The sequence below is a fragment of the Balaenoptera physalus genome (genome assembly GCF_965194825.1).
Source record: "Balaenoptera physalus genome assembly, chromosome: 8".
NCBI classification, from domain to species: Eukaryota; Metazoa; Chordata; class Mammalia; order Artiodactyla; family Balaenopteridae; genus Balaenoptera; species Balaenoptera physalus.
In genome coordinates, this window is record NC_138887.1 from 53258641 (window position 1) to 53835356 (window position 576716).

General features: G+C 37.2%; 1 protein-coding gene and 2 long non-coding RNA genes across 5 annotated transcripts; 1 reads left to right on the forward strand and 2 right to left on the reverse strand.

The window, feature by feature from the left end:
- Window positions 1–17297: 17297 nt before the first annotated feature.
- Window positions 17298–225106, forward strand: LOC309665933. 2 transcript variants are annotated; one of them, XR_014266785.1, is made up of 3 exons: window positions 17298–22761; window positions 86232–86366; window positions 223138–225106. It is a non-coding gene; the product is annotated as an uncharacterized lncRNA (long non-coding RNA). The 2 variants fall into 2 exon arrangements; XR_014266786.1 differs by lacking the exons at window positions 17298–22761; window positions 86232–86366 and adding an exon at window positions 150504–157509.
- Window positions 189422–204560, reverse strand: LOC309665936. Its single transcript, XR_014266789.1, has 2 exons — window positions 197860–204560; window positions 189422–197546 (listed from the first exon to the last, which is right to left on the reverse strand). It is a non-coding gene; the product is annotated as an uncharacterized lncRNA (long non-coding RNA).
- On the reverse strand, window positions 220244–270494 carry AHR (aryl hydrocarbon receptor). Of its 2 annotated transcripts, none has more exons than XM_082472686.1 (11): window positions 270281–270494; window positions 259799–259986; window positions 243361–243464; window positions 235905–235994; window positions 233213–233336; window positions 232387–232517; window positions 230738–230940; window positions 229928–230037; window positions 229171–229312; window positions 225263–226526; window positions 220244–222886 (listed from the first exon to the last, which is right to left on the reverse strand). In XM_082472686.1, exons 1-11 carry the CDS (start codon window positions 270343–270345, stop codon window positions 222752–222754), a joined length of 2556 nt encoding a protein of 851 aa, XP_082328812.1. In that variant the 5' UTR covers window positions 270346–270494; the 3' UTR covers window positions 220244–222751. The 2 variants fall into 2 exon arrangements, with proteins under 2 accessions (XP_082328812.1, XP_082328813.1); XM_082472687.1 differs by lacking the exon at window positions 270281–270494 and adding an exon at window positions 262614–267597.
- Window positions 270495–576716: the final 306222 nt, after the last annotated feature.

A 576716-nucleotide genomic window follows, 5' to 3' on the forward strand; every position in this document is an offset into this window, starting at 1 on the left:
CATCAAGCACCATATTGGCCATAGCTTCTGTAGGCACACTTCATTAGATTCCTTAGATTCCTTTCTGTTCCTAGTGTGTGTATAATTTTTTGAAATCATGGATACTACTAAATTGCATCTAATGCTTTTTCTGTACCTATTGGAATGAGTATATGATTCCCCTCCTATAGTGTGTTAATGTGTTGAATCACTGATCTTCTTATATTATGTTACCCTTCCATTTCAACCCAAATCGATCATGATGGCTTTTATATTAACTGCTGGATTTGGTCTGCTAGTATTTTATTTTGGTGCATCTATGTTCAAGAGTGAGTTTGGCCTCTAAGTTTTCTTTCACTTACAGACCGTCTCTGGTTTTGGTCTCAAAAGTTTTACTAGTTTCAGAAAATGAATTGGGTAGTGTTCTTTGTTTTTCTGTTTTCTGGATTATTGTTTGTAGGATTCTCATATATGGACCTTAAAATGATTGGTAGACCTTGCCTGTCAAGTCATTTAGTATTCGTGTTTTCCTTTAGGGATGATTATAAACTATTGATTAATTTTATTATCGTTAGTGTTTCAGTATTTTTAGTATTTCTCCTTGAATCAATTTTCTTAAATTATTTTAAAAAAATTATTCATTTTAGCTAAGTTTTCAAATTTAGTGATATAAGGTTGTTCAGAATATCCTCTTAATAACCTTTTAATCGCTCTCATTATGCCCCCCTTTTAATTTCTAATGTTTGTGAATTTTCCTTTGTTTTCTTGATCAATCTTGCAAATCTTTCTATTTATTAGCTGATTTAAAAAAAAACAACTTTTAAACTTTTGTTTACCTCTGTTGTATCTTTGTTTTCTATTTAATTTTTATTTATTTCTGTTCCTCTTTACTACTTTTGTTGGCTTTCATCTGTTATGTCAAGTTTTTGCTTAGTTTATTACTTTTCAGGTTTTATGTTATGAAAATTTCTTAAGGCAATCAGTGTCTAAGTACTGCTTTAGCTATGTTGTACAAGTTTTGATATGTGGAACTATATTTCTTTATCTTTCAGTTCTTTTCCATTATGATTTTTATTTATTTTTTATTTATTGGAAGAATGTTTTTAATTTCCAAATATGTCATAGTTTTCTAATTATCTCTGAATATTGTATTGAAGTCAGGTTATGTGATCTGCATGATGTAAATCCTTGAAGGTTTTTTTGAGGCATGCTTTCTAGCAACTTTTATATTTTTTCTTTATGCATAAAAATTTTATTAGGTATAATGGATTTTATATGTCCATTAGTTTAAAATAAGTAAATACACTGTTCACATATTCTGTGGTCTTACTGATACTTTTGTCTGCTTAACCTATTAATTACTAAGGATATTTTTAAACTTACCATTGTGGTGATGGACTTATTAATTATCATTTTGTAGTTCTATAGATTCTTGCTTTATGTATTTTGATCTGTATTGTTAGTTACATACAAATTTAGAACTTTTGCATCTACCTGGTGATTTAAACCTTTTATTATTATAGCATGACCAGATCTATTTCTAGTAATGTTTTATCATAAACTATGTTTTATCTTACATCAATTTAGCTAATCCACCTTTCTTTGGGCTTATGTTTGCCTGATATAGCTTATTCTTTTTTTTCTTTCAGAGCTCACCTTATCTTTTTTTTAAGGGCACAATTTGATGATTTTGGTAAATGTATAGGGTTGTATATCCATCACTACAATCTGGTTATAGAACATTTCCATCTCCCCAGAGAGTTTCCTCAGGACAATTTGCAGTTAATTTCTTCTCCTATCTCTAGTCCACAATGATTCTGCCTTTTCTCTGTATAAATCAGCCTTTTGGACATTTCATAAATCCAGTCATATTCAGTCTTTTGCATCTGGTTTCTTAGGCTCAGCATAATTTTTTGACATTCATCCATTTTGCAGCATGTTCACTTCTTTTCATTGCTGAATATTATTCTGTCTCTGGCTATGTTTAAGATTTTCTTCTTTGCTTCAGTGTTCTATGATGTTTATCCTGCTTATAATTCACTGGGATTCCTAAATCTAAAAATCCAACAATTCTGCAAAATTCTCAGTCATCCTATTTTTGAATGATAACTTCCACCCTATTCTCTCATTTTCCTATTACTGAAACTGTTATACATAGATATTAGGTCTTCTCATTTTATCCCTCACGTTCTTTAACTTCTGACCATACTTTCTATCTCATTCTATATTCTGGACAATTTCTTCAGGTTTTTCTATCAGTTTAATTGTGTTCTCATCTTTCATTTCTAATTTGTTGTTTAACCTATACATTGAGTTTTTATATCTAAATATATATTTTTTTATTTCTAGGAATTTTATGTATTTATCAGAACTGTCTGATTATGCTTTTCTTATACATTATTTCTATAGACATGTAAAACACACTTTATATTTGTTATCAGATAATTCCAATATCTAAAACTTCTGCAAATCTGAATCTGCTGTATTTTTTCTGATCACTGTCTCTCATGCTGCCCCATTTCCTTGCATGCATTGTGATTTTTGACTTTGAAGTCATGATCTTTGATTTAATGGATTCTTTGAGGTCTGATTGCAAGTGTATTGCTTCAGAGCATGTTTGCTTTTGCTTCTTCTTAGTATGTTTGGTTTCTAATTCACTCAAGTGGTGCAGCTAGGTAACTGTAGGGGGAAATGATATTACCACTACCATTCATGAATTTTGTTTCTTCTTCTTCTGTCATTTTCGTGTTATGTAAACACAGACGAAGAAAGCCAATTTTTCCCTTTTATAAACTTTGTTCACTTTTTCATTTCTTACTTAAAGTTTTTAGTTACCAGAAAGAAAAAATTAGAGATTTTAAGCCAACTAAGGGGGTTTGAGGCCAAGTAGGTAATGGTAAATGCCTTACATAGCCAGTTCTGAGTATCTTTAACTAAAGGCCAAAACTTGATGATGAGCTAATGAAGCAGACACTTGTCTCTCTATAGGGCATGGTAATGACTCTGCAGTGTCCTCTCTTTATATCCTGCATGTTGTAATGGATGATGTCATCAGAAAATCATCTTTTTCTGCAAGGAGAGGTATTAGCCCTTGGATGTTACTCAACCCACAAGCTAATTAAATCCTCATTTTTCTGTCTCTTTTCTTCTCTTTCCAAGATTGTGTAAATCATTTAAATATAGTATATACATATTTTTTAGGTCTTATTGTTACAGACATCATATGACCAAGTGGTTTCTTCTACCCACTTGCCCATATATAGAAAAAGCAGTGTTATATACATGGATTGTAAATTACATTTTACAGTGTAAAGATTCAGGAGGACAGCATTAAATCTGAGTCATATACACATTTCCTATTAATTGCTGCCACAAGACATGTATTTCAGTACTTTTCCAATACGTTGCTGGGTGTCCTCAGGAGGAATGCTTTTCTATGCTTAAGATGCTAATCTGTGGATTAGGGACTAGTAAAATTAGTACGTTGAAAACCAGTGCTGTCATATATTATAGTAGTGATTTTAAAACGAATAATGTAAGTGATTCTCTTCATCTAAAATCTTTCTTCCAAATAATGTTAAGTTATTTTCATGAATATGGGGATTTTTCTTTCCTGGCCCATTGTGGGTATTTAATAACATTTATAGTGTGAAGGGAATGAATGTCCTACTTTTGATCTGGGATATCATGTTATGTATCATATGACGCCACAGTTTTAGAGGCATAACTTCAAATTCTGTGGTCTCAGGAAAAATATTTTGTAATTTGAAGAGTTACTCTTCACAACACTTGTAGTAGTAGGTTGTGGGGTTGGGGGAACCCTGGCTGTTACGGCATCCCAAACTAGTATTGAGGCTCTATGTAGAGCATGGATGTAGTCCCAGTGCAAAGTGTTTTCCTCCAGACCAAAAGAATAGGTAACTTTGAATATGTGCTCTAATTTATCCATCAGCCTGATATAAACAAGGAACAAATGTTTCAAATTCTTAAAGCAGTCTGTTTTGTTTCTTTTTTTTTTAAGCAGATGATCCTTGAACACCAGCACAAATGTTTCCTTGAGCATATCAAGTCTCACTCTACATAACAGGGTACCTGGTGAAAAGGAATTTAATTTTTTTTAATCCATTTATCAATGTATTTGCTATCTTTTGGCGGCGGTAGGATAGAATGTGTTAGTCATAGTCAATTTCAGTTTCTGAAGTGAAAATGTCAGAGGCCAAACCATCTTGGGTTGGAGACAATCACCAGCATTGGCACTTTATTTATATTAATGTGGCCAGGCATCCACCACCAACCCAAGATCTAAAATAAAACTGTGAAGTAATCTGTCTGGATGCAGATGCTTGGTCCTGGTATGTTATGTTTACAGTTTAGTAATGTGAGTGAAGGTGAAGGTAGTTTGGCTATGACTTAAATAGGGAGAAGAAATGATTTTCCGAAAAGGAGATTGTATTATATTGTAATGGACAGAGGTTATCTAATGGATTAAGTAATACCTTGGAGAACACACTGTACCACCTTTGACCGGGCAAGTACCTCCACTGAGTCTTGTAGTTCTGCAGCTGTATCTATCCATGATAATCAGTTGACTTATTACATTATTTTTTCAAATCTTTGTTCATAGTAACATACCCACTTTTTATATGTCTTCGCCTCACCTCTGCCCCAAACCCCCATTTCTTGTTTCCAGTATCCTCTCTGTCTCTTTGAAGATATTTCATGTGTTTACTTTCAAATCGTGTTTTTGGTTTATTAATTCATGTTTAATAAACACTACACATAATTTTTCCTTTAATGATTGTGCTCCTAAGTTGCTCAGTGTTGCTCTTCCCTTTAAATTAATATTTCCCAGAGCACTTTAGCTACCTCAGATAGTAATGTGTGAGGAGAGCCTCTCGATGAGCTTAGTCGGTGGGGGTGGGGGTGGTTGTTATTTTCCCCTAGGAGAGCTTTTTAAGAAGGCTTGGGATGGGAATGGGGACGGGGAGAAGGACAAAGTGGATGGATGGAAGGAGAAAATGCTCAGGGTGAACAGATTTGCTTAATTCATGTTGTTAACACTTCACCTCTCAGGCCAATCAGAGCTGTGCCCTAAATCATACTCTGCCACCTCCAGTGGGCACTGGACTGGCTCCTGCTTTCCTACCTCATGGTGGTGATGGGTAGGGCAGTCTGTCCAGGGAAATAGAGGAGAGGGAGAAGTGCACACAGTAATCCTTCTTCACCCCATCTACTGCGTCCTTGAATCTTGAGGGTTGCCTGAGTTCTAGTGGAAGAAGCTGGGAAGGTGGAAGATTGCCGGAGATAAGAGAATGACAGCTGCTGGATGAGTCAGTGGTGTGGCTGGACCTTGTGTGGCACGGGACAAGGAAGTGGATATTTGTGCAACACACATCACTACTTCTTGGTCTTTGCTATCAGAAAATTGGTTCTTGAAAGCACTTCCTCCCCTGTTCCTCTGTTTCATTACTCTTACCTGAACAGCATAATTCATCCTGCATGGGGTGAAAAAAGAATTACAGAAACCTTTCCTTGGACCCTCACCTTCATTGTCCTATGGTTCACAGGGGGTTATATAATTACTAGTGGGTCTTTTGTGTTTAATCATTTATGCTCCTGTCTGATGAGTAATCCATTTTATTTTTTAGGCAGTCTGATGTGGCAGTTGTATCAACAGGCAGTTATAAAAACCAAGTATCTGTAAATCTTTTTGATAAATATTTGTGAAGTTTCAAAATCCTCACGTCTGATCAGCATAACTCAGTCTGCAAGGCAGTCTCCTCGGAAAGCCACTTGGAGACACACAGCACATTCTGGCCATGGGAACTTCCTCCTGGGGGTGAAGGGTAGGGAACTCAGAAGAGCCTTCAGCAAAGATAAATTATTAGCTTTCACAGAAGGCAGACACTTTCAGATGCTGATATTAGACTTTATTGAGAACAGGTAATAAAAGCCTCACTTTGGGGAGTGGGAAAGTTTAGGGGATCAAAAGTCTGGTTTAAGTCTGGCTAAATGAACTTCTAGAAAAGGAGTTTGCTCTCATATTCTCATAGAATAGAAGCAACATTCTATATAAAGTAGTATTACGAGGAAGATAAATTTAAATGAAGGGTATATAAATTAAAAACTATAAATATGCAAAATAAATATGCTTTAGAATAACTATAACCTTTGGGATATTTTCCTGAATTTTGAACATGGACAAAAATCTCTCTCTTTTTTATTCAAGCCTTCCCTAAAACTAGTTGACTGATTAGCTAAAAAGAAAAGATAGTAGAAAGTAAAATCCTGACTGAGCCAACTATATGAGCTGGACTCTGTAGTATAAAATTAGAAATAGCTTTATTTTTCTTCTACCATTTTTGAAAACTTCTTTGTCAGATATGCATTCCTTTCTCACACCTAGGAGATATTTTCTGGTCACTTTCAGTTTCATTTTTATGGTATTAAAAGTGCAGTCTAAACTGAGCTTCTCATATCCAGTTTAATGACTTTACCTTTCTCTTAGTCCGGACCCAGAAGGTTGGGAAGGGATGCAGTGAATCTCCTGTGTTTCTTACTTCATATCTTCCTGACTTTCCATCCTTTGCCTCAGGGTTGGATGGGACAGAGGAGTTAAGGTATAAAGGGGAAAAAAGTGTTACTTACTTAACTGGTGCTGTTGGGAGATCTTAGGTGACTGTTAAGTGCTCTCTGGCATGGCAGACTTCTAATGCTTGCTCTTTTTTAAATAGGGCAACATTATGACGTGTTTATCATGGGCATCCTTCCCCTCCCTCATCGCGGACACTGCACAGTCTCTTGCTGTGGGAGATGTTCTCTCTGGCTAAGCCATTTCATCTTGCCCTCTTTGCCTGATCTAGTGGTACCCACCACTCCACAGCTTTGCTTGAACTGGGGTCATTCAGATGTGGCAAATAAAAGGTTGTCTTGGGTAAATCTCTTTCAAGGTTACTCAACCCGTGGACTCCTATAGTCTTCCAACTCTGGTAATTCAAACCAATCTCAAGAAGTTGATAACCCTTTCCACTTGTAGTATCTCGAGACAGGATCACAAGTTTCTACAGCTCAGGAAGCATGAGGGCAGCAGTCTCCCTTTATACCCTCAAATGCCATAAAATACATAATCTATGTGTGTGAAACAAGGTATAGACAAACCAATTGGAGACACTGAAATCGTTTTAGTACAGTATGAATCCCAAATGGTAATGTTAAGTTTTCACTGGATAAATATGGATGGAATGGGAGTGCAGGAAATTAAGATGACTAATCATTTCATGAAAATTAGTTTTGTAGACAAATGGATGTGTTTTAAAACTCAATTGAATATGGGGTAAGGTCTGCCTTCTATGTGGTACTACACTGAAGACCACTAACCATCAGTCTAAATCCACACAGGGCTTCCTGATCGGGGAATGAAAGTGTTTCAGTTTCGAAGGAGAGTTGAGTATGTTTTTCTCTGAAAGTGCCTGTAGATGTCACTACAGTAAATGACTCTTTTATCGTTGACTTGATGGTGGGGCAAAATAAAACCCACAAAAAAGTAAAGTAAAATATGATATTTCTTAAAGTCCATCTGTCTTGTGATATTAACAACATAAGCATAGCAACAACACCACCACAATTTAGAGTTTTGCAAATTGTCCTTTCTGTTTTACAGCTGTCATTTATCTAAACAATGAAAGTATGTTTAGCAACTCTTTCTGGTATTATTACTTATAGATATTTGAAAAGAATGGACCCTACTTGCATAGCCTGGTCATGATACTGGTGTCCAGATTGGAGAAAAATTAAGTAAACAGCATCCTTTGAAAAATTCTGTCTTAATGAGGCTTACTTATGCTTGGAACTTTTTTCTCTTTGGTAATATTACTACAAAAAGAAAATTATTCCATTCAATTGATATAGTAAAATTTTTTAAATTATGTATTAAAGAGGTTTCTCACAAAGTTAAATATAGAATTATCATATGGCCCAGTAATTCCAGTCCTAGGCATAAACCTATGAGAACATATGTTTACACAAAAAACAGGTAGATGGATGTTTAAAACAGCGTTATTCATGGTAACCAAATGTCCATTAACTGATGAATGGATAAATAAAATGTGGTGTGTCTATACAATGAAATATTATTTGGCAATAAAGCGGAATGTAGTATTGATACCTGCTATAACAAGGATGGACCTTGAAAACCTTATGCTTAGTGAAATAAACCATTCAAAAAACACCAAATACTGTATGATTTCATTTAGATGAAATGCCCACAATAGGCAGGTCTATAGAGACAGAAAGTAGATTAGTGGTTGCCAGGGATGGGAGTTTGGAAGAGGGGAGTATGATGGAGGGGAGATTAGGAGGTGATTGCTAATGGGTATGGGGTTTATTTTGGGGGGAATGAAAATATTTTAGAATTAGATAATGATGATTGTACAACTTTGAATATGCTAAAAAATCACTGAGCTGTACACTTCAGTTGGGTAAATTTTATGGTTATGTGAATTATATCTCATAGAGAGAGAGGCAGAGGCAGAGAAAGACTGACTGCTGGGCATCATGAAATCGGTTTGAGCTTCCTTCATTAATGCTCCACTTCCAGGAAGGGCAAGTTTCTAATTTGATCAGTTCAAGCATAAAAGGGTAATTCATAAGATTCCACCTCTCTCCTTTTTCTTGCAGGGATAGAGAAAAACATCTGGGAGACATGTAATATACTGGGATGGAAAGAAGGATATTGTCTTTTATTAGTCACTCTGAAGAGGACCTTTTCTCTAGTGCAGCCTGATCAGTGAATACAAATGAGTCACTGCCCAGAGTAAATGAGTCACGTTAAATTTTGGGAGGTGGAGGCATCCTAAATTAGACAGTGGACTTATCTTAAACAGTAACACATCTGCAGGGTTTTGTGTGTATATACATTGAAATTATATGGGAAACCAATTTAAATATCTCTTTGTTCATTTTTGTTCCTTCTGTGCAGAATACAGTCATACCCAAAAAAGTCTTGATAGATCACTCTAAAAACTGCAAATATATTTATTTTAAGGACAGTGACATTTTAGCAGAAATCGAGTTAAAATGGCTTCTGCGGTAACCTTCCCCTTCCAAACAATGTGAAGAGATTACATTCAGGTCAGGACACTCCTGTTGTTATGGAGTTTACTCCAGTGGTTTTTTTTTTTTTTTTTAATCTTAAAAACTATTTATTTATTTATTTATTTTTAATCAGTCATCAATTTTATACACATCAGTGTATACGTGTCAATCCCAATCGCCCAATTCAGCACACCACCATCCCCACCCCACCGCGGTTTTCCCCCCTTGGTGTCCATACGTTTGTTCTCTACATCTGTGTCTCAACTTCTGCCCTGCAAACCGGTTCATCTGTACCATTTTTCTAGGTTCCACATACATGTGTTAATATGCGATATTTGTTTTTCTCTTTCTGACTTACTTCACTCTGTATGACAGTCTCTAGATCCATCCATGTCTCAACAAATGACTCAATTTCCAGTGGTTTTGAGTATAAAGTGTGTTTATGAAAACCCAATGGAGTTTTATAAGTAGCAAAGTCCCAAATATGCTCCCAACCATAACATGTGACATTCAATCTGCAGACTGATGTTCTGAAGTATTTTCTCATAGACCTGGGACAGTTTCTTTGTGTTTTACCATGCGCTATTGCTCTTCTTGCCCAGGATGGATTTGTATGATTTGGCTATTGGGCATCAAAAATCAGTGAATTGGCAACTATATCTGTGGTGACGTTTTATTAGTCTCATCGGAATTTTTTTTTTACTTCATCCTTAGCATTTTTAAAAGTACGCTTTAAAGGTGTTTAAGCAATTATTTTCGTCCAGGAACAAAAGAATAAATCCAAGAACAAAACTTCTATATAGTTAGTGACATCAAAACTTATTTAAAAATATTTACTGATTTATCAACCTTCTTGTTTCCAAAAGACTTAAGGTAGCTGTAAAGTTATTTCACTGTGTTAATATCAAAAGTGAAAATAGAAGTCATACAATAAAAAAGGTATAAAGAATAGATAAATGAACATATATGCAAAGAAATGAAGTATAAATAAAAAAGAAATATTAAATTCTGACTCTAATAACGGTTTTTGATAGATTTTAACCAGACCACGTAAGATTCATTTTTACTTAACACTAAACAGTACTTCTTATTTTATTGAACTATACTTGATTTACAATGTTGTAAATCAATGTTAGTTTCAGGTGTACAGCAAAGTGATTCAGTTATACATATATCTATTCTTTTTCAGATTCTTTTCCATTATAGGTTATTACAAGATACTGAATATAGTTCCCCGTGCTATACAGTAAGTCTGACTAAACAGTACTTCTGATTTCAGATGGTAGACTTAGCACAAGCATTTCTGTCCCTTCCCTCTTGAAATCCCAGTATATGATAGTAAAGAAATCAGCTCATAAAATGGAGGGAATGGGAGGAGAAATATTGTTGAAAAAGACGTCAATAAATTTCTAGAAGATGCGAGGAAGATAAAACTGTTGACAGATCAAAAACAAATAAATCACAGCAGTCCAGAATACGCAGGAGGGAAGGCTATGATAAAGAGACACCTGAGCTGTGTAGCAGAACTGGAGACGATCCCATCCCAGCCAAGAGACGATGAGCAATGAAAACATGAATGAGAAGGGAAGTGAAATCGGAAGATTAATTGAAAGGCTGACAATTGAATGAAGAGTAGGATTACAGCATCCCTTCCTTCCTGCCCTTCCACATTTCAAGACAGGTGGAAAGCAGACATTTCTAGGCAGCCTAATATACAACTTGCAGGCAAAAAGAAAGAAAAACAAAACAATAATAACAAGACAACCCTAAAGCCACTTTTTTAAAAGAAATCAAATGAACCGCAGGAATAAAATCAGGTCTTCCAGGGTAAAGTCCTCCTGGAAGCATTTGGAAGCTCTGTCCCCACTCCAGCCTAAATGCCTTTACCTTTCCTGCTCACCCTAATATGAAGCCTGTAAGTAGACCAGTCTGCCCATATGCTCTGAACTTTGAGTTGAGCATCATCTTTGTGTGAGAAACCTAGAATTAAAATTAAAATAGTTAAACAACAGCCTAGGACATTCATAGCTGCTATCTTAGAAAATCAGTCCAGTCCACCATTCTTATTCATCAAAAGCCAGCCAAAGATCATAAAAAATTTGAATCAAACCAGCAGCATGAAAAAAAACAACTCAAAGAACATTCTCTTCAAAAGAAACACGGGTAATTTAGGGAAAAGAAGAGAACTTTAAAAGAAGTTAATTGTCATCCTCATGAAAATTTGAAAGGATATCGCCTCCAAAAATAAGAAAAGGAAACTACAAAAAGGACTAATGGAGGACAAAAATGAGTTCTTTTACATTGAAGATATTATTGCAAAAATTTAATAGACAGTTATGAAGGTGAAATTAAGAAAACCAGAACAAGAGAAAATACCAAGAAAAGAGAAGAGATAAGAAATATGGAGGATCAATCCAGGAAGTCAGACACTGATCTAATAGGATTTCTGGAGAAAAAGAACATATGAAAATGGAGGAAAATGGAGGGGAGGAAGTTAGTAATGAAAAAATTGAAGAAAACTTTCTAATACTAAGCATAAGAATTATTTAACATTGTAAAGGTCTATTAAATTCCCAGGGTGATGAAACAAATATTCATATCTGAAATTTCAGAACACAGAGATTTAAAAAAATAAAAGTTCACAGCTGGGTTACAGGGGACATGTCATAATTATGATTCATGAAAATAAATCAGTTTGACATCAGACATCTCACCAACAACATTAGATCCTAGAAGCAATGAAACAATGCCTCAGAAGCCGTGAGGAAATGTTCTAGGCTTAGTCACAATGGCAATCAAGTGTGATGGTAAAATACAGCTTTTTTCAAATTTTCAGAAGCTTTTCTAAGGAGGTTACTTTTAAAATTCTAATTTCATGAACTTTTATAAGCTTTTCTATAAAAGGTTATTTGAAGACTTGCTTGAGCAAAACAAAGGTGAAAACCAAGAAATTGAAAGATGTGGGGGAAAATACTGAAGAATTAACCCTGGAGTAATTTGAAAACAAACCTTAGTACATTGATTACATATACAGGAGACCTAGAAAGCTATTGGTTCCAATTACAAACCAGTAAGGCTGTATCAGAGTAAATGCCTGGGGTTAGAGGAAAAGAGCAGAAAGAACTAAGGACAAGGACAAGAAATGAGGCTGCAAAGTTGTAGGAGATAAAGTTCATTCAAACCGTGTGCTTTTTCCAAGAGTAAATATAAGCTAAGTATTACAATTGAAAATTGTTGACAGGTAGAGACAGTGTATTAATTGGAACTAGACTTGAAAGCATGTGACAGCAAAAACCCCAAACTAATAGTGGCTTTAAAAGAAGTTTTTAATGTTATAAGTCATAATTCTAGTTAATACTTTAAAATGTATATCTCAGAAATAACTAAATTTCCTTGTCAAGTGCATTATTATGAACTTTCATCAAATCTTTAACCATGGTCATTTTTAAGTCTTTTGTCATTTACAGACAGTTCTGGGTGTACTCTGATGCTTTTACAAATATATTCCTATAAAAGGGTTTCATCTTCAAGGAATTCATGGAAAAGACTCTGACAAGTACAGGTTTCTGGTAACTGACTGTACTGCTGAACTGAATGAATAAGCATTTTCAGAACTCTGATGGAAAACTGATAAATTCATAAAAGTGCTAACAAAAGATCAAGATGAAAAAAAATTAATTACATGGGACTGAGTGAACTGATGAGGATGATTATAATTTTTGTGACTTTCTGTTTGAATAACAACAAAAAAAAATCCCACAAGGACTCAGAGGCAAAAAATATACAGATCAATTTTCACTGCAAAGTAAAGGAGCTGTTACAGTGAAAAAACAACAAAACAAAACAAAACAAAAAAAGAAGTTTTGTTTTCTTCGAAGTCCAGTAGGCAAAGTCCTCTTATAGGATTTCCATAAGTTCATCAAAGCTCTATCTAGCTTTTCTATCTGCTACCTGGAGGGTAGGGCACTTATCAGGACTGTCTTCATTCAACCCAGAAGGAGGGAGAAAAATGGAGGTGAAGTGCACAGCCCTTCCTTGGTGGGCATTGCTCACACCATTTCTATGTATATCTCATTGACTAAAATTTAGTCACATGACTATACCTAAGGGCAGTGGGGTGGAACTGTATCCCTGTTAATACTTGGGGAGATTGGGTGAAGCTATTTGTGAAGAAAGAATGGAGAACAGATAATTGGGGACTACAGAGAGCTTTTTTAATAGACTCCAAGAAAAAGTCCTTTTGGTGGTAATTTTTATGGGCCTTAATGGCTGTACTTTATGACCCATTGGATTTCCTTTAAAACTTCCATTGTATTTGGTGAGACATGAAATGCAAAGCTCTTTAGAAAATAAATAGATTTGCTAAGTCAGGGCATTAGACTTTTCAGAAAGGCCCATTAATTGATGTGAATATCAAATATTTTAATTAGATTAATATCTTATAATTTATATATGATTATTTTTCCTGTGGATACACTTTTTTCTTTTTTTAAATTAATTTTTATTGGAGTATACTTGCTTTACAATGTTGTGTTAGTTTCTACTGTACAGCAAAATGAATCAGCTATACATATACATATATCCCCTCTTTTTTGGATTTCCTTCCCATTTAGGACACCACAGAGCATTAAGTAGAGTTCCCTGTGCTATATAGTATGTTCTCATTAGTTATCTATTTTATACATAGTATCAATAGCATATATGTGTCGATCGAGTCTCCCAACTTCCCCCTCCCTCCTTTCCCCCTTGGTATCCATACATTTGTTCTCTACATCTGTGTCTCTATTTCTGCTTTGCAAATAAGATCACCTATACCATTTTTCTAGATTCCACATATATAAGTTAATACATGATATTTGTTTTTCTCTTTCTGACTTACTTCACTCTGTATGACAGTCTCCAGGTCCATCCACGTCTCTACAAATGACCCCATTTTGTTCCTTTTAATGGCTGAGTAATATTCCATTGTATAGAGGTACCACATCTTCTTTATCCATTCCTCTGTTGATGGACATTTACATTGCTTCCATGTCCTGGCTATTGTAAATAGTGCTGCTATGAACATTGGGGCGCATGTGTCTTTTGACTCATAAAATACAATTTCACTCAACTGAATTCATTGTAGTTTATTGTTGCATAATTCATCAATGGATGTTTGCACACTTAGAATTCTTTTTTTTTTTTTAATAGTAGATTCTTTTTTTAAAAATTTTAGTTTATTTATTTATTTTTGGCTGTGTTGGGTCTTCGTTTCTGTGCGAGGGCCCTCTCCAGTTGTGGCAAGCGGGAGCCACTCTTCATCGCGGTGCGCGGGCCTCCCACCATCGCGGCCTCTCTTGTTGCAGAGCACAGGCTCAAGACGGCGCAGGCTCAGTAATTGTGACTCACAGGCTTAGTTGCTCCGCGACATGTGGGATCCTCCTAGACCAGGGCTCGAACCCGTGTCCCCTGCATTAGCAGGCAGATTCTCAACCACTGCGCCACCAGGGAAGCCCCCACACTTAGAATTCTTATCATGGCTGTGGGGGGGCAGTTTGTAGTTTGAGGGCAGGAAAATTTCTAATTTTAGAAAAAGCAACTTCATACTAAAATGGTTGGAAACCATTCTTACCAGATTTTATTGTAAGGTTTTTTGTGTGTGTGTTATTCACTTTTGGCTTTATTTTATAAGTGCTACCTTATTTTCTTTTTGCCTGAATTCTTTCACTCACTTCTAATTTTTATTGTCATGTTGCAGTGTTTCTATTTTATTTTTTGTAAGGCACCATACTGTTTTTGGAATGGGGGTGTATAAACCCCAAATCTGATAATAGCTTCCCCTCTCACTGCAGCCAGGTACTGGCTTTTGGAGTCAAAAACTTTTATATCTAGGAATTGCAAAAGTCTTCCCATCTGGGTATAAAAGAGATTAGTTCCAAGTTGCATTGGCAGTGAACTTTGGATCTTTAATTATCCTTTGAACCTATATCCAATTTTTTCGTCTTTTTCTTTGAAATGGTTTGAAATTTGCCATGAATTTCCAGCTGACTTCTGGTTTCTAATTTCCTAGAATTATGGTTTCCTTTTAAACCCTTCAGAGTCTCTCTTCGTGCTGACTGTCTGCAGACTTTGGCAGTGCTTTCAGTTTGTCACCACCTTACTGATCGTGTCTTTTGAGTATCTTGTTACTCTCCCTCATTTCTTCATTTTCATTCTTTGCATATTTAACATTATTGTCATATATGATCAACTCCGAATCTTGAGCGGTTCTGTTTGTTTTGTCTTCCTTTTCTTCTTCTTCTATGATGGCTGTGAGATACCAAGTGTTTTCCCTGGGGATTTTCATTTCTGTTGTACATTTATTTTTACCTTGCTCTGGGGCTATTAAATCCAGACTTCCTCTCGGTTAATCCTGCATTTCTATGGATTATCTCGTCGTTATATCCAAACATAACTGCCAAATGTACAATCTTCATCTTGGCTTGGGTCAGTCCTCCTGATCTTTTATGAGCTGTACTGAGACCTTTGAAGCTCTATTTCCTCTCTTCATTGATGGCTGCTGGCAGAGAGACAGGCTGCCTGAGATTGATGGGGGGATGGGTAGCTGTCACTGCCAAATAGCTGTGGCATCATAAACAGTGCCGAGTGCCTTGCCAAAAACTACGCGTTGACCTTGTTTGGCTTCCAGAGCGATGAGGTAAGGCTATTGAAATAAGTTTGAGATTATGCAAGATTAGACTACCATCAAATACTTAAAAGTAATCTTTCTCAGCAGAGTGTACATGAAATTTTTGAAAGTAAAAATAGATCGTCACTCTGCACAAATTGTGGATTTTCTTTTTCACTTGAAGAATCTGACATTTGCAATGATTTACCAGAATCAGTGTTGATGGACCTAAGCTGAATACAACTTGAGCTGTGTAGTAGTTCCACTCATCTCCATAGATAGGAATACTGAAAGCATACAAGATGCAATAATAAGAGGGAACATGTGCAAGGAGAGAAAATACACCTGGTATTAAATGTCTCTAATTCGCATTATATAGAGTATGCAGGTTTTGTTAGGTTAAGGAATAACCCAGGTGCTAATCAACGGTGCAAAAGTCCAAAGAAAGCCAGCTGGAGTTCTTATCAGGAAGTCCATACCCCAGCAATGGCTAATACAAGTGCTTCTGTTTTTTATATCTCAGTTGACAACCAGTATGGGAATTAGCATAATGATGGTCAGAAGTTAACTTTTATTGGTGAAATTGGCAGCTTATAAATTAGCGTGATTTTACTGCTTAGTGAAATTAAAAGTTTTCAAGAAAAGAAAGTTTTGGTTAAAAATGTTTGAGACACTCTGCACACTTGTATGGATGTAGAATAAGAAACCAACAAGGCCTATGCTCTTTTCCCTTAAAATAGGGCCCAATTCTTGATCCCTAAATAATACTGTGACCAGCCATTGGTTTAGAAGATTTCAGGTTGTCTGGAGTTGACTATCAGGGTACTAGATCCTGCTTCTGGAAGGCTGTCATATCTGGCTTCAGTTAATTTTGCATCCAGATGGAGGTCTGTCCAGTTAAAAGGGCAGGGCGGGCATTTCGGTGAAAGTATAGTACAGGCTGTTTTTGCCTGCTTGTTAAGAATATTTGTTTAATAATTGTAAGAGTAGGAGAATGTTGTGCAAGACTTGCTTTCACCTGGTAGATCATTTTATTGAATGGTTAATTTCCAAACCAACTTCAGAAGACATAAGAACAAAGTGTGCAGTATTGGCTATTTTTATTGCTTAAAATTTCTACTATTTTGAAGAATCAAAAACTTGCTATTTTGTTTAAATATGTTTTTACTTCTTTGATTATTGGTAAGGAAGACGTTTATTTTTAAGTGTTAGCCATGTGTATCTCCAGTTTTGTCAGTGCTTAGTTCATGCAAGAGCATGTTGATTTTATTTATTTATTTATTTATTTATTTATTTATTTATTTATTTATGACTGTGTTGAGTCTTCGTTTCTGTGCGAGGGCTTTCTCTAGTTGCGGCAAGTGAGGACCACTCTTCATCGCGGTGCGCGGGCCTCTCACCGTCGCGGCCTCTCTTGTTGCAGAGCACAGGCTCCAGACGCGCAGGCTCAGTAATTGTGGCTCACGGGCCCAGTTGCTCTGTGGCATGTGGGATCTTCCCAGACCAGGGCTCGAACCCGTGTCCCCTGCATTGGCAGGCAGATTCTCAACCACTGCGCCACCAGGGAAGCCCTCAAGAGCATGTTGATTTATCTTGCAAATATCTTACCCAGATATTTCTTACTGTTAAGGTTTATTTATTTATTTATTTATTTATTGACAGAATTTTGGAAATTTTAGATCTTTAAATCTAGCAATCTGTTCCTTTGTTTTTAAGTTTAGGTGCTTTTTTTTCCCCCCCTCCCATGACTGGCAAATTTGTTTACTTAACTTTTATTATTTTTTATGATGTAATTTATTATTAGTTATTAAAAAATTTTACACTTTCATCATTCTGGAATTGTTTCAGAACTATTTATCAAACAAATCTTCCCCTTCTCCTTATTCATTTGGAATGCCTTATTTATTACATATTTGATTCTTACATATTTGATAGTACCATGTTCTTCACATTATTAGAACTTTATAACATGTTTTAATATTTGGGAGGGTTAAACTTCCTTTACCCATTACTCTTCTTTTTTAAAATTTTCTGACCTCCTTTTGTCATTTATTCTTTCATATGAAATCTAAAAAATTTTGTCTCGTTTCAAAAGCTCCTCTTGAAATGTTGATGTAATTATTGCAAATTTATAAATTAATTTTAAAAGAACTAATATTTTAGTAACACTCTATTTCCTCATCCATGAACATGGCATATTTCATCATATATCCAAGTTGTTTATATGAATAACGCAGAAAACACCTTCATGATTCTTGTACATGTGTTGAAAAAGGCTATTTCTACATATTTTATGTTAGTGAGGATTATGAACATCCTTTGTTCTAGATTTTAATTTATGGAGGTATCTAATGTTTATATTAAGAAAATGGCGATTGATTTTAGATAGACTGCTGTTTTTGCATATAAATACAACAATTTTTAATCCTGGTTTTTTAAAATGTTTTAAAACCAGGATGGACCTGACTTTTATCAAAATGATTTTTAATGGCTGTGTTGTGATAATCAAACATTTTTTATGTTTTTTCTGGGTCTTTTGATATGATATTTCACATGAAATTATTCCCAATTATTAAACTCCATTTATCCAAAGAGATGTTTTCAAAGTTAAAACTCAGTGAACCCCAGAATACATACCAATTTATTACATCTCTTGCATAGAGATTATATTATTATTTATCAAAAAAATTTTACCTAAATGTTTCTTTTTGTTTTTATTAAACAGCTCCTCAATCATAGTGTAAATCCGGAAAGCAAACAATTTAAAAAAAAAAATTAAGACTGAGCTTTCCCCACCTTTTATTTATTTATTTATTACCTCAGGCTCAGGAACAGATATTTTGTTTGGAAAGGATTTTCTCTTTTCAATTATATTTGGAAATTTTACTGTTTCACGAAATGGCTTGCTAATGTTTTTCTTTCACATAGCTTATTTCTTCTCATACTGGTTTCAGGAAATTATCTGTGGCCAAGCCTGTTTTGTTATTTTTGTTAGCATGTGACTCACATCCTTCTGTCTTCCTTCCTTCATTTCGTTCTAAACAAGCATAAAGGTAAAGATCAAGGGATTGAGGCTCTGCAGCAATGACAACAATTAATAAAATAAATGTATAAATATTTATATTAAAAGAATCATTATTTAATGAATAATTTTGTATTTTGTACAAATGCACTGTAAGAACCCAAGTATTTTATGAGCAATCAGGACTTAAAGATTATTATCTTTAAAAAATTGAAATTTGTGGGTTCAGGTGGCTAATACCACCTTTCTAGGGGAAGCCCACATTAATCATGTTTTTTCTTGGGGCTCAGCTTTTGTGACCGTTGGATAGCATTCTATACAAATTCCATAGAAGTGTAGGGGGATAAAGAGAGTCAATACATGTTTTAGAAATCTCTTTGCTGGACAGTATACCTGGGATAACTTGAAGACTCACAGATATACCGCTGTAGAGTACAAAATACACCTCTTTGATGCAGACATTTGTACCATGTAGATGTGGACCAAGTATCTAGAAGACATTCCATAGTTAAGCTATATATACCAATAAAAGGCATGGAACATGATATTGATTAAATCCATTTTAACTCTGGGGCTATGAAATAGAAGAATCTGAACAGTTACATGAAAATAGGAAGTCAATCATATTATAAGGAAATTAAAGTCAACATTGTTATTTATTTATTTATTTTTTACCAGATTATAGTTTGAAAATAACAGTATCAACTTCAGGGATGCTGTGTCATCCACTGGAAAGAGAAAGGGAAGAAGACACATGTAGTTGTGGATCCCCTCTGCCACTTATCTGTGTAGTCGGACAAGTTAACCTCATTCAGCCTCAGTTTTCTTATTGATAAAATAGAGATAATAAAAAGCATCTCATAGAATTGTTTTATTTCATGAGTGTGTGTGTGTGTGTGTGTGTGTTTTCCTAGTCCTTTGCTGTTCAAAGACAATCCAGACCAGTAGTATGGGGATGACCTGGATCCCTGTTATAAATACAGAATCTTAACCCCACCTAGATTTACTGAATTAGGATCTGCAATTTAACAAGACCTCCCAGGAGATTCCTTTGTACATTAAGTATAAGAAGCGCTTCCCAGGCTAGCACAGAGCCTACCCCGGGCTCAGTTAAAGTAGTTTTTTTCCTTTCAAATTAAATGAGTTTCAACACATGAACTTGCTTCCCTACTACATAAAAAACAAACAAACAAACAAAAACACCCCCCCAACAAAAACTCCAACAACAACTATAGTCACAAAATATGAGATTGATATGTTCTCTCATTTGACCTTATTTTTGCTGGTCCTTCTATACAGAATATATGTTTGGGATTCCCTACTCTTTTTCATTATTTATACTTACTTCTTGAAACGGGGTGCTAAAATTGAGTTTTGAATAAGACATCAATACAAAAAAGATGTGAATTTTCAAAGACCTTATAAATGCAAAATTCATCACTTCCACAACTCTTGGAGGATATAGTGAGTCAGAGAGTGGATTAGAAGAGTGGATTTGGGACAGAAGGTATCCTGGGAGAAATCTGTGCTGTGAGCCCTACCCCTTCAGAGTCAGAATGCCTGCTCCTCTTCATCAAACCTGATGATGGAGAGACTTCCAAGGGCATGTAGGGAGCTTAATATGTGACTGCTACATTGAGCCTTTCTGTGGTCTGGCTTCTACCAGGTATATTCAGAGAACAAAACAATACTAGCTGCTGTGTTGTGATGGAGCCATTAGAAGAAGCAATGTTGTGATTTGCCTGTACATCTATAGATTGCTGGGGCAAGGGATGTTTAAGTGTACGCTGTGGGCCCAGTGTTGTGCTGAAAAACTGATTCTCAAAAAAAAAAAAACCCAAATAAAAGCAGTGCTCCCCGGACACACAATTTGTAGCATTTGTCTATTTCTGTGGTATAAATATCGCCATTATGACCAATTTCAAGCTACCAACATGGCATCACTGAACATGGAGTTGGAAAGAAATGCGCACAATCTGCTGTAGTGAGCCTCTAAGAGCTAGCTGTAGCATATCACTGCAGAGAGAGAGAGAGAGAGAGGGGGAGAGAACAGAAACCAAGTGACAAGGAGCTGTATTTAGTAGGGGTCCTAGTGTCAGTAAGATGGAGAATTCACAACCATTTGGAATAAAGGTATATCCTCTCTGAGCAAAGAAACTGTCCTTGGAGTAGCTAATCAGAGACTCTTTGAAGACTCCATCAAAATGCTCTTTGAGAGAGTCAGCTTTAAAAATCTGCAGGTCCAGAGGGTGTGAAGGCTGATAGCCAGAAGAAGGCCTAGTATAATCTCACCTGTTCTCTTTTTCTTACCACTAGCCCCTGGAAAAAGCAAAAACAGGCCAGCAAACTGGGGAAAGCAGGCCCAAGCTGGTGGAGGAAGGAAGACTTAATGTTAAATCCAGTTCAAAATTTTGATTACTATCCTGGACTAGACATTCTAATTCCTAAACTGCATTTCTGTTTGTCTTAAAGTGTCCATAGGAATGTTTATTATCTAAGAGTGAGCCTGTGAGTTTTCAACTGGTGCTAGAGGAAACCACCCCTACTGAATAAAGTTTAGAGGATAATTGTAGAGGGAAAAAAATTCACATTTCAATTAAGTCATGAATTATGATAGTTCAATATATCAGTTACACATATACCTTTAAGTTCCAGCTTCTAGCTGAAGATTTAACCTAGAGGTCAAACTTCAGCCCGTACTGAATACTCCCTGACATTGCCTTAACAATTAAAATGTGTTTTGCAGCATGTTGTTTAGTAAATCTTTAATATTTAACATACTCTTGTGAACCTTTTTTTCCCCCAGATTCCAGTATGAATTTTATCCTCCTAAGATTAGAGATTATTTATTCTACTTTGTAACTTTTCTTCCTCCACTAAAACTTTCTGACCCTTATTTCCTGGTAAAGGATGTGGTTGGCAACTGTTTGATGAAAGTGATGAAAGAATGGAATTGAATTTTATTTTCAGTTTTTTTTTTTTTTTTTGGTGAAAGAAGAAATGATTAAAAATGCACATGAAAAGAGAAATACAAATTTCTTTTCACTTAACTAATCCTTTATGGCACATTTGGCCTTTAACATGGGGCATATTACAGGGAAAAATAGATTATTTTAAACTTTTTTTTTATGTTGTATTATTGAAAATGGCATGTTTGCATGCAATGGACATGCTACTGAAAATATAATTTAGAAATTAATACTTTTTAGGTTTATAAATTATAACATTTCATTCAAATGGTATCTAGTTTTATCATATCCTCCAAATGAGCAGGGAAGTTTCAGGTCCATTGTGGCAGAAAGTAAGGCCTATGGTAAAAGGACACTTTATGGAAATACAATGTCCTAAACATATTTAATAATATTTGGTATTAGAGATTTAATATACTTTTACTAAGTTTGTATTTATTTTAAATTATATTATGTTATAAAATGTTAAAATTCCCTAAAGGTATGAGAGGTCAAGTTGCCTTCACCATAGTACCAAAAGCAGTGCTCTCTTCCTAGCCTTCCACGCATGGTAGGCGCTCACAATATGAAATAATATTTTCTTACCTCTCTTACCTCTTCCATATAGATAATAAAATAAAAATGTATATATATATAAAATGTATATATTATATAGCATATACAATGTATATATAATGGATAACATAATTTATAAAATTATAGAATTTATAATTAATATATAATTTAATATAATTTATAATATGTATAATTGATATATTATATACACATAATATATAAAATATCTCCCAACATAACAGCTGTCCCCAGAATTCTTAGAACTGGATATGCTACTTGAAGGGCTCTTTGAGTAGGAGGCTTGACCCCAAGAACTTTGGTATTGGCTGGCACCAAGGCTCAGGTAAAAATGGAGACAATGACTTTACCTAAGAGAGACCAGGAAAAAATTTGCTACTTTTTCAGAGGAGGAAAGAGGAGATGAGAGAACATATGGAATGAAGGATGGAGAGAAGAACCAACAAGATGAAGAGAACTGAGATTACATAAAATGAAAGGTCAGTGGCAGTCCCTGCTGGTGATATAATCAAAGGGAATTTTAAGATAGATGATACTTATTATTTACTTTCAAGTTGATTTTGTGGCTGGAACATAAGTCCTTTTGTGCACTCTATTCCAGAAATCATTTATGCCTTCAAATTCTTACTGCGTTGGAATATTTGTTCTGTAGAAATCAAAGAAGATATATTTCAATTGGGATATACTGAGTTGGGATATACTGATTGGGATAGAGGAGATAAAGAGCAAGTGTGAAAGCAGAATTCTAGATCAAGAAGTCACAAAAATGAAGGTCTTTATCCTGTCTCCTTATACCTTATTGAATTTGTTCAGAATATAGGGAGGATTTTTTATTTCCAAAATACTTGGACTTACTTGGAGTGAAGTGGTAAGTCAAATTAATGGGTATTGTGCAGCGGACATTTGGGTTACAGAAAAATCTCCTACTATTGCCTACATTTAAATTTTGGCTTGTGTTTTGACAGTTGTTCTTTTTGAAGAAGACATCTAACAGACTTATTGTAAATCCCATGCATACATCACAGCAGCCTTTTTCTTAAACATTCTTGAGGTCAAAGCATTAGGAATTAGGAAACAGTTTTCTTGCAAAAAGCTTAGCCCAGATAACATCTTGAGTTCTCAATTTGAATGGAAAAAATCTTAAGAAGCCAATTAATGGCAATGAATAACTAACTATAAATCAGCTGCCCATGTTAGCAATATGGCACAGAACCTGACATCTGGCTCTGTATCCTACAACATCAATATCGTCACACACAAAATTAGTGATCAATGAACCAGAAAAATCTGGTGTTATTGTGCAAGTCCCATAAAATTAAATTGTTCTAATATATTAAATTATGCACTATGAAGGAAAATGACAAGTTTTCTCTTGTAAGCTACCATTTTAAGGCTAAAACTGAACTTCCTGGATTAAGTCCACTTCTTTTTTTTTTTTTTTTTTTTTAACAATAATGTATAGTTGAAAGCTGCTAAGAGAGGAGATCTTTTTTTTTTTTATTTATTTTTAATTTATGTCTATGTTGGGTCTTCGTCTCTGTGCGAGGGCCTTCACCAGTTGTGCCAAGTGGGGGCCACTCTTCATCGCTGTGCGCGGGCCTCTCACTATCGCGGCCTCTCTTGCCGCGGAGCACAGGCTCCAGACACGCAGGCTCAGCAATTGTGGCTCACGGGCCCAGCCGCTCCGCGGCATGTGGGATCCTCCCAGACCAGGGCTCGAACCCGTGTTCCCCGCACTAGCAGGCAGATTCCCAACCACTGCGCCACCAGGGAAGCCCCAAGTCCACTTCTTTTCTATCTTTCTTAAAACTATTTTTTTCTTTTACTTGTATCTGTATTTTCTCTTTGACATAGTCAATGTCATCCAATAGAAGTCGGAAGAAATAGGTTTACTGGAAACCAATTATGAATAATTGGTCTCTCAAGGTATATATTGACTATACTTGTAGAATAGCAATTTGAGTACTTACATAGTAAACAACCTAACTTATAAAATTATAAAAAAAGAGTTAAACTCCACTCTACATGGAAAAAGATAGAAATAGTCTGCAAAAGAGAAACAGAGCAAAAAGTTAGTTACCTTGAAATTTGGGGTGGAATTACCCTTGAAGTATTTTAATTTGGTTCTCTGGAAGTCAGACTTAAATCAAGGAAACCACATATGTTGTATAAGGAAGTTTCATGTAGGCCAAAAGTTAACTAGTTCTATAAAATTCACTTATTCCTTATTCTGTTTTGTTGTGTTTTTATCTTATTAAACTAAAATCAAAATTCTTCTTTTGAAGAATAATTAAATTTTAATCTTCAATCTTTTGAATTTTTGAAATAAAGAGATCAATTTCCTATATTATTTAAAAATTTTTCAATTTATTTTTTATTGAAGTATAGTTGAATTACAATGTTGTGTTAATCACTACTGTACAGCAAAGTGACTCAGTTATACATATGTATACATTCTTTTTCATATTCTATTCCATTATGGTTTACCCCAGGGTATTGAATATAGTTCCCTATGCTATACAGTAGGACATGTTGTTTATCCATTCTATCAATATATATACCAGTTTGCATCTGCTAATCCAAAACACCCAGTTCAGCCCTCTCCTACCCCCCATCCCCTTGGCAACCACCAGTCTATTCTCTGTGTCCCTGATTCTGTTTCATAGATAGGTTCATTTGTGTCATATTTTAGATTCCACATATAAGTGATGTCATATGGTATTTTATTTGTCTTTCTCCTTCTGACTTCACTTAGTATGATAATCTCTAGTTGCATCCATGATGCTGCAAATGGCATTATTTCTTCTTTTTTATGGCTGAGTAGTATTCTATTGTGTATATGTACCACATCTTCTTTATACATTCATCTATTGGTGGACATTTAGGTTGTTTCTGTGTCTTGGCTATTGTGAACAGTGCTGTTATGAACATAGTGGTGCATGTATCCTTTTGGATTATAGTTTTGTCTGGGTATATGCCCAGGAGTGTGATTGCTGGATCATATGGTAATTCTATTTTTAGTTTTCTGAGAAATCTCCATACTGTTTTCCACAGTGACTTCACCAACTTACATTCCCACCAACAGTGTAGGAGGGTTCCCTTTTTTCCACACCCTCTCAAGCATTTGTTATTTGTAGGCTTTTTAATGATGGCCATTCTGACTGGTGTGAGGTGATACCTCATTGTAGTTTTGATTTGCATTTCTCTAATAATTAGCAACATTGATCATCTTTTCACGTGCCTATTGGCCATCTGTATTTCTTCTTTGGAAAAATGTCTCTTTAGGTCTTCTGCCCATTTTTCAATTGGGTTTTTTGTCTTTTTGTTGTCCAGTTGTATGAGCTGTTCATATATTTTGGAAATTAAGCCTCTGTCAGTCGCATTGTTTGCAAATTTTCTCCCATTCTGTAGGTTGTCTTTTCATTTTGTTTATGGTTTCCTTTGCTGTGCAAAAGCTTTTAAGTTTGATTAGGTCCCATTTGTTTATTTTCGTTTTTATTTCCATCACCTTGGGAGACTGATCTAAGAATACATTGGTACAATTTATGTCAGAGAATGTTTTGCCTATGTTCTCTTCTAGGAGTTTTAGGGTGCCATGTCTTACGTTTAAGTCTTTAAGCCATTTTGAGTTTATTTTTGCATATGGTGAGAGGGTGTGTTCTAACTTCATTGATTTATATGTGACTGTCCAACTTTCCCAACACCACTTGCTGAAAAGACTGTCTTTTTCCCATTGTATATTCTTGCCTCCTTTGTCGATGATTAATTGACCATAGGTGTGTGGGTTTATTTCTGGGCTCTCTGTTCTGTTCCATTGATCCGTATGCCTGTCTTTGTGCCAGTACCATGCTATTTTTATTACTGTAGCTTTGTAATATTTTCTGAAGTCTGGAATGGTTATGCCCCCTGCTTTGTTCCTTTTCTTCAGTATTGCTTTGGCAATTCTGGGTCTTTCATGGTTCCATATGAATTTTAGGATTATTTGTTCTAGTTCTGTGAAAAAGGTCATGGGTAATTTGATAGGGATCACATTAAATCTGTAGATTGCTTTGGGTAGTTTGGCATTTTAATAATATTAATTCTTCCAATCCAAGAGCATGGGTTCTATATTACTTTTAGATGCTATACTTTAAAAAAACATTTCAACATTCTTTCCTCAGTAATTGATATAATAAGTGAAATGTAAATCAGTAAAAATGTAGAAAAATGGATTGGAATTAACAGCCAACTAGACCTAATTAACATTTATATAACATTTATTATCAAGTAACCATACAACATTTACCAGTATATACTGTATGCTGAATTATAAAATATGTCCTAACATATATAAAATACTTGGAAAATATGTAATAAAGTTGAAATCATACAGAGTTTGTTCTCTGATCACAACAATTTAGGAACAAATAACCAAAAGGTGTTCAAAATGTCTTCAGATATCTGGAAATTAAACAGTATTTTCCATTAAAAACATAAGACCAATGAAAAAATCACTAATAGAATTAGAAACTACTTGGAAGAAAATGAAACCTAAAATACAGCACATTAAAGTGTGGAGGATGCAGCTAAAGCAATACATAGAGGAAAATTTACAGTGTATAGGCCTATTAGAATAGGAGGAATTGTAAATTAAATTATCTAATTCCTCACTTTAATTAGAGGAGAGCTACCTAAACCCAAAATAAATAAAAGGAGGAAATCAATTAAATTGAAATCAGGAAAACTTGAGAGAAAATAATGAAACAAAGCATATTCTTTGAAGAGATCAATAAAATTAAAAATCTCTATGGAACTGACAAAGGAAAAATGAGAGGAGACAAATTAATATCAGAAAATTTTAGAAAGGGGAATCACTACAGAGCCTACAGACACAAAAGATGATGAGAGGAAGCCAGCACTCCCTTTATACCATAATCACACAAAGACATACAAGAAAAGAAAACTATTCAGGTTGATATTCCTTATGAACGTAGACACACTCTTAAAGAATCCAGCAATATATAGATGGGATAATACCTCATGTCCAAGTAGGATTTATCTCAGAAATGCACGTTTAGTTTCACACTTGAAAAATCAATCAGTGAAGTTGACATAATTACCAGAATAAAGGTGAAAAAACCTCATAAGCTTATCTAAATAGGTGCAGAAAAAGCATTTGATAAAGTTTAATGCCTATTTATTATAAAAACACCTGGAAAACTAAGAGTTAAAGGGAACTTCATCTACCTGAAAAAGGCATCCATGAAAAAATATATAACATCACTTTTAAAGGTGAAAGGCTAAATGCTTCTACCTCGAAGATCACAAACAAGGCAAAGATGCCAACTCTGAACACTTCTATTCAACATTTTATTGAAGGTATTACCCAGTGTAATAAGGCAAAACAAAAAACAAAAACCCTCGGATTGAAAAGGAAGAAGTAAAACTTTTTACTTGTAAATAATATGACCAACTATGTAGAAAATTCAATGGAATATACAAAAATGCTACTAAGATTAATAAATGAGTTTAGTTATCTATAAGCTGCAGTGGCAGCTTAGGAGAACTGTAATTGCAAAACAGAAATAACAGAATCCAGTTTATTTGGAGGCTGGTTATCCAGACACTAGTTATCACTCATTTGAGCACCTATTTTTGATAATGTCATATCCCTCACTTTAGTCCTTGTGTAGATTGTTAGCAGATAAAAATGTTTGGTAGATGAGGTGCTGACTACATTTTAGGTTTGTTTGTTTAATTTAATCCATGTAATACTTCCAATCCCAGAATTGTTTGTTAATTCTTATTTATATTTTGAGGGAGAATGCAAAGGAGACATTATTCATTGTAGGTAGAATTATTTTCTGATAGTGAAAGATATCATTTTCCTGTTATTGTAAGTGTAGAACAAGCATCATTTTTGGTATAATAATCAACTCATTGGCATTATTTTTCACTAACCAGCATTTGTACTTACTATTTCGGTCAATGTCAGACCTTGAAGTTAATAATACGCTAAAAACACAACATGGGGGACACAGCATTGTTTATCATAACCAACAGAATAAATGTCTTAATTGCTTAGCTACACTGATATTTGTTTATTTCCATCATAACTCAAATACAACATTTTCAAAGAGACTAAACTCCAAACATCTGTGGACATTCCCTACATCCATTTCTGAAAATAATCACTGTGCATCTGTAGTTTACAACTACTGGCATATATTCTGATTCTCCCAGTATTTATATATTATAAATCTGCCAAGCTGCCTTAAAGCACATGAATCGTCCGCATTTGAAGGGATAAAGAAATAAAGAAGAGAGTTAATGGTTAGAAATTGGTAGAGAGTTAAAACCTTTCTTGTTGGAATGAGATGAAGGATTTTAGAACCTGTCATCAAAGAGTGAGTCAGTTTGGTGCTTTGTCATTGACTTGCTCCTGTTTTATGGTTGAATATCCATGTACCCATGAAAATAGGAATCAAGTTTAAAGGCAAAGAATTGAGAGTATGGTAGCAGTTTATAAATATTCAAAGGGTGTAAATGTCATGAAAAGGCAGGTTTTACCATTGAACATGAGAAAAAGAGTGGAACCTGAAGCAGAGCCATACATTTAAGGCAAATGAAAATGTAGTTCAAGTATCTAGAAGAAAAATTGTTTCATGAATAATCATTTCTATTAATTATTTTGATTTAAAATGCAACAACATATTAGAGAACATGGTGTTTTCCTTGTGTACATCCCAAGTCTCCTTTCACTCTTTAAATTTTAAAGAGCGCTGACCCATTTAGAGGTATAACAGCTAAGTGAAGCAGACACTTGAGCCCCACAAAGCTAAACTGTAGCAGATTAATTGGGCATCAAACCATAAAATATTCCACGTGAATAGAAAAAGCTTTTTGGAGATACAGTTCTGGTGCTCTTGTCAATAGAGACCGGAATGTTTACAGGAAGAGAGAGTGGCATTTTAAAATGCTTCATGACTAGAGAAAGCTTGTTTTGTTATGTAAAACATAAATAAATAAATAAGGCATTATTTTTACCCATCCTCAGAAATACCTGTCAGCATGTGCCTTTATTAGAAAGCTTTTTTGCATCTTCACTTTTCTTGAGTTGTTAATAATGTGTTTATGTGCTTTTTTTAAATTCAATATCCTTGTAGTTCCCTATGGTAAACTATTACTCCCCTGAGATTGCTTTTCACTCTATTTTAGAAAATCATGGAGAAAGCGAATGAGCCACCAGGAAAAAAAAAATACTACAGGACCTTACATGTGTCTCCCTGTAGGCTGTTTTCTCTTTACCATAATTATGTCACACTGGAAATCATAGCAACAGCCAATGCCAGTTACAAGCATTGTAATAAGCATAAATATAAATATTCTATCCTGAGCAGTCAGATGAATGAGGAAGCCCACACCATTCAGTGTCAGTTGAGGCATCTCTGGATTCTGTAACTGTATTCAGCTACTTTTATTTTCCCATGAAACTGCAGTTAAAATGAATTTGACATGCAAAAAAAATTCTGTAGATTGCTTCAGAAGGATGTGTATATCCTTAGGTTACTAAATATGAAGGGTTAGCCTTCTAGTTTGTCAACATTATCTTGTATAATTTGTCTCCTATGAAATCATATGGTTTGAAGTGCTTGAGATGTCATTAAATAGTAAGCTTGCTGGTACACAGGCTCTAGAGTTCTTAGCATTTCAGACAGTTTGATGTTTTGGTGACAAATAACTATGCAGCTACCTGACAGTTTTGAATGGCAATACTATCTTACCATTAAAAACATACAGATCAATGTTGTAACTGGAAGGTATAGACTCAGTTTTTTCTGAAATTGGGGTGCAGAAAATACTGGTGGCAAGTCAAATCTAGTCTGCTGTCTTAGTAATTAAATTTTATTGAAACACAGCTATGCCCATTCGTTTAGGTGTCGTCTGTGATTGCTTTCATGTTATGATGGTGGAGTTGAGTGGTTGCAACAGAGATGGTGTTGCCTAAATTATCAATTCTGTGGCCTTTTACAGAAAAAATTGTCAATTCTGTGGCCTTTTACAGAAAAAAATTAACTTTTGCTTTAAAACAACATTAGCATATTAATCCTTTAAGTTATAAACTGAAGAAAAAAGTGGACTTAAAACAATCTTTAAAATTTGATATTTGAATTCCATTTCTGCTTGGCTCATTCTTGCATTGGTTTTTAAAATGCAAATTTTACAGATGCATTAATAGTCGGATCTCATGTTAAGCTCTCATAACTTGCTCCATATTCAAATTCTGTTCCTGTAATCAAGGCTAAGAGTAGTTAAATGAAAGCCGAAAGCAGTGTTACAAGGCTCTTGGCAGAGTTCTCGCCATGCAAGAGTAAAGTAGCAAGGTGATTGCACTTGAAATCTGCTTGATAATAGTAAACCATTGATGAGAGAGCAGAAACCTCTCTCAAGAAGTCAGAACAAAATTCACTGAACATCCAAACGTAGATTGTTGTGAGTCCCTTGATCCATCACAGCTGTCCCAACCCTTATGGCCTAGGCCTTCTAGTTATGTGCCCAAACTTGGAGGTGGCTTTAGTGAAGTTCAGATTGAGTGAGAAATAGTCACTTTAATTGTGACCTAATAAATGTATCAATGTGGTAGTGAGCATAGATAAGTTCACTGCTAAGGCCGCTGTAACCCATTTTTCTTTTTTTTAAAGTGATAATCCATTTATTTATTTATTTATTTATTTATTTATGGCTGTGTTGGATCTTCGTTTCTGTGCGAGGGCTTTCTCTAGTTATGGCAAGTGGGGACCACTCTTCATCGCAGTGCGCCGGCCTCTCACTATCGCGGCCTCTCTTGTTGGCGGAGCACAAGCTCCAGATGCGCAGGCTCAGTAATTGTGGCTCACAGGCGTAGTTGCTCCGTGGCATGTGGGATCTTCCCAGACCAGGGCTCGAACCCGTGTTCCCTGCATTGGCAGGCAGACTCTCAACCACTGCGCCACCAGGGAAGCCCAACCCATTTTTCTTGATTTAAAATATAACTGAACTTTCTGTTAGTTACCATTCAAATTGTTATATTTCAAAATCTCATCGGGTAAATGTTTTTATAATTAATTCATATAGTGACCCTTAGGAAAATGGCCCATAATAAAACAACCCTCTAAACCGAAATCATCTAAGTCATCTATGTATTTGGTTTTGGAAAATTAAAAAATCATTAATGATTCTGTTCAGATTTTTGGACAGAAGTCGAGGTTTAGGTTGGTGCCTAGCATCTACAGAATTTGTAAGATTTTGACTTGATATCAGACATCAAAATAATCTTCGTATGCTTTTATAAGAGAGGATGCCTATTAAGACATACAACGTCCTTTCTTTAAAAAAGGAACCAAAGCAGAAAATTCAGTTTTGAAATGCATAGGAGGTTAGTTAGTATCTTACAGCACTTACTGTAAGGAATTTTATAATGAAGTACATGCCTAACCACAGCACGTTCATAGGACTCTATAGTATGTGGGGTTTTCATTTACATAATTCATGATTTTACTTTATCCCTTTCAGTGTCCTTTTCTTAGACATCTTCTATGTCTAATTTGTTATTGTATTTCATGCACACTTGAGGGCTGTCTTTAATTTTGGGGAAAAGGTGTGAAACAAAGTCTTAACTGCAGTGAAAATTGTTTTAAAAATGGCTGTCCCGATTGGCTAGGTTTTTCATTCATAAAGACAGAAAAGTAAAAAACCTCAAAACAAGGATATAAAAGAATCACTTTTCTACCGGCAAATTGTTTTAGATAGGGTAACATGATAGGCCCTTTGCATTGCAAACTCTACTTCTCTAGGATATAGGAAATGGAAATTACCATTTATGAGAGCTAATACTGAGCACCCATCATAAACCAAACACATAATAGATACTTTAGGGCTTCCCTGGTGGCGCGGCGGTTGGGAATCTGCCTGCCAGTGCAGGGGACACGGGTTCAAGCCCTGGTCTGGGAGGATCCCACATGCCGCGGAGCAACTAGGCCCGTGAGCCACAACTACTGAGCCTGCGCGTCTGGAGCCTGTGCTCCGCAACAAGAGAGGCCACGACAGTGAGAGGCCCGCGCACCGCGATGAAGAGCGGCCCCCGCTCGCCACAACTAGAGAAAGCCCTCGCACAGAAACGAACACCCAACACAGCCAAAAATAAATAAATAAATAAATAAAATTAAAAAAAAAAAAGATACTTTACTTACACTATCTTATTTAACTGCCCCAAGAATACTATTATTATTCCAATATTATTAATATAAATGGAGAAATTGAGGCTTGTTGAAGTTAAATAATATAAAAAGTTGTGGAATAGGGTCCACTTTTCCAAAGTTATTTAGAGAGGCTGTAGCTCTATATTGATAGCTATGGCTTAAATTACTCCACCAGTATTCAGGAGACCTACTTTTTTAAAAAAAAATCATGGTAATGTACACCTGACAAATTCCTAGTGGGAGCATCCTTTTGTTCCCAAACCAACAGCTTTACTATAGACACTGTAATTATTTTACTTAAAAAATTTGCATATAAATGTATAAGTGAGATAAATCTACAGTTTTCATAAACAATCTCTAACAGGTTGTTAGTATTAAATGCTCCTTTCATAACATGATTTGGGAATATTTCCTTTTTATGAACTGGAGTGATTTAAATGACATTTGATTTGTCTGTTTTTATTTTTTGAAATATAGATTGACTAAGTCATAAAACCAAGTGGTCCTGCTATCTTTATAATGAAGGAACTTTAACAAGCGTTGTAATATCTTCTTTGGTAGTGGTAAATTCATGCTTTCTACTTCTTCTCGGGTCAAATTTTATAATTTATATATTTGGGCATGTATATGGAAAATAACACAATATGACTAAGTAACTTTTATTCCAAGAATTTTCAATATCAGGAAATCTGTCAATATAATTTATTATAATAAACAGAGGACAAAATTCCAGAGGTCATAGAGTACATACTTGTGGAAGTAACTGTTGGCTCTCCCACAATATCTGTTCTCCACATCTTCAAAGGTAATACAATATTCCAATTTCAGCTGGGTACATGGTTGCCTAGAATAAAAATTGTATTTCTGACTTCTGGTTTCTGGTTCTGTATATAAGGAACTTGGAAGCTGCCATTCCATCCTGACAACAAGTAACAGACTGGAAAATTAATAACTCTACTTGGATCCGTAAGAGAGAGGAGGACAAAGGGCTAACCACTGCCCCCAGGATTGGAGAGATGAACAGGTGATTACAGGCTGTCCCTGTTTACCTGAGCAGAGACTCTCAAGCAGAAATAGCCACAGGAACTAGTGCTGGGGTAGGAAAGCCTGCGCTATAATTGGTGAATCGCTGGAGGCTCAGTGTGGGCAACTCAGAGAGTTAAAAACCCCAGGTGGACCCATTCATAGGGGGCCCCCCACAATATTGTGATTTACCTCTAGGAACTAACCAGCTTCCTACAGTAAATATGGGAGAAAAATTCCTAGTGCTTCTGGCAGGGGGAGGAGAAAAGCAACCATGTGGAAATAAACCAGAGCAATGTGTTCTTAACAAGGCCTGATCTCAGGGGAAACTAGTTAACCAGAGCCCAACTGACTTAGTGAGGGAGAACGTACCCAACTCCAGCCCACTCTAGCCATCCTGTCTCTCACCTAAGGGGAGGAAAAAACTGAGACACACTTGTGAAGTTCACACGTCAGAGGCACAGGCTCACTAAGAGTCAGAGCCCTAATCATAGGACAATAGAACATCCCCCCCGCCCCCCCCGCCACAGCTCACCACCACATTACCAAAGGCCTATTTACAGTGGTTCCTTGTATCCATCACATCATCCGGCTGTCAAGAAAAAATTACAAGGCATAACAGCAAAAAACACAATTAGAAGGGACAGGGCAACAATCAGAATCAGACGTGGCAGGGATGTTGGAATTATCAAGCTTAGAACTTAAAATAATTATGGATAATATTCCAAGGGCTGTAATGGTTAAAGTAGACAGCATGCAAGAACAGATGGACAATGTAAGCAGAGAGATGGAAATTCTAAGAGAGAACCAGAAAGAAACGCTAGAGATCAAAAGCACTGTAATAGAAATGAAGGATGCCTTTGATGGGCTAATTAGTAGAATGGACACAGCTGAGGAACGAATTTCTGAGCTAGAGGATATATCATAGAAAAGCAAAGAGAACAAAGACTGAAAAACAGAACAGAATATCCAAGGGCTGTGGGGCAACTATAAAAGATGTAACATATCTGTAAAGGGAATACCAAAGGAGAAGAAAGAGAGAAAGGAACAGAAGAAGTATTTGAAACAGTAATGGCTGGGAATTTCTCCAAATTAATGCCAGAGACTAAACCACAGATCCAAGAAGCTCAGAGAACATTAAGCAGGATAAATGCCAAGAATCTACACCTAGGTATATCATTTCAACCTGAAGGAAATCAAAGGGAAAGAAAAATCCTGGAAGAAGCTGGAGGAAAAAAGTGCCTTACCTATGGCATAACAAAGATAAGAATAAAATCCAACTTGTCAGAAACTATGTAAACAAAAAGAGAGTGGAGGGAAATATTTAAAGTGTTGAGAGAAAAAACTCCACCATCCTAGAATTCTGTGGGATTATTCTTCAAAAGGGAAGGAGAAATATTTTCTCAGGCAAAAATTGAGGAAATTTGTTGCCTCCATAGACCTGCCTTGTAAGAAATATTAAAAGAAGTATTTTTTAGAAGAAAAACATGTCAGAAACTCATATCCACATAAAGTAAGGAAGAGCATTGAAGCAGGAATACACAAAGGGAAAATAAAAACTTTCATTTTTCTTGTTCTTAATTGATCTAACATATAACAGTTCATTCAGAATAATAATACAGTGTATTCGATTATGTATGCTTACATATATATCTTGTGTGTGTGTGTGTGTGTGTATACATATGCATGTATATGGTTAGGCATGCCTGTATAAGTGAAATGAATGATAGCAATGATACAGGAAACAGGTGAGAGGAATTAGTTTTATATTGTACTTGTAAGTATTCACGCTACCTGTGAAGTGGTATGGTGCTATTTGAAAGTGAATTGGGGTTAGCTGTAAACGTATATTGCAAACTTTAGGGCAACCACTAAAAAAAATTTTAAAAACAGAAATATGATCAATATACTAAGCAAGGAGAGAAAATAGAATCCTATAAAATGCTTATTTAAAACCACAAAAGGCAGGGGATAAAAAGAGTGGAAAATTGTACGGCAAGGCCGTATGACTAATTTCTGACCAATGTAATGCAGATAAAAGCAGTGTGCGCATATTTTGGCAAGGTTTTTCAAAGGAAGAGGACTTGCCCTTCATTTTTTCATTTATTTTTCCTGCTGGCTGGAATGAAAACATGGTGACTGACCCTGAGGCATCTATGGCACCACAGCTATTTGTTGAGGTGGCAGAACAATAGGATAGAAGGAGCCTGGGTCCCAGTGATTGTGGGTCTGTCACCCCAGCCCTTGGCTTACCACATTTATACACCAAAGAAAAACAAACTTCTATATGTTTTAAGCCAGATGACTTTTAGTCATCTGCTCTTCGCAGCTGAACTTGACCCTATATAATGCAATGCAGAAAAAGGACTATGTAGCTGTAGTTCAGCAACTGTTAAAAAAATTCTGAAAGAAAGAATAAAAATGACTTACTTGAATGAGACAGGCTATTCATCAGAAACCAACAGCTAATATTTTTCTACGTGGTGCAATACTAAAATATATTTCAATTAAAATCAGAGACTAAATAATGTAACAGCTACTGCTATTGTATTGGTGGTTCCAGCAAATGTAATAAAACAAGAGAATATTATAAAACATTGAGGAATAAGATATAAAACTTCTCTTCTTTGCCAATGATACTCTATGTGTATAAAGAAATACCAGTGGAAAAAAAAAGTGTATTTGGTAAGGATGGATACAAGATAAATATAAGCAAAGCCAATAGGTTTTCTTGTGTTAGCAATAAAAATGTGGAATGGGAAAATATTTCATTCACAATAGTGATGAAAACTTTAGCAATAAATTTAACCAAAAAGATTCAGAGCCAGTTATGTAGAATTTTATTAAGAGTCATAAAAAATTAATCTTAAGTAGTGGAAGGCATAGTAATTCTTGGATGGGAATACTTATTAATAAAATAAAATTATCAGTGTTATAAGTATATAAATACAATATAATTCCTATTAGAATCCCAGCAGAATCTCTGTAATGAATTGCGTTAAAAGCTTTTTAAAAATTATGTGGATTCTTTTTTTTTTTTAACATCTTTATTGGAGTATAATCACTTTACAATGGTGTGTTAGCTTCTGCTTTATAACAAAGTGAATCAGCTATACACATACATAAATCCCCATATCTCCTCCCTCTTGTTCTCCCTCCCACCCTCCCTATCCCACCCCTCTAGGTGGTCACAAAGCACCGAGCTGATCTCCCTGTGCTATGCAGCTGCTTCCCACTAGCTACCTATTTTACATTTGGTAGTATATATAAGTCCATGCCACTCTCTCACTTTGTCCCAGCTTACCCTTCCCCCTACCCATGTCCTCAAGTCCATTTACATCTGCGTCTTTATTCCTGTCCTGCCCCTAGGTTCTTCATAACCATTTTTTTTTAGATTCCATATCTATGTGTTAGCATACAGTATTTATTTTTCTCTTTCTGACTCACTTCACTCTGTATGACAGACTCTAGGTCCATCCACCTCACTACAAATAACTCAATTTTGTTTCTTTTTATGGCTGAGTAATATTCCATTGTATATATGTGCCGCATCTTCTTTATCCATTCATCTGTCGATGGACGCTTAGGTTGCCTGCATGTCCTGGCTATTGTAAATAGAGCTGTAATGAACATTCCAACCCACATTTTCAAGTTCCATCCACATTCCTTGCAACCATCATACACTTGGCTACTTCTTGGGGTTAAGGTGTACATGTTCCTACAGCATTGTCTGCCCTCAGAGGGATGAACTCAGGGAGGAGAGCGCCTCCCTCACAGAGGCCATTTGGGCAGGAATTCTGGGATCTTAGTACCTATAGCATAGTCCAGATTAGGAGGGGTGTATGGACTCAGAAGGGGTATTAATGTTTAGCCTTTCAGACTGCTTGCCCATTAAGAGGCACACTGCCAGGGGAGGGCCAGATCAGTGCCTTCTAAAAAGTGTAGACTAGGGCAGGATATTTTTTGACTAATACCAGTGTTGTCATCAGATTAATTTTCTTTCTGCCACCATAACTGTAACAATGTCTCCGTCAGTCAGGATCTAGGAGTAAAGGTAACTTGGAGCAGAATTTCCTAAAAATGGAAATATATCATGATTAAGAAATAAATCGTTGTTTATATTTTGGGTTCATTTGTCACAGCAGCATAACCTAGTCTTTCCTTACTGATCAACATGCATATGTGTGTGCAAATGTGTGTCTCTGTGTGTGTAAATGTGTGTATATATGTGTGCAAACGTGTGTATATATGTTGATGAGCATATATATAAACATGGATATTTATCAACTAGCTTGTTAACATGGGTTACCAGTCAGGAAAGATGTAATCAGAGATTGGGAGAATAGAAAGAAATGGGAAGTGTAAGATAAACAAAAAATAAAGGGGAAATAGTAGGATGACAGACTACATTTTTAAAAAAGCAGGTAAGATATAATGCCACTTACATAAAATGACACGTTTATGGTATTTATGCATAAGGAGATGCATGAAAAGATGGGCATTAAACGTTAAAGGTGATCATTTCAGGGTGGGATACCAAGTGATATCTTACTTAGCACTTTATGTCCTTTGAATTGTCTAAGTGATCTTGTTATTTAAGTAGCAAGAGGGTAATAATGAAGCCATGTTCTATATAGAAGGAAAAAAAGGTTAATCTGGGAGAATGTGAGCCACTTTCTTTTCTTGAATTGAACTACCTGAATTCCTTCTGGTCCCATGACTGTGACCTTCTTTCTTCTGGTAAACTGTGGTTTGTTCCCAGAATTTACCGAGAATCCAACAGTTTCGTAGACAGAAATCATGACCTTTTCTCACAGTTTCCTTGAATGGATTGGCTATTTTGTGAGGGAAGAAGACACTGTCTTTCAGGTATTCCTGTGTGCTGCCATAGGGCCACATTATCTTTATGCTGAGGGTATATTTTTGGCTAGTAGGTTGATTCAGTTACCTAGCGTCAAGGGTTCATAATAGCAGTCAGACTCCCCTTTCAGACTGATTTCACAATCAAAAGATTTATCCAGTGAGGGCATGGAGGGGATCTGGAAGAGACATTGTAAAACCCATAAGAGGAAAAACATCTTTCAACATTCCTTGCTTAGGGCCTAGACTGAGCTCCCAGATGCCTCCTTTTAGCCAGTATTTCTGCTTTCCATTTATAAATGTTGGGTAACGTTTAAAAGAAAACAAGAATTATCTTTTAAAGTAGATTATAAAAATAACCAAGATAACATAAGAAAACAGTAAGATGAAGTGGCATAAAATAAACACTATAAAGTGGCAAAAATAAAAGTCCAGAATTAATAAAATATCATAAAAATTAGAGATGAGACAATAAAAACTAGAAACTAAAAGATTAAAGAAAATAAAATGTAGAGTTGAAAAGTAATATTAGCTCAAGGGGCAAACTAAATGATGTCATGAAATAGAATATATAAATTATCTTAGAGACTATAATAAAAATTGTTAGAATCATAAATAAGGACCAAATCCAGGGATTAGCTGGGACCCTTTGGTCTGAGGCTGTTGTGAACAGTTCTTGGGCTTCGTGTTCAATTCTTCTTCCTAGGCTGGAAGTGTGTTGGCGGGGATTTTGCGGCTTTGAGGCTCCCAGATGGATGATTTCAGGAGAACCCTGAGGTTTTGGCCATGAAGCTGCCTTCTTGTGTTTTTCCTATCATGACCCCACCCATTACTTCCAGTCAGGCAAAGTAGACCCCAATAGCTCCCCAAACATATGACTGATGCAATCTTTATTTGAACACATACTCAGATATTTGCATTTCTTTGTACTAGTTTCTTTGGGCAAAGAGAAAGAATAAAAAGAAACTTGAACTTAGCAAAAACCCCTAAATTTTACACTCAGCCCTTACTCTCACTTTTAAAAGAGAAATCACTCTTATGCATTAGCTCCTCTCATTTTGTAAAGCTGGTTTAAATTACATCTGGTGTCAGTACGAATTCATGTTACAAAATGATGATGTTGACTTCATTTCACGTATAGGAATTTCTTTAAAAATCTGATTTTCCTCTCATTATCTTCTAGTGTATAATGCAAGTGGTACAGACTGGTATGGATCTCAAAAACCTAAGAATAATTCAACCAAGATTTGAAACAAACTTTCCTTAAGTGGAAAAGATATCACTGAGATATGAACAGTGAACATGTTTTTTTTACTCGGAGTGGCTTGAGATCATTTTATTTTATCAACCTTCAATGATTATGTCATAAGCAAAATGATTTAAATTAAACAAATGTCCTTGAATAAAATTTCACCTTGACTTGATTCCCATTTGACTAAATCTGTTGTAGTAAACCTACATGTCACATATAAACAGGACCACATGCATGTATTCCCTATAAACAGGCAACAGATGGTAAACATTACATCGAAAGTGACACACAAGAACAAGTGTGGTTTAGAAAAATATTGAAATCTGGGGAAATTTGATAAGGCGTATTGCTCCATAGGAGAAGGCCAGGAATGAGGCCATTTGGAGAATTATGCATTGACTGTTGTCTCTGATTCATTCGTTTCTGAATTAGTGACCACCTTCTTTGGGGTAAAATTTTAGCAATATAATCTGCAAAACCTCTTCAGGAGTAGTTATTCATTCAAGAACAACAAGAACGGGCTTCTCTGGTGGTGCAGTGGTTAAGAATCCGCCTGCCAATGCAGGGGACACGGGTTCGAGCCCTGGTCCGGGAAGATCCCACATGCCGCGGAGCAGCTAAGCCCGTGCGCCACAACTGCTGAGCCTGTGCTCTAGAGCCCGCGAGCCACAACTACTGAGCCAGCGTGCTACAAATACTGAAGCCCACGTGCCTAGAGCCCGTGCTCCACAAGAGAAGTCACCACATGAGAAGCCTGTGCATCACAACGAGGAGTGGCCCCCGCTCGCTGCAGCTAGAGAAAGCCCGCGTGCAGCAATGAAGACACAACAGAGCCAAAAATAAATAAATAAATAAAAAAAACAAAAGAAAACAATAACAATAACCAACTTAGGATTGTGTTTTAAGGACTAGCTAAAGTTAATATTTCAGTTCAACATTTCAAACCTAGGATGAGCTTACCTCAAAAGAGTCCTAACTCATTTAAACTGCTTTTGAGATCTCAGTTCTAAGGCAAGCCTAGGTAGGGGTGGCCTTTTTGGGAGCTGGGAAAACAACAGTGATGGTGGTGCCACCATACAGACTCTGTGACAACAGTGCCTGATAGAGCTCCAGAGCTGCCCCCAAAAGAGCCACAGAACTCAGCACGTAGTGACGGGTCACCTGCACTGCCAGGGTCATTGGGACTCTTCCTGTGTCATAACTCACTTTGCTGAACCAAGTTAACATGGATTTCAGCTGCTTTTGGATCAAGCATGTTTGAAAAACCACACGTATTCCTGACCCCCAAACACTTTGGGGGATGGTACTGTTAGAATTTATTTTTAATTCCCTTCCAGCACAAGTTCTTGACACCATCACAATCATGGTGGACTGACCAAGAAGATCGAGTTTACCCCTTTTATAGGACTTATTGATCTCAGACAAAACAGCACACTTCCTACAGGAAGCATTTAGCTGTGTAGCGTATTCAAAACTATTGTTTAAAACCCTGGGCTCCTAATCATATCTTTATTTCAGAGGAAGCACTTGGAAGAGTTTGCAGAATCAGTACTTACAAATTCTTCTACACCCTGAAACAGAACAGACCCTTCCTCTGGAATTAATAGGCATCACCTGTAGCTTCCTTGCTTTGCTCAATGAACCTGGATTGTGTCCAGTGCTTAGAAAACATTCCCACAATCTCTAGTTTATCCAATACTACTGTTGCTGGCATCCCCACATTGGGGGAGAAGCCATCGGTTCAGAAGATTAGGTATATTCATCTCTTTTTATCTCATTTGTATAGCTTAGCACTGCCACAATGTCAAGAACAGGTATCTGGGCCTCTTTCATGTTGCCTGACCTTACTATTGTCCTGCTGCATCTGTGAAGCCTACCACAGTGACTAAGAGGAAACTAGAAGGTTTAGACCAGGCTACTTAGGCTCCCAGGGCTGTAGAGATGTAGCACCTGGGGGAACAAGAGGGGCACTGAACAGAAGAGTTCATTTAAAAAGCCCACTTTGACTCACATTTTGCCAGGCAAGCCTCTGCACATTTTTGCCCACCCCGTGTTCAAGGATAATGTTTAGTTTAACTCACTTCTTTAAAAGCCTGGCCATGCATTCCCCCAGTCCCCAACTAGGCTGCTCATAGAACAACATCCAATGGATGCTCAGTGTTTGCCAACGAAACTTCCCTGTTTGAATTTGGATTCCCCATTTTCCATCGTTCCCTGGTCCTGTCTCTGGAGACACCCACTGCGTGTTTCCTGACTTGACTTTTGGTCCTAAAATTCTGATAATCTCTTGCTTTTCACGTAATCTCTCTAAAAGCAGTAATGGATATTGACCTTCTCCCTCTTTTTTGGTATTATCTGTATGTTTCCATTCTTGCAGACCAGGCAGACATTGGACAAGGCTAAGACCAAGAGAAAAATTGGTGAAAATGGTTCAATCCAACATAAAATAGTTCAACCCAGTTCCAACTTTAACAAATCTAGTTCAAAAGGATCCAAATTAGGTTAGAGTGGTTAAAATTTACCTTTTAACAACAATCATTTCAAATTGGACATCTAATTCCTCTCCATCTAGTTTCAGTTCTGGTCAGTAGAATGCTTTTTCTCTTTTGGGACCTTAAGATCTTGTGACTGTGAAAGAATTTTTTACTCAAAAATTCATCATATTTATATAATGAATCTATTTTGAGCCAAAGATAGTAATTTCATTTTGAGAAACACCGATGAAGTAATTTGATCACTCAAATAGGAAGAAGTTACCTAAAATCTTAGAAAAATATAGATGAAAAAAATACCACTTCCAACATTCTTTGTTTGAATTTCTAAATTTAAAGATAAAAACCATCTATGTCTGAGAATATGAAGGCAGAAGGCAGCATAACTTTAAAATCCAATATTATTAAAGGAAATGGGAAAGAAAAGAGAATGTTGGAACTATGTAAACTATTTCCATTTGAAATGTAGTTCTTAAACTTCCAGGTTTTGACCAGTACTTCTCAAATATATAATCAACACCAAAAAAAGTATATATTTTTAGGTACCAACTTGCTCCAAAGTCTAAAGAAAGGAGTCTTTTTCTATTAAAAGGATAAAGAAGTATGGTGTGAAAGTCATTTTTCTTTCAAGCAGTGTTCATATCCAGGTTTTGTTTTTTTTTTAAACCTACCTAAACAACTTTTCATGCACCATGTTTTTTCAATCAGTTTTTTGGCAGTATATCTTAAATTTAGAATTGAAACCGTTCCATTGAAGTCTCCCAGAAAAGAGAAAATGAAAAATTAAGTGCTGATTTCAGACTTATTGAAGTCTCTGCCTAAATCTGCTTTTGAGAATTAATAGTGCCAAAGTTTTTTCATTTGTGACTTATTTACCATTTGGCTGAAATGAAAGAGTAGAAATCATTATCTTATCACATCTTTGCCTCCAGGGCCAGCCATTTCCCTTCGGTGAATGCCTCCTAAAACAATAATTTTTTATGGAAAAGTGATATCTGTATTAGAAAGTAGATATTCTCTTGGTCTCTACTGGAGATATTTCTTCACACTTGATGGATGATGCTTAAGTTTTGTGCTATCCTTTGTGAAAAGCTTAGTACTGTTGGTACTTCCTGTATACCACGCAAAACAATCAGTTATTGTGCAACTCTTTGCCATTAATGTGGCCTAAGTAGTGAAAATAAATGGTATCACCATATGAATCTAAGTGATTTGAGGGAAAATGCCTTGGGAAACGGGAGAAAACTATATATTACTGAATCAGAACGTTAAGAGATGGAGAAGATCTTTGAGGTCATTTAGTCCAAACTTATTTTAGTTGGAGTCAACAAAATTAAAATCTAGAGAGCTTTGGGTTGTGTTCCAAATCCCACAGATTATTTAAGGCAAGAATCAAGCCTGGCTTTCAGAGTCCTGTTCTGGAAATAAATAAAATAAGTGTCCGCAGTGTCCTTTTAAGCAAAAAGGAATCTCTAATGCTGTTCAGTTGCCCACAAGCACTGTCAGTCAAGCCGTATATTGTGAATATCATGATTCAGTTAGAAAAAAAAATCTTTTGTTTTCATTTGAAGTTGAGCCACAAATACTCAAACATGCAGTTGGCAGAAAGCTAAATTTCCATCAAAAATTTTTGTTTTGTTTAGCTGATTTTTCCCATCTGATCCAATGGCCAATGCAGCCAATTTTGTAGGTAACTTAAGGGCAGTATTGGATAGCCTTAGGTGATAATGATAATAACTACTACACTTGACTTGTGAAGCTTATTACAATCCTTTGGGTTTAGTTTCATTTCCGGGATATGGCTAAGACAGTAATTTTCAACCTTGGAAGAACATTGGAATCACCCAGGGGGGCTTTGAAAATACAAATGTCTGGGTCCCAACCACAGAGAATTTTAATTGGTTGGGGGTACCATACCACATGGGCATCAGATTTTATTCTGAAAGGTCTCTGAGTGATTCTAATATAGAGCTCAGTTGAGAACCACTGGGTAAGGAAATGTGGTTACCCTCATTGTAGCTGATTAGAGGCCCTTGGAAATTCAGCTGATGTGCCAGTCATCTTAAAAATCTCTATTTCTGCTCTTGTGTTCCAAAGCTAAAGTGGAGGGTTACTGTGTTAAGGGTAAGTCAGAAAGAGAAAAACAAATATTGTATATTAACGCATGTATGTGGAACCTAGAAAAATGGTACAGATGAACCGGTTTGCAGGGCAGAAGTTGAGACACAGATGTAGAGAACAAACGTATGGACACCAAGGGGGGAAAACCGCGGTGGGGTGGGGATGGTGCTGTGCTGAATTGGGCGATTGGGATTGACATGTATACACTGATGTGTATAAAATTGATGAGCAATAAGAACCTGTAGTATAAAAAAACAAACAAAAAAAGTAGGGGGTGATTCCATTTCTCTTTTTGGGGCCTTTAAGGACCCTGTTTCCGAGGAGTTCTGATTTGGATTCCAGTGTTCTCCTGTCCTAACATAGCAAAGTTGTGGGCATGTAAATGCAAACCTGGTGCTCTGCCATGTTGGGTCAGAGTTCGCCATGGCCCTTAGGGGGTACCTACCTCCATACTCTGCAGGATACTCAAGTCAGCAAAGCAGTGCTGAGACACATCCCTTTTTCATCTCATTTGGACCCTGAACACACTTTGATGTTGTTCTGCATATTATTGCTATGTTGCATGATTAAGGTACGAGTGATGAAAAGAAACAGAAATGGGTAAGGTGAGAGTGTTAAAGTACCTTCCCGTTGCCAAGGTTATAAAAGGGGATTGCTAAATTCTTCTCCATTTTGAAACTAATTCCAGAGCAACAGTTCTGTTCCATTTGCAAACTAGACCCTTCCAGATTACTTTAAGTTTATACTGGCTAACCTCCACATTAACCATAGTAAATAATTATGTCCTTGGTACTAACTTTACAGCTCTATGGATAAAGTTTTGTGTGTGAGGTGGAGCTCAGCAGTACCTCACATTCTACCCCTGGGACTTTCAAGCTGGGGTTTGTACTGAAATCATGTTTTCTTTGGCTCATAGCATTTTATATTAATATCACTTCTCTCCTGTTTGACTGTCCCTGAGACTCTGGTGCTTTGGCTTTGGTCTCCATCAGTCTGTATTTCACATGTTACATGGACTGGATTTCAGTGAGAGAGTATCCCAAACATACCTTCCAAATTTGGGAAAAAACTATTTCACATTTTTTTTTCTGGTATTGAGGTAATAATCAAGTAGCCACACATGTAATTATATTTATATTGATAATAAGATAATTAACAATTTCACAGGTTCTATCAGACACAATGCCCTCTTTCTCTAACACTTTTGTAACCTCCTTTTACTGGTCTGAAATGAAAGTCATGGAATATACAAATCTACTTATACATGTAATTTAAAATAATACATATTACCATAATATAAAGGAACATGAAGAAGTATAAGAAAAGGGCTTTATCGTAAGATCATATGTATGCCAATATGTACACGCACAGCCATCATTTCACTAAAAAGTAAGCAAAGTCTTGAACATTTGCCAAGGGGACTTGAGCAACCAGCCTTGCCTCTTTGAGAGGCACTGCCTGTGACATATCCTTCCTACTATACTGTCCATTCCTGACCCTCCTCCAAATTCTCCGTCTTTTAGTTCTCGAACTATTCTACTTGCCACCACTGTGTCCAGTTTTTCTTTTTGTGCAGAAACAACACGACTGGTTGTTCCAGCCCCTTTTCCCAAAGTCGATAGACAGCTCATATAGTTTCATTCTTACTTTGGAGTTTGATGCAAATGTGTTCACTCAGGTAAAGGAAAGGTCTTATTAGAGTTCACAGTCATTTAAGATAGTGGGCAGTGCCTGTTGAATACCTTAACTGTCTAAAGAAAGGACCATTAAAAAAGCAGTTTCATTTCTTACCTTTTACTGGTCTGGCTTACTACGAAGGAGCTGGGAATCTTGATTCCTAATTAAAGTTCTAGCTTCTTTCATTTGCTAGGCTTCTGATTTGACAGCTCTGGCTGTAGAAGTTCTAGGCAGCCAAGAATGTTAAAATTTTAGCAGTCTGACCTCTGACAGAAAACAAGCTGATCTGTTACAGATTGAAAGAAAATTCATTTGAGATCCATGTGAATTACTTGTTTTTCCCAAACTATTTACTCATTGTATATTTAAAGGTCACCAGTACACATCAGTGTTTCAACTTGCTGGGAATTTATTCACTGCTGGTAACTTAAAAGAGGCCACTCTGTTTTTCATTACTGGTTGGTATTTTTGTCTGTGAGCTCTGACCTTCTAACTTAGAAGCAGACTAGGATAGCTTGGTTTCAACATTCTGAATATTCCCGAGATGACCATCGGAAACGGATGCAATGTTACCTCCTTCAGAAACCAACGTTATCCTAAACAAGAGACTCATATTTTTGCCACATTGGGCAGATCTGATGGGTGTGAGTTTCAATTAAAACATTGCCAAGTTTCTGTTTGTGCAGGATAAAACAATCTCTTTCGGTAATTTATTTTTATTCTCTTTAGAGACGCTGTTATTTGGATGGAAGAATAAACAGTTTTCAATAGTTTTCTCCACATGGTGAGATCATGTGTGATTTCCATTTGCTTGATTAGGTTTTGCCATATTTTAAAACTTGCCACTATAAACAAGATTTTTTTTTTTTTGTAGTTAAAAAGAAACCTGCCACGTATTATCACAGTTATAATCAGTCTGGTTAATTTTTTGTTTCAAATGAGTGTATGATCATCACTTGCTCTAGGCAAGGTACTTGAGGAGGAACTTTACCAAGACTCTAGTGCTTCTTACACTTTAAAATGCATAGAAATCATCTGGGGTGTTATTACAATACAAAGTCCGATTCAGTAAGTCTGGGGTGGGCCCTAAAATCCGGCATTAACCTTACAAAATCCTTGGTGATACTGATGGCTGCTGGTCTAATGACCACACTTTGAATAGCAAGGCTCTGACCATTGGTTTCAAACTTTGGTCACATCAAAATCATCTGGAGGGCTTGTGAAAGTGCGCATTGCTGCTCAACAGTGCCACTGACCTCCGACCCCACGCCCCACCAGTTTCTGATTTAGTAGGTCTGGGGTTGGGCCTGAGAATTTGCGTTTCTAAAGTTCTACAGTTGATGGTGGATGATGCTTCAGAAACTTTGTGATCACTGCTCCTGAGCCCTGGTAATCAAAGCCTGGTTCCCAGACAACATCACTTGGGAGCTTGTTAGAGATGCAGAATCTTAGGCCCTACTCCAGACCTACTAAGTCAAAACCCTGCATTTTAATAAGCTCCTCAGGTAATTTCATATATTAAAATTTGAGAAGCACTGCCTAGACAATTCCTTAGTTCCTCTTCATCAGTGACTCTCAACTTTCGTCACCTGTTATAATCAACTGCAGAGCTTTTAAAAGTCCTGATGCCCAGGGTGAACCTCAGAATCATTCCATCAGCATTTTGGGGGCTGGAGCCAAGGTATCCCTTGTTTCTAAAACTCCCCAGGGGATTCCAATGTACAGTCAAATTTGGGAACCACATAGTTGGAACTGGAGAATGGAAAGGTAGTTGTCTTGCTGTTTGCCAAAAGATGAAGGCTTGGAGGCAACCTTTTTCCCTGTTGCCACCTTGTTGGACAATGTGTCATCAGCCATTGGACCAACAGGAAACACTGGACCAGAGCATTACATTGCTTTGATACACTGGATTTTAGGAACCTGCCTACACATTTTGCCTCTGTTGCCCACCCTCACTTTGCTCTAGCTTTCTGACACACAAACAGGAGTAACTGTTCCTGTATTCTGCCATCTCTGGGTCAAGACCTTATAGCTCAAGGGCATTTGTATTATTTCTCCCGTACTTTCATTCAAAATTGGTGTATTCCGGTCTCTATCAGGTTTAGTGGGAACAGAAAGATCTCCTGCTTGGATATTATGTACCAGGATGCAGATAAAGCTGTTTTAGCGAGATAAACAATACATAATTGAACAGACATGAGAGACGATTTATGTGACAGATTAGGTAGAGTACAACATTCTCCTTAACCACATATTGGTCATTTTTCCTAAAAGCACAGATTGGTCTTGTGTGGGTATGTGAGCAGGAACACTTGGTATTGTAAGCCTGTCCTAATATTCTCAAGCCTTAAAATCTTTCCTGGGCCAGCCAAGAGTTTGTGGTTGATTGTTGGTTTTGGAAAGTCATGCATTACTCACCTATGAAGAAGTGTTAGATTGTTATCATTTCTAAGGGTAATAAAGACTGCTTTTGATTCTGGATAATGTTTTTTAATTTTATGCTCCAGGAAAGGGTGGACTACATTTCTACATACATACCATCGGCATTTCTGTATGCATCAGGGCCATGATCTATTTAGTTCTGGCAATAGAATCATACTTAGGAAGAGGATGGAATTTATTCTAAATCAGTCCTCGGAGAGGAAGAATCTGTTTGAAATGTTTTTTGTTCCTTTGTATCTTTGTCAACTTTTATTGTAAATTTATTTAAATCGTTGATTCAACTAATACCAACTGTCAGGCTAGAAGTTCCCATAAGTTTGCCACCTGTTGTCTGAATCAGTGCTCCTTTTCCTTTCGCTAGGACAGCAGTATCTGTTCATTTTCACTCTTCCCTGCTTCCCTGATTCCAGTCAACAGGGGAGGCCTCTCCCAGCACCTCAGGCATCTCTTTCATGAAGTGGGTTTCCCTGACGGGCTGCTCTCTGCCCTGTGCTGGCTCTCCTGAGAGCGGCAGCATAATTACACACAGAGTTCCAGATGTGGTTTTGACTGAGCCTAGGACGCAGTTTTCCTATTGGTTCGTAACATATTTCCCTCATGTGACCATGAGTGTGTTGATTTTTGTGTAAAGGGTTTTGTTTTCCTGGGGATTTTATTCTGTTGTATATTTTGGTTGTGTCAGAAAAAAATTCCTCCCAGTTCCCTTTCCCAGCTATAGCTGAGAATCCAATGTCATTACTCTATAAAGACCAGAGGGATTATTTTTTTCTAACTCTATTACCCAGATTAGCCAAATTAACCAAATAATTACCAAATGGTCCTTTCCCTGTGACTGATGGGACACAGGAGAGGAATGAAGTTGAGCGGTTGTCTAAGAGATGGACATGTGCACAATGCCTTATTGTGAACTATGGGCACTCTGTCCTACAGCGCATCTCTAAGACTTATTCATCCAGCACAACTGCAACTATGTACCCATTGAACAACAACTCCCCATTGTTCTCACCTCCAGACCCTGGAAACTACTATTGCATTCTTTGCTTCTAGGAGTTTGACTACTTTAAATTCCTCCTAAAAGTGGAATCATGTAGCATTTGCTCTTCTGTGACTGGCTTTTTTCACTTACCACCTTCCTTCAGGTTCGTCCATGTTGTAAATGACAGTATTTCCTTCCTTTTTTAAGTCGGAATAATTATTCCACTGTACGTGTATACAACATTTAAAAAAATCTATTCATCTGTAGATGGACCCTTGAGTTGTTTTCATATCTTGGCTATTGTGAATAATGATGCAATGAATGTGGGAATGAAGGCAATCTCCTTCAGAGCCTGATTTTAATTCTTTTAGGTATAAACCCAGAAGAGGGATCAGTAGTTCTACTTTTAAATTTCTTAAGGAACCTCCATGCTGTTTTCCATAGTTACTGCAAAGTGGATCTCATGTAAAGTATCCTTATCAAAGAACAAAAAACATGGAACTATATTCAGTATCTTATAGTAACCTATAATGGAAAAGAATCTGAAATATATATATATGTATAACTGAATCACTTTGCTGTACACTTGAAACTAACATAACATTGTAAATCAACTATACTTCAATTAGAGAAAAAAAAAAAAACCGAAAAAACAAAAACCCAAACCAAAGTGACCCAAGGAAACTTTGGGAGATGTTGCATATATCTACTACCTTGACTGTAGTGATGGTATCATGGGTGTTTGCATAAATCTAAACTCATCAAATTGTACACATCAACTACATGCAGTTCTTTTTTTTTAATTTTTGAATTTCATTTTATTTATTTTTTTATACAGCAGGTTCTTATTAGTTATCCATTTATACATATTAGTATATATATGTCAATCCCAATCTCCCAATTCATCCCACCACCACCCCGCCCGCTGCCGCTTTCGCCCCTTGGTGTCCATACGTTTGTTCTCTACATCTGTGTCTCAATTTCTGCCCTGCAAACCAGTTCATCTGTACCATTTTTCTAGGTTCCACATATATGCGTTAATATACGATACTTGTTTTTCTCTTTCTGACTTAATTCACTCTGTATGACAGTCTCTAGATTCATCCATGTCTCTACAAATGACCCAATTTCGTTCCTTTTTATGGCTGAGTAATATTCCATTGTATATATATACCACATCTTCTTTATCCATTTGTCTGTCAATGGGCATTTAGGTCACTTCATGACCTGACTATAGTAAATAGTGCTGCAGTGAACATTGGGGTGCATGTGTCTTTTTGAATTATGGTTTTCTCAAGGTATATTCCCAGTAGTGGGATTGCTGGGTCATATGGTAATTCTATTTTTACTTTTTAAGTACCCTCCATACTGTTCTCCATAGTGGCTGTATCAATTTACATTCCCACCTACAGTGCAAGAAGGTTCCCTTTTCTCCACACCCTCTACAGCATTTGTTGTTTGTAGATTTTCTGATGATGCCCATTCTAACTGGTGTGAGGTGATACCTCATTGTAGTTTTGATTTGCATTTCTCTAATAATTAGTGATGTTGAGCAGCTTTTCATGTGATTCTTGGCCATCTGTATGTCTTCTTTGGAAAAATGTCTATTTAGGTCTTCTGCTCATTTTTGGATTGGGTTGTTTGTTTTTTTTAATATTGAGCTGCACGAGCTGTTTATATATTTTAGAGATTAATCCTTTGTCCGTTGATTCGTTTGCAAATATTTTCTCCCATTCTGAGGGTTGTCTTTTCGTCTTGTTTGTAGTCTCCTTTGCTTTGCAAAAGCTTTTAAGTTTCAGTAGGTCCCATTTGTTTATTTTTGTTTTTATTTCCATTACTCTAGGAGGTGGATCAAAAAAGATCTTGCTGTGATTTTTGTCAAAGAGTGTTCTTCCTATGTTTTCCTCTAAGAGTTTTATAGTGTCCAGTCTTACATTTAGGTCTCTAATCCATTTTGATTTTATTTTTGTGTATGGTGTTAGGGAGTGTTCTAATTTCATTCTTTTACATGTAGCTGTCCAGTTTTCCCAACACCACTTATTGAAGAGACTGTCTTTTCTCCATTGTACATCCTTGCCTCCTTTGTCATAGATTAGTTGACCATAGGTATGTGGGTTTATCTGTGCACTTTCTATCCTGTTCCATTGATCTATATTTCAGTTTTTGTACCAGTACCATATTGTCTTAATTACTGTACCTTTGTAGTATAGTCTGAAGTCAGGGAGTCTTATTCCTCCACCTCCGTTTTTTGCCCTCAAGACCACTTTGGCTATTCGGAATCTTTTGTGTCTGCATACAAATTTTAAGATTTTTTGTTCTAGTTCTGTAAAAAATGCCATTGGTTATTTCATAGGGATTGCATTGAATCTGTAGATTGCTTTGGTTAGTATACTCATTTTCACAATATTGGTTCTTCTAATCCAAGAACATGGTATATCTCTCCATCTGTTGGTATCATCTTTAATTTCTTTCATCAATGTCTTATAGTTTTCTGCATACAGTTCTTTTGTCTCCCTAGGTAGGTTTATTCCTAGGTATTTTATTCTTTTTGTTGCAATGGTAAATGGGAGTGTTTCCATGATTTCTCTTTCAGATTTTTCATCATTAGTGTATAGGAATGCAACAGATTTCTGTGCATTAATTTTGTATCCTGCAACTTTACCAAATTCATTGATTAGCTCTAGTAGTTTTCTGGTGGCATCTTTAGGATTCTCTATGTATAGTATCATGTCATCTGCAAAGAGTGACAGTTTTACTTCTTCTTTTCCAATTTGTATTCCTTTTATTCCTTTTTCTTCTCTGATTGCCGTGCCTAGGACTTCCAAAACTATGTTGAATATAGTGGCGAGAGTGAACATCCTTGTCTTGTTCCTGATCTTAGAGGAAATGCTTTCAGTTTTTCACCATTGAGAATGATGTTGGCTGTGGGTTTGTCATATATGGCCTTTATTATGTTGAGGTAGGTTCCCTCTGTGCCCACTTTCTGGAGAGTTTTCGTCATAAATGGGTGTTGAATTTTGTCAAATGCTTTTTCGGCATCTATTGAGAGGATCATATGGTTTCTATTCTTCAATTTGTTAATATGGTGTATCACACTGATTGATTTGCGTATACTGAAGAATCCTCGCATCTCTGGGATAAATCCCACTTGATCATGGTGTATGATCCTTTTAATGTGTTGTTGGATTCTTCTTGCTAGTATTTTGTTGAGGATTTTTGCATCTATATTCATGAGTGATATTGGTCTGTAATTTTCTTTTTTTGTAGTATCTTTGTCTGGTTTTGATATCAGGGTGATGGTGGCCTCATAGAATGAGTTTGGGAGTGTTCCTCCCTCTGCAATATTTTGGAAGAGTTTGAGAAGGATAGGTGTTAGCTCTTCTCTAAATGTTTGATAGAATTCACCTGTGAAGCCATCTGGTCCTGGGCTTTTGTTTGTTGGAAAATTTTTAATCAGAGTTTCAATGCCATTACTTGTGATTGGTCTGTTCATGTTTTCTATTTCTTCCTGGTTCAGTCTTAGAAGGTTATACCTTTCTAAGAATTTGTCCATTTCTTCCAGGTTGTCCATTTTATTGGCATAGAGTTGCTTGTAGTAGTCTCTTAGGATGCTTTGTATTTCTGCGGTGTCTGTTGTAACTTCTCCTTTTTCATTTCTAATTTTATTGATTTGAGTCCTCTCCCTCTTTTTCTTGATGAGTCTGTCTAATGGTTTATCAATTTTGTTTATCTTCTCAAAGAACCAGCTTTTAGTTTTATTCATCTTTGCTATTGTTTTCTTTGTTTCTATTTCATTTATTTCTGCTCTTATCTTTATGATTTCTTTCCTTCTGCTAACTTTGGGTTTTGTTTGTCCTTCTTTCTCTAGTTCCTTTAGGTGTAAGGTTCGATGTTTATTTGAGCTTTTTCTTGTTTCTTGAGGTACGCTTGTATTGCTCAAAACGTCCCTCTTAGAACTGCTTTTGCTGCATCCCATAGGTTTTGGATAGTTGTGTTTTCATTGTCATTTGTCTCTAGGTATTTTTGGTTTTCCTTTTTGATTTCTTCAGTGATCTCTTGGTTATTTAGTAACGTATTGTTTAGCCTCCATGTGTTTGTGTTTTTTGCGTTTTTTTCCCCTGTAATTGATTTCTAATCTCATAGTGTTGTGGTCAGAAAAGATGGTTGATATTTCAATTTTCTTAAATTTACTGAGGCTTGATTTGTTACCCAAGATGTGAACTATCCTGGAGAATGTCCTGTGTGCACTTGAGAAGAAAGTGTAATCTGCTGTTTTTGGATGCAATGTCCTATAAATATCAATTAAATCTATCTGGTCTATTGTGTCATTTACAGCTTGTACTTCCTTATTAATTTTTTGTCTGTATGATCTGTCCATTGGTGTAAGTGAGGTGTTAAAGTCCCCCACTATTATTGTGTTACTGTCAATTTCCTCTTTTATAGCTGTTAGCAGTTGCCTTATGTATTGAGGTGCTCCTATGTTGGGTGCATATATATTTATAATTGTTATATCTCCTTCATGGATTGATCCCTTGATCATTATGTAGTGTCTTTCCTTGTCTCTTGTAACATTCTTTATTTTAAAGTCTATTTTATCTGATATGAGTATTGCTACTCCAGCTTTCTTTTGATTTCCATTTGCATGGAATATCTTTTTTCCATCCCCTCACTTTCAGTCTGTATGTGTCCCTAGGTCTGAAGTGGGTCTCTTGTAGACAGCCTATATATGTAGTCTTATCTTCGTATCCACTCAGCAAGCCTGTGTCTTTTGGTTGGAGCATTTAATCCATTCACGTTTAAGGTAGATATCGACATGTATGTTCCTGTTACCATTTTCTTAATTGTTTTGGGTTTGTTTTTGTAGGTCCTTTTCTTCTCTTGTGTTTCCCACTTAGAGAAGTTCCTTTAGCATTTGTTGTAGAGCTGGTTTGGTGGTGCTGAATTCTCTTAGCTTTTGCTTGTCTGTAAAGCTTTTGATTTCTCCATCGAATCTGAATGAGATCCTTGCTGGGTAGAGTAATCTTCGTTGTAGGTTCTTCCCTTTCATCACTTTAAATATATCTTAATATATATAAATATATCATGCCACTCCCTTCTGGCTTGTAGAATTTCTGCTGAGAAATCAGCTGTTAACCTTATGGGAGTTCCCTTGTGTGTTATTTGTCGTTTTTCCCTTGGTGTTTTCAATAATTTTTCTTTGTCTTTAATTTTTGTCAATTTGCTTACTATGTGTCTCGGCGTGTTTCTCCTTGGGTTTGTCCTATATAGGACTCTCTGCGCTTCGCGGACTTGGGTGGCTATTTCCTTTCCCATGTTAGGGAAGTTTTCGACTATAATCTCTTCAAGTATTTTCTTGGGTCCTTTCTCTCTTCTCCTTCTGGGACCCATGTAATGCGAATGTTGTTGTGTTTAATGTTGTCCCAGAGGTCTCTTAAGCTGTCTTCATTTCTTTTCATTCTTTTTTCTTTAGTCTGTTCTGCAGCAGTGAATTCCACCATTCTGTCTTCCAGGTCACTTATCCGTTCTTCTGCCTCCGTTATTCTGCTATTGATTCCTTATAGTGTATTTTTCATTTCAGTTATTGTATTGTTCATCTCTGTTTGTTTGTTCTTTTTTTTCTTAAACATCTTTATTGAAGTATAATTGCTGTACAATGGTGTGTTAGTTTCTGCTTTATAACAAAGTGAATCAGTTATACATATACATATGTCCCCATATCTCTTCCCTTTTGCATCTCCCTCCCTCCCACCCTCCCCATCCCACCCCTCTAGGTGGTCACAAAGCACCGAGCTGATCTCCATGTGCTATGCGGCAGCTTCCCACTAGCTCTCTCTTTTACATTTGGTAGTGTATATATGTCCATGACACTCTCTCACCCTGTCACATCTCACCCCTCCCCCTCCCCATATCCTCAAGTCCATTCTCTAGTAGGTCTGTGTCTTTATTCCCGTCTTGCCCCTAGGTTCTTCATGGCCATTTTTTTTCCCCTTAGATTCCATATATATGTGTTAGCATACTGTATTTGTTTTTCTCTTTCTGACTTACTTCACTCTGTATGACAGACTCTAACTCCATCCACCTCATTACAAATACCTCCATTTCATTTCTTTTTATGGCTGAGTAATATTCCATTGTATATATGTGCCACATCTTCTTTATCCATTCATCTGTCGATGGACATTTAGGTTGCTTCCATGACCTGGCTATTGTAAATAGAGCTGCAATGAACATTGTGGTACATGACTGTTTTTGAACTATGGTTTTCTCAGAGTATGTGCCCAGTAGTGGGATTGCTGGGTCATATGGTAGTTCTATTTGTAGTTTTTTAAGGAACCTCCATACTGTTTTCCATAGTGGCTGTATCAATTTACATTCCCACCAACAGTGCAAGAGTGTTCCCTTTCCTCCACACCCTCTCCAGCATTTATTGTTTCTAGATTTTTTGATGATGGCCATTCTGACTGGTGTGAGATGATATCTCATTGTAGTTTTGATTTGCATTTCTCTAATGATTAATGATGTTGAGCATTCTTTCATGTGTCTGTTGGCAATCTGTATATCTTCTTTGGAGAAATGTCTATTTAGGTCTTCTGCCCATTTTTGGATTGGGTTGTTGTTTTTTTGTTATTGAGCTGCATGAGCTGCTTGTAAATCTTGGAGATTAATCCTTTGTCAGTTGCTTCATTTGCAAATATTTTCTCTCATTCTGATGGTTTTCTTTTGGTCTTGTTTATGGTTTCTTTTGCTGTGCAAAAGCTTTTAAGTTTCATTAGGTCCCATTTGTTTATTTGTGTTCTTATTTCCGTTTCTCTAGGAGCTGGGTCAAAAAGAATCTTGCTGTGATGTATGTCATAGAGTGTTCTGCCTACGTTTTCCTCTAAGAGTTTGATAGTGTCTGGCCTTACACTTAGGTCTTTAATCCATTTTGAGTTTATTTTTGTGTATGGTGTCAGGGAGTGTTCTAATTTCATACTTTTACATGTATCTGTCCAATTTTCCCAGCACCACTTATTGAAGAGGCTGTCTTTTCTCCACTGTATATTCTTGCCTCCTTTATCAAAGATAAGGTGACCATATGTGCGTGGGTTTATCTCTGGGCTGTCTATCCTGTTCCATTGATCTATATTTCTGTTTTTGTGCCAGTACCAAACTGTCTTGATTACTGTAGCTTTGTAATATAGTCTGAAGTCAGGGAGCCTGATTCCCCCAGCTCCATTTTTCGTTCTCAAGATTGCTTTGGCTATTCGGGGTCTTTTGTGTCTCCATACAAATTGTGAAATTTTTTGTTCTAGTTCTGTGAAAAATGCCAGTGGTAGTTTCATAGGGATTGCATTGAATCTGTAGATTGCTTTGGGTAGCAGAGTCATTTTCACAATATTGATTCTTCCAATCTAAGAACATGGTATATCTCTCCATCTATTTGTATCATCTTTAATTTCTTTCATCAGTGTCTTATAATTTTCTGCATCCAGGTCTTTTGTCTCCTTAGGTAGGTTTATTCCTAGATATTTTATTCTTTTTGTTGCAGTGGTAAACGGGAGTGTTTTCTTAATTTCACTTTCAGATTTTTCGTCATTAGTGTATAGAAATGCAAGAGATTTCTGTGCATTAATTTTGTATCCTGCTACTTTACCAAATTAGTTGATTAGCTCTAGGAGTTTTCTGGTAGCATCTTTAGGATTCTCTATGTATAGTATCATGTCATCTGCAAACAGTGACAGCTTTACTTCTTCTTTTCCGATTTGGATTCCTTTTATTTCTTTTTCTTCTCTGACTGCTGTGGCTAACACTTCTAAAACTATGTTGAATAATAGTGGTGAGAGTGGGCAACCTTGTCTTGTTCCTGATCTTAGTGGAAATGGTTTCAGTTTTTCACCATTGAGGACAATGTTGGCTGTGGGTTTGTCATATATGGCCTTTATTATGTTGAGGAAAGTTCCCTCTATGCCTACTTTCTGCAGGGCTTTTATCATAAATGGGTGTTGAATTTTGTCGAAAGCTTTCTCTGCATCTATTGAGATGATCATATGGTTTTTCTCCTTCAATTTGTTAATATGGTGTATCACGTTGATTGATTTGAAAATATTGAAGAATCCTTGCATTCCTGGGATAAACCCCACTTGATCATGGTGTATGATCCTTTTAATGTGCTGTTGGATTCTGTTTGCTAGTATTTTGTTGAGGATTTTTGCATCTATGTTCATCAGTGATATTGGCCTGTAGTTTTCTTTCTTTGTGACATCTTTGTCTGGTTTTGGTATCAGGGTGATGGTGGCCTCGTAGAATGAGTTTGGGAGTGTTCCTCCCTCTGCAATATTTTGGAAGAGTTTGAGAAGGATAGGTGTTAGCTCTTCTCTAAATGTTTGATAGAATTCACCTGTGAAGCCATCTGGTCCTGGGCTTTTGTTTGTTGGAAGGTTTTTAATCACAGTTTCAATTTCAGTGCTTGTGATTGGTCTGTTCATATTTTCTACTTCTTCCTGGTTCAGTCTCGGCAGGTTGTGCATTTCTAAGAATCTGTCCATTTCTTCTAGGTTGTCCATTTTATTGGCATAGAGTTGCTTGTAGTAATCTCTCATGATCTTTTGTATTTCTGCAGTGTCAGTGGTTACTTCTCCTTTTTCTTTTTTTATTCTATTGATTTGAGTCTTCTCCCTTTTTCTCTTGATGAGTCTGGCTAATGGTTTATCAATTTTGTTTATCTTCTCAAAGAACCAGCTTTTAGTTTCATTGATTTTTGCTATTGTTTCCTTCATTTCTTTTTCATTTATTTCTGATCTGATCTTTATGATTTCTTTCCTTCTGTTAACTTTAGGGTTTTTTTGTTCTTCTTTCTCTAATTGCTTTAGGTGTAAGGTTAGGTTGTTTATTCGAGATGTTTCCTGTTTCTTGAGGTAGGCTTGTATTGCTATAAACTTCCCTCTTAGCACTGCTTTTGCTGCATCCCATAGGTTTTGGGTCGTCGTGTCTCCATTGTCATTTGTTTCTAGGTATTTTTTGATTTCCCCTCTGATTTCTTCAGTGATCACTTCGTTATTAAGTAGTGTATTGTGTAGCCTCCATGTGTTTGTATTTTTTACAGATCTTTTCCTGTAATTGATATCTAGTCTCATAGCGTTGTGGTCGGAAAAGATACTTGATACGATTTCAATTTTCTTAAATTTACGAAGGCTTGATTTGTGACCCAAGATATGATCTATCCTGGAGAATGTTCCATGAGCACTTGAGAAAAATGTGTATTCTGTTGTTTTTGGGTGGAATGTTCTATAAATATCAATTACGTCCATCTTGTTTAATGTATCATTTAAAGCTTGTGTTTCCTTATTTATTTTCATTTTGAATGATCTGTCCATTGGTGAAAGTGGGGTGTTAAAGTCCCCTACTATGATTGTGTTGCTGTCGATTTCCCCTTTTATGGCTGTTAGTAGTTGCCTTATGTATTGAGGTGCTCCTATGTTGGGTGCATAAATATTTACAATTGTTATACCTTCCTCTTGGATCGATCCCTTGATCATTATAGCGTGTCCTTCTTTGTCTCTTGTAATAGTCTTTATGTTAAAGTCTATTTTGTCTGATATGAGAATTGCTACTCCAGGTTTCTTTTGATTTCCATTTGCATGGAATATCTTTTTCCATCCCCTCACTTTCAGTCTGTATGTGTCTCTACGTCTGAAGTGGGTCTCTTGTAGACAGCATATATATGGGTCTTGTTTTTATATCCATTCATTCTGTCTGTGTCTTTTGGTGGGAGCATTTAATCCATTTACATTCAAGGTAATTATCGATATGTATGTTCCTATTCCCATTTTCTTAAATGTTTTGGGTTTGTTATTGTAGGTGTTTTCCTTCTCTTGTGTTTCTTGCCTAGAGAAGTTCCTTTAGCATTTGTTGTAAAGCTGGTTTGGTGGTGCTGAACTCTCTCAGCTTTTGCTTGTCTGTAAAGTTTTTAATTTCTCCATCAAATCTGAATGAGATCCTTGCTGGGTAGAGTAATCTTGGTTGTAGGTTTTTCTCCTTCATGACTTTAAGTATAACCTGCCACTCCCTTCTGGCTTGCAGAGTTTCTGCTGAAAGATCAGCTGTTAACCTTATGGGGATTCCCTTGTGTGTTATTTGTTGTTTTTCCCTTGCTGCTTTTAATATGTTTTCTTTATATTTAATTTTTGACAGTTTGATTAATATGTGTCTTGGCATGTTTCTCCTTGGATTTATCCTGTATGGGACTCTCTGTGCTTCCAGGACTTGATTAACTATTTCCTTTCCCATATTAGGGAAGTTTTCAACTATAATCTCTTCAAATATTTTCTCAGTCCCTTTCTTTTTCTCTTTTTCTTCTGGGACCCCTATAATTCGAATGTTGGTGCGTTTAATGTTGTCCCAGAGGTCTCTGAGACTGTCTTCAGTTCTTTTCATTCGTTTTTCTTTATCCTGCTCTGCAGTAGTTATTTCCACCATTTTATCTTCTAGGTCACTTCTCCGTTCTTCTGCCTCAGTTATTCTGCTATTGATCCCATCTAGAGTATTTTTAATTTCATTTATTGTGTTTTTCATCGTTGTTTTGTTCCTCTTTAGTTCTTCTACGTCCTTGTTAAATGTTTCTTGCATTTTGTCTATTCTATTTCCAAGATTTTGGATCATCCTTACTATCATTATTCTGAATTCTTTTTCAGGTAGACTACCTATTTCCTCTTCATTTGTTAGGTCTGGTGTGTTTTGACCCTGCTCCTTCATCTGCTGTGTGTTTTTCTGTCTTCTCATTTTGCTTATCTTACTGTGTTTGGGGTCTCCTTTTCACAGGCTGCAGGTTTATAGTTCCCATTGTTTTTGGTATCTGTCCCCAGTGGCTAAGGTTGGTTCAGTGGGTTGTGTAGGCTTCCTGGTGGAGGGAACTAGTGCCTGAGTTCTGGTGGATGAGGCTGGATCTTGTCTTTCTGGTGGGCCCGTCCACGTCTGGTGGTGTATTTTGGGGTGTCTGTGGCCTTATTATGATTTTAGGCAGCCTCTCTGCTAATGGATGGGGCTGTGTTCCTGTCTTGCTAGTTGTTTGGCATAGGGTGTCCAGCACTGTATCTTGCTGGTCGTTGAGTGAAGCTGGGTCTTGATGTTGAGATGGAGATCTCTGAGAAATTTTTGCCATTTGGTATTACATGGAGCTGGGAGGTCTCTTGTGGACCAGTGTCCTGAAGTTGGCTCTCCCACCTCAGAGGCACAGCCGTGATGCCTGGCTGGAGCACCAAGAGCCTTTCATCCACACGGCTCAGAGTAAAAGGGAGAAAAAATAGAAAGAAAGAAAGAAAGAGGATATAATATAGTGAAGTAAAATAAAGCTATTTTAAAGCAAAGCTATACAGACAAAATCTCACCCAGAAGCATATACATATACACTCACAAAAAAAGGAAAAGGGGAAAAATTAATATATCCTTCTCCCAAAGTCCACCTCCTGAATTTGGGATGATTCGTTGTCTATTCAGGTATTCAGCAGATGCAGGCACATCAAGTTGTTTGTGGAGCTTTAGTCCGCTGCTCCTGAGGCTGCTGGGAGAGATTTCCCCTTCTCTTCTCTGTTCGCACAGCTCCTGGGGTTCAGCTTTGGATTTGGACCTGCCTCTGTGTGTAGGTCGCCTGAGGGCGTCTGTTCTTCGCTCAGACAGGACGGGGTTAAAGGAGCAGCTGATTCGTGAGCTCTGGCTCACTGAGGCCTAAGGGGAGGGAGGGGTTCAGATGCGGAGCGAGCCTGCACCGTCAGAGGCCGGCGTGACGTTGCAGCAGCCTGAGGCGCACCGTGCGTTCTCCCGGGGAAGTTGTCCCCTGCTCCCGGGAGGGGCGGTGTGGATAGTGACCTGTGCTTGCACACAGGCTTTTTGGTGGTGGCAGCAGCAGCCTTAGCGTCTCATGCCCTTCTCTGGGGTCCGCGCTGATCGCCGCGGCTCGTGCCCGTCTTTGGAGTTCGTTTAGGCGGCACTCTGAATCCCCTCTCCTTGCACGCCGCGAAACAAAGAGGCAAGAAAAAGTCTCTTGCCTCTTCGGCAGCTGCAGACCTTTTCCCGGTCTCCCTCCCAGCCAGCTGTGGTGTGCTAACCCCTTCAGGCTGTGTTCACGCCGCCAACCCCAGTCCTCTCCCTGCGATCGGACCGAAGCCCGAAGCCCGAGCCTCAGCTCCCAGTCCCCGCCCGCCCCGGCGGGTGAGCAGACAAGCCTCTCGGGCTGCTCAGTGCTGCTCGGCGCCGAGCCTCTGTGCGGGAATCTCTCCGTTTTTCCCTCTGCGCCCCTGTTGCTGTGGGATCCGCGCTGATAGCCGTGGCTCGCGCCCGTCTCTGGAGTTCGTTTAGGCGGCGCTCTGAATCCCCTCTCCTCGCACACCAGGAAACAAAGAGGGAAGAAAAAGTCTCTTGCCTCTTTGGCAGCTGCAGACTTTTTCCCGGACTCCCTCCCGGCTAGCACCAAAGCCCGAGCCTCAGCTCCCAGCCCCCGCCCGCCCCGGCGGGTGAGCAGACAAGCCTCTCGGGCTGGTGAGTGCTGCTCAGCGCCGAGCCTCTGTGCGGGAATCTCTCCGCTTTGCCCTCCACACCCCTGTGGCTGCGCTCTCCTCCGTGGCTCCGAAGCTTCCCCCCTCTGCCACCCGCAGTCTCTGCCCACGAAGGGGCTTCCTAGTGTGTGGAAACCTTTCCTCCTTCACGGCTCCCTCCCACTGGTGCAGGTGCCATCCCTATTCTTTTGTCTCTGTTATTTCTTTTTTCTTTTGCCCTACCCAAGTACGTGGGGATTTTCTTGCCTTTTGGGAGGTCTGACGTCTTCTGCCAGCGTGCAGTGGGTGTTCTGTAGGAGCAGTTCCACGTGTAGATGTATTTCTGCTGTATCTGTGGGAAGGAAGGTGATCTCTGCGTCTTACTCTTCCGCCATCTTCCATGCACATTCGCTGTTTGTTCTTTAATTCTTGTAGATCTTTGTTAAACATTTCTTGCGTCTTCTTGATCTTTACCTCCATTCTTTTTCCGAGGTCCTGGATCATCTTCACTATCATTATTCTGAATTATTTTTCTGGAAGATTGCCTATCTCCACTTCATTTAGTTGTTTTTCTGGGGGTTTATATTGTTCCTTCATCTGGTACATAGCCCTCTGCCTTTTCATCTTGTCTATCTTTCTGTGAATGTGGTTTTTGTTCCACAGGCTACAGGATTGTAGTTCTTCTTGCTTCTGCTGTCTGCCCTCTGGTGGATGAAGCTATCTAAGAGGCTTGTGCAAGTTTCCTGCTGGGAGGGACTGGTGGTGGGTAGAGCTGGCTGTTGCTCTGGTGGGCAGAGCTCAGTAAAACTTTAATCCGCTTGCCTGCTGATGGGTGGGGCTGGGTTCCCTCCCTGTTGGTGGTTTGGCCTGAGGCGATCCAACACTGGAGCCTACCCGGGCTCTTTGGTGGGGCTAATGGCGGACTCTGGGAGGGCTCAGTCCAAGGAGTACTTCCCAGAACTTCTGCTGCCAGTGTCCTTGTCCTCATGGTGAGATGCAGCCACCCCCAGCCTCTGCAGGAGACCCTCCAACACTAGCAGGTAGGTCTGGTTCAGTCTCCTATGGTGTCACTGCTACTTCCCCTGGGTCCTGATGTGCACACTACTTTGCATGTGCCCTCCAAGAGTGGAGTCTCTGTTTCCCCCAGTCCTGTTGAAGTCCTGCAACCAAATCCCACAAGTCTTCGAAGTCTGATTCTCTAGGAATTCTTCTTCCTGTTGCCAGACCCCCAGGTTGGGAAGCCTGACGTGGGGCTCGGAACCTTCACTCAAGTGGGTGGACGTCTGTGGTACAATTGTTCTCCAGTTTGTGAGTCAGCCACCCAGCAGTTATGGGATTTGATTTTATTGTGATTGTGCCCCTCCTACCATCTCATTGTGGCTTCTCCTTTGTCTTTGGATGTGGGGTATCTTTTTTGGTGAGTTCCAGTGTCTTCCCATTGATGATTGTTCAGCAGTTAGTTGTGATTCCGATGCTCTCGCAAGAGGGAGAGAGAGCATGTCCTTCTCCTCCGCCATCTTGAACCAATCCCCTACGTGCAGTTCTTTGTACATTGATTGCATCTCAATAAGGCTGTTAAAAAAGAAACAAATTTATAAGTGACTCTGACCCATGACTTTGTGGCTAAGGGTGAGAGAAGGGATGCAACGAATCTTTCCTTTTTAATTTAATTTAATTAATTTATTTATTTATGAATTTTATTTTCTTTTATTTTTTAAACAACAGGTTCTTATTAGTTATCTATTTTATACATATTAGTGTATATGTGTCAATTCCAATCTCCCACTTCATCCCACCACCACCACCCCCTACCCCCGCTTTCCCCCCTTGGTGTCCATACGTTTGTTCTCTACATCTCTGTCTCTATTTCTGCATTGCAAACCAGTTCATCTGTATCATTTTTCTAGATTCCGCATATATGTGTTAATACACGGTATTTGTTTTTCTCTTTCTGACTTACTTCACTCTGTCTGACAGTCTCTCGATCCATCCACGTCTCTGCAAATTACCCAGTTTTGTTCCTTTTTATGGCTGAGTAATATTCCATTGTATATATGTACCACATCTTCTTTATCCATTCGTCTGTTGATGGACATTTAGGTTGCTTCCATGATCTGGCTATTGTAAATACTGCTGCAGTGAACATTGGGGTGCATGTGTCTTTTTGAATTATGGTTTTCTCTGGGTATATGCCCAGTAGCGGGATTGCTGGGTCATATGGTAATTCTGTTTTTAGCTTTTTAAGGATCCTCCATACTGTTCTCCATAGTGGATGTATCAATTTACATTCCCACCAACAGTGCAAGAGGGTTCCCTTTTCTCCACACCCTCTCCAGCATTTATTGTTTGTAGATTTTTTGATGATGGCCATCCTGACTGGTGTGAGGTGATACCTCATTGTAGTTTTGATTTGCATTTCTCTAATAATTAATGATGTTGAGCAGCTTTTCATGTGTTTCTTGGCCATCTGTATGTCTTCTTTGGAGAAATGTCTATTTAGATCTTCCACCCATTTTTGGATTGGATTGTTTGTTTTTTTGATATTGAGCTGCATGAGTTGTTTATATATTTTGGAGATTAATCCTTTGTCCGTTGCTTCGTTTGCAAATATTTTCTCCGATTCTGAGAGTTGTCTTTTTGTCCTGTTTATGGTTTCCTTTGCTGTGCAAAAGCTTTTGGGTTTAATTAAGTCCCATTTGTTTATTTATTTTGTATTTCCATTACTGTAAGAGATGGCTTAAAAAAGATATTGCTGCAATTTATGTCAAAGGCCAAAGGTCAAAAGGTTGAAGGGCTCTAGAAACATGACTGTTGCCATTACATTTCCAAGAATTCTGGACCTGCTGGGGAAACTCTGTCAGTATTAAAACCAGAGAGCATGGAACCAGCTGGTAATTACCTGAGTAAACACTCTTATATTATCTAAGATCTTTCTCTGCCAGGCATACACATATAAGTTCAGTCCTTAAAACAGTGAAAAATATTGCTGGAATGACATTTCACTTAGGTTGATAATGAAATTTCCATCATAAACCTTACAGAGAAACTTATCAAATAAAACAAACAGTAAACCATGACATTCTTATTATATGGAAGACTCAAAAATAAAGGTCCTTAGGCAATCCTCCCCATCTCCTCCATAATTGTTAGTATAAATGTTTAACAGTCATGTTTCGAGGTGAGGGTGAAGGGATTGATATGTAGCACTTGATAGTTTCTGTGGTATAAAGACTCCCATCATGACTGATTTCAAGCTACTGGGTAGAGATATTCACAGTGGACTCATGCAAGTCAGTATGAACCACCCAAGACCAGCACAGAGCTGTTTACTAGGTACCAAAACATTTGTGATATTTTGGGCTTCCAGATCTCCTTTTCCTTTCACTTTCAAAGGACACAGAGATTCATTAGTCAGAGGGAATCTCAAAGATATATTTTCCCTGGCAGATGTTATCTTTGTAATCTGCTCCTGTAACGCTCTGTTTGATTCAGGAGGGTTTTAGAAACATCTCAGGAATCTCCAGTAAAGTGTGTTTTCTTATCTGGACAGCATTCCCAGAGTTCCTGCAAAACTCTGAGGGTAAAAAGCAAGGCAGCCCAGTTAGCGTCCGATAGTATATTCAGGAGTCAAGGTGCAGAGCCTAAATCATAAGTCACAGTACAGAGAATGTTTAGGGCTGATTTAAAAGTCATCTAAAGCCATGTTTCTCAAAAAACTTTTTCCTCCTTCCTAAATCCATGTATGTCCATGGCTATTAAAAATTGTAAAAAATGTGATGTCCTCCTAGAAATGTTATGTCCTTTATCTCCTAGTTGAAACCACAAAATCTACCTGTGATTAATGATACCAGTTGAGACTTTGCCAATTTTAGTCTGTAATTTCACTGTAAGAAGAATTTAAAAAAATTATTGTAATACTCAATGTGATGTTTAAAATATATGCCTACTCCCTCCAACTCAAGATTCCAACATGCTTGGGAAGAGATGGATAGCAGTGTGATAGATTTTTTACTTGTATCTCCACCTCTCACTGAGAAACGCTTATCTAAAGACTGAGTAACCTGCCAGAGGTCACCTAATATAACAGCTGATAGGGGCAGTCCTTTCCTAATTATAGAAATGGAACACCACCCTTTGGTTAACTAGGCTTCATATTAAAAAGTTGATGTGTATGTTTCTATTTTATCCTTTATGGCAAAATCCTTTGGAAACTAGTTCAAATATTTGGAAAGTAAAGCAGTCAACTTAAAAAAAAATTATGTTCTAATGCAATGCTTATGGCTAGGGAAATCTCTGTCAATAACCAATGTAAATACAGTTGCATAGAAATTTAAACACAACAGATAGTGTATGAAATATATTGTATGTTTCTTAGGCTAACATTGCATTGAATTTTTGGCCCCCCAATAAATCCTGAGCAGGATAGTATGGAAGTCCCGGGTTGGTGATAAAATATTACATAGCAAAATTCAATTCTGCTCATTGTTAATAGTGTTGTTTGGATATCTCAAGATTCTTGGGGGACACCAACTAAATGAGGTGAACAAGACACAGTTATCCGAAGTAATCCACTAATTCTGACATTGTTTTGGTCATTATTTTGTGTATTTGCATTTGAACATGTGAAATGTGAATTGGTATCATTTTTACTAAAGAAAGTAGAACATAAGGGAACCCTCATAATTGAAGATGGTGTGAATGCTTTTCCAGATGTTTTCCATATCATCACAGTTGTTTTGTTGGTTATGCCATTCTTGTTCTAAGGAGGAAAATTATTAACTGATGAGCAATATATTGTATGTGGTTTTTAAATGAATATATTCCAATTCTGATTAGTTTTATCTTAACAGAGATGCCTTCTCTACCAGCATAAGGATGGTAGAGTTTCAGTGAAGTATTTTGGGGGCAAATTTATACCTCCATGATTGACATATTTTCTTACTGAAGCAAACATTCCTGCAATCATCTCTTAACAGTTCGGTTTCCAACAATTTATAAGTTACATGACATTTCTCTCTTATATGTATATAAAATGTTGGTGTTCCTGCTTCACAGTTGGATAAACTGGTTTTAATTCTGGCTCTGTCACTGTCTTATTGTGACTTTGGGCAAATTGTGTTCTGTCTTTCAAACCTGTTTTCTTAAAAAATATTTACCTTGTAGGTATGCTGTGAGGATTTTATGAGAAAATGTATATAGAGCATTAACACAACCCTGGCACTTAGCATATAATAAGGTATTTATGCATATGCACATAAAGACATAAATACAGAGCTGTGCATAGAGATATACATATTTCTACACACAGAAATATACCTATTTCTGTCCACATACATATACATATATGTATATGTATACACATATATCCATATACACATGTGGATATGTGTATATCCATATACACATATCCACATGTGTATATGGCTAAACAGACATAAATATAACCCCCCACACATATGGGATTTAATCGTTTTGCACAGTCCCTGCACAAGTTGACATATTTTCCTGGGAATCTTTTGATAGCTTTCTTAGCCTAAATGTCATCAGAGATGATGTAAACTGCTAAAAACATGAAGAATGCATTAATTCTTTCATAACCAGAAAAGGATTCTTATTGCCTGTGGGCAGACATGACATGTGGTAGGACGGGGACTTTTTTTTTTTCTTTTGCAAGTGCATTTATTTTTTTAGACATTTAGACCAAACTTCTCAGATGTTTTACAGGCCTTACAAATACATACAAGATTTTTGCTAAACTATTCAGGCAGTTGAGCAGCATTTGACCCACACATCATAAATTGATGCCTCTGTTCTATTGCTAAGTACATTCAATAAATGTTAGTTTCTCCCCATTGTTCTGAAAAATTTTGTAGCAGCTATAATTATTGGTTATTTACCGTTATTATTATTAGGCACCAAACAGGGAGCCCTTGATCTTTAAGTGCCTATAATTTATTTTTTTAACATCTTTATTGGAGTATAATTGCTTTACAGTGTTGTGTTAGTTTCTGCTGTATAAGAAAGTGAATCAGCTATATGTATACATATATCCCCATATCCCCTCCATCTTGCATCTCCCTCCCACCCTCCCTATCCCACCCCTCTAGGTAGACACAAAGCACCGAGCTGATCTCCCTGTGCTATGCAGCTGCTTCCCACTAGCTATCTGTTTTACATTTGGTAGTGTATATATGTCAGTGCTACTCTCTCACTTCGTCCCAACTTACCCTTCCCCCTCCCCGTGTCCTCAAGTCCATTCTCTACATCTGTGTCTTTATTCCTGTCCTGCCCTTAGGTTCATTAGAACAATTTTTTTTTTTTTTTTAGATTCCATATATATGTGTTAGCATACGGTATTTGTTTTTCTCTTTCTGACTTCACTCTGTATGACAGACTCTAGGTCCATCCGCCTCACTACAAATAACTCAATTTCATTTCTTTTTATGGCTGAGTAATATTCCATTGTATATATGTGCCACATCTTCTTTATCCGTTCATCTGTCTATGGACACTTGGGTTGCTACCATGTCCTGGCTATTGTAAATAGTGCTGCAGTGAATATTGTGGTACATGACTCTTTTTGAATTATGGTTTTCTCAGGTTATATGCCCAGCAGTGGGATTGCTGGGTCCTATGGTAGTTCTGTTTTTAGTTTTTTAAGGAACCTCCTTTTTTTTTTTTAAAGTTTAGTTCCAGCAAACTTATTTCATAGATTCTTATGTACAAGTGTCCAGTGACCAAACAAGCTGTGTAAACAGACTTATAGGATGAGAGATCGAGGGGTGATCACTGTCACTGAGCCAACCTCATTTACATAGAAGGAAAGTGAAAGCCAGAGAACTAGAAAAATGACATTTGAAGAGTCACACATTAAAAGTGAGCAGAGAATGACTTGCCTTTTCATGCTGACAATGCTGAAGAACTCACTCTTGTTAGGACTTGTATGATCATAACCCCAAAACATTTTTGAAGATAACGTGAATCATCCAATCTGGGGAGAAGGGGAATAAATTTCCAGAGATGAAATATCTTGTGACATACTTAATATTCAGTTGGAAGCAAGGAAATAGCAGAAGCAGTAAACGATTTAACCACTTTGTTTCAAAGGTCATATGTGGTGGTTAATAAAGTAGTTTGAAATTTGTGAGGGTAGGAAGAGTGTCTAATTCAGTTTTGAACCATGGCCAATAGGAGGCACCTCAAAAGTTTGCATTGTGAAGTGCCTAGAATACTATAGGTTTCCAGTTAATGTGTGAAGCACTTAGCATGTGCTGCATAAATGTTTGTTGAATTGAATTTGGAGGTTGTAGTCATGCCAAGCCACTTAGCACAGTGATAATGATTTTTGCATCATCCATGCTCATAAATTTTCTAACATGGAAGCAAAGAAGGGAAACAATGAACAGGTTAAGGAGAAAAACTCTCCCACCTCTGTCTTATTCCATAAAGTACAATTTACATACAAATGCATAAAATAGAAAAACCACAAGCAACGGAATCACATTTGGAACGTCATTAAAAGTCCATTTGTAATGTGTTTGTGTTCAAGAGTTTTACTCTTGGCAAAACAAAACTTCTTGTTTGAAACATAAAAGTCTTATTTTCCAAATGGCTTCAAAGGCAATGAATCTCTACAGAGCAATTAGTTACCGATAACATTTTAATGTATTAATGTAAGTGAATACAAAATATATGAACCTGAATCTCCTGAATTCCCATATGATTCAGAGTAAATGAAAAAGATACTTTAGTAAATATTTTTGGATTTCTTAGTGGACTCAGGCAGTTTTGTAAGTAGTCTGATTGGTGAATGATCAAAAATGCATCTAAATTTGCCTGTCCTTGGTCAAGCATTCATTCATTGCTTCTACACTCATTCAGTGAGTGCCTACAATGTGCCAAGGCAGCAAGCAGTTGTTACTTAGGGTTTGGACAAACCTCCCCTGAAGGGCTCTGAAGGCTCAACATCCACAGTAAGAAAACATTCTCTAACTCTTTGTATCATCCTGTCCCTGGTACTTTGTGTGGACATGATTGGCTAGAGCATGCCAAGGTGAAAGAGCAATAAATTAGCTCCGTTAGGCATCATTTTGCAAACAAGCCAATGCTGTACTTTACTTTCCATCAGCTACTTGGATAACTCTTTGTTATATTTACTGCATTTGCGATTACAAATACTTTTTTCTTCTTCCTTGTCTTTGTTGTGGTCTTAAGGCCACATGTCATATTTCATTTGCTTCATACGTTATATGGAATTGCAGTAGATATCTCCTATATCTGTATTGGCTTCTCAGGTGGAATAGATCATATAAACTCTTATAAACCCTTGCAAAATCTTGAGCACCAATATAAACATTAGCAGAAATAGAAGTCACTGTTACAATATGAGTCATTCTAAGAATCAAAGATGTTTTTTATGTTTTCTAAGTGTGCCGAAAACTTCAAGTTTTATAGAAGTTGAGGATTGGCTCTTTCAGAAATTGGATTTGGAAAACTAGATTGATGTTCCCCAAAGCTCCTAATATAATTATAAAGGCTTGACCTACTTTATGATCTCAAAACGCTGGAACTGATCAAGTTGATTCCTTCAAAGGAACACATACAGGGATATTAATAGTCTTAAGAAGGTAAACAATCTTTATAAAATAAAGAATAAAAGTAAGCTGTTAAGTACTCCTGAGAAGTTCTCCCATAACTCTGTGAAGAACTCCATCATTCTGAACAACTTTAAACTTTGTGAATCCTTATATCCCACATACATAAGCTCCTTGTTGCTAATATATGCTAAATATTCTATAACATAAATAAGCTAAGTTAGCAGGTGAAATTTAGAAAATAGCTAGTGTGAAGGTGAGAAACCTAGATCAAGAGGGATTATTAACTGGGAGCAAAGAACAGAACTTTTTTTTTTTTTTCTTCAAAATTACTGGACCGTAATCTACAGTAAGTATTACATTTTATCTCATAGCCCAGCACTACACATACATACATACATACATACATATTTATATGTATAGCTGAAACAAAAGTAACCATACTTACCCTTACTACAGTAAAGAATGCTTTCTATGCAATGGATGCTTTCCAGTATTTTCTGTTATATATCATCTTTTAAAATATATGTCCATTATAGAAATCTTACTAAAAGATAGTGGTCATGAATTGCAGTTTGACAAACACTGGAATTAAAGGTCAGGTCCATCCCAGAAGCTGGTCATAGGGGCAAGGCTGGAGGAGTGTGGGGGGGGTGGGAGGGCCACTAGGATGAGGCTAGTGAGGCAATTTAAGGAGGTACTTACCCTAACATAACTGACTCTTTGCTTGCAGGACCTGTGAGTAAGTGCTTCCTTAAATTTTGCCCTCTTGCACCTCACTCCACATCTTGGTCACTTCCCTGCGGACCAAAACAGCTTCCTTAATAGGGAGCCAACCATTTCATTCTGGTTGAAGAATAGTATCAGAATCAGGAAGGTAAAATGAGACCAGGAGAAAGATCCAAGAAAGAAAAATGAAACACTTTAAGATAAATAGTAGGTCAGAAGTTCACCCAACTGGCTACACCTTGGAAGAGAATATTCCAGAGGGTAGATCTGAGTTAGAAAGTTCCAATCAAAGAGGAGGCCTACAAAAGCCAGAGGTTTAATGTAGGGAGGCTGGATCTTGCTAGTGTTAGTAGTCTTCTGGCTGGGATGAAGTACTTCTATTCCACAGCAGTGCTTTGGGTAGGGATTATGCTTGTAGTACAAAACTGTAATAGTGGTTTAAACAAATGGGGGCTTATTATTGTCATGTAGCACTGAATCTAGAGGTAGAAAGTCCAAGACTGCTTTAAAGACGCCACCAAAGACCCAGGCTTCTTGCTCCATCATCCTTAGCACAGGCTTTCATCTTCATGGATATAATGGCCCACCTCCACCCCCAGCCTCACAGACACATTCCAGTTAGTAGAAAGAGTATTCGTCGGAGGAGAAAGAAAAGGGATGAGAAAAGGGAGGAAGAACATGAAGAAAAGGGAAAAGGGAGAAAGGGAAGCAGTACTTTCCTAGAAACACTCAACTGAATTCATCTTGGGACTTAGTGGCCAGTCACGGGCCCACTCGTAGCTGTGAGTAAGAGTTAGGTATGTTGCTCTTTATCTGGATGCATTGCTGCCTTCTGTCAAATGATGGGCTTCTGTTAGCAAGCCACAATGGAAGAATGGATGAGTAACTAGCGCTGTCTGCCACACCCAGGAGGACCTAATCCCGGTTTGACTAACCATTGTGGAATAGGTAATTGAGAGCACCGGCTAGTGAAAGATGTATGTTTCCATTCCCCTTTTACACCTGAGGATACTGGGGCTCCGGGGCAAGCAAAGGGCGGTGCTAAGATGGAAACTCCAGTCTCTTTGACTCCAAAGACAGATTTTTCCATGACTTCGTGATGCTTTCTGAGGGTAAATAAGCATATGCCACTTTTCCTGTCTCCTGAGTTTTTATCTGTGGGCCCATATGGCCAAATGCTCTCTTTCTTTATACAGAATAAGAGATGGAAATGTCAGTGAGTTAGCTGATGGCTCTCATAGAGGAGGGCATAAGGTTGGGGAAAGTGAGACTCTTGAGGTAAATTATCCCAGAATTTAGATTCTAGAGAAAACAGAAGGCAAGAAGACATATCATAATTTTGCTTTCTCTCCGGAGGTGCAAGGAGTCAGAGAGCATCTGGTTGAGAATATTTGGGGAAGTCCAGTGCCAACCCCTGGGCTGCAGAGTTTCTTAACATATGGGCCACAGACCATGTAGGTCAGAATCACTGGGTTTCTTCTAAAAAATGCAGATTCTAGGTAAATACTCCTGCCATAGGAGATCAGAACCTCTGCAGTTAGGAGCTGACAGTGTGAATTTTAATAATCTCCCCAGGTTAATTATGCATAATACAGTTTGGGATCTATTGATATAAAGTATTAATAATAGCATTTATTGAGTACCTACTTTGGCAAACAGTGGGTCAGACACAGATATATATTGTTTAATCTGAACAAGATCCATTCTCCCGTTCTCATTTTATTACTGAGGAGCTCAGATTCAGGAAGGTTAAGCATCTTTTCCAACTCAGTTGGCCCTTAGGTAGTACACCTGGGATTCCTTCCCAGCCTTCCTTCCAGCCATTCTCTTTCCTGGGCACCAGACTAAGTATGGAGAGTGGGAGCGTTCCCTGTCATTTCCCCCATCCTACGAGGTAACCCATGTAAGGAGATTTTCTGGGTCCATTAGAAACTCAGTGTGCAGCTTGGGAAGAGACACCTAGACAAATACTAGGTGTTGTGAATGGAGTGAAGAGAAATCACAGATGGAAACAGTCCTCTCAAATTTTTCATATTCTAACTCTGGGGTTACAGCAGGGTTTTTCAACCTTGGCGCTATTGACATGTGAGGCCTGATCAATTGTATGGGGGACTGTGCTGTGCATTGCAGGATATTTAGCAACATCCCTGGGCTCTACCCAGTAGATGCCAGTAACAGCTCCCCCTTCTCCACCAGTTGCGACAACCAAATATGTCTGCAGATATTGCCAAATCACTCCTGGGGACAAAATCACCCCTGGTGGAGAACCACTGGGTTGCAATATAAATTCTGGTAAAAGCCCATCGTCGTGGCTTCCCTGATAGAGAATTCTACTTATGCCTGGAAACGGGAAACAAGGCCATGTGAGAGCCAGAGGGGATCCTCCAGTGTGTGCAGGTCTGCTTGACACCAGCCCTGAGAGTGCATGTGAAAGTAAGCTTCTTCCTTTAGTTGGGCAGGGCGCTAACCTCAGGGAAGAGAGGAGAGAAGGAAAATAGCAGATATACCAGAAATCTGTCCTTGAATCAGGGCTGACACAGAGCAACAGAGTAGCAGGAGATGCACCAGGGGCGAGCTCTCGCTTGGCTTTGAGATTGTTGTTTTTTGGGAGTCACTTTAAAAAAAAAAAAACAGAATCATTTCATCTGAGTTGGGAAAGCAGTAAATAATTAAGCTAATTTGTTTGTGTATGTGGTTCAAACACGCCTCCAGAAACCATGGTCCCCTTAACCTAAATGGTGAAGCCAAGCAGGAAGGCGAAGCCTCATCAGTGTAATGCATTGGATGCGGGGCTGGGGAAGGGCTGACTTGAATTATTCATCCTTGACATCTGGAAGGTCAGTTTGGCTTTTACAACTTGATTATATTTTGGATTAGCGTACACTTTGTTGTCAAATGTTTCTAAGGCTACGATTAACTATTTAAGCACTCTGCAAATTACTTAAATCCATGACTAACAGGTAATTCCACTTAGGCTGGGGAAAATGGAGACAAATGGATCCATACTTCTTACATATTCCCTCTACCTGAACCAAATTTCCACATCTTGCCTTTTTTTTCTTTGCTCATTTATTTCTTTTTTTTTTAGTTGTTTTTCCTCCTTTGATCCTTCACCTCATGATCTCTTTGTTTTTGTTCTTTTCCACATTTGCTTTCACTGTTCCTCATTAGAGATTCTGCACCATCCTAGGGGTTCCTAGCCGTTGGTCTGTGGTGTACTAGGCAGTGAATGGAAGGTCTTCCCCCGGGGTCCTTGAAACCCTTGAAATTGTACACCACATTTTGTGAGGATGGCCCTGCTTCTCTCTGCACAGTGCATCCTTAGACGTCCTCAGATTCCCAGTGGATCTTGACTTTAAAATGGCAAAGCCCACTGAGGGGAATTTGCTCCAGAATTTCAGCACAGAAGGGGCAGAGCATGTGTAGGCTCTTTGCCCCGTTTCATCATTTAACCCCCAGATTCTATATGATACAGATGGTGTTGTTTCCATAGATAGCTGAGGATGTGAAGACTTGGAAAGACTAGGTAGTCACCAAGGTGATCCAGCTTTCGAAGTGGCTCAGTGGTCAGAATTTAAATGGCTCTTTTCAAGATTGACTCAAAAGCCTCCTTCCAAGACTTGAATAAGATTGGGCAATTGATAATCGAGCTGAAGTAAAGAAGAGGGATGAAATGGAGGGGGGACTCATATCCCCATGCCATCCCCAAGGACAAGGATAGTAGGACTCAAGTGGGCTCTGGTCAGTTTCCTAGAAAGAAAGATGAGTAGAACAAGGACACTCTGCATTACATTAATACAGTATTTTAGTAGCTTGCACTGTTAATATTGTTTGTACCTTCTGAATGTTGTGCTAACAAAAAGTGCTGTGCTAATATAAAAGGCTGATTTCAATAGATATTAGAAGAAATTCATAATTCAGTTTCACTAATTTGTAGAAAACTCAGTTTAGCATCAGCGAACCATCCAATACAAGTTAATGGCAGGTTTTAAAATAGCGAACCTTAAAATTGTAATTTCAGTAATGATCCCATTTATATTGTCTACTCCTGTCCGTGTAAACAAAAAGTTTATTAGAATGTGGTACTCCTTACATTTAACTATTTTTGGAAAATAAAAAGATGACCACTCTTACTGTTATTTTTGAAAATTTTCTTTTCATTATTTTTTCCCCTTAATTATTTAATATTGTGTGTCAAACATTTCCTCATGCTTTTATATTTTCCATGTTTCTCTATAGTCATTGAATTGTTATTCTAATTGCTACACAGTGTTCCATTATGTTGATTTACAATAATTTACTTAAAGACTTCTTTATTGCAGGATATTTTAGTAGTTTTGAATTGTTGACATTTTAAATGATGTGGGAAAAAACAGCCTTGTGCATGTAGTATCTTTCTCTTATTAAATCATTTTATTCCAGGATAAGAAATGGGCACATCTAGTCTGAGTTATGATTGATGAACTTTTATCAGAGATTTTAGAAATGTAGTCCTTTTAAATAACCATTAAAAACATTAGAATTTTGTATATGTTTTGACCCAGCAATTCCACTTCTAATATTTATCAAAAAGTAATAATTTTGCATATGTGTTGAGGTCAAATAAGAATAATCATCATCACACTTTTGTTTATGATGTGAAAAAAATGGTCACACCTAGGCTTAATAACAAAATTAATTAAATTGAATAAAATAAAATCTAAAGGTCATGTAACAAGAGATAAATTTAAAAAATGAGTGGGGGGAGGAGCTTCAAGATGGTGGAAGAGTAAGACGTGGAGATCACCTTCCTCCCCACAAATACATCAGAAATACATCTACATGTGGAACAGCTCCTACAGAACACCTATTGAACGCTGGCAGAAGACCTCAGACCTCCCAAAATGCAAGAAACTCCCCACGTACCTGGGTAGGGCAAAAGAAAAAAGAAAAAACAGAGACAAAAGAATAGGATGGGACCTGCACCAGTGGGAGGGAGCTGTGAAGGAGGAAAGGTTTCCACACACTAGGAAGCCCCTTCGCGGGCGGAGACTGCGGGTGGCGGAGGAGGGAAGCTTCGGAGCGGAAGAGAGCGCAGCCACAGCGGTGTGGAGGGCAAAGCGGAGAGATTCCTGCACAGAGGATCGGTGCCGACCAGCACTCACCAGCCCAAGAGGCTTGTCTGCTCACCTGCCGGGGCGGGCGGGGTTGGGAGCTGAGGCTCGGGCTTCGGTCGGATCCCAGGGAGAGGACTGGGGTTGGTGCGTGAACACAGCCTGAAGGGGGCTAGTGCACCACAGCTAGCCGGGAGGGAGTCCGGGAAAAATTCTTGAGCTGCCCAAGAGGCAGGAGACTTTTTCTTACCTCTTTGTTTCCTGGTGCACGAGGAGAGGGGATTAAGAGCACAGCTTAAAGGAGCTCCAGAGACGGGCGTGAGCCAGGCTATCAGCACGGACCCCAGAGATGGGCATGAGACGCTAAGGCTGCTACTGCAGCCACCAAGAAGCCTGTGTGCAAGCACAGGTCACTGTCCACACCGCCCCTCCTGGGAGCCTGTGCAGCCCGCCACTGCCAGGGTCCCGTGATTCAGGGACAACTTCCCCGGAGAACGCACAGCACGCCTCAGGCTGGTGCAAAGTCATGCCGGCCTCTGCCGCTGCAGGCTCGCCCTGCATCCGTACCCCTCCCTCCCCCCGGCCTGAGTGAGCCAGAGCTCCCGAATCAGCTGCTACTTTAACCCCGTCCTGTCTGAGCGAAGAACAGATGCCCTCAGGCGACCTACACACAGAGGCGGGTCCAAATCCAAAGCTGAACCCCGGGAGCTGTGCGAACAAAGAAGAGAAAGGGAAATCTCTCCCAGCAGCCTCAGGAGCAGCGGATTAACATTCCACAATCAACTTGATGTACCCTGCATCTGTGGAATACCTGAATAGACAACGAATCATCCTAAATTGAGGAGGCGGACTTTGGGAGCAATGATATATATATATTTTTCCCCTTTTTCTCCTTTTGTGAGTGTGTATGTGTATGCTTCTGTGTGTGATTTTGTCTGTATAGCTTTGCTTTTACCATTTGTCCTACGGTTCTGTCTGTCCGTTTTTTTTCTTTTCTTTTTCTTTTTTTTAGTATAGTTTTCAGCGCTTGTTATCGTTGGTGGATTTGCTTTCTGGTTTGCTTGTTCTCTTCTTTTTTTTTTTTACTTAAAAATTTTTTTAAAATTCTTTTTTGTTTTTTATTTTAATAACTTTATTTTATTTTATTTTATCTTTCTTCCTTTCTTTTATTCTTTTCTTTCTTCCTTCCTTCCTTCCTTCCTTCCTTCCTTCCTTCCTTCCTTCCTTCCTTCCTTTCTTTCTTTCTTTCTTTCTTTCTTTCTTTCTTTCTTTCTTTCTTTCTTTCTTTCTTTCTTTCTTTCTTTCTTTCTTTCTTTCTTTCTTTCTTTCTCCCTCCCTTCCTTTCTTCCTCCCTTCCTCTCTTTCTCTCTCTCTCTTTCTCTCTTTCATTCTCTCTTTCTTACTTTCTTTCCTTTTATTCTGAGCCATGTGGATGACAGGCTCTTGGTGCTCCAGCCTCTAGGTGGGAGAGCCAAGTTCAGGGCATTGGTCCACTAGAGACATCCCAGCCCCACGTAATATCAAATGGCAAACATTTCCCAGAGACCTCCATCTCAACGCCAAGACCCAGCTCCACTCAACAACCAGCAAGCTACAGTGCTGGACACCCTATGCCAAACAACTAACAGGACAGGAACACAACCCCACCCATTGGCAGAGAGGTTGCCTAAAATCAAAATAAGGTCACAGACTCCCCAAAACACACCACCAGACGTGGACCTGCACACCAGAAAGACAAGATCCAGGCTCATCCACCAGAACACAAGCACTAGTCCCCTCCACCAGGAAGCCTACACAACCCACTGAACCAACCTTAGGCAATGGGGACAGACACCGAAAACAGCAGGAACTACGAACCTGCAGCCTGCAAAAAGGAGACCCCAAACACAAGAAGTTAAGCAAAATGAGAAGACACAGAAACACAAAGCAGATAAAGGAGCAAGGTGAAAACCCACCAGAACTAACAAATGAAGAGGAAATAGGCAGTCTACCTGAAAAAGAATTCAGAATAACGATAGTAAAGATGATCCAAAATCTTGGAAATAGAATGGAGAAAATACAAGAAATGTTTAACAAGGACCTAGAAGAGCTAAAGAGCAAAAAAACACTGATGAACAACACAATAAATGAAATTAAAAATTCTCTAGAAGGAATCAGTAGCAGAATAACTGAGGCAGAAGAACAGATAAGTGACCTGGAAGATAAAATAGTGGAAATAACTACCACAAAGCAGAATAAAGCAAAAAGAATGAAAAGAATTGAGGACAGTCTCAGAGACCTCTGGGACAACATTAAAGCCACCAACATTCGAATTATAGGGGTCCCAGAAGAAGAAGAGAAAAAGAAAGAGACTGAGAAAATACTTGAAGACATTATAGTTGAAAACTTCCCTAATATGGGAAAGGAAATAACCAATCAAGTCCAGGAAGTGCAGAGCATCCCATACAGGATAAATCCAAGGAGAAACATGCCAAGACACATACTAATCAAACTATCAAAAATTAAATACAAAGAAAAAATATTTAAAGCAGCAAGGGAAAAACAACAAATAACACACAAGGGAATCCCCATAAGGTTAACAGCTGATCTTTCAGCAGAAGCTCTGCAAGCCAGAAGGGAGTGGCAGGACATCTTTAAAGTGATGAAAGGGAAAAACCTACAACCAAGATTACTCTACCCAGCAAGGATCTCATTCAGATTCAATGGAGAAATTAAAACCTTTACAGACAAGCAAAAGCTAAGAGAATTCATCACCATCAAACCAGCTTTACAGCAAATGCCGAAGGAACTTCTCTAGGCAGGAAACACAAGAGAAGGAAAAGACCTACAATAACAAACCCAAAACAATTAAGAAAATCGTAATAGGAACATACATATTGATAACTACCTTAAATGTAAATGGATTAAATGCTCCAACCAAAAGACAGAGCCTGGCATAATGGATATAAAAACGAGACCTGTATGTATGCTGTCTACAAGAGACCCACTTCAGACCTAGGGACACATCCAGACTGAAAGTGAGGGGATGGAAAAAGATATTCCATGCAAATGGAAATCAAAAGAAAGCTGGAGTAGCAATTCTCATATCAGACAAAATAGACTTTAAAATAAAGACTATTACAAGAGACAAAGAAGGACACTACATCATGATCAAGGGATCAATCCAAGAAGAAGGTATTACAATTGTAAATATTTATGCACCCAACATAGGAGCACCTCAATACAAAAGGGAAATGCTGACAGCCATAAAAGGGGAAATTGACAGTAACACAATAATAGTAGGGGACATTAACACCCCACTTTCACCAATGGACAGATCAACCAAAATGAAAATAATGAAACACAAGCTTTAAATGACATTAAACAAGATGGACTTAATTGATATTTATAGGACATTTCATCCAAAAACATCAGAATACACTTTCTTCTCAAGTGCTCATGGAACATTCTCCAGGATAAATCATATCTTGGGTCACAAATCAAGCCTTGGTATATTTAAGAAAATTGAAATCATATCAAGTATCTTTTCTGACCACAACGCTATGAGACTAGATATCAGTTACAGGAAAAAACTTGTAAAAAATACAAACACATGGAGGCTAAACAATACGGTACTAAATAACCAGGAGATCACTGAAGAAATCAAAGAGGAAATTTAAAAAAAATACCTAGAAACAAATGACAATGAAAACACGATGACCCAAAACCTATGGGATGCAGCAAAAGCAGTTCTAAGAGGGAAGTTTATAGCAATACAATCCTACCTCAAGAAACAAGAAACATCTCAAATAAACAACCTAACCTTACACCTAAAGCAATTAGAGAAAGAAGAACAAAAAAACCCCCAAAGTTAGCAGAAGGAAAGAAATCCTAAAGATCACATCAGAAATAAATGAAAAAGAAATGAAGGAAACAATAGCACAGATCAATAAAACTAAAAGCTGGTTCTTTGAGAAGATAAACAAAATTGATAAACCATTAACCAGACTCATCAAGAGAAAAAGGGAGAAGACTCAAATCAACAGAATTAGAAATGAAAAAGGAGAAGTAACAACTGACACTGCAGAAATAGAAAGGATCATGAGAGATTACTACAAGCAACTATATGCCAAAAAATGGACAAGCTGGAATAAATGGCCACATTCTTAGAAAAGCACAACCTTCCGAGACTGAACCATGAAGAAATAGAAAATATAAACAGACCAATCAGAAGCACTGGAATTGAAACTGTGTTTTAAAATCTTCCAACAGACAAAAGCCCAGGGCCAGATGGCTTCGCAGGCAAATTCCATCAAACACTTACAGAAGAGCTAACACCTCTTCTTCTTAAAATCTTCCAAAATGTAGCAGAGGGAGGAACACTCCCAAACTCATTCTATGAGGCCACTATCACAATGATACCAAAAGCATACAAAGATGTCACAAAGAAAGAAAACTACAGGCCAATATCACTGATGAACATAGATGCGAAAATCCTCAACAAAATACTAACAAACAGAATCCAACAGCACAGTAAAAGGATCATACACCATAATCAAGTGGGGTTTATCCCAGGAATGCAAGGATTCTTCAGTGTATGCAAATCAATCAACGTGATACACCATATTAACAAACTGAAGGATAAAAACCATGTGATAATCTCAATAGATGAAGAAAAAGTTTTCGACAAAATTCAACACCCATGTATGATAAAAATTCTCCAGAAAGTAGGCATAGAGGGAACTTACCTCAACATAATAAAGGCCATATATGACAAACCCACAGCCAACATCATTCTCAATGGTCAAAAACTGAAACTATTTCCACTAAGATCAGGAACAGGACAAGGTTGTCCGCTCTCCCCACTATTATTCAACATAGTTTTGGAAGTTTGAACCACAGCAGTCAGACAAGAAAAAGAAATAAAATGAATCCAAATCTGAAAATAAGAAGTAGAACTGTCACTGTTTGCAGATGACATGATACTATATATAGAGAATCCTAAAGATGCTACCAGAAAACTACTAGAGCTAATCAACGAATTTGGTAAAGTAGCAGGATACAAAATTAATGCACAGAAATCTCTTGCATTCTTATACACTAATGATGAAAAATCTGAAAGAGAAATTAAGGAAACACTCCTATTTACCATTGCAACAAAAAGAATAAAATATCTAGGAAAAAACCTACCTAAGGAGACAAAAGACCTGTATGCAGAAAACTATAAGACACTGATGAAAGAAATTAAAGATGATGCAGACAGATGGAGAGATATACCATGTTCTTGGATTGGAAGAATAAACATTGTGAAAATGACTCTACTACCCAAAGCAATCTACAGATTCAGTGCAATCCCTGTTAAACTACCAGTGGTATGTTTCACAGAACTAGGACAAAAATTTTCACAATCTGTATGGAAACAGAAGACCCCAAATAGCCAAAGCAATATTGAGAAAGAAAAACGGAGCTGGAGGAATCAGGCTCCCTGACTTCAGACTCTACTACAAAGCTGCAGTAATCAAGACAGTATGATACTGGCACAAAAACAGAAATATAGATCAATGCAACAGGATAGAAAACCCAGAGAAAAACCCATGCACATATGGTGACCTTATCTTTGATAAAGGAGGCAAGAATATACAATGGAGAAAAGACAGCCTCTTCAATAAGTGGTGCTGGGAAAACTGGACAGCTACATATAAAAGAATGAAATTAGAACACTCCCTAACACCGTACACAAAAGTAAACTCAAAATGGATTAAAAACCTAAATGTAAGGCCAGACATTATAAAACTCTTGGAGGAAAACATTGGCAGAACACTCTATGACATAAATCATAGCAAGATCCTTTTTGACTCACCTCTTAGAGAAATGGAAATAAAAACAAAAATAAACAAATGGAACCTAATGAAACAAAATCTTTTGCACAGCAAAGGGAACCATAAACAAGATGAAAAGCAACCCTGAGAATGGGAGAAAATATTTGCAAATGAAGCAACTGACAAAGGATTAATCTCCAAAATTGACAAGCACCTCATGCAGCTCAATATCAAACAAACAAACAACCCAATCCAAAAATGGGCAGAAGACCTAAATAGACATTTCTCCAGAGAAGATATACAGATTGCCAACAAGCACATGAAAGGATGCTCAACATCACTAATCATCAGAGAAATGCACATCAAAACTACAATGAGGTATCACCTCACACTGGTCAGAATGGCCATCATCAAAAAGTCTACAAAAAATAAATGCTGGAGAAGGTGTGGAGAAAAGGGAACCCTCTTGCAGTGTTGATGGGAATGTAAATTGATACATCCACTATGGAGAACAGTATGGAGTGTCCTTAAAAAACTAAAAATAGAACTACCGTATGACCCAGTAATCCCACTGGGCATATACCCTGAGAAAGCCATATTTCAAAAACAGTCATGTACCACAATGTTCATTGCAGCTCTATTTACAATAGCCAGGACATGGAAGCAACCTAAGTGTCCATCAACAGATGAATGGATAAAGAAGATGTGGCACATATATACAATGGAATATTTCTCAGCCATAAAATAGAAATGAAATTGAGTTATTTGTAGTGAGGTGGATGGACCTAGAGTCTGTCATACAGAGTGAAGTAAGTCAGAAAGAGAAAAACAAATACCATATGCTAACACATATATATGGAATCAAAAAAAAAATGATCATGAAGAACCTAGGGTCAAGATGGGAATAAAGTTGCAGACCTACTTGAGGATACGGGGAGGGGGAAGGGTAAACTGGGACGAAGTGAGAGAGTGGCATGGACATATATACACTACCAAATGTAAAATAGATAGCTAGTGGGAAGCAGTCACATAGCACAGGGAGATCAGCTCTGTGCTTTGTGACCAGCTAGAAGGGTGGGAAAGGGAGGGTGGGAGGGAGGGAGGTGCAAGAGGGAAGAGATATGGGGATATATGTATATGTATAACTGATTCATTTTGTTATAAAGCAGAAACTAACACACCATAATAAAGCAATTATACTCCAAGAAAAATGTTAAAAAATAAAAAATGAAAGGGGGACTTCCCTGGTTGCACAGTGGTTAAAAATCCGTCTGCCAATGCAGGGGACATGGTTTCCAGCCCTGGTCTGGGAAGATCCCACATGCCATAGAGCAACAAAGCCTGTGCACCACAACTACTGAGCCTGTGCTCTAGAGCCCACAAGCCACAACTTCTGAGCCCGCATGCCACAATTACTGATGCCCACGCACCTAGAACCCGTGCTACACTACAAGAGAAGTCACCGCAATGAGAAGCCCATGCACTGCAACGAAGAGTAGCCCCCGCTCACTGCAACTAGAGAAAGCCCGCGTGCAGCAACGAAGACCCAACGCAGCCAAAAATAAATAAATTAATTAATTAAAAAAAATAATTTTAAAATGAGAGGATCAATGAAATAAAACATTTATATTCTGCTTAAAATTATCTTGTAGACAAATAATAGTAATAGTAAGCAGTAATAGTAGAATAGCAACAACTAATATTTATTAAGTATCTGGTATCCGTCAGGTATTGTGGGAAGCTCTGTGTGTCCCATACATCGTCTCATTTAACACTTACAGCACAGAAAGTATTCATTCATTCATTCAACAAATACAATGGTAAGTGCCTATTATGTGTCCATATTGTACTAGATGCTGGAGATAGAATGCTGAACACCATATAGCCCTACAGTCATGCTTGTAAGGAGTTTGTGGACTGGGGGGCAGAGGAACATTAATTCCATCCCTGGGGAGGAAGAGAGGGAAGGAGGGAGGGAAGAACAGAACATAGGAGCCTCTGCTCTCCTGCCATCTCCATCACTCCTTAGCCCCAGGTATGTCCTCTGTTTGCAGGAGAGAGTGAGCAATTCTTGGGGTTTGGCAGGAGCCCATTAGACCTCACAGATAGAGGTGGGGGAGCCTAGTTAAGTGCCCAAGTCTCCAAAGATGGTTACCTGAGTTCAAAGTCTGGCTTCCATAATGAGTAGTAGCCTTAGACAAGTGACTCAACTTCTCCCTGCCCCAGTTTCCTCAAGAGAGAAATGGCATTAATCGTAGCTCCTGCTTTGAAGTTATGATAATTAGATTATGATTCATTTAAGGCATGTAATACAGTATGTTAACTTTAGCTATTACTAGTACCAGCTTTCCTGGGGATACTGTGGTTGGAATCTGAAGGTTTTCCTTTTCCTTATACCAGCATGTGTCATTGTTGACTTCATTATACTTTTTTTTTTAAAATTTATTTATTTAATTTATGGCTGTGTTGGGTCTTCATTTCTGTGCGAGGGCTTTCTCTAGTTGCGGTGAGTGGGGGCCACTCTTCATCGTGGTGCGTGGGCCTCTCACTATCACGGCCTCTCTTGTTGCGGAGCACAGGCTCCAGACGCGCAGGCTCAGCAATTGTGGCTCACGGGCCTAGTCGCTCCGCGGCATGTGGGATCTTCCCAGACCAGGGCTCGAACCCGTGTCCCCTGCATTGGCAGGCAGATTCTCAACCACTGCGCCACCAGGGAAGCCCCATTATACTTTTTTGCCAATTACATTCCTGTTAAAGGTAGAACCAGTGCAAAAACAACTGTTTGGGGTATTGTATATTTTATATAATTCATACCTATCAGTAACATGAAATCAAACAGATAGTTGAAACTGTGAACTCTAGATTCCACATAAAAGTTTTAAGTTTCACCAATGATGGGAGATAAAGAATGGAAAGATCTGAATTACCCCTGATAATTTAGTCTAGTCCAGGCATTGATTCTTTCTTTCTTTTTAGATGAAATTTTTTTATTGAAGTACAGTTGATATACAATGTTGTGTCAATCTTTGCTGTACAGCAAAGTGACTCAGTTATACACATATATACATTCTGTTTTATATTCTTTTCCATTATGGTTTATCACAGGATATTGAATATAGTTACCTGTGCCATACATTAGGACCTTGTTTTTCAATTCTAAATGTAATAGTTTGCCTCTACCAACCCCAAACTCCCAGTCCATTCCTCTTCCTTCCCCCTACCCCTTGGCAAACACAAGTCTGTTCTTTATGTCTATGAGTCTGTGTCTCTTTTAGAGGTTCATTTGTGCCATATTTTAGATTTCACATATAAGTGATATCATACGGTATTTGTCTTTTCTTTCTGACTTACTTAGTAGGATAATTTCTAGTCACATCCATGTTGCTGCAAATGGCATTATTTTTTCTTTTTTATGACCGAGTAATATTCCATTGTATACATGTACCACATCTTCTTTATCCATTCATCTTTCGATGGACCTTTAGGTTGTTTCATGTTTTGGCTATTGTAAATAGTGCTACTATGAACATAGGGGTGCATGTATCTTTTTGAATCATAGTTTTGTCTGGGTGTATTCCCAGGAGTGGGATTGCTGGATCATATGGTAGTTCTATTTTTAGTTTTCTGAGGAACCTCCATATTGTTTTCTGTAGTGGCTGCACCAACTTACATTCCCACCAACAGTGTAGGAGGGTTCCCTTTTCTCTACATTGATTCTTAATTATATAAATATCTGAATGTACTGAAAATTTGTAAAATAGAGATGATACCATTAAGGAGAGCTGCTGTTTCTGGAATTAGACATTATAGCGAGAATTCTGTAAAATATAAATATTCTGAATTGCAGCGCCACACAGCAGTGTGATGAGATGGGAGCTGCTTCTCTAGGAGCCAATAACTGCCTTCTCTTTTTAAAGAAAAGTGGTGTGATTATTCTTTCTTCATCTGTAAAAGGAGTATATCCCAAGAGTTCTTTTAGCATTCTCCATTCCAGATTTCTATGATTTTAGTACTCTAACTTGGGTAATTATTTGAATGATGAAGATATACTTTTCTAAAAGAACTTTTGAATACATTAAAATTGGCATGCAGATAGAAATTAGAAGCTCTCGTGTTCCACTGATACTTTTGAAACATAACTGGCATAGTTTTTACTGTCTTTCTTTCAGGGACCAGTAATCTTCTGTAAATATCAACATCAGTCTCTGTGAGAGAGGAAGAGTTGACAGGATACAGATCACAACTTCACACTAGGCTACCAGCAGAAACTTCCAGTTTACCCCTTTGTCACCTGTGCTCCAAAGGTAAGCACTTGTAAGCTGCTATAGCCTTCAATTTAGATAAGCATTCAGAAAACAACAGCTTGATGATGATAAAGATAATGACTTTTCATTATCTGTAATCTTTCACCTGGGAGAATTGAAAAGGATTTTTTAATGAGAAAAACAAAATCCATCCAGAAATTTAATTTCAGGAGAGTTTTTTTTTTTTTTATCACAAATGGATGTTGAATTTTATCAAAAGCTCTTTATGCATCTGTTGAGATGATCACATGGTTTTTATTCTTCAGTTTGTCAGTGTGGTGTATCATATTGATTGATTTGTGGATATTAAAAAATCCTTGCCTCCCTGGGATAAATCCCACTTGATTATGGCATATAATCCTTTTAATGTATTCTTGGTTCAGTTTGCTAATATTTTCCTGAGGATTTTTGCATCTATGTTCATCAGTAATATTGGCTTGTCATTCTCTTTTTTGTGATACCTTTGTCTTGTTTTGGTGTCAGGGTAATGCTCACCTCATAGAATGAGTTCAGAAATGTTCCTTGCTCTGCGGTTTTTTGGAATAGTTTGAGAAGGCTAGGTGTTAACTCTTCTCTAAATGTTTGGTGTAATTCACCTATGAAGCCATCTTGTCCTAGACTTTGGTTTGTTGGGAGTTTTTAAATTAGTTTCATTACTGGTAATTGGTCTGTTCCTATTTTCTATTTTTTCCTGGTGCAGTCTTGGGAGATTGTACATTTCTAAGAATTTATCCATTTCTTCTAGGTTGTCCATTTTATTGGCATATAGTTGTTTGTAGTAGTTTCTTATGACCTTTTATATTTCTGTGGTGTCAGTTGGAACTTCTCCTTTTTCATTTCCAATTTTATTGATTTGGGTCCTCTCCCTTTTTTTTCTTGATGAGTCTGATTAAAGGTTATCAACTGTGTTTATCTTTTCAAAGAACAAGTTTTCAGTTTCATTGATTTTTTTCTCTGTCTCTATTTCATTTATTTCTGCTCTGATCTTTATAATTTCTTTCCTTCTGCTAACTTTGGGTTTTGTTTTTTCTTCTTTCTCTAGATCTTTCAGGTGTATGGTTAGGTTGCTTATTTGAGATATTTCTTGTTTCCCAAGGTAAACTTGTATTTCTACAAACTTCCCTCTTAGAACTGCTTTTGCTGTGTCCCATAGGTTTTGGATTGTCATGTTTTTGTTTTTATTTTTCTATAGGTATTTTTTCATTTCCTCTTTGATTTCTTCAGTGATCCATTTGTTCTTTAGTGGCATATTGTTTAGCCTCCATGTGTTTGTATTTTTGCAGTTTTCTTCTCGTAGTTGACTTCTAATCTCATAGTGTTCTGTTCAGAAAAGATGCTTGATATGATTTCAATTTTCTTAAATTTTCCAAGGCTTGTTTTGTGGCCTAGCATGTGATCTATATTGGAGAATATTCCATGTACATTTGAAAAGAATATGTATTCTGCTGCTTTGGGATGGAATTTTCTATATATATTAAGTGCATCTGGTCTAATGTGTCATTAGGGGCCAATGCTTCCCTGTTGATTATCTGTCTGCATGATCTGTATGTCGATGTAAGTGGGATGTTAAAGTCCAGTACTATTATTGTGTAACTGTTGATTTCTCCCTTTATGTCCATTAATATTTGCTTTATATATTTAGGTGCTAATATGTTGGGTGCATATGTATTTACAATTGTTATATCTTCTTCTTAGATTGATCCCTTGATCATTGTATAATGTCCTCCTGTGTCTCTTGTAACAGTCTTTACTTTAAGGTCTGATATAAGTATTGCTACCCTGACTTTCTTTTGATTTCCATTTGCATGGAAAACCTTTTTCTATCCCCTCACTTTCAGTCTGTATGTGTCTTTAGATCTGAAGTGAATCTCTTGTAGGCAGCATATATATGGGTCTTGTTTTTGTATCCATTCAGCCACTCTGTGTCTTTTGATTGGAGCATTTAGTCTATTTACATTTATGGTAATTATTGATATGTATGCCATTTTGTTAATTGTTTGGGGGTTGTTTCATAGGTATTTTTTGTTCCTTCTTTTGTTATCTTCTCTTGTGGTTTGATGACTCTTTAGTTTTATGTTTTGATTTCTCTTTCTTTTTTGTGTATGTATCTATTATAGAATTTTGGTTGGTGATTGCTGTGAGGTTTTTATACAGCTATATATATATAATTGTTTTAAGTTGCTGATCTCTTACTTTCAGATGCATTTTAGCAACCTTCCACTTGTACTCTCCTCCCCACACAAGTTTTTGATATCATATTTTATATCTAATTGTTTTGTGTATCCCCTAACAGCTTATTGTGGATATAGATGATTTTACTACTTTTGTTTTTTTAACCTTCCTACTGGGTGTGTGAATGATTTCCTACCTTTACTGTATGTTTGCTTTTCTGGATGAGATTTTTCATGCTGTAATGTTCATGTGTCTAGTTGTGGCCTTTTCTTTTTCACTTAGAGAAGTTTCTTTAACATTTCTTGTAAAACTGGTTTGCTGGTGCTGAATTCTTTTAGCTTTTGTTTGTCTGTACAACTTTTCATTTCTCTATCAAATCTGTACGAGAGCCTTGCTGGGCAGATTATTCTTGGTTGTAGGTTTTTCCCTTTCATCACTTTAAATATATCATGCCATTCCCTTCTGGCCTGCAGAGTTTCTGCTGAAAAATCAGCTGATAGCCTTAAGGGAGTTCACTTGTATGTTATTTGTTACTTTTCCCTTGCTGCTTTTAATATTCTCTCTTTATCTTTAACTTTTGTCATTTTTAACTACAGTGTGTCTTGGTGTGTTCCTCTTTGGGTTCATCCTGTATGGGACTCTCTGCGTTTCCTAGACTTGGGTGACGGTTTCCTTTCTCAGGTTAGGGAAGTTTTCAGCTATTATGTCTTCAAATGTATTCTCTATTCCCTTTTCTCTCTCTTCTCCTTTTGGGACCTCTGTAATGCAAATATTAGTGTGCTTGCTGTTTCCCAGAAGTCTTTTAAACTGTCCTCATTTCTTTTTATTCTTCTTTCTTTTTTCTGTTCAGCAGCAGTGATTTCCACTACTCTGTCTTCCAGCTCACTGATCTGTTCCTCTGTATCATTTAGTCTACTATTTATTCCTCCAAGTGTATTTTTCATTTCAGTTTTTGTATTCCTCATCACTGTTTGTTCTTTATATTTTCTAACTCCATGTTAAAAACTTCTGACTTCTTGCTCTGCGCATCCATTCTTCTCCTGAGTTCTTTGATCATCTTTACGATCACTACCCTAAACTCCTTCTTGGGTAGATTGCCTATCTCCACTTCACTTAGTTCTTCTTCTGGGGTTTTATCTTGTTTCTTCCTCTGCAACATGTTCCTCTGTCACCTCATTTTACTTAAGTTGCTGTTTGTATTTTTATGTATCTGGTAGGCTAGTTATATTTCTGGACCTTGGAGAAATGGCCTCCCGTAGGAGAAGCCCTATGCATCCCAGCAGTGTATTCCCCTCTTATCACCCAAGCTATATGCTCTAGGGGTTCCCCCTATGAGGGCTGCTTGGGTCCTTCTGTTGTGGCAGGCTGACACTGAGGGCAGTCTGGTAGGCTTGTGTGGCCCCCAGTCTGATTGGTTGCCAGGTCCTACCTTGTGCAGAGGCTGCTGGCTGCTGGTTGGGGTGGCAGGGGCTGGGTCATGAGGCAGCTGACCACAGAGTCCCAGGGGGCCCTGGGGCTAGTGCTGGCTCACTGGTGAATGGAGTCAGGGTCTAGAATACTCTTGGGATATTGCCCACCCACTGGTACATGAAGCCATGTCCTCAGGTTAGTGCCAGTCTACTGGCAGGCATAGCCAGGTCTTGGAGTCTGTTTGCAGGGCCCAGGGGTCTCAGAGCTGGTGTCAGATAGCTGTTGGGGGGGTTGATTCCTGACACAGTTGGGTATGGGGTCCTGGGTGTCCCAAAGCTTGTGTTGGCCTGCTAGTGGGCAGGGCCAGGGCCCAGCTGGCTCCAGGGCAGGGTCTGGCCTGCTGTGGGCAGGCTGCAGGATTATGGTTTTCTTGTGTCTGGTATCTGCTCTGTGCTAGGTGAGGTTGCCCTAGAGGCTAAAGCAGGCTTCCTAAGGGCAGGGCCAGGGCCCAGGGGTTCTGGGGCTGGTGCCTGCCCATTGGTGGGCGGAACTGGGTCCTGGGCCGTCTAGTGAGCAAGGCCATATCCAGAGGCAGCTACCAAGTTCAGGAGTTCTTTAAGCTGAGTGGGGCTGTGTCCCTATCCAGTTAGTTGCTTGGCCTGAGGTGTCCCAGCACTAGTGCCCACAAGCTGTTGGGTGGGGCCAGGTCTTGGTGCTAATGAGCTAGAGGGAGGATTCCACCATGGTGCCTGCCAGCACCAGCATCCACGTGGTAGAAGGAGCTCCCAAGAATGGGTGTCATCTGTGTGTATGTCCCCAGGGTGAGCCACAGCTGCCCACCCCCCCACCTCTCCAGAAGACTCTCCGACCAGCAAGTAGGTCTGGCTCAGGATCTTATCAAATTTCTGCTTTTGCCCTGCATCCTGGGGTGGGTGAGATTTTGTGTGTGCCCTTTAAGAGTGAAATCTCTGTTTCTCCCAGTCCTGTGGGACTCCCCATATTAAGCCCTGCTTGCCTTCAAAGCTAAATATTCTGGGGGATCATCTTCCTGGTGCAGGAATCCTGGGCTAGGGAGCCAGACATGGGGCTCAGAACTCTCACTCCTGTGGGAGAATCTCTGCAATATAATTATTCTCCAGTTTGTGGGTCACCCCCCGGGAGTATGGGATTGAGTGTATCATGAGTCTGCCTCTCCTGCCCATCTCGTTGTAGTTCCTTCTTTATGTCTTTAGTTGTAGAAGATCTTTTCTGGTAGGTTCTGATATTTTTCACTGATGGTTGTTCTGAAAATAGTTGTGATTTTGGTGTACTTGTGAGAGGAGGTGAGTTCAGGGTCTTTCAATTCTGCCATCTTGGCTGATCTCCCTCATAGCTTTTTATAATGAGATAATTTAAAATGGGTCTGGCACACAGTAGCCACTTCATAAATATTAGTTCCCTTTTTCTTTTCCTACATCAATACATTTTGAACTTGACACAAATGAAATGAAGACACAGCAGACATTCGGGGTGGTTCTGTTCTGCCTTGTCCCCACCATGGGGTGCTGGATTCCACTTAAGAGAGCTGATTTTGCCCATCCATCTGTGCCCAATTCTGTGTTTACTGATGTGACATTGGTGGCTTAAAATAAGCATGGTGGTAATATTTACACCATGAAAACTGACTTATTTTACAAATCAGCACTGTTTTGTTGTTTGAGAGATGGTTGTTAAACATTACAGTACACCACTACTAATGTCTATCAATTTCTTCAAGACTAAATTTTATTATTATTCAGGGCCACATTAAGTGTCTCATCTCTTTGTCATGACCAATAAATTTAACCAAGTTCTCATCAGTCGGGAAATAAAGAACCTCAACTGGATAAACACTATATTCTTAACTAACAAGTTAATTTCTCTGTGAGTTTTTTTGGGGGGGTGGTAAAAAAAAAAGCATGAAATTGACCATCTTAATCATTTTTAATTGTACAGTTCAGTAGTGTTAAGTGTGACATTATTTTTTGTCTTCTATAGCATGGTTTATGTGGTGGTGGATGGGCATGATTATAAAATGTCTAAATGGTTTTATTTCATTTGCAAGAAGGTGGTTAAATTCTGTTATGGTCAGGCTTAATTATCACAATTAGTTTTCGGTTGGTTTACTTCTGGCTGGTCTTTCAGAAGCCCTTGCAACCGACTTCACATCGGGCTAGCTTTTAGGAACCTTGGTCGTTGGGAATTCTGGACTTCCTTAGAACATTGAAGTCATGTGATACAGTTTTAATGACCGCCACAGTTTTCCTGACTCTCAGTTCCAAATTCCAGATACCTGGGACAGGACTGGGATCCACCAAGCTTGGATTCAGAAGACACAATTGCATTGCTCCAATGCTGGCTCCATGGCAATAATTTTGAATGATGTGCTGGCAGAGCTGTTCCTTCATGCAGAGAGATTCTGGGCAGTTAAAACACCTAGTCCAGTACAGTGTGCTTTATATATCAAATGATGATAAATCATGGCTTTAAAAAATATTTAATCAAGGTAGTTGGTATTGTAGTTAAGAATGTCCAGAATAGTATATATAGCATAGATAAAATTAACATAAAATTTCTATAATCACAATGAGAGAGAAAGAAGAGAGTTAGTTAACATAATTCATTTGGGACTCCATCTGGTTAGAATTTTAGTTATATAATTATAAAACTAATTTCTTGGATTTAAAACAGAGACCATTCTTTTTGATAGTTTCTGGTGTGATTTAAGCATTAACACATGTACACTCATATTGTTCAAATCAGAAAGGGGGTTTCAAATATTTTTAACCCCACTTCCCCACTTCAAGTGGACAAATTGTGATAAAAACAGTTGAGGTGAATAGTTTCCAGGCAAATAACAATTTACAGTGAAGTCTGGAGTCTAGGTCTTGAGTAGGCATTTCCCCAGAAGGTGATTATGGTATATGGCACAGTGTAGAATGTGGCACAGAGATTCAGACTGTGAGTCATTCCTACCTACTGTTTTTACACCATTGACAAACTATGTGATCTTGGGAACATTATTTAAAACTTTCTGGGCCTTAGTCTCCTGTCCATAAAACAGGGAGAATAATATCTATTTGACAGAAGTGTTTTGAAAATTAAGTTAAATAATGTATCCTTGTACTCAGTAAATAATACTTTTACTCAGTTTTTAGTTACAGGTTATCTTTTTCATGTATAACCAACCATTTACACATATCTAATGTCTACATATTACTTCATAACTCCTTTTTGGCACCAACAATCTGGCACATACTGTGTGGGGCGAATGAGATACCATGGCCCATCTAAAATGATCCCTGCCCTCAAGTAGCTAAACTCAAAGCTATTTGTTATTTAATTTGAGTAGCTATCACCAGTTTTTTCATATTATAAAGCCATGCCTAAGAAGCACTAGCCAAAAATCTAGAAACATGTGATGTTTGCACATGATTTTCATATTCAGTGGTCTATAGGATATGCAGTCCTTATGGTAAAGTGTATAGCACATAGCCAGCTTGGAGGACAGCCTTTTCTGGAAGGGTATTTATGGAGAAGGGTTCTTTGCAACATTGAGTTTGGGTAGCAGTATCTTCACTTCTGACTGTATGTCTTCTGTATAATACACTTGGAATTTAGCTCCTCAGAAAACAAGTTCATTTCTTTTTAAAATATAGATTTATTATTTTTATGACTACAAATACAGTGCATTGAAGTGGACACTGCTACACTGTAATACACCACCAGAGCTCTCCTACAGGATTGAAAGACTTCTACGTCTAGCTGCTTGGAGTATCTCAAAGTGCTACAAACTGGGTGGCTTAAAACAACAGAAATTTGTTCTCTCATAGTTCTAGAGGCTAGAAGCTCAAAATCAAGGTGTTGGGAGGGTCACAGTCTCTCCAGAGCCTCTACAGGAAAATCCTTCCTTGACTCTTCCAGCTTCTGGTAGCCCCAGGCATTCGATTTCTTTCTCTGTCTTCACGTGGTAGTCTCTTTTTTGTGTTCACGTCCAAATTTTCCTCCTCTTATAAAGACACCAGTCATATTGGATTAGGCCACACCCAAATTCAGCTTGCTCTCATTTTAACTTGATTACATTTACAAAAACTTTCTAAATAAGATCACATTCATAGGTACCAAGGGTCAGGACTTGAATGTGTCTTTGGGGAGCACAATTCAATTCATAACATCCAGAATATTTACATTATTCTTATTAATAAGACATTACTATGGCACTTTAATAAACACTGACACATGGTTCAGGAAAATTCAGTTTTATGTAACCATAATCTTCTTATTGAATAAATGCCCAAGGGAGAAGGCAGTGGACTTACTCCTGGCTTATAAAACAGCTCAGAAAGTAATAACCTTAATTAAACTCACTAAGCTGTAGAATGTAAGCAGAATATGTTTTCTGTGTTCTAAGGACCAAGAACATATCTTGAGCTCTCTGCAATATTGCATATCTTCGAGAGTATTAATCCAGTGATTTCTTATGAATATTTGGGGGCAACAGAAACAAAAATAAGCAGATGGAACTATGTTAAATTAAAAAGCATCTTCACAGCAAAGGAAACCATTAGCACAATGAAAAGGAAACCTAGAAAATGGGAGAAGATACTTGCAAACCACATATCTGATATGGGGTTAATATCCCAAACATACCAGAAACGCATACAACTCATTAGCAAAGAAAAAAACAATTAAAAACTGGGCAAAGGACCTAAATAAACATTTTTTCCAAAGCATGTATCCAGTTGTCCAAGGTGCCAAACATCACTAATCATCGGGAAATGCAAATCAGAAACGCAATGAGATGTCACCTCACGTGTATAAGGGTGGCTATTATCACAAAGACAAGAGATAACAAATGCTGGTGAGGATGTGGAAAAAAGGGAAGCCTTATACACTGTTGGTGGGAATGTAAATTGTTGCAGCCTCTATGAAGAACAATATGGAAGTTTCTAAAGAAATTAAAAATAGAAACACCATCTGATCCAGCAATTCCACTTTTGGGTATATATCCTCCCAAAATGAAATTATCTCTTGAAGCTATATCTGTACTCCCATGTTCATAGCATTATTCACAATAGCCCAGGTATGGAAACAACCTAAGTATCTGTTGATGAATGAATGGATCAAGAAAACGGGGTATATATACACAATGGAATATTAGTCAGCCTTGAAAGAGGAAGAAATCCTATCATTTGCAACAACAATGGATGAACCTGGAGGGCATTATGCTAAGTGAAATAAACCAGACAGAGAATGACAAATACTCCATGATAGCACCTATATGTAGAATTCTAAAAGCAAAAATAGTCAAATTCATAGAAACAGAGAGTAGAAAAGTGTTTGCAGGAGGGTGGGGGGGGGAGATAGGAAGAGATTCATTAAAAGGTATAAACTTTCAGTTAGAAGATGAGTAAGGTCTGAGTATCTAATGTATAACATGGTGATTATAGTTGATAACACTGTATCATATAACTGAAATTTGCTAAAAGAGTTGAACAACAACAACAAAAAATTGGGAGGTAGGTAAATGCCCTTATTGTGACTAAATGTTACAAGGCACATTCCAGAGCTATTTCGTAGTGTGGTTCTTTAAACTATGGCATACAGAAACAAGGGTCAACACCAGTAGGCTACCACCGAAAGTGGCATTTGGTATCATGGAGGATGAATTAAAAGCTACCACAGAACTAGCCACAGCAGAAGCTCCCCCTGTTAGGGTTACAGGACCCGCACAGATCATCTCTCATCTCAGATAATGAGCCACTGTGACTCTGGGAGCTCTGCCTGGTGACAGCTGAGAGCAAAGGCCGTGACATCTGGCTTCCAGTGCTGTAATGTGATCTTTCTTCTCCTCTTTTTGCTTTTTTCTCCGCAAAAATTGACAATGAAGACCTTTTTGAGGGGGGAAATGACATAAATCATTGCAAATGGAGATAAATCAGTTAACAGACAAGAGAAGCTGATCTGGAAACCAAGAGATAATATTGTGTGTAAAATAAAATTCATACGTTTATGAAAAATAAAACTGTGTTTTTGTTTTATGTTCTGTTTTGTATTTTGTTTGATTTTATTAGGGTATATGATAGTATCCCCTGTATTTGCTGAAAATAAAAATTATTTTATAAACCTGAATTAGAGGCATAAAGGAAGAACTCCTAAATCTGGAGTCTCGTAGGATAGATATAATGAAATGTACTGAACCTTGAAATAGGGAGCTAAGTAGAAATGATCGTTATGATATGATTATTTTGTCGTGGCATACAGTGGTCATTAATAGTGACAGAAAAGGCAAGACCTTGATTTTAATTGTGCCAGAAGGTTGTTTGTAAAACTTAGAACATCTTCTCATATATCAAGAGAATATGAATATTCTAGACTAGGAGTTGATGCTGTGAATTAACAGTTTTGGATTCTAATTTAGTGTAAATTTTTTTTAATCAAGAAAAGAGACATTTTCAACAGAAATAACTGGCTCATGGTACACGAATACATAATTCAGGCCGCATTTTAATACCTCAAGTGTAAATGAATGAGAAACATATGAATTACATCTTCCTTCAAATATCCAAGTAAAAAACAAAAGGAGAAAATGTGCTTGACAAAATGATTGAGAGCATTTCAAGTTACAGACACACACATACACATACACACACACACTCACACACACATATTCTGGATGACTTAGCCATTCCACATGGATTTCATTCTATTTGTAGAGTTTGTTTCCTGTCCTTTATGTATTATAAAAATTGTCTTAATTTTAGAAGCAGTCCATTTTATGATATTTAAATAAACTCAAATGTCTTCTTGCATTCCATTTTTTCAATGCTATGCTAAAACTAAAAGGAATGGAAATAGTCTATTCCAAATATCAGGGGTTTGGGAGTGTTTTAATCGATACCTTATTCCTGTTAATAAGTCTACATTTTTTCATCTTCTTCAAACTCCACTCGTCTTAGGTAGATGTATTTATGGTCCTTGTCTGATAATTCCACTCCAGCTTCAGATGCTTTTCTCATGTTATATCTGTGCTTGGAAACTTTTTTTTTCTTCATGTTTTTTTTGGTCTTCCAGTTTGAAAAGCATTCTGTATTCTAGTACTCAAACACGTCCTAAAACATTACTTCCTCCAATAAAGCATTTTAAAGCTATTTGGAAAAGAGCTGACTTTTTTTTTTTTTTTAATGTGATTCTTGACATCAGAGCTTACTCCTGAATTGAGTGTTATTTTTACCTGGGATTAGGGACTCTGAGGCCTGTGCTTTGAGATACAGTCTCAAGGCTTTCTGCTTTTTTTTTTTTTTTTTTTTAATAGCTACTTTATTTATTTATTTATTTATTTTTAGCTGTGTTGGGTCTTCGTTGCGTGCGAGGGCTTTCTCTAGTTGTGGCAAGCGGGGGCCACTCTTCATCGTGGTGCGGGGGCCACTCTTCATCGCGGTGCGCGGGCCTCTCACTATCGCGGCCCCTCCCGTTGCGGGGCACAGGCTCCAGACACGCAGGCTCAGCAGTTGTGGCTCATGGGCCCAGTTGCTCCGCGGCATGTGGGATCTTCCCAGACCAGGGCTTGAACCCGTGTCCCCTGCATTAGCAGGCAGATTCTCAACCACTGCGCCACCAGGGAAGCCCAAGAGCTGACATTTTTATGGGCAGAATCAAAAATCATTCAACTATGCAAGAGTTGGATTTGCCATAAGGAGACTCCCGGTTCATTTCCTTGATTCAAAACTCTTCATCCATAGTCTTGGAAGCTGTTAATCAATCTCTGAAGTAGTAACACCTTTCTAGTTTTTCAAGCATCATCTGAATGAACTCCTAGCCCCTGAGGATGACAGGTTTGGGTTGAGAACAGCATTGTGCCCAAGCCATATTAGAGATGTAGATCTGGAATCTAAGTGTGAGAATAGTGCCATATCATCATCTTTTGAAAGCTTGGTTACGAAGGAACAGAAAGTCCTTTTTGGAAAGTGGTTAAGGGCGTTGAATCATACACATATTTGTTATTAAGGTCACAGGCTACACAGAAATTTCTGGCATAGCCATCCTAGGTCAGTGTGCAATAGTTGGGCACATTGTCTTTCTAAAACCCACAAACTCAAAAACAAACAGGATAAACAGACAAACGATGTAAATATTTATTTGATGTAAATACTATGTCCTAAGGGGAGGCAAATGTATTCCTATGTTCAAGCCATAGAGAGGTCTGCAAAGGCATTAGGAATCACTCATCACACATCCAAATTCTTATATATCGTTGCCCCTTGAACAACACAGGTTTGAACTGCATGGGTCCGCTTATATGCAAGTTTTTTTCAACAGCAAATACCACCGTACTATAAGAGCCCAGTTGGTTGAATAAGCAGATGCAGAACTGGAGATACAAGGAACTAGGGACACAGAGGGACAACTATAAGTTATGTTTAGATTTTCGACTCCATGCAGGGTCGGTGTCCCTAATGCCTGAGTTGTTCAGTGGTTAATTGTGTACATATTACCATGAGAAATAAACCCTGGTCAGAACCTACAGGCAATGTTTTTCTACTTCTTTCTTCTGAAATAAGAATTTAAATTATTTAAATTCCTTCCTACATAAAGAAAAATATAAAGAATAAGTGTCCTCCCACAATAATTGGCTTAATTTAATTTCTGACAAAATGCCATTCCAAGTCTTACTTACTCTGCAGAATCTCAGGTGTTATTTTTATGACTAACATAGAAATATGTTAGCTTTTTCCTTAAAGAATTTGAGAGAAAATATTTTATTCAGCTAATAAGAATAAAAGTGGAAGCTGAAATACCAAGGCTAATGACATTTATTAGTTTGTCAAATTTCTTACTGACCACTCTTCATGTATTTGTAATTGATAAATACTCTGATCTTGAAACTGAGTAATAATAAGTTTTCAAGTCGTTAAGTTTAAGTACTGATTCTACTTGCTACCTAGTGAATGATCTAAGCCTAGGAACCCAGTCTAGCCTTGCAAAAACTTTCCAAAATCCTACTTTCATAGAACACAGTTTCCTGACGTAGAAAATGTGGATAAAAGTAAAATTATTTGCTTCATGATACTGTTGTGAGAATCAAGTAAAGAACGTTGGTGACATAGTTTTGTAACTTTTTAAAAGACAGTGTTAATGGTTGCATTAAAGAACAAAATTCATCTGAGTACATTTTAAAGATCATACTAGCTTTATTCAGGGCTTCATGAATCAGGCAGCATCCAATCTAGCAGGTACAAAGAAGCTCCAAAGAGCTATACAAGGCAAGAGATTTTATAGGCAGAGGGAGCAGGAAGAAGGAAGTTGTATTAGGCAGGAAGAAGCAGATTGATTATTGCAGGGTTTCTTTCCTTATGGGAGATGGTGGGGGTCTGTCAGGCCGATTAGCTAACTGATGGTAATCAGTAGAGTCCTGATTGGTTTAAGATTCCATGTCTGGGAGAATCAAAACTGTCATTAAGTCTCAGTTTTGTGATATAGAGCTTAGCATAAGTGACTTCTTTTGGGGGACTCATGTCTTGTTTTTAGGTTGTTTAGTGCCTATTAACAAAGGAATTAGGTTAATAATTATTTCAGGGTGATTAATATATTTCTGCACTATTTATCATTGCCCACATGTTATTTACACTGTATTAGATGAACATCATCCCTCTACCTGTGGTCCCCACTGTTCTCAGCGCAGGAGCTGGCCTCCTCTGTCCAAGTCAGCCTCACCTTCCTCTACACCCTGCCCAGTCTGCTGCTGCTGACCCCTCAAACCCACCGACCCCCAGGGCTCCTCTCCCCCTGTGGAGAATGGAGAGAAACTCTATTCCCTTCTCATGAGCAGCGTTCTCTAAGAGGGAATCCCACAGTAGGACTGGGGAGCCTCAGCTACGCAGTCCACTCCTAGCCAGGGTGAACAAGAACTCCTGGCAAGGAAGAAAGGAAGGATTATTATGGGGGAGTGCAGGTGGTAAATGGCTTCCATTGTGCCTGGACGATTGCTTTCTCTGATTTATGACTCTACTCTGAAAGACCTCATCTTTCCATCTGTATGGTCAGGTGGTTTTTGTTTCATTTTGATTTTAATTTAATCCTTGTTGTCTCTTTCTTCTGCTGTACCCAGTCAGCCAGACATGCCCAAAGATAGCACACTCGTTAATAATAATCATCAAAACCACAAAGAGAGCTTAATTGTTACAATTAAGAATCAAGAATTACAGCATGTGTATAATCTCCCCTAAACTAATTGCATTTAAAACAAAGCAGTTACTTAAACAACTGATTGAATTATTAATAGATTATTAATCAAGTATTGCTTTATTTATTATTTAATAATAAAATTATTTATTATTAAGTATTGATTTATTAACTAAAAATGGTTTAGTGATAGATGTTAACTTACTGTGATAATCATTTTATAATCTATACATAAATCATTATATTGTACCCTCTAAGACAGTGTTATATGTCAATCATATCTCAATAAAACTTGAAAAAATAAGGCAATTATTTCTGCCTATAAAGGCATTTATTCTTGAAAACGTTCAAAATACAGTTGACAGTAAAGTGAACACATTAGATATAGTTTCTATGGACTACTCTCAAGTATTTTGCTCTTGGAGAAAAACACAACGTGTGTTTTATGTTTAAGAAAAAACGGTAGTAATTATTTTTAAGCTGTTCTTAAGTAATATTTATCCAAATAGTCATGCCCTCAAGAGAGACATTTGACTCTATTTCTCCTTACCATAATTTTTCTCTTATTGCTGATTATAGATCAATAGAGGTAATCTGGCTAAAAGAGAAAATCTCAATGTTCATTTGGTAATTGTGGGCATGTTTGGGATGTGTTTGCAAAGGCATTTGTTAAAAGATAGTTTTAGAATTATTTATTTTAATTATTTCTAAGAAGGTAGCTTTGAGCAAAGAACTGTGACTATGTATTTCTATTCCAAACATAGCAAATTGCTGATATTGAATGTAAAATTTCCAGTCCATAGGCCACTATTACCATGACTCTTTTTCCCATACAAGTAAATTATATTTGAAAGTAATCAATTATTTTAATCCTCATTTTAATAAGCCACATTCATTGATAACAAAATCTCATCCATCCATTTATTCACTTCTTCAAAACTACTTGTTAAGCCCCTACTACGGGTAAGGTACTGGGGCTATAATGGTGAAGGAGAAGTTGTCCGTGACTGCAAGGAGACAGCCTGGTAAAAAGGACACTCAGTAGTGTGATACGTGCTCCATGTGGGCTAGCACGAGCACTGTGAGATTCCATAGAAGGGGCCTAACCCCATCTGGGCAGGAGGGTACACAGGGGTAGGGAAGTTGGAGAATTTGATCTCCAACTCATGATGAGTGGGAGTCAATCAGGTTAACTGAAGGGGTGGGTAAGAAGTCAATGTGTTTCAGAGAAAACAAGGTAGCGGGGAAGGTGGTAGAGTTCATTGGGAGATCTGCGTTTTTTATTGTGTCTAGAACTGAGTGTGTGTTTGTTGGGGGCTGGACAAAAGAGGGCCCAGAAGAGGGGAGCGGAAAGATTAAGAGGTGAGACTAAGTTGTGAATAGAGGCTTAATCCTGAAAAGTCTTACGAAGGCATGCTAAAGAATTTGAACCGCTGAGTACAGTGGTGGGGAGTCACTGCAGAGTGTCAAGCCCGGAAGAGACAAAATTATACTTGTTATTTAGAAATAGGACTCATTTTCAATGTAGACAATGGGCATTTTGCCCATGAGTGTGTACTAGCTATCACAAGATATGCAAAATGTAAAGTAAAATGTATTCAACCAAGTTGGGATTTTCCATAGATTGCATTATTTTAACATTTAGACTATAGACCACTTGTTCTTAACATAAGTAACAACTAATTTTCTAAAGAACTGAAATAATTTAGGTTGCGCATTTAAAAAAACTGAAATTCATCTCTCACTCCTTTCCTACTGCATAGGCAAATGTATCAGTTTTAGACAGTAAACTCTTGGGCGGACATGTTTTTACTAAAACACTTGAACAATTTTTTTTTTCTCCCTTTGGCTATTCAGTAATGGATAATTTAGGTTTTTATAAATTGAGTCAATTTGTCTTCCTTTAAAATAAATATGTTATCAGATATTTAGTGAGATATTGTGAACAAGGCTCCGTGAGTTTCTGGGAGACACAGTAATGTCTGACATGGTCTCATCTCACAAATCTCTTAACTTATAGTAATTGGAGAAAGGAGACATACATGCAGAAAAAATCCATAATAATACAGGATAATACATGACAGATATCAGGTAAGTGGAACTGATATTAAGAGTGATTAAAGTTTAGGGAAGGAAGTGACACTTTGAACACGATGCAAGAGAAACTGGGTTCCTTATCTTTCGTGCAATAAATATTTATGGAGAACATTTTCTAATCTTGGCATTCAGCTATACAGTGTCCCTGTTTTCGTGGAGCTTGCTTTCTTTGAGGGAGATAGACATGGTAAAAATAAATATTTAAGATAACTTGAGATAATAACAGATTTCATTAAGAATATGAAATGGGAGGCAGACTAACTGAGGAATCTGGGTACTATCTAATCAGAGGTACTTCTCTGAGGAGGAGACATTTAAGTTGAGACTGGATGGCAGAAGGACCCAGCAGTGATCTATGGAGAGAGAATTCCAAGTAGAGGAACCAGCCAGTCTGAGACAGGAATACATTTAGAGTGTTCAAAGTCCAGAAAGAAGGTCAGGGTGGCTGGAGGGATTGCACTGGGCAAGGAGAGAAAGGTAGAAAATAAAGTGAAATGCGTCTAGATCAGAAAGGGCAATGGAAATCAAGGGGCAAAGGTTTGTGTTTGTTATATATGACATGGAAAGCCATTTCAGGGTTTAATGTAGCGTAGTGAAATAATGTGTTTATCTATTAAAAAGATAATTTGGCTGCTGAGCAGAGAAAGGGAGGGAAATCAGCTGTATCAAGTGCTATTGAGAATACAAGGAGGTCAAAGAAGTGACCATTGCTCTTGGCAATATGGAAATCATCATGACCTTGACAAGAGTCACTTGAGTAGAGCAGTGGCAAGTGAACTCCCAACAGCAGTTGGTTGAGGAGAAAATACAAGAAGAGAAAGTGGAATCCATGAAACACATCTTTGTGAAAGTGATTAAATGCCTTAAAAATATTCTGCTAAAATAGTATCACCTTCTGCTTAAAAACTTTGCACAATGTAGCACACATCCCCCAAAAAAGTATTTTAAAACAATATTTTTGTTGTTGTTGTTGTTGGGCTAAAGTGCTTTGCATTATTATTGTCTCAGTCACTTCAACAACACTGGGAGGGTGTGTGTGTTTGGGGGAAATGATCATATCTAATTAACTTTGACATCATAGTAGCACATTTGCTGCAGAAACACTTGGTTATATAAACTTTTAAAAAAAGTTTTATTGGAGTATAGTTACTTTACAATGTTATGTTAGTTTCAGGTGTACAGCAAAGTGAATCAGTTATACATATACATATATCCACTCTTTTTTAGGTTCTTTTCCCATATACATCATTACAGAGTACTGAGTAGAGTTCCCTGTGCTATACAGTAGGTCCTTATTAATTATCTATTTTATATATAGTAGTAGTGTGTATATGTCAATCCCAGTCTTCCAATTTATCCCTCTCCCCTTCCCCCCTTGTACCCATAATTTGTTTTATACATCTGTGTCCCTATTTCTGTTTTGTAAATAAGTTCATTTATACCATTTTTTTAGATTCCACATATAAGCAAGATTATATGATATTTGTCTTTCTGTCTGACTTACTTGACTCAGTATGACAATATCTAGGTCCATCCATGTTGCTGCAAATGGCATTATTTTGTTCTTTTTTATGGCTGAGTAATATTCCATTGTATATATGTACCACATCTTCTTTGTCCATTCCTCTGTCAGTGGACATTTAGGTTGGTCAATGTCCTGGCTATTGTAAATAGTGCTGCAATGAACGTTGGGGGTACATATATCTTTTTGAACTATGGTTTTCTCCAGATATATGCCCAGGAGTGGGATTGCTGGATTATATGGTAGCTCTATTTTTAGTTTTTTAAGGAACCTCCATACTTGTCTCCATAGTGGCTGTACCAGTTTACATTCCCACCAACAGTGTAGGAGGGTTCCCTTTTCTCCATACCCTCTCCAGCATTTGTTATTTGTAGACTTTTTAATGATGGCCATTCTGACCTGTGTGAGGTGATACCTCCTTGTAGTTTTGACTTGCATTTCTCTAATAATTAGTGATGTTGAGCATCTTTTCATGTGATTTTTGGCCATCTGTATGTTTTCTTTGGAGAAATATCTATTTAGGTCTTCCATCCATTTTTTGATGGGGTTGTTTGTTTTTTTGATACTGAGCTGCATGAGCTGTTTGTATATTTTTGAGATTAATCCCTTGTTGGTTGCTTCATTAGCAAATACTTTCTCCCATTCTGAGGGTTGTCTTTTCATTTTGTTTATGGTTTCCCTTGCTGTGCAAAACCTTTTAAGTTTAATCATGTCACATTTGTTTATTTTTGGTTTTATTTCCATTACTCTAGGAGATGGATCAAAGAAGGTCTTGCTGTGATTTATGCTAGACAGTGTTCTGACTATATTTTCCTCTAAGAGTTTTACAGTATCCGGTCTTACATTTAGGTCTTTAATCCATTTTTAGTTTATTTTTGTGTATGGTGTTATGGAGTGTTCTAATTTCATTCTTCTACATGTAGCTGTCCAGTTTTCACAGCACCAGTTATGGAAGAGACTGTCTTTTCTCCATTTTATATTCTTGCCTGCTTTGTTATGGATTTGGTGCCCACAGGTGCGTGGGTTTATATCTGGACTTTGTGTCCTGTTTCATTGATCCATGTTTCTGTTTTTGTGCCAGTGCCTTACTGTTTTGATTACTGTAGCTTTGTAGTATAGTTTGAAGTCAGGGAGACTGATTTCTCCAGCTCTGTTTTTCTTTCTTACGATTGCTTTGGCTATTCGGGGTCTTTTGTGTTTCCGTACAATAAAACAATATTTTTTAAAGTCAAAAGGAACTTTAGAGACGATCTAGCCCAACCCTTCCACTTTACAGCTGGCTGAGATGAAGTCTGGGGAATTTAACTAGTAGAAGAACCAGAGCCAGATGCCTAACTTAGAGTTTTCTGTTCTTTTTACTATTACACTTTACACATATTCACTAATTGAATACTCATAATTAACCTTTGAAGAAAGTTTTATTAGAATATCATTTTACAGCTGAGAAAACTAAGGCACAGAATATTGAAGTATCTTGGCCAAGGTCATATATCTAATAAGTTCTACAGAGCCAGAATTCGAAACCCAGGTAACAGATTCAGGAGGCCACATTCTTAACGATTATGCTATTATATTTATTATTCCATATAATTCCAATCCTTAAGACTCTATTTAAAATGAATATCTGCATACTTTACTGTTAAAATTTCTGTGGTCTCATAACATATCTAATTCCATTTAACCCCAGTGCATCCCATCATTACTTTCTGTAGAAAATACTATTTATGTTTAAAGTTCTGCTTGAGTATTCTTTTTTAAAGTATTCTTAAAATTTTTATTTTATATTGGAGTATATTTGATTTACAGTGTTGTGTTAGTTTCAGGTGTACAGCAAAGTGATTCAGTATTGCTTGAGTATTCTTGATTTTTATTCTTTTTTGTGGTGGTAAAAGTTGATACCATGCTGGCATGTTCATATTGCTCATTGAAACAAGCTTTCTATGAAGTTTATTTGTCATTGACTGACCAGTGTAATAAACCTGTTTGTGAAGACAGTAAGGTAAAAAATCATTACTCATAGCTGTGCTTGCCAATCTCCAAACTTTACCTTTGTCATTATTCATTAAATTGCCTCTTTCCAACATTTAAATTTTAAAAGGAATAAGATCATCCCTTTTTTCAGAGCATCTGCCACATGGTTCTAGGCAATAGGGATTTAACATTTTTCCTAAGAATAAAAATAAATAAATGGGATTTTCTCTTTTTTCAACCTCTTAAATAAAAACAGTGAAATTTCAGGAAACAATATTACTTCTCTCATGTCCCTTGCTTTTGTAAGATCTGAACTTCACAATTCAACTGGATTTTCATTGAAATTCACCATGCTCCCCTCCACAGCTGTGGTCTCAAAATACCATTTCTGCATTTATTTTCGCCCGTGGAATTACTGCTCAGAGAAACCACAGAGTCAATCAGACTCAGAATGGCCCAAATCCTTCCTGCTTTGGAGTTTTCCATCTTCAGATCAAAGCATTTCATGCCCGTCAGCAACTTTTTTTAAAATGCATTTGCTCCTCGTATGCACAACTTCCATTTATAGACTCTCCTTGGCTGACTTCTCTGATGAAGTTGTCTGCTTGCCAGGAGAGCAACACTAATGCAGAAGTAACAAAGGGGCCTTCAAGTCCTCTTTGTCAATGACCTGTTTCAGATAATGGCCAACTTCAGTTGTGGACAAACCATCATTCTTTGCATGAGAGGCAGAGAAACTGGTTTTCAGTGTGTGCAAGCTGTGAAGATAATGAGGACAAACATAAACTGCTTAAATGAGAAGATCATTTAGGAGGGGAATTAAAGACAGAATAGAAGCAATTAATGGAATCTGTCAAAGTAGTGTCCTGTCATTAATACTGGATTTAAGAGTTTTGTTTATTTTAGCTTCAGCTTGCATATGTGCAGTGGGGTTGAAAAAAACGTACAAACGTTTTTTTTTCCTTACCTTCTTTTTTTAAAATCTGAGTTTATTTGAATAGCCTCAGTTGCCTTCTTTTAATGAGAGGAAAAACAATACATGCAAAATAATAGATTTGGAAAAGAATAACTCAAAATCCCAAGGGCAGTAATCTTTTGGAAAAAGTTAATATTCATGATTTATGGGAAAGTGATGAAAGCCAGCACACCACTTTTCTATGATCCAAGTCTTCAGCTTTTTGCCCACAGCCAAACCAGGCCTTATAATAAAATCATTATTACCTTAAAGAGGGGGAGAAGCAGCAAACACATATTATTGAGCCTTTATAACCTTACCAGTAATAAACCTAGGGTTTATATTTATGTATACCTTAAGCTCATGCTAAGTCTTCATGTAAAACTTCCATCTATTTCTGAAAGCAGTTTTTTTTTTCTTTCTTTGTTTCATCAAATCATAGTATTGCTGTACTATAAAAACAGAGTTGGATGGAATTTGGCCTAAATAGCCTTCTTTCATTTCTGTATTTGTCCTAAATCAGTACATCAAGGTTCAAATTCAACTTGCTGATTTATTTATAGAATGTTCATTCTATACCACATAGAACTTATAACTATAGAAAATATAGCAATAATTGTCTGCTTTTTTCAGGAGTTCCCATTCTAAGAGTGGTAGGTTAAACAGATCTAGGCCATTCTTTTCATTTTCATGTTTCCTTCCTTCTCTTAGGAGGAGAGTGATAGTTTCTGAAATGGTGAGCAAATCTGGATATCTAAATTTCATCTTGACTTTTTTGGGGGAGAACTTTATGAAAGAGGAAGGAATGAAGTGACTGGATGGGAGAGTAGGACTTGGCTTGGCAGTGTGGTGACTCAGTCGATGGTGAAAAAGAGGGTCCCTCTCAATTTCATATACAGTTCTTCCAGGAAAAGATTCCTTGGATTTGTTTTTTATCTTGTTCTGGCATGGAAAAGAAAAAGAATAGGATACTCATAGGACCAATTTTACAACATGCAATGTTCTCATAGAGGTACATTTTTTGTTTGTTTGATGGACTTATAAGTCTATAAAAGGGCATGCACCTTAAGTCCATATATAAGAGCTTAAGGATTCATCTCAGCAACAGGTAAGAAAGATGTGTAGTGTGTAGAATGTCATCTGAGAGTGACCTCAACTAATTGCTGATTAGCTGAAAACGTGTAGAAATTTTCAGCAATTAGTGGAGAGATCAACAGAAAACATCTATATTTAATTAGCCATATGGTTGTTTTACTGGAATTGAAACTGCATGTCTCTCCCAGTGTGTCTGGCTTTTCAGACTTCACAAGTTCTGTCTTTGTACGTACATATACTTCATTTGTTGTGGTTATTCAGAAAAGTGAGCAGAATTGGGATCATATTCAAATCATATTTAGCTGTGTTGCTAGAAAAGTAATTGAACTATAGCAGAGGTATTTCCATCCTTTAAGTAGTAGGAAGTCTGGAAACTATTGGTTTCAAGTGTACAAAGTACACTGTTTAAATTCCTTTACATATTATAGGTAGATGTTAGAAAGAGATGATTTCAAGAACCGTGGCAAGTTCAAGCTCAGTAGTCACGTTCTGTAGAGTTGACTTTCAATTGAATCAAAACTTTAAGGAATCTCTGACATAATGTACATCCTTTTCCCATGCCCAACAGAGGAAGCCAGGGCCGCAATCGCTATTTAAAGCAAGTTACCTCTTGAAGCCTTATAATGAAGAATTTATTTTTCTATCTATGGTATATTAGTCCTGTCTCCTCCAAAAGGCTCCTTGGAAATGTAAGGAAGAGAAGTTATGGTTCTTTCTGAACCTAGTCATCAGCCTTGTCTGTGATTAAAATACCATCCAGCTACCCCTTCCCTCTGCCAGCTCTGCGAGTAGGTCTCTGGCAGACAGATCCATTGTAGATTGGCTTTGTCTGGATTACAGAAGCAGAGATGCCCTATCCGTATAATTAGTTAGGTGGTCCTTCATATCACTTATTTTATCCCAGTTCTTGCTATTTTATCCTTTTACCTCTAGAAAAGTTACCAGTCACGTATGTAGTGGTCCTTACCATTTCAGGAGGTTACTGTGAAGTGACATCTCTCAGGCGAGAAAGCCTAAATACCACAGCTCTCAGATCTCATTAGTCACTTTTACATAGCAAAATAATTGATACCTTCTCTATCAAATCAATAATGTTCAGTCAGACAATTGTTTTTTCAGGATGAAGATGAAATCTTTTTCAGAATGAAGGTGAAGTCTTATAATTCAAAATAGCAATGAGGCTCATGAGAATTTTCCAGAAACTCTCTGTTGACTCTAGGACAGCTATTCGAACTTTCTGTCTTTGATTAGACCAAGAACTCTTGATGCCTTTTTTTCCTAGCTTCTTCAACAGCTGTAATTAATCACAGAATTTTGGCATTTATCTTTCCACCAAGGCCATGATACTCTTTGAATGAATGACGATTATTTCTTTGTGTTAAGTCTCTCTGTCCCAAGACTATCAAAATTTCATAGTTGTGTTTTCTCCACATTCTTCAAAGCTTTCTCTTTCAACTTTTGCCTAAAAACAACATAACAGAACAAGATTCATTATCTGGGTCTGTGAGTTAATCTGCATTCTAATGCCTGGTGATTATAGCACTTAAACCTGTTAATCAAAGCACAGGGTTTTGGAGAAAGTATATTTGAAAGTTGTGTCTATAAGAAGGGTAGAAAAGTCTATGTCTTGATCAGAGCATTAGGACCAGGTAGTCATCAATCCACATAGATTTGGGGGACTAGCGTTAGGCCTCCACAGAGCAGTGGAGTTTACAAAATGAGCAAAAAGAGCCAAGAGATCAGAAAATAGTATTAGGTGTCTGTTTCATTGTTCTGGGATTCTATTCCTAGATTATTGAAGAGTCAGAGGGGTTTTCACTTCTTCTTGTACTGATATCTAGAATTTCCCAGCTACTGTGGCCGGACTTACCTGATGAAGACTCAACATTTTACATCTGGCTTTTAGTTAAACTCCTTTGTGTAAACTGACTCTCTATCCTCCCATTTTATCTTCTTGAAATGGAAAACAGCCAAAACTCCCCTCTCCTGCTCTACATCTCTGTCTTTGCATGGCAACAAATCATCACACATATTGCTCCTTCCATGCTTTTTTTTTTTTTTAATGTTCTCCAGCTTCCCTTAACCAGTCCCCAGTGCCTTTCTTCCTTTCCCTTTCTCCCTCCTTCCTCATCTCTCCAGTCTACCTGCTCTGCTCCCACAGTTCTAAACGCCCTTTAGTAGGGCTTCCTCACACTCCATGCCTAGACTCGTCTTCATCAGTTGGTAGCGTGACTCCCTGCTTCCCAAAAACTCAATGTAGAGGAGTATTTGATAGAAGAGAATGGGAAATATAATCAAGTAACTTTTAGGAATTTTTGAGCTTTTGGAAAAAGTTCAGATGAAAGTTGCAAAGCCTATGGGAAAGGTTTAGAGGAAATAAGATAGGCTTATTGAGATACAGCTAATGGGAGCTAAAGACTGTCGTACAGTGAGTTAGAGTGCCTGGAAGCAATAACTATAGACTAGTTCCTAAAATAATGCTGTGTGGGAAAATACATGGTCTAATTGTCATAAATTCTATGTCATTATGATAAAAATGTTCTGGTGAATAGGAAGACAAGGTAAAACCAGATCCAAATTTAAAATGACTCACTCATACCTGAAGATAAATGGATGGAAGGCCAAGCAGAATAAATCCTCTATAGGAATTGATGTCCATGGCATTTTAATATCACTAATGTGGACAATTACCTCACTACCTCATTAATTTGATTTTGCAAGGATTTCTAAGTCCATGTTGCTCACCTGACCATGTGGATTATTCTCATTCATTATTTTTGTTGTTCATTCTGTTATATGCCAGGTGGTGGGGGGATAAAGATGGTTCTAAAACTAATTGAATACATCCCTGTACCAGGCTCCATACCAGTTGTTCTATCTTTGATAATGTAATTAATCCTGACAACTATCCTGAGAGATGAGTTGTATTACCCCCATTTTACAAAGGATAAAACTGAGGTTCAGGGTGGTTAAATAACAAGGTCACATGCTAATAAATATTAAAACCTGGACTTCAATTCAGGCCTGCCTGACTTCATTGATCAGGTATTTCACCAGCTGTTTACGTTTACAGCTCTAAGTCCATTATCGAAAACCATGGTGTCCTGCCAGGAGATTTGGGGATTTTAACACAAATTCCAGGAAGCCTCAGGGAGATATGATATAAAAGGAAGGGAGTTGTAATTTTCAGGTCAAAGGATGTAACAGTGTCAACAGATCATGGAATATTCACTCACTTATCTAAGCTGACCCTTTTAAATGAGATGAGGGGGCTTATCAGGGTCATCTTTCTTAGACCCTGGTACAGAACAGTGACACTTATTTAACTTACGTAGTTAAAGATCAGTGTTTTTCATTTATTTATTTAATAAACAGTTATAAAGAGCCTATGATATACAGGGCAATGTGACAGGCAATGGGGATATAAAATAAATAAGAAATGATCTTAGACCTCAGGGTCTTTTTAGTCTCAGGCAAGAAGTAATGATACAAATAAATTCTATCAAACTTAAGAAACCATCGATTTTAAGATGCACTATTTTGCCTACCACCAAGGAAAAAGATGTCAAATTAACTCTGACATACCCTCAATTGTAAAATCTGAATATAGTTATTAGAATCAGTTAAATAGAGTGAGTGCCCTGCTACATGTACATGCACTTGCAGTGATGGTATTAGGGCTGGGATGAGTATGGGGAAAGAGGAGAGTCAGAAAAATCTTTCCAAGCAAAGTGACTTTAAAAAAAAATTTTTTTTAATTGAAGTATAGTTGATTTACAATGTTGTGTTAATGCCTACTGTAAAGCAAAGTGACTCAGTTATACATATGTGTACATTCTTTTTTAACATCTTTATTGGAGTATAATTGCTTTACAATGGTGTGTTAGTTTCTGCTTTATAACAAAGTGAATCAGCTATACATATACATATATCCCCATATCTCCTCCCTCTTGCATCTCCCTCCCATCCTCCCTATCCCACCCCTCTAGGTGGTCACAAAGCACTGAGTTGATCTCCTTGTGCTATGCGGCTGCTTCCCACTAGCTATCTGTTTTACATTTGGTAGTGTATATATGTCCATGCCACTCTCTCACTTCGTCCCAGCTTACCCTTCCCCCTCCCCGTGTCCTCAAGTCCATTCTCTACGTCTGCATCTGTATTCCCGTCCTGCCCCTAGGTTCTTCATGACCTTTTTTTTTTTTTTTTAGATTCCATATATATGTGTTAGCATACTTTTTTATATTCTTTTCCATTATGGTTTATCTCAGGATATTGAATATAGTTCTCTTTGCTATACAGTAGGACCTTGTTGTTTATCAATTCTACATGTAAGAGTTTGCATCTACCAACCCCAAACTCCCAGTCCATCTCTCCCCTCCCTCCCCTCCCCCTTGGCAACCACAAGTCTACTCTCTATGTCTGTGAGTCTGTTTCTTTTTCATAGATAGGTTCATTTATGTCATATTTTAGTTTCCACATATAAGTGATATCATATGGTATTTGTCTTTCTCTTTCTGACTTACTTCACCTAATATGATAATCTCTAGTTGTATCCATGTTGCTGCAAATGGCACTATTTCATTCTTTTTTATGGCTGAGTAGTATTCCATTGTATATATGTACCACATCTATATCCATTCATCTGTCAATGGACATTTAGGTTGTTTCCATGTCTTAGCTATTGTGAATAGTCCTGCTATGAACATAGGGGGTGCGTGTATCTTTTTGAATTATAGTTCTGTCTGGATATACGCCCAGGAGTGGGATTGCTAGGTCATGTGGTAATTCTATTTTTAGTTTTCTAAGGAAACTCCGTACTGTTTTCCACAGTGGCTGCACCAACTTACATTTCTACCAACAGTGTAGGAGGGTTCCCTTTTCTCCACACCATCTCCAGCATTTGTTATTTGTAGGCTCTTAATGATGGCCATTCTGACCAGTGTGAGGAGGTACCTCATCAAGCAAAGTACTTTTGCATTGAATTTGTAAAGGTGAGTAGGTGGTGGTGGTGTGGAGAAAAGACATGAAGGATATTCCATGCAGAAAAAATAGAACGAGTGAAAATATGTGTCTGGGATGATAAATAGCTAGGGCAACTGGAGCACTGCTGGAGGGCTGGGAAAAGGAGCACTGAGGCAGTGTGGTGGTTTGATATGGCTCCCGAGGAGCAGGCCAGTCTAAGAGGTCTTGAGAACCATGCTGAGTGGTTTGCGTCAACCTAATGTAAGCAGTATGATGCCACTGAAGAAATTCAAGCAGGAAGTGGAGTCTGTCTTGACATTTTTTCCTTGTCTTGACATTTTTTCCTTCCTTTCAGCCCTTCCAATGAGGAACTTCACAGATATCTGTTTTTATATCACACCCTTGACACCTGAAATTTCATGCAGCTTGTTTTTCCTGCTGAGCTTCTATAGTCATGAAGATATGATTATCCAAATTTCTGATTCAGAGATTCGCTGTAAGATTCTAGTAGGTTACATGCTTGCCCTCCTTTAAGTCTCCTATTATCTCCTCTCTGTTATTTCCCTTTGCCCTGATCTTTATTCTTTGAAATAAAGTTTGTGCTCTAGCTCTGTCACTTACTATTTGGTTCCCAAGGAGGAAATTATTTAATCTCTTTTAAGTCACGGTTTCCGCTCCAGTAAAAGGGATATAGTCATTCACACTCTGCATATCTAAAGGATGCAATGAGTCAGTGTGTGTAAAAGGACTTTGTAAATTGCTAGACACCATCTAAATAGAAGTGCTTTACAAACAGTGATGCTGACGGCTCAACAGACCCGTTTCCTGAGTTACTGGAGGGTGGCCATCTGACAGCACAGAGATCCTCTCCTGAGGCGGCATTTGGCCTGCTGGTGACTTGGGTGATGGGCAAGTGTGTGCCAGTCATAGACTTCCTGCTTTACCCTGGCTTATTTCAGGCTTCTCAGTCTCTGGCCTTCTGTATCGAATTTGATTTTGAGAGGATGGGGCCACAGAGAGTTAAGAACAGCATATGGCCCTCCTTGTGGTCAGCCTGATGCTGTCAATTACAAAGTTAGGTAAATTTGCACCTTTACACTTGAGACAAGAAAAGAACAATGTATCCATATGATGAAGAGAATCCTAGCTGCATTACTGAGACTGATATCTAAGACTGAATTATAAAAACAATGGAAAAGTAAATTCACATTTATATTAAGCTCCTAAATAAATACATTAGATCATCCATGCACTAGCCCCCCAGCTTGTTTTATCATAGCATGTTAGAAATAAGCATTTCCTATCTTAAATTTTGAGTACACATTTTTGGTGAATATTCATAATTAACATATTAAGAAACAAACATTTTCTATCTTAAATTTTGTGTACACATTTTTTGGTGAATATTCATAATTTACAATATACTTTTTTCCAGCTTTATTGAGATATAACTGACCTATAACATTATATAAGTTTAAGGCATACAACATGTTTTGATATATGTATAGATTTCAAAATGATTACTCAATAAGGTTAGTTAACATCTATCACCTCACATAGTTAGAACTTTTTTCTTGTGATGAGAACTTTTAAGATCTACTCTCTTGTTTTTAATTGAAGTATAGTTGATTTACAACGTTGTGTTACTGTTGTACAACAAAGCGATTCAGTTATACATATATATACATTCTTTTATAATATTCTTTTCCATTATGGCTTTTCATTGGATACTGAATATAGTTCTCTGTACTGTACAGTAAGACCTTGTTGTTTATCCATTCTATGTAAGATCTACTCTCTTAGCAACTTTTGAATATACAGTACAGTATTGTTAACTATAGTCACCATGTCATTCATTACATCCCCACAACTTATCTTATAACTGGAAGTTTGTGCCTTTTGACCACTCGTATCCATTTCCCCCACTCCCCATGCCCTGCCTCTGACAATCACCAAGCTGTTCTCTGTTTCTCTGAGTTTGTTGTTTTTTAGAGGGATCATACAGTATTTGTGTCTCTATGTCTAACTTATTACACTTAGCATAATGTCCTCAAGTTTCATCCATGTTATCACAAATGGCAGGATTTGTTTCTTTTTAATGGCTGAAAAACATTCCAGTTGTGTGTATATGTGTGTGTGTGTATCACCTTTTCCTTACCCATTCATCTGTCGATGGACACTTAGGTTGTTTCCATGTCTTGGCTATTGTAAATACTGCTGCAATGAACATGGCAGTACTTGAGACAGTGATTTCATTTCCTTCAGATATATACCCCAAATTTCTGGATCATATGGAAGTTCTGTTTTTAATTTCTTGAGGAACCTTCTTACTGTTTTCCACAGTGGCTGCCCCAATTTACATTCCCACCAATAGCGTACAGGGTTCCCCTTTTCCCACATCCTCGCTGGCATTGGTTATCTCTTGTCTTTTTGATAGTAGCCATTTTAGCACATAGGAGGTAAGATCTTATTATGATTTTGATTTGCATCTCCTTGATGATTAGTGATGCTGAGCACATTTTCATGTACTGTTATCCATTTGAATATTTTCTTTGGAAGAAAAAGCTATTCAGCTCCTTTACCCAGTTTTAAATTAGATTATTTGTTTTTTGCTATTGAGTTGTGTAAGTTCTTTATATAATTTAGATGTTAACTCCTTATCAGATATGTGGTTTGCAAATATTTTCTCCCATTCCATGGGTTGTGTCTTAATTTTTCTGATAATTTATTTTTCTGTGCAGATTATTCGTTTGATGTAATTCCACATTATTTTTGCTTTTGTTGCTTGTACTTTAGATGTCTTACTTAAAAGCTCATTGCCAAGATCAATGTTAAGAAGCCTCTTCTGTTTTCTTCCAGGAGTTTTATGGTTTCACATCTTACATTTAAGTCCTTAATCCATTTCTAGTTAATTTTTGTGAGTGGTATAAGATAGAAGTCTAATTTCATTATTTTGTATGTGAATATCCAATTTTCCCAGCCCCATTTATTGACAAGACTGTCTTTTCTCCAGTGAGTACTCTTGGCCCTCTTGTCAAATATTAGTTGACTGTATATGCATAGATTTATCTCTGGGCTCTCTATTCTTGTTCCACTGGTCTGTGTGTGTGTGTTTATGCCAGTACTATACTGTTTTGATTACTGTAGCTTTGAAGTATAGTTTGAAATCAGGAAGTATGATACCTTCTTTGTTCTTCTTTCTCAAGATTGCTTTGGCTATTCAAGGTCTTTTGTGGTTCCAAATGAATTTTAGGGTTTTTTTAAATTTCTGTAAAAAAGGTCATTGGAATTTTGATAGGGATTGGATTGAATCTATAGATGGTTTTGGATTGTATGGACATTTTAACAACATGAATTCTTCACAATACACCTTTTATAAATATTCAATGCTGAATGTGTTTTTTGATAAAATTCTCTCTTTGTGACCAAATAATAGCTTGCTTTTACTTATCAGTGGCATTTAAATATTTCTAGAAGCCTGGAATCTTAGAGTTACAATTAATCTGACAGTCATGCCTGCCATTTCCCAAAAGGAATGGACTTTAAATAGTCTTGTCAGTGGCCTATTTATTTTCAAAGGCTTTCAGGCAACGTATTGCATAACACCTTTAGCAGATGCTGTGGATATCCCACTCTTATTCCCTCAATGCCCATCTAGTTAGACAGCTTCTTAATGCAAACCCTTGCAACTTTCTGCCTGAGAGCTTTCTCTGGCTGAAGGAGCAAACTTGGTCTATACATGCATGGGGAAGGCTGGAAGATCTCCGTAGTGAACACCCCTGGAAGCAGTCCTTAATCAACCAATGACAGGAGCTGGTAGCTAAATACTCCAGCTTCCTCATGTCTTAGATGGTACAACTCTAGCTGTGTTCTACGCAGGGGGATTGAGCTCTATTACCTAGAGTAGTAACCTGTTCATTAATATATCCTCTACTGGCTTCCTTCCTTTCCCACTCTCCTACCAGGACTTCCTAAGATCACTACCCAAATAAACTCTGTGGCCCCAAATCATTGTCTCAGAGTCTGCTTTTGGGGGGAATCCAACCTAAACCCCCCCTTAATTAAGTTTTCTAAAAATATATCCAGCCAGCTCCAAATTATACTTTAGAATGTTCCCTCACCAGTGATATTTACAAGGGAAAAATGTGCCTGGATGCCATTTCAGAAAACTTTTTTACAGTTATCCAAGCCAAAACGGTATACCAGAATCACGTTTTTTCAGTAATATCAATTGGCTGTGTAATAAAACTGATGAAATAGTTTCAAGAAAGTTTTTTCAAATTAAATAAAATATGCTTATTACAAGAATTTCTACATCTTGTTGCATAAGAAAAGGAATAACTTTTTTCAGGTATCTTTCATAAGTTAGTGGGCAAGGCCTTTCCACTTCTGGTCTGATGAATCATCACTTGCTTTATAAAGACAGCTGGGGAAATATTGGGAGAGAAGGAGGAGATGGTGGTGGGACAGCTCATGTATTTGTTAGTTTGTGATACTATTCAGTCTAATGGTAACTGGACTGCATTTTCCCCTAGTTGGGAGCTAGTGGTAGAGGGCAGCAGAAGATTTTTTTTGTTGGTAAGTAAATTGATTTCTCTGCTACCCTCCTAATTTAGATCAAATAATTAATTCTAACATTAATGGAATTGAGGCAAAGATGGAGATGAGGTTGCATTTTAGAAATTTTATAATATTAATTTTTAACAACCAAAATTATTATTCTTTCATGGATCATTAATTTGTTGCTTACTTCCTACATATATTCATTTGTCTTAGGTCAGATTCCCCAGAACACAGACTCTGAGACAGAGATTTGCATGAAAGGTGTTTACCGGAATGTGCTCTGGGAATCAGAGTACCAGCGAGTACAGGGAGCCAGAGAGCTGAGGTGAGATTCAGCTTTAGTGAAGGCCTCAGCCAATCTCATAGGGAGCTGTGGAGCTGATGGCCCTTCAGAGAGATCTTGAATTGAGGCCGAAGGGGCCAAGTCTTCCACCACCCACCCACTGTGTCAATCAGCTGCTGGATGCTGGTGCACCCTGTGAGGGGGCGTGGCTTTAGTGGCTCCCTCCAGCACAGGGAAATTCCCAGAGAGGACTGAGCTTTGAGCCAAAGTGCAAGTAGCTGGGGAAATACAAACCTTTGCGCTTAGTAGGGGGACTGGATAACACAACACAGCCTCCACTATAACCACTAGAAAAAGTGCATATGGGTCAGAGTGTGAGAACTGCTGTGAAAGAAAATACAGTACTTTGTTTACTCAGATATTCTGAGTAATAGTAAATCAAGTAGTTTGATTTTCAAGCTTCAAAGCATTAGAATACAACAAATACGCTTAACACCAAAGCTATATGAATTATAATTTAATTTTTCTAGCTGACACAGATGGAGGAAAAAATAATCCAAATCTTATAGAGCTTTACGAACAACATTTATTAGCAAGGAGAAGCTTAGGGGTATATACATTAATAGCTTCCTGACTGATAGATAACTGCTTCATATGACAGTAGTACTTAAACATTTTATTCATGATATCACTTCACCGACCTCTGTGTCCCTTATTGTCTCTTGGTTCCTGTTGCTTCTCTGGCTAATCCAAGACTAGTGTTGGTGCCTTTGGGAGGCAGGCATTTAGGGGTGGCTCCTAGATCAGTTCTTGGGTAGGGTAGGTGGGCCTACAAGGAGAGCCTGCCCACTGAGTAATCCCCTGAGCTGAAAGATCCACTCTGCTTTCCTTTGCAGCCCAGTGCCCTCCCAGCTCCTCTGGTACAGCCCACAGGATATGTTGCTGGTTCCCCTCACCCTCAGGGCAGTCCTCTTGAATAGGGTATCAACCCAAGAAGCCCACCTAAGTGCCTTCTGTGGTGTTCTCAGAAAACTCGTGCATTTCTGTACAGTGTGAGAGGGAACACAGAACACACCACTGCTACCTTCCCCACTCAGCTGTCTTTCTATTTTTACACTCTAGTGGGCATAGGTCAACTCTACTGCAAGGACAATTATGGAACAAAGAGAAGATCCCACTCAGTCTATCTATTTCCATGTCTACATGTGAATTATTATCTATCAATGAATCCCTAGCACTTAATACAGTATCTAAGACACAGGGTGAATTGAATAAATATTGGTGGGGTGAACAAAGGTTTAGCTGCTCAATAGCTCTTTTCCAAAAAAAAATTTAACTCTTTAAAAAGATTTATCTCGAGTCACAGCCCAAGTGCTCCCATTACATCTTGTTCCATTTTCATTGGGGAACAACATCTGTTCCCTAGCCTCTTCATAAGGCGTATTATACACACCAAAACTGCAGTTAAGTCACCCGCAGCCCTCTCCTCCTTCTGGCCAACCAACATCATTTCCATGATCCCTTCCTTGTAAGCCTGGCTTTCCAACCCTTTAATCATCTCTGCTCTCTTCTGGATCCAAATGTCCCACTTACTTTTAAACTATGGGGACCCAAATGGAAATATATCATAACGATGTTATAAAAGTTTGGCAAATTTCAGGGGAAACCAACATCTGTTTGGTCCTTTCTCATTATCTTCTTGTGCCTTTTCATTAAGGAATTCCCAGGAAAAGCTGTAAATTTTATTTTTTAAAATTAATTCAACAATTTCCTTTCTAGTGTAAGTCTTCTTATTTGCATGCATACGATTTCTATGCAAAAATGGATTCATAAATGGTGGATTTTTAAGCTCACAAATATAAGCCTTTACACAATGTTTTAAAATATCTTGCACATTCTTTTAGGATCTAGTTGCAGAATACAGATCTTTTTAACTCTTAAATTTTGTGTGTGTGTGTGTGTTAATACTCAACAGTGATATTGTTTTTGAATAAATTGTTCTTCAGCTTAAAAATATTTTTGTTATTTTTATTTTAACCTTTTCCATGCTCTTGATATAGACCCATTGTATAAGAATAAAAATAATAGCTGGTATTATATAGCACTTACTCTGTGCCAGGCATGTGTTTTAGATGTATTAACATATTTAATCTAAACAACAACCCAGTGAGCCAGCTACTCTTGTCATCCCCATTTTTCAGATGAAGAGATTAAGGGACAGAGAGGCTAAGGACTTGCCCAGCCTAGCACAGCAAATGAGGTTCAGAACTGGGATTTAAACCCTGGATACCTAGCCTTAGAGTTTACGATCTTATGACGATTTACTGCCATATGTTTATGAATATAGTGGTGAACTGATTCTTGGAAAAGGTTTCTTTTTATTAGTGGTCTTTAATACATACAAGCAGAATTTTTCTTTGTGTATGAAGATGATTTTTCTTATACAATTATTATACTTGAGTACTGACGTTGGTTTGACTTGAAGAAATGACTCATGGTAGTGTCTTTGCTGATACACTCTCATTGCTCCCTTACGTGAAGGGAGATTTCACTTACTTTTTGCTTTGAGAATGTGAATCCTGCAGTCGCTAAATATTGATGAATCTAATTTCCTTTAAGTCAAATATTGAGCTCATCTTGCCGCCATGAATTGCAAATGTAACCTCCAGGAGCCCTATAAATTTGCCGTAAACAGCTGTGACATACGTGTTGGGCTCCCCATAAGTATAGAGAGTGCTTGATCATCTCGCCTTGAGGATAATTCATTTCGGAGTCAGTTTTCCAGAACAGATGGTTCTATTGTTACCATGCAGGTCTTCCTGTGGGGCTTTCAGAAACCTTACTGTCTTTTCAGAGAACACTTGAGACCTTTCCCAGAAAACTGTCTGTACTATTAGTGGTGGGGTGTTGAAACCCCAGTAAACTTGTTATAGCTTTGGCTCTTTGGGTTGCTCTTTATATGTTTCATTTAAACTTTGGGGAAAATAATTACCTTACTGAAGAAAACAGAATCATATCTTATTTCATTTGGACTAACTGACCTGTTTCAAAACGGACCTTTGTCCTTACTGTCTATATATAGGACAGGAAAAAATATTTGCAGTCATACATAGGCATTTGAAAACATTTTAGCAAATGCTCTTTAACCAGTCTCTAATGTTTCATGCAGTTTCATGGTGGGATCTGCCCATATTAGGAAATACTTAAGCAGCACATCTATTTCCTAGTGTGCCATGATTTTCAAAGGAGTAACGGCCAAATGTTAACAATGTTTCTCACTCAGGAAGTGGAATTGGTGACTGTTAGGGATGGAGGTGAATATTTTCCATTTTTCATTTTATTCATTCTTCCAATGTCTGGATTTCTTTTTATCCTCTGCACATGTATTTCTTTACAAGTATTTAGCTAAGCAGTGAGATTATGAGCCACTTTGTTTTCACACATTTTTCCAACTTTAACAGAAATATTATTTAAAATGCAAAGTGTTTCTTTAACTCTCTCATAAAAGTTTAATCGGTTAATGTATTTAGATAGTTGGTCACTTTGACCTGGAAAGGGATAGGTGCCTATCTCTATCATTTTAGAATTTTAGCACTGAAAGGATCCAGCCGTGTGTCTTTATAATAAAGAACTGAATTTAAATGAAATTAAATGGTTTGTCCGAGTTCACACAGCTGGTGAGTGGCAAAACTAGGACTAGAATCCAGGTCTCCTAACTCTAGCCAGTACTTCTGCTATGAAACCATCCCACCTTCCTAAGAGTTCATTATTTATATTTTCAAAATAGTATTGTATTTTGCAACTGTAAAAATTTGCAAGTATATTCCATTAATTTCATTGTATAATGAAGCCAAGCTTTAGAAGAGATATAAATACAGGTAAGGAATAAATATCATGATTCATAGGTTAAATGAATTGTAATCATGTTACATACAGTATTAAATGCTGGAAAATACACTCAGTTTAAAAATGAAATCGTGCTCACTAGGGGACAAAGTCATTTCTGAGGGATAGAGGATTCCAGGTGAAAATAATGATCTCATCTAATGATTTGTATGCTGCCGTTCTTCTGTTGGGATTGTAATGAGACCTTCTAATTGGGACATATGAAAACTTTAATTCTAAAAAATCTTTCTTTTAAAAAGAAAAAGGTTGGTAGAGTAGAGACACATGTGTTCCTATAAAAGCATGATATATAGCATGTTTCATTCAAGGATTTTGCAGCCATGAAAAGAAAAGGAAAAAAAAAAAAACAAGGTAATTCTAGACTAGAGGGAAGTAAGAAGCATGAAAAATTATCAGCATTGATGCTGAAACCTAATTTGGAGGCAGATTTTATTAAAAATATACCTGAAGAGAAGAGAAACTGAAAGCACTGCTTTCTCCTATTGGAGTCATAGTCTTATTATTTCTTACCACTGTTTATAAAAAGGCTTAGGGGTGGAGTCAAGATGGTGGTGTGGGAAGACTCCAAGTTAGTGTCTCCCAACAACTAGAGTGCCTGCCCGCTGGTGGGGGACCCTGACGCCCAAGGAGAAGGGAGGAGCCCCCAAGTGAACTGGTAGGACATGGGGGGACTGAAGAGGGAGGAGAAGTTGAGGCCAGACAGGATTAGTGCCCCTCAGGCCCAGGAGATCAGGAGAGGAAGGTGGGAGGGTCCCTCCAGGAGGAGTGGGAGAGGAGTGTAGGGCGTTTGCCCCACCCACTCGGGCCTGGGGAGCCTTCTGAGCTCCCAGGCCAGTCCCCTGCCCTCCAAGGCTCTCCCCTTCCCCTGGCCACATTGGTCCTGGGGGCTTAGGAAGGAGGCTGAGGGGAGAGGAGGTGGGAGGGGCCCTGTGGGGGGCAGCAGGAGAGGAGCAGAGGGCGTTTGCCCCACCCACTTGAGCCCAGGAAGCTTGCTGGGCTCCCAGGAGAGGTCCCCTGCCCTCTGAGACGAGGGGTGGGGGGCACGCCTGGGCCCCTTCTGTTCCTTGAGCCTAAACCCCACCCCCACAGCCCTCAGGGCCTTTTCTAGCCCTGGGGGTCCTAAGCATTGGCCCCACCCACCACCCAAACCTTGCCCTTGCTTAGGTCCTGCTCTCCACAGCCAAGGCCTTCCCCACCCCCCCAACTTTATTTTTTCTTTTCCCTCCTCCTCTACTTTATGGTTGTAACTTCTGGTTGTTGATTCATCTGTATTTTTATTTTTATATTCTTTCTAACATATCTGTCAGTTTCCTAGTCTAATTTTTTTTCTTTTTACTTTGTTATTGTTCTCTTTTATTTTGTTTTTTTTTTTGCCACCCCACATGGCTTGTGGGATCTTGGTTCATGAGCCGGGGGTTGGGCCGAAGCTCCTGCAGTGGGACCTCCAAGTCCAAACCACTGGACTAACAGAGAACCTCAGACCCCAGCGAATGTTCATTGGAGTGAGGTCTCACGGAGGTCCTCATCTCAGTACCAAGACCCAGCTCTACCCAACAGCCTACAAAATCCAATGTTGGAAGCCTCAGGCCAAACAACCAGTAAAAGAGGAACACTATCCCCACTCATAAAAAACAAAACAAAAAAAAGGAGACGGCAAAAAAAATATGTCATAGATGAAGGAGCAAGGTAAAAACTTACAAGACCAAATAAATGAAGAGGAAATAGGCAATCTACCTGAAAAAGAATTCAGAGTAATGATGGTAAAGATGATCCAGAATCTTAGAAATAGAATGGAGGCACAGATTGAGAAAATACCAGAAATGTTACAAGGATCTAGAAGAACTGAAAAACTAACAAAAGAGATGAACAGCACAATAACTGAAATAAAAAATACACTAGAAGGAATCAATAACAGAATAACTGAGGCAGAAGAACAAATATGTGAGCTGGAAGACAGAATGGTGGAAATAACTGCAGAGGAGCACAATAAAGAAAAAAGAATGAAAATAATTGAAGATAATCTCAGAGACCTCTGGGACAACACTAAATGCACCAACATTCAAATTATAGGGGTCCCAGGAGAAGAAGAGAAAAAGAAAGGGTCTGAGAAAATATTTGAAGAGATTATAGTAGAAAATTTCCCTAACATGGGAAAGGAAATAGTCACCCAAGTCCAGGAAGCACAGAGAGTCCCATACAGGTTAAACACTAGGAAAAACACACCAAGACACATATTAGTCAAACTAACAAAAATTAAATTCAAAGAAAGAGTATTAAAAGCAGCAAGCGGGGGCTTCCCTGGTGTTGCAGTGGTTGAGAACCCACCTGCCAATGCAGGGGATACGGGTTCGAGCCCTGGTCTGGGAAGATCCCACATGCCATGGAGCAACTGGGCCCATGAGCCACAACTACTGAGCCTGCGCGTCTGGAGCCTGTGCTCCACAACAAGAGGGGCTGCGATATTGAGAGGCCCGTGCACCGCGATGAAGAGTGGCCCCCGCTCGCTGCAACTAGAGAAAGCCCTCACACAGAAACGAAGACCCAACACAGTCAAAAATAAATAAATAAATAAATAAGTTTATTAAAAAAAAAAAAAAAAGCAGCAAGGGAAAAACAAAAAATAACATACAAAGGAATCCCCATAAGGTCATCAGCTGATTTTTCAGCAGAAACTCTGCAGGCCAGAGGGGAGCGGCAGGATATACTTAAAGTGATGAAAGAGAAAAACCTACAACCAAGATTACTCTACCCAGCAAGGATCTCATTCAGATTTGATGGAGAAATTGAAACCTTTACAGACAAGCAAAAGCTAAGAGAATTCAGCACCACCAAACCAACTTTACAACAAATGCTAAAGAAACTTCTCTAGGTGGGAAACACAAGAGAAGAAAAAGACCCACAAAAACAAACCCAAAACAATTAAGAAAATGGTAATAGGAACATACATATCGATAATTACCTTGAATGTAAATGGATTAAATGCTCCAACCAAAAGACACAGGCTGGCTGAATGGATACAAAAACAAGACCCATATATACGCTATCTACAAGAGACCCACTTCAGACCTAGGGACACATGCACACTGAAAGTAAAGGGATGGAAAAAGATATCCCATGCAAATGGAAATCAAAAGAAAGCTGGAGTAGTAATACTCATATCAGATAAAGTAGACTTTAAAATAAAGACTGTTACAAGAGATAAGGAGGGACACTACATAATGATCAGAGGATCAATCCAAGAAGAAGATATAACAATTATAAACCTTTATGCACCCAGCATAGGAGCACCTCAATACATAAGGCAAAAGCTAACAACCATGAAAAGAGAAATAGACAGTAACACAATAATAGTAGGGAACTTTAACACCCCACTTACACCAATGGACAGATCATCCAAACAGAAAATAACTAAGGAAACACAAGCTGTAAATGACACAATAGACCAGACACTTAATTGATATATATATAGAACATTCCACCCAAAAGTGGCAGAATACACTTTCTTCTCAAGTGCACATGGAACATTCTCCAGGATAAATCACATCTTGTGTCACAAATCAAGCCTCAGAAAATTTAAGAAAATTGAAATTGCATCAAGCATCTTTTCTGACCACAATGCTATGAGATTGGAAATCAATTACAGGAAACAAGCTGTAAGAAACACAAATACATGGAGGCTAAACAGTGTGCTACTAAACAACCAAGAGACCACTGAAAAATCAAAGAAGAAATGAAAAAATACATAGAAACAAATGACAACGAAAACACGATGACCCAAAACCTAAGGGATGCAGCAAAAGCAGTTCTAAGAAGGAAGTTTATAGCAATTCAATCTCACCCCAAGAAACAAGAAAAATCTCAAATAAACAATCTAACCCAACACTTAAAACAACTAGAGAAAGAAGAAAAAGAAAACCCAAAGTCAGTAGAAGGAAAGAAATCATAAAGATCAGAGCAGAAATAAATGAAAGAGAAATGAAGAAAACAATAGCAAAGATCAATAAAACTAAAAGCTGGTTCTTTGAGAAGATAAACAAGATTGATAAACCACTAGCCAGACTCATCAAGAAAAAAAGGGAGAGGACGCAAATCAATAAAATTAGAAATGAAAAAGGAGAAATCACAACTGACACCACAGAAGTACAAAGGATTATAAGAGATTACTACAAACAACTATATGCCAATAAAATGGACAACCTGGAAGAAATGGACAAATTCTTGGAAAGGTAAAATTTTCCAAGACTGAACCAAGAAGAGTTAGAAAATATAAACAGACCTATCACAAGTAATGAAATTGAAACTGTGATTAAAAATCTTCCAACAAACAAAAGTCCAGGACGGTGGTGTCACAGGCAAATTCTATCAAACATTTAGAGAAGAACTAACACCAGTCCTTCTCAAAATCTCCCATAAAATTGCAGAAGGAGGAACACTTCCAAATTCGTTCTACGAAGCCACTATCACCCTGATACCAAAACCAGAAAAAGATATGACAAAAGAAGAAAATTATCGACCAATATCACTGATGAACATAGATGCAAAAATCCTGAACAAAATCTAGCAAACAGAATCCAACAGCACATTAAAAGGATGATACATCGTGATCAGGTGGGATTTATCCCAGGGATGCAAGGATTCTTCAACATACGCAAATCAATCAGTGTGATACACCACATTAACAAATTAAGGAATAAAAACTATATGATCATCTCAATAGATGCAGAAAAAGCTTTTGACAAAATTCAACGCCCATTTATGATAAAAAAAAAACTCCCCAGAAAATGGGCATAGAGGGAACCTGCCTCAACATAATAAAGGCCATATATTAAAAACCCACAGCAAGCATCATATTCAATGGTGAAAAACTGAAAGCATTTCCACTAAGATCAGGAACAAGACAAGGATGTCCACTCTCGCCACTCTTATTCAACATAGTTTTGGAAGTCCTAGCCATGGCAATCAGAGAAGAAAACAAAATAAAAGGAATACAAATTGGGAAAGAAGAAGTAAAACTGTCACTGTTTGCAGATGACATGATACTATACATAGAAAGTCCTAAAGATGCCACCAGAAAACTACTAGAACTAGTCAGTGAATTTGGTAAGGTTGCAGGATACAAAATTAATGCACAGAAATCTTTGGCATTCCTGTACACCAACAATGAAAAATCAGAAAGGGAAAATAAGGAACAATCCCATTTACCATCGCAACAAAAATAATAAAATACCTAGGAATAAGCCTGCCTAAGGAGGTAAAAGACTTGTACTCAGAAAACAATAAAACACTGATGAAAGAAATCAAAGATGACATAAACAGATGGAGAAATATGCCATGTTCTTGGATTGGAAGAATCAGTATTGTGAAAATGACTATACTACCCAAAGCAATCTACAGATTCAGTACAGTCCCTATCAAACTACCAATGGCATTCTCCACAGAATTAGAACAAAAAATTTTACAATTCATATGGAAACACAAAAGACCCTGAAAGGCCAAAGCAATCTTGAGAAAGAAAAACAGAGCTGGAGGAATCAGGCTCCCTGACTTCAGACTATACTACAAAGCTACAGTAATCAAAAGAGTATGATACTGGCACAAAAACAGAAATATAGATCAATGGAACACATAGAAAGCCCAGAGATAAACCCACGCAATTATGGTCAACTAATCTATGACAAAGGAGGTAAGGATATACAATGGAGAAAAGACACTCTCTTCAATAAGTGGTGCTGGGAAAACTGGACAGCTACATGTAAAAGAATGAATTTAGAACACTCCCTAACACCATACACAAAAATAAACTCAAAATGGATTAAAGACCTAAATGTAAGACCAGACACTATAAAACTCTTAGAAGAAAACATAGGAAAAACATTCTTTGACATAAACCACAGCAAGATCTTTTTTGACCCACCTCCTAAGGGTAATGGAAATAAAAACAAAACTAAAAAATGGGACTTAATTAAACTTAAAAGCTTTTGCACAGCAAAGGAAACCATAAACAAGACAAAAAGACAACCCCCAAAATGGGAGAAATTATTTGCAAATGAAACAACAGACAAAGGGTTAATCTCCAAAATATACAAACAGCTCATGGAGCTCAATATCAAAAAAACAAACAATCCAATTATGGAATGGACAGAAGACCTAAATAGACATTTCACCAAGGAAGACATACAGATGGTCAAGAGGCACATGAAAATATGCTCAGCATCACTAATTATTAGAGAAATTCAAATAAGAACTACAGTGAGGTATCACCTCACGCCAGTCAGAATGGCCATTATTAAAAAGTCTAGAAGCAATAAATGCTGGAAAGGGTGTGGTGAAAAGGGAACCCTCCTGCACTGTTGGTGGGAATGTGAATTGATACAACCACTATGGAAAACAGTATGTACGTTCCTTACAAAACTAAAAATAGAATTACCATATGACCCAGCAATCCCACTACTAGGCACATACCCTGAGAAAACCATAATTCAAAAAGATACATGCACCCCAATTTTCATTGCAGCACTGTTTACAATAGCCAGGACATGGAACCAACCTAAATGTCCATCGACAGATGAATAGGTAAAGAAAATGTGGCACATATATGCAATGGAATATTACTCAGCCATAAGAAGAAACGAAATTGAACTATTTGCAGTGAGGTGGATGGACCTACAGTCTGTCATACAGAGTGAAGTCAGAAAGAGAAATACAAATACCGTATGCTAATACATATATATGGAACCAAAAAAAAAAAAAAAAAGTCCTGATGAACCTAGTTGCAGGGCAGGAGTAAAGATGCAGACAAAGAGAATGGACTTGAGGACACAGGGTGGGAGGGGGAACCTGGGGCGAAGTAGCATCGACATATATACACTACCGAATGTAAAATAGTTAGCTAGTGGGAAGCAGCAGCATAGCACAGGGAGATCAGCTCAGTGCTGTGCGATGACCTAGAGGGGTGGTATAGGGAGGATGCAAGGGAGGCTCAAGAGGGAGGGGATATGGGGATATATGTATGCATATGGCTGATGCACTTCAGCGTACAACAGAAACTAACACAGTATTGTGAAGCAATTATACTCTAATAAAGATCTTTTCAAATAAAATAAAATAAAATAAAATAAAATAAAATAAAATAAAATAAAATAAAAGCCTTAGCTCAGCTCTTGGAATCGGTGAACAGAGATGTAGGATCCTTGTGTATCCTTTTTCTGTAGCTTGTGGAAAGCTATGTGCTCTGCTCCTTGGACTGCTGACATCTACAAAGTGAGGGAACGTCCCAGAGGGATATTTCCTTTCCCTATAGAAGCAAAGACTTAGCACCAAGATGGCACTCAGTGTTTGGTGAATAAATGAATCAATACTTGTTACTGCTTTTCCGTCTCCACCCCAAACCCATAAGTAAGCTTTGAAAAGTCTGGAGAAAATTTATTTCTACTTCTTTCCATTCTACTATTCTGAACTGGAAAGACATAAAGGAAAATGGATCATGGATAATTTCAAGCCTAATTCCTGGAGGAAAAAAATAGAAGAGAAATTACTACCTATGAATTTTTGTGATCAAATAAATTCTCATTATTTCACCATTACCTCCTTCCTGGAGAAAATTATCATGGCTAGTAACCCTCATTTATGGGTTTTTTTTCATTTAATATGCTCTAGTAGGATGATAAATGATATGCTATTTTTATTTTCATTTTCATTTTTTCATATGTGATAACAGATGCTTTGAAAAGTTAAGTAACTGGCCACACAAAGAAGTCACTGGTTCAAAGTTGGGGCTGGTATAATGGGTTTGAAGAAGAGCCTGGATACGGAGAGGCAAGTGCTGAATCAGTGGAATGTGAGAAGTTGTTGGCCCTGAGTGAGGAGACAAGCCTGAGAGAGAGAGGGCTGACTCACCAGGAAGTAGAACGAGCACAAAAGGTCAACTTTCTCTCACAGATAAAGGAAAACTCACAGTCATATCCCTGACATGATGAAAACAAAGCCTGGACACTTTGGCAAAAACATAACATGCCCAGAGTATGACTTTTCTAGAAAAGTCTTTGATTAAGATTTAAATATGAAAAAACAAAAACATGTTTAAAATGGGGTACCTATTGGGATAGAAAGCATTTCCAGGCAAGATAAGGGTTAACTCTACATCCCTTGTCACATCTTTAGGAGTACAGTGAGAAATAATTTAGGAGCTTTTATTTTAAAACAAAGGTAAATGAGAGAGAACTGTGTGAAAATGATAATATAAAATTAATTTTAGCAGCACAGTGTCATGGCTATCATTTAAGCTAAGAAACAGCAGTTTCAGTATTGCTACCACAGGCTTAATTCATTACCACTCGGGTTGGGACAGAGTTGCTGAAGACACAAGAGAAAGGGAAGAGCTAAATGTGGAAATCTTCAGGAGGGACGTGGGAAGCCATTAAAATTTACTGATTCAAGCGGTCCATTAAAACATTTTCCAGCCTGGTTATTGAAACTGTGGAAAAATGGGGAACTCACATTTCTCACTCTCAGATGTGGAGTTTAAATTATAAGAAGAATGAGAGGAAGGAAAACAGTGATTCAGTTATGGCTAAACTGAATTTATTGGTATTTCTCCATTTAAGAAAAGGCAGAGGGGAAACAAAAGGATGGGGCTGAGATAAAACTGCAATTAATTTATACACCACAAGAGGAGGGGAAAAGGGCTTTCTTCAATGAAGCTTATAAGCTCTTTTTTTAAAAAATTATTTTATTTTTTAATTTTTAATTTTTATTGGAGTATACTTGCTTTACAATGTTGTGTTAGTTTCCGCTGTACAGCAAAGTGAATCAGCTATACGTATACATATATCCCCTCTTTTATGTATTTCCTTCCCATTTAGGTCACCAGAGAGCACTGAGTAGAGTTCCCTGTGCTATACGGTAGGTTCTCATTAGTTATCTGTTTTATACCTAGTAGTGTATATATGTCAATCCCAATCTCCCAGTTCTTTATACTATGCCCTGCTCTCTGTCCCCTCTATCTTATCCTATAAGGCATGTTTAGTTTGACGAGGAAGAGAAAGTCTTCTGAGAACATAGAAACCAAAGTCACTACTCCCAAGAGAGGAGGACTAAATAAAAGAATTTTAGATATCAACATGGACACCTGAGAGGGTACATGATGTGGGCACCTAGCAGAGTGCTTGGTGTAGCATCAGGGCTCAATGTATGGTAATATTGATGGAGGACAAGGAGGAACCAAGAGGCAGGCTTAGCCTGGGTGGTTAAACAGTTGGCCAAGTAGAAAGATTTTTCTTTTCCTTTGAATGAAGTTTATAGGGTTCTATATGTGTCATCATTTCAAAGAAATGGAGGGAAGCACACACAACTGAGGTCATGCCAGAGATAGGGTTTCTGGAGGAACGGAAAAGAAATACCCCTTCAATATCTGAGGGTTGGAGGCATGGTCTCCAAACCCCCCACCCCCAATAGAGTGCGTTCTTATTCCATCAGTCATCATGCATGAAGGGCAAAGCATTTCAAAAAGCTGGGGCTTCAAAGGTTTAGGATATATATTTTCTTTACAACTGCTTGTTTTGTCATTTATTTCTGTTAAACTTGTAAAGCTGGCTCTGTGTTAAGTGCTTGCCAGGGAGAAAGTGATGAGGAAGTGGTTCCTCATCTTTTTTCAGGCGCTGCAGATCACAAGGGGCTATTCATCAACATTACAATCTGAGTTTTCACATCATTTTGTAAAAAGTTTCACTTTTTTCTCACGACATACTGAAAGGATTTTGGGGCATACATCATGACCCTGAACATTGTTTGAAAGAAAAAACTAGACTTTTGAAATTAAGGAAAACCTTAAGTATTTAGAGGTAGCTGATTTTGATCAGATTGTTGCCTGGAGAATTTCTACTAAATAGCATAGCTGTAGAGAGAGGCAGTCAAGCGTGAAACCCTAGGTAACATTGACTAGAAGACCAAATAAAAGTTGTTTTTTTTCAAAATATCACATTTCTTAAGGTATCTTAATATGTATGATCCATACCTAAGTCCGTCTTAGCAAAGTTGTGACTAAAAAATTAGCTAAATTTCTTCACTCTACATTTTGAACATTTCTAGGGTAAAATTTTGGTCCCTTTCTTTTATATCTTGGTAGAAAATTATTGGTAGAAAAGTTTTATTTCAAAATATACCTGTAAGTATTTCATGGTTACTGATTCTAAAAAGTAAGGCATTATTTTCACCTTTCCCAAAGAAAAATATAAATAATCATTGAACTCAATTTGCAAACTACACAACAGTATAAAAAAGAAACATAATCACCATCCAAAGACAGCAATTTTGTATATTTCCTACAGGGCTGTCTTTGGAACTGGAGAAGAAGGATATGTTTTGATAGGACTTTTGTTCAGGCTGCCAAGATCAGGACTATTGCCTTTAAGAGAAGGATTGTTAGAAAATCCATAGCAATGGATCTACAGTCTAAGCCTGTACTTCCCAAGCAAAGGAAAAAAATGATTCTCTCCACACTTATAAAGTAATAACCCTGTGTCTAGAAAATGAACTGCTCAAAAGATGTTTGTGAACAATTGCTTAAAAATGTGTGCCTTGGGAAGGAAGGAAGGAAGGAATGAAGGAAGGAAGGGAGGGAGGATGGGAGAGAGGTAGGGAGGGTATCCTCCTCGGACGTGTGGCTGACAGGGTCTTGCTGCTCAGGCTGGGTGTCAGGCCTGAGCCTCTGAGGTGGGAGAGCTCAGTTCAGGACATTGGACCACTAGAGACCTCCCGGCCACACGTAATATCAATCAGCAAGAGCTCTCCCAGAGATCTCCATCACAACGCAAAGGCCCAGCTCCATTCAACGACCAGCAAGCTCCAGTGCTGGACACCCCATGCCAAACAACTAGCAAGACAGGAACACAATCCTACCCATTAGCAGAGAGGCTGCCTAAAATCATAATAAGCTAACAGACACCCCAAAACACACCACCGGCTGTGATCCTGCCCACCAGAAAGACAAGATCCAGCCTCATCCACCTGAACACAGGCACCAATACCCTCCACCAGGAAGCCTACACAACCCACTGAACCAACCTTACCCACGGGGGGCAGACACCAAAAACAATGGGAACTACGAACCTGCAGCCTCCAAAAAGGAGACCCCAAACCAGTAAGTTAAGCAAAATGAGAAAACAGAGAAATATGCAGCAGATGAAGGAGCAAGGTAAAAACCCACCAGACCAAACAAATGAAGAGGAAATAGGCAATCTACCTGAAAAAAAGTTCAGAGGAATGATAGTAAAGATGATCCAAAATCTTGGAAATAGAATGGAGAAAATACAAGAAACGTTTAACAAGGATCTAGAAGAACTAAAGGGCAAACAAACAATGATGAACAACACAAAAAATGAAACTAAAAATTCTCTAGAAGGAATCAATAGCAGAAAAACTGAGGCAGAAGAACGGATAAGTGACCTGGAAGATAAAATAGTGGAAATAACTACCACAGAGCAGAATAAAGCAAAAAGAATGGAAAGAATTGAGGACAGTCTCAGAGACTTCTGGGACAACATTAAACGCACCAACATTCGAATTATAGGGGTCCCAGAAGAAAAAGAGAAAAAGAAAGGGACTGAGAAAATATTTGAAGACATTATAGTTGAAAACTTCCCTAATATGGTAAAGGAAATAGTCAAACAAGTCCAGGAAGCACAGAGCGTCCAATACAGGATAAATCCAAGGAGAAACATGCCAAGACACGTTTTAATCAAACTATCAAAAATTAAATACAAAAAAAAATTTTAAAAGAAGCAAGGGAAAAGCAACAAATAACATACAAGGGAATCCCCATAAGGTTAACAGCTGATCTTTCAGCAGAAACTCTGCAAGCCAGAAGGGAGTGGCAGGACATCTTTAAAGTGATGAAGACGAAAAACCTACAACCAAGATTAATCTACCAAGAGAGGATCTCATTCAGATTCAATCGAGAAATTACAACCTTTACAGACAAGCAAAAGTTAAGAGAATTCAGCACGACCAAACCAGCTTTACAACAAATGCTACAGGAACTTCTCTAGGCAGGAAACACAGAGAAGGAAAAGACCTACAATAACAAACCAAAACAGTTAAGAAAATGGCAATAGGAACATAGATATTGATAATTAACTTAAATGTAAATGGATTAAATGCTCCAACCAAAAGACATAGACTGACTGAATAGATACAAAAACAAGACCCGTATATATGCTGCCTACAAGAGACCCACTTCAGACCTAGGGACACATACAGACTGAAAGTGAGAGGATGGAAACAGATATTCCATGCAAATGGAAATCAAAAGAAAGCTGGAGTAGCAATTTTCATATCAGACAAAATAGGCTTTAAAATAAAGACTATTACAAGAGACAAAGAAGGACACTACATGATGATCAAGGGATCAATCCAAGAGGAAGATATACAATTGTAAATATTTATGCACCCAACACAGGAGCACCTCAATACATAAGGCAACTGCTAACAGCCATAAAATGGGAAGTCGACAGTAACACAATAATAGTAAGGGACTTTAACACCCCACTTTAACCAATGGACAGATCATCTGAAATGAAAATAAATAAGGAAACGCAAGCTTTAAATGATACATTAAACAAGATGGACTTAATTGATATTTACAGGATATTCCGGCCCAAAACAACAGAATACACTTTCTTCTCAGGTGCTCATGGAGCATTCTCCAAGATAGATCATATTTTGGATCACAAATCAAGCCTTGGTAAATGTAAGAAAATCGAAGTCATATCAAGTATGTTTTCTGACCACAGTGCTATGAGACTAGATATCATACAGGAAAAAAACGGTAGAAGATACAAACACATGGAGGCTAAACAATACACTACTAAATAACCAAGAGATCACTGAAGAAGTCAAAGAGGAAATCAAAAAATACCTAGAAACAAATGACAATGAAAACATGACAACCCAAAACCTATGGGATGCAGCCAAAGCAGTTCTAAGAGGGAAGTTTATAGGAATACAATCCTACCTTAAGAAACAAGAAACATCTCAAATAAACAACCTAACCTTACACCTAAAGCAATTAGAGAAAGAAGAATAAAAAAACCCCAAAGTTAGAAGAAGGAAAGAAATCATAAAGATCAGATCAGAAATAAATGAAAAAGAAATGAAGGAAATGATAGCAAAGATTAATAAAACTAAAAGCTGGTTCTTTGAGAAGATAAACAAGATTGATAAACCATTAACCAGACTCATCAAGAAAAAAAGGGAGAAGACTCAAATCAACAGAATTAGAAATGAAAAAGAAGAAGTAGCAACTGACACTGCAGAAATACAAAGGATCATGAGAGATTACTACAAGCAACTATATGCCAATAAAATGGACAACCTGGAAGAAATGGGCAAATTCTTAGAAAAGCACAACCTTCTGAGACCGAACCAGGAAGAAATAGAAAATGTAAACAGACCAATCACAATCACTGAAACTGAGACTGTGTTTAAAAATCTTCCAGCAAACAAAAGCCCAGGACCAGATGGCTTCACAGGGAAATTCTATCAAATGTTTAGAGCAGAGCTAATACCTACCCCTCTCAAACTCTTCCAAACTATAGCAGAGAGAGGAACACTCCCTAACTCATTCTACAAGGCCACCATCACTCTGATACCAAAACCAGACAAAGATATCACAAAAAATGAAAACTACAGGCCAATATCACTGATGAACATAGATGCAAAACTCCTCAACAAAATACTAGCAAACAGAATCCAACAGCACATTAAAAGGATCATACACCATGATCAAGTGGGGTTTTTCCCAGGAATGCAAGGAATCTTCAATATACGCAAATCAATCAATGTGATACACCGTATTAACAAATTGAAGGAGAAAAACCATATGATAATCTCAATAGATGCAGAAAAAGCTTTTGACAAAATTCAACACCATTTATGATAAAAAACTCTCCAGAAAGTAGACACAGAGGGAACTCACCTCAACATAATAAAGGCCATATATGACAAACCCAAAGCCAACATCGTCCTCAATGGTGAAAAACTGAAACCATTTCCACTAAGATCAGGAACAAGACAAGGTTGCCCACTCTCACCACTATTATTCAACATAGTTTTGGAAGTTTTAGCCACAGCAATCAGACAAGAAAGAGAAATAAAAGGAATCCAAATAGGAAAGAAGTAAAACTGTCACTGCTTGCAGATGACATGATTCTATACATAGAGAATCCTAAAGATGCTATCAGAAAACTACTAGAACTAATCAATGAATTTGGTGAAGTAGCAGGATACAAAATTAATGCAAAGAAATCTCTTGCATTCCTATACAGTAATGATGAAATATCTGAAAGAGAAATTACGGAAACACTCCCATTTACCACTGCAACAAAAAGAATAAAATACCTAGGAATGAACCTACCTAAGGAAACAAAAGACCCATATGCAGAAAACTATAAGACACTGATGAAAGAAATTAAAGATGATACCAACAGATGGAGAGATATACCATGTTCTTAGATTGGAAGAATCAACATTGTGAAAATGACTCTACTACCCAAAGCAATCTACAAATTCAGTGCAATCCCTATCAAGCTACCAACGGCATTTTTCACAGAACTAGAACAAAAAATTTCACAGTTTGTATGGAAACACGAAAGACCCCGAATAGCCAAAGCAATCTTGATAAAGAAAAATGGAGCTGGAGGAATCAGGCTCCCAGACTTCAGACTATACTACAAAGCTACAGTAATCAAGACAGTATGGTACTAGCACAAAAACAGAAATATAGATCAATGGAACAGGATAGAAAGCCCAGAGATAAACCCATGCACATATGGTCACCTTATCTTTGATAAAGGAGGCAAGAATATACAATGGAGAAAAGACAGCCTCTTCAATAAGTGGTGCTGGGAAAACTGGACAACTACACGTAAAAGAATGAAATTAGAACACTCCCTAACACCATACACAAAAATAAATTCAAAATGGATTAAAGACCTAAATGTAAGACCAGACACTATAAAACTCTTAGAGGAAAACTTAGGCAGAACACTCTATGACAAATCACAGCAAGATCCTTTTTGACCTACCTCCTAGAGAACTGGAAATAAAAACAATAACAAACAAATGGGACTTTATGAAGCTTAAAAGCTTTTGCACAGCAAAGGAAACCATAAAGAAGACGAAAAGACACCCCTCAGAATGGGAGAAAATATTTGCAAACGAAGCAACTGACAAAGGATTAATCTCCAGAATATACAAGCAGCTCATGCAGCTCAATATCAAAAAAAAACCCAATCCAAAAATGGGCAGAAGACCTAAATAGACATTTCTCCAAAGAAGATATACAGATTGCCAACAAACATATGAAAAGATGCTCAACATCACTAATCATTAGAGAAATGCAAATCAAAACTACAATGAGGTATCACCTCACACACGTAAGAATGGCCATCATCCAAAGGTCTACAAACAATAAATGCTGGAGAGGGTGTGGAGAAAAGGGAACCTTCTTGCGCTGTTAGTGGGAATGTGAATTCATACAGCCACTATGGAGAACGGTATGGAGGTTCCTTAAAAATCTAAAAACAGAACTACCATATGGCCCAGCAATCCCACTACTGGGCATATACCCTGGGAAAACCATAATTCAAAAAGAGTCATGTACCACAATGTTCATTGCAGCACTATTTACAATAGCCAGGATATGAAAGCAACATAAGTGTCCATCGACAGACAAATGGATAAAGAAGATTGGCACATATATACAATGGAATACTTCTCAGCCATAAAAAGAACTGAAATTGAACTATTTGTAGTGAGGTGGATGGACCTAGGGTCTGTCATACAGAGTGAAGTAAGTCAGAAAGAGAAAAACAAATACTGTATGCTAACATATATATATGGAATCTAAAAAAAAATGGTTCTGAAGAACCTAGGGGCAGGACAGGAATAGAGATGCAGACATAGAGAATAGACTTGAGGACATGGGGAGGGGGAAGGGTAAGCTGGGATGAAGTGAGAGAGTGGTATTGACATATATACACTACCAAATGTAAAATAGCTAGCTAGTGGGAAGCAGCCGCGTAGCACAGGGAGATCAGCTCAGTGCTTTGTGACCATCTAGAGGGGTGGAATAGGGAGGGTGGGAAGGAGACGCAAGAGGGAGGAGATATGGGAATATATGTAAGTACAGCTGATTCACTTTGTTATACAGCAGAAACTAACACAACATTGTAAAGCAATTATACTCCAATAAAGATGTTAAAAGAAAATGTGCCTTTTTAAAGTTACATACCATATTATCCAATCTGAAATTTCAGCATTTTTTTTTTCTGGGATTTTGTTTTTATTAATAAACTTTATTTATTTATTTTTAAAAAATTTTTATTTATTTATTTATTTATGGCTGTGTTGGGTCTTTGTTTCTGTGCGAGGGCTTTCTCTAGTTGTGGCAAGCGGGGGCCACTCTTCATCGCGGTGCGTGGGCCTCTCACTATCGCGGCCTCTCTTGTTGCGGAGCACAGGCTCCAGACGCGCAGGCTCAGTAGTTGTGGCTCACGGGCCCAGTTGCTCCGCGGCATGTGGGATCTTCCCAGACCAGGGCTCGAACCCGTGTCCCCTGCATTGGCAGGCAGATTCTCAACCACTGCGCCACCAGCGAAGCCCTAAACTTTATTTTTTAAGAGCAGTTTTCACAGAAAAAAAAAGATGAACAACTAACTCTTCACATTATAGGTAATGTACAAAATGACTTCAGATTTTCCAAACTCAATCTGCATGATTTTGCATGTTCATTGTTTGTAGATGACTCCTTGGTGACCAATCGGCAACCTCTCCCCTCCTAATGTGGCCCTGGTTCCCAGACTCCTTGGCCTCATTTTTCTTTAAGGGAAGATGCAGCACGAGACTATTTTCATACTTCAGTCTAAGGATACTCAGGGATTTCAGGTGTGCATTTCCTTTTCTAGACATTGTCTGTTAATTACACTCTGTTCTAAAATAAGTTCCTGTCTACCCTTTCTTTTTAAAGAATATTTTAACTCAGGCATTAAGTTGCACAGCCTCATTTTCAACAATTCTTTCGACAGGTATTAGTTTTACTGGTTCCTTGCTCCACGTTATTTCTCGTTTCCATATCTGTCTTTCTTGGATTCATGTTTCATTTGCTAGACTGCATTTACAGTGGCTCTTTGCACATCTGAAAAGTTTAAATTGGCTAGTTTCTGTGTAGTACCTCTTAACGATGCCTCAGAACAGGTGTTTCATGTACTTTCCAAAGAAAACTTTGGAAAACAATGTTATAAGTTAACTAAGCTTATGTTGGCTGGAAGCATTGAGATTTTTGAAGCCAGACTTTATTTCATTATTAAGATGAAACATTCTTGTGATCAAAGAACCCCCATTCATTCAAATGGGCTTCACACAAATAATTACCAGGAATATACATTTACCTTATTTTAATAGATGGCATATCAGTTATACTTTCTCCCTCTGTTCTATTGTACTGCTGAGTTACAGACAAAGAGAAATAGGAAATTAAACATGGTTCACCTGAAGTCTTAAAAGTAAAAGCTTCTCAAAAAAGGCAGGATATGGGAAGCTGTACATTTATCCCTTCTACTCCATTGCCCTTACCCCCATCATAGGTAAATTAAATCATAGTTATCAATATGTATATAAGATAAGAAGATAGCACATCCTATGCTTGTGAACCAATATCACTACTGAGCTTTGTATGGCCAAAATTACCTTTGCTAACAGTGTATGGAAAATGAGAAAATGAGGTTTGGGTAAGAACAAATGGTAAAGTAAGGAGTGAATAGCAACACTATTTTGAAATAAGACTTCCTAAAGTAAGTGCTTTTCATTTATGACTGGAAATTTCCACTCTCCCTGTCCCTCCGCCCTGCCCTAGTTATCTGTACTCAAAATTCATTGCTAGGGATCCCAACCTGTAGTGTGAAGGTGTTTAAAGAAACCATATAGACGAGCTCTGGAAATATAGAGTCACATTTAAAAGAAAAACCTCTTATTGGAGTTTGGTGACATTAGAATTTGCTGGCTATGGAAAATGAATACCATGGCCTTTCCCTTCATATCCTGGAGTAGCCCTGCCATGTCCACCGGAATTCCTCCTTGAGAACTTGAAACGAGATTTGATTTCGGTCTCCACAATGTACACATGGTGAATCTACAAATGGCTTCTAAGCCTTTTGATGTTCATGAAGAGGAAGGAGCGGGGACCTGTTTCCTGGAAGCGTATGGGGCACTAGGGAGCATTAAAGAAAGAAACAATGGCAAAGGAAATGTCAGCGTTCTGCACTCATTATGTTCCTGTGAACAATGAATTTCATGAGTTTTGGGTCCTTGAATGGACGTGTTACAGGTTCCAATCCTGTTTCCAGCACTGTCTTGGGGACCACACATAATACTTTAGATTTATACTTGAAAAAACAGTCAACGTTGTACCTCCTTCCCCAAGTCACCTAATGGGGATACTGGGTTATTTTAATTACAGACAGTATGAAAAGCCTTTTGGAACATTTGCAGTTTGAAGATTTGTTAAAAGGCATGATTGTGTCAAATCTTACTCTTTCCACCCCTCAGTTCCTCATGTTAATTTTCTCCTTCTTAAGAACAGAGAATACTAGAAAAACGTAAAGAAGAAAATAATAACCCTCTATATTTATACATTAACTTCTCTGTGACTTTCAACATGTATCCTTATAGTCATATAAATAGGTATGTAATGTTTTGCTCTTAAGGTAAGAATTAAGAGTTTTGTAAGTTATAACAAATGGGATTGATTTTAAAAATTTTAAGCATAGTTATTCAAATAGAAGTCATTTGTGGATTTTATTTCCCACAAAACTTTCTGTTTCTGCCAAGCAACTACCCTAATTTTTATTTTTTCTGGCCTTAAGGCACAATAATACTTTACAAATTTTTTAATGGATTGTGTACGACTCAGACATTTCACGTTTTATCCAGTGCATATCATCCAAACCCTTAGATGGCTCCAGAGTTACAGAAAGAGAAATCATGGTAATCTGGACAACACCTTACTCAGAAATTTATCCTTGGACTGTTCAACTGACAAAGTCCCTATCAGAGTCTAATCTGCTCTTAAGCTTATTACCTTAGGACTTTCAGTGCTGAATATGGTTGCACAGCAAATAATAAACTAGCAAATATCTACCACCTATAATTTCCAAAGAACTGTGTTAGAAACAAAAAGTAGAAGTCATGGTTCATATAACCAAAAAGGAATAACTCCTCATCCCTGTCATGTTTTTAGAGAGGTATCTTAGGAGAATTATTCCATATTCAACCTCCACTGTGACACTTAGTGTTAATTAAACCATTCAGGAATGAGAGTTATTTAAATTTCAGGTATCCCCAGACCTGGCTCACTTTCCCCCACTCCCCTCATGTCTTAATTTAGAGCTGTGCATCATGTTTCTCATTTCCCCTCCTGTTTTTTTAATAATTACCAATCCCTTAAGAAGAACATAAATGAGGGCAAGAGAGAGTCTTTACTGGGTATTAAGCCCTTAGTCATACTCTATATTAGCATGTGCTTAGCATGTTAAAAATATTATCTAATCTTTACCTCTTGCTTTGATATTGGTATTGCTGATATCTATCTGATACCTATTCACCCTCAAAATCCCATTCTCCCCTTTTTCCTGGCCACATGGCCTCTCTGTTCCTGGTCACATTTGTCAGTTTCTCATGCTCTTCCCCTTACATCCTATTGGTGAGAATGAGTCACATGATCAATGGGAGGTGAGGTGAAGAGCAAAACCTTTGCGTGTGTGACTTATTTACAGAAAATTGCTCGTCCTGGGTTTCCTCTTTTCCCCCTTCCTGCAGGCTGGCTGGATTTGCTGAGACCCAGCTGTGCCCTTGTAAAGGTGGAAGAGGGGCTAAAAGATGGAAGGAATCCGTGCTCCTAAACGGCTCAGAGGAGTAGAACCGCCCACCCAGCTTAGAATGCCCGCCTTAAAATGGTTCCACAAGAAGGAGAGACACAAACCTCTAATTTAAGTCATTGCCTTTTTTTTTTTTTTAAGCATTGTATTTTTTTTTTTTTTTTTTTAAGAGAAGAGCCTCTTTTTTTTTTTTTTTTTTTTTAAAGAAATTCACGTTCTTTTATTTATTTATTTATGACTGTGTTGAGTCTTCGTTTCTGTGCGAGGGCTCTCTCTAGTTGCGGCAAGTGGGGACCACTCTTCATCGCGGTGCGCGGGCCTCTCACCATCGCGGCCTCTCTTGTTGCGGAGCGCAGGCTCCAGATGCGCAGGCTCAGTAATTGTGGCTCACGGGCCCAGTTGCTCCGTGGCATGTGGGATCTTCCCAGACCAGGGTTCGAACCCGTGTCCCCTGCACTGGCAGGCAGATTCTCAACCACTGCGCCACCAGGGAAGCCCTAAGCATTGTATTTTGAGGTCTCTTTCTTTCAGCAGCTTAGTCCTTACCTCAACTAAGAAAGATTGCTTGATTTCATTTTACAGATCAAGAAGAGAGAGACTCACAGGGGTAAGTCACTTACATATTAGGATTTGTCCAGCTTCCCCTCTTGCTCAGCAGAGCATATTTCTACTGAGCCCCATTGGAATAGGAACAGAACAAAACCCAAAACCATGTGGGCCCATGGACCAGAGAACACTCAGCCCCTATAAGATGTAAGTCAGGGCTTCCCTGGTGGCGCAGTGGTTGAGAATCTGCCTGCCAATGCAGGGGACACGGGTTCGAGCCCTGGTCTGGGAAGATCCCACATGCCGCGGAGCAACTGGGCCCGTGAGCCACAACTACTGAGCCTGCGCGTCTGGAGCCTGCGCTCTGCAACAAGAGAGGCTGCGATAGTGAGAGGCCCGCGCACCGCGATGAAGAGTGGCCCCCGCTCGCCACAACTAGAGAAAGCCCTCGCACAGAAACGAAGACCCAACACAGCCAAAATAAATAAATAAATAAATAAAGATCTAAGTCAGAACTCTTTATTCTATTTCTGGATCTCAAATGAGCACCCTTTCATTCAGTGGTTCTCCTCCAGAGGTTTGCTTTCTTGGAACTGCCCGTCCTCACTGCAAGTTCAAAAAAGAGCTTTCAGGGTTGTAGGTCATGTGACATCACCTCGGTTGATCTCAACGCCTCTGAAAAACGGCAGCAGAAGAAAGGACTCTTTCCACGTGAGTTCCTCCTCTGTCCCCATCTCTTAGGGAGGATATTATTCCTTACCAAAAAAAAAAAAAAAAAAAAAAAAAGCTATCATCTTGTTCTACAAAGGCCAAATAAATATAATTAACACCAAATTTGTTCTGCTGACCAAACAGCACAGTCGTAAAAAGATAATCTTCATGAAATAAATGACGAGGCCTCCTTGATAAATCAATAAGGCAAAAACCTTGAGAGTAAATCAAGACAAAGGGGAAAACAGCTGGAAGAAATCAAACAAGCAAAGCAGGTGCATTGGCTTGTGTTCGGGAAGATAAAACACAGCATGAGGCATCGCACATTGACACAAAAAGCAAGATCTGTAACCTCTGTCAGGCTTTGAACTTAGCTAAATGCATGACTTAGAAGAGCTGGTAGCTGGGAACTAGTTGAACTAAGAGTGTCAAGACCAATTCTGAAGACGTTTTCTCATACTTAGCCTGTTTTGCTGTGCTCCGAGGATTGCCAAACAGCCAGTGGCAGATGGCCCTTCCGCTAAGTGTGTTTTAAGTGATGTGAGGGATTGTGTGATGGACCATTTCCCCAGAGTAGCAGGAAGAAAAAATTCTTGTAAAAAATGCCTCTGCTATGCGAGGCGGCTGTAAAACATGCAGGGGGTGAGCAGACCTTTGACAAGACCGCACTGGGCCCAGCAGTGCTGAATGACTCCAACATACATCTGTGGGCATTCAACAGGGACGAAAGCGTAAATACTAAACCACGGCACGACCTGGAATACATACCTTACGCAACATAATCTCTTACCCAGCAACACTATTTCCTTTTCCAGAGAAGGCCTCCTTGCCGTTGTGGAGGTAGATTTAGATATCACACTTGATTCCATTTTGGCAGCGTTCATTAGGCCAAACATAACTGCCTCCTTCATTTTGGGCCTCTGAGAATGCTTCAGAAGTTGTAATCCAAGCATGCAAACACACACACTGAAGAGTGCCAGGAGTCTGATTTCCAATAGTTTCTGGCTAAGAGCCTTTCCTAATTTCTCACACAAAAATATGAACGCTGAGAAAAGCCACCAAAAATTTGAATTTTCAGAATCTGGGAGCTCTTAACATCGAACCGCAAGATGGGTAGAATCGGATTGAAAAATGCAATTGAGACCCACCAGTGCCAGATCTTTGCAACAGAGCAAGCTGCCCAGCTGGAAGAAAAGTAGAGAAATCCCCAAACCATTTGTCTTTTGGCTCCAAAATCTCAGAACTATACCAGCAAGAAAATTGAGCAGCTGTCTCGCTCTCCTGCACAGGTGTCCGGCCTTACGAAGTACACTACAGCTAATACAGCTGTTCCTATGCAAATTAGAGACTGATGCTTCTAGAGAACAAATTGAGAGGCGTGTGGAGGAAGGGTTGCCAGATTTAGCAGATACACATACAGGATGCCCAGTTAAATTTGAATTTCATGTAAACTACAAATAATGTTTTAATATAACTATGTCCCAAATAGTAAACGGAAACAACAACATAATTTTTTAGTGTAAGTATGTCCCCAATACTTGTGGGAGATACTTATACTAAAAAATTATTTGTAGTTCTATCTGAAATTCAAACTTAACTGGGCATCCTGTGCTTAATCACGGAGATATAGATCCTACAAATAAAGGTGTGGAAGGCGAGGCAAAGCCACAAGAAGCCCTTATAAGCATGCTAGCTGGATGTTAGAAATTTACATTTATTTAATCTGTTCAGAACAGCATAGCCTGGGAAGGATAATACCCCAAATCAGCCCAGCACAGATGAGAACTACTACAATGAAGACTGCCTCTTAGAAACCAAGAATTGGCCTAATGTATATTCACTGACCTGCCTTCTAGTTGGTCTATAGCTAGATTCCAACAGACGCGGAATGTCATGAAAGGAAATCCACATTCCCATCAACTGGCAAGCAGTGGCGGAGTGGCAAGTGTTTAGACAAGCTCTAGACAGAGCTTGTTTCATTAAGAATAAATAAAGGAGAAAAGACAAAACAAAACAAGGGAAAACATATCAGAGAAAGTAACTACTAGCCGAAGAATATAAGTATTTTTTTTTATAAAGTAGCTTTTTAATATTTTTGTGTTCCAATTCTTTTTTTAAAAAAATTAATTAATTAATTAATTTGTTTATGGCTGTGTTGGGTCTTCGTTTCTGTGCGAGGGCTTTCTCTAGTTGCGGCAAGTGGGGGCCACTCTTCATCGCGGTGCGCGGGCCACTCATTATTGCGGCCTCTCTTGTTGCGGAGCACAGGCTCCAGACGTGCAGGCTCAGTAATTATGGCTCACGGGCCTAGTTGCTCCGCGGCATGTGGGATCTTCCCAGACCAGGGCTTGAACCCGTGTCCCCCGCATTGGCAGGCGGATTCTCAACCACTGCGCCACCAGGGAAGCCCATAAGTATTTTTATACTGCTTGACATAGTCCATTTGCACTCCGTGAGACAAGAGGCAGGAGTCACAAAGATGAATTGAGAAGCAAGGTATGTGAGATAAAGAGATTTTAGGAGTTCAGAATTAAGTATAGTAGGAGTATTAGAACTGTTATTGGAGTCATGAAGTAGTTAATGTGTAACATTGATTCAGAGTTTAGATAGGAGATGCTTTCAGAACTTATAAGAAAAGTCAAAGGGGAAAAACATGAAGAGATGATAGCTAGAAAGGATGGAGAACCCTGCAAATTTCAAGAATAAACAAACAATCCAAATTAAAAAGGAAAAAGAAAAGTCTGCATCAGACTTGCCTTCCGCAAATATAAAAGCCAGAAGAGAGTGTGGAGAAATAGCTATACAATTTGAGTAAAAATTGGTCCCCCAATGTCCACATTTACCTAAATTACTCTTCTTGTGTAAAGAAATAAGACATTCTCATATGTGAAAGATTTGGAAAACATATCACACGTGTATGTTTCTTGAAAGTAAATTTCATTGAGAAGTTCAACGTGTGTTCAAGAAATTAATCAAAGTAAGAATTCAAAACTAGGTAAGTCTTGGAGAAAGTGCCTTGATGCTTTCCGTGATCATCTGAGGAACAGCAGCGTTCATGCTGGTGAAGCAGTGTGGTTTACAGCAGCGGTTCGCAAATGTGGAAATGCATGGGAATTACCAGGAGAACGTTTAAAACCACAAGCAATTAAGTCCCACTTCAGATTAATTAAATCAGAAATTCAGAGCAGGAGGTGTGAAAGTGGGTGTTTAATGCTTTCAAAGCTTCACATTTGAGTTTAATATGTAGCCAGGGTTGAGACCCATCATTTAGATAGAGAACAAGCATGAGATTGGAAGGTCTGGGTTTAAACTCCTTGCCTGTGACTTGTGGAGCAAGTGGTGACTATAAGCAAATGACTCAATCTATCTAGACTTCGTTTATTAATTTTTTTAAAAAAGCTTTGATAATAATGTGGTAATAATAATAATACCTGTCCCATATATTGGTCATTAACATAAAATTGGAAAATATATGTGCCATTCGCCAAAGCAGGCTTGTACAGTTTCTAGCCACAACACAATATTTTCTGTCTTTTCTGGGCATGGCAGTGTGCATGTGCTGTTTCTTCTGTGTGTGTTATCATAAAGAAGGGTTTTGTAGTTTAGTCAGCCTTTCTCCCACAAACCACTAAATTTTATGTAATTTCAAACACATTTCGGTTCTACAGAGAGCAGCAGCTCATTTGCCAGCCTTGAAAGGACCTCTGAAATTTGGTCCCTCTCATTTATTTCAATGCAAACCAATCACTCGGCCCTCCTCGCTGAATCCCTGCCCAGCGCTCGATGGCCCTGATCCCGCCCTGCTCACTCCTATCCTGAATCATTCGCTCCCTGCTCGCTAGTTCCCACGCCTGCCACCTCCTCAAGGCCCAACTCATCTTTCATCTCCACTGCTCTTTCCTGATGACCCCAGCTCTCAGGGACCTTCCGTAACACCCATGTAAACTTAGTCATATTTTCCAACACCTACCTTATAAAATTCAGTACTCTATTAATTATAATTTTGCATGTATTTGCCCTAAGTAAACTTTAATTTCCTGTGAGGGGTGTAGGAAGAAGACAGAGTGATGTGGAAAGAATACTTAATAACATACAAAATGCTCATGATATGGTATTGAAGCAAAAAAAAAGTTGGACACTAAATTGAATATACAATATTGACTCAATTATGGAAAATTGCATAAAGCCAAGACTGGAAAAATAAGGGGTTGGCAGTGGGTATCTCTTAGTGGTCAGATTATGAGGAAATTTTATATGTTTTCTTCATACTTTTCTTTATTTCCCATGAGCTGTATTTATTAATTCTATAGTAAGTCAAAATATGTTTTATAAAGAAAAGGAACTGTGATACAAAATGGCATATTAACAGAATCAAACTTTTCAGAAAACATGTATTATAAAAGTTTGAGAATAGTGTACAAAAATGTTAATAGCATACACCAAAAAAGATATATGGATGGCAAATAGGTACACGAAAAACTTGCTGAATGTCACTATTTGTCAAGAAAATGCAAATTAAAGTCACAAGGAAATATCATTGCACGTATCAGAACATGACTAAATTAAAATGTCTGACAACACCTAATAATAGCCAGAATTGTACATCTATATTCAATGTTGGCAGCAATACCTATAATAGAAAAAACTGGAACTAAATTATCTAACCCTATAGAAATTCTCAGAAATTTATTGTACCACTTCAAAACAGAATAATTTACAGCCAACAGAAGTTATGTTTCAAGAGAATTTTAAATAAGTTAAAAGCTTATAATATAATATTGAGAAAATATGTGAGACATCAACAATAGTTAATCTTTGGTGGTGGTAGAAGACAGCTAATTTTTTTCTTCATGCTTTTCCAAATGTTAGCGTATATTATGTCCATTAGAAGAAAAAGCAAACATTTTAATGTAATGACTTGTTTCTGGAATACAAATAGAATCACTTCAGCGGGGGAATTCAGTGACCCTTGCTGCTGATTTGTGAATGACTTGGGTTTCTAGGACAATAGCTTTTCTTTTCTTTTTTTTTTTTAACATCTTTATTGGAGTATAATTGCTTTACAATGGTGTGTTAGTTTCTGCTTTATAACAAAGTGAATCAGCTATACATATACATATATCCCCATATCCCTTCCCTCTTGCACCTCCCTCCCTCCCACCCTCCCTCCCCAACCCCTCTAGGTGGTCACAAAGCACCCAGCTGATCTCCCTGTGCTACGCGGCTGCTTCCCACTAGCTATCAGTTTTACATTTAGTAGTGTATATATGTCCATGCCACTCTCTCACTTTGTCCCAGCTTTCCCTTCCCCCTCCCCGTGTCCTCAAGTCCATTCTCTAGTAGGTCTGCATCTTTGTTCCCGTCCTGCCCCTAGGTTCTTCAGGACCTTTTTTTTTTTTTTTTTTTTTTGATTCCATATATATGTGTTAGCATACGGTATTTGTTTTTCTCTTTCTGACTTACTTCACTCTGTATGACAGACTCTAGGTCCATCCACCTCACTACAAATAACTCAATTTCATTTCTTTTTATGGCTGAGTAATATCCCATTGTATATATGTGCCACATCTTCTTTATCCATTCATCTGTCGATGGACACTTAGGTTGCTTCCATGTCCTGGCTATTGTAAATAGACCAAAGAAGATATACAGATTGCCAACAAACACATGAAAGAATGCTCAACATCATTAATCATTAGAGAAATGCACATCAAAACTACAATGAGGTATCACCTCACACCAGTCAGAATGGCCATCCTCAAAAAATCTACAAACAATAAATGCTGGTGAGGGTGTGGAGAAAAGGGAACCCTCTTACACTGTTGGTGGGAATGTAAATTGGTACAGCCACTATGGAGAACAGTATGGAGGTTCCTTAAAAAACTAAAAATAGAATTACCATATGACCCAGCAATCCCACTACTGGGCATATACCCTGGGAAAACCATAATTCAAAAAGAGCAATAGCTTTTCTTGATATATTGTGTATTTTTGATTTAATTACTGGTCAATTTGTATTCTATTTGGGAGTAGTGCTCAAAATGTGGTGTGTATCCCTGGCAGCCTCTGGATTCAAAAACTATTTTCATAATAATACTAAGACATTATTTGCCTTTTTCATAGTGTGACATTTGCACTGATAGAACAAAAGGAATAGCGGATAAAAACTTCTGGTGCCTTAGCGTGAATCAAGGTAATGGCACAAAACTGTACCAGTTTTTACTGCATTTTTTGCTACCACATACTCACTGCAAAAAAAAGAAAAAGGAGAAAAATATTTAGTTCAGAGTGTCCATGAGGAAGCAACAATAATTACTTTATTAAATCTTAGTCCTTGAGTTTTTATAGTATTCTCTATGACACAATAGGAAATAAACCTAAAGTATACTGAGTATGATGATTGTTTTAAGGGAAAGAACTTGGGCTATTATTGATTGAAATTCTGAGCTGAACTGTTAGTTTTTTCATTTTTACTTGAAAGAATGACTGACAGAAGGCTATGGTTATCCTGATCTGGATTTTCAACATTTTCTTGAAAATGATCATAGTGAGCCCGTTACTTCAAGGAAAACAATAAGCAGTATTTGTTGTCAGGGATAAAAATCTGAGGTTTCTGGTGAAAATTAGAATTTTGGAAAACTGCTATCCACCGTATGAGCTTAACAGCTTCCCAATACTTAAAGACTTTTCTGATAAAATTAATTTAGTATTACAGAATGTGATTTTTTTTTAATGTTACATGATGAATGGGTCGACATTTGGAAGAGCTATATAACTCATTGAAGCAATATTTTCTAAGTAACCAGAGCATGATGATACAAGGTTATGCTTGGGTAAATGATCCATTCAGAGGGCAGGAGAGACCAATGGCCTTTAAAGTAACGGAGTAGGAAGAGTTCACTGAGAAAGTTTCAGATTCCATACTGCAACTTTTAAGAAGCTATTATTAAAATATCCTTCCCTTTTCCAACCATGAATATGAGGTGTGGTTGTCTTTATATACTTCAACCAAAATAACATATTACAACAGATTGAATGCAGAAGCCGATATGATAATCCACTGAAGTTATTCTCAATAAATTCCTGAGTTGGGTTTATGAAGCCCTGAGTTTCGAAGCCCCACACTCACTGTTTCAGATACATTATTAGGCTTACTATCAATTTTCTGGTACCTATATTCAACAAAACAAAGGAAACGGCCTTTTTGTACAAAATTATCTTAATGAGACATTTCCTCTATTGCCTTACATATTGGAAAGAAACAATTGTAGCTGTTTATTTTTTGGAAACTATCCTAATGTAACTGAGCCCAATACCAAATATACATTATTCCAGTGTATCAGTTAGGATGGTGTTTAGCAACATGTAAAATAAAACCAAAATTACAGTGAAAGAGATTTATTTTTTCTTACATAAAGAGAAGTTATGATAGATCCTCTAAAGCTGGTGCAGTGGTTCCACAATGTGCTCGATGCCCTAGGCTTGTGGCATCTTTCTGCCTTGCCTTCCTTAGCGTATGATTTTAATCTTCATGTTTGCAAGAGGGCCACTCTACTACGCATGCTCCAGGTAGGGAGAAGGAGGCAAGGGAACAGAGAGCATCAGAGCTGTTAATTAGCTTTTCACTTCATTGGCCTGAACGGTGTCATGCGACTACTCACAGTTGAAAGAAATGCTGAGAAACTGAGTTTTAACTTTTACTGTCCTGTGGCAGTTGTGGACAGGGGAGAGATGGGTTTGAAACGCAGGTTGGATCAGGCAAGTGTCTGTGGTATCTAGTATGAATAGAAGTAATGGAAAGAAAAAGAATAGACACTGACGAGCACCAGGAAAAATTGAAGTAGGCATATACTTCCTCCTGAGTAAAGTGAAGAATAGGATTGACAGGGTGGCCAATGCGCTCTTAACCATACAAACATACTCTGTTGAGAAGCAAAGAGTAAATGCAGAACCTACATTCTTAAAAAGAAGGAGAAAAAGAGTCAGCCTTTAATTTTCCTTGTAGGAAAAAAAAAAAATCATTTTAGGATAAATAACCTAATTACAGAATAGAAAATTTAGCAGGTGCAAAACTTCTTCATTTATGTGGCCCACAGCATGCAAGGAAGCTAAAAGAAGGAAACACCAAATGATGTCTGTGAGCCAGTCCTTACTAGAAACAATTATCTGAAGATGACGCCACAGATGCAGAAGCAGTAAGGAAGGCTCCATTCCTTCCACATTCACTGTTTATCAAGCACAACTATGTGTCTGGCTCTCTGTATCTGGCACGAAGCAATGAGTAAGGTATGGGTTTTCACCTCAGGGAACTCAACATCCCGGAGAAGTTTGCTCTGAATTTTTGCCCATTATTTTATTTACAGGTGGTTTGATGAGCCAACTGATATAAAACTGTATAAAAAAATGTCTTGTTCTGACGTCAAGAACTTGGCCTTTATTTTATGTACTTTATGCTATAAAATACACTTTGCTCTGCAATTAGGGCACCAAGTACATCATAAATGACTTAGTGACTCATTGAATAAGAGCCTGGAGATTAATTTTCTTGAAGCCAAATTCTTAGGAATTATTTTAAAGTCAGAAGGAGAGAATAGAGCCATATAGCTTTGCTCAGAACAGGTTATTAATTGTTCCTGCACCAAGAGGGGGGATTTGAGGAGCAAAGATTAGGCTGGAAGTTTCTTTCAGCTGAAAGAACTGACTAAATTTTATCTTCTCTTTTGGAGGAAGATAGGAATACATAGATAAAAAATACTTAATATTTGAAGATCAAAGTTGGATAATTTCTTAAGCCTTCCAAAATTTCAGTGGTAGAAAGTAATTATATATATATGTATACATATATATAATGTTTTATCATATGCTGTTTTTTTAAATATTGTTTTTAAATTTTTTTAAGCCAAAATTTATTTGAAGCAGCTGTTAGACTTCTTGATGAGTTTTTCTGGTTTGAAGTCTGCTGTTAGTCCCAAATAAAACCAAATACCTACTTAGATATTTTTAACACTTTACCAAGATTAAATACGCCAAACCATAACATTTTTGTGGGTTTGAAATTCTAAATTCTGCTTTCAACAGTACTTTGAAATGTTTTATTTGGGGAGAAAGGAGATAAAGAAATTTCCAAGATTATGTGGCTGTTAGGGGAAGTCAGAAGGATAGATCCACTTTAGCTATGCCTCTATTTAAATCTCCAACCCTTTTCAACCCAAAGAGGCCCTCTAGTAAGTCAATTCTGCTTCTGTATAACTTTGGACACAACATGTTAGCATTCAGTCCTTTATACAAGTTATAATATTGGAATATCATTGCACATATGAACCTCTTTATTATGAAAAATTTGTGCTTGTTTTTGGGAGGCGGGAAGATCAATTAAGTATTATATTGGAGAACCATTATGAATCTCAATTCTCTGCTTAGTTTTAAGTCTAAGCTAATATGATTTCTGGTTCTGGATCTATTACTCCAATGAAACAATTACTTCTACACCTGAAACTTTATTTTCTTTATTCTTGTTAGTTCTATTAAATGTTCATACCTCTATAATAAAATTTAAAGTTTAATTTTTAAAAATCATTTTGCTTGCGTGTAAAAGCCAAGGTAATTTTAGTATAGATATCAAGCATTAGTATAATGAATACAGTTTTTGAATATAAGGAAAAAGAGAAGGGGGGAAACTACAGGCCCGGAGTGCAGAAGATCTGACCTTTGTCCCAGTTCTGCCATCAATCAATTGTTAATCTTCCTTAAACTCCCTTTATTTTTTCATATTGAGACAAAATATAAGTTTTCGTGTATTTCTCAAATTCCACAAATCTCCTAAGTATTAGAGAACAGTATATTCTGTTTACTAATTTATGTATCTTTAAATCTTTCCAGGATACTAGCACCCCAATGTTACAACATCATGGAGTACCTTACAGTTTACAAACTTACATATCATATACACTATTAGATTATTATTTATTATCTCTTTAGGCATATCTTCTAGGCAGACTTAATTGTAAGGACTGGAACAAATTGTTTAATGGGAAATCCTTCCATTGAATAAAAAGCAAGATTTGCACTTCCAAAATCTCATCTAGTATTTTTGTAAAATATATAACCTATCATATCTAAGTTCAAAGCATACTTAATACTCAGTAAAAATGTTCAGCTATTTATGAAACTAAAAGGAAGTTACACACGACAGGTTGGAAAGCAAATGTATACATTTTGCAAAAATCATACCAGTGACCCCACCCTTTTTCATTAACTTCATATCGAAATAAAATTTTATCCAGGACCCTGCTTCAGGCAACATCTGTTCCATATTTACTTTACTATTATCAATCCTTTCAGTTTTCTTAAAACCTACTTCTAAAGATAAACTCGATTTCATAGGACTCTAATTTCCAACATTATAAAGCAAAGCTTTCTTTGTTGAATCCATCATCTACAGTACTTAGATTACGGAAGTGTTTTTAATGAAAAACTTCATAGGAGGTATTTAGATCATTATTAATTTCAGAATATACCAGTGAGGACTGTATTAGCATTTTCCCTTCATTGTTGTTCACAAAGCGATTGTGATGGTTTTATCATGTCCATGATGGTTTATTGTTCTTCTACTGACTTTTTTCCTGAGTTTTAGACTAACATGGTATTTCTCATCCAAAACCCTCTCAGGTAATTAAACTGTTGTAACTGCCCTCTGGGGCATCTTTATTTCATCTCTAACAGCTCATGCAAGAAACACACACACGCAAACTCATTCACAAATATGAACACACACCTGTCATTCCATGGCTTTCACAGCCCTTTCCACTTATAAATATTACTCTACTCCTTCCGTTCATGTATTCAGTAAACATTTATTGAGCACCTTTTATATACTGGGCACTATGCTAAGTGTTGTGGACCTAAAGGTAAATATTACATGTTTTTCTGCCCTTAAGCAGAGTGCAGTCCAGTGACTAACACAGGCATGTAACTAAGTATTACAATGCATAGTGATCAGGTGCTATGAAGTGAAGTAAGTGCAAAGATAAATCTGAGCTGGAAGGATAGCTAGGAACAAAATTTAAAAATCGAAAATAAGAGTGAAGGCAGGAGCCTGGCGCTACTGCATTTGAAAACATTGTAGAGCTGGGACCTGGCATTCTCCTGATCCTCAAGGGAAGCCTGGTTATTCTCCCACACTGTGTGTACCCCATACAAAAGGTGATTATCAAAGCCTCCTAGCTTCCCAACACAGCTCATCCATTCTCATTCCTCAGATTCAAACCATTCATTCTCATTCCTCAGATGAAAACCTCTCTGACTTTGGGGCTCTTGCCATCTGGTTACCACTTCCTACCTTCCATCTGGCTCTTGTTCACCAACACCCTTGTCACTCCTCCACTTTCATCAAGGGCCTTAGGCTCTGATCACTTTTTTTTTTCTTGCCACTTTTCGTGGCCAATTTCAATGTCAGGGCAGATGACCCCATCCAACCAACTTTCTTCACAGTTCCCTGATCTCTTCAATGCCAGGGACCAGCACCACATACAACAGATCCCACCCGGACTTCATCAGCATCCTTCCATTTTCCTGTTTCGGATTCTTAAACTCTTGGCAGTACCTTCCTTTTCCTCACATTTCTCTCAACCCCTTCTTTTCATCACTCCCCTTATTTGGCCACATCTAGAACACCAACACTTTTACTCTCCTTTTCTCTCCATCCTTCCACCCTCTCTTCTGTTTCTGACTTGCATCTGCCTAAACCCCAGAGGCTCATTAATGTATCACTTGAGCCCAGGTGTGCCTGTTGCGGCACCTTCCGAGGAAAACACAAAGCTTAGCTCATTCCAGACCTTTCCTCTACTCTTATACCTGAGAATCTTGACACAACTGGAGAGAAGGAACAAACGGATGTGATGATATGTTCATGGTCTCCAACTTGATGCAGACCCTTGTTCTCTTTCCCAGACTCATAGAAATCACTTTAAACTTCTGCCAGTCTCCTTAATGCCCTGACTTGCTGTTTTACCTATTAGTTTCAACAGATGACTGAAATCCAAATTCACGAGAAAACAGTGACCATCAAACCTCTTTGACTTTTTGACCTTCCTTTAGGTCAAGATCTGTATGTATCATAAACTGTTCCTTCAGTTTTAGTCGGAAGAGAGACACCCACCTCTGATGAAAGCTATTCTCTCCACCTTCATGTGGTTCCCATTTCCACCTGTAGCCTCAGTCACCTGATTCATCAATTGCCTTCTCTCTTCCGTAGTCAGCCTTTCCTTTTCAGCACATTAACATTCAGGTTTCTCTAAGAAAAAAAACAAGACCCTTTTCTGATTCTGTTTCCTACTCCAGCTACTTTTCTCCTTTCTCTTCCTTTCACACCTAAGTGTCCCCCCCCCCCAAAAAAAGGAACATACACGGTCAGCCTCCGTGTCCTCACCTTCCACCCATGCTTTATCAATCATTTATTATAAAATATCCCATATGTATAAAATAATGTGCATATATAAGATATAATAATTTAAATGTCTCCACAGCTCAGCTTAGGAAATATAATATTACCAGTGCCTTTAAAATTAGTTTGTGTTTTCCTTTCCAATCCATGCCCCTCCCCTATAAAGGCAGTCATGAATTTTTGCTTATTTTTCATTTGTTTCTTCATTTATACCTACCTAAACAATACATAGTATGCTCTTACCTGTTTTGGTTTTATGTAAATTTTATCATATTGTTGGTATTCTTCTGTATCTTATTTTCTTTGCTGTTTTTGCTCCATATTAGCTCTGTTCAATTTATAGTTATATTGATAAACCAGGTGACTGTGGTTGGTAGTACATTACATCATGAGAATTTACTATGAATGGAAATTGTTTTCAGTTGTTGCTGTTATTACCTTGAGCCGCATGAAACTGCAGCTTTTGTAGATTAAAAATATGTGATTATCAGGATTTAGTATGGTTTAACCTATACAAACAACTCTGCTGCAAACATTCCTGTACATGTCTTCTTATGCCATGTGTGAGAATTTCTCGAGGTCAAGGTAGAAGTGGAATTCATTGTTCCAACAGAATAAACATCTCCGTGTTTACTTCGTAATGTCAAATGGTTTTTCAAAATTATTGTTCCAGTCGGCGTCACCACCATTAATGTTTAAGTGTCCTCACTGGTTCATATTCTCAACAACACATAGTGTAAGAGGAAAAAATTTGCAAGTCTGAGATATGTAAAATTACACTTCACTATGTCTTGAACTTTTTTTGTATTAAGACCGCTTTTTTAAGAGAAGTTTCAGGTTCAAGCAAAATCGAGGGGAAGGTACAGAGGTTTCCCATGTACTCCCTGCCCACACACATGCATAGCCTCCCCCGTCCATCATCAACGCTTCACACCAGAGTGGTGCATGTGCTGTAACTGATGGACCTACACGGACACATCATAACCACAGAAAGCCTGTAGTTTACATTACGGTTCACTCTGTGGGTTTGGATAAATGTATAATGAGAGGTATCCATCATTATGGTTTCATTGCAGTGCCCTGAAACTCTGATGTGCTCCGTCTGTTCAATCCTCCCCTCTCCCAACACCTGGCAGTCACCTATCTTTTTACTGTCTCCATAGTTTTGCCTCTTCCAGAATAGTATATGTTTGGAATCGTACAATATGTAGCCTTTTCAGATTGGCCTCTTTCAGCTAGTAATATTAATTTTAATTAATAAATTAATTAAATTAGTAATTTAAATTTCCTGCATTTTTTTTTTCCATAGCTTGATTGCTCATTTCTTTGTAGCACTGAATAATATTCCATTGTCTGGATGTACCACAGTTCATCCATTCACCTACTGAAGGACATCTTGGTTGCTCCCAAGTTTTGGCAATTATGAATAAAGCTGCTATAAGCATGTGCATGCAGATTTTTGTGTGGAGATAAGGATTTGACACCTTTGGGTAAATACCAAGGAGTGAGATTCCTGAATCGTATCGTAGGAGTATGTTTAGTTTTGTAAGAAACAAGCAAACTGTCTTCTAAAGTGGCTGTGCTGTTTTGCGTTCCCACCGGCAATGAATGAGAGTTTCTGTTGTTCCATATCCTTGCCGGCATTTGGTGTTGTCAGTGTTCCAGATTTTGGCCAGTCTAATAGGTGTGTAGAGGTATCTTGTTGTTTTAATTTGCATTTCCCTGATGGCAAATAATGTGGAGCATCTTCTCATATGCGTATTTTCCATCTGTATACCTTCTTTGGTGAAGAGTTTGTTAAGGTCTTTGGCCCATTTTAAGTGGTTATTTACTTTCTTATTGTTGAGTAATTAGGTCTCAAGTCTTTTCAGGAGCCTATATCTCTGGACTGTGAACTTCACTAGTGTTTCTGGTTTTTTCTACCCCTTTAAGTGGGACAGGATGACTAGAGAAGGCTGGAGTTGATATTTTGCTACTCCCTCGTGGAAGGTACAGCTGACTGCAGTTGAGATTTCCCCTCCCCCCAGGTCGGTTAGGTCCTGATTATACCCCAGCAGGTTAGGCTCTGGTTAATTAGTTTCCCCTGAGGTCAGGCCTTGTTAAGAAGCACAAAGGTGCTCTGGTTTATTTTAAAGTGGTTTTCCTCCCCCTGCCAGAAGCATGTCGGGATTTTTCTCCCCTATTTACTGTGGAGTCTGGTTGAGCTTATGGAAGTGAGTCTCACAATATGGTGGGGCGCCTTTATGCCTGGGCTCCCAGGGATTTTTTAACTCTCAGAGTTGTGCACACTGAGCCCTCATCAGTTCCACAATTATGGCTCAGGCCTTCCGACCCTGGCACTGGTTCCCACGGGTGATTCTGCTAATGGGTCTCTGCTCGGGTAAGTGACAACAGACGTTTTTCCCTACTCTGTCTCTCCAGTCTTGGGGGCAGCGGTTTCCCCTCTGTCCTCCTCTCTTTTACGGACCCAAGAATTGTTAATTTTTCAGTCAAGTTCAGCCTTACTTGTTGTTAGGATGGAGTGATGTCTTCCCAGCTCCTTGTATGCAAAACCAGCTTTTCTTATGTCTTTAATTTTCATTTTCCTAATTAGTAATGAGGTTATCTTTTCATATTTTTATTGGCCACTTGTGTTTCCTCTTTGCTTTATGCTTATGCCCTTTTTTTCTGTTTAAAATTTGTTGGGTAAGACTTGTCTACGAGTTCTGGATACTAATTGTTTCCCGGTGATACTGATTGCAAATATATCTTTCCAGTTGTGGCATATTTTTCCTCCTTGATTTTTGTGGTGTCTTTTGATGAAGGTCATAATGTTCTCAATGTTAATGGAGTCAATTTCACCAATTATTTTCTTTAGTTGTTGTTGTTAAAGAATTCCTTTTTCCTCGTCTACAACCATAAAGATAGTTTCCTATTTTGCTATGTAAAATTGTTAAAGTTTTGACTTTTATGCTTTATCTTTAAGTCCATTTAGAACTGATTTTTGTGTAAGATGGGAAGTAGGAATCCATTTTCAGTTTTTAAAAATACAGATACCGATTTCCAGAGCACCACCTATTGAATAGTTCATCTTGTACTCCTACATATCTGTGCTGAATCTGTCATCTATCAAGTTTCCTTAAAAGCTGTGGTCTAATTCAGGCCTCTTTCTTCACTTCCACTGGTTTATTTGTCTATTTCTGGACCAAAGAAGCCAAGACACCTGTGACAGCTAGTATCTATACTTTATTTTTTTCTTCTTGACTCTAACCCTTCTCCTTAAATCTTCAAATCAGTCTTGTAAATTTCAAGGGATAGTCAGCTTAGATTTTGGAAGAAATTTCATTGACTGTGTATCAATTTAGGAACAACTGATATATTTAAAATATTAATCTTGTTATTTATATCTCTGCATTTAGGTTTTTTAAAAGGCATTTTAAAAGGTATAAATTTCTCCATGAAAGGATTGATCATCTTTTGTTAAATTGATTCCTAATTATATATGTTTTTATAATTTTTATAATTTATATTTTGTTCTTAACTTTTGTTTATTGATCTTATGTGGTCACCGAACGAAGCTCTTTTATTTGAATACTTTGTAGCTTTCTTTTGGGTTTGACTGTCTTCAGTAAGTGAGATTTCTTCTGTACTTTTTCTGTCCTTACGTATTTTTCATTTTCTTATTTTCTTGTGCTTTCTGGGATCCTCAGTTCAGTGTTAATGTGTGTGGTAATAGTAGGTATCTTTCTTTGTTTCTCTCTTTAAAGAGAATGATTTTACCATTTACGAATGACTATGATGTTTCCTGTGAAATTATTATACTCTTTTGCCAATTAGGAAAGTTTCTTTCAATTCCTAGTTTGCTAAGAGTTTCTAATATGAATGAATGTTGTGTCTCTTTTATCTGTAAAAAATGAAATGATTTTATGGGTTTTTAGCATTTTTCTGTTAATTTATATTAATAGTTTTTTAAATGTTATCTAGCTTTTTATTTCTTGGATAAAGCCAACTTAGTAATATGTGTGTGTGTCTGTGTGTGTGTGTGTTTTTAATATATTGCTGGATTTAGTTTGCTAATATTCTATATAGGACTTTTACAGCTGTGTTCATAATTGAGACCTATAATTTTTCCTTTGAAACTTTCATTATTGGCTTTTGGAATCAAGATTATAATAACGACCTTATAAAACAAGTCAAGGAAGAGTGTGTCATTGGTTTTTTGTTTTCTGGAAGAATTTATGTGATGTTGGAATTGTTTGCTCCTTAAATATCTAGTGGAATTTGTTGTCAAACTGTGGACTTGAGTTTTTTTGGTGAGAAGATGACAGTTTAATTTCTTCAGTGGTTACAGGATCACACAGGTTTTCTAGTTCTTTCATAAATCAATTTTTTTGAGAAATAATTTTCTAGAAATGCACCCATTTCATCGAAGTTGGCATAATCTGAAGTTGTCATAATCTAAAATTGTCTATAACATTCTGCTCTGTTTCTTCTGTAGCTATGCTTCCTTTAACTTTGCTAATATTGTTTGTATCTTTCCTCTTTTTTCTTGATCAATTTTATCAGAGACATCTGGATTTTGTTTTTAAAAACACAGACTTGTTTTTGTTGATTCTCTTAATTATTTTCTACCTTATTAATTTTTATTATCTTTGTTAATTTTCTTCTAATTTTTGGGTTTATTTTGTCACTGTTTTTCTAAATTTAATTAGGTGCTTAATTTATTAATTATCAGCCTTCCTAACATAGTACATAAGACTATACATTTTTCTCTATGAACTATTTTATCTGTATGCTATGTGATATAATTTTTCATAATTGTTCTAAAATTTTCTAATATCCATTTTGATTGCTTTGTTATTTATAAGTATTTTCAAATTTCTGAACATGAGTCATTTCATGATCTTCAAACTTAATTTTATTGTGGTTAGAGAATGTGACCCATATCGTATCAAATATTTCATATTTGTTAAAACTAGTTTTATAGTTTATTACATGGTTTCTGTATATTTATATAGGCAATACGCATCAAGTGTGCTTGAAAATTACGTGTTGTCTCTAATTGTTTCATACTTTACATAATGCAATTAGTTCAAGCATGTTATTTGTATTCTCAAAGTCTTTGGTATCTTACTGAATTTTTTTTTGGGGGGGTCAATTTGATCTATCCATTGTCAAGCAATATGTCTCAAAATCGCCAACTATGATCTGTGACTCTCTCCTGCTAATTTTTACTATATATATTTTGAATTATGAAATTTCTTGCATGGGATATTTTTATCATTAGGTAGTGTGACCCTCTAACTGAAATACTGCTTTATACCTTAAGGACTATTTTATCTGACATTTGTATAGCCACATTAAATTTTGTTCACCATTTCATTTAAAAAGATGTTTGTGTGCTTATATTTTAGATTCCTGGTATATTTTGGTTAATTTCTACCATCTTATTTTGTTCTTTGTATTCATGCTTAATACAGTTTAAAATTAATCTCTATCTTTTTGAACTTTATACAAGGACTTGAGCATGCTTTAACTCTAATCATGCTCTTTCTGACTTACTGTTTTAGCTTTATCTTGTTTTTTTTTGTCCCAACTTCTTTGTGCAGTACACACCCTAAGGTGACCCCCGATGAGTCATGCCTTTGCATAATTCTCTCCCTTTGAGTGTTGGCAGAACTTATGCCTTGCTTCTAACTGATAGAATATTGTAAAAATAATGGGATGTCACTCCCTTGATAAGATTACATTATATAGCAAAGGTGATGGGGATGTCATTTCAGTTATTGTGTTATGTTATACGGACTGGGGAGAGATTCTCCTTACTGGGTTGAAGAAATTAGCTGCCCTATTGTGAGGGGGTTTATGGAATGGGATGGCCTCTAGGAACTAAGAGTGGCCCCTAGCTGGCAGCCAGTTAAAGGTCTAGACCCTCAGTAATAGAGCCTCAGGGAAATTACTCTGCTAAAAATGTGAATGAGCTTGAAAGTAAATTGTTCCTCAGTGGCCCCTCCAAATGAGATCACAGCTTGATATCTGCCTTGATTGCAGACCTGTGATACCCATATCAGAGGACCCATTAATCTGGGTCCCAACTCATGATCCTTGGAAACTTAGGAACCAACACATATGTGTTGTTTTAAGCCACTAAATTTGTGGTATGTCATTACACAGCAACAGAAAACTAATACATTCTCAAATTAGACTTCATTGTTATTGTTTTATAGAGTTAATATTTGTTTAGACTCACTTATCTTTATTTACCACTTCATTTGCTTACCTTTTCTTCTTGAACTCGGTAGTTTTTCTGAAATCATTTTCCTTTTTCTTGAAGTATATATTTTAGAAGTTTCTGTAGGGAGGAGCTGCTTGTAGGAAATTTGATTTAGTTGTATCTCAAAGTTTCATTATACTACCATACAACACTTCTAAGTCTGTAGCTATGAATAATTTTTTCATAATTTTGATATTATCTCACAGTTTTTGTGCTTCCATTGTTGTCATTTAGAATTCAGTTATCATGCTAATTTTTTGTTTGGATATCATGTTTTTCTCTCTGGGTTTTTAAAAGTTCTTTGGCATTTGTGTTCTACAGCTTGGTTAAGATTGGGATTGTTTTGCTTCCTGAATCTGAGGATTCAAATCATCTGGAATTCTGAGATTTCCCTGAGATTTTGCCTTCCAAAATAATGTCTCTACTATTTTTCTGCTATTTCTTTCTGGAATCTCATTTGACTTGTGTTACCTCTATCACTGTATCCTTTATGTCTCTCAGTTGATTTTATATTCCATCTATGTCTCTCTGTGCTCCCTTGGGGCTAATTGCTTTATGTCTATATTTCTAGTTTAGTCATTCGTTCTTCAGTCATGTCTAATAGACTAAGTAGACACCTATTGTTTTTATTCCCAATGTTTATTTCTGTATGTCCAACTTATTTTTGATTTTTTATTCCAACTGCTTATGTTTACAGTCACTTCTTCCTTATTCATACATTTGATTTTTTTGTTTTGCTTTAAATGATTACACTCTAATCTCATATTGTGAATGTGACAGTTGCAACATCAGAACTCTTTCTTGAGTTTGATTTTGTGTTTACTGTTTCTGCTGATGTTTACTCCTACTCCTTGTTTCCTTGTTTATTTTGTACTTAAATTCTCAGGGGACATGAGGACTTTACATGTGGAAATTCTTTGAGGCTTGATTTGATGGTTGATTCATCTAGAGAAAGCTATCATTTGCTTTTGACAAGCACTTAGGGAAGCTTTAAGACTGGGGTTGCTTGAGTCTTTTTCAGACAATGCAGGCAGTGAGATGTGAGACCCTAGCCTGTATGAGGACTAGCTTGGGCTTATGAACTCCTAGGGGATATTTTGTTTGTTTCTTCATCCAAGGCATATTTTATTTATTTTGAAATTTTTTCTAATTCACACTTTCTCTGAAGATGCAATTCTTTACAGGTCCCAGAACTGAATTCCAGCTCTCCTGACAATGCAGACCTGAGTTTGTCAAGGTCAAAACCAAAGCTCTAGGTTTCTGGAGTTAATAGATGATTTCGGTGCTAATAACTCTTTGAGTTGATTCTCCCCAGAACTTTTGGCGTCTGATGATCCTGGTAGTTTCTCTTACTCTTTCCAACTCAGTCATGCGTTAAAATATGTTTTTAATTTTGTATCTACTAGGATACAAAATTAGGAGCTAGGATAAGCAGCAGGATCATTTTCAGGATATTTACTCTGCCAGTATTGTTGGAAAAGGAAGTTTCTGTCTACTCTTCACCTTCCTGTAACCAAGGTTTGCCCTTAGCACTTTATAGAATCTATCCTTGCTCAGGTCACCAGTGACATCATAATTCCTAAATAAAGTGAATGCTCATCAGATCTTCTCTCACTTTGCAGCCTCTGAAACTATTGTTCACTTTCTCCATGAATTACTCTTCTTCCATATATTATCTGATGCCTCCCTCATATTACATAGGCATGCACACTGACACACGCTAATTTGGAATTTGCCACTGCCAACTCCTAGGATGGTATTTTCACACTGTCTGTTATCCTAATAAGGTCTATAAGAAATATTACCAAACCAAGGACATTTTCCTAACCCTATGTGTGTTCAATGGGCTATTGGCCATGCATCCCAATACTTCTATTTCTTATTGCAAGAACTGCTTGTCTCTCAAGGCTGCTCTGTCATTCATCTATTCCAAAAATGCACCAGCCCATCTTAGAAGTTGCTTGTTACTTAAAATCCTATCACTTCCTGATTTTATTGCATCCTGCTATGCAGTTGATTGATTTGCTTTGAATTACCAGCGAATAAATGGCTAGGTGCTGGTTTTAACGGCAACCTTCCAATTCTGTAGAAGTGGTAAAAGTCAACTTCAGTAAAGCTCCTGTTGGAATGATTGGGGTGGAAGTTCCAGAGTCATAGGTCACTTCACCACCAGAACATCAGGTTGAGGTCTGAGTTTTCAGCTGTGTCCCTGAGTCAGGAGGCAGGATCATTAGTGACTCTTTAGCAATGGCTAGTAAAGAGGATCACCTGGTGCCACTCCGAACACCCCTATGATACGTACCTCTCCATGCTTTGTAGTAAAATGTCCTTTTAAATAAAAATCTATAAATTATGTTAATCAAGTGATACTTAATTGGGAATGTTACTTTTTTTCAAACTCAGGGAATGTCACTGAACATCAGATAGATGGTAAGATCTGGACTTACTGCTTTAGCAGTTGGCAAAAAAAAAAAAACAGGTAAAGCCTGTGCTCTGGACCAGAAGCACACAGAGCCAGTGTCCCCTTCTGTTCCAGCTCCGGAGTTGCAGGCTCCTTGCCCGGCTCCTCATTCACTCTGTCCTCTAAATAGTACTCTTCCCGCAGTGTGTGTGCCCTCAGTCATCATCTCTTCTCGCTCCACCTGAGCTCCTTATGTGCAGTTCTGGGCACCAGATTTACTTTCATGACTCCCACGCGTGTGCTATTAGCTCCGATAGCCGTCTGAGTTTAAGGTGCAATTTCAAATTCTTCCTGGTTATCTCATTTAGAGGCAACCTAAAATTCAGCATGACTGAACTTGAACTCTCTCCCTACTTGTCAGCTGTCAATTCTCATCACACCAACACTTAATAAAATCTCTTACTAGTTCACTCCTTTCAAATTGCTCCCTAAAATTAAAGAAAGCCTAAATATGGCCAAGGAATAACCCATCCTGCTTAATCGTTACTTGTAATTTTGCCCTCAACTTCAGTAGTTTCTGATGCGAGAGATGTACCATTCTTCACCTCTGAGTAAAGAAGTTAAACTTGTTTTTGCAGTTTCTAAGTTCCCCTTAACCTTGAGGATTTACTATCACCTCTGGGTTTACAGCTAAGCTTCTCATGACTGATACTGCTAAAAGCTTCATTTGAATAAAACATCGATGTATGTATAAAAGTAATCATCTCACTAGAATTGCTTAATTTGAAGAAAAAGATTTAACGATAAAGATAAATCTCTAAGTAATGTAGACAATAGGCAGGAAGAAAAATAACCCCAAACCATTGGCTTCCCAGAGCCCAACATCTCTCTCACTTCCTGCTTGAGGTAAAGGAAAGCAGAGAGACTTCATTCCTTACGTTGCCATGGTCACAAGATAAATATGAGCTGTTATTATTTTTAAATCAATAAAGAACTTTCCACTGCTCCTTTCGCAGCTGTATACACCAACCACTTCCCCCTCCTAACTCCAGTCAACGGTTCTCACATCTTCTGAGAAAAATAGGTGGAGGATATTTCTGCGCTCCTCTGCTGCTGAGGTTGCCCACATTCAGGTAAAATCGTGGGAAATGCCTGGACCACTAAAAACCTATTCCTGAAAGACAGAAGTAGAAAAAGAAATTTACACATATAAAAAAAGAGAAGTTGAGGTGTTGTGGGCGAGGCCGGCAACTCGATGAACTTCCTCTCAAGATAAAATAAAATTGAAGTGCCTGCTGCTGTATTGGCAGAAGCAAGACCAGTCTTTTTATAGGCACCTCAGAGAGTGTCTTCAGGATTGCCAAGTGTTTAAATATTTTCAGCTTAAGCACCTGGGGCAACAGGAAGGGTGTAGGCAACCGTGTTAGCAGAGCCCTTTGGAAAGGAAGCTGGGTGAGCTCTTCAGGACTGCTTATCATTTCCCTTTTTTGAAGATAGGAAGAATTTAGTGACCTTTCCATGTTGCTTTATTTGAATTCCATGTGAGAGCACAATAACAATATGATCACATTTCTTTTATATTTTTTTAATATTTTAAGATCTGCCTTAGGCGAAAATGAGCCAAGAAGAAAAAAGTAGTAGAAAATAGCTTTAGAAAACAAGTATGATCGTCATAGTCTCACAGTTTACTCTTTCTGCTGAGATGGAGGTTGAGTTTGGTATCCAGGTTACTGGGTCTTATTTCTATGTGTCTTAAATTTTTTGGGGGTAGATGTTGAGTAATAGGTGAGAGAGAGAGAGGGAGGATAGGAATTCAAAATAGTTCATTACAGTGTGATCTGATTTGGACTGGAAAGGACAGATGGTTACTAAATAGAAAACCAGAAGAGTTAGAATAGCTGCCTCGGTGCAGAGAGAGAAGATAGGAGACATCTTGGTCTGGATTAAAAGAGTTTGGGTCAAACTGAGGAATGGGAAGGCAGCTGTCTTTCTGGTGAGACAACTATAGGAGTGATGGGAAAAGAGAATTAAAAAAATAATAATTCTCTGCATCATGATCAAATGTCCCTTGGACACTTTTTTCAAGATGCTTCCATAGACAGTTAAACTGCTTTTCAGCTGCGGTTTGTAGGTGCCCCTTGGTTTGCTGTGGGATACTGAGATGGGCTACAGGGAAGAAGCAAAAAGTTCTAGCTGTTCGCATAATTTGCATCTGCCCCATCACAGCAGGGATTACATTCTCAAGAATAACCTAACATACTTGGAAGTCACATCAACATTTCAGGCCCTGACAGTACAGAGTTAAAGAATTTAATTCTTTGATCATAATAATTTGCTACGTTAGTTCTTGTTATACTAATATTTACTATTATCGGGTGAATATAATGAATAAGGAGTTGTGTTAAGTGCTATGCATGAGATAGTTTGATTACCTCTATGAACTCTAGGAGGTCGGTGCTATTTTTATCCTTATTTAAAGGTTGAAGATACTGAGACACAGAGATTTAACGACTTGCCCAGTCATACAGCAAATAAGTGGCTAAGCCAGGATTTGAATGGAAGCTGCCTGACCTCTAAGCCTGAGATTTCTTCCCCCACCCCACCAAATAAATAAATAAATAAATAAATAAATAAATAAATAAATAAATTTATTTATTTAAGCTCTGCCTCAAAGCACCTGCTTGATTTATATTAATCTGAAAATGGAACCATCGACAAAATTTTGTATTTAGAGTTTAAAAGCATATACTTAGACTTTTAAAAGCACAGTCATGGGTAATATATCCTAAAGTCCTGTCTTTGAATTGACTGGACTACTTTTCCGCTGGGAAAACTATATTACTGTCCTTTGCAGGGAAAATGTTACTTGGATCATGTCACTAGAGCTTCCTCCTAAAGAGATGTGTCCAGAGAGGGATTTGAAGTTGCAAAATGTTTCCTTTTCCTTAAGGCTATTCCATGCACCCTTCTAATTAAATGGGAAGATTTTATGCTGCGAGACTCACTTACTTCCTTCTTTTCCCAAATCTAAGAGATCCTGGAGATGACCAAAACAGGATCTGACACCAGAATAGACTCCCTGTCATTCATCATCTTTGAACATCATGTGTCATGAAATGTGACATAAGTTACCCTCAAGATACAATGAAATGGACCAAAAAGACACAGGGAGTTCTATTTCTAGCTTCTCATTCCACAGTTTCAAAACTTGGCTTTTGTAGATCTGCAGGTGGACTTTGAAAACAATATCATGTTCTTCCAGGTGACTAAGAAAATGAATGAATATGTAAAAGAAAAAGGACATTTCTTTTCTTTAGGTCTTGACATTTCAGTGACTGTCTATCTTTCCATTCATGCACACACACATACCTTCCAGCTTCTACTCTAAGTCTCCACAATGAGATGTATATCACACGCATACACATGTACACATACACAAACACTTATACATATCATAAAACTTTGTTTCAGTCACTATTCTTCTTAACACCCTAAAGCTTTAAACAATACTATTGAAGACTTCTAAACTGCAAACTTCTAGCAGTCTAAGAACGTGGAGTTCTGGAAAGTCCCTCAATGGACACCACAACACGAATAAAAAGTGTACTTTGAACAATTGCCTCTCAAAAAATATTACCACACATGTTATTCACATGGGTTATCTGACAACATGTAATGAGAAGAAATAGTAATGCAACCTGATTAGCCTTAGAAAGGCGAGAAAGGCGTATGGCTGCCCCAAGAAATATATTCACCTGCATGCAGTGTGTGTTTCTTTATGGAAAGCACACTGAGAGGAAATGAATAATTGTACTGATCTCGGGTGACCTCGGCCTACAGCGGCTTGAAGCAGGGTTTCCACTCGACCAGAGATTGAGGTCCGGCAGCGGCAGTGAGAGCGTTGAATCCTAGCTACCACACCACCAGGGACCAGTGGCCAGTGAACAAGGCCCTGGCCTGTCAGCTGTGTAGAAATGAATTTCCACATAGAGACAGAGAGTAGTGAAGCAAGTAAAGTGTTTATTAGGAGGAAAAAGAGTACAGTACGTGTGGATAGACGCATGGGCGGGCTCAGAGAGAGAGAGTCATGCCCTCGTGGCAGTTTGAATCACTTTTATAGGGCATTTATTCCGGGTTTCCTTTGACCAATCGTCTTGCTTTGCTGGGTTCTGGGTCCCTACTTGGTATATCTCAGGGTCCTCCCCTGTGTGCCTGTGCATCTCTTAGCCAAGATGGATTCCAGTGAAGAGGCCTATGGGTAGCTGACATCACTTACTATGGGGTGGCGCCTCCTCTCTTTTGACCTCCAGGGAGCCTTTCTGTGCATGTGTAGTCAGGAAGGTCTCCTTGACTTTGAAAATGAGGAATATGTGGTCTTTTATCTGGGCAGGGCCCAGCCTCCTCCATCATCCTGCTTTTATGGAGTTTCTGTCCCCAGGGGAGAAACTGTTCAGCCTGGGCCCCATCTGTCTCCTGCCTCAGTACCTTGAATTGGATATATGAGTATATGACACATAAATACAAATAATGCATTAAAGTCAGCCTACCCTGGTTATGAGCAAATTATAGGTTTTTTTGAAAAAGGAGAAGTTTCTGGAAACTAAGACCTAAGATTCTTTTGCCTGGCTTTCCTCTCTTCTAAGTACTTTTTGACATGATTATTTGCCATTTTTAAATGTTCAGACACAAAAGTGTTTTAATACCCTGACTGCAGAAGATATAGGTTACATCCATGTATACATGCACACGTACACAAACGCACATATACACATACGTACACACATGCACACACACATCTTCCAGCTTTGACTCTGTCTCCCTGCCTTCACTACATACCACTCAACAGCCAGAGTAATTTCTTAAAAAATATAAATTGTATCTTGTCGATCCCATGCTCTCCTTGGCTTCCAGTTTTACTTGGATAAAAGACAACGTCTCCTCTCTGGCCATCAAGGTCTGGCGTGATTTGGCTGTTAGCCTCTTCAGCTCTTACTATTCTCTCCAACCCTTTGCTTGTGATCTCCCACCACTGAGGTCTCCTTGCTGTTTCTCCCACAGGCCAAGCTTGTTTTCACCTCTGAGCCTTTCGTCAGCCTGAAATGTTCTCTTTTTGTGGCTGGCTCCTCCTCATTTTTCCTGGTTACTTTCTCGGAGAAGTCATCCGTGACCATCCAATTTGAAGTCTCTCCCTACTGTTCTCTCATGATATTCTCTTCTCATTTTTGCCTGTACTTGTTAAAGTCGGTCTCTTCTGCTAGAATATCAGTTAAAAGAAGGCAGGAACGATATCTCCTTTATTTTCCATGTATATTCAGAACCTAGCACGTTGATACATGTGTGTATAGGCACAGGCAATTATTTAATTAATCAACTTCCTTTCAAATAAAAATTGTTTCTGGCTTCTAACACCCCTCCATTTTCACCTCATACTGTCTCCAGTTATCTCACAAGAAACTGTGACGTTTTAGTGAACTTTACAGTGAAGTGAGGCAATACAAGACGCCTAACATAACTGTTGGTGGACCTATAAGACAGAAAAACAACCGGTTAACTAAGGAGATTATGTTGTTACTAGCAATGTAACTTTTTCTGGAAGGATTCCAACCCGAAATTTTGGTCAGTCTCATTGTGATTATCTGAGATATGGTGGACAGGGTCAGCCCAGACCTCAAAACTCAGATTTTATTGTACTGCAATGACTACTTTGAACTTTGATTGTATCATCCATATTGACTCCCCAACTTATTCTGGTAATGGGCAAGTCGAAAACAAAACCAGTCCACCTGATGGTTTGTTTGTATAGACCAAGGAGCAAGTTGGCCAAATTCTTCATTTTGCACTAGTTATTACAGTGCCGTATTGACCCTGCCTTTAGCTTTAGACATTCTGCAAAGTAATCACTGTCATATTTCAAAATGGTCACATTGTTGATGGCTGCTACTTACTAAAGCACAGGAAAGAACATCTGTCTGTTAATACAGCTCTGAAGAATCTTAGAGAATGTTTCCATCGTTTCATTGAAAAATGTGAATTGGATCACTTTACATATTTCAGCTGCCATATTGATTCACAAATAGAAATAAATTTCTCCTTACAGTACAAACATCTTTGATTGAGCTTTTGGAAAATGAAAAATAACTCTTGATGCACCTTAGATCCATCCTCTGAATGGCTTCTCTTTCCTTAACACCATCTTCTAGCTGTTCCTCAGTAGAGAACTGCTACTGTTGCTGACTTTCCTGCCATTACTAGTTCAACAGTACTTGCTTGTCTTGTAGTAAGCCTACTTTTCAGACTAATGGCGCAAGTATTAAGAAAGAGAAACATTTTCTTCTAAAAATGTATAGATAAATTGACAGTGTACAAACCTTAGAGAAACTTATGCAGAATCTTTAGGCAAGCTTTGGACCACTGCTTGTTAAGCTACATTTGGTGAGAGAAAACTATCATCATCTTTCTTTAGATGGTCAAGTAAAATTCCCAAATTATTGTTGAAATATGTGTATGTTGTGCATTTCAGTTTTTAAAATTCACACACAGAGGATTAATCCTGTAGATGGGCAGTAAAACAAAAACCAAGTTACTAACTCTGACACACTGTATTTTGAAAAACAAACAAACAAACAAAAGACAAACCAGTAGTCACTGTGTTGGATCCATAAGCAATACATTTTATATGTATTACCAAGAAAAATTATTACAAAACTTGTATAATTCCAGGTCAATTAGGAAGAAGTTTGTCAGCTGAGAAACAGTCTCACAATTTTGGCTTTTGGCACAATACTTTTCAAATGTCAGTGATTGCTGCTTTTTTTAACCCAAGGGCATAGAAACATGCTTTAGTTCTTTGAATTTATTAAAAAAAAAAAAAAAGTGGAAAGAAAAATAGGAGTTTATTAGTATTGGATGCTTTCGTGCTTATGTAACAAAAAAATCTGGCTGAAGTGCTTTGGCAAGTATGCAATGCATCATATAGTGTAATAACTTATGGTGTTTGGAAGAAAAATAAAAGCTGCTAAGATATTGTGGTTTTGAACTTGGCAAAAGAGTTGTAGAATGAAATTGGCCCATGCACTTTCATAAGAACTTTCACAATGGATAACAGACCTTCCCAGTATTATATATAATGAGGTGGTAAGCAACTTACTACGTTGAATCCCACTGTAACCTTTTTAGTTTCCATATATTAAGAGAGTCTTAAAGAGAGATTATTTTATAGAGAAGGGTCCCTGGAACATCAGTAAATGAACCTTTTGAATATAGTTCAAGAAAGTCGTAGTTTATCTTATATTTAAGAGGGATTGCCATATAGCAATATTTTAATTTAACATCAAATATTTAGTGAATACCTCCTATGTGCTAGTATCTATATAGGATACAAATATTAGTAAGAAAAGACAGACCCTGCCTTTGTAGAGTTTATGTTTTATGGTCTCCCATGTAGGCATATAGCCATAACAGCTCTATAGGCAGAATAATGTAGGTTTATAAGAGAGGTAAAATAGTTCTATGTTTCAGGTAGTGGGTGAGGAAAAGGCTTTGCTGGTGTCACTCTCTAATCTCTAGGGAAGAGCTGACTATTCCCATTCTCACAACCAACACCAGAACATGAATCACTAAATAAGATCCCTTCCTCCAAAGACAGAAAAATAATATGAGAACGAGTATAGGACGAAGAAAAGGAAATCCTCAAATATGCTTATGTAAGATGTTACAATAATGACTGGAGCATTCATTCATTTCATGGCAGGATAAAAGAGTTTAAATTTCCTCTTTGTGGTGCTTTCTTCCATGAATTCTGATATGGCTGATGTGGTCTTTATGGGAGTGTCCAGGGTTCTGAAGCAGCATCCATTATAGGGCTTCTTGGAAAAGGAGGCACCTCTTACTCTTGGCATTGTTATAAAGGGATAAGGACAGTGGGTGAATTACAAACGGCCCAGCTCTGTGTGCTAGAGCAGGAGAGAGCTGAAGATTTGTTACTAATCCTTAGTTGGCAATCGGGAACCTATCACTTTTTTGGAGTAAATCCCATGAAAATAACCCTTAGAAATAAGCAGAGGTGTTGTCATAGGCCACTGGCAGCTCATAAAGGATTTTAGGACTTGGCATCCCAGCTGTTTCTTCTTTACGAGCTTTATGAAAGATATTTTGAAGTTAACCTTGAAAGTCACAAAGGATTTCAAATGGCAGCAATAAGAGGAAGAACATTCTAGAAAAAGGAAATAGTGCATATAGAGGTATGCAGAAGGATGGGGTAGGTTGAGGATGGGGTAGCAGAGCTGACAAAAAGATGTAAGTAAGAGAGGCAGTGCTGGAAAGAGAGGTTGGGGTCATATTGAAAGCTAGGATATGAGAAAGCTGTGGTACATTTAGCAAGAGTTAGCATGTCTCCAGCATTTCTGCTTGAACATACGACCAACATGCCTTTCATATGTTCTCTAGGAAGATGCCTTGTTTTCTTTTTTCCTTTTTTACTTCTGACCCTTTGAATTTGCTCCATAGACTTCACCCTTCCATTCCTGGATGGAATCTTGTATAGATCTGGTAACTTACCCAGGCAATAAATACGTAGTCTCTTTTTCCAATTACTGAAACGCCTTGTCCAGTGTAATTTCAAAACCCAAAGCTGTCATCCAATTTACAACTGCTGTTCTTTATTGGGCTGGAAATCTTTTTTTAAAAATGTACACTTACCTATTTTCATTCAGGGTTTCATTTCACGGTTATCGAGGTATGATATACATATAACAAATTTCACTGTGTTTCAGTGTTCAGTTAATGAGTTTTAACAAATTTATATTGTCTTGTAACAACACTGTGATCTAGATTATAGAACATTTCCACGCTAACAAAAAGCTTTCTCTCAGTCCTTTGCAGTCTCTTCCCTCTCCCAGTCTTAGCCATTGATCTTATTTCTGTCCCTATAGTTTTGCCTTTTCTAGAATGTCATATAAATGAAATCATGGAGTATGTATTTTTGGGTTGGGTTTTTTCCTCTAGCATAATGCTTTGAATATTCATCCAAGTTGTTGCATATATCAGTACATTCTTTTTGTTGCTGAGTAGTATGCCATTGTATGATGTACCTCAACTAGTTATCCATTTAAGGTTGATGAATATTTGAATTGTTTCCAGTTTTTGACTATTATGAAATAAAGCTGTTATGAACATTCACATACAGGTCTTTACGTAGAAATGTTTTCAGTTCTCTTGGTTTAATACCTGGAAGTGGAATTACTGGGTCATATAATAAGTATGTTCTTAATTTATATAAGAAACTGCCAAAATATTTTCCAAAGTGGCTTCACCATTTTGCACTCTTAGCAGCAGTGTATGAGAATTTTCCATTTTAGCAATTACAGTGGACATGCTCTGAATGTTGTTTGAAGTTATCTATTCTAATGATGTCCTTGCCTGGTTTTGGTATAAAGTGTATGCTGGCCTCATAAAATGATTGAGTCATAAAATGACTGAGGAGGAATGCATTCTCTTCTCTTTTCTGGAAGAATTTACTTCTTCCTTAAGTGTTTGGTAGAATTCACCAGTGAAGCCATCTGAGCCTGGCTGTTTTCTCCAGGAAAAAAACATGTTTTTCCTTTCAGTTTTACTGAGATAAAATTGACATACAACACTGTATAAATGTAAGGTGTACAGCATAATGACTTGACGTACATATATTGCAAAATGATGACCACAATAAGTTTATTTAACATCCATCATCTCATACAGACACTAAAACAAACAAACAAACAAACAACTTTTCCTCTTGTGATGAAAACTTTGAGGATCTACTCTCTTAGAAACTTTCAAATAGATCATACAGCAGTGTTAGCTACAGTCATCATATTGTATATCCCCAATACTGATTTATCTTCTAACAAGAAATCTGTACCTTTTGACCAGCTTCATCCACATTTCCATGGACTGGGAATCTTCTTTTTTTTAAAAAAATAATTCTTTATTTATTTATTTATTTATTTATTTTTGGCCGTGTTGGGTTTTCGTTTCTGCGCGAGGGCTTTCTCCAGTTGCGGCGAGCTGGGGGGTTCACTCTTCATCGCGGTGCGCGGGTCTCTCACTATCGCGGCCTCTCTTGTTGCGGAGCACAGGCTCCAGACGCGCAGGCTCAGTAGTTGTGGCTCACGGGCTTAGTTGCTCCGCGGCATGTGGGATCTTCCCGGACCAGGGCTCGAACCCGTGTCCCCTGCATTGGCAGGCAGAGTCTCAACCACTGCGCCACCAGGGAAGCCCTGGACTGGGAATCTTGCAGTGGGGAATAGGGAATAGTTGGCTGCTTTTCTCCCTTGAAACAGCTCCTCCCTTACTTTCTAGCTGCATTTTCTGGTGGTCAAAGAAAGGCAGAGAGAAGAGGGAAGTGAAGGGAAGTCTTTCTGGATCGGTACAGTTAATAGGGCACTGGTACCCTTTAGTGGTGGTAGATGACAAAAGCTGACTCAGTTGTGGGTGACTTTCGAGAGTTCCTTGGACCCTGTGCCTCCATCACCTCCCAGACCTTCCACTGCCTTTACCTGAAGCCTGCTCAGTTTCAGTAATGGATGTTTGTTGTACTCACAGCCAGAAGCCCTCTTCCTTTTCAAGAGAGCTTGCCATCACCTCCTCTCCTAGCCCATGGAAAACGTGCATCCTTTATATACTGTGGGTCGAAGGGGAGCCCTTTATTTATTCCCTTTGCCTTCTCAGAATGCTGCCAGTGTATTGCTCTGGATTATTTTTAGGCTGTTCCCTAGCCCCACACTCCAAGGGAAATATGACAAGTTCTTCAAGTGGTTCTTTCAAAGCTCCCTTCATGGATTTGAGACAAATGGGAAGACTCCATTTCCCCTCCCGCATGGGAGAAATACATAACACATTTACTACAAAGTTATTACTACCTTCTTCTTGATGCAAGGATTTGTTCTGTATAAGCTGGATGTGGGTGATCAGTTGAACAATGTAGCATGTGCTGCATAGGTGGTCTTGCACCTCCATTTAGGATCTTGGGCTGCTTGGAACTTAACTCGTTTTATGGGCCTCTGCTGAAACTTGATCACAGGGAAGGTCTAATTCGACAACCTATTCCATACATAAACAGGAGATCCAGTGTTTATGAATGGTTTATCTAAAGGTCCACTTGTGAGTTACTTTTTGGAACATTGAAATCATGTTGCCTAAAAACCATGTATAATCATCATACGTGAGGTTCAGAGAGGACCTCAGAGACCTGTGTTTATGTGAGTCACAGTTACTGATATTTAACATATTAAAACAGAAACTTTTAAAACAAAAGAGTACACAAGCACATGTCACATTAGACGTCAGAGTGACGACATCATCACGTGTCATGTAGCCTCTGCAAAACTCCAGTGTGTGCTTGAGTGAAAACAAGTGAAAATGGCATATAGCATCTTGGCATTATTATGAAAATAGTTTTGACAGCACGAACCCCTTGAAAGGATCTCAAAACCCCGCCACGGGTCCCTGGACCGTGCTTTGATACTTGCTTGTCTAGAGTGAGGCGGGGCTGGGAGTTAGGCAAGAAGCATTGTGTTCACTGCTCTCAAGTGCAGAATTCAGATAATGATTGAGAAGAATGGGTAATAGGAATAAGGCAATCCACACATAATTCTCTGAAAATGCTACATCATCGGAATAAAGGCGTGTTGTCTTCATTCGTGAAGTAAATATTTGATGCCAAGCATTGGAAATACAATGCTTATCTGTAGATTAGACAGAGACCTTGCTCCCACAGAATGTGTATTCTGCTTTATAGAGGCAGATAACGTAGTAAACAGAAGCACACGTTAATTGGAAAATCATGAGACCTTCAAAAGAAAACGTATTTTGGATAAAACATGAATAGAGAAATCTAGGGTTGAATTGACGCTTCAGAAGATGGCTCAGTATTCAGAAAGATCATGGTATCATTTCAGGATACATTAATACCAATACACATGTGTTTTTCTGCGTGTAGTGGTGGAGGAGGAAACAATAGGCCTGAGTATGCCGCTCAGAAGGCTTCTAGTACTCATTCAGCTCCAAAGTCAGAGCAAGACTTCAGAGGAAACAAGATGCAGAAAGAATTTGTGTCATTTAAAATCACAAATTTACTTAGAAACCAATCTCTGATTACAGATAAGGGGGGTAAGGGCACATGGAAAGGATGAAACCTACTCTGTCACATGTGCTATGAGAATGCTTTTTTCTATCTATGAAAAGCTCTGCCTACTAATTAACGGTGGTAATCATTCTGCCATCGAGAACTTTCTTTGACAAAGACTTTAGATTGGCAGTCATTCAGCAAATTTCACACCTGAATTGATCTTTTATCTGTTGTACTTCTAAGTGCATAGTCTTTATGTATTGGTGTAGGTGTCATAGGTATGCATTTGGGAATGTGTTTTCTGTGGAAGTACTTCCATAATTATTTATGCCATTTTTCTTCATTATTGAAGTTAATCAGATCTGTCTGGATATCTAATTTAAAATCCTGATTAGAGTTATAATAAATCTGTTCTCTCCTACATTCTTAGGAGTTTATGTATCATTTCAACCTCAGACTTAAAATATTTGGGGATTTTTGTTCTGTTTTGTTTTTGTTTTTTTGATGAGTAGTGGGACTTGTCCTTTGCTTACCCAGAATTATTAAACCATTGTTGGCAAAATACTTTGCCTTGCATGACTTTTTACGGTAAAAAAATTTAGGTAGAATATTTGGAGAAGACCTGGTAGAAATACTTAAGGGCTTAAAATCGTGATCAAAAGTTTCTTAGGTATATATGATATTTGTATAAAATACAGATTTTATTCCATTTCTTCTTGGCAAAAACCTGTGACATTCACTAAGACACTGCACCAGCACCAACTCTTGGCTTGATGACTTTAGTTTCTTCAAATCACCCCCAATGGCATAAAATTTAAGTCCCAGGCCAATTGTAATAAGCTTTTTTGTTGTACCTGGATTTTGTAAGACTCTCTATTGAGCCCTCCACAGTGCACATATGTGGTAAAGACAGAGCTCTTGGTATTAAGTGTTTAAATATTTAGAGAAAAGAAATATGTTTTTCTTACATTTTGATCATTTTCTCAACCATGCTGCCAAATCAATAAATTGATTAGAGGTTGAATAAGAATTATTTAAAAACCTATTATATCTACTTTTTTGAAGTGCAAGAAAATAGACATGAATATTTCATAAGTCTCTGAAGAAGCAAGGGCTTCCTAGATTTAAAAAGGGTAGAAGAAATCACAATTAAAAAAGCAAAAGATAAAAATCTTAAACTTTTATATTTCTGGAAATAACTGAAATAGATAGATTATATCTATGTTTAACAGTTTGGCTAAGTAATTCCGGTGGGAATATTATGTTACTTCTTTTATAGAACTGTTTATTCAAGCTGACAAGAAAAATAGTAAGATGTCTAATAAACTAATGGTCAAAGAACTGGAATGGACTTCACAACAGAAGATATAAAAAGGCAATTTGCATAAAAGTATTTATCTCTACTAGCAATGGAAGGGACATAAATATATATAAAGATAGGTTCATGAAATTAACCAATTAAAGTTCTAAAAAAAACCTCAGTGTTAGTGATATGTGCTCACTAGAGTACTATTTAGTGACTGTATCCAGGAACCATAATTTAAAAAAATTTTTGGTAAACAATTTAGTAATATGCATTATAAGTCTTCAAATAATCACATCTTTTGATCCAGTAGTTCACTTGGGTTGTTACTTTATCTTAAAAAAAAGTCTTGGGCACCAAAATGATAGTTACAGTGCTGTTTTACATGACAAACAAAAAAAAAAAAGCAACTTAAATGTCAATATCAAGAAAATGGTTAAGTAAATTATGGCACATCAACATGACGGAACACTTTGCTTCTACTTAAAAAGGATGCTTGATTCTTTTAGAAAGCAGTGTTCTCTGAAGCCTGACATTTTTCAAATCCCCACTTAGTAGCCATGTGTCCTTGGGCAAGTGTCATAAGCTCGTAACAGACAATGATTGTCTTAGTTTAAAAGAGGGGAAATTATTGAAGCATTTGATGTAATTTAATAACGAAGGGCATGATATCTATCCTCATGAAGTTAAGAATTCAACAGAGGACTAAAGTTAAGAACAGGAAGAGCTGTCATTTAGGGCAGAATGTATTAATTACTAGCACAGAGAAAGTAGGGGATTGATTCAGCAGAGGACAGATGAGATGCTTCGCAGGGAAGTAGCATTTGGCTAAGGCCTGACTGAATTAGATTTAAGTACATGGGAAGATCTACACTTTCCAAACGGTGACAACAATGAGGACAAAGGCAAGAATGTAAAAGGAACAGTTGCCGACAAGTCACTTGGGCTGGTTGGAACATACGATACTTGGACAAAAATTGAAAAAGCTGTTTGGAATCCGTAGTGGAAGGTCTTAAAAATCTTCTGAAAGCAATTGGGTATATTCAGGTTTTTATTATCCACCATCTATTTAGAGAAGGCTATAGATGAGGTTTAACTCTCACTTGAAATATTATCTTCTACCTAAGAATATTAAACCATAAAACAAACAACATTGCCGCAGCCCTTTGATTCTTCACAATGAAGAAAGTCTTAGTGAGCTTGCTTACATTAGTAGCTAAGGTCCTCTGGGGTCTGCTTGCACGCAGTTTCCCCACCCCTCTCTGTGTTTACCCACACTTTCCGGCCTACCGTCCATCTCCTGAACAAATACTCCTTCCCACATTTCCAACTTTGGTCAAGCAACCCTTTTGTCATCCTGCTTATCTTTTTGACTGCAATGCTGACTTATTTCCACACTCAGCTCAGTTTTTAGTTCCAGGGCAGTCCTCTGTGACTCTGTGCTTGTTCTCTCCTAAGACACATACATTTAGTCTGTCGTGTACTGCCTTGAGAGCCCTCAATATTCTTACCATGAGCCTATGTTTAGGGCCTGGTATTCATTTTTAGGAGTTAAAAGTATATTTGGGTTCAGGGTCATTTGCGATGCTTCTTAGTGTCTTCCGTGGACAATCATTTACACACAGTGTTCAGCTCATTTTTTTCAGTGCTTATATCTTTGCCCCTGTCAATAAATTACTGAGCAGCACTCTGGATATACAAGAAGAGCTAACTTTATGGATCCCATTCTGTTCCTGCTCAGGTCTGTCAAGAAATAGACTTAATTTCCTCATGAAATCCATGTAATTTTCAGATGTCATTAATGTTTCTGCAGTTCTTATGAAGAGTTTTAGATATTTAGCCATCGTTTCCAAATACCATAGCCAAACCAAATTGGTTTCTAGTCCAGGATTATTTCTCCTTGTATGATTTTTAGATGTAAATGAAGATGAGATCTATATTTAGAATATTACTGGATTTAAATGCATTGGATAATATTTACAGTTTAAAGCAGCCCATTTGGAGACAGTTAAATTCAGCTTCAGTTTTGCAACTAATAAAAAAAGATGTATAAAACTGAGTAAAGGTCTAGTTGATAGTGGGAGGATACTCAATTAAATTCATGTCATGATAAATGCCCTGAGAAGTCGCACTGAGACTTATGAATGATCATTTTTCCTTGTATCCTTGACACAAGCATGCGCATGAAATATTTGTAATTTCAACACAGTTTCACATTAAAAATAGCACTGGCAAGGAGTTTTAAATGACAGAACTCAGAGATTGGCAAGGGTGTACTAAATGAGCACTTCCCTACATCACTAGTGAGGGTGTTGATTTGTTCCATATTCGGCAGCATAATTGAATACATGTTGCCAGAGGCTTTAAAAAGAGCATATCCTTTAATATAGCCGTCTTACTTCTAGGAATTTTTCCTAAGGAAATAATTCTGAATGTGCACGCAGATGTAGCTATCAAGATGCTTGTTGTGGTGATCATTTCTGTAATGTGTAGAATATCAAATCACTATGTTGAACACCAGGAACTAGCATGGTGTTGGAGGTCAATCATACTTTAAAAACAAACTCGTAGAAAAAGATATCAGATATGTGGTTACCAGAGGTGGGGGGGGGAGGGGAGAGGGAATTGAATAAAAGTGGTCAGAAGGTACAAACTTGCAGATACAAGAGTAAAGAAGTACTAGGGCTGTAATGTACAACATGATAAATATACTTAGCACTGCTGTACTTTATATATGAAAGTTAAGAGAGTAAACCCTAGGAGTTCTCATCACAGGGAGAAAATATTTTTTCTTTTATTTTGTGTCCATATGAGTTGATGGATGTTCATTAAACCTACTGTGTTAATCATTTCAGGATGTATGTAAGTCACATGATTGTGTTGTACACCTTAAACTTATACAGCGCTGTATGTCAATTATATCGCAACAAAACTGGGAGAAAAAATGATTCGAAGTGGCAAAAAAATTTAATAATGTAATACGAAAAACACTGAATTGTACGCTTGAAATGGAGGAATTGTATATTTCATTGAGAGACTAGACATAGATAGGTAAGTGAATTATGTCTCAGTAAAGTTGTTTAAAAACAAAAACAAACGCTATTTGGAAAACCATGGCCCATGGGCCAAATCTGGCCTACCATCTGTTTTTGTAAATAAAATTCTATTGAAACAACAACAACAAGAACAACAAAATGCATAAAAACAACAAGAAAAAAAGATGCTTATCACTGCATGATTAACGTGGTGAAAAATTGGAAACGACCAAAATGTCCTGCATTTGAAATTATGAAATTTTAGAATGATTGATAAAAATAATTTATGACACACCCATACACACCTATATACACAGAGCCACTGGATATAGCCAATGCATGATGTTCTGGGAAAATATTTTCTGACTTGGAAAAATGTTCGTGGTATGGTCAGTTCCAATTAACAGACCTACAAATACTTCCTGAAAAACAAAAACGTGCTTGACGTTGGTTGTAGGCTCAGCTGATATAAAAATGTCGAGAGACATACTACGACCACAAACAAATGAATTTCAGGTACCGCTATGGACTATAAAGAAAATAAAATTAGGGTGATGTGATAAAGAGTGACAGGGAGGCTGGAGAGGGGCTGCTTTGTCCAGACCTGTCAGGGAAGGCCTCTCTACATAGGTGACATTTGAATTGAAACCTGAATGAGGCAAGCACACGTAGATCTGGGGAAGAACATTTTAAGCAGAAGAAACAGCAGTGGAAAGGCCTTTGGACAGAAACGAGCTTATAAGGTCTATAAATATGTGTATCAGAATGCTAACTAATAATGGTTATTTCCTACTGGTGAGATTACAGATTAATTTTTACTTTATTGTATTTGCTTACCTGTAATAGTCTAGTATTTCTGTAATCAACATGGATTTTTAATAAGAAAAAATGAAAGGTAATCTAGTAATAAAATACCACTTTCATCTACATGCTTTAGGTGGCAGTTTCCCAAAATGATTACCTACAGTAACAAAGATAAGGTCTTACTCTAGAAAATAAGTAGGGCATGTTTTGCCAACTGTATGACTGAAATGGCCTATTTTACAGGTCATTCTTATCTTGCTGTTTTCTTTGATTGGGAAGTAATTCATTTAACCTAGTTAAGATATTCTATGGAAGCCTAAGGGTAGTGTAGAGTTGCACATTTGCTGAAGAAACTAGGTCTGGACTTAACATGATGGCCGTGCATAGATTGGGGCAGATTTATTTTGGCTCAGTGTTATGATAAACAAAATGCAACTCACTTACCTAGTGTTAAAATCAAATAGGAGTGGGGCAGCAATCTTTCACATGTGACTGCCAGTAACACAAATCCACATTTAGATGCAAACATGCTAAACATCATCTTCTGTAGAGGACTTATATAGTACCGATTGCCAGGGAAGAAAAATAAGACATCTGCTTTCTATTGCTTCAGTAGGGAGCAACTCACTGAATCATCACATTTCTTCCTAGTGAAATAAGCACTTTGGCCTTTGGTCCATTTTCTGATAAGAGGTTAATAAATAATCCAAAGGAAAATGCACATTTGCAATCACGCTGTATAGTGATTCTGAATTTCTTTTTATTTAAATCAGTTTGACTTAATCTCTAAACACTGGTTGTTTGCTGTAGCAGCAGAGAGAAATGTGATAGAACCACACAGCTGGTTAATTCACTAAAGATGCAGAAGGTCTAAGGAGAAGGGAACAACTCCTTTGCAAATAAAGTAATGTTAATAATGCAAACGTTCTTTGGCAAAAGGAGAAGGCTTTGACCTCTACTGGGCTAAATTTTTATAAGCGGTTGTACCACAAAATTGAAATTAAGTTATGTGTGGGATTTGGAGTAAGTACACGTTTGGGGATACAGAAGAAGGGAAGGATGGATGTTTTGGAGGAAGTCCAGGGGAAAAACACTTCGTGTAAAATTTTGCTTTAGTTTGGCTCTGCCTAAGGGATTTTTAGGATTTATTTGATCTCTGAAGTTCTATCAGACTTTACCTTTTAATGAAAATCAGGTTAGACTTAGAGTCATAAGGGGCTCACTTGGTAGAAACTTTAATTAAAATTGAAGGTTTGTAAGAATATTTATATTAAACTTTTCAGTCTTCTCATTTTTCTTTCAGATGCATCTATTGTTAAAAGGTTTTTTAATTTCTCTGAAGAAATGAGGCTATGGTTTAAACCAGTTTATAAAGCAGACAGAGCTGCCTGCTTTCTGTAGACCAAAGGACCTGACAAAGTCTTGGTAGGACAGACAATAAAGAATAGTGTTTGCTTGGATTACATGGAAATCAAATAAAAATGTATCAGATTAATATCTTGAATAATGGAAGAGACAGAACATTTGGTATTATTTTGAGGTGCTAAAAAGGGTTATTGTAGTTATTACATTTATAAATGAAAAAGATTGGCCCTTCAGAGGCATGATAAAAATATGGCATTTTTCAAATAATGAAAATTTCATGGATATCATAGAATCATTAAACAAATTGCTGATTTGGATATATTTTTACAAAGGTTGCTGGGAAAAAGTCAAGTTTCGAAAACCAATATTATTTACCCGAAAAAACTCGTTAGAATTAATCAAAATAATTGGAAAATGTAAACCAGATGAAGTAGTAAATAGAATAAATAAATTAAACGTCAAATATGAGTCCGTTATTGCAGATTCTGTCCTGAATGTGACCAGCACCAATCAATTGGTGCTTATTGTGTGCAGCTATTAAAATGAACAATCCTGTGAGCCTTTTTAACTTTTTTTTTTTTTTTTTCCAACTAAAACCCCTCTGTGACTTTACTCAACCAAGGAGCTCTGGACAATTGTACCCGCAATTGAAAGACTCACAGCATTTATGATGAGTCTTTTGATAGTAATGAAAGGTATAGACAGCATTCTTTTAAACACATAAATAAATACACAGAATATGTCCAGGAGCAGCTCATTCTCTAAATTTCATTAAAGAAAGAGCCACCTCCAGGGCAACCTGAAATTGTAGACTATTTATATACTGTTGTAACAGTTACATATTTATGTCTTCTTTTCATGTTTGTCTTAAAAATGGAGTATTTAAACGCACATGCCAAATTAGATTTTCCTTTAAAGAATTTAAATATAATGAGGTGGTTTGCCCATTGCAAAGTTTTTTAGGCCTTGGAAAAGAGGTACGATGATACCTTTTTTCTTTTTTTTTTTAATTGAGATATAATTGACACAAACATGATTGTTTCAGTTATACAACATAATGATTCGATATGTGTATATATTGTGAAATGATCGCCACAATAAGTCTAGCTCATATCCATTATCATACCTAGTTACAATTTTTTTCTTGTGATGAGAACTTTTAAGAATATTTAAAAAAACAGGGAACCTCAAACTCAAACAAGATACAACATTTATTTGAAAAGTTAATAAAGCTCAAATACACCATTTTAAACTGTAAGTTGTAAAGATACTTAGAACATTTTGATAAAACAGACGAGAAACTATAGACTCCTTTTTTTGAACTATCTTATTTGGTCATCTTGAGATTTATTAAGGAACTAAGGGAGAATGTCGATAAAATCTTTAAAATTATAACAAAAGCAATAAAGTCTAATAGTAAAGTCAAGATAAATTATTCCGACACCTAGAAAAATATTGTAACAAAAAGTTTTCATGGGTAAACTGCAGTTACGTCTCTAAATTCTAAAAGGCTGTGAAGGACTAAGAATGCTACTGGCTTGTGGAAAGCCCTCAGGACAGTCACGTGTAGTCCATGACTTGTAATTGCAGAAATGCACTAAGAATCCAGGCATTGGTGTCAGACAGTGGACCAAATATTAGTAAAGTGTAGCTTGTTCTCTATTCACATAAACAGTACATTTAAATCTAAGTTCTGATATTAACTCCCTGTGCTCTGTTGGATCCTTCAGTGCATTTCCTGGGAGGCAAGAACAATGCTTAGAGACTAATGCTCTTAGGTGTTTTCATGCTTTAAAATACTAAGATCAGGTCACTGTAACACGTCAGTCCATGACTGATTCATTAGACTCTGATCCAAATAATGTTAATTTTTCATCTGGCTAACATTCCTTCTGTGACTAATGATCAATTTTTCCTTAATATGAATACTTAACATTAGCCAGTTAACACATTCATATTAATCCTTTGGTCTCTGGGGAAGAAAAATAAAGATGCTTGACTCTTTTGCATGTAATTTACCTAAACACTTCACACTTTTCCCCATGTTTAAAATTCTTGGGGATATATATGGTAACTTATAATTCATAGAAAGACATTATTAATGGAAATATACCACCCATACTGAAAACTGCACCGGAAGAAAGTGCTTCGGGATAAATCTTGGGTTAGAGGTTTTAGGATAAATCCTAAGCGCTGTGTGATTAAAAATAGTAAAACACAGTCTGTTAGACATGCTGCCCAGCAATTCTCAGAACCGTCTAGTAATCTACTGACCACATGGTTAGAGCCGAGAGATAGGTGCTCATTCAACTAAACTTTGTGATTCAAGTTGATGTAGCCAAATAAATTATATTTCTGTAAATGTCCTTTTCAGTTTGTCATGTTAATCATTAAGATAGGCAGTGGTGGATGCATGTAGATATCTAAAAGTATACACGCCTTAATGTTTGGTAGAGAGAAGGTAAGAGTACTTCATTATTTGATCAACTTGGCTAACTTTCTTTTAAATTACCTTTTTAAGCTTGACAATTTTAACATGCACTTCAAGGTCGTATAGGTGCATATTCTTGGTCCAAATTCCATGATATTTTAAATAAACCTATAACATTATGCATTACTGCAGATGTAACAGCCATTAGATAAAAATCTTTTGCCTTACATGCTTGTCATTTTGAGTACGATTTTGATTGTGAGTGCACCTCAAAAAATTTCACACTTATCACCAGGATTATCCTCCCACCCTCCCGTGAAATTTCCCTTTCTATGAGAGTCATAGAAGGTCTCAGATGACATGTTGCTGCATGTAATACTTGGCTGCAGAAGGGGTAGAAATTTAACTCTTTCCCTAACATCTAGCAGTTTTCATTGCTCAATGTTAAACCTACCTTCCAGTTTAAGGAGATCCACTGTTTTGTGACGTCAATCCCCCAAGTGGATAATTATTTATTTTATAGTTTGAGGCACAAGATCAAGAAATTTAAAAAGAGAGCCATGAAGAGGTAGAATATGCTCTGCTACGTATAACCCTGTTATTATTATTATTATTTTTACTTTGGGAAAAATATCAAATATTCCCACAAATATTAGAGAACAGCAAATAGCAGTTAAGGAAACACCCTTTGCACCACCAATATAAAAACTAAAGATGCATCAATTCTGGAAATGACAACCAAATGAAAGGTATTCCCAGGTCCTTGGAAGAGCAGCGCCATGAGAGGGGTGGGAGGAAAATAATCTTCATTGGGAAAACATACGCACATCCACACACACAGACATCTACACAGTAACCCATGATAATCCACTCATGTTCCTCCACACATGTGTATATTTGTACCTCTGAATGTTCTCATTGCTAAGTTTAGCTGTGTATTTTATATGGGCCTATTCATTTAGCTGTTTTTCTAAGTCAACAATTTATACAGAGCTCTTCACTCTGTCTGAAACACACAAACCAAAGCTCTAGAGCACAGACCATTCACAATTAATAGGTTTCATGCACTTTTGTTTCCAAGCAATTCAGTTGTGCCTTGACTGAAATTCATTTTAATTTGTCTCAAACCTGTAACTACAAATATTACAAATGAAGTAAGTGTAACAAGGAAGAATTTTGCTGTGCCTGTAAAAATTCAGTTAAAATTTTAAGATGTTTTTGAGAAAGGGAGTCATTAAAAAATGCTTTTGAATTAAGTGTGGGCAAGAAAGTTGTTAGAGATCAGAGAAGAAAATGTTAAGATTCTAGAGAGATTCTGCACTCTGCTTTCTTTACAAGTGTCTCTGAGTTCTCATTCCACTTTTTAAAAATGGGGCTAGTACAGATATGATAGATATAAGAACGACAGTGACAAACTCCATCAGTAGATCTTTTTCTAAAGACAAGGGCTTGGCTCTATGTCAAAAGATCAATTAAAAGATGCACAATTTTTATGTTTTTAGTTAAAATAAAAATTTTAAGGTGTGTATACATCATCTTTTCATAAAACCCTGCATTTAATTGCATTTTTCAACGAATCAATTATCTATTAGCCTGGATCTCATCATAGAAAAGTGCTTCTAATGTAATTAACTTACGCTGGTACCATTCCACAAAGTACTTGAATCACCTTACAAAAACACAGACATTCTTATAAAATTATATAAAATTTATGTATGTAAAATGTACATAAATATTATATAAAAGTATAAAGCAAAAGCTGAGATTTTTAAGGAGGAAAGGGAAAAAAGGGAGAGAAAATAATAAAGTCAGTTTTATTTAGTTCTTGAGATTTGGGTCACATTAGTTTTCTAATGGCCAAAGCAAAGAGAGAGATTGACCACAAGATTCATAGCATCCAAATTAAAATAAAAGAAAAATGAAAACAGACTCGTTGCTTAGGGGAAGCACAGCTTTTCCTGATATTGAGAAAAATCTGATAAACAGCAGGTCAATCTGGCATGGTTGTTTGGGTACTAAAATATACCTGAAATGAAATACGTTTACAAAGTGCTTGAAAAACCCAAAAGGACTTTATTTCATGGCAGTATTTCAGTGTAAACGTCCAAGATAACCCTATATGAATACCAGTTCATTTCTGAGTCTTTAAACATTACCAGAAACAGTTCATGGCTTGTATGGATTACCTCATTATTCGTCACTGCAATCACAGAGGGTAGGTGGCATCATAGTGCCATTTTAAAGACAGGAACCTGAGGCCCAGAGGCCAGGGTTAGAGGATTAGCAAGCAGAAGACCAAGCCCCAGGATGCCATACCCCTGCCCATCATAATGCTGACATTTACCTTCTCAAGTATTTTTAGTCCATTCCACTGAACCTAGTCCTTGGACAGCTTCCTTGAGCTACTTTTGCTTGTATTTATAATCAAAGCTGCTGGCACATTGGAATCACCTAGGCAGTTTTAAAAAATACTTTGGGGCTTCACCCCCACCCCTTGCCCCAGAGATTCTGATTCAGTCAGTCTGGGGTTGGGACTTGGCATTAGTATTTTTTTTTCAAATTTATTTATTTATTTATATTTATTTTTGGCTGTGTTGGGTCTTCGTTTCTGTGCGAGGGCTTTCTCCAGTTGCGGCAAGCGGGGGCCACTCTTCATCGCGGTGCGCGGGCCTCTCACTGTCGTGGCCTCTCTTGTTGCGGAGCACAGGCTCCAGACGCGCAGGCTCAGTAGTTGTGGCTCACGGGCCTAGTTGCTCCGCGGCATGTGGGATCTTCCCAGACCAGGGCTCGAACCCGTGTCCCCTGCATTGGCAGGCAGATTCTCAACCACTGCACCACCAGGGAAGCCCCTAGTATTTTTTTAAAATCACCCTATGTTGAGTACCTGTGGAGGTGGGGCAAGCATTTCCTTATTCTTAGTGAGAAATGATGCTTTGCAAAATAAGTGTCCTGATCCTCATCTTCTGGGGTTACTGTCACCTCCGGACATGACATAATCCTTCTCCCCCTCCTCCCTCCCCCTCCTTCCCACTCTAAGCACAGATGATTGGGCTAAGACAACTGAAGTTATTTCAGTCTCCTCTTTGGTGAGCTTTGCCGATATCTAGGAATAATTTTCTTAGAACCACCTTTTACCTGCCTTGGATTCATCGGGCATGACCTTAGGAAGGGAGGGGAAAGCTGCTTGTTACAAATCACAAAGGATCCATCACAATTCTCCTCTACCTCCTCCCCACCCTACTTCTCTATCCTGTCCTTAAATACGCTGGGGATCGGGGTGATTGCAGACAGCCTATTCTGCTGCTTCTTAGTCTGTGCCTATTTTGGGCAGCTCTCATTATAACTGATATACTTATAACACCTCACTTTTCCAGCTTTATGGCTTTAGTCACAATTCTAGGTTAACACAAAAGTTTCATTTCCCATCCCATTATATTAATTTTTAGTCATCTTTGAAGACTTTTCTGGTTATTTATGGCTGTGTAACAAACCACCTCAAAACTTAGTGGCATAGCTCATGAAAAGCTTCTCAACATCACTAATTATTAGAGAAATGCAAATCAAAACCACAATGAGGTATCATCTCACACCAGTCAGAATGGGCATCATCAGAAAATCTCCAAACAACAAATGCTGGAGAGGGTGTGGAGAAAAGGGGACCCTCTTGCACTGTTGGTGGGAATGTAAATTGATACAGCCACTATGGAGAACAGTATGGAGGTTCCTTAAAAAACTAAAAATAGAACTACCATATGACCCAGCAATCCCACTACTGGGCATGTACCCTGAGAAAACCATAATTCAAAAAGAGCCATGTACCACAATGTTCACTGCAGCTCTATTTAAAATAGCCAGGACATGGAAGCAACCTAAGTGTCCATCGACAGATGAATGGATAGAGAAGATGTGGCACATATATACAATGGAATATTACTCAGCCATAAAAAGAAACGAAATTGGGTCATTTGCAGAGAGGTGGATGGATCTAGACTGTCATACAGAGTGAAGTAAGTCAGAAAGAGAAAAACAAATATCGTATATTAACGCATATATGTGGAACCTAGAAAAATGGTACAGATGAACCGGTTTGCAGAGCAGAAATAGACACACAGATGTAGAGAAACAAATGTATGGCACCAAGGGGGGAAAGTGGTGGTGGGGTGGTGGTGTGATGAATTGGGAGATTGGGATTGACATGTATACACTAATATGTATAAAATAGATAACTAATAAGAACCTGCTGTATAAAAAGTAAATAAAGTTCAAAAAAAAATTTAGTGGCATAAAACACCACCGTCTCATGACCCCCTCAGATTCGATGGGTCAGGGATCTGGATAGGGATGGCTCCATGGTGTGGGCTGCAACAGCTGCAGGTGACTTGAACGGCAGTGGGCAGAAATCATCTGGAGGCTTCTTCCCTCAGGTCTCTGGGGCCTGGGCTGGAATGACGTGAAGGCTAGCTGCAGCTGGGTCTGTCACTGGTACCTTACACGTGGGCTCTCCATGTGGCCTGGGCTTCCTCACACCTTTGCAGCCTTGCCTTATGGGGCAGCTCAGGGCTCTGAGAGCAAAAGTTCTACCTGATATTCAGTGACCTTTCCAGCTGTGCACAGTCACTCTGTATCACTTCTGCTGAACTCTATTGACTGAAGCAGACACAAACCTGCTCAGAGACCAGAGGAGGAGACCAACACCCCACAGGTGCTTTTAGACTCAAGAATAAAATCCATCTTTATGTCTCCCTGAAAGTACATAATGCCTACCTTAATAGGAAGTATTTAAATATCTCTTGAACCAGTACAGCTGATGTCCCATAGTTTATAATGATTTTTTACATCTATTGGAAGATAATAGAACTGAATTCTTTAAAGTACACTTTGTTAGCAAGCAAAACGTCTAAGCAGCTCACTCAGGTAATCAGAGCAGAGTACTTAGTGAAAAGATATCTGCACTATACTCTAATTCCAAACCCTTTTTTTCATAAATGTATAGCATTGGTTATAAATGGGGTCTGGGTAAAAAGAATGGTTCAAATCAAACTAATCAATCTATCTAGAAAATAACTCAAAGCCAGCCAAGGTTGTATGGTATTGTTACTTAGCAATGTCTTTGATAAATGGAGCCAAGTTCTGGGTTTTTTGGATCATTTTTTAGTTTTCATTTCATTTCCATGGGAAAAGTCACAATTACAGGGTGTCTCACTAATTTTCTCAGGAAGCCTCACTCCTGGGTTTAATACAACACTGAAAAGTCCCAGATGTACATTGGATTAAAATTAATCACTCAGTGAATTTTTTCCAGACCTATTTCTTATTTACTTAAACTGGTTTAGGTACTTAGTTGGATGCCTACCAATTCTTAACTAAGTTTAGTTTGAAGTTTGTTTCAGCATTGTGATAAAATGAATAATAGCCCCCTAAATGCCCAAACCCTAATCCCCAGAACCTGTGAATATGTTACTTTACATGATAAGAGACTTTGTAGATGTGACTAAATTAAGGATCTTGGGATGGGGAAATTAGCCTGGATTATCGGAGTGGGCCCAATGTAATCATGAGGGTCCTTATAAGAGGCAGGCAGGGGATCAGATGAGTAGTAGTAAACAGAAGCAAGAGGTTGGAGTGATGTGAAGAAATCATGAACCAAAGAATGCAGGTAGCCACTAGAAATTGACAAAGGCAAGAAAATCGTTTCTTCTCCTGTTCCGGAAGCAACCAGCCCTGTCAACACCTTGGCTTTAGCCCAGTGAGACTGATTTTTAGATCTGTGACCTCTAGAACGATAAGATAATAAATTTGTGGTGTTTTAAGCCATTAAGTTTATGGCAATTTGTTATAGCAGCAATAGGAAACTAATAAAAAACATTCAGGACAGACAGCTGTACCTTCCATTAGATTGGTCTGAATATTGGTGTTAATATTTGATTCCTACACCATCTACTTCATCACTGTAAAAACATAATCTGTTGTTGGTTTAGATTTCATTGATGACTTGAGAAAATATTATATATGTCCATCTTTGAGAAAACTTTTAAAAGTTCAGAATTAAAAATCAGAAAGAAAAGAAAAATACTAGGGATGTTATATATAAACATGATTAATACAATGAACACTACTGTATGTTATATGTGGAAATTGTTAAGAGAGTAAATCCTAAGAGTCCTCATCACAAGAAAAAATATTTTTTCTTTAATTTTGTATCTGTATAAGACGATGGGTATTCACTAAACTTATTGTGGTAATCTTTTCACGTTGTATGTAAGTCAAATCATTCTGCTGTACACCTTAAACTTATACAGTGCTGTATGTCAGTTATATCTCAGCATAACTGGAAGGGAAAAATATTTAATATGAAGAATGAATGAATGAATAAGTAAATAAATAAATAAAACTAGTTATTGTGATTCAAAAAAATAAAACAAAAATCAGATAAAGGGTGGCTTGTCATTTTCCCAAAGGATGTCTTGTTTAATCAAAGGCAGATTTATTTCATCAGTCTTAAATATTGAGCCATACTAAAACTTTTCAAAAGTGAGTCAACTTAGAAAATTGCAATTTGCTTCCCAATTTTGGGAGCACATCTACTGCATAAAGGCATCAAGCAAGGAAGGAAGTGATAAATAAAGATAAAATTAGAAATTTTTTTAAAATGAAAGTAATTTTTTTTGAGCACAGAGAACTCTAAAACAGGTTTCACTTTATTAGCCTTAATGCTTTCCTTATGTTCCCCAATAGTGCCCAAATATATTGAGTTGTAAAAATTAAGATAAATTTTGTGGAGGTGCCTGGATTAGCATCTGGCACATGGTAGGTGTATAAGTAATATTAGTTGAGTGCGCATAGAGATGGTGTGAAAGCTACAGGGCAGCAGACTGGTTATTGGAAGGCGATGGATGTCATCCCCAGCTTAGAGCTGAGAGAGAGACCAGCTTTTCCTTTTTCTTTTCAGTAGAGGAGAGGGGAAATAGGGCCCCTTTAATCTGGCCCTGTGCCAGGGCCTTTAGCTATTAACATCATCTACCATAAATAACTTGTGTTGACACTGACACACGTCTAGGCCATCACGTTTTCATAATGTTAGAGAAGCCATGAACATGAAATGAGTTTTTAAATACTTAACATATGTGCTTTACTTCAGAGCTCTCTTAACAGTGAGCTAACAAATCTAATAACAAGTGGTTCTTCTAGTAGACCATTGTTGTTCAGCATTTGCCAAAAGGCAAATGTCTGATTAACTGCTCTCTCTCTCTCTCTCTCTCTTGCTCTCTCTTTTGTCAATAGAGTATTAGTAAAACATTTGTCACTAATACTGCAGCGAGAAAACCTCTCTCAGAATCCTGTGGTGCATGTTGTAAGCTGACCTACTGTGGCTAAGTATAAACACAAGCTGCTCCAGAATTTAGCTAGCTGACTAGAGGGCTAAGAAGCTGTGTGCAGAGGGTGAGGAATTTTTTCTTGAAGTAATGTTTGTACATTTGCACCTTAGAGAAGACTGAAGACATTTCGCACCCCAGCTGGATAGTCCCTGATCTGGGGACATGTTGTCGTCTCCATACAGCTCTGGTCTCACCTTTTCTAAGCAGGTACTGATGACCATGGAGAAAAGTATTGACTCCTCCCCACTCCCTACCACATCAGCAAAGACTCCATCTTGACCTGGAATCTGAGATTTTGCTTAACTGAAGTTTGTACCATTGAAAAATGCAATATTGATAATACCTTGACTTCACTGTTTGAATAGAAAGAAACATGTCCGATAGTAATAATGGTCCTTCTGACTTAAATTCAGTGTGTGACCCCAAGATGCAGGAAGAGCTCTAACATTCCTTTCAGATCTAAAATTGTATAATTTTACGTTTTAAGCTAGTTGTCTTTTCCAACATAGTACTATTACTTTTTAAAGCAGTGGTTCCTAGCTGGGGGTGATCTTGCCTCCTACGGAACATTTGGCAATTTCTGGAGACATTTCTGGTTGTCACAACTGGTGGTGTGGTGCTACTGGCATCTAGTGGGTTGTAATGGACTGTTAGTGCCCCCCCCAAATTCATATGTTCGCATATCTTATTCATTCACATACCTAATGTGATGGTATTTGGAGATGGGGCCTTTGGGAGGTAATTAGGTCATGAACCCCTATGATGAAATTACTGTCCTTATAAAAAGAGGAAGAGAGCTAGCTCTTGATCTGCTGTCACCAAGTGAGGATCTGAGAAGACGCCTCTCTCTAAAGCAGGAAGAAGGCCTTTACCAAGAACTCGATCATGCTGGCACCCTGGTTGTGGTCTTCCAACCCCCCCAGAACTATGAGAAATAAGTGGACCGTGTTTCAGCCATCCCTTCTAGGGTATTCTGTTATAGCAGCCTAAACTAAGACATGACCACAGCCCGGAGATGCTGCTAAACACCCCACAATGCACCGGACAGCTCCCCACAACTAAGGATGACCAGTCCCCAAATGGCATTAGTGCTGAAGTTGAGAAACCCGTGAATGAGAGCCCGCAGGAAAGAACAGCGTGGGTTAGGGAAGGGAACTTGTTATGCGCGAAAGCCAGCAGTTGTATTTCCTGGGAACATTTCTCTAGTTGCCTAGTTGCAATTTTGCAATGTTGATTATTACTTAAGAGGAAGCAAAGCATGCTCCGAGTGAGTGGGAGACACAGGCGTGCACTTTCTGAATTATGAGCCTCCTGCGCTAAGGACACTAAGAAATGCAATTTGTGTACTTACACAAATAGGAGACGTGTAAATTCATCCATCCTCTTAGTTTTACTTTTTTTTCTGAAAGGAGCACTCACAAGAAATTCTGTTCGCCTTAGGCACAGCAAAATAATTTTCTGATGAGAACTCCTTACCTTACCAGGAAAGAATTAATTCTCAGTGGGAAGTCTTGCATACCTTTCTGCTGGAGGCTGAGGTCCATCCACACAAGGCCAGGGCGTTGCCTATAAACACTTGATATTCAAAAGTAGAGGCCAGCAACGTGGGCGCCACCTGGGAGCTTGTTAGCAGTGCAGAATTTCAGGCCCAGACTTGACCTACTGAATCTGAATCTGCATTGTAACAAGACGGGAGTGGGGTGGGGGGTAGATGGCTATGCATGTTCAAGATCAAGAAGCGCTGCTAGATGATCTTCATTCTATGGTAATCAAGCCCTAATTTTTGAGCCTGTGAATCAAATGCATTTTACTCTTTTCAAAGTATATGGGCATTTGTTTATGACTAGTTCTGTTGTATTGGGCAAATTGGTTCACCTTTTGGGCTTCAGTACTCTCATATTTGAAAAGAGGGAGTGACAATGAGAGGATCTCTAAGTTCTTTTCCACTTCTAACATTGTCAGAAATAGAATTTTTTCTCCAGTGTAAACATCATTTATAACTGCCTGAGTTATCCTGGTGAATGTAAACTTAAGAAAAAGAAGGTCTCTGGCCAGTACATACCATAGATGCACATATGCATAGACCCTTGTCAATTAATAGTCACTGAATTTTTATGCAAAATATTCCACCTCCCACTTGGAAACTGAACCTACTGAAGTCAGGGACTGCCTCTTGACTGGCACTTGGATCTGCTCTTTGCAGGAGCATTCCTTGCCTCCCTGGTTAAATGAGCATCCTGTGTAAATGAACCATCACCAAGCACCAGCCTTGTGTGTACAAGCAGGCTCTACCTGGGTGTGCCACGTGGGCCCCTGTGCAATGTCTACCTGCTCCGAATCACCCCACCTAAATCCCAAAGCAGAGGTCACCCAGCTCCCTTCTTGCAGTCTGCACCACTTGAAAACAGAAAGCCTGGGTGTAGGAAGATCTTTCAGCACAACTCACAAAGATGAAAAGTGTCTGCAATTCAGCTTCTTTCAAGAGCTACCTCTGGAGTGTAATTTGGGAAGACAGTACTTTGGCTTGTTTTGCACAATTCAAGAGACCACAAGATCACAAACGCCAGCCCAATCACTGACACCACCATACCTCTGAAGCACAGGAGGGACCCTTGAAGTTCTTTTTCCTCTGGAAACGATGGAATAATTAAGTGGAAAAGTGAGATTTATTTTTACTATAAACCAGAACATAGAAAAAATATAATAGTTTATTATTGTCTAGGTAGCCAGTGTAAACTGCTCTACAATAGAGAGTTGAAAATAATGTCACGTTTCTTCATTTCCCAAATTAAATTAGAACTGGGCCCAGCTGCCAACCATCGGATGAGCAAAACATTCAGTATCAATGTCCTCTCCCAGGGTTGTTTAAGAACTCACAGGGCTGGTGCCTTGGCAGGTGATGAGGTGGGAGGCCTGGGGTGGCATCTGGACTGTGGCTACTGCAGACCTAGCAGGGGTCCTCCCGTCTGCTCACACACCGTCTGCCTGGCCTTGCAGCCCATCTACGTGCAGCTTCCTGCCCAGGCCAGGGGGGTCTCCACAGATGGAGTTAGTCCACTTCCACTGTCCCATGAGAAGGAGGTCAGACCTTAGAAAAGACCAGCTCTTCCATGCCTCAAGAAGGAAAAAAGGGATCTTTCTTTCATTCCTTGACACAACCCAGTCTGCCTTCTATCATAATGGGAAAAATTATAAAATGATTATTCATACTTGGTGCATTTTTAAACACTGTAGCAGGATTTACATTGCTACAATCTTTTCAGAGGGCAATTTGGCTGTTATCTTTCAATATTTTAAATGTACATATACTTCACTGTAGTAAGAATTTATCAAACAGAAATATCTCCAAAAGTGTATGAAGATGTACATAGAAAGATGGTTATTTCTTCTTTGTAAAATAGTTACAAAAAATTGTAAACAACTTAAATTTCCATTAATAGGGGAGAGATTGAATAATTCGTGGCATATGCATATAGTAAATCACTACCCAAATTCCTAGTGAGGAAAAATTGTTTCTTTTTTTTTTTTTTAATTAATTTATTATTTATTTATTATTTATTTTTGGCTGTGTTGGGTCTTCGTTTCTGTGCGAGGGCTTTCTCCAGTTGCGGCAAGTGGGGGCCACTCTTCATCGCAATGCACGGGCCTCTCACTATCGCGGCCTCTCTTGTTGCGAAGCACAGGCTCTAGACGCGCAGGCTCAGTAGTTGTGGCTCACGGGCCTAGTTGCTCCGCGGCATGTGGGATCTTCCCAGACCAGGGCTCGAACCCGTGTCCCCTGCATTGGCAGGCAGATTCTCAACCACTGTGCCACCAGGGAAGCCCAAAATTGAGTTTTATATACAATCATTCAGTAGAAAATGTGGTAAGTGAAAAAGCTTCATACACCCACGCACACACACGAAACACTGAAACGATTGCATATAGACTATGAAAGTATATACATCCGTGCAGCAGGCCATTAAAAATGACAACCTCTGGAGAATGGTTTGGAGAGATGAAACTTTCACTTTCTGTTTTATGCATTCCTTTACTCTAAATATTATGCAGTAGCAGGAACTACTTTTGCAAACATAGTTAATATTTGGCTTTTTACATCTATAACCTGAAACAAATAATAAAGATGAACAGTTTTTGATTATATAATGTTACCAATCCCACCACTGTTTTGTAATGAACATCCTATCAACCCTTACTCATTGTGCATAATTTATTGTCTCAAAGGCCTCTCTTCTTGGTCTCTGTGTGAATAATTGGCTCCCTTCTGACTGACCCTCTCTGCTAGATGATCTGTTACAGCTAGGCTCCAGAGAGCAAACAGCTATTCACTAATTTCAAGGGGCCTGTTGGAAAAGAGAAAGATATGAGTTAGGTAGGACCTCTCAGAAACCACCATTTAATTTCATTTCCTGGACCGTCTCCAGCACATAAAACTGTGTCCTTTTGGAAATCCTCCTTCTTCTATTAGTGGTTTTGAAACAAGGGTGTTTCCCTCCCTCCCCACCCCCCCAATCCCTAGAGGCATTTGGCAATATCTGGAGACATTTTTGGTTTTCACACCTGGAGGTGGGACTGTTACTATCATCTAGTGGGTAGAGGCCAGGAATGCTGCCAAGCATCGTGCAACACACAGGCCCGCCCTTCCCACAAGGAAGAATTGTCCCCAAATGTCAATAGTACCATGAGTGAGAAACCCTGCTCCGCATCAAGATAAAAAGGGCATTTTTTAAAGCTGCTGGGGAGACTCTGTGCCTGCCTCAAAAGGTTAGCTTCTACCATTCACACCTATCTTTTTGTCACAGATTTTTTGAGGTATAATTTACAAATAAAATTTTAAGATATTTATAGTGTACAACATTAGGATTTGAGATATATATATATATATAGAGAGAGAGAGAGAGAGAGAGGAGAGAGGAAAGATTCCCCCCAAATTAATTAACATATCCCTATTTACCCCCCTCCCTTTTTTGTAGTGAGACCATTTAATTTCTACTCTCTTAGCAAATAGCGATTACACCATGCAGAATTATCAACAATAGCCATCATGTTATACATTAGATCCTAAGACCTTATTCTTCTTATAGCTGAAATTTTGTACCCTTTAACCAACCCCTCCTTATTTCCCCCATACCTCATCCATTGGCAACCTCTTTTCTACTCTCTTCTTCCTCCCTTCCTCCCTCCCTCCCTCCCTCCCTCTCCCTCTCTCTCTCTTTGTCTCCTTCTCTCTCTCTCTTTCTCTCTCTCTTTTTCTTTCTATCTCTTTCTTTCTCTCTCTTGCCTTCTCTCTTTCTCTCTCTCTTTCTCTTTTTCTAAAATATTTAAGTGCTGTCATGCAGTTTTTGTCTTTCTCTGTCTGGCTTGAACTTAGCATAATACCCCCCACGTTCATCCATGTTGTTGCAAATGACAAGATTTTCTTTTTTTTTTAAGGCTGAATAATATTCCATTGTATGTATATACCACATTTTCTTGATCCATAAATTTGTCAATGAACACAGGTTGTTTCCATACCTGGGCTATTGTGATCAATGCTGCAGTGAACAAGGGAGTACAGACATCTCTTTGAGATAATGGTCTCATATCCTTTGGATAAATACCCAGGAGGGGGCTTGCTGGATACTATGGTTGTTCTGTTTTTTCTTGAGGAACCTCATACTATTTTCCACAATGGCTGTACCAGTTTACATTCCCAATAACAGTATAAAGGATTCCCTTTTCTCCACATCCTTGCCAGAATTTTTTATCTCTTTTTGATAATAACTATCCTAAAAGGTATGCAATGATATCTCATTGTGGTTTTGATTTGCATCTCCATGATGATTGGTGATGTTGAGCATCTTTTCATGTGCATGTTGGTCATTTGTACGTCTTTGGAAAAAACATCTATTCAGGTCCTTTCTCCATTTTTTAATCAAGTAATTTGTTTTTTTCACTACTGGGTTGTATGTGTTCCTTGTATAGTTCGGATATTAACCTTTTACTGGATATGGGGTTTGCCTTTTCATTTTGTTGATTGTTTCCTTTGCTGAGCAGAAGCTTTTTGGTTTGCTGCAGTCCCACTTGTTGATTTTTACTTTTGTTGCCTTTGCTTTTGGTATCAAACCCAAAAAATCATTGCCAAGGCCAAAGTCAAGGGGCTTACCACTTATGTTTTCTTTTAGGATTTTAAAGGTTTCAGATCTTAATTTCAAGTCTTTAATCCATTTTGAGTTGATTTTTTTTATGGTGTAGGATAGGGGACCAGTTTCATTCTTTTGCATGTGGTTGTCCAGTTTTCCCAGCACCGTTTATTGAAGAGACTATCCTTTCCCCATTGAGTGTTTTGGATCCCTTGTAAAATATTAGTTGACCATATATGCAAGGGTTTATTTCTGGGCTGTCTATCCTGTTCCGTTCATCTATATGGCTGGTTTTATACCAATACCATACTGTTTTAGTTACAATAGCTTTATAGTATAGTTTGAAATCAGGGAGTGTGATGCCTGCAGCTTTGTATTTAGTTCCCAGGATTGCTTTGGCTATCTGGGGTCTTTTGTGGTTCCATACGTATTCGAGGGTTGTTTTTTTCTATTTCTGTGAAAAATGCCATTTGAATGTTGATAGATATTGCATTGAATCTGGAGATTGCTTTGGGTAGTATGGACTTTTTAACAATATTCTTCCAATCCGTGAGCACAGAATATCTTTCTATTTATTTGTGTCTTTGTCAATTTTTTTCATCAATATCTTATAGTTTCCAGTGTATAGCTCTTTAAGCACCTTGGTTAAATTTATTCCTAGCTAGTGTATTTATTATTATTATTTTTTGATGCTAGTATAAATGGGACTGTTTTCTTAAATTCTCTTTCTGATAATTCATTGTTAGTATGCAGAAACACAACTGGTTTTTGTATATTGAGTTTGTATCCTGCAACTTCACTGAATTCATTTATTAGTTCTAACCATTATTTGGTGGAGTCTTTTGAATTTTCTTTATGTAATATCACATCATCTGTAAATACAGAAAATTTTATTTTATCCTTTCTGATTTGGATGGCTTTTTTTTTTTTTTTTTCCTGATTGCTCTGGCTAGGACTTGCAGTACTATGTTGAATAGAAGTAACAAGAGTGAGCATCCTTGTCTTGTTCCAGATCTTAGAGGAAAAGTTTCAGCTTTTAACCATTGAGTATAATATTAGCTGTGGGCTTGTCATATATGGCCTTTATTATGTTGAGGTACATCCCCTCTCTAGCAAGATTCTTGAGATATTTCATTGTGAAAAGATTTTGAATTTTGTGAAATGCTTTCTCTGTGTTGATTGAGATGATTATATGATTTTTATTCTCCATTTTGTTAATGTGGTGTATCACAATAATTGATTTGTGCATGTTGAACCATCCTTGCATTTCTGGAGTAAATTCCACTTGATTATGGCATGTGATCCTTTTAATGTATTGTCGAATTCAGTTTGCTAACATTTTGATGATGATTTTTGCATCTGTTTATTGAAGACATTGGCCTGTAATTTTATTTTCTTGAAGTGTCTTTGGTTTTGGTATGAGGTTAATGCTATCCTCGTAAAATGAGTTTGGAAGTCTTCTCTCCTCTCCTATTTTTTTGGGATGGTTTGAGAAGGATAGCTATTAATTCTTTTTTAAATGTTTGGTAAAATTGACCAGTGAAGCTATCTGTTGGATGGTTATTTGTTGGAAGGTTTTTAATTACAGATTTAACCTCCTTATAGCAATTAGTCTGTTCAGATTTTCAATATCTTCATGAATCAGTCTTGGTAATTTGTATGTTTCTAAGAATATATCCATTTCTTATAGGTTGTCCAATTTGTTGGCATATAATTGTTCATAGTAGTCTCTTATGATTCTTTCTATTTCTGTGGTATCAGTTATAATGTCCCCTCTTTCATTTCTGATTTTGTTTATTTGAGTCCTCTCTCTTTTTTGTCTTGATTAGTCTGGCTAAAGGCTTGGAAATTTTGTTTACCCTTTCAAAGAACCAACTCTTAGTTTCACTGATCCTTCCTATTGTCTTTTTAGTCTCTATTTCATTTATTTACACTCTCATCTTTGTATTTCCTTCCTTATTTTGACTTTGGGCTTAGTTCTTCTTTTTTCTAGTTCCTTATGTCGTAAACTTAGGTTGTTTATTTGAGATCTTGTTTCTTAATCTAGGCATTTATCGCTATGAATTTTCTCTTAGAACTACTTTTGCTGCATGGCATGAGTTTGGTATACTGTGCTTTCATTTTCAGTTATTTCAAGATATTTTTATTGCACTTTGATTTCATCTTTAACCCATCGATTGTTCAGAAGTGTATTGTTTAATGTCCACATATTTATGAATTTTCCAGTTTTCTTCTTGTGACTTCTAGTTTCTTACCATTGTGGTTAGAAAAGATGCTTGATATGATTTCAATCTCCTTAAATTTATTAAGACTGAGAAGAATGTGTTCTGTGGCTTTTGAATGGAATGTACTATAAACGTCTGTTAGGTCCATCTGCTCTAACATAGCTTGGGTTCATTTTCTTATTGATTTTCAGTCTATGTGATCCATTCACTGTTGAAAGTGGGATATTGAAGTCCCCTAATATTATTGTATTGAAATTTATTTCTCTCTTCAGATAAGTTAATATTTGCTTTAAATATTTAGGTGTTCCTCTGTTGGGTGCATGAATATTTATTAATGTAATATCCTCCAGATGAATGGACCCCTTTATCATTATATAATAACCTTCTTTGACTCTTGTTACGGTTTTTTTGGTTAAAAGTCTGTTTTGTCTGATATAAGTATAGCTACCCCTGTTTCTTTCTGCTTCCATCTGCATGGAATATATTTTTCCATCCCTTCAGTTTCAGCCTATGTGTGCCCTTAAAGCTAAACTGAGTCACCTGTAGACAGTGTGTAGTTGGGTCTTGTTTTTGTAACCATTCTGTCACTCTATGTCTCTTGATTGGAGAATTTAGTTCATTTCTATTTAAAGTAATTATTGACAGGTATGGACTTACTATTGCCATTTTGTCAATTGTTTTCTGGTTGTTCTATACATCCTCTCTTCCTTTCTTCCTCTTTTGTTCTCTTCCTTTGTGATTTGATGATTTTCTGTAGTGATATGCTTAGAATCCTTTTTCTTTATCATCTGTGTATCTACTATAAGTTTTTGCTTTGTGGTTATCATGAAGCTTACATAAAACATGTTATATTTGTAACAGTCTATTTTAAGCTGGTAACAACTTCAAATGCACACAGAAGCTCTAAATTTTAACTCTCCCTCCTTGCATTTTGTGTTTTGGTGTCAAAATTTACGTATTTTTACTTTGTGTGTCCACTAACAAATTATTGTAATTAAGTTATTTTAATATGTTTGTCTTTTGCTCTTTGTACTAGAGTTATAAGTGATTTACTCACCTCCTTTACCACATTAAAGTATCCTGAATTTAATTATATATTTACTTTTACCAATGAGTTTTATACTATCATCTTTTTTCATGTTACTAATTAACATCCTTTTGTTTCAGCTGAAGAATCCCCTTTAACTTTTCTTGTAAGTCTGGTCTCATGGTGATGAACTCCTTTAGCTTGTGTTTGCTTGGAAAACTATTTTTCCTTCAATTCTGAAAGATAATTTTGCAGTGGAGTATTCTCGTTGGCAGTTTTTTTCTTTCAGCATTTTGACTAAATCATGCCCCTCCCTTCTGGCTTGCAAAATTTCTGCTAAAAATTCTGATGATAGGGTTTCCTTGTATGTAAAAAGTTGCTTTTCTCTTGCTGCTTTTAAAGGTTTTTTTCTTGTTTTTAATTTTCGACAACTTAATTATGGTGTATCTCGGTGTGGCTCTCTTTGGATTCCTCTCATTTGGAATTCTATTGGTTTCCTGCATCTGAAAGTCTGTTTATTTATCTAGGTTAGGGAAATTTTCAGTCATTATTTCTTTGAATAAGCTTTCTGCTCCTTTCTCTCTACTTCCGGGATCCTGTATAGTTTGAATATTGGCTGCTTGATGGTGTCCCGTAAGTCCCTTAAGCTATCTTCATTTTTTTCATTCATTTTTCCTTTCACTCCTCGATTGGATGAATTCCACTGCCTTGTGTTTCAGTTTGCTGATCTTCTCTTTTGGTTGATCTAGTCTGCTGTTAAACCCCTCTATTGAATTTTTCAGTTCAATTATTATATTCTTCTGCTCTGTGATTTCTCTTTGGTATTTTTTAATATTTTCTTTCTCTTTGTTGAAATTCTTCCTTTGTTCATGCATTGCTCTCCTGACCTTGATGAGCATCTTTACCAGCATTATTTTGAACTCTCTACCAGGTTAATTACTAAAGTTTGTGTCATTAAGATCTGTTTCTGGAGAATTATCTTGTTCTTTTATTTGAAACACGTTCCTTTTTATTCATTTTCCTTGACTGTCTGTGTTGTTTTCTATGCATGAAATAGAGTAGCCACATTTCCCAGTCCTGACAGAGTGCTCTCATATAGGAGATGAACCTCATCAATCAGTCCAGCCTAGGATCCTGGTTTTCTCTCAAGACTTTGTAATTGACCAAGCTGCCCTCTTTGTTCTTAGTGACTTACAGTAGTTGAGGGTGTGCCAAGACCTGTTAGTGTCCCTAGAGGGAGGATTGCATTCAGTGTCTAGAATGTGGACCCCCTTAGGTGGAAGGGAATGTATGTAGGTAAGTCCGTTTCATAGAGAAACCAGAGATGGGTATTTTTCTTCCTGCTTCCTCTGTACTGGATCCAGGTGTATAGCTGCGGGAGTTACCTGTAATTGCCATAGCCCTGTTGGACCTGTGAAGGGAAGCCCCACTGGCTATTAGTGCCAGACATACCAGGGACTTGCCCCTTGTGCAGCAGCTGCAAAAGCTGGGATGCTTTTCCAGGAAGCTTCTTCCAGGAAGATACTGGTGACTTGGAGCAGGGTACCAGGAGTCAACGAGAAAGGTGTTTGTTAGTTTCCCTGGTTTCCAGGAATTTCCAGCTAGCCCCTGTATGTGTGCTAAATCAAAAGGCCTAAATCTCAGGCAGCAGCTTTCAAAGTATGCAGATGGACTCCTTTTGGGGGAAAGACTAGGAGTTGGGCAATTTTGCCTGCTCCCTCTGTACTGAACCCTGGGAGAATAGCTCTATTGCAAGCACTTGCATATAGAATAACAACTATTCCTTTGTTTGCTATAGTCTTACAGATACAAGCCTCATTGGCTTTAAGAAATAGATGTTTTAGGGGCCTGTACCTCAACTGAGAGTTTTAAAAGTTTGGGTATTAAATGTTGGAGCAAACTCTTTGCTCCTCATGGAGAATCTGGAAATTAGGAGTTCCCTTCCAATTGTATGGTGCTGTGCAGGGGTGGAGTTTATGGCATGTGTATATCTCAGCCTTTTCTACCCATTTTGATGTGGGTAATTTTCTAATTTGCTTGATGTGTAGGAATTGTTCCCTAGTTTCAGATTTCTTTCAGAGGTAATTGCTCTTTGTGTAGCCATAGATTCAGTGTGTACATAGGAGGGGAATTCAGGAGCCTCCTGTATTGCCATCTTGGTTGACCTCCCTGTTCATAACTATCTTGGTCACCCCTTTAGATACTCATGGGTTTTTAACTGAAGCAATTAAGGAGGATTGAAGAGTTTGGTTCCTATAATGTGTATGCTAGTACTATTATAAAACCAGAAAAAAATTAGCTACCATGAACTTTGTTGACATGTATTCCAAATTGAACTATGAATGTTAAGTACTCACCCAGTATCAGCTATATCTGGTATCACTGCTTCTAGTCATCAAGAATTACTAGAACCAGAGTTATTTTTCTTTCTTTTTTTACATTCTTTGTTTTCTTCTTTTATCAAATCATTCCAAAAAGAAAAAAATAAATCTGATTAAAATGAGAACACGTAAAATAGTATAGCAGGAACAGAAAAAAAAAAAAAGCAAGATAACAGCAGAGAAAATATAAATTAGAGGGAGAGGTTAACACAAGTTAGAGAGAGGTGAAAATATAACACAAATGTGCAGTCTGTAAGAGCATAAATCCTTGATCTAGTTGTGCTCTTACTTGGCTTTAAGCTTCCTGGTGTTCAGAATAAAAAGAGACTCAATTATAGTTTGATGAGGAGAAAACATGCTGTTTTCCTAGTTCTAATACTAAAAAACGCATATGGATCTTCGCAAAGGGACTTAAATACAATCTCTACAGTAATTGCCATAATATATCTCATAGGACTGCTTTTCCTACTACCCCTCAACAAAAACTAAGAACAAAACCTTCCAAAATAAACTCGGTGAAACTCTTTCTGCATATAGTCAAAATAATGTGGCTAAACTACAGAGATTTTTGATGGTCAAGCTTGATCAGAAGAAAAGCTTACAATATTTTTACAGGTGATATAGAGAAGAGCCCCTGCAGTGAGTACTTGAGGTATAAAAATAACATTAAACTCCTCCACATAGTGAAAAGCTGGGTTGGAGGAATCTGTGTGCTTAGGCAGAGAAATGGCAGATGATTTCAATGTGGATGGGTACGTCATAGGTATTCCAAACCATATCTGTAAAATAAGGACTCTGAGCCATAGGAACAATCCAAGAGAAGAACCTGGGATCTTTTACCATAGATCAAATTTTCTCAAAGTATTTTCCTTGGCATACTAACATCATGTGATAAGGTCTGAAAATGGATCCAGTGTCAAATAAGTTTGGAAAATATTGCATACCAGTTCCATCTCTTGGAAAATTAGTAGTAGTATTACATGGTAGTACTACACAATACTACACAGCACAATAATACATTAGAGATCTGTAATAAAGGAATCTGATTAACTTTTCTTTGCCTAGTGTTTCCCAAACTTATTTGATCATCAAATCCACGTTAACATTTGGTGTGACTAATAGTCTATAAAACAGACACTGAAAAATATCTCATAGTTTCTGATGACATTGACTCAATGTTATTAAGATTAAAATCACTTTAAAAAACATCATTGTGAAGAATGTTCTAGGAAACAAAACAGTAGGCATTAACTCAAAGCTCTTGCACACCCACAGCCAGAATAGGATTCTGGTATATCTACTTTAAACAAGTATTAAGTGGACATATGGCTTCCTTAGAACCTCAAAAGGCTAATGAAAATTTATATATTGGATGTTTATAACATGGAAGGTAATCAGAAGTCAAAATTCTTTTCTATACTATAAAATCTGTTGGGTAACTTGCTTTTTAAATGAATTTTCAAATGCCGTAGGTTGTGAATTCAGGGAAAATATGGGAGTCTGTTTTCTTTGTTTTTTAAGTGAGGTATTCTCATAAATTTTTTAAAGTCCAATTTGCAGCTTAAGACTTTTCTTTGATACGTACACAAATGTAAGACTATACTTTGTCAATGGCCTTTGTGTAGAGGCACATGTTAATTTTCTGGGAACAGCGAAGTTCTGTCAAGAGCAAAGAGCCATCTTGAATATCCTAGTTGATATGAATGTTCAGTGGGAAACAGTTTCATATCTCACTTGAATCAAGCAGAGAAACCTCCTAAAAGATTGGTCAGTCAAATGACCAGATGATTCTTAAATCTGGTTATATTAATTTACTAGACCAATAAGGGGCATTTTAGGTAGAACAAGCATTGATTATCTCATATTCTAGCTTCAATTTCCTCCACTGTAGGAATTCCTCAGTAGTCTTTCCTTAACAGATTCCACACACGTATTCCTGCCCTGCTATCTGAAGATTAACCCACAGTGTAACATCTCAACTTCAAGGGAAATTTTAACTGTTTGATGCGTGTAGTTAAACCAGTGATTCAATTCCTGTTGTATCCTATTGAAGACCAACCTGAAATATCCTTAAAAAAATTTTTGAACTTGGAGGTCAGATGACTTGAGCACAGTTTTTGATGCTACCAGTTACTGGCTGTACAGTGTTGCATAATCTTCTTGGAGTCTTCCTTTTCCATAGAAATTCACCTTATTGTAGCATAGTCATTGGAATCAATTCTGATAATGGTTGTGAAATTTCTGGGTAAGTAAAGCACTGACCAGATATATGCTGCCCTGTGTTCAGAAAAGAAAAGCTTTCTGACACTTCTGGGTCACTTATTCTCTTTTAATGGTCTTTTCTTAGATCCACCTGTGTGAGACTGTCAAGGTCTAGGTAAAAATGTGTTTTTCCCCATATACAAGATGCATAGTTGCAAATAGCATCCTCAAAAAGGCTTTATTAATTTTAAAATAAGAACAAACACTTAAAGCTGTATAACTGACACTGCTTGTGTAATGTCTAACTTACTGTAGTAAAACCATTCTTCTCCTAGGAATCAGGCCAGTTTTTTGGGTTATTTGCAAAGACCAGACACATTTATCAGGACCCTTCTTCAGAAACACATGTGGGCTGTAAGCAATGTATTTCCTGGCTTCTGACATGAGCTAAACATCTGGAAAAGGCAAAGCTGTAATGAAACTGTGCATTGGCTGTGTTCTTCCACATTTCTTTGCAAAGGCAAGGCAAGGCTGGCGCCCGTAAGGCACCGCTATCATCTATAAAGTGGAGGTTCTTTTTCAGGCCCAGATGTATCTGAGGGTGGAGTGCAGGGATGGGGAGTACTGCCAGACCTTCCTGGTCCTCTCCTGCAGAATGGTCAGGGAGAGGTACAGAGAGCGGCTCTTCTATTCTTCTCTAGACATGATTATAACAGAGGAGTGTTTTTTCCCCCAAATGCCTCCCTTGCCTTCTTAAAATCGATAACCAACGGATTAGTTTCCTATTGGTGGTAATTCCTAAATTACCACAAACTTAGTGGCTTAAAACAATACAAATTAATTATCTTACAGTACTGGAAGTCAGAAACCCTAAAATCAAGGTGTTGGCAGGGCTGCCTTCCTTCTGAAGGCACTAGGGGAGAATTGGTTTCCTTGCCTTTTCCAGCTTTTAGAGGCTGCCTGCATTCCTTGGCCTGTGGCCCTCCATCTTCAAGGCCAGCAGCAGAGTATGTTCAAATCTTCTCTCTCTCTCTTTTTCTCTTTCTTTCTCTCTCTCATCTCTCCTTCTCTCATCACATCTCCTCCTTTGACTCTGACCCTCCTGTCTTCTTCTTATAAGGCCTCTTGTGATTACATGGGTCCACCAAGGTAATAGAGGATAACCGTTCCATCTCAAGCTTCTTCCCTTAGTAACATCTGTGAAGACCCTCTTGCCATCCAATCTGGGGATTAGAATATGCACATCTTTGGTTGGGGGGTGGGGCATTATTTTATCTACTGCCACCATGTTGGTTGTTTTGATTACTTTTTAAAATAGTTTCATCATGTGTAAACTTGGGACAATTATATTCACCTCCTGGAGATAAAGAGTTCATGAGATAGGTTGGCTTCAGCATCACAGCAAAGTGCTTGCATGGTGGCCATTAGAAGATTTACTTTTTATAAGTGCTCTCAATTCAGAGGTGCAAAGTCTAGATTCTGTACCCACTACCGACTATGTTACCTGAACAGGCCACTTGGCCTCTTTGGCCTCAGTTTTTGCATCTTTAAGTGCGTCACCTGAGTTTTCTCATCAGCCTGTGAATAATGACCCAAATTGCAATATGACTCCACCTATAAAAGAAAGCACTTACAACCTTCTTACAGTGTCACCTACTCATTTGTAGGAGTGTTAAGGCGGTGTTTTGCATGTATCCACACATCAGTTCTCCCAAGTGTTCCCACTCTGGGCCCTTTTTACTCAGGTCCAGAAAAGAAAGCAGATAATCTGTAGGATAGGAAATAGTCGAAGACATGACAACCACAATGGGGAATATTAAAGGGGTCAAAAAGTAAAGAATTTCATGGACAGTGCAAATAATTTCAAGTTAGCAGTGTCAGAGAGAAGGATCATGAAAAAATGTCACAGCTCCAGAAAGGCAGACAAGATTGAAACCACGATTCATAGTCATCATCACTTCATCTTAAGGCTACTTCTGTACTGAGCCAATCTGTCTCCTGTAAATGCTCCCAAGTTTAATTGGCCAACACTTTCTCCAAAAGCACTTATGGATAGCATGTTTCTCTTCAACATTTTTTCCTACATCACTGCATTTACTGATTGCATCTTTATGAGGATAATTTATATCCTACCTAAAAAGAATTTGTGGCAGCTGACATGAATACTTAAAAGTGGTGACGTCTAGAGGGAAGTAACAGATGAAGCAGGAAGAGTAGTCAGGCAGAAGCACAAATAAATGTGCCAGAAATAAAGGCAGAGGGAAACTGTTGCACTAAGTACAAAACTGAATTCTGTGCTTCCTGGCAGAGCAAACAGGTAAATGAAAGACATTATGCAGCGCTTTGACAGAAGAGACAAACCTTTTTTCTCAGTCTAAACTCTGACTTAGTTCTGCATCTCATTGGTGTCATTGAACAAAATAATGGACAGTGGACAAGGCCCTTAAGAGAAGTTTTTACCAAAGTAGTTTGCCTTATAATAATAATGATGGTGGTGATGGTGGTCATGTCTGGCCAGGAAAATCTTTTTCCTGTTGCTCGAGTTTCCATGAGGAAGGATGAGCGCTCCTAGCCTCTTGCCTTATTCCTTAATTCTCCCCATGGTAGAAAGCCTGGGTGGGTGACAGCCACTCTCCACTCTCCTCACATATATGAAGCACACCTATCAGTGGCCCGGGCATGAGGAATTGGGTCTCTTTTTCCCTTTTTCTCTCTCCCGAATGGCAAGAGGCAGTGACATGGTAAAGTAGGCTGGCTCTACTCACTGAAAATATCCCAGAATAGTTTACTCTAAGGTCTAGATTAAAGACTGGGGAATGGAGTGGTCAATCCCCATGCGGCTCTTCCAAGTTATAGTTTGTAATAATGATGACATTTTCCCTGTTTACACTTTTTTCTTATTTCTCAATAGCTTCAAAATTCAAGTGGAATAGAGAAGTGATATTTATTTTTATTCTTGGTCCTTTCAGTTGCCCACCAAAATCTGTTTCTTCTTTTTCCAAAGAAATAGAATTGTTGCTGGGCAGATGGTGGCAGCCAGGTGTGACAATAGGACTAAGTTCTAAGGACTTGGGTACCGAATGTGGTAGAAGCAATGTATGCACCTTCTGACTTAAGCTCTCAAAGATCCTTGGCCCGGACAAGTTCCTTCCTTTCCTTTCTCCTGGTAGGAAGAAGCAGTGGCTGGAGCATATTGAGGATAGAAGAGTTGCCCCACCAGCCTGGGTGGCATTCTGGAGCAGAGCCCACTCACATGAGACAAAAGTCTATTTTTGAAACAACTCATTCTTTGATCTCTTCATTATAGCAAGTTGGTCTTTAGCTAATACAGACTCCAAAAACAATAAGAGCTAACAATTCTTTAACACTTTTTTTGAGTTTTCTAAAAAAATTTTTTATTTTATATTGGCACATAGTTGATTAACAATGTTGTGTTAGTTTCAGGTGTACAGCACAGTGATTCAGTTATACATATACATGTACCTATTCTTTTTCATATTCTTTTCCCATTTAGGTTATTACAGGATATTGAGCAGAGCGCCCTGTGCTATATAGTAGGTCCTTGTTGGTTATCTATTTTAAATATAGCGGTGTGTACATGTCAATCTCAAACTCCCAATCTATCCCTCCCCCGGTAACCATAAGTTTGTTCTCTAAGTCTGTGAGTCTGTTTCTGTTTTGTAAATAAGTTCGTTTGTATCATTTTTTTTAGATTCCACATATAAGTGATATCATATATTTGTCTTTCTCTGCCTGACTTACTTCACTTAGTATGATCATCTCCAGGTCCATCCATGTTGCTGCAAATGGCATTATTTCATTCTTTTTAATGGCCGAGTAGTATTCCACTATATATATGTACCACATCTTCTTTATCCATTCATTTGTCGATGGACATTTAGGTTGCATCCATGTCTTGGCTATTGTAAACAGTGCTGCAATGAACATTGGGGTGCATGTATCCTTTTGACCTATGTTTTTCTAGGGATATAAACCCAGCCGTGGGAATTGCTGGATCATATGGTATAGCTCTATTTTTAGTTCTTTAAGGAACCTCCACACTGCTCTCCATAGTGGCTGTACCAATTTACATTCCCACAAACAGTGTAGGAGGATTCCCATTTCTCCACACCCTCTCCAGCATTTATTGTCTGTAGACTTTTTGATGATGGCCATTCTGACTGGTGTGAGGTGATATCTCATTTTAGTTTTGATTTGCATTCCTCTAATAATTACTGATGTTGAGCATCTTTTCATGTGCCTCTTGGCCATCTGTATGTCTTCTTTGGAGAAATGTCTTCTTAGGTCTTCTGCCCGTTTTTTGATTGGGTTGTTTGTTTTTTGATATTGAGCTGCATGAGCTGTTTGTAAATTTTGTAGACTAATCCCTTGTTGGTCGCATCATTTGCAATTATTTTCTCCCATTCTGTGGGTTGTCTTTTCATTTTGTCTATGGTTTCCTTTGCTGTGCAAAAGATTTTGAGTTTAATTAGGTCCCATTTGTTTATTTTTGTTTTTATTGCCTTTACTTTAGGAGATGGCTCAAAAAAGATACTGCTGCGACTCACGTCAAAGATTGCTCTGCCTATGTTTTCCTCTAAGAGTTTTATATTATCCAGTCATACATGTAGGTCTTTAATCCATTTTGAGTTTGTTTTTGTGTATGAGGTTAAAAAATGTTCTCATTTCATTTTTTACATGTAGTTAACGAGTTTTTCCAGCACCATTTATTGAAGAGACTGTCTTTCCTCCATTGTATAGTCTTGCCTTCTTTGTTGTACATTAATTGACAATAGGTGCGTGGGTTTATTTCTGGGCTTTCTATCCTGGTCCATTGATCTATATTTCTGTTTTTGGGCCAGTACCATACTGTTTTGGTGACTTTAGTATAGTCTGAAGTATAGTATAGTCTGAAGTCAGGGAGTCTGATTCCTGGCTCTGTTTTTCTTTCTCAAGTTTGCTTTGGCAATTCAGGGACTTTTGTGTTCCCATACAAATTTTAAGATTTTTGTTCTAGTTCTGAGAAAAATGCCATTGGTAATTTGATAGGGATTGCACTGAATCTGTAGATTGTCTTGGGTAGTCATTTTGACAATTTTGATTCTTCCTATCCAAGGATATGGTATATTTTTCCAACTGTTTGTGTCATCTTCAATTTCTTTCATCAGCATCTTATAGTTTTTGGAGTACAGGTCTTTTGTCTCCTTAGGTAGGTTTATTCCTAGATATTTTATTCTTTTTGATGCTATGGTAAATGGGATTGTTTCTTTAATTTCTCTTTCTGATCTTTCATTGTTAGTGTATAGAAGTGCAATGGATTTCTGTGTGTTAATTTTGGGTCCTGCAGCTTTACTGAATTCATTGATGAGCTCTAGTAGTTGTCTGGTAGCATCTTTAGGATTTTCTATGTATAGTATCATGTCATCTGCAAACAGTGATAGTTTTACTTCTTCTTTTCCAATTTGGATTCCTTTTATTTCTTTTTCTTCTCTGATTGACATGGCTAGGACTTCCAAAACTATGTTGAATAAGACTGGTGAGAGTGGACATCCTTATCTTGTTCCTGATCTTAAAGGAAATGCTTCTAGCTTTTCACCATTGAGTATGATGTTTGTCATATATGGCCTTTATTATGTTGAGGTATGTTCCCTCTGTGCCCAGTTTCTGGAGAGTTTTTATCATAAATGGGTGTCAAATTTTGCCAAAGTCAAAAGCTTTTTCTGCATCTATTGAGATGATCTTATGGTTTCTAGTCTTCAATTTGTTGGTGTGGTGTATCACATTGATTGATTTGTGGATATTGGAAAATCCTTGCATCCCTGGGATAAATCACACTTGATCATGGTGTATGATCCTTTTAACATATTGTTGGATTTGGATTACTAGTATTTTATTGAGGATTTTTGCATCTATATTCATCAGTGATATTGGTCACTAATTTTCTTTTTTGTGGTATTGTTGTCTGGTTTTGGTATCAGGGTAATGGTGGCCTCATAGAATGAGTTTGGGAGAATTCCTTCCTCTGCAATTTTTGGGAAGAGTTTCAGAAGGATAGGTGTTAACTCTTCTCTAAATGTTTGATAGAATTCGCCTGTGAAGCTATCTGGTCCTGGAATTTTGTTTGTTGGGAGTTTTAAAATCACAGTTTCAATTTCTGTACTTGTGATTGGTCCTCTTTAACACTTATTGTCATGTGCCAGTGTCTGTGCTGAGCACTTTGCATGTATTATGTCATTTGGGTCTCATGAAGATCTTTAAGGTAAAGTCATTACATCTTCTTTTTACAAAGGAAGGAATGAAGACACAAAAGGTTAAATGAGCAATTTATACTACACATCTAGCAAGGGAGCAGAGTCAGAGTTCAAACCCAGTGCCCCCTGCCCTGAATCTTAAACATCTTAAACATGGTGTCTTTGCCCTTTACAAGGACTTGGAACAGAGACTTAAATGCAGGGTTTCAGAGCTATTTCCATGGAAAGTCAGAATAATGTAACTTGAGGATAGAAAATGCTTCAGGTTTGCCATGCTCCCCCTCTCAAATAACAATCGTCTCTGTAGTCAAAACAGGAGGCAGTCAACAGAGGAAGGATGAACATTTTACTTGAAAGGGCAAGCAGAACCCATCAGGGTAAGTGCTGGAGACCATTCTCCGAGGGTCTCTTGTGTTTCTGCACGTGTTGCAAGCAGAGGCACTGACTGCTTTTGTTCTGAACCATCTTTCCAAGGATGTTTGTATAGTGAGCAGCCTTAGAAGATAGTGACAGTGTCTCCCTTCAGAGTAAAGGGTCAGGCATGTGTACTGCTGTCATGAAAGATTTGGGTTCCCTAAGGTCAGGGTTCCTTTCCTGTAACTGCATGTGGGGATGTTTGTTTTGCCTTGTGGGCAACCAACACAAATGCTGTCACTGGTTGCTGCTACTGTTGTAAGTTATCAAGTGCCCTTTGACTCTGACCCAGGAATCACATGTCTTTCTGCAGCTGGTTAACCTGTTGGCTTGAATGGAGGGTAGAATCTCAGACCATTCACAGTTTACCTTGACAATAAGGTAAATTTTTCTATCCCCTTTTAAGTGCAATGAAACACTCAATATTCAAAGGCATCTGGTCTGGATTTTCTACATGTCAGTTGATTGAATAAGGAGGAAGGGAAGTGTCTTCCCAGACAATGGAAATTAACATCCTTGAAATAGATATTCATTTAGTCAGAATTCATGTTAACCTAATTCTGAAACACAGAGTTCAGTCAGTTCTAAATGTTTATGGCAAAGTCCCCAAATTAGATTTCAGTACCCTAAAATGTCAACAAATATGTAGTTTAAAATTTTTTGAAGATACAACCTGATGGGGAAATGGAGTTGAGATAAATTTTTAGACTTTCCACAAGCATTAGGATATCCAGCTCTGTTGGAAAGGAGGGTGAAACTATAATTCTGAATAGAAGGAAAACAAAAATTTCATACATAAAGATTAAAAAATAAAGTTATTTGAATATTTTGATTCCCCTAAGTGGGGAATAAAGCCAACTTCTTGTGTTGGGGAAAGAATACTGTACCAGAACTCAAGATAGGTGAGATCATTTTATCAACTAATTGTGAGACTTGCACAGGATAGTATCTGGGCCTTGTTTTTTCTTCAAGCATAAAACAGGGGGTATGAAATACATCTCAAAGCTCACATCTAACATGGAAGTTAGTGGAATCATAGACTCTCTGAAATAGAAGGAAACAGTAGTGAATTATTTTCTCAGCATAAATTCTAAGTGGCGTTTCTAGAGAGAGGAAGATCATTACATTTCAAATCAGCCTATTTCATCTCCAGACATCTTTCAATAATAGAGTCTTCTTTATATTGAGGTAAAATGTGTTAACTTGTAACTTTTATCATCGATCCTGGATTAACTTCTGGACCATAAATGACAAGAATAATCTCTTCCCCCTCACCCTTGCTAGCATATTAGTTATTTGAAGTAGGTAATCACATCAGAGATCACTCTTTTCTAATCCATTAATCCCTGATTCCTATAAATTCTTCTATATATGAGTTTGTGTTCCTTCCTAATTCTGGTTGGTCTTAAATTGTAAGCTGTTTCATGCAGGCCTGTGTACTTTAGACAGCACAAATAGAGTTCTGTCCATTGCTCTTCCTGAAAAATTTTGCTAGAGGTGGAAGAACTAGTATCAGAAACTGATCTCCAGGGGCTGTGGATCGTGTCCAAGATGGTGGCAGTGGGGTTGGAGATGGGGAAAGGAAGCCAGGGCTGGTTCTGCCTCCTGCAGTTTTAAAAGTCTAAGCTCATCAGCACAGGAAAGCTGATGGGGCAGACTTAAATTCTATCCAAGCACATGGTGATATCCTAAAGATCACACACCACGAGAGAAGGGCAGTTCACGTAATAAACGTGATTTTACTCCTCAGTTGGGAGCCAGAGGATCAACTGGGATCATGCAAGGAACAGTGTAGCCTGGGCAGGCCTCCCTAGTCTAATACTTAAATTGTAAGACTATCCTGGTGGTTTTCATATCATATCATCAGAGTAGCTTGTTAAAAATAAGATTCTCAGGCCTACAAATTGGATTCAGTGAACATGGGGTGTTCACAAATCTAATTTTCAATAGCTCTCTCCATAGACAGAGATGCAGATGGCCCATGGACACTCAGTAAAATACAGTTTCTGGTTCTTTTGACATCAGAGACACCAAATCCTGAGGACCCCACCATAGGTCCCACCGTGATGGAGTAAAATAGAGAACTATTCAGCTGGATGCTTTAAGGTCAACCTAGAATGGCTCCCTGTAGGCCTGGATGGCTAAATGTTCGTTGAATGAATGAATGACTCCCTACTCCTCCTCTCTAACCACTCCCAAATCCTTGTTTGTTGAAACCATTTTTGTTTTTAATTTTGAAACTTCTCTCAATCCCTACAACCAGTCTCTCCCTACACGTTCCTGTCAGATCTTCGGTAGAAGTTTTTTTTCTTCCCATTCTGTCTTTTCTTACTGCAAGTCAGCAGATCACTCTTGCTGAGTTCCTAACTATAATTTCAATCTAAAGTGTCTCAGATTATAAGTAGAGAAGCAAAGAATTCCATTGTCCAGTGGGACTGACGACTGTGGTAATAGAGAGGGCCAGATGTGAGGATTGGGTTTGAGCTCCTAGAAGATGGAAATGGCGGTGTTAACAAAAATGGTAGGAGAATCCCTAGACTCGGGAGGGAAAATCAGTCATTCAGTTTTGTTCAAAGACAATTTAAGGTGCTGGCAGGATATTTAAAAGAAAACTATACTGTATTACATATTGTACAAAATACACCATTGGAAATCTGGGCCAGGAACTCAGAAAAGAGGTCTAGGTTACATATTGAGTTATACACAGTGATTTGAGTAGGTGAGATTATAAAGAGAGGGAGGTATAGGGAGGGTAGGAAAAAGGACACAGATCGAACCATTAAAAAAAAAAAAAAAAAAGCCTATCTGTAGCAATATAGAAGGAGAGAGAGGGACCACGAGTAATCAAATCAGGAAACTAATTAGAGTACAATGTTACAGAAGCCAAGGTAAGAAAGTATCAAGGAAAGAAGATTTCTTGACTTAATAGAATATTTGTACATACAAATTGATAGTAAGTTCACACTGAAGATTTAAGAAATAAGTCAGTAATGAAGAAAGCAAATCGTAGCAAGCTGCTCTATTCAGATGTAAAACAATCAAAATGAATGAGTGAATGGATGCCTGGAAAAAGAAAAAAGAATGAAGTAGCAGTTTGATTTATTGTCCTTAGAAGAAAATGGATGATGCTTGCTGGAGAAACCAACACATTCAATGACTGAAAATGCAAAGAAAAAGGAGTTAAGGAAAATCTGAGAGGATAATTGATAGATAGCAACATAAAAGTAAAAAAGGAGGAAACTGAAAATTATATCAGACTTTTTTGAGTCAAGTTGGAGATAACGTCACTGGAGAGACTGAGAAGATGAAGATACCGTGGGTGGCTGGCAGTGGGGGTGGGATAGATAATAGAATGATGGGTTAACCAAGGCAGAAGTCTCTTTATCTCATATAAAAGAAGTCACAAGGTACACAGACAGGGTTTATTTGGCGGTTCCAAACATGTGGCTCCAAGTCATGAGGGACCCTGGCTCATCCTGTTTTCAATTCACCATCCTAGTTTATAGCTTCTGTCTTCATGGTTCAAGAGAGGTGCTGGATCTCCATTGATCACACCCATGTGTGCTGGCTAGAAAGGAAAAGCAGAAAAGCAAAAACGGCTCCTTGCAGCTGCATTAGGTCTCTTTCAGCAGCCTTTTTGGAAGTATCACAAAAGTTTTGCTTTCATATATTTGGCCAGAACTTTTATCAGCTACACCTATTCGCAAAGGAGGCTGGAAAATATAGTTCTGTTCCCTCATTGTGACCAGAGAAATGTCAGGGTTCTCTTACAAAGAAGGAAGGGAAGATGATGGTGGTGTTTGGTAATTGTCAGTTTCTGCCATAGACATGGTGAAACGTTTGTGATGAGGCCATTATTCCAGTTTTGTCACTTTTTCTAGCAAAACTGGTTATCAGGAAAAGAAATGTTTTGGCCAGGGCTATGGATAGGAGTGGCAGTTTCCAATAAGGAAGTGAGCAATTCTAGGGTACAAGCAAACATACTGCTGAAACCCTGATACTGAGGTCCAGGCGGATGGACTGAAAAAGAACAATGGGTACTCATGGGGCTAGAGATCACAAGGAGCACAGAGAGCTAGTTGAATAAAGAAGAAAGGAATGGGAAAGTGGAAGAAAGATGGTGTGCTGAGAAGAGGAAATTTCAAGTTGTCAAAAATAAGGCAGTTACAAATGCTCCAAGTGTGAGATGTGATTATTCTTGGCTGGAATGGAAAAATAGGTTATTATATTGATGTGTAGTAGTTATGGAAACAAGGCTAGAAGGATCATTGATAAGGATGATATCAGGACTTTAAAGTAGAAAGCAACACTGAACTAGAGACTAAAAACCTAAATATTCGTGAGATCAGAAGTAAACAGAATGAGGAGTAGGGTCAATGTAGAGATTCACCTACAGCTGAGGAGAGGTTGATTGGAAATCGCAGGGAATTATTAGAAATGGCAGACATTTATTGAGTACTTGCTATGTGACAAACAAGAAACTGTGTTTTTAATATAAAAATGATTTTTAAATTAACTATTTAGGAATAATTTTAGATTTACATAAAAGTTGTGAAGATACAGACTTTCTTTCTTCCCTTCATCCGTTTTCCTCTAAACTTAACCTCTTACATAACCGTGGTACATTGGTAAAGCTAGGAAATGACAGTGGTACAATACTATTAACTAAGCGTTATTCAGCTTTCTGCAGTTGTTCCACTAATGCCTCTTTTCTATTGCAGAATGCAATCCAAGATACCCTATTGTACTTTGTATTTCGTTGTCATGCCTCCTTAGTCTCCTCCGACCTGTGACGTCTCAACGTGTTTTTCTTGACCTTAACACTTTAAAGAATACTCCCAGGAATCTTGTGGAATGTCTCTCAATTTGGGTTTCTCTGACATTTTCTGATGATTAGACTAGGGCTATGTGTGTTTGAGAAAATACCACAGGGCAGAAGTGTGCTGATCATATAGCATCATATCTGTGAGAACACCACGACATAATTGATGTCAAACTCGATCTCTTGGTTAAAGTGGTGCTTGCCAGATTTCTACAATATAAACATTTTTTTCCCCTGTCTGTACTGTATTCTTTAGAAGCAAGAGGCTGAGTTTAGCCCACACTCAAGGGGAGGGGTATTAAGCTCCATCTATTGGAAGGCACAGTTATCTATATTTGTGATTTTCCTGTAAGGAAGATTTGCCCCTTCTTCCCCATTTATTTCTTCAATCATTTATTTGTATCAGAATGGACTCATGGATATTTTATTCTTTGGGTTATTATCCAATGCTGTTATTTTTTTGCTCAAATTGTTCCAGTTCTGGCAATTGGGAACTGTTTTTACATAAATTATTTATCGAATTCTCCAACAATCCTGTGAGGCGCCTATTACTGTTATCCTTATTTTGTAGAAACGGAAACTCAGGCTCAGAGAGAGGAAGAAACCTTCCCAATGATTCACGTCATGTGTGTGTTGAGGCCAGGAGTCTTCAGAGTCTGTGTGCTTAGCTTTGCTATCCTGCTCTTAGAGGGAAAGGATGCTCAACGAAAGTCAATCAGAGATAAGGTGTCTTTATTTCACCCTTTTTCAGAGGTGAGATCACAGGGGATTCATCATAAAGGTAGTAGCTGCAGAATGGATGAGCTTCCAAAGGGTCAGTATGTAGAGAAAGAACCACACATGGCGGTCAGAACTCAGCCTCTTGCCAGGTGGGAGGAGAGGAGAGTAGCTAACAAAGGCAAATGAGGGAATAAACAGGATGCAGGACAACTAATGTCACAGAACCTAAGGGAGGAAAAAAGTTCATTGAGGGTGCAGGGCCATAGAGAATCAGCCTATGGTAAGAAGGAAGTTAAGTGAACATCACCAAGCAGCGTAATGGGAAGAAAACAAGATTTCAGGAGACCAACATTATTTTAGAGAAAGGAGGCAAAGAAGTAATTTAATAAGAAAAGGGATGCAGAATCAAGTAATTTTTCTTTTTCCTGGGATAGAGGATGATCTGTACACAGGGGTGCCCATAGGAGAGAGCAAAGACTCTGGAAGAGGGAGATGGAGTAGCTGAGTGTATGAGAACTGGAAAGGAAGGGTGTTTGTTTTTTTTATTGAAGTAGAGTTGATTTACAGTGTTGTGTTAATTTCTGCTGTACAGCAAAGACATTCAGTTAAATATATATACACACGTTCTTTTTTACATTCTTATTCATTATGCTTTATCATAGGGTACTGAATACAGTTCTCTGTGCTGTATAGTAGGGCCTTGTTGTTTATCCATTCCAAATACATTAGCTTACATCTGCTACCCCCAACCTCTGGATGTAGAGAACAGACTTGTGGTTGCCAAGCGGGAGGGGTTGGGGGAGGGATGGAGGGGCAGGTTGTGGTTAGGGAAGAGTGTCCATCTTGGAGGGCGGGGAGCTTCTCCTCCTCCCATGTTGGAGGTTGGCCTAAGAGCAGAGGACGGTGGTATTGTTGAGGTAAAAGTACAGACACACTTAGGATGTGCTGTGGGGTTTTGATGGTTTCAGTCATATTAGTGGAACTGGAAGCATGGTCCTCTGCGGACACTGGGAAGGAACTTGAGAGATATTCCCTAGTCTTGTGAGTGAGTAGCTAACATCCCTGGTCAGTGTCTGACAGGCTTGGTGACAAGGGGGCAAGTTGAAGTCATTCATGCTGATGAAATCATTTGACTGAAAGTAGGGATCAGAAATATTATCTGGATTTTTCTTGATTCTTTCAGATCCAACAGTTAAAACTGAATATGTTATGCACGTAGGCAAAAGACAGTGTTAGTCTTTCACAAATATTCAGAATTAAGTATGATGCTAATTTGCTATGTTTTTATCGACGTGTTGAGAAAAATACCTAATGATTAAGAATAAATGTAAAATTAATGTAAAAAATTGTTACTAGAATGAAAACTTTTTCCCAGGAATTTTTCTTCAATTCTAACTGCAGAATTCTTGGTGAGTGTTTAATAGTGATGAATTTAACACCAAAGGCTTAGCATGCCATTTATATTTGTTAGAGGTGTAAGTTTGGGCAATAACTTTTCTAATCTAAGCATAAAATAGAACATGGGTTGTTTACATTTTTGTCATAAATATTCTTAAAATATTGTCTATTAAAATGGAATGTTGGATTTTAATCTGAGATACTAAAAAAACACCATTAGACTATAACACTGATAAGACAAGGTTTAAAAGAACATCCATTTCAGAAGCATTTTAACCTACGAAGTTACTTGAAGTGTGGTTTTTTTATATTCCTGTCAAGGCCAAAATATCCAGGGGCAGAACTTTATAAGAAGTTTATGAATTATTGACTTAATCTATCCTTAAATATTGAAGACTGCTTTCATCTAATATAAAACACTGTACTATAAATACTCACTTCCTTTATATGGACCAGAAAGAAGAATCTGCATTAAAACATATTATTCATACTTGGTGATTATTTTATTACCATATATATTATTGTATACAATTTTTTGATAATAAGGAAGGATATTTATTATAAATCATATTTTAAACAAAAATGTATTCACGGCATATGTAAGCATTAACATCTTGAAGGAGAGAATACCCATGAAAACATTTACCTCAAATTTAGTAATACTGAAAAACACTAGTTTGTGCATAGCAATGATTAAAAGCTATATAATACATTGGAACACTGGTAAATCTTCAGGTACAGTAAGAACAACCTGGCCTAGGAAAAAGATCAAATGAGGCATATCCACATCCTCAGAAGTGCACATCATCTAAAAATAAATCCCTCAATACAGCAGTACACAAACCATTCTTCCTTTGTTTGGCACTTAGCAGTACAGACAAAGGTGTATTTGGTTTAATGTGATTTTATTATTCTTAGATAAATTTTAGTTACTTTTATAGATAAAAATATACAATATTGCTTTAAGTTTCTTAAATTTTATAAGTGTATACTTGATTGTCATCATATTCACAATTTAAAAAGCCTATTTTTTTCCCCCACTACACTAAACCATTCAGTAACATGTGGAAGAGACTAACAAAAATGGTTTATATGAAGACTTCTAATGAAAGGTTTAAATGTGAAAATGGAATATTAATCTGGATCACTGGTCTAAATCTTTAGTGACACCTCATGCCAGAAACAAATTATGAAATGTTTTAGACAAATTTATTATTTTCAACACTTAAATTGATTCTACAGGTTCAAACTTTTGTCTGAAAATGCATAAAACTGATGTAGAAGATATTTTGTCTGAAGTCACTTTTATACACATTAATTTACTAAAGAAATAAAAATAAAAAATGTACTTTAATACTACATTTCAGTGTGGGATTCCATCATGTTTTTATATAATACATGCAAAATATGTCTATGCCTTTCAGATGTCATAGTTAAATAAAAGAAAGGCAGATGGTGGCACTTTTAAGTCACCTGAGGATGGTTAAATTAGTAGCCTGATTAATTTGCCTTATTGATAATAGAGGTCATTATATCATAGAAACAACCTAATATTGGAAGTTAAGAGAACTGCATGATTGTCTTTTTCTTAATACCAAATTTTGAAAGAAGTTGGATTCATTATTTGCTATCTTAAAAAGACACACTGATAAAATATGTGAAGACCCAAACAAATTATTTACGTGCATATATAAGGTGTGCACTATCTTTAAATGAAAGACTGAAAATATTTTACAAATAATTTTGTTCATTATAAACTACACAAAACGCACCATTATTTTCACTCATACCAACACTTTGCACCAAACATTGCTATATTCAATCTTAACACTCCTCAAATATGAGAAAAACAGTTTCCACTGTACTAAGAAGTGAAATTTATAAAGTCAACATATTCCAACATCTTAAAGGATCATAGATCTAAAACAGTTTTTAAAGAAATTATACATATTGAAATGGGTGCTTTACTTATTAAAGAGCTAAAAATAAAGCTGCTTCTCTTCACTTTAAGTTAATATACATGTTAAGTTAAATGCTGTTGCATTTAACAGCAGATTCTTTACACTGCAACATTCAACTATTAAGGTGGAGATTTTAGTAAAGCTAAATGGTGGTATATCTCTTACTTCTGAAAACTTGAAATTTTAGTGCTGCTGTCTTATTTATATGATAATTAAAAAATAATTTGGAAAGACATCTTCACTTTCAAAATTTTTCAACATAAGGCACACGGCAACATTAAAGTCTAGAAACAACTAGATTAAATAATTATCTTTTCAACCATTTTTTGCCCTTTACCTGAAGAAAGTGGGTGAGTAGTGCAGTTAAAACATGCCTGGATTAATAAAAATGACTGACTGAATTTAAGAAACACCAATAATATTTGTGTGCAGAATGTTATTAATTTTAAAAAGAGAAAGTATATTTTATATAAAACATACTCCTACAGTGTTATAGGTAGAAAAAATAGTGAGGCACTTACATTACCAAGGAAGGAGGAGAGCACTGAGATAATCTTTTTATAAAAGCACCAAACCACTCGTTTTAACATCTGAGATAAAAGCAGAAGCTACAAATAAAAGGAAATAGTTCATATTTGGTACACTAATAAGAATGTTGAAGTTCAAAACTCAAAGTATTTCATTTTATTCTGACAGAAATAATTCCAACAGAGAAAATTTTCTTATTTAAAAGTGTCATAATGTCCCCCTGAATAAGTTTTGTATATTCTGTGGTATCTCAGAATACTATAAAGTGTAGATTATTTCACTCCTCTGTGGCAGCATACTTTTTCTATTTTAATGATGGTAATATATGTAATTAACTCCTCTTAGAAAAACATTAAAATCTGGTTTGGAATAACAGAACTACATACATCAATGCCTCCAAGTGAACTTGCTAACATCCAACAATGACAGTTGTATTACTCCGTCATGATGTTTCACAAACGAATTTAATCAAAAAACCAAGATGAAAAGTGGGCTTGGAATTACAGGAATCCACTGGATGTCAAGTCAGGGAAAGGTCTGGCTTCTGACGGGTGAAGATGGGCGGTAGGCTGAGTGTTATTTATGCTATTTAATTCAGCTGGATAGGTTTCATTTAAGACTCCTCCGTTCTGAAACTGAAAACAAAAATTGCAATGCAACTTATTAGAACAGATCCTTCGTATATCTTAAGCCATTAGATGTATGAAAATGTATTTTTAACATCTTTGTTCTGCACGTTGTTAAACTTCAAATTCCTCTCCTGCTGTTAAATTTTAAATCATTCAGTGAAGACATACTGAACATATATTCTGTATTAGTTGCGTTTACAGCCTTTTGGTTTCTCTATTACATGGTACGGATGAATAATAGCATTGTCTCACTTCAGATTTGGCATTCCATACACTGAGAGAGTACGTGATCAGCGAGCTGCCTTTGGTTTGGAAAGGAACTGATGGATCAGAGAGTACCAATCGTGCATCACAGTTACTGAACTCTCTGTCGTAAGTAAGTTTGTTTTGACCAGATTTTATCTAAGTTCTAGGTACCAATGAATTAATTACATTGAAGATCACTACACTGGACTACAGAGAACCTAGAACCTTCTCAAAGGAGGTAAGTTTTGATTTGCAAGAGGTTTCTTAACATTCCTAACATATTACACCATGGGTACATGATTGCTAGAACCAAGTTTTTTAATTCATAACATGCTTTACTACTAAAATGACTGTCCTAATTATGGAAATAAGTTACCAAAGTAGAATACTTGCTCTTGCCGTGTAACAATGAAATTAGGCTGATTTCCATAACTGCTACTGAAAAAAAGGAGGAGGGAGGACAGAGATACCTAGTTCTGTAGGATTTTTATAGATTAGACAGCCTTTTGTATTTTAGAATATAGTTAGTGAAAGTAACATTATAATCATACCCTTAATTGCTTCGAATGAAAGCTACCTTTCTAAAGCCTACGTAACATTAGGTTTCAGCAATCAAAACAGACTGCTTCTAAACTTCGTCGAGCTTTCAAAGGGAATATAGTAATTGCCCAGAGAATGGTAGGTTTTGAATAAATTACTCTCATCAGTCATAATACAATGCACATCAGCAATTCTCTTTAAATATATTGTCTACAGCAGTGCTGTCCACCAGAATATAATGTGAGCCACAGATGGAATTTTAATTTTCTTTAGTTTTAATAACTCCTAGGGGGAATATATAGGTCTAGAATTCTTATCATTCATAAAGAAGTAATACAAAACAGTGGGGGAAGAAAATACTGTAAGGAACTCATGCTAATGCAGGCCCTGTTCAAAATGTAATTTTACATAATTAACTTGTACAGTAAACTGTACCGAAGTTACCTACCCAGGCTTACTTCACAGCAATGGTGTGAGATAGACTGTAAGCAATTGTTAAATAACTGAAGGAAGTCAGGAATGAGGATAAGAAAAACTTTCACAGCCATTTTCGATTAATAAGCTCATATAATCAGACAAACCTCATATATAATCAGACAAAAACCACGTGTATAAAAAACGGCCAGAAAAAACAATTGGTGAAAAAGATTCAAGTAACATTTATAAACTATTATAATACGTACTCTTATAACCAGGATTTGCTTCAAAACTAAACTTAAATATACTATAAAATGAACTAAATATTTTCTAATGGAAAAGCGTAAATGCAAACATGATATATCCCTGGGTGGCCACAGAGAGCAGCACTCATCAGCAAGCACTTTATTTTTTAAAGTTACCGTGATGCTAGAAGGGCTCAAATGACACATTTAAACAAACATAAAACATCCAGTTTGAGTCCCCTGATAGAAAGCCAGCTGAGTTACCCAATTTTTTTTTTTAAAGAATGCCAGGAAAAAAAACTATTCTATCTTAAAGGAAAACATGAGCATCTGGCAGGTCACATGGAGGGACTGCCAGAGAACACCAAGGAACCGAGCACTGAATTCCAGAGATCATCTAGGACAAAAGCATTTGAAGGAAGCACAACTATATTGATTTTAATCCAATTTCAACAGAAATCGAGCCAATAATCTATAAAAATATTAAGTCACTATGTTGTACACCTGAAAGTAATTGTAAATCAATTATATGTCAGCAAAAAAATTGAGCTTTGAAGAAAATATTTTTTAAAATTTAAATCTTTTTGAAGTCCGGATTTTTAAAAGGCCCTGTTTTTAAAAATCAAGATTATTCTAAATAATATACTTTTAACTAATTTCACCTGGTCGTCACTTAAGGCCATGTTGCTTTTTTCCTTGATTTCTTTCTCCTTTCAGGTAACCATGATACACTTGTATTACTAACATATTAAAAAAGCACTGGCTTATAAAAAAAAAATAGTAGTCACAGATAAAATTAAAAATGCTCTCTCACATGAATGCTACAGATAATAGATTAAAATCAGTCACTGACATAGAAAATTTATAACTTGGTTCGATTTATAATGTACGAAGAATCATCTAAAGGGCTTATTCAGTTTGATAAAACCCTTACCTTGTTTAAAAACGCCTGCGGGCCTGGCACCGTTGGGCCTGGCATCGTGGGGTTGTACTGCATCTGAGCCACATGGCTGTGCTGAGCTTCCGGCTGGCACTGGTACATTGACACAGCCCCCGCATAACACGTCTGAGGAGTTACTAGGGCTGACTGTGGATTGAGTCCGTGCTTTTGGTTTTGAGGAACTTGTAAACATGTGACAAAATCTTCTAAATTAGAAGAAGGTGTAGGGTATGGGGCTGGTTCAAAATCCCCAATGGGAAAGTCTAACTGTGTACCCTCAGAATGTGGCGGCAACACAGACTGACTACAGGGGATAAAGTTCTGTGCGTAAGGCAGAGTGTCAATCTCAGCTTTGTAGGGAAACTCTTGACTGGTCCCAGGTAAGTCTGAAAAGACACTGTACTGCTGTAAGTCTTGCTGAGGACAGTTAAAAGGCACGGATTGGTCGGAGTTCCAGTTTGCAAACATGCCATTAACCTGCATGTGCTTCATCTTCTGACACAGCTGTTGCTGCTGCTCCGCTGCTATGTGCTGCTGACGGTGCTGTAGCTGCTCTTGCTGTTCTAACTGGAGGTGCTCCTGTACCATGCAGCTGGGGTTCAGAGCCATGGACTGTTGCTGGTGGTAACCTGAACAGCCAAAGGCAGACTTATTTAAAGAGTCTTCGACGTAAGTCAGAATTTCATCTGTTAAGTCAATATCTCTGAAGTCATCTTCACCAGAAAAGTCAGTTCTGAAAAATTCCTCATTCTGTTGCATGTGTTTGATATCGTCAAAATCAATGCCCAGGTGTTTCATAATGCTGTACAAGTCACTATTTCTATTATCTGGAAAGAGCCCTGCGTGATCTCCGGAGACTGTGGGGTTCATTTCCTGAGACTGGCCAATCTGCTCACGTTTCAGGATATTGTCACTTCCCATTGGTGCAACATTGCTTTGCCAACTACTGCACTCATTCTGAGAGTCACTGAAAAAGTTTCTTTCAAAAGGTGTACTACTTGAAGCAGGATAGAGATAAATAGATTCATCTTGTTGCATCATGGCATTCAGGAGGGAACTGGGATTGAAGGAATCCTTATTTAGAGTTGATTTGGTAGCAGAACCTTTTCCACCAGCACCAGTTTTAGTCCTTATTGGTAAGGGATCCATTATGGGAGGAAAAGGGTTGGTTACCTCATATAAAACAGCTTCGCCAGTGGTAAACATAAAAGGCAACTTCATATTTCGTTTTCGTAAATGCTCTGTTCCTTCTTCATCTCTAAAATTGTGCACAAGAAAGTTGGCATATGTTAAGAAGAGTCACATCATAAACATTTCAAAATAAGAAATTTTAGAAAAGAAAAAATAATAGCAAGCAAAATACACTGGAGTTGAGTGAGAGAAATCTTTCTGATGGTAAGTACTTAAAATTGTTTCTCAGACAAATTTAAATAATTTAGAATTTGTCAAAAAACTTAATACAGTCATTAATTTCACACTCAGGTTCCATCCCTACCTGAAAAAATGGACTACAAGTGGAATAAAGATCCCAATATAAAAATGAGGCTTGTTGAAATATAAAACCCAGAAGCTCTAAAGGAAGACTGACACATGAAAATTAAAAATTTTTGCATGGGAAAGGAATTCATAAATCAAGGCACGGAGAAAACGTCATAGTTATAGGTTCATATGTACTATACAGAGTGTATATATGTAAAATTCAATATCCATATTAGGTAAAGAGCTCCAATGGATCTCATAACCTCTTAATAACTAATAGAACAAGCAAACACAAATATCAAATGTATAAAAACATGAACACCACAAACCAGACCACTGATATATAAAGAATACTATACATACAACAGAACATGTATTGATCAGAGCACATGGGATATTTTAACATTGACCATATACTAGATCATAAAGTAAGCCACCACAAATTTCAAAGGACTGAAATCATATAGACTATTCTCTAACTTCAGTGGAATTAAGCTTAAAGTAACAAAAAGACAACTAGAAAATCTCCTAACAAATAGCACAAAGGATATAATAACACTATATTTCTAAATAATTCATGAATAAAAAAAGTCAAAATAAATACTAACAAGTATTTTCAATTGAATGATAATAATAAGACATACCAAAACATAAGGGTTGTAGATACTCATACTTAAAGGAAAAGTGATAGCTTAGCTTAACCATATATATTAAAAAAGTTGGGAAGAAATTCAAATTATACCCAAAAGAGTAGAAGGAAGGAAATAATAATGAGCAGACATAAATAAAATGGATTAACAAATGTACAACAGGAAAAATCAACAAACCAAAAGCTGGCTCCTTGAGAAGAAGAATAAAATTAATGTCCTTCTAGTAATAGTGATTAAGAGGGCACAAATTCCCAATACCAGGAAATGCTTCTTAAAATTATACCACTACAGACTTTATACAGTAAAAAGAAAAGAAGAGCATAAAGGAGAAAAATCATGATGTTAATGAATGCAGAGGAAGTATTCGGTAAAATTCAACAACGATTCATAATGGTATGGTAAAATACTAAAGGCTTTCACCCTTAAGGTTGGGAATAAGACAAAAATGAATTATTATTTCCATTACATTTTACTGAGGGCTTAGCCAGTGCAATAAGAGAATTAACAACAACGAAACTAAGTCTAAAGGATGAAAGGAAAAAAATTATTTGCAAACAAACAACATGGTATATATATATATAGTAGAAAACCTTAAAAACATCTACAGATACCTTATTAGAATTAACAAGTGAATTTTTACTAAGGTCACTGGATATAATAAACCAATATTAAAAAATCAACTATTTCTATAAAAAATTATATATAATATATATATACCATTTAAAACAACATCACAGAACATAAAATATTTTGGAATAAAATTAAAAGATGTATAAAACTAAGAAAAATACAACCATTATTGAGATAAAGACATGGGTACATGCATACACATGTACCCATATGCACATATATACATTCACCATGTTCATGGGTTGGAAGATTCAATATTATATAAGATGTTAATTCTCACAAAAGAAACTATAATTTCAATGCAGTCCCATTCAAAATCTCAACAAATTTTCCCATGGGAATTGACAACTGATTCCTAAACTACTTATATAGAAATGTAAAGAGACAAGATTCTCTTGAAGGAGAACAACAAAAATTCTGAACAAACGAGATGGTGGGCATACGTCAAGATATCAAGGCATATTAAGGTACAGAATAGTTAAGACAATGTGCTTTGGTCTAAAAATAGACAACCAGACCAATGGAACCCAGAAAAAGAACCCCAGATACAATCCCCTGATTGAAATGCAGTGCAGTGGGGAAAAGATGGTCTTTTCAAAAAACCATCATCTTTCCAATAAATGTTACTAGTCAGCTAGATATACATATAAGGAAAAAGAATAATCTTGATCCTTGCCCTCAAAACCACATATTAAAATCAATTCTCCAGACTGGAGAAAACATTTGCAATACAAATATTTGACAAACTACTCACTTCGAGAATATATGAGAAGCTTAAAAATCACTGCCTGCTTATTAGCAAATATGCTAAACAAAGCACTGTTACGTTTTTATTTTATTTGACAGATGGCACTGGCTTTTCATCTTTCCTTCATATACCCAGGATAAACCCTTGGAGTTTTCTTTGATTATTCTCTTCCTGTAGCTCTACATACACAGTTTTTCAAGAAAGTTTAACTCTGTTTTCTCAATGTCCTTACCCTATGCCTTCTTCTTTCTATACATTATTACTTTTCAATTTTTATTTCCAGTGTAAATTCTCTTAAAATTTATTTTTAGGTTTTCATGTAGGAGAATTTATAAACCAAAGTGTTATTAAAATAAAAAACCAAAACATGAAATGTTCTAGGTCTTTGTGCTTACGTTAGAGGTCTCTGAGTTGCAATGATATAATCTGGTCTTCCATTCTTATAAACTAGGCGTGCATTTGACTGCACCCAAGTCCATCGATTGTCTTTCGTAAGAAGCCTGAACACTATCATGCCACTCTCTCCAGTCTTAATCACTAAAACAAAAAAGAATTAAATTATCAAATCCAAAATCAACACAATAATCTCTGTAATATTTCTAGATGCAATTCACATATCACCAAAGATGATAAATATATTGACGACTTTTAAGCACACTATATTAAAATGTATCAAAATACTTCTTCAGATTGCTGTTTTTTCCTATTTCATACTAAATTTATTATTTAAGTGGTTCAAGGAAAGATTAAGTCAGACAATTCTCGAAACGTGAAAAGAGAGTACAGAGTTTGGAGGGAAAACTGTTTTTGTTTCAAAAAAAAAGGGAACATTTCCTACAGCCTAATATTTTACTATACAATTTTAAAGCATAATCTGTATTAACATAAATTTTAGAATTAAAAATGATGCTATTAAAACTCCTGAGCAAAAACATGGACAAAATGGTCATTTTCAGAGTAATTAAACTACTTAATTCCTGTGTGGCAGCTAATGAATAGAGAGTGTAACTCAGGCTTAATCATAATTGTGTGATACTAAGGAGAAGTTTATCCAAATAGTTTCCTTAAACACATTACATTAGTAATAATTTGAAACACGTACTAGAGCGTAAGCTGCTTTCACAGCCAAGCTCATAAGAAACTACAACTTACTCCGGATATGGTACTCAGCGCAATAAAGCATATCAGCAGCATGAATAAATTGATATCCTGATCCTCTCATGCATAGCTCTGCTTCAGTATAGCCTAAAACAATTCTTCCTCTGTTTAAAAACAAGGCAAAATAAGAATGAAATTAAAATTTAACATAAATTCATTAGTTATATGCTAGTTTCTGTACTATGTTGACATTCAGAATTTCACACTAGCAGGTAGCAACACACACAATTCTGTAACTGCTCGCTTTTGCTTATGGCTGCAAATTTCACTTTTAGACTCCTTTCTTCTCCTGAAGAAAGACCATGAAAATTATTGCTAAAGATGAGTCTAACAGAGTAGATTATATAGGTGAAACACAAAATCTCTAATTAACTTCTAGAATACTTATACTACATTTTGAGGGGCAGGGTTTCTCCAACCTGTCTGCATTCCCGTATTAGGAAGGAGAAAAGCAGCAACATGTTTTGGTTACTAAACTTCTAGGGCTAAAAGTCAAAGTTTGTATAATTTAAAAATGTACAACAAGCCAACAATAAATGTCATCAGGATACTGAATCTTATATAAACACATCATCTGTACAATACAGAAATTATGTCAAATATTGTAAAATAATAAAATGATCTGTGAACGTGATGAAATTTTATTTTAAAAGGCTATGCTGTAAAGTATGAAATAATAATAGCTACTATAATAATAAACAATACTACAATCAACACCATATGGAAAATATATACATGCTAAGACACACTTACTGCAACAAAATATACATTTAGTAAAAATAAACCTGAAAAGGTTTCACTTACTTGGCATCACAACCGGTAGGTGTAAAGTCTAGCTTGTGTTTGGTTCTAAAGATGAAGTTTTTGGTTCGGATTTCAAGTATGGACGGTGGCTGCAGTGGAGTAGCTATTGCAAACAAAGCCAACTGAGGCGGAAGTATTGATCCATCCTTCCCTTTCCTGTTCTGTCCATGAAGGTACTTCAACCTCCCTTGGAAATTCATTGCCTGAGAAAACCAAAACACAGTTCATTAAGATTAACACTTTAAAATGGCTTCTTTTTAAAAGGCTCCATCAAGGCCATTTCCAATGTTCTTGATAATTCCATAAAAGTTCATGAGGCTATCAAATGTGACTTTAATTCCTTTCTCCCCAGGAAGCCCATTAAAAATATCCTAAAAGGTAGTATGAGGACTATCCTCAAGGGATTGGTAAGTGAACCACTCGGTGCTTTAAAATAGGTCACAAAAGGAAGACCTAATGGTTTTCTGACCTTGCGGCTGCCCTACCATCCACGCCTAGCACGGGTCCGTGCACACCGCACACTCAAACTCTATTTCCTGAACGAATGAATAGTGATACAGTCATCAGGTACGTATTAATTTTCAGATATAGTCTGTGGATTAGTCCACAGCTCAGAGTATATTTCAAAATTCATGGGAATCTTTGATAGAGAGAGAAAACACAACTGTTTAAAAACAGTAAAATGAATCATAAAACCATACAAAGAACACAGAACTCTATTAGAGAATAATTTTAAAAGACAGAGGAAACAGAGACAATTTAATCATGACCATGATCAATCTGGGTTGCTTAAAACAGTACCAGGCCAAAGGATGATTCTGACATCAATATGAGAGCAGCACAAGGGAGAAAAGGCCCAATTACACAGAGAAATTCCACCTAGACATACATACTAACTGATCATCGGTACTAGGAAACTAGCTCAAAGCACAGTTCTAATTCTGGGTCAGCAAAACTATCTTCAGGAATAAACACACCAACAAGAATCATCGTTTGCTAATAGATTTGATTATCTGTTTCCAATTCCTGAGAAGTCACAAAAGTGATATGCAACATGCTTTGTCTCTTCTTCTGTACCTGGTGGAGTGCACCGTCTTCAGGACACAGGCACCTGAGAGGCCAGGCCGTCTCTACTCCTAGCGTCCTGCCTACGCTGCTCCCTGGCCATCCTGCTCAGGAGTTCACACTGCTCAAGAGCATCTCGTACTAGAGGAGGATCCTGCAATCACGAAGACACAGCCACTTTTTTACACGGCAGTTATCCCAGCCGTGCGGAAAAGGCCATGATCATTTTTCCATTTGGCAGGCATTAAATCCAAGGCGGGTAAGCAGTCTGCTGCCAAAGAAGTGCTATATAATTCTCTATCTTATACCTAAAAAGTCCAAAAAAAGGGGAAAAATATAGAGAGTTCCCTGTTACTCCACTCAGTCTTTGTTACTGCATCCTAAAGGACACAGATTTTGAGTTATAGAAGATATTTTTAAAACTTTAGAAAGATTTTAAAAAGTTACTGTCCTTTATAAAATTATTTAATAAAGTAGATTTTTATAACCCAAACTCAAATACATTCAAATTAAATTGGTTTCACTTTTCTTTTTAATTTTCTAAAACTGAATAGTAAATGTCAGTAAAAGATTTTGCACCTTACCAGAAAACCAGATGAATTATCCAGCAGACACCTTAGTCGGCAAACGAAGCACCTTTCCATAGACGAAGAGTTCTCTGGAGGAACCTGGTCTGGGTTATAATAGACTGCTGGCTGTGAGAAGTCATTAGCTTCTGTAGAAATAATAGCAACACAAAGTTACTTTCCATTTTGCTGTAAAATTAAGTGTTTGAATAGCTGAAATTTTTGTTAATTTCTAAACCAAAGTCTGTATTTGGATTACAAAAAAAAATCGCTTTCAGAAGGGGAGCTAGTGAAAAGAAATTAAAACTTATTGAATAACATTTTCACTACATAGAACTTTACCTATTCGTCTGTTTTTATTTCTATTGAGCTATCCTGTCAACAATTTCTGTATTTTCTAAACCTTTTTTTCTTTTTAACATTTTCACAGATGTGTGAAAACACTGCTTGCATTGAAAGAAGGTTTTTTATCCTTGCATATGCTAGTCTGCTTTTGTATTTGGTGCATGTTAAACACAGAACAATTTACACACACTCCAGAATCAACCTTGTACATTCCTTTCCCCTTTTCACAATAGTGTAAGAGTTCTTTTTATACAATATATTAGTGAGTATATGGCTATGCTTTGTCACGTGAAATTCATCAATGGCTGTCATCTGTCAAAATCCTCCTTAGGTCACCAGGCTCCCTGTGACCTGGCTCTGGCCCACAGCCAGAGATTCATGTCTTTCCCCTTCTTCCCAACCTTCACCACGGAGTTCTATGCCCCTAAAGGTTCTCTGCCTTCTTTCACAGAATTATATCAAAAAATCCCCAACGCTATCTTTTGGGAAACATTCTTACCATCAAGTTTTTGTCCAGAGTCTGGACACTGTGAAGGGTTTACTGCCCAGTGTAGCTGGCGCTGAAATTCAGCTCGGTCTTCAGTGTGGATCAGTTCATACACACTCTGATGGATGACATCAGACTAAAGAAAAAAAGCACAAGGAAATTAACAAGATGTACTGATTTTTTCAAAATGTGGTTTACTAATTTCAAAACCTTGCTAGATTAGTGGGTGCTTGTTAGTGGTGATGAACGCAAATGAAGTGATTGCAAAGCTCTCCAGGAATCCAATATAGGAAAAGCTAGAAAGAGACTAGCACGGTAATTGACAAGTCAAAAGTTATTTGCCATCACTTCCCTGTGGGAATGCTTTTCAGTCAAATAAGTCACCTTCCCAATCCTTAATTGCAGCACATTAAGTTCTGCTGATTTTCATCTATTTACTGATCTTTTAAAATCCTCCTCCTTCCACAAAACCTTGTCTGAACATCCAGCTGCATTTGAGTTCTCTAAGCTTCATAGTATTATGTAGTTCCTTCACTGCTCTCTAATCATTCTCCTTATACGAAATTTTTACTTCTAGTAGATTCCATAAGAGTAAGGGATTATGCCATTACCAGGTCAGAATCCCTCCTTCACCTCTTGCTTCTCAGCATTTACTACAGTGCTGAGCTCTTAGCCCTTCCACCAGAATTGCTCTAACTTTTTTTTATTGCAACTCATGGCAAGAAATACATTTCCTATCCATCGTGTGTGTGTGTGTGTGTGTGTATACACACATGGAAAAAAGTTTCACAGAACACTTCTTTTATGTGTGACAATATTTTTTAAATTAATTTTTACTGGTGTATAGTTGCTTTACAATGTCCTGTTAGCTTCTATTGTACAGCAAAATGAATCAGCCATCTATCTATCTATCTATCTATCTATCTATCTATCTATCTATCTATCTATCTATATGTATGTTTACCCTCTCTTTTGTATTTCCCTCCCATTTAGGACACCACAGTGCATTAAGTAGAGTTCTCTGTGCTATACAGTATGTTCCCATCAGTTGTCTATTTTATACATAGTATCAATAGTGTAGATGTGTCAATCGCAATCTCCCAATTCCTCCCACCTGACCCCTTTCCCCCTTGGTGTCCATACATTTGTTCTCTACGTCTGTGTCTCTATTTCTGCTTGGCAAATAAGGTCATCTCTACCATTTATCTAGATTCCACATATGTGTGGCAATATTGTGTTTTCTATTTTATTTCATTTTAAGCAACTAAAAGGAATGATTGATGGTGATCCACTGCATAAATTTCATAACCCACTAATGAGTCACAAGGTGCAGTTTTAAAAATGGTGCCATAAACCACCACCAATGTCAGATATGAATGTTTTCTTAAAGAATATCCAGATTATATGTATATATGAAGAAAAAAACAGATTGGGAAACAGCTGATCTTTCTGATTTCTTAACTGTTATGAATCACATCAAATAATAATTAAACTAGTTATGTAATTAAGTTGCAAACAGGCTTTGCCATGGACATTAGTATATTTTCTTTAAAATTCAAAAATACTTAAGTTAGGCTTTGTGTCAGTAGCCAGATTCCACCACTTTAGCTATCTGGACTTAAATCTTCCTACGAACTTTATCTTCTAGCATGAAGTCATCTCTATGCCATCCATTACACAATGCCAGAGTTATCTTCTGAAATATAGATTGGAGCATACACGTTCCCTTTAACAAAAACATTTAGTGGCTTCTATAGTGTGTATGACATAATTTAAACTTCAGTCTATATAACGGTGCAGACGGTGCCATTCAACCATCAGTCTTGGCATCACCTGCCAGCTTGTTAGAAATGAAATACATGGGCCCCACTCTGACGTACTGAATCAGATTATATGGGAATGAGGCCCATCAATTTTATGACATCTTATGAAGTTCTTCAGGTGATTCTTATGCACATTAGAATTTAAGAACTACTGATATATAAGAGTAGTTAGCATTCAAGTGTACTTACAAACTTCTCAAATCATATTGGATGTTCTTGCCCCTCAAATATGCCGAACACCTTATTACTCCATTTATTCACTATACACTCAGTAACATTAAACCAAACACGCTCGCCTCCTTCAAGGCCTTCCAACCTACTGTCTACAGTACGTCTAAGCTTTTCTTCTCTTGTGTTCCCTCCACAATTGTCCACCCATCCGGATCCTACACTTTCTTTAGGTTAGCTTAAATACCATTTCCTTCAGGAAAGCTTCCATAATCCATACAAGTCGGAATTAAAGGGAGAAGCCGTAGTATTTTGCTCATACCTTTACATATCACCTCATTCATTTCATAGTTGTCATATACCTTCCAGTATCCATAACTAATTTGATGGTAAATATTCTCTTGTCTGCCCCTGTCCAAACCCTATCTGCCCCTTACCCTAAAGTTTCGTATACATAAGAGTTCTTTATAAGTGAAAGAAGAAACACAAAATCCATGAATCACATATACCCTTAAGGAAATTATAATGCAGTAGATTTTTAAAAGTATAAAAATATATTAGCTGCAAACATATACTTTTTTATTCTATAGCATATGTATTTTAATTACATTTTATATATACAAACTATCACTTGTGTCCCTAAGTGTAAGATAAAAGTAGAAAATTAATTTTCCAAAAAAATTTTTTTAATGACCTAAGAAAAACATATTTACCTGCTGAAACCCCAGGTAATCTTGTATAGTAGAAGAAGCATAAAAGACCAAAGCATCTGTAGTGACAACCAATACAAAGCCATTCAGTGCCTACAAGGAAAAAAGTTACAAAATTAGTAATGTGACTAAATAAAAATATTATCATCCATAAATATTGACTTCAGTTAAGGCTGTTACTTTTATTGATGAAAAAATCTTTAAAATGGTTAATATTATTACACTCCACAAATGCAGAACCACCACACACCCCAGTAGTGAGAAGAATCTATTCACACCTTTTGATTCTGCCGAAGAAAAGCTTAGAGCTAATTTAATACTCAATCACAATAACTTTAATATTTATTTCTTCTTCTTCCTCATGCTTTAGATTTTGTTTTAAATATACTGTACATGTTTTTTAAATATAATTGTATACACATCATTTACTGTAATCTGTCACATTGCTTTTAAAGGAAGATAGTGTGTAAAGATGTTTATTAGAACCGTAAAAAAATTTGATAGAAGAAACGCTCTGTGCAAAGATAGTTTATAAGCACTGACACAGTTTGAAATGTGGATGCTCTCAAAGTATTATAAAACTTATAAAACCTTTTTATTAGAAAAGGAATACACAAATGGACTCTACATAAAATACACATGTAGAACAAATACATGTAAGACAAGTACACAGCAAATATAGTCCATTTAAATTTAATATAATTACTAATATATTTAGGTTCAAAGCTATCATTTTATAGGTGTTATTTTTATCTGTTCCACTTATACTATGCTGCTTTTTCTTTCTATTTTGCCTGCTTTGGGCCAATTATTTTTTATTGCTCCTTCTTCTTTCTTTTAGTTTAGAAGTTATCCTCTCTTTTCCTATTCTTTCAGTGGTGGTTCAAGTCCAATGTTAATATCTCTATACTCTAAGGTAATAAAAGTATTTAGATCAATTTAAACATTAATTGTGATCACATATTTTAATTCTAAAGCCCTCATTATTTCCTGCTTGAGTTTAATTCAGTACTTGTTTTACTCTATGCTATGTGATCATTGTTAAACCCTCCCGAGACACTCTTCTTCATGTAAGATGAGACGTGGAATGGTTTAGTTTAAGAACCACATAGTTTGGAGTCAGAATTTGGACTGGATTCTTCTGTTTCTTACTAACTGTGTGGTTTTATTAAGTTATTTACCCCTTCAAGCTTTAGTGTCATTGTTTGAAAAACAGGCACTGTACAGTGCCTGGTACAGAGCTGGCACTCAATTCATGTAAGGCACCATTACTATAATATGAGGTTGTGGAAATGAGCAGATAAAGATTTACATGATCATGCTTTGTGAATTATAGAGAGATATATAAACGAGAGCAAGTAGTTCATTCAACACTTAATGAAATACTGCATACCAAAGAGGATGCATGCTAAGTACTGAGATTCAAAACTGAAGGAGCTACTGCGCCTGTGCTTATGATGCTCACACAGTCTTGCAGATACCCTCACTGTTAGATGAGGTAAAAGAAATACGGTGACTGTCTTCCTTTTCCCTCAAAGTCCTTTCACCTTCAAGATCCCTGGTCTATATTATACTTCTGAGAACTTGATTATGCAGACAACAAACAGCACCTACTAATTAACAGCCACTTTTCTAAATGCTTTTTTAAATGTATTCAAGTACTTTAATTCCCTCAGCAATCCACTGAAGTAGGTGTCATATTCCAGTTTTTAAATCGAGGAAACTGAGGTAAAGAGCTGCACAGTAACTTGCCCACAGCCACACAGCTAGGAAAAAGCTGAGCCAGAAGGTAAACTTTGTCTAGCTGTAAAGCCTGCACACTTAACGTTATATCATGATCTACTGCTTTTATGTGTTACTGATCACCAACTGTTGCACGCCTATAACTCATGCAATCACAACTGGGATCTAAGATCCTTGACTTTAGATATTATGCCTTATAAAACCTGGCAATTTCCCCAGGATGAAAAATGGCGATGGCACCCACCAAGAACTTAAATGTTTAATGATTAACACCCCCAAAACTGAGTATTCTTAAGTTTTAGCTGGCAGTAATAGTATATATCCATTACCGCATTTTTTTGTCTTGCAAATGTCTTCCTTCTAGAAAATAGTATCCATTGATCATATGCATGTTATTTTGTAGAATATCATGTTTTTCGAACAGTGGAACGAATTTAGTACTGTACAGTAAGCTCATTAGTGCATGCCAGGTGACACAAAGATAATTTAGGGTATGACAGATAAACACTTTTAGACAAATGTTAACTGTCAGAAATAAAACAAAAAGCCTCTTAAAAGAATATATACATACCAATCTTAAAAGAATATATACATACCAATTATATGGATATTAAATGATCTTAAATACCATGTGCACCAAGGTTATTACTTGAACTGAAATATTATCTTAGTAAATTAAAAGAAGGAATTAATTTGGTCATTACATATTAATAAAAGAGATTATTATTCTTTGGTCTAAGTCACAACTCTCTATCTGAAAATCATGTTGAGCTTCACTTACTATTTAATAAGAGAAATAAACTGCAATTAATACTGTTATTTATAATTTCAACTGCTGTTATCTCAAAAATGAAGCTACAGATTTTAATAAGCACAGTATTACGTAGCAATGGATAGAACATATTTAAATATATGAAAATAAACAACAAAAGCAAATAACAGATAATGAAAGGATACAAAAAGTTATTTTATTGTTTTATTTTTATTCCTCATAAAACAGTAACAAATTTAAGCTAATCAAGAAAATAAATATTTTAAACTTTCCTTAAACATCTTGTAACATTTTCTTCATGTGCCTCCTTTGTTAAAACCAAAGGAAAAGATTTCGTTTCAAAAGTTTCAAGCCAAATGGTATACTGTACCTCTGGAAACATCATCTGCATCTAAGTGGTAACTAGGTGATAACCGCACGTTGGAAATATAAAGTAAGATGCCATTATGGCAACTGTGTATAATGAAATATGCCATATTCACATGTCTACAATGTGCTCATCTGCTTCATAAGAGATAAGAGGTATGGCCCTAAGCAAATTGTATAGTGTGTGATGCTTCCTACTAGAGAGGAAGCATCACATACTATACAAACGGCATCCAACAGAATTAATGACAAGACCATTTATTTTAAATACCTAAATGTTTCCAATTTTCAGAAAATTAAAAAGTTAACACTAGTTTTGCAACAGTATATTTTTATTCTGGGTCCTTGACATAGGATATGTTAACAATTTGTCTAAACATTCTAGGGGAAAAATAAAAATCACGGGCCCAGATATCACTGATGAACATAGATGTGAAAATCCTCAACAAAATACTAGCAAACAGAATCAAACAGCACATTAAAAGGGGCATACACTATGATCAAGTGGGAATTATCGCAGGAATGCAAGGATTCTTCAGGATATGCAAATCAATCAATGTGATAAACCATATTAACAAACTGAAGAAGAAAAACCATATGATCATCTCAATAGATGCAGAAAAAGCTTTTGACAAAATTCAACACCCATTTATGATAAAAACCCTCCAGAAAGTAGGCATGGAAGGAACTTACCTCAACATAATAAAGGCCATCTATGACAAACCCACAGCCAACATCGTTCTCAATGCTGAAAAGCTGAAACCATTTCCACTAAGATCAGGAACAAGACAAGGTTGTCCACTCTCACCACTATTATTCAACATAGTTTTGGAAGTTTTAGCCACAGCAATCAGACAAGAAAAAGAAATAAAAGGAATCCAAATCGGAAAAGAAGAGGTAAAACTGTCACTGTTTGCAGATGACATGATACTACACATAGAGAATCCTAAAGATGCTACCAGAAAACTACTAGAGCTAATCAATGCATTTGGTAAAATAGCAGGATACAAAATTAATGCACATAAATCTCTTGCATTCCTATACACTAATGATGAAAAGTCTGAAAGAGAAATTAAGGAAACACTCCCATTTACCACTGCAACAAAAAGAATAAAATACCTAGGAATAAACCTACCTAAGGAGACAAAAGACCTGTACGCAGAAAACTATAAGATACTGATGAAAGAAATTAAAATGATACAAACAGATGGAGAGATATACCATGTTTTTGGATTGGAAGAATCAACATTGTGAAAACGACTATACTACCCAAAGCAATCTACAGATTCAATGCAATCCCTATCAAAGTACCAATGGCATTTTTCACAGAACGAGAACAAAAAGTTTCACAATTTGTATGGAAACACAAAAGACCCCGAATAGCCAAAGCAATCTTGAGAAAGAAAAATGGAGCTGGAGGAATCAGGCTCCCTGACTTCAGACTATTCTACAAAGCTACAGTCATCAAGACAGTATGGTACTGGCATAGAAACAGAAATATAGATCAATGGAACAGGATAGAAAGCCCAGAGATAAACCCATGCACATATGGTCACCTTATTTTTTTTTTTTAATTAATTAATTTATTTATTTATTTTTGGCTGTGTTGGGTCTTTGTTTCTGTGCAAGGGCTTTCTCCAGTTGTGGCAAGCGGGGTCCACTCTTCATCGCGGTGTGCGGGCCTCTCACCATCGCGGCCTCTCCCATTGCAGAGCACAGGCTCCAGACGCACAGGCTCAGCAGCCGTGGCCCATGGGCCCAGCCGCTACGCGGCATGCGGGATCCTCCCAGACCAGGGCCCGAACCCATGTCCCCTGCATTGGCAGGCAGACTCTCAACCACTGCGCCACCAGGGAAGCCCGGTCACCTTATTTTTGATAAAGGAGGCAAGAATATACAATAGAGAAAAGACAGCCTGTTCAATAAGTGGTGCTGGGAAAACTGGGCAGCTACATGTAAAAGAATGAAATTAGAACACTCCCTAACACCATACACAAAAGTAAACTCAAAATGGATTAAAGGCCTAACTGTAAGGCCAGACACTATAAAACTCTTAGAAGAAAACATAGGCAGAACACTCTATGACATAAATCACAGCAAGATCCTTTTTGACCCACCTGCTAGAGAAATGGAAATAAAAACCAAAAATAAACAAATGGGACCTAATGAAACTTAAAGATTTTGCACAGCAAAGGAAACCATAAACAAGACGAAAAGACACCCCTCAGAATGGGAGAAAATACTTGCAAACGAAGCAACTGACAAATGATTAATCTCCAAAATTTACAAGCAGCTCATGCAGCTCAATATCAAAAAAAACAAACAACCCAATCCAAAAATGGGCAGAAGACCTAAATAGACATTTCTCCAAAGAAGATATACAGATTGCCAACAAACACATGAAAGGATGCTCAACATCACTAATCATTAGAGAAATGCAAATCAAAAGTACAATGAGGTATCACCTCACACCAGTCAGAATGGCCATCATCAAAAAACCTACAAACAATAAATGCTGGAGAGGGTGTGGAGAAAAGGGAACCCTCTTGCACTGTTGGTAGGAATGTAAATTGATACAGCCACTATGGAGAACAGTATGGAGGTTCCTTAGAAAACTAAAAATAGAACTATCATACGACCCAGCCATCCCACTACTGAGCATATACCCTGAGAAAACCATAATTCAAAAAGAGTCATGTACCACAATGTTCACTGCAGCACTATTTTCAATAGCCAGGACATGGAAGCAACCGAAGTGTCCATCAACAGATGAATGGATAAAGAACATGTGGTATATATATACCATGGAATATTACTCAGCCATAAAAAGAAACGAAATTGAGTTATTTGCAGTGAGGTGGATGGACCTAGAGACTGTCATACAGAATGAAGTAAGTCAGAAAGAGAAAAACAAGTATCGTATGCCAACACATATATGGAATCTAAAAAGAAAAAAAATGGTTCTGAAGAACGCAGGGGCAGGACAGGAATAAAGACGCAGATGTAGAGAATGGACTTGAGGACACAGGGAGGGGGAAGGGTAAGCTGGGATGAAGTGAGAGAGTGGCATGGACTTATATACACTACCAAATGTAAAATAGATAGCTAGTGGGAAGCAGCTGCATAGCACAGGGAGATCAGCTCAGTGCTTTGTGACCACCTAGAGGGGTGGAATAGGGACGGTGGGAGGGAGACGCAAGGGGGAGGGGATATGGGGATATATGTATACATATAGCTGATTCACTTTGTTATACAGCGGAAACTAACACACCATTGTAAAGCAATTATACTCCAATAAAGATGTTAAAAAAATAATCACTGGCCCATAATTTAAAGCAGTTTACAAGTGTTAAGCATGCCACATTTGTCTATTTTCACTCGAGATGAAGAACTTCCTTATTACTTTACTACATAAACTAAGATGCGTGTTTAATCACATTAAGCAGCAATTATTAGAATGCTTCCTGTGACCTGAATAAGGGGTCTTTACGTTTCAGCTAATATACATAAAAATCCTCAGCTAGAGGCAGGAGGAGGATGACTCACGGTTGAATATATTTAATTTTTTCTAACATAATGGAAGCAAAAGTTAATTTCCGCTATCAGGGATTTGAACACAATTACAAAATTATAATAAAATCTTATAAATTGTTAGGTTACACTTAAGCGTTTAGTGAATGAATGGAGTTACTGAAACTTACAGCTACTTTTTGTCACAATGGCAAATTAAGTTCTCCACTCAGTTCACTGGGTAGAATTGAAAATTATGTAATAGTAATAGCACAGATTATAGCACACATCTTTTCTGTTTTGTTTTATTTTATTTAACTAGTTTCTTCTTCTTTTTTTTTAACCATATTTTTAATTGAAGTATAGTTAATTTACAGTGTTGAGTTAGTTTCAGGTGTACAGCAAAGTGATGCAGTTATACATATATATATATTCTTTATAGCACACATCTTCATTCTATCTTTCTTTAACAAGATAAATACCTGAGAATTTTTAACTGAGAATCGAGCATCGTATCAGATCCAAAACAAAGAAAAATTGGAAAAGATTTAAAATACTTTTACAGACAAATCTACTAGAAACTCTCCAAGTTCTAGCGCATGACAATAGGGCTAACGGTTGTTGAAAAAAATCTGTAGCAAGTTGATAAGTCACACACAGCTGCTAAAAGAAAATATAGTTATAAGAACACATTGAAAAGAATAAAGTTCAGGTTAAGAACAATTTCAAACTATTTAACAAATAAAATTATCTTAATGGAGCTATATTCCTCAAAACATATACATAAATCCAATGTCTTAAATGAGAACCTTTAAAATAATCTAGGAGTTCTTGCTATTTAAAGAAATGCAACACAGAAAGTGGCAACTAGACTTCTAATATATATGCTTCAGAAAATTCCATTTTTTCATGTACAATACTAACATTATACCACTATTGCAGTTCAGATGAAAGTGGTATGAAACGCTGGGTGAGTCCTAAATAAACTGGGGATAATTAAAAGGCTGTTAATTAATTTTCCATTTATAATTGTCCTAATGAAAACGAACTAAATTTACTACAATTTACCTGCAGTAAGAATTCTCCTTCCTGCAAGTTCAGGCCTTCTCTGCATTTTGTTCTACGGTTGTCCTGGACTCCATTTCTGTCAGCTGGAGTGGACTGTAATGCAACTAGGAAAAAAAGGGAAAAACAATGATATAGTATAGGTGGTTTTTAAAATAAGCAGTTTCAAAGAGCTAGAATAGAAAACCTCTGTACACCAAACACAGAGATAATTTGAAAAACTGATATCTACCGGTAGTACAGTAACTAAGTGAACAATCCTTTGCCAATGGGTGGTTTCCAGTCAGCTGACAGATTCTGGTGTTTTTTTTTTTTTTTGGCTGCACTGGGTCTTCGTTGCTGCGCTGGCTTTCTCTAGCTGCGGCGAGCGGGGGCTACTCTTCGTTGGTGTGCGGGCTTCTCATCGCGGTGGCTTCTCTTGTTGCTGAGCACGGGATCTAAGCGCGAGCTTCAGCAGTTGTGGCTCACGGGCTCTACGGCGCAGGCTCAGTAGTTGTGGCGCACAGGCTTAGCTGCTCTGCGGCATGTGGGATCTTCCCGGACCAGAGATGGAACCCGTGTCCCCTGCATTGGCAGGCAGATTCTTAACCACTGCGCCACCAGGGAAGCCCCTGACAGATTCTTAAAGATAATCTTTGATGAGTTCACTATATGCTTTTTGGCATATTACTTAAGGAGTTTCAAAGGATTGCCATGACATTGCTATAAACACTCCTCCGGTTCTTATCTATTTAGGAGAATAAGGTTCCTCACAACCTAACCTATAAAAATATTTTTAATATGTCTCTACATATTTATCTTAACATCTGTGAACTACCGGGTGGTGAGAAGAAGAATCAACCAAATGCCTTATTAAGAAATACATGTCCACTGAGGTTAGGATCTTCCTGTCTAGTTTTAAGGTAAAAAAACTGTTAGTAGTATTATTAAGTTCATATTAAATTTATAGATCAATTCATGGAGAATTAATGTCTTTATGATGTTGAATCAATCTGAGAACATGTTTGTTTTCCCATTTGTTCAAGTCTGTATTTTTTGTCCCACTAGAATGTTTTGAAGTCCTCCACAAAAAAGTATTTTTATGTCTATTCCTAGGTATTACACCTTGTAACGTGGCGTCTCTTTCATTATCATCTTCTAGTTGCTTATGGATTGCATATGTGAACGGGAGTCTGACGGGATGGTGGGGTGCTTACTATAGAGGGTAGCATGCTGTAATGCTGCATCTCCCCACTTTCCCATCTCTCTCCGCATCGTGTGTGTGTGCACACATTTATAGTCTGGGAGGCAGCACAGCTGAATAGAAATAATAATTGCTACCATTTACTTATTTAGCATTTTTCCAAGCACTCTCAAATGTTTTCTCAGTTAAAACATGTGGAGGGACATTGGTATCTGACAGAGCTGAGTTCAAATCTCAGCTCTGCCATTTCCTAAATGTGTGAGCTTTCTGAGCCTGTCTCCTAATATGTAAAGTGGTAACTGAAAAAGCAAACAACAACAAAAAAACACCCTGCAGGGCCGTTGTGAAGAATAATTAGAATATATGTGAAGTTCCTGGCGTAGAGCAGCTCAATATTAGTTGGTAGCTTTAATTATCAGCACTATTTCCCAAAGCTCATAGGTTGCCCTGTTATAAAGTTTATACTTTTAGACACTATTACACCACCTTTCTATTTTTCTGATCTTTTTTTAACCTGTGATATTTAAAATAAGAGAAATCATTAAGCCAAACCAACTGTGACGTTCCTTTTAAGATTTCTTATTTCATTAGATTTTTATGCGCTAAGGATAATCTGGCTCAGTGATAAGCTGGAGATGTATTAATAACCAGATTTTTCTCTCAACTTGAGCAAAGCATCACATATAAAACATTTTCATGTGTGAAGCATATTTTCTGGTAAACCATCAGTGCATGTGTCACACTGGACTCTTATGCCAAGTCCTTGCCTTTGCAGAACTTGAACCATATCTCTTTGAAAGAAGAAGCCAAAAACTGGCCTCTGAATATAACAATTCCAAAAGGCCACAGAACAGACTTCCTTAGGCCAAAATATAGTTTGAGGTAAATTAACTGATGTAACAGTTAACCAAGACCAAAGGAAAGGCTTCATCTTTTCTCGTTGAAAGGTAAAGGACAGAGAGGCCTTTCCTCCCTTTCTGTCCTGTAAGCTTTGTTGTTCCTTGCTTTCCAGTGGCCACATTTGCTTGAACGCATTAAAACCTCACAATGTAAGGGTTAACTACACTCTCCTACTTTTCCAAAAGCTCCAGTACGAGGCACAATTTAAGAGTTATACCAAATATCAATAAGATTTGCTATTAGAAAAAAAACAACAAAACCCAAACCCTGACATTCTGAAAGAAGCAAAGTCATCCTAAAAATGGATAGATATTAATTGTGTCAAATTTACAATGTCTAAATTTTCTTATTAGGAATCTTTTAAAATTAACTTTTAATCAATGGAATGATGTCAGTTCCCACTAGAGTTATTGGACCACTGAGAAGCTGAATAAGAAATGAAAGAGGCCATTCATCTCAGTAACTTACAATTTGTTTCTGGTCTTGTATTGGGGATATTAGCCAATGTAATTAGACATTAGACAGACTCTGCCTTTAAGTAGGGCATATAAGCTATGGAAATGAAGAACCAGAAAAGAATGTCAAAAATATTAAGTACCAGGATGGAATTTAATTAAAGTATTAGAGGAACCTGAAAAAGAATAAATTCTTTCTAAACAACAATGCTTAAAATTCTAAATGTTAGAGGGACAATATTTAATACGTATGTATGACTACTGCTTAAGTAGGAAAGTGGTAAGTGCATTTGGGGGAAGGATCACTGGAGGGTCCTTCCAAAAACAAGCAAACAAGTATTTCTGTTGCTCTCTTGTTTAAGGCTAATAATTAATCAGTTAAGAATTTAAGTAAATATTGTGCAAAGATGAGTCCAGGAAGGGTGCACTCCCTTCCCATTCTCATCTAAAAATTACTAATATGATTTTTTAGAAAACTTATTTTATGTCCTAGCCACCTGACCCAAACTATGTAATTTTTGCCTTTCCATGAAGTTTGTCCTCTATTTCTTGATCTCATACCTACTACCCCTCCCTTCTTAAAGTTACTGGAAGATGTATTAATTAATACTACTCACTTTCACATATACATCTCTTGCCTTGATCAGAAAGCAATAGAAGAGTAAGAAGATGATGTGGGGATATGACTTCCTACCATCTGAGTGTGGCCTTAAATAACTTCCTTCATAATAATATGTGATACTTAGAGCCCACACTGTATGCCAGGCAGTCTCCATTTATTATGTCTTATTTATTTAATCTTCACAAGAGTTCTATGGGACTGGCCTTACTGTCCTTTCAGTAGATTAGGAAACTGAGAGTTAAGGAGGTTAGGAAACTTTCCCAAGGTTCTAGCTTTAAGTGGTAGAGCCTAGATAAGAACCCAGGTAGCCTAATCCTAAGTGCATGAGCTATTATTAACCACCTACCAGACTTCTCCCCCAAGCTAACCACCTTCGACCTTTAGTTTCCTCATCTTTAAATTAGGACAGTGATACCTCTGGAGACAAATTCTTGTGAGAGCTAAAATAACATGCAGAGTACCTGGGTAATGCCTGAATCTATAACTGACAGTCAAGGATGGAGAAAATGGGCTATATGCTGAGTTTACACACCCTCAAACCATTATGGAAGCTTACACTAGAAGTTGCAAACTAGGGATAATTGAGTGTTTTCTCCTCTCTAAACAGGGAGCATTAATGAGTGTCTAACAGGACTAATATGATGACTATGCAACATAAATTTGAAGGTACTTCAAACTTGTAAATTGTTATAAAAATTATATGCATCATCAGATGCAGAAGACACTTTAATCATTACACCCCTGGAATTAAATACATGGCAGTTCATAGAAACAAAATATAATATCTGAAAATAAGTCATAAGCCAATTCTGCTACTTGGGAAACGCTGGCCGTACTGAAGAGACATTTGTTAAAATCCTCCCCGCATGTGCAGGAACGGCACACCTTCCAAAGCTCTGACTTTCAGCATTCAGCGGAATATTAAGATAATAAACCATCAAAATATTTCAACTATTTGCTCTTTTGAGAGATCAATGATGCAATTAAACAAGAATTTAATTGATAATGGAATTTAGAGTGTAAATATATCACAGCATTATCAGATTGTAATATTATCCATATAATTATTACCAACTGATTCAAGTCTTTTTCCCATATTCAAGTCTTATTCCCACATGCATTTAATCATATCCATGTTTCCTAATATGGCACTTTCCTTCCTTATACATCTAAGCTCAGATTTCCATTTCTCCCTACAAGCCAAATATTTCCTCTTCAAAAAACATGTTCTGAATTTTTCAAGAGAGAAATTCATGGGGAACAAATATTGGCATGTGGTAAACTATACTTTGTATTTTGTTACTGTAGTTGGCATTTAAACAGAAAGATGAGATGGTAAATGTCTTGCCAGGAAAAAGCATAAGCCTTTTTAATCTCTAATTGTTGATATAAATTCAATTTATTTTACAATAATGTTTATCATCCCCCTTTATTACTTCTGGTAGGAAAAGCTAAATTCCATTCCCACATTCATATAAGCATAAAAGAGAGCAAAGCTATCACCTATTATGAAATTCAACCAACTACATCTATAAATTAGAAAGGGTTAAGTAATGTAGTATTCCTTGAATATTAGGAAAACATCCCCAGTCTAGTATGGATGAGTATTTACAAATAACTTCCAAACATATATAAGTGTACCTAAAAAGAGTTCCTTCTAGATCCTTTGAGGTAATAGATAGATATTTCACTTCAGTAACATCAAGTTTGTTTGTCTGTTTGTTTGTTTGGTAAATGAAGCATTGTCCTTTTGAGGGAAAGAAGGAAGAAACTGAAAATTTTTTTTTAAAACTATGTTATATTCTAAGTTTTCAGGAGACAAAGATTAGGTGTACACAGTTCAGTGCTTTCTGATGATATTCACAGTTTTTCTGCCTAGAAGTTTCTACTCACCAAGGCAGAATGAAAGTAAATTCAGTTTTTAAAAAGGCACATGTTAGGGCTTCCCTGGTGGCGCAGTGGTTGAGAATCTGCCTGCCAATGCAGGGGACACGGGTTCGAGCCCTGGTCTGGGAGGATCCCACATGCCGCGGAGCGGCTGGGCCCGTGAGCCACAATTGCTGAGCTTGCGCGTCTGGAGCCTGTGCTCCGCAACAAGAGAGGCCGCGATAGTTGAGAGGCCCGCGCACCGCGATGAAGAGTGGCCCCCCCCTTGCCGCAACTAGAGAAAGCCCTCACACAGAAACGAAGACCCAACACAGCCAAAAATAAAAAATATATAAATTAAAAAAAAAAAATTTTTTTTTAAAAAGGCACATGTTAGTTTATATCTTTATGAATGTAGGTTGCATAACTGGCGGTAACTGTATTTTTAGCAAATCTAAAATAACACATCATTCTAAAGCTGCAAAAATCCTTAAAAGTTAGATCTATTCTCACTCTCGATTAAGTGGAAACTAACTTCCAAAGATGTTACTCAACATTTTTCCAGTTTTACATTTAGTTACATGCAATTCTACTCTAACGATATGTTAGGTCTCTGAATTAATGAAACCAACTAGAGCAATTAATTTACCTTTCCAGTGAGGAATGAGTTGCATTTAGCTTTCCAAATAAACAAGAGTGGAATTAAAACTGCATTCTAAGTAGGAAAATTTAATCAGCCAGAGCAGTGATTCTCAAACTTTCATAGACATTAGAATCATCTGGAAGGCTACTGAAACACATTGCTGGACTCCACCCTCTAGAATTTCTGATTCAGGAGGTCTAGGATGGGGCCCCACAGTCTGCATTACTAACAAGTTCCCAAGGGCTGCTGAGGAGCAGGTATCACATTTTGAGAACTAGTGACTTAGAAAATCAGGATTTAGGAAATAACTCACAAATGTTCTGGATCTCATTCCTTCGTACTTTCTAAAATTACCTTTCCTCTGCTTAAAGAGTTCATTATTAATATGTCTTCAGGAGGTAATTCTAATCCCAATTTTATAAAGATGAAAGTAGAACCACATAATTTACTACTGCAACACAGGGCAATAACAGAAAATTCTGTATGTACAGTTGACCTGTGAAAAACATGGGGTTTGAACTGGGCAGGTCCACTTACATGTGGGTTTTTTCCAGTAAATAATATAGCACTACACGATCGTGATTGGTTGAATCCACGGATGCAGAATTTTGGAGATGGAGGAACCATGGATATGGAAAGCCGACTGTAAAGTTATATGCCAATTTTCGACTAACCCTCGTGCTGTTCAAGGGTCAACTGTATACAATTTTAATTTTATAACTGTGGTTCACAAATTACTTTTTAGGATAAACCCACGACGCACTTAAAACATCAGGCAGGCAAGCATTCTTACTGTCCATGCTGAGAAGATGAAGACTCTGTGGACCAGTGATGACAAAGGTCTAACCTAAAGCCACAGGGTTAGTAACCGAACTACCCCCATGTCCCCTGCCTGCTGGTGCTCCCCTTACATGACACAGTCTCCATCTACTGGGCCAGGACAAAGAGAGGGAAGCTGCCTCTGTAACACAGACACTAGACCACTTGAAACTAGACACTATCAAAGATGCACGCGGCAACAGAATATTCTGTAAAACTGACCATAAACGCACTCCCACATCATGTGGGCAAATTTAAGGCTAGAAGAATTCAATACAGACAATTCTAGGTTCATTAAGTTGATCCAATTTGACTGTCTCTTCTCTCAACCTCCCACTGCTGACACCTGAATGGCTTTATGTCTTCTATGGACAACCAAGAATCAGAAATTACCTCCTCTAGTATTATTATTTTTCTGTAGACTTTAATTTCACTTTAGTTTACACTTTCACGTGCAATTTTCTCTTTGCCCCTTTAAGAACGTGAAACACCAAATGAAGTCATCTTTGAGCAAACTCATTATCACCATAGCACAGTTTCATATTCCACACACAGAGATGTGCTTTCCTCTATCTCTGCCCATCCTTAAAATATTTCATCTTTGGTATTTTCCCTCTTATTCTATATGCTTTCCCCAGGAATATTTTATTCACTTTCACAGTTTAAAATACTATTCCAATGACATTATGATGACTCCAAAATCTAAATCTCCAGCTACAAACAAATAAATGAATTTGATCCACTGATTAAAAATGATTGATCAAAAAGTCAAAAAGCCGTAAGAGCAGGATTAAAAAAGAACACATAAATATAATTACTAGATAAAAATGATTAGTGGTAATATAAATGTGTTTTATTACAGACCCTCAAGTGATTAATTTTACATTACATGTGAAAATAGTTTCTAAAACACTATAACATGGCAGATGTATATTTCCATTAGCCAGATCAGCAAAGACTCACAGAAAGTCAAACAATTTAACTACAGACATTTAAAATCTGTACTGGGAAAAAAAAAAGAGAAAACTGCTGAAAGTTGGCTGGCTTTAATATTCCCCCAATGGTAATCTCTGTTTAAAAAAGAAAGCTAAGCCCATAAATTTATGACCAACTGGAACTGTTCATGGCCAAACAATTAAGGATCAAGGATCCTAGAGTCATATAACACTAGGAAATGATCAAAGAGAAAACCTATTAAAGCAGTAAATTTAAAAGAGACAAGAAAGAAGCAAAACACATAATAAAGGATATAATGAGTGTAGGTTCAGTTTGAAACTGTTATATATTTGTCACTGTTTTTAAGAAAATACTTGTCAAAGCAAAGGAAAACACTCAGAGATAAAAGTATCCTATGTAAAATATCATAAAATTATTTTTTCACTTTACTTATTCATAGAATTTGACTCTTCTGCTGTAAGTTAGGATATCTGAGGAAAAGAGACATTAAATTCCTGATCCAAAGAGGCCATATTATTAACTATAAGCGCCAGGATTTGAATACCACGATACCCTGACTCAGTAAGAATGTCCTACCATTCTTTTCATCCATCCATGTTTCAATTTGCATGGATTTGATTATATTAAGTCCATAAATTAAAATTTAAAAGAATCTCTAAATCTTACAGTTTTAGTTACGGAAGGTATCATGAATGTTAGAGTTTCATGTTTTCGAATGTAAATTCTGGAAAAAAACACATAGCTAAATTACCATCTAAAATGGATAGCACCATGGGTTAATGAAACTCAACACTATTTGATGATTTCAAATGTGCTGATCTTTTAGGCAAACAAACCTACTTCGGACATTTCTAGAATTCAGAAATCACAATTGCTGCGATACTGAAAGTTTTGTAAATTACTGGACACACAGTAATTAAAAAAAACAAAAAAACAGATAAAGTTAGTACCCAAACCCTGTGAATGTAAAACACCGCGCATATACAAACGCCTTAAACTTTATAAAACATCAACCCTTAAAAAGGCTTTCTATTTAATTCATTTTTACTGCTCGTTCAAGCTCATTCTTCATATATATACATGCATATATATTTGTTTTTCAAGATAGTGTTCTGAAATCCAGAGAAACACACAAGCTGAAGATGAATAAACACAATAGCTCTTTTTGAAAACCTAATGAACTGGAAATGAACTGTTAAAGTATCTACAAAAGGAAGACCAAGAAAAGAGCACATATAATTTTTAATGTAAAATAAAGTCAAGAAAGATCCATGGTAAACAATGAGGTTGAATAAATCTTAGATCACAACACAACATAATGTAAGTTAACTCTCACCATCCTCTCCTCTCACAGCATTTTTAGACTTGGTGAATTTAAAATACTCCAATATGTAAAGTATTTACACTTAATACATGCTTAAAATAATCACCATTTTATAATGATTCATGACTCATTGCCCCTGCACTGCCTAGTTTTAAAAATAACCAGAAAACTATTCCCTATGACAGTTTGCAAACGCAGAACTTTGGAATTAGAAACTCAGATCCTCAAGTTCACCTCTGTCAGGCTTAATGCAGCCTACACAAAAATCACTTTTTGTTTATAAGTTTTCCTTCCCACAAATTAAATTTGTACATCTCAATTATAGAGATGTCATAAAGAGTAACTCATGACTGAGATTAATGAAGGATATAAAAGATTTCACAGTTAATGACTACATTATAATGGTATAATAACTACCATGAATATTTTACAGAATTAACAAATATTACATGCCCTTGACATTTACTATTGTCTCAAAGAAAGAAAACTTTTCTGCCTTTTTTTACCTCATTAGGTATTTGTGTCTCAACAAAGAACGTGGATTAGTCATTCTCATCAATTTTGGGGATTGCTGTCGAAAAGTAGAATAATTTAAACAATCCTTACATGATGATGAATATTTTTAAAACGGATAATGAAATCTAATTCAAAATTTTTACATGTTGAAATTACTCTTGCTAAGAATAAAACATTACCATACTGATTCAGACTGGTTAACAAGCACAATGTCCACTGTTTGATCCTGGCATTAAGAGACACAATATGGGAGGAAACAACCCTTTCCTTTCACATCAACCAATTTCAAAGACTGGGTTATGTATAACCACCCAAATCTAAGTCTCTCTTAATAAACTATGATTGATCATAGTCATTAAGTAATTTAAACTTATTAAATATTTTCTATCTCAAAGGTAACATGATATGTGAGTCTAAAACTCATTTTATGACTGGGGTCTTCTTTTTATTCTCTACTTTTCTTTTTAAATTAGAAGGGGATAGTTTAATTTTAACAATTTGAAATTTGATGAAAAAGTGTGAACGTGATGTTAAAGATTTTAGGCTTTCAGTCTGTACTTGCAAGACCTAAGTCCACACTGACTTGCCAGGTCATAGCTCCACTTGGTAATTTTCTGTCTTCAGGCTCCCCTCAAATCCCCTTTGATTTAATCTATCAAGATGCAAAATTTGCACTTTACTATGTTTAATTACCAACACGAGAAAATAGCAATTTTGAACTTTTAAAATTTGTTTCCTAAAAATACAAAAGACACTACAGAAGTACTTCAAAGATACATAATTTAGAAAAGTCTTTAAACAGTTAAAATAAGCAGGGAAGAATAGACGGTAACACAGAAGAACAGTGTTACTGAGGAAACTGAATAGAACTTAAACACCTTCTACAATTTCAATTAATCTATTATTAATATATCATTGTTATTAATCCTTAAACATGTTTAAATGTGTCCATTGTGCAGAAATTAAAAATAAAGTATCACTTTATTCTGGAATTTTTAATCTATCAAATTTACAAAGGGAGTGATTTTTTCCTTTAAATCCAGAGACCTATTTGTCCATCCCATCTACACTGACAAAACTGAAAAACACACCAAGATTGCCAGACGACTGGGAAGTATTAATACAACAGGAACATGCAGCAAAGAAGAAAACGACCATAGGCCCAGGAACAAGATAAGAAACACAAAGTGAAGGCAAAGGAGCAAAGAGGATGGCATAAGAACGTAAGGGGCAGTACTGAAAGCACCAAGAAAGGGCACAGTGATACAGTTAGTTCAAAGAAGATTGAATCCTTAAATACTTCTACACGTTTCACTGTATGATCCAGCCAATCAATTAATTAAAAACCATGTAAAAAGTTTCTTACTGCTCTGATTCCTTAAAACAAACATTCCTTGCATTTGTACATTTAGAAATAGAGAAGAATATAATTGATAGAACCAATAATTATAATTGGCTTTTAACAGAAAGCTTATTTGGAAATAGCAAAATATTAATGTCAAAAACTAAGCCCTAGAGCCATATTTCTAAGTATATAATTTAGAATTTCCACATTGTTTTTCAGATATGTTAATACAATTAAGTTAATAAATAATTATTGAGTGCTCACTCTGGGGCAGGCATTGTCCTAAGTGTTTAAGGTATAACAGTAAACATATTGATAATATTCTCAAGGACCTTCCATTCTAGTGAGAAAAATAAGCAATAAATGGCATATTTAAGTACACCAAAAAAAAAGCATATTATGAAAATTTTATAATGATTGCTTCATCATCTGTAAAATAAAGAGTGTCCAAACTGAAAAACAATTATCTGAGCTTTACTGTCTAGAATACATATAGTTCAAGAATTTTCAAGGATTAAACGTTCAAAGGTTCCCACTGTTCCTCAGTTGAAACCAAAACTAATAACTAATGAAACTTCTAATCCCTTTCCCTCCCTTGAAAATGCTCCCTAAATGTTGCATTATAAATATTTAATGTGCACATTTTTAAAGGATTTCACATACAGTATTTGTCACAGTTTCTGAGATCCTCGACCTTGAGTTATTAGAGGGCAGAAGCCTTTTTTCCCCTCTTTCTCTTCTTCATGAATTCAGCACAGGGCACACTATTTAGAATACAGCACAATCTTGAATTACAAAATGTATTAAAAAATAATTTCAGTTTAATTATGTCAAAGAAACACCTTCTAACTTTACCATAATGACTGCGTCTTGTTCAAGTACTTCAAAGTTGTATTTTAGAATGTTTTGATTAATTAGAAATGGATAAAGATTAATGTTGTACTTGAAACTTAAGTGCTGCTTTTCGGACAGTCTTAGAAGTATAGTCATGGCTCCACAAAGTTTAAGAAGATCCCATCCAAGCTGGATTATTTAAACTCACAATAAATAGATGTATTTTCTTGGAAAAATATCTATTGTTACAGTAAAACTTGAGTTTCCTTTCTAACAAGATTGTATGATTACTCGTTTATATTGTTCTTTCCGCAGGAATTCACACACCCCCCGTTTGCATCCTGTTATTCACTTGGAGCTTCCCTTCACTTCGCTCTACTCTTTCCCTAATAGTGGGAGAGTGGTTTCAACCGCACACACAAGTCCTCATCACTGTCCGCCTGCTCCGAGTCTCCTCGTTTGCGTTTAGTACTTGTTCAGGTCGTAAGAATTACTTGCAAATTTTATTCTCTCAACATATTGCATTGCCTTCCTAGATAACTGGTGGTCTGGGGAAGACGTTGGGATTTTTCACACATTATTTCCCTCACCTTCCATCAAACTCTGTTCCTGTACTGAACAACCCTACAAAACTGCTTAGATATACACACTACCCTGAAATCACACTTAGTCTTTCTAAAACTTTGTACATTTGGATTTGTCTTTCTAAAGGCAAAGAAAAATTTTTTTTTAATAATTCAGGATATAATCAAAACCAGGTTAAATCACTGCCTCAGACTTATCTAGAATGCTTATAAAAATACAGATTCCTGGGTTCTACACAACCTACAAAGAATCAGCATAAAAAGAGCATGTCCTAGAATGTGCATTTTAACAGGCTTTCGAGGTTATGCTGATGCAAACTAAAGTATAAAAACCAGTAATTCAAAGGTCCTAACATTGGAGATAATACGACCCAGCAATCCCACTACTGGGCATATACCCTGAGAAAACCGTAATTCAAAAAGAGTCATGTCCCACAATGTTCATTGCAGCCCTATTTACAATAGTCAGGACATGGAAGCAACCTGTGTCCATCGACAGATGAATGGATAGAGAAGATGTGGCACATATATACAATGGAATATTACTCTGCCATAAAAAGAAATGAAATTGAGTTATTTGTAGTGAGGTAGGTGGACCTAGAGTCTGTCATACAGAGTGAAGTAAGTCAGAAAGAGAAAAACAAATACAATATGCTAACACATATATATGGAATCTAAAAAGAAAAAAATGGTTCTGAAGAACCTAGGGGCAGGACAGGAATACGGACGCAGACGTAGAGAATGGACTTGAGGACATGGGGAGGGGGAAGGGTAAGCTGGGACGAAGTGAGAGAGTAGCACTGACATATACACACTACCAAATGTAAAACAGATAGCTAGTGGGAAGCAGCTGCATAGCACAAGGAGATCAGCTCGGTGCTTTGTGTCCCCCTAGAGGGGTGGGATAGGGAGGGTGGGAGGGAGATGCAAGAGGGAGGGGATATGGGGATATATGTATACATATAGCTGATTCACTTTGTTATACAGCAGTAACTAACACAACATTGTAAAGCAATTATACTCCAATAAAGATGTTAAAAAAAAAAAAAACTGATGAAGGAATGACACAAATAGGGTAATAAGATCTTACTGTCGAATACAGAGCCAGAATAAAAAATAAACTTATTAATGAAAAGCCAAGAAAATACTTTTTAACAAGTGAGAATTCCACAATGAGCCCCGCTACACTATGACATTCTTTATAAGGTAGATTTGGGAATCACTTTTACTTGAGGTATTGAACAGGATACACATCTAATCATGAATTATATATATATAGAGAGAGAGAGAGAGAGAGACCGCTTTTTACATTAAATATACCTATAATAATGTATATGTATGTGTATGCATGTGTGTAAGCATATACACATACTCACACACATAGAGACAGCCTAGAAAGCAGTAAGTATGTTAATACTGAAATGGCACACTGGCTATTCTCCAAGCAGCTTCAATTCTGCTCCACTGCTTCTAAACAGGGAACAACGCATACATTTTTTTTCTCTTTTTAACATGTAATTTGATTTCCCATTATAGAGGAGCAGGAAACGAAAAGGCAAAATGATCATGTCAATACATCTTGACCAGAGTCAAGGAATAGTGCCTCCCTGGCTTCTCGATTATAAACCTTCTAAGGACAGAGACCACATCTTACATGTCACGGAACCCTCCATCATAAGGTCAAACAGCGCAGCATGTGAATAAATGCTGAAGATCATGACTGCATCCCAAGAAGCTGGGATTGACCTTGGGGTTACAATCTACAACGGGGGCTCCCAAACTTGCCACACCACCAGAGTTTATGATTCCATTGGTCTAGGGTAAGGCCCAAGATCTGGCATTTCTAACAAATGCCCAGGTGACACTAATGCTGACTGTCTAGGGTCTATACTTTGAGAATCACAGATCTAGGGAAAAGTTCTCAGGATTTTGCTATATATATGGTTCCCAGAAAAGAGAAGTAACTGAGATATGGTCAGCAAAAACAACAGAGGGAATGTGGAAACCTAGTTCTAGCTCGATCACAAAATAAATATACAGCTGATACATACATACATACACACATACACACACCACTGAACATCACGTGACTCACCTAGAAGATGAAGGGTCTGGTATACATGAAGATTGAAAATTCAAAGGCTTTTTATATAGATCAGAGAAAACACAAGTGTCTACTATGAACACTTAAATATATAATCTTCCCTGAAATTATTATCCTCAAATCAGTGTATATTGCCCAGATCACAATGGTTAAACTATACAATTTTTTTTAACATCTTTATTGGAGTATAATTGCTTTACAACAGTGTGTTAGTTTCTGCTTTATAACAAATTGAATCAGCTATACATATACATATATCCCCATATCCCCTCCCTCTTGCATCTCCCTCCCACCTTCTCTATCCCACCCCTCTAGGTGGTCACAAAGCACCGAGCTGACCTCCCTGTGCTCTGCAGCTGCTTCCCACTAGCTATCTATTTGACATTTGGTAGTGTACATATGTCCATGCCACTCTCTCACTTCATCCCAGCTTACCCTTCCCCTCCCTGTGTCCTCAAGTCCGTTCTCTACATCTGCGTCTTTATTCCTGTCCTGCCCCTAGGTTCTTCAGAACCATTTTTTTTTTTTTTAGATTCCATATGTATGTGTTAGCATACAGTAATTCTTTTTCTCTTTCTCACTTACTCCACTCTGTATGACAGTCTCTAGGTCCATCCACCTCACTACAAATAACTCAATTTCGTTTCTTTTTATGGCTGAGTAGTATTCCATTGTATATATGTGCCACATCTTCTTTATCCATTCATCTGTCGATGGACGCTTAGGTTGCTTCCACGTCCCGGCTATTGTAAATAGAGCTGCAATGAACATTGTGGTACATGACTCTTTTTGAATTATGGTTTTCTCAGGGTAGGAGCAACAAAAAGCCAAGCAACTTCTTAATTGGATTATATTAATCATTTAGTCGAGCAGTTTTTGACCAAGAATCAGAAACCCCAGGAGTACATTTATCGCTTTAGTCTGCACTCACTGAAGGCGTTTATTACTGTACTACAGCTTTGTGGTAGTCCATTATTCTCCTTTTCCTTTTTCGCTCTTCAAAAACCTGAATACCTAAGCTCGTACATGATCTTGTGTTTTGCTATCCTTTTTACTGTAAAATGCAAATATTTTAATTCTAAATATGATAAAAGAATTTCTCACCTAAAAAAAAAAACTATATAATTTTTAATCCAAAATGAAGAACATACAGCATGCAAATAAACCAATAAATAAAAAAGATGCTCAGACTAAACACAGCAAACCATCTAAACATAAACCTAAAGGGAAGTAACTGTTCTGCAATATTCTACACACAAATCGCAAATTCAAGTATCTGTAAATATGTCAAGGGCAGCAGTATCAGCATCATCTGACAGTTTGTAAGAAGAGCAAAATCTCTGGCTACACCAAAACCTACTGAATAAGAACCTTCAGCTTATCAGGGTCCCTATGTGATTTACGAGCACGTTAAAGTTTAAGAGCACTGACATGTCACTGAGATTTTATCATTAATTCTTTACTACTATGGGTAAAATGACATGGTATATTTAAAAGACGGAACAGTTCCTAAAAAATCTATTTCTGACATATAAACAGACCAAAAGAGAAATCGAGGAATTATTTTACATGAGAAGACACACTGAAGCATTATTTTCAAACAAAAACTTCCATTTAAAATAATTTATGACTACGATATACTGTGCAATTAAGGTGTAACAAATATCACCTAGTTCAAATCCCTAGCTTAAAGCAGAGTAAACCGATGCTAACATGTTAAAGTCAAATAGGTGTCAGTGGCACAATGGAGACTGAAATCCAACTCTACTGACTCCAGTGACAAAATGCTCTTTCCAATGGAAAACAATTTTTTAATTACATTTTCCTGGAGCAAACATATAGTTAATATAAAGCAGTAGAAGTATACATAACTTTGAAAGGACAAATAAAATGATGTATCTGTGAAACATATTGAAGGAAATCCAGCAAAAATATATCATAGTAGTTAATATGTGTTTTATTCTTTCCATTAAAAAAAAGACCTTAAAAAATTGAGTAGAAAGGAGAAGAACCAGAAAGTGTCCTTCTTAATATGAGTGTTACGATTTTCAAAGAATGACACCACATATCATTTAAGTGGCAGCATATGTTTGATGAATCAATCTGGAAAACTGATTTTAGAAGTATTAAAAATTTGGCTTTGCTACCTAAGTTTTACTATCCAGCAATAAACAGAACTTTTTCACGTAAGGCTAATTTTTGCAGTTTTCAACACAGAAGCAGAAACAACCATATTCAACGTAAGTATTTTGTAAGCGACTGTAGAAAAATTAAACCCTTCTGTCTTACCATCAAAGAAGCTCTTGGCTCTTAGATAACTGACACTGAGCCTAAGAACTGAAAGTTTGTCCAGCTTATTAATAACATCTTGTGGAAAAGGCAGCAGGCTGGCCAAACGGTCCAATTCCGTATTAAGTCGGTCTCTATGCCGCTTTGAAGGATTCGACTTGATTCCTTCAGCTGGGACTGGCTTGACACTAAAAAACAAACAAAATTCCATAAAATACATTAAAATCTATAAAGCAAAAATTTCGATCGCATTATAACATCTCCTCAACTATTTTTCTAACAAAACAAACATCTAAAATCTACTTCCAAGTTTACATAAATCCTTTCAAAATGCTCCCTTCATATCTTAATTAAGAAAAACAAGGGAATGGGTAAACTCCTTCATAACGTTTTATTAAAAACTTATGAACCCATCACAGGAAAATGCTGAGTACCTCTTATATACCTCATACATTTGTGGTACATGATTCCCAATTAACAAATCTATTAGGAGTTTTTCCCCTTCAGACACATCTGTTGTTAGGGGGAAGAAAGAAATCTGCAGGAAGTTATGTGAAAATTATGCCTCCTTTGCTATCTTCCACAAAAATCATCTTGGCATCATTTATGTTGCAAATAAATAGGAGCGACCCTAAATAAAAAGCTGTTCTTCATCATCCTCAGCTTCCTATATTTAACACTTTCCTGTCAGTGACAGCTTCTCAAAGCCATTGTGGCATCTCCACAGGGTCCTCCAGCCATCTAATGGGGTCCTCCAATATTAAGGCAAGAAAAAATTTGACTTTAGTTATTGATATTTGTTGATTGTGACGAATATTAGAGGTTAACTGTTTACCAGCAATTGCCAGCAAATTTTGCTTTTATGAACTGGTCAGTAATCCTTCTTAATTATTAGCCATCATAGTTTGTGTCTCAATTAGAAAATCCAATGAAATCCCAATATTTAGCATGATTTTCATCTGAGAGAAAAGATACTTATGGTTAGGAGTATAACTTGAGTTCAGAAATGAGAAACTGAACTTCACACAAAAGCCTTAGCCAGGATTTCGTAACAGAAATTCATTAAAGTGGATTTACAGATCATCAGACACCTAATGTTGAATGAAAAGAGAAGATATTAAAAAACCAAACAAAGTAATTTTTAGATCATGTCTCTGTACCCCTCCATTTGCCAGAAAAATAAAGAATTAGCCGGAGCGTTCTTATGACAAAGACTTTTTTCCTCCAGTTTTACTGAGAAGACAAAGACATTTTTGATAATCCAAATTAATTACATCTGAAAAAGCGGAAATTGGCTTGAGTATAATGCTGTTAATTTGATTCAATCAAAACATTTCTAGATAACATGTTTTCAGTGTTATATGAACATGAAGAAGTAATAGTTTATGCAAAAAGATAATAGAAAGTAATATGAAAGCTTAACAGGCTTTTTTCAATGTCCCTACCCAGTAATTTCTTCAGAACTTGTCTATTTCTAGTTTTTTCTATTACAGTTCATGTTATTTCTACAATAAATAAGAGTAAGAAACTGGTAAAGTGGCATATATACAAAACAAGTCAGTAGATACTTTCTCTAGACTATGTGTGTAACTACACACTTAACAGAAATTGGTGACTATTTCTCTAGCTATTTTCCCTATTCACGTGTATCATCAAATTCAAGTCACACCTAATTACTGCATCTCTCCAATTAATCAACTGAATCTCAACTTTTACCTATAATGCATGTCTACCTCACTGAATAATTGTCTACTGACTAATCGCCTGTTAAAACAAATATTTATTTGCCCCTATGTCCCGGGTGGTCCAGGAAAACATTCTTCTCCTATATACTCAAAAAGTGTGACGGGAACTGAGTCTAGTGAGCAACTGCTTGAAAAAAAGATTTTTATAGAAAAGGTGGTATCTGAGCTACATCTTGGAAGGTGAACAGTATTTCAGGGGGCGGCGTAACTGAGGAAAGGTGAACTGTGAGAGGGCCTATCTGTGAGGCACAGGGTAAAGAGAGAGAAGGGGAAGCTAGTTAGAGCCACCTTCCTTTAGTAAACAGTGACCACCCACCACGTGCCAAGCACAGAACACTGAGCAGTGAACCAGCTTCAAAGCGCTGCTCAATTAGATCACTTTACTGTAGAGTCTTCCCTGACCTACTCCCACTGGATTCCTCCCAGGTGACTACTGTACTTTATGCATCTTACGTAAATGCCTTAAGCACCATTCCATTAAGGAATATTCTGTGCAGATAGCGTTTCCCGTAACTGAAAATAAAATCTAGTCGTGCACTCTTGGTAGCTTTCCAGTAACGATTATAAAACACTGGGGAGAAGAAGACAGTAACACAAACATTGAAGCAAGACAAGCTGCTAGGACACAGAAAGAAATAACAGTAACAGTAGGATAAAGAGGTTTACAGGTGTTTCTCCATGTGATATTGCTGCCTATCTTGTGCTGGCTTTTTGCAGTAGTCAACCCTGCAGTAGATGAGACTATGTCTATACACAATGCAAAACTGGCCACAGCTCTAATGTATTATTATGCACATGACGGAATATTTAGCTTGAGATTGAATTTCCTAAGTGTTATGCAACCTATATTGCATACACTTGTTTGTTCTCTTATTACGATATCAACTTAATCATTTTGTATCTCCAGAGCTCAGCCACAGGACTTGACACAGAGTGGACTCTCAATTAATGGCTGCTGATCAGAAGAGTCCAGAAAGGAAATGATTGGAGCCCGACCACAGGGAGTGATAGTGGGAAGATAACAAGTAAGTCCTGGCTTGAGATGTTTAAACACAGCACTTTGTACCTACCACAGAGCTCGGTACATAGCCAGACTCAAGTGTTCACTCAGCTAAACTGGCGTGCTGCCTTCCTAGGTACAGGAAGTAAGGGAGAGAAAAACGGTGAGTGAGGAAAGGTTGCAAATGACTGGGATTCGTAGCTTAGGATCACAACTCTATTTCCTAATGGAAGGTATGCCAAACGAAGAGAGACGAGACTTGAGGACAGACCTCAGTGATGCCAACATTTAGGTATAATGTCGAGGAAAGGGCCGCGGGCAAAGAGGACGGAGGAGGAATGATAAGGCAGATAGGAAAAGAACCCGGGCAGAAGATTTTGGAGGTCACAGAACAAAGTCAAATGCACCAAGTTATTAAGGAAAGTCAGGGCTGAGAAGTACCCACTGGACTTGGCATTTCGAATCCACTGTTGTTAAAGCTGAAGTAATAGATCTGCGACACCTTTTCACCGATTTTATGAGAAATATTCAGAACTATTTTGTGAAAATACTTCATACTTATCCACACCTATTAAAGTGCACCAAGTAATTAAAAATAGAGAGTAATTCTACACCAATTACACTTGAGTTATGCTGGTACTTTTACTTCTGTACTGTCTTTAAACCTATGCCAAAACATACTGCCAACCATCTATTTAAATAAAAGGCTACATCCGAAATGTAAATAAGTGTCCCCGCAAGATTGGATTTGGGATATCTGGAATTCAGACATCTCCTGAAATAGACTGTAGATGTCGATCAGGTAAAGGAGCAATTTATTATTTTTTTAAACCTTAACCTCAAAAATCCTGTCCCAACCTGTAAATCAAAATTGTTGTGAAAGCAAGACTTTAGCTGACTGCATGCCATGCTTCTGATTTAGAAGCCCTGCATGCCATAAGTACTGGCGGTAACAAGCCCAATAGCATGTCCAGTGCCAGCTTGCATGCTCTCTTTAATGCCTGTTTAATATCCCAGGCTAAAATGTCTCTTAGGCTCATCACTTGTGCTCAGGGTTTGAAACAAAGTTGAAAAACATAACAACCTAGTTTAATCATAAATTACTGTAATTGTAAATGTTTATATTCTTATGACATTTACCATAAAACCTCAAAATGACAGGCAAAGACAAAGTTTCAGTAATCCTGAGATTAAGGTGGCATTTTCTAACGAAGATTACCTATCACAGTACTGAGTTTTTTGCTCTATCGGCTTTTTCCTGTGGGTGATTTAATCTACTCTCACTGCTTCAGTCTTCTTACCAATAACTTGTTTATTTCCAGCCCCTGTACCTGAATGTCCTCACATTCATATTTTTCAGAAGTTGGGCACTGCTTCTCTGCATCTACTATGGTATGACTCTCATTCCAACAGCTAGGAAATTGAAGTATTTCTCGATAAATCTCTCTACCATACCACGTACACCCCATTAAGCCCAACTCTTAAACCCATACATTCTTCATTTCCTCCCCATGGCTTCAGTGCATACTTATTTATCTCTGAATATAAATGTTGAATGTTTATCATCATAAATTATATACTTAATGTGATATTGGAGAGGGGATCTGTGACACAAATTAAGTCAAATTTCACTGTTACTCTGAATACAGCTGGATATTTTACTTCCCTATGTGAGGCAAAAAAATGTCTACAAAAACTTCTGAGAATTCTGGCTGGCAGTTACTTGTAAGGAGTCTGAATTCTTCAGTCACTCTCCTGCAGCCACTCTACAGTTGTGATGGGTTCTTCCCTTTCCCTCTTTTGCTATGCTTAAGGAGTGGTGATGAGGTACAAACAGCATATAATCTTGAGCACAAGACTTTAACAATGAAAACTGGAACATGAAATATGCCCTAGAAATCACTGTTACTTCCAAAATCCTGGAAAAAAATCATTAAGAATGTTCCCTTTTTCCTCTTCTTTTTCAAATATACACTTTTTTTCTTTGTATTTCCCTTGGAACCCACATAGAATAAATCACTAAAACATGAAAAATTTTAACTGGTGCCCAATTGTTAAATTAGTAAATATTCTCAAATACCTACTATGTGTATGGTACTAGGAAGCTCTGGTTGCTATAAAGACAAACAAAAGATAGACCTATCTTTACAGAGCTTGTCTTTCTTACTAGGAGGAGATACATTCTATAACAAGGCAAAAATCAAACATAATGTATTGCTCAATAATGTAGATGCCATAAAAGTGATGCTGGAGGGTTCAAGAAGGTAAGAGCTCACGTACAGGTAGAGTAATGGGGGAAGGTTTCATGGAAATGTGGCTTCTACATTAGGTCTTAAAGATAGGTAAATTGCTTCCAGTTTCATGATGGCAGAGTACATGGCTTTCTGCAACTACCCTTCTCTCTGGAAGATCATGCCAAACAAGGAAATCAGAGATAGAAACACAAAATCTGTCTTGGATAAACCTAAGACACAGCTAAACCCAGATATAAATAATATGAAGATGAAAATTAGGTAAGAAGTGAAATCAATGACAATGGAGAACAGAAAGGAAAATGTAATCATAGTATATTACTTAACTCAGCAATAAACAATACTTACAGTTAAGGAAACACTGCATGTGAATTTAATCCAGAATTGTGATAAAATTATACTGGGAGGATGAGGAGAGATTAAATAGCACTAATAACCATAACTAATAGTCACAATAAAACATCAACAGATAATGCCTAGTATGCTAAACTTAAGATAACATTATACACATTATTGACTTTTTCATGTGCATGTGTTATTTAAAACGAATACTTTTCAAAATAGTATTTCGTTAAAAATAAGGTAAAAGAGCAAACTGAAAAACAACTAAAAAACATAAGACAAAGAAAATCAGTATGTAAAGGACATCTCAAGTAGAAAAATCTGCAAACGTACTCACTATTATTCCACACATACAATCCCAACATAGAAGTTCAATTATCTATCCCATTTTTTCTTTTGCTTATGAAGTTGCCAATTAATATTTTTAAAGCAAAAATGCAAGGATATAGGCACTCCTACAGACTACCAATAGGATTGGAAATTTTTTGCAGAGTAATTTGACAGCATGTTTCAGAGCATAATATTTGGCTCAACCGTAAAAGTATATCATATCTTTGTAACCAAATTTCCACTTAGAGGAATTTTTCCTAAGGAATGAACTAAAAATTTGCATAGAAATTCACATATCTCAAGGGTATTCTCTGAAGTACTAGTTGAAAATATTTAAAGATTGGAAATAACAGAATTTCCGCCTCAAAATAAATTACAGGACTTTAACAGAAGGGAGTACCATGCAGCCACTGAAAACAATGTTTTAAAGGAGGGGAGGCAGCTAGCACATCAATGAAAATAGGAGGAAAAGACTCTAAGAAGAAAGGGCATGAATGCAAGTGTGGAGTCAAGGAAGCACAAATCACGTATGGGCAAAGGTAAATAATTTATTTCAGAACACTATCTGAGAAGAAACAGTGAGCGTTAAGGAAATCCCTAGTATATGGGTGTACCATACGCATCACTGAACTTACTCACCTGAACAGCATTGCGAAGTTGGAATGAACGTAAGCTTTGGAGCCAAAAGACCTGGAATCTGATATTAAAACTCATCCTTTCATTTACTACCTAACAATTTTGAATCTGAACCTCAGGTCCCTATCTGGAAAACTGAAATAATAATACCTTTTCATACTACTATTATAAAAATGAAATAAAATGATGTCTGTAAAGCACTGTGCATGCTTATGTCACAATAAGTACTAACAAAGAGTAGTTTTTTTGTTATATAAAACCAGTATGCAAAAATATCAATTTTAAAAGAAGAGTGGAAGTAGAAAGGTACTGTTGTTAAAGATTTGCATGGTACTAATTTCTAAATAAGTGTCTAAATTATATGCACCAATAAGCATGTACTGCGTAAGTTTTCTCACCAGTGGAGTAGCACATTTCATTACCCACAATTGAGAATGCAATCATATACTGCCTCTTACTGTTTCACAGGAGAATTGATTGCTCTGTGATAATGTAAGCTGAAATTATTTAAGAATAAAATCTATATTTCTGTCAGAAGTCTTCACAGCTTATAAAATACTCTTCTTCTGCTAATTTTAGTTGTGAGAGTGGCAATGTAGGTGTTGACTGCCTGCCTTATTGGTCAATCACTTGCCCAGACCTACACAAGTGAGAAAACTAGACCTCATCTTTTAGTTTAGAACTAGTGCTTTTTCAACTTTAGTTTAGAACTAGCGCTTTTTCAACTAGTGTTCACTGTTTCGTCTTTACACCATTTATTTTTATAAATGTTACCAATAACTAATCACTTTCACTTACTTTATTTCATAGGTCCAATATGTGAAAGCCTTTATAGTCACTATGTATAAACTATCTGAACAAAGCTTACTTGAAAGAAAAACAACAGTGGAGAAACAATTATGTAACTAAAAATACCTATATTTTTATTTTAGAAGCTATTTAGGAAATTTTATCATAGTACGTTTATATCAAACGTTTTCAGTAAAACATAATTTTATTCAACTAAGTAGGTATTGTATAAGTGAGGCTCATTAGGTTTAAATAGAATGAATAGCAATTTAGCAAACACAGCAAGGAAGACACTGCTTTTATACTAATGTTATTAGTGTGTTAACAAAGTAAAAAGGGTCAACTAAGGCTGAGAAGTTATTTCTAACTCTGACACTTCATGATGGCTGGCTTGATCACCACCACTGCTGATATCATTTTTAAGTGTAGATTTCATTTACTCAACACCTATTATTTGCCAATATTCAGCACTAATTTTCTAAAAATATGGTAAATTGAAGTACCACTAAAACTTTTAATGTATTAACAGAACTTAAAAACTACAAAAATACATCCAAAGTTATTATCATTAGGGGAAAAAAACCCCAGACACTATTTAATTCAATAGTGTGCTTTTCACCTATCTTCATGCAGCAAAGTAATTAAAGAAATGTACAAAAAGGCTTTCATCTCCAAAGAAAATAAAACAAGAAGAGGATTTAAGTTAAAACAAATTGTTTTTTCTTTCTTTCTTTCTTTCTTTCTTTCTTTCTTTCTTTCTTTCTTTTTTTGAGCAGGGTTATTTTAAGGAACATGTAAGGAAACAGAACCTATTCCTAAGGGTACCTTTGAAAATTTCTTTAGGAACATGGATCAGATGCAAGGTTGCTTCATATCCTTTAATCTTCTAGCTTTCATTACTCCGAAAAGAAAAGAAACATTTACTGAGTGTCTGCTATGTACAAGATACTTTAGTGGGACGAAATTTAACACGTTTAAAATATATTTCGTACTAAGATAATTTTCAACGTCGGACTTTGCCACTAGGGGGCGTTTATCCCGTTTAATAAATTCCATCGAATATTGACTGGAAGAGCTTCAGGTTAAAATTATGTCACCCACTTGATTCCAAAATTTTATGGAATTGTATATTTAAATGGCCATCTTATTAACAGTCCTATAATTATGCTACAACTTATTTTCTCTTTAAGTAAGATACAATGGTTGACTTAAGGGGTCAAAGTGAAATAGATCTCAATAACATTTTCAGCTCAAACAAGATGAATTTTTCTGACAATGTGCCAACATATTATAGAGCCTATTACCCAAAAACTAGTAATTTAACTAAAAAAACACATTAAACTTAATATTGGGTTTATGGCCCCATTCTTAAAATGGACTTTGATTAACTGCATTTTAAGTTAACCATTTTTTCATTCTGGTAAAAACAATTTATAAACAATTTCATGTGATTCTGTAAATGCCAGCACTAGGCTTTTCTTATGGAGCAGTGACATTTTAAGGCATTTATATGATTAAAAGCAACGCATGATGCTCAGTAAAGATCTGATAAACATTTATACTAACTAAATAAAATAAGGGTGAATGTGGAAACGCTTTAGTTGTATTAGAGAAGATTATTAAATACAAATATACTAACATCTTAGAAAGTATATTAAAATGCTAAAATAATAAAAGGTACATCTTACATAAATAAAAGAAAATGTACAGTACTATGTTTAAAGGAAAAATCTTTAATAAAACATTAATGAGAAGCCAAAAATGTTACACTTTATGATGAATAAAAATTAAAACATTCTATTAAAGTCATCTAGGTCTTTCTGTAACACACTGACTGAAATGCAGTAACTTAAAAATCCATCAGGGACATCTTCAGGTTATCTGACCATATACATAAAACCTATGATATCTCTATTTAGTGCCAAGTATACTATTGTATTAATAAATACATAGAAGTGTTTGTGACGCCTCTCAATTTTAAATAACCACTAAGGACAAAGTCAAATTAGACAAATACATTTTTATATAAGAAACCACTCTATAAAACGCAAGTATTGTAAACCAATGTCAACAGAACTGCCAAGACAAAAACTGCTGACTCGGCAGTATTCCTAATGTCGGCCACACTGCAGGATAAGTCTTCCAAATTTTAATCAGTCTATTTATAGATGAATATCCTCTGTTAATGCCAAGTCTAGATCTGAAGACCTATAATCACTGAAATTCTAAAAGGAAATTAAAACTCCAGAATAATGAAACTTTTAAACTGGTCTTAAATATTAATCTTAAACTGTTATTTTTCTGGTTTGGATTAGCGACCTAAATTAAGTTTTAAGCCAAATACACACTTCTGATTTGTTCTGGGTAACTGTTTAATGTGTTCTGAAAATTGTTTATGCAAGTTTGAAAAATGTGAAGTAAAATAACTCAGGGATAATAATTAGGAATAAACACATGAATACTGCCAATTCACAAAAGTAAATCTGTCTCAAGCACGGATTTTTCTTTTTTCTGAAAAAAAAAAAAAGTATTTGCCATCTCACACAAATATCCCACCAAAACAAACAAACAAAAAAATCTAAGTTTGTAATCTATCAGAACTGACTAAACTTGGAAGTAGAGGGAAAAGGGAATTAGAGAAAGATGCTAAGAATGAAAACGTCTGTTTCAATAATTCCAGCTCCAAATCATTTACAGACCCTAAAACCACCTCCAAAGTGATAAGAAAGCTCCCCCAAAAGGTGACTGAAAATACAAATCCGCTACTGTATTCTGGCTACTACACTCACTCAAAACTGCTACCATCTCTATACTTTCTACCGATGCGTTCACGCTGAGCGCTACAAAATTACTGCCAAATAAGTAAATAAGAGGGCAACAGAAAGCCAGCTGCACCGTACTAAAAAATACCTTCAGAAGCACTCAGTCCCTTTCTTGCAGACAGCACGTGTTTAGCTCTTAAAAGCATCTCCCCCAACCAGGAGTGAGAATGGTGACCGTCCTCTAACCTAACCGAGGAGGATATTAAATATGAAAGGGGATTTCAAGACGGGCTTAGGTTAACTAATCCCCCAGCCCCACAGGGCAGACCAGAGCTGTCAACAAATTAGGACCACAGCACAGTGAACAGTGCTACAAATGGGTAGGGGGGTGCGAGGGTGCGCGTGCTCTGGAGACTGGGGAACGCGGGGCACAATTTTTTAAATGCAATCTTTAAACACGGAAAAACCCAAGGCCTGGGTTTCTCGACCGGCCTCCAAATCGCGATTCCACGGACGGCGTGGGGAAGGGACCTAATCCCCAGGCCGCGGGGATGTGGGCACGAGTGGGGCGGCCTCCCGCACCTGCGCGCCCACCCCCGCGCCGAGGACGCGCACCAGACACTCACGTTTTCTGCACCGGCTTCCGCCGCTTGCGACTGGCGTAGGTGATGTTGGCGCTGCTGCTGTTCATGGTGCCCGGCTGGCGGCGGCTCCTGGCGCGGGCGCGGACAGCCCGGTCCCCGGGACCCGGCGGCGACCGGGACGGCGGTGGCGGCAGCAGCCGGCGCCGGGTTCCACGCAGCCGCGCCCACTCCACCTGCACCCTCCCCGGGCGGTGGCGAAGACGCCGCACCCCAAGAGCCTCGGCTCCCGCAGCCCCGAGTCCAGGTGCGCCGCCCGGGCCTGGCGCCGGCGGTCGAGGGGCGGAGACCGGTGAGCCGGGCGACGCAGGTGCCGTCTATACCAGCGGAGGCGGCGCCGCGCTGCCCGCAGGTGAGGCGGCCCGAATGGAGGAGGAGCCTCAGCCGCCTGTTTGGAATCCCAGCCTGGGTCGCGCGCTCTGGCGCCGCGCCCCGTGACCGTCGCCGCGGCCCCTTGGGTAAGGGAGGCGCCGCCGCGCTGCTCTCGGGGCTTCCCCGATCCCGGCTACTTCCCGCCTTTGGAGCTCGGACTCCGGCCGCCGCTTTCGGTGCCACCAGCTTCCGCTCGACTACGCGTCTGCCTCTGGTCTGAGCCGGTGGTCCCAGGGACGCTCTCGTAACCTAGCGTCGAGGGGACTCCCCAGGCACTGCCTCCCGCCGCCGCTTGCACCGGCTGAATGGCAGAAGCGCCCCCGACTCCTCTCTGGCCCCGCCCCTCCCTCGTGGCCCCGCCCTCGCGGCCCCGCCCCTCGTAGCCCCGCCCCATTCTACTTGACTCCGCCCTTCCTTACAGTTCCCTTGAGGGCCCCACCCTCCCAGCACGTGATGACGCAAGGCGTAATGACCCCCTCCCCCACCCCCGGTATCCATGTTCTTGAGGTCAAGGGAAGGAATCTGTGGACACGTTTCCAGCCCAGAATAGACGTGTGACAACAAATTATGTGCAGCCAAACGCTTTGTAATTAGACAGTCTCAAGGATAGAAATGCCAAATAGTGAGCTTAAATTCACCTATGTAAGAGACAGTGACGCAGCTAACTTTGGGCTAAGAATTACAGTGAGCTGGCAGATAACCAGTGGAACTATAAATTTTCCTAGAGAAGAAATCTTCAGGAGGCCACATCTGAGTTGAACTTGAAGGCTATGCGTTTACTTGTCTTTTTGTTTGGGTTTGGTTTTCGTCTCCATACTAGACAGTATAGTATTTTTTCCCCAGCCAGAATAACTTTGTTCATCTATAGTCAGATTTCAGTAAGGTAGAAAGGAAGGAAGAAAGGCAGCAGGAGGCATTTGAGGTTAAGTAGTCTGGTATGGTGGGAGAGAGGAGCTGGAAGTGAAATTCAGGAATTCTAGGATCAAATCATAAAGCCTTGATCAAGAGTCCAGATTTTATTCTGCAGTCAATGGAAACATTTTAAGGATCCACAGCAGGAAAATGACATTCTGGTGTCTTGGAAAAGTCACTCTGGAATGAAAGTGCCAACTGGATTACAGGAGAGCAAGACTGGATGCAGGGAGAGTAGTTAGGGAGTTGTTGAAGTAGTCCAGGTAAAAGTCCAGGGAAGTGACAGTGGGATAAAGAAAAAAAAAGAAAGAATAGCTAATAAGGAAATAGATGACGAGCGGAGTATGTTTTGCTTGTCAGGAGCAGAAGGGCAATCAGACTAAGATGTCTAGATGAAATTTCACACCATATCCATTCCTACATTTCAAAACGTCATCAAACCATTTCCACCTGGTGAGTCTGTTACCTCAAATTCAGAACATTGATAAATTGAACATCATTTTCTTTAGCTGAAACCTTGCTCTGTCATTGGCTCAACCATTCTCCAATGAACCTATGAAACATCTTCAACTCCCCTACCACTTACTCTAAATATTCCAGCAACTACTATTAAATTTTGTGCTTAGCAACATCCCTAATTCATCTTCCTCCACCTTATTCTTCAATGATAACACCGAGAGTGCCCAACTCAAATGCCATATCATTTGCGATTCCTACCCAAATATCGTGGATAATTATCCCCTCCACACATTAACTCAATTAAGAGATATTTTGAGGGTAATGTCTGTGTGCCAAGATTGTTCTAGTACTGAGGAGACAATGGTGAACAAAAACAGAAAAGTACCATACTCTCAGGAAATACTGTAATGGAGAAGTACACGATTCAGCATGGTCTCCTAGTAGAGAAATTTGACCCAGTCATTGAGACAAAGATAGGCTTTCCCAAAATCATGACGGTTGAGTTGCGGTCTGAAGGATAAAGTCTTAGGAGAAAAGAGGGGAAGGGTATTCCAAGCCAATGAAATAGTACAAGCAACATCGTTTAGTGGGAAGGAGGCTGGTAAGTAGTATGATGGACGAAAACAAGTTCAGGATGAGCAGGGGAGAAGGGCACAAATGATCAAATTTGTGTTTCAAAATATCACCATATCTGCAGGGTGTAGAACAGATAAAAGAGGGAGGAGCAGAAAGGAATGGAAATGATACTCCTTAGGAAACCATTAGCAGTAGCCCAGCCAAGGGATGACAATTACTGATACAAGGGTGGAGGTGATAGTGTAGATGGAAAAAAAGTGAATAGGTTCCATAGAATTTGAGGAGGTCTTGAAAGATGGAAAGTGACGGAAGAGGATGTGTCAAAAACACAATAATAGCTTTTTGGACTATGTATCAGGCTATGTAATAATGACATGTGCTGGTGGGAAATTATTAATTTAGCTTGGATCTCTTATGTTTGAGGTACCTCTGAGACATCAAAGGTGTCAAGTAGGCTGTAGGATATATAGGTTTGTAACTCAAAGATGTGTGAGCTGGAGAATATCATCTCAGAAATCATTTGCATTTAAGTGACAAAGAAGAGATTATGAAGGTTGTGGGGTGCAAATATATGCTAGAAAAGGAGGACTGGGCACCAAAAAACTTCAATATGTAATATCTAATTGCTGGATAGAAGATTATGGTGCTGTAAAACTGAAAAAGAGTTGCTAGAATGCTAACAGGAAAATAAGGAGACTTTTGTCACGGAGAACAAAGTGGAAAAATAGAGTGGTTCACAGTATTGAATGCTGTTGAGAGGTTCAAATAAGATGAGAACTGGAAATGTCCTTTTTGGCTTCTCAAAATGGGGTAATTTGTAACTTTAGTGAACACCGTTGGTGGGCTAATGGACCTACAAATCACATGGAAGTGGGAACAGAATTGAATTGGGGATGAGGAGGTGACATCGGCAAGCACAGACAATTGTCTTTTTTAAAAAAGTTTGTGAAAGTGAGAGACCTAGGATGGCAGCTAGGGGGAGTAAAGGGTTAAATCGGGATATATATATATATATATATATATATATATATATATATATATATATTTTTTTTTTTTTTTAAGTGGGTGGTACTTAAGCAAATGAGAGAGAGGTGAGAGAGAGATTGAAATTGACTGTGTAAAAAACACAAAGAACATTAAGAAGAAGAACTGATACTAAAAATAGTAAAGGCAGGAGGGAAAGAGTGCCAAAGCAGAAAGGGGGAGTTAGGATAACTGTAGTTTAGATAATAACAGAAACAGCTCCTTTAGTGCTTTACTCTTCGAAGTGGTCCACAGCTTCTCGTGAGAATTATAAGAAATGCAGAATCTCTGGGTGTCCTTACTGACTCAGAATCTGAATTTAATAAGATTGCCCAGGTGATTCAAAGGTACATAAAGTTTGAGGAACATTACAGAAGCTGGGGGACAGAAGAGTGGTGGGTGAGATAGAGTAGGCTGGTAATTTTGGATCAGAAAGATGAAGAAGGTGTGATGAGGAGGTAGCATGACCTACAAAGGGACAGGTGTGTTTTGTGGGTGACGGTTTTTGTTTTATTTTAATTTTACAAGACTGTAAGGTAAAAGTGATCCAGGATGTGGCAATAGGAAACTAGGTGGACATCAACACTATATCCTGTATATGTGATGAAAGAAAATAATTAGGCACCATTTGGGAGTTGATAGCCTTGGGGAGAGCTAGCTTTTAGTTTAAGGCAAAAGGTAGAACAAGTTCACAAAGAAGACAGTGCATGCAGGGGAGTTTGCTGTTTATGGATTAGCAATTCCAGGGGCACAGAATCAACCATCTTTATCTTACCTTCTCTTTTATTTCCCCATCTCTGTATTTTTATCCATAGCCATTCTGTCTAAAATGTATAAAGTGTAAACAAATAATTTTCTCCTTGCATAGGAACTTTAAGGGTGAAAAATGCATAACAAAACATAATTTATCAATTCTGTATCTTAAAGTGCTTTTTCAGAAAAGGGATATACTAAATGTACAAAATCCCGTAAATCAATCTTAATCTACTGTTTTAAAAAAAGTCCACCGTTTTTAAGGTTGTTAGTTATTTAATACAATCCTTTGCTATCTTATTTTGTCCTACTTCCATATCCCTATTTCCTGTTTGACTTTAGGATTCTGTTTGACTTTATTTTACTAATTGATCTTTATACCAGGATTAAAATAGAATATCAATAAGATTTTCAGAATTCATTTCATTTTAATAGTGACATCATGCACTTCCCTTAAAATTTGTGCTTACTGTGTCAATAAAATCAGGCTTTGTAGTAGAATGCCATTAAAAAAAAAAGAATGAGTTGCCACTTTCTAGAAACTATCACCTTCTACTTCTAATATCACCACTGTAGAACATGGTTCTCAAAGTGTGGTTTGTGGCCTTTGCTAAGATTTTAAAATTTTCTATGAGCAATTTTTATGTAATAAAATGGCTTTTTCTGCTACAAAGCTACAGTAATCAAAACAATATGGTACTGGCACAAAAACAGAAATATAGATCAATGGAACAGGATAGAAAGTCCAGAGACAAACCCACGCACCTATGGGCACCTAATCTATTACAAAGGAGGCAAGGATATACAAGGGAGAAAAGACAGTCTCTTCAATAAGTGGTGCTAAGAAAACTGGACAGCTACATGTAAAGGAATGAATTTAGAACATTCTCTAACACTGTGTACAAAAATAAACTCAAAATGGATTAAAGACCTAAATGCAAGATCTGATACTATGAAACTCTTAGAGGAAAACATAGGCAGAACACTCTCTGACATAAAGCACAGCAAGATCTCTTCTGATCCACCTGCTAGAGTAATGAAAATATAAACGAGGTCTTCCCTGGTGGCGCAGTGGTTAAGAATCCACCTGCCAATGCAGGGGACACGGGTTCTAGCCCTGGCCCGGGAAGATCCCACATGCCGCGGAGCAACTAAGCCCGCGTGCCACAACTACTGAAGCCCACGCGCCTAGAGCCCGTGCTCTGAAACGAGAAGCCACGACAATAAGAAGCCCATGCACCGCAACAGAGTAGCCCACACTCGCCGCAACTAGAGAAAGCCCGCACACAGCAACAAAGACCCAACACAGCCAAAAATAAAAACAAATAAATAAATTTAAAAAAAAGAAAGAATCAAAAAGACACATGCACCCCAATGTTCATTGCAGCACTATTTACAATAGCCAGGTCATGGAAGCAACCTAAATGCCCATCAACAGACGAATGGATAAAGAAGTTGTGGTACATATACACAATGGAATATTACTCAGCCATAAAAAGGAATGAAATTGAGTCATTTGCTGAGACATGGATGGATCTAGAGACTGTCATACAGAGTGAAGTAAGTCAGAAAGAGAAAAACAAATATCGTATATTAACGCATGTATGTGGAACCTAGAAAAATCGTACAGATGAACCGGTTTGCAGAGCAGAAGTTGAGACACAGACATAGAGAACAAACGTATGGACACCAAGGGGGGTAAACCGCGGTGGGGTGGGGATGGTGGTGTGCTGAATTGGGCAATTGGGATTGACATGTATACACTGATGTGTATAAAACTGATGACTAATAAGAATCTGCAGTATAAAAAACAAACAAACAAAATAAACCAACTAATACTAAACTTTGTTTGGGTTATTTGTATGGAAATATGTTAATATAAGTGTTTCAGACATTACATGAAATTTCTAAAAATCTTATATGTTCTGGTATAATGTTATAAGTCATAATTCTAGTTATTACTTTAAAATGTATATCTCAGAAATAACTAAATTTCCTTGTCAATTGCATTATTATGAACTTTCATCAAATCTTTAACTGTGGTCATTTTGAAGCCTTTTGTCATTTACAGACAGTTCTGGGTGTACTCTGATGCTTTTGCAAATATGTTCCTGTAAAAGGGTTTCATCTTCAAGGAATTCATGGAAAAGACTCTGACAAGTACAGGTTTCTGGTAACTGACTATACTGCTGAACTGAATGAATAAGCATTTTCAGAACTCTAATGGAAAACTGATGAATTCATAAAAGTGCTAACAAAAATCAAGATAAAAAAATTAATTACATGGGACTGAGTGAACTGATGAGGATGATTATAATTTTTGTGACTTTCTGTTTGAATAAAAAAAAAAAATCCCACAAGGACTCAGAGGCAAAAAATATACAAATCAATCTTCACTGCAAAGCAAAGGAGTTGTTACAGTGGAGGATTACTGGACTGAATGTCAATATTATGACATAGTATGAGTGTGTTTCGTGTTTGGTAATTGCAGTCGTTGCTATTGTTGTGGTCATCCATTTACAATGCTTGGTGTCAGTTTATTTATCTCTTGTAAAAATAAAATACAGTGTGTGTGTGTGAAAAAAAAAAGAAAATATAAACGAAAATAAATAAATGGGACCTAATTAAACGTAAAAGCTTTCTCACAGCAAAGGAAACCATAAGCAAACTGAAAAGACAGGACTTCCCTGGTGGCACAGTAGTTAAGGATCCACCTGCCAATGCAGGGGACGCGGGTTTGATCCCTGGTCTGGGAAGATCCCACATGCTGCAGAGCAACTAAGCCCATGTGCCACAACGACTGAACCTGTGTTCTAGAGCCCATGAGCCTCAACTACTGAAGCCCATGCACCTAGAGCCTATGCTCCGCAACAAGAGAAGCCACCACAACGAGAAGCCTGCACACCTGAACGAAGAGTAGCCTCTGCTCCCCACAACTAGAGAAAGCCTGTGTGCAGCAACAAAGACCCAATGCAGCCAAAAGTAAATCAATAAATAAATAAGTAAAATTTTTTAAAAATCATGAAAAGGAATGTTTAAAAAAAAATGAAAAGACAACCCACAGAATGGGAGAAAATATTTGCAAATGAAATAATTGACAAGTAATTGCCAAAATATACAAACAGCTCATGCAGCTCAATATCAAAAAACAAACAAACAAACAACAAAAAAACCCCAAACAAAGAACCCAATCAAAAAATGGGCGGAAGATCTAAATAGACATTTCTCCAAAGACGACATACAAATGACCAAAAGGCCCATGAAAATATGCTCAGCATCACTAATTATTAGAGAAATGCAAATCAAAACTACAATGAGATACTAAGTCACACCGGTCAGAATGGCCATCATCAAAAAATCTACAAAAAATAAATTCTGGAGAGAGTGTGGAGAAAAGGGAACCCTCCTGCACTCTTGGTGGGAATGTAACTTGGTACAGCCTCTATGGAGAACAGTATGGAGGTTCCTTAAAAGACTGAAAATAAAGCTACCATATGATCCAGCATTCCCACTCCTGGGCATATATCTGGAGAAAACCATAATTCGAACAGATACATGTACCTCAATGTTCACTGGAGCACTATTTTCAATAGCCAAGGCATGGAAGCAACCTAAATGTCCATTGACATAGGAATGGATAAAGAAAATCTGGTACATATATACAATGGAATATTACTCAGCCATAAAAAAAAAGTGAAATAATGCCATTTGCAACAACATGGATGGACATAGAGATGGTCATACTGAGTGAAGTAAGTCAGAGAAAGACAAATATCATGTGATATCACTTATATGTGATATCTAAAAAAAATGGTACAAATGAACGTATTTATAAAACAGAAATAGAGTCACAGATGTAGGAAACAAACTTATGGTTACCATGGGGGAGGGGGGAGGGACAAATTGGGAGATTGGGATTGACATATACACACTACAACTAATAAGAACCTACTGTATAGCACAGGGAACTCTACTCAGTACTCTGTAATGACCTATATGGGAATAGAATCTAAAAAAGAGTGGATATATGTATAACTGATTCACTTTGCTGTACAGCAGAAACTAACACAACATTGTAAATCAAATATACTCCAATAAAAATTAATTAAAAAATAAGACAAAAATAAAATCACGCCTTCCAAAAAATGACTTTTTCTTATAAAATTAATTTGCCTCTAAGAGTTTATGAATATTTGACTGCCTTTTCCAAAGCAACATTATCCTTTTATTTAGTTTAGATGAGATTACTTTCTGAGGTTTACGATGCAGCTTTATATCTATGGGTTCTTTTTTCCTGCTAAATGTTACGAGAAAAAGAAGTAAGTTTTAGGAATGGTACTATAAATAGCAGCTGTTTTACAATAAAAAAGAACTGAAATAAATGCTAATTGGGTTCTTTGTTTGGGGTTTTTTTGGTTTTTTTGTTGTTTGTTTTTTGATATCGAGCTGTTTGTATATTTTGGCAATTCCTTGTCAGTTATTTCATTTGCAAACTGAAATGCTAACTGAAATGAATGCTAACTGTCGGAGCATGTGCATTTATTCGTTTCATCCAGCAAGGTTTTAGCTTCTATAATATAGCAGACCGTGGGATGTGGTGCTGGTACCAGACATATTCCTAGCCTCTTAGAGCTTACAATCTAATGGGAGAGAGAAGTTTTATACAAGTAGTTATACAATAAATATATAATTGCCACTATGATAAGGGCTAATGACATGAGTACTCTGAGAATGTGTAATAGGTGAATTTGCCTTGGTTAACGGAGGCTGCCCTGAGGCGAATTGTGAGACACAGGTAGGCATTTTGCAGGTGACGTGGGGAGGGAAAGTGCACCCCAAGCAGACAGACATTTATTACAATTTTTACCTTCTCTTCAATCCTGCAGCTTCTTACCCCAGGCCTTCAGAATGATCTATTTCACTTATCCTCTGCTTCCTCATTTTACATCACATATTACTCTGCATTAAATATTTTAGAGAGCATAGCTCATCCTTCACAAACTGTGTACTGGGGCACCCCAAGGGCACCACAACAAACTCAAAGGGGCACCTCTTAGAGCTTACATTTGTGGGATATTTAAAATTTTCAAGGCCAACACAGTGACATCAGTTGGACACCATGCAAAACACCACCTCCAATTAGATTAGACCTTCGACATGAAATTGTACTCAGTCCTTTTGATGACATCTTTTGAGGCAGGATTTTGTAAGTTGCTGTTATAAAACACAAGAACCATGGGAAAATGCCTGTGGAACAGGAAATGAGGACACTGGTTTCCCACCCAATTCCAAAGTTTCAGAATTTGTAAAGTACCCAGTAAACATGCACATGCCATTAAGAACAAAAAGTTTTAAAAATGTATGTGTATTATTTTTTTTAAATAGCAACAAAGTTGTTAGGACAGACATACATAATAACTTTGGACCTAGCTACTTAATAAATGGAATTGTTAGGTATTTCTTTTAGCCTCCACACCATGAAAATATTTCTGAGACAATAAGAGAGCCATGAACCGGGAAAGTCTGGGAATCTTTGGCATAGCTAAACCCTTCATTAACAGATGAGAAACCTGAGATAAAGTACCCTGCTAATCAGAGCCTAGAATTCAGGTCTTGTGACTTCTATTCCAGTCAAAAATATATAATTTATCTCACTGTGAACTGGTTTGATTCATTTCTTGAAAAATAATCAGTTTACGAGTTGCTTCCTCTAACACAAAATAACAGACATAAGTATCTAAGAGCTATTTCTAAATGCATAACGCCCTCTTTCCTTGCTTGGATATGCTACACAATGTCATAGTCAGAAGCCAAAAAAAAGTAATACCTTTTTTTTTTTTTTAACATCTTTATTGGAGTATAATTGCTTTACAATGGTGTGTTAGTTTCTGCTTTATAAAAAAGTGAATCAGCTATACATATACATATATCCCCATATCTCCTCCCTCTTGCGTCTCCCTCCCACCCTCCCTATCCCACCCCTCTAGGTGGTCACAAAGCACCGAGCTGATCTCCCTGTGCTATGCGGCTGCTTCCAACTAGCTATCTGTTTTACATTTGGCAGTGTATATATGTCCATGCCACTCTCTCACTTCATCCCAGCTTACCCTTCCCCCTCTCCGTGTCCTCAAGTCCATTCTCCATGTCTTCATCTTTATTCCTGTCCTGCCCCTAGGTTCTTCAGAACCACTGTTTTTTTTTTTTTTTTTTTTTTTTTTATGATTCCATATATATGTGTTAGCATACGGTATTTGTTTTTCTCTTTCTGACTTACTTCACTCTGTATGACAGACTTTAGGTCCATCCACCTCACTACAAATAACTCAATTTTGTTTCTTTCTATGGCTGAGTAATATTCCATCCTATATATGTGCCACATCTTCTTTATCCATTCATCTGTTGATGGACACTTAGGTTGCTTCCATGTCCTGGCTATTGTAAATAGAGCTGCAATGGACATTGTGGTACATGACTCTTTTTGAATTATGGTTTTCTCAGGGTATATGCCCAGTAGTAGGATTGCTGGGTCATATGGTAGTTCTATTTTTAGTTTTTTAAGGAACCTCCATACTGTTCTCCATAGTGGCTGTATCAATTTACATTCCCACCAACAGTGCAAGAAGGTTCCCTTTTCTCCACACCCTCTCCAGCATTTATTGTTTGTAGACCTTTTGATGATGGTGTGAGGTGATACCTCATTGTAGTTTTGATTTGCATTTTTCTAATGATTAGTGATGTTGAGCATCCTTTCATGTGTTTGTTGGCAATCTGTATATCTTCTTTGGAGAAATGTCTGTTTAGGCCTTCTGCCCATTTTTGGATTGGTTGTTTGTTTGTTTGATATTGAGCTGCATGAGCTGCTTGTCAATTTTGGAGATGAGTCCTTTGTCAGTTGCTTCATTTGCAAATATTTTCTCCCATTCTGAGGGCTGTTTTTTCATCTTGTTTATGGTTTCCTTTGCTGTGCAAAAGCTTTTAAGTTTCATTAAGTCCCATTTGTTTATTTTTGTTTTTATTTCCATTTCTCTAGGAGGTGGGTCAAAAAGGATCTTGCTGTGATTTTATGTCATAGAGTGTTCTGCCTATGTTTTCCTCTAAGAGTTTTATACTGTCTTGCCTTACATTTAGGTCTTTAATCCATTGTGAGTTTATTTTTGTGTATGGTGTTAAGGAGTGTTCTGATTTCATTCTTTTACATGTAGCTGTCCAGTTTTCACAGCACCACTTATGGAAGAGACTGTCTTTACCCCATGTTATATTCTTGCCTCCTTTATCAAAAAAAGGTGACCATATGTGCGTGGGTTTATCTCTGGGCTTTCTATCCTGTTCCATTGATCTGTATTTCTGTTTCTGTGCCAGTACCATACTGTCTTGATTACTGTAGCTTTGTAGTATAGTCTGCAGTCAGGGAGCCTGATTCCTCCAGCTCCGTTTTTCTTTCTCAAGATTGCTTTGGCTATTTGGGGTCTTTTGGGTTTCCATACAAATTGTGAAATTTTTTGTTCTCGTTCTGTGAAACATGCCATTGGTAGTTTGATAGGGATTGCACTGAATCTGTAGATTGCTTTGTGTAGTATAGTCATTTTCACAATGTAGATTCTTCCAATCCAAAAACATGGTATATCTCTCCATCTGTTTATATCATCTTTAATTTCTTTCATCAGTGTCTTATAGTTTTCTGCATACAGGACTTTTGTCTCCTTAGGTAGGTTTATTCCTAGGTATTTTATTCTTTTTGTTGCAGTGGTAAATGGGAGTGTTTCCTTAATTTCTCTTTCAGATTTTTCAGTATTAGTGTATAGGAATGCAAGAGATTTCTGTGCATTAATTTTGTATCCTACTACTTTACCAAATTCATTGATTAGCTGTAGCAGTTTCTGGTAGCATCATTAGGATTCTCTATGTATAGTATCATGTCATCTGCAAACAGTGACAGCTTTACTTCTTCTTTTCCGATTTGGATTCCTTTTATTTCTTTTTCTTCTCTGATTGCTGTGGCTAGAACTTCCAAAACTATGTTGAATAATAGTGGTGAGAGTGGGCAACTTTGTCTTGTTCCTGATCTTAGTGGAAATGGTTTCAGTGTTTCACCATTGAGAACGATGTTGGCTGTGGATTTGTCATATATGGCCTTTATTATGTTGAGGTAAGTTCCCTCTGTGCCTGCTTTCTGGAGGGTTTTTATCATAAATGGGTGTTGAATTTTGTCAAAAGCTTTTCTGCATCTATTGAGATTACCACATGGTTTTTATCCTTCAGTTTGTTAATATGGTGTATCACATTGATTGATTTGCGTATATTGAAGAATCCTTGCATTCCTGGGATAAACCACACTTGATCATGGTGTATGATCCTTTTAATGTGCTGTTGGATTCTGTTTGCTAATATTTTGTTTAGGATTTCTGCATTGATGTTCATCAGTGATATTGGCCTGTAGGTTTCTTTCTTTGTGACATCTTTGTCTGGTTTTAGCATCAGGGTGATGGTGGTCTTGTAGAATGAGTTTGGGAGTGTTCCTACCTCTGCTATATTTTGGAAGAATTTGAGAAGGATAGGTGTTAGCTCTTCTCTAAATGTTTGATGGAATTCGCCTGTGAAGCCATGTGGTCCTGGGCTTTTGTTTGTTGGAAGATTTTTAATGACAGTCTCAATTTCAGTGCTTGTGATTGGTCTGTTTATATTTTCTATGTCTTCCTGGTTCAGTCTCGGAAGGTTGTGCTTTTCTAAGAATTTGTCCATTTCTTCCAGGTTGTCCATTTTATTGGCATATAGTTGCTTGTAGTAATCTCTCATGATCCTTTGTATTTCTGCAGTGTCAGTTAATACCTTTTAAGCTAATATTAATCTTAACACTGATAGGGAAACTACAATAAAATGTAGGAATAATTTTTGTTGGTCAAAATTACTTCTATTTACTTAGGAACAATGCTTTGTCGTAAAAAACGTCAAGATTTTTAACAAATCAAAAAACGTTACCTGTTAAAATATTAACATGTATTAGGTTTAGATTTTGACTTTTGCTTGCTGGACCATTGATTCTTTTAACATGAAATTTGATTATGAAAAAGTTATTAAGAAGCTTTATATTTTACATGCTAAGATTCATATCTGACAGTTTATTAAATAATGTATATGTATAAATATCTTTTGCTTAAAGTTATTTAGCTTTTGATATAAATATATTTAAGATTTACATAATAATACATATTTCATGCATTTAAAATCATGATATAGAAGACATTGAAATGAAGTTCAAATATATTTATATTAGATAAATATTTTAAAAGAAAATTTTATTAACATGATAAGAAAAACGCAAGGAAATATAAATTATTATGACACTCTGTCCTAAAATCTATAATTTAGATCTGGTAAACTTTAAAAGACTAGCACATTCTTATGCATATTAAAAAACAAAAACGCTGTATCCTTTGTTGAAAATATTTAACTTGAATTTAATCATTCTGTAGACAATGACCTTCAACTTTTATTGTACATTGTGATCTCCAGGGAGCTTTAAAAAATATTGATGCCTAGGGCCCCTTCAAGAAATTTTGATTTAGTTGATTTAGGTTGTGGCCTGGACATCAGGACTTTTAGGGGTGATAATTATGTTGTGGTTGTGAATGAGATCTCAGGAAATGCATGCTGCAACATTTAAGTATGGAATATCCTGATGTCTGCAACTTATTTAAGAAAAAAATATATATGCACATATATATGTATATTTATATGTATACACAATTGTGAAGGGAATATAGGTATTTGTTTAGTGTTAGTGTTAGTCTTTCAATTTTTCCATATGTTAAAAGTGTTCACAATAAAAAGAGAAAAAAATAAGAGCAAAACAAATAGCCATTTACCCTCAAGTTTAGAATTCCCAGACAAAATAATTCTTTGAGACCTGATAACTGTTTCAGTGAGACCAGGACTGATGTATTACGCACCCAGCTCTTACATGAGAGAAAGCTTTGGAACTTTCTCTAGCCCTTTATATTCCAGGAAACAGATGGAAGATAAGTGAAAGAAGACACAACTGAAATTTCTGCACTTCTCTGGTTTGAGAATAAACTTAGAAGCCAAGATTCCCATTTTGCACCATCTGTGGACTGAAGGATGTATGTGTACAGTAGTTAGTTGTGCATTTCAAGAACTTAGCTGGTTTAAGTTAACAACAAATTATTCATTTTGCTGTATCCACTAGTTACTTACATATACTAAAACGCTAATAGTTTCCATTACCTTACAAATATTTTTCACTTGTTCTTGTACTATAAATTTGAAATGTCTTCGTTATCCACTTTTTTGCTAATACTCCCTGACTTGCGTAAGACTTTACAGTGCATCAGTAAACAGAATTTACGTCTGTAAGGCTTACATGCTAAATTAATAGCTTTTAAAAAATCTTTTGGGAAAAATGTTAACTTGCACCCCAAGTTAAATCTTTTCGCATTAATGCTACGCCAAACAAGTATAATAAGTAAGGCTCTCAGGACCCTCCTAAAGCAACCTCTATAGGAAGCATCAGAAAAATCTGCCATTACCTGATTGGTAAGTAGATAATGATAAAGGAGATCTGATTACATAATTAATCAAGGGGATGTAGCTGAGGGTGGAGTGTCCTGTGTAACAGTGGGTTCTCCACCCTTCCCTTCTAAGGCAGGGTGAAAGAATTTCCCTTGTAAAACTATAAACTTCAGTTGAGTTGCTTTCCTGCCTGAACATCGATCGACTTCCCATCTGCCTTTAGAGTGGCAAGGAGTCCTGATGGGAATGGCTTAGAAGGATTCAGTTTATTCCCAGCTTTTGGATAAACCTTGCACATTCTTTTCGTCCCTGCTTCAGGTTGAATCCATTCTGGTTATCTGGGTCTATAAATAAAGAATCACATAAAGCAAATGTGTTTCTGAAAAAAAGCATGGAAATCAATAATTGTTTTGGAGTACACTGGTATTTGATGGAATACCAACTGGATTATTTTATAATGTAAACAATCCTTATCTAAACTCTTCAGGAAATAGGATTTTCAATTATTTAATTTATTAAACATTATATTTTTCCATATTTACTTATTTAAACTAAGATTTTGTGATCTAAGATTTATGTCAACTTTTTGCATGATTCTTTGAAGCAAAGCATCACTACCACCAGCACCAAAACATACACCTGTGTTGATCAAAATACCAATCTAAATCCTGTTGGAGTGTTTTGACAGTAGATGAAAAGCATATGAAAGATAAAAAATGCAAACTTTAACTCTCTTTATTCTTGAACAGCTCAGAGTTAAATGCTAACTTGGGCAAGAACTGAATGATTTTTTATGTAGTAACATGAATTTAACCCCTTCTTTTAATTTTCACCTAGTATTATCAAGTCTAAATATACATGTTATATAGTAATTTATATTTTTCTTTTAATGTATAGATAAGAAATTTCTGTACTTATATCATTAAATGTGCATATAAAAATATGTTCCCAAAGTTGCTTTAAAAAGCATTTGGAATGAAAGTTGTGATTTAATTTATATTAATGAGATATTCCAGATACATTAAAAATTTTCCATTTGTCCAAGTACTATATTTGCATATTCCATATTTTTAATTTCAATATTGAAGTATACACTTAGGAAGATTTCTCAAAGAGGAGTTTCAGTCTTCTATTTTTCTTTTATGCATGATTAAAATTCAAGAGGATTTAGCACCCCATATCTTTTCTTTTTAAATGTTTTCCTTGCACCGTTAGCAGAAAATGCAAATTAAAATAAAGATGAGGTACAAATATTGCCATATTGGCTGTCTTACCCAGCAGAAAGAGAGCCACTAATGTATTCTAACGATGTCCTTTCCCCCATTTTAATAAGAAGGTTTGTGTTGTTCTGACATTAAATGGATTAAGCAGCAAGCCTGCTGAGAAAAATACTCAAAGGTATTAAACCCTTGCAGTGTTGGTTTAACTGTAAGTACTGTAAAATAAGATTAAGTCTTAGTTTGGAAGAAGAACTAGATTTGACATAAGACTAAAAGGTAACAATATTCACAGATGCCCGAATTAATGCTTCATTGAAAATATAATTAGCACAAGATTTGAAAATATGTCTCCTTTGGCAAATGTCTTCAGAGAGTAATGAGTGCTGTAGACTGATGTAGTGGAAAGGGCACTGGGCAAGTGGCCAAAAATCTTTGAATTCAAGTTTGTTGCTCTAGCACTTGCTAGTTCTGCGATCTTGGATAAGAAATTTCTAAAATCTTCGAATCGCCTAAGGTGGATGTGGCCGGTTGAAACCACTGTCTACTTTGCAGTGTGCATCTCTGTACTGCAGAAGTTTGAAGGCTAAAAACTGCGCTTCCCAGATTCCTGCGCAATTAAAGTTGCAGATGCAAATTAGGTTCAGCCAATTAGATGCCCTTGTTGAGATTTAGAAGGCAGAAGTCAAGTGGAGGTCATCTTCCTGCTGTTTGCACTGTTTTCTGCTAATAAAGATTGTGAAGACGTGATTTTTGTGTGATAGGTTCCAGCATCCAAGTTCTGCGTTTCATGGGTTTTGAGAGGTTGTTGCAGTGGCAGCAGTGGTGGTTTCCTGATTCCTTACTTGTAGCTACAGCGGTGCGCGTTTGAACTCAAATTCTGTAGACTTCTAGATTCCTCACCTTTCTGACTGAAGCAGAAGTAGTGGTTCCCCTAATAGGTCAGTTCTGCCATGTTCTGGAAACATTTCTGGATGCCCAGCCTAGAGCCTCGATCTCTAGCCTTTCCAATTATTTTGTAAGCTTTTAACGCCCTGTATTTAGTTTCCATCTACTTAAAGAACCTGGAGTTTATTCTGTTTCCTGTCCTGATACACACGTATGCAAATTTCATTCAAACCTCATAGGGTCTTTGAGAAAACCAAACTGTACTATCTAAGTGTATTTAATAGTTTCCTTTTTTAAAAAAAAAAAAAAGGGTATTCATGACATGACAAGCGGCTGTTAAAAATGTCTTATGGTATTTTCCTGTCATTAATTTTACTCAGATAATATTGGTCTAAACAAATTTTGTGAAATATTGGTTCTGTTGGGCAAATAACACAGGAGCAGCAATTGCACATTCTATAGGTATCTAGACATTCTAAGTCTCTAGTCCTAAGAATGCCCACGAGTTTGAATGATACCTTTCTTATAAGTGAAATGAAAAATCTTCAATTTTATATTTTCCTGTTATTGTTACATTTTTATCATAATAATTAGAAGCACTATGATGATTCTGTAAGTGGAAACGGACTGACAGACATAACTCTATGTCTGTCAGATTTTGAGCAGATTTGGAAAAATTTTGCTCTGTGCTCTCTGACCTCATACTTTCTAAAGTAAGAAAATAATCTTTTTTTATCATCTTTTTCCCCCCAGAAACAGTTTTTGTTGCGTCTGTGGAGCCAAGAGACCTTTTATCTTTAAACCAGCCCACATGCCAAACCACCATTAAGGCACGAGTATTCTTTATTTTTTTTAAATACATCTTTATTGGAGTATAATTGCTTCACAATACTGTGTTAGTTTCTGTTGTACAACAAATTGAATCAGCCATATGCATACATATATCCCTATATCCCCTCCCTCTGGAGCCTCCCTCCCACCCTCCCTATTCCACCCCTCTAGGTCTTGGCAAAGAACCGAGCTGATCTCCTTGTGCTATGCGGCTGCTTCCCACTAGCTATCTATTTTACATTTGGTAGTGTATATGTCGATGCTACCCTCACTTCGCCCCAGCTTACCCCTCTCCCCACCCCCCCGTGTCCTCAAGTCCATTCTCTATGTCTACATCTTTATTCCTGCCCTGCCACTAGGTTCATCAGTACCATTTTATTTCTTTAGATTCCATATATATGCCTTAGCATATGGTATTTGTTTTTCTCTTTCTGACTTACTTCACTCTGTATGACAGACTCTAGGTCCATCCACCTTACTACAAATAACTCAATTTCGTTTCTTTTTATGGCTGAGTAATATTCCATTGTATACATGTGCCACATCTTCTTTATCTATTCATCTGTCGATGGACATTTAGGGGAGAACTGGAGAGTGTTTATCATAATTGAGGTCCAAGTGAATGAATTTAAGTCATGAGGGATCAAAACCATTCCTAGTTTCATCTATATATATATATATAGATGTATAGGGGTGTGTGTGTGTGTGTGTCTGTCTGTCTGTCTCAAGGGCACAGAAGAAGACACACATAGAAATGGAGAAGAGTCAAGAGCCAGGCTGAAACCAGAGTGATGTAGCAAAGACAGGAAATACGTAACTGATTAGAAGAATATTCTATCAATCTCATAAAGTACTTGCTTGTGCCATGTGTTTGTTCCTTAACTTTTTAATTTTATCATATTATTTATAATTTTTTTCATTAATAAGCCATAATTCTCATGCAATTAAAAACCATGTTGGTGAAATGTTAAGTGCTTAATCAATATGTGTTTGAGTTGAATTTATATACTTCACACAACATTGCCTGAACATTTGATTGTTGAACTTAAACAACCTAAACATTGCATTCATGCTGCGTTTAATTATTGGTTTGGTAACTGTCAAGTTTTCTCAGCTACAATGTTTCTTTTTTTCAGATGTCAATAACAAGTTTGATATATTGCTTGTAATTCACGATAATCTAGGTAATTTGGTTTATATGCTGAAGCCAGATCATTTCATTAATTGTACAGTATAATATTTATTTGATAGGCATAAAGGATGCATTCATGCAACAAATATTTAAGTACCTGAGTGCACTGAGTAATGGGGATAGCATCAAGAATAAGACATGGTCCTTGCCTCGTTTTCAGAAAATATACTGAGTATTGGGGTGAGGGGAGTGAACAGGAAATCACAGTGCAGTGTGATGAGTTTGAGGATTATGGTAAACACAAGGTACCCTGAAAGCATGTAAAAAGGATGCCCAGTCTAACCTCAGGGGTTCTGAAGTGATAAGCTAACTGCTGAAGACCAGGCATTACCCAGCAAACAAGGCTTGAGGAAGTCAGAAAAAACCTGGTGCAAGGTCTGAAGGCAGTGAAAGGAAAGTCTTGCTAGGTTCATGAAATGTTTAAAGACAGAGGCAAAATTATTTAATTACTTACATTTTTCTGCTGTTATATTCAGTTCTGATTCAGATTTCATTTGATTCTAGCTCGTATCTTAAAATCTAACAAAATTACCTCAAACCAAAAGAACATACTGAGAATAATATATTTTAAAATAATATTTCATTAACAATTATTATTTCTAAAATGTTCTCAAGGGAAAAATTCTTTTCCTTCCGTTTTATGTGCTATATATGTAGCCTAAGACACAGCAATATGACAGTATGATCTCAGTCTTGGTGAGGTCAGTCATTTCTTCTCAGTTTTATTATATACTAGAAACCTGCCAAAACAGACATTAGCCATTACGTTGGAAAAGAAGAGTCACACTGTCATGAACTGTTTTATAGGTGTTTTTTTAGACAAAGCCTTAGTTTATTTTCTTTAGTCTTTCTTCCTATGATTTTTCTTTTGTCTTTTTTAATTTATTCTATTTTTCCCTTTACAAAATTTTCTCTCTCCTTTTCCTCTCTCCCTTCCCTCTTTCCTTTCTTCCTTTTTTTTTTTTTCTTTCTTTCTTTTCCCAGTGTTATAAACTGCCTGTCATAGAACGAGCAAAGCTAAACCTGGAATCAGAAGAAACACATTGTTTTAGGAAATTAAGTATGTTTTTATTTTTTTTTCACTTTACATTCACCTAAAACTTTGTGAACCATTTCATGATTGCGGTCTTCTCTGAATTTTAATCTCTGATATACTTCCAAAGTACCTCCCCAATAAATTGAATAAAATTTATTGTGTTTCATCATCATTCCACTTTGATGCATTTATAGAATGTTCTTTGAAACGATGTTCTTGAGAAAGGAAAGTTCCTTAGATATCCCATAACCTAGGGAGCAGTATTTCCTAAAACTTTTGTACTTAGCTAAGTTGCTTACCTATCTCTGTATGGAGTCAACTTGTCATCAAAACAAAATTAATATCACATTCTCCTTTGGTCAAGAACACATAAAACATTTACTGCAGCACACACATCTTTCAAGAATGCAGAATCATAAACAATTAGTTATATACACTTCTTATGACATAAGGTGACTTTTACAATGTGCCGTGCTACTGTTTACGTGCTCACCACGAGGTATTGCACCCGTGAAGACATTACAGGCTGGCCTAATTTAGCTCTAATAACTTTGAACTTTTTTTTTTTTTTTTTTTGCTACAGGTAGGGGCTCCATTGATGATGGTATAAAACTCTGACATGATTATTGTGATTACATTCTATTTTTAAGTATCTGTTGTGTGATGTATAGCAACCAAAATATTAGTCATAATGGGAATTCAGTAATTGGTTTACTCATCTGTTCGATGGGGTGTTGTGTGTCCATCCCTAAGCCAATGACCTGTCTTTGTTATTGTGATGAAACTTACAAGGAGCATGAATAGCTTGATGCGTTCATGTTAGTACAAACTGTACTAGTCAGAAAAAGGCTGATTAATGGCCCACTGTCTTCCTTTGGATTTATTAGCGCTGTAAGGAGTATTTTGATTAAAAGGTTTTAATACTTTCCATATAGCATTCACTTTCTCTATAGCTTTTGTAAAGCACAATTGTTTTCAATTCTCAACAATGAATAAAATCTATCTTTTCCATTTAATCAGTTTTTAAAAGATGAAAATTCGTGTTTATCAGATATAGGCCCTCAGCATTTTACATACTTCCTTTCATTTAGTCTTACACAACCCTATGAAACGGGTGTTTTTTTAAAAAAATTGAAATAAAATTTACATACCATAAAATTCACCACTTTAAAGTGTACAATTGAGTGCTTTTTGGTGCATTCACAAGGTTATGAAACCACGAATTCTATCTAATTCCAGAACATTTTCATCACCCCAAAGAGAAACCGTGGACTCATTATCAGTCGCACACCCTTCCCCCTCTTACCAGCTTTTAGAAAACCACTAATCCACTTTCTGCCTCTAGGGATTTGTCTATTTTGGACATTTCATATGAATGGAATCATACAATAAATGGCCCTTTGGATTAACTTCTTTCATTTGGCATAATATCTTCAAGGTTCATCCATGCCCTACGTGTATCAATATTTCATTCCTTCTTATGGCTGAATAACATATTGTGTTGGTATATCACATTTTGACTATCCATTCATCAGTTGATGGACAATTGGGTTGCTTCCATTTTTTGGCTGTTTTGTATAATGCTACTATGAACATTCACATACAATTTTTGTGTGGACATAACGTTTTCATTTCTCTTGGGTATATATCTAGAAGTAAAAATGCTGGGTCATAGAGTAACTCTATGTTTAACTTTCTGAGGAACTGTTTTCCAAGTGGCTGCACAATTTTGCATCCCTACCAGCAATATATGAAGGTTCCAGTTTCTCCACATCCTTGCCAAAACTTGTTATTACTGCTCTTTTTTATTGTAGCCATCTTAGAAAATATGCAGTGGTGTTTCACTGTAGTTTTGATTTTAATTTCACAACGACTAATGTCGTGAGGCATCTTTTTATGTGCTTACTGGCCGTTTGTATATCTTCTATGGAGAAATGTCAATTCAAATCCTTTGCCCATTTTAATTAAGTTACTTCGTTGTTGTGTTATGGGAGCATTTCATATATTCTGACTACTACACTCTTATCAGATATAAGACTTGAGAATATTCTCTTGCAGTCTGTGGGTTGCCTTTTCACTATCTTAATTAATAGTGTCCTTTCATGCACAAAAGTTTTAAATTTGGATGAAGTCCAATTAGTCTATTTTTTCTTTTGCTGCTTATGCTTTTGGTGTCACATCTAAGAAACTATTGCCAAATCCAAGGTCATAAAGATTTGCCCCTGTATTTTTTTTCTAAGAGTTTCGTAGTTTTAGTTATTACACTTTGGTATTTATTTGATCCACTTTGAATTAACTTTGGTACATAATGTGAGGTAAGGGTCCAACCTCATTCTTTTGCGTCTGGATACCCAGGAGTCCTGGCACTTTTGTTGAAAAGACGATTCTTTCCCCCATCGAATTGTGCTGGCATCCTCCCTCCAGTGTAAGTCACTGTCTTCTTTTTAAACAGACTTACGTGGGCTTTCTCATATCACTTCCAAGACTTCTCTTACTTTTTATTTAGACATTTCTGAAATCTTATCTCTTGCACAAAACAATTATCACACCAAGTAAACAAGTTAAGAAATGTCATCTTACTCATATCCCCTTATAACAATCCATTTTCCCTTCAGATTTGTGCCAGCTTGTCAAAGAGTTAAAGGCAAACTTCAAGAAAATAATGTAATAAGTGTAAATTTTAAAGTTTTAAAATAACTATATTTTATGGAGCATTTACATGATATTATTTAAATTATATATGTGTAGAGGGAAAATGGCCTTATCAAATATATGTTCTGTTGTGGTTTCTTCTGTACATAAAGATGCTTAACCTCAAAGGCAGATAAAGATTGAATACCATTCAGTACACAAGCATTTGTTGGATAGCTAGCATGGCACAAGCATCACTGATGCTGGGAAGACTAACACAGCTTCTCTCCTCAAGGGACTTAGCTAGGAATGGAGAAAGATCAGTAAACATAAGATTACATTCTAGCCCTGTGGTAGGGGCACAAGTGTTGGAGGAGAACAGGAAATTTGTTTTGTCTCGGGGAGTTACTTAGAAGGTGGCACTCAATGAATAGATCATAAGAATAAAACAAAACTCTTCTAAGAAGACAAGAGGGACGGGCAAATGATTTTCCAGCCAACTGAATGGCATACAAGGCAGAGAAGTACAAGAGGAAAGCATGATGTATTGAGAAAAGGATCAGTAGTTTGGTGTGACTAGATGCCAGAATGTTGGGAATGTGGTGACAACCGAGGACTGAGAGGCAGCGTAAACTGGGCTAGAGTATGGACTTAATCCTCTGGCCTCTGGAAATCAGAGTGTTTTTAAGTAGTAAATGACCCTGTGCTTATCATATTTTATATGTTATTGCAGTGATCTGCTTCCAACGCTAAACTGTTATTATACCATAATAGAGACTGTGTAACAAAGTAGTCCGAAACTTGGATCCTAGAGACACATATGCCAGTTCAAAGTGAGTTTTTCCAACTACACAGATAGGTAATTTTCAGTAGGTCATATAATCTCTCTGAGACTATGCCTCCTCATCTGTAAACCTCACAGATTTGTGATGAGAATTAAATAAAATAATACAGGTGAAACCTGGAACATATTACATGCTCAGGAAATGACAGTTATGAAAATATAGATAAAAATGTCTTTCAAGACTGTCCTGTCTTTCCAGTGCCAAATGCAGTGAGTGGGACTTCAATCAATATTTTAGAATGACATAATGAGTTTAAGGGGTCAGTCCAGTAGCATTTGGAAATACAGATCTAAAGCCTAAGAGTGAGTTAGGGCCTGGTAGCTAATGGCTATGAATCAGGATGTCATCCAAATAGAAATATGAAATGAAGCTCTGACAGTTGTAAAGCTTCAACAGAGAGAGCAGAAAATAAAAAGTGAAGATTGCTCAGGAGGGAATACTGAGAGGAAAGCAGCTTTCCATGGAGTAGTTTTTCATGGTTTAGGAGCACACAACCTTTGAAAAATTTGTGAAAACTCTGCACCCTTTACCAAGGAGAATATGAACATTTGTAGAATGTTTTGTATGCAGTTTTAGGGATTTAGGGACACCATAAACTCGTCCCAAGGACCCCTGGTTTAAGAAGTAAGGAAATAATGAAGAATAAAAATATGAGACTTGGAAAGAGTAGGTAAGGAAAAAAAGTCCATACTGGGGTATATATTAATTTAGATTGTACCTGTGGTGACTATTTAAGAACATAGAATCTTTGCTGGTGATGTGGAATAGGAAATCAGAACAATTGTTCAGCATTTGGATGGAGATCCTTATTTATCGATATAACCAAGTTCAAATCAAATACCTGGCGACCTTAAATTGGGCAAGGGAAAGCCTCTTGCAGTGTTGACAACTTCATGGTCAACATTTCACGGATCTCCTCCGACTACACTGCTAGTTAAATACAAAGAGGAGACATCAGGCAAAGTATATTGTATCTATATTGTTTTTCAAATGCATGTTTCTCATCATCATTAGAATGGCAAGCCCATAGCCTGTGCAGAGAATGTTTTCCACTTCTCAAGTTTATGAGAAAATCCTATTTAGACCTAGTGGTTTATGTACACTTAGTGATAGAAAAATCTTTTTTAAAGGCATGTTTCTTTCTTTCTGCCTAATTTAAATCTGTTTTCCATGTTTTACAGCCTAATCTCCTCATCTCTTTTTAAAAGAAATGGAAAGAAAGGTTAGAAGGTCCTTAAAGTTGTATTTCTAACTAGTTCCTATTAATGAAGTGAGGATATTCTTATAGATTAATTGGATTCTACTCATTTCTTTAGGCCAGAATGCTTTAGTAATTAACCAGTTTAATCCATTGTGGACATCTTAAATCTTATTTTAACTGGTAGTAAAGACTAAGCCTGGACCTGACTTTTGTTCTGCCCTTTATACACAACTAAAATGAATTAGTCAAGGAAGCTGTGGTGAGGGTGAAGGGACACACTAGAGACAGATATGTGTTTTCTTGTGTATTTCAATAATTGTCCAGTCTTTATTAAGAACCTCCTGTGTCCTAGGAAATATGTTAAGTGTTAAGAAGACAAAGATGAATATGGCACATCTCCTGTTTTCAAAAGCTCACTCTTAATCTAGTTGAGGAGTCAACATATAGATAATTATAATTCACAGAGGAGAACAAGTTTAGCTTCCTTGGGGTTATGGGGATGGAGTGGTATCATGGAAATCACAAAGAAAAAGTGACACCTGAGGAAACATCTGAAAGATGAAATATGAATTTACATGAAAGACATGAAAGGGGAAGAGAATTCCAGGTAAGGGGAACAGCATGTTCAAAGTCAGGGTGGCATAAATAAGCACGGTGTGTTCCTCAAGTTACAAACGGTTCAGTGTTGTGGTATAAAAAGTGGGAGAGAGAATAAATGGGCTGCCAAATATTCTGCATCTTTCAAACAAATTCCCATGAGTTTGTAGGTAGGTACTTGGAAGCAATAGTTGACTAATGAAAAATCTGAAGCTGTATCCTTGTTCATGTGAAAGTCTGCTGTGATTAATTTGTGATGTTTGTTTGGAGCTCGTGGTCTAGAAGGGGCAGCCTGGCTTCAAAAAAAAAAAAACAACTTTATTTATCCTGGGGAAATCATTGTCAAATGAAACTGGAAAAATAGTCTGAGAGCACAGCATAAAGGGCCTTACAAACTGTGGCAAAGCTTTTTTGTGTGTCTATGAGGTCCACGGGTTTCATTTTTTAAAATAAGACTATTTTTTTCGAGCAGTTTTAGGGTCACAGGTCCATAGATTTTCACTGAGTAGTTATTAATGAATTCCATGATATTGTACAAATTATATTTGGAAAAATAACTGGTAGCATTTTGGAAATGAATAGGAAATGACAAGACCAGTTAGGAGGTTATTATAATACAAAAATAAAGGCAATTTGGAATTGTTTTACAGGATCACACGTCAACGTTATGCCATGGATTTTTTACTGAGAAACACTTTTAGAAATAAACATAAGTTACTGTATATGCCTCTGTGTTTTTATGAAAAACTGGTATAGATTTTTTAATATTCCATAGCTGGAAAATTACTCCTAGAACTCTGAACCAGGAAAAAAAAATTCTTCTCTTGAACTATATGATTCCTCAAATTAGATGAGTCACTTATCAAGTTAAAAAAGAAAACAAAGTCATATAGACTGTGGTCTATCTAAAGCCTGTGCCTTATCCCAAAATAAAGAGCAGGTGACTGGAGCTGTTCTTGCTGGCTCAGGGTTAAGAGGTCCTGGTCCTGGCTGGTGGTCTTTAACCTTCCTTAGGGAGGACCAATTTGAGGGTCATTGTTCCAAACAATGAGAATGAAGTAATCATCATGTTTCTCTTTTTCCCTTGTGAAGCAGGAAGCTCAGAACTAAGGTTTGTGTCTTGTCTTATACATTTTCCCGTCCTGGATTTCTTGATGTAGCATTTCTCCTCTTCCTCTTTGTTTTCTGTAATTATTTCAAGTCAGCATATCTGGGCTTAGAGTGGAAACAACCTCAAATTCATTAAGTTGATCGTATATACATTAGTCAGTCAATCGTTTGTTCTCGCAATTTGATGAAAATAGACTCTCAGTTACAGTTTCTCCAACAGTTAGAGGCTTTCCGTAGCTGTTAGAGACAACTAGGAAATGACACAGGACAAACAGACTTCTATCCATCTCAGATAGCCTCAGCTGGACTCTGGGATCTAAAATGAACATTCAGTAATGTGAAAGATTATATAGGTAAAAATACAAAATTGCTTGTGAATTCTGAGTTTGTGGAAAAAAATGAATCGGTGCATTTTTTAAAAAATGGATTTTGAGAAAAACATTTGCCCACACCAGTTTCTATACCCCAAACCAACAGAGGACACACATAAAACAGAAGCTAATAAAACTAATGACAGATATATCTATTTAAGACTATGGATTGTGTCTCTCAGCCAGCTGTAGAATGATTTACTGGAACAGTTGCTAAATCCAGTAGCTGCCTTTTTCATATAAACATTGCAACAATTGGCAGTAACTGTGTCTACGAAGCACGAGCTCGGGAAACTGGCAATGTCATGTCCCAAAGCTAGGTTTGTAAAGGGCGCTTACTCAATGTTAGATCAGATAAATGCCAACCTGAAAATTCATCTATGTGACAACTAACTCTGGAACCTTCCAATTCTCTTTAAATAGATCTGTAAATTTGCAAGGACGGGAAAAAAAGAACTTAAAAAAGAAATCTCTTCAGCCTTAAGAAATGGTCAACAATTTTTTTTGTTGAGAACCTAACATTTGCCAGACACCATATTAAGAGGTTCAAGGTTTACAAGATGAGCAGGACATTTAGATAATATGTAGACCTTTCATGGGAAAAGTAAGAAAAAAAAGCAAGAATGCCAGAAGTTAGGCGTTTATTTTAGCACTGTTCCTCATGTTAGCATTAGAAATGCACTATTCTGTTTCAGTCTAACAGTACAATCCACAGCATACATGGTTTTGCCAGGGAAGAAAAGTAGGCATGTTGAGGAATATACTGATGTGTTAATTTATTAAAAACTTGAATGCTCAGAATTAAGAAAAAAAGACTTTAAAAAAATTTAAAATTTAAGAATATAAATGAACACAGTAAAATGGTGTTATAACATAAAATTAATGTTATTTTATTATTGCAGTTAACATTTATTGGGGGCTTACTATGTGCCAAACACTGTAGTAAGTGTTTTTGTAAAAATTTAACCTCATAGCTAATCTACAAAGCAGGTATTATTATTGGCCACAATTTTACATATGAGGAAATGAGCCTTCAAGAGGTTAAGCAACTTAATTGAGACCTCACTGCCAACAGGTAGTGGAACTGAGATGGTAATATTAATACCATATGCTTCCACAGAACTCGGTACTTCCCTTATCATGATACTCCTCATGCTTCCTTGTAACTGCTTGTTTAGTATTTGTTTTCTCCACTCTATGAAGGCAGAGTCTGTGTCTATCATATTTAACATTTTATTCTCAGAACCAAAGTACTTGCTCTCCAGTATTAGTAGCTCAACAGTATTTGTCAAATGAATGAATCTATAAGTTGAAGAATGAATAAACCCATGAAACAACATGACTTAAAAATTATAGAGAAAAATAACTGATTACTAACGTTCTTCAAGGGTTACAATATAGATGCCTATTCCCTGACATGATTACCCATACTTGACTTTTAAAACAGATTGCAGCTATAAAGACCACAGAATGACACCTATGTTTGGCACAGAAGCTAGCCTTTCTAAGTAAAGCAGCCAAGTGCTATGTTGTTGGAAGCTGAGCTGCGTGAAGGGCAGTAAGTTTTTGGCAAAATCTAGAAATGACAACTAGAGCTCATGAATTAATAGCTCTTAGGAGTAAGGATGACCTTGGCGTAGGACATTATTAGATAAACTGTCATTGTGGGAGGATATTTTTCTCCACCTTCTTAATTCCTCATGGAGTTACTCGCTACCCCAATAAGAACAAACAAAAGATAGATTGGTTTCTGTTGGACTGATCCTACCCTTTTGTAACAGAGAAGACAGGCGGGCACATGGTGATTGATTTAGAGAAGCCAGGTTAAAGGCAAGTGAGGAGTAGCAGTTCTACTGAGTGAAACTGCTTAATGTACTCAGGACTACTTAGTCAACTTAATCCAGCAAAAACTGGCATGGAAGTTTCTTGTACAGACCATTTATAAGTAAATTTGTCTGGAAGAAGATTAAATGGGGGATGATGGTAGGTGAAGAGATGGATGGATTCAGTTGATGACAGCAGGCATAGAAATGAAGGCATTCACTATGAAAACACAGAATAATCCAAAAAAAAGTCATTCTTCAAGTATGTTTTTAAAGTAGGAGCAAAAATATATGTTTGAAATGTAAGAAATTAGAAATTTGTATTTTTTTTATAATTTTAAAGGTGTTTTGCAAAGGGGCACAATTTAGTCAGTGGGATGACGAGTTTAGTTTTAAGAGATGTTAAGTTGGGATATGGTAAGAGATCTAAAGAAGAGCAGCTGGGATTACAAGATTAGAAAGCTCATTTGAGATCCAGACTAGAGACCAAGATTTGGGGATCATCAACATGGATGTGATCACTGAGGCCATCAACATAGGTAAATCTGTTGAGAGATAAGAGTAAGAAAACCTGTGAGCCTTAGCAATATCCACAGAAAACAGACAGGAGGATGAAATGTAATTGGAGGGGTGGTCAGGGGCGGTCAGGAAGTTTCTTGTTTAGGATTCTAGAATTCAAGTGATGAAAGACTTTCAGGAAGGGCAGTAGTCAAAGTTGTTTAATATGACAAAGAATTCAAGAAGGAGAAGATTAAGAAGAGACATCTGAATTTGTTGAGAAGTCCCTGATACAGAGAATATTGGTTTATGGAAAGCAGCCAAAAAGCAAATTAAGGGGTGAGAGGTAAAGTAAAGGGAGGTGGTAAGCATACACTTTTCATGTAAGGACTTTGGTATAAAAGGAAGGAAAGAAGTATAATGGAGGGAAATGTTAGGGGCATTAGGTTAACAAAATAAAAGGGCACTGATAAAATAAAGAAGAATCTCCCCGAATTCTAAGCTACTCCCTCCTGGTAAATTAGTAGCCCTGGGAGACTCATTAACTCTGCGAGGGCACAGGGGTATTGTTTCATGCATTCTAGTTGCAGCGCCTGACAAAGGATAGAGGCTATTATTCATGGCTTTAGGAAAACCACTTCCTGTCACACTGGAGAGACTCCCTAGGAAATAAAGATACCATTATAAGAAACAGAAGCAGCAGTGTCTGCTTTTCTAGAAGGAAGATATACTTGAAGATAACTGTCATATCCTCTAGCAAAAAGTTCATCTGTCATTATCAGATTTTAAATCACTGGTTTAAAATCATATTTACGTCTTTCCTGTATCATCTTTACATCTCAATTTCTTTCTGTAAAGTAAGAAGTTTGGAGTTGATGAACTGTAAGAAAACTTTTAACTTTCAAAATCTATGTTCTCTGACCCTTTATTTTCTCAGACATCACCTGTAAGGAAAGGAAGGGTCTCCATAACTCAAAACGCGAAGAATGAACAGAGGAAGCTTCTATCTATCTTCTTTTTCTCTTCCTCCTTCTCTCCATTTTCCTTCATTTTGCCCTCTTTGGTTTAAAAAAATGCATTGACTTTTTACATATTTTACCTATTATGTAGCTTCTAGGATTCTTATAAATAGTATTATCAGTTGCAGTATCAGAAAAGCAGTGATAATAAAACTTACCATCACAATGTTAATTTCCTTGCCCTAATTAAGTTTTGAAAACAGAATGTACAGTATTGAAATAGATTTCTCATTTGTAGGCTTCCAACTTCCAGATTTACTTGGAAGAGTGTGACAATTCTACTGTCCTCCGTAACCCCATGTTGTACAAACTTTTAATGAGGCATACTGTAAATATTGGAATGCTTCATACAATATGGAATGTTTCAATTTAATTTGTCACACATTTGTTGGAAGCCTGTTATGTGAGATTTTGGAGACAGCAAAATCAAGTCAGGGTAGTTACCTACAGGAGTTAGGTATCTAATAGGGGAGGAGAATGACCACATTTATAATAGCTTTCATCCAGATGCTAATTTACAGTGTAAAATGTTCTTTCACCATCATTCTCATTTGACCCTGACGGCTGCCCTGTAGGGTAAGCGTGCATCTTAGTTTCCTACTTTTCAGATGATGAAATCAAGAAAAAGAGAGGGAAAGTGACTTGCTCCAAGTCAAAGTTAGTAAATGTTGGACTAAAACCTGAATCTTCCCATTGAAAACATCAAGTTCTTTCTCCTCTATATGGAAGCAGCAGGATGCAAGAAATGTTTGGACACTTGCAGTTAGAATAGACGTATTGGGGGTGAAATGGGGAGAGGGGTATTATTGCAGGAGATAATGCTAGAAAGCAAGGCAAGAACTATTTATTAAGGGAGTTTAAATCTCAACCATAAGAGGTTAGGTGATAGTATTTACGGATTAGGAGCTAATTGAAGGATTTTGAACAGGGGAAAGACAAGGTCAGATCTGACTTTTAGGAAAAGAGCCTGATGGCCATAGGCTGGTGAGATGAGCAAAACAGTGGAAGCCAGGGCATAGCTCTTGCTACTTGATCCAAGAAGGGGACAAGGAGAGCCATCGCCAGCACAGAGGGAGTGGGATTGGAAAGGAAGCAAATGGATGCGGTTTCTCTAACAGGAGGTTCCTGTTAATCCAGCTTTGGATTTATAGGAATGTTACCAGGCCTAGATTCAGGGCATATGTCATAGTAACCGCCTCTGAAAAAAGTATTTACTCTTTCAAAACATGTACTGTACAAGGTAGGGGACTTAAAGATCACATCCTGTTACTAGAATCTATCTGATGATTTCAAGTAATTAACTTGTTCAGCAAGCTTTAGTAAGACTGCATTTCTTTTTTTTTTTCTCCTGACATTCTTCCTAATCTCTCTCTATACCGGGTCAGGATATGAAATCAGCTTGTTGGTTTAATTTCTTGAATTTCAGTCTCATCACAGTTTGCTGGTTCCTTCAAAGCAGAAATCCTATTTCGGTGATATCACACCCATACGATGTCCTCTATCCATCCCAGTATAACATCCCAAATATAATTCAGTTCCATTCTAGGGTTTGTAATAAGGATGTATGTTGCACTAGACATAATCCCACACTGTAACCAATATTTACACCTTACTAGATTGTGGACCACAAAATACATTTTGATTTCCCTTAAGAACTTGAATTAGAATTGCTTAAACCTCCATTGGTTGAATGTAGGAATTTAGCCCCCCAACCCTGATACTCCACTCCCAAGTAGCCCTCTGATGCCTAAGGATGCATTTATATGCACTAATCAACAGATCCTTCACCTTCTCCCATCGTGCCTTCTCCCACAGTGTCTGCTCTCAGCCAGTGACCATCACAGCTACCATCTGTGGTCTTGGATGAGATTTTGGCTTTCTGCCAATGTGGCTAGACCAGGCCCTTTTCTGATTCTCTACACCTGAGACTAGGCTATAATGTTGAACAAGAAGGATCAGAGATGATGGGAGAGAAAAATATGTAATTTACAACTGTTTCTTCTACCCATAGCCACACTCAGATATCCATCATGTCCAGACTCTCCCACAGATACAGCTCGCCCTGGCTTCTAGGAAGGCCTCAGATGAGCTTCACTAGTGATGAAGCAAGTCCAAACTGATAGATGTTGAGACTCGGAACTGGATGTGAATTTCTCTTTCAAGATGTTTGGCTGTCAACGTACGTATGACTTGTAGAGCATCAAAGGGCCTAATATGTTTCTGTTGTGTGTCAAGGCATGCCTCACCCTGACAGTTTTCTCAGTAACTTCCGAAAATGTTGTCAGAAAGCCCAGAGTGAGACAAACAACTAAGCAAAAGTCTGTCAAACTGAAAGGGAATTGAGGGGGAGTTTTCTGCTTTCTTGGCTCCAGAGAATGTGACTTCAGAATTGTGTCATTATCATAAACTTCTTTAATTGAGTTTTCTTTTGGGGGAGAGGAAGGGATGGAGTACTAGTTTTCTATTGCTGTTGTATCAAATTACCACAACCTTAATGGCTTATACGATACAAATTTATTATCTTATAATTCTATAGGGCAGTGGTCCCCATACTTTTTGGCACCAGTGACCGGTTTCATGGAAGACAATTTTTCCATGGATGGGGGAAGGGGGGAGGGCCAATGGTTCAGGGGGTCATGCGACCGATGGGGGTGATGGTTCAGGCAGTAATGAGGGTGACGGGGAGAGGTAGATGAAGCTTTGCTTGCTCGCCCGCCCACCGCTCACCTCCTGCTGTGTGGCCCAGTTCCTACTGGACTGGACTGGTAGGGGTCCAGGGCCCGGGGCTTGGGGACCCCTGCTATAGGGTATAAGTCCAGCACGGGTTTTTCACTGGGCTGAAAGTCAAGGTGTCAGCAGGGCTGCATTCCTTTCCGGAGGCTCTAGGCAAGGATCTATTTCCTTGCCTTTTCCAACTTCTAGAGGCGCTCACATTCTTTGGCGCATGCCCCGCACCCACCTTCCTCCATCATTAAAGCCAGCAATGGCGGGGCAAATCCTTTTTTAAGTAGCATCTTTCTGGCCTTTCTTCTATCATCATATCTCTCTTTCTGACCACAGGCAGGAAAGGTTGTCTGCTAACGACTATGATTAGATAGGCCCCGCTCAAATAATCCAAAATAATCTTCCTATCTTAAAGTCAGCTGACAAGAAGCCTTAATTCCATCTGCAACCTTAACTCCCTTCTGCCCTGTAACATAATAATGTCCTCACAGACTCCAGTAGTTAGGACATGGGCATCTTTGGGAGGCCATCGTTCTGTCTGCTATGGTTGGTTAAAGACAAGGAGAGCTAAGGTTCTTGAGACCATTGTGAAGTTGATAAAATGTTAAAGAAAAGAGGAGAAAACAAATTTTTCCCAAGTGAGTGAATATTTATTTAACTTTCAGTATTTTATTTATTATGAATAGTTCAGGAAGAAATAATGTGCCTTAATTGTCCCCAGTTTCTGGTGCTTTTGTCTGTTTCGTGGGGTAGTCCAGACTAGCTTGTTTCTGTCTCGATATCCTGTCTGCTAAAGAGATGCTCTGGTGGGAGAATAAACATAGATCTTAGCACATAGTGGGCCAAGTTATGGGTACTACTTCCTCTTGGGTGGGGCAGATCCCTCCCCAACACTACCCATGGTGAAATGTTTCCCAAAGTTACCTCAACCACTTAGGTTGAAGAGCTTTCTACCCACTGCTGTTCCTGGGTGTAAAGTGTAGCACTTAAGCGGTGAGGATTTGCATGTGGTGGTCCGCTGCCATAGACACAAGGTGCTGCTTTCTAGTGGCAGGTAGCTCCAGAACATGATGGAGTTATGTCTGAGTAACTGGGGAGCGGTGGCATCCCTCTAGTGGAGCACTAGAGTTATGAAGAGTGAAGCTGTACCTCCGGTGTGGACCTTGGCCTCGTGGCCGGGGCTGGGTCCTCTGCTCTGCCCGTTATCTTGGGTGCTGGCCTGAACACTCATTCAGATTTGCCAAAAAGGGGATTCTACATCATGCTTGGCAGACCTAAATGAAACCTTTCCAGCAGGGGACGCTATATGGGCCCAGACAAGTCAGAACTGAAAGAAGCCCTAGCACTGGAGAAGGATCGAGAAGATCCCTGGGCACGTGCCAGTTAGTGGCTTGATTGCAAGGAGGTCTACTGTTTCCAGGAAAAGGAACAGGGAAAATAAAGCAAGGAGGCAGCAGTATACCAACTGTATTGAAATATTTATAAGTTAACAACTGATATGGGCATATCAGCTGAAGTGCAGCCCTAATTTTGGTCCAGCCAAAGCACTAGGCAATTTTTCTTTTCAATTCTCAAAACCCAAAAGGTCCTCTCATACTCCTCCCCCAAGCAAATAGCAGCTTCCTATCAGACCTACCCTTCTAAAGGATGCTACCTTTGGTGATTCTAAAAGAATTTTGTGTTCTCAACCTATGAAGAATTAGCTCTTTTCTCACTAAAGAGAAAAAATACGCAGGCTATGCCTTTCGTATACATCCTTCTATATCATGCTCATCAAAATATTTCATGAAAAGTGTTTTGGATTCATAATGTATTTTACCACTTGATTCCAAACTTAAAACTTTCTAAAGATGGGGGCCCACAGGAGTAGCACTGGGTAAAATTAACATTCAATTTTCCAAACTTCCATTTTAATCGCTATGACCATCACTAACAGGTTTATTCATGCTAAATTGACTGATATTCCCAAAAATACTCCCTCAGAGTTAAGGATTATCTTACATTAACATACACTGATTTTCTTATAAAACAAAAAAATCTGATAAAAGTAACATTTATATGATTTTTCATAACTCTCCTAATATCTGCTGCTTGATAAAATAGGATAACCTTGTGAAAACCAGTGACAAATTCCTCGAAGCTATCAGAAATACTTAGGGGAAAGACTGAAGAAAAGAAGAGTTAGATAAAAATATCAGAGGTGCAAATACTATGGCTTTCCTATAAGTCCCTTGAGGTCAGTATTTATTCAACAGATTTTTACTGAAGCTACTAAGGCAGGCATCACAGTACATGCTAGAAATGTAAATAGGACAGGCAGAGATTATTTTAAAGATATGAGGTTTACTGAGGAGCAGTTGTTGACAAAAATGATAATAAAAATGGTGGGAATGGAAAGGTTTAGCAGAGGAAATGACTAGTCAAGATTTTGTGGGTTTAAGAATATAATATTTGTATTTGCACAGAACCATTTTACATTTACATCCTCTTTCTAATGATACCTAATCTTATACCAGGGCTGGTGTATCAGTCATTAAGATTGAAATGTCTAGACGAGACATATTCTCAAGGTTCTTGGCAGAATGACTCACTTGGGTATGAAACCACATATACACAAAACAATCTCACTTTGGAGTCCAAGGTGATAGTCTGGCATTTCTCGACATTTACAATCTTAGAAGTGAGTAACCACAGAATGGCAAGTTGCTATACATGGTAATCTGATAAAACAGTTAAGGAAGATGCCCAGAAATTAAAATGAGTTTTTGTCTATACCTCCTAGTTCAAACATCCTTTCCCACTGATATGACTGTACTTATAGTCAAAACAGGGTCTACCACTTTTAAAATGATTAAATCAAACAGTTAAATTTTTGGTTCACTTACTCTGAAGCTTGCAGTGGATAACCTCAAATTTAAATTTTTTCCTTTGCCAAAAATATATCTATAATTTAATTCAAGAGTTTAAAAACAACTCGAGTAGAACAACCAACTCTACCAAAAAGAGTTCAGAAAAAATGAACCACTATAAACATTCAGGGATGTTGTCTCACACTCAAAAACTCAATAGGTAAATGTAATCAAACACCAAGGAAAATAAAAGCCATCTTGAGTTTGTAGGTAACATCAAACAGTGTTCTATGAAGAGGTACAGTATGGATTGTAAATGGTAGAACTTGCATCTTGAAAGGCAAATATTTTGGATTAAAATCACCACTGTGAACTGAAGTGCCATAAAGAAAATAAACAAACATAATGGAACTCAAATGGGGCTTTTAAATGCTAATACATGTGGTTCAAAACTTTTACAAATGCAATTAGATTTTACCTTTAAGATGCGGAAATTAATATGAACAACTTAATAAGTAAACACTGTGTTTTTAGAATATTAGAAGACTAGAGAATGTAACATTAGTTACCTAGAAAGAAAAAAATACAAATATGGAAAAAATAAGCAAAAGGGCATTCTAGAACAGTGAAAATACTCTGTGATATTATAATGATGACATACGTCATTACACATTTGTTCAAATCCATAGAATGTACGACACCAAGAGTGAATCCTAATGTAGACTATGAACTCTGGGTGATTATGATGTGTCAATGTAGGTTCATCCTTGGTAAAAAAAAAAAATATACCACTCTGGTAAGTGATACTGATAATGGGGGAGACTGTGCATGTGTAGGGGCCGGAGACATGGGTAATCTCTGTACCTCCCTCTCAATTTTTTGTAAACCTAAAATTGCTCTAAAAATTGTCTTTTTTTAAAAAAAAAAAAGGCATTAAAATTTTAGAAGTCAAACAAAATTTAGCATTCTTTAAAAGAATTTCATAGAGCATGGAAATATAATCTAGATATTTTCTTATTAGACAAAGAATAGCATTATATGAGATGAGACATAATGGATATAATATTTTGAGAGATGTAATGTGCTTATGTTTTTGCACTTCCTTGTGGATAGCTGTTTCCTTAGACAGTCTTGGGAATTTAAGGGAGATTAGGAGAGTTGCAGCAGAAAGGAAGAAAAAAAAAAAAAAAGACAAAAAGAAATTGCCCAAAGGCAATATGCAGACAGACAAGAGTCTTGAAAGCCAGACTTTGCGAAACTGTTCTAAATTCTTTTATTTCTCCTTTTAAAAAGTCTAGAAGCTGGCCTAGCAAGACTGATCACTAAAAAAAAAAAAAAAAAAGTTTCTAGTCAAAAAGAAAGAGGAAGAGGGAAAATCTTACCCTTTTGGTCCCAAGGGGTTGATAGGAAGAGAAAGGGAGGGGCAGGTAGAAGCCAGAGAGATATTTACAGCTAGATCTCCCCTTTCCAGGCTGAAGTTCTAAAGGGAGAAGGTGTGTGACATGGGACAAGATGCCCTCAAAGGCTCCGTATCAATCTGGACCCCAAACAACAGATAAACTCGGTGGTGGAGACTGATTAGGCAGAGAGAAGACCCAAGTTTTGTTTCCTTCTACGTCTGCTTCCTGTGTGTCCCAGATCAGACCCACAAGGTCCTGTGTGCCCTGAGGGGGACAGGTGGAAGCTGAGAGGCTGGGGGGATCTTCCAGGGAGCTCAGAAGTCAAGGCTCAGCACCTGTGTAGTCAAGTACCTGTGAAGCTTATGGTGGGACTGAGTCAGCAGGAAGATGTCTGTGCCTTGACCAAGTCCAGGGTGTCCAGGCCATAAGTTCCCCAGCAGACGCCTAGACACAGATCAGATGCTCAAGGAACCCTTCCACTGCCACTTGGCTCAGCCAGCAGACCAGTCAGCCGCTTCACAACAGAGGCCAAAGAGATTACAGAGGCTACTCCTTCCATTGCCTCTACAATGCCAAATAAACCGCACACTCCAAACTGTAAAAACCATTTTGGACAAGGGCAAAGAAGACAGCCTCTAAGATACTGCTCATTTTACCAGAGATTAATATTATAGTGGATTTAGGTTTTGGATGGACCAAACTTTAGATTTTTCTTCTTACCCTGTGGATGCATATCACGAGGAAGATCTGATTGTTACAGAGATAGGAAGAGGCTCTATTTTCTTTTCAAATTTGAATGAGGATGTGAGTAAATTTGCAACTCCATTACATGCACTTTGTCATTATTTACTTCTTCAGAGCTTTATAATCTTTTCCTGGAGACCCAGATTACCTTTGCCCGTTTTCCAGATAAGAATCTCTTTCCTTGGCTCTCATGGCACTGGCCTCCTCTTTCTTTCCCTGTCTGTGCAGGATCTGCAGATCTTTAAACTTAGCCACTTCTCAAGGTTCAATTTTTGGCATCACATACTGATTCATTCTGTTTGATGTTTTGTTTCACAGGAAATAATTTTATATACTACATGGCAGAAACTATTTTATAAATAATTTTGTTATGACCAGTTTATTCTATTGTCTATCACTGTGCCTTGGATACTTGTTTTGTCACTTTCCTTAAATGAGTTCACGTGTGTACGGTTGAGCTATATTAAGCATATATTGACCATAACTCAAGAACACTGACTCTCATCAACAGGAGATTGCTCAATGCTGTATATACCATAGATGTTTGCTAGAAAATTCAGCTGCTTTGGTTATGATGAGTAGACTAAAGATACATACAAGAGAAGTTAAGAAAATATTTTTGCTTTAAAATTAGAAACAAATGGCCAGTGACTAATTTCAAAGTAGAGCAATAAGAAATGCATGCTTCTTAAAGAAAGATAATGGACAAATAAAGAAATATTTGTCCAGCCACTCAATTTTTATATGACTTCATGTAGTAGCCAGGTTCAATTTTAACTTTCTGTGTCCACTTTCTTAATTCCAAATGGATGGAGCATTTGAGGAAAAATTACAATGAAACAATGGTTTGCAAAGTCCAGTGAGCAAGAAAAATCAATTTTAAAGAATTCAAATCAGTAAATTGCAACATAACCAGGACTGACAGAGCATGTACTATAGGACTGATAAATATAAAGAGGAAGAAAGCACGACCTTGTCCTCAAGGAACTTTCCGTTTAGCAGGGGGAACAGACAGTTACAACTAGGCAGAACCTCAGTGCTCTGACAGGTGCAAAAAAGGGAAATTTTTATTATTAGGTAATGGGAATAGCTCCTATAAGAAAATGGTCAATGAGTTGGGATGTGAGTATGGGCAGACCTTGGGAAATATTCTGAGCAGAGAGAACCATATGTGCAATGGAATTTCAACAAAGCTTATTTCCTGCTCTGTTGCATTTATGAATAGTAATTAACTGTAGTATTAAATTAATCCTTTAAACTGCAATACAAATGTTTCAAAAATGTTTACCAATGCAGGTGATATCTGTAGTAAAAATACAATTTCCAGTACAAAGTTAAAGAAAATTTCTATCATTATAGCATTTTTCTTCATTGAAGTAAAATTCGTATATAATTAACCATTTTAAAGTGTACCATTTAGTGGTACTTAGTGCATTCACAATGTTGTGCAAACATCTGTTCTCTTTCTCGTTTCAAAACTATTATAGCATTTTAAAAGAATGACTGAAATTATCTGAATGATCATATATTTATACAATTTAAATTCATTATCATCCTGTCTCTCCCAACACTAACTGGTCCATGATAGAGCCAGAGAAAGTATTTATCTGTTAGAAACTACTTAATTTAGTCTATATTTTTAGGATTTGACACCTTCAAATTGTTTCATGCAATTCAACAGTTCAACTTTCAGTTTTCAATGTTTTTAGATAATATGTCCACACAGCTTGTGTTATAATATGCACATTAGAAGTTCTTATCTGTGGCATATACATATAATGGACTATTATTCAGCCTTAAAAAGAAGGAAATTTTGACATATGACCCTAAGATGGATGAACCTGGCGGATGTTATAATAAATTTAAAAAGTCAGTCACAAAAGGACAAATACCGTGTTATTTCACTTACATGATGTAAGTAGAGTAGTCAAATTACAGAGACAGAAAGTTGAGTGGTGGTTTCCAGAGACTGGGAGGAAGGGGAAAAGGAAGTTATTGATTAATGGGTACAGAGTTTCAGTTTGGGAAGGTGGAAAATTTCTGGAGATGCATGATGGTGATGGTTGTACAATAATGTGAATATATTTAATGCCACTGAACTGCACACTTAAAAATGGTCAAAATGGCAAATTTTATGTTATGTATATTTCCCACAATTAAGAAATTAAAAAAATCTTATCTGGATAGTCAGAGATAAGTTGTCCCACTAAGATACATTGAATAAACATTCCCATTGCTATGAGAAAACACTGGAGTAAATGTCTTTATTGTGCTATCATATCATACCATGAAGACATATCATCTTCATGGTTATATTTACAGCTATGGGTCATTCCAAGGGCAGAAAAATCCATGAAATTGATCTATCCAGTAGGAACACAGTATCTTTGTGATGGGGGTCAGCTCACATGAGGAAAGCCAGCTTCTGTTAAGAGGGCTAAGCCTTCCATTTATTGGCGCCTCCTGTTCTAAAACTGCCCTCGTGAGCAAAGAGAGCAGCACATCGTAACTCACTGTATCTTTGACAGTGTGAAAACACCTGAATGATTGTCTTTTAAGGAAAAAAAAATCCATTTCTTGCAAAGCCTTCTAACTATAGAAAATTATTCCAAATGTGTACTACTCCTGGGGAAAGAAACAAAACTCTTCCTGCTTTTAAAAACAGAAGCCTAAACAAATATTTATGTGGCAGACACATTACATATATTATATTGTTGACTTTATATTTCTGTTGGATTATAGTTATTGGACTACAGTTACCCTAGGTAGCCATACTATAGATTCAGGCATTTAAAAACATAGTTGGGCATCTGTAGAAATAACTGATTTAGAGGACATCTATTAGTAATTCAAGAAACTGAGGACTAAGATAAAATGCTATAAAATTATATTTTAAGCATTATGTTTACATTAAAACTGTTCAAAGGAAAAATTATTTTTTAGTGATTTTTGTTTATAACAAATATTATCATTTAGTATGGCATATTACAAGTACACAAATTATCTGAGTCATGAATGATTAAGAATATTTTTTAATGGGTGTCTAAAGTTAATTTTAAATGCCTTTTTAGAACTTTTGGGAAAGATGATATCTTGAGCATAAGTCCATTGAAAACTACCTCAAAATAAAAAGAAATATAAGAATAGATAAAAGTATTTTTTGGTTGTTGTTGGTGGTGAAAATTGGGGAATAAAGAATTCCTTATATCTAGAGCAGATCTTTTTTATTTGGAGCCGCATGAGCTGTTTGTAAATTTTGGCGACTAATCCCTTGTCGGTTGCATCGTTTGCACATACTTTCTCTCATTCTGTGTGCTGTCTTCGTTTTGTTTATGGTTTCCTTTGCTGTGCAAAAGCTTTTGAGTTAATTAGGTCCCATTTGTTTATTTTTGTTTTTATTTCCATTACTCTAGGAAAGGGCTAGAAAAAGATACTGCTGCGATTTATGTCAAAGAGTGTTCTGCCTATGTTTTCCTCTAAGAGTTTTTATAGTATCCGGCCTTACATTTAGGTCTTTAATCCATTTTGAGTTTATTTTTGTGTATGGTGTTAGGGAGTGTTCTAATTTCATTCTTTTACATGTAGCTGTCCAGTTTTCCCAGCATCACTTATTGAAGAGACTGTCTTTTCTCCATTGTATATTCTTGCCCAACCCAATCAAAAAATGGGCAGAAGACCTAAATAGACATTTCTCCAAAGAAGACATACAGATGGCCAAGAGGCACATGAAAAGATGCTCAACATCGCTGATTATTAGAGAATCACAAATCAAAACTACAATGAGATATCACCTCACACCGGTCAGAATGGTGATCATCAAAAAACCTACAAATAAATGCTGGAGAGGGTGTGGAGAAAAGGGAACCCTCTTGCACTGTTGGTGGGAATGTAAATTGGTGCAGCCACTAGAGAGAACAGGGGGGAAGGGTGAAGGGGGAGGGATACATTGGGAGTTTGGGACTGACATGTACACACTGCTATATTTAAAATAGATAACCAACAAGGACCTACTGGAGAGCACACGGAATTTTGCTCAATATTCTGTAATAACCTAAATGGGAAAGAATTTGAAAAAGAACAGATACATGTTTATGTATAACTGAATCACTTTGCTGTACACCTGGAACTAACAAAACATTGGTAATCAACTATGCTCCAGTATAAAATAAAAATTGAAGAAGATAATTAAAAGGCAATTTGTTAAACTTAAAAAAAAAAAGAGCAGCTCTGCTTACAGTCCATAAATTTTACATTATGGAATTTCTGCTTCTGCTTGGACTTCCCAAGGCCACCACATCTGGGTGCTGTTCTACACTGGCAAAGAGGTCTCCAGTGAATACCTACAAGCTGTCTCTTACCCCATTTTTGCCTTTCCAAAGTAGGCTTCTGCCTTGCATTTATGGCATTTCTTTCTTTTCTGTTCTGTTCATGGACTTCTCTTCTATCCATCCCACAGATGTTGGAGTACCCACTGTTTGTATAATTAACAAACCAAGAATGCCCTTGATAAACTCCTATTTCTCAGCTATCAATTTCATATTCAGATAACATAAAACCTTAAAATTTCATTTGACATTCTTCCTGCAAGCTCCAGATTAGGATAACTGATTCGTATGTTTTTCTAAGCACTAGGCATTTTGCATTACAATGAGGCTAGGATAGAAATAATTCAATAAATACGGTCTATGCACGAGCTTTGTCTATCCGTGTGTTGACAATAAACTGAAGTCATGGTTGGGTGCTGACACACAGACATTGGTAGAAATATTAGACATAAATCAGTCCTAGGAAAAGATTTTTATGCCTGAATTTTAAGTAACAAAGCTTTAGGTTTGAAAAATATTTTGTTTAACAAGAATTGCACTAAACACACGTAGTCAGGAAGAAGGGTGATTGTTGGCTATTTATGTTAACAGTCTTGAACATTTGTTATGACTATTTTATGTTCTATACGCCTTTTTAGCCATACATTAGGCAGTGTTTACCAGGAGGTAAACAGCACACCAGCAGGTGTCTTGACCTGTGGAAAGCATGATGTGATTCTATAAGGTCTCAAGTAAAAGTTTTAAACCTTGAGTTAACCTTTGGCCTATGAAGTATGAATGAATTGTTCAGAATCTTAGTCTTAAGTGTCTCATTACACAGCCTGAGCTGGCACTGGAAAGGTAAGGTCAGATGTGTAAACAACTCAAGACAGATCACTGGCAAATTAATATGGAGATCCCACATCATTATACTTTCATTTTATTTTGTGTTTGTGTTTTGCAAGCTGTCTTTAGGCTCTGAACTTATGTGGTCTAGTTATGAACAGTGGGTATGTTCAGAGAGGAATGTTGAAAAAATTCTCACCAAACAAGCGCAGCAGTTTTATTCAGAATTAGCTAAAGGGCATAACACTGTAAAAGAGAAAATGAACCACTCATTTGCTGTCATCAAAAATGAGGAAATGGCTCTAGGCAATAGCTGAAGACTCCTTTTGAACTTGAGAAGTTCACTGACTTGGCAGTGAGGAGCATCTTGTTTGTCCTGCTAGTTCTAAAGAACTATTTATCCTCAAATAATTCCAGTAAGTAAGGCCAAGGAAAAAAATCATCAATCTCATTTTTTCTAAATATCTCTCATATTATTATTATATTTTACATCACATCCAAAATATGGCCTTTGTGTTTTATATAGATCTTGATATATGCTATATCTTTCTATTTAAAACAGATGATCTCTTTAAACTAATACCGCAAGAAAGACAGATACATAACATAAAGTTAAAGTTGTTTTGAAAAATGATATATATATTTGTTGTCATAAGAAATCAAGGCAGGGCTTCCCTGGTGGCGCAGTGGTTAACAATCCGCCTGCCAATGCAGGGGGCATGGGTTCAAGCCCTGGTCCGGGAAGATCATACAAGCTGAGGAGCAACTAAGACTGTGTGCCATAACTACTGAGCCCGTGTGTCACAACTACTGAAGCCCACGTGCCTAAAGCCCGTGCTCTACAACAAGAGAAGCCATCACAATGAGAAGCCTATGCACCGCAACCAAGAGTAGCCCCCACTCGCTTCAACTAGAGAAAGCCCGCGTGCAGCAACGAAGACCCAATGCAGCCAATAAATAAATAAATAAATAGATAGATAGATAGATTAAAAAAAAAAAAAAAAAGAAATCAAGGCAGGACAATTTTGTCATGGTCTCAACATTCTTATCTTTAGTGCATTCCCACCAGCAATTTATGGGTTGTTCCACGTGCTCACCAGCATTTAATATTGTAATTTTTACTTTAGCCATTTTAACATGTGTGTAGTGGTAACTCATGATGGTTTTAATTTGCATTTCTTGAATGGCTAATGATGTTGAATATCTTTTCCTCTGTTCCTCTGCCTTCTGAATATCCCCTTTGATGGTGTCTAGTAGTTTTTTCACATGCTTTAATTGGGTTATTTTCTTACTGTAGTATTTTCTGAGTTCCTTTTTTATTTTGGTGCAAGTTCCTTGTCAAATATGTAACTTCCAAATGACTTCTCTGAGTTGCTAGCCTGTCTTTTCATTCTCTTAGAAAACTGATTTTTTGGCAAAGATTCAAAGGCAATGTAGTGAAGAAGGGATAATCTTTTCCACAAATAATCTTGGAATAAATGGACATCCATATCCAAAAAATGAACTTTAATTCATATATCCCCCCACCATACGAGAATGTTAACTCAAAATATATCAGAGACCTAAAAGCAAAATTGAAACTATAAAATGTCTTGAAGACAACTTTGAAGAAAATGTGTGTTCTTGCATTAGGTGAAGATTTCTTAGATGAGACATCAAAAGCATACTTCAAAAAGAAAAAAAATTGCTAAACTGGACTTTATTAAAATTTTAAAAGTCTGCTCTTTTAAAGACAGACTATTTAAAAAAAATGAAAATTCAAGAAGTTGGGAAGAAGAGGAGGAATCAGCTAAAGGAGGCTATGGAAAAACCCAGGAAAGTATGGGGTCCTGGAAGCCAAGTGAAGAAATTGTGTCAAGAAAGAAGGAGTGATCCACTAGGGTCAAAGCTGCTGATGGGGAATCATTATTTTATTTTGAATCAGGGAGTAAACAGAGACAAATGTCCCTGGACTCTACCACCTCTGGCCACTGTTGTCTTCCTAATCATGACTCAACCATACCACCAAGGTAGGGGTTATAGCGATGGCCTTTGCCCATTATCTAGTGAGCCAGACTTAAACTTGGTGCCATAGGCCTTGTATCTGGAACAAAAGGATTGAATTTAGGTTGATGTATGCTGAAACTCAGTCACTATTATGTCTGCATTTATTCATTCACTCCTTCAATGCTTATCGAGCTCATTTTCTGTACTCAACATTGAACACGTAGTGACACTGGGTATACTCTAGTGATTTAAAACAGGCCCAGTACCTGATAATACGGAACTTAGAGAATGGAAGAGATACAAGCATTAATCAAATAGTCACACTGGTTAAAACTATGATGTTTCTCTCCACTGCATTAGAATGATAACTTCATTATTGATCGTAGCATTTTGAAGTACTATTAATCATAGTATTATGAGCATTATGTTTGGAATTACTCTGTTGCTATTGATGGCATGTTTACATCAGTTTTCAAATACTGTGAATGTGACTTTTGGTGTGAATAACCCAGGGTGTTTAAACTCATCTTTATGTTTCTAAGTGAGATTTCTTTATCCTTCCCCAAACTGAAGTTGCCATACACCTTAATTCCATTATCAGTCCCCAGATATCTCACCTCTTTTTATTTGATTCCTGTTTAGAGTAAAGCCAGATGTAAATGTGAGGACTAGAAAAACATTAATCACGAATAACTGGGATGAATCTGAAACATATGTGGAATTTGTATAATACACAAATGTTCATAGCTTTTGCCACCTCTAGGAAATTGCCAATTAAAAACGTATTGGCAATAGAGGTGGAAAACATATTTTTGAAAAAAATTCTATTTCTGGGAGTATCTTCATTAGATAGATTTTCATTACTAGAAACCACATGTTTTTGTTGTGAGTACTTTTCAAAGATCAAAGAGAATATAACATAGAGGTTAAGAGCACAGATTCTGAAATTAAAATGCTTGGGCTCTCAGTTCATATACCTACCAATTGTGTTAATATGAGCATGTTAACCTCTCTATGCCTCAGTTTTCTTATCTACACAGAACACATAATATTGTGCCTACTTTAATAGTTATTATGCAGATCAAATGAGTTAATACATACAGAGCATTAGAAGAGTTGCTGGAACATAGTAAGCTCATTATATACAGAAAGGGGGGTGGGGGGAGGAAAAGCAAGTACCTAGGCTCTGAAGTGAGACAATTTGGGTGCAAAGCCTGGTTACACTATTTACTACCTATATGACCTTGGGTAGTTCAATTAACCTTGCTGTTCAATTGACCCCTCCATGCCTACTTACAAAGCAGGACTCATAATAGTAATACTCATTCTTCATAGAGTTGCCATGAAATCGTTCATGTGAAGCAATTAGCACGTGCAATTAGTATTAGCTCTTCTTTTACGACTGGTGGTGATGTGTTTCCAAAAATATAGATGAAACCATGTAAATGAAACACAATCAAATTAGAAAAAAAAGTAGGGGGAAGAAAACATATATTTGCCTGGGTTCTAGCCATTCTGAGTGGGTGTGGTAACTCAGAGAATTTCCCACAGATAGTAGTACCTTAAATCCAATAAGAACACAACATAAATGTTAACTGAATGACTTTAAGGCTACCAGAGTAAGTGAATGGCTTGTCATTAACTGATGGTCTATATCTTGATTTATTTGCTGTGAATATGGCAATTTATCTCTGAGAGGACGCTAAATACTTCACCACTTTTGATGGAGTGTCTATATGCAATAAATGCATGTCAACGGATATCCAGATGGTTGTTCAGTGAGCTAAAGAGGAATAGCCTTAAGTATGGAGGTAGGAAATAAAAATACACTTTTCTGATGCTCAAGGGTGAGCTTGTAAGAGAAATGTAGAGATCTGAGAAACCACTGCAGCCTACATACAGGCTGACAGGCAGCCATAGGAAAAGAGCAGAGGCTGGGACCACTGAGCATTTACAGAACTGGATTACCCGTAGCTACAGGCTCTGAGTAACAACCACAACAATCAAGAACAATCTACCGGCATAAAGAACATGAAAAGGACTATTAAGACCACATTAGGTTTTCCTGTGACACCTGCATGTATAAATGATATCCATCAATAACCACGTTACCACCTTCTCAACCAACACAGCACTACCCTCATGGAGAGAGCTAACTTTTTTTTAACCAAAATAATTGAACTCTTCGCACTCTGTAAACCCAATTTCATTTCTCCAGGGAAACCAATATAAGCTTTTTCACATATTCTTTTCTACGGTGGGGTCTTTTGATACACTATAAAGCTATCAAATGGGGAAAACGGGCTGAAATTTCGTTTTAATTATGTTTCTTTTTTGAAAAAGCCTACTTCTATTAGTAAGTTGACAAAAGAAAAATATGAGGAAGTGTTTAAATAAAGGAAGTTATGACTTTTTAATCCACACTTAGAAGTTTCCTGAGATACCACAGGAACCTTTCTCCTCAAAACAAGGTTAATTTAAGCATGTCAAGGGGATGTGATTGCGGCTAAGGTAATCTGCTTTCACACTGAACATCCACCTGAAGATAAAGATTATATTCTCTGACTTGGATCAAGTGATGGCAGAAACTGTATTTGGATTTTGATCCTCAGTCATTGTCCTGACTATAATTTAAATGAGCAAAATATTTTATAACAGTGGAAATAAAAAACCCTTTTAACAGTAAAATTCCATAATATTTACTAATTAAGAATCAAAGACAGGGGGCTTCCATGGTGGCGCAGTGGTTGAGAATCCGCCTGCCAATAATGCAGGGGACACGGGTTCGAGCCCTGGTCTGGGAAGATCCCACATGCCACGGAGCAACTGGGCCCGTGAGCCACAATTACTGAGCCTGCGCTTCTGGAGCCTGTGCTCCTCAACAAGAGAGGCCGCGATAGTGAGAGGCCCATGCACCACGATGAAGAGTGGCCCCCGCTTGCCACAACTAGAGAAAGCCCTCGCACAGAAACGAAGACCCAACACAGCCATAAATAAATAAATAAATACTTAAAAAAAAAAAAAAAAGGCTCCCATGTATCCATATTAAACTGCCCTTTAAAAAAAAAAAAAAAAAGAATCAAAGACAGGGTTTCTGTTTTTCTCATTAAAAAGTAAAAGTAGATATAAGTATACAATTTTTAATAAAAACTCATATAGACTGCATTCCTGAGAATTCTTAGTATTTCATTGTCAGGCTTTATTACTTGCCAGCTAATGGCTATTACTTCTCATCTAGAAATTATTCTTAGAATGAAAGTTTTTTGTTTTGTTTTTAACAACCATTAAAGGTTACCAATTAAGCCTGATACTTGTGCTTAATTCTTGTAAGTTAGTACACAACCGAATAGTTAAAGGTTAAGTAGATAGTTGAGCAATTGTCTAGCTAAAAGCAGTAAATATAGTCACAATCTAGCTATACCACTTGGGATCCAAAAAATTCTTTATAGGCATGGTGAGTTATTTGCAAACTATTCTCTTTCTTCATTTAGGGACAATGTCACATGAACAACTTCTGTGTCACATTTACTTTACCAATTCTTTTAAAATGTACAAGGGTTAGTGAGTTCTAAGTCTGGAAATAACCAGACCCACATAATAGCCAAGGTAAAAATGAGTGTCCAGTTCAAATAAAATATGAAGGTTTCCGGACTTTCAGAAACTTTTGAACTCTGTGCAGCTTGCCAAATTTAGTTAAAGTTTAATTGTAGTGTAAATATTATTTATCTTAGAATGAAAAGGAGAATTAATCCAAATCTTTTAAAGTAGGCAGAAAGTATTTTACATAACGTTTTGTTAGTTATGTATCAATAGGGAATAAATACCGTTCTGCCTGATAACTTCACATATCCCATGCATTTTACTTCCTAATGCTTATTAGGCAGTGGCCTAACAGGTAGTTCTTAAAACTTTGTGGTGAAAAGGTCATGGTGCTAACGAGATTAGATTCATAGCCAATCATCTTCAAAAATGTGTATGAAAAGTAGGGGAAACAGAAAGTCTGTGCACTGCGAAAATTAAGTTTCCGGCTCTCTAAAACCCTGTGAGCTGAAAGGTGAAAATAAAACATCAGAAAATAAAATGTCTGCAAAATTGGGTTTTGTGTGAAACACTTACCTTAGTCAGTTCCATTAGCAGAATTTTGCATTCAGGTAGTGGAAGAGAGGATATGAGTGTGCACAAATGTTTTTGTTAGAAACAGCATAACCCGCCAGAGACAGGAATCCCATGATTGCATTTCATACTGTCGAACCGATTCTTCCTTTCCAGGCACTGAGAAATATTTCCTGTCAGTCCAATAGACTTCTTTACCAATGTAAGGCTTCGTATCCGACCAGGGCAATTGGGAGAAAACCATGAATCCTAAAAAACAAAAAAACCCCAAAATTAATGAAGTGAATGGTACTGGATTTTTTCTTCTAGTTTTTTTTTTGAATTTTTATTTCTCCTTTTATTTATTTATTTACTTATAACATCTTTATTGGAGTATAATTGCTTTATATTGTTGTGTTAGTTTCTGCTGTATGACAAAGTGAATCAGCTATACGTATACATATATCCCCATATCCCCTCCCTCTTGCGTCTCCCTCCCACCCTCCCTATCCCACCCCTCTAGGCGGTCACAAAGTACAGAGCTGATCTCCCTGTGCTATGCGCTGCTTCCCACTAGCTATCTATTTCACATTTGGTAGTGTATATATGTTAATGCTACTCTCTCACTTTGTCCCAGCTTACCCTTTCCCCTTCCCGTGTCCTCAAGTCCATTGTCTATGCCTTCATCTTTATTCCTGTCCTGCCCCTAGGTTCTTCAGAACCATTTTTTTTTTTTTTTTTTACACTCCATATATATGTGTTAGCATACGGTATTTGTTTTTCTCTTTCTGACTTACTTCACTCTGTATGACAGACTCTAGGTCCATCCACCTCCCTACAAATAACTCAATTTCATTTCTTTTTATGGCTGAGTAATATTCCATTGTATATACGTGTCACATCTTTATCCATTCATCTGTCGATGGACACTTAGGTTGCTTCCATGTCCTGGCTATTGTAAATAGAGCTGCAATGAACATTGTGGTACATGTCTCTTTTTGAATTACGGTTTTCTCAGGGTATATGCCCAGTAGTGGGATTGCTGGGTCATATGGTAATTCTATTTTTAGTTTTTTAAGGAACCTCCATACTGTTCTCCATAGTGGCTGTATCAAGTTACATTGCCACCAACAGTGCAAGCGGGTTCCCTTTTCTCCACACCCTCTCCAGCATTTATTGTTTGTAGATTTTTTGATTATGGCCATACTGGTGTGAGGTGATACCTCACTGTAGTTTTCACTTGCATTTCTCTAATGATTAGTGATGTTGAGCATTCTTTCATGTGTTTGTTGGCAATCTGTATAGCTTCTTTGGAGAAATGTCTATTTAGGTCTTCTGCCCATTTTTGGATTGGGTTGTTTGTTTTTTTGATATTGAGCTGCATAGTGGGTATAGTTCCCTATGCTGCACAGTATACCCTTGTTGCTTATCTATTTTATACATATTAATTTGTATCTGTTCATACCATACCCCTAATTTGCCCCTCTCCCGCTTCATAACCACAAGTTTGTCTTTTATATCTGTGAGTCTGTTTCTGTTTTGCATATATGTTCATTTGTATTGTTTTTTTTTGATTCTACATATAAATGATATTATACAGTAATTGTCTTTCTCTGCCTGACATATTTCACTAATTTTAATGTTCTCTCAGTAAAAAAACAAACAAAGAAACAAAAAAACCTAAGAACTACCATATGATCTTGGGTACTGGATTTTGAGCATAATTAGAAACAGCCTTTTTCTTAAGCCTAGAAATAAAATAAATAGTGTGATCCTTCTTAGTGTCACCCCTTTGAACTTAATTCCAGTCTCAAGTGACTCTTGTTCTTCTTTTTCCCAAAGAAGTGTTAAATCTTTTGGAAACAATAGAGTTCATTAAAATGTATAACATTTGCTCCAGGTAACATATTAAGGATCCATGTTCATAGGAATGAAATATTATGCACTATTCAATCTCTATTCATGTTGTGTGGTCTAGTATGCAAGGCTTTTTATTTTCAAGAAATAAATATTGTATCTCTCCTGAGTATCCAAGGAATGAAAAAGGTAGCTAATCTATAGGACACTAAAATAACTGAAGAAAATGAAATTTATAATATTAGCAAAGACTGAAGAAAGTATGTCTAGAACTGATTCAAAATAAGAGTATTACATATTAAACCTGTGATTTGTGGCCAAAGCTGTACTCAGAGAAAAATTTGTCATTTTAAATGTATTTATTAGAAAATTAGAAAGATTTAAGATAAAAGAACTAAGCAATCAATCCAACAATCTAAAACAATTACAAAAATAAATTTAAGAAAGGAATTAAGATAAACATAAAAATTAATGAATAAAACAAATAGAAATAATTGACATGATTCAAAAACAAAAACTAATTCATTGAAAAGTTATATGAAAGGTCAATTTTTTAAAAGTTATGATGAAGAAAAAATAAAGCACAGCTTAAAAAGTAAAATTATGTAAGACTATATCTACAGAAGATTAAAAAATTACTAAAATTGACAAAAGAAGAGCTGGAAAATCTAAAAAGACAAAAAACAGTAATGAACACTGAAATGGTAATGGTATCTTGCCCCTACCAGCCCTCATCAAAGGCCCAGATTATGTTATGAGCAAGCACTAATAAATCTTCTTGAAACAAGACATTTCTGACTGGCTGATTATGGATACAAAATAATAAAATAATAACAAATCAAATCCAGCAATTTGCTGTAAAAAATAATATAGAATGACCAAATAGGGATTTATCTTGAGAAAGCAAAAGTGGCTCAACATTAGAAATCTTTCAGTGGAATGCACTATATTAATATGTTAAAGCATAAAAACTATTTGATTATCTCACTTGATTTTGAAAAAGAATCCTAAAGGAATTCAACATCTTTATGACAATTTTTAAAAAGCTTTCTGTAAAATAAAAAAATACATAATTTCCTTGACTTTATAAAAGAATCTACCAAAGTCTTGCATCAAGCCCTCCCCATAATCATGAGATATTGGAAGCAGACCCATATTGACAAGAATTAGGCAACTGATCAATCTTCAACTCAAGGTCCCACACAATGTAATAAAATAAGGAAAACAACTCAAGTATTGGAAAGGAAGTTACAAAACTGTCACAATTCGCAGATAATTAGGTCCTGAGGACACCAATGGGACATTTTAAAACCAGTAAGTAAATTTCATCAGGATGGCCAAATACAAACTCAGCATATAAAACCCTGTAGCTTTTATTCACAGCAGTAAGCCCGTTAGAAAATAAAATAGAATAAGAGGTCTATTTATAAAGAAACAATCACATCAAATATTTAGGAATAATCCTAACAAGACTTCACTGGAGGGCATAAAAGAAAACCTAAATAAATGGGGAAAAATTCTTTGTTCATGAATGAGAAGTTTCAGTATTTTAAAGATGTCTATTCTCTCTAAAATAATCTATGAATTTAGTACAACACTAAAAAAACAATAAAAGGGTTGGCAGGGGTAATTGGGCAAAGGTGGCCAAAAGGTACACATTTCCAGTTATAAGATAAATAAGTACTAGGGATTCATGTACAATATGGAAAGTACAATTGCTGTGTGTTATTATAAAAGTTGTTAAGGAGGAAATCCTAAGAGTTCTCATCACAAGGAAAAATATTTTTTTCTTTTTCTTTTATTTTGTATCTGTATGAGGTGACGGATGGTCACTAAACTTATTGAGGTAAACATTTCACAATGTATTTAAGTCAAATCATTATGCTATACACCATAAATTTATACAGTGCTGTATATCAATTATATCTCAATAAAACTGGAAGAAAAAATAATTTAAAAATAAACATAAAACAATATTTTGTGGAAATGTGAAACCTGTTCTAAAACCCATAAAGAAGAGTGAATATGTAAAAATAACCAAGATAAATCTATAAAAGAAAACCAAGATGGAATGGCCTTGCCTATTATATATCAAACATATTATAGGATTATAGTAATAAAAATAGTATAGTAGTGGGACAGAAATTAACTAGATGCATGGAATAGAAGTCTAAAAGTAAATGCAAGCATATATGCTTATTTAAGATACAATAAGAATGGCATTTTAAATAAATGGATAAAGGGTAGATTTTAAAATAAATGCTCTGGGAGAATAATTTACTTATTTAGAAAGATATAGTTAGTTCCTATCTCATATTCATAAAGACAAATTTTAGATCGTTATAATCTAAGCATAAATATAATACTATAAATGTATTAAATATAGTACTATAAAAGTCTTCACTAAATTGTAGTATAATTTCTCTTTGATGTTGGGATCAAGAAGGTGTTCTTAAATAAAAAATTTCTACAACAAGAAACTTGAAGTGAACTCAATATCTGTATACAGAGGGACTCATAATCTGTGGTAGAGAATATAAGGCCAGAGTTTACAGGAAAGAGGCACTGAAAAAGATCAGGTTTTTGGTATAGTAGGTATATTATGACACAGCTTCTATAAAAGAGAAATACCAAAACAACACTATACATTTTCTCTGTGATTATTGATGTTTACACATGCATAGAATACAGTCTAAAAAGTATCTACATTAACCTGATGGTAATGGTTGGTTGTGTAGAGGGGGACTAGAATTTAGTATTATTCTGGTCAAAGGTGCATTGGCCTTGTATATAAGAAGAATGCATTTAAGTGTCCATCTATACAAAAATGGATAAAGAAGATGTTACACACACACACACACACACACACACACACACACACACACACACACACACACACAATGGAATATTACTCAGCCATGAAAAAGAATGAAATATTGCCATTTGTAGTAACATGGATGGACCTAGAGATTATCACACTGAGTGAAGTAAGTCAGAGAAGGACAAATATAATATGATATCACTTAAATGTGGAATCTAAAAAATAACCCAAATGAACTTATTTACAGAACAAAAACAGACTCACATAGAAAACAAACTTATGGTTACCAAAGGGGAAAAAGGGTTGGGGGGAGGGATAAATTAGGAGTATGGGATTAACAGATACACACCACTATACATAAAATAGATAAACAACAAAAATTTACTGTATAGCACAGGGAACTATATTCAATTTCTAGTGAGAACGTATAATGGAAAAGAATCAGAAAAAAAATGTGTGTAACTGAATCACTTTGCTGTACATGTGAACCTAACAATATTATAAATCAATTATACTTAATTTAATAAAAAGAATAATATATAAAAATAGGTAAAATTATAAGTAGATAGTGAAGTAAATTAGCATTATGGGGAAAAGTTGACCACAAAGGAAATGACAAATATGAAAAGGATAAAATGTTACTAGAAAGAAAACAGCTGTCTGATTTGACAACTATGAGAAGAATGAATTTGTTTTACCAATTCAGCTGAAATCCCACATAATCGAGCAGTTAAGTATATTAGTGTCTAAATAAGTTCTAGAAATTTCTGTGCTCAAAAATAGCCAATGTTGACCATACGGGATTCAAAAGCAGTATTAACCCAAGGTCACTGAAATGGCCCTAAGAAAATAATCTTTCCAAAAATAAACTCATTGACCAATCTTGTGCACATTTTTAAAACTACATGCTCTTTTTTTAAAACTGTGGCTTATTATTTTATGCATGTTTTAGCTCTACCATGAATCCTATTTTGATATCCCCACCCTCCAAAAAGATAGAAGTAAGAAAAAATAGAAAGGAAAATAACAAGTGACTCTGACTCAGACCTTAAACTTTATTAAAATTCATGCCAGTAAAGATTTTTGTGAAAGACAGTTAATACTGCTGGGTTTAGTGAGAAGGTCTTCTTTAAACATTGCTATTGGGAAAGCAGCTTAACAATACAGGTCTACGAGTTGACAAACACTCAAATGATTGATTATAGTAGATCTATGTCTAGGGATTTATCCTTAAAAAAATAGCAACTGGAAAAAGATTAATATCCTATGATGTTCATTATAGCATCATCTATAACATTTGTGGCAAACTAAAAGTCCAGCAATAGGGTACTTTTGGTTAAATAAACTATGATACAGCTGTATGATAATAGATTATTCATTTAATAAGATGTTTTTGAAGATGAATTTATGACATGGGAAGATGTTTAGTGAGAAAGACAAGGGACAGAATTGTATTTACAATAATGAATGCACACACATACACACATATGTATAAATATCTGTGTCTCTCTACCTACCTACATACCTGTACTTGAAAGGGAAAAAATAATTGCCAAATGACTCCTGAGACATAATAACATATTTTACTTTTCCCTAGCTTACATCAATGCTTCAACCTAATTTGGTTCTTTGACATTGGCACTGCAAAAGACAAGTCTCTTTATTATGTAAAGTGAAAAATAATAGAGCAATTAGCTATATCCAATCATCTCTCCCTCTAATTTCCCATCCCTGGTTCCCAGTGGAAGATTCTTTAAATCAGCATATTTTTCTTTCAGTTTTATGGATGGGCTCCTCTTGTTCAGACTTGGCTGCTCCTGGGCCTTTATTTTCCATTACTTTACTTATTCTTAGGGTTGAAGCAAAGAAAGTGTGTGTACTCTGAACCCCTTAAAGCATGAGCCTCACACTATCCAAAAGAAGGTGGTACTGAGATCTGTGAGTTCAGTATTGCCTCAGAAAGCAAGTTGGAAGCTAAAGGCTCTTCAGTATGAGAACTGGAGACCGAGAAGGAGCAGGAAGAGAAGGAAAATATAATGTTGACAGTTATGAAAAAATTAGATCTCAAATGATGTGAATAAGCAAGATATTTGCCACTGTGGTCTTGTCATCAACCGGGGCTCAGCTGGGACCATGTAAGGGCCAGAAGCATCACCCATCCCAGCTTCTTTCCATCAGAACAAGGCTGATTTCTCTACGGTCCCTCTCCCTTAAGGCTATTACTTCCAAAGTGGGGCAACTGTTAGGGAGATAAGATTTGGCAACATTTGATATCAAAACATTTATCTGGCCATATTGTTCTGACCACTACAAGTTTTTCTGGTCAATTGTAACTTTTTAAACCCAAACATGCTTATTACCGTGTAAACTCAATATCGGCATGACCTTTGCTTTGCCTCTCTTTTTTCTAAGCCGAGTTGGCCACCTACTTCATTTAACCTCATTTCACAAAGGTTAGATAACCACAAACTGAACTTGAAAAAACTCTGCCTTAGGAACAGACCAACATGTTAGTAACGTTTGCATTTACGTTTTTGGATTGTGGGTAAATTTTATTTAAAATTTTTAATTTCCAAAATTGTTTATAATGAGTATTACATTGATACTAAAAGGAAACAGAGAAAGAAACATGAATCTCGGATAATGTTTGATCTTTGTCCAAGCTATTTTAACTGCATTTGAACCAAAGCAAATTTACTGATAGGGACAAAAAATATAAGTAAAATGAGCACAGAAAACAAAACAAAAACAAAATGCTGTTGGTATTTACCAGTCTCTATGGTTGATTTTTCTTTTACTTTGTTTTTCAGACTATGTCACCAAATTCTGTGTCTTCTTCTGGTCTTTTAAGTTTCTGCTCAATCTTCCCAAATTACCTTATCTAAATTCATCCTTCTACCTTTCCACTTATTTAGTGGGTCATATCACCCTGTATATTTCTTCCATAACTCCCACCATAAAATTTTTAATTATTTTGTTGATTTTATGTCTCCTTACACCTGCAGATTAATTCCATGTGGGTGTCCTTTTTCTAGAATAATTCCTGGAATACGAGAATACTCGATCGATATGTATAGACTACATTATTAAATAAATGATGTACCATTTTGTTAGTTTTTCTTTCACAACTAGACATCAGAATAGTTCCCAATATGTTGCCCTGTTTTTGGGGTGATTGATTCCTATCCAGTGATAGCAAAAAACTATCAACTTTGTTTTTATTCCATATGTGAACGAACAACACAATTAATGAAAATGAATAAAAAGTTTGAATCATGTTGTTTTCACATACTTTTAAGTTTCTGCATGCAAAAACATTTCAGACTCCAGCTGGAATGTAACTGAAAGTACTAACATATTATGAGAAAAGCTATTCCTGTACAATGTCCAATCTGATTTTGTAAACTAAGTATGTTTAGAAAGGTTGTGGAGAACATGAAAGAAATTTTAGATGCTAATGCCATAAATATCTTAGAACAAGGCTCAAATATTGACCCCAAAAAGTCAGTGAATATTTCTGCCTTTCTTACTATACAAAACGTATTGCATATGCTCTATTTTAAAATAAATGATTAATAGAGTGACAGACGCAAACCATTATATATATGTGCCAGGCACTGTTTTAAATGCTTTATGTATATTGACTTATCTAATCCTGTGCCCAACCCTAGGAGATAGGGAGTATTATCATCTTTAATGTACTGATGTGGAAACTGAGGCACAGAGTGAGCACATTTGATAGCAAGAAGCCTCCACAGCAGCCACCTGAGTTTCCTTCATGAAATGCACTGCTTCAATTTATAAAGCAATTTCTTTTCCCTCTCCAGCGTGACTGTTGGCTGGCTCAGGGTCACATGGCTAGACAAAGCCAGCATTTGAACACAGTCTGGCATCAGAGGTTTTCTCCTAACTCCCTATGCTATAATGCTTCTCTAAAAGACCTGTAACATATGAGAAGCACGGTCATCTCTTGGTATCCATGGGGGATTAGTTCCAGGACTCCCTGTGGATACCAAATCTGCAGACGATCAAGTCCCTGACTGTATTAAATGAGCTAAGCCTGGTATCATTTACACACAGGCACCTGTGGTGTGGGTGGGAAGGACATTGGAGTTGGATTCAGAAGTCTTGGGATAAAATTCTGAGCTCTGCTCCTGAACCTGCTACCAATATAGCCACAGTTTCCATAGCTCTAAGGTGGAGATACAAATCCTCTATCGTTGTGTTTTTGTGAGCAGTAACTGATTAAATGGGTGACATATGCTGCATAATTCTTGAAACCTTAAGGGACTTTGTGAGTACTCACTCTCTGAATTGTGGCTGCCAATTTACAGACCTCTTTATTCCTTCTATAAATAATGGAGCTCATGAAATTATTTAAGCAAAGAGTGGACATCAAATATTCGGTACTGCTGATCTCAAGTAGGAAACAGGCCCTTCCTGGGTCTTTTACAGTCAAACATTCAATTCAGAAATTTTTCAGTTGTGCTCGGGAATCAAACCCTGAGCAGGCTCCATAGAAAACAGGAGGATGAAAAGGTATGGTCACTGTTCTCACCAGTCTTAAACTGCAAATGAAATAGGACACCAAAACCAAAGCAGATCCTAATATGTGCTGTGAATTCAGAGGAAGATGGAACGCTTTGGAGTGGGGGAGATCAGGAAAGAAGACTTTCAATACATGGATATTAGCAGGAAAAGGGAGCAACTTATACAAAGAAATTAGATTCTATCTGATTCAATTTCACACTTTCATTGAACATCTACCTTTTTCAATGCACTGTGCTATCTGGGGAATCAAGGAGAGGAAGACAGCCCCTGAACTCAGAGCTTACAACGTGGGGGAAATTGTCTAAGTTAGTTCTTGCCACAGTAGCGCAATGCCAGAAGAACACAGATAAACTAATCACTATACTCCTTAGAGACGTAGTAAAAAAAAAAAAAAAAAAACAAAGTAGGTATAATGTCCTATATGAATATTGATGAGGAACCATTTAATTCTGCCTATGGGAGACAGAGAGAGTCCAGGGAGTGCTACAAAGAGAAAGGGATGGTTGACCAGAGTCTTAAATGAAGCTTAAGTAGATAGTTTCTAAGTAGGTAAGAGGGGAAGGGAAAGATAGTTCAAGCAAAGGACACAGCATGACCATGGATTTTGGTTGTTTCTCTTGTCGTATGTGTAGAGAATCACAAAATTGGGGGTATGGGGGGGTGGAGGGGTAACTCTCAATTATCTTATTTTTCTTTCAGAATAGAGTTGATCTCTCCTTTCACTTTCAAAAATTGTTTCTAATTACTTGACTTGACACCAGGATATTCTACTTGGGCACTGATCTCATGAGCCGCTAACTAGGTCAGTTTCACATGTCAATCTTTGCTCCCCGCTTGAGAATGTCCCAGAGGTTGGGACAGGGGTTGGGGGGGAAAATGCATTTAAGCAAAGGAGGAGCAGGTCTGAAGTGATTGAAGGCACTAATAGAGAAAAATGATGAATAAAAATTCTAAGCAGTTTGTATTATGAAAAATTCCAAACATGTAGTGCATAGAATAGCATAACTCTTCCTTTGATCCTCTCCCATATTATTCTGAAATAAATTTGAGACAACATATCATTTCATCCATAAATATTTTAATATGTATTCCTAAGAACAAAAGGACTCATAACAAAAATACTACAATTAACACACCTACAAAATGTAACAATATGGACTAACTTCTGAACATTTTTGAGCCTGAAGAACTTATAAAACATTGAGTTTTGATGATCTGAGGAGACAAGAGGGCTAGAGATGAGGGAGCTTAGTGTCATCAATATGTGGGAGATGCCGAGGATTAGGAAATAAGTGACGTCACCCAGGAGTCAAAAAGGAAGCAAACAATGGAAGATGGCATTAGGGACAAAATTTGAATAAAAGCCATAGACAAGAGGAGTTAGAAGAACATGAAGATCTGTGAGGACTGGAGGAATCAAGAAATCTCTCCATTTGTGACTAGAATGAAACTTAGGCTGGGCCTCGAAGGAAAGAACTTAAGTAGGTGGTGGGAATGGTGGTGATAATTCATCTGAGGAAAATGGTATGAGTGATTACATGGAGCTTGACTGCTACAAAGGCTCACTTCACAGGAAGGAGGGGATTGGTAGGAAATGAGGCCACCTAGATAGGGGAGATTACAATATGCATATAAGAGTCCAGAATTTGAATTTCATTCACTGTTTCAATAACCGTTGGTTGAGCATGATAATATACCAGAGACCATGCTAGCAGCTGGGGATGCAAAGACTTATGAGATTAGATTTATGCTCACAAATAGATTTAGATCTACTATGGGAAGTGTATAATCAAAAATTCCACAATTATAATACATCATTCAATAAATATCTATTGAACATATTCTGTGGGTCACACCATGATGCATGCTGTGAATACAATGATAATTAAGTCATGGTCCACAAGAAGTCACTGAACAATTCATGAGTTTTTATTGGGATGTTGACACGAGAAAAAGCATTTTTAGGGGAAGTTCTTTTTCTCTATGCACAAAGAATAGAGTAAGGACACTGAGTCAAGAAGACAAAGTGATAAACCTTGAAATAAAGGAGAAGCAACAAGAATGGAGGTAAAGGGATTATACAAGACATGTATTCATGGAAAAAAAAATTAGTGGGAAAAAACTGAGTAACTGATGTCCAGAAGTTTCAGATGGGGTGTGTGTGTGTGTGTGTGTGCGCACGCACGCGCATGCACACACGCATTTCAGGAGCGCACACACATTTCAGGAGCGCACACACGTTTCAGGTGCAACCATATCAGTTCTCTTTTTCGGTGTCTGAAAGTGTCCTCTGTGATTAACAATGAGCTGTATAGACATCACCTTTCCTTGACGCTAAGAAAAATTTAGTTTAAATGCAGCAATGTCCTGAAACATCTTCCTGGGGACATCAGGTTTATTTGGTGAAGGGGAACTTCCCCATTGCTGATGCCTTGATGTGCAGATCTGTTCCCTTTAAACAGTGAGTGTTGTCTTAATAGAGAACAGTGGGTTTTGGGATATCGATATTAAAGTCCACTTGGAGCATTCAGAATGATTCTTAAATGACTGACCAGTGTAAAGTCTTGCGCTCTCTGTGCTCTTCCCTGGGAGTCAGCAAACATCTCACAGATTAAAAAAAAAAAAATCAGTAAATTATTTCCAAGGAATGGAAACAGAAATCCCTCAGATGATTCACCGATGATTCAGATGTCTGTGTATCGCTTCTACTCTACTTGTTGCCAAGGGAACTTGGGGCCTACTTCCTACCACACTTCAGCTATAAAAAGTACCAGCAAAAGCCACAGGAGAGAAACTTCTCTACTCTTTTATTAAAAATGGCTAATGGCCTACCTGTCAGTTACACAGAGAGACTTAAGTTTTATCTGTGAAAGTGATATCCATGAGACACTGAGATACCACACTGTTACTCTATTTACCTATCAGTTGCTTTCATTCCGTGGCTTTCCTCATGCAGGGCATTTCCTATAAAGAACCTAAGATGCCAGCAGAAATCATCCTTTTTTCCATAAGATCCAGACCGATGTGCTTTTGCATTAATAGCCACGGCTTGTGTCAATCTGTGTCAATGTCAGCCAGGGTTCGAACTCAGAGTCATGCTGCTGCCCTGCCTGCTTGTCTGCGTCATCATGGCAAGAGAAGGACATGAGACAGAGAGAGGAAGGCAGGTTGATGATCACAAATGGTCCTGGGCACCTTCACTTTTACTGCCTGAGTGAAGGTGCACAGGATCTGCATGCACCTGTTGAAGGCGTGATCTGTTGATCTTTCTCTGACAATCGCCTTTCTTAAGCAATGTGAGAGTATCAGTACAGTCAAATATTCGTAAGAGAAAACCAGTCATGGATGGATAATTTCCATTGCATATATAACCTAAATTTTTTTCCTTGATATGTTTCTTGACTTAAATTCTCATCTGGAAATAGGAAATGAAGGCTGCCTCTATGGATAGGTGTCTGGAAGACAGATACAGGGCAGAAGTCAACAGCACAGACAAGCACACTCTATGCGTACAAAGGGCAGGATCTCCCATCCACTAGGAAGGCCTGCGAGGACAAGACTATTGAGAGCATTACGGGAATAATTTTTTTTTCCATTTGGCTTTGATGCTTACTAGAAAATTCGTAAAGAAAGGAAGTTTCCTCTTTAAAGACAGCACATTTTCTCTTTATGTTTCCACAAGGCCAGAAAGAAGCTACCAGCTATTCTTACATGAGTCCTACCTAAGAGGTATGCAATGCCTAAGATGTCTTTATGCTTTCATTTATATAAGAGCCCTTCAGATCTTTGAAGGGGCAACATGATCGAACATGAGGTTATAAATTTAAATTTTTAAAACGGATGTTAGCATTACTTGTAATCAACAGTGATTTTTTTTCTGAAATGCAAAGCTTCGCACTTTAAAATCTATCTTAAGTCTCCTATTTCTTAAAGAACAAAAGCCCAGGGCTTCCCTCGTGGCGCAGTGGTTGAGAATCTGCCTGCTAATGCAGGGGACACGGGTTCGAGCCCTGGTCTGGGAAGATCCCACATGCCGCGGAGCAACTGGGCCCGTGAGCCACAACTACTGAGCCTGCGCATCTGGAGCCTGTGCTTCGCAACAAGAGAGGCCCGCGCACCGCGATGAAGAGTGGCCCCCGCTTGCCACAACTAGGGAAAGCCCTCGCACAGAAACGAAGACCCAACACAGCCATAAATAAATAAATAAAATTAAAAAAAAAAAATAGAAAGTCTTTAAAAAAAAAAAGAACAAAAGCCCAGCTCCTTTTCATGGACTGCAAAACCCCTTACGGCCTCATCTCACATCCCTTTGCACTTGAGCAACGCAGAGCTGCTGATAGCTCCCAATGCCTATTATTGCTTCACGCCTCTGTGACTGGGCACGTGGGCCTCGCTAAGCCTGGAATGTCTTTGCTCTCTTCCCACGTGATTGGTTCCTATTTATTCTAAACACTTAATTCAAAACTATTACCTGCTCTGCTGAGTCTTTCCTGACTCAACTGCCAGTCTAAAGCAATTCTGATATAGGACTTCTGGCTTTGTCAGTGTTTATAATATTGCACTTTTACTATATGTTAACTATTGCTCATGTGTGCGTGTAATTTTTTTTCTGTTACATTGCATAACTCTTTGGAGCCAGATCCATATTATTATTTTTTATCTCTGTATTTCGAGCACTTTGCACAGTGCCCGGTATACATTCAGTTGTTTGTAACTTTTTGTTGAAATCTTTTCCATTTTGCAAACCTTATGATTATTGTTAGAGGAAAATTTGTTTAAAAGAAATGCACCACTAGATATGTTAGTGATACATTAAATAAACTTTGCAAATCTGTGCCTTAGAATGCCTAATAGAAGAGTCCTGTGTCCAAAATTTCTTGTTGGATAAACAAGGGAAGGGTCAATATATCATAAATCAGATGGATGTAAATGAAAGGGGAATTTATTCAACAAAGAAGAAGAACAACAACGAGGTCTTCCTGATCTCTGACGTTGGGACTAGCTGGTAGAAAAATCAAAGTGTGATTTTTCTGATTGTGCCAAGAACTCTCAATGAGACCAACATCAACGTCTGCTTTAGTAACTGAATCAAAGCTACGGAAGATTTGCAACAGACCTGTCAACCAAGAAGTGTGAGAATAGCTCATTCCACCAAATCCACTGTATTTTTTGGTCAGCGTACTCACAGCCCATGATATCAAGTATTTCAGAAGCCCCCTTCTCTAGGAATGAGGAATGAAGTTGAGGTGACAGGGGTAGATGTAGGAGAGGTGTCTCATTTTGAAACCTGACTCAACATGCTGTCCTTCTTCTGTAAGATCTTATGTATCAGTACCGCATGGCTTGTTGTGATGGAAACTAGAACTATGCTGGCTACTGGGACTTTTCACCAGCAACTTGGACCTTGCCTGGCAAAAGCTGTTATAGCACCACGTCGAGGTTACTGGAGCTAAAGCAGGAATCACATCCACTAAAATGAGAGATGCCCTGACATGCTGAGAAAGCTATGAGAGAAACAGCGTAACTGAGCCAAAAGCTAGAGTAGGGTTAGGAAATGAAGAGAAAACAGGCTGAGTTATAACTGAGGAGTAGAGGGCTCTTTGAGCAAGAACCTGGAACATCAATCGCCTTTTACTGGTGTGTGGACAGGCAATCTTGGTGTAAAGTGCTTTGTAAATAATGGGAAAATACTTTCCACTTCCCCTACAGGGGTCAAAATGTTCTTCACAAAGAAGAAAGAGCAGAGAACTTATCTGTGCCAGGGTTTCTATACCCTCAGTGGAGTTACTATTAGAAACTACTGCCCACTTCCCTAGTAGCAGGACTCCTGGACCAACTCCATGGAGCCTGGGTTTTCACAAAGCTGGAGTCTCACAGAGAGCCCAAGGTGAGTGTGAGAAAAAGGAAGGTAAATTTCAAGCAATGCATCAGGCAATTTCAGTACATGAAAATGTCCAATGACTTGTGCAGTGCTTCTCATCTTCTAAACATTGATAAATGGACTTTTGTTTTCCACCAGGGTATATTTCTCAATTGGATGTTGTCATCTAGATATTCCTCCACCTGGATATTTTCTGGACAACACCTTTGTGCATTTGCAGTCAAGACTCTCAAGAACTCTTAGGAGGATGGTTAAGGACTTGGGCTGGCTTCCAATTCTGGAACAAGATTGTATACATTCACTTTTCCCTGCTCTTCACTGGCGTCTTCCCCCAGAAGATCACCCAGAAATTGTAGGTAGACCAAGGAAGTGCCTTCTACTCTGACAGATGACACAAGAAGGGCCTAAGCAAGAACCCTAAAAGCATCAGAAGAATGAAGCCGACCAGAATAACATTGCAAGGGCTCAGAAACCCAAATTGTCATTGGAACAGAACGAACAAAAGTTACCTATTAGCTCAACCTACACAGGGCAATGGCCTGCTAACACAGAAAATATGAATAGGATCAACGGTCTCCTAACATAATAACCAAAATGTCTGGATACAGTAGAAAATCACTTATCATACCAAGAACCAGGAAAACCCTAATCTGAATGAGAAAAGAACCAGCTGATGCCAATAACAAGATATATTTGATGCTGGAATGTCTGACAAAGATTTTAAAGCAGCCATTATAAAGTGCTTTAAAAATCAATTACAGGGCTTCCCTGGTGGCGCAGTGGTTGAGAATCTGCCTGCCAATGCAGGGGACACGGGTTCGAGCCCTGGTCTGGGAGGATCCCACATGCCGCGGAGCAAATGGGCCCGTGAGCCACAATTACTGAGCCTGCGCGTCTGGAGCCTGTGCTCCGCAACAAGAGAGGCCGCGATAGTGAGAGGCCCGCGCACCGCGATGAAGAGTGGCCCCCGCTTGCCACAACTGGAGAGAGCCCTCGCACAGAAACGAAGACCCAACACAGCCATAAATAAAAATAAATAAATAAATAAAATTAAAAAAAAAAAAAAATCAATTACAAATCCTCATGAAACAAATCAAAAACTAGAAAATTTTAGCAAAGTAATAGAAGTTATGACAACCTGTGGAATGGGAGAAATGTTTGCAAAAAATATATCCAGTAAAGCATTAATATCCAAAATATATAAAGAACTCCTAAACTCAATAGCAAAAAACTCAAATAATCCAAGTAAAAAATGGGCAAAGGACCTGAATAGACATTTTTCCAAAGAAGATATATGAATGGCCAACACGTACATGAAAAGGTGCTCAACATCAGTAATCATAAGGGAATGTAAATCTACCAGATAGCACCTCACAACTGTTAGAATGGTTATTATCAAAAAGATAAAAGATAACAAATGCTGGTGAGGATGTAGAGAAAAGGGAATCCTTGTGCACTGCTGGTGGAACTGTAAGTGGGTATAGGCACTGTAGAAAACAGTGTGGAGATTCTTCAAAAAATTAAAACAGAACTACTGTATGTTCCAGCAATCCCACTTCTGGAAATATATCCCAAGGAAAGGAAAACAACATGTGGAAGAGATATCTGCACTCCCATGTTCATAGCAGCCTCATTTACAATAGCTAAGACATGGAAATAATCTAAGTGTCTAGGGGCAGATGAATGGATAAACAAGATGTGGTGTGTATATATAATGAAATATTATTCAGCCATAAAAAGAAAAAATCCTACCATCTGCAACAACATGGATGGACTTTGAGAGCATTGTGCTAAGTGAAATAAGTCAGGCAGAGAAAGACAAATACCATACGATCTCACTTATATGTGGAATTTTTAAAAATAGAAAAAAAAAAAAAGAAACAAACTCAGAGAAAAAGAGACCAGATTTGTGTTTACCATTTAGGGGTGGGAGGGGAAATTGGATGAAGGTGGTCAAAAGATATAAACATCAAAAAAAAAAAAAAAAGAAGTTATGGAAAAGACCTGAGCAAGCTTGCATAGCACCATTTCCAGGCTAACTTCCATGACTCTGGTTGTGTTTCAACCCATCATAATTATCACACATGGTGTTGAGTTGTGGATTGGAATAGCCCCTGGGACAAACAAGGATATGTAGTGTTTCTTACGTTTCCTTAGCTATGATCAGTATTCCACCCCTCTTTATTTTCCCAATTTGCCTGAGTAAGTTAAAGTCTTCAGGAAAGATCAGATTATAGTAGTCTAAGAAATAAAAATAACATTTATTCATGCCCTGTTCTGGGGTTACCCAAGCTAATCTGATTTGAAATTGTCAAAATTCCCTAGTTCCATACTAGGGAACAGGCCATCCTTTTGTAAAAATGTCCTGCTTTGACTATCTTTAAAGCCTACATCTAGTTTCTAGATAGATGGTCTTACTGAGGTTACCTACACTGAATGGAAACTGAAGTCACAGCTGATGATCAAAATTGCCTATCTGGTTCAGAAACACTACCTTGAGTGGACCTGCCTTAAGCCCCTAATTCAGCTGGCATTAGGTGAACTGAATTTTATTCTTACAACATTTAAAATTCACATCTGTTACACAGCCAACAGTCAAAAGTGACAGGCAGACACTCAAGAATGTTAGCAAGATCTCCAAGCACTGGCAAAGGCATCTTGCCCAGAAAGATCATTGGGATAAAAAATTTTCAGCCAGACGTAGTTGTGACCGCCCAAGGCAAAATAGGGAAATACTACTACCTGCATGTTGGAATGTCAAGGCAAGAAAGCTCAACTAGGGGGCTGGCTAAGTCAGCTTGAGATCCAGTGGAGTGGTGGGTGAGGGTCCCAAACAATGGCCTTAAACGTGGCTGCTACCTGAAGCTGATTTGTGGTCTGGCTTAAAGGGACAAAGCAGAAAGGCAAGTGAAAGGGTGACACAACAAATGATGCAAAACAAGATTTTTAAAAAATTTTTATTTATTTATTTTTGGCTGCGTTGGGTCTTCGCAGCTACGCGCAGGCCCTCTCCAGCTGCAGCGAGTGGGGGGCTACCCCCGGCCACGGTGCGCGGGGCCTCTCACCGTGGCGGCCCGCCTTGCTGCGGAGCACGGGCTCCAGGCGAGCTGGCTTCAGCAGTTGTGGCTCGTGCGCTCTAGAGCGCAGGCTCAGTAGTTATGGCTCGCGGGCCCAGTTGCTCCGCAGCATGTGGGATCTTCCCCGACCAGGGCTCGAACCCGCGTCATCTGTTGGCAGGCGGACCCCCAACCACTGCGCCACCAGGGAAGCCCCGCCACAGAAGATTTTGAATCCTAGCTTTGGTGGTGGAAAGCTGAACTGCTTATCTGTGAAAAACTATTGTATGCCATTTCATGGCACTGGAAGAGATGTTTCTATTGTATTTTCAGTTTGTTCTGAAATAATATGTTATGACATAAGATTCAAACTCGAATGTGACAAAGGTCAGACTGGTCCAGTTTTTCCAAAGGAAAGATCATAATGAAAATTCCTAGAGAGGTTAATACGTCAAATGTAATTATATCTCAGTCAGTTGTTCAATGTTTTTGAGTAAATTCTTTGTACAAAGTTCAGTGTGAAGTGCTCTAAATTTCTATTTTCCATCAGACTATTTTATTGGTATAAGTTTTAACTTTGAATTAAAAGGGATGCACAATTCTCAAAGATCACAGTAGTTCTCATGTGAATGACTTTTTGGTTCATGGATTTCTATGTCCAGTCATAAAATGTCCCTTCATTACAATCTTATATTTCCATTTTCCATCGCTTATCAGAAATATTTTGATATATGACCAAAGATAAGTAATCCTTAATCAGGGAGAAATATGATTGACCATATAATCAAGGATAAACTAGATTATGCTATAACAATTTTGAAATGGCAACATAAATCTCAAGATAAATGAATAAATCTACAAATTAGTAAAGATAATACGGCATATAGCTATAAAAATAATTCTTTTTCCACATATTATGAGGAAAATAAAATTTCCAGCTATAAACATTGCTTTGCATTATTCCGAGAGCAACTAGTTTAAAAATATTTAATGTCTACAATAGTTAGATGAGTTAATGTACAGTTTCACGATATTATTTAGCCCAAAGACTTAATATTTGAAATGAATAAGAAAATACTTGCTTTATTTTCCACATAATATTTTTGAGTAAGACACTTATTTTTCTATGAAACAGTATATGCTTAAAACGTCCGTAGCACAGGGAGATCAGCTCGGTGCTTTGTGACCACCTAGAGGGGTGGGATAGGGGTGGGAGGGAGGGAAATGCAAGAGGGAAGAGATATGGGAACATATGTATATGTATAACTGATTCACTTTGTTATAAAGCAGAAACTAACACACCATTGTAAAGCAATTATACTCCAATAAAGATGTTTAAAAAAAACAAAAACAAAAAACATCCAGAGACTGTATTTGAATTCTTGATCCTAATCAAGATCTTTAAGCTTTTATTTCAGTTGGAACTCCTTACATTTAAGCTACTTTGTTTAAGTTCAACGTGAGGAAACCTCTTATTTGTTCTTTCTCCGTAAAAGGGCGAGACTTGGATAAACAATTTTGTCTCATCCTGGTCTATGATCATAAGTGTTTACTGGGAAAGATAAAGTCTTTGAGGTTTTCATCTGGAGATGACTTTGAAAGAGTTGCAAATTGTACTCTACCTAGTACATCACATGGTATCAGTAAAAGGTAGAAGAGCCATTTACTTTCATGGTTTTGTTTATAAGCCTTTTCCCTCCTTTATTCTTTCATGTTTTTACTATCTTCATTACCCCAGTATGCAGCCTACTGGTAGCTGAATAATACCAATAACCAAATGTTATTTTATTTACTGGATTTTCCAGTTTCAAAGGAAACTGACATTTTAGCATAATTTCAAAATGACTTGTGAGGAGGTTCATTTCTGTTATTGGAAGTCAGCTGTTTGTGAAATTTGAAATCTCAAATATTACAAATTTAATTTTGATCAGTAAATATTCCCTCGGTAAATGTCTTACAAATGGTAAACATTCAATTAAAAATGGTTTAGTAATAAATGAATAAATTGTGAAGTCCTAAATATGCAAGAATACTAAAGTTCTTAAAATTATTTTTAATCATACTTGCATAATTCTTTTTTTTTTTAAAGTTACTTTTGATTCTATTTGGTGTTTTTTTAAAATTTTTATTTATTTATTTGTTTACTTATTTATTTATGGCTTTGTTGGGTCTTCGTTTCTGTGCGAGGGCTTTCTCCAGTTGCGGCGAGCGGGGGCCACTCTTCATCGCGGTGCGCGGGCCTCTCACTATCGCGGCCTCTCTTGTTGCGGAGCACAGGCTCCAGATGTGCAGGCTCAGTAATTGTGGCTCACGGGCCTAGTCGCTCCGCGGCATGTGGGATCCTCCCAGACCAGGGCTCGAACCTGTGTCCCCTGCATTGGCAGGCAGATTCTCAACCACTGCGCCACCAGGGAAGCCCAATACTTGCATAATTCTTTACAAATCTGATTCAAGACAACATTATCTTCCTCTTGGGTGATCAGTACTATCTTTAGTGGAAACAGAGTGAGCCTTGTGATCTTGCAGAACTCTGTTTAGACCCTGGTTCTGCCTCTATTGGCTGTTCTACATTGAGCAAGTTACTTAGCCTCTCTGAATCTGGGTGTTAGTTTTTTTTTTTTTTCCCTAAGGAATTTGACACAAAATACATAAAGAACACACTGAACATCATAACTGTTTAAAAAATGGTAGCCATTATTGTTACCAAATTGTTAAAGCCACTGTGGAAAGCTATTTGAAAGAAGGTTTCTTGAACCACTATTTTCATGTACATTTTTATGTTCTCTTACAATATTATCCAGATACCACGGAGACATGAAAATGTGTGGATAGATGTGAATAACTCATACTGAATTAAAATAAATATGTCAGACAGAGGAGAGATTATTAGTTTTAAAACCAAAGTTTTTTTCTCTTTCTACTTTTTGATATTCATTTCTAATTTTACTGCACTATAGTCAGAAAATATAGATAATGTAATATTGCAATTTCTGGAACATATTAAAGCTTTCTTTGTAGCTTATTTTTATTAATGTCTCATTCATGCTACTTCGTGCTCTAAGGAAAATGTATCCCTCAGGAATTGGCATTAAATTCTTTGAAAGTTAAAAAATAATATTGGGAGGTGGTAACCTCTTTTGATTATAACTTATTAGTTTCTGGAGAAATCTCTGGGAGGAAAGGAGGAGAAGTGGGGTTAGTTTAGGGTTCCTTTGTCTGCCTTTCTTGTTTCCATCAGCTCTGTACTCTCTCTGGGCACTCTACAGAAGTTATCCCTTAGATATTAAGTAGCTTTGGAGGATGCTGCTATTTTTTTGTCACGGAAAAGAAAATTCAAAACTCCTCTGCCAGCCTATTTCCCACAGTAGTACCTGACCCCTTTGTACTCCAAGCTGCCTGTCACCTTCACACAACGCCACTTCTGCCCTTTATCCATCCAGAGTTTCTCGTAGTTTCCATGTTAGTTCATAGGACCCACTCCTCTTCTTCTCTCAGGCAGCATCTACAGCATCGAGTTTGGGGAGGAAGCCAACATTCTCTGTAGTTCAGCTGTCTAGTCGGGAATGGGAAGTCTCAAAATCCACGTTGGGGTATTTTATCCCAGGGGCCTGTGCTAATCCATGAAAGAGTTCTATGTGAAAATTGCTGTGAAATGTTTTGAATTATACCTCATTTCTGACATCAGGAGGATCATTTATCTTCCTATGAAAATAAAATACCTATTGACTCTCAGGACATTCAATGTGAATTTTAAAGATATTTCCAATAATCACTCCAAATTCTTGGAAAAGAAAATACGCATTCTATTGCTGGATACAACTCTCTTCCTGGAGAGGGGAAAGATTTAAAAAAATTAAGAAACATTCATTTTGATAATTTGCTGGCACAGTGTCTGTGCCATATATGTGTATCATCTATATAATCTCGTTATCTTTTTTAAGTACATGTGGAAACACTTTCTGTGAACAAACAAGGTGGCAAAAGCAGCAGGCAGGGTTAGGGTAATACTCAGAGGAATAGCTACTTGATGGTGGAAGCTTGCCTTCAACTCAGTGGATATGCATCTCTGTTCGCACCCACTGTTTGGATGGTACAAGAACATGGTAACATAAAGTACCTCACCCTCATACTAAAGGGACCCACCAGTAGGATAAAAAAACCCACTGACTGTGTTTTAATCATTTCATCTTCTCTTTTTCTCCATATAATCACTTTCCACATTTCCTGCATTACATGTTCACACATGAGTTCAGACATTCTCTTTGAGAAAGAACAGAGCAGTCTAAAATGGTTAGAGCTAAAGAAGGAAATGTTCTGCTTATCTTTACTGGTATGAAATAGGCATTCCCAGTAGCATAAAAGACTTTACCCGAAACGGAAACACCAAAGAGATACAAGAGTTAGAATACGACCATTTTTCTGTCATGTCCAGGAGATATTTTGTTAGATACATGTCCTATAATGCTATATGACATAAAAAGAAGGCAAAGCCACAAAACCGCAAAGCCTAGAGTAGCAGCAAAGCAAAGCAGAGCTACTAAGAAAACAGCCTTGATGATATCTCGATCTCTTTCAAATACACTACAGCACATTGGGAGCACATCAGGCAGACACAGCTTTCCACGTCGTCTACTTTGTTTTAAAGTCATTATATTTTACAAGGATTGAAATAAATATAATGAAAAATAATGAACATGATAATAGGTCACATTGAAAATACTCATAAAGACTTTTACATTAACACTGTCATGGGACCTACATTTTCAGAGTCCAAAGACTGAGGGGGATTTTAATACAATTCAGTAGTAATGTTAATAGACCATAAAATAACTGCACTAAAGTATTCCCATTTATTTGCCTTCACAGTCTATATTCTGAGAACAGGGGTTTTCGAAAAAAGACATTTAGCTGAGACGTCCACAGATTTGCAAAGCTCATGAGTCTGAAGGAATTATTGGGGTTAATTATATACAAATGATGCTTTGCAAATCAAGTCAAAATGATAAGGCTTAATGCATACACATACATAGATAAAGAATCATTTTAATAATATTGTAATCCTATCATGCATATTATTTTGAAATTCATTACTTTCACATAAGATATTATGAATAGTCATTTTATAAATCATGAATTAAAAAAATACAAACCATGGATGTGCTTAGTTTTATTTATCCAAGCCATCATCATTGGACATTTAAGTTGTTTTTAAAAGTTTATGGTTATTGGGATTGACATGTATACACTAATGTGTATAAAATTGATGACTAATAAGAACCTGCAGTATAAAACAAACAAACAAACAAACAAACAAAACAACTAATACTAAACTTTCTTTGGGTTATTTGTATGGAAATATGTTAATATAAATGTTTCAGACATTACATGAAATTTCTAAAAATCTTATATGTTCTGGTATAATGTTATAAATCATAATTCTAGTTATTACTTTAAAATGTGTATCTCAGAAATAACTAAATTTCCTTGTCAATTGCATTATTATGAACTTTCATCATAGGATTACAATATTTAAAAAAAAGTTTATGGTTATATATACTTGTTTGGTCAATTTATAATAAACAAATATTTGGGCATATGTCTCATGATTCCTATTGGTCAAATTCCTGGCAGTGGAAATGTTCGCTCAAATGTTGAAGGCTTTTGAAATATTTTGCTAAAATATCCTCCAGAATGGTTATATCAACAAATACTCTCATCAGCAGTGCATAAGTGTGCCCTTATAAAATGTTCCTTATAAATACCTATGCTTTGTATTATTTTTTTATATTTATTTTATTTTGATTATTTTCTCTTTTTTAAAAATTTATTCGTTTATTCATTTTTGGCTGCATTGGGTCTTCATTGCTGTGCACAGGCTTTCTCTAGTTGCAGCGAGGGGGGGCTACTCTTCATTGGTGCGCGGGCTTCTCATTGTGGTGGCTTCACTTGTTGCGGAGGACGGGCTCTAGGCACGTGGGCTTCAGTAATTGTGGCTCATGAGCTCTAGAGCACAGGCTCTGTAGTTGTGGTGCACGGGCTTAGTTGCTCCACGGCATGTGGGATCTTCCCGGGCCAGGGATCAAACCCATGTCCCCTGCACTGGCAGGCAGATTCTTAACCACTGCGCCACCAGGGAAGCCCTATGCTTTGTATTATTATCTAGGTAATTTCCTATAGTACCTTTGTAGAAAGAATGTCTTTGGCTGCTGATCAAAATGCTACTCTGATAACATCTGCCGAAGTCAATAATCAAACTCAGCATGTAACCTCATGTACGCGAGGAGCCAATTCATATTAACCTTGCAGAATGCTACCAAAACTCAAAGAAAGGTCTGCAGCCATTCTTCTCTATTTCTCTTTGAGGATAAACTCTGGATAAAGATTGAAAGCTAGCTGTTCTGTAAAGTTGTTTTCAGATTTGATTATGTAAGAAATGCAGATGTAATGAGTCATCATATCAGATTAACATATGCAATAGATTGAAAGTCAAACAAGAGTGAGAATTCGGAGGAAAGAAAAATGATCCCCAGGGCCAAGATATAAGTACTGTCTTGCAAAACTATATGTCTACAAGTGAAGGATGTATTACAAGACCTTTTTAAAACCTTAAGCACAGGTTCATTCTGGCTAGAGACTTTCAAAATCATAGGAAATCAATTGTTCTCAAGTGGTGTGGCTTCAGAGATACTCAGATTTGTCCTGGTAGAATAATACAGTATTTTTCAATCTGATATCATGGGAAAAGCACAGGAAGAGAAGGCAGACAACCTGATTTTTTATACCCCAGCTTCACTATACATACAATATGACTTGGGAGAGTGGGGACACTTTTAAACGAGAGCTAACTTTCATGGAGCACTATGTATATTTCAGGCCTTATGCTGAAATATAAAGAGTGCTCGTGTGTGTGTGTGTGTGTGTGTGTGTGTGTGTGTGTGTGTGTAATCCTATAGTAACTCCACTGTGGATCATATTCTGTATCCCCCTCTTTTTGTAGTTGTAACACTGAGGCTGAGAGTCCACAGGCCTTGCCTAGCACGACTTAACCCTTGAGTGATAGAGACCCACTGTTTCCCTCCAGAATCCATGGGCTTAACTGCCACTCTATTGTTTAAGTTGCTTATCTGGAAAATGGGAACATTTAGAGGATTAGACTAGATGTTTTCCAAATTCCCCTTTAAGTCTAAAATTCTCTGTAATTCCTATCTTTTTCTTTTTAATAAAGAGTCATTATTCCTATGATCACAGAATCCATAAAGGCTGAGGGTGTCATCTAAACCTCCTGGTTATAGGCATACCACTTTTAAAAATTAATGGCATTATAGAGACCACATTCACACAAAGTATTCAATTCACTGGCTTTTAGTATATTCACAGAGCTGTGCAACTATCACCACAATCAATTTAGAACATATTTATCATGTCAAGAAACCCATTAGCAGTAATTCCCCATTTCCCTTTGAGCCCCTATTTGAAACCCAGCCCTAGGCAACTACTATCTATTAACTGTCTCTAAGGATTCACCTATTTTGGAAACTTCATATAAATGGAATCATATGATATATGGCCTTTTGTGACTGCCTTCTTTGACTATATATATATTTTCAAGTTCATAATGTTTTCAAGGTTCATCCATGTGGTAGCCTACAATAACACTCTTTTTATGGCTGAATAGTATTTCATTGTATGGATACACCACATTTTGTTTATCCATTAATTAGATGATGGATATTTGGGCTGTTTACACTTTTTGTCTTTTATAAGTACTGCTGCTAAGAGCATTCGTGTTTATTTTTATGTGAAAATACCCTTTCATTTCCCTTGGGTATATATCTAGGAGAAATGCTGGGTCATATGCTGACTGTGTGTTTAACATTTTGAGGAACTGATCGACTGTTTTCTAAAGCAGCTTCACCATTTTACATTCTCACCAACAGTTCATGAGAGCTCCAGTTTTTCCACATCCTCACCAACACGTGTTAATTATGTCTTTTGTATTATAACTATCTTAGTTGGTATAAAATGGCATCTCATTGCAGTTTTGATTTACATTTCCCTGATAGTTAATGTTGGGCATCTTTTCATGTGCTTATTTACCATTTGTATATCTTCTTTGGAGAAATGTCTATTCAAATACTTTGACTATTTTTTTGAGTTGTCTTTTTATTATTGAACTGCAAGTACTTTTATATATCCCAGAGACAGGTCTCAGATATGATTTGCAAAAAATTTTCTCCATTCTGTGGGTTATCTTTTAACTTACTTGGTAGTGTTCTTTGAAAGACAAAATCTTTTAATCTTTATCACATCCAATTTACCTATTTTTCTTTTATTTTTCATGCTTTTCTTGCCATATCACAGTAATCACTGCCTAACCCAAGGTCATAAAGTTTTCCCCCTTTACCTTCTTTTAAGAGTTTTAAAGTTTTAGATCTTACGTTTAGGTCTTTGGCTCATTTTGAATTAAATTTTGCATAGGGCGTTAGGTAGAGGTCCAGCTACATTCTTCTGCATGTGCATAACTGTACTAACACTATTTCTTGAAAAGACTATTCTTTCCTCATTGAATTATCTTGGCATCCTTGTTATCTACCTTGTTTTTCATCTCTAATTTTTCAAGTTCATTTTTTTCACTTTGTTTCCTTTAACACTTATAATCTAATTATAAATTCCTTGAGTTTAGGGACGATATGTTATATATATATGCCTCACCCTCAATATCTGGCAAAGTACTGAGTCTGTAGTAGGTACTTAATAAATACTTCTTTGATTGTTTGGTTGATCAATAGAATTAAAGGTATCAAAAGGGTAAAGGAAATAAGCCAGGAGTTATTAGAGAGAAACAAGTTATAAATTTCATCTCACATTGATCTATCTCAACTAATAGTTTTGAAATAGGCAAAACAATTAACTAATATTTGGAAAACAACTTAAATTAATATTCTATTAAGAGTCATTTCTAAACCATTATATTCACATATATTACAATGTTGGTAACATTTGTTGTTGTGGGGAATTCCTTTATAAAAATTTAATCTCCAAAGTCTTTTCAAGATATGGAGTTAACTTCTTTCATATACATTCTTGTTTTAGATAGTGTACACAACTGATTACATTTTTCCTATTCTATCCTTTCTTGTGTGCCCACTAATTACATAGCCAATGGGATACTTTTACTAATTATTCAATATATTAAGACAAACAACCATCTACAGACAACAGTCCAAATTAAAAGGAGCTAATTGTAAAACACTGTGTCTCTTTGTTCATTGCCAAAACATATCTCTTCTAGATACTGTATTCATGTTGCCAGATTCAGAGAATTTGAGAAGTAGAAAAGAGAAAGCAGGCTTCCTCCTGACCTATAAACATGAAACCTTCAAAAAAAAAAAAGTTCTGGTTTTCCTCCATTAAATGAATAATAAGTTAATCTAATCTAAGACTCATCTTTTTAGTTAAGGTTTGCAAGCAAGTCTCTAAAAATGCAAATTATATAATAGATACTTGGATTTTTTCCTGTCCTTTTTCTTCATCTCATTAATCTTGCAAGAAACATCATATGCGTCTTTCAGAACATTGAATTTTACTGGAGATGTTCCTGAATAAAGAAAACAAAGTTCTGCATAAATGTTTAACAAAATTATTATGAAAAAATTTGGAAAGAGGTTTGAGACATTAAGCCTTCTCTGTTGTTGCTTGAACCAGATGACCTCAAATTTGAAACACTGGCTTTCATTTTTTTTGTAGTATTTCTTAAAATCTGAAAGTATACAAAAGGACAGTTCTGTAAAATTCTGTATGTGAAAAAAATAGTTCAGGAAAATAACACATGTGTATAGAATGAATACCCAAATTCCCAATCAGTCTACTTATTTAGTCAATTCCTTTTTTGTTAGTTATATTTTGCTTTTAAAAAATCTAGATCTGCAGAGGTCAAATGAGAAAATTATGATGAAACATGTGACCTACATCAGGAAATACAAATAAAAATAAGGTCAATGATTTAAATATTTGCTAGCAAACTCTGTTTAAGACTTGGAGAAAAGACAGCCTATGGAATGGGAAAAAATATTTGCAAATGATATAAACAACAAGGGCTTAATCTCCAAAATATACAAACAGCTCAGTTGTATATATATACAAACAGCTATATATATGTACAATTATATATGTACAGTTGTATATATATACAAATATATATACACTTCATATATATACAAACAGCTTAGTTGTATATATATATACAACTCAACAACAAAAAACAAACAACCCAATCGAAAAATGGGCAGAAGACCTTAATAGACCTTTCTCCAAAGATGGCCAGTAGGCACATGAAAAGATGCTCAACATCACTAATTATTAGAGAAATGGAAATCAAAACTGCAATGAGGTACCACCTCAGGCCAGTCAGAATGGCCATCATTAAAAAGTCTACAAACAATAAATTCTGGAGAGGGTGTGGAGGACAGGGAACCCTCCTACACTGTTGGTGGGAATGTAAGTTGGTGCAGCCATTATGGAAAACAGTAAGGAGGTTCCTCAGAAAACTAAAAATAGAATTACCACATGATCCAGCAATCCCACTCCTGGGCATATACCTGGACAAAACTATAATTAAAAAAGATACATGAACCTCTATATTCACTATGTTCATAGCTGCACTATTCACAATAGCCAAGACATGGAAACAACCTAAATGTCCATTGACAGATGAATGGATAAAGAAGATGTGGTACATATATACAATGTAATACTACTCAGCCATAAAAAAGAACAAAATAATGCCATTTGCAGCAACATGGATGCAGCTAGAGATGATCATCCTAAGTGAAGTGAGTCAGAAAGAGAAAGACAAATACCACATGATATCACTTATATGTGGAATCTAAAATATGGCACAAATGAACCCATCTACAAAACAAAACAGACTCACAGGCATGGAGATCAGACTTGTGGTTGCCAAGGGGGAGGGAGAGGGAGAGGGAGAGGAATGGACTGGAAATTTGGGGTTGGTAGATGCAAACTATTACATTTAGAATGGATAAACAACAAGGTCCTATTGGATAGCACAGGGAACTATATCCAATCTCCTGGGACAAACCGCAGTGGAAAAGAATACTATAAAAAGAATGTACATGTGTGTATAACTGAGTCACTTTGCTGTACAGCAGGGATTGACACAACATTGTAAATCAACTATACTTCAATTAAAAAAAAAAGACTTGGATTTCCAAGTATCTCATATTTCTTTGGCTATTAACTGAATTGTACTTTCAACTAGCTTAACTATATCAAGTAACATTGCCATGAGCGCATGGCAAGTTGCTGATGAAGATCTTGTCCAGGGTAACTGAAGGTTTTAAACAGCAGACATTACAGTGGGGTTTAGGAAAGATTAAACTCTTTGTACCCTGCCCAAGGCAGGAATATGCTTATATACACAGCTGTCATTTCTTCTTCAACAAGAAATTTTGCCATTTACCAGTATCAAAAAGGTTAATCTTCTAAGAGAGAACTGAGTTTTTACCATTTCTCTCATTTTTTTTCCAGGAAGGGCTCCTAAAAGAACAATCAAAAGGAACTTGCACTCTGAGGAAGTGTCCGGCAATTGCAATGTACTCTAACCACGGCCCAAACCCATGAAAACTTCGGGAAGAGCCAGTTCACTACTTTTATCTGATCTTTGTGTATTTAAGCATCTAATCAAGATTAGGGTTCTCCTTTATCATCTTCCTCTAGCATTTTTATACTAATATTCGGATTTTAGAAAACTAGTAAATATGCTCCAATCTTTGAAAGGCAAACTTCAGTTTTTCTCTAAATAACTAAAAAGGCATCACATTATAAAGGAAAGGGAACATCTGGTTGTTGTTTTTTTATTTTGAAGCAGAAGACTCTCTTCCAACTTAAGTGATCATGAATAGAAACTAGTTGTCTGAGAAGGTGGACATGTAAAAATCAATGAAAGTTTTCATTCCAGATTTTATGATGACTATAACCTGTAAGACATAGACTCTAAATGATGAGAGAAGAGAGAAAAGAATATTGAATCTAATGTGAGATATAGATTATTGAATGATGAGGAAGAATACACAATGTGCTACAGACCCCAGAATGATGTTCATATACTATATTTACTTCATCCTCAGAAATTCTTTGGGTAGAAGACAGAAACTGAGGCTCAGCAGTTTTATGCTTTGCTTGAGAACCAAGACTAGTTAACTGAAAGTCATGATAGTGTCTACGTGCCCAACTTCTAGGCCACTTTTTTTCCCTCTAATGTTTCCAAGATAGATCATAGAAAATTATACAAATGGTCCTTATGCACAGGAAAAGATGTTCAATTTCAAATATAACAAAAGAAATGCAATGAGATATTCTTTCTCGACTATCAGACTGGCAAAACCCAAACTACAACAACAAATTCTGTTGGTGAGACTAGGGAAATAGGTACTCTCATACATTGTTGGCAGGATTAGAATATGGTACAAACCCCACGGAGGAGAATTTGGCAAATCTAACCAAAGTAGAGATGTATTTATACTTTGGACCAGCAATCCCCACCCACACAACTCCAAAATGACAGATGAAGAAAGGTTTTCGTTTTGGTATTATTTGCATAGCAAAAATTAGAAATAACTCAAGTATTAACACCATGGAGTTGCCTGAATTAAATATGGTACATCCATACAATAGACTAATATGCAGTAATAAAAGAGAAAGAGAACTATCTTTATGTACTGTTATGGAGAGAATTGGGGGATACATTCTTTAATGAAAAAAGCAAGGTACAGAAAATTATATATATATTATACTTTTGTATAAGAAATGGAGAAATACAGAGACTGCAAAAAGAACAACATAGGAAGGATGAACAAAAAGCTAACAAAAATGGTTAATTATAGAGACCAGGGAGGGGGAAGTGAGGGAGAAAGGTCAGGAGAGGCATCTACGTGTACATTTTAAAATATAGTTTTGACTATCATACCATTTAAATGCATTGCCCTTATTTTTTAATTTATTTTATTTTTACTTTATTTCTTTTCCAACAAACAAAAGTTTATTAATAATAAGATAATGATGCTATAGGACAGGATTTTTCTTTTGTATTAATAAATATGTTACAGATCTCTGTTAACATAATGATTAAAACCACTACAAATTTTAAAACTTCTGAAGGCATTATTTTCAATTGTATTCCTCACTTTTCTATTTTTCTTTTTTTTTTGAATTTTCTTTTTTTTTACACAGCAGGTTCTTATTAGTCATCAATTTTATACACATCAGTGTATACATGTCAATCCCAATCTCCCAATTCATCACACCACCAGCCCCACGCCCTGCCACTTTCCCCCCAGGTGTCCATACATTTGTTCTCTGCATTTGTGTCTCAAATTCTGCCCTGCAAACCGGTTCATCTGTACCATTTTTCTAGGTTCCACATATATGCGTTAATATACGATATTTGCTTTTCTCTTTCTGACTTACTTCACTCTGTATAACAGTCTCTAGATCCATCCATGTCTCAACAAATGACCCAATTTCGTTCCTTTTTATGGCTGAGTAATATTCCACTGTATATATGTACCATATCTTCTTTATCCATTCGTCTGTCGATGGGCATTTAGGTTGCTTCCATGACCAAGCTATTGTAAACAGTGCTACAATGAACATTGGGGTGCATGTGTCTTTTTGAATTATGGTTTTCTCTGGGTATATGCCTAGTAGTGGGAATTGCTGGATCATATGGTATAGCTCTATTTTTAGTTCTTTAAGGAACCTCCATACTGTTCTCCAAAGCATCTGTATCAATTTACATTCCCACCAACAGTGCAAGAGGGTTCGCTTTTCTCCACACCCTCTCCAGCATTTGTTGTCTGTAGATTTTCTGATGATGCCCATTCTAACTGGTGTGAGGTGATACCTCATTGTAGTTTTGATTTGCATTTTTCTAATAATTAGTGATGTTGAGCAGCTTTTCATGTGCTTCTTGGCCATGTGTGTGTCTTCTTTGGAGAAATGTCTATTTAGGTCTTCTGCCCATTTTTGGATTGGGTTGTTTGTTTTTTTAATGTTGAGCTGCATGAGCTGTTTATATATTTTGGAGATTAATCCTTTGTCTGTTGATTCATTTGCAAATATTTTCTCCCATTCTGAGGGTAGTCTTTTCGTCTTGCTCATGGTTTCCTTTGCTGTGTAAAAGCTTTTAAGTTTCATTAGGACCCATTTGTTTATTTTTGTTTTTATTTCCATTACTCTAGGAGGTGGATCCAAAAAGATCTTGCTGTGATTTATGTCAAAGAGTGATCTTCCTATGTTTTTCTCTAAGATTTTTATAGTGTCCTGGCTTACATTTAGGTCTCTAATCCATTTTGAATTTATTTTTGTGTATGCTGTTAGGGAGTGTTCTAATTTCACTGTTTTACATGTAGCTGTCCAGTTTTCCCAGCAACACTTATTGAAGAGACTGTCTTTTCTCCATTGTACATCCTTGCCTCCTTTGTCATAGATTAGTTGACCATAGGTGCGTGGGTTTATCTCTGGGCTTTCTATCTTGTTCCATTGATCTATGTTTCTGTTTTTGTGCCAGTACCATATTGTCTTGATTACTGTACCTTTGTAGTATAGTCTGAAGTCCAGGAGCCTGATTCCTCCAACTCCGTTTTTTCCCCTCAAGACTGTTTTGGCTATTCAGGGTCTTTTGTGTCTCCATACAAATTTTAAGATTTTTTGTTCTAGTTCTGTAAAAAATGCCATTGGTAATTTGATAGGGATTGCCTTGAATCTGTAGATTGCTTTGGGTAGTAGAGTCATTTTCACAATATTGATTCTTCCAATCCAAGAACATGGTATATCTCTCCATCTGTTGGTATCATCTTTAATTTCTTTCATCAGTGTCTTATAGTTTTCTCCATACAGGTCTTTTGTCTCCCTAGGTAGGTTTATCCCTAGGTATTTTATTCTTTTTGTTGCAATGGTAAATGGGAGTGTTTCCTTAATTTCTCTTTCAGATTTTTCATCATTAGTGTATAGGAATGCAAGAGATTTCTGTGCATTAATTTTGTATCCTGCTACTTTACCAGATTCATTGATTAGCTCTAGTAGTTTTCTGGTGGCATCTTTAGGATTCTCTATGTATAGTATCATGTCATCTGCAAACAGTGACAGTTTTACTTCTCTTTTCCAATTTGTATTCCTTTTATTTCTTTTTCTTCTTTGACTGCTGTGGCTAGGACTTCCAAAACTATGTTGAATAATAGTGGCGAGAGTGGACATCCTTGTCTTGTTCCTGATCTTAGAGGAAATGCTTTCAGTTTTTCACCATTGAGAATGATGTTTGCTGTGGGTTTGTCATATATGGCCTTTATTATGTTGAGGTAGGTTCCCTCTGTGCCCACTTTCTGGAGAGTTTTTATCATAAATGGGTGTTGAATTTTGTCAAAAGCTTCTTCTGCATCTATTGAGATGATCATATGGTTTTTATTCTTCAGTTTGTTAATATGGTGTATCGCATTGATTGATTTGCGTATATTGAAGAATCCTTGCAATCCTCAGATAAATCCCACTTGATCATGGTGTATGATCCTTTTAATGTGTTGTTGGATTCTGTTTGCTAGTAGTTTGTTGAGGATTTTTGCATCTATATTCATGAGTGATATTGGTCTGTAATTTTCTTTTTTTGTAGTATCTTTGTCTGGTTTTGTTATCAGGGCAATGGTGGCCTCATAGAATGAGTTTGGGAGTGTTCCTTCCTCTGCAATTTTTTGGAGGAGTTTGAGAAGGATGGGTGTTAGCTCTTCTCTAAATGTTTGATAGAATTCACCTGTGAAGCCAGTTTCAATTTCATTACTTGTGATTGGTCTGTTCATTTTTTCTATTTCTTCCTGGTTCAGTCTTGGAAGGTTATACCTAAGAATTTGTCCATTTCTTCCAGGTTGTCCATTTTATTGGCGTAGAGTTGCTTGTAGTAGTCTCTTAGGATGCCTTGTATTTTTGCAGTGTGTTGTGACTTCTCCTTTTTCATTTCTAATTTTATTGATTTGAGTCCTCTCCCTCTTTTTCTTGATGAGTCTGGCTAATGGTTTATCAGTTTTGTTTATCTTCTCAAAGAACCAGATTTTAGTTTTATTGATCTTCACTATTGTTTTCTTTCTTTCTATTTCATTTATTTCTGCTCTGATCTTTATGATTTCTTTTCCTCTGCTAACTTTGGGTTTTGTTTGTTCTTCCTCCTCTAGTCCCTTTAGGTGTAAGGTTAGATTGTTTATTTGAGATTTTTCTTGTTTCTTGATGTAGGGTTGTATAGCTATAAACTTCCCTCTTAGAACTGCTTTTGCTGTATCCCATAGTTTTTGGATCGTCGTGTTTTCATTGTCATTTGTCTCTAGGTATTTTTTTATTTCCTCTTGATTTCTTCAGTGCTCTCTTGGTTATTTAGTAACGTATTGTTTAACCTCCATGTGTTTGTGTTTTTTACGTTTTTTCCCTGTAATTCATTTCTAATCTCATAGTGTTGTGGTCAGAAAAGATTCTTGATATGATTTCAATTTTCTTAAATTTACTGAGGCTTGATTTGTGACCCAAGATGTTATCTATCCCGGAGAATTTTCCATGCGCACTTGAGAAGAAAGTGTAACCTGCTGTTTTGGGATGGAATGTCCTATAAATATCAATTAAATCTATCTGGTCCTTTTCTTTTCCTGTGTTTCCCACTGCGAGAAGTTCCTTTAGCATTTGTTGTAGAGCTGGTTTGGTGGTCCTGAATTCTCTTAGCTTTTGCTTGTCTGTAAGGCTTTTGATTTCTCCATCGAATCTGAATGAGATCCTTGCCGGGTAGAATAATCTTGGTTGTAGTTTCTTCCCTTTCATCACTTTAAGTATGTCATGCTACTCCTTTCTGGCTTGCAGAGCTTCTATTGAGAAATCATCTGTTAACCTTATGGGGGTTCACTTGTATGTTATTTGTCATTCTTCCCTTGCTGCTTTCAATAATTTTTCTTTGTCTTTAATTTTTGCCAATTTGATTACTATGTGTCTCGGTGTGTTTCTCCTTGATTTTATCCTGTATGGGACTCTCTGTGCTTCCTGGACTTGTTGGCTATTTCCTTTCCCATGTTAGGGAAGTTTTCGACTATAATCTCTTCAAATATTTTCTTGGGTCCTTTCTCTCTCTCTTCTCCTTCTGGGACCCCTATAATGCGAATGTTGTTGCATTTAATGTTGTCCCAGAAGTCCCTTAAGCTGTCTTCGTTTCATTCATTCTTTTTTCTTTATTCTGTTCCGCAGCAGTGAATTCCACCGTTCTGTCTTCCAGGTCACTTTTCCGTTCTTCTGCCTCAGTTTTTCTGCTATTGATTCTTTCTGATGTAGTTTTCTTTTCAGTTATTGTATTGTTCATCTCTGTTTGTTCGTTCTTTAATTCTTCTAAGTCTTTGTTAAACATTTCTTGCATCTTCTTGATCTTTGCCTCTATTCTTTTTCCGAGGTCCTGGATCATCTTCACTATCATTATTCTGAATTCTTTTTCTAGAAGGTTGCCTATCTCCACTTCATTTAGTTGTTTTTCTGGGGTTTTATCTTGTTTCTTCATCTGGTACAAAGTCCTCTGCCTTTTCATTTTGTCTGTCTTTCTGTGAATGTGGTTTTCCTTCCACAGGCTGCAGAATTGTAGTTCTTCTTGCTTCTGCTGTCTGCCCTCTGGTGGATGAGGCTATCTAAGAGGCTTGCGCAAGTTTCCTGCTGGGAGAGACTGGTGGTGGGCAGAGCTCAGTAAAACTTTAATCCGCTTCACTGCTGATGAGTGGGGTTGGGTTCCCTCCCTGTTGGTTGTTTGGCCTGAGGCAACCCAACACTGGAGCCTACCTGGGCTCTTTGGTGGGGCCAATGGTGGGCTCTGGGAGGGCTCACGCCAAGGAGTACTTCCCAGAACTTCTGCTGCCAGTTTCCTTGTCCCCACGGTGAAACACAGCCACCCCCCGCCTCTGCAGGAGACCCTCCAACACTAGCAGGTAGGTCTGGTTCAGTCTCCCCTGGGGTCACTGCTCCTTCCCCTGTGTCCCGATGTGCACACTACTTCATGTGTGCCCTCCAAGAGTGGAGTCTCTGCTCCCCCCAGTCCAGTAGAAGTCCTGCAATCAAATCCCACTGGCCTTCAAAGTCCGATTCTCTAGGAATTCCTCCTCCCGCTGCCAGACCCTCATGTTGGGGAGCCCGATGTGGGGCCCAGAACCCTCACTCCAGTGGGTGGACCTCTGTGCTATAAGTGTTCTCCAGTCTGTGAGCCACCCACCCAGCAGTCATGGGATTCAATTCTACTGCAATTTCGCCCCTCCCACCATCTCACTGAGGCCCCTCCTCCATCTTTGGATGTGGGGCACCCTTCTTGGTGAGCCCCAGTGTCCTCCCATCAATGACTGTCCAGCAGCTAGCTGTGATTCCAGTGCTCTCACAAGAGGGAGCGAGAGCATGTCCTTCTACTCTGCCATCTTGGTTCAGTGTCTCGCCCTCACTTTTTTAAAAAAGGAAGATAAAAAAGAAAAAGGAATCCTTACAACTGGAAACAAACTTAAGCAAATATATATAACTCTACTTAAACTGATAATATAATTGCAAATAAAAATTTTTTAAAGTAGCTTTAGGACATAGATCTTTGTGCATCTTTAGGGACGCATTCTATGAGGAAAACAAAAGAATCACAAAGACATTTTAAACTTCCGTTAGTAGTTTTATCATCAGTAGTTTTTTGGTAACTAGTGTATTTATGCAGTATTATAAAGTTTTATCATCATAGTCCAACCAAGGCAACAAAAATCATTGTTTTCAGGCGATATAAATTAGGGAATAAACTACATAGGTAACGGAAGAACCGAGAAGCCAAGAGGAGGTGATAAGGCAACCCAGAGTTCAGAGACAGGAGGAAGCCACTCTAACTTGAGGCTAGAGGGACAAAAAAAAGAAAAGATGACGCTCTCGAGTCCAGAGGACCACATCACCTGTTGGCAGCTGGAACTAATGTGAGCCTGTCCTGGGGACCTGGAGATACAGAGTGGAAACAGCTACATTCAGAGTCATCTCCCAAGATAGGGAGAAAAGCGTAGAAATACTCTGGCCCCCACCCCACACCAATCTCCCACAAGTGACTACTATTGGCTGTTATGGAAGCCACAAGGGTGGTGGAGTAAGGGAAGAATATGGAGCCAATCTGAGGATAAACAGGCTCAGGACCAGCACAGAAACATATAAATGTTATTAACCTTATCAGAAATCAAGATTTTCAGTGTTAGGGAAAAAAGAACATTATAAAATCAAAAAAGTTATGTAAAACTGCTGTATTGTTAATATGGAATTCAAACTCTAAATATAAACTCATGATTTAAAAATACATTTATTTTCTTGCTTTGTTTATTGAAATGGCCTAGATATAATTTCCTTCCAATATCAAAAAAACACACTTAGACTGATATTTTGGTTTCTAATATCATTCCCCAGTAAAAGGAATCAGAGCTCCTGGGAGAAAAGGATGATTCTTGACCTGGGATACAAAAGGTACAGACTGAGCCTGGGACATTTTGAGCTCAAGATATGGAGAAAAGGGAACGCTCATGTACTGTTGGTGGGAATGTAAACTGGTATAGCTCACTCTGGAAAATGGTATGGAGGTTCCTCAACAAACTAAAATGTAACTACCGTATGATCCAGCAATCACACTACTGGGTACATATATCCGAAGCAAATGAAATCAGTAACTCAAAGAGATATCTGCACCAACATGTTTATTGCAGCATTATTCATAATAGCCAGGACATGGAAACAACCTAAATGTCCATAGACAAATGAATGCATAAAAAATATGTGGTTGTATATATACAATGGAATATTATTCAGCCATAAAAATGCAAGGAAATCCTGCCATTTGCAATAACATGGATGGACCTTGAGGCCATCACGCTAAGCGAAGTAAGACAGAAAGAGAAAGACAAATACTGTATTATCTCATTTATATGGGTAATCTAAAAAAGTTGAACTCACAGAAATGAAGAGTAGATTGGTGGTTACCAGGGGCTGGGGGGTAGGGGAAATGGGGAGATGTTGGTGATAGATTACACACTTTCAGTTATAAGATGAATAAGTTCTTGAGATGTAATGTACAGCATGGTGACTATAGTTAACGATACTTTATTGTATACTTGAAATTTGCTGAGAGAGTACATCTTTAGTGTTCTCAGCACACAGACACACAGACACACACGGTACTATGTAAGGTGCTGCTTGTGTTAACTAACCTTACTGTTGTAATTATTTGAAAATATATATGTATATCAAATCATTATGTGGTATACCTTAAACTTACAGAATGTTATTTGTCAATTGTATCTCAATAAAATTAGAAAAAAATAAACTGTTTAAAAATAAAGATAGCTTTCAAAATTTAATGGAGTTATCTTAAAAGCAGACAATAGCTTGAAAGGGCTCTGATTAGCAGCAATATTTGACATACTGAACATCAAAAAGAATAATTTTCTAGTTGGTTTAAAACTAATTTCATAAAAATCCTTTAATGCACAATTAAACTAAAAAAGGGAAAGTCCAGAAAAATGCCTTTGTTATCATTTGAATTAGGTATTAAACCAAATCTTAAGAGGTATACTCTGTCTCCTGTAATATAATTCCACACAACACCAGGCACAATGCATTCTAGCCTCAAGTAGATAATTTGAATCTCTTCAAACTTTGGATTGAACTTCCCATTCATAAGAAATTTCAGGGTTAGATTTAAAACATGCTGAGAAGAAGCCATGAGATTAATCCAGAGATCTGTTTTCTTCCATGAGTGACATGAAACTATCTAGATTATTCTAGACTAAATGAGGCTTAAGGGGCATAACAACCAGATGCAATGCACTGTCCCAGATTGGGTCCTGGTTTTGGACAAAGCAGAGACAAATTGAAGATATCTGATTATGGCTGGACATAAAGTGAAATTAAAAATTATTATTCATTTTCTAAGTGTAAAAATGGCTATATTCACTATGTAGGAAAATATGTTTACTTTTAAGACCTGAATACTGAAGTAATTAGGGTTATACTGTGATGTCTATACTCCTTTCAAATATTTATGCATAAAAATTTTTTTACAGAGACATTTAGCATGATCCTTCATTACCTGACTTCAGCTTACTTCTCTAATTTCATCTAGGCATATGGTGAAATAATAAATATCACCTATATCTTTACTATGTTAAACATAGCTCCCTTTGAATATTTCAGGAAAAGTAAATTTATTTTAACATATGACAAAAGTCTTGCTTCAGAGCAAGAATTTTTTTAACCTGAAATTCTTGAATGGAGATCAGAATGCTTGAGAACCATATGTGTGCGTGTGTGTGTATGTTTATGGAAATATGCATTTATCTTGGATGAGTTTTACATCTTTCACCAGATTGTCAGAGAGGCATCTGACATTCCTAAAGGAACGGTTTGCCAGTGTTACTTGTATAACTCACTGCACTACGGACTTTAAAAGAACAATGGTTAACTACTTGAAGGGTCTATAAAATAATTGGATCAAATTATAATATTATATGTGAAGCTCATGCGTTCCTTGCTGAACTTCTGGCCTCTTTACAGACGATATTTCCATTTCCATTTTTCCATTGCATGCTGAGGATTAAGTAACTCCTGAGGGTTATTCTTTCATATACATTCACGTATGTTATAAACTATGTCTCATTTTCAGACAATGAGGGGATGACAGTTGATTAAAGGGTCTTATCTTTGGAGGCTTTAGCGAAGAAGGATCATTTAATCCTAAACCATTAGCTGGATCATGTATCTGCCAGTAAAGCCTGAATATTTACTTGGTTTTGGATTAAAGTAAACTGCCATGGACATGCTAAAGGCTGGACCACCAGAGGTGGTTCCTGTAGGGATAGGACTAGTGTTAAGGGGAGAAGGAAAGACCCTCGTGGGGCTGGCCCCATGGGCACGCCACCTGAGCAGTGGCACAGGGTTCCATATGGAAAAGCACCTAGTGCTTGGTTTAATGCTTGGTTGTCACTGCCTTGAAATTCTTAACTATTTTTGAACAAGGGGCCCCATGTTTTCATTTTGCACTGGGCCCTACATGTTATGCAGCTGCTTCTGCCTATGTGGCTTGGCCCTGGGCTTATCTGTGGAGCTGGCTATAGCTCTGTTCGACTTGTTTCTTGCTCAGCTATTACTACCCCCAGTTTCCTTATTGCAGATAAGGGCTGGGGTTGGGCTGCTCCAGTTACTGCAACAGTACAAAAGCCAGGAGCAAACAGGTACTAGGATTGGGGCATGATAGGTAGGGGAGGAAGGAAGACTTAAGTTGGGCAGAAGCAGTCCATCTAAACATTAATCATTACTGTCATGGTAATTTTATTCAATTTACATAACTTTCATTGACACTGCTCCTTCTTTAAATTTTTAGTAATTCCCGTTCTTCTACTGCCTCTGTTGTCCCTATGTTAGAAAGGGCACCTCATCTGTTGGTGGAAATAGTCTCAGGGCTCCTCTGGGCACTAAAACAAAAAGTGGTGCTGAATGGTGTTGAATCTAGCTGAATTCTCATATTTTCTCTCTAAAAACTTAAAAGCACTGCTTTTCAAACTACAGGTGACAATAGTGGCAACATTTTGATGAGGCAGCATTTAAATGTTTGCCTATACCAACAATGTTAAGCTTTTTTTTTTTTTGGTCTCAAATTTGCAGTTTAACAGAGTTGCTTGGTAGAAGTGTGCTGTGTGCAGCCTGCTCAAGGGAACTCAAAGGCACTCAGAGAATACGAAGTTCAGACACCCTCACTGGCCTCTTGCCCGGACCTAGCCTCATCGTGATGAATTCTACTGAGTTTTTCAGCAGGGGAAGTGCTCATGATAAGTAGGGTAGACTTTGTTTCTTATTTTTTTCCAAGGTGGACAAATAGTAGTAACAATAGTTACAACAACAACAATAATGATGATGTAGTTATATATGGTAACAGTACTTATAATGATAGTGTTACTATACCCGTAATGATTAATTACCATATATGAAACACTGTTCTAAACACTCAGTGTACTCCATTTCATTCAATATCCCCAGTAACACGAGAAGTAGGCACTGAATTATCCACTATTTATAAAAGAGAAAAGTGGGACTTAACAAAGTGAAATGAATTGCCAGGTAGGTACTAGGTAATGTACCCAGTAATGATGGAGCAGAAATTTTACCTACCACGCACCAGTCAATCATTGGGTCCTGTACATGGATGATTTCTATTTCTCTATCAGCACTTTCGTCTTCATCCCATGACTATCACTCCCTGTTCCTAAGCCTTATCATTTTTTGCCTGAACTATTTGAAAACCCTCCTAACTCTTTCCCAACCTTGAGCCTTTTCACCTTCTAGTGTATTCTCTACTTCCTTACCAAGGTGAACTTTTCAAAAGTATATATTTTATCATGTCTTTCTAATAACTCTCCTTTGCTTTCAAATTCCATAGGAATAAATCTAGTAACCCCCGTAAAAGTGTTATCACCTCAAACAGCCATAAAAAATCCAAGCTCTGAATGTGATGTTTATAGTTTCCCTAGCATGCGTATTCTCTCCTTGTCATGATGAGAACTGGAATGTCCTTAAATTCCACTATCATCACGTCCTGTCTTTACACGTCCACTCTCCTCAGGCTCAGCTCAGGCATCACCTCCTCTGTGACACCTGTCCCTGAGTTAGGCGTTCCTTTATCTTGTCTTCCGTATTGCTTACTGCTCTATTATTGCTTATTTTCTTATCTGTGCAGACTTCTAGAGGAAAGAACCTACAAGTCTTGACTGCGTCTTGTTCACTATATTGTATACCCAACATCTAACACAATACCTGGGATATAGAAAAAGTCCAACACATGTGTGCTGAATAAAGGCACAAATTTATTACTCCAGCTGTTGGTCACTACTTCTGGCTCCTAAGCTCTATGGAGACGAGAAGGGGCAGGAGGAGAACTGGGGACAAAGAGAGGGACCCCACTGTGTGGTGTGCACTCACAGGGACTGTTGGCATATTTTCTCTAGTACTCACAACATCCTGTGAGGTAACTATTATGATTCTGAAGTACAGGAAGAAGAAACTCAAGTTCAGAGGCATTAAGTTACCTGCCCAAGGTCACAGAGCTGGGACTCCAATTCTGATTTATATGCCTCAAAAGCCCACATCCTTTCCACTACTTATGCTGCCTTGACAATTTTTACCATCAATGGGCAGAAAACATGTTTTGCAATTAAGGCTGAAACTCATTTGAAACAGTATTTTCTCCCTAAGTAATGTGTAATAAAGTTTCTTTTCCTGATTCTTTGATTGATGGTTGCCATGAGATAATCAGAGAAGCATGGGAAACGACGTAATCCGGTTGACATTTGTAGACGGGATTAGATTAGATCAAGCCAGTAAGTGCCTTTGAAAGGCTGTTTTATAAAGTGACTTATTTTGCGTAGTTAACAGGTAAGAGATAGTTTACAGATTACCTTTCCTAGTTTGTTAGACATGAAGGCAATCTGCATTTTTCACCAATGGTCAGTTTTTCCTTTGTTACTTATTGTGTAGCACTGATGCAAGAACTCACTCCACTTCAAAGGAAGCTCTATATTTGGATAAGTCCTTAAGAACATGGATGAAGTTGAATAAAGCAGGGAACTTTCATCTTATCTGTTATTAGTACATGTTTATATTCTAGTAAGTAGATAAAAAGAACAGAATATTTTACTCTTTCATTACACCAGTGATTTATTCAGACTGGAATTCTGATACCAAGAGAAATCCCACTCAATGGGCCTTGGCAGACTGAGGGAGGGTCATTGATGCTTCCCCTGAAAAACATCTTAATGATTACCTATAATTCTTGCAGGCTCTTGCCATTAGTAAATTACCCAAATCCTTTGAAAGATAACATACATTATTCAATTGTCTGTGTTATTCATAAAGGATGGAAAACAGAAAAACACAAATAAGAGAATCAGAATAAGAATCATGTAATCACATCACTTACAGAAAACACTAGAGAAAAACTTCCAGGTTATTCTTTCCATGTATTCTTCCAAAGTATGTCTTTACTAAAAATGTCCTAATGCCCTTTCTAGGTCAGTTAATTTTCATTTGGCAATATACCATGCTTAGAGACCTTCAATATGGCAGAGGAGTAAGACGTGGAGATCACCTTCCTCCCCACAAATACATCAGAAATACATCTACATGTGGAACAACTCCTACAGAACACCTACTGAACACTGGCAGAGACCTCAGACCTCCCAAAAGGCAAGAAACTCCCCACGTACCTGAGTAGGGCAAAAGAAAAAAGAAAAAACAGAGACAAAAGAATAAGGATGGGACCTGCACCAGTGGGAGGGAGCTGTGAAGGAGGAAAAGTTTCCACACACTAGGAAGCCCCTTCACTGGAGGACACAGGGGTGGCAGAGGGGGGAAGCTTTGGAGCCATGGAGGAGAGCACAGCAACAGGGGTTCAGAGGGCAAAGCGGAGAGATTCCCGCACAGAGGATCGGTGCCGACCAGCACTCACCAGCCCGAGAGAGTTGTTTGCTCCCCTGCAGGGGCGGGTGGGGGCTGGAAGCTGAGGCTCGGGCTTCGGAGGTCAGATCCCAGGGAGAAGACTGGGGTTGGCTGTGTGAACACGGCCTGAAAGGGGCCGGTGCACCACAGCTAGCTGGGAGGGAGTCCGGGAAAAAGTATGGAACTGCTTAAGAGGCAAGAGACCATTGTTTCGGGGTGCATGAGGAGAGGGGATTCAGAGCACTGCCTAAACGAGCTCCAAAGATGGGTGCGAGCCATGGCTATCAGCACGGACACCAGAGACAGGCATAAAATGCTAAGGGTGGGGCTTCCCTGGTGGCGCAGTGGTTGAGAATCTGCCTGCCAATGCAGGGGACATGGGTTCAAGCCCTGGTCTGGGAAGATCCCACATGCCATGGAGCAACTAGGCCCGTGAGCCACAATCACTGAGCCTGCGCATCTGGAGCCTGTGCTCCGCAAAAACAGAGGCCGCGATAGTGAGAGGCCCGCGCACCGCGATGAAGAGTGGCCCCCACTTGCCACAACTAGGGAACGCCCTCGCACAGAAACGAAGACCCAACACAGCCATAAATAAATAAATAAACAAATAAATAAATAAATAAATAAATAAAATAAACCCAAAGTTTAAAAAAAAAAAAAAGTAAGCTGAAATATTCAGTTTAAAAAAAAATGCTAAGGGTGCTTCTGCAGCCACTAAGAAGCCTGTGTGCAAGCACAGGTCACTATCCACACTTCCCTTCCCAGGAGCCTGTGCCACCCGCCACTGCCAGGGTTCTGTGATCCAGGGACAACTTCCCCAGGAGAACACACGGCATGTCTCAGGCTGTTGCAACATCATGCCGGCCTCTGCCGCTGCAGGCTTGCCCCGCATTCCATACCCCTCCCTCCCCCCAGCCTGAGTGAGCCAGAACCCCCTAATCAGCTGCTCCTTCAACCCCATTCTGTCTGAGCAAAGAACAGACACGCTCAGGTGACCTACATGCAGAGGCAGGGCCATATCCAAAGGTGAACACCAGGAACTGTGCAAACAAAGAAGAGAAGGAAAATTTCTCCCAGCAGCCTCAGGAGCAGCGGATTAAATCTCCACCATCAACTTGATGTACCCTGCACCTCTGGAATACCTGAATAGACAATGAATCATCCCAAAATTGAGGCAGTGGACGTTGGGAGCAACTCTAGACTTGGGGTTTCCTTTCTACATCTAATTTATTTCTGGTTTTATGTTTATCTTAGTTTAGTATTTAGAGCTTATTATCATTGGTAGATTTGTTTATTGATTTGGTTGCTCTCTTCCTTTTTTTTATATATAGATATATATATATTTTTTTCCTTTCTCTCTTTTTGTGAGTGTGTATGTACATGCTTCTTTGTGTGATTTTGTCTGTATAGCTTTGCTTTTACCATTTGTCCTAGGATTCTTCTGTCTCTCCATTTTTGTATTATTTTCTTTTTTTAATATAGTCTATAGTGCTTGTTATCATTGTTAGATTTGTTTTTTGGTTTAGTTGCTCTCTTCTTTATTTCTTTCTTTATTACTTTTTAATTTTTAAATTTTAAATAATTTTTCTTATTTTTTATTTTAATAATTTTATTTTATTTTTTCTCTTTCTTTTTTTCTCCCTTTTCTTCTGAGCCATGTGGCTGACAGGGTCTTGGTGCTCTGGCCGGGTGTCAGGCCTGTGCCTTGTAGGTGGGAGAGCCGAGTTTAGGACATTGGTCCACCAGAGACCTCCTGGCTCCATGTAATATCAAACGGCTAAAGCTCTCCCAGAGGTCTCCACCTCAATGTTAAGACCCAGCTCCACTCAACCACCAGCAACCTCCAGGGGTGGACACCCTATGCCAAACAACTAGCAAAACAGGAACACAACCCCACCCATGGCAGAGAGGCTGCCTAAAATCATAATAAGGTCACAGACACCCCAAAACACACCACCAGATGTGGTCCTGCTGACCAGAAAGACAAGATCCAGCCTCATCCACCAGAACACAGGCACCAGTCCCCTCCACCAGGAAGCCTACACAACTCACTGAACCAACCTTAGCCACTGGGGGCAGACACCAAAAACAGTGGGAACTACGAACCTGCAGCCTGAGAAAAGGAGACCCCAAACCAGTAAGTTAAGCAAAATGAGAACACAGAGAAATATGCAGCAGATGAAGGAGCAAGGTAAAAACCCACCAGACCAAACAAATGAGGAGGAAATAAGCAGTCTACCTGAAAAAAAATTCAGAGTAATGAGAGTAAAGATGATCCAAAATCTTGGAAATAGAATGGAGAAAATACAAGAAACGTTTAACAAGGATCTAGAAGAACTAAAGAGCAAACAAACAATGATGAACAACACAATAAATGAAATTAAAAATTCTCTAGAAGGGATCAATAGCAGAATAACTGAGGCAGAAGAAAGGGTAAGTGACCTGGAAGATAAAAGAGTGGAAATAACTACTGCAGAGCAAAATAAACAAAAAAGTATGAAAAGAACTGAGGACAGTCTCACAGATCTCTGGGACAACATTAAACATACCAACATTAGAATGATAGGGGTCCCAGAAGAAGAAGAGAAAAAGAAAGGGACTGAGAAAATATTTGAAGAGATTATAGTTGAATATTCCCTAATATGGGAAAGGAAATAGTCAAGTCTAGGAAGCACACAGAGTCCCATACAGGATAAATCCAAGGAGAAACACATGAAGACACATAGTAATCAAATTAACAAAAATTAAATAGAAGGAAAAAATATTAAAAGCAGCAAGGGAAAAACAACAAATAACATAAAAAGGAATCCCCATAAGGTTAACAGCTGATCTTTCAGCAGAAACTATGCAAGCAAGAAGGGGGAGGAGGACATATTTAAAGTGATGAAAGGGAAAAACCTACAACCAAGATTACTCTACCCAGCGAGGATCTCATTCAGTTTAGACGGAGAAATTAAAACCTTTCAGACAAGCAAGAGCTAAGAGAATTCAGCACCAACAAGCCAGCTTTACAACGAATGCTAAAGGAACTTCTTTAGGAAGGAAACACAAGAAAAAGAAAAGATCTACAATAACAAACCCAAAACAACTAAGAAAATGGATTTAGGAACATACATATCGATAACTACCTTAAATGTAAATGGATTAAATGCTCCAACCAAAAGACATACAGTGGATGAATGGATACAAAAACAAGACCTGTATATATTCTGTCTACAAGAGACCCACTTCAGACTTAGGGACACATACAGACTGAAAGTGAGGGCATGGAAAAAGATATTCCATACAAATGGAAATAAAAGAAAGCTGGAGTAGCAATTCTCATATCAGACAAAATAGAATTTAAGGACTATTACAAGAGACAAAGAAGGACACTACATAATGATCAAGGGATCAATCCAAGAAGAAGACATAACAATTGTAAATATTTATGCACCCAACATAGGGGCACCTCAATATATAAGGCAAAAGCTAACAGCCATAAAAGGGGAAATCGACAGTAACACAAACATAGTGGGGGACTTTAACACCCCACTTTCACCAGTGGACAGATCATCCAAAATGAAAATAAATAAGGAAACACAAGCTGAAACGATATGTTAAACAAGATGGACTTCATTGATATTTATAGGACATTCCATCCAAAAACAACAGAATACACTTTCTTCTCAAGTGCTCATGGAACATTCTCCAGGATAGACCATACCTTGGGTCACAAAACAAGCCTTGGTAAATTTAAGAAAACTGAAATCATATCAAGTATCTTTTCTGACCACAACACTATGAGACTAGATATCACTTACAGGAAAAAATCTGTAAAAAATACAAACACATGGAGGCTAAACAATACACTACTAAATAACAAAGAGGTCACTGAAGAAATTAAAGAGGAAATCAAAAAATACCTAGAGACAAATGACAATGAAAACACAATGACCCAAAACCTATGGGATGTAGCAAAAGCAGTTCTAAGAGGGAAGTTTATAGCAATACAATCCTACCTCAAGAAACAAGAAACATCCCAAATAAACAACCTAATCTTACACCTAAAGCAATTAGAGAAAGAAGAACAAAAAAAACACCAAAGTTAGCAGAAGGAAAGAAATCATAAAGATCAGATCAGAAATAAATGAAAAAGAAATGAAGGAAACAATAGCAAAGATCAATAAAACTAAAAGCTGGTTCTCTGAAAAGATAAACAAAATTGATAAACCATTAGCCAGACTCACCAAGAAAAAAAGGGAGAAGACTCATATCAATAGAATAAGAATTGAAAAAAAAGACATAACAACTGACACTGCAGAAATACAAAGGATCATGAGAGATTACTACAAGCAACTATATGCCAATAAAATGGACAACCTGGAAGAAATGGACAAATTCTTAGAAAAGCACAATCTTCCAAGACTGAACCAGGAAGAAATAGAAAATATAAATAGACCAATCACAAGCACTGAAATTGAGACTGTGATTAATAATCTTCCAACAAACAAAAGCCCAGGACGAGATGGCTTCACAGGCGTATTCTATCAAACATTTAGAGAAGAGCTAACACCTATCTTTCTCAAACTCTTCCAAAACATAGCAGAGGTAGCAACACTCCCAAACTCATTCTACGAGGCCACCATCAGCCTGATACCAAAACCAGACAAAGATGTCATAAAGAAAGAAAACTGTAGACCAATATCACCGATGAACATAGATGCAAAAATCCTCAGCAGAATCCACCAGCACATCAAAAGGATAATACACCATGATCAAGTGCGGTTTATCCCAGGAATGAAAGGATTTTTCAATATACGCAAATCAATCAATGTGATAAACCATATTAACAAATTGAAGTTGAAGGAGAAAAACCATATGATCATTTCAATAGATGCAGAAAAAGCTTTTGACAAAGTTCAACACCCATTTATGATAAAAACTCTCCAGAAAGTAGGCATAGAAGGAACTTTCCTCAACATAATGAAGGCCATATATGACAAACCCAAAGCCAACATCGTTATCCATGGTGAAAAACTGAAACCATTTCCTCTAAGATCAGGAACAAGACAAGGTTGTCCACTCTCACCACTATTATTCAACATAGTTTTGGAAGTTCTAGCCACAGCAATCAGAGAAGAAAAAGAAATAAAAGGAATCCAAATCAGAAAACAAGAAGTAAAGCTGTCACTGTTTGCAGAGGACATGATACTATACATAGAGAATCATAAAGGTGCTACCAGAAAACTACTAGATCTAATCAATGAATTTGGTAAAATAGCAGGATACAAAATTAATGCACAAAAATTTCTCGCATTCCTATACACTAATGATGAAAAATCTGAAAGAGAAATTAAGGAAACACTCCCATTTACCACTGCAACAAAAAGAATAAAATACCTAGGAATAAACCCACCTAAGGAGACAAAAGACCTGTATACAGAAAACTATAAGACACTGATGAAAGAAATTACAGATGATACAAACAGATGGAGAGATATACCATGTACTTGGATTGGAAGAATCAACATTGTGAAAATGACTCTACTACCCAAAGCAATCTACAGATTCAATGCAATCCCTATCAAACAACAATTGGCATTTTTCACAGAATGAGAAGAAAAATTTCACAATTTGTATGGAAACACAAAAGACCCTGAATAGCCAAAGCAATCTTGAGAAAGAAAAACAGAGCTGGAGGAATCGGGCTCCCTGACTTCAGACTATACTACAAAGCTACAGTAATCAAGACAGTATGGCACTGGCACCAAAACAGAAATATAGATCAATGGAACAGGATAGAAGGCCCAGAGATAAACCCACACACATATGGTCACCTTATTTTTGATAAAGGAGGCAAGAATATATAATGGAGAAAAGACAGCCTCTTCCATAAGTGGTGCTGGGAAAACAGGACAGCTACATGTAAAAGAATGAAATTAGAACACTCCCTAACACCATACACAAAAATAAACTCACACTGGATTAAAGACCTAAATGTAAGGCCTGACAGTATAAAACTCTTAGAGGAAAACATAGGCAGAACACTCTATGACATAAATCACAGCAAGATCCTTTTTGACCCACCTCCTAGAGAAATGGAAATTAAAAACAAAAATAAACAAATAGGACCTAATGAAACTTAAAGGTTTTGGCACAGCAAAAGAAAACATAAACAAGACGAAAAGACAACCCTCAGAATGGGAGAAAATCTTTGCAAATGAAGCAACTGACAAAGGATTCATCTCCAAAATTGACAAGTAGCACATGCAGCTCAATATCAAAAAAAACAAACAACCCAATCCAAAAATGGGCAGAAGACCTAAATAGACATTTCTCCAAAGAAGATATACAGATTGCCAACAAACACATGAAAGAATGCTCAACATCACTAATCATTAGAGAAATGCAAATCAAAACTAGAATGAGGTATCACCTCACAACAGTCAGAATGGCCATCAGCAAAAAATATACAAACAATAAATGCTGGAGAGGGTGTGGAGAAAAGGGAACCTTCTTGCACTGTTGGTGGGAATGTAAATTGATACAGCCACTATGGAGAACAGTATGGAGGTTCCTTAAAAAACTAAAAATAGAACTACCATACGACCCAGCAATCCCACTGAGCATATACCCTGCGAAAACCATAATTCAAAAAGAGTCATGTACCACAATGTTCATTGCAGCTCTATTTACAATAGCCAGGACATGGAAGCAACCCAAGTGTCCATTGACAGATGTATGGGTAAAGAAGAAGTGGCACATATATACAATGGAATATTACTCAGTCATAAAAAGAAAAGAATTTGAGTTATTTGTAGTGAGGTAGATGGACCTAGAGTCTGTCATACAGAGTGAAGTATCTCAGAAAGAGAAAAATAAACACCGTGTGCTAACACATATATATGGAATCTAAAAAAAAATGGTTCTAAGAACCTAGGGGCAGGACAGGAACAAAGATGCAGACATAGAGAATGGACTGGAGGACACGGGGATGGGAAAAGGGAAGCTGGGACAAAGTGAGATAGTGGCATGGACGTATATACACTACCAGACATAAAATAAATAGCTAGTGGAAAGCAGCTGCATAGCACAGGGAGATCAGCTCGGTGCTTTGTGACCACCTAGAGGGGTGGGATAGGGAGGGTGAGAGGGAGACGCAAGAGGGAGGGGATATGGTTATATATGTATATGTATAGCTGATTCACTTTGTTATAAAGCAGAAGCTAACACACCATTGTAAAGCAATTATACTCCAATAAAGATGTTTAAAAACATATATATATATATATATATATCATGCTTAATACCATAGCATTCAGTATCCTTCTACAAAACCACTCTTTTAATGGTTGCATAGTATTTCATCATATGTTTTTGTCATTATTTATTTTACCAATTCAGAATTATTGAGCATTTATATTCTTTCAACTATTTTATATTTTTAAAGCTGAAAAAATTCCCTGTAACACATCTTTGAGCATAGCTGTCAATATTTTCTTAGCATATTGTCTAGAACTTTTGTTCACTATTTATTATTTCTGGCTTAGAACATCTTGTGCTACATTTCCTAAGTATATACTATCAGAATTCATTACACATTTGATGTAGACGTGTGTGTGTAGAGTATCTTTACTTCATAGGATTTTAGAGATCTAGTCCCTCAAATAGTTATGATGTACTTTTGCTTCAATAGTTTGAAGTTCTAATGCAGTATAATTAGAATAATTCCTAGACAATGTAGATACCCAATAGGTCTTCATTCATGTATTCATAGATTAAAAGAAAGCGGCAACCAACTAGAAAATTAGCTCTTTCAGGGATGTCATGCTTATCATAGGTTTATTTATTAATTATTATTTTCCACATACTTAATGAGAATCTACACTCTGTTTCCAATTCTTTAATTAACTACTTTGAAGTAGTTTAGTGGGAGGCAAATCAGCTGGTACAAGATGATGTGATAAGATTTATAATGGGAGTATAAAAGATGCCATCAGGGAAATTTGCCATCAGGGAAACACAAATTAAAACAATGAGATACCACTACACTACACACACAAAGGAATATCTAAAGTAACAAAAGGACAGACAACAGCAAATATTGGCGAGGAGGGGTAGAAAATGGAACTCTCCAACAACATTGGTGGGAGTATAAAATGGTGCAAACATCCGAAAATTTGTTTGCCAGTATCTACTAAAGCTGAACATTTGCATACTTTTTGAACCAGCAATTCACCTGGAAATATACTGAATAGAAATGTATACATATGTGACCAAAAGACATGCACAAGGATGTTTTCATGGGCACTATTCAGAACTGCTAAAATTTGGCAACAATACTAACGTCAATTGAGAGCACGACAGAAACGTAAGCTGTGTATATTCCACAATGGAATATCAGACAACAATATAAAGGAGTAACCTACTGCTACATGCAAAAATATGGATGACTCTTAAAAATTGGGTTGTCAGATAAAATATGGTTAAATATTGTTTAACTGTATAAATATTGTTAAATATAAAATCAATTAAATACACCCAGTTAAATATTGCATGGGACACACCTATATAGTCATCCCTTGCAGGGGATTGGTTCCAAGATCTTTGCCCCCCCACCCAAAACTAAAATGCACAGATGCTCAAGTCCCTATTTAAAATGGCATGGTATTTGCATACAACCTACACATACGCACACCCTTCCGTATACTTTAAATTATCTCTAGATTAGTTATAATACCTAATACAATGTAAATGCTATGTAAATAGTTGCTGACATGCAGAAAGTTCACATTTTGCTTTTTGGAACTTTCTGGAATTTTAAAAACTATTTTCGATCCGTGGTTGATTGAATCCATGGATGTGGAACCCGGGGATTTGGTGGGCTGACTGTGGTAAAAAAAATATTTATCAGAAATTATTCCCTAAATCTGGCAACCTTCCTTACAAAAAGCATTGCAACAAAGATGCGAGATACAAAAGAGTACATACCAAATAATCACACTTGTACAAAATTCAAAACCAGGCAAAAACAGTTTCATGGCGTTGTGAGTCTAGTTAGTGATATTTTTGGAGAGAGGTTGTGAATGGGAGGGGGCACTAGGCTAATTTGGGAACGGGTAATGGTCTATTTCTTGACCAGGGTGGTGGTTACCTGTATTCACTTTGTAAAAAATGAGCTGCCCATTTGGATCTGTTTACCTTTTTGAATGTATGTTATACAAAATTAATTTATTTGTTAAGGGTCATGACCCTATTTATGTATCACATAACATTACTCTGGAGGCAATGTTGTGAGTGGATTAGAAGGGGCTAGGCTGTTTTTAAGAGGCAGATGAACTGATCTAGAATAAGGGTTTGAAATGGGGCCATGTTCTAATTACAGAGAAGAAAGGGTAGCGTGTACATTTATTTAGATGGTAATATTGGCAAGACATCTAAATCTAGGAATACTTCCATAGTATATTAGGTGGAGTGGTCAGGTCACCATTTATGGCTGAAGTATTTGTGCACTGCAGGACCCTAAAGGGCTATATTCAAATCTCAGGCATCATAGATTTGTATATTTATTATGAAAAGTTTCTGGCAAATGCTGGTAAAGTATCAAATTTTAACAAAATCTGCACATTAAGACATTTCTTCTGAAAGATAAAAGTCAAGTAGGAAGGGCACACTGTTTTAATTCCCACAATGTTCCATTTGAGCTAGTGGTAGCTCTGATGAGGGGCTTAAAACCCAGAATGCAAACAGAGAAGAGGACTATGTTTGCATAGGTCAGTGGGAAGAGAAATGAACAGTGAGCTTAGTTTTTAATTATTATACCTGAAGTTCATGGAATATTCAGTTAGAAATGCAAAACTGGAAGCTGAACACATGGATATGAGTTGCAGAATTCTTGTCTGGGCTAGCAGTATAAATTTGGAAGTCATCAGTGTATTGGAGTTCATTGTCTCTGAGCAAAGAACAGCCAGCAAGAATTGGGAGTAAGAAGCAAAGAGGAACAAAGGCAAAATGTTTGAACAGCTCCGTCATCTAAAGAATGACAGGCAGTATGAAGCAGGCTAAAGATAGTGCAGCCAGACAGGTATGGAATGAAAACTAGGAATGAATGGTGAAGGAAAACTGCAGAATATGGATTGAAAAATGCGCTGGTCTTGGCAAATAGGAACATCTTACCGTGGGCGATCTCAGTGATGTGATATAGGTTGGAGCCAATTAAGCAGAACGAAAAAGGATTAGGAGGTAGAAAAGCAAAATATCAATTTTTTATCTAGAAGTTTGGTTATGATTGAGAAGAGGAAAATAGGGTGATAGAGGGAACACTCAGAACAAATGGGGTGGTGTTTTTTGCTTGTTGGTTTTGTTTGAAGATGAGAGAAACTTAAGCATGCTACGTAGTGATGAGAACCAATCAGCTGAAGAGCTCGAAAAGGGAGTTTGAGGGCTGGATCAAGATCTTGGAAAAGATGGAAGTATCTTAGACCCAAAACATAAATTAAAAATCAGCTCTGATTATGAGATGGGACACTTCATATTCTGAGACTGGACCCACAGTAGACACATTTGATAACATGTGTGGTATGAAAGGGAGAAATTGAGAGAATTCATTCCTAAAACTCTATTTTGTCCGTAAAATTGTTTGGAAGGTTATGTGCTAAAAGTGAGAAAGAGAACACAAAATGGCTCACTAGTGAGTTGTGAAAAACTAGTAAAAGTGTAAAGGAGCTATGCAAGGGGGTGGGAGACTGAAATGATCAAGCAAAATAAGAATTGAATTGCTGAGGGACATTACCGAACACCTGAGCTTGGGGGTCACCCACTTTCATGAACACCCAGCTTCTTAGTGGTGTAGTTGTTTCCAGAAATGCTTAGCAGCTCTGAAGGCGAGAAAGCGTACTGTGATCCTTGGTGGGGTATTCCGTGTATGGAGGACACAAGAACTTCCGAGGGGATTGGGACATTCTCAAGAGAGTGGTTGAAACAATGTCCCCGGAGGGCAGATGGAAGTGAAGCCACTTAGAAGCTTTTGGGCTTGTGGGAGGGGAGGGGAGATTGTGGAGAGGGACTGGAGATCCAGATGTGATCAGACAGAGGAGGCCTCGTGGGAGTTAGCTGTGTGAGAGCGCAGGAAATGAAGGATGCTCTGGTCAAATGGTCAGTTCTTGTTGTCAAAGATTTTGGAAATGGAGCTGTTCCAACTAATTATATGTTCCAACAAATGGTCCCAAGAGTTATTGCTGAGGTGGTTTGGGACTCTCTCCCATATCTTCTATCTTTATAGTCACGAAAAATTAGGGTTGATATTTAGAATGATTAAACGTAGAAAAAATTCTCAGTGATCAAAGAAAGATTCAATAACATTCTACTGACAACAAACACTAATAGATCATGGGTTGTTCCTTCTATTACACCTGTTAAACTAGGGAAGTAGACAAAAACTATTGCTGAAATTAGTTTCAAAAATAAGGCTCAAAATAAAATGTTCGAGACTTACCCATTGGATATGCAGAAAACTCAGTTATTAAAAAGACCATTTCATTTAAGAAAGTTCAGATACGGATGATATTTCTTAGCCGTAAACTGAAAATAGGTGAAAGGATAAAAGCCTGAATGAACATTTTTTTTGGATATGCTGATGGAATGAATCACCTCTATTATAATGGCTATTGAACAGTTATGATAGAATTTGTTGAAGCACCACTATGAAGGGCTGATGAATATTTACTGAGCACATAGGAATCAGAGTTTGGAAGACTGAGCTCCCTGCCAGTTTAGAACACTAGGAAAATTTCCTATAGCTACTCTCACACTCTTAGGAAAGGGCACTTTGGAAATCTTCCACCTACAAGGTAGAGGCCTGCCATAAAGGTACTCAGAATGAAGCGGAAGTTCTAAGGGGACCTCCACAAAGGTAGGTATGCCTTGTCCTGTACGCATACACATACTCAGCTCATATACTCAGATTGAAGAATTACTCCTTCAGTCATGTTGATTAATATCAACTAAACCATATGTTACACAAATGGGAAACTTGTTTCAGACAATAGTTGTACAAAGGCCAACCTTATAGCTACAAATCAACATTGACACAAGCAGCTGTGAGCCCAGGATGGGAGTTATGATGGAATTTACCAACTTGGTGTAAGTTCACTTAAGGTCAACAGAATGTCTGTCTGTAATTCTGTAGAGAATTATTTCCACTTGAGCATATCCCCAAATTCAGCTTGCCTAGACCTTGTACCTATAACTGATGAATCAAAGAATCTTAAAATATTAGTGTTAGAAGGATATTTGAAACCATTTATTCCCTTTCCTCTCCTCTTCCCTCTTCCTTAAGAAAGTGAAGGTTAGAAAAGTTAAATAGCCTCTTAAGGTCATGGCATGAGTGAGCAATGACTTGGTTTAAGAGAAAATTTTAATGTGAAAATGTGTATTACTTTGGCACTGATCAACATAAAGTCATTATTTGTAGTACCTTGAAAAGGAGAGGATAAATAAAAGGAGACTGGCTATTCGGGCTTGAAATATCTTATTTATTTTATTTGTGACACAAACTCTCAATTGGAATGCTCTGAAATTAGAGTGTTTTGGTTAACTAAGTGTTTAACCCAAAATACCTTTTGCTTCCACTCCTCATGCTGAAAAGATTTTCTTCCAGAGGCTAGGGTACTTTCTGGCCTTCAAAAGAAGATTATGTTACATCTAAACAAATAATTTCCTTATGTCTGAAGCTGGAAACTTTTTATTGTTGTGTCCTGCCATGCCCTTTTAATGTTCTTCCTCATCTTGTTTAATGTGCCTTCTCATCCCAGGAATCCAATGCACAGATGATGCCCAGGGATCCCCTTTCCAGATGTAACTTTGCCACATGAGCCTATGCTCCATCAGTGGCCCCCAAATCTAGCTGCTGCCTATCGGAATCACTTGTGAGCTTATTAACAACTAAATATCTGGGCATGGGAACCCATGTGAAAAATGCATGCCCATCTGCTTTTTCTGCAGTTAAGTCTGGTACCCAGCATTTTGAACATAATTTTAGATTAATCTTTCCCTCTCGAATACAATGAAAATGCAGAATTTGCATTGGGTGGCTTTTTAGTTAATTTAGTTTTGTTTTGTTTTTTCATTTTTAAGGTATCAAATGGAGAGAAACTCAATAAAACTAATCATTGCTCCCTAGTGCTGGGAGTATAACAGAGAGAAAACAAACATGCAACCTCCCTCACAGGATTTTAGCCTCTCAGACAGACATGTATATGAGCAACTAAAACATAGAGTATGGCAAAATCAAATATAATGTACTAAAGAAACGAAACATTTTTTTTTTAAACCACAATAAAACAATAGCAAGAGAAACCAAACAACAGCATGAGTTAAAGCGATAAGCAGACACCACATCATGAAGGGCTTTGTTACATTTACAAAGAAGTTTGGACCCGACCCTTACTGGATTTTAAGCACAAGAATAAAGTCAGTAGAGTTGCATGTTGCAAAGATCCCTCTGGCTGAAGTATTGAGCATCTCCTGCTGCCCCCACCTGGTCAAATCCCACCAGCCAAGACCTTGCTCAAGACTCCTCTGTATACTGAGGTCAGTTCTGAAAAGCCAAGGGTTAATGCTGTGATCTTCAGAGCTAGAACGCCTAGGTTCAAATCCTGACTCAGAATGAGGAGCTGTCTTATTCTGGGCAAAAACTTTAAGCTTCTCTTTGCCTCAATTTCCTTATCTGTAAAATGGGGTTGAGTCTCTACCTTACAAGTGGTTGTGAGGAATAAAAGATAATAGAAGTAAATAACACAAGTAAAATACTTAGAACCTCGTCTAGCACCTATTAATACTCAGTGGGTGCTTTACGGACAACTCTTCTCATCTTTATGACAACACTTCAAAGGACAGATGATTATGGCCATCTTGCCATATTCATCATCTCTTATTATGCCTTTCACAGCACCAATTTTTAGGTTTAGTGAAACTTTTTGCTATTTCTCTCTCTTCCTCCTTGTTCTGATGGCATTTGGTAATCAACAATAATTTTAACTTTTTGCTTTCCTTTTTTTTTCCATCAGCATGAATTTGAAAGTTTCAGTTACTAATGTGTGGTTTATGCTAACTTCCTAGACTGAGTCTCAATATGTCATCTCCTAAGAGATGGGGCCTCTCTCCCTTTAGGTAGAAAAAAAAAACAACAACAAAGTGTTGAAGTGATATTAGCACCTCCTACGTGTCTAAAGCAATGGAAAGAAGATAAGGTCTGCGCAGTCTGCCATGGAGTATTTCAGGTCACAAAAGTAGAAGGAAGTGCTGTTGACTCCTTTTCTGTAGAGTGGCCTTCTCTGACCTGAAGGTTTATGCAACTTTCGCCAAAGGGAAGGAAAAAAATGACCTGGTCGAGCTAAGACCTGCCAAACTCCGAGTGACACTGAAATAAATATTTCAGCAGACAAAATATGGAGGATATTTGTCTGTGGAACTTGGAAAACACCTACGGGAAAGGGACTAGTGAAGCGCCCATTATTTTCCTGTATTTGTCCAAGGGGAAAACAGAGCTGCGCGCAGGTGTCAGATACTTTGTAATAGGCTTCGGGGGAACCAGAGTACTTTACGTCACCGTGGTTGGACATGAAGAATTTGTAAAGATTTTATTAGGAATATTAGGAAACAGAAGACAGTTTCCATGATCTACCTTCTCCCTGTGAGAAGCAGCACATACAGTTACTAACTACCTAGAGGAAAGTACTTGGAGCCTTGAGTGGCTGCTTTAGAGCAGCCCAAACAACTGGTGTCCTACATAGTCTGCTCCCACCGGAGGGTGAAATCACAGCGCCTTAGAAATCTCTCTAGACCCTGCCTCCAATATAACACCAAGCCTCCTCATTCTGTTCTGCTTTCTGCACTTTCAGGTCTACTGGACCCCATTGGTTTTTACCTGACTGTCCCGGTTGGTTTGAAGCTTCTCTTATCTGGCTTGTCTACTCCACTTTTGTCCTTCATATTGTTTCTTGGTTCCTTTTTTTTTTTTTTCCTTTTTCATGGAGGAGGGGTGACTTAACTCAGAATTGCAGGTTAGGTTCATTTCCACTCTGCTGTCCAGCCCAGGGTCATGGAATTGGAGCCCAATTTAGTGCACTGGACAGATTTAGGATCAAAGAAAACCTAAACTTAATTTTGGGTGACAAGTCATTACTCCTCGACAATCTTTAAGGCCCCTGGAAACCAAGTCTTGGTTCCTGCTGCTGCACTGCAGAGGCCATGCCAGTTTCAACATCCTCTTTCCCCAAACCCATAACAAATGTCTCCTCTGCAGTGACTGTGTGCCTAACATTTCTTCTACCCTATTGGGGACAAGCTATTTCCCCAAGGAGATTATTCAGCCAGCAAAACTCCACATATTCAGGAGATTCAGTCCCATACTCTTTGTTATCTGGTATTCCCTGAGACTATCAAAGGGAAGGCAGTGTGTTCTGTTAAAATCTTTGGGCTCAGGAGACAGAAAGATCTGCATCCTATTTCAGCTCCTCCACTGAGACCATGAACAAGTTATTTTTTCAATTATTATTAGAGTTTGTAAAAATTAAACATTTATTGAAATGTAATATATACAAGGCATGTAAAGAGTGACAAAATTTCACGGAGTGAACATCCCTATGTCACCAGCACCCAGATCTAAAAAGAAGACACAGCCAGCTCCACAGTGGGTCTCCCTGTGCCACTCCGTCCGGTCAATACCCTGAAATGTAACCACTATCCCAACATCAAACACTGAAGATTCTTTGACTCAGTGCTTTACTTTCTTAAGCCTCAGTTTCTTCATATATAAAATTGGTAAAATAAGAGGACCAATGTCAAAGAACATAAGGTTTAAAGGAGATAATCAATAGAAAGTGCTTTGGGCAGGATTGGATATTTAATAAGCTCTTAGATGGCTGTTCTTACACCTTAAATGCTGATCATTTTCCTACTTGTTTTAGACTGGTCTGTCACTTGCCTATCTGGTGCATGGAGCAACCTCCATCTCTTTCCAAAGACCTAAAGTTCTTTTCTCTCAACTTTCCAGGTTCTCTACTCAGCCAGGGGAAGTAATGTGTGGCAACTTGTGGAAAAAACAAACAAACAAAGTGAACACAAACACACATGAACAGAGAGAACACACAAAGCACTGGAAATTGGCCAAACAAATTTTACTGGCAGAACAAAGAAGAGGAATAGAGTGGGAACGAAGGGGTTTTTTTTTGGTAGGAAATGAGGGGCGAAGGTCAGATATTAGGTTTCTAAAATCAGAGACACTAAGTCAACAGTGTACAGCCATGGGAACCATAGTCATGAAAAGGTCTGAGACTGCTGGGAGTATCAGCAATGGGAAGTCAGGGCACAGGAACTCTGGTGGGAGCTTGGTATATCAGTTTATGTTTAGGAACAGGGTACGTTCAACTTAGAACTTCTATTGAGGACGTAGCTCCATGCTTCCTTGAAGATAATACCAATCTAGAGGTGCAGATTAGCACCTAATAGTTTCTGCCTTGACCTCTGGCTATCCAGAAATTTCTTTCATCTTGTCTTTTTATCTCCTGGACATTGCCTGATCTCTCTTTATTCTAGTTTACATGCCTCCCTCTCCCCCTCACCAACTGTACACCATTCATGGTCGCATAGAACAAAGGGAGATGTTTTCTGGCCCCGAAGCAGTTTGCTGTGCAAAGCTCTTGACCCCCAGCTTTCATACAGTTGCCTAACAATGAACTAGGGACATCATTTCACCTTTCGCACAAAGGTCAATTGTTCCTTTTGGGAACCCAGGGCTATTTTAGTAAAACCTTACACGGTAGACTCTTTTCCTAAATCCTTTCCCAGATTACGAAATTGGCTTGATTAAAAATTGAGAAGCATCACAGATTAATGGAAAACATATAACCCTGCAATGAACAGGCACTCGGCAAGGGTCCATTTCCTCAAATTTCCTTTCCGTCAGACTCTGAATTACAGCATAGGAACATGTGTAGGGTGCTGGCTTAGGTGTCTAACACACCTGGGTTTGAAATCTGGCTCTGTACTGACCAGCCCTGTGATCTTGAGCAAATTTTGCCAAGTCCGTGAGTCTTAATCTCCTCTTTTATAAAGCAGGGTTAATAATACTTATATACAGTACCATTGTGAAGCTAAATGAAATTGTTCAGCTAGAGCATCTTACTCAGCATCAAGCACAGAGTAGAAAATAAATATAACAGTTCTTAATAATAATCATCTTCATCATCAGCTTAACAAATATGCTCTAAATTCTAACTTGGTTTTATTATTATTGTATTCCTTTATGTAGAACTAATAATAATGATAATAGCAAATATTTATTGAGCCCTCACAATGTGCCAGATACTGTTCAAAGCAGTGTCTTATTTAAACCTTATAAATACTCTCTGAGTTTGGTGACATTATTTTTTCTAATTCTGCAGATAAGGAAACTGATCAAGTAACTTGCTCAAAGTTCCGTAGGAGGAAGGGATGGAATGAGTTTTGAACTCAAAAAGTTTGACTCCAGAGCCCATGATCTTAACCACATTATCATTTTGCTCCTCCACTTGTTCTGTTTACAGAATCAGTCTGAGAGCTTGTCCAACACCTATGTAAATGTTTTTTAATAAACCATATACATATGATTTTGCAAAGTGCTTGGGTTCAAGGTTTTGAGACGAGCACACTTGCCAAACACATGTGAATTAGATGTGAGAGGACAGTACTTGGGGTTAAATAGTTCACATTTAATTTCATTTGTGTTTTCCTAACACTTCATGATCATTCTTTTTGAATTACAAATAGTAACTGACATTTTAAAATGTCTGCCTAATGCCGTTCTTTCATGAGATAAGCAGAATTTTTTCAACAAGGTTGGTTTTTAAGACTTATCTTCCGTAATAGCCATGCTATAGGATCAAATTCTCAGTATTTGAGAAAATGATTAAATTTCATGGTGATCAGTTCAGGGCCAATTAAAAGTCTGATTCACCATCCTCACGTGTCATTATTCACAACAATGCTAATGGGAGTTTTAGAATAAGACTGGGGGCCTGGAGAGAGAAAATATCCTCAGACAACATGTACTTGTTATTAGATATTCAGATATTAGACTTGTTACTAATAGTAAAGCAATTCTTAATATGGGGCAGATGTTTGGTGCTTAACAGAAAGGACTATGTTAAGTTTTCTACTTGCTTATCATGTAATCTCTTAATTCCCCTACGTCTGAGGTTAGCAGTATTTTTTTATATATGTAATACAACCCTGCACATGAATTCTTGTGTCTCTGGATTATCCCATCACATCTGGCAACACTCAACAACATTGCCTTCTTAAAACTCACCTCTGTTGGCTTCTATGACATTCAACTTCCAATTCAACTTCTACCCGTTGAAATACTGATGGGTGCCAGGTATTCCGCAAGTTCTGGGAAAAACAAAAATAGGGTTTGAATCCTTCCTTCGAGATTCATACACTCTAGTTAGGATGTATACATAAAAGTGTGTAGCACAGCGAAATCGTAGAAGCACGCATCAACTCAAAGCATAGCTCATGGCTGGGTAACTCTATGGAGGGGAATTGCAGCGGGGGCTTCACAAAAGAGATGGCCTTGGAGCTCTTCACTGATGGACACACAGGACCTTGCCACATGTGCCAAGTGGAGAAGAACACTGGGGGGAGAAGGAGCACATTCATGAAGGCATGAAACACAGTGCCATATTTAGGAACACAGAAGGAGTTTCCCATTTCCAAGGGATAAAGCAAGATGGAGCGAGCTCAGCTTAGGGGAAGAACAAAGTTTGATGCCTATGAAAAATTATCTATTTATTCACGCATTTGTTCATGTATACATTCATGCATACAAAAATACATTCTCAAACACTTACCACGTGTCAGACTCTGTGTGATAGATCCCGTAGAGAAAATACTGAGCCAGATAGTATATGATCTAATGGTGGAGGCAGATTATGATGCAAGAAGTTACAATAATGCGCAATGGAGCAGGGACCCCAGCCTAAGCTAAGGGCCAAGGTGGGCTGCCTGGCATATTACTGTACAGTATGAGGGGGTGAGTAGGGGTTAGACAAGTGAAGACTGCAGGAGACGGGAAGGGAAAGAATACTGCAGTCAGAGGAAACTGCCTCTCCCAAGGCATGGGGGCGACAGGGAGATTGGCACAGCTGAATAACAGAAAGAATTTCAGTATGGCTGGAACTGGGGCTGTAAGGCTGGGGGCTGCCTGCAGTGAAAGGCCTCGTAACCATGTTAGGAGTTTACACTTCATTTGCGGGGCCACGGGGAGCCTTTGGAAGTTTTGAGGCACGGCATTTTCGAAAGATTACTCTGGTAGCATTATACAGAATGAATTAGAAGGGAGCAAAGCTAGGGGCTTACTAGACTAGTTAGAAGGCTGATGGGTGATAGTAGTAGTAGTAGTAGTAATAATAATCCTCACTGATGGTTAATATAGGCTTACTATGAGCCCGGCATTGTGTCAGACAGAGGCTATGTACTTATTAACTTTAATCCTCACAACCCTGTGAAGTAAGTACTAATCCCCTTTCGCAGATGAGAAAACTGAGGCACAATGATCCGTGCAAGGTCATATAGATAGTGGGTGATTGAACCAGAATTAAAAGCCAAGCCATCTGGCTTTAACACAGTTTCTATTACCCTGCTTAGATGTGACATTGGCATCAATTACAATAGAGCAATGAGAATTGAGAAGAGTGAATAGGATTGAGAGGAATTCTGGAAGGAAATCAATAAAAAGTAAATAAGCCAGTAAGAACTAGAGAAGAAAATTATTGATACTCTAGCTTTTGCCCTAGGAAGCCACTTCCTTTTTTTTTTTTTTTATAAATTTATTTACTTATTTATTTATTTTTGGCTGTGTTGGGTTTTTGTTGTTGCACCTGGGCTTTCTCTAGTTATGGCGAGCAGGGGCTACTCTTCGTTGCAGTGCACGGGCTTCTCACTGCGGTGGCTTCTTTTGTGGCAGAGCACGGGCTCTAGGTGCATGGGCTTCAGTAGTGTGGCACATGGGCTCAGTAGTTGTGGCACACGGGCTCAGTAGTTGTGGTTTGCAGTCTCTAGAGCGCAGGCTCAGTAGTTGCGGTGCATGGGCTTAGGTGCTCCGTGGCACGTGGGATCTTCCCGGACCAGGGCTCGAACCCGTGTCTCCTGCATTGGCAGGTGGATTCTTAACCACTGCACCACCAGGGAAGTCTGCCACTTTCAAATAGTAAGCAATTTTCTTTAAAATGCTTTGTTTATATCAAAATTCACCAGCTAAAATAGCTCCCTATTACTCAAAACATCAAATCCAAACACATGCTGTTATTTGATATCCTCTGATAAATACAGTCCTCGCTTATCATTCATTAATTAGATCAACAAATATTTAATGACCTACTCTATGCACAGGTCTGTAAAAAGTGGTGGAAATTACACAACATACATGATTCTTACCTCATGGATCTCAGAGAATGCGTTTAAGGTCCAGTTTGGGTTTTCTACCTTAGTTTTAAACACTCAAGGGCAAGGAATGGATGGTGTATTTGCTGAATCCAATGTACATGGTACAGTGCTTTCTGCAGACATTAGTTTTAAAAAATACACTGATGGAAAAAAAGGTTTTTAAATCAAATCTTTAAATTTCAGCAATTTAGAATAATTCATTTTAAAACATATATCCGTTTCTAGAGACTGTTGACGTTGTATATGTCTAAAAAAGCAAAAAGAAAACATGGTATATGATGTATTTATGCTTTTTAATGTCCCAAAAGTGAAAATGCAATTCAAGATTTAAAAAAATGTCTTCTAAAAATAAAAAATAAAAAAAATAATGTCTTCTATATTATGGGTTATCAACATTTTCACTGTCTATCAAATCCTAATTGGACTGAGTTGAAACTAACACTTGGAGATAATTGCCTGATCAACCAGATAAGTTGACAAGATGCTGACTATCACTGGGTGATTAATTTTGCATGCAGATTGCCCTACTGACCAGAGAACAGCAGTAATTCAGTCATAACCTTATTTAAAATATGTCAACTTGGGCTTCTCTGGTGGCGCAGTGGTTGAGAATCTGCCTGCCAATGCAGGGGACACGGGTTCGAGCCCTGGTCTGGGAAGATCCCACATGCCGCGGAGCAACTAGGCCCGTGAGCCACAACTGCTGAGCCTGCACGTCTGGAGTTTGTGCTCCGCAACAAGAGAGGCCGCGACAGTGAGAGGCCCGCGCACCGCGATGAAGAGTGGCCCCCGCTCGCCGCAACTAGAGAAAGCCCTCGCACAGAAATTAAGACCCAACACAGCCAAAAAAGAAAAAAAAAAAAAAAATTGTCAACTTAATTAGAAGAGTAATTTGTTAAATTTTTAGAGGTTTAAAATAAAGACGACGCCGGTCACATATATTGGTTAAAATGGTACAGTCTCTTAAGAAATTAGAAAATTTCAACTATGTATTGACATTCTAATTTCAAATAATAAAGATTTGTATTAAAAAATAAGAACTCTGAAAGCTGGAATACTCATTAAGTGCCCAAGGGATTTAAAGTCAGGAAGAGAGACCTAATTTTGAATTTGACATGGATTCATTGTAGACAAATGTATGTTCTGATTGTCCTATGTGTGCCCTTTTCATCTCCTGGTGAAGATGAAGAGTACCAATTGTTAAATTCTTTTATCCAGTAGTGTTTGCCTTAGTACTGGTTACTTTCACTGTGAGGGTTTCCTGGCATTAATATGAAATTCAGCAGTTCGTCAAGGATCAGATTTTCATTAAAATAGATTTTATTTTCTCTATAAGGAATAAATCTCCCATAAGAAAAGAGAATTTTTCTGATGAAAAAGCTTAGTGAAACTTATTACAGATTTGGAACTAGAAAGAAATAGGAAATGTATATACAGTGATTTTCAGTATTCCATTCCATTTTCCCCATTCTTTCTCATGCTAAATGTTACATACCAGTGCTAAGAAGGCAATCATTTTTTAATGATCAAACTTTGAAACGTTGCTTCAGATAGAAATCAGCCGGACCACAAATCAATGAAATTTCTAACCTGACTCTTTAACACGTATCCTAAGTCTTTCTGGGTTAACAAATGTAGGTTTTCCTGGATAACCAATCACTAGTAACTCAGCTAAATAAAAATGAAAACCCAAAATAATGTACTTCCACATTCTATGACTAAAGTTATTTTACTGGAAGGCCCTAACTGTTGATCTCGATGTTTGAAATTTTTTCAAAGCAGACACATATGCTGTCCAAGTTACAAAACTTCAGGGTTTTGTTTATCAGACATTCAATTACATGAGGAAATTTATGTGAATATCTTCCAAGTTTTGAATAATTGTTATTTGACTTATTGTAATCAAGAATCTATGAGTTTATTTAACTTTGGGAGTTTGTTGTGAAGATGTGAAAATCCCCAGCTTTGCTTTTTACTGTGGTGAATTAATATTCTCGTATTCAGACGATTCTCCAATCTACAACCACACTTGTTAGAGGAATATACGAGCCATTTAGGACCTTAATTTATTTTCTGACAAATAAGCAGTGACAAATTCCTTTAGTATCAATAAATTAACTTTTCCTAATAATTGTTTAAAAAAAACTCCACCCTCCCCCTCACCGCCACACAACCCTAGCCTTTTTGCAGCCTGTGGATTTTTGCTCTATCACAATAATTTATCTTCCTTTTTCCTCTGTGTCTAGACCTTCACTGAGACAAATGTTCCCAACTTGTGCAGTGTTCTGATCATATCCCCTCTCGCTCCTCACATCATTGCAGGCAGGATGCTCCTAATAACACCTTATGATTTACCTAGAGCCAATCAGACAACTTTTATTTGGTGACAATGTGAGCATTCTGTGTAACAAATGAGAGATTCTTTTTCTCCCACCAGAAAACATGGCTGAAGCCAATGACCTAGAGCTCACTTGAAAACATATTAAATATATATGAACCTGTTAGACCCAAACTTTGTAAAATGATACTGTTATATCATTATGATTTGACTTTCCTATCATCTTTGTTAAAGACTTATGATTTACTGATTTAGGGCCAACTATAACATGTGTATAAAATAGTAGAGGTTCAACTAGCAACTATAAAAAAACACATTCACTTATCGCTTTCCTGAACAAAACAAGGTATCAAAAATTCCCAAAAGAAGGCGGTGTGGTCCTGGCCAGAGGAGGACCTGAATTTGATGGAAGTTGGAAGATGGACAAAGAAAGAAGAAGCTAAGCAGAGGGACCCACGGGGCCAGGTGACCAGAAAGCAGATCCAGGAGAGGGAGATTCTTGGGAGGATGTTCAGGCTCAGAATATCGTCAGGGCTTCCCTGGTGGCGCAGTGGTTGAGAATCTGCCTGCCAATGCAGGGGACACGGGTTCGAGCCCTGGTCTGGGAAGATCCCACATGCCGTGGAGCAACTAGGCCCGTGAGCCACAACTACTGAGCCTGCGCGTCTGGAGCCTGAGCTCCGCAACAAGAGAGGCCGCGATAGTGAGAGGCCCGCGCACCGCGATGAAGAGTGGCCCCCGCTTGCCGCAACTAGAGAAAGCCCTCGCACAGAAACGAAGACCCAACACAGCCAAAAATAAGTAAATAAATAAATAAATGATTTTAAAAAAAGAATATCAAGTCATTCATGATTGGAACATGAGATATAACATAGTCTAAATGAGCAGACACTGGTGTCAGAGAGACAAGCCCACAGTTTTCAGGGAAGAGCAGCAGAGCTACGGAAGTCAGGGACCAGGGGCAGCAGTAAGAAGCAGACAATGACGGAAGCTGGGACTCAAAAGCAGGCAACCAGGCCCGGGGACTTAAGGGTCAGGAGGATTTGATCTGAACTGACACACTGTAAGGCTGCCTGTGACAACTACTGAATACACTCCCCAAATCCCCTCCAGTTCCCAGTAACCTGAGACAGAGCACGGCCACCAGAGCTGAGCAGCCCCATGAGGCTTAGTAGGGATTGATTTCTGGGTTTAGAAGATTTGGACAGAAAGACAGGCTGGCAGGTGTAGTGGGATAGCCTCCAATACCCCGTCTTACATCACCAATCTTTTTACAGATCCTACCTTTCTTTAACAGTACAAAACCTTTTTAAAAAAGTATATATCTTGTCAGATTTTGCAGCTTCAAAGCAGAAGTGTACTGTTCACCTTTTCTATTTTTCTCCACCCAGGTAGAACTTTTGCTGGTTAGAAGGCCAGCAAAGCTAACTCAGAGTAAAGCTGTGAAATCCAGGAAGTTTGCTTCTGCCTTAGTTTCCTATTTATGCAGCACTTTCACCTTTCTGTAACAGTAATTTAAAATGTCCTTGTTGCTTCATTCTCCCCTCAAACAGGGTGAGATTTAAAAGCCTGCTATTCAGCCTTCTGATTGAATAACAGATTATAATCTAACGTTTAGTCTTAATGTGTTACCTCGAACAAGCAGCTTTATTTTAAATAGGCCATTTGTTTCTAGCTGCTCCAAGATATGAAATTGATGTTTAAGAAGAAGTGGGGGGCTTCCCTGGTGGCACAGTGGTTGAGAGTCTGCCTGCCAATGCGGGGGACACAGGTTCGAGCCCTGGTCTGGGAGGATCCCGCATGCCGTGGAGCAACTGGGCCCGTGAGCCACAACTACTGAGCCTGCGCGTCTGGAGCCTGTGCTCCGCCACAAGAGAGGCCGCGATAGTGAGAGGCCCGCGCACCACGATGAAGAGTGGCCCCCGCTTGCCGCAACTAGAGAAAGCCCTCGCGCAGAAACGAAGACCCAACACAGCCAAAAATAAATAATAAATTAATTAAAAAAAAAAAAGAAGCCTAATAGGGTAGAAAAAATACTACTATGTAGCCTTAACAATTCCTTTAAAAAAAAAAAAAAAGAAGTGGGAAGAGTCACATGAGTCAGTAGGTGAAGATGGTTTGGGGTGGGGGTAGGGGGGGCGTGGCATTAAATAGGTGCTTTAAAATTCCAGAAGCAGTAACATTACTGCAGCAGGTGCAGTAAAACTCTGAAAGTGAACTGGTAGTTGTCTTTTAAGGAAGCTTGGAAGCTGTGTGAGAGAAGGTCAGAAGATATTCCTTCTCACAGATAGCCCACAAGTGACCAGGCAGACCCCATGAGGTACTAACTAGATACATACTCCTGAAAACTGAAGGCATGGAGAAAGCCATGACCTACAGGTGAAAGGTTTTTTGTTTTTTGGGGGGTTTTTATCAATCAAAGTACTAAACAACCCCCAAAAATACGGTAATACTCCAATGATCATGTATCTATACTCAAGAAGCATGAACATCATACAAATAATCTAGTCGGCAGGACACTGCTACTCTAAGTGGTGTATTCTTTTTTAAAGTGAATGGTCAGTTCCTGCAATATTAGACAATCGTAGTTTAAAAGTGAGTAATCTAATTTATTGGTCATGGCAGAGATTCAGCTCTTTAAAAAGTATAGTCATGTTTAACATTCTCATTGTCTATTGTTATGAATCTGACAATGGGACTGAATTTTTAGATATTCAGGCCTTTTCCTTACGTATTGGTACCCTAAAGGCAGTCATTTCCGATGGTATTTGGATTCCGAATCTTAATTCTTTCCCAAGCACAATGGAAATAAACAATCCATTTTAGGTTTTTCCCTGTTTCCTTCCTAAATAACGCCTTTTCACTTACTCAGGCCCATGCTCTCCCTGTGAATTCAGGTTTAATTCTCACCAGTTGTCTTTCCCCTTTAAAGCATGCCTGACAGTGGTGCAAAGAAAGTTTTCAATGTGTGATAGCTGTATTACTCAAGAAAGGAAAGAGGTTTAATTTGTTGCTTTAAATTCACACACACACACACACACACACACACACACACACGCACTTCTGATTGGGTAGCTCAATGCTTTGAAGTTCTTAAACTAAAAAGTAATTTCAAAGTAGCTTTATTTTTACTCTTCAGAATACTCAAAAATAAGCTGCCACCAAGAGACTTCCAAATGCCATCCCACCCCACTTTGAGTCCATATCTACAGAACAGTATTTGCCAAACCACTAAGTCTACATCTCTGAGGACAATATGCCTATTATGAGCTCTAGGGCCTTAACAATAAAACTTAGTTTCAAGCTACCTTTAAGGCAGCAATCAAGTATAGGTGTTTATTATTTCTGTCTATGCAAACCAATTATTTTATATTGTTAGAAATCTTTATCACTTAGAAAAATAAATTTTAGATATCCCTTTTTGCCTTGTAATTGTCACTGTTATTTTTATTCCCAAATGAACTGTCAAATAAGCAATAGATCTTTTATAAAATACACAAAATTTTATGTCTAAATTGGCTTCAGGTTAAATAAACGAATGACCCAGGAGCCCAGAGAGATAACTAGCTGAATCACAAACTAAAAAGTATGAGCAGACTGGAAAAGGAAAACCCAGAGGGAGAGGCCATCTGAGGTAGGTAGAGGCAAAGGTCACCCACATGTCTACTGTGGTATACCTACCGTACGTGTAGGGGCACGTTTAACTTCAAAGTTCACTTTAAAAAATTCACTGGTGTCTGCTTGATATTCTATCATCAGAAACTATGATTTTAATGACAAAGTACATTAAATCAACAAGCAGGGAATTCTTTTTTAGTATCAGGGATTTCCTTTTTAACACATTTTTATTAACTTATAATTGATCCTGCCACAAAGACATTTATTAAGCGAAACTGCAAGAACTCACAGATCAAATTTCTTTCTGAGTATAACATGTATATCCATGCCATTTTGATCTGCTTTCTTGTTTTTTGCCCAGTTCTGCCTATGGTACCACATTTTACCACCAGGCACATTTAAACTGACAATCTTTGCAAGCCCAGAAAGAAACAAGAGTGCTAAGCGCAAACAGATGTCTGCGTCTGGGTGAAAGCTTTTCTCTCGTGAGACAAATAAAATAGATGATAACCCCAAATTGCCAGAGTTTGCCATGGTGGGCCAACACCTATCAGGAGATGGTGAAATAACTTTATAGAAGTCAGAAGTGAACTCTGAATGCGCGATGTACACTTCGGTTCTAACATTATATGTGTTCACTTTAACTCCTGCTCTAGTCACTTTCAGATTGTATCTGGCATTGTCTCCAGGCAGAATATTATTCCAACTGGTCAGACAATGAGCAATTAAATTAACCCGCCAAATCACTCATCTTTGGTGAACTGCTTGTGTTCATCTAGTTTGTCACAGGCATTACATTTGTGAATTACTGAGCATTTTTATAAGAACTGTATAGCTTTTAAGAGGCAGTGTGTCATCTCTCAGAAGACATACTTCATGGGCGCTAGCACAAGCTCCCCAGCTATGTACTTTCAGCACATCACCAAGCTGGATTGTGGCTGTATCGATTTTCTTTCCAGCAAAAGTGGAAGCCTCATTTCTCCATGAAGCCACCTTCCCTGAGCTTCTCAATGTCTACAGTCATTCCTTCCTATAGAATATATATGGGAGTTACATTTATGTGAGAGATGATAAAGCATTACTTAAGACAATATTATCAGTATTGTTCCTACTCCTTAGTACTCTGCAACCTGAAACAGAAAAGCAAACATATAGTTTCACAGACACAGAAAGAGACTGTTATCTAAAGGATACACACTAATTAGTAATGTTCACGGCATTCTATGTTATTTTATATTTGAGATATTTTGTCTAATTTTTTTTCCTTGATGAAAGCTAGTCAAATAAGGAACAACCAAACTTATCAGAGGATGCCATATTCCAACTCCCCTCTGGTCCAAAGGGCTTTTGGAATTTGTAGTAAGTGGTCTATTAAGTTAGCCCCATTTCAGGTTACTTAAATCTTCAGGTGGCTCATCCTGTCTACTTGATATATAAATGTTTTGACTTCATTCTCCCTATCATAAAAAATTTTTCACACTTGAATTCATTCATTCATGTTTTCATTTATGCACATACACTTGTAAATGATACAAAGAAATACTAGAGTGGTACAGATCATGAAAACATCAAGTGAGACAGAAAATATATGACTGCACACAAAAAAATAAAGACAAAATAATAACAAAGGAACGCCAATGAACGGTGCAGGAAAAACCTTGAGAAGGGAGAGAAGAGGGCAATCGATTCAAGAAATAAACGAATGACCCAGGAGCCCAGAGAGATAACTAGCTGAATCACAAACTAAAAAGTATGAGCAGACTGGAAAAGGAAAACCCAGAGGGAGAGGCCATCTGAGGTAGGTAGAGGCAAAGGTCACCCACATGTCTACTGTGGTATACCTACCGTACGTGTAGGGGCACGTGTATTACTTTTCTTGTTGGTTATATTAATAGAACATGTAATTCCATTGTGGTACTGTGTCAGACACTGGAGACATAAAGCTGGAGAGATGTGATCTATACCTTCATGGAATTGACTGTCTAGTGGATATGCATTTGACGGGTTTGGGACATGTCCTTCAATCAAATTTCCAACAGAAAGTTTTTTCTGTTCCCATTGTGCATCTATTCAACAAATATTTCCTAAAGGTCTACTTTGTGCCTGATACTTACATAGGTACTAGAGTGAAACACAGGCAGTCTGCTACTCTTAAGGACCTTATATTCTGTTATGGCTGGGGGAGATAGACAACAAATAACCGAATAAATAATTTGTCAGGTTGGACCAATTCTACAGGGCAAACTAAAACAGGATAAAGGTATAAGAAGAATGGGGAAGCTATTTTGCATAGGAAGGTCAATAAATGATTCACTGAAGAAGATGAAGGAAAAGCCGTGTGGCTCTCTGAGCCAAGGGCATCTTAGGCAGAAGGAATAAGAGAAGCAAAGCTGACTTGGGAAAGTGCTTGTTCCATAACAGCAAGGGGACCAGCCTAGTTGAGAAGAGTTAGCAAGGAGGAAAGTGGTAAGGCATGGCTCAGAGAGAAGGGGTGAGAAAGGGATCAAGGGGATCACCAAATCCCATTAAGCAGCATGGCATCGGGGAGCCAGACAGCCCACTGTGAAATCCCAGCGCTACTGTTTACCACCAGCTGGGTATTCTGGACAAGTTGCTTACATTTTTTGAACCTCTGTTCCATTACCTGCATAAAGTGGGGAAAATAAGAGCTTCCTTATGATTATTATGGAAAGTAAATAATACATCTTGCTCTAAAACACTTAGAATTGCACCCACACAGAGTAAATACTGAATAAATAAATACTAGTCATTGTTACTATCACAATTACTGATTGGTCATGAATTTCTGTCATTGTTCCCATTTATATACCCCTGTCATCCCTCAGACTGAATTATGTAAAACAGCTTTCCCTCCACTTCAGTTCATTTTCCACTGAGTCATCAGCTCTCTTTTGCTTAAACGCTGCTATCATCATCATGTCATTTGTGGCTTTTTATAATTTGGTCCAAACATACAGTTCTAAAAGCATCTCTCGTGACTTAGCAGCTGGGAACATCTGTTCCATTGTAGCTGGTGCATCTGTTCACTCATCCTGTAATACATCTCTGAGTTTGGGCAAGTCTTCAGAGCGCAGGTTTGCTCAGCACATATTTGAACCTTCCCTTTGCCATACCTACTTAGATCCTACTAACATTCCTACGTCTGCTCTTTTCTCAAGAGAACCATCCAGAAACTAATCATCTTCTCCTTTACCTTTTTTCCCCTTCCAGTTTTATTGAGCTATAATTAACATACAGCGCTGTATAAGTTTAAGGTGTATAGCATAATGATTTGACTTGGAAACATCATGAAACGGTTACGTTTTATACCGTGACTCATTTATTTTGTAACTAGAAGTTTGTAGCTCTTAATCTCCCTCACCTGTTTTTCATTCATCCTCCAGCCCAGCACCCCCCTGGCAAACACCTGTTTGTCCTCTGTGTCTATGATTATTTTTCTATTTTGTTATGTTTATTCATTTATTTTTTAGGTTCCACATATAAGTGAAATCGTACACTTGTCTTTCTCTGACTTATTTCGCTTAACATAATACCCTCTAGTTCCATCCATGTTGTTGCAAACAGCAAGATTTCATTCTATTTTTATGGCTGAGTAATAGTCGTGTGTGTGTGTGTGTGTGTGTGTGTGTGTGTGTGTGTGTGTGTACCACACTTTCCTTATACATTCATCTATCAGTGAACACTTAGGTTGCTGCCATATCTTGACTATTGTAAATAATGCTGCAATAGACATATGGTGCCTATATCTTTTCAAATTAGAGTTTTTGTTTTCTTCAGAAAAATACCCAGAAGTAGAATTGCTAAAACATATGGCAGTTCTATTTTTAAATTTTGAGGAAGCTTCAGACTGTTTTCCACAGTGTGTGCACCAATTTATAATCCCACCAACAGGGCACGAGTGTTCCCTCGTCTCCACATCCTCTCCAGCACTTGCTATTTGTCTTTTTGATGATAGCCGCTCTGACAGGTGTGAGGTGATGTCTCATTGCAGTTTTGATTTTGCACTTCCCTGAAGAATTGAGCTTCTTCTCATGTGCCTTTTCGCCGCCTGTATGTCTTCTATGGAAAATTGTCTGTTCAGATCCTCTGCCCATTTTTTAAACAAATTGTTCTCTTTATATTGAGTTGTATGATTTCTCTGTATATTTAGGATATTAACCCCTTACCGGATATATCCTTTGCAAAGCCCTTCTCCCATTCGGGAGGTGACCTTTCCATTTTGTTGATAGTGTCCTTCACTGTGAAAAAGCTTTTTAGTTTGATGTAGCTACATTTGTTTATTTAGTTATTTATTTATAATATAGTTTGAAATCAGGGAGTGTCATACCTCCAGCTTTGTTCTTCTTTCTCAAGATCGTTTTGGCTAGTCAAGGTATTTTGTAGTTCCATAGAATTTTTAGAACTGTTTGTTTTAGTTCTGTAAAAAATGCTGTGGGTACTTTGATGGGGATTGCATTGACTCTGTAGATTGCCTTGGGGAATATGGTCATTTTAACAATATTAATATTTCCAATCCATGAGCATGATATATCTCTCCATTTGCTTGTCATCTTCAATTTCTTTTATGTCTTATAGTTTTCTAAGAACAGGTCTTTTACCTCCTTGTTAGACTCATTCCTTTTATTCTTTTTGATGCAATTGTAAACTGGTTTGTTTTCTTAATTTCTCTTTCTGATAGTTTGCTGTTAGTGTACAGAAACACAATCAATTTCTGTATATTAGTTTTGTATCCTGTAACTTTACTGAATTCATTTATTAGTTCTAATAGTTTTTTGGTGGTGTCTTTAGAATTTTCTATATATAGTATCATGTCCTCTGCAAATCGTGACAGTTTTACTTCTTCATTTCCAATTTAGCGTCCTTTTATTTCTTTTTCTTGTCTGATTGCTGTGACTAGGACTTCCAATACTATATTGAATAAAACTGGCAGGAGTGGGCATTCTTGTCTTGTTCCTGATCTTAGAGGAAATGTTATAAACTTTTCTCCTTGAGTATGATAATGGAGTGTAGGTTTTTCATATATGGCCTTTATTATGTTGAGGTATGTTCCTTCTATACCCACTTTGTTGAGTTTCTATCAAAATTTTCAAAAGCTTTTTTTGCATCTATTGAGTTGATCATATTTGTATTCTTTAATTTGTTTGTGTGGCATATCATGGTGGTTGTTTTGTGGCTATTGAACCACACTTGCATCCCTGGAATAAATCCTACTTAATCATGATGTATGATTCCTTTAATATATTGTTGAATTTTGTTTGCTAATATTTTGTTGAGGATTTTCCCATCTATGTTCATAAGTGATATTAGCCTATAATTTTCTTTTTTGTGATATTTTTGTCTGATTTCGGTATCAGGTTGATTCTGACCTCATAGAATGAATTCAAAATGTGTCTTCCCTCTACTTTTTGGAATACTTTCAGAAGGATAGGTGTTAATTCTTCTTTAAATGTTTGGTAGAATTCACCTGTGAATTCTGGACTTTTGTTTCTTTGGAGGTTTTTTTTTTTTAAATTACTGATTCAGTTTCATTACTGGTAATCGGTCTGTTCATATTTTGTACTTCTCATTCAGTATTGGGAGTTTATCTTTCTAGAAATTTATCCATTTCTTCTCAGTTATCCATTTTATTGGTGTGAAATTGCTTGAGTAATAGCTATGATCCTTTGTATTTCTGTAGCGTTGTTTGTAACTTGTCTTTTTTCATTTCTGATTTTATTTGGGCCCTCTCTTTTTCTTGATGAGTCTGGCTAAAGGTTTATCAATTTTGTTTATCTTTTCAAAAAATTTGCTTTTAGTTTTATTGATCTTTGCTATTTTTTTAGTCTCTAATTTATTTCTCTTTTGATCTTTATGATTTGTTTCCTTCTACTAACTTGGGTTTTGTTTGTTCTTCTTTTTCTAGTTCCTTTAGGTGTAAAGTTAGGTTGTTTGAGATTTTTCTTGCTTCCTTAGGTAGGATTTTATCACTATAAACTCTCCTCTTAGGACTGCTTTTGCTGTGTCCCACAGATTTTGGATGGTTGTGTTTCCATTTTCATTTGTCTCCAGGTATTTTTTTATTTCTTCTTTGATTTCTTCAGTGACCCATTGGTTGTTTAGTAGCATATTGTCTAGCCTCCACATGTGTGTGGCATCTGAAGTTTTTTTGTTTTTTTTTTTCTTGTAGTGGATTCCGAGTTTCACACTGTTGTGGTCATAAAAGATGCTTGATATGATTTCACTTTTCTTAAATTTACTGAGACCTGTTTTGTGGCCTTGCATGTGATCTCTTCTGGAGAATGTTTCATGAACACTTGAAAAGAAAGTGTATTCTGCTGCTTTTGTGTGGAATATTCTATACACATCTAAGTCAATCTGGTCAAGTATGTCACTTAAGGCCAGTGTTTCCTTATTGATTTTCTGTCTGGATGATCTGTCCATGGTTGCAAGTGGGGTGTTAAAGCCCCCTAGTATTACTGTCACTGTCAATTTCTCCCTTTATGTTTGTTAATATTCCTTTATATATTTAAGTGCTCCTATGTTGGGTGCATATATGCTTATAATTGCTACATCTTCTTATTGGATTGACCCTTTATTGTTGTCTAATCCCCTTCTGTGTCACTTGTTACAATCTTTGTTTTAAAGTCTATTTTGTCTGATATAAGTATTGCTATTGCAGCTATCTTTTCATTTTCATTTCCATGGAATACATTTTTCCATCCCCTCACTTTCAGTGTGTGTGTGTCTTTAGAACTGAAGTGAGTCTCTTGTAGGCAGAATATAGATAGGTCTTACTTTTATAATACATTCAGCTACTCCATGTCTTTGGACTGGAGCACTTAGTCCATTTACATTTACTGTAATCATTGATAGGTAGGTACTTATTGTAATTTTACTGATTGTTTTTGTAGTTCTTTTTTGTTCCTTTTTCTTTTTTTGTTCTTTTCCCTTGTGATTTGATGACTATCTTTAGTGTTATGTTTGGATTCCTCTTTTGTGTATGTCTATTATAGATTTTTGGTTTGTGATAACTATGAGGTTTATATATAGCTACCTATATACATAGGAAATTATTTTAAGGTAATGATTTCTTAAGTTCAAATGTATTCTAACAAACTTGCATTTTTACTGTCCCCCACCCCCATTTAGTATTTTTGACACCATATTTTACATCTTTTTGTTTTGTGGATCCCTTAGTTATTTATTGTGGATACAGATGATTTTACTACTTTTATCTTTTAACCTTCCTACTAGCTTTATAAATGGTTCATCTACTACCTTTACTGTATATTTGCCTTTACCAATGATATTTTTTTCCTCTCGTAATTTTCATATTTCTAGCTGTGGTCTTTTCTTTTCCACTTAGAGAAGTCCCCTTAACACTTCTTCTAAAGCTGGTTTAGTGGTGCTGAACTCTCTTAGGTTTTAATTGCCTATAAAATAATTTCTCTTGCCTTCAGATCTGAATGATTGCTAGGTATAGTATTCTTGGTTTTAGGCTTTTTCCTTTCATCATTTTAAATGTATCATGCTAATACTTGTGACCTGCAAAGTTTCTGCTGAAAAGTCAGCGGATAGTCTTAAGGAGGTTCCCCTGTACAAAACTAGTTGCTTTCCCTTGCTGCTTTAAAATTTTTCTCTTTATCATTAACTTTTGCCATTTTAATTGTAATGTGTCTTGGTGTAGACCTCTTTGGGTTGATCTTGTTTGGAATTCTCTCTGCGCTTCCTGGACCTGGACGTCTATTCCTTTCCTGGGTTAGAAAAGTTTTCAGCTAGTATCACTTCGAGTAAGTTTCTGCCCCTACCTCTCTCTTCTCCTTCTGAGACCCCTATAATGCAAATGTTTGTATGTTTGATATTGTCCCAGAGGCATATATGGTCTTCATTTAAAAATTTTTTTTTCTCTTCATCTTGGGTGATTTCCACTACTCTGTCTTCCAGATAGCTGATCCGTTCCTCTATCATCTAATCTACTGTTGATTCCTTCTAGTGTGTTTTTATTACAGTTATTATATTCTTGAGCTCTGTATGGCTCTTCTTTACGTTTTATAACTCTTTGTTAACTTTCCACTGTGTTCATCCATTTTGCTCCTGAGTTCTTTGAGCATCTGTATGATTATTACCTTGAACTCTTTATCAGGTAAATTGCTTATCTCCACTTCACCCAATTCTTCTTCCAGGGTTTTTACCTTGTTCCTTCATTTGGAACATATTTCTCTATTATCTCACTTTGCCTAATTTGCTTTTTAAATTTCTAATTGTTTGGTGAATTGGTTATATTTCCCCACCCTGAAAAAAAATGGCCTTTTGTAGGAGATGTCCTATGAGTCCCAGGAGCACACTCCTCTCTGGTCTTCAGAGCTATATGCTCTAAGTGTGTCCTATATGTTGGCTGTGTGAGTTCTTCTGATGTGGCAAGCTGATTACTGTGGGTAGTCTGGGAGGCAGTCTGGTAGGCTTGGTTGCTTAGCTCTACTTTGCTTAGTTCTTCTCCTGGAGTTTTATTTTGTTCCTTTGTTTGGAACATATTCTGTTGTCACTTCATTTTGCCAAATTATCTGTGTTTATTTGTGTGTATTATGTAGAGCAGTTACATTTCCCAGTCTGGGAGAAGTAGCCTTATGTAGGAGACATTCTATGGGGCTCAGTGACACACTCTCCTTTGGTCACCACAACTGTGATCTAGGGTACCCCCTATATGAACTGAATGGTTCATTCTGTTGTGGCAAGGCTGCCTATTGTGGGTACACTCGTATGCAATGCTGTCCCCTGGCCTGGTTGGCTTCCAGGCCCTGCCTTATGTGGAGGCTGGCCACTGGTGAGAAGGACCACATCCTAGGGTGGCCGGCTGCAGCTCCTGGGGCTGGTATCAACCTTCTGGTGGTAAGGCTATGGTGTGGAGGATCCCAGGCCTGGGGTTGGCCCTCTAGTGGGTGGGGCAAGATCCTGGGCCTCCTGGCATGTGGAACTGGGTCCCCATGAGGCTGCCTACTTTGCCTGGGGAGTCCTAGGACTGGTGCCAACCAGCTGGTTGCCAGGTAAGCCAATAGCATTAAGAGGCTAGAGGGAGGACTCCAAAAAGATGCTTGCCACCACAAGTGTCCTTGTGGTAGAACAATGTCTTCGAAATGGCTTCTTCCAGTGTCTGTGTCCCCAAGGGTGTTCCAGTTGCCTTCTGCCTCTTTGGGAGAGGCTTCTTCAAGGCACAAGTAGGTCTGACCCAGGCTCCTTTCATATTGTTTCTTCTGTACTGGGTCCTGAAACATGTGAGATTTTGCATGCGTCCTTTAAGCATGGAGTCTGTTTCCTACAGCCCTCTGGCTCTCCTATAAGCAAGCCCTACTGGCCTTCAAAGGCAGACATTCTGGGGCTTGTCTTCCTGGTGCAGGACCCCCAGATTTGGACCCCTAATTTCTTGGGGAGAACTTCTGCAATTATGATTATCCTCCCATTTGTAGGTCGCCTACCCAGGAATGTGGATTTTGACTATCCTGCATCTTCACCCCTTCTACTCATCTCTCTGTCATTCCTTCTTTATATCTTTAGTTGTAGAGAATCTTTTCTGCTAGTCTTCAGGTCATTCTCACTGATAGTCGCTCTTTAAATAGTTGTGATTTTCGTGTGCCTATAGCAGGAAGTGAGCTGAGGGTCTTCCTACTCCACCATCTTGGCCACTCCCTCTCCTTTACTAAATTCCCTTTAAACCAATCCCCTACTGTTGGATATTCTGTTATTTTCATGTTTTGTTGTTATTTTAAATAATGTTATTACAACAAGTGAATTTGAAACACATCAGAGGGTTTCACTGAAACAAATGAAAAATTTTTGACTGTAAAAAAGACTTCTTATGAAGGGGAGAAAGGTCAGCAGTCCTGGTCAGTAAAAATATTTAGGCCTGTCATATTTTATAAATACCCCCCAAATTTTGTGATGGTACATTTTGAGTAGATGCGACATGAAAACAAAAACTGTCAAATAGGGATCTGTGAGTTCCCAGAGCTTGTCCCAGGAATAAGTCATGTTATAACATAAAACATATTATCTTTAATAAAAAGAAAAAGCAAATACGTAATAATTACTCCTATAGCTTTTTTAGTGTTTTGTCATTTTGATATCACTCAAAATGTACATTACAGTAATAGTGTTCATTTTGGCATCTCTGGAATATTTAAAGGAGAAATTCCTTTCAAAAAATCCAAAAAATTAAAACAAAATTTCAATCAGAAATAACAAATCTTGCCTCATTCAATACCACTTGCAGAGTGCTGACATCTAGTGCTGTTTATGGTGTGTATAACAGATGCACATATATGCTTAAGTAATTTTAAAAATATTCTTAATTTCTCACTTTCTAATTTGAACAATGTTCAAGTGGGTGCTAATGTGTGTGTGTGTGTGTGTGTGCATGCATGTGTGTGTGTGTCTGTGTGAACTTCATGTTAACCTGCTCTCAGGGAAGGACCTGTTTGGCTGGGCTTAAATCTAGTGTCCTCTCTGGGAACCCTGGCAAAGGAGGCATAGTCAGGTTAAAAAAATTTTTTTTTTTCTGTGGAAATGTGGTTGGAGGGAGGGAAGAGAAATTCCCAAAGAAAGAAGATGACATTTGTAGAAGAAAAGAAAGGTGCTAGGCAGACAATATACAACAAGGTAAATGCATTTCTGACAAACCCCGCTGCTTTCATTAGCATTCTACCTGCTCCAGAAGGAAAGCCCTAGGTGTGGTGTAAGCATTCTCCACACCATCCCCTCTCAGACAGTAAGGGCTGGCCACAGCCTCAATTTTTCCCAATTAGCCTATTGGGAGATTTTATCCTTAGTAACATATAATGTAAGACAAAAAGAATATAGGATTTATCCTAAAATAAACTTTTCTGAAAAAATTATATTTTAAAATAATTCCTTATTTAACTGTAAAAAGCAATTCATGGACAAAAACTCTCTGACAACACAAAAGAATAAATATAAAAGTACATCATCTTCCCATTCTAGTCTTTAGTTTCTTTTCTCAGAAGAGACAGCTTAGTAGTTTCACATGCACCCTTTCAGAAACAGTTCATGGGTACATTGCATAGAAAAGGATATAAGTGACTTCACACGAATGTGCACGTGTATGTATGTTTGTAGGTAGGTATGTGTATACTCCTATGTTTACCCAAGTGGTAGCGTAGTAGTCATATAAAAGTTTACTACTAGGTGAATAAATCATTATTAATTTTACCCATATTGGTTAGACATCTAGGTCGCTTTTTCTATTACAACACTATTGTAATGAATATTCATGTCCTTTTGTCTTTGCAAATATATTTCCATAATAAATTCCTAGATGTAGAATTGCAGGCTCAAAACTATTTTTCTAGTTTTATTATGAAATTGCCCCCTCCTACAGTGTGTCACCACTTGTATTCCTACTAACCAAGTATAAGAATGCTAATCTCCAGACTCATCAACACAGCATACTATCAGTTTTTCTCTATCTTTTGCAACCAATAGAATATATCTTACAATTGGCTCTATTTATTCACCCTTGTTATCACCATAATCAGTGATATCCTCTCAGGAGTGTAATAACTACTTACGAGGCACTTTTCCTCACACTTATAAAGCGAAAAATTTGTCACATTCTCCTGCATGTGATCCTCAGCTTTGAGGAACAGAGAAAAAGAAGGTGGCTTAGACCTGAGACTATGGCATAGGTTAATAACTTATTTTATTACCACACAACACCTGAATCAAAACAGGAAAATTGTTCTTAAATAAAGCCTTTGCCTTTTAGAATTAATTAGTCCTCCTAGCTGGGGAATAAAATTCAAAGTGGCAGGCTTATAATGGGATCACGTTAAAAAAAACCTTAGTAAGCTTTGTCTTTTAGATGTGACTTGGGGAAAAAAACTGAATTTCCTGATTTCAAATGGCAAACTCTGCTATTATATACTTTGTCATTTCAAAGAGCATCTGTCATCACACAAAGACAAATATATTTCTCAAAAAAAACATCTGGTACTTTTAAAAACAAGCCTCAGGCCAGCTCTGCGCAATAAATGAAAAATGCGCTATAGATAGTTATTTCACGTTGCTTTTCATTTAATCAGTGAGTGTGGAATGTTTGCATTAAATTAAGCATCTCAAAAAATCAGCTCTCTCCAAGGCCTTGGAGAAATTTAGAGGGTCTTTTTCTTTTAGTATATATTTCTCCATATAATAATAAATAATGATGAAGTAAATTTAGGTTATGTTAATCCTCTGGAGAGTAAGTTATTTGTTGGGATAACATTTGTTAGGGGTGGGGACTTAATGCTCGGTGACTCGTATTGTTCTTCTCTGATGGTTTGTGTTAAATGACTAAATCTATTTTCCATGAGAAAGTTTCGAATCCAAGGGCTATCAATATTGACTTAGATTAGGCTCTAACAGTTTTTGTCATCTAATGCACACTTTTAAAAAATCAACATATGGGGACAATTCAGAGAAACATGTTAATTTAGAGGAATACTTTTACAACTCAAGGCAGAGGCCAGGAGCCAGCTTTTTTTTTTTTTTTTCTTCTTTTTTCTACTAAAGCTCTTCAAGTCCCCAGCAGGGTAGAAAATCTATAAGCATTCATCATACACTCCTAGCTCAGTCAGAATTGATGGATGGAAGTTTAACATACTGGCTGGCAACTGAGATAAGAAACATTGCTCATCAGTGTTGAAATGTGTCCTCTTTCTAAAGTTGGAGTGGTGCTGCCACTTTACCAAACATTTAAGGTCAATGAACCTCAGGGAAAAAAGAGGCTCAAAGAGGCTAAAGGGAGAGCAGTCAGTGCTTGGCCTTGCCGGGCCAATTTCAAAGTGCAGAGTTCCAATTGGTATGTTTAACATGATCTGTGCACTGTCATGAAGACATCCTGATAGTATAATATGATCCTGTGCACGCAATTCGTTCGTATGATTTCTCTGCTGTGTGCCACACCTCAAGAGAAAGTAATCTAGGTGTTGAATAAAGATAGTCACTGAATTTAGAAATCATTAGACATAACAACAGTGAACCTCAAGGGGAGGCAGGAAGGGTGCTTCTAGCTTCCCTAGAAGGGTCGTCATAATTTCTTGGTGTGGAGACAGGAAGTTTTCTAATTGTTCAAAGAAATCTCTGTAGGAGATTCTGATGGCTCCCAATCACGCTGTCCGCATCCCACTTAAGATCTTCTGCATCCTGTCCTTTTCTCCTTGGAATATATGTTCGCTGATCAGTGCCGTGTGTGTTATGATGTACAAATGCTGCACAGTCATCTAAACAGCCGACAACATAAACCCCTTGGGCTCTTCAAAGAGACATCAAATATTTAATTTTCCTTCTATAATTCTCCCTGGTATAACTGCACTTATTCTATTTTTTCCGTTCCACCCTTATTAAAGTATCCTAGGGTGCGCCCTTAAGTGTTTTCACTTGTTTTATTTTCCTTCCTTGGCATTGCTTCAATTTTGTACACAGTAAGCATTTGGGAAGCTTTGTATCAAGGGCACTAAGATCTCTTTTTGCACTGCTTCAGGCACAAGCAGATGTCGGTTTTGCATTCAAAGTTCCATTACAGTTTAGATCTTCGGAGCATAAGCTAGAGAATCACCTAAACCTAACAAAGCAACCCAAATACTTCTCAACTCAATTGCTAAATAAAATTTACCCCCAGGGTAAGAGTCAGCTAGCTTACTAAGGAATCATGGGACTACTAGGTATTATACCCTAATGACAATTCAGAACTAAATTTAGAGGTATAGATACAACTTATGGCTCACATGGTAAAATATTAGTATTTCCATACAGTCTTTTCCCCACAGGGAACGGTATAAAAACTTAGTTTCTTTGAAGGGATTAGGCAAAAAACTTTGTTGTGCTTAAAAATTGATGATATTTTTAATAATTTCTAGGATTGGACAAGTTGTAAGGGAAAGCAGGTGGCCACCTCGATGCTATGAGCTGACAAGTGCTGCAAGACCCATCTGACCAAAAGAGCTTCCCTTGGGACTTCCATGCAGGGCTTGAAACGCTTGGTCCTCTGTCGAAAGAACTGGCTGAGGCCCAGGCCAAACACCGGTCTTCACTGCAGTTCAGTTACGGAAAACAAACACTTGTAAAGCAACTACTACTTGTTGAGTGCTGTGCTCAGGAGCTAACAGACCAGCAGGAGAAAAACATCAGAACGATTAGCAGTAGTTTCAAATTCTTAAAATGTAAAAAGAGCAGTATTAGAATCATCACAGTGTCCTAGAGGCCCTAAAACTTGGGAGGGAAGAGAATGAAGGTCTCACGACAGAGACGATGCTTCAGTGGACCTTGAAGGGTCAGTAGAATTCCTTCTGGGAAAGGAAGAAGGAAGACCATTTATGGAAGAAAGCAGCATATGACCAAAGCAGAGAAGTATGAAAGATATGACATGTTCTGGAAAAAAAATTCCATGAAAAAAATCTCGAGAAATTGGACCTTCAGATGCATGTAGAAGTAAGGCTAAAAATGCAGCAAAAAAGTAGGATGTGACCAGCACACGAAGGCCCTTACCAGTCCAAGGAGTCTGGACACTTTCCTATGGGGAATGCCTGAGAGGTATCAAGCAGTGATGTGACATCTGAGGCCTGAATTTCAGAAAGTTCTTCAGAGAATAGCAAATGAAGCAGCAGAAAAACACTGGAGTTTAGAAATAAGAGGCAACTTAATAGCTAACTCTGCTTTAATGAGGAGGGGTGCGCTAAGCTTTCAGAGGATAGACTAAAGCAATTAGAGTTGACAATACGTGACAGAGACTACTCAGTTTTGAAGTGAGAGAGAAAAGGTAGCTTAAAACAGATCTTAAGCAAAGGGTGAAGCTTGAGCGATGCCATGGTAAACTAGAAGCAGCTAGTAAGCTGACTACAAGACAGTCTGGATAGGAGAAAGGTTGCCAAGAAGTCAAACTTTACTACTTCGATTTAAACTTTATTACTTCGATTTCCTAAGCTTAGAGAAATCCACTTTTCCCATTACATTTGGATTAGTGCTAGTTCTAAGTTCAGGAAGGAGGAGAGGAAACATTTATTGCCCCTGAAATAGAAAATATACAAGTATTGTTTTACCAAAGAAACGCTATGATACGCTATGGTAATGTAGCTGTTATCAGATTAATCTTCATGTTGAGAATCACTCTATAAACTGGATGAACTGCGAACACCAGTTCTTTGAAGTTATCAGACAATGATTATGGCAGCCAGAATGCGAAGAACCAAGATTAAGGAGCAAAGGGAACCACAGAGAAGTGAGCCTGAAATCCTGTGCCCCTGTTTCCCTCCAAACATTTGCTGATTCTTCATTTATAGTTTCACCACATACAACAGACCAAGGAAGAGCTCATGTAGCTGAACACTTAGAAAAGCTGAGGGTAGAAGCTCAGGAAGGACCACTGAAATCTTTTGCTTTTGAGGTCATGTAGTCTTGTGAATAGGATAATCAGAAACAGTAAACGTTCGTTTATAAAGTAAATCAGCTTTCAAGTAAAACCAGATTATTAGGCCCTGAACAAATTGCAAACATCAACTAGGATTGTCAGATAATTCTGAGCTACTCTGTAATCCACAGTGTATCTTTATCCCTTTAAGTGATTCTTCACTGCTAATAAATGTGAAATATTTGGAAAAGAACACCCTTTGAAGCTTAGGCCAATCCTATTGATCTTCTCTCAGAAATGTACTTGCTATACAAACAGCTTTTTCAACTCCAAAGAAACCCCCAATAAAGTAAACATTTTACCTTGTTAAAAGAATTTTTTAAGCACTGATAATTAACATCTCTTCACATTTATATGAGATACTTTTACAGCAAATCTGTTACTTATCTTCTGCAAGTTTAAATTCAGGTTCAGATGCAGTTCAGGCAAATAAAATTACGTAAACAAGTTATAAAATAATTTAATTTCCTCATGTCATCTCCATGATGTAAACTTATCAAAATGACACTAGACTAAGGTTGAAGAGAGTAAACTAATCAAATTGAGTTGGAAAACTCTTTCTAGATATTTTCAAAATAAACTACGGAATAAATACTGAAATTTAATCTATGATAAAATAGTTTCATAGTGAGTTTAATCCCCTACATGTTTGTTTATATATGTCTTAACAAAAAAAAAGGATTTAAGTTTCAACAACCAAAAAAAACACCCAATATAACACAAACTAAGGTTAGCAGATATTTGGTCCTGTCTAAAATGGCTGTAAGACATTCGGTCCAAATCAAAAGATCCTTGAAATTTGGCCTGTCAAAAACATCCATGAGCACATTTGACCCATGCCAAATGGTTTTGGACAGAACAAAGTATCAAGGTCCTTTTGACATGGACCAAATGTCATAACATTTTGGACAGGACCAAATGTCCTGCAAGACAAAATAGAAATAGGTGTAAAAGCCAAAAAAAAAAAAAAAAAGAAAATCAAATGTAGGGATGTAAAACAGAGCCAGAACTAAAGATAACAGAACAATTTGTTACACAGCACTCTCTGCACTAATAAAATTAGGCCACACATTAGCTCTTAGCTTTCCAGCCGCTAGTTAGGAAAGGCAAAACTGATCGGTTATGGAATTCACAGTGTTCCTAAGATAGAACCAAGTTGTTTGGAATAAAACACAACATATTCTGATACAAAGACTAGAAAGATATGCTTTCCTTATTGTCTTCATGAACTGGATACCATGTGCTACAATAAATAACAGCATCCCCTGTGTAATACACATAACGAAGAATTCTGCAGCCCACACGGCAGGCTAACAGGTCAAATAACCAACTGGACTTCATGTTTTTGTAAACTGACCAGTCATTTTGACATGATATATGCAAAATAGGATTGTGTATAGTGGAAAAATAACACTGGAGGTAGAATAAGGCAAACACAGATTCCAGTTCTGGCTCAGCCACTAACTAAATCTGTTACCTTAGGAAGTTGCTTCAATTTTCTGGGTTACAGTTTCTTAGTCTGTAAAATAACAGGACTAAGGTTCATTTCTAAGGTTCTTTCCAGCTCATAGTTTCTCTGTGTTTCCAAGAAAGAAACCATGTGATTTACAGCAAACTTGAGAGTCAGTAAGAATAAAACACCTTTCACTCTCAACCGTCTGCAGTCATTTTGAAACAAAATGAAAAAAAAGTATTCTCTTTAAAATAAAACAAACTGTCCCCATATCGCACTTGGTAAAAATGAACATATCTGAGACTCTTCTATGCCTATCATTTATAAATAGGTGTACCCACATTATTAACAATGATGTGCGGGTCTTTATTGGCATCAACGCCCAAGAACCAGCAACTTTTCAGTTACAAGTGGGGTTTCCACCTCTCGAAGACCGGTTGATCCTGAGCTCCCAGAATTTTGGGCAAGAACTTAAAGTGAAACTGCTATGAAAAATCAACTAATATTTTATGAACACAAGCTACGTAAAATACATTATTCTGGGCATTGTGAGAAACATAAACACGCATTAAGCAACACTGGGAACTTCAAAGTCTTCTACTATTACCTCTTTCACTTGACACTGGCAGGATATTTTAAAAAATTATTCATTTGATCTTTTAAAATTCATTTTTGATTGAGGTAACACTGGTTTATAATATTATATGTTTCACGTGTACAACATTATATTTCTACTTCTGCACACCCTACAGCGTGCTCACCACCAAAAATTTAGTTTCCATCTGTCACCTTACAGTTGATCTCCTTTACCATTTCACTCTCCCCATGCCCCTTCTCTGATAACCACTAATCTGTTTCTGTATCTATGTGTTTTTCTTTGGTTTGTGCATTTATTTAGTTTTTTTTTTCTTTTTTCCATATAGAAATAAAATCTTATGGTATTTATCTTTCTCAGTCTGACTAATTTTACGTAACATAATGCCCTCAAGGTCCATCCATGTCGTTGCAAATGGCAAGATTTCATCTTTTTGTGGCTGAGTAGTACTTTGTTGTGTGTGTGTATATATATATATATACATATAGCACATCTTCTTTACCCTTTTATCCGTTGATGGGCACTTAAGTTGTTTCCATACCTTTGCTATTGTAATAATGCTGCAATGAACATGGGGGTGAATGTGCCCTTTTGGATTCGTGTTTTCCTATTATTAGGATAAATACCCAGAAGTGAAATTGCTACACTGTACGGTAGCTGTATTCTTCATTTTTTGAGGAACCTCCATACTGTTTTCCATAGTGGCTACATGAACTTACACTGCCACCAACAGTGCAGCAGAGTTCCTTTTTCTCCACATCCTTGCCAACCCTTGTTATTTCTTGCTTTTTTGATAATAGCCATTCCAACAGGTAGGAGGTGATATCTCATTCATTACACTGTTCATTTAACATAGTGCTATACTTTTTAACCTTCATTAAACAGTGAATACATCTCCAAAATAAAAATTAATGCCAAATGAAAATCTAATAATTTCATTTGCATTTTTTTTTTTTTTTACTGAAAAAGATAAAATAATTAAAGGAAACCCTTTTATCATCTGTGTAACATTTGTCTGAGTCCTTTGGATTTTTAATCCCATAGACTACATTGCAACTATATTATAACTGCTTGAGAAAACACTGTTGGACAGTCAGTCTAAATATTTGACATGGGAGAAACATATTATCTTGTATATAAAACCTCTATCTTATTTTATCTCAAATATGGAAAAAGGGGAAAACATGGAATTTTTCATAGCTAGTATTCCTATAGTGGATGTAATCCATGGGCAAAGATTCTAGAAAGGAGCAAGCTGGACTACAGGCACCCAATAGGAGACCCTCTGTATCCTACAGATGTGACTTAAGAGCACCTGTTCCTAATACATGTCCTGGTATTGTAATCCCTCTCACCCTTCACCTCTAGCTCAAGGTACTGGCCCTTTAGTTCTTGGAATCTGAAGAGATAGGGGCAGGAAATATTCAGCTACAAATGAGATGAAAATGCTTCTTTTTATTCTACATAGTCAGTTTATTCTAGCACAGTGCTAGTCAATATTCAACTTCTTGACCCAACTTTAAATCCCCTATTTCCTGTATGCTACCCTTTTACCTCAGGGTGTATGCCTTTGTCATTTTATTCATCAGTTTCCCTCAACTTTGGCCTTTGGGTTGGCTTTCCTAGCTCGTACCAAATTCCCTCATTTGGACAAAGCTTTTCCTACATCTCTGGACCACTTACTGTAAAAGTAGAAAACTGGACTTTTTCTAGCAAACAGAACAATTATCAGTTTTTACATGCAACTGGTCATAGTCATGCCCTGTAAAAAATCTGCTAAAGTTCAAAGTTGTCCAATAAATTGGTTGAGTGAAATGAAGGTAGGTATCTAGCCTACAAACAAAAAAAATGAATAGAAGAAAACATAGACTGAACATTTGCCGTCATCAAAGAAGAAATGTTTCCATTATAAGACATTTACGTACCTTTGAGGCATTATGGTGTATGTGATTATGAATACGGACTCTTGTTCACCAATTACTATAAGTGAAACTCTAGGTAAAGTTACTTAACTTCTCTGAGCCTCAGTTTTCTCATTTATAAAATGTGAAATATAATTGTACCTTTTTCATAGGATTGGTGGGATACATAAATTAAGTCATATTTAAAGTACACTACCCAGCTAAGTAAATGCTGATTCTTGTACCTCATCTGCAAGATATACGTATTTTTCTAAGAAAGCTAAACTTTCTCCTTTTTGCCTTTCAAATTTTCTACTCCTTTTACATACCATCCCTTAATAAAAATGAGATCAACTCCACATTATAAGCACTAGCATCTTACTCATATAATATTGGTAAGGTGAACTTTATATTTTCTTCTGGACTAAAACTGCAGCAAATAATTTATATTGATTCACGTGATGTTGAGTCTGTATTTTTTTTTTTTTTGGCAGTGATTTTGGGTTTAAATAAATAAAAAGAGAAAAGAAGAAGGAAGAAAGGAAGTTTATATGAATTGCTCTTAGAGTAGGATTACATACATTTACCCATGCTCAAAATTCATTGTGTAGTTTCAAGTGAGCAGTCAGACACCTAGTCGAGAAACAATTTCTCATTTCTAAAATGTACTTAGTACAGGACTCCACCAGACAAACCTGAATCCAAACATGATATCCATCACTTACCAGACCTTAGGAAAATCACGTAGCTTTCCTGAGTATCTATTTCCACATATGCAATTAAAGATAGTAGTTATTCTTATGAAGTTGTTGTGAGCATTATAAGTAAACACCTGGTATCCACCTGGCATTTGATAAACGCTAGCTCCCTTTCTACAGTATACAAATTATGAAAATAAACTGTAAAATAAAAAACAGGTAAATGAAGATCCTCCACTAGATAGAAATGTACCTTAAACATAACTTCTTTATGTTTTGATTATTATCTACTCTGTACAAATCAGTAAAACATTTAGTCTTACGCTGCTGTTTCTTTTAACTCTATTGGGACTTGCTTTATGGCCTATTATTTTCTGATATCTTTGTCTGCATGATCTATAAGTCATTTTTGTTAAAATCTCCACCATGATGGTGATTTGTCAATTTGTTCTAGTAATTCTGTCAACTTTTGCCTTATATATTTGGGGGCTTTGTTATTGTATTTATATGAATTTGGAATAGTTACATTTTCTGGGTAAAATAAGCTAATCATTATTATGTATTGATCTAGTTTTTCTCTAATAATTCTTGTTTTCTTAAAGACTATTTTTCCCTGATGTCATTATAACAGCATCACCTTTCTCTGCTTAATATATATACTTGGTATACCTTTTGCTGTCTTTTACTTTCAACCTTTCTAAGCCATTAGGTTTTAGGTATCTCCAGTATATATGAGTTAGCTAGATTTTAAAAAATTCATTAAAACAATATTGCCTTATTAATGAGCTTCGTCCATTTACTTCTACTATAATTATTAATGTTTACATTTATTTCTACTATCCTATTCCATAAATTTCATTTCGCTCTTTTCCTCTATTTTTATTCCTTATTGATTTCTGTTATATTGGTTAAGGTTTTTGTCCCCTCTATTAGTTTGGAAGCTGCATACACATATTTTTTAAAAAATAGGGTAACCACTAAAACAAATAACAGTTTACTGGATAAATTCACACACCATAAAAACCACCCATTTCAGGTGTATAATTCAATGACTATCAAAGAGTTGTGCAACCATCACAACAATCTAAGTTTAGCACATTTGTATCACCTCATAAGAAACCCTGTCCCTGTTAGCAGTCACATCCCATCCTTCAGAGGCCCTAGTCCTTGTCAACCACTAGTCTATGTTCTGTCTTTTAAAATTTGCCTATTCTTGACATTTTCAAATAAATAGAAATATACAATATGTGGTCTTTTGTGACAGGTTTCTTTTACTTAACACAATGTTTTACTCAGCATGATGAAAAAGTTCATTCATATTGTAGCCTGTATCAGTACTTCATTCCTTTTTATGCCCCAATAATATTCCATCATATGGGTATAAAATATCCATTCATTACTTGATGGACATTTAGATTGTTTCCACTTTTTGACTATCATGAATAATGCTTCTAGGAACATTTATGTACAAGTTTTTGTGTGGACGTGTCTATTTCTCTTATGTTTATGCCTACAAGTGTAATTGCTGGGTCATATACAAATACAGTAGTTAACATTTTGCAGAACAGAAAATTGTTTTCCAAAGCATTTACACCATTTTTACAATTTCACAGCAACATATAAAGGGTCTAATTTCTCAGTCTTTCCAACTGATTCTTGTCATTATAACAATCGAAGTGGGCTGAAGTGGTATCTCATTGCAGTTTTAATTTGCATTGCCCTATGGTTAATGATGCCGATCATCTCTTATGTGTTTATTGGCTATATATATATATTTTTCATTAGAGAGATGTCTATACAGATGCTTTGTCCATTCTTAATTGGATAGTATTTTACATTGAGTTCTAAGAATTCTACATATTCTGGATATAAGTCCCTTTTTAGCTATTTGATAGACCAATATTTTCTTTTATTCAGTGGGTTGTCTTCTTGTTATCTTAATGGTGTCCTCTGGGGCACAAAAGTTTTAATTTTGATGATGTCCAATTTATCTTCTTGTTACTTGTACATTTATTGACAAAATTACAAAACCATTGCCTAATCCTAAATCATGAAAATTTACTCTGAAGTTTTTTAAGAGTTTTATAGTTTTAGCTCTTACATTTAGGTCCACAGTCCATTATGAGTCATTTTTGTGTATGGTATGAGGTAGAGGTCTAACTTCATACTTTATATGTGGATATCCAGTTGTTCTCACCCATTTGTTGAAAGATTTTTATTTCCGCATTGAACTCTTGCAGCACCCTTGTTGAAAGAAATTAACTGCAAATGTGTGGATTTATTTCTAGACTTTAAATTCTATTCCATTAATCTATATATCTCACTTTATGCCAGTACCACACTGCCTTCATTACTATAGTTTCACTGTAAGGTTTAAAATTGGGAAGCAGGGATCTTCCAATTTTATTCTGCTATTTTAAAATTGTTTTGGCTATTCAAAGTCCCTTGTTTTCTACATGAAATTTAGAATGATCTTGTCAATTTTCCAGAAAAGAAGCCAGCTGGATAGGGATTATATTCTATTTATTGATTCATTTAGAAAGGGTAGCAGGTGAATGATGATCACTAAAGAATATGTCCGTGGTCTAGCCCCAGAATCTGTGAATGAGATTTTACTTGGAAAAAAAGGATATTTACAGATGGAATTAAGGATCTTGAGATAAGATCATCCTGGATTATCCAAGTGGACACTTAATACAAATTACAAGCACTCTTTGTAAGACATAGAAAAGAAGACACAGCCATTCAGAAGTGAAGGACATATGAAGATGTAAACAGACATGAGAGTTACACAGCCACAAGCCAAGAGTTGCCTGGAGCCACCAGAAGCTGGAAGAGGCATAGAAGGATTGTCCTCTACAGACTTTAGAGGGTATGCTGCCCTGTCAACATCTTGATTTTGGATTATTGTCCTCTAAAATTGTGAGAGAACACATTTCTGTAGTTTTAAGCCACGATGTTTGTGGTAATTTGTAACGTCAGCCATAGGAAACTAAGCCAGAGAGTATTGCAATCTTAACAGTATTAAGTCTTCCTATTCATGAATATGGAATGTCTTTCCATTTATTTATCTATCTTCTTTAACTTCTTTCAATGTTTTGTAGCAGTTTTCACTTCACAAGACTTGCATTTCTTTTGTTAAATTTAAATCTTAGGTATATTATTCTTTTGGATGCTGATGTAAATTGAATTATTTTCTTAATGTTATTGTGCATATAAGTACAACCAGTTTTTGTATATTGATCTTGTATCTTGCAACCTTAATGAACTTGTGTTCGTTCTTAGAGTATTTTTCTAATTCCTTAGAATTGTTTAAATATAAGATCGTGTCATCTGTTCATAAAGAGAGTTTTTTCTTTTCCTATCTAGGTATCGTTTATTACTTTTCTTGCCTAAGTGCGTTGGATAGAACATCCAGTACAGTGTTTGACAGAAGTGGAGAGAGTGCACATTCTTGTCTTATTCCTGATCTTCAGAGGACAGCTTTCTGGTTTTCACCACAAAGTGTGATGTTAACTGTGGGTTTTTCATAGGTACCTTTTATAAATTTAAGGAAGTTCCCTTCTCTTAGTTTGCTGTGTGCTTCTATCATGAAAGAGTATTTGGTTTATCAAATGCTTTTTCTGTGTCTATTGAGATGATCATGTGATTTTTGTACTGTATTCTATTAATAAGGTCTATTTTTAAATTTATTTTTGGTGCTAAATTCCTGGAATAAATTCTACTTGGCCTGGCTGTATAATCCTTGTTCTTTTTGCATATTGTTGGATTCAGTTTGGTAACACTTTGTTGAGGATTTTGCTTCTCTATAGGAAACATTGATCTATTATTTCCTTTTCTCATGAGGTCTTGTCTGGTTTTGGTATTAGGTTAACACTGGCCACACAGACAAAATCGGGAAATATGACTTCCTCTTCTACTTTTTGAAAGAGTTTGTAGGGGATTGGTATTACTTGTTTAAAAGTTTGGTAGAATTCACCTGTGAAGCCATTTAGAGACCTAGGCTTTTCATTAGGTACAACTTTTAAATTATCGATCTCTTCACTTAAAGGTATAGTCAGATTTTCTACTTCTTGGTTTAGTTTCAGTAGTTTGTCTTTCTAGAAATTTGTACATTTCATCTGTGTTATCTCATTTGTTGATGTTCAATTGTTCATAGTATTCTTTATAATTAAAAAAAAATTGTAAGGTGGTAGTGAACTCCCTTCTTTTCTTCCTGATTTTAGTAATTCGATTTTTCTCTCTCTTTTCTTTTTCCGTAGGCCAAGTAATGATTTATTAATGTATTTATCTTTTCAAAGAACCAACTCTTGGTTTTATTGATTTTCTCTTTTCCATTTTATTTATTTCCACTCTACTATTTTTAATTTCCTTCTGCTTGCTGTGGGTATAGTTTGCTCTTTTTTTCCAGTTTCTTAATGTGGAAAGTTATTGTGCTATCTTTCTTTATTTTAAATAAAGGCTTTTATAGATAAATTTTCCTCTAAGCACTTCTTTAGCTGCCTGTTTGTCCTAGAACAATTTCCACATACCTCAAATGGTTGTTTTTCATGATTTTCACCAATTATAATTGTTTCACTAGGGAGAGGGTCCACAGAGCTCAAACCACTATTCCTGAAGTGCTTCATCATTTTTATAGCAATAATTATAAGCCAGGAAATATGGTTTAGTTATCGAGGTGAATGCTAATTAATCAAGTGTAAGGAAAGGAATACTACAATTACATACTACTAAGGTTGCATCTTGACTAACCTAGTTTTGTCTAAGGGAGTGTGAGCTTGTTTACCAGAACTATGGCTCCTAGTCAACTTCTAGACGCTTATTCAAATCACTTTTACTGCTGAAGTCTGAATATGCCTCTTTGGGTTTAGCCATGTGAAAGAATTCACACAGTAAGAGCAGAAGTTTGTACTTCTTCATTTTTCATCCCCAAGCTATGTCTTGTCTAAGTATCTCTAAAAGCAGATTATATCACTGGAAATACTGCCTTTACCATGTAATTAAATCTGTATTAGGTTACAGCTGAAAAAAAATGAAAGAATAACTACTTGCTTTACTTCACTTCCCCCTTGTGTGCTTCAATTTTAGGATAGAGGAGACACTAGCTAGTAGCTTGAGAAGATGGATAAAGAAAAGTGGACAAAGTTAAGATAAGAGTGGCTCATTACTGAAGCAAGATTCTGGAGGAGGAAACTCAGGATAAAATCATGGCATCAGTAACAACATCAACTCAAACAAGATTTTCAAACAGGAATGAGCCCATTTTGAATGCTCTTGAACTAATAAATCAGTAAATTTAATAATCTGTAAGAAGTGAGATGATAAACTAGAATTTGGAGGTTGAACAAACATAAGTGTTTCAATAGTTGGTGGTGAAAATGTTACAGAGAGTCCATTTGAGATAAATAAAAGGATTCAAGGACAGCAGTGAAGATATGGCTAAGCTTAAAATAATATGAATTTGCTTGACATTCATTCATATGTTTTTGTCACACTGTCCAGTATTATATAGCAACCCAGAAGTAGAGACAGACGAAGATGTGTTGGAGATGTTCCTGAGGGCTTGGCTAGAGTTCCAAGAAAAAAGCAACCCTGGGTTGACTGGCTGTGGATAATAAAGCAAGAAGAACAAAGGGGAGCTGACGCTGAGATCATAGAGGCACCAAAGGCTACGGATCAGGGGCAGAGGCAGGAGCATGTTGCTTGGAAGTGAGAGCGCAAATATTTGGACCAATGATAGAGAATTTAGAGGAATGAAACAAGATTCAAAAGGTGTTTTTTCTGAAGATGGCTAGAAGTAGAGTAAAGCTGATAACTGGAATTGGTGGTTTTGTATCCCTTCTCAGATTCAGTGGCCTAATTCTAAAGAATTCACCCTCCTTGCAGACCACCAGTGACGTTGCTGGTGCCCTTGTCTAGTTCTCAGAGGAGGCTTGAGTCAGATTTTAAAGCATCATGCGTAAACTGTCCTCATTTCCCACATGCTGAGCTCATCTGTGTCAAGTCATTTCTGGGTTTCAATACAATGCCACACTGCCTGTTTTCTGCATAGCCAGACAAAGCAACATAAGAGTGAGGAAAATCAACTTGCTATGGGGAAACTCTGACCAAGGGGAAGTGGGAGTCAAAAGGTGCTAGGCAGATACTTTTCCCTTTCTTTGTCCCTTTGGTCAATATTTTCAATTATGGTCTTTCCCTTGCAGTCACTGAAAAAATTCCTGCATGCCAGAACACACCTACTGAGTACCCCACTATTTTTTCTACAGCTGGTTGAAAAGGGTGGCTAGTGAGATAACCCGTTATATTTCATTGCTTTACATTTCTCCTTGTTTTACTACCATTTTTCTACCATATCATTGACCTTAAACTTGTACTTCCTCAATAAAGATTTATGATCCTTGCCTTAGGCTCTGGTTTCTAAAGAACTTAGGTTAAGTCATGAAGTTTTAATGAGGGAAGTAGCATCATAAATGTGGATAGAATCAAAATGTAGGAGGATTCTATTAATCAAATAGAAATTCTATTAATCAAATTCTGAAGGTAGAAGAAATGGACTTGGGGGAATAAAATGACTTAGAGATGGTCATAGAGCAACAACAATTCTCAAAACAAATGATGTGACATGGAAATATGGTATTGAGTGTTTGGAAGAAAAGCTGAAAAAGCAGTGATCTCAGAGACACTGAGTTGAAGTGGTCTTACATAAGAAAGTGCAATCACAGTTTGAAAACATTTACAAGAATTGCAGTATTATGCGACATGGGAAATTACCCAAAAGAACATACATACATACATATTCACACATACAAATGTCCTAAAGAAGAGTTATCAGATAAAAATGTTATTGTTGTACTTTTTATTGAATATTTTAAAATATCAATTTTCAATAATTTGCAATTCATCAAACATTTACTTGGGTCTGTTATGGGCCACTTACTCTTTTAATGTGCTCAGGATAAATAGGTAAATGAAATGTCTCCCCAAACCTTCCCTACAGAGCTTATATTCTAAGAGTGGAAGCTGAAAATAGACAAAAAAAACCCCCTAAATTCTGTATATTAAAGGTAGTAAGTGCTATGGGAAAAATAGAGCAAGGTAAGGAATATCAGGACCCTTGAGAGGTGGTGGAGGGATAGAAATTTATAACTGTAAATTAAAAAATATTTCAAAAGGTGAAGGAGTGAGGCATGTGGATATCGAAGGGATAAAGGTTATAGGCAGAAAACACAGCTCATGCGAAGGCCTGAAGCAGGAGTACTGTTTGTGAGAGACAGCAAGGAGGCAAAGGTGGATGGATTAGAGTGAATGATGGGGAGAGTGGTGGGGGATAGATCAGTGGGGAATGGAGGAGAGCCAGATCCCGGACAGTTTCGTGAGTCATTACAAGCACTATGGCTGTTACTTTAAGGAAACTTGGGAGCCACCATAAAGTTTAGAGAAGGGCCATAGAGTAATTTCTACTTCATCAAGATTACTCTAGATGTGTGCTGAAAAAAAGACAAAGGGATTATAAAGGCCATAGTCAAAAGAAGGCAGCCCAGGCAGCAATAGCAGTAGCATCGTTGCAACACGGCGCTGGTTCAGGCCACAGCGTTAGCAGGGGTGGTGCTGGAGAAGAAACTGAATTCTAAATACATGTTGCAAATAGGTCCTGTGGGATGATCTGATTGATTCAAAGTGGGGTGAGAGATAAACCAGGAAGTAAAGAAATGACTCCGAAACTTTAAGTGTGAACAACCGGAAAGATAGAGTTGCCGTTAACTGGGATGGGTTAGACTCTGGTTGGAGCAGGTTTCAGCGGAAAGATGAGAGTTGGTTTTGAACATTTTCAGTTTGATATGTCTTTTGGACATAAGTGAGGATATAAGGAGGGAGTTAGGTGTATAAGTCTAGAGCTGGGATCAGCAAACCAGAGAGTAAGTATTTTATTAGACTTTGTGGGCCAGATGTTATGTCACAACCACTCTGCCATTGGGCAGCCAAAGACAATATGCAAAATAGTGGGCGTGGCTGTGTTCCAATAAAAATTTACACAAACAAGCTGTAGCTACATTTGGCCTGAGGGCCATAGTTTGCTAACTCATGGTCTAGAGTTTGGGAGAGAGGTCTGAATTAGAGAAACATAGTTGGGAGTTATCAGCATATAAATATTTCTAAGGTTATGCTATTTCGATGGAATTACTTCTGCATTTGATATTTGTGTTTTCCCCTTGTTGGAAATAGTAACTGTGCTTTCTAAACTATATGTATTTTTTCTTCAAAAAGGAGTCTGCAAGGAACTACAAACATGCCAATTTGGTTCAATAAAAAGAAAAATCTGAATGAAAAACTTTAAGAATGCAAATGATCATTAAATTCATATTTAGTATACAACGTGTTAAATATTTAATCTACTTGCCATAGGCACTTGAATATTTGAGGAAGGCTGTGCTATTCGACTTAGCCGATCCACAGGCACATTAATATATAACGAAACATATTTTCATACATCATACTCAAAATAATTGGAAAATATTCTAGGTACTGTGAAAAAAAATTATGACTTGAACAAAAAAGAAATTGTCACCTGTGAACTAATTCTTCAAGGCAATCCTGATTTCATAGCCAAAGATGTTTCAGAAATAAAGAAAAAAGCTTTACGACAAAAGACCGACCTAACCCTAATGACAAAGATGAATTTGGTTGAGTCAACAGGATGTTTAACAAACATAAGATACATTCTTTCCTAATTACTTAGCAAAGAGCAAAGTGCTACTAAAAATATGCACTTAGGTACAGAAAAAGCACCAAATCTCAGTAACGGATATTAAAATGATACAGAAACACAGTATTAGGAAAACTGGGAGAAGGCTAAAATATTTCTTTCTGGTTTAGGTTTGGAGTTAACAATGCCAGAGCATGCGGGAGCTGGGGAAGGGACTGTTTTTACATAAGTCATTTTATTTTATTAGGGTTTAATTTTATTTATTTTTTAAAATTTCTGGCTGCGCTGTGCAGCACGAAGGATCTTAGTTCCCCAATCAGGGATCATCAAACCTGTGCCCCTGCAGTGGAAGTGCAGGGTCATAACCACTGGACCGCCATGGAAGTCCCATAAGTAAGTCATTTTAGAAGAGAATAGCAGTGTTTCTCAACCTTTTTATTATTATTGTCTGCCCTATGGAGTCTTTAGACTTTTTCTTCCTAATTGTAACCCCCTACGAAATTTTAATACCAGAAATGCATTGTATACATGTCTATGTACAGATATATGGCATGCAAATCGTTTGGAGAGCTACAAGCCATTTTATTATCTACGATTTTGCTTCCCAAAGAACCAATGCTCTCCCCAGCCCATTAGGGGTAATACTGCCCCCTTGAGAATAACCTCCTTAAAGGATGGACTATCCTCCTATCAAATTTACGTGCTTCACAGCTGTCCCTGAAATGCCAGGGGTTGAGGGGGGATGGGTGACAAAAAGGTGATGTTGGGCTGGATTACCAGTGTACGGCTAAGGAAACAGAGATTATTTTCCCTTGCTTTTGCTATATTTATTCCCTTCTCTCGCCCTCATCATTGTTTGGCTAAAACCTAGTTTGACTGTGAAGCATAGACATAGATAAAAACGAAATAAGAAATAAAAAGAAAACACTTTTAACTAAGCATCTCAGTTTTAGGGCAATACGGATGGGGGAAAAATGGGTACCAATTATCAAGTGAAAATTTCAGAAGAAATAGACTCATAATTCATACAATTAAGATCCCATGTCAAGAGCAAGTTAAATGTTACTTTCACTTCATAAAGTTTAATCATCTACTGAGATCCTTTGGTAGCCAAGATCAGTGCGAGTTACAGAATTAGTCAGTCTGGTTTCATGAGATAATTTGATTGTCCTGGTATCTCGGCTTCCAGGTCTCAAGCCAATCTTGAAACGGGATTTTGAGACAGAAAAACCACTGCAGGAACCTGTTAGCAAAACGGTCTTTGATATCTCTAGTTAAATTATGATTATCTTGAAGTCATGAAGCATTCTTTCTTTGCAGAAAAGAGAGTGGGTATGAGAGCAATAATTTTAACGCAATTTTGCAGCTTCTTGACTGAGGCCCTTCTTTGTCTTGCCGCATTGTGTTTGGGGAAGAGAAAGAGAGACAAACGTGGGAGGCCCATTTCCCAGGGCTGAAGATGGCAGCGTGACTCATAGGATCTAGGCAAACCCTGCGAGTGAATTCTGAGAAAGAGAAATGAGTAACACTCGGACTTTGTTTTTATAAAAATAAGTTGTTGCCAGCTCCATGGTAAATCCTAATTACTAAATTCTATGTCCCATTTACATCCTGTGGCTGGCTAAAATTTCTATGTGTGCTCTATAATATGTAGTGTTATGTGATCAGACTTGTTTATGTGGAAAATTCTGTTTCAATGAAAATAAAAAATGTGTTTTGGGTGTCAGATTTTTATTCCAATAACTTTGTGAACACCCAAAGAAGTTTCCTCAGAAAGTCAGCATACCAAGATAAAGCTGCATATCTTATTTGTCCAGAAGTAGAGAGGTTGCAAAATGACTACAATAACATATTAATGTGACATAATGAAGCTGGAAGAAATTCCTGAGGATGGTAATGCAGAGGGAAATTTTCCCCAATACCCATCAGTCACAGTGTGGTATGGGACTTATTTGGAACTCTTACGAAACATTGTCAAACATCCAAATGATATTCATTGCTATTAAAAACAAAAAAGTGACTGACTGATAACAGTGGTGAATTGTAGCTTTGAACTAAGCTTTGAACTAAGTCAATGCTTAGACAACTTTAAATTTCCCTGAGAGGCAGATGGTTAAATCTACATTCCCATAAAAAATTGTCAGGCTATTGGTTCATTGAACCAAGCACCCATCCATGGCCTATTTATCCTTCTATCCTTCTAAGAAACAATGACTCATTCCCTACAAGAGAAAATCCAAGCCACTCCTTGTATTAAAAGAGGAGATACTGCCCAACTTGAGCCCCATTTAACCTTAAAAGGGAATCTCCACTGGAGCCTAAGTTATGCCCAGTGTCAGCTTGTCTACACATGTGGTGCACTCTGGTAGGACAGCCTGCTGGGAATCAATTTAATTGTTTCATCCAGGTGCCCCAAAGGGATTTCCTCCCAAGGGAAGGGTGTGTCAGGCACAGAAATTGACCCAATAACAATATCTCAATTGTGAGCGCATCCTAGTATCTTTAGCCTTGTTCACGGTCTGGAATCACTTCTGAGCGTTAGGAGAGATGAGGCTGAAAGTAAAAATGGAAGGAATGTCGTTCACTGGTAACTTTATGTAGCACTGAGGTACAAGGAGGCACTGTACTTATTTCCATTAGGCCAAAGAACAAAAATTCACTTTGAATATCCTGGGTTTAACATATATTAAGTATTTAATAAGTGTAGAAATAAATAATGAAATTAATGTATAAATTCCATAAAACATACTGGTAAATACATATGAATATGTGCTCAAAGGCTAGTAGCTTTTAAAAAAAAATTTCCCTCCCATAAAATTTAATATTTTGATATTCCATAAATAAGCATCAACATAAGCTAAAAGTCTCCATGCATGTTTTAAACCACCAATGACTATTCTCTTAACACGCACAATATTATTTTGGTTAGGCTCAAATGCAGTATTTTGATAAAGACCCGTAAAATTAGTATGAACGTTCCACTCAGAAGTAGCTTAAAGAATTATCTTTCTCTTTGAATTTCCAATTTGTCTTGTTTTAGATGGAAAGTGCCGTAAATTTAACCTTTCTCATAGTCCTTCAAGGCATTCACTTTAAATACTGTCTATTCAGAATATGAAAGTCAAAAGTATTTCCAAACCAGTCAGTGACAAAAAAGTCTCAACCGAAATTAGAAAATTCCGAGCAAAACAACACTTAAAGTGAAATATAAGTTTATACTCAATAGAAATTCAATGTTTAAAGAGGGTTGGAGATTTCTTGTTTTAATATTATCTCTGTTCCCTCTGCACTTTTTTTTTTTTCCTGGTGGTAGGAGGGAGGGGTCTTTCTAGATTTAGTTACAGGACTGGAGCTTCGAATTACATGCTGTATGTATTTAATCAATTTTATGCTTATATTCATTTTCTCTGTCTTCCAAAATTCAAGTGAATCCTGAGTACATTTCTAAATACTCAAATAAATATACTCTATTCTATTCCTGTTAAATTTTTATTGCATACACACAATGGTTTAGTGTATGCTTGGATAATAAGCATGGTTATCTCAAGAAAATCATTGATACTTATTTGTTCTCTAGAGAGACTGTATCTTTAATTATAACTTTTAAAAAATTAATTAATTTATTTATTTTTGCTGCACGCCGGCTTTCTCTAGTTGCGGCGAGCAGGGGCTGCTCTTCATTGTTGTGCGCAGGCTTCTCATTGCGGTGGCTTCTCTTGTTGCGGAGCAAGGGCTCTAGGTACGTGGGCTTCAGTAGTTGTGGCACATGGGCTCAGTAGTTGTGGCTCATGAGCTCTAGAGCGCAGGCTCAGTAGTTGTGGTGCACAGGCTTAATTGCTCTGTAGCATGAGGGATCTTCCCAGAACAGGGCTTGAACTCATGTCCCTTGCATTGGCAGGCAGTTTCTTAACCACTGCACCAACAGGGAAGTCCCTAATTATAACTTCTAAGAGTCTAAGAATATAGTATCAATACTGAAACCCACCTGGAAGGAAAAATTAGCCTAGTATGAAGTAGTCTGCATCAAAATTACTCTTAATCGAATTAATGATTATTCATTATATGCCATTATAATAATCAATTGTTTAAGAAGTCACCTAATATACTAAGGAAGGCCATAAAATATGTAATTTCTGGTCTGCTATCTAATTATTACAGAAGGTAAACTTGACAGGGCCTGTTAACGTGGGTTTTAAATTTTTATTTATGATCAAGTATGTGTTTCTATATATTGGAGTTAGATACTAGGGTCTCTAAAATGCCATATGGTTATGATTGAAATTAGTTACTAAATTTAGTATGACATAAGCATGACTCAGGAGCCCTCACACAATAGCTACTTTGTGTCAGTGGCTTCACTGTTTTCATTACAAAGTGTTTACCATGTATGATGAAATGGTATATACTAAGGTACACTGTGGCTAGAAATGCCTTTGTTCTCTGTTAGAGTAGGCAAATCTCTTCTGTAGCAGAATACTATCCTTTTTATAATCCTAGTAAAAGTCAACTAAAATAAATAGGATCTACTTCAAGTCATCCAAGACTAATGTTAATAATCTGCAGTGACCAAAAAAGGGAATTATATGACTTTGCCAATAAATCAAACACCTGCTAGATACTTATCTGAATTTTTCAATTTAAAACACTACACTGTACATAATATTTTGGAAGCTGAAACACCAGATAGTCCAACTCATGAGATTTATTTATCTTCCAAGTGACAGAGCTCGAGTCAAACATATTAGAAATAATACTATGAAATATCAATTTAAAGAAATGCTGTGTTCTTTATTGCTGGTTTCTTGTCCTGACAGAGAGATTACTTCAGTAGCCATTAAACTAAAAGTATTCCCACTGCTATAAAAATGCTCCACGATTATTGTAATTAATAATTATAATTTTAATAATTATGTTAATCATTTCAAATTAAACTCTGGTAAGTGGTCTAGAAATAGTTGTTTCCCAGAACTTAAAACACTGTTCAGTCAGACATAATCTTAACAGAAAGTCTTGAGTGCTGATATGTAGAGGAGTATTTATGAATACTGTTTCTGCAGAGTTGATTCACAACTGTATTTCTTCAGAGCAAATAATGTTTGCTCTGTAGCACTAATCTTTTCCTTGAGGTTCTCTTTTGAGCTTCATGTTACCCTTTGGTGAATTTTCCAAGGATAAGGAGGAGAATCTAGTACCAGAAATATATGTTGCCTTGAAGAGATACTCAAATAGATCTTCCACCAGTCATGTCCTCATCTGAAATATCTTGTCTGCTATTAAACGTTACTGAGTAGTAAACTCCAGCATAAGGGTTTCTGGGAATGGGAAGTAAAGGCCCTACAAGACAGACTAAGAGGTTTTTGCTTTTGGCTTACTTCGTTCCCAGTTGTGGTAGAAAGTCAGAGAGACTTCCTGAATCTATTTTGTAATCTTTAAAAATCTGTCATTAGGACATTGTTGATATTTTTCCTCATGCCATTTGAACCTCTGTCTTGTAAACTTTCATCAAAAGTCAACCATGTTTCCTCTTCATTCACTCACTCACTCACTCATTTATTTTACCTCTGACCGGGAGGAACTCAGTCTCATCTCCCGATTTTCCCTGCAATCTCTCTCAGTAGCCCCCCCATACTTTTAAGAAGTTAGGAGAATAAGCAGATGACACTCTAAGTCTCTCAATTCAGTCCCAACTTGTCATATCCAACCACAAACCATGTGTGTTAAGGCAGCGTTCAGTTTTAGTCACCTTCAGGAAGCAATTCTGAGAATTAGCACCGTATGGCTTAAGAAATGTTCATTGTTTTTGATGCTTCAGTTAAGCGAGCCTCAGAACTGAAACTGAGTCATCTATAAAAATTCAGGTTTTGCAGCCAGGGTGCCACATCTGTCTCGTCTGTACGCTATTAGGCATTTCTCCTGCTACACTCAAGGTTATGTTCTCACCTATCGCTAAGACACTCAGACTTTAATGTGCATAGAGTCATCTGGGGGACTGGTTAAAAGTAAAGATTCCTGAGCCCCACAGCTTAGGAACTGAATCATAGTCTCAGGGGTTAGGCCCAATCACTGGCTTAGAGCTCTGCAGACTATTTTTGTACACACTAAGGTTTGAAATCCAGACCTAGAGAGACAACTGCAGTGACCTCATAATTTCCAATTGTGTTTTTAATATTTCATCTAGTTGGCCTTAAATATCTCTTCTAAAATAATCTTCTCAAAAATCTTCAATGGTTTCTTGCTGTCTAGTGAATTAGATAAAGCATTGATCTGACTTTTAGCAATTTCTGAAAATGGAAATCTAGCTAAAATTTTAACTTACTGTTCACTCCTAATCCACCCCAAATCTACACAGCATTACTTTAGGTCTCTTAAATATTCACTACCCCTTTCCACCTCTAGCTTTGCTCATTCTGTTCTCTCTTGTGAAATTCTTTTCAGTCCTTCAAGTCCATCCCAAATGCCCCCTCCTATTTAAAATTCAACCAGATTACCATATCAGATAAAATCTTTCTCCTTCTTTTGAATTCCTCAAACCCTCTTTACTTATGACATTGATCGTATTTTGCCTTATATTAACATTTACATTAAAATACAAACTGTTAAATTTGTACCTGTAATTCTCCCTCTAGATTATAAAATCCTCAAGGTGAAATACTGTGTCTCTCCACAGTTGATATTCAATACGCATTCACCTAGAAGGTGGAACAATTCATGATCTTTTAGTCCTTGATCTTAGAAATCACCTATGTGTTCTGTTGAAATCAAGGACTAAAGGTGTATCAATTGTTCTACATCTCAGGTAAATATGTATTGAGTATAAATTGTGCTTCATAATTTACTCTTTTTTTATTCCACCAATCATCTCATCATCAGATATGTTGCCATTTATGGGATATTTGCATTCCTACTTTTCTGATAAAACTTAAGTATTTGTAGGTACACTCTACTACAGATTTCTCCCTAAGTTTTTTCATAAATGATCCTCTGAAATCTTTCTATAAAAGATATGTGAAAGGAGGGAATGATAAAGGAGAGTGTTAAAAAGAAAAAAATCATGCTGAAAATCCTTATAAACTTTGTTAACAGCATGCTTCTTGATATAGTTTGAAAACCTGTATTCTTAAAAAAAAAGGCATATAATTAGCTTTTCTTCTAATGAATTGGAGTGAAAAAAACCCTCTTTTGTGTAAATGTTGAGTGAAAGTACTTTGGGAGTGGGTTTTCAATGTGGAGGAAAATAAAGGAGGTGACAATGAATTGGTGCCCAATGTGAAAGAGAAGGAGAAATTACAAAGAAAGAAAAGAAAAAGAAAAAGGGAATGCATTAGAAATGGAAAGCAATATGAAATAAATTGCGAAAATGAACAGATCAATGTAAACCAGTGTTAATAGATGATTTTTTTTTTTGTTCTGCATTGTTACTTCAAATTAGTCCCAAGTCCATTTCTCAAAATAACTAAGTTTTCTATTCTTAAATTTTCTGCATTTTCCTACAATCTTAATAAATCTAAATATTAACCATGACATGTAATTTGAAGAATTGAAAGCTTCAAGGGAAGTTTTATAAAAGAGAGTAAGTGGTGAGACATTTAAAAATAAGAAATTGAAAAGGAAAACAAGGTATACATTTAACTTACGATATAAACATATTTTAAGATAAAATTGAGCTTCAAAATACATTTATAAAATACTTATTAATGAACATTTCTTTACACCAAGAGTGAATAGCTGGGGAGTTTGGGGAATAATGTCCCAACTTGACATTGGGTACCTCATATAAATGAAATCACACAGTATTCGTCCTTCAGTGACTAGCTTACCTCACTTAGCGTAATGTTCTCCACGTTCATCTCTGTTGTCTCAAATAGCACAGTTTCCTTAAAGGCTGAATAATACTCTATTGTATGTAATACCACACTTTCTTTCCCATTCATCTATCAGTGGACACCGGTTGTTTCCATATCTTGGCTATTGTGAATAGTACTGCAGTGAGCCTGTGAGTGAAGATATCTCTTTGAGATCCTGATTTCAATTCACTTGGGTAAATATTCAGAAGTGGGATTGCTGGATCATATGGTAGTGCTATTTTTAATTTTTTGAGGAATCTCCATACTGTTTCCATGGCTGCTGCACCATTTTATGTTCCTATCAACAGTACACAAGTGTTTAGATTTCTTCACAACCTCAATCACATTTGTTAGCTTTGGATTTTAAATAATAAAGCTAACATATGTGAGATGGTATCTCATAGTTTTGATTTGACTTCCCCTGATAATGATGTTGAGCATGTTTTCATACACCTGTTGGCCATTTACCTATTGAAAGCCATTTGGTTCCTTCCTGTTTAGAAACTATGAATAAAGCTGCTATAATGATTCATATACAGGCATTTGTGTGTATAAAAGTTTTCAGATAAGTTAGGTGAATGACTGCTCAATTCCTTTGTCCATTTTTAATATTATTTTTGCTATTGAGCCATATGAGTTTCTAATATATTTTGGATATTAACCCTTTATCAGATATATGGCTTGGAAATATTTTTTCTCCCATTCCACAGGCTGCCTTTTCATTTTGATGCTGGATTAACACCAGTCTTTATCAAATTCCTCCCCAAAATTTAAGAGCAAGAAAAATTTTTAAACTCATTTTATGAAGCCAGCACTACCTGCAAAAAACCAAGAGAAAGACATCACAAGAAAAGAAAATTATGGGCCAAGAGTCTTGAGGAAAAGACATGCAAGAAGTCTCAACATTGAGACAGCAGAAGCAAGAAGAACTACAATCCTGCAGCCTGTGGAACGAAAACCACATTAACAGAAAGAGAGACAAAATGAAAAGGCAGAGGACTATGTACCAGATGAAGGAACAAACCCCCAGTAAAACAACTAAATGAAGTGGAGATAGGCAACCTTCCACAAAAAGAATTCAGAATAATGATAGTGAAGGTGATCCAGGACCTCGGAAAAAGAATGGAGGCAAAGATCGAGAAGATGCAAGAAATGTTTAACAAAGACCTAGAAGAATTAAAGAACAAACAAACAGAGATGAACAATACAATAACTGCAATGAAAAATACACTAGAAGGAATCAATAGCAGAATAACTGAGGCAGAAGAACGGATAAGTGACCTGGAAGACAGAATGGTGGAAATCACTGCTGCAGAACAGAATAAAGAAAAAAGAATGAAAAGAAATGAAGACAGCCTAAGAGGCCTCTGGGACAACATTAAACACAACAACATTCACATTATAGGGGTCCCAGAAGGACAAGAGAGAGAGAAAGGACCAGAGAAAATATTTGAAGAGATTATAGATGAAAACTTCCCTAACATGGGAAAGGAAATAGTCACCCAAGTCCAGGAAGCACAGAGAGTCCCAAGCATGATAAACCCAAGAAGAAACACGCCAAGACACATGGTAATCAAATTGACAAAAATTAAAGACAAAGAAAAATTATTAAAAGCAACAAGGGAAAAATGAAAATAACATACAAGGGAACTCCCATAAGGGTAACAGCTGATTTCTCAGCAGAAACTCTGCAAGCCAGAAGGGAGTGGCACAATATACTTAAAGTGATGAAAGGGAAGAACCTACAAATAAGATTACTCTACCCGGAAAGGATCTCATTCAGATTCGACAGAGAAATCAAAAGCTTTACAGACAAGCAAAAGCTAAGAGAATTCAGCACCACCAAACCAGCTCTACAACAAATGCTAAAGGAACATCTCTCAGTGGGAAACACAAGAGAAGAAAAGGACCTACAATAACAAACCCAAAACAATTAAGAAAATGGTCATAGGAACATACATATCAATAATTACCTTAAATGTGAGTGGATTAAATGCTCCAACCAAAAGACACAGGCTGGCTGAATGGATACAAGAACAAGACCTGTATATATGTTGTCTACAAGAGATCCACTTCAGACCTAGAGATACATACAGACTGAAAGTGAGGGGATGGAAAATGATATTCCATGCAAATGGAAGTCAAAAGAAAGCTGGAGTAGAAATACTCATATAGATAAAATAGACTTTAAAATAAAGAATGTTACAAGAGACAAGGAAGGACACTACCTTGTGATCAGGGATCAATCCAAGAAGAAGATCTAACAATTATAAATATATATGCGCTCAACATAGGAGCACCTCAATATATAAGGCAACTGCTAACAGCCATAAAAGAGGAAATCGACAGTAACACAATAATAGTGGGGGACTTTAACACCTCACTTACACCAATGGACAGATCATCCAAAATGAAAATAAGGAAACAGAAGCTTTAAATGACACAATAGACCAGAGAGATTTAATTGATATTTATAGGACATTCCAACCAAAAAGAGCAGATTACAACTTTCTTCTGAAGTGCACACGGAACATTCTCCAGGATAGATGACATCTTGGGTTATAAATCAAGCCTCAGTAAATTTAAGAAAATTGAAATCATATCAAGCATTTTTTCTGACCACATTATGAGATTAGAAATAAACTGCAGGGGAAAAAACATAAAAAACGCAAACACATGGAGGCTAAACAATACATTACTAAATAACCAAGAGATCACTGAAGAAATCAAAGAGGAAATCAAAAAATACCTAGAGACAAATGACAATGAAAACACGATGACCCAAAACCTATGGGATGCAGCAAAAGCAGTTCTAAGAGGGAAGTTTATAGCTGTACAAGCCTACCTCAAGAAACAAGAAAAATCTCAAATAAACAATCTAATCTCACACCTAAAGGAACTAGAGAAAGATGAACAAACAAAACCCAAAGTTAGCAGAAGGAAAGAAATCATAAAGATCAGAGCAGAAATAAATTAAAGAGAAACAAAGAAAACAATAGCAAAGATCAGTGAAACTAAAAGCTGGTTCTTTGAGAAGATAAACAAAATTGATAAACCCTTAACAAGATTCAGCAAGAAAAAGAGGGAGAGGACTCAAATCAATAAAATTAAAAATGAAAAAGGAGAAGTTACAATGGACACCACAGAAATACAAAGCATCCTAAGAGACTACTACAAGCAACTCTACGCCAATAAAATAGACAACCTGGAAGAAATGGACAAATTCTTAGAAAGGTATAACCTTCCAAGACTGAACCAGGAAGAAACAGAGAACATAAACAGACAAATCATAAAAAATGAAATTGAAACTGTGATTAAAAATCTTCCAACTAACAAAAGTCCAGGGCCAGATGGCTTCAAAGGTGAATTCTATCAGACATTTAGAGAAGAGCTAACACCCATCCTTTTCAAATTCTTCCAGAAAACTGCAGAGGAAGGAACACTCCCAAACTCATTCCACAAGGCCACCATCACCCTGATACCAAAACTAGACAAAGATACTACAAAAAAAGAAAATTACAGACCAATATCACTCATGAATATAGATGCAAAAATGCTCAACAAAATACTAGCAAACAGAATCCAACAACACATTAAAAGGATCATACACCATGATCAAGTGGGATTTATCCCAGGGATGCAAGGATTCTTCAATATACGTAAACCAATCAGTGTGATACACCATATTAACAAACTGAAAAATAAAACCCATATGATCATCTCAATAGATGCAGGAAAATCTTTTGACAAAATTCAAACACTCATTTATGATAAAAACACTCCAGAAAGTAGGCATAGAGGGATCCTACCACAACATAATAAAGGCCATGTATGACAAACCCACAGCAAACATCATTCTCAATAGTGAAAAACTGAAAGCATTTCCTCTAAGATCAGGAACAAGACCAGAATGTCCACTCTTGCCACTATTATTCAACATCGTTTTGGAAGTCCTAGCCTCGGCAATTAGAGAAGAAAAAGAAATAAAAGGAATCCAAATTGGAAAGGAAGAAGTAAAACTGTCACTGTTTGCAGATGACAAAATACTATACATAGAGAATCCTAAAGATGCCACCAGAAAACTACTAGAGCTAATCAATGAATTTGGTAAGGTTGCAAGATACAAAATTAATGCACAGAAATCTCTTGCATTGCTATACACTAACAACGAAAGATCAGAAAGAGAAATTAAGGAAACACTCCCATTCACCATTGCAACAAAAAGAATAAAATACCTAGGAATAAACCCACCTAAGGAGGTAAAAGACCTGTATGCAGAAAACTATAAGACACTGATGAAAGAAATCAAAGATGACACAAACAGATGGAGAGATATATGATGTTCTTGGATTGGAAGAATCAATATTATGAAAATGACTATACTAACCAAAGCAATCTACAGATTCAATGCAATCCCTTTCAAATTACCAATAGCATTTTTTCTTTTTTTTTACAGAACTAGAACAAAAAATCTTAAAATTTGTATGGAGACACAAAAGACCCCAAATAGACAAAGCAGTCTTGAGGGAAGAAAAACAGACCCGGAGGAATCAGACTCCCTGACTTCAGACTATACTACAAAGCTGCAGTAATCAAGACAGTATGGTACTCGCACAAAAACAGAAATATAGATAAATGGAACAAGATAGAAAGCCCAGAGATAAACCCATGAACCTATGGTCAACTAATCTACGACAAAGGAGGCAAGGATATACAATGGAGAAAAGACAGTTTCTTCAATAAGTGGTGCTGGGACAACTGGACAGCTACATGTAAAAAATAAACTCAAAATGGATTAGAGATCTAAATGTAAGAGCAGACACTATAAAACTCTTAGAGGAAAATATAGGAAGCACACTCTTTGACATAAATCCCAGCAAGATCTTTTTGGACCCACCTCCTAGAGTAATGGAACTAAAAACAAAAATAAACAAATGGGACCTAATGAAACTTAAAAGCTTTTGCACAGCAAAGGAAACTATAAACAAGATGAAAAGACAACCCTCAGAACTGTAGAAAATATTTGCAAATGAAGCAATGGACAAAGGATTAATCTCCAAAATATATAAACAGCTCATGCAGCTCAATATTAAAAAAAAAACAACCCAATAAAAAGTGGGCAGAAGACCTAAATAGTCATTTCTCCAAAGAAGACATACAGATGGCCAAGATGCACATGAAAACCTGCTCAACATCACTAATTATTAGAGATATGCAAATCAAAAGTACAATGAGGTATCTCCTCACACCCGTTAGAATGGGCAGCATGAAAAAATCTACCAACAACAAATGCTGGAGAGGGTGTGGAGAAAAGGGGATCCTCTTGCACTGTTGGTGGGAATGTAAATTGATACAGCTACTATGGGGAACAGTATGGAGGTTCCTTAAAAAACTAAAAACAGAATTACCATATGACACAGCAATCCCACTGCTGGGTATATACCCAGAGAAAACTATAATTCAAAAAGACACGTGCACTCCAATGTTCATTACAGCACTATTTACAATAGCCAGGTCATGGAAGCAACCTAAATGCCCATCGACAGACAAATGAATAAAGAAGTTGTGGTACATATATACAATGGAATACTACTCAGCCGTAAATAGGAATGAAATTGGGTCATTTGTAGAGATGTGGATGGACCTAGAGACTGTCATAAAGAGTGAAGTAAGTCAGAAAGTGAAAAACACAGAAGTAGAAAAACCATTTGACCCCTTCATGATAAAAAACTCAACCAACTAGGAATAAAAAGTATGTACCTCAACATAAAAAAGGCCATGTATGACAAACCCACAGCTAACAGCATGCTCAACAGTGAAGAGCTGAAAGCTTTCCTCTAAGATCATGAACAAGACAAGGTGCCCACTCTTGCTACTTCTTTTCAACATAGCACTGCAAGTCCTAGCCAGAACAATTAGGCAAGAAGTCAAAGCATCCAAATCAGAAAGGACTAGGTACAATTATCTCTGTTTGCAGACGACATGATCCTCTATATAGGAAACCATAAGATTCTACTAAAAAACTATTAGAATAAACAAGTTCAGTAAAGTTGTAAGATGCAAAATTAATATACAGAGTTCTGTTGCATTTCTATTACCCTATTAATGAACTCTCAGAAGTAAATTAAGGAAACAATCCCATTTACAATCAAATCAAAAAGAATAAAATACCTAGAAATAATTTAAGCAAGGAGGTGGTAGACCTGCACTATGAAACCTATAAGACACTGATGAAAGAAACTGAAATCAACCCAAATAAATGGAAACATAAACTGTGTTCATGGATTGGAAAAATAAATGTTGTTAAAATATCCATACTACACAGAGCAATCTACAGATTCAATGCAATCCTTACCGAAATACCAGTAGCATTTTTCATAGAATTAGAACAAATAATCTTAAAGTTTGTATGGAACCACAAAAAAAATCCTAAATAGCCAAAACAATCTTGAGAAAGAATAACAAAGCTGGAGGTATTATGCTTCTTGACTTCAAATCAAAACAGTGTGGTACTGGCTTAAAAACAGACACAGAGATCAATGGAACAGAATAGAGTCCAGAAATAAACCTATGCACATATGGTCAATTATTCTATGACAAAGGAGGCAAGGATATACAATGGGGAAAAGACAGTCTCTTCAGTAAGTGGTGTTGAAAAAACTGGACAGCAACATGCAAAAGAATCAAACTGCACTACTTTCTCATACCATATGTAAAAAACAAACTCAAAATGGGTTAAAGACTTAAAAATAAGACCTGAAATCATAAAAATCCTAGAAGAAAACCGAGGTAGTAAGTTCTTTGACATGTCTTAGCAATGTGTTTTTGGATATATATCCTCAGGCAAGGGAAATAAAATCAAATATAAACAAATGAGACGTCAAACTAAAAAGCTTTTGCACAGCAAAGGGAATCATCAACAAAACAAAAAGGCAGTCTACTGAATGGGAGAAGATCTTTCCAAGTGATATGTCTGATAAAGGGTTAGTATCTAAAATATTTAAGGAACTCATGTTACTCAGTATTTTAAAAAAGATCCAATTAAAAAATGGGCAGAGGACCTAAATAGACGTTTTTCCAAAGATGACATACAGATGGCCAACAGGCACATGAAAAGATGCTTGACATCACTAATCATCTGGGTAATGCAAATCAAAACCACAATGAGGTATCTCTTCACACCTGTCAGAATGGCTATCCTCAAAAAGAGAACAAATAACAAGTATTGGTGAAGGTATGAAAAGGAAACCTTAGTACACTGTTGATGGGAAAGCTAATTGGTAAAGCTACTATGAAAAACAGCATAAAGTTTACTTGAAAAATTAAAACTAGAACCTATGATCCAGCAATTCCACTCCTGGGTATATATCTCAACAAAATGAGAACACTAATTAGAAAGGATACATGCACCCTTCTGTTCATTGCAGCATTGCTGCCAATAGACAAGATATGGAAGCAACTTGAGTACCCATTGATGGATGAATGGCTAAGAAGATATATCCACAACATAATATTACTCAGCCATAAAAAAAGGATAAAATCTTGCCATTTGTGACAATACAGATGGACCCATAGAGTATTATGCTTAATGAATTAAGTCAGACAGAGAAAGACAAATACTGCATGATATCATTTATATGTGGAATCTAAAAACCAAAACAAACTAACAAACAAAACTACATAAACAAACCCAGATACAGAGAACAAACAGGTGGTTATTACAGGGGAGAGGTGTAAGAGGATGGGCAAAACTGGTGAAGGGAATTAAAAGGTACAAACTACCAGTTATAAAATAAATCACAGGGATGTAATGTACAGCACAGGTATGTAATCTATAAAAATATCCAATCACTATGCTGTACACCTGAAACTAATATAATATTGTAAGTCAACTGTTCTTAAATTAAAAAATAAAGGTCATTCAAGAAGTTATGGAGTCTCAAGATCAAATGCAGAATGTAACAAAAAAATCCAACAGTATTACAAATGGATTAAACGACCTCACTAAACAGAGTTGGAAGAAAAGGTGTTAACATAAGTAACTTGGGAAATAAATAAGATCACTAAGATCTAAGTCAAAAGGAACTGTACAAGTGAAGTAAGTCAGAAAGAGAAAAACAAATACCATATGCTAACACATATATATGGAATCTAAAAAAAAAAAATGGTTCTCAAGAACCTAGGGGCAGGACAGGAATAAAGACGCAGATGTAGAGAATGGACCTGAGGACACGGCGAGGGGGAAGGGTAAGCTGGGATGAAGTGAGAGTGGCATGGACATATATACACTACCAAATGTAAAATAGATAGCTAGTGGGAAGCAGCCGCATAGCACAGGGAGATCAGCTCGGTGCTTTGTAACCACCTAGAGGGGTGGGGTAGGGAGGGTGGGAGGGAGACGCAAGAGGGAGGAGATATGGGGATATATGTATATGTATAGCTGATTCACTTTGTTATACAGCAGAAACTAACACACCATTGTAAAGCAATTATACGCCAATAAAGATGTTAAAAAAAAAAGCAACTGTACATAAGCACTGTAGTTCATAAAGTTGTTTCTCACGGGGATATGTGTTAAAAGCTCTGAAACCACTCTACACGTATACGGGAACTGAACAACTACTTAAATCGATGTGGCTGATGGGAGCCAGTTCCCTCACTGTTGGAGTAGGAGGTTACAAGTAAGCAAGGGGCGGAAGACAAAGCTGCATGTCATAATTAGAGTTGGAGACACCCATATGAATTTATTTTCAGCTTAATATAAAAAATATGATTACATATAAAAAATTTACAGGCATGTATGTATACTCAAATTAGTACACGCACTTCCTTACTTTCCCAGCTGAGTGGAAGCAATGAGCTCATCTAACACTCAGATCCTGTCTTGTAATACCATTCACCAGTAAGAGTAGCCAGAACTTCTTGGAGAAGACACACACACACACACACACACACACACACTAATTCTAGGACTGGAGCTGGAAATGTGCAAGATGAACCTGGAGCATCTTGTAGTGCCAGAAAGCAAGGAAGACTCAAAACAAAAACAGGGAAAAATAAAACAGACAAAGCACACAGTAATATGGTGGGTGAAGGGGACATAGGCATGAACTGAAACAACTCCCAAAGGCCAAAGTTAGAACAATTTTAGCAACAAAATATAGTACTGCAATGGAATATTACTCAGCCATTAAAAAGAATGAAATAATGCCATTTGCAGCAACATGGATGGACCTGGAGATTGTCATACTAAGTGAAATAAGTCAGACAGAGAAAGAAAAGTATCACATGATATCGCTTATATGCAGAATCTAAAAAAAAAAAAACTGATACAAATGTTATTTACAAAACAGAAACACACTCATAGACTTAGAGAATGAGTTTATGGTTACCAGCAGGGAAAGGCGGGGAGGAGGGATAGATTGGGAGTTTGGTATCGACATGTACACACTGCTATATTTAAAATAGATAACCAACAAGGACCAACTATATAGCACAGGGAACTCTGTTCAATATTCTGTAATAACCTAAATGGGAAAAGAAGTTGAAAAAGAATAGATACATGTATGTGTATCACTGAATCACTTTGCTGTACACCTGAAACACAAGATTGTTAATCAACTATACGCCGATATAAAATAAAAATTTTTAAAAACCAAAAAAAACAAAATAAAGTAGTATTGGATTATAAACTAAAGTATAAATACTTATGAGTCCATACTGCTATAAATAAATTATTCAATAAATAAATAGCAAATAGACAAATGTGTATACAAGAATAACTTAATGTAGATATTCCATATTCCAGGAGGTAGAATGTAACTCCCCACTCTTTATGCACGGGTTGTGCATGGTGACTTCCAAAAACTACAGTATGGAAAGAAGGAAAAGGAGTAAGGTGGAGAAAATTGACAAGCACTGGGGCTTCCGTGGTGGCGCAGTGGTTAAGAATCTGCCTGCCAATGCAGGGGACACGGGTTCGAGCCCTGGTCTGGGAAGATCCCACATGCCGCGGAGCAACTAGGCCCGTGAGCCACAACTACTGAGCCTGCGTGTCTGGAAACTGTGCTCCGCAACAAGAGAGGCCGCGACAGTGAGAGGTCCGCGCACTGCGATGAAGAGTGGCTCCCGCTCGCCGCAACTAGAGAAAGCCCTCGCACAGAAACGAAGACCCAGCACAGCCAAAAATAAATAAATAAAGAAGCTTTAAAAAAACAAAAAAAAAATTGACAAGCACTACCTCAGCTGTGTGATTAAGGGGAACAACAGCAGCCGTAAGACATGCTGATAATATGCATTCTCCTCGATATGTAATGAAATGGTCTTCTGCCCCAAAGCCCATATCCCCAGTCTAATGAGAAAAATATTAAGTCATTTCACTGGAAACACCTGTTCTCAGCTGGTGACCATCACAGCTAACATTACTGGTCTTGGAAGACATTCTCCTTCTGGCTCTCTGTCAAGATGGCCAGACAGGCCCTTTTCTGGTTCTCTTCTGACTGAGACTGGACCCTAACATTGAACAAGAAGGATCAGAGATGATGGAAGAGACGCATGTACAATTTCTGCTGTTGCTTCTGAACACAGCCATGCTCATACATCCAAAAAAGCCAGACTCCACCTGGAGACATAGCTTACCTGTGGTTCTCAGGAAGGCCTCAGAGTTTCACAAGTGATAGAGAAAACCCAAACTGATAGATGTTGAGGATGCGAACTAGGGCAGAGAATGTGAATTTTTCTTTCAAGGAGTTTGGCATGGACCCTGTGATTGGCAGAGTTGGTCTCCTACCTTCTGTTGTGGGCTACAACGTGCCTCGCCCTGACAGTTTCCTTAGGTGCTTTACAAGCATGTGTCAGTGAAAACCAGATCAGAAATCAACATCCAAACAAATGTCTCTCACAATGAAAGGGAATTGAGGGGGAAAAGTTGCTCCTTTCTTGCCTCCAGAGAGTGTGGCCCAAGAGAGTTTTGTCTTTACGTAATAAACTTCTTTTGTTCTGTTAGGTGGAAGAGCATCATTAGTATATTCATTTTCTATTCCTGTTGTAAAAACTACAACAAACTTTGTGGCTTAAAACAACATGAACTTATTCTCTTACAGTTTGGGAGGTCAGAAGTCCGAAACCAGATTCACTAGGCTACAGTCAAGGTGCTGGCAGGCCTGAGTCCCTTCTAGAGGTTCTATGACAGAATCCATTTCCTTGCCTTTTCTAGTTTCTAATGGCTACCTTTCTCCATCATCAAAGCCAGCAACAGTAAGTCAGGTCTTTCTCATGCCACCGTCTGATTCTCTGCAGCTGGGGAACACTCTTTGTTTTTAAAGAATGCATGTGATTAGATTGGGCCCACCTGGGTAATCCAGGCTACCCTCACCATTTTAGATTCTCAACTTCAATCACACATGCCGAGCGCCTTTTGCCATGGAAAATAACCTTCACAGTTTCTGAGAATGAGAACACAGGCATCTTTTGGGACATTATTCTGTTTAATCACACCTGAGAGTTGTAAAGTCAACTATATCTGTTGATATTCACCGGTTATTATCTCCCGTAGATATTTCAAACATATGGTCTCCAAAACTAACGTTCCACAAATGTGTTTTTTCCTTGATGGAGATATCTCCACCCAACAACCCAAGCTGCTGTAATCCCTCATAGGATTCGTAAATCTGTTCATTTTAATTCTTAAATATTTATTCCATTTATCCCTGCCCTGCATCTCTCCTTCCACCAACAACACTTGTGCATTTTCCATTTCCCTGAAAAGAAAGTACTTTTTGATTCAAAATGTCTGGCATTTTGCTGGCCGGTAGAGCTACTGATGTGAATAAGGTACCCACGTTGTCTGCCTCAATGGAGTTTACAGTCTAGCGTGGAAAACACACATTAAACAAATAAACATGTGTGATAGATGTTCTGAAAGAGGACGTTGCCGAGCTTTCTGGTCATGTGCTCTGGTTCAGTTTTCAAAAACTGAGGTTAATTTTCTAGAGATGGACCATCAGCCAGGCTAACCTGAATGGAGTCAAGGGTAAGTACCATTTTGCATGTGTGTTAACTTTTCCCTGACTCTGGAATATAAATATGGAAAATAAGACAAATTACATGTTTAATATGACAACTTACTTCTAATAAAATCAAGTTAGAATGGCTTTTAGAGCTCATCTTGATCAATGGTCATCTAAATGTATTTAAATTTCAGAATTTAGGGCCAGCTAGGCCAGCTATAATGAATCAGAATGCCTGAGATTGAGCCTGGAGATGTGCATTTTAAACAAGTAACACATCAGTTTGCTGTACATATTAACATTCGGAAATTATTGATTCAATTTCAACTCACCAATACGCCCTTTCGTTTCCAGCTTCTGTAGTCTGTTCACATTGTTTGGTTCCTGGCTTCTTTCTATTTTCAAAGTCAGGGATGGCAGAAGGAATCCTCAACTTGCATCTCTCTGACTCTCCTTCTGTAGGCATATCTTACTCTGACCAAGGCTGGGAAGTTTCTCCACTTTTAAGGATTCAAGTGATTGGATTGATCCCACCTGGATAACCCTGGTTAATCTCATTTCAAGATCCTTAAATGTAATTGCCTCTGCAAAGTCCCTTTAGCTATTTCAGTAACATATTCAAAGGTTACAAGGACAAGGAGGTGGGCACCTTGGAGGGGAAGGGGATGTTATTTTCTTTCTTCGATAATGTATATTGTGTGCTGAGAGCACTTTCTTAGCTGCTACACATTAACCACCATATTAGTCATTAGCACATTCCTCTTACGCAGGTGAAAAGAAGAGGGAGAAGAAAAGCTTTCAGGACATTTACTGAAAAGACTTTTCATCACTCAACTTTTGATCCGAAATGGAGTCTTAAACTCAAAGAAAAACTTTGTGCCTTCCAATATTCCACCTAGGTCTCTAGTTGACTTCTAATACTAATATGCATTTATTTGACATAAAAGTTAAATGGGGGCTTCCCTGGTGGCGCAGTGGTTGAGAGTCTGCCTGCTAATGCAGGGCACATGGGTTCGAGCCCTGGTCTGGGAAGATCCCACATGCCGCGGAGCAACTAGGCCTGTGAGCCACAACTACTGAGCCTGAGCGTCTGGAGCCTGTGCTCGGCAACGAGAGAGGCCGCGATAGTGAGAGGCCTGCGCACCGCGATGAAGAGTGGCCCCCGCTCGCCGCAACTAGAGAAAGCCCTCGCACAGAAACGAAGAAGTTAAATGGGCAATAGCTTACTAGTTGGTTCTTACAGGTACTCATGGCCGTAAGAACTTAGAATACTATTTTAATAAGTTATTGTATCAGGATTATCCAGAGAAATGGAACCAATAGGATATACATAGAGATACACAGAAAGAGATCTATTATGAGTGATTGGCTCACACAATTATGGAGGTTGAGAAGCCCCATAATCTGCTGTCAGCAGGCTGGAGGCCCAGGACAGCCAGTGGTATAGTTCCAGTCTAAACCCAAGGGCCTGAGAACCAAGGGAGCCAATGTATAAATCCCAGTCTGAGTCGAAAGACCTGAGAACCTGGATCACTGAAGTCTGACGGCAGGAGGAGCTGGATGTCTCAGCTTAAGCAAAGAGCAAATATACCCTTCCACCACCTTTACGTTCTATTCAGGCCCTCAGTGGATTGGATGAGGCCCACCCACATTGGTGAGGGCAAACTTTCTTTATTCAGCTTATCAATTCAATTGTTCATCTCTTCCAGAACAGGCACTCACAGACACATCCAGAAATAATATTTTACCAGCTATCTGAGTATCCCTTAGCCTTAGTCTAGTTGACACATAAAAGTACCCATCACTGTTACCAAATGTCTGCAGTGTGTTAAGTGTCATACAGAGATTCACAGTTTGGGTTAGAGGACAGCAGTTGGGCACTCTAATTTGGATTACCATCTTTGTACCTATATCATGCTATCACCAACACAAAATCAAGCATGAAGAATTTTACTCATAGTTCAGAATCCTTATTTTAACATAATTTCCTAAAATAGATGGCCATCAGCTCTTAAAAGTTTGAGGCTTACTTGTTTGTATTCTGTTTGGGATTTATGTTTTTGTGGTTTTGTGGCAAGTTTAGGAACTCACTAAAGAGTCATAGATTGAAGCACAGATGTTGAACTTGAGATGTTGAAATTTTTCATGAGAGGATGGTTAGTAGTATAGGGCCTGGGTAAAAGACATAAAAAGCATGTGGATTAAGACCTGCTTTGTTTCTGGACTAACCACAGTTCTTTTAGGCAAGAAGTAACTCCTGACACTTTGGCATGGAAGATGCCATAATCACAGTTATATAAATGGCAATGCAACAAGGCCAAATCTCCCAATGGCACAGTACACTCCTTGTTCTGTGCAAAGAGTTACAGCCCTCCACTTGGGAAACCCCACAATGACATACTGTTTTCATCACATGGGCCTACTCAGAGATAAACAAATCTAGTAGAGATGTACAATTGTGAAAAGATGTTCATACTTCTCATTTAAACTTCTCTGCCCAATGTTAAGAACATTAATGAAATCTGTGTTGACTGGTTTCTATTGGAAGTTTTGTGATGCAAGCACAAAGGAGTGTTAACTACACTTACTACATCCCATGATAACCAAAGCAAATGAAATTTGTATCAGGCAGTATTAAAACAAAGATATCGGGACTTCCCTGGTGGCGCAGTGGTTAAGAATCCGCCTGCCAATGCCGGGGACACGGGTTCGAACCCTGGTCTAGGAAGATCTCACATGCTGCGGAGTAACTAAGCCCGCGTGCCACAACTACTGAGCCTGCGCTCTAGAGCCCATGAGCCACAACTACTGAGCCCGCATGCCACAACTACTGAAGCCCACATGCCTAGAGCCAGTGCTCCCCAACAAGAGATGCCACCGCAATGAGAAGCCCTCGTACAGCAATGAAGACCCAATGCAGTCAAAAATAAATAAATTAAAAAAAAAAATTTAAAACGAAGATATCTTTCTAAATGATGAGGTGCTTTGACATACAGGATCATGTTTTAAAAACTATTGTGCTGAGCCTATAATCTGACATTTGACTACATAAAGATCTCCACTGAGAGACATAAAAGAATGAGTTATGGAATTCTACTGTCATACCAATCCCATTCTGTTATAAATCTCTCTAAAGCTACTCAATGTCATCTAAAGCGCATTTACAGAGAGAAACATGTTACTCTTGTCCATTCAACAACATACCAGAAATTTTCCCCCTCATGCATTACTTGATTAAAGGTCAGATGTTCTTCGCAGAGCTGACTTTATCATCAGAGAATGCTTTTAGTGGGTTTGCCCATAGTTCATAAAGGAATTCTGGATTTTGAGCTAGCTGTAATAAAATCGTAGCAGCAGAGGGTGTCAACATCAGACACAATTTAACAAGGGGACGTGGCTCATGTTACCAAAGGCTTCTGTTTGTACAGCAACTCATCAGGGGGCTTGTCATTTCCAACCACCTCAGCAGGCATCCTTTTATTCCCTGCTGTTTCTGATTCTTAGAGGAGTAGTAGCAACAAACTGAAACCTCTTCCTTTCCTCTCTCCCTGTCCTCAACCCCTCATGTGGCATACAGCCACAAAAGTGTAATGAAGCACATTAGAAAGAAAAAAAATAAAATCTCAGAAGATGAAATTGGTTGCACAGAGCTGGGTAGAGGTTAGAAAATGAGGGAGAAAAATCATAGTAAACTTATCCACTACATGCTGTTGGGGGATGGAAAAAATTTCCCCTTCCCCTCTTGGGTCTTTTGGCTGGTAAGATAACTAAAATGAGGTAAGACAGATTAATAGGAGAAAAACAAATTTAATTACGTATGGGGAACTCCATAGAATATGGGGCTCAAAGGACAGTCAGGCAATTGAGGCATATTTGCTATTCTGAGCTAAAGAGAAGGGGGTAGGGGTCTGGGACTTCAGACAGAAGGAAAGCAACTCACAGGAAGATGAAAAGAGCAAATGTTTGGTAAACAAATGTTTGCTGGCCATACAGAAGCAAATGGACACAGAGAGGAATTTTAACAAACAGACTCTGCCAGGTTCCTCCTTGTCTACCACACATAGTTCATATTATACTGTAGTAATCTGTGGTGATAGGTCCCTTCCTGGAATAGGTCCTCATCTAAATTCTTTTAGGCAGTTATGAGGAAGTTTGAAAGTTCTTCCTGAGTCTTTTGGGATTTAAAAATAATCAGCCTAGAGACTGCCCTGGTGGCTCAGTGACTAAGAATCCGCCTGCCAATGCAGGGGTCGCAGGTTCCATCCCTGGTCTGGGAAGATCCCACATGCCGCGGAGCAACTAAGCCTGTGTGCCACAACTACTGAAGCCTGCGTGCTCCAGAACCTGTGCTCCACAACAAGAGAAGCCACCGCAATGAGAAGCCCGTGTGCTGCAACCAAGAGTAGCTCCAGCTTGCCGCAACTAGAGAAAGCCCGTGTGCAGCAATGAAGACCCAACGCAGCCAAAAATAAAAAATAAAAATAATAAAAATAATCATCCTAAAACAATCCTCATGACAAAGAGACACATTTTGGGGTGGCAAATTTTGCTCTCCTACAAAACCTTCGACAGAATGCAGGTGCCTATTAAATCGGCATCTTCACTCCTAATTCTTAATGTGTGCCAAATCAGTACTTTTAACTGCTGTTAAACATCTGCAGTGAGTATTCTATAACAACCATTTTTCCAGAAACTGGGATAATTATTTTTTTCTCATTAAAATTTGTTCTGTGTATCCTATTTGTGTCACTTTTACCATCATTCTTCCCAAGCTAGATGCCATCTTTTACTTTAAGGCAAAATGCCTACAGGACTCTCAATTTCTTCTAGCTGTTGTTCAATTTTTCATAGTTTAGGCCTATTCCAGAAGCTTAATAACTTCTTGATTGAACTTGATATAGTGAGCTTAACTGGGAAAGACTCATATTTTTGAAAGCAAACATTAAAAAGTTTAAAATAAAATTGTAAAATAACTGGAATATTTAGAGGCGGTTGGGAAGTGACAGCAAAAATCATCAGTATCAATTTTATTGAAGGTATTTTGTGATGTCAATATTCTTCACACATACAACTGACTTTATTTATTTATTTATTTTTTTACCGTGAATGAATTAAGCTTAAGCTTCCGAGCTTCTCTTTTTTTTTTTTTTTTTAATTAATTAATTAATTTATTTTATTTTTGGCTGTGTTGGGTCTTCGTTTCTGTGCGAGGGCTTTCTCTAGTTGCGGCAAGCGGGGGCCACTCTTCATCGCGGTGCGCGGGCCTCTCACTATCGCGGCCTCTCTCGTTGCCGAGCACAGGCTCCAGACGCTCAGGCTCAGTAGTTGTGGCTCACGGGCCTAGTTGCTCCGCGGCATGTGGGATCTTCCCAGACCAGGGCTCGAACCCATGTCCCCTGCATTGGCAGGCAGATTCTCAACCACTGCGCCACCCGGGAAGCCCCACAACTGACTTTAAATTAAACCCCTCCAACATCTTTTTTCCAACAGTTTTTAAAAATGATTTACGTTCCTCTGAAGATTTAACAAAAATCCTTAATACAATTGCTATAATGAAGCTAGTTTAAAGTATCTGTCTTTATTCTTAACTCACACAAATTCCTACTTTTTAATGATCTGCACACTTCTTAAGGGATGCCTTGCTGGCTGAGAAAACAGCAGGAAGGGAACAATTCTCTCATCCCTTCTTAGCCACCATCTTCATTCACATCTCTGATATTTTCCGTCTTCTCTGAGATCTGCACCATGAAGATGACTCGGTTTTATTCAAAGAAGGGTGAATGTGTTGTGGCACTGGCTTGAGAGCAAGGAATGTGAAAATAGTCTAAACTTTGACAGAACCATGTGGAAAACTCTGTAGTTTAAGTACACCTGAAGGCACAGAGATTGAAATTAAACAATATGTGAGGCTGCTATCCATGGAGCGAGTGAATCATGAAATACTGAATGACTAACATTTGTTTAGGACCATGTTAGACATGGTGATGTTCCTTGAGGACTGATGCTTGTCCTCAAGGAGCTTGCAATCAACTGGGGGAGTCTAGACTAAGAAACAAATAAGAATAAAGCAAGACAGCATAGTCATGAGCCAAATGGTACAGCCCAGCCTTGTCACGCTCTTAAGGGTCAGAGGAAGACTGCCAATGGGTCTACAACTATCACAAAAGGTATAGCACAGTGATTAGCCTAAGCTAGATAATGAAGAAAGTAGATAGGTAAGAAGTAAGAGAATGAACATTCCAAGCAACATGAATATTAGGAATAAAAGCAAAGAGGTGGGAATGATGATGGTGAATTCTCAAAGCATTAAGAAGATGTGTGTATATCTCACCACCTGGCCAAAGCAGAGGGGATCTGCATGATGGTTCCAAGTGAGCTTGGACGTATAAAGAGAGGCCTGACTCTTGATAAAGTTTTGGTTTGGGGAGAACAGCAGGTTATTATAGGCCAGTGAACAGATGTATTAGAGTAACAGAAGCCTGTGTAACAGATAAACCCCATAATTTCAGCAGCTTAACATAATAGACATTTATTTCTTACTTAGGTGAAGTCCAAATCAGGCGTTTCCTATTGGAGACAAGTTTGCATTTGAGCTGATTAAACAAATGACACCATAGCTCATATATAGCTATCTGCCAAAATGCATTCATTATAAACTCACTTAGCAAACACCTCTTGAGCAACTACTGTATATTACGCACTATGCTTGACTGACACTGGAAATACTGAGTGAGGCAAAAGCCATGGTCCCTGCCCTAGGAGGAGCTCCCAGCTGGTGAGGAAGCCACTCAACAAGAAAAGAAGTGAGTATTACATCATCTGCTGGGGAGCAAAACGGAAGGAAGTTTTTCACAGATTATGGAAGCATGGAGCTCAAATGAGAGCATTTTAGTGAGAATTACTTGACTGTCCAATGAGAGCAGTTTCTCTAGTAAGTGCTTGAAATAAGCATTGTAAATCCCCTGAGTTCAGTGGAAAAACACCTGGTTTTTAATCTCTTGGTTCTTACCAACTACAAATATACCTGCCATGCCACTGCTCTCCAAATGTGGGTGTGTCTTTTTCTATTGTCTTCCTGTGGCACTGTAAGTATATCCTATTTTTGGTGGCCACTTCTGAACAGAATTTCTTCAGTTTCACACAGTTATATCAGAACTGGGAAGAGGAGAAGTTCTTCTACTGACTCTGCCGGTGACTAGGTGTGCTTGTCTTGGAGACTCATCGGGACTTTAGTTTCCTCCTTGTACAAAAATGTATAAAGTCCCTTCAAGCTCCAGCTTGAAATTATATACTTCTAAGATTCTGATTGAAATTGTATTTATCCTCAGGACATTTCCTCTTCAGTGTAGGATATTTGATACTATCACGCTGTATTTACATAGTTATGTACATAGAAACAGTAGCATGTACTAGTTATGAGATTTGAAGTCAGTCTGACTAGGTTCAAATCCTGCATAATACTCTTTAGCTGTCTGAGCCAGACAGTAAAATTCTTGGTGTCTTAGTTTCTGTAAAATGGAGATAAGATTAGGACTTACCTCCTTTGGTTGATATGAAGATTAAATGAGCTATTTCAAAGAAGCCAAAACTTCTTTGTTCTCATAGAGCTCTAAGTGTCAGTAATTCTTTTCACTGAGTCCCCAGCCCACACAAAATACCTCATAATACCATTTAAGTGACTACTTAATACGTATTTATGTCCTAGCAACTTACGATAGCAGCCACTAAAAAATATAGCACACATAATTTAAAAGAAAACTAGTATAGCAAAGATAAAACATAATCACGAAGAATATTATGTGATCTAAGGCTTAAAATATGAAATAGCTTGAGCTAGAAGTTCTAGCATTGTCCAAAGATACTGAGTACCATAATATTTCCCTTAAACATTTGAAATAGTCCTCCGAGCTACTGTAAGTGTACTGTGGTGTTCCCCGGGTACACAGTTTGGGAATCAAACAGCTAATTCATGTAAAGCACTTAGAACAGTGCCTGACATGTACCAGCATTCAAAAATGTTAGCTATTTTTCTATTTTACCTCTGATTCAAACAACAGATTGTTTACAGTTTATTTTATTACGACTAACTTCAGATTAGGGAACTCAGCTTCCAGAAGGCCAAGTACCTCAGCTACTGATAATAGGAAGTGGAGAAAATAAAATTTTCATTCAGGTTTACGTGGGTCCAAAGCCTATTTAAACTCTTTCCAATATATCGCACTGCTTTCTTTTAGTTTAAGACCTGGCTATACTGATAAATTTTAAACATTAAATTTTTATTCATACATGCCACTTATCAGTAAGACAGATAGTTCCCCTATAGGTGAAGAGCAGCCACTGAGTTGTAGTCTATCAATAGATTTATTTTTTTATTATAAATTATGAAACTTCTCAAACTGAAAAGCACAGAAGGTACTACTTAAGTGCTACCAAAGTTTTACAGATGTTAACATTTTACCATATTTGTTTCACATTTTTCAAAGAAAGCATAAAGTTATACTCTAACTTCATACCCTTTACCTACCCCTTCTGCATTTGTCCCTCCTCAGAAGGAACCACTATTGGAAGCTGGTATCACTGCTGCGCACATTTTCGTTCTTTCACTACACACTCATATGCATGGTGTCTACCAACCGTGCAAACTCTGGGAGGCCAAGATCTATATGTTTACCTTTATGTTTTCCTTTCAGTGTTGTATCCCCAGTGTCTAGAACAGAGTCTGCCAACCTGGCAGACACTCCATTGATTTTTATGAATGATTAAACAATGGAGATGTTGTTTGGATTTTTAAATGCATAGAGATATTATCATACTATATATTCTCTTGCAATTTGCTTTTTTCCCAATGCTATGTTTCTGGGATTAATCATATCAATATGTATAGGTCTAGTTCACTGATCGTAATTGCTATATAGTATTCCCTTGTATGAATAACGAGCAAATTATCTATGCATTCCCCTAAGGACATTTAGATTTTACTGTATTAAAACATGCGGCACGAAACACTGTTGTACAAATTATAGTAATATTGAGATGTTTTCTCATATTTGTCAGAGAGATCAATTTTACTGTTATGATAAATCTAAGTGTTGACAGTAACTCTCATGCATTGCTGATGGGAGCATGGCAACAATTAATTAAATTTAAGATGTTGAGATTCCATGATCTAGCAATACCACTTCTAGCTGTAGGTCAACAAGGACCTGAGTACAAGAATGTTCAATCTCAATACTTTTAACAATAAAAGTTATTTTCTATTCTCTCGTTTGTGTCATTATTGATGCATAACAAATCTATTCCAAAACTCAGGGGCTAAAAATATGCATTTTATTACAATCATGGATTTTGTGGATCAGTGATTTAGAAAGGAAGCAGTGGGAACAGCTGTGTCTGCTCCGTGATGCCTGAGACCTTGGCTGGAAGGACTTGAAGGCTGGGAGTGGGAATCGTCTGGAAGCATCTTTTATTCACATGTCTAATGGTTGATACTGGTGGTTGGCAGGGTCCTTGGCTGGAGCTGTTAGATAATCTACATGTGGCATCTTCATGAGGCTTGGGCTTCCTCACAATGTGGCAGCCTCAAACGTCTTCCGCAGAGCTCAGAGTCCCACCGCAGAGTGTCCCAAGAGAACCGGGTGGAGACTGTGTCATCTTCTATGGCCTAGTCTCAGAAGTCACGTGGCATTTCTTTGACCATAGTCACGGCCCACCCCAATTAAAGTAGGACCATAGACCCCCATCTCTCAATGGGAGGAGCATGAAAGAACATATGGGATGACAAACACTGTTGAAGCCATTTTGGAAAAAGTCACATCTGCTACATCTTTCCTGACTTCCCCTTCACTCTCTTTTCCTTTTTTCTATCTCCATGGTGTTCCCTGAATTATTAGGCATTAGGGCCTCTGTATAAATTCTATGTGTCATATATGTGCATGCATTCATAACTTTTTCTCTGACTCACACTGTCTTTTATTATTTCCACGCATAAAATGGTAATTTTATCAGCCTTTGCCATCACATGCTATTATGTCAAACATATTTCCCTAAATGGTTTTGTTCTTAAATGATAAACAAATGAGACAAGCATTTACTTGCACTCTTCCTGCAGGCTTTTACCTCTTGTGTTATACATGATTATCTTTCATGCTTCGGCCTCTTTACTTCTACAGTAGGTTCTTCTCTTGTTAGAAAAAGCTAGACAAAATTAGTGTTTGTTCCATCCTTATTTTGCTATTCTTTGGGTGAAAACATATCTCATGCCTTATGTTTTCTACTTTTCTCATGAGCAATAAATGTATGCATGACTTCCTGAGTAGCCATATGTGTTCTGGACAATCTTAGAATTTTATTTTGTATTCTATTTCAAATTTTATATAACAGCACACTGCCTTTTGAAATAAACTGTTAGACGTTCAACCTTAAAAATTACATTAGCATCTTTAAACATCAGCTCAGAAAACCCTGGTTCTTCTAAAATAAATTTACTTTTCTTTAGGGGTTTCCCCATGGGTTGTGGTATATTCAAATGTCCTAAATAACCTTAGGGATTTTCCAACCTCGTGAGTGGGTTTAATACTCAGAACTTAGAATTTTAAATTATGTGTGTAACTCAATATCTTTTTTCTTTTTTTTTTTCCTGGATCATCTAGGATGTGTGGGGCTTTATTTGCTATTTAATTTTAGAAACCACTTTTGGCCTAAATAATGGAACCATGTCTCTCTTCTATTTCTTCTTGTCAAGTCCCCGAGTCTATTATACAGCAACTGCTCATATATTTTCACCTCAATCATTCTATTTTATGGTTTTTTTAAAAATATAAGCACTCTAAAGATTTTGTGGAAATAGTGAGCATATAATGAATAAAGAAGACAGGCGATGAAGAAAAGGAAGGAAATGGTAAAAGTTTAAATCAAAGATTAATTGCATTATCTTAGCTCTGTCAGTTGGGTAACAAGGGTTTCTCTTTCTTCTCCCCACACATTCCGTTCCAGCTGTACATACTCATTAGCATCTCCCATGCCCTTTCACGCCTCTCTATCTCTGGATGTGATGGTTACCGCGTCTGGAATGACCTTCCCCTTTCTTCTGATAAAATCTAACTCTCAGCTCACATGTTATTTTCTCTGTGTCAAATCATGGTTCCTGATTCGAGTATATAGTTCTTTTCACATCATATTGAATAGCTATTTACGTGTCTACCTCTCCCACAAATTTCCTCAGAGGCCGGGGCTATGTTTTACTCATTTCTGAAACCCTAGGGCCAGACAAATATTTGTTCAATTTGTGTATTATAAGTGACTACATTTATGACCTTGATTAAGTTACTTAGCCCATTTGTGCTTTCTGCTTTGTAAAATGGAAATAATAATAGTATCTAACTTAAAGGATTGTTTTGAGGATGAAATGAAATCGTCCATGTAGAACACAATGCCTTATATATAATTCATGTTCAGTAAATATATAGCTATTGCTGTTATGATTTTTTTGAAAACTATTAATCATTAAAATCCTATAACTAATGGTCATGAAAATAAATGTTCCATTTTCGAAGTTTTTTTAAAATAAAAGAGCATTTAACAGACGGGTTAAATACTAGTGTTAAACAAATAGACTTGTTTACCATCACAATGAAATATCTTTCTGTGGAAAGATTGTAGGAATTGTCTTCACTCTTTGTAATAGAGAGGTCGATTTGCAGTATGACATCATACAGTACCTGCAGGGAAGAAATATTCAGAACCAACCAATACCACCCTCCCTTCCCCAGCTATCAATGTAAACTCTGTTTGCCTCTGGGATCTCACACCTCTTTCTCAGCACTGCTTTTTTTTTTTTTTTTTTTTTTTTTTTTAAGAAATTGGTTAGGTATCAAGGGGAGGTAGAAAGGAACTTGATTAGATACCAAGGGTGGGGGAATTCTTTTTTTTTTAGACACCAACTGTACTTGAACATTTGTTATTTTATTTTATTTTTTATTTATTTATTTATTTTTGGCTGTGTTGGGTCTTCGTTTCTGTGCGAGGGCTTTCTCTAGTTGTGGCAAGTGGGGGCCACTCTTCATCGCGGTGCACGGGCCTCACTATCGTGGCCTCTCTTTTTGCGGAGCACAGGCTCCAGACGCGCAGGCTCAGTAGTTGTGGCTCACGGGCCTAGTTGCTCCGCGGCATGTGGGATCTTCCCAGACCAGGGCTCGAACCCGTGTCCCCTGCATTAGCAGGCAGATTCTCAACCACTGCGCCACCAGGGAAGGCCTCAGCACTGCTTTTATCAGCTCTCTTTCATCACTTAAATCATCAGGTATATTTTACGGTTTAATTTTTTCACATTAAAAAATTTGCAATATATTAATTTACTTATAGTAGCTGTTTTTACTACAGATAACTTTCACAAGTAAATAACGCTTATGAGATACAGGCCATGAACTGCTGTTGCTGATTTTAAAAGCAGAGCGTGCCCTGATGGGAACCCTTCTTAAAAATAACAAAGGAATTAGGGATTCTGAAAAGCAGGCCTCCAGCTTTGTTTTCTAAAATGTTAAAAAGTAAAGCAGCGGAGACATCGACCACACACATAAAACAGTTGCCGATTTTAGTCATTGGATTTGCAAGAAGTAAATTTTACTATCGGTTAATTATTTTCTACATAATAAATGTATTGAGATAAATATAATTTGCCACATCACACATATCATACATTCAGAGTGTTTTTTATTAAAATATTTAATATCTTGGCTGTAATAATATTTCAAAAGCAAAGTTTACATTGTGATGTGAATGTGCCAGATTCTATCTTTTTTTTTAATTCAATTCACCAAGTACAGAGTGTAAATAAAGGTATTTTTGAGATTTACTTATTTTGAGGGATTCCAGTGAGGAAACATATTTTATAATCTATTTATATAGTATTAGTATTAGTTATCAGACTTCCCAAAATGAACACATTGATTAAAGACATACTTCTGACCACCTTCATCCAAAAAAAAATACAAATAAAAAGATATGCAGAGTTTGAAAGGTTTGGCTTTCTAGAGCTGTGCAATTGACCTGATTACTGACTTCGTAAATTATACAGACCACTCATTTTGCAACTCAGATATTTGGCTTATCTTAATAACTGTGATAGATTAACCACCTGGAATCTACTTATATTCAGTATTTTTTTTATAAAACCATTCTACTCAAAAACAAAGATTTCTTAATAACATACCAGGTGATAGAAGAGGGGAGGAAAAGGAGTAATGGAGTTGAAAGAAAAATTTACGAGTGTGAAGTTTTCTAACTTGTAGTCTTCACTAAAATCTCCTTCATTATGGAGACCATATTTTTCAGTTAAATGGGGAATGAGAAGGGAATAAAAGTGGTTGTTTTTATTAGTGAGGACAGGCTAAGTTTATACTGTACTGACAAACTATACTCAAATCTCAATGGCTAAACTCAAGAAAAACTATTTCTCATATTTCTCATTTATGCAATGCCCACTCTGAGTATGATGATGGAGACTGCTTCAACCACTGCTTCACCATCTGCACCCAAAGCCTCCTCCATACTTGCTGCAGCAGGCCGTGGAAGCACAAGAGGAACTCAGACGTATAATTAAATGCTTCAGCCCAGAAATGACACTGGTAATCAAATGCCACATCCCAGAAGTCATTCCATTCACAGCTCACTGGCTTTCCATTTGCCTAGAAGGATAGGAGGTCCACACATTGTTGAAAACACTAGAAGTCCCTATCATGGGGGTCAGAACAGAACCTAACACAGTGTTTTTCCCCATAATAATCACTGCATAGTGAATTAACTCCAATTTCAACTCTCCAGATAATTTAGTCTTAATCTGAGTTTTGCATATGTAGCTGAGGACATGATTCTGCCACCACTGTAATTTGGATATGTCTGGGTACGCCGGAGCTTTGGTGGCACTGACCTACCAAATGTCCACTTGCAAGAGGGATTGAGAGACCAGTGAGGAGAGGACTCATCCTAAGGGAGCAGAAAGTTGGGAAGATTACAGTGTTTCAATAACAGAATGTTAGTCATTAGAGAATAAGGAAGTCTGGGTAATGCTTGGGTGACTATTAGAGTAAGCAAAAGAGTTGCTCTACTGTTAACTCTTGAAAACATTAGGGTACAATCTTCTCTGCTTTGGGTACCCAATTAACAAATACACTGTAACAGAATGCAAGGGGATCTCTTCGAAGCTTTGCCCTTGAATAGAACTTGAACTTGACAGAATCAGCAGCAGGAGTTGACATCCCATGGCAATAAATGGTGGTACCCAGAAGAAGTGGCTAGAGTGCCAACGACCAGGAAACACAGCAGTGACCAAAAGATCAGGATCACTTTTAAGGTGACAGTGCCAGCAAAAGCAGTGTCAGTGGCCCAGCAGATAGGGGCAGTGATACAATAGCATGATACAGAATGGGGCCAAAGCAGAAGGGTGGGAAAGTAGATACTTATCATAGGGTAACTAAGCAGATTTCTTAGTAGTCCCTTGCTCAGGTCCACCTTAGCAGGCAACAACACCCATCCCCCAGCTGCCGGGTGTGTTAGTAGCTCATAGTCACAGCTGGCCCCTCTCTAAGAGAACTGCGTCCAGCCAAATGGAAGTTCTTTTGCTCAAGGGATGGGACCCTCTCAAAAACAGCCTGTTGTCAATAACTGACTGACCCGGGTACATAAAAGGATGCACTGCTTGCCTAGAGGTGGGATCAACTCTCGGTGCTACTCATACTCCAGAGCTCCCTGTGGGATCAGGCGGGGACTACATTGTAACTGAGCCACACATCCATCTCCTGCATTATCTCCTTCTCTCTTTCCTTCTCTATGAGCTGAAGCCCTAACAGTCTCTGCTTTTACCATAAGCAGTGAGGAAATGTGAGCAGTTTCTATGGAACACAGAGAATAAAGATACTAGCTTCCTAAAGAGGCAGCATATGCATTGAGATGTGCAGAGTAAAGAAAGGCTTCCCTTGTCCAAACTTCTGCTCTCATTACTGCTTCAATCTGGGAAGCTTACCTCTCTCCTCAATGACTGCAAATCTCACCCATCCTCTTAGACCTAGCTTAAGCTTTCATGGAATCTTTCCAGACCACTCTAACCCACAGTGACATTCTCTGAAGTTGCATGCTACTTACTGTTTGTGTCACCAATTTAGCAACTGATGCTTCAACTTGTGACATTTCAGCATCTCTTCTAATAATTTATTCTTCTAGTATTATGCATCTGCTATGCCAGACACTGACCAACAAAAATAAATGACATGGTTGTACCTTCCACGAACTGCCTTTAATGGAGAATACAGATATATAAACCTATTACAACACTTGGAAGTATGTAACACAGTGTGAAAATTGGAGACATTTTTACAAGGGCAATATTTTAACTGTTTTGAAAGATGATCAGAAGTTAAGGAGGAATAAAGCATTTCAGATGAAAGCATTAAAAAGTGGTACACTCACGAAATTAAAAATGATTCATTGGTTACTCAGTGCATATGTTATAAGGAGAAAGAAGAGAATAGGAGAAAATCAGTGTGGAAAAGAAAGTAAGATCCTAAGTGTAAAAGACCTTCTATGTCATGCTAGGATATTTAACTTCTATCCAGTAGGCAATAAGGAGCCAACAAGTGTTAGTAACCCAGGATGATGGTTGCATGTATTGTGGTAAAGTCCATATTCCACAAGCCTTACCACCTATGATTTCAGGATAAGGCAACCTTTCCTTCAGAAAATTATAAAGTATCTTAGACATTAAAAACTGTATAGCGTGCAATATGATGATTATCGACGCATGTTCCACTCACCTTAAGAAAGAAAACATTTCAACAGTTTCCATTATTTTCCCTCTCCTCAGATAAGACTACTACCTGAATCTGGTGTATTATCATTCCATCCTTTATTTTCCCCATATTTTCCTTACACATGCTATATATAAGTATACTTCTGCACCTTGCTTTCTTCAATTAAGATCACGTTTGTGAAATTGAAGCCTGGTGATATATGAAGCTCAAATTCATTCGCTTTCACTGATATATAGTGTTCTATTGTGTTGATATAATGGACTTTTTTTTATCCTTTCTCCTACTACCATAGATTTGTTTCCAGTTTAGCTACTATAAATGATGTCATTATGAACAACGTTATACATGTTTCTTTGTACATATCTGGGAGAGAGGGTATAGAAATGAAATTGCTGGGTCATTTGGTGTATATATCTATAGCTTTAGTCAATATTGCCAAATTGCCATCTAAAGTGATTGCACAAATTTATACCCCTGCCATCAGAGTATAAATATTCTAATTGCTCTTCATTTTTCCCAATACTTTTTTTTTTTTTTTTTTAATTTTTATTTATTTATGGCTGTGTTGGGTCTTCGTTTCTGTGCGAGGGCTTTCTCTAGTTGCGGCAAGTGGGGGCCACTCTTCATCGCAGTGCGCGGGCCTCTCACTATCGCGGCCTCTCTTGTTGCGGAGCACAGGCTCCAGACGCTCAGGCTCAGTAGTTGTGGCTCACGGGCCCAGTTGCTCCGCGGCATGTGGGATCTTCCCAGACCAGGGCTCGAACCCGTGTTCCCTGCATTGACAGGCAGATTCTCAACCACTGCGCCACCAGGGAAGCCCCTTTCCCAATACTTTATGTTATTACACATGATATTTTTAGTATCTCATTGTAGAACTAGTATATTATCGTGGAACTAGTTGTGGAAATAGTTTACATTTTCCTGACTACCCATGATAATTTTTATGCATTGCCCATTTTTCTAATGGGTTGTTTTTTCTTTCTGATTTATAGGAATTTGGGTTAGATCTATAAGCTACAATTTTCTATTTCAGTCTGAGGTTTTTTTTTTTTTTTGTACTTTATTTGATTTTGAGACCCAGGTATTTTTATTTTAATATTGTCATGTATGAAGCTAGTTTTTATATTTGTACTTTTTTGTTTATTTGCTTACAAAATCCTTCTATAGTCAAGTTCATAGAAATGTTGTTTTATATTTTCATCTGTATACTTAAAATATTATTTTTCTCATTTCAGTCTTAACATTTGAATTGTTTTTATATCATTTGAAATAGGGATCATATTTTCTATCTATGTGGGTTTTGTAATAGGTCTCTTTGTTCTTTTGAAAGCGATTGAGAAATAGAAGTAAAAGTCAGAAAAATGGAACTCAAAATATCACATTTACTACTAGGAAAAGCTAATTGGGGATTATGATTTTAGATCTCAAGCCAAATGGGCTTGCTAAAAATTTACTCCTAAATTGGACATAATTATTGCTATGGTCTGAATGTCTGTATTGCTCCAAAGTTCATATGATGAAATCCTAACCCCTAATGTCATGTATTAGGAGATGCGGCCTTTGGAAGTTGATTAGGTCATGAGATTGAGCCTTCATTAATGGGATTAGTCCTCTTATAAAAGAGATCCCAGAGAGCTACCTGGCCCCCTTCTGTCATATGAGCACACAGCTGTCTATGAACCAGGAAGTGGGTTCTAACCAGACACCAAACCTGCAGGCATCTTGATCTTGGACTTCCTGGACTCCAGAACTGTGAGAAATGTGTTGTTTATAAGCCACTCAGTTTATGGTATTTTGTTATGGCAGCCCAAGTGGACTAAAACAGTTATTTATCCAGGCCCTAACTGGCACAGGTAGATCACTATTGGCTTCCTATTTAAGTAGCAGATGCATGTGAAATGAGAGCAGATAAAAAAGGACACTTTCCACAGGCAGGGAGATCCAAAGACAGTAGTGAAGCAGCTGCTTAGCAGAGCAAGCTCAGCAACTCCTCTCAAACAAACAAAGCAAAATAATCCTTCCTCCTTTCAACACATGGAGTCAATAAAGTGTAGGAAAAGAAGCTAGAGTCCTTTTAAATGAAGATCCTCATGTGGAAGCATAAGAAGGGAAGGATAAGAATCTTTCCCCCTTAGTATCTGAAATAACAAAGGGCACGTGAATCCTGAAACCATGCAAATATGGGAGGGAGGAGTAGCCACTCTATACCATGTAAAAAACTAAAGTGAAGTCAAACAGAAATTAGATGGAACAAACAGAGATAAGCCTTTTCAAGTTGGAAACAGTAAACTCACTTTTGGATTTCTAGTTCCAGTTCTACTGTGGCCTGCTGGCACTTTATTTCTCCTTTTTTGATGACTGCATTTGCCTATTTAACCCTTACCATAGCTTGTGCTTTTCTCCACTTCCTGGAGTGAATTTATGTGTCTTGCAATCATACAATCCAAAACTAGATTACAACAAAAAAAGAGAAAGAGAGAAAACACAAACAAACAAACAGAGCAGAAAGATACTTACATCCATGAAATATAATTACCAGACTCTTACAGAAGTTTCTAGATTATGGTTATTTTCTATCCATCATTTTGTTGCAATACCATTACACACAGCAACTTTCATATTAAATGACTCATGAACTTTTCCCAATTATACTTAAGTTTCTGTCAACTGTGTCCTATTTTTAAATGTAAATAAAATATTTTAATGTAAAAAATATTTAAAATAATATAAATATACAGAAAACACATAAGTAAAAAATATATATGTAAATGACAGAAATCACAATTAAATGGAAAAGACAAGTATAATAATAAAATTCACTAGACTTCAGTTTTTAAAATTTTCTACAGAAGTAAAAGTTTGGATTCCCCTTTGAAGACAAATTACACATCTAATTAAAGAAAAACACTTAAAATGGGACTTTGGGTTATGCAAAGGTAAAGAACAGACTTTATTCTGCAATGACACTTCAAGAAAATGAGCAGAAAAAAAAGAAAAGAAAAGAAGAAAATGAGCAGAAACTAGCTAAGGTAAAAATTTCCAACTAAAATATATTCTTGGAGCAAAATCTCACTAAAGACTGCATTTTGTAGACAGTGAGAGAGTGACTCGGACTATTACTGCTTGAATGTTAAGAAAAAATGTGTGTCAACTGTGATGTCTGGAGAAGTTGGGAAAACCCATTTTACCCAAAGTGTAACAACACAAGAGTCTGTTTTATCTACACAGTACCAGATATTCATGCTTGGAATAATCATTCTAAGGTATTACCTACGTGAATATATCTGCTATAAAAATTGGATAGTTTAAAATTTTATTTCTTAAAACAGTTAAAATGTCAAAAACAACAAAAGAGCTAGGATGGCAAAAAAACTCAACCTATTTTAAAAGGTGGGTAAAAATACTTGAATTAGTGTCTCTCATGAGTAAATTGCTATATAAAAGAATATTTGGGGGCTTCCCTGGTGGCGCAGTGGTTGAGAATCTGCCTGCCAATGCAGGGGACACGGGTTCGAGCCCTGGTCTGGGAAGATCCCACATGCCGCGGAGCAACCGGGCCCGTGAGCCACAACTACTGAGCCTGAGCGTCTGGAGCCTCTGCTCCTCAACAAGAGAGGCCGCGATAGTGAGAGGCCCGCGCATCGCGATGAAGAGTGGCCCCCACTCGCCGCAACTGGAGAAAGCCCTCATACAGAAACGAAGCCCCAACACAGCCAAAAAAAAATTAAAATAATAAATAAATAATAAATAAATAATTAAAAAAAAAAGAATATTTGATAAAAAGATAATACATCATTAACAACTGGATTTATTCTAGTAATGCAGGAGTGTTTTAACATTGAAAAATAAATTAGTGTTGATACACGTTAGCAGAAGAAAAGAAGAATTGCATGATCCTCTTAATACATGCAAAGAAAACATTTCAGATAATTCAATATCAATTTACAATACAAATTCTTAAACTGGATATAGAATGGAACTTTCTAAACAGCATAGAATGTTCAAAAATTCTTATTAAAAATTTGTACTTTATAATGAAATATTGAAAAATTTCCCCTGAGACCAGTAATAAGACTATTCTTATTACTTATCTGCTATTGCCACTTTTATTCAGTACAGTACTAAAAGGAGTTGCCAGTGCAAGGCATTAAAAATAAAGCCAAAATAATTCATTATTTTCAGATGACTTGAAAGTATACACAAAAAATAGCAAAAACAAAAGAAAAACAATCTACACTCAAACCATTTGAATTAAAAAGTAAATTGGGCAAAATCTCTAGATACAAGATCAGTGTACAAAATCAATTGCATTTTATCTTCCAAAATAAAGATAGAAAATAAAAAATTTAAAACAAAACCACTTATAATAATACCTAAAAAATAACTTTGATGAAAGCAAATCTGACAAAAAATATGCAAGTACAAAGCATTACTGAGAGAAATCAAAGTGGATGTAAAAAGATATAGGAATATACCATGGTCATCAATTGTAAAACTCAATATTGTAAAAATGTAAATTCTGTCTCTATCCAATTGATCCATAAATACAATAAAAGTTTCAGTACTTTCTTGGTATAAGTTGAAAGCTTGATTCTAAAATTTATGTGAAAATGAAAAAGGTCGAGAATAGCCAAGACAAACTGGAAGAACAACAAGGCTGGAGAAATTACACTAACAGATTGCTAGACATTAAAAATCTATAGTAATTAAGGCAGTGTGACTTTGGAACAAGGATAGACAAATAGATCTGTGAAGCAGAATTGAAAATCCAGTCATCAGATTTATGACACAATAACACTGCAGTACAGGGGGGAAAAGATAGTCTTTTCCAGAAAAGAGGGACTTTTCAATATGGGTGCTGGATCAATTAGATATCCATATAAAAAAATAAATAAAATTTGATCCTTGTCTCACACCATACACAGCAACTAATCTCAGATGGATTGTAGATTTAAATGTGAAATGCAAAACACTAAAGCTTTCATAAAGAAACAGGAGAATATTTTCATGACCTGAGGTAGGCAAGTATTTCTTAAACAGGATTCTAAAAAGGCTAAAGAACAGGGGAAGAAAAGATAAACTAGACTATGCTAAAACAACTGCTGTTCCTCAAAAGAAAAAGACACCATTACAAAACTAAAGGGTAATATACAGTAGGCATAAAAATACATTTTTATAAGTGTATTGTCAAAGAATGTGTATAGCTCCTACAAATCAGTAAGAAAAATATAAACCACACAATAGAACGATAGGCAAAAGACTTGAAAAAGCAACTCGCAAAAGAAACTATTCAAATGTCTCCTAAATACGTAAAAAGGGGCTTTAAGAGTCACCAGGTAAACACAAGTTAAAACTGAAAAGAGACACACTGCACACTCACCAATATAACACATTTTTAAAAGACACCAAACGTTGCAGAAGATATGAATCAAGTGGTACTCTTATTGCTTAGCAGAAATTACTCAAGCTACTAAAGCCATGTATCCAATAATCCCTCAATTCTGTTCTTAGACTTGTACCCAAGAGAAAGGCACTCATGTGTTTACCAAAAGACAATGACAATGTTCATGCTGCACTATTTGCAATAGCTTTCAAACAGGGATATCAAATGTCTATAACAGTAGAAGAGATGAATAAATTACGGTACATTGATACAATAGATAACTACACAGTGATGAGAAAAAGAACATTAACTATAGCAACCACATGTATGCATCTCACATGCATATGTGAAGTGAAAGAGTAAGACATAATAATCTTAATCATAATAATACAGCACATAATAATCTTTGCTGTATGATGCCACTTATATCAAGTTAAAAAAATCAGGATAGTGGTTATCCTTGGGGATTAATGGTTAGAAGGAAGAAAAAAGGAGTTTTCTGGGTGCAAATCATGGTTTGTTTCCTCATCTGGGTGCAGGTTCCACACAGAAGTCATCATTTTGTGGAAAAAAAAATCATCAAGCTGTACATATGATTGGTGTATTTTCCTACATATATGTTACGTTCTAAAAATAAGTTAACTTCAAAGTGTTTTCCAAAGATCCATATTCAAGTGATTCTAAATACTAACATTCACAATGATTCACAGTTGAATATTTCTTTTGGAAAATCCTTGGGAAATATCCCAACCCTCAATGAGAAACAGAAACAATCCCTGCTGTAAGCATTCTTTTTGGCCAAGAATACCATAGTGAAAATAAAATGCCAACTCTCATGTGAATTCACTATAAGTTGAGGGAAAATGAACCGGAGGCACTGGTGAAGTTCAAGAGCATTTTTCTTATCTGAAGGTCTCAAAGTTGACTTTTGCTTCACCATTTCCTAAGTGGAAATTTCTAAGTGCACATTCATGCCTGCACACGCAGCACTTTTACAATGACCAGATTCCCTTGCAGAGAGATCATGATTTACCAGCACACCTCTTCTAGGAGTCTCATGTTACTGCCTAGATCTTTCCTTGGATGATTTTTCAATGCTTACTAATAAATTTCCTTACAACTAAAGGACTGAATCCATTGTGCTGTGTTTTTTTCTTTAATGTTATTGGCATATTTATCATCTGGAGGTATAGGTGAGAGGCTTAAAGGTATAATTAGTTTTTCTCTCATCTAATTTAAATGAAAATAGTATAATGAGGTTTGGGGACAATATTCTCTTAATTAAAGGGAGCCATCAAAGATCTTGTTAGTTATTCCTACCGTTGAGTTAACATATTTAAATTGACTAAACCTTTTTGATGCAGAGAAAATATGACATCAAGGCAGGTAAGTTATGGTTGGAACATCCCACTCGTCTAGGGGGAGGTGCAACCTGACTTGATTCCAGGCATACTATGGTTAAGCACAGCTCATTTGGAACTATCAAGAATGTTCTCAAGAAAGATGGCTTTTTCTCCTTACACATCATTATTTGGCTCCAAGTTGAATTCAGATTGGGTTTTTTTAGCATTTTATAACATTTTTACAAAAAATAGATAAACTCCAAGATAACATTTATAAAAATGTTTCAGCATTTCAGTTAGTTTATTAAAAAAAAAACCTTTTCAACATTCCAATAGCTCTTTTCTACATATTTTGGATATAATTGGTTAGTAGAAGGCTCTGAAAGTTTGAGTTATTTTTCATGATAGTTATGGGTTAACTTTAAACTTATATAAATGAATCTGAAATTATCATAAAATATTTTCTTGGCCTTTTGTTATTTGAGATCTGTTTTTAAAGATATGCATACTTGCTAAAATGATTTCTGAAGCACTTCAGTACAAAGTAGAAAACAAAAAATCTTTTTCGTCTGTTTAACAAATCACAAGGGCAATTATTTTCTTCTCAATGCTGAAGCACTAGTGTATAAAATACTCAACTCATTAACTCTAAAGGTACTACATGTACAAACGGAACTAATTTAGCCTTTTTTAGGCAAAACATATGTACATTTCCATAGAGAAACTTAACACAGGAGAGAACTACCCAGTCCAGGAAGTGGGTATATAGCTAAGGGTAATCATTTACTTATTCATTTATTCAATGCCTGACAGTGTCCTCTCAACAGATATAAAAAGGAGAGAACCAAAATCTGTGTCCTCAGTGGGAGACAGAGATGCAAATAATCAAGTCCAGTACATTCACCTAAGGCTGTGGAGGTACAACAATCAAGTGCATTGGGAGGGTGTGAAGAACATCAGTCTCTGGGCATCAGGAAAGCTTTTCACGGAGGGTTGTCAGCGTAACTCCAAGCCAGTGATATCTCAGGGAGTCTTACCTGGGGCTTGGGTTCTCCTCAGCCTCCTCCTTGATGACCTTCAGAGTACAATGAAGTACACTCCCACCTCCGGAGTGGCCCCAAAACAACTTGCTCATTAAGCCCTCCAGCTTCTACCTGCATTAGCAGCAGACCTACCAGGAAGCCTCAAAACAGATTAACTTACAGGTACTGTGTGCTTGAGCAATCATCTCAATTCACCCTTATGGGAAATTACACTGTGACTTAAGTGGAGTTACAGAGCCAGAAATAGATGAGGTTTCTTTCTAATAGTAAAATTTAGGGCAATCAAGTGTATAAAATTATACGTTTCCTTCAACAGCCTTTGTCTAGCATAACACTCAAGAAACTCATTGCTGATTCAAAAGTGAATGACACGTTTAGATACCACGCTCCCACTACTGGCAGTTTCCACCCCTGAGTAACCACAGAAGAATTAAGGAATTAAACCTAGCTTAGGACATTATATCAATGCATGCACAATATTTTTTCCTATTAGAATTAGTACAACCCCATCAAAAAATGGGCAGAAGACCTAAATAAACATTTCTCCAAAGACAACATACAGATGGCCAATAGCCACATGAAAAGATGCTCAACACTGCTAATTATTAGAGAAATGCAAATCAAACTACAATGAGTTATCACCTCACACTGGTCAGAATGGCCATCATCAAAAATCTAAGAACAATAAATGCTGGAGAAGGTGTGGAGAAAAGGGAACCCTCCTACACTGTTGGTGGGAATGTAAATTGGTGCAGCCGCTATGGAGAACAGTATGGAGATACCTTAAAAAACTAAAAGTAGAGCTACCATAGGCTCCAGCAATCCCACTCCTGGACATATATCTGGAGAAAACCATGGTTCAAAAGGATACATGCTCTCCAATGTTCATTGCACCACTGTTCACAATAGCCATGACATGAAAGCAACTTAAATGTCCACTGACAGATGAATGGATAAAGAAGGTGTGGTACATATATACAATGGAATATTACTCAGCCATAAAAAAGAATGAAATAATGCCATTTGCAGCAACATGGATGGACCTGGAGATTATTATACTAAGTGAAGTAAGTCAGAAGGAGAAAGACAAATATCATATGATATCACTTATTATGTGGAATCTAAAAACAATGATACAAATGAACTTATTTACAAAACAGAAATAGACTCACAGACTTAGAGAATGAACTTATGGTTACCAGGGGGCAAGGGAGAGAGGGAGGGATAGATTGGGAGTTTGGGAATGACACGTACACACTGCTATATTTAAAATAGAAAATCAACAAGGACCTACTGTCAAAATACATATATAAATAATGCTCTAGGTAAAATACCTCATTTAATCTTACCTATATGGTAAGAATTATCCAGCTTTATAGTTGGAAACTGAGATTCAAAGAGGTTACATACTTTCCCAAACTCACACGCAAAGATAGTAAATTACAGATCTTGAATTTGAACTGAGTTCTATTTGGCTGTAAAAACCACATGCTCTTTCCTAAGTAGTGCAGAGTCTACGACAGAGTTTGCCTTACTGAGATCAATAGATTACTAGCCTCAGAATCACCTGGGCTGCCTGTGGCACGTGGGCCCTAGATCTCGCAGGCTTCAGTAGTTGTAGTGTGCAGGTTCAGTAGTTGTGGCACATGGGCTTAATTGCTCTGCGGCATGTGGGATCTTCCCAGATCAGGGCTCGAACCCATGTCCCCTGCATTGGCAGGTGGATTCTTAACCACTGCGCCACCAGGGAAGTCCCCACAATTGGTATTTTAAAAAAATGAAATCATATTGGGTAGTAGTGAATAGTGGTTATATTCTGTATATATATAATCATTACAACCAATACTCAGTAGTTGCAGTCAAAGTGCTTTTCCAAATAACCAGCCAAGTAAGATGCAGAGTTGGAGTTGAAATCCAATTTGTTCATTTCCAAGTTACATCAACACCTGTGCTCTTTCAGCTACCCCCACAAAACTGCCTTCTCCTCTCAGAAAAGAAGAGAGAGGAGACTCATGTGAGGTGAAGTACTCAAATATCTTTGTAGAAGTAGAAGAGACTAAAACAATATTAAGTTGGACTTTGGATTTTTGAGCTCTGATAAATATCATTTCCCTGCAATAAATGTAAACAAACAAATAAATAAGGCCATCCCAGTGCCAGAACAGAGCCAGTCTTCATAGAATTAATTCTTCAGTAAGACACACCACAGCACATTTTCACTGAGCTACTGTGCGAGGAGAAAGGATTACCTTAGGATTCCCGGAATCTGGGCATGGTGAGATAAAACAGGACAACCCACGTATGGGGGCACTTCAAAGCACTGCTTCCAGCCACGTAGGGAAGCTGTAACTTCTGGACAACAATAGCAGGAGATGAAGCAGCTTGGCATGTGGATTGAGCAATGGGGTAAGGACTTTGGCAAGGGCACTAATGAATTCCGCAATAAGTGAATACAGCTGAAAATTCAAGAAAATGATTCACATGGGCACAGGTAGAAAGGCGTGTTCAGGATTCCTAGTCTGGTCTGTTGAGTCATCCACAAAATTTCCCACAAAACAGTTATTATCCTGCAGCCCTTTATTTTAGTAAGAGGCACAGAAATGTGTGGTGAAATCAGAGAATTTGGGAAATGATGAACACTTAACAACTTCCAAGAAACTTGAAGGATCATGGTATGCAAACTGAGTGCTTAGCAGGTGAGAAAACTGAGACCCAGTTGTCTAGAGTCACAAGGAGCCTCAGTGAGCACTTAGCCAAAAACTCGGGTCTCAGTTCTGTTGGGTTATTTGCTCGGTTCACGATGTTATTATTCTGGTCAGAGAATGGAGGATGGAATGTTCTTGCTTATTAAATAAAAGTCATTAAGTGGTTAAAGCTAGGTCCATACAATGACCATATCCCTAATTTTCAAAAGAATGAAAGTCACACTGAATCTTAAAATTGCCTTGAATAAAATGGAAATTGTTAGGATGTTGCTGGACATCCAGGCCACCTTTGACATGATCATAGGTCCACAGTGGACTGTACACATCTTTCTCATGTAACGACTAATGGAATAAATTATTCTAATATTGCCATTTTAAAATACTTAGAAACTATTTCAATTTAACTCTTTTTGAAAAGAAGGTGAAATCTAAGTAATATTTTTCTGTGTATTTTGTCACTTCCTTCAGGTCTTTCAAATGTGACTTTTTCAGTGACGTCCTCTTTGTTTTGGTTTTTATTTTAATTGAAGTATAGTTGACTTACAATATTGTTTGCCTGAGGTATACAACATAGATTCAAAATTTTTACAGATTACACTCCATTTGAAGTTATAAAATGTTGGTTATATTCCCTGTGCTTTACAGTATAACCTTGTAGCTTTTTTACTATATACAGTGAGGTCTTCTTTGAACACTTTAAAGCTGCAAACCACATGTCATACTACCCACCCCTGAGGCACTTACTGTTCCCTCTGTGCTTTAATTTTTTCTCCAAGACGGTTAACACAACCTAACAAATGATAATTTACCCTTTGTTATCATTCCCTAACTAGAATAAAGGCTCTAGGAGAGCAGGAATTGCTTTGTATCCCCAACAGGGGAGTACCTAGCACATTATAGGTGTTTAGCAAATATTTGTTGAATGCATGAATGAACATAAAAATTCAAAAAATAAAATGTTTTAAAATGTCTTTTGCACATAGCCTGAAATTTAAAATAAGTATATTCGATATATCTTTTGAAAACTATACAGTGTTTTCCAGCTTCATACAGACTGAACATTTGGAATCTAAATAAATTTTAGATGAATGTTGATCTAAATTTGATTTTTTTGCTTTTCTTCAGTATGTGTATTACAAAGTAAGGTACAGGCTTTAATAACAAACAAAAAACAAAGAAAACACCAAATGACAAATCTAAAAGAGCAATTTGATCTACTTTTTAGGCAGTTAGGTTTCATAACATTGGGTGATATTAAACAAGTCCATCACGTGTCTGTTTAAAATTTGAGTTTTATTTCATGGATGTACAAGAGATTCTATTCCTCCTAAATGACATTATTAAACTTTTTAGAAATCATCATATATTCTATATTAATTTAGCTCTTTCCCTGATGAAATTTGTTTTTCTTCTCCTTTAAAACATAAGAGGACATACTGAACAATCTAGAACAATCTTGATATAGTCACTCTGTGTGAACCTGTATAGAAATTGCATTTAAAAACAATGATGATAACAACTATCTGTAACATTGTGAAAATTAACCAGGGGGACATTCTGTGCCCTCCTAGTCAGCATGATCCAGGTCCCATGGCATGTTTCTCAGTTTGCCTCAACCCTAACCCAGGAACTCTGTGCCAGCTTTATTGTCCAGCTGTGTGCTCTCAAAAAACTCATTTTAAAACATCTCAGCTACAAAACACAGCTAAACAAAACATCTCCTATGAATCCTGCCAGACTCTGAATCATCTAATGTACATGAGTTAAAACATAGATCTAGGAGCCCAGGATATTTTAATGTCAACTGGTGGAGGCGATGGAGTTGGGGTAGGGTGGGAGTTGCTCCTCTTGTCTCCTCCCCAGCCCTTCATTTCTTTGACTATTGGTTGGGATCAACGGTGCTCCTTAGAGCTGGTGTTGCTTTATCCCTATAGGGTGTTTTGGGGGCTTTCAGCTGATGCCAATGTAGAAATATAGTAGGCACATTTCTTAGCATTTTCTATGAAGAAATATATATATATATGTAATTTAAGAAGTTCCTGCAAATTGAATTCATTCTTAGAGCAAAATCTAGCTAATATAAGTTATCCTTAATATTGGTTCTAGAAATAAAAACATAATTCCCCTCATTCTAATAATTTAGAGAGTGAGCTGGAAATTCAGCTGGGGAGAATTATATCCTCATCAGAAGTCTGAACTCAAGAATTGCACTCACTATATAATTGTTTAATTAATCTTATTTTAACCATCATTCTTCTCAGAAAGCATTTCAAATGAAAAAAGAATCACGTGCAAAAGATCTCATAAAGTGGCTGAATGCCAAACCTATGCTGCTAGAAAAATACTGACAAGAGATGTGGAAGTTTTAATAGATATTATTCGTACAAACCCATTGGTTATATGTAAAACATTAAATAGATTTATAAATACAGAATTAATCTATAATTTTAGTCCCTCTGCCAAAATGAACTTTTTATTTAGATTTCATTTTTAATAAGGTGGGGATTTGATCTGAAAAGAGTCTTATTGACAAAGAGTGCCTGTCACTTATGATAACATCAGGGGAAAGAGTCCCTCTCTGCCTATTTGCTTAGTTCTAGAAACTGCTGAAAGACGGTGATGGCAGTTGTGGTCACCAAAATAGCCCTTCTTGTGGATAAGGTGCATTTTTCTTTCTGGGTCCTTGGATTTCAGTGGACCTTTGTACTGGTGAGCTTGGTTGACACCAGGGTAGCAGAACCACCAATGCAACAAAGGCTGAACAGGGAACATTAGATGGTGTGTACCTAACAGTGATGCCCTTTGTTAATAGCCTACTCTGGTCAAAAAAAAAGGGGGGGGGCGGGATTCCTTTCTGTCTGAGTATGATTTTCCTGTATTTTTCCTCACTATAACAATAAGCAGGGCTGCTCTTTGGGATGATTAACCATCCTTTGGAGTAATCATGCATGGGTAGAAAGACATTGTCATAAAAGGTGAAATGCAGGCCCCAAATCATTGATTTTGATTATTATAAAGAATATAATCTAAAGTCTGAATGATCTGCTTATACAATTATATCATCATAAAAAAAGAATTTTATATCCAAAATATACAAATAGCTCAGGCAGCTCAATATAAAAAAAAACAAACAAACCAATCAAAAATGGGCAGAAGACTTAGACATTTCCCCAAAAAAGACATACAGATGGCCAAAAGGCACATGAAAAGATGCTCAACATCACTAATAATTAGAAAAATGCAAATCAAAACTACAATGAGGTATCACCTCACACTAGTCAGAATGGCCATCATCAAAAAGTCTACAAACAATAAATGCTGGAGAGGGTGTGGAGAAAAGGGAACACTCCTACAGTGTTGGTAGGAATGTAAATTGGTACAACCACTATGGAGAACAGTATGGAGGGGCCTTATAAAACTAAAAATAGAACTACCATATGATTCAGCAATCCCACTTCTGGGCATATATCTGGAGAAAACCCTAATTCGAAAAGATACATGCACCCCATTGTTCATTTCAGCACTATTTACAATAGCCAGGACATGGAAGCAACGAAAATGTCTATTGACAGAGGAATGGATAAAGAAGATGTGGTACATATACACAATGCAGTATTACTCAGCCATAAAAAAGAATGAAATAATGCCATTTGCAGCAACATGGATGGACCTAGAGATTATCTGGCTGAGTGAAGTAAGTCAGACAGAGAAAGACAAATATCATATGATATCACTTAGATGTGGAATCTAAAAAAAAATGATACAAATGAACTTATTTATAAAACAGAAATAGACTGACAGACTTCAAAAACAAATTTATGGTTACCAAAGGGGAAAGGTGGGGGGGGGGAGAATAAATTAGTAGTTTGGGATTAACATATACACACTACTATACATAAAATAGATAATCAATAAGGACCTACTGTATAGCACAGGGAACTCTATACAATATTCTGTAATAACCTGTATGAGAAAAGAATCTGAAGAAGAATGGATATATGTAAATATATAACTGAATCACTTTGCTGTACACCTGAAACTAACACAACATTGTAAATCAACTATACTCCAATATAAAATAAAAATTTTTAAAAAGTCTCCTGGGGCTTCCCTGGTGGCACAGTGGTTGAGAATCTACCTGCCAGTGCAGGGGACACGTGTTCGAGCCCTGGTCTGGGAAGATCCCACATACCGCGGAGCAACTGGGCCCGTGAGCTACAACTGCTGAGCCTGTGCATCTGGAGCCTGTGCTCTGCAACAAGAGAGGCCGCGATAGTGAGAGGCCCGCGCACCGCGATGAAGAGTGGCCCCCACTTGCCGCAGCTCTCGCACAGAGCCGAAGACCTAACACAGCCAAAAATAAATAAATAAATAAATAAATAAATTTATAAAAAGTCTCCTGAATGATCTAGCTATAAAATTATATCGTCATAAAAAAGAACTTTATAAATATTTATGCCAGGTTTTTCATTTTCTTCTCCTATTGTACTAGCTACATTCTTTTATGAAGCTCAATAAGAGAGACAGTGACAATCCCTAACTAATTTTAGTGTATTATCACATAAAAATAATAACCATTAGTATTTGTAAATTTTTATTTAAGGTTTTATATGTGGCAAATACAAGATTAGGTTTATACATGTTCAATGGACATAAGAAAAATGTATATTCTCTGTTTGAAGTGTGTAGGCTCTATCAAACTTATTGATTGTACTGGTAAATTTCATGATAGCCTTTCTTATTGTTTATTTACTGATGTGTCCATTTAAGAAGAATTATTAAAATCATTCAATAAGATGCCAGGATATAAAATGAATATATATAATGGATAATTTAAAATGTAACATAATAAAACAAGAACAACACTTTATGTTTAAAAAAGTTTACCAAAATACATAAAACAAGATGAGAATAAACTGAAAGCACAGCATGTTTTTGAATGGGAAATTTAATATTATTAAAGATTCTACTTTCTCCAAACTAAATGTATCAATTTAATGTTATCTCAATTAGATTGGCGGGTTTTCTTTTTTAAATTAATAAGATCTATTTGATTAAAGTAATTCAGTCACTGATCCTTGGTATATTATTTCTCAATTGCAAATGGCAGATGACACTTTTAATGTGCTTTTAAATTTCACTTTATAAACAATGTACTAGGAGGCCTTTGATGGAGATCACAGACATACATGCTCAGGACAAAAAGAGAAAGGAAAAGACAGAAAAAGTAGTGTTATATACTACATAGATACACCCAAACTATAGACACCTATTGAACTGTACCCCAAATTTCCCCTTGCTCTAATATTGGGATACAGAATTGGGGCCACACATGTACACTTCAAATCCCTTACATGATTAATTTTTCTCCAGGTAACTCCCGATCTCTTAGATCAATATATTTCAATTAGGCTTATCCCACAGTCATACCCCATTTCTGAATCCTGAACTGAGTACAAATGAGACTTAAACAGGATCACCAGGTACAGTGACTCATTTGATAAATCATTTATGACCCTTTTTGGTGGTGAGTTAAAGCTGGCCTTAGATAAGCTGCTCAACAGCAGTAAAGACTGGTTAACAATGTGCTTCTACCCCATCCTTTCCAAGTCTAATAAAAGGCCTGTGGTCTTACTCAAGAAAATGCAGTACTGCATAAAGTCTATGCAAATCACATTTTAGGAATGACAGAAAAAAAAAAAGAAGAAGAAAATAAGCACATTTTGAACAATTGAAAGTAAAACAAGAAAGATACAAAAGCAAATACTTTATAAACAACATGATGGAATATTTCAGGAGTCTGGAAAAGGAGAAAGAGTGAGTCTAAAATAATTTTGGTATGCAGTTTAGAGGTCCATTAAAAAAAAAAGGTAGTTACAAAAGCGTTCCCTTTCAATGAGAGTTCAGATCCCATTTCAAAACATACACATTACTCGCGTAAAATAAAGACCATCAGAAACTATACTTGAGCTTAAAGCTCTACGGAGAACAATATAATATTAATTTACCCACCACATAAATTTCTAAATATGTGCATATAATTTGCTTTTGAGCGCTAAATAAGAAGGATAATGAGAATGGATAGACGGCCAATAGAAGTCAGTGTTTAATATCTTCGCTGTGTAGATGCAGACGCTGATTTTACCGACTGTCCTTGCTGGAGTGGGAGGAGACAAGAGGAGTGGAGAGGGTTTTCCTAGCCTGCACTCCAGAGTATCCCATTTCTGTCTGGTTTGGTGCATGAAAAGAATCACGGAAAGAGAATAGGAAGGGAAGTGGATTTCTTTAGTCTCCTGAGTTCTTCAGTTTAGAGCAGAGGCAGAGGAAAGATGTGATAAAGTTTTGTCACTCAGCGTTTACCTCTGCTCAGCAGCCCACTAGAGCCCTGAAAGCCCTGCTTGCATTCCTGCCATGGAGACGCTTTAATGCAAATTGCAAGGCTTGGTCCCACAGTCAGTGCAGACCAAAGAAAGATGCTCAGGTAAGACTTCTGACAAGAAAAGGCAGCTACAGCTTTTCCCTCAAATTAAAGAAATATCAGGGAGGATGTTTGGAAGGATAATTGTTCCTGTTTTCCATTTGGATACGTTTGCTTCAAAAATGACTGCAAATACTGTCTCTTATTTTATGTCTCGTCTGGAGCAACTGGGCACTTCAGATATTGATTAGCATTTTTACAGTGAGGTGCTTTCTAGAATACGTGACCTCATCATTGGTGCCGGCTGGAAAGGCACTGCTGCCAGGACCACCACGTACTGCTGGCTCAGGGCAAGAGCAAGCACAGGCCCACAGCATGCGGGTGCAAAATGCAGCCACCTTTTCTAGCCAGCTCCAACAGAGTGCTTTAAACGTTAGTGAATTTTTACCTCCGAATTCTCATTTCTGGCTCTTCTTGAAAAAAATCTGGAGACTCAGCAACACTAAGCCTGCCTTCATCCTTGATGAAACGGACTACAGCTTCTCAGCGGCCGCCTCTCTAGTGAGGAAACGTTCCACTGTCCTCACCAGTAAGCAAGGCCTCACCTTCAGTCCACTTCACCCCATCTGGCCCCGTAAGAATCTGAATTTGCAAAATGAAACTCTGACATATCTAATGTGCTATATGTAACACTAGATCGTATTACAGGTTCTACCTCTATGGACTCTACCTCTGAGTGAGTATTAAGTCATTCCTTCATCAGCAAAGCACTTGTTGAATGAATACGCCACATTGCCTTTAATTAACCGATGGAAACACTCAATGGTACTTCCTCTGTGATCCACAAGATGAAGTGATTACACTATAAACTTGTAAAAAACAGAAAACCAAAAGCCTTGTCTGAGCTCTCACAGCAATTACAGTACAAACCACATTAGTTATTTAGCTCTTAATCATAAAATATTTCATGTGTTTTTTTCCCCCTCTTTTATGTATATTTATCTTGTCTCCCCAATAAAGCTGCAGCTCATCAAAGATCAGGATGTTTGTCTTTTATGTCTTTACAATCCCCCATGGTGTTTCGTACGCAGTAATAATGCAATAAGTGCATACTTGTTTATTTAAAACGTGATATGAAGCAGAAGCTTCCCAGTACCCTTCAACAGCCATGATGTTGTAATATCTGAGACCATCTGCCTCTGCCCTCTCTTCCTTTATAAGCATAATCCCAGGCTGAATCACACAAAGCAATGCCAACTAATTTTTCTAGATGTGCCTTCTATTGGCTTCTTTACCTCAAATCACACAGAAGGCTCCTTTGAAGCAGGTCCTGCCAGAGACTTGATAGTAATCAGGGCTGTGATCACAGTGAGTATGCAGCCCTGGAACCCAGCACTGGTTACTGGCACTTACATGTTCACACCAGGCCCTGCCAAACCACATGTGCTCCAGGCCAAGAAGCTTCCCCTCAAACACAGTGCTGGCTGGCTGGCTGCTCACTCAAGAAGATGAATCAAGAGCCCTAAAGGCAAGTTATAAACTCCTTTCTTCTTGGCATAGACTGTAGACCAGCAGGGTCCAAATTGATTCCACAAACATAATTATCTAAAGTAAATGCACCCAGACTCTTACTGTAAAAGGAGCCATTAATAGATCAAGGTAGGCTGGGTGGAAATGGAAATCTTACCGTGAGTTCAGTGGGTTTAGGCAATATGCCTCCCTGGTACCATAAATATGACATGATGAGGTGGGCAAGTGGGTCTGAGAAATTTGGATTTTTTCCTGATATTTTCTTTATTTTTGCCTCATCTTGTGGCATAAAGCAACTGAGGAATAACTGTTGGATGAACTGTTTACATCGTCACAGATAGTTAACGAGACTTAAATGGAATCTAAATCCTCCTATCAGAAGAAAGAATGGTCAGCTTTAGAGAAGGCAAATGGCTGCTGGTGAAAAAAATCGTAACTACATTCATACATAATTTAGAACAAGATGATTTTAAAATCAAAATGTTATCATTTTACCGTAAGTGAAAACAAGGAAGATTATACTTGACATTCTCCCTTACTGCATAGATCTATTGTATTATGGAGTTTCTGATGGGATGTTAGCAATGATGTTTTAATGTGGTTTGATCATATCAGATTATCATATGAAGCGATAATCAGTTTAGTAGGTCAGGAATTAATAGACCAAAGGAGGAAATGTCTATGTGGACCTGGTTCCCATCATTCCTTTGCCCTACTTGACCCACCAGTGGAAATTCTTTTATGGTTCTATAAGGTAGCTTATGGATAGAAAAGAAACAGAAAGAAAGGACCAGACCTCACATGCAATTGCATCCACTGGGTTATAAGGAATGCTAAACAGCATTTGTTAATAGTAGGAATGCTATTCTTTAATTTCCTACAAAACTGCTTCTTGACCTCAGCCCAAATTCTGCCTCCTTCCAGGAGCCTCCTTTCACCATCCCTTCTAAATTTTGCTCCTCCACTCACCCCATTCTTGCTCCTAGTTTAACCTATTTTATTATCTCCTTAGCACTTACATCCTGAAGTAACCTATATTTTTTTTACTTGTCTATTTTCTGCCATTTCATCCACTGTAAGTTCCAAGACAGTAGAAGCATCTTCTGCCATATTAACTACCTAGAAGGTGCTCAATAAATATTTGCTAAAAAATTAATGAACAAATGAACATTTAATATTTTCAAATTATCAAAGCGACCATAACAAAATGTAAAGACAGGTTCTTTATTTCCAAGGATATATGCCTGAAGTATTTTTGAGCATCAGCCCACCCCTGATTCCATTTCTGAACATTGCTCCATTTCTTAGCTACCCCATCCCAAACCAGGGATGCTTTGGAAGAGGGAGACGTGGGAGGTTCAGGGTAAGTTTGAAGTAAGGGATACCAGTATGTCTTTCACAACGTTTTTTTTTCTATTTGGTAACAAAAAAGCAGAAGTTAGATATTTTGTTTTGTAGACCGCAGAAAACTACTGATGACCTCAGCTAAAAGACTACATTCTTCAGACTCCCTTGAGAGAGCTAGCAAGCGAAGTCATCGTTTCTTCCAGGAATGCCCTTTGCAGTAGGTTGACTCAGCTTGGAAGGGGGCACTTTTACCCTTTCCACCTTCGTCTTCTTCGTTCCACAGAAAAGGCAGATATAATAGCTAGAACTCACATACGCAGTGTTAAGGATAGAGACCACAAAAATAAGGGTGATGAGAGACAAGGGTCTGGCCCACTGATGACATCATGAGACCACCATGCCAGCCCTAGATTATTGCTACCTCTGAAATGTTTTTGAGAGAGAAAAATAATTTTTTTTCTGCCACCATTATTTAGTTGTTTTTCCTATCCTATTGAACCAAATCGATCTTATCAAGACATCATTTAAAAGGTTAAAACTAAACATTTAAAATTATCAGTTGAGTCCAAACTGCCATGTTAAATTGGCCCACCATAGCCACGGGTTCTGCATGCATGGATTCAACTGCAGATCAAACATACAGAAAATAAATTCCAGAAAGTTCCAAGAAGCAAAACTTGAATTTGTCATGCACAAGCAACTATTTACATAGCATTTACATTGTATTAGGTATTGTAAATAATCTAGAGATGATTTAAAATATACGGGAGGAGGTATGTAGGTTATATGCAAATATCATTTTATATAAGGAACTTGAGCATTCATAGATTTTGGTAGGCAAGCCAGGGTGGGGGAGTGATGGATTGTTCCCGGAACCAAACCCTCACAGATATTGAGGGACAACTATCTCCATGTACCATATACTTTTTCACAAAGTTTTCAACATGCTTACCTCATTTGTCATTTTAATCCTTAAAATATACCACTTAATTAAGCATACCCATTTAACAGAGGAGAAAATAAGACTAAGGAGGTTAAGTCACTAATACAAGGTTCCCAGCTGGTAAATTAGAGCACAAATCGTCTGAATTTTAGCCCAGAGCTGTTTCCAGAAGAGTATGCTGCCAATTGCTCAAATATATGTCAAAGTTTCAAGAATTACTACATATGCCACTTAATGAGAACAGATAAAGCATTAAACACATATAAGGGAGATGACACCAAAGTTGCTATTGGTATCAAATGATTATTTTAAAAATATTTTTATAAATTCTGAAATCTCTTCCATAACAAAAACATATACAAAATAAGTATTATAGCCAAAGAAAAAGTTCTTTCCATTTTAGTTATTGAGCAGGAGATAAATGCATTCAATGCAACAATATGGGCTAATTAACTCAGGTGGCAGATGTGAGAATGGTTAGGATTCTAGCTGGATTCTGCCAATACTTGGTACTACAACCAAACAGGGAAATATCATCACTGGCTATGGAGGTATGTGAAGATTTACTGAAAACCTATCAAATAGATTGCCATACAATTGATCAAATATATTTAGGAAAACTAGATTGCATAATATTTGATTTACCAATTTGAATCACCAAACGCCAAATCAACTTGCATTAATACTATAAAATCCATTTGCTGAAGAAGGGTTTTTCCATATAAAAGGAAGAAATTTGCCATAGATAAGCTATAGCTATATGTAAAATGAATCTCTTCTTAGGTTGTTATGTTAACATATTCAATATTGCATGGATCTGTAAACTTAAAATACTGAATTAAGAAGCTGATTTTTTTAACCTGTGTAGAGCTAGTTTTTGAAGATGAATTTATGTTCCTATTCTTTATGTGGGTGACCTCACAGAAAAGAAATTCTACTTTTCTGACTAACTCCTGAGAGATTTTCAAACATCTTGGCCACTAACTTACTTAATCTCTTGCCTGTGAATTTTGAGAAAGGGTCATAATTTTTGGGGGAGATAAGATAAATGGTAGGCAGAGATGATAGTCAATATCACATCAACATCAATTCTTTGCATGAAAGACAACACTTTTTTTCTTCAAAAATAAGTACAGGGCTTCCCTGGTGGTGCAGTGGTTGGGAGTCCGCCTGCCAATGCAGGGGACACGGGTTCAAGCCATGGTCCGGGAACATCCCACATGCCGCGGAGCAGCTAAGCCTGGGCTCCACAACTACTGAGCCAGCGTGCCAGTAGTTGAAGCCCGTGTGCCTGGAGCCCATGCTCCGCAGCGGGAGAAAGCACTGCAGTGAGAAGCCCATGCAGCGCAACGTAGAGTAGCAACAAAGACCCAACGCAGCCAAAAATAATAAATAAATAAAATAAATAAATTTATTAAAGAAAAAAAAAGTACAAATCCCTCTTTACAACCTTTAGAGTATCATTAAGATTCTAGCCCATTTTGAAGCACTAACCTAGTTAAGAAAAGGGAACATTTATTTTGTAGAGTCTACCTCGTCTGATCAGTAGTGAGACGGTAAATATCAGATGATTTCTTGGACACAGCTCTTTCAGCATATTTCCAGAGTGAGGCACACTCCCCAAATTTAGATAAACTGGATATGCTCTAGGAAGATGAATTTTCTGACTGTTCTAAGATCTGACTTCTCCTACCTACAGTCCCTGAGCCTGATATCTGCACTTCTTGTTATAATGACACATTGAAAGTTTCTGGGCTCTCTGGACTCTGTCCTACATTGATGTCCTAATGATGTTGTCTTTTTTACATGGTTTTGGTATTTTGTTTCACTTGGCCTTTTGGTGAACCATACAGTAGTGCACAACCAAAAAGACTAACTTCTTCTTGCCCATAATGTATATTTGGGTAACCTAGACATTTCACCAATATTTACCCAATGCATTGCAAGATATAAGATTTGCTCTTTATGTTTTGAAAGAACTGCCAAAGACTCTCAGCTAAGCATCACTTATCTTCATCTCATTCCCACCTACTACTCACTCATGCTTTAGATTTAATATTTTTCCATGTTTCTATCACCTTCTCAAAGGTGGTTGACATTTAAAATAGCAAGTATGGATTGCATATATCATTAAATTTGCTTCCAGTAGAAAAGAAAACTAACTGAACTTTTGGTAGAAAAACATTCATCAGCAGCATCTTCATCCTTAAGTTACATTTTTTACACAACCAGTTTTGCAGAAACTGCTTATATCAGTTAAGCCATTCAGGCAGCAAGTAAGAGAAAATCCAATTTGAAATGGCACCTGTGATAAGGCAATTTGTTATCTCACAAGACAGGAAGTCCAGAAGTGAGTTAGCTCCCCAGTTGGTCTACTCACCAAATCAATCTCATCATCAAGGACACAAGTGCTTTACATCACTTTACTCTGCCACCTTCAGCTGTTGGCCTTTGTCCTCAGCCTAACAGCTACATAAAACGATAGTCCAAAGTCTGAAAGGAGAATGTGCTTTCCTTAGGTCTTTTTTTTTTTTTTTGGCAAGAAAAATCTTCTCCCAACATCTAGGCAGACTACTCCTCATCACCTCATACATACATTTCTAAACAAATATTAGAAAGATGATAGGATTACCGTATTTTACTAGAAGGAAACAAGACTCATGACTTACGCCCTGATGCTTCCAAGGAGCCCAGCCTTGCTTGAAGCACAGGACCACCTAATACCTGAAATAGTTATCTAGAAAAGTCATGAATGCTGACTCCTGGCTGGGGGACTAACAGTCTTCAGACACCACTGTTCCAGGTATGAAATGATTTGCCCTAATGATTTACCACTCCATATACCCACTTTTTTATCTTTAATTTATCCTTTATCTTTTTCCAGTAAACCTGTTGGGAGACTCAGCTAGAAATTATGCCTATTTGCAAAATGACTATCTCTATGAGAATATCTTAAATGTAAGACTCAAGAAGTTCACAAGATTTATTTTTTGGAAATACGTAGAATTCCTTATGATAAAAGGTAAACTAAGGCATATTAAAATTTTTTAAGAATTTGAGCCAAAATTGATTCCAACTGGGCAGCACCAAACCAAAAGTGGTTAGAAGTGCTCCACTGATGAGAGCTTAGAGAGAGATTTTTATAGAGAAGAGGTAGAAGCAGAGCAAGGAAATTATTTGATTGGCTGTAGATTAAGCAGTTGCCTCATTTGTAAAACCCTAGCTGGATGTTTGTGAGTGGTTGTTGTTAGATTTTTGCTTTCTTAACCTAGAGGCACTTACAGGCTTAGGTTTTGGTTTGCTTACATAGGCTCCCAAGCCATTAAAGCCACCTCAGGCGAATGTCCCTCTTGCTTAATTAATTTAGTACTTAATGTTAGGTTATTTGGTAAAGAACCCAATTAAGATTCAATAAGGAATTCAGGTTTGATTCCTTAATTCAGATAGGTGAAATATTTCTCCTTTGAAAGGCTTTGAGCCTTAAAATAGCCACTACATTGTTCTGAAATACATTGTGTTGCCATGAGATACATGTGCTTCAATTCGAAGAAAAACTGACACAGTAGCACACAACCTTGGGAGAGCCTGTGAAAGGTGTTCTAGTGCTATTAGTAACTTCTTCCTAAAGACATAGTGACGTGCCACATGGAGAACATTTCATGCAAAGACACAGCATCCTTAATTTCCATCCTTAACAGGGCTTTGGAAACTGCCTGATTTTCACTGGGAAAAGAAAGGATAAAACTTAATCAACAAATTTGTTATAAGGTCAAATAGAATTGTATTTCTCTTGATACATAGGTATGTGAGTGTATATGGGTGTGTATAACATAGATGAATATATGTATAGGTGTATACATTTATATGTACACACACATGCACATATATACACACATATGTATAAATATATACATATAGAAAGTTATATACATATAGAAAGATGTACATACACACACCCCCCCCATACTCTATTTATGGTGATTATCTTTGTGAGGATGTTGAAACTACAAAGCATGAATAATATCTATTATGTTAACCACATTTTTAAAATATCCCTTGATTTGAGACTTCGAGCAGATTGCTTAGTGTTCTTTGCTGCATCTGATTTGGCCTTCGGGGGAGTTACTCCACCGTTACCTTCTTTTAAATTTATCATTTGAATCCTATAATCCAGGGAGAAAAACAGTCAGTTGGCTGAAGCATGCTGATTTGCCCCAGAGTGAAACTAGAGACAAAAAGGTCTTGGAGGCCTTAAAAGGGGATAGAAGTTCTGTTTGTTTGTTTTAGAATTTAAAAACATTTATTTTTACTTTGTTTGCTGTATGGAATTTCTTCTAACATCACTAATTAAGCATCGTATTCAGTAGCTCTTAACCTTTAGGAATTACCAGAGAAAGAATAAATGGGACTAGGTTAAAAAGCCATCCCATGTAATTTTTAAGTTTGCTTCCAAAGTTTTGGTTTAAGTTTAAATTCTGCCCTAAATTTTAGAGGAGGGATGAAGTAAGGTTATAGGCTAGTGAAAAACATTTGAATTTTAGGGGCATTGAGGAAAAAAATAAGCAAACCAGTTTCTGCTTATGTATTGAATCCCTAAAAAAAAAAAAAAAAAAAAAGGTGTTTGTAAGGTTGATTTGTTTCTAAGTTTTTCAGAAACTAGATTTTATTCTTCCACAAAAATATTCTGTAAAGTATTGTAAATTCCCAGTTTAGCCCAATGAACCACAGAAATAATACCACTGTAAAAGCTGATCACGGATTTGTTCAGTTCTTGGTATGGGATGATTCCCATTGAGCTTTAACGCTTGATGGGAATTCTTGCAGCATGATGGACTGATACTTTGATCTCTTCTAGCAGCGGATGGGTGAACAGGAATTGCTCCACTTTTTAAAGACGGATGTTCCTTGGATGTGACAGACAGTATAGTATCTGTTACTGAAACGGATGAGAAGGGTAATAATAACTAATAGCTAATAGCTAATAACTGTAGCTACAGGAAACATGACCAGAGAGCTATCCAGTGTGGTTGTGCAGTTGCAGTGGGGGTCACTCCTTTGATAGGGGTTCATTACAGTGCAATGGGCTATTGATTAAGTCGTTCAAAATTTCCTGAATGTCAGCCACAAAGGAAATACAATGCTAGGCTCTGGAGAAACAATTGTAACCAAGCAGATGTGGTCTTTTCTGTCCAGGCACTTACAAAATAATTTGGGATGTAGGGCTGGGCAAACAAGCAAATAATCACACATAAATTAAAAAACCGCAGCTGGGATAAATGCTGGGAGAGATAATACATGGTCCTTTGAATAACGGAATAGGGGATTTCTAATCTAGTAAGCTACAGATTTCCCTGATAAATGATTTCTCCTAAAGGGTGTATTGGAGGTAATCGGTCCAAGAGTGGAGTGGACTAAGCCAGTAGAAAAGTCTGAAAGAAGACCAGTAGAGCAGGGGACGAGAGGAAGAAAGACTGGAATGAGATGATGCCTCAGAACTAGTTTGAACACCACACCTGATAGAGGTTAACATTCTATGTTTTAAAAAGACCAAGGGGGGGCTTCCCTGGTGGCACAGTGGTTGAGAATCTGCCTGCCAATGCAGGGGACAAGGGTTTGAGCCCTGGTCTGGGAAGATCCCACATGCTGCGGAGTAACTAAGCCCGTGAGGCACAACTACTGAGCCTGCGTGTCTGGAGCCTGTGCTCCGCAACAAGAGAGGCCGCGATAGTGAGAGGCCCGCGCACCGTGATGAAGAGTGGCCCCCGCTTGCCTCAATTGGAGAAAGCCCTCTCACAGAAACGAAGACCCAACACAGCCAAAAATAAATTAATTAATTAATTAATTTAAAAAAGAACTTGCTTCCTTTAAAAAAAAAAAAAAAAGACCAAGGGGGAAGGGGCAGGAGGGATAAACTGGGAGATTGGGATTGACATATACATGTTACTATATATAAAATAGACAACTAATAAGAACCTACTGTATAGCATGGGGAACTCTACTCAGTGCTCTGTAATGACCTATATGGGAAAAGAATCTAAAAAAGAGTGGATATGTGTATATGTATGACTGATTCACTTTGCTGTACAGCAGAAAATAAAACAATATTGTAAATCAACTATACTCCAATAAAAATTAATTTAAGAAAAAGACCTATTTTGGTCTTTAGCCTGAGAGCATTTGTGTGTGTGTGTGTGTGTGTGTGTATGTAAATATCAATCTGAGTATAGAGCAGAGAAAGGAGGAACGGGAGGAAACCAAAGTCTGGAAGCTATTGTGGTAACCAAGATGTGCGGTGTTGGTAGTTTGGTCTAGGGAAGTGGTTCTCAAACTTTAATGTGGATCAGAATCACCTGGTGGGTTTGTTAAAACACAGATTGCTGGGCCCTACACCCAGACATTCTGACTCAGCGGGTCTGGAATGGAGCACATAATGTGTATTTCTAATTACTTGCCAGGTAATGCTAAAAGTGACTTTGGAAACCATTGTAAATCTCAATGTACATAACTGGTCTAGGGTGAGAAAGGTGGACAGATTATTTCTATATTCTCAATGCAAAAAAAAGTCTCATGAGTGAAATGATGAAAAACTCCTTGGCTAATTAATTTGTATTTGATATTCTGAGGAATATGAAGTCTAACATCTTACGATTTCTGACTTAACAGTGATCTACGAAAGTTTTTTTACAATAAGATTAAAGTGATTGTGTCTTCTCCTTCTAGTCAATATTTCAACACAGAAAAATATTTTATATGAGTTAATTTGGAAATTTACCCAATTAGCCATGAAAAATATTTTTTAAAATGTTTGAATAAGACCCATGTAATCTGTGCTGTACAGTATTGCTAAGACTATCTCTGGTGAAAGACTCATTTTACTTTTTTATTTCTAATCTGCTGGGGACAAATATGTGTCCAGATGCACATGCTCAGTGAGCAGTTTGTACTACATGGACCCACCACACAAGTTCAGCAACATATAAACTGGCCCAGATTCTGTTCAAGGGGACAAATCCACTGACTACATACTTGGATGTTGTTGTGACATCAATTTTCTACAAAAGTTTCTGAATGCATATTTTTTTTTCTTTTTTTTGAATGCATATTTTTAATTTCTGTAATTACCTTGCTGTACAGGTAACTCACCGTTCATGACCTGACACTGATTCACAGGCCACACTTTAACTAGCACTACCTTGCAGGAAATATAAAAATACAATTTTTTCTTGAAAATTACTAGTCCAAGGAGATCTTCAAAATGGGCAAAGTTCTGCTGAACTTCATAAGTCAGCTTCATGATTGTCTCATTTGGCAAAAACCAAAATGGTAGCATAAAATTAGAAATATGATGGATAACCTCAGTTTTACTTCATTTTACTTGGCAGAACTTTCAATGAATAAAGGTCACAGGATTTGTTTTATTCTAGAAATCTTATAACATTTAAAATTTTGAATAAAATTTGGTCTACACTTTACTGTTTAGTTTTAGGCAAAACTCCTTTGTATTTCTTGACTATTCAATTATTTTGCTCTATGTGTTTATTTTTTGTATTGCTCAAAAAATGTTTAAAAATAGCTCTTTAGTTAATGAGGAACTCTGTGATATTTTTTGGTGTTGATTAAGGAACAAAAGAAACACTCCCAGTGTCCGTCTACGCAGGCTGGAAAATTCACCGGGACACACTTTTCAGTGCTTTACCCTCTAACCGATTAGCTGTCTGAAATGCCCCATCACTGTATCAATAATAAGGCCCCAGGAGTTTCTCAAACAAATTAAAATATTTTCTTTTTTGTACATCCTTAGTACCATAACATTCATTTTTATGGCAGAATTCTTGGATATTTTGGCATTATGTAAAAAGAAACAACATTTCTACTTTTCATAACCCACAATAATATGGGTCCCAGTACTACATCTGTTTTAATGTGATTCGCTAAGTAGGGAGAATCATTTAGGCCTGGAATGAATCACTCATTCAGTGTTAGAGATTCAGATGTGTACTGCATTTCAGATTAAGCAGCAACTAACCCTCCTGTGTGATGGAAAGATTTCCTAGTGGTTAAATATGCAAGATCTAGTTTCCACTTTCAAGAAGATAAAGTAAACATACTTTTTCTTCTTCTCCCACTAATTACAACAGAAAACTTTGGACTTTATACATAAAATAAACATCAAAAGACTCCAAAAGGAGAAAAGAAGGCAGATTGGCTAGGGACCTCAGGGATGATATGGTGGTGAGTTCTCTGAATTTTCTTTTGGCCTCATATATCCCAAATTCTCAGTTAAAGAAGCTAGCAACCTGGTAACACGAGCAGGCACAGACAAAACAAACAAACAAAAGCGCCCAAATACCTTTTAGATAAGAACTACTCTACTCCAGCCAAATATCACAGAAATAACTATGGCCCAACACACACCCATACCAACAAAGGCTGAGTGAGTTGCCTAGACTTCCACCCATGCCAGGCTGCAATAAGGCACCCAACCTCCCACAACTGGGATGGTGTCAGAGAAGGCCAAGTGGAAAGACAGGACTCTCACCACCACCCAGCAGGAAAGAGGCCATTTCTCCCCTTTGTAGCACCAGTAGAGGCCACATGGGGCGCAGTAGCTCCTATCCCTCCTAGCCGGAGAGGTAGGAATAAAGACCTACTGAGGAGCCAGAAATTCCACTCTGACCCAGGAGTCACATGGAACCTTCCCTCCTCGGATGTCAATGGAAGCCAAGTGGGAAACCTGCACTTCTACCCCCATTTGGCAGTAACAAGGTGCCACCCCACCCCTTTTCCTACTGCAGTGGGGGTCACAGAAAATCAGCTAAAATAGAAGGTTTAAATAAGATCCAGAATCTTATAACATAATACCTTAAATTTTCAGGTTTCAGTAAAGTCATTTGTTATACCAAGAACCAGGAAGATCTCAAACTGAATGAAAAAAGACAATCAATAGATGGCAACACTGAAATTACAGAGATAATAGAATTATCTGACAAAGATTATAAAAAGGCTATTATAAAAATGATTGAAGAGGCAATTAAAAACATGTAAGAAACAAATGAAAAAATAGAAAGTATCAGAAACAAATAGAAAATGTGAGCCAAGAAATAGAAGCTATAAAGGAGAACCAAATGGAAATTTTAGAACTAAAACTCAAACAAACAAACAATAATTTAAATTTAAAAATCTCAGTAAATGAGTTCAATAGCAGAATGTAAGGGACAGAAGACATAATCAGTGAACTGGAAAGTGGAACAATAGAAATTACCCAATTGGAAACAATAGAGAAAAAAATAGACTTAAAAAAATTAACAAAGCCTCAGGGACCTGTGCAACTATACCAAAAATATCTAATATTCATTCAACTGGAATCCTTGAAATAGAGGAGAAAGGAGAGAGTAATGAAAAAGTAACTGAATAACATCAAATCAAATAATCAAAGCTGAAAACTTCCCAAATTTAGCAAAAGGCATACTTAAAGACTGAAGCTGAGTGAACTGAAAATAGTATAAATCCATAGAAATCCATGACAAGATGTATCATAGTCAAACTTTGGAAGACTAAAAGAACAAAAAATATTTTTTTAAGGAAACGAGAGAGAAATAGCACATTACATATGGAGGAAAAATATTTGAATGACAGCAAATTTCTCACCAGAAACAATGGAGGTCAGAAGGAATTACACTACAGTTTTCAAGTGCTGAGAAAAAGAACTATTCAATCTAGAATCAAATATCCAATGAAAATCTATTTCAGAAATGAAGAGCAAACCAAGATATTCTGAAATGAAGGAAAGCTAAGAGAATATGTTCCCAGCAGTTCTAATCTAAAAGAATGGCTGAAGGAAGTCCTCTAAAGAGAAAAATAAACACAATAAGAAAGAATCTTGGAATATCAGGAAGTAAAATAGAACATGGTGTGCAAAAATATAGACAGAATACTAAATCATGTTTGATGATTGAAGTAAAAAATATAGCACTGTTTCATGTGGTTCCATATGTACATAAAGGAAATATTTACAACAATTATATTACAAATAGGGGAGGGTAAAGGGATATAAAGAAAAGCAAGGTTTCACACTTCACTGTGGTAAAATGACACCACCATTAGACTGTGATAAATTTTATATGTGTAATGTAATAACTAGAGCAACCATTAAAAATAAAAAAGTATACAATGAGGTAAATCAAAACAATGATAAATAAGTCAAAACGTAATTCTAGAAAATATTCAAGTAATCCACAGGGAAAAAGAAACAGAAAAAAAATAAGAAAAAAGAGAACAAAGACAAAACAAAAAATAATATGAGTGGCTTAAGCCATAATATATTAAAATTACATTAAACAAAAATGGTCTAAATATATTAATTAGAAGACAAAGCCTGGCAAAGTAGATTTAAAATCATGAATCAACAGGCTTTCTGAAATACATTAAGTCCCCTACATATGAACTTTCAAGTTGCAAACTTTCAAAGATGCGAATGTGCGTTCACATGTCCAAACACATAAGTTAGTTCACATGTCTGGTGTGCGTTGTCACATGTGTGCATCCTCTACAAGTGGTTGTGCTTTTGTGTACTTTACTGTACAGTACTGTATACAGCACAGTAGTGCAGTATCTTTATTTCAAGCCCAGGATGTCCAGAAGCAAGTGTAAAAGCAGCGATTATGTAGTTGGTACTTCTAAGAAGCGCCAAGCAATAACGATGGAAACAATAGTGAAAATAATTGAGAGAGTGGAATGAGGTGAAAAGATGGTAGACGTTGCTCCTCCTTATAACATGAATCGTTCAACCATGGGCACAATTCTAAACAAGGACAAGATCATGGAACATGTGAAATCTGCTGTGCCGATGATGTCGACAATAATATCAAAGAAGCATGGAAAAGTGATGGAGGAGATGGAGAAACTTCTCAGTGTGTGGATGCAGGATCAGCATCAGTGTTGAGTCCCGTTCAGCTTAATGCTGATTCAAGAGAAAGCTAAGAGCCTTTGTGAAGACTTGAAGAAGAAACACGGTGAAGAATCAGAGGGTGCATGTTTTAATGCCAGCCATGGCTGGTTTCATTGGTTCAAGGCTAGAGCCAACCTCCACAACGTAAAAGTAAGTGGCGTGGCAGCAAGCGCAGATACGGTAGCTGCCCAGGAATTTCCTGAAATGCTTTGAGAAATTATTGATGAAGGTGCATATTTACCCAAGCAGGTTTTTAATGTGGATGAGACAGGTCTGTACTGAGAGAGGATGCCAGACCAAAGTTATATCAGTAAGGAGGGAAAGTTGATGCCAGTCTATAAAGCAGCAAAGGATAGGCTAACTCTGCTGTTTGGTGGCAATGCTTCTGGCCATATGAAGCCGAAGCCTCTCTTAGTTTACCACTCAGAGAACCCAAAAGCCCTTAAAAACATAGCCAAGGGCTCTCTCCTTAATGTGTGGAAGTATAACCCCAAAGCCTGGGTTACACAGGTCATTTTCCAGGACTGGTTTTTCCACCACTTTATCCCAGAGATTAGAGAAATATTGCTTGGAGAAGGACGTCCCACTGGACATTCTTCTGCTGCTTGACAATGCTCTAGGCCACCCCCCCATTCAGGGACGACTTTCATCCCAACGTCAAAGTAGTGCCTCTGCCACCGAATACTATACTACGTTGCTCATCCAACCTATGGACCAGGGAGTTACAGCGACTTTCAAGAAATATCATTTATGTCGCACTTTTCGTCAGGCAGTAAAGCCGAGTGACGAATCAGGAACAACTTTGGCAATTTGGGAAGGACTATAACATTTACAAGGCCATAAAAAACATTGACTTTGCTTGGCGTGAGGTTACGGCCGTCACCATGAATGGAGTTTGGAAGAAAATTTGCCCGCAGTTTGTTCACGATTTTCGTGGATTTGAGAAGGGGTATGAGGAGTCCAAAGAGGTCTTCAGCAACTTAGTGACCCTCAGCGAGAAGCTGGAGCTAGATCTGCAAGAGGACGACTTCATGGAACTCCTTGCTGTGCAACATGAGGAGCTTACTAATGAAGACCTGATGGCATTGGAGGCCCAGAGAAAGGACAAAGAGAGACAAGAAGAAGAAGTAACTAAAGAACTGAAGAGATTCACGACACAGGAAATGGCAAGGGGATTTTCTTTATTTGACGAGGCACTGTTAGTTTTTGACACACAGGACCTTAACATAGAATGGTACACGAAGGTTGCAGCAGCTGTTCAGAATGCAATCCAGTGCTACCATGTCATCTATGATGAGAAAAAAAGAGCTACTAATCAGACATCACTGGATCGCTTTTTCAGTAGGGTAGATAGAATTGAATCCAACAGGGAACCAGAACCTGTGCCATCAACATCAGGTGTGAGTGAAATAGCAACTTACCCTCCATCTCCTATTGCTGACAATCCTTCAGCTCTACCATCTCCCACCTCCTCTCCCTCCTCCAGTGGGTAACTCTTCTTGCCTGTTCACCCGATGACAGCCCCTGTATGCCAGCTGTTGTACTGTACTACTGTACTTTTCAAGGTACTGTACTGTAAGATTAAAAATGTTGTCTTTATGTTTTGGGTTTGTTTATTTTTTATGTATTATTTGTGTGAAAAGTATTACAAACCTATTACAATACAGTACTATATAGCCGATTGTGTTAGTTGGGTACCTAGGCTGACTCTGTTGGACTTATGAACGCGCTCTCAGAACAGAACTCATTTGTATGTACAAGAAACTCACTTCAAATAAAATGATATAAGAATAAAATGATATAAGAAAGTTGAAAGAAAAAGTTGGGAAAAGATATATCATGCAAATATTATTCAAAAGAAAGCAGCATTAGCTATATTAATATCAGATAAAGTAGACTTCAGAGCAAATAAAATTACCAGAGGCAGAGAAGGCTATTGAATAATGACGACAAGAGGATTAATGCACCAAGAAGACATAGCAATCATAAATATAAATACCAAACAACCCAGATGCAAAATAAATGAAACAAAAGCCAATAGAACTAAAAGGAGAAATATTCAAATCCACCAGTATGGTTGGAGACATCAACACCCCTATGTCAACAACTGACAGAACAACTAAACAGAAAATCAGCAAGGGTATAGAAGAACTGAACAACACCATGAAAAAAATGAACCTAACAGACATTTTTAGAATACTTTGCTTAACAGAAGCAGAACACACATTATTTTTAAGCACCCATGGAACTTATACCAAGATAGACCATATTCTGGGTCATTAAAAAAAAAATCCAAGAAATTTGAAAGAATTTAAACCATAAAAAGTGTGTTCTCTGACCACAACAGAATCAAACTCTAAATCAGTGATAGAAAGAAAACAGAAAAATCCCCCAAGCACTTGGAAATTAAACAATTACAAACAATTAATTCATCAAAGAGAAAGATTCAAGAAAAAAACATCTAATATATTTAACAAAATGAAAATGAAAATATACCATATCAAAATTTGGAGGACATAGGTAAAGCAGGGATGAGAGGGAAATTTTTGGCACTAAATTAGAGCACTTAGGTTTTTAAAAAGGAAATGTTTCAAATCAGTAATCTAGACTCCCATTTCAAGAACCTAAAAAAAAAAAGGGCCAAGTTACTCAAAGCAAGTATCAGGAATGAAATAATATATATAAGAGCAGAAAGCAATAGGACTGAAAACAGAAAAAAAAAAAAAATAGAGAAAATCAATAAAACAAAGAGCTGCTTCCTTACAAGATAAATAAAATTGATGAACTGCCAGCAAGACTGAGATAAAGAGCAAAACAGATAATTCAAATCACCAATATCAGGAATAAGACAGATCCATCAAAATAAAAATAAGTGAATGCTATGAGCCACATTGCATAGCTAAATTTGACAATTTAGGATTAATTAACCAATTTCCTAAGAAACATAAAACTACCACAGTTCATCTAACATGAAATAGATAATTTGAATAAATCTATAACAATTAAGTAAACTGAAGTCATAATTTAAGAAAAATTGACACCAGTTATGTAGAATCTCTTAAAGAAGAAAGAAGAGAGAACAATTCTTAATTTATTTTTTGAAACTTGTATTACCCTGATACCAAAACCAAAGATGGTACCAAATAAAACAAAACAAAAGCTTCAGACAAATATCCCTCATGAATATAGATGCAAAATCTTTAACAAAATATTAGCAAATAGAATTCAGCAATATATAAAGCAAATTACACACCATGACCAAGTGAGTTTTAAGACTGGTTGAACATTTGAAAATAAATTAATGTAATCTAATATATTAAAAACTGTAAAAGGAAAATTACATGATCATATCAATCTATGAAGTAAAAGAATTTGAAAAAATTCAACACCACTAATGTTTAAAAAAAGAAGAAAAACCTCTCAGAAAAGTAAGAATTGAGGGGGAACTTCCTAAACTTGATAAATAGGATCCACAAATACCTGATGCTAAAATTATACTTAAGAATGAAAGAGTGAATGCTTTATCTATAAGATCTGGAACAAGGCTAGGATATTTACTCTCACCACTCTTATTCAACATAGTGCTGGAAGTTCTAGCTGGTGCAATATGGCAAGGAAAGGAAATAATGGCATACAGATTGGAAAGAAAGGGCAAAAACTGTGCCATGTGCAGACGACATGATTATCTACATAGAAAATCCCAAGGAATATGCAAAAAACAAAAACACACAAAAAGCTTCTAAAACTAAAAAGTAAGTTTAGCAAGGTCGCAAAATACAAAGTAAACACAGAAAAAAATCTATCGCATTTCTACATACTTGTAATGAATACATGGAAACAAAATTTTAAAATATAATATCATTTATAATCACTTAATAAAATAAATAGTGTAATTCTATCAAAACATGCACAAAACTTCCATGATGAAAACTATTACAAAATGCTAATGAAAGAAATCAAGATGACCGACTCAAATATACTCAACTTTCTTTTGACAAAGGTGCAAAAGCAATTCAATGAAGGAGGGATAGTTTTGCCAAAAAAAAGCAATCAGACAGCCATTGGAGAGGCAAAAATAACTGTGACTTAAACTTTACACCTTATACAGAAATTAACTGAAAAGGGGTCACAGACTTAAATGCAAAACTGAAAAATTATAAAACTTAGAAAAACATGGAGGATCTTTGGAATGTAGGGCTAGGGAAAGTGTTTTTAAACTTGAAACCAAAAACATGATCCAGAAGAAAAAAAAGAATAAACTGAACCTCATCAACATTAAAAAACTTTTGCTTTGCATGAGTTCCTGTTAAGAAGATGAAAAGACAATCTAGAGGCTGAGAGATAATTTTTGCAAACGACATGGTGTTTTTTAGGAATACAATAAAGGTATTATTTATCATCGTCAGCTCAGAAACTTATATGAAATTGGATAAAGTGGTCAAAAAGCACACATATCCAATTATGAGATTCATAAGTTCTGATGGTGCAATGTACCAACATGATATCTATAGTTAACACTGCTGTGTGGTATAATTGAAAGTTGCTAAGAGTAGATCTTAAAAGTTCTCTTCACAAAAAAAAAAAAAAAAAAAAAACTTTTTCGTCTTGTATCTATACGAGATGATGATAACTAAATTTATTGTGGTAATCATTTCATAATATATGTAAGTTAAGTCATTACACTGTACACGTTAAAATTATACACTGCTATGTGTGAATTATATCTGAATAAAACCAAAAAGAAGGAAAGTTATATGAAATTTTAAAATATTCAGATCTGACAGCATCTAATAGTCTAGTTTTTGCTCCTTTAGAAGATGGAAACCCCTTGAGTACAACACAGTAATCAGTATCATATTTAAAGGAGAGTTAGTGCATTCTTGGAATTTCCTCTATTCCTGGATGAGAAGCAGGCCCAGAAAGTACAGATTTTCAGGAAAGAGCTGAAAAATAGCCCAAGTCTGGTGCACATCTCTAACCACGTGGTACTTTGCTCAGTCTCATGTTCTGGTCTCTCTTGCCCAGAAACTTCTGCTGCTTCTTATCTTGCAGTTTCTTCACTTCCATGAACCTATAAGGATCAAATACTTGTCCTAGGTTGACTTCCAAGTCAGTTTTTGGTGGTGTTTTGTTTATACAGGGTAGATTTCTAAGCACAGACCTTTTTTTTTTCAGATTAGGAATCTTCCTTGCAAGTAGGCTGCAAGCCATGTGACCAAGGAGAAGTCACACCAGCTTCTGCTTCCCCCACTTCATCCAGAAGCTCCATTCAAAGTTGACTGGTTTCTTCTTTAATCCTCCAAATACAGTGTCAACCTCAAGTCAAATTCATGGTCCAGTTCCTTTTTATGTTCTCTGGAGACTTTGTAAATTTCATAGAAAGACTAGAAATAGAAGCCTAGTGAAGCATGCAGGTAAAGAGACAATTACCATAGGGTAGCATTGCTCCTTATGACAAAGGGTCCCGAGACCCACTCTGAGAGTTTCAGTGGGCTCTGAGTTCCTACACTGACCAGCACACAGACCTCTCCCACTCGTTTGTTAATTGCAGGCGTGGGGCTGCAGGCAGGTTTGGGAGTGGAAGTCACCTGTAACTTGAGACGGGATCGAAATCCTGCAAACTACATGTTTAATAAAAGGACTAAATGTCTAGCATATGTAGAGAACACTCAAAATAACAGCAAAAAAACCCCAAACAATTCAATTAGAAAATGGACAAGAGATGTAAACAGATATCGTACCAAAGTGGATATGCAGGTGGCAAAAAAGCACATTAAAAAGCAATCAGCGTTATTAGCCATCAGGCAAGTACAAATCAATACCACAATGTGATATCACTATATACCTATCAGAATAAATTTTTTGTTAAGTGATAAATACTGGTGACGATACAGAGAAACTGGATCACTCACATATTTCTGGTGGAAATGTAGAATGCTACAGACATTCTGGAAAACAATTTCACAGTTTCTTAAAAAATATAAACATGCAACTACTGTATGATAGCAATTGTACTTCTGGGCATTTATCCCAGTAAAATAAAGAATTATGTTCACAGCAAATGTATTTTCATAATTATTTGATTGGTTAGGCAGTAATTATAAGTGGTAAAGTAAAGCTTGATGTATTTTTTTTTCACATCTTTATTGGAGTATAATTGCTTCACAATGGTGTGTTAGTTCCTGCTGTATAACAAAGTGAATCAGCTATATGTATACATATATCCCCACATCCCCTCCCTCTTGCATCTCCCTCCCACCCTCCCTATCCCACCCCTCTAGGTGGTCTCACAGCACCGAGCTGATCTCCCTGTGCTATGCGGCTGCTTCCCACTAGCTATCTATTTGACATCTGGTAGTGTATATATGTCCATGCCACTCGCTTCGTCCCAGCTTATCCTTCCCCCTCCCCGTGTCCTCAAGTCCATTCTCTACATCTGCGGCTTTATTCCTGTCCTGCCCCTAGGTTCTTCGGAACCTTTATTTATTTATTTATTTTTTAGATTCCATATATACATGTTAGCATATGGTATTTGTTTTTCTCTTTCTGACTTACTTCACTCTGTATGACAGACTCTAGGTCCATCCACCTCACTACAAATAACTCAACCTTTTTTCTTTTTATGGCTGAGTAATATTCCATTGTATATATGTGCCACAACTTCAGACAGCTTGACATATGTGGGATTCTTTGTATCAAATGGGTTTGTATTTGAAAATACATTTGCTGTCCTCTAGATTTATTCATGTATAGTAAGCATAGGTAAATCTTTGGAATTCAAATACTTTTAATTTAGAATGTTCAATTGCGTTGGTCTTTAAAAAAAAGTTTAAAAGAACACATTCTAAGTATACATCATAGCAAGATGAGGAGGGATCTTCTTTTAGAAATTTCTTTCATTATTGGAAATGAATAATCTTTTATAGATAGTAAGGTGTGGAGACTGTATTAGCAAATAATTCTGAGAATAAGTCTAAAATTCAACTCTGACCTCTACTTGTTTCTGTTCTCCCTTTCCCTCAAGGCAACAGCATTTCATATAAAACAAAATGCCAGGCTTCAGAATCAAGGAATAAATTTGTGTGTACATGGTGAACATGTAGTGTAACTTAGAAACTGAATACTTTTGAGCACTGAAAACTATGCCCCAAAGAACGGAATTGCCTATTTTTATACATCAGCAGGATGCGTCATTGCTCACAAGACCATCATCTATAGAAGTCAGTGATTCAAAATGAATTAGAGATGACAACTATGCTATTTGTTTCCGCTAGTAAATTCTGAAGTCTGTTTTTACTTCTTAACAAATTGTTCAAACTATATAAAAACCTTTTTAGCAGAGGCAATTTATCATCACACAAAAAGGCCAGTAAATAGTTTTTGAGTGTGTTTGAATATGTCACTATTCAAACCAAGCTGCCGCTTGCTTAATATAACTGGAAGAAAATGATACTTCACTACTGTGTCCAGAGGGTAAATTATACTAAAGTCCCACATATTTGCATTGGGTTGCTATTAGAATGCCATAACTTCCTGCTTTCATTGGAAACTTTAAAACATCATATGCAAATTATTTAGACACCCACATAACTGTTAACAAAACAAAAACAAAAATTTTTTAATCAAGAGGACTAAAGGAAACTTCTGTTCATTTCTGGGTTGCACAATTTACAAGAAAATTAGAGAATTTGAAGCAGGTTTAGAGCAGAGCCACAGAATGATTAAACGATTGAAAAATGGGATCTAATAATAAGGATAAAAGAAACATTTAGACAAGGGGAGACAAGATGAGTCAGGACTGAATGAACTTCAAATTACCCGAGATACTTAAGCAGTTATTTTTTATTGCTTTCTACCCAAGTCTTCTATCACCCCACTGTAGCTAGAAATAACAGCAATAAATCCTTTTCAGAATTCTCTGCATTTTCACAAAAGAGGATAAACAAGTCATTTAAAAAATGACAGACCTTTTAAATAAAAAGAATCTTCTAAGTGCTATAGAATATATAAATGTCATTGACAGACTCTGGTCATTTATTATCCAAATTTTTCTTCTATATTGTTGTCTCCATGGAGTATTGGACTTTAATACTTTACTCTAGAGCCTCTACACAAACAGATGCCAAGTAATTGTCATAATTCACAGAATGTCTGAGGCTTCTTTGTTTTTTTACTTAACTGACATAAGACAGATTTAGATCACTGTTGTGTCTTGAATATCTATTCAAATGAAAACTCACTGTACCACAATATTTGCGATTTCCATTGCTGACCAAAGGACTAATATCATTTGTTCCCATTTTCAAGGGCTACACTTTTTATCTTTTGTAAAAATAGAAGTTCTGTGTTGCTATCTAGGCTTTATAATCTTGACATCTATTTCTGATTTCTGAAGACACTCTGATATTGTCCTTCCTGAGTATTCTTATAGAGTAATACTCAAATGAATGTACAGTTATTAAATCACAGTACATATCTACTCACAGCATATAAAAATATGTCTCTCCTACCTAAATTCCAGTATTGAATCCCATCTTTTAAAAATATCTAGTAGAGTTATTCTCTAATTGACTGCAATTTTCTGAAATATCATGACATGTATGACTATTAAATTTATCAACACCCTCTTTCCTTTCACAAGTTGGTATTCAGCATCTCTTGTATTTGAAGACTTTGTTTGCCCAGAACTCCAGAGAATGGGGTTTAGGCCAAGATTAACTACAAGTCTAAAAGCCACATTTTATAAAACACACACACACATACAAATTCCAAATTGTTTGCCAAATTTCACTGTTAGCTTCCCACAATATTCTAAAAGATATCAGACAAACAGGCGTCAGCATGATGAATGTTGATGATTCCTTTATTTTTTTCCTATACACAGTGACCCTCTAGAAGCTCTGAGGTCAGTCAAATATGCATAGTCACTTCAGTTAACTAAAGTGTTTGTAAATAAATGATATCTTTTCTCCATTAACATGGCTCCATCTTGACCTACAAGAGTGGATTGTACAGATAATCTCAGATGACTAATTTGTCTTTTCTTTAACCCCCTGCAAGGGAGCAAAAAAGTACAGGGAAACACAGAAATATTGTAAAATATACACATATTCATGCAGTCCTACAAAAAGTGAATTTCTGCCAAATTTAAGCCAAGCTTTTCTATGAATTATTTTTTGTGTGTGATAGACTATAAGGTCCAATAAATAATGACAACAAATACCATATGAATTTTGCTTTACAGATTAAAAGATACTTTCATGTGTATTATCTCCTTTTGCTGTCATAAAAATCTTATAGCTTAGATACTATTGTTCTCATGTTACAAATGGGGAAACTGAGACTCGGGAAGGTAATGTACATTGCTCAAGTGTCACAGATAGGAAATGCTTCACTAGATCTCCATCTCTGGATCCTGGCCCTTGGCCACCATGACTGAGAATCTGCATGTAAGTGCATGTGACATGAACCCACACATAAACAGAGACATGCTGAGATCACTTTTTAAGTGTCACAGAGAGATTTCTCCAAATTCCAGTTTGCTTTAGATCACTTCTCCAGCTGATAATATCGTGCTGGCCAGAGGCTGGGTTTGTACATTTCAGAACAAAGTAAAATAGTATCTGTATATTTAATTAAAGAGTCCCATCTATAAAATATGTAAAGAAAAGTGTCCTTGTTATCTATCATTTCTCTTAAAAGTGAGATAATATCTGTAAAACTAATTAGAGAGTACATCTATAAATTACATCAGCTAGTAAAAAGATTTTTTTATACATCATCGCTGAAAAAATATGCATTTAGTTTATGCAGTATTTATAATTTTTAAATTAAGAAAATAAGTTACTCTTTTATTAAGAGTGAATTAACTTCTTTTAAATAAATTTAAAATTTATTCAGGGCTTAGTTTTACCTGTCACATGATATTAACTCCTTATTGAAACACATGTTCAATTTTTCATTGGTTAGATAACATTAGCTGCTACAATAAATTGCAAAATTTCAATGGCTACAGCTATATGAAAAGCTTATTTCTCAGCTGGACAATAGTCTAACCTGGGTATTCCTGGCACATTGCTTTCCTCCACATGATGATTTAAAGACTCAGGTGACTTCTGTCTTATAACTCTTCCATCTCTTGGAGCCTCATTCTTCACTGCCTAAGTTAGCAGAAAGGGAAGAAAACTTAGAGAAAACATAACCTTGACCATGTTCCGCTCATGTTCCATTGGCGAGATCTACTCCCACGTCTAATATAAATGTAAAGAGATCTATGATACCTAGCTCAGCAGTGACTTCCCAACCACAACTCTATACTATGGCAGGGCAGTCGTGAATTTTGGTGGTTAGCTGGCATCTCTATGTAACCATGAAAAGATATATAATCTCCCCGCCTTTGTTCTATCACACAAAATTAAATTTTTTATTTCACTTTATGTTGTCTATCTATAGCCTAGAAGTCTAGGTAAATACACTACATTTGGTATGTGAATGCAATCTGAATTTCATTGTTTATCTTATGTGCAAGAAATGAGAAAATCATTTGTTCTCCCTCAGAATTGATTTCATTTCTGTAAAATGGAATTATGGAGTTGAACACTTATCAAACCACCCCTCACCTGTGCTGAAAGAATTTAATAAAACAAAGAATGATAAACTATATTATAACAATAATAGATTTTTGTTTGTTTCAAAGTATTTTATACCTAATATATGTATATAGATATATAGATATATATTTTACTTTCTTCATGGCTTTGTATTACTGTTTATCTAGTGGAGAAGAGCATTAAACCCAGAGTCACTTTTTCCATCTGTGATCTGGAGACAATAATAAATGGTGCTCTTTCATTAAGTAGAGATAATAAAACATATAGCAAGGAGTTCATAACAACTAACATGATATATATTAAATGTCAGGGATTAATATGTATTAATTCCATTAATATGAAAAATGCATGTGAACATTTTAAAACTTTAAAGTTTCCTATAAATATTGTTTTCATTTTCATCATTATACCTGTTATGACAGAGGATCCCAGAGTTCATGACATGTTTGATGATTTGTAATATACATTAGAACCTCAATCTCTAAGGTGAGATTAACACTAGGAATATGAGTAGATTATATTTTTATGAACTTCATACAAAAATCTCTTCACTTCCAGCAGAAGATTTCTATTAGGATGATTTTATTGCACACATGCTCTATGAAGTGGAATTGTCAAGTGTAAAATTTGTGGAAACTGAGGAGAACAGGAAAGACGGAAACATTACACAGAGAAGCTCCAGCAACCCTGCCCATGTGGCGAAGTAGCATAGATGGTAGGGGAAGTAAGGGGCCAGACGAGGTGCGTTTGCAGTTTTGCTACTAAATCTAGATCATACATTTATTATATATGTGTTTACCTGTATTTAAATAGATTATTGCAGACTTTTAATCCATAACATGTTATTTCTCATTCGTGAGATCAAGTTTATGATCTTCACCTCATTTTAGCATTTCAGCAAAAGTTTTTACCTTTTTACTACAATCTCTACCATACTCAAACCATTTTGAGTTTCAAAGAGCTTTTTGTGTTGGGGATAAGCATTAGGAAAGGAAAAGCTCTCAAGACAACTCTTAGCTTATCCACCTGGCACAAACTCAGAGAAGAAGCCAATAGGTTTACCTGAATAGGTGGTTTATGTTATGTAGTCTGAGACCACCTGCACAGAACATTTGTCTGATTTAACCCAAGTCATGTTCATGTGTATGTGAGAGTAGAGGTACCCTCAATATCATATACAGTATATCATTGGACACAGGTACTGTGTTTTCTTGGCTTTGTTTTTTCAAGAGTAATGTGCTATAAATCGTTAATTCATTGAGCTATAAATGCTCCTGTAATTCTATAACCTTACTGTACAAATATATTTTAAATGGGTCACTAAAAAGAAAGTGGAAATATCTTCAAATTCTTTCTTCTTTTTAAGATCTGCAGTTTAAAATCTGTCAATAAATAATCTGGTTTTTATAGGAAATTGTACTGTAATCCAGAGGCATAGAAGAATAACTGTAACTCCATACACTGAATGATGCATGCCAGATTTACAGTTGGAATCAAGCAAATCAATGCTTTCTTTCAAATCTAATGTCTTGTCTACCATGTGTGATTCCTGCCAATCCAAAGTGAAAATGAAAACAATTGTCTTAATGGCATAAGTGAATACCACTCTGCCTGAATTTGGGGTTTCTGGGTTGCTTAAATATGGAATTTGCTAGAGATATCACTCTATGATGCATAAGGATTTCTGTTTTTAATGTTTTTGAAAAAAGTAAAGTTTGTTGGTTTTCTTTTTCTTAACTGGAAGAAACTGTGATATAGGGGAAAGAGTCATGAACTTGGGTTCAGAAATCGTGAGTGATCCATCTCTATTACTCTCCATATCCTTGGACAAGTTATTTTCTCACACTAAGCCTTAACTGACTCATGGAAATAATATTCTTTCCTCATGCAGTTGTTGTAAAGACGAAATACAACAAGGTCTGGGATGTTTCATTTCTACTAGGTATTATGCAGCGTGGAAGGGTATCTCAACTTGACTCTGAGAGTTCATTAGACTGGTCTGGGCATATTTAGGAAAATGAGATGGTGGACCCTCCAGAAGCCTTTTTGCAATGGGGCTGGGCAACTCCCACGAGAGTAATTATTCTGATGGAAAAGGCAGCCCAGAATAATGAGCTCAACAGAAAGCCCTGGTGTCCGGTGGTGAGAGGTGAATATGGGTACACGTGATGCCTCTTCGTTGGACTTATCTGTTGCTCCAGGCCTGCTGCACTCTCATCTGGGGTGTGTGGGAAGAAAGAAAATCAAGAGCATCCTGACTCACATCATAATCAGGACACTGGAAGAGGAGCAGAACTACTGGGCCAGCAAAGAAGCTCTTCCAGTTTACAGCAGAAACCTGAGCAGCTTTAGAACTTCAAGGGCTCCAGTATCCTAGTTGTCATGGGCGGGGCTTGGGAAGCAGACTTGTTCATCAGCACGTGTCTGGCAATCCGGGGGCAGGGCAATTCCCAGAAAAACCAGACGGACTCTATACAGATGGCTGAGGTGTCATATCAGCAAGCAGGGGCAAAGACGAATAGGTCACACCATTTATGTGATGGCTTCTGTTTCTACATGCTGGTCATGCAGGGGGAGCAAGTCAAAATCTAAAAGCAATTTGTCTGTCATGTGAGTAGCCATTTAAATCTTTTTCAAATTTATGCTTCGTCCCCTGAAAGACTCAAAATTTCTGTGAAATAGGATGTGAAAATTTTCAAACGATATTGCAACACAGTTTTTCTTTTTTTCTCAAAAATAAAAAAGGATGTGAGAACCCTTGCCAAAACACACGTTGGACATATCATGAGAACTTCTTTTTATGAGCAGAAATACCTATTCATTTCATTCCCTAAATCTAATATGAGGTCTAAGGTGCTAAAGTCATTATGATGTTAATTAAAAACAATTGAATGAACAAACCCCAAAAAACTGTCCAAGGATTTTGAAGGAAACTTAAAAAATGAGTTTTCTAATGTTTGTTTTCTGTTTTTGTTTTTCTCTTTTGAAGTGATGTTGGCATAAAGGAAAATTCATGAGCCCTGGGAATCTGACAATTCCTGACTCTTCCACTTAACTGGTTGTGACCCTTAGCAAACTGCTTAACCTCATAAAATAAAATGTTACAGGACAAAATTAGATAATCTGAGTGCAGCACCTAGCCCACTGCTGGCACATTCAGCAGGCAATGTTAATTCTTCTCCAACCTTCCCAATTCCCTGTCCCCTTCTTTCAAACATACGTTTCCATTCAAATATCCACAGGCAGGATAGCAAAATGGTTAAGAAGCCACTGCATGGGTGTATATTCTGCTTCCGCAAGCTATGTAAATTCTCAAGGCCTTCATTTCCTCATCTAAAAAAAGGGGATTATAGCACTTTCCACATGGGTTTTTATGGGAATTAAGTGGGTTAAGTCATGTGAAGTGCTTAGATCATGGCCACTAGGGGGGAAGGGACAAACAGGGAGATTGGGATTGACATATATAAAATACTGTATATAAAATAGGTAACTAATAAGGACCGTCTAGCACAGGGAACTCTATTCAATACTCTGTAATGGCCTATAGGGGAAAAGAATCTTAAAAAGAGTGGATATATGTATATGTATAACTAATTCACTTTCCTGTACACGTGAAACTAATACAACATTGTAAATCAACTGTACTCCAATAAAAATTTTAAAAAAAATTTTTTTAAAAAAAGAAAAGATACATGAACTCCAATGTCCATTGCAGCACTATTTACAATAGCCAAGACATGGAAGCAACCTAAATGTCCATTGATAGAGGAATGGATAAAGAAGATGTACATATATAAATGAAATACTACTCAGCCATAAAAAAGAATGAAATAATGCCATTTGCATCAACATGGATGGACCTAGAGATTATCACACTAAGTGAAATAAGTCAGACAGAGAAAGACAAATATCATATATCAGTCATATGTGGAATCTAATTTTTGAAAAAATGATACAAATGAACTTACGGTTATGAAAGGGGAAACACAGGGGGAGGGATAAATGAGGAGCTTGGGATTAACATACACACACTACTGTATATAAAATAGATAACCAACAAGGACCCTACTGTTTAGCACAGGGAACTCTACTCAATATTCTGTGATAACCTATATGAGAAAAGAATCTAAAAAAGAATGAACAGGGCTTCCCTGGTGGCGCAGTGGTTGAGAATCTGCCTGCCAATGCAGGGGACACGGGTTCGAGCCCTGGTCTGGGAAGATCCCACATGCCGCGGAGCAACTGGGCCCGTGAGCCACAACTACTGAGCCTGAGCGTCTGGAACCTCTGCTCCGCAACAAGAGAGGCCGCGATAGTGAGAGGCCCGTGCACCGCGATGAAGAGTGGCCCCCACTCGCCGCAACTGGAGAAAGCCCTCACACAGAAACGAAGACCCAACACAGCCAAAAATAAACATAATAAATAAATAATAAATAAAAATTAAAAAAAAAAGAATGAACATATGTATACGTATAACAATCACTTAGCTGTACACCTGAAACTAACACAACACTGTAAATCAATTATACTCCAATAAAATTTTTAAAAAAAGAAATCCTCTACATGCTTTGCTTGGAGAAGGCTGATATGGTGAGGGTGGAATTTGAAAGGCATGTGATGTTTTGACTAAGCCAAACCAAAGGAAACCCACCCCTTTCAGCTTCGTAGTGTCCTGCTCTGTTTTCTACCTCATCCTTTGTGATGAGCCTGCAAAAAGTTTATTATGAGAGTCACTGAAGTGTCAGACGACGTTTGCTGAATGAAAAAGCCAGATCAGCAGCCAGGAGGTTGTGCAAGCCCAACACTCTGTAGATACTTGGAGGTTCGCATGTAACGCTCCTCTCCCCCAGCCAACCGTGGGAAGCCAATTATTGTACTTTAGGACACAACTCTCTGTTTATTGTAAGAAAATTGAATTAGCAGCTTCCACTGCTTTGATCCCTTCCACACGACAAAATGCCTAAGACTTTGAAGGACAATCATTTTCTCCTTGAAGCTGACCAAATTAAGATTTTATAGTTCCTCATTTTAGCGATCAAAGAGGTCTATTATGATTCAAGCATGAGTCATCCTCTCTATTCTCGTAAGAAATTTGTCCGATAGTTAGTATATGCTTAAGAAGAACAATTGCAGCAAAAGATCTTATTTGTGGTTTTGTGTGTGTGCATGTGTCTTAAAATGCCAGAATCTAAACGTTTTGGGTCCTTTTCAGGATTGGAAGCAAAGCCATCCTTAATTTGAGAGTCAGTGATAGTGTGGGACTGATAGTCTTAAAAATACTCTGAAACCTTCTGACATACCCCCCTCCAAAAATAATCTTAGAACTATGAACTCAAACTATCAACTGGTTTGTTAAGAAAAAACAAACTCCAGTTTGAAAACGCTTAAGCTTACACAAACAGGAGCATTCCTTCCTAAAACTGAGCCTTAGGACTTATCTTCTAACTCTAGTTTGTCACACTCTACCAAAGGGTCTACTGAGAGGGTCATTGCTGCCTGTGCACACGCACACGCGCACGCGCACGAGCACGCACACACACACACACACACATACATCAGGTGGGAAATAACCCAGGAATAATGGACAAAGTGCAGACATGATTGAGCCCTACTATAATGAATCTTCACATCACTTTCAATTAAAAGATTGCATGATGGTTGAAGTAACACTAAGGATAAATCCTCCAAGGTTTTTTCAAATCATCAGTCCAGGTGCAGCAAGTATGCTAAGCACATACTGAGGTTGCCACGGCTCCCCCTGCCTTGTGGAGTGGAGTGCCAAAGCATTGATTTTTCACTTCTCCAGGGTAACTGGCCAGCACTGTGAATCTCCCCAAAGCTCTGGACATTCTCACTTGAAAATGAATAAACACATACCCACAAATTTTGAATACAATTCCCTGGGTCTGGACTAGAGTTTAAAAACCTCTGAACAAGTGACTGAAAAAGTCCTTTGTCCCGAGGGATTTTACAAAGAGCCATCATCAGGACTAATAGTCTCCAATGCACTGATATGGGAGCCGACTATTATTATGCTCATAAGGTGACATCTACGAATATAATCAGCAGGCTTAATAAAAATATTTGCATAAAATCCATATGTTTACACATATAGTATCATGTATTGATAACCACCTACATTACAGCATATATTTTATCATCTACTGTGAGGTTCTTTATCAATTTTCCATAGTTCAGAATCTCATACTTTCCTTCCCAATAATGGAAATACATATTTTTAAAATATCAAGTTTACTTCTTCATGACTCAACACTTTATCTGAAAAAACATTGGTCTACTGATTTACTATGATAATAAAACTTATTTCCAAAATAGCGTAGAGCTCAGGAACTGAAGCAAAATATTAACCATTTTTTAAAACTTTGAAATAATAATACTTTATCATTTATGTGGTATACTTTTTCTTTTTGGCTGCATTGGGTCTTGGTTGCTGTGCGCGGGCTTTCTCTAGTTGCGGCGAGCAGTGGCTGCTCTTCGTTGCCGTGCCTGGGCTTCTGATTGCGGTGGCTTCTCTTGTTGCAGAGCATGGGCTCTAGGGGTGCGGGCTTCCATAGTTGCAGCACGGAAGCTCAGTAGTTGCGGCACGTGGGCCCTAGATTGTGCGGGCTTCAGTAGTTGCAGCGCGTGAGCTCAGTAGTTGTGGCTTGTGGGCTCTAGAGTGCGGGCTCAGTACCTGTGGTGCATGGGCTTAGTTGCTCCACTGCATGTGGGATCTTGCTGGACCAGAGATCAAACCCGTGTCTCCTGCATTGGCAGGCAGATTCTTAACCACTGTGCCACCAGGGAAGTTCCTGTAGTATACATTTTTTAAAGAATGTGGCCAAATAGTTTTTGCTAAAAGGGAACTGCAATATATGAAAAAGATGAAATATGGAGAAAGGAAAATATTGACACAGATATACTGCCACACATACCCAGTTCTATGTTACCTGGCCGGGTACTAGCATTAACACAACACTGGAAATATGTTTAGAACTCTACTGATGTGCCAGGGAGGCTCAAGGTTCACAGCTAACATGTTAACTGGCAAAGTACTGCTTAGAGCAGAGAGGGTGTGAGGGCACTCATGGGCAGACAGGTCATGACATAATTATGTGACATTGAAAATATTGGGTATTTATATATCTGGACTATTCTTGACTGTATTTCCATACACAAGTTTTAGGCATCAGGTTGCCAGGTATTCAACCAACACCTGGAAACTTCACATGATTCCTAAGATGCCGGCTATTTGACAAGACCACCTTGCCCAATGAAGGACTCTCTAATGGAGCTGATGCTTGTGAAACTATTCCAGTCCCAATGTTAGGATCATGCATGGGAATAGCTCAGCTCACCCCCCTCTCTTTCCATAGCAACCATGGTTCCCAGAGAACTCTCTGGGGCACTCATTAAAGTACTCAGACATATCTATCACTCTTCAGTATTTTCCAAAATGTCTATCATGGAATCTTAGCCCTATAAGATTCCCTGCTGAATAAGGCAGGGGAGGGGCAATTTAACCTTGGATAAATAATTTTAGGAAACATAGCATAAAATGTTCCCTTATATGTGAAAATATTATAACGTAAATTAAAGATCTGTTACTTTGGGTCTCCAAAAATTATATTATTACCTAAATTTTTATTTGATTATTAACCAAAAACCTATCAACATCCTGGGGACTAATATTTTGCAACTCTGTGGAAAATTCTTCACCATACCTTAGAGTTCATTAGTGCATATCTTTGCTCCCACTCCCAGACCCCACCCATCAGAATGGACACTCGATTCTTCTTACTTTCTCCTCTGTTTGAAGTTTCTTCTCCAGAAACCATTTTTTCTTCCCTTCTCCAGAGTCAATATCAGATAATACCTAACCATTAACTTTCTCTTGGAAACTTTCACTGCAGGGGACTGCCTTATTCAGAAGTTTAGAAACAGCTTGGTAATTAAAGGTACCAAGGTTAATGAAATGTACTCTGTTTCACTGTTGTGGTGGCAATGATTCCTCTTTATAATACGTAATAGAAAAATACATACAGCATTTTTTATATAAAATGTTTAATTATAAAGAATAAGAAATATTCCTTTTAAAACTTTGTTAGTTCAATTTAAGAAATCACACCATTGTGATTTAAGATAACCCTTGTTAACATATCATATTCTCTTCCAAATATATTCATAAATTTGAAATTATGTATATAAAATTGTGTTTATATCCTGTTTTAGTCACTTAACATAGAGACTATGAAATTTTTCGCATCCTTAAAGAGGTATAATCTGTAATGTCTAAATAATTCAGGGTTCACAAAGTTGGGGAACAGAGAATAAACTTATTTTTAAACAATATGTAAGGGACTTCCCTGGTGGCACAGTGGTTAAGAATCTGCCTGCCAATGCAGGGGACACGGGTTCGAGCCCTGGTCTGAGAAGATCCCACATGCCGTGGAACGGCTAAGCCCATGCACCACAACGACTGAGCCCACACACCACAACTACTGAAGCCCGCGCACCTAGAGCCCGTGCTCCGCAACAAGAGAAGCCACCGCAAGGGGAAGCCCGCGCACCACAAGAGTAGCTCCCGCTCGCCACAACTAGAGAATTCCTGTGTGCAGCAACGAAGACCCAACACAGCCAAAAATAATAAAAATAAATAAATTTATATTAAAAAATATGTAAGTTACATATTCAAATAATGCTCAACATGTTTTCAGGTGAAATACCTCTAAATTTATAGCAATGGGTTCAATTGTCAATTGGAAAACAGTACGATAAATATTATATAATACAGGGTGTCAAAAGTGTCTAGAAATACAGAGAAAAAAGGGTGTATTTATTGCGCTTCTATCAGATTAACAATTAACCCACTGCTCTAAATTTAGAGATATTTCATCTGAAAAGTATCTGGAGGCTAACAGAATCATTGGAATACATGATTTAAAAATACAGCCAAGATATGCTTTAAAAATAAGTTTATCTCACGTTACCACTAAGAAAAAAGATACCAAAAACTGATATCCAAACGCATACAGCATTTAAAGGTAATTTAGTTGCCGACTGAATCAATATAGTTTGTTCTCTTTAACTTTCATTTGATCTAAACTTGGAAGCATAGAAATTAGTAAGCAATTTCATCATTATATGCTTTTCCCAAACTTGTGACTATATATTTTTGTCCTGTTCTGACACAACTAGTCTTTAAAAAAGGCCTGCATATTCGTTGTGGTAAAGGACCATTGGTTCTTATGATTTACACTGGTTGTTCAACCTGTCAGAGAATAGGATCCTTCATTCTCCTGTGGGCTCTATAATAGTTATCAGTATTCACCTGAAAAAACTAACAGCTTTTATCTTATGTTTAATTGCTTTGGCTCCAGAGTCCAATTCCTTGTTGTGAATCAATGTTCCACTACTTATTCTGTGACTTTTGCAAAGTTGACTTTTTGCCCTTGGTTTTCTATTGTGAAAAATGGAAATACAGACACCCATAGGGCTAATGACCAGAGTAAAGTAGATAATTAATGCAAAGGGCTTGGAATATTACCCAGAGTATGGCAAGTGCTTAATTAATATTAGCTACTGTTATTATGGCAAAAGTGGTATAGACACTTTAAAATCACAAACTTCAATGTCCACCCGCAAATTCCTTTTCTCTCCACGTTATTAGAACCTGAATAGCTAGAAGTAGCAAACTGACTCAGAAATAGAGAAAGCAGAGAGTTTGTCTCAGCAGATAATTAAGCTGAGATAACACATTCACAGAAGTCATTTGAATTGGCTATGATACCAGATTTCAAAAAATGCAAATACATACATACTGAGAGGCAGGGAGTTATTAGTTCCTATAAAGACATGAATAACTTATCATGCTCTCACTATCTGTAAATATGCTTCTGCAAATAACAGGGGGACAAAAACACTCAGTAGGGAATTTTATTCTCTGGTATGTCCTTGCTATCTTTGATAAAATGTCACCTTCTCACTTAGGTCTTCCTAAATGATTCCATTTGCAATACCCCTCCCACCTCCTAGCATACCTTATCTCCTTATTGATTTAATGTTTTCATTGCATGCATCACCTTTGTTATCGGCTGAATGTTTATATCTCCCCAAACGCACATCTTGCAATCCTACTCTCCCTGATAGCATGGTATTAGGATGGAGACCTTTGAGAGGTAATTAGGATTAGGTGAGGTTATGATCATGGACCCTCATGAACAGAATTAGTACCCTTATAAGAGTCAAAGAGAGCTTGCTTCTTCTCTCTGCTCTCAGACATGTGAGCATATAACGAGAAGTCAGCAGTCTGCCACCTAAAAGAGGCTCTCACCAGAATCCATCCAAGTTGGCACCCTATACATGAACTTCCAGAATCCTGAGGAATAAATTTCTGTTGCTTATAAGCCTCCCAATCTATGGCATTTTTTGTTATAGCAGCCTGAGCTGACTGAGACAACTTTCTTACACATTATATAATTTATTAATTCATTCTGTTTAATGTTTGGCTTCCTCTACCTGAATGTTAGCTTCATTGCATAGGGATTTTTCATAATTTTTTCAAAACTATATCCCTAACACTTAGAACAATTCTTAGTGCATATCATGAATATTTGATGAATAAATGAACAAGTCCAGAAGTGGGACATATATAGTCTTGATCAAGTCAGTAGCTAAAGAATATCAAGATTCAGATCCCTTCCATCCTTCCACTCTGCCATCCTCAGTGTTGGCTTCATCCTAAAGTAAAAACCTCTTGTTCTTGGTTTTCTAATATGAAAAATGGTAATAATATTAATACAAACTCCCATAGGGTTACTAAGTGGATTAAAGGAGGTAATAAATGCTCCGTAAAAGAACAAGAAAGCATTCACAGAAGTCTCTCAACAGATCTTCCTTGATACCTCATTGAACAGAAATTTGATCACTTAAACTAATTAAGTGTTAAGGCGAAGGGAATTTCTTTAAATGTTAGAGAAGTCAGGATTTCCCCCTAAAATAGGGGAAAGAATCATGATCCTCCAGCGGGAGATACTTGATGCAATGTCGCACTCCACTGGCAAAGAAGGAAGCCTAGATGGGTGGACAGAGCAAATAACTGTCGACCACATTATTAGATCTCTGCTTCTACGCACTACTGAAGTGGGCTGGGGTAAGACTAAAAGCTTTTAAAACAATTACAAATAATACTGACCTTAAAATGAACAAAAAGAAAGGAAAAGTAGACCCACGTTCAGTTAGAATGAATTGGACTACTTTACATGCGAACTGATTTAGGAAACATGATTCAACAACTAAAAGCAACCAAGGTGAGTATTTATTTGCATTCTACTGTCTGGACGCTAAATCTACTTTCAGAAAGAGTTTGAGTGTTAGTGACCTAAATGAATCTATCTGTGACCTGATGCATTCACTTAAATTTTAATATGTGTTTGCTATGCTCATGTTACAAAGTTTAGTTGCCTTTTTTATTTAACATAAACTCTCCCATTTTTGTTGGCTCTTCAAGTGGCCAAGATAAAAAATCAGAGTATATTTATGGATGTGAGAAGTGATGTGTTAAAATATTTTATTGGTTTAGGTTCAGTTTGGTAATCTTGTGGCTCTTTTTATAGTTGGATAGCAAATATGAAAAGAATGAGCATGTATAAATGTCTTCTTGGAAGTAAAACAGCACAATTGAATATCTGCTCAAATATACAAGAAAGAAATTCAATTTGGGTTTTTAAATAGCTAACCTTTACATGTAAAGAAATGATTCATTTAAGTTAATACAGCTTAACTATGAGACTTTCAGTATCTAGTAATGATTATTTACTTTCTTAACGTTCATCTACTATTTGATTTTTATCTATTTAACCTTACTTATTTTTATGTATCTAACCTTACTCTTTCTACAAAAGAAGAAAAGTAGTTGCCACAAAAATGATAAAAGTGAAATTAGGCCATTTTGCTCAAATTTAATATTTCTGATTCAACATCCATATAAGCTAGAAGGAAATTGATGAATGACTATGAATTTACCACTTAAACTTCCATAGGGAATTGAGAGTTATGTCAAAATTACCTCTTAAGGAAATACTGAGTGCTCTCCCAGAAAAGTGTGGCCTGTGTATGTACCTGACCAGAGTCTATGAGAAATACGTATTGCATAGGAATACATACCCTAATATTTCATTTGGAATACCTCAATGTTGATTACTTTTGATGCATTTAATTGCCAAGCTGCAATTAGGCCTTCCCTCATGAAGCTCTTTCCAGGTACTTCAGCCACTGGAAACTTCAGTACTTCCACACTGTCCCTTAATGTCATTTCCCTTGTCCATTTGCCGTTTTCCATGGTACCTATCACCTTATGCACTATATAATTTACTAGTTTATTCTATTTATTTATTAGAAGTCAAAGCCAAAATTAGATAGGTGACATCTTTTTTAGAAAGCCATAAAGATAACACAAATTTAGTAAACAAAATAATTAAGCATCAGAGATAAAAAATATTTCCAACATACTAAATAGGCCAAATTTTGTAACACAAAGTCAATAACATTTATGTTTTAGGTTAGCCGTATTGTGATTAAAACGTTAGCCTCTGCAGACAAATCTGGTGGTAACACATTTCTACATTGCACACTATGTGTCCTGAGGATTTCCTGCATGAAACATATTGTGTCTATTCACTGATCTACATAATGAGGAAATAAAGAAGACAGAGGCAAATAAACGATCAAAATACGTAGAAGGCCAAGATTTGAGGAGCTTTTTGGGCAATGAGAATGTAGTTATGTTTTCACAGATGTGCTTGTGGACATGACCCTGCTAGAATAGATGTCTCTGGCCCACAGTCAAATAAAAAGCTGTTTCTTTGGGAAGCTGTCGAACAGCCTCTCCAAAAAGAGCAGTCCTCTTTTGTGGACATAATAACAAGCATTAATTCAAGTTTATGTTCAACATAATAAAAAGGAAAGATAAAAATCAAGAGTATGCTATAGAATAAATGACTCTATTAAACCAGGTGGTGTCACAGCCAAAAGCCAAAAAAATACAGAGTCAAAAATACAGACATGTAAAATCATATTTCTCACAAAGAAAAGGCACTGCAGCAAGGAATGTACAAATTATAAGAATCTTAACTAAGAAGTCACTTTTTTTTTTTTTTTTTTAAGAAATTCACGTTCTTTTATTTATTTATTTATTTATTCATGACTGTGTTGAGTCTTCGTTTCTGCGCGAGGGCTTTCTCTAGTTGCGGCAAGTGGGGACCACTCTTCATCGCGGTGCGCGGGCCTCTCACCGTCGCGGCCCCTCTTGTTGCGGAGCACAGGCTCCAGACGCGCAGGCTTAGTAATTGTGGCTCACGGGCCCAGCCGCTCCGTGGCATGTGGGATCCTCCCAGACCAGGGCTCGAACCCGTGTCCCCTGCATTGGCAGGCAGATTCTCAACCACTGCGCCACCAGGGAAGCCCCTTGAAGCCACTTATCTTTTGGCTGAGAACTCAAAGAAAAGTTGAAGATGTGCCACCATTGCACAGCTAAGTAAAATACACTGAGTGCATTGAATGCAGGAACATCTTTCATGCCTTAAGGCACAGACTGCACTGATAGTGCCAAGATTACGGTGTCAGATGCAGTAAAATTTGAAAGCACATAATGCATTCACACTTATATTTTTTTCTACACATTTCTATAAATGTAATAAAATTGTCTAGTTCTGTCTTGTTTTTTAGTCATTCTAGATAAGAAACCATCTAACTTGTATCCATTTCAAGCACTTATCTATAAACAGAATGGCAGTTGATTTTATGTGAGTAAATATTGCTCTTTTTCCTATGGCAAAACACCTAACATGATTTCTGGGAGAGTAATTTCCAACTTTATAGAGAAACTCTGTAACAAAGAAGAAAAAACAGAAAGAGGAAGTAATTCAAAGCAGCTCTGTGTTCTCCTGTGTGGTATTTAGATGGTATTTTACTTTTGTTCTATAATACTTTAATTTTTTTGTCTCTAGGAAATTTCGTTTCAGCCTTGAATACCAGAGGGTCCACGTGTGCGGAGAGGCAACCATCAAGTAAGTTTAACATGACCTGGTCGAACTGTATTCAGTCATTTAAGGTGAAACAGGATTGTCCAATGAGATGGATAGGAACTGTTTCTTTCAGCCCTCCATATAGGATTTATAGAGCTTTGGTGCTCAAAGTCACAGATTCATGCTAATATTTGAAATATAAGCATGTAATCCCACCCTCAGAAAGTATTATTTCTTAGAAGTGTTCACTGACAACAGTAAATAAAATGGAGGAGAGTCAAATGTACATATTATGATGTAAAAGAAACAAAAATGATATCATTTGTGGGGAGTAGTAAAATCTCTCAATAAAAAGTAGCCCTCTGTGTGAAAATACGATGACAGTCTTTGAAACTAATATTGCAAGAGTAAAAGGTTCTGTGATCTCACTCTTAGTACATATTAGTAGCTCCTTGGAGCTTCTTGGGCAATGAGACATTCAAGAATATGCTAGATGACCAACCAGCAGGTATTTTATAAACTGACTCAGGCATATTTAATGATTAGGTATCAGGAAGAAACAACCTTCAAAATTTCTATCTCTTGAGAGATTATGATTTCATGACCATTCAAGTCATTTACCAATAATCTTTTATAATTACCATCTAAATTTGAATACACTATTTTCTTCCAAACAAATCTTTGAAATAAAATGGCAGATTGAGACAACTGAATACCTAATGTCCTCACCCATGAAAAATAAACATGTATGTCTTTATTTCCTTGATGGTTGTTTCAGTTCTCTCAATTCAGCTTCTGTTTCTGAATTTCCTCTATGATTTTTGGTCACAGAGTCAGTTGGTGACTCATCTCATCCATTCTTCAAAAAAAAAAATAAAAGTGGTTTGCTGTTGTGTATCACAATTTTTTTCTCTATTTTTATATTTTTATTTGCCTTTTTATTTTAAACTTACTGAGCTTTCCTTCAATTAAAAAATTGTGTTTAACCTGTTCAAGGAATAACAGGTCCATTTTTTTTTTCCCCAGAAGTTCTCCCTTATAACCTCTGGACTTTCTGATATTATTTCCTTAAGAGATTCTGAACATAGGTCCTGGGCTCCTTTTATAAAATAATATTTTAAGGACTCACAGACTATTAGAACTAGAAAGTAGAATTTAGCCCAAATACCACATGAAGAACTCAACACTTAGAAAACTTAAATGGCTTAGTTAAGACAAAATCTAGTAAAGAAAGAACTAGAACTCAAACTTCTTCATCTCTATTACAATATTCTTTCTAGAACACAATACTGCCCTCTATGATATACAATAATACCATCTGAACTTTTGAGAAATAAGTACTTGAATAATGTATTCCCTAGATTTGCAATCTATAATTACGTATTAAATACCAAATATAGATCTCTTATTATTGTGAACAAAAAAAATTGGATATCTTGCATGTGTAAATCATTGCAATGGGATTTAAGAGCTGCATGGAGACATGACCTATAATAAAACACTGTTTGAACCACTACAAAATAGGTATCTTATACTTCAAGATAACCACTGATGCAATATCGTAAGTCAATGCCTAACTGATTAATACAGATAATGACTCAATGTTCAGAAGAGAAAGAAAACTCACTCATAGAGTACGGTGATTAGAATGGATTCCGTGGAGAAGTAGGTCTTTGAAGGATGCATAAGATTTAAATTTTTTTCTTACTGCCAAATAATAAATAACACAAACATAAAAATGCATAAAATTAAAAAAATTAAGGCATGGGGCTTCCCTGGTGGTGCAGTGGTTGAGAATCTGCCTGCCAATGCAGGGGACATGGGCTCGAGCCCTGGTCTGGGAAGATCCCACATGCCGCGGAGCAACTAGGCCCGTGAGCCACAACTACTGAGCCTGCGCGTCTGGAGCCTGTGCTCCGCAACAAGAGAGGCGGCGATAGTGAGAGGCCCACGCACCGCGATGAAGAGTGGCCCCCGCCTGCCGCAACTGGAGAAGGCACTCGCACAGAAACGAAGACCCAACACAGCCAAAAATAAATAAATAAATAAATAAATAATTAAAAAAAAAATTAAGACAGATATCATGTAGCTATCATCCTACCTGCCTCATAATTAACCTTTATGTTCATTCCTTCAACCCTACCTTAGAGATGACTTCCCTATTAAATATGATGGCAGTCACATTCTTGCTTTGCTTTACGTATATATTTATAGTTTTGCTATTTGAGTGTGCATCCCTAAATGTATTTTAATTTTGCCTGTTTTGGGACTTTTTTTTAATTGGAAACTGGCAGTATGCATTCTTCTCTGACTTCTTTTGCTCAACGTTGTGGTTTTACTATTCCCCCGTGAAATCCATGGAACTTCTTTATTTACTTTCAGTGCTGTATTCTATTACATAATTATATCATTTATTTTATTTATTTATTTTTTTGGTGCTTATTCTTTATTTTCTTTTTTTTCCTTTTTTTAATATCATTTATTAATTCATTGTTTCTTCGATGTGTTTTTGAGTTGCTTCCAGGTTTTTGGCTATTAGGAACAATGCTACTTAGAACATTTTTGTGTTTGAATCCTGGCCCACATAATCACATTTAAGTATTTAATTGCTGGGTCATCATTTATGTGCATATTTAACCTTACAAGATAATGCTAATTTTATAACCAGTGGCTTAATAATGTTCTTTCTTACCTGCTGGGCAAGTTCTTCTGTGGTTCCACATCCTACTGATGTTTGGTGTTGTCAGATTTAAAAATTTTAAACAATCTGGTGCATATGTAGGGGTTTCTCATTGTGGTTTTCATTTGTATTTTGCTGATTGCTAGGAAAGTTAAGCACTTTTTCGTATGTTTATAGGTCATTTGGATTCTTTCCTTTGTGAGATGGCTGTTCAAGTATTTTGTCTATATTTTTTTGAGCTGTACTTTAAAAAATTTATTTGTAGGGGTTCTTTACATAGAGTAAAAATAAGCCCTTTTTGTATTGTAGATACGTTTTCAGGGTCTATGAATTGCCTTTTCATTCTCTTAATGGGGTCTTTTGGTGAAGAGACAATTTTAATTTTAATATAGTCTCACTTACCAATCTTTTCCATCCTGGTTAACGTTTTTTTGGAAACACAGAGTTTTTACAGGCTGAAATGAGGGCATTCCAGCCTGGTGAATGGCATAGACAAAATCATGAAACTAGGTGAGCTCATGTTAGGTTTGCATAGAAGAGTAGAAGAAAAATCTAGGGCTGGTCTTAAAGTCCCCAACTGTCATGTTAAAATGTCTAAACGTATCCCTTAGGCCTTTGCCTAAAGGAGTGTCCAGGGAAACTTCTGAGCTTGGAAGATCCATGATCAGAGGAATGCTTTCAAGAGATAAACGCTATCGTATTCGAGTCTTAATTAGAAGGAAGAGACATTTGGGGCAGGGAAACCGGTTCATGCGATTGGAAAAAGGCAGAAGACTCAGAGGCTGCTCAGATGGAACCCTAAAGGTTTATGACACAAAGCAACTAGAACCCTAATGTGTTTAGGGTGTTTACATTGAAGGGCATAAATTGTTTGCTACATAACTGTGAGGTTTAGAAAGCCTCTGACACATGGGTGTTATGTAGTCTAGGTGGATATGAGGCAGGAAAGAAAGAAAAACATGAACAAACACACAAAGGCATAAACAAATGAGATGACTTGTGAGTAAAAACAGACTGCATGAAGTCCAAGAGGTACATAAGATTAGATAGCTATGGTGAGGCCAGAAAATGGAAAGATTCCAGGGTTTTAATAAGCTAGATAAAGCTATACTGTGGTAATGAAGCATCCTGAAATTCCAGTGGCTTAACATGACAAGTTTATTTCTTGCTCACATAAAATGTACCTGCAGGTGCAGAAGATACTCCAGGGCAACTCTCCTCTATGACTCAGCTATCAGGTCTGCTTTGATCTTGTGGCTCTACCATCCCATTAAGAGAGCTCTTTAGCAACTCTCACACCAAACAAAGGGAGAATTGGAGGGTCCTGGCAACTAAATGCCATGGCTCAAAAGTGAGATAACCAACTGGTCTTGCTAACTACAAGGGGACAAAAAGTCTAATCCTCTGATGCACACAAAGAGGAGAATCGCAGGTGAAAACTGGAAGAGAATTTATATTTCACATGATAGACAAAAGGGAGCCATCTGGAACCTGGAGGGAGAAGGATGAAATCACGTCCAGCTACCATTCCATGAGGGCCTGTTAGATGCCAGGATGTTTTTACACATTCTCTTTTTTAATCCTCATAATAATCCCATGACTGAAGCGTTACGTCTTAACACATAAAGAAGCTAAGGATCAGACAAGTTAAGAAACATGCCAAGCTCACAGAGCTAGTAAATGGAAAAACTGGGATTTCACCTGCCTTTCCAGCTCTGTCTTCTTTCCACAACGCTATTCTGTCATCATCAAGGTCATAAATATTCATTGGGTAGAAACACCTAAAGGCTATTTCGGGAAATCCTGTGGAAGTTCTCTGCCTGTGATGTGATAAAATCTATAGTAAAGTGTTGGAATGGGTACATACAATGCTCAAATATATGCCGATTTAGGGAAGACAATTTTTTTTAAAGTTAGTATCCAAATGAATAGGGGAGAAAATAGTGGTGATAAAAAATTATTTCTATTTTATCATCCATCTTCTTGGGATAGTAAGAAGACACCATATAAAGAGAAATGGAGGCTGAAAAGAAGTACATGTTTGTAGCAAAAATCATAAATTTAGTTGCAGATATTTGAGGGAAATGAAACATCTACATATAAATATCTAAGCATATGGATCTGGATTTGTGGAGACAGATATTGAAGATATTAATTTGAGCTCCCCTTTATAAATAAATAGTTAATATTAATGAAATATTTTAATATTATTTAAATAAACTTTTCAACAAAGCCAATTAGATTACTTATAAAAATCACTATAATTACATGCATATTAAGTAGTTCTTCATTTCCCCAAAATATTCATGTAAAAATATCGTCCTAAGATCCTACAATGAACTCTACTAATCCCCAACTGAAAAGATTCTATGACTCCCATTGCCCACGGAATAAAATCCAAATGCAAATCAATTAAGAAATAGGATATGTAACCTTCTAAAATTTAGCCATCCTACCTTGCTTTTGCTGACATCACTGCCCTCTAAACATCCTCCAAGCTGGTCAAACTGTCTTCCTTTCAGGATGAATGTGCCATGGAGTACTTAAATGAGTAATCTGAGATTCTTCATTGGTCCCATAATGATAAAGCACAAATTTAGCTACAGTACTAGTCATTTATATATTTTGATTTTACCTTAATGGTTATAAACTATTAGCAGTAAATTGTAAATAGCATATGAAAATTTACTATCAGACAAATGCAAGTTCACTTTATGTGAATAGACATCTTTTAGGTAATAATGACTATTCCTGACTCATTCAGACTGAAGATTTGTACTACACATGTGAACTGGCATTGCCCTCCCCTCCCCCAGCTAAAGGGCAAAGGGAATCAATTGTTTTATTATCAATCAAAACTGATAATTTAGCCCAAAACATGCAGATCAGAAATCTTTAGTCAGTGGGAAGATATTCTGTGATTTGGGAAATCTATGTACTGTCTGACTACAAGACCATTTCTTCCATCTGTGCTTATCCTAAAAAGCAATTTTTATATTTCTTGTAGGCATATGTATGAACCCCTTGGAATTGATGTACGCAGTGACAGGAGTTTTTGTACATTCACTTTGTTGTTGAGCGATAGAAAGATTTCCCTCTTTGCCTGAGAACACAGTTGGTCCTCTAATTGATAACCAATTTGAAAAGTAAGTGAAGAATTCTCTTTCTTTGGTTAATTCTTCTAGAATATCAATCACTCAGTATTAATGAGTGATCTGTTGAAACTGGTCTCCTTCCTTCAGGTAATAACATTTGCTACTTGGGGTTGTATTTATTTGTCTTCTAAGGCAAATAAGCTTCCATTCTTTCATCGTGAATATTTACACAGCCACACTCTTGGACGTCTGGCAGACCTTTTGAACTCCACCTAATTGATATTTTGAATTTCTGATGTTTCTCCTGGAACCTACTCCAACTTGCCTGAAGAATGGCAGCTCCATCCTGCAATTGCTCAGGCCAAAAACCTGACTTGTCCTGACTCTTGCTTTCTATCATAGCTCCACATCCAGTCTAGCAGGAAATCCTGTGGCCTCTAGCTTTAAAATAGACCCACATTTTGACCACTTTAGATCTGGGCCATTTTTATGCCACTTAACTGATCTCCTCGCTTTTACCCAGGCTTCCCTTACAGACTATTCTAAAGCCAGCAGCCAGAGTGACCACGGCCACTCTATACAATAGAAATGCGACCACGTCATACCCAACTTCCTGCAGTGGCTCCCCCATTTCACTAAAAGCAAAGCCCAAGGACTTAACCAAGACCTATACAATCTGACCTCTGGTTTCCTCTCTCACCATTGTCTCCTTTTTCTCTTCTCTTCAGTCACTCTTCTTCTGGCTACATGGGCCTTCTGGATATTCACTGAATATCCCTGGCATGGTTTCCCTTGGGACCTTGGCAACTGACTGCTCCCCCCGCCTGCAATGCTCTTCTTTCAAATAAACATATGACTTACAAGGGTTACATAAACATGCAAGTACAAATATTTTATTAACTACAAGGTATTAGATAAATATAATATACTACTATACTACTATTACTACTATTATTTTAATAACAAATATCTGTTGGCATTATGCCTCATTTCTTTAGAATGAATTTGATTTACCTATACATTAAAATCTACCTAAATTACCACTTGTACTACACAGCTGTAATCATAGCACTGGTAAAATCATAATCTCTGAGACACTAATCTTTTAGGTATGTGCCATGACTCTCAGTAAGATAATAATTGCATTTTCTTAGTGCTCACTAGGAGCTCAGCCCTGGATTTAAAATGCTTTATTTGATTTAATCTTCATCTCAATTCTTTGAGATAGGAAATATTTTTTCCCAATTTAACAGATGAGGAAATTGAGTCCCCAGAGATTAAGTAACATACTTGGAAGCCCATAATCAGTAAATGTGTCAGTACTCAAATCTAGGACTGTCTGATTGCAAAGTCTTATACAGTCCTCCTTATACCTCACATCAGAGCTGGAAAAACATCACTGTAAATTTATACAGATTTACCTGATATATAATTCTCTTGAAAGTACTTGCACTATTTTGGATGCCAAAGTAGTTTAAAGATAGGAGAAAATGATTCCATGCTCTTAACACAATAGCTACCTTGTTTCCATTTAGCAGTCAAGCAAATATGGAAAATTTCGGATATATAGTACAACATATGAAAACAAAGTGCCAAAGTAAATTAAAAATGCAATAGGGTAAAAGAAAGAAACATGAAACATGTTTGGGAGGACCAGGAAGAGTTCACTTAAGGGTAAGGAATTCCAGAATGCTATAAGAAAATCAAAACACAGAAGGACCAGGTACTTCTTTTTTTCTGTAAGAAATGAGCTCTGATGAAGCTGGACCACATGATAGCAAATCCAAGCATATGGACCATCTAAAGGCAGTTTCATGCTGATATGCTTCTAGTTACCAAGCAAACAAATGGCCACATTATAGTTCAGCAAAAGAAGAGCTTTCTCCAGTCTTTCCCTTTGCCTGGCATGTGAAAAGACAGCAAGTAGCTTTTGAGCCAAATGGGAGATACAAGTGCATAGCAATGCCATGTGTGTTTTTCTATTTCTGGTCAAGAGAGCGCACATGCTGATTGAGAAGATACCAACAGATAACAGCTGTAAATAGTTACCCTAAATTAGTGTGTGTTAAGATCAAAGAAGAGAAGTTGTCATCTGGCTCAAGTGCTGAGGCCCTCGCAGATGAGGGAATAGGTTATGAGTCTATTACTTCTTACTGGAAAACACTGTTGACCAACTACCCAATAACAAACATATCTATTCCACTTGTTTGAAGGCTTTTTAGAAATCATTAACTCAAAACATCTTTGTAATTGATACACATCTGCAGACCATAATGTAGCTGGAACATAATGGTTATAAAGAAAGAATGATCAAGTACCAAACTGGAAGAGTACACCTTAAAATCTAGACATTATAAATATAATGCCATGTCTTATCCTTTGGATGGCCAGGGAAAATACACTTGTCTATTCACTAAATAAACTTCAGGCTTTACTAAAGTGTTTTTCATTTTTAAAAAATCTCTAATGATAGGACATTAAAAAATAACTGTAATCATGCTTGTTTTCCATCCACACAGAAGCAAATTGTTCATAGTGCTAGAGGGAAAAAAACAACCAAATGATTAAAGTGGTTAAGGGTTCTTACATCTTGGTGAGAAAATATTTAACCTCTCTCTGGCCATCAGAACTCTAATGTAGCGTGTCCTTCAAGTATGCCAAAGATTAGCTTGGAATCTGGGAACAAACAATTGTTTTCCAAAGGGAAGACATTGTCTTAGTCTAGATTCCACGGGCACATGCTGAAATCTTCCACTCATTTCTTTAATTTTATTCAACAAATATTTAATAAAGGCCTACTGTGCACTAGGCAATATTCTAGGCACTGCAATGAACAAGACAGAGAAAGCCGCTGCTCTCAAGGATCTTACATTTTTGTGGGGAAAGGGACTCATAAAGGAATAAATAAGATGATATGATTATAAAACAAGAAAATATTGAGATTGACTAAAGGGAGGAGGAATGTATATATTATTCAGGATGGACTAGGTTTGCTGCACTAACAAATAACCCCAAAGTCTGAACTGTGTTAAAAAAAAAAATAAAGATTTATTTTTCCCTCATGATACATGTCATCATGGTTCAGTGTGGGGCTCAGTTCCCTGTCCTCTCTCAGGGATGCAGAATGAGGGTGGCTTCACTGTTGAATGTCACCAACTGCAGTGACATGGGTAAGGATATGCAGCAAATTATATGCTACCTTCTAAAGACTTCCACCAGCAGAGTCAGGTCATAGGCTGTCACATTTCATTGGCCAAAGCAAGTCACATGGCTGCAACTAACATTAAGGAGGTAGGAAAAGGCAACCCTACTGCATTACTGGCAGGATGAGAAGCAGAAGTATTGGTGAAGAGCTGTAATGACTGACACAGTCCACTTTAATCGGGCTTATCACAGAAGGCTTCTCTGAAGTAATGGTATTTAAACAAAGACCTGAATGAGGAGCCAGTCATAAACAGATCAGCAAAGAGTAAGTGCAAAGTGTCAGGAAGAAACAAGTTTAATGTGTTGGAGGAAAAGAGATCAAGGATGGTGAGGCTAGATAATAACATATACTCTTTCCAGAGACACCACTACTTGGAAATTTTCCTAAGAAAGTATTCATAAACATATGCAGACATTCAGTAATATGTCACTATGTTGTTTCACAAGACGGAATACACTCAAGCCTTTTAATTAAACTATGTCATTAAAATGTTTAATCACATGAGAATATTTTACAATATGTGAGAAGCCAAAATAATTAACCTACATTATTCTTTCTCTCATTTAAAAGAGCAATATTTAGTTTTGGGAGAATTCACACTCATATTCTGTTCTGTAATTTCAAATTGATACAGAACCCTGGAAAGCAATTTGTTACCCAAAGACATAAAAATATACGTAACATTTGCATCAATTAACTATACCTCTGGGAATTTGTCCTAAGGGAATAATTAAGGATACGTTTGAAGATTAAACTATAAAAATGTTCATTGAAGTACTGCTTGTAAAAACAAAAGGCAGTAAAATATTAAGTGTCTAACATTGCATATTTTTGAAAATCAATTGTGTACCTCCACAAATTAGAATTCTATACAGCCATTAATCATGATGGTGCAGAAATACACCTATTGACATGGAAAGATAATTATAATCTATAGTTATGCTTTAAAAGTAGGTTACAGAATATCCTATAGAATGCATAATCTATTTCACAAAAAATGTATATTTGTGTGTCTATATAGAAAGATTTTGAAAGATCATTCAGAAGATATTAAGAACGGTTATTTCTGGGTTGCTGAGATTTTGCATGTCTTACATTCCTTTTTTATTGTATTTCCTATTGTTTTTGGTAATATGCATTTATTTCTCTTATTAACAAGAACGTTCATTTTTAAGAAAATAATTACACAACACATTAATAAAAACTACTGTATATAAGAGCACATTTTTGTAACAATTTTTTAACAACAAATGTATGTATTAATGGGTTTGTTTTTTATTAATTTGTGGTTCTAACCACTCATACACCACATACACATACACACATATATATATAGATGTATACAAACAAATGTAAAAATACATATAATTGTGCTGAGCAGGAAAAATTTTTTGTTCGGGTTTTTCTGTAGCTTAAAAGTTTACTGTAATAGTCATGTTACTTTTATGATATGAATTTTTATTAAAAAATATTAAATAGGTCTTACTTCTCTGCTGCTCCCATTTTCTACCATGATTTTCCCTGAAAATCCCTCACACAATGCAGGATTTAATTCTCCCAAAGCCACAACCCTCTCATTTTGACTCTCTACCTTACGGGGATTAATTTCAATAGAGATGATCTATGGAGCTTAAAAAGATATTCTAGTTTTCTCTCACCATTATGTAATCACCTTTTGGCAACTGTACTTAAGTCTGACACCACAATAAAATTCTCACAATTCGTTGGTTCGTTAAACTCTAACTAGAGCATAAAAAGCAATAAATCCTGAAAACAAGTCTGTCAAACTTTAAATTATGGGTTAACATGTATTTATTGAGAACCTATTTTATGATGAGGTCTGTGAGATATACTAAGGTTCTGCTTTTCAAGAGTTTATAGACCAATTTGTAGTTATAGAATAATAAAGGGCATCACTGTATATTAGAACACTTTTTAACTGACCAACATCTAAACTCTGTTCTGTTTGTGGAGAAACTCCTTTTTGTTGAGTCTTGGTGGGAGGCAAGGGGATCAGATCTTTTCTCTCCTTAGCCCTTGAAAGACAGCTATGGCTTAAGAGTGTGGCAGAGATTCATTGAATACTTCTACCTAGAACTTTGATATTGAACATCTGATCAAAGAGAGAAAGAGAGAGAGTCAGAGCTGGAGAGAGAGACAGAGAGAGTGAGAGAGAGAGAGAGAGGGAGAGAGGGAGAGAGAGACTGAGAGAATTTACCAATGGCAATAGCTTACAATGTCCAGGTACAACAGTCCCCAGCCATAATGTTCTAACCCAACTGTCCAGCAAACCCTTGCTTGTGCTTCCTGCTGTGTAGCCTTTCTTACTTTTGATCTACATTTTTAAGCCTTGCTGTCAACACATTTTTTTGATTATGTGAGCTACCCAATATAGTTCTGCATCAATTAGCTAGAATCTGTTTCTGTTGCTTGCAATCAATCAACTTGACTGATACAATAGTATATAATTACAGGCTCTGTAATGATGATATTCGTTTACGTTTATTGGAGGCTTAACATAATGTTTCTTTTTTTTACATTCTCTATCAGATTGAATCTTCCCAAGAAACCTATGAAGTAGATATTCTTATTTTTATTTTGGCAAGGAAAACCTGAAGACTGATTAGTTAACCTGCTAAACATAGCTGGCAGTCGATGGAGATGAGATTTGAATCTAGGAAGTTTGACTTCAGAGCCCAGGCCCTTGACCACTACACAGCACCTATCCTTCTTCATTATGTAGTTGGGGCTATCCATGTGGTATCAATCTGAGAAGGTCAAAGAGATCTTAGATTTATATCATAGAGATGGAGGAAGAATTTCCATTCATAGGAGAGCAAAATTTCTGGGGTAAACATGATGCATTTTGGGGTCACGGAGGCAGCAGGTGTCTATTAAAAATAAGACTGGTTTGGTGGCATAAAACCAGACCATAGAGAGCTGTGAACATCACAGTTTGAAAGTGGCTGTCTTAATAGAATGATAGAGAGTGTCTAAGCTGTGAAAATGGCATGAAAAATGCTATTTAATTTAACTGATTAAAAGACAATTGATCTCAAAATGTGTAAAATGGATCATTTTTAGGTGTTGCATTACCACAATTTGGTAAAAGAAAACCAAAATGCATAGCTTTGTAGACGGTGATTATTATCGGTGATACACGTGGAAGGTCATAACTTTACCTGTTCATTAGGTGAAGGCAAATGAACTAATATGTGTCATAATCACGGAACACAAAGATCTAACAAGTCCTTGGACCTCACCTACCCTGTAACCTCCTCCCACAGCAGTCATTTTAAAGGGCTGGCTTGATGCCTTTAATAGGCCTTTGAGTTTTGTTCTAATTATATTAGAGTTAATTGACTATTCCAGAGAATGCTTAGCTCATGGTCATCATTATCAATATTTATTGAAGTTTTCCCTCTGGACTTTCAAGGGTATAATGATGTACTCTCTCAGAACACAGAGAGGAAAAGACTCATTTTATTTTTTTCCTCACATCTTATATACAGTTATATCTAGATTCCTTCCACTACTGCCAATGTTATATCCCTTTTAGAAAAGATATAAGGAAAACTATATTCAGTGAAAAATTATGTTTCTATCATGTTGTAAGAGAGAGGGACTGCTTTGGCAAAAGTACCACCACTGCAAGAGTTATTTTGCTGGACCATGTTGCAACTGGGCTCAAAGCCCACTGGGCAGATTCACTGGACAGAGGTATAAAAAACCTCTCAGACTTTGAAACAATCCAACTTTATGTACCAGAATGTGGAGAGAACTTGGTTCATCTCTGAGTTGCTCTAAAGAAGTTTACAAGTACTCTTAAGAGACCCCATGGTAAAGAAAGTGTCTCTACAAATCATTCTTACAAATCAGGAACATACGTCAGGCAGTACAGCCAGATGACAATCTGTTCTATGTAATCATCTTAATCACTGTCAAGGAAAAGTGTCCACACAAAGGTCATAAACTTCTCAAATGCCTGACAGGAAAGGGTCAGTAATGTAAATGAGTAGAACGGGCTGAGTAGGCAAACCGGAGATGGCAAAGCCATCAACAGAGGTAACCATACAGAGCTTCAGCTAAGTGTTGTCATGTGGAAAGGCCACCCTAGTGTTACTGGATCTTCTGATTTTTCAAGAGAAGTCTGAAGTCCAGAGTTTTATGTAAAGTATTTTGACTTTTAAAGGTTAGCAGCTAATTAGTATTTTTTTAAATGTTGTGAGCCAAACTAAGTATCTATGGAATCTGAAATCAGCCTGGGGCTGCCAAATTAAGACCACTGATCTATAGACACACATAAAATCAGATGAGGTATTTCCTCTCAAATCTTCCTCAAACAGAAGTCACACTTGACCTTTTCTCTTTAGATTGGAAATCAGTTTTCACCTCCCGATAATATACGAAGGGAAATTTCACCTACTCCAAAGTCTTCTCTCAAAGCATGCTGGCCAAGTGGATTCCAGCCAATCTATCAGTCTTAGAAACATGTCACTGAGGAAGGATCTTAAACCAGAGTATCAGAGAGGCAACATAAAATACAGAACAACTTTAAGTTTGGACTCAGGGAAGTCTATGTTTAAATTCTAGAGTTGCTTGACATTTAGTTCCTATGTTTTCTCTCTGAGTTTAAGTATTCTCACCCATCGTTTGAGCCTGGTACCACTGGTAAGGATTAAGTAGGGGAAAACATATGTAAAATACCTACAACATGTGTAATTTATCTTATAGAAGATTCCGAAAAGCTGCTAGTTCCTTGCCTACTACGAATGCTGAGGGACAGATGAAAAATCTAAGAGTTGGAAATAGAGACAACTTGTCTTTAGCCTTCCTATAAAGTGGCAGTATTCGTTGAGATTATAAATACTATTAATTATTCTTAATTATTCTTAAAAAATAATGTTACTTGAGGACAGCCTTTTATTTCCCTCATATAAAGGTCTAAAGGGAGGCACTCTAGAATGGCTAATGGCAGCTCTGTTCCATAATCTCTTCAGGGACCTGGGCTCTTTCCAGTCACCATTCTGCCATAGCTGGGCTATGACACTTGTTCACATAGCCCAAGATGGCAGCATCTGCTTTGCAGGCAGCATGACGGGGGAGAGGCAGAAGAGAGGGGGAACAAAAGGGGTATAATCATTGTCTCTTAATGGAGGTTCCCCCGAACTGTTATAGGATAGTCTGCCTATATTACATTGGCCAGAACTTAGAAACATGACAACATTTTGTTGCAAAGGAGTCTGGGATATGTAGTCTGTATTCTGAGTGGCCATATGCTATGCTCAAATTTATTACTATGGTGAAAGGGAAGATGAGTTATTCGGGGGAAAACTGTAGTTTGTGCTTCAGAGACCTTTCTACCTAAGGAGGACAAAAGGATAACTTCACATATTTCCAGTCTTATCTTACTGATAGTCCTCATCACAAGCAAATAAACTCCCTATTCCACCTTTCTGTTCTATTTCTTTTTATTCTTTTGGAAGAAATGAATGAGGGGATGGCATGAATGGAGGGCTTGGGTATCGATGTTCAAATGCAAATGCTTTTCCCAAACTTTCTTGTCCATCTTTTGTTATTTTCATGAGTGCCTCATTATTTCCAGCAACACATTTAAGATGTATAATTAATGGGGAAAAAGAATTTGTTTTCTTTAGAAAATTAATTTTTGAAGCAGTATTGCTAGAAATACTTTCTCCTTCATGAAGCAGGAATGCAATGGCTACTTATTGCCAAGCTCTTCCTCAGATGGAGCTAAAATCCACATCCATATAATTTCCACTTACGCTTGTTCTACCCTGCCCTCTCCAGAACCAGAACCTTAATTTCCATGGCATGCATTTTAGGCAAGTACTATCTGACTAGTACAAGAATCGCGTCACTGGTATGTATGTGGTTTTTAAGTGGTGATAATGCTTGCGTATTTTACAATAGAGACAATAATGTGTGCACAAGTGGCTAAATTAGGTTCAAAGGATGAAAATGAATCATAGGAAAGCTCCCTGCCTCTTTAGAACTCACACAGTGATTGAAGAGTCAGGTTATGAAAACAAATAACAATATGTTAGGGTGTGCAAAGATCCAAAAAAGAAAGTATATAAAAATAACTTTAGTTTGGTGAAGGGACTCATAAAGTTGAAACTCTTCCCTGAAATGTCAGGTCAATGTTAGGGATCTTAGTCACTGCTCTCCAAACATCTTATGACTGCAAAATCAGGTCGAGATTTCCATCGTGCACTCAAATTGTCAGTGCAGGATGAAGGGAAGTGGGTTTGGAGAAACTATTACAGGAATAGGTATGAATATAATTTACACTCAGGCATTTGTTCTAACAAGAAAGAGCAGACATTTTGAAACTATGCTTTATTTATGTGCACTATAGCCAAGAGTGAATTACACTGAAAGTGAACAACATACAGGGGTAGCCAGAGCTATTTACTGCTTTGTCATGATGAGATATTGAAACAGAGTTGCTGGTAAGTTTCGACAAAGCAGCTAAGGCCACAGTTAATGTGAAAGTAATCATACACTTTTCTGATTTAGATCATCAAAGTGGACCCCTAAAATAATAAGCTAGGCTTTGAAATCTCTTACCTGCAACATTTAGGATTTATATAATTATTATTATTCTTTCTAGATTTGCTAAATATGCATTCCTTTTTGGAAGTGCTCCCCACGCATGTGCAATTTTCATTTTAAATAAACTTTTTAGAGTAATGCATTTTCTAGACATGTAAATATGTTGTGGGAAAAGAAAATAAAATATGCCTATCAACCCAGGTAGCAAAAAAAATTCATGACCAATGATTATATATAGACAAACTTCAAGCCATCAAAAGACACCATTAATGTCTACAGGTAAATCCAAAATTTGCAATGAACCAAAAATTTGGCTTCTCTTACTTTTATGTCTTAGGAAAACAGAGGTCACTACCAGTTGGGGAAGAGCTATCTGACTGTGATTCACTCATTTTTTACAAAGGAACGCAAAATCTGGATATTATGAGAAATAACAAAAGCATAACACAGTTACCCTATAGAAGCTATTGTATCTCTGAATTTACAGACAACCATTAGAAAAGGCTTTCCTCTTTCTCCTAATATTGACCTACCTTTTTTTCTATCAGTCTGTCCTTCTGATAACCACATGTCTATGTACAATAGACAGGCACACGGACAGCCCTGTGTAATAGTTGTGTACATATATTCAGTCGTGCAATTAAAACATTCTCTCACATGTGTATATACACAAAGGAAAGCAGTAAACACTAGACATAATCCTTCCTCTCTTCCGAATGGTTATAATTAGCCATTCCTTCTGAATTCCATTAAAAAATTGTCAAATATGAGTGAATAAACCCAGAATATGATTCTAGTCTCAAAGCATAGGTCTCATAGAATGGCACAATGTAGCTAATACATTCAATCTTCTTAGAAAAATATACTTTAAAAATACAATTCATGATAAAAATGGGTAGATCTTTGTGTTAAAGTTCATTGTACAGATTATTTTTCCAGGCCAACTGCTCACATTTTCCAAATGAATCTGCTTTGAGAAGCCCTTGAGAAATTCAGATTGACTCAATCTCATAAAATTGGTTGTTTTGTTTTGACTTTGCTGGGCTGACAGGCAGCAAAGGCCTGATTTCAACTTCCTTCTCAATAAAAGTAGAAAAGCAGTCAGGCATCACTTCGCTTTGATTTGGACTATCCTGCTACCTGTTCCTAATTGTTAAGTTACCTATTTAGTTCAGTAGGGATGTGTTTGTTTGTGACTTCTGTCCATCCAGTGGTCACCCTAAAGTGTACTCTTTTGTTGACAAGACATTTTACTTTATAAAACTTACTCTATTTTCTGTGCCAAAAAATTCTATTTGAAACAGAGCCAACGTCTCATTCCAGGAAGAGGGAAGGATATTAAGAGTTTCCATGGCAATCAGTTGATGTAACTAAATTAGGCAGGAAACCTCTTCAGAATGCAAAGTAGTATTGCAAAACAGAGGGATTTGAAATAGCCAGGAAGTGTGTCACAGAAAGAAATGGAGATATGAATACCTCCATAATGTAAACTCTCTAACCTTAAAATAAACAACTGAAAACTCGCCTTTGTCCTGTAAAAATAAACTCCCAAACAACTGTCATCTCTAATCAAATCCTTTGTTCCAGCTGGTTTTAGTTTTTTAACTCTTATCTCTTGAGATCAACATCATGTAAGAATATAAATCCAGGTGTTTATGTAGCCAGGGAAAAAATATCTTTTACGTTATTGATGTTAAATTTAGTTTCTATACCCACTAGTGATGAAATTGTACAAACTTTATAGTTCACCAGTGAGATCAGAAGGAACAACTGGAATTTATTTTAATATATAAAGAAAGAAGAAATAAGTAGATTCGTTAGTTTAGAGAAAGGAATTGAACTTTTAAAAATAGGACTCTTCATGGTAATTTAGATTATTGATGGTTTAAAAATATCATTCTGCTTCTTGGAGTAGAGTGAAAAGAAATGAGTCTTGAAATTACAGAAAACAGAAGACATGGAATAAATGAGCGGTGCTTCACCTCCTGGTCAACTGCCAACACTTTACAATAGTTTGCTTGGAAATATAGTAGTGACCTGTGAGAGTATTTATTTTCAGAAGATCTTCAGACCATCTAAATGGTCTGAAGTCATTTTTTTCTCTTTAAGACAAGGGTTCTCTTTTCTGAATGAATGACTTTTTTTGTCTCTTGAAGAGGAGGTTTGTTGGAGGAAACATTTCTAAAGCAGATTTTCAAAAAAAAAATTTTGAACTATTCCTAAAAATCCATGAATCACTGGTTAATCTAATTTTTAACTTAATTCAGTACTTGTTTTAAGTAGAATCATAGGATCTCTTTTGATAACATATAAAATAAACTTAAGAATATACATTACAGAAGAGGAAGGTTTTATAGATTTTTACCTTTAATATCCTGGCCTTAATTTCAACGTGAGCTTTAAATCGTGACCACAATGCTTATTGTGTATAATATAAACAATAGGGGGTATATTTTCATACCGACTGACTGATGGAACTTTCCTAGCATTTTTGGGCTCAATTTTCCCAAAAATTTTTGGACTAGAAACAGCTTTGTACAAGCACAACTTTGTACAAAGGTGGTGCATCTTCATCACACACACACGTGCACACACACACACACACACACAATTATACATACAGAGAGAACACAGCATGTGTACATGCTAGTACACAGCATGTGCCAGAGAGATGCCCACCTGTGAACGTTATCAGAAATTTGATTCTTCTGGTCACTGGCCATTGGGTCCCATCACCACCATCTTTCCCACATCTTTTTCCCAATTCCATTACATTCCCCAAATCACTAATCTCACTGGTGAGAAAACATAACAAGATCTCTTTAAACACAATCTCTTAAAAATCTACTTTAACTTGGGAAGTGTCCTCCTGTAAACCAGGAAGAAAAAGCAGCAGGAAGTTGTCTTAGTTCGGGTTTGCAGATGAAGACAAGAATTTGAGTGCAAGAGCTTTATTTGGGAAGTGATCCCAGGAAAAAGAGTAAAGGAAATGAAGAGGGAAAGAAGACAGTGCAGGGTATGTGAATGAGCAGATGACTACGGTGGGAATCTGGGCTCATTCCCACTGAGATCTTCCAAGCTGTGCAGAACATTCCTTAGAACTGTTCCAGCAACAGGAAGAAACCTGGGGTTTTTATCCACCAACTCCCATCCCTTATTAGTTGAGTGTCATTCCTGAGGTATTAATTCCCTCACATCCCCGGCCTGTACCTCTTGGACCTACCACATTCTATGGTCAGAGAATGCTCTCAGGCACAGAGACAGAGGATACTTCATTTATTCTGAAGAGCTGAGTGACTCAGAGGGTCTAAAGTGTTAATACTTGAAGTGTTTTCTGGTGTTGACTAGCCACAGTGTGGTGTCTAGAAAGTCTAGCAAAGCAGATCAAGTCTTACTTCAGTAGCACTGCATAAAGAGTGCCTCTTTTTACCTGGTCCCTGGGGACAACCAAATTTGGCCCATAATAATAAACAGAGGTCCTCCTGACCCAAATGTCTGAATGTATTTGAAGGGAGTTCTTTAACTTTAAGTTATATATAAAGGCAACAAAATGCAAGGAGACACAATGCAGAATGAGAGCTGTATAATTTTTCCGGTATTGTTAACTTGAACATAAATATGTATGCAAAAATTTGAACGAATGTAGGGTGCAGTCATGCTATTAACATCTAAATTCTTTCATTAAAGGAATTAGTGAAACTGGTTTTGCTCTCACTCTGGTCCTTTCTGTTGTCTCTTGGTTCTTGCTTTCTAACTCTGTCTTCACCTGAACACACATTACATGGTGTTTGTGTTCCTCCATGGGACCGCATCAGAATGATTGTTTCTTTGATGCAAAGCTCTTAATAATAACCTCAGAGAAATCTGTTTCCATCTGTTACTGCTGAAAAAATACAGTCTTTTCAACACTATTCCTAAAGAGACTGCTTCTCTTTGACTGCATTTTTTTTTTCAAAATACTTGCTTGTCTATTTTGCCTTAAGAATAACAATTCTTTATTCACATAGCATTGTAACTCCCAACTCTGTCTTTCTGACAAACCCCAAGATGCGTCAGTGAGTAGAATTTTTTTCTACTTTGGCTTTCACTGGAGAAGGGAATTTTCCAACACTTTACCTCTGGGGTATTTCCTACGAGTCACTAATCTGTAATCTAATGATGCCCTGGGAGTTAGTTGCCTGGGGTTTTACTATTGAACAACTTCATGCTCACTGATTTGTAGGTTAGGCTAACATTAAAGAAAAGAGGTTGAAGAAATGGTCTTATTTATTTTGGCCCACCTAAAACCAGGACTTGAACATTACAAAAAAAAATACTATCTGAGATTAGCACATAAAAAAGCAGCACACAGGGCAAGAAAAGAAGGTAGGGCTTGAAGCCCAAGTTTGTGACTTCCTAGTGATTGACCCAAGGCATGTTGGTAACTTCTAACTACCTTGCCTTATCTAACAAGTGCAGTACTGTCACCTATGTCACAAGGTGTGTAGTGGCTCTACACTGGACAGCCTACACAAAGCGTGTCGCATTGCATCATATTATGGCTCTCAGCAAACATTAACTCCCTTTCCCCTTCCTCCAAAGTTTCATTTGAGAAAAATATGAGCTTAGGGAGTAGAAGACAAATGTTCAGTTGAATAGGAATGGAATTGAGTGCTTTTCCATATTGGGATAAATCACTGAAAATTTATCTTCATGCCACATTCTAGTTGGAGGGCGATGTACATTTCCTTTTCTAAATACCATTAATCAGCACATCCTTGCTTGTTTCTAAATAAATGAATCTTAAATTTCCCTTTAAATAGTAATAAGACAGGTAGCTGACACAAATCACAAATCTGGCTGAAGTCTTAAAGGATATATTAATCAGGCTTGAGATTACTAGAAGGGAGAATAAAGAAAACTGTAAATAAATTGCTCTGAAATAAAATGACCCACCATGCGTTGCAATTGGAAAAATCTAGGAAAAAGATAAATTTAGTGTTGTTTAATTACTAGCAACTGCACTGCTTTCTTTTCATGAATCCTCTACTAGCTTTGCCACATAAGATGAAAGACAAAATATTATATACTTGGCAATGTAAATATCATCAGATGGAAAGCATGCCTCTCCCTTCTCTTTGGATGTTGTACTCCACGGCTTGACCAACTGACTATGTTCGGGCATGAACAACTCAATCAGCTCATCTCTGTACTACCCAGACTGGAAGAATTAATTAGAAGATCATACTAATATTTTTAGTTATTAGGAGAAAAAATTAATATAGAGAACTGATGGAGGAGTTTTGCAATACAGTTGTAGGAGAGGGGGATTCAAGGGAGAATAACAATTCTCTCCCCTATGTTACAAGCAAATTCACCAGGCTTGGAGGGACTAAGTAATTTGACTGAAGTCACAAACTAGCAAGAGACAAAAGCAGAGTTTTAACAAGGTCTGTCAGGTTTCAAGAAAAAGCAGTTTAAATGTATTGAGAGCCTATCACATACCAGTCACTGTGCTCAGGAATTTACCTGCATTATCTAGACCCTTCACAACAGTTCTGTATGGTAGGTATTCTTATTCTGCTTTCATAAGTAAAAAACTGTTGCCTACCCATGGCCCTAAAACTAGTTACACTGCAGGCCTAAATTAAAATTCAAATATGTTGATTGTGAAAGTCTATGTTTTTCATCCACTATAATATACTGCTGCCTAGGAACTACCTATGTGTGTGTGTGTGTGTGTATGTATATATATATATATATATATATATATATATGTTCTAGAGCTATCAGCAGCTCAATAAATGTTGATTATCTCATCCCTCAATGGCTTCAACTGTGTGGACATTTCTATCTTGAATTTATTCTGAATCCCTCAATGTAGATGGGTAATGAATGATTAATTTGTGACCAAGTAATGACAGAAGTCCTGTCTTTTTACCAAAATAATAGGAAATATTGAAGAAAGCAACTATAGCCATTTAGTTCCAATTCTGATTTTTACTAATGGATGATGACTATGATACCATCCATGCAAATGCAATAACCAATCAACAGCATGTAGTGTACACAAGTAACTTATACAAAAGGAGTAGCCTATCTAATATCAAAGACAAAGAAATAGATGTGCACATATGTGAACATAAGTCAAATTCTAAGCTTTAATTTCCATTGCTCAGCTGTGTGGCTTACTACAGCCAGGTAGCTTATTTAGAAAAAGTATGACTTACTAAGACAAAAACATTGAAAGAACATGCAACATAGAAAAATTTTTCTTTACAATTTCATGATGTACAGCACTATATAGTGACATGGTTAGTTTCAAAGTAATCATTCCTCACTCTGGCTGATTTTAAATCCTGAACTTGGAGTCTGAAGATTTGAACTCCCTATGATAATCAATAATCTTCCAGAAATGGTTTAACTATAATCCTCTTACTAATATTAAAAATAGAAAAGAAGTGTTATGAGCAGTGACACATTTGTTTACCACTATGTAGCAGGACTGGGATGAGGATGATATTAGGTAGTCAAAGTAGTCCATTTTTCTAGGATTATTTTATTACCATAAATACATATAGAAATAATTCCTTCCTGTAAAGCAATTTATTAATACATTTGTGTTAATATATTGTAAAGTAACTAAGCAATTTTCCTTCATTTTGTATTTATCATGCTCTTTTCTCCAAAACTTTGGTCATCCTCTACATTATTAAATCATTCCTTTTATATCATCATTCTAATGTATCTTTGAATAGGACATTTTAAATAAATTTTAGAATAAGAACAATTGTTTACGCTATGAAACGGGCATAATTTCTGCCAATCTAAGGGGTAACTTGATCAAATTAAAAAAATTTTGAGGAGAGGGCAGACAGCAGAAGCAAGAAGAACTACAATCCTGCAGCCTGTGGAACAAAAACCACATTCACAGAAAGATAGACAAAATAAAAAGCAGATGTACCAGATGAAGGAACAAGATAAAACCCCAGAAAAACAGCTAAATGAAGTGGAGATAGGCAACCTTCCAGAAAAAGAATTCAGAATAATGATAGTGAAGATGGTCCAGGATCTCGGAAAAAGAATGGAGGCAAAGATCGAGAGGATGCAAAAAATGTTTAACAAAGACCTAGAAGAATTAAAGAACAAACAAACAGAGATGAACAATACAGTAACTGAAATGAAAATACACTAGAAGGAATCAATAGCAGAATAACTGAGGCAGAAGAATGGATAAGTGACCTAGTGGAATTCATTGCCTTGGAACAAAATAAAGAAAAAAGAATGAAAAGAAATGAAGACAGCCTAAGAGACCTTTGGGACAACATTAAATGCACCAACATTCTCATTATAGGGGTTCCAAAAGGAGAAGCAAGAGAGAAAGGACCTGAGAAAATATTTGAAGAGATTATAGTCTAATAATCTATATTATCTAGGGAAAACTTCCCTAACATGGGAAAGGAAATAGCCACCCAAGTCCAGGAAGTGCAGAGTCCCAGGAAGGATAAACCCAAGGAGAAACATGCTGAGACACACAGTAATAAAACTGACAAAAATTAAAGACAAAGAAAAATTATTAAAAGCAACAAGGGAAAAATGACAAATAATAAAAAAGGGAACTCCCATAAGGTTAACAGCTGATTTCTCAGCAGAAACTCTGCAAGCCAGAAGGGAGTGGTATGATATATTTAAAGTGATGAAACGGAAGAACCTGCAACCAAGAATACTCTAACCAGCAAGGATCTCATTCAGATTCGACAGAGAAATCAAAAGCTTTACAGACAAGCAAAAGCTAAGAGAATTCAGCACCACCAAACCAGCTCTACAACAAATGCTAAAGGAACTTCTCTAATTGGAAACAAGAGAAGAAAAGGACCTACTAAAACAAACCCAACACAATTAAGAAAATGGTAATAGGAACATACATATCAATAGTTACCTTAAATGGGAATGGATTAAATGCTCCAACCAAAACACACAGGCTCGCTGAATAGATACAAAAACAAGACCCATATATATGCTGTCTACAAGAGACCCACTTCAGACCTAATGACACATACAGACTGAAAGTGAGGGGATGGAAAAAGATATTCCATGCAAATGGAAATCAAAGAAAGATGGAGTAGCAATACTCATATCAGATAAAATAGACTTTAAAATAAAGAATGTTACAAGAGACAAGGAAGGACACTACATAATGATCAAAGGATGAATCCAAGAAGGTATAACAATTGTAAATATATATGCACACAACATAGGAGCACCTCAATACATAAGTCAAATGCTAACAGCTATAAAAGAGCAAATTGACAGTAACACAATAATAGTGGGGGACTTTAACACCTCACTTACACCAATGGACAGATTATCCAGACAGAACATTAATAAGGAAACACAAGCTTTAAATGACACAATAGACTAGATAGATTTAATTGATATTTATAGGACATTCCATCTGAAAACAGCAGATTACACTTTCTTCTTAAGTGCACACAGAACATTCTCCAGGATAGATCACATCTTGGGTCATAAATCAAGCCTTGGTGAATTTAAGAAAACTGAAATCATATCAACCAACTTTTCTGACCACAACACTGTGAGATTAGAAATCAATTACAGGAAAACAAACATAAAAAACACAGACACATGGAGGCTAAACAATACATTATTAAATAACCAAGAGATCACTAAAGAAATTAAAGGGGAAATAAAAAAATACCTAGAGACAAATGACAATGAAAACACGACAATCCAAAACCTAAGAGATGCAGCAAAAGCAGTTCTAAGAGGGAAGTTTAGAGCAATACAATCCTGCCTCAAGAAACAAGAAAAATTGCAAATAAACAATCTAACCTTACACCTAAAGCAACTAGAGAAAGAAGAACAAACAAAACCCAAAGTTAGCAGAAGAAATCATAAAGATCAGAGCAGAAATAAATGAAATAGAAACAAAGAAAACAATAGCAAAGATCAATAAAACTAAAATCTGGTTCTTTAAGAAGATAAACAAAATTGATAAACCCTTAGCGAGACTCAACAAGAAAAAGAGAGAGAGGATTCAAATCAATAAAATTAGAAATGAAAAAGGAGAAGTTACAAAGGACACTGCAGAAATACAAAGCATCATTAGAGACTACTACAGGCAACTCTATGCCAATAAAATGGACAACCTGGAAGAAATGGACAAATTCTTAGAACGATATAACCTTCCAAGACTGAACCAGGAAGAAACAGAGAACATGAACAAGCCAATAACAAGTAATGAAATTGAAACTGTGATTAAAAATCTTCTAACAAACAGAAGTCCAGGACCAGATGGCTTCACAGGTGAATTCTATCAAACATTTAGAGAAGAGCTAACACCCATCCTTCTCAAACTCTTCCAAAAACTTGCAGAGGAAGGAACACTCCCAAACTCATTCTATGAGGTCACCATCACCCTGATACCAAAACCAGACAAAGATACTACAAAAAGAGAAAATTACAGACCAATATCACTCATGAATATAGATGCAAAAATCCTCAACAAAATACTAGCAAACAGAATCCAACAACATATTAAAAGGATCGTACACCATGATCAAGTGGGATTTATCCCAGGGATGCAAGGATTCTTCAATATATGCAAATCAATCAATGTGATACACCATATTAACAAATTGAAGAATAAAAACCATATGATCATCTCAATAAAAGCAGAAAAAGCTTTTGACAAAATTCAACACCCATTTATGATAAAAACTCTCCAGAAAGTGGGCATGGAGGGAACCTACCTCAACATAATAAAGGCCATATATGACAAACCCACAGCAAACATCATTCTCAATGGTGAAAAACTGAAAGCATTTCCTCTAAGATCAGGAATAAGAAAAGAATGTCCACTCTTGCCACTATTATTCAACATCTTTTTGGAAGTTCTAGCCACAGCAGTCAGAGAAGAAAAAGAAATAAAAGGAACACAAACTGGAAAAGAAATAGTAAAACTGTCTCTGTTTGCAGATGATATGATACTAAACATAGATAATCCTAAAGATGTCACCAGAAAACTACTAGAGCTAATCAGTGAATTTGGTAAAGTTGCAGGATACAAAATTAATGCACAGAAATCTCTTGCATTGCTATACACTAACAACAGAAGATCAAAAAGAGAAATTAAGGAAACACTCCCATTCACCATTGCAATAAAAAGAATAAAATACCTAGGAATAAACCCACCTAAGGAGGTAAAAGACCTGTATGCAGAAAACTATAAGACACTGATGAAAGAAATCAAAGATGACACAAACAGATGGAGAGATATACCATGTTCTTGGATTGGAAGAATCAATATTATGAAAATGACTATATTACCCAAAGCAATCTACAGATTCAATGCAATCCTTATCAAATTACCAATGGCACTTTTTACAGAACTAGAACAAAAAATCTTAAAATTTGTATGGAGACACAAAAGACCCTGAATAGCCAAAACAATCTTGAGGGAAAAAACAGAGCAGGAGGAATCAGGCTCCTGGACTTCAGACTGTACTACAAAGCTACAGTAATCAAGACAATATGATACTGGCACAAAAACAGAAATATAGATCAATGGCCCAGGATAGAAAGCCCAGAGATAAATGCACGCACCTATGGTCAACTAATCTATGACAAAGGAGGCAAGGATATACAATGGAGAAAAGACAGTCTCTTCAATAAGTGGTGCTGGGAAAACTGGACAGCTACATGTAAAAGAATGAAATTAGAACACTCCCTAACACCATACACAAAAATAAACTAAAAATGGATTACAGACCTAAATGTAAGACCGGACACTATAAAACTCTTAGAGGAAAACATAAGAAGAACATTCTTTGACAAAAATCACAGCAAGATCTTTTTTGACCCACCTCCTAGAGTAATGGAAATAAAAACAAAAACAAACAAATGGGACCTAATGACACTTGAAAGCTTCTGCACAGCAAAGGAAACTATAAACAACACGAAAAGACCACCCTATTCAAATGTTTGGACTAAGAAATTGATACATACAAAGATGACTAAAGCTCTCATTCAGTGGTCATTAGGGAAGTAAACTGGGAAGACTCACCTGTCTTTGGATGTTTTCCTGACTCAAATAAAGTGCATCAAAATATGGTGTCCTTGTTAAGTATTTGGTCATGGTCTCCACTTGACCTTAGTTCCATGTATTTTAAGTACTGTTTCCCCATCTAAGTAACCTGTGTCTAAAAACTAAAAGGATGTTCACTTAAAAAAAAAAAAGTTTTGAGTTTACTTTATGCAACCCCTCACTTTATATAGTGGGGCTCAAATATAAGTATAATTTACATAATTTTCCCTACTATTTCCCAGAAACCCAAATTTTACCTCTGGAGGACAAAATAAATGGATGTTGAGCAATATATTCTAATGTTTTATTATTAGAGTTAATAATATTAATTATTAAGATGGTAGGAAAGTAAACGTACAGCCACATCCAGAGTCTGAATTAATGTCTTCCCTTTTAGGAGTAAATCAGAATTGATCCTAATACACTAAGAATAAATAGCTACCCTCTTGGTAACCATAAATTAAGTTCCTCATATTTTCTATAGTGTTTTAGAATTTCAAAACATTTTCCAGATGTTATGTTTCAAAAATCCCATATTACCCTCAAAATAAACCAATGAAGTAAGGATTATCTTTTTAACAGATGAAGAAACTGAGGTTCACACAATACACATGTCTTGCCTCAGCTCTCACAGTTGACAAAGTGGATTGAATTTTCATGCTTGACCTACCTTTCAGTTACACTCATTTTCTCTCTAATCATATTTGGTAGGAGGAACTCCCAGCATAGGTTGGAGCCAGCATTTAAGGCTAATACTCTAATTTTAAACAACAGGAAAATCACAGAGATACCATTGCTTACAGTTTGTAATATAATATATCCTAATAGTTTTAATATAACTAAAACTGATGAAAAATGATAAAGAAAAACAAGATAATTTTCATGCCAAAAAAAGTATGTAGCTCAACCACCTAACAGCTCGATCCCAGTCAGAACCTGACAAAAATAGAGTTGAAAAGTAGACAGATCCCTACAAGGGCCATCAGAGTACAGTGCTACAGTATCAAAAATTGTAGCTATCTCGCTGCTCATTAGGCATTTACTGTATCTTGTAGATAATCATAGTATTTCAAATTGATTCTTGATTATCAAGATGCAGCATAGGACAAGGATTATGAATCCAGGTTTTAAGCTTTGGACAATTAACTTCTTTAAGACTCGTTATGAGTGTGCTCCTCTATAAAGTTGGGACAACCAAGGGAGAAAGGTGTTTGTGAAAATTAAATGTATGTAATCTAACCAAGGAGGTGAAAGACTCTGAAAACTATAAAACATTGATGAAGGAAATTGAAGATGGTACATAGAAATGGAAAGATAGTCTGTGCTTTTGGATTAGAAGAATTAATATTGTTAAAATGGCCATACTACCCAAAGCAATCTACAGATTTAATGCAACCCCTAACAAAATACTCACGACATTTTTCACAGAACTAGAATAATCCTCAAATTTATATGGAACCATAAAAGACTCTAAATTGCCAAAGCAATCTTGAGAAAAAAGAACAAAGCTGGAGGTATAAACCCCCCCAGACTTCAGACTATACTACAAAACTATAGTAATCAAAACAGCATAGGGACTTCCCTGGTGGCACAGTGGTTAAGACTCCATGGTCCCAATGCAGGGGGGCCTGGGTTCGATCCCTGGCAGGGGAACTAGGTCCCACATGCGTGCAGCAACTAAGACCCGGTGCAACCAAATAAATAAATAAATAAATAAATATTAAAAAAAAAACACAGCATGGTATTGGCACAAAAACAAACTCATAGATCACTGGAACATAATAGACAGCCCAAAAATAAACTCACATATCTGTGGTCAATTAATCTATGACAAAGGAGGCAAGAATACACAATGGAGAAAAGACAGCCTTTTCAATAAGTGGTTCTGGGAAAATTGGACTGCTACATGTAAAACAATGAGATTAGAACATGCCCTCACACCACTTGTAAAAATAAATTAAAAATGGTTTAAGGACATAAATTAAGACCTGAAACCATAAAACTCCCAGAAGAGAACATAGGCAGAACATGCTTTGACATAAATCGTTTTTCTGGATCAGTCTCCTAAGGCAAAAGAAATAAAACTAAAAATAAACAAATGGGACATAATCAAAAGCTTTTGTACGGCAAAGGAAACCATTGACAAAATTAAAATACAACATGCAGAATGGGAGAAAATATTTGAAAATGATGGAACCAGTGATGGGTTAATATTCAAAATATACAAACAACTCATACAACTCAAAATCAAAAAAAACCAAACAACCCAATTAAAAATTGGACAGAAGACCTGAATAGACATTTTTCCAAAGAAGACATATAGACGGCTAACAGTCACATGAAAAGATGTTCAATGTTGCTAATTACTGGAGAAATGCAAATCAAAACAATGAGATACCACGTAACGCTTGTCAGAATGGCTATCATCAAAAAGCCTACAAATAACAAGTGTTAGAGAGGCTGTGGAGAAAAAGAAACCCTTGTACACTGTTGGTGGGAATGTAAATTGGTGCAGCCACTATGGAAAACAGTATGGAGATTCCTCAAAATTGTGAATCACTATGTTCTACACCTGAAATTTACATAATATTTTACATCAACTATATCTCAATTAAAAAAAAAAAGAGTAGGTAAAAAGAGAACATGGAAGAAGAAGGAGGCAAGCATAAAGCATAGCATGGTCATCAGATGGTCGTGGAAGAGAACAGAGAGAAAATGAGTGGAGTTAAGCCAGCACATCCTAATGGGAAGATCTTCACTTGGTTTTCCAATAACCAAGGTTCCAATGAATTAACCTGCAGATCTTCAAGTCTACTTGATTGAGATTGGGCAGTTGCTACACTGTAAGCTTCTTTAGTTTCCGTTCATTTCCATTGAAAACGAGAGGAAAGGGAAGTGGCTGACACAGCCACTCTTCCCAACTCTAGTCACGTCAGCTGGGGCCAAAGAGGGGAATGAGGGAAGTTTTCTGATTTTTTCCTTAGAAACAGACTTAGTGTCAGCAGCTTTCTCTCTAATCTCATTCTCTTAGCATACACCCCCTCTCTTCCTGTACCGTTTCAGATGCAGGGAAACGTTTGCCTTCGGTGCCTAAAATTTAAATAACTTACGACAACATAAATAACAGATACTGGTTTTCACAAAAGCAATTTAAATTTGCACCGCAGACCACCTTCTCAAAATTATAATTCACTTGGCTAATGTTACAGAAGAAACTTTGGAGGTGGAGGAGAACAAGAGATGGGAGAGTTGGACAGAACACCGAGTGTGGAGAAAATGCTCTCAGATTCCTAGAGGTCCAGGGAGGGCATTAAGTCCTCAGAACTTCTACTAAAACGTGGTCAGTGTCCATTCTCAAAGGGAAAAGTTGCAGGAAGCCTCATCCATTGGAAACCTTGAAATCCTGCCAGGAGGCTGGCATCTACCCTTGTGCAGGGACAGGAGCAGTATTCTGATCCCTCCCCTTGCCCAGCAGAGCCAGGCAGCCACCCAGTCTGTTACATGAATGGGGCTGTTTTCTTCAGGAGACAAGTCACAGCTGAGGACCAGGATTCCAAAGTCAGGACTGTCCCTATAACTGTCTACACAGTTGTCCCTCAGTATCCATGGGGGATTTGTTCCAGGAGTCCCTGGGGATACCAATATCCAGGGATGCTCAAGTCCCTGATATAAAATGGCAGTAGTACAATGAATACAGGTGCCCCTCCTTATCCATGGGGGGTGGGGAAGGGGTGTGTGGGAGGGTGGTGAGGGCGAACGGGATATCCCACAGAAAACCTAAAATGCAGTGGTGGTGTTTTCCTAAACACTACCCCAGAGCAAGATTCTGTAGTACAGTGAAGAGAAAATGACTCTATAGTTTGGTTGATTAAGACTTTGCCTCAGTCATATTTCAGTCATACTTCCTTTTGGAGACATGGAAGTCTTTAGGGTAATACCCTATTTACAATATAAATCTAATTTTCCTTATTAGCTATTTGGTTTTTTCTTGACAAATTAACATTTGATAGACTTGATAATTCTATTTAGAGACTTTGTTATGGGAAAAACAACCCTCTACAAATGACTAAATTCCCTATGCTTACCTCAGACATAATTATTTGATAGAAAGTACAGATTGCTTTGGTATTTTGGTAAATGGGATTAAGGTTTGTAGGATTCACTCTCTCATTAACAAGAAAATAGCAGAGGGCAAATGGGTTGAATCAAAGGCTCTTTTGAAATATTGAGTGCCCAGGAAATATCTATCCTGCTGTACTGAAAATTTCCTTTTTGGCTTTTCTTTGCAGACCTCAATTCTACAGAGATGTATTCTGATACAGAAAAATAGCACTGTTTTTATTATCTCAGACTACATCTCTAAGCAGGGCTGAACAGAAAGAATTCTAATGCCACTTCCTGTCTCCCTGCGTTAGCTCTAATACTTTGGCAATGACCACAAAATAGATGGTGTAGATTATAAAGCGCTAGCTAGTGTAGGCCAGTGGATCCTGTTTCAGTTTGAAACAGCAAAATGCCACTAATCCGATTAAGAAAGTTCAGCTTCCCAGGTCACTGAAAGAAAATGTCTCTCAGGAGAGATTTGGACGTGATAGAATTAAGGCGTGATTCTCTCCAGTACATTTTGTGGACCTCTTAATCAGGAAAATAATTAGAGATCATCAGAAACCCATATATATGTGCAAATGTGTTTACAAGAAATTTGATAGAGCATTGGCTTCCCCACTGTCTTATGAACAAACTAAGAGCACTTCCCCATACGTATCTTTATGCATGGTTTTCCTACTTTCTTGGCTTTTCTGGTTAAAACCATATGCTACCGCTTAACCCAGATCCTACCTCTTTTGTGAAACGTCTCCCAGTCTAAGATATTTTAATTTATCTTAATCCCTATAATAGCCACTCATACCATGGTTTAGCTTATCATTTGCTAACTTGTATTCATTCACTTATCCAGTCAACATATATGTATTCAAACTTATTGTGCTGGTCATTATATTAGTTCCTGGGTATACAACGGTGATCAAAACAGAGGCAGTACTATAGAGCTTAAATTGAAAAGTGAAAAGTTCTAGCCAAACAAACCAACAAACCAACAAAACACAACACTAGGCGGTTGTAGAGGAAGTGACATGGGAGAGGTAATTTCATTAGGTGATCAGGTAAGGCTGGCGGTAATGAACATCGGTCACTAGGGGCTGCCCAACATTTTGTGAACACCCTCCCTATATTGTGATAGTTTTCTGCATTGTGAAAACAGCGCTCTTAAGGTGGAAACAAAAACCCTCCCATAGAGGACAAAAAACTGTCGTGCATCTTTAGTTTCCTTCACCTGCTTCCTTCCTTCAGAAGGTGCTACCCACTTCTGGAGTGTGTCATCCCTGAGAGGAAGCTCTGGCCCACATGGTCCACATCCCTCAGATGTTAAAAGTTTCTGCCCTAAATTGCCCCTCCACTTACTTAGATGAAATGCCACAGTGCCAGAAGTGAGACCTGGCTTCCTGAATGGTCACCAGTGGGCTGAATTATATAACTTGGAAGCATGAGGAAACTAGCCTATCAGGAGGTTGACCTTGGCCAATAGGGAATGGATATGGGAAGAAGCTCCACATAAATTTTTCCTCCTTTTTCCCTTCTAAGGACTGCCCTGAATCAGTTCCTGTTTTCACTTGCTCTGGAGAAGAACGACATGCCAATGGACACATATGCTGAGCTACTACTATAGCAGGAACCAACACAGAAATGCACCATAACACTGTGCTCTGCCTCCACTTTTTCCCCACTTTCATTTCTGGATTTGTGCTTCTCAGATAAAGTGTTAGCATGGTAATCCTTGTCCCAGGCTTGTGCTTTCTGGAGGACCTGGTCTAAAATTCTTACATCTCCCGGGCTCCTTTGCAGCTATGGATGGATCTATGTCCAGATCTATGATCTAAAACCTGAGATTTGGATGCAGATAGAAACAATATGAGTGAGTGACCATTAGTGGCAACATCTTTTAGTATGTGCTGTGGGAATAGTAGTATCATAGAGCTTCTGGAATCTAGATCCAAGGCCGTGAATGACCACTACCAGCCTGGGACAGTAGCAGCTGTGATGTTTTTGCTAGAAAAGTCCTGTGATGCATTGTGTATGATCTTAGCTATATCATCAGTCTTTGTAATCATTAATCTTAGTTCCCCGCTCCTCCTGAATATTCTGTACTCTGATATTTTATGATAAATATTTCTGTTTAAATTAAATACTGTGAATTCTTTTCTCTGCAACTAGTAATCCTGACCAATAGAACGTTGGTTCTCTGAACACCTATTCTCAATCTTCTCTTTTCCTTGCTATCCTCAAAAAGAGAGACTAAGAAGTGAAATATCTAAATTTCTAGTCTCCTTTACAACTGAGGATGTCCTTGGGATATAATGCTGGCTTACGAGAGAGAGGGGAAAATTCATGAGCAGGACTTTGTTTCCTGAATTAAAAAACTTGCCTTCAAAGTTTCCTCTCATTCCTGCCTTAAAGACAAAAGTTATACCTCCTGCTGGGGCAGTCATCTTGCAACCATGAGATGACACAAGAATACAGACAAAGACAAAACACTCACACATACACAGTTTTTCAGAGTTACAAAGGTCTAAAAAAGAACCTATACCAAAACAAATGTATAATGGAGTATTTATTTTAATAAGTGAGATTACCCACATCCACAAAGAAGAGGATATGGCAATAACCTCTAGACAATGCGTTATGCTGTATTTGAGATAAGGTCTAAGAGAAATGTCAGCCCAGTAGAGCACTCTCTAAAAGCTCCAGAAATTTACAAATTACTGAAATTTCCCATAAATTTCAAGTTAAAGATCTCGTCTCCAGGTAGTAGGTAGTAAACCTCAAGATTTAACTTCAGACCTCATTTATACAACTCACAGGCATCAGATGTACTCTCTTAGCCAAGATAACAAGTAGTGAGAGAGGTATTTTCTTCTCTTATGTCGGAGGAGGAAGTATGGCTGCCTATTGTCAACAAATTCATGGAGCAGTGGACCAGAGTCAAGCCATAGGCTGACATCATTTATCTCAGCAGTTTCCTGAGGCACTGAAGACTTGAAGTCCAGGTCCTCTGAAATGAGGCTCTGCCATAAGAATTAATCAGTACACTCCATATAAAAATGTTGTCCATTAGTATCATATGTCTGTATAACTAGAATACATTTTAATTACTGATTATTTATTAATATATATCAGTCAAACTTCTTTTAAATTAGTTATAAACTTTCTTTTAAATTAATATTTCTGGAGATCAGTCACCCATATTATATTTCTTGCCTTTTCACTTTACTTGCATAATGCATGAGTGGAATAGTGAAACATTTATTTTTAACTCAATTTCCCACTATCTACATTTAGGAGAAGGAATAAAGCAGGAGAAAAGAAATTTTTTCACTTGCTACCTTCGAGTTTTTCCCCTCTAGTGTTCTCTGAAAATAAGTTCGTTCACTCCAACAGACACCAGAGAGAAAAAAATATTCTTGTCATTAAGACAAGAAAATCTGGTAATAAAATTAATCTTGAAAACATACTTATGGTTATATTGATTAACACAGTCCAAGAACCAAAATTCCATTTGGCCTGGCCCCTAAAGTCAATGTCTGGAAAAAAAATAATAACTGAAGTTGTAATTCATGTTTTCTAGTATGGTAGAGCATTTTTTAAAACAGTTTATGCTAATTACATTCAGATGCATCAACATTATGATATTATTAAAAGTGAGAGGAAGAAGACAAGTCAAATCCCATTATCACAAATGAGGTTTTATGTTTCTATGCTAAAACAGTTAGCTTCTTCATTAGACATAACTGTAAATTCAGTGATGAGCTAAATTCCAGGACAGAGATGGAGCTTATCATTGAAATTACTGAGGCAGTGATATCCCACTGAACTATCTATGTACTGAATATGGGCTATGAAAATTAAGTATCACGGTTCACAACTAAAATATAGTATGTCATATTGAATAACTAATGAGTTATATACAATGTAGACTAGTAGAAAGCATAGATGTAGTAACATGATATTCTATTTATGCATTGTAGTAAAAAGCAATAATAGAATAATATCAATAAAACCTGTATCCCACACTACTGAAAAATACCAAAAGAGATGAGTTTGCACAGAGATACAGGCGTATACTCAAGCAGAGCCCTTTTTGACAAGGGCTGAAACTAAATTCCTCCATTTTGTCCTGCCCCTTTAAGGCTCATTCAGTTCTGAATGAATCTGTGCCACCTAGATATTCATCATGCACTTATGTAAAAAGAAAAGATTATTAGGTTTCCACATAGAGTCTGTGAGTCTTGGCCTTAAGTTCTGTTTTTAACTATGTAAGACAGTTGTTAGAAAGTCTTTTATTATTAAGTTATATTGTATTAGGATAATTTGCCAGCTGCACTAGGACTATGCATGTGATAGAAACAATACGGGCATGAAGCTGTATAGTGAGGTATACTGTGCAATAGAGACTCTACCTGGAAAAAGGAGAAAGAAGATTAAGGGGGGGTAGGACTTGATCTGGATCTTGAAGGGTAGTTAGGATGTAAAAAGGTCTAGCAAAGACAAACTCGGCCAATTTGTTTAACTAGATTAATATATACAATGGAATATTACTCAGCCATTAAAAAAGAATGAAATAATGTCATTTGCAGCAACGTGGATGGACCAAGAGATTATTATACTAAGTGAAATAAGCCAGAGAAAGACAAATATCATATGATATCACATATATGTGAAATCTTAAAAAAAAACAACAACAAATGAACTCATTTACAGAACAGAAACAGACCACAGACAAAGAAAACAAACTTATGGTTACCAAAGGGGAAATGTTGGTGGGGGGCAAGTGGAGGATAAATTAGGAGTTTGGGATTAACATATACACACTACTATATATAAAAAAGATAACCCATGAGGACCTACTATATAGCACAGAGAACTATACTCAATATTTTGTAGTAACCTATAAGGGAAAAGAATCTGAAAAAGAATAGATAAATATGTATATGTATAACTGAGTCACTGTGCTATGCACCTGAAACTAACATAACATTGTAAATCAACTATACTTGAATTTAAAAAAAAAGAAAAAAAAGAGATTCAGAAAGTAAAATAAGAAATCTAATATAGATAATAAAACACGATGATAAATTTAAATTCTATTGAGGTTTAACTTATTAGTGTAAATGTGATTTTGTGATAGCATGACATCTTTATATATTTTATTTGTCTCCAGTTATCTTTATTTAATTTTCAAAGCACTTCTGTTTTCCGGACAATTTTTCTGCAAAAACACTTCCTAAACACCTTTAGTAATTTCTACCTTTTTTGTTAATAAATTTTAAAGTTCATGCATCTTGCTAAATCATCAGAGCCACACACATAGAGTGTATTTATGATCCTTTACAGAACTTCTTTTACTGAATTGAATTCCACACACTACCTAAAGGACATTATAATAATAGCCATATGAATATCACTACATTTGTACCTATTAGGGAAAAGCTATAGCTTATATACTTTATATGTATACTATAGATACCTGCTATATTACACCATATCTCTTTTTATAATAAAGATACAATACAAAGGAAATGTTTCTTTCAGGGTTCAGCATAATAGAAATGCTGAACAAAAGATTTTCTTTCATTTTATAAACACAACAAATCTAAATACAGATCAACGTCCCTCTCTTCTTTTAAAAAAGAATGGAAGAAAGGCTAAGTAGATTATAGACCATTATCTCAATAAGTGGCAGATGGTCAAAATATTTCACCCTACCTTATCATATTAGAGTAAGTTCAAATTCCACCCAGCTAAACTCTACAAAGAGGATGTATTCCAAATCACTAGCTGCAGAATTATCCTCACTGAATACGTGAAAACCTCATTTTCTTCCCCTGGTTCTTCAAAAGATCTAGAATCTACTTTATTAATAACCACATATACAAATTGTCAAATTAATTAAGCTGACACGCATCTCCTTGTAAATCATCTATTACACGATACTGGAAAACCATCAGTAATTTTTTATCAAACAATATATGAGGACCTATTGGAAAAATAATTCTGAGACTTCTAGTACCAACTGATAATCCATTTTTAGAAATTTAAAAGCTAATTATTTATGCATTAATTTTTGAAATATCTTCTCTATTTCGATGTTCTGTCTCTCTGTTTCAGTCCATGACTCATTTTAATAAGCTAGTAAGCTAAGAAGACTAGCAGGAGAACTCTTTTGCCCGAAGATCCAGTAAGACCTACAGGAAAATGATGTTTGGAGGGCATAGAACTTTGCAGCTGGCCCCGACAGCCTCAGTCCTCAAGTGAGATTTTCAGAGTAACAAACCTAGACCTGGTACTTTGGTTGGGAGTAATGAAAAGACTTGATTTGGGATTTGGAGGATGGCTACCTAAGTTGTCTTATAGCTCAGCCCCTCAAAGACCCATGCCAGTTTCCTCAAGAGAGGGGAGATATATTTAAAATGAATCAAGAAATGTACTCCATTAGTAAAGGTACAGTAGGAAAGCAAGAAAATGGGGTCACCCTGGTTTTTTGACCCACAAATAAGATCAATGTATGTGATAAGAGGATAGTTACCACCAATCTCTGCACAACCACAGTTGTAGCAGAGCAGAGAATTGCTACTTGCCAAAATGGTTGTACAGGAAACATGACCCGAATGCAGCTGGCAGAAAAAGTGATGGTGATAAGAAATGATTGGGAGCAATATGAGAATACGCTGCGACTGGAACCAGAGTCCCCTTAGCCACAAAGAAGGTAGAATCTAAAGTCAGAGAAGATGATCGTAACATCCTATTATGCCTCTGTTCATTCATTGTACACAGTGTCTAATACAGTGTTAGGAAATAGGAAATTACAAGTATGTAAATGGGTAATAATCTGCCACAGAAGGATTTTATAATTTCAAATTGTGAGATTCATAATAAATGTGAAAGAGGAGTTCAAAACAGCAAAGGGAACCAACACAGAAAATGAAAGAATACAGTGCGTTCAAGACACACAAGACTTCTGCTGTGACAGAATCACATGGTGAATAAGCTGGGAAGATGATATTGGAAAGGGAAGGTAGAATCAGGCTGTCAAGAGCCTTATAGACTCTTAGGAGTTTTGATTTGCTCCTAGAGAAATTTGGGAGTCATTAAAGACACCAGAGCAGGAGTGCACCTCTATATATTTGTGTCTAAAAAAATAACAATACTGATAGTTTGGTGAAAGGAGTCAAGGCTGATGGTAGGCGGGGATGCTGAGGGCCTCCTCCATGGACTAGACGGGGAATGATGATGAAAGAGCAGATATGAAAGATACAAGAGGATTTATTGAGAGCATCCCATGTACCAGGGACTGTGCTGGTTGACGAGGATAAAATGGTGAATCAAAATAAATCTGATCCCTGAGCTCTTGGTAAACAGTGGGGACGTAAAAAATATACTCATTTATTTAATAACCACTCAAATCTGTGCATTGCTTCAGGCTGTAATAAGTTCAGTTTTGAAACAGCTTGTGAAAAACAAACTTGAGAGAGCTTTGGTGAGGAATTAGCATAAAATATGCAAGATGCTTAAGAGTTAAGTAAGTGAAGGAACATCTGAGACTATTCTAGGTAGAGAAAGAACCTGGGCAAAGTCCTGGAGGGAAGGGAATCTGGAACAGCCTAACTTAAAAGAGGTTTTAGTGGGTTCCATGAGAGATGGTGATACTATAAGACAGAAAATACAGGAAGAGAAGCAGGTCTAAGGGCAGTGATAGAATAAAGTAAAAAAAAAAATGTGTTGTACTTTGGACACTTTAAGTTAAAATGTCTGCAAAACATTGGGTTATTTGTCCAGGGCAGGTAGACAGGGCTGGAGATCAAATTCTAGATTCATCAGTGTCTACATGGTCCTCTGATTCATGACTTAGTGAAGTTGCCCAGGGAATGTATATAGAAACAAAAGGGTCAAGGGTTAGGGGAAAAAACAATAATTATGAAATAAGTAAACCAAAAAGAGAGGAAAGGAGACTGAAAAAAGTGGTCAGAAATACTAGAAAAAGGACACAAGGATGGTGTCATGGAAGCCAAAGGCAGCAATTACCACAGAGAAAACACTGAATGGGTGAAATGTCATAGACTGATCAAATACAACGTGTTATAAAGAGTCCATAGTTGGGCAAGCCAGAGGTCAGAGATTACCTCAGCAAACCAAGTTTCAGGTCAGGAAAGCTGTTGAGGAATGAAAAGAGGGAACGTTCCATACACATTTAAAAAAAGAAAGAAAGGAACTAGTTTAATGTTTATAGCTCTTAGTCGCACTTAAATTGGTTTTTTTTTTTCTTATAAATAAAGCCTCTACCACCTTTGCTAAAAACTGAGGTCGCAAAGCCAACTTCCATGAATGATTAAATGCTTGATGTTCTGAATTTTTAAAACCAGCCTGATTTTTTTTTTTTTAAACAAATCTGGTATAACTTGAGAGAACAGTATTTTTGTTTTTGCGATTTCCTTGTAGAATCAGATTTGATTTTCAGAAAGGCAAATGTTACGTATGTGAGGGTAGGATACCATCTTATACACACAGCAGATTCCAAGAAAGCATTCTGTGGCATGGGTGGTTAGGCAAATATTCTTCCCTCAGTTCCGGTACTTTCCACTGGACTTTTGCCTCCCAAGTCTGAACTTGTCTATTGGGGGAAGCAAAGAATGTGGCAGAAACATGTGTCAGCAAGCGTATGCTTATTTCAAAACAGTACCAAAGAATAAAATAAGTAGATCTGATGACTTCGTATAAAAAAATAAATGACCCCACAAAGTGATTGGTTAACACAAATGCAAATAAATTATTTTCTGAAGAAATAAAACGATACTTCCAAGTGGTGATGTACTTTTATAAGAATATACTTTTAGAAGTGTTTTAAAGCTATGCTTGCTTCTAGATTGATATCTTAGTATAAATTAATGCAAAAGGACACATTTTCCTTCCCTTTACCACCAGGTACCAGGTAGACAGGGGCACACACAGAACCCATCCCCACACACACACCTACAACAGTAAACCCACAGAAACCAAAAGAAACTAAGAGACCATACAGAGCTCAGATGATCTCCAAGCTAGTGATAAATGAGTAGGGCACATTATTTATCTTTATAATAATTATTTTTAGATAAATAAACACTGGAAAACTTCACTCACATCCCAAAGAGATCTATTATTTAATTCAGTAGAACACAGATGAGTTTGAGAGTGAAGCTATATGGCATAATATATGTCAATTTAGAGTACTGGACTGATTTTATTTTAAGCAGTTTCACCTTTGTTCCATATTGACCTTTATATTTTATTTCATTCCCTTTTATCTATTAGAAAATATCACTACATGCTTTTTTATACTAGCTTAGCACTCTCCCCCCTTCAAAACAGTAATCATGGTGATAAAAACAGCTACCATTTCTAGTGTATCCTACGTTGCAGAAAACATTTAGTGGGTATTTTACAGATATCTCATTTTACAGATGAGGAAACTGAGACTCAGAGAGTTGATGCAACTTGTCCGGGGTCATGCAGCTAGTAATTGTAAGAGCAGGGCTTGAAACTCAGGTATTGAAGTCCAAGCTTTTTCCTTCACCACACTGTAATTCACTGTTAAACCAAGAGCTGAACAGAAGGCAAATTAGAGAAAGGTAGTTACGATGCACCATGAAACATAAATAAGTAAATAAATACTACTGCATACCAAAAAAAAAAAAAAATCTGTTAAATATGTGAAGCCAAGGCTTCTTATGTGAACATTTGTTGAATGTTCAATTGTTGAACATTTGTTTGTTGCAGCTGAAAATGATTAAATTAGAAATCTCAATCAAGTGTTCACAAAATGATTTTCATCCTGGGATCAGTCTCCACATCACAACCATTCTTCTAACTTTCTTAAGCAATATATTTTGGCTTGACCACTCTTAGCGGTTGAAGTTGGGCCAGCATGGTTTTACTCTCATCTTCCCAGCAAACCTCCCTACCTTTCTCTCCAACTTCTGCTGATTCTCCTTCAACTTAGCACCTTCCCCAGGATTCCAGCCTGTGCCCCTTCACTTGTCTCTCTGCCAGCCTAAGCCACTGAAGGTGGAGTAAAACTCAGGGTACACTCTGCACAACCTGGTTGTCCCTTACGGGGAAAAAACTGGTGCTTTGCTAAATTAAGCACAACTCAGAGGCACCCCCAGGGCGTCATCAATTTTATGATCCAATTAGGCAGCCCGTGATGTGACACACAGCTACTAGATGCTAAAAGGAAAGGAGAAAGAAACCCCTTCAAAGGAGCGTAAGGGATCATCTCAAACTTGCTGTGCTCATAGGCAGTGGGTAAACCATGACAACACAGAGGCAATTCTGTTTTGAGAAAAGTCTAGGCTAATCTGGAGATGAGAATGACAATAATTGCAAATATTCTTTGCAGCCACATCAAAACAAACAGCCAAGGTGCACAATGAGAAATTATTGCTGGTAAACTACGCCCTCACGGAGATAGTCATCACCACCAGGAGTGTTATCTTTGAAGGACAGAGGTCTGAATGCTTGCTGGGCTAGCCAGGAAAAATATCATAGACCCTGAGAGTTACTGATCAAAGCAAACTGAAGTTCCCTAAAGGAATCAGGATATGAACTCATATACATGTTTTTAAAATGAGGATACACTCAGATTATCTATATATAACCCCTGGATATTGACCTATGGGCATCCCAGTCTAGACCACACCCTATGAGCTCCAAAAGAATTTGGAGAAATAAACTTGGCATGGTCAATGCTCTTGTTCTTGGTTTTAGGACTGGAAACTTTGAAATTCCTCACATTTCTTTCAAATCAAGATATTTAGATTGCAAACTCTTTAATCCAACTAAAAAGAGATATTTGGAATGTCTGAGCTCTCCACCCAGACTGAAGAGTTGTTTTTCAATTAGTACCATGGATTGAGGAATTCTTTGGCATCTACCACTAAGTGAGCAAACTCAAAGATGATAAAATAAACTTTAAAAGTTGAAAGAAAGAGAGAGAGAGAGAGAGAGAGAGAGAGAGAGAGAGAAAGAAAGAAAGAAAGAAAGAAAGAAAGAAAGAAAGAAAGAAAGAAAGAAAGAAAGAAAGAAAGAAAGAAAGAAAGAAAGAAAGGGAAAACAATGTTCATTTTAATTAACTTCCGGTGAGACTTAAAAGTCAGCCTAAACCACAATAAGTCAGTTTCCAAAACGTTGCTCTTTTTTATTTTTGCCAGACAGCATGACTCCACGGCCACTTAATTAGTGCTGATTTTTAAATGCATTGCTTTTTTTTTTTAAGTAACTGATTCATAAACAAAGAGAATACAATTCTCAGAAGAGCCAAGGCAATATTAACATCTCTAAGTTGTTTTAAATTAATTCACCAAAACTATAATATGAACATATCTCAATATCAACTGCCAAAAATCTAGGTCAAGGTCATGCTAAATCATTTTCCTCTAAATAGTATAATAAAATTCACTGGGTTTTCAACCAGGAATAGTCTACAAAACAGCTATCTCGAAACCCCTACATCCTTAGATTTGCCCCAATATCCTAAACACAGTATTTTTTTAACTATAAATTATATCTATTTACTGACATTTTGAGAGAAGCTGCCATCATATTGTCACCAGGTTAGATTGATTGTTTTCTTTAATTTTAATTTATTTAATTTAAAAATTTTTATTTTATTTTATTTTTATTGGTATGGCCTTGGCAATTTGTTTAACCCTGTCAAATTTTTTGTTAAGTGCTACTTTCACAAAAGATAAAATCTTATGTTGGACACACTTTTACTCATATTGAGAAGATCCTGCCCAGATCGGAAATCTTATTCATGTGAAAAAATCTATTCTTCACACATAAAAGTGGCCCGATAAGGTGGGAGCTATTAATATGTTAATTCAGTTCTTGTCTTTAGCAGAGTTGGCAAAAATAAAATGTGTAGAAGTTTGACTCCAAGAAAATCGATTCATTAATCTGGCAATGACTCACTATTTCCCGAATCCATCTTGACCTGTGACCTTAGTTAAATCCATATCTCCATTGCTCTTAGTGATGATGTGGGATTGTTTGCCAATTAGCTGTCTGAAGAACTGTAATACCTATTATATTTTATTTACCATACTATATTGTATAGAGCAGCGGTCCCCAACCTTTTAGGCACCAGGGACCAGTTTCATGGAAGATGATTTTTCCACGAACTGGGGTCGGGGGTGTGGATGGTTCTGGGATGATTCAAGTGCATTACATTTACTGTGTACTTTATTTCTATTATTATTACATTGTAATATATAATAAAATAATTATACAACTCACCATAATGCAGAATCAGTGGGAGCCCTGAGCTTGTTTTCTTGTAACTGGATGGTCCCATCTGGGGGTGATGGGAGACAGTGACACCCAAAGTGTGTAGCTTATGTTCAGTCTACTCTGTAAGATGCAACTTAATTGTCACTTGCTACTCACTGATAGGGTTTTGATATGAGTCTGCAAGCAACTGATTTACTATGGTCTCTATGCAGTCAAACCTCTCTGCTAATGATAACCTGTATTTGCAGCCGCTCCCCAGCACTAGCATCAGAGCCTCAGCTCCACCTCAGATCATCAGGCATTAGATTCTCATAAGGAGCGTGCAACCTAGATCCCTTGCATGTGCAGTTCACAGTAGGGTTCGTGCTCCTATGAGAATCTAATGCCGCCACTGATCTGATGGGAGGCAGAGCTCAGGCGGTAATGTGAGCGATGGGGAGTGGCTGTAAATACAGATGAAGCTTCACTCGATCGCCTACCACTCACCTTCTACTGTGCGGCCTGGTTCCTAACAGGCCACAGACTGGTAGCCGTCCATGGCCCGGCGGTTGGGGACCCCTGGTATAGAGCTTACCTGATATAATTAGTATCTGTGTGTCAAAGTATTATAACTTTCTCAAAGAATGTGTTGAAAAAATTGACATCATATTACCTGTAATCATTTCAAAGAAGAGTAGACATAAATCAGATATATGACACGTGAATTCTAATGGTATAATTGTTTACATCTTGAAGTTGTTCATGATTCTCTCAGTATTCACCTCCCTCTTCAAGACTCAACTAGGAGGCCATCTGACAAAACACTGCCTTGCTCCCATTCCTTCCCAAAGATACAGAGGCAAGAAAAGGAAATCACACTCTTTCCCAAAGGCATTTATTTGCTCAAGTGTCAGACTTAAGGGACGTGATCATAATTTCACATTTTTTAATGTGCTTTTGAAAAATAACATAAACTCAATTTTGAAGAGTGAAGAGTTTTTCCTTAAAGGACAACATTAAGAAAGCACTCAAAGCAACTATTATATTAATTGCCTTTCTTTTACACTCTTTCCATCTTCTTTAATCATTGATCCTGAATGAGTTTAAGGCAATCAGATTACATTAGCCTCCTGCCCAGGAGGCCAGCCTCAGAATTGATTCCGCTCCTTCATGATTTTTTCAGCCCGAGGGTCTTGCACACTTGAACCAGACCTATGAGGACCTAGCCCTCTCCTTATGAGGTAACTGACAAGGCAAGAATCAACCTCCCCCGGGTAGAGAAAGCATTTCCTCCTGCCTGCCAGGAATACAGAAATAAAGCATACAATCTCTTGGCCATGATTCCAGGGAGAGTTGGTGAGATTCATAAAGGGATGGAACCATATTCCTTGGGTACATGAGCACAACTCAATCTGTCCTTGGGCCTATAGGACAAGGAAATCATGGGTTTTTGCAAATTTGTTTGTATTTGACTAATTTAACAAATTCTTACTAATTCTAATAATTCTTCAATCAAATTTTTAGTGAACAATCATATTATTTCCATTTAAGGATAATGTTGCCTCATTCTTTCGAAAAGTTACTTCAGCTGCAAAGTGGGTTACACTTGGTTTGAAGAATGAAAAGAGTACTGAGCTTTTCAAGCAGTTTTGAGATATATGGATTTGAAGACAAAATGCTAAAGACAGAGCAACCAAAGAACCATTGTAGTAGTTTAGGTGTAATGCAATGATGAATGAAATAGGACGACTGCTTAAAAAAATACGGACAGAAAGAGAAATAGTTGAAGAATATTTTAGATTTTAAAAACTGCTGGATGGGGAAGATGAGTAGGCAATAAAAAAATAACTCCAACCTTTTTTAACATGCACTATGAACAGTACCTAATGAATAGTAAGCAGAGTTGCTATATTTTTATAGATGCCGAAATGGATTACAATATAGAAATCTGAAAAGAGGATTTAAAAAGTAAATAAATCTGACTTCTTATAAACAGTGCAAATCAGACCAAGGCAAATCATCAGATATTCTACCATATCTTCACGATCTCATGCAATCTTGCTAATACCAGGAGACCTCACAATAATGATATTTGTATAAAGCTTTCACACTACATGAAGCAACTACAAATATGCTGTATGTGGAAATGATTCCCTAGAGCAATGCTGAGAGATTTTTGACACTAAAAATTCCTAAAAATAGTTACAGCTTACAAAATCTTTTCTACGATTTCAGTTGATAATTATAATCCATCCTTTATTTTCTTGCAAATCCTATTCTACCAAACCGGATCTACCAGTGGCCTCCACAGGCAAACATGCTATTCTACCCTTGTATGTATATTCCACCCTTGTTTGTCCACGCATCGTTCATCTTTCCATCCCTTTGCATATGGTGAAGCCCTATTTAGCCTTCAAAGCAATCTTTTGCCCTTTTCTTGAAGCAGGGGGATTAAGAGGCAGAGGAGATGAACTTGGGGTGGAGGCAGCCAGTTGCTAGAAAGGAAAAATTCAGTTACCTCGAGCTTCCTGGGCAAATGGGTAAATCAAAAGATCAGGGAATGTGCTGGCAGCTCTCCTCCACAGCTGTTGTGGGCCTCCACAGATAGTCATTATTTCAGTCCTCTAAGCTCAGGGAACCATTTTACTGTTGATGCTGGTGCATCTGCCCTGTTGCCATCTCCAAAAACAAAATAAAGATTGTTCCTCGTGCCCTTCCCGTTGTCCTCCCCCACCTATAAATCTTTCCCATCCTTAGCCTCACTCATTTCCCTTATTCAAAGGAGGAAAAACAGTGGCATTTGTTGCTTGCAAAAGCAAACACAATGGAAGTCGCAACCCATTTTTTTCTCTGGTCTCAATTTTACTGATCATTCTCTTGGCCAAGTAAAAATTTTAAAGAAAGCAAAAGAAATTTTTATGAGAAAAGTTTGAAATAAAATGAAGTAAACCACAAGTAATTATATTTATTACATGATGCCACTAAGGTTTTTAGCATTATTTCTATTGTGAAGAAATAGAAAATTCAGTAGTAACTGCTCTTGATCGACTAGTTTATTCACTTTAGTAAAGTGAAGGTATTTTCAATAGAATTGATTTAAATTGCCTTCTGTTGCATCTACTAAAACACTGTCAAGAGCTTAGTATAAATAAGACTGCTGTTACAAGTATAATTTTCCAAGTTATATTTCCTCACTTTCTATTCCACTTTGTTTTTATAACTATCCTGTTCTTTTCAAATGGTCAAGGGGTCATTAAGAGAGTGGAGTGGGGAAGAGAAAGAGGGTCTGGACAATGTTGATGAACAACGAAAACCAGTTTTATGTACCCTTTTTAAGCTCCCAAAGTGATTATCATGTGAGAAACCGATGTCTGTTGCTAATGATCTTATCCCAGACTCTGATCTAATTTTGAAAATGCAAGAACAAAGCACACGCTGCTTCTATCCTTATTTGCTTACCCCATTCACTCTGACATCTGCAAAAAAAAAAAAAAAGGATTATGAAATAATTTTCTTGGGCATAGTTTTTGAGAAGTATTTTTTCCCTTTTCTTAGTTTCGGGACATTGGTCTTGGGTAACTTCTCTGAGACCAGGCTCCCAGAGGTAGCAGTTGATCTGATTGATGTTGGGTGCCTATAAAGTGGTCTCAATGCCCATTCTCACTGATTCCATCTGCCAGGTACTCCTTAATACACTCAATCTTTTTAAAATAGGTGACGAAAAAATGCCCCAGTCATTCATACATTTGCTCAACAAACATTCATTGATAGTGTGTGATGTTTGCAACATGAAAGTGATGATTCTGTGTTCAACTAAGAGTGAACTTATTACATCTAATGTACTCAAATCCCTTAGCTCCCCCTATAGGGAGGGTTGGGTTAAAGTAGGGAGTGAGGGGAGACAAATTCACAGGCAGGCTTAATTTCACAGTGGAGAATTAAAGTCTGAAAGAGTCCATTCTTGTTGTCCCACTATGCCAAAGTCAAAAGAGCAACCAAGAAAAACAATCTTATTTGTACAGCTGCCTGATAGAATGAGTCAAGAAAGAGCACACTTTTGCTACTATATGAGAGAAGCAATAGCATATATATATATATATATATATGCTATTATATATAAATATGCTATTTTATATATATATATTTTATATATATATATAATATATATATATTTTTAATCCCATCTCTGCTACTAATCATTCTTTCTATTCTCCTATTCCCTATATGGCTATGTATTAGCATTAGCAAAGGCTCTCATTGATGAAGCAAATACCCAGCATGGGTTTAATTTTCTATTAGGCCAGGTATTTCTAATGCATTAATTCACTCATTCATTCAGTAACTCAGTAAACATCACCAAGCAACTAATATATATAGACTCACAATATCTCCCCTCTATGTTTATCCTGAAATAGAGAAGCAAACCTGTATACTAGTGTTTCCAATTCAGTGAGGTAAAAGCTGAAATCAGAGTGTGTATAAGGCACAAAGTACTGTGATAGCACACCAAAAAACGATGTGATCAGTTCTGTGTGGTTGACAAAAGGGATGAGATTTAAAATCTCAGAGATATATATCTGCTGATTTCTCCATCAAGTCAGACTGATCTGCTTTGAATAGCTTTTATATTATTCCTTTCTCCACACTTACCTTGACATCACACTAAGTGATGTCATCTAAGTGGTTTCCACACTATCCATCTTTCTTTCAATCCATCCTGAATATAACTACAAGTTTATCTTCTTGTATTACTTTTGTTCAAGGCCTCCAGCCCCCTCATATGTAATTTTAATATAGAAATAAGGCTAAATGCCTGGCATTCAAGGCCCTACCATCAATCTAGTACCCTCTTTTTGTTATAGTCTATATCATAATATAGAAGAATGTGTCATAAATACTTATCCATTTAGAAATTAACAAAGCAATATCTGTGTAACCACAAGTAAAATCACAAGATATTACAGCATCACAAAATTCCCCCCACATCCTCAGTTAATATGTCCTCCCTTATAGTTCTTTCCCTCCCTGCTAGAGGGAACTGCTATACTGTCTTCTATTAACTGTGATCTTGCCTTTTGTGGCAGACACTTTTGGTGTCCTGTGTCACAATTCCTCAGCCCAGGTTGATTGTAATCACAGCTCTGTTGGACAGTTAGGTATGAGCTCAGATTTACGCTGACATCGCTGCACTCAAAGTGCTTGGCTTGTATCTTTCAGCTTTTCTGCCCCAAGACCTTCTCCAAGCCTGCTCAGTCACTGCACAAAGCACAGGAGGGAAAGTTAACACACCCACAGCAACCCTCTATCAGTGGAGAATGGGAGCTGATGGATAAATATTTCAGCCTCCTGCTCAGGATACAGATAATCCTGGCAGGCATTCTGTCCAGCCCTCAGGGGTCCTGACCTTCAGCAGTGGCCTGGAAAATATACATTTATATTGGCTGGTCTTCCTTCCCTTCTCACTCTCCCTACTCCCATATCCTGCTTCCTAGGATCTCTTCCCATATAAACTTTATGCCATAAGCCATTGACTCATGTTCTTCTTTCAAGGAGCTGCAAACTAAGGCCTCTTTTTAATAATTTTACCACTTAATACATAGCCCTAAGCAACACATTTAGCTTTGTACAATTTTGAACTTAAAAAAAAAATAGAACTTCATAGTATGAGTTCCATTGTGTCTTGTTTCTTTCAGTTAATGCTGTTTGTGAAATTCATCCATGTTGTTGAGTGTAGTTGTTTAGTTTTTTACGGCTGTATAGCATGGGATTGGAAATTTTTTCTCTGAGGAATCTGACCATCCTAAGAAAAAAAGACTTAATGATTATGATATCAGGTGTTTCCCTAATACAACTAACTAAACCATACCCTCCTGCTAAGAAGCGCATACTCAACAAGCCTCATGAAAAGACCTATACCTTGCAATCAGCTTCATAGTGCCCCATTTATTAACATAAACAGGCAAGCCAAAGATTATCAAACTTTTAATGCAAAATTCTACCATGAAATACAAAAAGCAAAGTAAAATAAAAAGCACTGTGGAGGTGATTGAGACAGTGCAGAAAAGTAAAAAATTCACAAGACATTTCATTACTCAGAAAAATAAGAGAAGATATAGCCATAAAATAAGAACAAAATTTTATCTAAGAATAAATAAAATATAGAAGTCAAAAGGTAAAATAAATAAAGTATCCAATGTCAAAAGATTTAAATAAAAATTTAAAAAATAAAAATATCAGTACAAGAAATAATCCAAATTAGCTCTTAGAATTTAAAATTTGATGATTGAAATTGAAAATCAATAAAAGGATTGAGGATTGGAAGATAAAGTTAAAGAAAACACAAGAAAACAGAGGAAGGAATAGAGAGAGAGGAAGAGGGAAATAGCAGGCTGAAGAAGACAAAAAAAGAAAAAATACTTAAAATTTTATTTATAATATCTAACATGTGAATAATAAGAATTCCAGCATGAGAAGGAATGATTTAAAAAATCAGATGCAATTATTAATGAAATAATTATAAAAATTATCCCAGAACTGAAGGATCTAAGTGTTCAGATTAAATGGTCCATCTAGTAACATACATAGTAGACAAAAAGGAAACTACAGAAGGATACCACCTTGAAAATGCAACAACTTTGGGAAAAGGGAAAATACTAAAAGTTCCAGAGAGCAAAAGTATATCATAAGTAAAAGATGAAGAATCAGAATGGCACTAGATGTTGAAGACAATAGAGGAAAAGTGATTTCCAACTAATAGCTGTACACCCAAAAGTATCAATCAAATGTGAACGTAGAAGTTCCAGCTAGCCACAGGATTGGTTGCCTAAATCTGAAGCTCCAAACAACTTCCAAAAAGAAGAATGAAGATGAGGAGGAATGGGGCGGGGGGTGAGGGGAAAGAGGAAAAGAGGAAGAAGGAGGGAGAGGGAGAAAAGGAGCATAAATCAAATCCCACTTGACCCACATCTTCAGCACTACTAGGACACAGAGAATACTGTGAATTTCTGCTTTCTTTCATATAAAGATGCAACATTCCAGCAGATTGCATACCTCAGCTTCAACACTGTGAGTGGAGAGAGTGGAAGAGAAGAATCTTTAAACTCTCCATGGAAAAGAACAAAGGAATCAGAGTACTTAAATGAAGCACAGAAAAAATCACCCCTAGAAAGAAAAAAAAGGAAGAAATGCAATGAGTTGTTAGAACTCAGGAAAGAAAGTACATAGAAAAAAGATCCCCAAAATGAAGAGTAAGTTATAAGGTGACCAAAGGAAAATAGATTCAAATGAAGCATTATTAAGGAACGTTGAATAAATGTAGTAAAGAAGTCAAGAAAATGAAAGTGAGATACAGAAAGAACTAAAAAGATTCAGAGAGAAAGTGACTGAAATCCATGATAGGCAAACAGCCAACAACATATGTATAAATGGAGTCCCTGAAGAAGAAAACTAAAACAATGGAACAGAGCTAATATTTAAACCTATAATTCAAGAAAACCTAAATCTATATATTTAAAAGGCCTACTGTACACTAGGAAAATTTTACCCAGAATGATCAAATTTGAAACACAGTCTTGCACAATGTCAGATTTTTCTTAAAAAAAGAAAAGAAAATCAACAGCACCTCAAGGCAAAAAAAATGAAAGTAGTTACAAGTGTAAAACAATTAGGCTAGCCAAGATACTCAAGAACAACATACAAAGAAAGGCAACAGTGAAACAGCCTTTTTCAGAAACCCAAAGAAAGTGACAGCCAAGGATTTTATATCCAGCTAAGCTACATTTCAAGTACCAGAGCTATAGTAAAATACTTTTAAAAGTGCAGGACCTCAGAAAATACTGCACCTATAAGCCTTTTACAAGAAATCTAGAGAATGAGCTTCATGTAACCAAGAAATAACAGGAGAAACATCAAGAAAAAGTACTGAAAATGAACATTTAACATACTGAGCTGCAGCTCTATGACTAGATCAAGGTGGGGGATATAGGGGGAAGAATAGAATATAAACAGTATATGTTGTGACAAAGTAGAAAGAATGCATCTAGGAAGCATGTAGGAAAAGTAGAAAGAGAAAGAGGAAAGCAGAATATAATCATGGATAGTTATATAAGTATAGAGACAAGAGGAAGTCAAAGAATGCCACTTAAAACTAACAAACCAGGCAGTAAGAGGTTAAATATGAAAGAAATACAAAACAAAAATCTTCATGAACTTGGGTTAGACAAAGTGTTTTTAAACACCAAAAGCATAATTCAAAAATAAAAAATTGAGAGGAGCTCCAAGATGGCGGAAGAGTAATACGCGGAGATCACCTTCCTCCCCACAAATACATCAGAAATACATCTACATGTGGAACAGCTCCTCCAGAACACCTACTGAACGCTGACAGAAGACCTCAGACCTCCCAAAAGGCAAGAAACTCCCCACGTAACTGGGTAGGGCAAAAGAAAAAAGAAAAAACAGAGATAAAAGAATAGGGACGGGACCTGCACCAGTGGGAGGGAGCTGTGAAGGAGGAAAGGTTTCCACACACTAGGAAGCCCCTTCATGGGCAGAGACTGCGGTGGCGGAGGGGGGAAGCTTCGGAGCCACGGAGGAGAGCGCAGCAACAGAGGTGCGGAGGGCAAAGCAGAGAGATTCCCGCACAGAGGATCCGTGCCGACCAGCACTCACCAGCCCGAGAGGCTTGTCTGCTCACCCGCCGGGGCGGGCGGGGGCTGGGAGCTGAGGCTCGGGCTTCGGGCAGATCCCAGGGAGAGGACTGGGGTTGGCTGCGTGAACACAGCCTGAAGGGGGCTAGTGCACCACAGCTAGCCGGGAGGGAGTCCGGGAAAACGTCTGGAGCTGCCGAAGAGGCAAGAACCTTTTTCTTGCCTCTTTGTTTCCTGGTGCACAACGAGAGGGGATTAAGAGTGCTGCTTGAAGGAGCTCCAGAGATGGGTGCGAGCCACGGCTATCAGCGCGGACCCCAGAGACGGGCATGAGATGCTAAGGCTGCTGCTGCCACCACCAAGAAGCCTGTGTGCAAGCACAGGTCACTATCCACACCTCCCCTCCTGGGAGCCTGTGCAGCCCGCCACTGCCAGGGTCCCGTGATCCAGGAACAACTTCCCCAGGAGAGCACATGGCGCGCCTCAGGCTGGTGCAACGTCACGCCAGACTCTACCGCCGCAGGCTCGCCCCGCATCCGTACCCCTCTCTCCCCCCGGCCTGAGTGAGCCAGAGCCCCCGAATCACCTGCTCCTTTAACCCCGTCCTGTCTGGGTGGGGAACAGATGCCCTAAGGTGACCTACATGCAGAGGCGGGTCCAAATCCAAAGCTGAACCCCAGGAGCTGTGCAAACAAAGAAGAGAAAGGGAAATCTCTCCCAGCAGCCTCAGGAGCAGTGGATTAAATCTCCACAATCAACTTGATGTACGCTGCATGTGTGGAATACCTGAATAGACTAATGAATCATCCCAAATTGAGGAGGTGGACTTTGGGAGCAACAATATATAATTTTTTTTCCCTTCTTCTTTTTTTGTGAGTGTGTATGTGTATGCTTCTGTGTGTGATTTTGTCAGTATAGCTTTGCTTTTACCATTTGTCCTAGGGTTCTGTCGGTCGGTTTTTTTTGTTTTGTTTTGTTTTGTTTTAGTATAGTTTTTAGAGCTTGTTATCATTGGTGGATTTGTCTTCTGCTTTGGTTGCTCTCTTCTTTCTTTCTTTCCTTTTTTTTATTACTTAAAGAAATTTTTTAATAATTATTTTTTATTTTAATTATTTTATTTTATTTTATTTTACCTTCCTCTTTCTTTCTTTCTTTCTTTCTATCTATCTTTCTTTATTTCTCTCTCTCTCTCCCTCTCCCTATGTCTCTCTGTCTCTCTCTCTCTCTCTGTCTCTCTCTGCCTCTCTCTCTTTCTCTCTCTCTCTCTTTTATTCTGAGCCATGTGGATGACAGGCTCTTGCTGCTCCAGCCAGGCGTCAGGGCTGTGCCTCTGAGCTGGGAGACCCAAGTTCAGGACATTGGTTCAAAAGAGACCTCCCGGCTCCACATAATAGCAAATGGCGAAAATCTCCCAGAGATCTCCATCTCAATGCCAAGACCCAGCTCCACTCAACGACCAGCAAGCTACAGTGCTGGACACCCTATGCCAAACAACTAGCAAGACAGGAACACAACCTCACCCATTAGCAGAGAGGCTGCCTAAAATCATAATAAGGCCACATACACCCCAAAACACCACCAGACATGGACCTGCCCACCAGAAAGGCAAGATCCAGCCTCATCCACCAGAACACAGGCACTAGTCCCCTCCACCAGGAAGCCTACACAACCCACTGAACCAACCTTAGCCACTGGGGGCAGACATCAAAAACAATGGAAACTACGAACTTGCAGCTTGTGAAAAGGAGACCCCAAACACAGTAAGTTAAGCAAAATGAGAACACAGAGAAACACACAGCAGATGAAGGAGCAAGGTAAAAACCCACCACACCTAGCAAATGAAGAGGAAATAGGCAGTCTACCTGAAAAAGAATTCAGAATAATGATAGTAAACATCATCCAAACTCTTGGAAATAGAAGGGAGAAAATACAAGAAATGTTTAGCAAGGACCTAGAAGAACTAAAGAGCAAACAAACAGTGATGAACAACACAATAAATTAAATTAAAAATTCCCTAGAAGGGATCAATAGCAGAATAACTGAGCCAGAAGAACAGATAAGTGAACTGGAAGATAAAATAGTGGAAATAACTACTGCAGAGCAGAATAAAGAAAAAAAAATGAAAAGAATAGAGGACAGTCTCAGAGACTTCCGGGACAATATTAAACGCACCAACATTCGAATTATAGGGGTCCCAGAAAAAGAAGAGAAAAAGAAAGGGACTGAGAAAATATTTGAAGAGATTATAGTTGAAAACTGTCCTAATATAGGAGAGGAAATAGTTAATCAAGTGCAGGAAGCACAGAGAGTCCCATACAGGATAAATCCAAGGAGAAACACGCCAAGACACATATTAATCAAACTATCAAAAATTAAATACAAAGAACAAATATTAAAGGCAGCAAGAGAAAAACAACAAATGACATACAAGGGAATCCCCATAAGGTTAACAGCTGATCTTTCAGCAGAAACTCTGCAAGCCAGAAGGGAGTGGCAGGACATATTTAAAGTGATGAAGGGTAAAAAACTACAACCAAGATTACTCTACCTAGGAAGGATCTCATTCAGATTTGACGGAGAAATTAAAACCTTTACAGACAAGCAAAAGCTAAGAGAATTCAGCTCCACCAAACCAGCTTTACAACAAATGCTAAAGGAACTTCTCTAGGCACGAAACACAAGGGAAGGAAAAGACCTACGATAACAAACCCAAAACAATGAAGAAAATGGTAATAGGAACATATATATCAATAATTACCTTAAATGTAAATGGATTAAATGCTCCCACCAAAAGACACAGACTGGCTGAATGGATATAAAAACAAGACCCGTATCTATGCTGTCTACAAGAGACCCACTTCAGACCTAGGGACACATACAGACTGCAAGTGAGGGGATGGAAAAGATATTCCATGCAAATGGAAATCAAAAGAAAGCTGGAGTAGCAATTCTCATATCAGACAAAATAGACTTTAAAACAAAGACTATTACAGGAGACAAAGAAGGACACTACATAATGATCAAGGGATCAATCCAAGAAGAAGACATAACAATTGTAAATATTTATGCACCCAACATAGGAGCACCTCAATACATAAGGCAAATACTAACAGCCATAAAAGGGGAAATTGACAGTAACACAATCATAGTAGGGGACTTTAACACCCCACTTTCAGCAATGGACAGATCATCCAAAATGAAAATAAATAAGGAAACACAAGCTTTCAATGGTACATTAACATGATGGACTTAATTGATATTTATAGGACATTCCATCCAAAAACAACAGAGTACACATTTTTCTCAAGTGCTGATAGAACATTCTCCAGGATAGATCATATCTTGGGTCACAAATCAAGCCTTGGTAAATTTAAAAAAATTGAAATCGTATCAAGTATCTTTTCCGACCACAATGCTATGACACTAGACATCAATTACAGGAAAAAATCTGTAAAAAACACAAACACATGGAGGCTGAACAATACACTACTTACTAACCAAGAGATCACTGAAGAAATCCAAGAGGAAATCCAAAAATACCAAGAAACAAATGACAATGAAAACATGATGACCCAACACCTATGGGATGCAGCAAAAGCAGTTCTAAGAGGGAAGTTTATAGCAATACAATCCTACCTCAAGAAACAAGAGAAATCTCAAATAAACAACCTAACCTTACACCTAAAGCAATTAGAGAAAGAAGAACAAAAAAACTCCAAAGTCAACCGAAGGAAAGAAATCATAAAAATCAGATCAGAAATAAATGAAAAAGAAACGAAGGAAACTATAGCAAAGATCAATAAAACTAAAAGCTGGTTCTTTGAGAAGGTAAACAAAATTGATAAACCATTAGCCAGACTCATCAAGAAAAAAAGGGAGAAGACTCAAATCAATAGAATTAGAAATGAAAAAGGAGAAGTAACAACTGACACTGCAGAAATACAAAGGATCATGAGAGATTACTACAAGCAACTATATGCCAATAAAATGGACAACCTGGAAGAAATGGACAAAATCTTAGAAATGCACAACATTCTGAGAATGAACCAGGAAGAAATAGAAAATATGAACAGACCAATCACAAGCACTGAAATTGAAACTGTGATTAAAAATCTTCCACCAAACAAAAGCCCAGGACCAGATGGCTTAACAGGTGAATTCTATCAAACATTTAGGGAAGAGCTGACACCTATCCTTCTCAAACTCTTCCAAAATATAGCAGAGGGAGGAACACTCTCAAACTCATTCTACGAGACCACCATCACCCTGATACCAAAACCAGACAAAGATGTCACAAAGAAAGAAAACTACAGGCCAATATCACTGATGAACATAGATTCAAAAATCCTCAACAAAATACTGGCAAACAGAATCCAACAGCACATTAAAAGGATCATACACCATGATCAAGTGGTGTTTATCCCAGGAATGCAAGGATTCTTCAATATATGCAAATCAATCAATGTGATACACCATATTAACAAATTGAAGGAGAAAAACCATATGATCATCTCAATAGATGCAGAAAAAGCTTTTGACAAAATTCATTGCCGATTTATGATGAAAACCCTCCAGAAAGTAGGCATAGAGGGAACTTACCTCAACATGATAAAGGCCATATATGACAAACCCACAGCCAACATCGTCCTCAATGGTGAAAAACTGAAACCATTTCCACTAAGATCAGGAATAAGACAAGGTTGCCCACACTCACCACTATTATTCAATACAGTTTTGGAAGTTTTAGCCACAGCAATCAGAGAAAATGATGTTTCCAGATGACATGATACTATACATAGAGAATCCTAATGATGCTACCAGAAAACTACTAGAGCTAATCAATGCATTTGGTAAAGTAGCAGGATACAAAATTAATGCACAGAAATCTCTTGCATTCCTATACACTAATGATGAAAAATCGGAAAGTGAAATTAAGAAAACACTCCCATTTACCACTGCAACAAAAAGAATAAAATATCTAGGAATAAACCTACCTAAGGAGACAAAAGACCTGTATGCAGAAAATTATAAGACAGTGATGAAAGAAATTAAAGATGTTACAAATAGATGGAGAGATATACCATGCTCTTGGATTGCAAGAATGAACATTGTGAAAATGACTCTACTACCCAAAGGAATCTACAGATTCAATGCAACCCCTATGAAACTACCACTGCCATTTCTCACAGAACTAGAACAAAAAAATCTCACAATTTGTATGGAAACACAAAAGACCCCAAACAGCCAAAGCAATCTTGAGAAAGAAAAACGGAGCTGGAGGAATCAAGCTCCCTGACTTCAGACTATACTACAAAGCTACAGTCATCAAGACAGTATGGTACTGGCACAAAAACAGAAATATAGATCAATGGAACAGGATAGAAGCCCAGAGATAAACCCACGCACATATGGTCATGTTATCTTTGATAAAGGAGTCAAGAATATACAGTGGAGAAAAGACAGCCTTTTCAATAAGTGGTGCTGGGAAAACTGGACAGCTACATGTAAAAGAATGAAATCAGAAGACTCCCTAACACATACACAAAAATAAACTCAAAATGGATTAAAGACCTAAATGTAAGGCCAGACACTGTTAAACTCTTAGAGGAAAACATAGGCACAACACTCCATGACATAAATCACAGCAAGATCCTTTTTGACCCACCTCCTAGAGAAATGGAAATAAAAACAAAAATAAACAAATGGGACCTAATGAAACTTCAAAGCTTTTGCACAGCAAAGGAAACCATAAGCAAGATGAAAAGACAACCCTCAGAATGGGAGAAAATATTTGCACATGAAGCAACTGACAAAGGATTAATCTCCAAGATTTACAAGCAGCTCATGCAGCTCAATATCAAAAAAACAAACAACCCAATCCAAAAATGGGCAGAAGACCTAAACAGACATTTCTCCAAAGAAGATATACGGATTGCCAACAAACACATGAAAGGATGCTCAACATCATTAATCATTAGAGAAATGCAAATCAAAACTACAATGAGATATCATCTCACACTGGCCAGAATGGCCATCATCAAAAAATCTACAAACAATAAATGTTGGAGAGGGTGTGGAGAAAAGGGAACCCTCTTGCACTGTTGGTGGGAATGTAAATTGATACAGCCACTATGGAGAACAGGATGGAGGTTCCTTAAAAAACTACAAAAAGAACTACCATATGACCCAGCAATCCCACTACTGGGCATATACCCTGAGAAAACCATAATTCAAAAAGAGTCATGTACCACTATGTTCATTGCAGCTCTATTTACAATAGCCAGGACATGGAAGCAACCTAAGTGTCCATCAACAGATGAATGGATAAAGAAGATGTGGCACACATATACAATGGAATATTACTCAGCCATAAAAAGAAACGAAACTGAGTTATTTGTAGTGAGGTGGATGGACCTAGAGTCTGTCAAACAGAGTGAAGTAAGTCAGAAAGAGAAAAACAAATACCATATGCTAACACATATATACGGAATCTAAGGAAAAAAAAAAGGTCATGAAGAATCTAGGGGCAAGACAGGAATAAAGACGCAGACCTACTGGGGAATGGACTTGAGGATATGGGGAGTGGGAAGGGTAAGCTGGGACAAAGTGAGAGAGTGGCATGGACATATATACACTACCAAATGTAAAATAGATAGCTAGTGAGAATAAGCAGCATAGCACAGGTAGATCAGCTCGGTGCTTTGTGACCACCTAGAGGGATGGGATAGGGAGGGTGGGAGGAAGGGAGACGCAAGAGGGAAGAGATATGGGGATATATGTATATGTATAACTGATTCACCTTGTTATAAAGTAGAAACTAACACACCATTGTAACACAATTCTACTCCAATAAAGATGATAAATAAATAAATAAATAAATAATTGATAAATTCTATTTCATCAAAATTTAAACATTAGCTCTCTGGAAGACCCTGATAAGAGAACGAAAAGATAAGCAAAAAACAGAGAGCACATATTTATAAACCACATATCTGAAAAATGATTTTTATCTAGAATATAGAAAGAACTCTCAAAACTCAACAATATGAAAAGAAATAACCCAATGACCTGAACAGACACTATCAGAGAGGAAATACAGATGGCAAATAAGCAAATGAAAAGATGTCCAACATAATTAGTTATTAGGGAAATAAAAATTAGAGTCAAGTACCGAGCAACTGAAACTCTCACATACTTCTGGTGGAGAATCCAAAATTGTACATCCATGTTGGCAAATGGTTTGAAAGTTTCTTTATTAAATATACAGTCAGTGCACCCACAGACTTGCAGATCTGTCTGTTACTTCAATAGTGTTTGGACAGAACAGAGCTGGGGACCCCCTTCTTCAAGCCTCAGGCCACCCTCCAACCTGCTTTCCAGTCACAATATCTGGGACAACCTTCTTAGCCATCCCCTGCCTCCAGGACTAGTCAACACCAGTTTACACGGTCAGCTCTTTATTGCAGACCAACCATGAGCTCCCAGATTCATCAGAACCATTCCACTGACGTGGAGGCTGCCGCCAACCTGCATCTGCAGGCCTCCTACACCTCCCTCCCTCTAGGCTTCTAGTTCAACCATGACCATGAGGCTCTGGAAGGCATGGGCCATCTTGCCTATGAGGGTACCCAGCCTCTTTGGAAGATAAAAACTGGCACTGCAGCCTTGCCCTCTGCCAGGACATGCAGAAGCCATCCCAAAATGAATAGGGTAATCCCTGGATGCCATGGAAGTTGCCATGGCCCTGGAGGAGAACTTGAACCAAGCCCTTTGGTATCTGCATGTCCTGGGTTCAGCCCACACAAACCCCCATCTCTGTGAGTTCCTGGAGAGCTTCCTCCTAGCTGAGCATGTGAAATTCATCAAGAAGATGGACAACCACCTGACTAACTCCACAGGTTGGCCAGCCCGGAAGGCTCATCCTTGAGCATGACTAGGGGCCTCCAGAACCCAGCGGCCTTTGAGGGGTCCCTCTGCATCCAACCCCCCCACCTCCGGGGTCAGGGCTTCTGCCTGAGCCTTTCCACGAGCCACTAGGCAGCTTTTTAACCACGCTGGAGACCTCTCCCAAGACTTGGATCAAAGGGATTTTTTACAGAAAAAATAAATAAATCAACATACTTACCACATGACCTAGCAAGCCATGTCTACGTATTTACACTAGAAAAATGAAAATTTATTTTTATACACACACACACACAAACCTGTGTACAAATATTTATAACGGCATTATTCATAATCATCACAAAGTAGAAACAACCTAAATGTTCTTCAGTGAGTATGTCGATAAAAAAATTGTGGTACATCTATGTAATGGAATATAAGTCAATAATAAAAAGGAATGAACTACTGATACACACAAAAACATGGATGAAGCACAAATGCATTATGCTAAGTGAAAGAAGTCAATTTCAAAAGGTTCATACTATACTATTTCATTTATTTATATGACATTCTGGAAAAAGCAAACTGTAGGACATAGTTACCTACAGGTAACAGTTACTAGTCTCAGTGGTTACCAGGGGTTATAGGCTGAGGGAGGGATCAACTACAAAGGAACAATTTGAGGAAATGTTTTGAGGTAATGAAGCTATTCTGCATCCTGATTGTAGAAGTGATTGTATGAATCTAAACACATGTTAAAACTCACAAAACTATACACCAAAAATAGTTAATTTGGCTGCAGGTAAATTTTTTTAAAAATCATTTTTAATAGGGAAATTGTCCTAGATTGAAAAAGCCTAAAAATACATAACAGTTACAATGTATAAACCTAGATTGGACATAGCTGCTGTTGTTTTTCTTTTTAACAAAATAAATATAAGAAGCATTCTTATAACTATGGAAATTTTAATATGAACCTGATGCTGATTTTCTTAGGTATGTGAAAGGTATTGTGGTTTCACTGAAAGTTGTCTTCGTTCTTAAGCCAAGCGTGCTGATATTTTCAGGTGTAAATTTCACAATTAACCACTCACTGTCCAATGATACAGAAAAAAAAAAGGGATGGAGATATATACCCATTATATACATAACCTAGGTAAACGTACACAATTATTCATTTTACTATCTTTACAAATTTTCTGTATTTGAACAATTTTATAGTAAAATGTTGAGGAAAAAATGTCTCGCTAGAGAGTCAAAGGACCGCTCATTCTGAAAATGTGCAAAAACTTAGCCAAGTAACAAAACATAACAAAAAGTTCTATTTTTGTTAATCTTCAACACCCACCTTTGTGTTTCGAAACCTTTGGGTTTCTATTACACCATTAATCAGTTTTATATACTGACAGTAGCAGGTAGTAAAAGATTTAGGGTAAAAACATACCTCCTAACCACCTTTTTTCAGAAAGCTATGGGAAGATGTATTCCATGAATTGAGGCAATAATACAGACTTTAGGAAGATACAGGTCCAGGAAATACTGATCTCCAGAACGGTGGTAAAAGAAGGTATCAGAATTATACAAGGCATAAAATCACACAGGTTAGAGTAAGTAAACAGCTCTGGGGAGAGACATCTGTATGTAAATGAAACCTAAAGAATTCCCAGTGTTTTTGAACATACTCATAGATGCTTTACATAACTGAAAAAGAGTTGAGGCTGAATTACCTATAATAAAAAAGTAAAGAAAATAGGATAATAATTAACTTCAGAGACACTAAAAAGTGTGCAACAATGGAAAAATAATTGTAGTTCACTATATGCATTGGCTGTGAATAGTGTTTATAAAGTCTCAATAATCTAAATACTGAGAAAGAATCTAAACCAAATTATAAAACAACATTGAAAGTTAAGAGCACGGGAGATATGCATGTGTCTCATGAGAGGTGAGGGAGGTCAGTGAACGAGAGGTAGATTTTTATCTTCCCAAGGAAGAAGTCAACAGGCCATGCCGAAAGTGGAATACAAGAAGTAGCAATGCATTTTTAAGAGCTTTGGGGGCTAATAATAAAAGAAATGGCTGAAAGATCTTATATCATTAGCAGGCTGTATAAGTCTTACAGAACCATTTGACCCTTTCATGTACATATATACTTCTAATTAAAAAAATTTTTTTTTAATTTATTTATTTTTATGTATTTTTGGGTGTGTTGGGTCTTCGTTTCTGGGCGAGGGCTTTCTCTTGTTGTGGCGAGCGTGGGCCACTCTTCATCGCGGTGCGCGGGCCTCTCACTATCGCGGCCTCCCTTGTTGCGGAGCACAGGCTCCAGACGCGCAGGCTCAGTAGTTGTGGCTCACGGGCCTAGTTGCTCCGCGGCATGTGGGATCTTCAGACCAGGGCTCGAACCCGTGTCCCCTGCATTGGCAGGCAGATTCTCAACCACTGCGCCACCAGGGAAGCCCAAAAATGTTTTTGAGAGTTTAGTTTCTCTTAAGAAAACACACCTGTAGAGATTGCAATGATGAATTTAATTCATCACCCTTTCCTGTATCCAGGGAGTTTCTCTCAAGAATTAGAATCTAATCTATTTCCCAGCCCTTTGAATATAGGTTGGCCATGTGACTTACTTTGGCCAATGGAATGGTGGCAGATGCTACAAAAGCAGGGTCTTGAAAAGTGCTGGCGTGATGGGGCTTGCCCTCTCTCTTGCACCTCTGCCACGGCAAAAGAACATGCTCAGGCTGGTGTGCGCAAGTATCAGAGATGCAAATAGCAGCACCCAGTCTCCCCAGCTGTCCCAGCAAAAGCCAGCCCAGATCAGCTGACACACAGTTAATCTCCAGCAACGTGTGTGAGCATGGCCAAAACCAGCCTCAACTGATTCCCCGCAGACAAGAACGAAATAAGTGCTTATTATTTTAAGCCACTGAATTTTGGAATCATGTGTCATGCAGCATGATTGTAGCAAGAGACTACTTGTTCAGCATCTAAAGAATACTGCAGTCATGGTCTTCAACTCAAAAAGATGTGTAATGCAGGCATGATGACCAGGTCGACTTCAAAGTTGTGAATGAGAGGAAATACTTGATCCATTTGCATTGCCAAGTTTGGTCACATTCACTTCTAGGAATCTCTCTATCTCTCAAGCTGAGTTGACTTTTGTGGTTGAGTAGTTAAATGAAGACCCAAATGAAGCAGCAAACAGTGGGGAAGGAAGCAATGGTGCATGTTAATCCAGTCATTAAACTTCCAGTAAACACTGATGTTTTCATGCTAATTGGGTGGTGTGTTTCAATGCATGAACTTTCATTCAGCTTTTCATTCTATGATATACTGGTAGCACCAATCTGTATTGCCAGCTCAAAAAAAAAAAAAAAAGGGAAGCACCTTGAGAGATTTCACAGCAATTCAGACATACTCTAATTGAGCAAATGCCTCTTTTTTTTCAATTCTCTAACTGTAAAACAGTTCTAATTTTTCCTGACCTGTGAAGGAAGGATACCCATAGCACATATTCAGGTTGTTGTAAATGTCGTAATTTATATAAAGTTTTTAATAAACTGCTTTGCATTTACTAAACATTGAGGAGATGTTAGTTGCTGCCATTATTGAATATATGAAATATATTGTTTATGTGCACACATATATGGAATATATGAATATAGTGGGTAAAGAACTTGAGCTGGGTGACATAGATCCAGTTTATTAATAGTATCAATTGTACAAGTCTGAAGGAGTAAAGATGAGGCTCACTGTTTCCAGGTACCCATGTTATAGCCCTACCAGCACCAGCAAAACCTCCTGTGCACTGGACCTGCCAACTAGAGATAGTGAAAAGGAAGGGAAACTATCATTATTACAATAACCAACATGTACTAAGCTCTTCCTCTCTGGCAGGTATTCTTTCAAGGGCTTACTTGCACTGCATCATTTAAGACTCACAACAATCTGATGAAATACATAGGAAATCCTTTTTGTATAAAATCCTCTTTTACAGATGAAGAAACAAAGGCAGACAGTTTAAGTAACTCGCCCGAAGTCACCCACATCTTAAGCAGCACAGCCTGGGTTGAGAGCCCACATCCCTAAGCACAACATGATTGTCTCTCGTGTTAACAATGGTTTCAATTCTACCTTAAGTTCCTACGTGCTAAGAAAATGTATAATGAGAATTTTCTCATTATTCCCCTGAAGAAGCCCATTGCCTCTCCTTTGCAGAATATCCTAAGAACCCTCTCAGTTGGCCTCCTGGGTCAAGGCATTCCCCAGGGTCCCCTGTGATATGGCTCTTGGGCTGCCAGTTTCATAATATCTGCCTTGTAGATGCTGTCCATTTTCACTTTGCTACAGTTTAGAGCTACTTATCAGTTGCGGATGGTGACAAGAAAGCTCCAAGCTAAATACAGAGTCACTACAGCATAGCCACTAAGAATATAGATTTAGACAGTCAAGATCAAATCCCATGCTCTGCCATTCAATAGCTGTGGCTAATACTTAATCCTCTTTGCCTCACTGTTCTTATCTGTAAAGTAGGGGTAATAAGAACACCTCTCTAATAAGGCTGTTGTACATATGTAAATAATAATGATGATGAAGATGATACACAAAAAGTGCTTACCATCAGCCTGAAAGTGTTCAATAAAGACTATTATGTTCATCATTAAAATTCTTATTTCCTTTCAGTTTCTTGCTATAATTATCTTTCTCTTCATCTAACCTTATTTTAACTGCTTTGGGCTACATTGCTTTTAGTATGATAAACTGCCTCAAATGAATGCTTTTTAAAATTAAATAGGATTCAAATAACTTAAAATTAGGTACACTAGTTCCTAGTAATAGAGAAACATGATCGCTTGGGCAATTAAACATGTCAATATTTATCTATACCCCAGTTGTTCTAATTAGGCCCTTTCAGATACAGGAAAGAGATTTGGATAACGTGCTATTGCAAGAATATATTTTTTTGGAGGGGCAAGAGATACAGAAGGTGGGAAATGCAAGAACTCAGTCCTACCTTGCCATATAGAAACATGAACCGGGTGGTCAACAGCCGCAGAGACCTCAGCAACAGAAGGTCAAATATCGCTGCCATTGGCAAGGCTCTCAGTTACTCTCTCCGCCTCTTCTTTTTGTATGTCTCCTCTTCTTATACTATTTTAAGCAGCACCCTCATCTTCTACCCTATGTCTTTTTTTTTTTTTTTTAATTTTTAAAATTTATTTATTTATTTTTGGCTGTGTTGGGTCTTCGTTTCTGCGCGAGGGCTTTCTCCAGTTGTGGCAAGCGGGGGACACTCTTCATCGCGATGCGCGGGCCTCTCACCATCGCGGCCTCTCCTGTTGCGGAGCACAGGCTCCAGACGCGCAGGCTCAGTAATTGTGGCTCACGGGCCTAGTTGCTCCGCGGCATGTGGGATCTTCCCTGACCAGGGCTCGAACCCGTGTCCCCCGCGTTGGCAGGCAGATTCTCAACCACTGCGCCACCAGGGAAGCCCTACCCTATGTCTTTTATTTACCTAAGCTTCTGCTCTTTCATGGTTTCTGCCATTCTGTATCTTAGCTTACACATGGCTGTCATAGTCTGACTCTGTTTCTGCTGACTTGAGCTTCAGATTCCACTGCTAACTGATACCTATCTTGTTTTCCTAATTCAAATTGCTGACAGAAAGATGCTGATTGACCCAGATCCCCTTTTCACACCAGAACATGTCAATCATAGGTCACTAACCAGCCTATGTATTGACTGCATTGGTTACTTTCCCACTTTTTATCTAATTAGCTGTGTTATAATAGGTGAAATCATATAGTACAAATAAGTCAGCCTACTACTGCCCCTTCAGCAGGATCCTTAATGTAGTAATTCCATGATAGGTCCCTGTGAGTATGGCAAGGTACTGTGCCCCAAGGACTTAAGATTTTAGAATTGTAGGGATGGCCAAGGCTATGATGGTACAGTTCACATCAGAATAAAACTACTTTCTAACCCCACTGTCAAGATTACTTTTAAAAATTAATAATTTTACTCTGTTTCAGTTAGAAAACAATTTATGTACCCACTCTTTCTTACAGATTTTCTGACTCATAATGGTGACAATATCCTCATGTTTGTATAGAATTTTACAATTATCAAAATTAGATTTAGCTGCATATGAAAGACAACCCAAATTGGCAGTGGCTTAAACACAAAAGGTGTTATTCTGTTGCATAAAAGAAGTATGGAGGCCAGCAATCCAAGTATGATTGTTAGTTCCATAAATCCATCAGTGCCTTACCTTCTATGATCTTTTATTCCAATATCTGTAGAGTGAGGAGCCTCATCCTCATCAAACAAAATGGCAACTAGAGTGCTAGCCATTACATCTATGTTCCAGAAAGTAGGATGGAGGGAAAAAAGAAGAGTCTCGTCATCCCTTTTAAAGAAGTATAATACAGTACTACCTCTTACATCTCATTTACCAGAACCTTGTCACATGACTGCACAAGGCTGTAAGGGAGGCTGAGAAATATAGTCCTTTAGCCAAGTGAATATATCCTCAAAATGAATTTGAAGTTATATAATTGAGAGAGGAAAAAATGGATGTTTGGGGGATAACCAGTGGTCTTTGTTACGGTCTACGCTTTGGGATATCCAAATCCATCCATGTGTACTCCTTCCTGACAAAAAGAACACGCTCCCTCTGCAGTGGAGACAACCCTAAGTCTTCCCCAGTTACTGCGCTAAGGGCAAAGTCTAAACACTCTGAAGAAACCGAACAATAAAAATAAAACCTCCCACACTCACTGGTTGAAACAATTATGAGATCCAATTGGATAGAACTGAAAAGTTACCCTGCCCGGCAGTAAAGTAAGTTTCTTATTTGGCCCCTCTGGAAGCCTCTGGTTCTCCTTTCTGGGAGAACACTCTAAGCATGTTCTTGGCTTTTTCCCCTGAGAGAGTTACCCACGTCCACTAACATCTACAGACATACTGAAGTAGGTCCTGGAGAATATGACCTTCTTGGGGCCTGCCCAGCTTTTGCCCACTTCCAACTGGGATCCAAGGTGCACTTGAGAGATTTAATTGTCTAAGGGTGCTGTGGACCAAGTCTGGGGTCCCCTTGCTAATATTATTCCCTTAAATCTTAGTAGGCCTCTTATGGATTTTTTTCATTAGTTCCA

Bases quoted from the DNA above. Each gene is read 5' to 3' on its own strand.
- AHR (XM_082472686.1), bottom strand. From the start codon at position 270,345: ATGAACAGCAGCAGCGCCAACATCACCTACGCCAGTCGCAAGCGGCGG. The intron at 259,987-270,280 runs GTGAGTGTCTGG...TTTGTTTTTTAG, and splicing joins CGGAAGCCGGTGCAGAAAAC to TGTCAAGCCAGTCCCAGCTG. The intron at 226,527-229,170 runs GTAAGCACAAAG...GCACAATTTTAG, and splicing joins GCAACTCAGAGACCTCTAAC to AGATGAAGAAGGAACAGAGC.